The sequence below is a fragment of the Panthera leo genome, chromosome C2, assembly GCF_018350215.1.
Source record: "Panthera leo isolate Ple1 chromosome C2, P.leo_Ple1_pat1.1, whole genome shotgun sequence".
Classification (NCBI taxonomy): domain Eukaryota; kingdom Metazoa; phylum Chordata; class Mammalia; order Carnivora; family Felidae; genus Panthera; species Panthera leo.
Genome location: NC_056687.1, coordinates 129514084 through 129969904, shown reverse-complemented (window position 1 = coordinate 129969904; position 455821 = coordinate 129514084). Strand labels below are relative to the sequence as shown.

The window sequence follows — 455821 nt, the reverse complement described above, 5'->3', positions numbered from 1 at the left end:
CCTTTCCTAACTAAATCTGATTTGTGTACACTATGAACGTGTTAGGAAAGCTAATGCAAATTTAAATTTTGAGTAAAAAGACAAATCCAGAAAGAGAAGTCTGAGGGGCCTGCCTTGTATTTGTCGCCCTTTTTAAAAAGAGTGTGTGTGGGGGGGCGGGGGGGTACGGATTTAACGGAAGAAAAGGGAAATAAGGGACAAGTCCTCCTGTCCTTCCTGACTCCTGTGTTTAGCTCTAGTGTTTTAAGGAGGACACTGACAAACTTGTACAAATCACATTAAGAGCAACCAAGGCAATTGTGAAAAGGCTTGAAACCACATCCTGTAAGCAGTAGCGGAAACCATGAGGAATACGGTTTCTGAAGATGGGAAGCTGTGGCTGGGGTAGTCAGTGATAAACAGAAGAGAGAGAGTGACATAGGTGATTAGCTGTATAGGCAAATACTTAAAGGAATGCCACACACAGGCAAAACAAAAAACCAAAATGCTCATGACAGAGAGGTCAAGTTGGCTGAATACAAATAAGATAGTTCCTAAACATTAAGAAAAATATCTTGGAAGGCAGGCGATTTTCCACTATTGGGGATGGGGGCATTGCAGTATGCCTAAGTCTTCTCCCAACTCTGAGAACCGATATTTGTCCCAAATATTGAACAGAGAGGCTGTGTGGAGGTTTACTATGTCACTGGCTTTGATGTTACAAGTTCTGTGACTGTATCTCTGCTTAACCTTTAGGAGTTAGGTCACCTTGGGCAAGTCTCTTGGACTGTCTTTGCTTCCTCTAAAAAATGAAAATAACACACTCCATACTGACTTCTGTAATTATTGGCAGGCTTTGCAACCTATAAAATGCCACATAAACCCGTTTCTGTTTCCATGGGATAAGACAAGAAGGCTCCTTAACTAAGCCCTCAAGTTTCTTTTTTCTTCTACCCTTCTACTCTGTTTAGGGTTCTGTCCACACCCAGCTATTCCTGACCCCACCCCTTAGATGCACCTTATCTTACTGCTGCAGTACAGGAAAGACTACTCTGAGCTTAAATGCAGTCTTTTTCTGCCCCAAGGTAGGGCAAAGGGTCAACAGAGTCAAGAAGCAAAACCTGTAAAAGTCACTGTCTACATTTTTCATCCTGCAATCACCATCTCTAAAAACAAGTCAACCGCTGAAAAAGACTCTGATAAATCAATTTCAGCATTGCTCTGCAGAATATTAAATCCTTCACCAGACACCTTTAACCCACATGAAATAATGTATCCATGCAAGTCACCCCCATTCATCTTTTGAAGTTTGCAGCAGCATAATTTGTTTTTGAACTGCGGTCTTTAGAGTTCAGGTCTGGGAGGGGAGACTGAAGTTCCTTTAACTTTTGCTCACAGGTGAACACACAATGTCCCTTCTTTCCTCTAACCTGACGCCCCGCCTCCAGCTCCCTTGTGTGCTCAGGGGAGAGGCTATTGAGGGCACTGACCATGGAGTCAGACTGCTACGGTTCAAATACCAAGTCCGTTACTGTGGGAAGGAGCCTTAATTTATCTGCAAAACAAGGACAATTCCTACTTCAGAGTTGAGGATTAACTAACGCAAATAAAACCCTTGACACGTGATCAGCCGACAATAAGTGGAGCTATCAGTATTATCTTCTCGGCCCTACCATCGACGGAAAGCCGGAGGCAACACCTAAGTTTTAGTCTTGGCGACCCCCCCAGACCAGCAAAAATTTAAGCCCTCAAACTGTCGTTCTGGAAGTTTTAATAGTGGTGAACCTGCTGACTCGCAATCCAGCCAAACCGCGTAGTAGGCTGACTCTTCGGATTGCCTCGTGGATATTCCACGGCACTTGAAGTCCAGCGCGAAGCTGCGGAAAGGATTTAAAACAGGACATCTGGGACTTAACAGCGTAAATATACGGACCGCACAACACCCGGCAGGACTCAGAGCCACACGCCGAAGGGCGTGACCTTAGGAGAACACGCCGGAGGGGCGTGGCTCTACCCGCGAGGGCGCGCGCGCTCCGGGGTGGGTGCTTCTCGGCACGCACCAAGGGGCGGATCCCCCTCACGCGCTGCGTGGACTCCGGATCCTACAGCTGGCCTCGTCACTTTGCGCATGTGTAACTTTTGGGGGGCGGGCGGGTCGTAGAACGCGGAATTTCTGGGAAAAGGGGGCGAATGGGATGGGGAGAGCCGAGAAATGCCTGCGGGAGGGCGGGACAGAAGGCGGAAGAGTTGAAATCAGCTGACCGGGTCTCGTGACAGCCTGGGCGGTGGCGACGCAGGCGTATTGGAGCACGGTCGCTGAAAGCCTGAGTGAAGATGGCGGCCTCCAGAGTGAGCCTCTGAGAGGCAGAGGGAGGAGGCGGAGGGGGCGGGGAGGCCGCGCCGCCGCGGCACCAGGAACCCGCGGCAGCGGAGCTACAGGGCCCCGACCGGGGAAAGGGGAAGTGGTGAGGCGGAGGAGGCCGGGGTGCACCTCATCTCACTCCGGACGCGGAGCCGGCGGCGGGAGGAGCTCGGGCTGGAGCCTCTCCAGCCTTCCGCGAAGGTAAACCGCTCTGGGCACCGGCCTCTGGGGGCTCTTTCTTACCCCCTTCTCACGCCACGGATACTTGAGGGGCCGAGGACAGGAAAAAGAGGGGTGGTGTCTTGGCCTTCAGCTGCTAAGGAAAGCAGATTACCCTCCCCCAAGGCTGCTGGTCTGGTTCCTCCCGTCGGATCCCCCGTGTCTAAGTGACAGTCTCCCAGGGTGCTGCCTTGTTCAACCCCACCACTCTTTTTTGGCTTGGTTTTTCGTTTTCTACCCACCGTGGCCCCCCAGATCCCCTCTGTACAGCCTTACCCCCACACACCCCTGACTCCCTTCTGGACTCCGCCCTCGGGATTCCCTTCCAGCCCTCTAGTCTGAACACTTTCTGCTGGATGCCGGCAACTCTCGTTTCCTGGGGTCGGCGACCCCCTTTTCCCCCCACGTCCGGTATAGACTTCTGGACTTTCTTTGCTTAGCTTTGTTTCGTTTTGTTAGGAGATGGGGAGCACCCGCGTTTTTTTTTTCTCCAGTCTCTCCTTTTTCCAAAATCAAGTTTATCCTCTAAGGTTTTTCCTTTTCCTGCAGGGAAGCTTATTTTCAGTGGTCTTTTCCTTCACTGCCGTGATTTTTGTCTTTGAATGTGGCCTTTGGATTAGGTGAAGTAGGACTGAAATGCTCAGTGAACTGGCAGTTGAACGCAGATTTGAGTACACTGAAGAGTGTCTTCCCTTAAACTGCGTTGTTGCAGGGTGTTCAGTTAACCACTCTTGTGTTGAGATTGTTTTATCAGTTGATGTCTTGAGATTGTATCCTTTATCAGTTGTTGGGGGGGACAGTAAAAAAATCTCCCCCTAATGTGGCCATGGTTTCCCAAAGTGATAATTTCCCTTCTCTGCTTTCCCTTTTACCCTGCCGTGATTCCCCTAAAAAAGGAGGGTCTCTCTACCTGATGTTTTTACGTTCTCTATTAAGGACTTTACACTATGTAGGGTTATTTTGAGCCTCTTGGAGTGTAATGTCTTCGGGGGAAAAATTCAGAATATTTCTTCAGGATCTACCCTAGTGATTGTCTTACTGTATTATTATTATTATTTTTTTACTTTATAGGGCTGATGTATTTCTAGGTTTGAAAATACTGTCTGCAGAGTTTGAGGAAATTACAGTGGTTAGGTTTTGTAGTATATTATCAGTACTCTCTGAGTCTATAGGGGTATGAAATAGGACTTGCCCTAAAAAAATTTATTTATGTATTTAGAAAACTGCTTGTGAGAAACTCCGTATCTGAAAAGGACTTGATTCGTGTTTCTTTGGTTTCTGGAAAGTGCTTTAGTGTTTAAACTGAATGTAGTATATAACCTAAAACCTTGTTAACATTTTAAATGTAATATGAAACAGTATTTAAACAGCTGTATCTCAAACTTGGCTTTTGCTGTTAATATTACAATGGGATATATGTCCTGTTTAGAAAATGTTACACTGTATTCCTAGCTTGAAAACAGGAAATAGAACATATTACGGGAGGAAAAGAGGAGTCAGAGGGTTATTAAGAGATAGGAATGTCAAGAACCTTAAGCTTATAGTCCGGTTCATGGAAAATACCAGCATTTCTATTCCACTGGGAGGCAATGGATATTCCTCTTTTTCTAAAGTGGCAGTAGTAAATAGTCTATAAAATATATGAACACTTTCAGTGCAAAAGTTAAGGAATGATGGGAAGCAGGAGTTATTTGTAAGAATTTAACTTTACCCACAAATAAATTGAAGCTGGTTGCTAAGTTGGATGTAACAATGCTGGCTTTATTAAATTTGTAGAAAGGTTGATAGTTGAATCTGGTTCTCAATAGATACTAAATTACAGTTGAAAAGAAAAGGACCTGTTTTAACTTAATTTGGCTCAGTTCCTTAACCAATTCTGTTTACACAGGTGATTTTGAGATTTCCATTGCACTTTTCCCCTGCTTCTCTGATTGAGGTACTTAAAATGAGTAAATTAGATGCAAGACTGTGCAGATAAACTGTAACAAAAATTTGGTTGCTAATAGTTTTAGGCCTAAATGTTGACTGTAATGTCTAGCAGGGGTTAAAGGGGAGGTGTTTTGAAAGAAATCCTTTAAGACAGTGTTTCTCAATTTCATTAAACCTAATAAAGGCCCCCTTTTTTATTCCAAATAATTTTTAACACCTGCTTTATTGTCCCAAGATAGTTTTTAAATAATACAGCCACCTCTGGCTTTGGTCCTGGGATAAAAAGAAGCTTTGCTCTCACTGTTGCACCAGAAAAGAATGGGACTAACTTTAAATTCATGACTTTTTTTTTTTTTTTTGGAAATCTGTTAAAAAACTGAGGTCACAGAGCAGACTACTAGCCCAGAATTTAAGGAGACAGAGTAGACTTGCTTTCAAATTCACCTTCATTGGACACAGCTGGGTATTGGCAAGAAGCGTTGAGCTGAAAGAGCTGACAAATTGATGAAAGCTGAGTATACCTTTTTCCACGCTTTTTCTCCACAAACTCACTGGGCATTCCTAGAAAAGATTGGAAAGAACCTTGGGGAATGTCTGTTGTTGGTGCTGACTTAGAGGAGGAAAATAGCAGTTCTCAGGAGGGGCACAAAACTCTGATTCTTTCTCTTTGCTTTTATGGAGCAAAAACCTTAATCTGTGGAGGGAAGGATATCTCTGCTGGCCTTGTTGGTGAGCATTCATTGAGCTGGGGGAAGACCAGAAAAGGGGAAAGAATCTTCTCAGGGAGGGGCACTGAGCTTAAAATTGCTGCCAGCGTGAATAAGATCATACCCCTGAGATCCAGAGATCTAGTGTATGCCTAAGACTGAACCTTAATTGAACCACAAAGACTATCTCCAACCCCCTACCATCATAAGAAGTTTTGAGTAACAAGTAAATGCAGAGTATTACTAGGTGAGGAACTAGATTATGCAAAGAGTACAGCACAAAGGATCAAATAGACATTGCTTTAGTAAACTGTCCCTCACCATGGGCACCAGCTATTCTGCACATTTGAAGCCTGTTGTACACTGAGAATAACCACAGCAACAGCACATCAAACCCAGCCTAACTTCTAAACAGATCACAAACACTGCACTAAAGACCTAGCAAAGACAAGCCCATTTTCAGTTACCAAATTTATTTGCCTCAGTCTCTCTTGTTCTGTACATGTTCAGCTTCCAACCAAAAATTACGAGGCATGCTAAATGGACAAATTTTTTTCTCAAGAGAAAGCAATTACCAGAAGTACACTTAGATTAACGTAGATGCTATTATCTGATAGGCAGTGTAAAATAACTATAATGTTAAATGTTGAACAGAAAAGTGGACAGTGTGCAAGATGAGATGGGTGGTTTCACCAGATAGAAACTATAAGAAAGAATCAAAAGAAATACTAGAAGTATTAATACACAGTAAAGAAATGAAGAATGCTTTGGGGCTTATCAGAATTGACATAGCCAAGGAAGGAGTCTGTAAACTTACAGATGATAGAAGAAATTACCCAACTGAAACATGAAGTTAAAAAAAAAAACACCCAAGAGCTTGGGGATAGTATCGAACATTTTAATATATAATGACTGAAATCACAGAAGAAGAGAGAACAGAGCAGAAGAAATACTGAAATGTTTGAGGAAATAATAGAAAATTTTCCAAAATTAATGTCAGACATCAAACCACAGATCCGGAATCTTAGAGAACACCAAGAAAAATACCCATGCCCCCCAAAAACTCAAAATACACCTTGACATCATATTTAAATTGATGTAAACAAAGGAGAAAGAAAATCTTGAAGGTAGCCAAAGAGAGACCTGTACAGAGAAACAAAGAGTTAAAGTAGAGAGACCATGCAATCAAAAAGACAATTGAGTGACAACTTTAAAGTACTGGAAGAAAAAAAGCAAAAATATTTTTCAACAATGAAGACAAAATACATTCTGAAACAAAAGCCAAGAGGACTCAAAGTGTAATCTTTCCATTTACATGATAGTTGCATTCCTAGAAAATTATACTCATATTAAACTCTGCAAAATGTACTTTGTGATTTATATTTAATACAGAATTAAAATTGGCATTAGTTATAAGTAGGTTTTTATGGATGTGAATGCCCACTTGGATATTTGAAAGTCAACTAAGGGTAGTTCTTCAACCCATAGGACTGTCTTATACATTGAGGAGTATCTAGCTCCATTCACTGAATCATAGTACCATAGTTCCCCCATCCCCCTTTATTCACTTTTCACAGTTTGAATTACTCAAGGTCAATAGCAGTCCAGAATCAGATGATCCTCCTGATGTCAGAAGGTCAGTAATAGCTAATGCTATGTTACAGTGCCTGTGTCATTCCCCTCATGTAATCTCATCACATAGGTATTTTATCTCAAATCAGGAGGAGACTGACAGTACAGTAAGATATTTTGAGGGACCATAGTCCCATAACTTATTGCAGCACGTTGTTATAATTGTTCTGTCTTATTATTATTGTTGTTAATCTGTTACTGTGCCTAACTTCTAAATTAAACTTTATTATAGGTAAATATGTATAAAGACATAGTCAATATAGGATTGGATACTATGTAGTTTCAGGCATCTACTAGGGGTCTTGGAACACATTTCCTATGGGTAAGGGGCAGGGGGACTACTGTAGTGTTTCTAATCATAGTGTCTCATGGGGCAGCATCCTGCCCCAACCATTACTGTAAAATCGTAGTCAGTAGTTTTCAATACATTTTTCTGCTTCAGCAGTTTTCACATGCTCAGCACATGCCAGTCAGTAACATCTCTTGCAGTATGGAATGATTCCTAATTGTGGATACTCCTTTGAGAGTCAGTGATTTAGGGATATTTTTGTAGTAAGTAACTTAAGCCAGCATGGTTGTGATCATCTTTGCTAACTTAGACACAGTTACATTTGCAAAGTACAGTTAAGTATGGTTCACTAAGATGTTTATCAATAAAGATAAACATAATTTGCTAGTAGCTCTTTTCACATGCTCCTAACTTTATTCAACAGCCTGCATATTTGACTTTTACTTGTATTTTTATGGACTGCTTATAAAGAAGAGTGATCTCTAAAACAACAAAGTTAATTCATTGGGATTTTATAGTTGAAGCATTATAAGTTGCCCTTAGAAGTGACCACACTGCCTAAGCAGTGTTCACATATTTAGCACATGGCCGTTGGTAATATCTCTGTGCAGTTGATGAGTAAAAATGTGATACATATTTTTTAAATTTGAGAGAGAGAACGAACATGAGTACCTGTAGGCACCAGCAGGGGAGGGGATAGAGAGAGAAGGAGAGAATCCTAAGCAGGCTTTGCACTGTTAGCACGGAGCCTGATGTGGAGCTCACAATCATAGACCGTGAGATCATGACCTGAGCTGAAATCAAGAGTCGACTACTTAACGAACTGAGCCACCCATGTACCCCAAAATTTGATATTTTGATGAACAGATCAAAAATAAAATCCCAAAGCAATCTAAAATAATTACTTATATGTTTTGATTTTGTCAAGAATAGTTGCCAGAACACAATGGAAGGATTGATAAGGTTATGAATATAGGAGATTCCCCCTAATATTTCATAAATCCTATATTATAATATTTACATTTTTTTACATGTTTTTCAGACATGTATTCCTTAGTCATCTAGTGCTAGGAAGTTTTTCTCTCCCTCAAACTTCTACTTGAGATGCAGAATGTATTTTGGATGTTTATCAAATCTTAGAGTAGTTAAAGCCATTCCCTCGCCCCCAGCCTTAGATCTGCTGGGTTTAATTTTAAAAGTGGAATTTTCCTTTTTTTTTTTTTTTTTTTTCTTTTTTTTAGTTCACTGATAGATTTGGGAGTGTTCTGTAAAATGTGAAGAACTATGGGAGAGTTAGGAATACTAGGGAAATTTCAGAAAGAGCTAAAGGAAGACCTAAATGTTGTTGCTATTTTGTGTTAGGTGAAAGGGAAATTACAGCAGCCTAAATGTGTCTTTTTTTTTTTTTTAAGTTTGTATATTTATTTTGTGAGGGGGGAGAGCACAAGCAGGAATGGGGCAGAGGGAATCCCAAGCAGGCTCTGCACTGTCAGTGCAGAGCCCAATGCAAGGCTCAATTTCACCAACCGAGAGATCATGACCTGAGCCACCCAGGTGCCCCAACTCCTTGTCTTTTAATAGTGTATTTGCATATTAGGATGCTTACTATTAAACTTCCTCTAAGATGTATTTGTAATATGCTTAGGTAATTAAACCCCTATTATGCATTTACTGTAGTGATAGAAAAAACAGCAACAAGTTAAACATGGCAATTGAAAGTCTCTTTTACCCATTAGGGTCTACTTAGTGTAACAGCAAGATTATTAAGTACCTGTTTGTGAGCTGAAGAAGAGCTTATTGAACTAGTATGTTTTGTTCTTGCAAAAGCCAGGTTAGCTTCAAAGATAGAAATTATGTCTAAAAATTTTCAAGAATGTGTACAAACTAAAAATATGTAAATGATCAGTGACATTGATTTCACAGTATTTGTTTAAGTGGACATGTTTGCAGTTTTTAGGTGAATATTCAGGGCATTTTTTAAGTTTTGGAAAGGAGAGTCATAATCATGTGTCTTTCTTGGAAAAAAACTTTTTTTTGTTACAACAGATAGAGGTCTGTTTTGTGAAAAGTAAGAATTATTCCCTCAGATGAAATCAGCATACATGTGATTAAAATATAGAGAGCATTTTTTTTCAGTGTTTGATTTATATTGAATAGGAAAGGCCAACAAAATTAACTGCTGTGATATTTATGCTTGCCCTTCCCCTGATTAAGATAATATTAAAAGTGTTCTTTTAGATTTAGGGTTTGCTTTTGAGTTTCCCTTGCCCTTTTATTTCATGAATATATGTCTGGTTTCTAATTGGAAAGGAATGGGTTTTTTTTAAAAATGGGTAGGTGGGGGCGCCTGGGTGGCTCGGTCGGTTAAGCGTCCGACTTCGGCTCAGGTCATGATCTCACGGTCCGTGGGTTCGAGCCCTGCGTCGGGCTCTGTGCTGACAGCTCAGAGCCTGGAGCCTGTTTCAGATTCTGTGTCTCCCTCTCTCTCTGACCCTCCCCCGTTCATGCTCTGTCTCTCTCTGTCTCAAAAATAAACGTTAAAAAAAAAAATTTTTTTTTAAATGGGTAGGTGGATCTTAGATTATTTTAGAAGTATTTAAAAGCTCGTTTTGATACATCAGTGCAAAGGTTTCAGTATTGTAACTTTGGGGCAATTATTTGGAGATCTGTTGGTCAGCTGAAATTTGATAATACCACTGGCTTTCTTTGCTAACCACATTTATCTCTGGAGTTAGTGGGTTCTTCAAGTTTAGAAAGCTGAGGTAGGATGTATTCAAACCTTATTTTGTGATCTGTTTAATAAAGATCCCTATACAGTAGGTATTATATAAGTTACATTTACTGCTTTGTTGTTTATTTACAAGGAAATGCTTTTACTTATACTTGTGTTCTATATTAAAACATGAAGCTGAAAATTAAAGATTAAAGTTCATATCTGTTTTCCCCCATACACAGAACATTCTAAGACAATCTAGTTGTAGCTTTTTAATCTGGGTAAAAATTAACATTCTGTTAACTATATTTTGTGCTTGCTTTGGCAGCACATCTACTAAAATTGGAATGTTAAATATATTTTTACCTTTTTTTGAAACTGAACTAGCCACTCATATTTTGAAATCAGTTACAAATAAAACTAGGCCTTTAAGAAGCTAGTATTAAGGGGTTCTCTTTTTGGTTATTACTCAAGATTATTAGCTTTTGCCTTAGCAGTGGTTCTCCTTCTCCCTGCATTTTTAATAGGATATAGCTGTATGAGGAAATATTAAGTTGATAAATTAGTTCCTATCATATGACTATATACCATATTTTCTGGTGTAGTGTTACAATGTAGCAGAAAAATATTTCTCTTATAGGAGAATTTGGTCAGAAAATAAAGGTAAATGCAGTTTCCCTCCCCAAATAAATTTTTCATCTATAGCCAGGTTGAAAGAACTTTACATATTCATATACTCATCTCCCAAGATTTTCACATTAACATTACTGTACTTTATCATATTTCTATCCATCTTATTTTTTAATGCATTTCAAACAAACTCGTGTTTTTAATTCATTACTTGAAAGCAGAGTTAATTCTTCATTTTACAGACTGGAAGTGGAAAAATTAGTATCTTGCCAGTTCTCTCCCAAGTTGTAATTGCGTAAAAATTACTCTGTTGGTCATGCAAAATGTGTGCGCTTTAAAGGCAGATTAAAGCCATTTCCTTAATTTATTCACTAGTGTATCACATAAGAATCCCCAACTTAACAATAGTTTGACCTAAAATTTTTCAACTTTATGATGGTGTGAAAGTGGTATACATTCAGTTGAAATGATACTTTGAATTTTGGTACTTTCTTCAGGCTAGCACTATGTGGTAGCATACTCTCATGATGCTGGGCAGTGGCAGTGAGCCACAGCTCCCAGTCAGCCACACAGTCACAGGGTGAACAACTGATACGCTTACAACCATTTTGTTCTTCACTTTCAGTATGGTATTCAATAAATTACATTGAGATATTCAACACTTAATATAAAATAGGTTTTGTATTAGATGATTTTGCCCAACTGTAGGCTAATACAAGTGTTCTGAGTACATGTAAGGTAGGCTAGGCTAAGCTATGATGTTCGGTAAGTTAGCTGTATTAAATGCATTTTCAGCACATTATGGGCTTATCAGGATGTAACTCCATATGAAGTCAAGGCACAACTATTTTTCTGAGTATACTCATACATGTCTGGCTAAATGAAGTCTCTGTTTTTACTTAAGACTTGCACATAACGTTTAATTTTGCTATGTGTGCAAATTCTTTTGCTTCTAGCTTGGCTGTAATCTGTCTGCTTGGGTGCTGTGGTATCCAGGCGGTTTAACCTGCTCTTTGTTCTTAGTATCAATTTGATGTAGGCTCCTGCTCAGTGTAGACTGTCAGATCCTGTGGTTTTGTGTCACAGTTGTATCTTCTGAAAGATCTTATTTTATTCATAAATGATCTTAAATGGATTGCCAGTTTTTGCTGCCAGTAATAAATTAGAGAATGTTAAGAACATTAAATGTTGTTGGAAAGCATGAAGCAAGGGAACTCATGAATAGGGTGAATCTAGCCAAAATGCCCGTGTTGTCCTGAATTTGACTTTTTAACCCCTGGAAGAACACTTCTCTCAAAATAACAAAATGCAAAGTTGCAAAAAAGCTCTGTTGGTGGTGTAATATTAAGATTTGGAATGAAAACAGGTGAAGCCAACTTGCAAACATTGGAGCCGCTTCCAATGTGATTAAGTTACAAAGGAAATGGAAGCTTGTGTTTTCTCATCAAAAAAAGGGTAGGTCTTTAAGAATTTGAAGAGGGACACTATTGCAGGAATGAAGGAGATGAAATTTAAGCAATAATTGGTTTGAACAATATATTCTTGCTAACTTGAGTAGCATCTCAGCAACTGGCAGGGTAGCAAGTGCTGATGATGCAGCTGCTACCAAGATCTCATCTAACAATTTTTTACATGTTCTTAGTTGGATACCTCAATGCTATTTAGAGAATGTGCCTATAAGTGACTGTTACTGCTATTACCTGGTTGATGCTTGAGGGACTTGATATTAGAAATGTTGCAGATTTTGGGGGGCTTGGGTGATTCAGTCAGTTAAGCATCTGGCTTTGGCTCAGGTCATGATCTCACCTTTTGTGAGTTTGAGCCTGCATCTGGCTCTCTTCTCAGCACAGAGTCCACTTCTGATCTTCGGTCGCCCTCTCTCTGTCCCTCCCATGCACGCTCTGTCTCTCAAAAGTAAATAAACAAAAATTGTTGCAGATTTTCATGACTATTAATGGGAATTATGGTTGCTTATGAGTTTTTGCCTGTGAGCAATAATTTTAGAACCACTTTTAGAGCTTATTAAAGAATCTGTAAATATTAATGGAGAAATATGTAAATATTAAATGCAGCATAAATTATTTTTAGGGAGTGAAGTTCTTTTTTCCAAAAGTTTCTTAAATCATAGTTAACTTGTAAGTATCAAACATAAATTTATTTTTTTTAAGTTTTTATTCATTTTGAGTGATGGTGGGGGGAGGGAAGGGGAGGGGTAGAGGAGAGAGGGACAGAGAATCCCCAACAGGCTCTGTAGGGAATCTGATGCGGGACTCGAACCCATGAACCCATGAGATCATGACCTGAGCTGAAATCAAGAGTTGGTTAAGTGTCGGACTTCGGCTTGGGTCACGATTTCGTGGTTTGTGAGTTCGAGCCTCGCAGTAGGCTCTCTGCTGTCAGTGTAGAGCCTGCTTTGGATCCTCTTGTCTCCCTATCTCTCTGCCCTTCCCCTACATGTGTGCGCTCTCTCTTTCTCTTTCTCTCTCTCTCTAAAAATAAATATTTAAAAAATAGTTTAAAAATAAAAATATTATGTTGGTTTCATCTAAAATTTCTAACCGATGAAATTCCAAATGTCTAAGAAGGAGGGGGTATTTATAATGTAGTAAGTATCATTGACTTGCAAAATGGTAGTATTTTATAGGACTAAAGTTGCAATAAAGAAAAGCTAAATGTTAGGTTATAGTTGGCTTACGTAATTTTTAAAAATTTCATCTATCGTGGGGTGCCTGTCTCAGTTAAGTGTTGACTTCAGCTCATGTCATGATCTTTTGGTTGGTGGGTTCGAGCCCACCCACCTCCCATCTGTGTCTCCCTCTCTCTCTGCCCCTCCCCTGCTCATACCCTGTCTCTCAAAAATAAATTTTTAAAAAAAGTAAAAAAAAAAAAAAATTCATCTATCATGATTATCTGGACCTGTAATATATTTTTTTCTTTTTTAAAAACCCTTTTAAGTAAGATAAATTGGAAGAGTAAAATAACAATGGATAATAAAATGACACCCTCATATTCCATCCAGATTAAGAAATATATATTCCTTAAAAAAACTTTTTTTTTTTTTAAATTTGAGAACGAGAGCATGTGTGCACATGTGCAAATGGGGGAGGGACAGAAGGAGAGAGAATCTTATGCAGGCTCAGTGCTGAGGCCCACAAAGGGCTCCATCCCATCTCCCTGGGATCATGACTTGAGCCAAAGTCAAGAGTCAGATGCTCAACTGACTGAGCCACTCAGGTGTCCCTGTTGCTGTAGTTAATTTTGAATGGGCGGGTGAATACTAATTGATTAAGACAGTAAAACACTGTACTTTTGAAAATAACAATTCCAACTGATATTTGTTGGTAATACACATTAAATAGTACAAGGATTGAAATTAATAGAGAAAAGACTTAGGATCAAGTAATTTAATAACACCTTAAGAGATACAGGACCCTGGAAGCCTGAAAGAGAGAGAATTCTAGAAAGATAAATATTTCATATCTAGTACAGTACTATTTATTATTTAAAGTACAGTAATAACTATTATGATTGCAGTTAATATTTTTGAGTGCTTATACTGAGCCAGCCATCACATTCTCCCCTTTATTTGAGTTATCTAATTTAGTCTGCACTAAAGCTCTTTGTTAACGATGCTTTTCTCTCCCTTTCATAGATGAACCTTGATTCCGAGAAGTTAGGAAGCTTTTTTCAAAGTTCTGCAGCCTGTAAATGGCAGTTATTACTAATATGTCTTTAGCCATAAGCAGTATTTTAAAAATTCACCACCCTTACTTACCTTGGTGATAGATTAAGTATTAAAACTAGTGTGTATACAGGGGTGCCTGGGTGGCTCAGTCAGTTAAACCTTCAGCTTTTTGGCTCAGGTCATGATCTTGCAGCTAGTTGGCTCGAGTCCCCTGTCAGGCTCTGTGCTGGCAGCTCAGAGCCTGGAGCCTGCTTCTGATTCTGTGTCTCCCTTTCTTTCTGCCCCACCCCTGCTCGGTGCGCACAGTGCACACTCTATCTCTCTCAAAAATAAATATTAAAAAACATTAAAAAAAAAAACTAGTGTGTATATTAATGTAGCTTGTGCTAGCCATTAGTTATGTTGATTGTGGTCTGGTATCTGTGCTACAGGGAAGTATTTGAAGGTTGTGTTACCAGATTAAATCATCACTTGAACACTACTTGGAAGACCCCAAGACTTGCACTCACTCATTTTCTAGTGGTTCTCTTGAAGGTGTTCCAAGTCTCACTTTGAATGATACATAATACAGAATTTCTTATCCCGTTTCTTCTGCATTTTCCTGATATTTGTGTATTGCCATTGTCTACTAATGAGTTATCTGTGTGTCTAGAAGTATTCTCATGGTCTGAAAGAGTGCTGTTTCCAGACCAGTTGCCTTCATTAGATGAAATGACTGTGTCACAAATTGATTGAGGCTTTATGGAGAATATAAAATAGATTGACTTGAAAATTTGGAGATTAATATTATGCTGTTGGAAAGTAGGTCCTAGCCTCAGATCTCATTAATCTGGCTATATATTTTTTTAATGTTTATTTATTTGAGAGAGAGAGAGAGAGAGAGAGAGAGAGCGAGCCAGAGAGAAGGAGACACAGAATCCGAAGCAGGCTCCAGGCTCTGAGCTGTCAGCACAGAGCCCAACACGGGGCTCAAACCAAGAACCATGAGAATATGACCTGAGCTGAAGTCAGACGCCCAACCGGCTGAGCCACCCAGGTGCCCCTAATCTGGCTATTTTAAAAGTTCAGTGTTCGTTAAAAGAATATTTTTGAGCTCCTTAAAGACTATCGTGGAATCATATATTGGTAGCAGATTTCTGTTATCTTATGTTCGTCTTGAACCCTTTGTTTAAAAAGTTTTTTTAAAGCTTATCTATAGGCAGAAATTTTTGAAAGTTTATTTTTAGATGGTAGAGTATTTCAGCCTTGGAGCCTTCCTTTTTCTTTTATTTATTTTGTCCTGTGTTGAGTATGGTAGTTTGTTTTATTGTTTGAAATTGTGTGAAGATAATAATTGGAACTCGTTCTAAGTTAATCCTGGAATGTGCTGTCAAATGATAAATCTGTAGTTACATGGTCAGAATGAATTTATTTTGATTTCCTAAACTTGAGGGAAGGTATTATTATTGAGGTTAAATACATGGAGTGTAGAGTTAAGCAGATTGAGTCCAAAGTCTGGCCTAACTACTTATTTACTTACCAGCTGTGTGACCTTGGGGAAGTGATATAAATTCTCTAACTCAGTTTTCTTGTCAATAAAATGGGGATCATCCTACCTGTACCATGGTAGAGGACAAAATGAGGTAGATAAATGCATAGGGCCTGGCTCACTAAAGCATAAGGAATACGCAGTAAACCCAGGTTTTGCATAATTTCAGGACGTGTTCTAAATCTTTTTATTAGGGTCACCATGCCTCCCCAATTTCAGTATAATCTTTACTAAGGGCTCAAAAAAGCATTATCCTGATTTCCATTATGAGGCTATGCAGACACTAGTAATAAATAGCATTGAATTATTCCATTATTTCTGGGGTTGACTTGGCTACTTAGGTGAGTGTCTCCTCCCTCTCTTACCTCTCAGATATACCTCTGCCTATATATATATATTTAACATGGCTAAAGCAAGCTTTTTAGAGTAATTATCTTTTATAAAGGGCACTTCATTTTACTAGCCTTTTTTGGTGGTTGTTACTCAGGATTAAAGCAGTTATCACTTACTGCTTCCTAAAATATTAGAGATAATGGTCCGGTGTGCTGATTTTGGCCATAGGAACTTCTGACGTCCAGAGAGATGAGTACTTTTAAAATCTTACATTGTATTTTTCTGTCAGCATAGTTACCTACATCAGTATTTCTTCTGTCAGGTCAGGTGATCAATAGTTTAAAATTTTCTTAAATTTTATCGTGGTAAGAACACTTAACATGAGATCTGTCCTCATAACAGGTTTCTAAGTGTATGGTACTGTATTGTTAACTGTAGGCACCATGCTGTACAGCAGATCTCTAGAATTTAATCATCTCGCATAACTGAAACTTTATACCTGTTGATTAGCACCTCCCCATTTCTCCCACACTCCATTTCCTGGTTGTGTCTAAGAATTTGACTAGTTTAGATAACTCATGATACTGCGTGGAGTCATGCAGTATTTGTCCTGCTGTGACTGACTTCACTTAGCATAATGTCCCCCAGAATTCACTCATGTCATATATTGCAGGATTTCCTTCTTTTTCAAGGCTGAATAATATCCCATTGTTTGTGTATGCCACATTTTCTTAATCCATTCACCTGTTGATAGACTTGAGGTTGTTTCCACATCTTGGCTTTTACAAGTAATGCTACAATGAACATGGGAGTGTTGGCTCTTCAAGATGCTAATTTTAATTTCAGTTCTTTTGGATAAATACCTGGAAGTTTGAATCATGGATCCTTTGGTAGTTCTGTTTTTAATTTTTTAGAAACTTCCATACTATTTTTCATACTGCCTACACCATTTTACATTTCCACCAACAGTGTATAAAAGTTCAGTTTCTTTACATCCTTGCTGAAATTGTCTTTGGAGTTTGTTCTGATAATAGCCATTGTAACAGGTGTGAGTTTAAATCTCATGCTTTTGAGTTGCATTTCTCTGATAGTGACATTGAACATCTTTTCATATACCTGTTGGCCATTTGTATATCTTCCAGTAGTTTACTTTTAATATGTTAGGTCTTCTCTCCCTTTTTCCTTTTATCTATCCTAACCTAAGAACTCTCTGGATTGAGTTGGCTACTTAGGTATCTCATCACTTTCATCACTATCAAGTTCATATGTCTCCAGAAAGTTGTAGGTAAACCTTCTTGATGTAAACTTGTTTTAATTCCTCTCCTAAAAGATCTGTTTGAGTTACATATTCCCCCCAAGTCAGCAATACTTATGAAATCATTCTTAAGGTTTTTTTGTTGCTTGTTTTTTTTTTTTTTTTTTCTGGGTTATGCTCTGAGTTTTTTTGGCGGGGGGGCTGTCATTTTTTTTTTTATTAAATTAAAAATTTTTATGTTTTTATTTATTTTTGAGAGACAGAGCACGAGTGGGGGAGGCACAGAGAGAGAGACATACACAGAATTCAAAGCAGGCTCTAGGCTCTAGGCTCCAGGCTCCAGGCCCCAAGCTGTCAGCACAGAGCCCCACGTGAGGCTCAAACTCATGAGCCATGAGATCATGACTTGAGCCAAAGTTGGGTGCTCAACTTACTGAGCCACCTAGGCGCCCTTTCATTAAAATTTTTTTAGTGTTTATTTTTGAGAGAGAAAGAAAGAATGGGGGAGGGGCAGAGAGTGAGGGAGACACAGAATCCGAAGCAGGCTCCAGGCTTGAGGCTCCAAGCTGTCAGCACAGAGCCCGATGCAAGGTTCGAATTCACAAATCATGAGATCTTGACTTGAGCCAAAGTTGGATGCTTAACCAACTGAGCCACCCAGGCATTGGGGGTTATCATTTTAAAGTCTATTATTTTTCTCTCACTTCCATTTTAAATTTAAAGTCCCTTAATGATATCAGTCACCCTTCACTCAAATACATTTTCTTTTGCCACTTTTCCTAAGGTAGGCCCTTGGTACAGAGTCTGACATTCAGATATCTTAACTTATGACTCTAGGAATCCAAACTCCACTCTTTAATATCAGCCATCATCTTTTTTGTCTTCTTTATTTCCTTATTCCAGTCTTCAGTCGTAGTATATAAGGGAAAGAGAATATCTCTAGACCTGTATTTTTCACTATTTTGGCACTTTATCGGAGATCCTATCTGAGTTTCTTTTCATCAGTATCATTTACTGCAAATGATTTAGAAGGCTGAGGAAATGTTTGCTGGTTTACTAAGTCTTCGTTGGCTGTTTCATCCCAGATACACGATGCAGGAAAAAACCAACAAAACACACCAACTGTCAGGACTATATTTAGCTGTCTCCATACACACTAGTAGGAAGATGTCAGTTGACTGTAATTTCCTCTCTGGTAACAGTAAAGGTTTCCCTAACCTTGCTGTTACTTGTGATTCTCTGATTCCTCAGAGCATGAGTTGATGCTTTTGCAGGTTTGGCAAAACTTTATTTAGGAGTACTTGTTAGAACATCAACTTGAAATGGATATCAGAGTTTCCCACGGGGTTGCTGTATGTCATTCATTCACTCAAATACTTAATGAGAACCTGTTTTGTGTCAGGCACTCTTATAGGCTCTGAGGTTTTTATATATATATACATATATATATGTATATACACACACACACACATATATATACATATATACACACACACATATGTGTGTGTGTGTATATATGTGTGTGTGTGTGTGTGTGTGTGTATAATGAGCTTAACACACAAAAACGCTTCTGTCTGGATATGGTAGCAGGATTAAATAATAAATTTAATAAGTTGCATATTAGACTATTAAAGTTGCCATAGAGGAAAAATGAACAGGAATCAGAAGGATTTAAAGTGTGAAATGAGGAGAATGATTATAATTTATAACAGGATGGTTAGGGTAGGCTTTATTATAGAATTGACATCTGGGGCGCCTGGGTGGCTCAGTCAGTTGAGCATCCGACTCTTGATTTCAATTCTGGTCATGATCCTCATGGTCATGAGATAGAGCCCTGCGCTGGGTGTGGAGCTTGCTTGAGATTTTTCTCTCTCTCTCTCCCTTCCTCTCCTTCTGCCCCTGCCCTGCTTGCAGGCAGGTGTGCACACCCTCTCTCTCTCTTAAAAAAAAAAAACAAACAAACAAAACTGACATTAGCACACAGATTTGAAGGAGGTGTGAGCCATATAGGTATCTAGAGGCAGAGTGTCCTACATAGAATGTAGAGGACCTTGCCAGTTTGCTAATACAAAAGCAAGTAGTAGGAATGAAGAAAGCAGTTTCAAAATAGAGGTGTCTTTTAAAATGTTTTTGCCCTGCAGGTATATGTACTCAAGAGAAATAACTGTTCATACAAATGTTCATAGCAGCATGATTCATAATAGTCAAAAAGTAGAAACAACACAACTGTCCATCAACTGATGAATAAACAAAATGTGGTATATCTCTACAATAGAAGGAAACTAATCCATGCCAGAATGTGGATGAACTTTGAAAATGTCATGCTAGATGAAAGAAGGCAGTCACAGAGACTGCATTTTGTATGGTTACATTTATATGAGATGTTTAAAATAGGCAAAGTCATAGTGACAAAAGGTAGATTAGTGGTTGCCAGGTGCTGGGAGTGAGTGGAAATGAGGAGTGACTGCTAACTGCTAACAGGGTTTCTTTTTGGGGTGATAAAAATGTTCTAAAAACAGCCTTGGTTGTAGAACTCTGAATATACTAAAAACCCCTGACTTGTACACTTAAAAAGGGTGAGTTTTATGGTGTGTGAATTGTATCTCAAAAAGCTATTGCAAAAATGTTTTTGAATGAAAACGGTTTTGTTAAAATTATGAAAATAATACTTGCTGATTAAAAAAAACAAAACATTAGACCAGTGTATAAAGATATAAAGGGAGTTGAAGTGAACCATGATTCTAATGATTCAGTGTGCATTGACACTTTGGTATGTATCCAGTATTTTTAATTTTTTTTAAAAAATGCATTTCTAATTAAAGGTAAGGAGAGATAGTCAAGTCACAAAAGATGAAATAAATGACCATATTCATTTTTTTTTAAAGTTTATTTATTTATTTTGAGAAAGAGCAAGCAGAGGGGAGCAGAGAGAGAGGGAGGGCGAATCCTACAGGCTCCCCACTGTCAGCTCAGAGCCCGACATGGAGCTCAAACCCACAAACTGAGATCATGACCAGAGCCAAAATCAAGAGCCAGACGCTTAACTGACCTGACCAAGCCATCGAGGTGCCTGACCATGTTCATTTTTAACTTTTATGCAGTATGAAGCAAATTATGTAGCATTTTCAAAATTTATCAGCCTTTCATTAGTTAACAATTCTACCGACTTATCCTGTACAATTAGCTAAATTTAAATTTTCTCATGAAATAAGTAGAGTCTGGATTTTATATACTTCTGGGTTATAGTCAATAAACTAATTTTTAAATATTGCATGTAACATGGTCCCTGTGCATATGGCTGGTAGGAAGCTATTACCGTGTGGTTTATCACACAAGTTTGAGAGTCCTGAACTATTTGGTCTATGTAACTCTTCAGCCAGAGGAGTCCACACACCGAATTGCTATAAAAGTTTCTAAACCCTTAACTGTCAGTTTCTGTACTTGGCTTGATGTTTGCAGTTACACTTTGAGTAGCATTGTTATACTATATTCATACAATGGAATAGCATGTAGACTTTAAAAATTTTAATTCCATAGAAGAAGGTTAATATTGTGTGAAAACAGGCTTAAGCAGTACAATTGACAATCACAATTTTGTTTAAAAAACCCTATTCTAATTAGAAGAAGGGAGGCTAGGATGATTAGCTTTGGATGCTAGGATTTACTTTGTGAGCACTTTAGGTTTTTTTTTTTTTTTTTGTTTTTACTATGGACATGGATAACTTCTTTAATGAAAATGTTATTTTTAACTAAAATCGTATTTAGAGTGGGTCTCCTTTAAAGTGACAATGATAGCAGAATGGCTGGCACTTAGCTCAGCAAAAACTTTTTGGAATTGATTGGACACCTGGCAAACATTTTTAGGTGCTTGTATTGTGCCAAGGCATTGTTTGGTAATGTGAGATTTAAAGATTCATTTACTTTAACATTTTTTATTAGATTCTCTATTCTTGGATGTTGAGGGCAATTTTTGTCCTTAAGAAACCAAGTGTAGTGGAGGGGAGCAGACAGTCACAATATGGTGTGCTAAAGTGTGTGACAGAGAGGGGAACAGACCAGTACCTGTCCCTTTAAACCTTATGGACTTGTAGAATAAGTTGTGCCTTAAAATTAGTACTATATGGCAGGCTTTGACAGTATGGTATGTGAGATTCAGGAAAAACTCGAGGGATAACCGTACTAAATTCAGCCATATTTTTATCTTCTAGGTTTCAGCACAAAATGAACATGATTAGGGAAAATAAGGATTTGGCATGTTTCTACACAACAAAACATTCATGGAGAGGAAAGTAAGTATTTCTGTTGGTTTTATTTTTCGGTGCATCTATGAAGTATCATTTTAAACATAACTTTCAATATCTTGAGTAGTACCACACAGCTCAGTTATGCCATTTAGTCCTTCTCTTCTGAAAAATATATGTGCATATTTTAAATGCAAATGCTACACTTAGAATACATTATTGTTCTTTTTTTCTCTTGACATATCTGGTTTTCTGCTTCTGTGTTGGGAAGAAGTTGTTAAGAATTAAAAGTACCAGTTAAAAGGAAAACAGACCATCTATCTACCTCCTTAGATGCTGTCAGTTAATTATATGGTAGTGGCAGAGTATTAGCTTCACAACTTTATAGCCTGTGTGTGATCGCTCTGTTTTCATGTCCATTTGACTGTCAAGGGAGAATATGCTAGTAGTGCTTTTTGTAACCTTTCTTTAGGCCTATAATGAATTTTGAAAATTGGATTTGATCTTACCTTTTCCTTGAGAGGCAGTGACATTTTTTAGTAGCTTGCCTGGTCAAACCAAGATGTTGATGTTTCTGTTTCTTTTTTGTGAAAATGAGTGGTAATTCCTACCCCTCACATTGCTGTAAAGATTAAATGAAGTGACATGGAGGGTGTGAAGGTTTTAAAATTATGACTTAAATAAATTGAGTATTCAGTGAATGGCACCTGTTGACCATCACCAAAAAAGTTTCCTCTCTAGTCCTTTTAAGTAGTAATAAGTATAATGAGTGTCCCACACTGTGACGAATAAGTGACCACGTTATTTCAAATCAGGCCTCAGATAAAACGTGCCATGTTCACAAAGCCAATACCCTTAGTTCTTTTTCTGAACTTTTCATTTTTTAGGTAATGTAGTAACTTAGAGTGGTGCAACATGTGATTCTGTAGTGTTTCTGGTTTGCATTAGCAAACTGACTAATTTTGAAAGATTAGAATGTTTAATTTTGTTTCCTTTTAGTAATTCAATTGTAGGAACTCCTAAATTAGGGAGCATAACGGTTACACTTGTAGAATATCTGTCTTGAAATTTTCTCTTCATTTAATTTCATTGAGCAAAGGTAGAAAATTGAGATATCCAAGGTAGTGTGAGTCTCTTTAATGCTTTGAATTAGCCCTAAAAAAATTGTATATTGGGATGATTTTATTTTTTCCTCAAGTGGTAGATTGCTCTGGTCATCATAATATAACTTCTATTTTTAATACAATTATACCATACTGATGTATTCTAAAGAACAAGCTTACTGTAATACTTCTTGCTTTGCTTGTCAGTAAATGTGATCATCTGGAAAAAACTTTTTTTGATGTTCTAGGAAAGTTGTGACTAAGACTTAAGATATTTTTTTTTCTTTTGTAATAATTTGGAGAACTGTTTATGTGTTGTCAGTACATTTCCTTGCTTCCATCATTGACACCTTGAAACTTTGTTTTTATAACAGTTTTATTAAGATATAATTTACATAACATAAAATTCAGCTTTTTAAAGTGTACCCATTCAGGGGTACCTGGGTGGCTCAGTCGGTTAAGCGTCAGGTCATGATCTCATGGTTTGTGGGATCTCTCTCTCTCCCCTTCTCTCCCTCTCCCTCTCCCTCTCCCTCTCCCTCTCCCTCTCCCTCTCCCTCTCCCTCTCCCTCTCCCTCTCCCTCTCCCTCTGTCCCTCCCTCTGTGCTCTCTGTGTGCTCTCATTCTCTCTCTCTCTCTCTCTCTCAAAAATAAATACTTAATAAAAATAAAGTGTACCACTCCATGGTTTTTAGTATATTTAATAGAGTTGTGAACCATCACCACTAACCATTTTTAGAACACTTTCATCCCCTCCCCAAAAATCTTCTGTAATAATTAGCAGTTGCTCCTCTTTTCCCATCTTTCCAGCATCTGGCAGCCACTAATCTACTTTCTGTCATAGGATTTGCTTATTTGGCATATGTTACATGAATAGCATCATAAATTATGTGGTCTTTTGTGACTCTCTTCTTTCACTTAGCATAATATTTTCTTTTGTTTTTCACTTAGCATAATATTTTCAAGGTTCATCCATATTGTAACTTGTGTGAGTAGTTCATTCCTTTTTTTTTTGTGCCAATTGTATGGATTTATCACATTTTGTTTATCCATTCATCAGTTGATAGACATTTGTTTTGTTTCTACTTTTTTACTGTTATGGATAATGCTGCTATAAATGTTTATGTGTAACCTTATGGGTGAATGTGTATTTCCTGTTCTCTTGGGTACATACCTAGGAGTGGAATTGGTGTTGTATGGAGTTATATGGAGTTATATGGTAATTCTGTATTTAACTTTTTGAGGAACGGCCAAGCTTTTCCAAAGTGGCTGAAACATTTTACAATTTTATCAGTGTATAAGGAATCCAGTTTCTCCACTTCCTCACTGACATTCGTCATTGTCTTTTTTTTATTTTAGCAATCCTAATGGAGAACTGGTGTCTTGTTGTGGTTTTATTTTTTTAATTTACTTTTTAAGGTTTTTAATTTTTATTTTAGAGGAAAGCGTGTGTGCATGCATGCATGTGCACAAAGGAGGAGTAGAGGAGGGGGAAAGAGAAAATCTTAAGCAGGCTCCATGCTTAGCATGGAACCTGACACAGGGCTTGATCCCCTGACCCTGGGATCATGATCTGAGCCAAAATCAAGAGTCTCAGATGCTCAACCAACTGAGCCACCCAGGCGCCCCTCTTGTTAGGGTTTTAATTTGCATTTCCCTGATGACTAAAGTATTGAATACCTTTTTTGCATGTTTGTTGGCCATTTGTATATCTTTCATAAGATGTCTTTTCAAATCATTTACCCATTTTAATTGGGTTATAAATGCTCATTATATGTTCTGAATACAAGTTGCTATCAGATACATGACTTGCAGGTATTTTCTCTCATTTTGTGGGTTGTCTTTTCACTTTCTTGATAGTCATCCACTGAAGCACAGTGTTTTGATTTTGATGAGATCCAGTTCATCTTTTTCTTTTGCTGTTTGTGCTTTTGTTGTCCTAAGAAGCCATTATTTAACCCATGTCTCAAAGACATATCCTATATCCTAAGAATTTTATAGCATTGATTTTGGGTTAATTTTTGTATATAATGTGAAAAAGGGATCCAACTTCATTCTTTTGCATGTAGATATCCAGTTGTCCCAGCATCATTTGTTGAAGAGATTATTCTTTCCTCATTGAATTGTTTTGGCACTCTTGTCAAAAATAATTGGCCATAAATGTAAAGGTTTATTTATGAATTGCCAGTTTTGTTCTGTTAATCTATATGCTTGTCCTTATGCCAACACTATACTGTCTTGATTACCGTGGCTTTGTATTAAATTTTAAAACTAGGAAGTTTCAGGTCCCAATTTTTTTCACTTACAACATTTGGCTATTCTGGGTCTCTTGCATTTCCATATGAATTTTAGAGTCAGCTAGTCAGTTTTACAAAAAAGGCAGCTGTAAGCAGTAAAGATGAATAAATATTTTTCCTTTTTTATTTTTTATTATTTTTTTTTAATGTTTATTTATTTTTGAGACAGAGAGAGACAGAGCATGAATGGGGGAGGGTCAGAGAGAGGGAGACACAGAATCTGAAACAGGCTCCAGGCTCTGAGCTGTCAGCACAGAGCCTGACGCGGGACTCGAACTCACGGACTACGAGATCGTGACCTGAGCCGAAGTCGGCCGCTCAACCGACTGAGCCACCCAGGCGCCCCTTTTCTTTCTTAAGATATGCCTAAATTACCATCTTTACTTCTTAACATATTTCCCTTGTTCCCGTTTCATGTTACCTTTGTAATAGTTTTCATGTGTTTCATTTTGCAGCCACTACTCATGTTGTTACCACTTCAGGTCTGTTCACTCAGTATAGTCTTCCTGGCTAGCAAAGTAACCTTTTCTCCTACACTTGTCATTTTCCCACTTGGAAAGTACATAATTCTATGCTTGCTCTGGAAGGAGCAGGAAGAGGGAGTAGCTTTCAGGAGTAAAAAGCACTTTCATGAAAGAGCAAAGTTTCCTTTTTGGCCTAAGCACATCATTTCCGATAGGAAGGAAGATACATATGTTTCAGTTAAAGCAGAAGTGCGGTTTCACTTTGGGAAACTTGAGGGTGATATTCAGAATATGGTTCTTTGTTTTTTCTGGATGGAAATCACAAGTAAAACGTGGGCATTTACTTCTGGGTCACTTTGATATTTGCATATATTAATTGTAGCAAATGCTCTGAATTTAAGGGTGGCATTTTAGTATCTGAAAGGGATTTTAATACATTGGGATATATGGTAATCAGTCCATGAGATTAAATGGCAGATCCTTATGACATTCATATACAGTCAGTGCAGTGACTAGATACAGGAAATAGGAAAGGCGACTCGAAGTGAAGATCGCAAATTTCTGATACCTTATGTGTAGAAATTGGAATCCTAGAAAAGAAGAGGTACTCTTTAGCTGCCTGGTATTAACATATGTCACCAACTCTGATAATCCTAGAAATCCTGAGTGTTTTTTCCCTTGATTTATTGATCCTGGCTCTTGATGCTGCCAGTCTCTAAACCTCAGATGAGTTCATCCTGAACACTTTTTGTGTATTCTTCATATAATTCTTTGTGCTTAATATTAATCTGGGATTTGAACATTTTTCACCCAGAAGTGCAAATAGTAATGTATCTGCTTTATAAGATTTTCATATTTTACACACAGTGTTGCATTAAAAGCTAGCTTCAAGGAGCAGAAGATACTCTTTTTGACAAATGATGCTATTCACCTGGACATGGACATGCAAAAAGGAGGGGGAGGGGAAGGATCTAAGTACACACTTTATACGTCTCACAAAAATTAACCCAAAATGTATCACTGACCTAAATGTGAAACACAGAACTCTTAGAAGATAACATGGGAGAAAATCTAGATGACTCTTGTGTTTGGTGATGACTTTTTAGATACAACACTAAAGATGTGACAATACATTCAAAAAAATGAATTGATAAGCTGGGTTTCATTAAAATTAAAAGTTTCTGCTTTGTGAAAAACCCTGTCAAGAGAATGTGAAGACAAGCTGGGAGAAAATATTTGTAGAAGACATTTAAAAAAGGACTATTATCCAAAATACACAAAGAATCCTTAAAATTCAACAGTAAGAAAACAACCTAATTAAAAAAATGAACCAAAGACTTAATAGAGATCTCACCAAAGAGATGTCAGATAAACATACGAAAAAATGCTTCATATCATAAGTCAGGGAAATGCAAATGTAGAGATACCACTATAAAACTATGGATTGGCCAAAATCCAGAGCACTGAACACCAAATGCTGGTGAGGATATGAAGCAAAGGGAACTCTCATCCAGTGCTGGTGGGAATGCAAAATGGTGCAGCCACTTTGGAAGACCGTTTGATGGTTTCTTAAAAAACTCCAAATCCTCTTTGGGAGGTTCTCGGGCCACATGGGGAGAAGCGGTTCCACTGCTAGAAGGACATTTGGTAGAGGCTGTAAGGCCACCTGGGCCCAGCAGACCCCAGAGAACGGCCATATTCGCTGGTGCTGGAACAAGGTCGTTGGGGGTGAAACCAGATGTGTGTTGTGATTTTCATAATCCCTGAGACGCTGCTGCTACAGTCTCGTGAACCTTTTCTGGGGCGGGCTGGCACCCGGTGGTTGCTCAGTGAGACCCTTCACAGAGGGGTGGAGCGGGTCAAAGCTGCAGTCCCTCAGAAGTGGGGGGCTGGGGAAGGCAGCCGCATCTGAGACAAAACTCAGGAGGGAGGTGCTGCCTGGGACCTGGTCATGGACGGCGTGGAAACGGCGAGTGGACGGAAGCTGAAGATGAAGGATAGGTGATTGCTAATCAGGGAGAACAGAGTTCCGATACTAGAGACTGGGTATCTGGGTGACCCCATTTTCACCGCTCCTCAGCATGCATATACGCACCTACAAGTGCCACAACAATCCACCCCAGTAGGCTAGCAGCGCCATCTAGTGGAGAATGGAGCCTTTACACTAAGCCCTGCCTAACTGAGCCAACCTCCCTCTTCAAGAACACAAGTCTCACCACTTGCTTAGCTTATGGACTATAAAGCGCTTCATAGTTTGACTTTTAGGGGAAAACGAAGTAATTTCAGTTGTATTTCAGTCTATTACCTGGTCCAACTATTCAATTTTCTTTCTTTCTTTTTTTTTTTTCTCTTTTTTGTTTTCTTTTTCTTGAATACAGAAAAACTTCATTTTTATTTTAAATTTTTATTAAAAATATTTTTCTTTAATTTTTTTCTATATTTTTTACTGTTGTGTAAATTTTTTCAAATTGTTTTACTTCCATCATTTCATTTTCGTCTGCTTTAGTGTATTCATTTTTTCAAATTTTCAGATGATTTCCTTTTTTTTTTTTTTTTCTTTTTTCTCCCTTTTTTCTCTAATCTGTCAAGCCACTTTCAACACCCAGACCAAAACACACCTAGGATCTAACATCATTTATTCGATTATTTTGTGTGTGTGTGTGTGTTTAATTTTTAAATTTTAATATTTTTTTAATTTTAATTTTTTTTAATTTTAATATTTCCTACCTTATAAATTCCTTTTCTCCCTTCAAAATGACGAAACGAAGGAATTCACCCCAAAAGAACAGGAAGAAACAACAGCCAGGGACTTAACCAACACAGATACAAGCAAGATGTCTGAACCAGAATTTAGAATCACGATAATAAGAATACTAGCTGGAGTTGAAAATAGATTAGAATCTCTTTCTGCGGAGATAAAAGAAGTAAAAGCTAGTCAGGATGAGATAAAAAATGCTATAAGTGAGCTGCAATCTCAAATGGGTGCTGCGGCCTCAAGGATGGCTGAGGCAGAACAGAGAATCAGCGATATAGAGGACAAACTTATAGAGAATAATGAAGCAGAAAAAAAGTGGGAGATTAAGACAAAAGAGCACTATTTAAGAATTTGAGAAATCAGTGACTCGTTAAAAAGAACAACATCAGAATTATAGGGGTCCCAGAAGAGTAAGAGAGAGAAATAGGGGTAGAAGGGTTATGTGAACAAATCATAGCGGAAAACTTTCCTAATCTGGGGAAAGACACAGACATCAAAATCCAGGAAGCACAGAGGACTCCCATTAGATTCAACAAAAACCGACCATCAACAAGGCTTATCACAAAATACTCAGGCAAGGAGAGAATCATGAAAGCAGCAAGGGAAAAGAAGTCCTTAGCCTACAAGGGAATACAGATCAGGTTTGCAGCAGACCTATCCACAGAAATTTGGCAGACCAGAAAAGAGTGGCAGGATATATTCAATGTGTTGAATCAGAAAAATATGCAGCCAAGAATTCTTTATCCAGCAAGGCTGTCATTGAAAACAGAAGGAGAGATAAAAAGTTGCCCAGACAAACAAAAATTAAAGGAGTTTGTGACCACTAAACCAGCCCTGCAAGAAATTTTAAGGGGAACTCTCTGAGGGGAGAAAAGATGAATGAATACATGAATGAATATCAAAAGCAACAAAGAAAGGACCAGAGAACACCACCAGAAACTCCAACTCTACAAGCAACATGATGGCAATAAATTCATATCTTTCAGTACTCACTCTAAAGTCAGTGGACTAAATGCTCCAAAAAACTCCGCATTCTCTTACCATATGATCCAGCAATCACACTCTGTAGTATTTACTCAAAAGAGTTGAAAACATGTCCACACAAAAGCCTGCACACAGATGTTCCTAGCAGTTTTATTCATAATTATCAGAAATTGGAAATAACCAAGATGTCCTTCGGTAAGTGAAAGGATGGATAAACGGTAGTATATGCAGACAATGAATATTATTCAGTGCTAAAATGAAATCAGCCATCAAGCCAAGAAAGACATGAAGAAACTTAAGTGAAAGAAGCCAATCTGAAAAGGTTGTATACTGTTGAATTCTAACTGTATGACATTGCAGTAAAGGCAGAATTTTGGAGACAGTAAAAAGATGAGTGGCTGTTAAGGTTTAGGGGGTAAGGAGGGATAAAAGGTGGAGCACAGAGGGTTTTTAGGGCCGTGAAACTACTCTGTATGATGCTGTAATGGTGGATACGTGCCATATGCATTCATCAGACCCATAGAATGTACAAACCAAGAGGGAACCCTAATGTAAACTGGACTTGGGTTGATAATGATGTTTCAGTGTAGGTTCAGCAATTGTAACAAATATACCCACTCCTGTGGGTGGAGGATGTTGATAACAAGAGAGGCTGTGCATGGGTAGGGACAGGAAGTACTTGGGAAATCTCTGTACCTTCTGCTTAATCTTTCTGTGAACCTAAAACTGCTCTAAAAATTAAAGTATTTAAAAAAAAATAGCTCTATCTGAAATGGAAAAAATACCTTGTATCATGAAATGTAAATCTTTACATTTCATGGGATGCCCTTTATTTCCTCTGAAAGAAATGGGATAGTTTCTTAGTTATTGGGATAGGTTTTGCAGAGACATTCCCTCTCGCTCTTTTCTGAGGAGTACAGCTTCTGATATGAATGAGCCATCTCATGTGAACTTAATCTTACAGGTGGAGTTTGACCAGAATCGGAGTATACTGGTGATATAGGCATAGGAATGATCACTTTGCCTGTTATTTTTGTTCTATGTATTATGAATTTAGCAGTCATGGTTACTGGAAACATAATGATACTAATTATAACTAATTCAGTGACTCTACTGGAGTTTTGAGCCCCTCCTCCCTGTTATTTAACAGAATAATAACAATAAGAATAGCTAACATTGGGGCGCCTGGGTGGCTTCGTCGGTTAAATGTCCGAACTTGGCTCAGTTCATGATCTCTGTTTACGAGTTTGAGCCCTGCATTGGGCTCTGTGCTGACAGCTCAGAGCCTGGAGCCTGCTTCAGATTCTGGGTCTCCCCCTCTCTCTGCCCCTCCCCTGCTCATGCTGTATCTTTCTATCTCTCAAGAATAAATGTTAAAATAGCTAATATTTATCAATTATAAACAGCAAGTGACAAGTACTCCACACGGATTATTTCTTTTACTTCTCATATTATGAGATAGGTATATATACTGTCCACATCTTTCAGATAGAGAAACTGAAGCTTAGGTTAAGCAGATTATCAGAGGATGCATAGAAAGGGAATAATGCAGACAGTGTTCGAACTCAGGCAGTGTGGCTCCAGAATTGGTGGGCTTTAACTGTTAAGCTGTAGTGCCTCCTGTAGCAGTGCTTAACATTGATCTCCTAACTCTTTGAGAAACGTTGTATTTCAGTTATCCTTAGTTTCACTATTTGATGAACTAAAATTCTAATTCAATTAACTGGATTTTCAAGCTTTTAATAATAAAAGGAAAAACCCTATGTTCTGTGTCCTAATGGCTTCCTAGAAATTGGTAGCCAAAACTTATTTTAAAATGGTCAAAGGAACTAGGGTGTTCAGCTTAGGAAGAGGATTCAAAGTGAAAGTCTGGTTGGCACAAAAATTATTATACCTTTGTGAAGCTGAAAGACAGAACTTGGACCAGAGGGTGAAATTTGTGGGGAAGTCTATATTGGCTTAATTCTAAGGAACAGTGGGCAGTATCTGCAGTACAGGAAAATAAATAGAATTACTTTTCTTTTTTCTTTTTTTTTTTAAGTAGGCTCCATGCCCAGCGTGGAACACAATGCTGGGCTTGAACTCATGACCCTGAGATCAAGACCTGAGCTGAGATCAAGAGTCAGCCACTTAACAGACTGAGTCACACAGGCACCGCGAAATAGAATTACTTTTAAGGAAGGTTAGTTAGTTAGTTCCCTTGCACGAGTAATGAACAATTAAAACTAGCCAACTTTGCCCAGAGTACTGTAAATGTTCAAGCTGTATGTTATGGGGACTAGGCTCCAAAACATAAAGTCTGTCTTCCAACTCTGATTAGATCCGTTTGGCTTATTTGAGGCACATTGCATAGGCTATCTACTGAAAGGATTGAAGATCTTTATGTTTGTTTGTTTGTTTGTTTGTTTATTTCTGAGACAGAGACAGAGCATGAGTGGGGGAGGGGCAGAGAGCAAGGTTCGAACCCACAAACCATGAGATCATGACCTGAGCCGAAGTTGGTCGCTTAGCCGACTGAGCCACCCAGGTGCCCCGAAGATCTTAACTTTAAAAGTAATACACAAAGGTTTTATGAACTCGAGAAATTTGACAACCATTATTTTATAGTAAACATAAGCTTTTTCTCTACTAAAACAAAGTACCGTTGAATTTTCTCTATTTTGAGAGAGTTGAATGATAACAAATTTTTGTGCAGAAGAGTATTGTGATGGTGGCCAGTATTTTTGCAGTCTCTTTCTGTTGACACTATTGTATATGCCTAATTTTTACACAGTTTGCCTAAAATGCCTAAATTTTACACAAAAGTGATACATGCCAGCTAGGAGTATTCAAGTCTGGAATTAACTTTGAAACAATGACAAGTATCTTAGCTCTTAACTACTTTGCAGTTCATTTCAGATGTCTGAATTAGTTAATAATACATAAAATATTGGGAGGAAACTGGGTCTTTGAGGGGCTGACTCCCTCATTCACTGCCATGTCCTTGTACACAGCACTGATTTGTGCTCATTTAATATTTGGGCAATCCATGGTAATACTTAATACAGTATCTGATCTAACAGGTTTTTTTCCTAAGAAAAAACTTGCCCTAGGGAAAAAATCATGTTCTAAAAAGTTATTCAAAGAGGAAAGCAATATTTATAAGGACTAGGATGTTTAAGAATGGAATAACATTTTAATCTGCAGGAGTTAAGTAATACAGGAGTGTTTATTTTAATGTAAGTTAATATAAGTTTAGTCTGTTAAAAAAACCTGAACATCACCTGTCCAATCCAAAACCAGATTACATCCCTAACTTCTGCTTCGGTGGTCTTTCTTTGTTACAGATTATCTTTCTTATCTCCAGTCAGCATGGTCATTAGCACCTTTTTACTTGTTTTTATTTTTATCACCAACAGTTATGGGAGCAAAAAGAACCATAGATAAGGCACTTGCCTCAAACATGTTTTTATTTATTTGAATAGCATCAATTTCTTGATTCTAAATAACATTAGAGTTAATGGGTAATGTAAATTATATTTATTATTAAGCTGTCCTATTAGAATAAATGAGTTATGAAAACTTGAGGGGAAAAAATGCCTATTGCCTATAGACATTTAATGATGTGTATACCTTCACTTCCTGAATAAAATGGAAACAAGTGCAGTAAAGAAAATCAATAATGAATATTAATTTCTCAATTGGGGGAAAAGATGTTTGCTTTCACATTTCTTCATATACATATGGCATCTTTCATAAATTTCTCATACATTTTATTTTAGTCTTTATTCCTTTTTTTATTTGATTTTATATAACTTTTTATAGGAGCTTTATAATAATTTCAAGGAATTAGCCAACAAATTCATCTTAAACCCATAAGAATAGCAAATTAAGTTATAATTTATAAATGGTATTTTTTGCAGATAGCAAGTAAAATGGGAATATTTTCTTTCATAAAAATAAAGACCTTAGTCATTTCCTGATATTATAGTGGTTATGAAATGAGTAAAACCTGGTGTGAAAGTAGTTGCTATTCTGTTTTAAAGGCAAGAGTAAATTAGGTCATAGATTTGAATGCATGTTTATGTATTATTAGATGGATTGGCCTATTTAGCTATTTGGTAAACACTGAGCATGTGCTGTATGCAGTCCTGGGTCTTATGTGAGAAGTTAGTTTCCAAGACAATGAAGACCTGTACCTCCCTGAACTTAGGGGATCTTTGTCTATTCTTCATGACTTAGGGTACTAATGACTTAGTAAAAGATAGGAAAAAAATCTTAAGTTTGCAAGTACTGTGACTAACATACCATACATGTGAGATCATTCAGATTTTAATTTCTAAATCTGATATCCATGGAGGCTTTATAGGTAATCTTTGAAGGTTTAGGGCTGCTTATTAAGGTGTTTTTAATGACCTAGAAGTATTTGTTCTATACTTAAAGGAAGTGCAGCAGCCATTATAGAGGACTGAAGCAGGGGGAGCACTCATGGAATAAGAGAAGGGGGAAGAGAGAAGAATGAAAGAGAAATCTGTTTCCTTGTAACTTTTTTCTTATGGAGGCTGTAGAGATCAGTATTTATCTGAAAGATAGCTCTGAGTTTGCTAGTCATAACAGTGCTTTGGGCCTAATGACACTTAACTCCAGGATCCTTTTGCTGAAGTATCTAGAATGTGCTCTCTGCCATATGGCAGTCACTAACCACCTGTGGCTGTTTAAATTTAATCACATATAAATGTAAAATTCATTTGCATTAGCTACATTTCAGGTGCTTAATAGCTACATGTGGCTCATGGTTGCCTCATTAGACAGCGTAGATAAAGAACGTTTCCATTTTCTTGGAAAGTTCTTTCGCATGGCACTGATCTAGACAACAAAGTTAATGAGAAAGATGTCAAAAGGGGTTTGGTTGTGTGGAGGAAATTAGTACATGATTGAAAAGAATATCTTCCTAGCTGGTGTTGAATGTGACAACACGAGTTGATATTGGAAACATTTCAGGCATTTAATTCTTCTTTAGTTCTTTCTTTTGCTCCCAAAGTAAAATAAAGAAATTCTGTAGTTTCACTTCAAGACTATAAAAATTGGCATGTTTGGCTCTCAAGATGATTCTGAAAGTTAGAATTGTGAATTCACATTTCTATCATACATTTGATTTCATTGGGTAATCTTTTAAGGCAGATAGTGGTTTAATAAGATCTTATTTCTTTGTTCTTGTAAGTTGTTAAAGCCTCTGAAGTTTTGAGACTTTTTCGCTGTTTAGGTTAATCCTTATATACTTCGCCAATCTCTCAATCCTCACTCAGCTTTAGAAAGCAGCAAATGAATGTTTTTATATTAGGAGGTAGTCTCTCTTTGGACCATTTCCCACTCCCTTTTATTTTATTTTTTAAGTTTATTTATTTATTTTGAGAGAGAGGGAGAGAGAGCATGAGTGAGGGAGGGGCAGAGAGAGAGGGAGAGAGAGAATCCCAAGCAGGCTCCACACTATTAGCACGGAGCCAGATGTGGAGCTCAAACTCAAGAACTGTGAGGTCATGGCCTGAGGTGAAATCAAGAGCCGGACACTTAACTGACTGAGCCACCCAGGTGCCCATCCCACTCCATTTTAGACATGTGAAATTAGGGAAAAGATATTTGTAACGTGGCAGTACTTTGTAAATAAATATATGGTAAAGATCAATAAAATCTTTTTCTTTTTTTCCCAAATGGAAATAACTATCATTTTTGTTATATAATATACTAATTAGAAAAAAAGACAGGCAATAGAAAAATTGTGAAAGCCCTCTCGATCTCAGTGGAAATCCTTCTAGTGTTTTACTGTTGAGTCTGATAATGGCTGCTATTTAAGGTATGTATGTCTTTTTACTGTATTAGTAGCTTAAAGCAGAAAACTGTGATCTCCATAAATATCAAAAAAGCATTTGATTGTATTTAACATCCATTTTTAGTAATTTAAAAATCTCTTAACTAAAATACTAATAGATAAAATATGACCAATCATATTAATAGATTTTTCTTACATTGAAATCTGTTTTCCTAACATGAACCTTCTTTGGTCATAGTATACTGCTATTTTAATATGCTACTTGATTCTTCTTTCTAATACTTATTTATTTTTTTAATGTTTATTTTTGAGATCATGCACATGAGCTGGGGAGGGGCAGAGAGAGAGGGAGACAGAGGATCTGAAGCAGGCTCTATGCTGACAGCAGAGAGCCGGATGCGAGAGGCTTGCACTCACAACCTGTGAGATCAATCATGACCTAAGCCGAAGTCGAGTGCTTCAACCAACTAAGCTACCCAGGCACCCCTATTGCTAATATTTATTTTAAAAATAGATTGGTGTATCTTTTTTTTTTTTAAATGTGTGTGTTGTCTTACCAGATTTTAGTATCCCTAAAAGAATTTAGAAACTTCCCTTAGTCTGTTTCCTGGAACAGTTTAAGAAGCATGGTATTTATCTGTTCCTTTAAAGCATTCATCTCCTTGTTGGAGCCATGGTTATTTTGTAGGTTGTAATTGTTTACAGCTATCTTAAACTCTTCTATATAGGGGTTGGTTTATTCATAATTTTCAAAGTTATCTGCATAGAGTTATACACATCTTTATGTCTTCTGTATGATTATGAATTCTTACATTCTTAATTTTGTTTTTTTAGACTAGCTAATGTTTTATGTATTTATTTTATTTTTAACATTTTTATTTTTGGAGACAGAGTGCAAGCGGGGGAGGGCAGAGAGGGAGGGAGACACAGAATCTGAAGCAGGCTCCAGGCTCTGAATTGTCAGCACAGAGCCTGACGTGGGGCTTGAACCCACAAACCACGAGATAATGACCTGAGCTTAAGTTGGACGCCTAACTGACTGAGCCACCCGGGCGCCCCTGTATTTATTTTATTTTTAAAGAACTAATTCTTTATTTTTAAGTAAGTTTTTCTATTCAGGTTCTTTATCATTATGAGTTCCTCTCTATCCTAAAGGATTATTGATATCCAAGTGATTTTTTTTCCTTAGATATGATACTTTAAAGTGAAGGAAGTAAAGTGGGAAGTGAAACTTGGGGGCTTGCCTGTGTATAAGCTTCCTACTTCTATAGAGTTGCAACACTTAACTATAATAGGTAGTTGCTTAAATAGAAATTATTAAGATTCCAGAATATTGTTGTGACTGATCAGTTACAGGCCATAGCTTTTCCTTCCTTTGCATCATGGTTTTGTTGAAAGGGTATTTTGAAAGAATTAGTAGTGTGCAGTGTTGTTGTTGTTTAATAAAATTTCCCATTTAGAATCTTGGCATCCTCGGGTGGTATCTTTTTAACTTCATGTATAGTAAGTCAATACAAGCTTGCTTGCATAGGTCATATTTCTCTACTTAAGGATCTCCCTGGTTCACGTAAACTGAGTGGTAGGTGGGTTTTGTTTTTTTTTAATCTTTATTTTTGAGAGAGAGAGAGAGATGGAGTGCAAACAGGGGAGGGGCAGAGAGAGAGGGAGACACAGAATCTGAAGCAGGCTTCAGTCTCTGAGCTGTCAGCACAGCCCCATGTGGGGCTCGAACTCACAAACTGAGATCATGACCTGAGCCAAATTCACTCTACTGACTGAGCCACCCAGGTACCCTGGTCGGTGGGTTTTAATACCAATAATACTTTCTTTTTTTGGTCATTTTGTTTTATACTAGGTTATTTAGGAGTTCCATTTTCAGTCCTCAGTAGATTTTATGTTTTTCTCATATGCTTCTTCACTCATTACTTCATCCAGTTCTGAGGATTACTGAGTAATCTTGATCAGCCAACCATCTTCTTGATAAAATTTGTTCAAGTTCTGGATTTTCTTCAAGAGTTCATTAATTTCAGTTATTTCTCCTGGTAGAGGAGAATAGAGCTCTAGCAGCTTTTGCACATTTCATCTTGCTTGTTCAGTTTTGTCCCAGCTTCAGACAGACTACAGTAAACATCTCCCTAAGTTTCCCATACAAAATTGTTGATTCCACTGTCCCAGTACCCTTTTCAGTTGTTACCCATTCATGTCTGTTTACGAATTTATGCATGGAGAGCAAAGCAGAACCTGTGAACAGTATCCAGACGGCACCCACCCTCCCCGATAACACTTTAGAACATCAAAAAATGTGGGAATATAAAACTAAGCTCTATTTAGTTAGTATTAATTGTTAAATTTTTATGTTTATTGAAATATTCTTTTTGTGTTAGTATCATATTTTATTATAAAATGTTTCTTTTATTTAAGACTAAATTTAAGTACTTGTCTTTCTTTGTAGGTATAAGCGTGTCTTTTCAGTTGGAACCCATGCGATTACTACGTATAATCCCAATACCTTAGAAGTAACAAATCAGGTAATCATGTTAGAAGCTGTTAGGCATGTTTTGAACTCCATTTGAATTTTAAAAGCCAGGATATGACCCATGATTTCCCTTTCTTGAAATCTGTACTTTAGGTTAGAAAAGTCAACTTTGAAGGAGATTGATATGCTTATATAATGCTTGGTACTCATACCAAAAGTAAATAAATAAAAGCGGGTGGTGAAGAATGTGTTTATTTCTAGGCTCTAAGGAGTATAACTTTTTGATATGTTACTTTTGATTGCCATCTCTTTTATGTGAAATTGGTACATTAGTTCATTATAGTTCTAAAGGCGGTATTAGTATTGTAATAAAGGTATACAGAAGTTGCAGTGCAGTAAATGGAAAGTACTTGTCATGGAAGTAGGATTACTGTTTATAAAGGCAAGACTAGCTTGAATATGGATAAGTAAACATATTTATAATCTAGTTTATTTTTAATTCTAAATTAGGCATATTTTACAGATTCCTTTTTGTTGTTTTAGCAGATCTGCAGGTAATCATAAAATTTTATTCCTCACTTCTTTTCACTTGTATGTATTTTAATTGCTTTGGATTAATGTCAGTAATCATTAAAGTTGGAACACAGATGGGATTTTTTAATTGTTGTCCCTGATAACCGAAAACCTCAAAAAGAATTTGTGTTACAGAATTACTATAAGATGTGACACCTTCTAGACCTCTGTATTATTTTGTAATTTAATCGGTTATTGTGAAATTAAAGTAGGAAAAACAGTGTTGTATTTCACCATATTATAGCATCATTTGAGAGAATTTCTTTTTGTTAGTGGCCTTATGGAGACATTTGCAGCATCAGTCCCGTTGGGAAAGGACAAGGAACAGAATTCAACCTCACGTTTCGTAAAGGCAGTGGAAAGAAGTCAGAAACTTTAAAATTTTCTACAGAGCACAGAACAGAACTTCTTACAGAAGCATTGGTAAGAACAGTTCCGTGTTAATAAGCTAAATTTCTCCTCTTTTTTTTTTTTTTTAAATTAAACAGTGATGTTACAGTACAGATAGTAATGTTTTGAGTCTCTGTGACCACAGTGTTTGTTTTTTCTTATTGACTGTTAACTTGATTCGGTGAAACTTTCACTTTCTCTAATGGAAAGTCTGGAAAATCCAGATATGTTTGATAGTGTTTAGTCTTTTTAAGCACATATATAGAGCAAAGCAGTCGTGTGTTTAATCTATCTTGTTTTTCAGTGAAGTTCCACACATTTTGTATTGAACAGCCTTAAACTATATCTTCAGTAACATTTTTTTAATATCAAGGTTATCAAGTTGGGGTTTTACATGTTTTGGATAGAAAGAACTGAACTGCAAATCTTCCTTACCAGTCTGTTGTCATAAGTTGTGATTATGTTTTCTCTTTCAGAGATTTAGAACTGATTTTTCAGAAGGAAAAATCACAGGAAGGGCAAGTATTTAGCATTTATTAATATCTATTTTTATTCTAATGTTGCCCATTATTATATAGAAATGCTTCTGTGGTCTGTGTGTTCCTTTTATGGCAAAGCTGAAGGGAAAAAAGGAATCATCATTAAATGTTGTCTGGCACTATGTGATAGATGAATGTAGTTTAACAGGAAACTCAGATATGAGGAATTAGATTTATGACTTAATGCTTATGATAGGGAAAAAAGTCTTCAGGCAGAACTATGGAGCAATAAAAACAGTGCTGTTACCACTCAGGTACTTTTTATTCAATATTCTAAACAGCAATCGTAAGCAACACACTGTGGATGATACCTGTTGGAACCTGCAACAGTTGTTTTGTGTAGGATTTTTCTATTTCAGAAGCATTAAGTTTTTAAGAAGTTTGGGGTATATCAGAACTGTCTTATTATATGTGCCTGCACTGGATCTGGCTGCAAGTAAGGCTTTGCATGGTGCACTGACAGCTTTGGGGAAGTCACGGTTGCTTATTAGAATCTTCCTAACTTTCTCATGCATTCTGTAATCATGTTACAAAGGCATTTAAACTAAATTGGAGACTTCTGAGGGGGGAAAATGGGAGTCCATGCTTTTTTTTCACTCCCTTGAAATACTGAATTTCTTTCCATGAGAAGGTATTGGTTTTATAATGGGCAAGGGGGCAGAATAATGCCTCAACTGATAGCACTGTTCAGAACTCTGGCTCTTCTGGTAAAAGGCAGGAATTGAATTCTGAGAAGCTGGCAGCACCGTCTCCCTGCCTTTTAAGCCCTCATTCTTTCTGTGGATGTTCTGCTAGTTTTAGCATCCCAGAAGCTTCACTGATCTCAAGTCAAGCAAGTGACTGCTCAGGAGCCATTTAAAATAGATTAATGGCTGTTGGCAAGCTGCTTGTTTCTTGTTCCTCATGAGCCACAGTCACATTTCTATAAATTACAATTTCTTTCATGTTGGCAGTTGAGTTTTCCATATTCCTCATCTGTTTGGAAAACTGCTGCTTCCAAAAGCATACTTTAGATTTTGTTTTAAGTTTCCCTTTATATCAGTTAACTTCAGCAACTTAGTATGTTTCAGAACTTTGAGGTAGAAACAGTGTCTCTAAAGACAGTCCACTTAATTTTATATCAGGAATAAATGGTACCTTCTCCTCCCCCAGATTCTCTGCTGCTCAACACTCTTGCATAAATTGAATTTGACACTCAGGCCTTCAATTGAGATATACCTAAATTAGGTCTCTGAGTCTCTCTCAGCCTCTGCAATTCTGAGGGATAATGATGTGTTTCCATCAGCCCATCTCATTATGGCCATTGATTATCACCTGGGAGGAATAGAGACTGTCCTGCAGAGTGGGTTGGGGCACATGAACAAGCATAGTTTGGAAAAGCACCACCATTTTCGTGGCTTCCCTTCTTCTGGAGAGGAGTGGCACTGCTCCATCCTTTAGTTCAGAGTCAAGGTGCTAAGCATATTCTTGGGTTAATGCAGGCCCTTTGTTCTGCAGAATTCCTTTTATGGAACTATAATGTGCATTATGTCATCGATCAGTAGTAGTGCTAAGGGGACTTGATGTCATATGATCCTGAGCCAAACTGAGGCTCATTGCTAGGTTCAGTGTTGGGGTGTTGTAGAGGTGTTTATTAATGCCCTTCTCGCTTTTCTAAACACCTACAAGAGAATTTCTCTCATTTCAGTATTAGAAATAGTTGTACTATTTTCTTTTTAAATTTTTTTTAATGTTTATTTATTTTTGAGAGAGAGAGTGTGAGTGGGGGAGGGGCAGGTAGGGAGACAGAATCTGAAGCAGGTTCCAGGCTCCAAGCTGTCAGCACAGAGCCTGACACGGGGCTGGAACTCATGACCTGAGAGACCGTGACCTGAGCCGAAGTCAGATGCTTAGCTGACTGAGCCACCCAGGCACCCGAGAAATAGTTGTATTCTTGAGCATCCAATTTACTTTTACCTTCAGAGTCATGTAACTGACTGTGTGTTCCTCTTTGTATTGTCGGGTAGAGAAGTGGGTGGGTGAGGGGAGATTCATTTCACATCTGACACTTGATTATTTTTATTTTCTCTTGCCTCATTTTGTCTTTATTTTGAATTATTTTCTCTTGTATCATATCATTTTGGTTAGCAGCCTCACTGAAGCCCTTTTTCTTTTTAAGAATAAAACTGGGTAGTAAATGGATGTTAACCATTCTAATCACTTTTTAAATTTTTTAAAAAAATGTTTATTTAGAGAGAGAGTACATGTGCATGCTAGTGGGGGAGGGGCAGAGAGAGAGAGGGGGTTGGAGAGAATCCTAAGCAGGATCCCTGCTGTCAGTGCAGAGTGGAATTCAGGGCTTGATCTCTCAAACCTTGAGATGGCTTGAGCTGAAATCAGGAGTCGGACACTTAACTTCCGGACCCATCCAGGCACCCCTCTAATCATTCTGATAGTAGGTACTTTATAAAGAAATGTCATTATCTAAATGGAATTTCACTTACTAATGTGATCAGATTTATACCTTTGGTGTGAATAGAAAAGTGTAAGGTCAAACTGAGGCTTCAGCATTTTTTGTGTGTATAGGAAGAAAATCTGTATTAGTATACTGAACCAGCTCAGGTTGTTTACATTGAATACTGTAACTTCCCCAAAATGTGACTTAGCTTTTTTCCATATGTAAGTTGGATTAAAAGAATCCATCAACAAAAGTTGAAATCTTTTTTCCCCGGCAAAAATTTCAGAGTATTCTTTTAGGATTTCCTTTTTTTAAAAAATAGATTTGCATAAGACTGACTTAAAATTGTTTCACAAAATATTGTGAAAATATTGTGAGGGGGTTAAGTGCCCCCTCCCCCACTCCTGCTCACACACTGGCTCTCACTCTCAATAAACAAAACCGATTGGATAGTAGCTGTAAATAATTATAATATTTGGATTTCTGGTTGTTTTGGCAGTGACTGATAGATTAAATGTGATTTTATTTTATGGTAATTTTAAATATGAACCTAAAAGTAATAACTGTTTGTCTCTCTAGAGGTATAACTGCTATAAGCACCACTGGAGTGATACAAGAAAACCTGTTGTTTTAGAAGTCACTCCTGGAGGCTTTGACCAAATTAATCCTGCAACCAACAAAGTCCTCTGTTCCTATGACTATAGAAATATTGAAGGCTTTGTAGATCTCTCCGATTATCAAGGGGGATTTTGTATACTGTATGGAGGATTTAGTAGATTGGTAAGTAGTATTTTTAAAAAGTCATTTAAAAAGAGACATAACCATTTGAAGGAAAGCAGGGTTTTTTTACACTTCTATTTCACATTTCACATGTGTCTTGTGGAAGGAAGTATGGTATTAAAGAGTACGTGCTTTGTTATCAAAGAGACCTGAGCTTGAATCTCAACGTGGAGCTCTCTAAAGTGACAAGAGTAATATGTATGTCATAGGTTTTTGTTTTTAGGGTTCTGTGAGATAATTTATGTGAAATGCTTAGCATAATATTTGTCTTAGTATTCAGTAAATGGGGGTTACAGTTGTTATTTTCATTATATCAGTGTCTTAACTGAAAGAATCTAAGCTTTCTTTGAAAAAGTAATTTAAGATCTTTTATTTTTATAGTCTTTACTCCTTTCCCCAGCTGTTTGTAATCTGAAATCTGAGTATTCATTGAAACTTCAAATTTGGAGTTCATTGCATGTTTTTGTCTTGAAATTTTGAATTATATGTGAATTGTGAGGTATAGCAAAAGCCACTTAAGATGCTCAGACCGTTTGTTAATTGGTAATAGAAGCTGAACTCTAAATGATGACCATCTTTTTTTATAAGAAACATTTTGCCTTCCTTAATGAAATCTCACCTCTTCAAGATGAGCACTGGAGAGTTTCCACAAGGAAAGGCTCAGTTGAGCTTACTCTCAAGTTTCCTTTCTCTTGAGAATTTAAATTTCTGTAGATATCTTAGTGGCCTGGGAACAGCTACTTTATGATTTAGTGTTCTATGGATAAATTATCCTTCTCTTGGTAGTAGAGCCAGGGTAAGCCTGGAACTTTTCGATAACACAAGAGGATAGGGTAGCAGAAGGGAATGATGATGGGGGAGGGGTGCTGAACTATTTGATTTACAAAATATGTCAGCTCTTCAGAGTTAGAGGCCTTTTTCCATCTTGGATTTCACCTTTGCCTGGGTGATGGGTACAATTCTGGTGTCCTTCATCTAGGAACACATATCTAGACATTTTGTTACCTTTGAGTCTAGACCCAAAAGATCTAGGCCCAAAGAGAAAATTAGGTTCCTTCCCCACCCTAGAGCAGCCTAAAGCCTGTTGTTGAAGTGCCATCCAAAGGCTTATCTCTTCCATGGACAGTGGAAATTTGTAATGATTAACCCCTTGGTGGAAACCATACCTAATTACAGGAGTGTAGCCTTGCAGACCTTAACGGGACAACTATATCACAGTAATTCAACTAAGCCTTACAGTGCGTGAGGTAAACATTAAGGATGAGAATTATCTGATACTCCTCAGTTACCAACAGTTTTTATTGCTTTCATGGCATCAAGTAGTTTTAATTTTAATCATCCATTTTCTAAGCATACTGTGCTTTTTAAAAGACGCTAGCTAAAATGAGTTAATTCACTGCAAATATGATACCGTGACAGATTCATTTAGCAAACCTTTATCTGGTACCTTCTGCGTATATAGTAACTGTTATAAGCAGCTGGGAATAAAATCAGGGTTTAAGATTTTATTTGTTTGTTTATTTTAAATAATCTCTGCACCCAGTGTGGGACTTGAACTCACAACCCCGAGATCAAGAGTTGCCCACTCAACCGACTGAGCCAACCAGGCGCCCCTAAAATCAGGTTTTAAAACGTGATCTCAATCTGTTACTCAGCAGGGGAGTTATTGGCATATGGACAGGACAGTTCTTATTATTGCATGGCACTCTCCTGCCCTGTCCTTTGCAGCCCATTTAGCATTTTTGGCTTCCAGGACTCAAATGCAGATAGCAGTACCTTATCCTTACCTTTGTAAAGTACACTCTTGGAGGTTGATTTGTAATATCCGTCAGCCAATGACTTGTAAACATAAACATTCCTCAAGGTGATCTTGCGAGAAAGCCCACTATATAAAAACATTAAATCAGAGCTACTTTCGTTGAAACTGGGAATCCTACCCACGTAGTACCCACTACCCCTACTGGACTTGGCTGGGGTCCCTGGGACCACTTTGGGAAGCCCCAGCATTCTGTTTTCCACATGATGATGGGAACCAGACCCTGAGAAGTTATGAAATAATTTCCATTCAGTTAGTTATTTGCAAGGTTCTATATCCCAGACTTTGCTATTTTAATTTAGTGGTTCAAATATAACGCACTGCTTATTTACCTTTGATAAGATCCACTACCTTTTTTTTTCTTTAGAATTGCTACTTCAGTCTCTTTCTTGTGAATTGATTCAAAATGGTCACATTTTAGTTGTTTCAATCCTGACTTTTCAAATTTTAAAATCTGTGCAGCATTTATTTGCTTCAGAGCAAAGAGAAGAAATTATCAAAAGTGCAATAGATCATGCTGGCAACTACATAGGTATTTCATTGCGCATCAGAAAAGAACCTTTAGAATTTGAGCAGTATTTGAATCTTCGCTTTGGAAAATACAGCACTGATGAATCCATCACATCGTTAGCAGAGTTCATAGTCCAAAAAATATCACCTAGACATTCGGTAAGACTCTATATTAAAAATGATAATTTGTTCATCTGATTTTGACATTTTTTTAATAACTTTTTAATATGTTTAAATTTTGTTTAAAGGAGCCTGTAAAACGAGTTCTAGCGCTTACAGAAACATGTTTAGTAGAACGTGATCCAGCAACATACAATATTGCAACTTTGAAGCCTTTAGGAGAAGTAAGTTTGACATTATTAGCTTTAATGAGGTTTCTTCCTGTTGATAATATAGGATAATATTCTATTTTAGTAATTTTTCATGCCCAACAAATGGAAAATACGGAGAATCTATTTAATTCTTCACATTATTATATTTATTGTACTTAGAACAGTGATTGTTAGAAAATTTGTTTTCCAAGTATACAACGAATGAAACTTTTTATTCAGTAATGGTATGACAATTTGAGACTTTTAAGCAGCTCTTAAATTCTGATCCTGTAAACAATTTTTAAATACTGACTTTTGTAAGCTAAAAGGGTAGTCTGTAGTTCTAAGGAAATGTCATAAAACTAAATACCATTTGTTGAACTTGTTTTTTGTTTTCACTAGGTATTTGCATTGGTTTGTGATTCAGAAAATCCACAACTTTTTACCATTGAATTTATAAAAGGGCAAATACGGAAATATTCTTCAACAGAGAGGTATTTTTTTTTTTAATTCATCCAGCTTTTAATATCCTAGTATGTGCAAGGCAAAATATTCCATCAAAGAGGAAAAACAAAGTTATGATCTAGATCTTTAAAATCCTATAACTTAGGAAAGGCAGCATTATTTTGTTGCAGATTTAAAATGACCATTCACGATAAAGAAATTGTGGTTTATATACACAATGGAGTACTACATGGCAATGAGAAAGAATGAAATATGGCCCTTTGTAGCAACATGGATGGAACTGGAGAGTTGTGATGCTAAGTGAAATAAGCCATACAGAGAAAGACAGATACCATATGTTTTCACTCTTATGTGGAGCCTGAGAAACTTAACAGAAACCCATGGGGGAGGGGAAGGGGAAAAAAAAAAAAAAAAAAAAAGAGGTTAGAGTGGGAGAAAGCCAAAGCATAGGAGACTCTTAAAAACTGAGAACAAACTGAGGGTTGATGGGGGATGGGAGGGAGGGGAGGGTGGGTGATGGGTATTGAGGAGGGCACCTTTTGGGATGAGCACTGGGTGTTGTATGGAAACCAATTTGACAATAAACTTCATATGTTGAAAAAATAATAATAAAAATAAAAAATAAAATGACCATTCACTGGGGTGCCTGGGTGGCTCAGTCGGTTAAGTGTCCGACTTCGGCTCAGGTCATGATCTCATGGTTCGTGAGTTCAAGCCCCACGTCGGGCTCTGTGCTGACAGCTCAGAGCCTGGAGCCTGTTTCAGATTCTGTGCCTCCCTCTCTGCTCCTCCCCCACTCATTCTCTGTCTCTCTTCATCTCTCAAAAATGAATAAATGTTAAAAAAAATAAAGATCCCGTTTTCAAATTTCTAAAAAATAAAAATGGTGATTTGATTTTAAATGAAATGATGAAAATAAGGTGTATTTCTGTAACTTATGCTTTTAAATAAAGCATTTTAAAATAGCACCTTTCACTTTTCATTGTTAACTTGTTTGAATAACAGCAGCAAGTTACTTTAGATACACTTTTAAGTTAGGTTTTTGTAAGTTAGTATCATTAGTCTAGTTACTAATTTTCCAGTGGAATGAGCCTGATTATTTTTATATCACTGTGACTTGGCTGTTGATGTGAAAAGCTGTGAGATGCTATAGCTCATCAACTCCTGTGAGGTAAAGAATTTGAATGCTATCCTAGTGTGAATGACTAGAACTCTCTTCATATACTAAGCCATTGTCATGGTATTGGCAGCTTTTACATTCCAGGCAGTTCTTTTGTGCTGTTTAAAAAGGTTGAGACTGAATCTGTTTTTAAAGCATAGTTGAAATGGTTCTGGCACATTTTGCCACTGTTCAGAATGCAGCCTTATTGAAGTCCTGTCACTTCCTGTAGTATGACCAGTAACTCTTTCTTACCTTGGAAAGCTTTTGATCTAAGTTCAACAAAAATGACATTTTAAGCAAAAAGGTGGTATTTTTTCCTGTCCTGAATTCAAGGAAAAGAACTTCTGGGGGGGAAAAAAAACTGCACATGTTCTAATCAGGGAAGGGATCTCAACATTTACAGTTTGTCATGTGCTTTATGTACATACATTGTTTGATCCTGATCCCTAGGAAGAAGATGCCATTATTCCCAATAAAGTTTATATGCAAAAAGTAAAACAGTTTGTGACTTTGGATTAGGACAAGGTTTCTTTCTTTCTGTTCTTTCTAAATGTTTATTTTGAGAGTGAGAGGGCGTAAGTGCAAGTGCATGCAAATGGGGGAGGGGCACAGAGAGACGAGAGAGAAAATCCCAACCAGGCTCCATGCTGTCAGCACAGAGCCCAATACAGGTCTCAGTCTTATAAATCATGAGATCATGACCTGAGCTGAAACCAAGAGTCGGACGCTTAACCAACTGAACCATCCAGGTGCTCTAGGAAAAGGTTTTTAGATATAGTTCCAAATACATAATTCATGAAAGTCTGATTAATTAGACTTTGTTAAAATTTAAAACTTTGACCCCATTAAGAAAAGGACAAGCAAGCCACAGACAGCGAGAAAATATTTGGAAAACATATAGGTAGCAAAAGACTTGCTTTTAGAATATATAAAGAACTCTTAACTCAATAGTAAAAAAATTAAAAACCCAAAAAATAAGTAGGCAAAATATTCAGATAGACCTCTCACCAGGGAAAATATGTGAATGGTAAATAAACACATAAAAAGACCATGATTCATTAAGGAAAAGTAAAACCACTACGTATACAGTAAAATGGGTAATATCGAAAAAACTGGCAATGCTGATTGTCGGCAAGCATGTGGATTCTCCTACATTGCTGGTGGGAGAACATAAAGTCCTAAACTTTTGAAAAATAGTTTGGCAATTTCTTAAACATAAAGTTATCATATGACCCAATGATTCTATTCTTAGGTGTCTACCTCAAGAGAAATGAAAACATATGACTGCATAAAAACTTGTATCTGAATGTTTATGATAACATTACTCCTAATAGCCAAGACTAGAAGCAATTGATATATATATTACCTGGTGAATGAATAGGCAAACATGTTGAGTATCTACATGGTGGAAAACTATTCATCAATAGAAAGGACTGAACCTTAAAAATTTATGTAAAATGAGCAAGACACATAACACTACATATTATTCTGTTTATTTGCATTTTTAAGAGACTATTTTTTAGAGCACTTTGAGGTTTATAGCAAAATTGAGCAGAAGGTACAGAGATTTCTCATATACTTCCTGGCAGAGCCTCCCCCATTACCAGCATCCCCTACCAGAATGATACATACGTTAAAATTGACTAACCTACAATTGTATAATTGGAACAAATGTATAATGACATTTATGTACTATTATAGTATCATACAGACTTTTCACCACCCTAAAAATGTCCACAGATCCTCTCTAGCAGTAAAAATACTTTGGATGAGGAAATCCTAATGCTCCACTAATTTCATCTCTCCCTCCCTCCTAAATCTTGACAGCCACTCATCGTTTTACTGTCTCCAAAGTTTTGCTTTTTCTATAGTGTCATAGTTGGAATTGTACAGTATGTAGCCTTTTCAGATTGGCTTCTTTCATTTTCTCCATGTCTTTTCATTCCTGGATAGCTCATTTCTTTTTAACACTTAATAATCCATTGTCTGGACATACCATGGTTTATTTATCCATTTGCTTACTGAAGGACCTCTTGTTGCTTCCATTAAAGCTGTTGTAAAAATCCGAGTGCTGGTTTTGTGTGGACGTAAGTTTTCATCCTTTGTGTAAATACTAAGGAGTATGATCACTGCATCATAGGGTAAGAGGATGTTGAGTTTTGTAAGAAACTGCCAAACTGTCTTTCAAAAGTGGCTGTGAATTTTATATTCCAGTCAGCAGTGAATGAGAGTTCCTGTTGCTCCATATCCTCACCAGCATTTGGTATTGTCAGTGTTCAGTTTTGGCCATTCTAGTAAGTGCCTGGTGGTATCTCGCTGTTTCAGTTTGCATTTCCCTGATGACATATGTGTTGAGTATCTTTTCATATGATTATTTGCCATCTGTGTATTGTTTTTGGTGGGGTACATGTCTGTTAAGGACTTCGGATCATTTTTTAATTGAGTTCTTTGTCTTGTTGACTTTTAAGAGGTCTTTGTATATTTTGGATAATGGACCTTTATCAGATAGGGCTTTTATAAATATTTTTTCCCAGCCTGTAGCTTTCCTTTTCATTCTCTTGATGAAGTTATTTGAAAAGTCAAAACTACAGAGATAGAAAATAAGGAGTTGCCTGGATGCTGAGGAGTCTTTTGCAGATGGGTACATGAAAACTTTTTGGGGTGATGGAAGTATGCCACAGATGGATAGTTGCACAATTGAAAAAACTTGCTAAGATTTTATTTATTTATTTATTTATTTATTTATTTATTTATTTATTTAGAGAGAAAGGGCACAAGTGAGCAAGGGGCAGAGAGAGAGAGTCCCACAGGGGCTTGTGTTTTACTCAAAGCAGGACTCCTGTTTTACCCAAAGGGGGGCTTTACTCACTTAGAATGGGGCTTGAGCTCACCTGATGCGGGTCTTGAACTCATGAACTGTGAGATCATGACCTGAGCCAAAGTCAGGTACTTAACGACTGAGCCACCCAGGTGCCCTTTACTAAGAATTCTTAAACTGTACATTTTAATTGTGTGAATTTTTGATTTGTAAGTTGTATCTTAGTGAAACTGTTTTTAAAAATCTTAGAACAAAAATGTTACATTTACAGCGCTTTAGTAACTTGTACAAGGTATGTGACCGCAAAGTGCAGAGCTAGCACTGGCACTCCAGGCTCTTTCGTAAAGCCCCATTTCTTTCGTGCTTCTTCTTCTACTTGAGTGCCCTCCCTGAACAGGTTACCTGCTGAAGGGCCTGTGCTGCGTTCTGAGTCAAAATTCCCTTTAATTATCAGTCCTAAAATCTTTTTATTTTTTACCTTGCTTAGAGATTCCTTATTAGCAAGTTTGTTGGATGGAGTAAGAGCCTCTGGTAACAGAGATGTTTGTGTAAAAATGACACCAACTCATAAAGGTCAGCGATGGGGGTTACTCAGCATGCCTGTCGATGAGGAAGTAGAGAGCCTTCATCTCAGATTTTTGGCCACACCTCCGAGTAAGTATTGATTTAAGTGTAATTGCATTTCCGTCCATCTGCTTAATAATTGAAAAGTTAAGAATGCATACCTCTAAATCTTTTTGAACCTTTTCATCTTACAGATGGCAACTTTGCAGATGCTGTATTCAGGTTCAACGCTAATATTTCATATAGTGGAGTTCTGCATGCAGTAACACAGGATGTAAGATGAATTGTATTTTAATTTGTTCATAGTCACTAACTTTTGGTATGGAAACTTTTTTGAAACATTCTTCCTTTACCTAGGGTCTCTTCTCAGAAAACAAAGAAAAACTGATCAATAATGCCATAACAGCATTATTGTCTCAAGAGGGAGATGTTGTTGCTTCAAATGCAGAACTTGAGAGTCAGTTCCAGGCTGTGAGGAGGCTTGTAGCTTCCAAAGCTGGTTTTCTGGCCTTCACTCAGCTTCCAAAGTAAGTTGCTTTGAACTTCTTATAGAGTATACGAACAAGTCAAAATAGCAAATGATCAAGTTTGTGTCTTTATATCTGTCTAAACCTGAAACTTTTTCATATGATGATATGGTAGTTTTTAATCATGAGAAATTAAAAAGGAAAGGGCAGTGGTACTAAAGGGGGTGGATATTGTTCTCATACATACCTGTAATATTACTGACTCTTATTTTAGTGAATTTGAACAGGAAGTGAAATCCATTTTAGTTTTAATTAGTTAAAACAAAAAATCTTCCCCCCGCAAAGAACAAAACTTATGGGAGTGGATGTGTTCTGGAAGTGGAATTTAAAATAAGTACTTAGGGCACCGGGGTGGTTTAGCTGGTTAAGCATCCAACTCTTGATTTAGGCTCAGGTCTTGATCTGGTGGTTTGTGAGTTTAAGCCCTGCATCGGACTATGTGCTGACAGTGCAGAGCCTACTTGAGATTCTCTCTCTCCCTCTCTCTCTGCCCCTCCCCCGCTCACACTCTCTCTCAAAATAAATAAATAAACTTAAAAAAATAAATATATACTTGCTGGGGTGCCTGGGTGGCTCAGTTGGTTGAGCATCTGACTCTTGAGCTTGGCTCAGGTCATGATTTCATGGTTAGTGGGATCAATCCCTGCATCAGGCTCTGTGCTAACATCACGGAGCCTGCTTGGGATACTCTCCCTGCCCCTTCCCCACTGTCTCTCTTTCTCTCTCAAAATAAAATATGTACTTGCTGAATGCAATAGAAACTTACAAAGACTTATTATGTCACATTTTAATGATAAAGTAATGCTCTGATACTGCTGTTATATGCTTGGGGGTTTTTTGTTGTTGTTGTTGTTCCACAAGGTTTCGGGAACGTCTAGGAGTGAAGGTAGTAAAAGCACTCAAGAGGAGCAACAATGGAGTAATCCATGCAGCTGTTGATATGCTCTGTGCCCTCATGTGTGTAAGTAGTATTTTTTAAAATCCATCTACTTAATGTCATTTTACTGGTTTTTCTTAAGTTGATTGATGGTTTAAATTTCCACAAACCTAGATTTCCTGGATTGTTCTCATAGCCATTTATTTATTCAAATAAATGTGATTTTTTTTTTTGTGGGTTTTGTGTGTGTGTGTGTGTGTGTGTGTGTGTGTGTGTGTTTGTTTTTTTGTGTTTTTTTTTTTTAGCGTATCTTATAAACTGGCACTGTGCTATCTACTAGAAATAGAATTCCTTCCTTTCTTGAAATGGCTAACAGTCTAGTAAGGTAGGCTTGTATGTATAGTCTAAAGTAGTAGAGGTTACCTGATCCCTAAAAAGCAGCACTCAGTTTTGGTTTTGTGGTGAGGAAAAGATAAAAGATTCTAGGCCAATCTTTCTGGAAGGTGTTACACTTGAACTCAATCTTAAAGGATAGACAGGTATTTTCCCTCTGTGAGCGGCTTTCCTGAGAAACGGGATAGCATATACAAAGGCATGTTTAGGATGAAGCACATAATTGAAATGGCTGGGTCATAAAGCATGTATGGAGGTATGTGGGATTAGGAGTTAAGGTTAGAGATGTATTGCAGAGACAGTTATCAAAAGCCTTTTATATCAAAGAAGCTAGATTTATATTCTTTAGTAAGGAACAACCTGAAAGGTTTTTCAGCAGCGGAGTATAACATTAGGTTTGGACCTCTGAAAGCTGATTGATGGTATGTGGAGACTGCATTAGAGGTAAGGTTAGAGGCAGACTAAATATGTAAGAAATAAGATGGAGTAGGTTGGGGCTAAAGAAGGCACATTTGAAGGCTGAGGGCAAAGGTCTAACTTGGTGACAGTTTCTTTGGGAGGAGAAGCAATGAATTGTTCAGTGTAACTTGAAGTTCCTGATTAACTTCAATGTTGTATATAGTAGTGGGACTTTTATGTTTCATATAAAGTGCTGTAGGCAAGCTCAGTGGTATAGAATAAACCTAAGTAATCACTTACATAAAGTCTTACATTTATTCTTCAAAGTGAATTTTACTATCTTTACTACTCCGGGTAACTCCATTAAAAGAGTTAGTGGGATACCTAGAAAATAAACTGTGGTAGTGTGAAACACCTTGAGCTTTCATTACATATTAGGTTTTGGCTGTGTATCTTACATGAATTATCTCATTTAAGCTTCATAGTAGTCCTGTGAGCTGAGTGCCATTAATCCTACTTGATGACTGAGGAAAGGGAAACTTGGAGTTATAGCAATTAACCTTGCCTAAGGTCAGCTGTAGTCAGTAGCAAAGTTAGGATTGGATCTTTACTCCTAACCTTCATGTTAGAATCCGTTTTCCATTCTCCTTTATTCCACCAGTCAAAGGGACAAAGAAGTATTTGCTGCTCGTTTAGTACCTGCTTTTAAATGCTGTTTAAAAATATAGGTAAATAAATGCTAAGTTTTACCATTTCAAATTTAAATTATAAAATTGGGGGAGAAGAAATGGATGTCATATGCCTTTAAGGAGGAGACCTGGACTTTTGAGAGTGTGCCTTATATAGTACTCGCTACAGATACTCGGATTCATTATCTGCAAAGCCTCATCAGACCCTGGGGGAAATCATCACGTTTGCCTGTTTGTCTTATCACGAGTTTCCTTTCTGCCTTCAACCTTAAAGGCTATGGTTTTTAATTTTTTTTAGTATTTAATGAATACTCTCTATAAATGACTTCCGTGTGATGCCAGCATATGGGTTGCTCATGAATTATCACTGTTTTTAATCAATAGCCCATGCATGATGACTATGACTTAAGGCAAGAACAGCTGAACAAAGCTTCTCTTCTCTCTTCAAAGAAGTTTCTGGAAAACTTACTAGAGAAATTTAATTCCCATGTGGTAAGTTGTAATTAAATTTGTCTTAATGAGAAATACCATACATTATTGAAAGGTATTTCAGAAGTGCAGTTTGGACAGTTTTTTTTTTTTTTAATTTTTTTTATTTTGAGAGAGAGGGAGAGAGAGTGCATGCATGGGAGTGGCAGAGAGGGAGAGAGAGAGAGAGCCCCCAAGCAGGGGGCTTGAACCCATGAACCGTGAGATCATGACCTGAGCCAAATCAAGAGTCGTACGCTTAACTGATTCAGCCACCCAGGTGACCTGGACAGTTTTTATTTAATTGGAGCTCCCAGCTTTGGTCAGTTGGTCATACACAGTTTGGTCAGCTTGGTCACTCACTAATAGTAAAATACTCTGTTTTAGGACTGTATCCATTCATCTGAAAAGAGTAAGTTGCAAAGACTTTAGATTTTTGCAGTGATATTCCAGGGTTTTTTTGTTCTTTAATAATGTCATTATGAAATAAGCTGCTCTTAAAAATTAGTGACATCCTTACTCTTCAGTCACTGGTAACAGTTTTGGAGATGGGCAGTCTGTAACATTTCGAAGGAACAAATTTTCAGGGTTTTATAAGTTTTGTCAAAGATTACTTTTTATATGAATTCTATACATGTTAACCTTTATTATACGTGTTTGAGGAGTCTTGGTTATTCTCTTGAAATTGGACCAAATTTTAATTATTTTCCTTTTGAAATATGGTAAGCAGTGGATTTATTGCATTAGTAAAACAAATACTCCTTAGTCAAACTTTAAACCTCATGTTGAGGAATACTTTTAACATATAGACTAGCAGAAGCATGTTACTACTGTTTTGCTTGAAATTCTGCCCTAAGTCATGGTAATATGTTACTTGTTTCAGGATCATGGGACTGGTGCCCTAGTTATTAGTTCACTCTTGGACTTCCTTACTTTTGCCCTCTGTGCTCCATATAGTGAGACAACAGAAGGACAGCAGTTTGATATGCTCTTAGAGATGGTAGCATCCAATGGAAGAACCCTCTTCAAACTCTTTCAGGTGAGAGAGTTTGTTATCTTCTTTATCAGCTAACAGCTACTCTAAGAGAGACCCACTTAGAGTTTGGTTTTAAAATAATGGATGTGTGCTTCTGTAATAATGTTGATAAGCGAACACAGCCTAGTATGTTATCCTATTAAGGATATTTAAATTCTACAGATTTCTTGGTGTTTCATGTAGAGCTCTATCAATGGCTTTTGACCACTGTTTTGACCCTGTTGCCCATCTTTTCCATCTCAGGAGTGAGAAATGCATTTTTTTCTATGATAGGCCCAGAGTACCCTTTTCTTTATAAATTACCAAATAATAGGATGAGTTTTAGTAGAGCTGTTCATAAAGAGCTGAAAACATTGTTATTTCATATATTACAGTATTACGTATATGTGATGTGTTTCTATATACTTATATTTTTATTTCATATTAATTTGTATAATGTCAGTGTGTATCATTACATTTGATATTTATTCAAATAAGTATAATTATTCAAATAAGTACCAGCTGTTTCCTGCTGATGCTTTGATTTTCTTTAAAGCTATGTTGTAAGGATACCTAAAATTTTTAACCAAACTGTGATCTGACTTTCAGATGTATCCTTTACTAATTTTATGACTTATACCTTGAATAAAATTGTATATCCTCCTTAAAAGCAACAGCTAGCCATGTTGGAATGAAATTCTTTCATTCTGTGATTCTTTTTTCTCCCCGTGTTAAAGCATCCTTCCATGGCAATTATCAAAGGAGCTGGATTGGTTATGAAGGCAATAATAGAGGTGAGAACAGCTTGGAAATTTGAAACTTACTTGAATGTTGATTGGCTGTTTTCATTGAAGCTGACAAAATTACCTTTCAGCCTGTTATGGGAAACATGCACTTTTTCTGGGTAAGAAAAGTAATTTTAAATCTTTATTCAGAAGTTAGTTTTAAACTACAGAAACAATCCTCAATATTAAACTAAGAGTTTGAAAGTTCTGAGGTAAGTGGGTTTAGGGCAAATAAATCTTTCTTGTTCCTATATTATTTGTGTTGTGTTTGTTTAAGAGAATTAAAAGTTAGCATTCTCCCTCTCTTGCTCTTTTTTTGAGGGGCATGGGAGATGATGGTATTGATGCTACTGAAATCTTTAGGTACTGAGGTTACATGGAAATCTGTTAATGGAGTTAGTTCATAGCAAAGTGGTGTTAAATAAGAATGGTAACAAAAATAAGTTCCTCAGGCTAAAGTGCATTTGTAAGTGAGCTCTAGAGGTTAGTTTATGTTATTGGACAGACACAAGATATTGTTTCCCCAAGATAATTTCTTTAGCTTTCTGTGTTTTTTAGTAAACAAAATCATGGCTATGAATATCAACTTGCATACTGATGTTTACAATAACATCAGTTTAAGTGGCTTTGAATTCTTTTTTGTCGTCATAGTAGTGGTTTGGATAAAATGTAAGAGTGCCCCTTTTATCAAAAACTCTCAGTGATTGTAACTCATAAATATAACATGTTGCTAAATAAAATGCACATAACTAGTATACCTCTAAGTAGATGTTAAAAAATTCTATATAGGTGTTATACATCAAAGGTTGTTTTCATTTTTAGTGGGTATATAAAGGCTGATTTTCTTCCTCTAGTTAATGGGTTGTTTCCAAAGTAAGTATCTCTCACAGAGCTGACAATAGCCAAGGACGGTTAAGACCACGAGACCAAACAAAAGTGTGTTCCTGACCCCCATCCACCAATATGTTGCCATTCATTCAGAAATACTTATTGAGGGCCATGTATAACCAAAATGTGGACTTAGGGCTTCAATATAAGCTACACATGTCCGTTTCATAGCCAGTGACTGGAGCTGGAGGTATCTATGTAAGGAACACCTTCTTTATTTACACTGAAATCCTGGCAAGTATCTTAAATTATTTTTTCTGATTGTAAAGCAATATATGATTTTTGAAGAAACATTGGAGTTTATAGAAAAAATTCAAGGAACAAATAAATCGTTTGTATTTTTATCATCCTGAGGTAACTACTCTTAGCATTTTGGTAAGTTTTCTCTCAGACTGTAGTATTCAGAATTATATGTGTACATATACAAACCATGCACTGTATATATTTGTATTGATAGTGCTGTCAGAATGATACATGTACATATATATTCACACTATGTGAATATTTGTATACATACTGCATACTCAGTTGTACTATATACTTGTACTTTTTTTCACTAACATTGTGAGCATTCATGCTTTTCAACAGATTGTCTTAAATATCACACTGCTTACTTAATTCATAGTTCTGTGATTACCTTTGATCAATAGTCCTGTCCTGTCATACTCTGTTGCCAAAATGAGCCCATATAAGCAAAGTAAAATCTAAGAATAAAAAGAACTACCCCAATTATCAATCATTCTTTAAAAAAAAAATAACTGTGTTCACCATGAAAATGTATGTATTGTTAATAATAAAAGCAAGCCTGGTTTGTAGATGCCTTTGGTAGGAATTGCTGATTTCCCTGAGTTGCATTTCCCTTTCATGGGCTGATAAATACTCAGAGAATGAACCTAACTTTAATGTTAAATTAAGCAAAGCATAATTTATTGGATAAATGTACTTGTAAACATTTAAAACCTCACACCACAGTCAAATAATATTTTTTAAATTACTTGTATCACCTGTGTTGTTTTTGGGTAAAGTTGCATTTAAAATTTTTATTACGTTGTATACTGTATAATTTTACTTAGAGATGTAAAATTAGTTTTATAAAATTAGGATAGCTTGTTCTAGATTGCTGCTTTAGGGATCATCTTACCCTTTTTCCAAAGGAAGGTGACAAAGAAATTGCTACAAAAATGCAGGAGCTTGCCCTAAGTGAAGGTGCCTTACCTCGACACTTGCATACTGCGATGTTTACAATAAGCTCAGATCAGAGGATGCTTACAAATAGGTAGGTTAAATTTAATTTGCTGTAAATTAACTTGCTGCTTAGAAAATGGATTCAGATATTACATAAAACAGACTGAATAAGTATTTGGATTACACGAATGATTCATTATCTTTTGATTCACCTAGTTCTCCTTTTCCTTCCCTTATAGAAAGATTGTGCCCAGATGATCATTGTCCCTGCCCCTGGATAACTTGGGAGGGACCCATAGTCAAGGGCCCATAGTCAAGGGAGTAGAATATGAAAAATAGTGCCTAGAAGCTTATGGAACTAGAACCACATATCCAGGCCTTTTCTCTTTGTATTTCCTTCTGGCCATGATGTCAATTTGTAAATATCTTTGGTTAGGTACTCTACTTTAAGAATAAAGAAAACGGGCGCCTGGGTGGCGCAGTCGGTTAAGCGTCCGACTTCAGCCAGGTCACGATCTCACGGTCCGTGAGTTCGAGCCCCGCGTCAGGCTCTGGGCTGATGGCTCAGAGCCTGGAGCCTGTTTCCGATTCTGTGTCTCCCTCTCTCTCTGTCCCTCCCCCATTCATGCTCTGTCTCTCTCCCAAAAAATAAAATAAACGTTGAAAAAAAAAAAAGAATAAAGAAAACAGTGGGGCTCCTGGGTGGCTCCTTCAGTTAGGCATCTGACTTCAGCTCAGGTCATGATCTCACGGTTCTCCTTTGTATTCTGTGTCTCCCTCTCTCTCTGCCCCTCCCCTGGCTCACAGTCTGTCTGTTTCTCTCTCTCTCTCTCTGTCAAAAATAAACATTAAAAAATGTTTTTTAAAGAATAAAGAAAACATTATCTAATCAGCCTAATGTAGGCCTATCCTAAATCTATTGGAGTTAAACAGTTTCCACTTTGGCAAATTCTTTTTTTATAATAATCATTTAAATATAAGGAAGCATATAAACCTATTGATTTATTCCAGGCCATGTGAATTCCATCCCTTTTAATCTTTCTTTATGATTCCTGATGTGTGACTCTTCAGATAACCTTAGCATACTATATTATGACTCATGATTCATTAGTTTAAAAAAAGATGTTTTTGATTATGTTCTTTTTGACTTTTTAAATGATAGCATAAATTTTTACTTAGGTTTACTTTATGATACCATAAATTTGCCTTTTTTGTCACCTATATTCAGTTATTGGATGCTTTGGTATGCTCCCTTGCCAGTAGTTTTCTGCTGTTAGTATTATAAGAAGCTGTCTGCATCCCTCAACTTATAAATGTTAGCCCCAAAAGTAGTCTTTTAGGGCTGAGAGGACAAAAAGATCTAAAAGAAAGATTATTTCCTTGGCATATTGCCTTTTTAGCGATGCTAGATACCATCTTTCATTAAAATAGACACTATTTGATGTCTTATTCTATTAAACCCCTGTGTTAGATGTTTGCTTCTTGTGTTCCTCTTATTAATCAATTACATTCCCTACTGTGATCAGTTACATTAATGAAAAGCTATCAATTTATAATATAGATACCACTTGTTATTTGCATTGCTTTATTTTTTATTATATCTTTGCTATTATAAAATGTTATCCTGTTTATCCCTGATTAAAGCCTTGTTTAAGGAATCACTGATAATGATACCTACCTGATGCAAGTGAAGGAAAAAATAAGTGTAATTACTTCATTAGTAATTTCCAAATAGGCGCAGAAATGAACAGGTTTGTTTTTTTTTTTTTTTAAGTTTATTTCTTTTTGAGAGAGCATGAACAGGGAAGGGGCGAGAGAAAGGGGGAGAGAGAGAGAGAGAGAGAGAGAGAGAGAGAGAATCCCAAGCAGGCTCCACACTGTCAGCACAGAGCCTGACATGACTCGATCCCATGATCACAAGATCATGCGTAAGCTGAGCTGAAACAAAATGTCAGACACTTAACTGAGCCCACAGGTGCCCCAGAAATGAACATTTTAGTGGTGTTCATTTCTTTTGGTAACGTAACAAAGTGCAGTTTGGGTTTTTAAGCTTTTTTCTTCTGGGAATGTAACCTATTATAAATACATATGTCTGTAGGTTTGGTTATTTCACTCACAGGTTTCATGCCTATTCTTGAAGCACATGGCAATTTGAATCCCTGCGGAAGCACAGAGGGTCAACCATGAAATATATTTTCTGCTTATGAGGAGCTTTTTAGCCTCATTAGGAGACAGATGTTATCATGAGGGTTAAGATTAATAAATGATTAAGTCATAAGTCAACATGGATCTTAGATTTCCACTTTGAACCAAAATATGTTTTTACCTCGAAGGTGGCATGATTAAGGGTGCCTGGGTGGCTCAGTCAGTTAAGTGTCTGACTTTGGCTCAGGTCATTAGCTCACAGCTCCTGAGTTTGAGCCCCACGTCGGGCTCTGTGCTGACGACAGCTCAGAGCCTGGAGCCTGCTTGGATTCTGTGTCTGTCCCTCTCTGCCCCTCCCCCACTTGTGCTCTGTGTCTCTCTCAAAAATAAACGTAAAAAAATTAAAGTGGCAAGAGTAGAATAATTTGCTCTGCTTTGAGTCTTTGTCTAGGCTCCAAAACTGAAAATATTTTCTATCCCTGACCTTGCTAAAAAGGTTATATTAGAACATAGTTACTGACTTTTGCTCATGTTGAGATTTCCAAGGAATGCCAGAATGCTACATGATCACTGTTTTGGGACTTACTATGCAAACTAATTGTATCATCCAGTCTAATTGCTTTATTTATTGTCCCTGTCTTTAAATGAGGTAAGAACCTACTTCATGTTCAGGTCCATTGAAAATCAGGGAGTTGATCAGGGAAGCATTTTGATTGGAGAAAATTCTAAAACGTTAGCAACATTTTGAATTACTGTCTGATTCACCTCTCCACATTGAAGTACTAACTTTAAATATTAACATCAGAATGATTTTTTTTTCCTGTAGCCATATTGCTTATATGATATTTTGTTCTTAAAAATTCCTTTCTATTCTAGCTGAGATAAAGCAGCAAACCTTTCTCAACGTCTGCTTTTTTCAGACAGCTAAGTAGACATTTAGTGGGACTCTGGACAGCTGATAACGTAACTGCGACAAACCTGTTGAAACGCATTTTGGTAAGTCTGTTGAATGACCAAGAAGATTTATGCATTCTTGTCCAATAAAATTTAATTGAGTAAGTTTATTTATACTGTTAAAGAATTTTTTTAGTTTGTTTTTTATTTAAAAGATGTTTATTGTAGAAGTTGTCACATAATAAATGCTAACCTCAATAGCTTAAATCATAGTATTTATTTGAGTTTGGAAGCTAAATTTTCTTTTGTGTGGTTGTTTTGCAAATGGATTTTATGTTTTGTTTTTGTTTACTTTTAGCCGCCAGGCTTGCTGGCATACTTGGACAGCTCAGATCCAGTTCCTGAGAAGGATGCTGATCGCATGCATGTTAGAGATAATGTGAAAATAGCAATGGTAAATATGATTGTCCTAAGTGTCTTTTCAGGTTGAAAAGAACACTCTTCTCTGAAACACAATAAAATTTTTAGAGATAAACTAAGAATTCACGGAATTGAATAATAGTACTCTTTTTGTATCATTAACCATTTTATTAAGGTAAAATTTACATCCCATAATATTCTCTTGTTATAAGTATACAATTCAGTAATTTTTTTTTATATTTATAGAGTTGTAAAACTGTCACCGCAGTCTAATATTATGAATAGTAGTAATCTTGTATGTTTTGTTTCCCTTCACTCAGCTTATTGCCACATTCAGGAATGGATTTTTTTTTAAAGTTTCAAATGTATAATGTGATATTTTGCACGTAATATGTGATTGATAAATGTTGTTGGTGAAAGGGGCCAACAGTGAAAAAATTAACTTAGGTAGGACTTTTTTCTTACAAAAGCTATCTTTATTATTAAGGTTGGGCTATCTCTGAGAAAATTTACTTAAACATCTTGCAAGATACACTGTTGTAATAATGTCTTGTATGTGTTCTTTTCCTTTCCTCATCCCATTTTTCTATTTGCACCCATCTCCCATTCACATCCCACCACCCCTCACATAGGAATCATCTTGAAACTTAAGCAGAAAAGTTAAGATTTCTTGGACAAAAGTGTAATTTATTGTAGAAATTTTCACTTTGTTTCTTCACTGAGCCCCCAACATCCAGTATGTATTTTATCATGTAAAACAAATAGTGTGACTCAGCTTTACTTAGATTTTAAAAATAAATTTACAAACAGGACTGTAATGGATTTTAACATTGTTTTACAGGATCAGTATGGAAAATTTAATAAAGTTCCAGAATGGCAAAGACTAGCTGGGAAAGCTGCTAAGGAAGTTGAAAAATTTGCCAAAGAAAAAGTAGATCTTGTGTTGATGCACTGGAGGGATAGAATGGGCATTGCACAAAAAGAGGTAAAAATAAAATCTGCGTCCAAACTTCTAGCACTTCTGTATGTCCCAGGCTTACATTCGTTGTTCCTGTTCACAGAGATGGTAGTCCAGTATTTCTGATTGCACATACGAAGAAATGTCACCTAATTGATTCATATTTTTATATAAGTTTTTCTTAATTCATAGTTTTAAGAATCTGTGATTAGGTTTTTACCTAGGTATTTTATATTAAATTGAATGTAAAATTTCACTCTTAAGTTTTCTTCCATGTTTTCAGTTCCTATACTTCTTTATCCATATGTTATCTCTTTTTCTTCCTTCTCTGAATTTTACTTTTATTTTAACTTTATTTTTTGAGGGAAAGCACGTGCATGCAATTGTGTCAGGGACAGAGAGAGAGAGTCCCAGGAGGGGCAGAGAAAGAAGGAGAGAAGTAGGGCTCATTTGTACCCAAAGTGGGGCTTGAGCTCACAAACTGAGATCATGACCTGAGCCAAAGTCAGATGCTTAACAACTGAGTGACCCAGGCACCCCTCTGAATTTTATTTTATAGCTATAAAAGTAAAGGTGCTCTTCTTGTTTAGCATTTTTATTCAGAGCTAGCCAGACCAGTGTTTTGGTAATAAGTTTCACGAATATATATATATGATATATATATTATATATATATATTCACATATAAATATATATATTTACTTATTAAAAAACATTTTTTTAATGTTTATTTATTTTTGAGAGAGACTGATTTGAGAGAGACTGAGAGAGAGGGAGACACAGAATCCGAAGCAGGCTCCAGGCTGCAAACTGACAGCACAGAGCCTGATGCAGAGCTCAAACCCACAAGCTGTGAGATCATGACCTGAGCCAAAGTCAGTTGCTCAACCGACTGAGCCACACAGGCACCCCATAAGTTTCATATTTTTAAATTAAACTTACTGTATGTACTTAAATTTCAGTATTAGCTCCTCAAATCAGGTCAGGTCTGATTCCTCAGCATGTAGTATATATAATCAGTAGAACCTAATTTCAGTAATACACTCTTCTCTCTAGGATGTAATGTGCAGTGGTTAAGTCAACTATAAAAGTTGACTTGGTCTCACAGTTTTTGTTAACCACACTGAGATTCTTTGCTTTTAAGCATCTTTTCGCTTATGGTAGCTATTTCTTTATACAGAGAAAGTAATATAAATATCTTGTTAAACAGGTTTCTTATGAATTTCCAGAACTTCCAAACATAAGGCATCAGGTGTAGCAGAACATAACAGTCTTGTGTGTCTATGTGAAAATGAGACCAAAATTCAGTTCTTTAGAGCTTGAGCATAAATGCGTTCGTGCTGATTTGTGTGAGTGGCATATGCAATATAAAGAATCACTAGATAGGCTTTCTGAATGGCTACGATAGTGAAAATACTGAAGGTTGAACTGTTTAACCTACATCTGAGCCTAGTTTTATTTTGTTTTAAGTTTATTCATTTATTTTGGGCATGGGGGGAGAGACTGTGGAAAGGAGCGAGAGAGAGAGAGAGAGAGAGAGAGAGAGAGAATATGAATATCCTAAGCAGGCTCCACACTGTCAGTGCAGAGCCCCCTGTGGGGCTCAAACTCACAAACTGTGAGTGAAATCATGTGAAATCATGACCTGAGCTAAAATCAAGAATCAAATACTTAACTGACTGAGCCACCCAAGCACCCCTAGTTTTATCATTTATTAACCCCAAACATAAGTTACAGGTTTTCAGAACATTACTTTCCTCTTTCATAAAATCAGAATAAGAGTATCTCCCTTCTCTGTTCTGTAGTGTTGCTTTGCTTTTTTATTATAACAAAGTAACAATAGAAACACTGTACACATATCTGGTCATGATAATATTGCTGTTACATTTGGAAAGTCAAAAATATATAAATAGGGATATAAATGATTTTCAGTTAATAAAAAATCAGGAGCTGACTTCACGTAGTTAAGCCCATTTCTAAAATAATAGTTATTCAAGCTGTTGGATATAATTATCTAACTGAAAATAAGTTATTGGAATCAGCTTTCATACGTAACATTTATCCAGCATAAGTTTTAGCACAAAGTTACTTTATTTTAGTTCTAAATGTGGATAGCATTTGTTATTTAAAAAAAATTTTTTTAACATTTATTTATTATTGAGAGACAGAGCATGAGAATGAGCATGGGAGGGTCAGAGAGAGGAGGAGACACAGAATCTGAAGCAGGCTCCAGACTCAGAGCTGTATGCACAGAGCCCACGCAGGGCTCGAACTCACGAGATCATGACCTGAGCTGAGGTCAGATGCTTAACCGACTGAGCCACCCAGGTGCCCTGAAGCATTTGTTATTTAAAGAGAACAATTCAGAGGGAAAAGAATATATTTTTTAACATAAATAATGTTTTATTGGTCTATTGGTTTCATTTACGAGTGTTATCTGAAATGTTGAGCAAAAAATGATGCCCAGTATATATGCTGGTCAAGAAACTGTTTTGGGTAGCAAATGGATTATTTTTGCCATGGTACTATTTTTAAGATTAATTTCTTTAGAAAACAGTGAATAATCTTTGTGACTATTTTCTTTGTAGAAATATTAACACCCATATATGGAATGATCATGTGCTTTAGCTAGTCTGAAAACTAACCATTGTCAAGATTAACTGGCTAGCCTTGAAATGAACTGCATTTCTTATATAATCAGAACGTTTAGTAAGTCAATTTCATTTGTAGCTAATGTTCTGTGTCCAATTAATAATCTTTGGCTAATGTATAAAATTACTTTTATTTATTTATTTATTTATTTATTTATTTATTTATTTATTTATTTATTTATTTTTTAGTTGAGGAATTTGTTTAGCTAGTTAAGGGTTTTAGCCTAAGTTTCTGAGTCCATGAGCTCTGTTTATGGAGAGCTGGTTGTATTTTTTATGTATAGCATTTACGTTTTCACTACTCTGGACCCCCAGCTTTTTGTCCTGAGAGCAGGGGAAATTGAAGAAAGTGCTCCTTAATTACAAGTTTTAGAGAAAGGTTTATCAATAAACTAAATTTTTGAATTATTTATTGCTTTATTCAAGTCACTTTACATGAGTTTTCATGAGAGTGCACAGAATTACAACTTTGTAGGAGACATTTCCTTATGTAACCAATAGATTTTATTTTTCAAACAGCATTTACTTTTTAAAATTCATTACTCATTTAGCCTTTATTCTTTTTATGTCATCTGGTCTGTTTTCTTGCTTTATTTTAGGTAATTTGCCACTTCTTTAATGAAGTTACACTTTCATGTTTTAATTTATAATACTTTCTACTTTTTGGTTCTGTCACATTAAGGACTAGAATTTTAACATCTGCCGTATCTACAGGTTTTACTTGGAGCAGAGATACCTAACTGCCAGCCCATATATAGACTTCAAGAAATCCTTGAAATCTTACCCTCCAGTTATAAACCTTATGTATGTCTTTCTCTGGAATAGGAGGCCATTGCTTTCTTTGAATTCTCAAATGGGTTTATGACTGCCTAAAATCTGAGTCACAGACTTAGAGAAGCAGGTGTCTTAAGGTGAAGGTAATTTTTATTGGTGACAACCTCATGGAATTTGTGTGATAGATACAGCTTAACTCACGCTCACTCTGTTATTTTTATTTTCTTTAAAACTTTTATTTTTTCCTTTTTACAATTAAATTCAGGACAGAAACAATATGGTGAGTTTAAGTCCCTGCTACATGTGTGAAATGCATTAAACTGCCTGGCATGTGGAGTTGTCTTTGAGATTCTTTGTCTAATAAATTAAATTCAAGTCTCACCTCACGTGTCTGAATGTAGATTCTTATTTCTTGTCTGTTAGCTATTTCAATTTATACTTGTGCATTATGGCTTTGGTGGCAGTTTAATAACCTATAATCTTTTGCATTTATTATTTTCCCATGACTTGTGTATTAACTGCATGTAAATGTTTAAAACAAGTCACTGTTTTTGACTCATAAATTTTATCAGTCATCACTGTACACTGTAACAATTTGGTGTTGGAACAACTTTAGGCTACAATGGAAAATATTTCAACAACACTGTGGAAATACCTGCTAGCACAGTAGTATTTTGTGAAATAATCTAATATTTTATATTCATATTTTATAGATTTTGCTTCATTAACTTGTTTCTACCAAAATTTGATGTAGGAAATGTCTCTCATCACTTAAAAAGTGACGATTTTCTGACTGAGCCTATTTGGTAGTCCCAGATTGAGCACTATGAAGTTTTTTGTTTTTGTTTTTGTTTTTCCAGAATATAAATCAAAAGCCAGTTGTTCTTCGGAAGAGAAGACAAAGAATAAAAATAGAAGCAAATTGGGATCTCTTCTATTACAGGTAAACTTAAAGCCTCTCTTCCAACAGATAGAATTTGGCATTGCCATTAGAGGAATCATCATAGGTTTTTCTTGCATGAAACTAGTACTTATGCGATGAGTACTTTTACAGCATGAAGTTAAAAAACTGTAACTGTTAAGATCGGTATGATTAGTGATGCTTCCATAAAATTAATGTCTTTTATAGAGTGTTGGTTGTCTGAGGAGCTAAAGTCACTTTTAAAATTTTATTAAGGCTTTGAGATAATCAGTTTAAGCATTACAACCTTTAAGCCTTGTAAGAAATGGGGTCTTAAAAGAGGTAGATGGATGAAAACATAAGGAGACTTGAGGTAAATGGGTATCCAGCTTAGCTGGCCTTTTTATACTTGTCCAGCCTTTCTGATCTATTGACCCCTTCTCTCCATCTACTGCTCCTGCCTCCTGTTCCTCCACCCCAAACACACACAGATATATACACACTGAAAGACTTAGAAACATTTTGGGGATTTGCTAAACTTTTGGGGATAACTTACTGTACTTACTCTGGAAGCTGACACTGATTATACCTTGGCTAATAAAGGAAAATACTGCTTTGCTTTGGAAACTTCCCCAATATACTTTTATATATAATATACTTCCCAAAATATACTTTTAAAGCATATAGTATAGTATATAGTATGGCCTTAAGAGTATTGGTTTCTTCCTCAGGAATTCTTTTATGTTGTCTTCCCTAGAACTGTCTTGGAATTCTGACATTAGACTTTCTAGAAGGGTTGCAGAATGAAAGTGAAAAGGATATGATGCCCCTCTACTTCCAGTTCAGACCTGGGTCCAAGTTTATCACAAGTTAAATTATTCCAGGAACAAAAGGAAGATATTTTGTAAATACCAATCTGAGTTTGGCAGTTTAGACATATTCTTCCTTAGGTAGTTTGTAACGTTCTCATCTAGAATGTTGCTCATCCTACACACTTCACACTCCATAGTTCAGAAATTATTATCTCCAATGTGAAATTTGATTTTTGATTATAATTATTTTCTGACTGGAATTTATACCAGTAATAAATACTGAAATTGAAATAACAGTTCCTTGGTTTGAAATCTACACAGATTTGTTTTACAGTTTAGGTTCATTTTTTTCCGCTAGCATTTTATTATGAAAGCTTGAAAATACACAAAAAAGGTCAAAGAATTTTGCAGTGTGTATCTGATACCTGTCACCAAGACTCTATATTGTACTGTACTTTACAGAGATTTTATTTTCTTTATTATACTTCTTGGAGTTTATTAATTCCACTGTTTTTTTTTACTATAAAATGTAATAAGGGGTATTTATAGATTTTTAAAAAGTTTATCGTTTACTACTATTTTCTGATTATATACATAGGTTTGGTCAGGATCATGCCAAGTCAAACCTAATTTGGAATTTCAAAACACGAGAAGAACTGAGAGATAGTCTTGAATCTGAAATGAGAGCATTTAATATTGATAGAGAGCTTGGTAGTGCTAATGTGATCTCTTGGAACCACCATGAATTTGAGGTAAAGTTTAGCTTTGTAATATTAATTTTTTTTTAAAGCACATGTTATTTTTGGAGGTTTTTTTTTTTTTTTAAGATTTGTGGTTATATAACATTTTTACCTTTCCTTCTTAATTTTGTGGGGAAAATATGTTAAAGAAATGTTAAAATGTTAAAAGAAAATTTTAACATTTGCCTGAGACAAAAACTTAAAATTACTTATGTTAAGTAACTCAGCTTTGTGCCTGAAAACCATGTAGAGGGTTAATGAATTGGATCCTGTACTTTCCAGATCTGTTCTTTGCTTGTTTTTTTTCTCCTTAGATTTTTTTTTTCTCCATTAAAACATAGCCTGTTCTCCCTTTTTCCTTCTATTTGTACCTTGTTTAATTTTTTTGTGGTAGTTTTGTGAATGTGGCCATATTTTGCTTTTCTATTAAAATATTGATGTGAAGAACAACAAAACAAGATCAAGAAACATGTTGGTAAAAAAAAAAAAAATGGTGGTGGTAGATAATCTTATTTGTGTGTATAATGTAAACTCTCATAACAGCTGTAAATATGAACCTACTCATGACCCCACAGGCTTTGATCTTGAATTCAACTGCATTTCCAAAATAAAACAATTTGTGCTCATTCTCTCCTCCTTGAAAAACTTCCTTTACTTGGTTTTGGGACCCTGTGTTCTCCTGGATTTTCTCCTCCTTCACGGTGCATTCCTCCTTCTTTGTTCATTTGTCTTATTTCCCCAACTGCTAAATTGTCCCAGAGGACCAGTGCTTGGACCCCTTACTTATATTCATTGTCTCAGTGATCTTCACCATTCTCATGGCTTCCAGTATTTTTTATTTGCTGGTGGCTTCCATATTTTTAGCTCAGGTTTTCTTTTTCTTGACCTCATACTTTTATCTTTAGAAACAATTTTTTAATATTTATTCTTGAGAGAGAGAGAGAGGGAGAGAGAGACCACAAGCCAGGGAGGAGCAGAGAGAGCGAGGGACACAGAATCAGAAGCAGGCTCCAGGCTCTGAACTGTCACACAGAGCCAGACGCGGAGCTCGAACCCACAAGCCGTGAGATCATGACCTGAGTCTAAGTTGGATGCTTTACTGACTGAGCCACCCAGATGCCCCAACCTCATACTTTTATCTTCTAATTGGATATCTAGTAAGCTTCTAGAGTATAGCTCTTAAACTGTGCTCTTATTCTTTCCCTAAACCTACTTTTCTTGTAGTCTTTTTGATCTTAGATAATGGCTCCTCCTTATTTTCTAGTCAAAACCCTTGAAGTCATCTTTTCTCTTACACCCCAAACCTAATTTATCAGCAAATCCTATTCAGTGCACCCTCCAAATTGATCCAGAACCCAACCATTTTCTCTCTATGGGATTATATCAGTATATCTGCTTCCACTCTTGCCTCCCTGTAATGTTATCAACATAGCAGCATTATGATCTTGTTAAAATGTAAGTAGATCATGTCTCTCCTGTGCTCACCAGAGCCCTCTGGTGCTTCTGTCACTGTCACTTCCCATCTTACTTTGTCAAAGCCTGGGTCCTTGAAATGACTTACAGGATCTGTGCACCCCCTGACCCGCAGCATTGTTTCTTTGTTCTCATGTTCTACTACTGAGCCTTTCACTTTTGCTCCAGCAACACTGACTTCCCTGGAAACACCAAATTCACGTTCTTGATTCAAGGTCTTTCTGCTTGGTATTCCTGCTTAACTAAAATATTATTTTTCCTGGATAGCCTCACAACTTGTTTTCTCCTTCAGGTCTTTTCCTGCATATCATCATCTGAATAGACCCTTCCTGGCGAGTCTGCGAGTCTGTTTAAACATGCAGCCCTCTTTGTACATGGATATCCCTCCCCCCCGCATAAGCACACACACTGTCCTTTTTCCCTGCCTTATTTCACCATAGCACTGTCACCCAACTGTTAATTATACTTTACTTTTTAAAATATTTATTTATTTTGAGAGCATATATACATGTGCACGATGAGAGGGGCACAGAGAGAAGAGAGTGAATTCCAGGCAGGCTCTGGCAGTGTTAGCAAGCCTGACAGGGGGCTTGATCTCACAAACCATGAGATCATGACCTGAGCCGAAACCAAGAGTCAGACACTTAACCGACTGAGCTACCCAGGTGCCCCCATATTTTACTTTTTTATCTGCTGCTCCTATAAGGACAGTAATTTTTATGTTTGTTTATTGCTGTATCCCTGATGACTAGAACAGTGCATGGCACACACAGTATTATATGCTTAATAGATAGAAGTTGAATGAATTGAATGCTCAGAATTTATAGAAAGTGAAATGTGTGTGTGTGCATGCATGATTTTATATAATTTATATTGTTAGAAATCAGTTATTTTAGGCTTTGGAAAAAGAATTTAATAATAATCTGGTCAAGGAATTCCTTTTTGTAATAGTCTGAGTACAAGGGTTATGGTGCTGCCTTAGCCCCTGATCATGGGCTCCTCCTTCATGTATCACCTCTTTTGTAATCTGGGGTAATTTGACATACAGAGAATGAGTAAATAAAAATATACAATAGGGTCGTCTGGGTGGCTCAGTCACTTGATTGTCTGGCTCTTGATTTCAGCTCAGGTTATGATTCCAAGGTCCTAGGATCAAGCCCCACTTTGGGCTCTGCACTGAGCATGGACCCTGCTTGGGATTCTCTCTCTCCCTCTCCTCTGTTCATATTCTCTCTCTCTCTCTCTCTCTCTCTCTCTCTCTCTCTCTCTCTCTCTCAAAACAAAACAAAACAAAACAAAACAAAAATTACGCCATAAAATGTAGTTGATATGTTGGGAGATGAGGGAAACCTGAGGTTCCTTGTGTGAATTGCACAAGCCGTGTATGATGCCGGATCATTTACTCTGTAGTTGGTCATGGCAAACTGAGAAGGGAATGAAGCAGATAATCTGTTAACAGTGTTTTGAGTTTTCCTTCCCTTAAACCTCATTAATACCATATAGTCCTGTGGAAGTTTTTATCAGCAAGTTTCATATTCATAAAATTGGTATGTAATTTCTGCTCTTTAACACTTACCTAAAATAGTAGGTCATATTAATCATAATTACCAGATATTTTAAGAAATGATGACTTTTTTTTCTGTTAAAGGTGATCTTAACAAGAAAAGAAAAAAGCTCTGAACAGAATTTGAGAAGTGATTCTGTGGAAACTGTCAAAAACTTCCTGTAAACTAAAATAATCTAATTTGCATTTATTAATAAAGGTTAAATATGAGTGCCTCGCAGAGGAAATCAAAATAGGAGACTATTACCTGAGGTTACTATTGGAGGAAGATGAGAATGAAGAAAGTGGATCAATTAAGAGATCGTAAGCTACTCTTCATATCTTGTTGTACTTGTTTTCACTAGTAGTTTCATGGCTAATTCTATTGTGAACTTTTTTTTTTTAATCTAGGTATGAGTTTTTCAATGAGCTCTATCATCGTTTCCTTCTCACCCCAAAAGTAAACATGAAGTGTTTATGTTTACAAGCCCTTGCTATTGTTTATGGCAGATGTCATGAAGAAATAGGACCCTTTACAGATACGAGATATATCATTGGAATGTTAGAGAGGGTAAGGATATCATTTAAGGAAATTGCTATGTGGTAGTGCATTTGGGGTACTTGTTACATTTTTAAAACTAAATGTAAATTCTGTTTGATTACATTGTTACCATAACTTTCTGCATGAGTTTTTGTGTAATTTACTTAATACTCAATTAAATATAAGTTAGATGAATAGGAAAATGACTAATAAATGGGTTAGTGTTTGTCCATTCAGTGAAGTATGGATGAGCTGGACAGGTGTGTAAAAGAAATAGTGACTCTTAGATTTGTGTGTATATTTGGTTTTCCACTTTGGAAAAAGTCTTAAATGATGCTAGCATACTAAATTTCAAAGTGTGAAGATAGTAAAACTTTTTAGAACTACAGTGGTAACCAAAAAAAGGGAACCTTGAGTTAGCACATTTTAGAAAGTTTGTCATTTGACACTTGAGCTTGGCTGGGGGAAAGAACATACTGATCCATTCATCTAGTGCAGCCCAAATTTGAGTGTTACCTACTTATTGCAGTATAAACACTTTGTTCTTTCATTTGTGCTTCTCTTTCTCTTACATTTAACCATTTAAATTTCAGTGAACTGCCTTTGCACCATTTTACCAATTTTTATTTAAAAATTTTTAATGTTTATTCATTTTTTGAGAGAGAATGAGAGAGCATAAATTGGGGAGGGGCAGAGAGAGAGGGAGGTGCAGAATCTGAAATAGGCTCCAGGCTCTGAGCTGTCAGCAAAGAGCCTGACGCGGGGCTCGAACTCACGGACCGCGAGATCATGACCTGAGTGGAAGTCAGACATTTGGCCTCCCGCGTGCCCCTATTTCACCAATTTTTAAATGGTTTTTATAATCAGTGCTTGTTATAGTTACCTTATGTGTCAGTCATGCTTTGTACATTAAGAAACTGATTCTGGATAAGGTTACAAAATGTACCTAGGAAATAACATAACCAGATGAAAAATCTTTCTTTGCTGTTCTACCAGTTTGTACTATTGAATTCCAATTCACTGTTACTCCAGTGAACCTGAGTATTTGTGGCATAGCATTTGTAATTTTAGGTAGATATATTTTTCCTTCTTGTTTTGTGTTCATCATGATGTGATTTATGTGACACATCATTAATCATTCTTTAGAATATTTACTTGAGAAGTATCATTTGGGCCAATTCTTTTTTTTTTTTTTTTTTTTTTAATTTACATCCAAACTAGTTAGCATATAGTGAAACAATGATTTCAGGAGTAGATTCCTTAGTGCCCTTACCTATTTAGCCCATCCCCTCCCTCCCATAACCCCTCCAGTAACCCTCAGTTTGTTCTCCATATTTATGAGTGTCATATTTTGTACCCCTCCCTGTTTTTATATTATTTTTGTGTCCCCTCCCTTATGTTCATCTGTTTTGTCTCATCTTAAAGTCCTCACATGAGTGAAGTCATATGCTTGTCTTTCTCTAATTTCACTTAGTGTAATACCCTTCAGTTCCATCCATGTAGTTGCAAATGGCAAGATTTCATTCTTTTTGATTGCCAAGTAATACTCCATTGTATATATATACCACATCTTCTTTATCCATTTATTCATCGATGGACATTTGGGCTCTTTCCATACTTTGGCTATTGTTGATTGTGCTGCTATAAACATGGGGTGCATGTGTCCCTTCGAAACAGCACACCTGTATCCCGGGGATAAATGCCTAGTAGTGCAATTGCTGGGTCGTAGGGTAGTTCTGTTTTTAGTTTTTTGAGGAACCTCCATACTGTTTTCCAGAGTGGCTGCACCAGTTTGCATTCACATCATTTGGGCCAATTCTTTTATTTATTTCATTTTTATATACATTCTTAAAGCTATATATCTGTTTTTGACTTTTAAAATAAATGCCTTCCATGCTAGCTTCGGCAGCACATATACTAAAATTGGAACGATACAGAGAAGATTAGCATGCCCCTGCGCAAGGATGACACGCAAATTCGTGAAGTGTTCCATATTTTTTAAAAACTGAGAACAAACTGAGGGTTGATGGGGGGGGAGGGAGGGGAGGGTGGGTGATGGGTATTGAGGAGGGCACCTTTTGGGATGAGCACTGGGTGTCGTATGGAAACTAATTTGACAATAAACTTCATATATTGAAAAAATAAAATAAATGCCTTCCTAGGGAAATTGGATAAGTTATATAAAATTGCAGAGAATGCAAGACATTGATGAATTACAGTCTTCTCTCATTTTCTTGATGTTTAAAAGATCTTATTTTGGGGCACCTGTGTTGCTCAGTTAGCCAAAGCATCTTGATCTCAGCTTAGGTTTTGATCTCAGGATCGTGATTTGAAGCCCTGCGTTGGGCTCCATGCTACGTGTAGAACCTACTTTAAAAAAAAAAAAAAAAAAGATGACACTATTTCTTATTGACTGTTGTTGATTTTGTCCAGTGATGATGATATCTTAATTTGTGTTTCTCTCACTTCTGACTAAATTCTCATTTATTTCATTAGTGCACAGACAAACTTGAACGAGATCGGTTGATCCTCTTCCTTAACAAGTTGATCCTTAATAAGGTGCAGTATCTTTGCCTAAATAAGCAATTATTTTCAAATAAATCACATAAGTATATAACAAAAAATAAATTATTACAGTTTGGGTTAATTATCCAGATGTGATTCTTTTCTTAGTTTCTCCTTTTAGATGAAAGGAGTGTGCTCTACCGGAGTGAAAATTTTTTGTCAGATATTCTCTGCACATTCTGTCCTACTCTTACAGATACTAAATAAATTAAGACTAATCAAATTCTGAATGAAGAATAATGAGGGATGAAATCATTATCCGATTATTCTTTAGGGACTCTTTAAGATTGGACTTTTAGTAAAACAAATGTTTGACATAAAATGGAAAGTTTCTAATTTATTCAGTGTTTATTTTGATGATAATTAATTTGAAGACATAAACTGAAGACTCCCATTAGCTCTTCACATTTTCTTTTTAAGACATTTTAATAGGCTCATACTGTTTCCAGCAAGAATTTATAGTTGTAAATATAGCATCAGTTCGCAATTATATGGTGTTGCGATGAAATCTGAGCAGATCTTTATATTTTAACTTGCTTAGTTTCAGTCTCATCTTTAGAAAATGATGCACATGTTTTAAAATGAAGTGTAATTAAGAAGTCTTAAGGAAATTTAAATTGTACCTTTCTAACTTGTAAGAAATTACCAGTTTTGCCTTAAGTTTACAAAAACAAACTGGAACGTTAAAAGGTTTTTTAATATACCATATTTTATTTCTGATTATAATCTGTTTATTAACAAAAATAACCTAGGAAAATGCAGGATACTTGGAGAACCAGAGAGTTTATCATGGGTGTTATTCCTGCTAGGCTTTATTTTTATTTTAATTTTCTCAGAATATGTTTAAGTAAAAATTCTTATGCGATCTCTTGGCCCTTTTCACATTTATCTAAATTCATGTTCCTCGAATTCATGTTCCTTAAATACTAAGTAGTATCAGTTGTAGGTCAGTCTTTCCAACGAGATTCTAAATATTTTCTTCTTTGGGAGTCTTGTAGGTAATAGTACCTATTTGGAAGAAACATTTTCAATTATGTAAAAGTGTCTTTGTCTTCCAGAGAAATGTTAAGGATCTCATGGATTCAAATGGAATTAGGATCCTTGTGGACTTGCTTACCCTTGCACATCTCCACGTAAGCCGAGCTACAGTACCACTGCAAGTATGTATGCTTATCTAGATTTTACAAGTTTAATAGTCTTTGAGTACAATTTAGGATCAAAAGAATCATAAAAATTTGACATGAAAACATGTCAGTATACATGGCCATGAACATAGCCAATAATTAAGATATCCAATAATTACGATAGAACTAATGCCTAAGATATTAGGTCACACACAAAAAGTTAAAATAACCATAAGAGCAGTCTAAAATGGACAGTGTTGATCCAGTTTTATTTTTCTTGTGTCTCTTGTCTTTTAAAGTAACGGTATTTCTAATGTGGCTTATTTTGAGGCAATGTGATCTTTAAGATTTAAACTGACTATCAGTTATGGAACTAGAACTTTTAGTTCTAGCCACTGAGAATATACTTTGTCTTTAGCAATCTGGAGCCCTTATTGAAACCAGCCAGTAAGAGGGTAGAGCTGCAAGTCTTTACTAAAAGGCCTTTTCTGACACCTAACTTGTACAAGAGACCTATACCTAGCTTGGTGATATTTATGGTGGTTTGTTTTTGTTTAATCTGGTTTGAGATATTCTGTCTTAGTTTTTGGCTGAATTGTGTACAAAAGTGCTATTTGATGAATATTTAGAATATGGCATTTTCTATTATCAGGGATAAATGCTAGTAATTGTAATGCATGTATAGCATTACAGTATACCAGGTACTATTCTTGTATACATGATATACCCACTCTTTAAAAAAATATTTAATGTTTATTTTTGAGAGAGCACGAGCAGGGGACGGGCAGAGAGAGAGAGGGAGACACAGAATCCAAAGCAGGCTCCAGGCTCTGAGCTGTCAGCACAGAGCCCGATGTGGGGCTCGAACCCCCAGACCATGAGATCATGACCTGATCCGAAGTTGGATGCTCAACCGACTGAGCCACCCAGGCGCCCCAATGATGTATCAACTCTTTAAATTCCATGACAGACCTCCCATTTTACAGATGAAGAAATTGTGGGACAGAGAAGCCAAGTGTATTGTCCAAAGTCATGCATTAAGAAACAGCCAGAGTTAGAATCTGGAAGTCTTTGCTCTTGACCACTTTGCTGTGCCTCTCTATATGAATCAAACCAAAAGTTAATAGGGTAGTTAAAACCTTGTTTTAATAAAATACACTAACTACATAAAATTTTTCTCTTAGGTTCTCATAAATATTGACCTATAAAATTATAAGTATCTGTAGCGAGGGTAGTAAATTGAAAGTGTTTAATAGTATTAAAAATTTTTGGTATTTTAACTCTTTGATCTTGGATGCTTATTGAAACTTTTAGTTGGATGAGTTTTTTCCCTCAAAAGAATTTAAGGATTTTCAGCATTGTGGTTTAAGGTTAACGTGTTTATTTATATAGTTATTTGTAATATTCTTTGCTACTAAAATGTTATTGTACTAAGAATTTATTAATGACCATAGGGAATGTAGATGTCTTTGAATTTAACTTCGATTGCCAAGTGAATTTAGGAAACCATTTATTTCAAATGCATATTAATAAGGAAATAGCTTTTTTGAACTACTAGGTCAGACATCTGATCCTTAACTCTGAAAAAGTCATGTGAAAGGTGATTTTCTAAAGGAATGTAAACCCAGGAAATTAGTACTGTGTTACTTTTTATGATATCTGGCCACTTAGATTTCTGCCTTGGAAAATAACTAAATCTTTTTAAAACTTAGAGCAATGTAATTGAAGCTGCTCCAGATATGAAAAGAGAGAGTGAAAAGGAATGGTACTTTGGCAATGCAGACAAAGAGAGGAGTGGCCCATATGGATTTCATGAGGTTTGTGTCTTAGAAGAACTTTTTGTGATGGTCTTAGTCTTTCTTATGCCCTGCTGCTTAGCAAACTTAGGGGTGTTGAAGATTGTTAAACTATGGTTTGAATTACTATCATTAGCTCCAACGGCTCTGCCATTCATTTTCCATATGAAGGATTAGATGGCTTGCAGTTCTAAAGAACCACACATACACACAGACATGCAGACACAGTCGTGTCTTCAAACCTTACTGTTTATGGGCCCTTGTTATGGAGGTGGCATTCAGATTTTTAATGAATTTTAAAATAATAATAGTTGCTACCTTAATAGTTATAAGGTATTATAATCTTTTAAGTATTAATAAGCTTTTTAAACTGTAACACTCTATTATGGAATGAACAGGTAAACTTTAATATGAAGTCTGAAATTCATTGAAAGTTGCCTGTGCAATCCAGGTATAATTTCCATCTTAACGTTTGCTGATACTTGATCTTGCCCTCCCAGGCTCAGTTGGAATTTAGCCAAACATAGTTTTATAGAAGACCAAGCCTTTAGCTTGTTTATATCTTGATCATTTTATCATCTGCCTACTGTTTGCATTCTTTCCAATGTTCTTTATGCTCTGCAGGTTGGCCAACTGTATGGTAATTTTCTTACATCAGTAACCTAATTCAGGTTCCTGAAGGCTTGTCAACAAAAGTTTGTTACTGTTTTTTTTTGATTGTACACTTGCAAGTAAATTCCCATAGTTCATGTATTTATCACAGAATAGAAGACATTAGCAAACTTCATTTTGCTTCATTCATGTTTGTAATAATGGTGCTTTCCATTCATTTAGATGCAAGAATTGTGGACCAAAGGAATGTTAAATGCAAAAACCAGATGCTGGGCTCAAGGCATGGATGGATGGCGACCACTTCAGGCAATACCTCAGCTTAAGTGGTGTCTGTTAGCCAGTGGACAGGCTGTACTAAATGAAACTGACCTTGCTACCCTTATATTGAACATGTTGATCACAATGTGTGGATATTTTCCAAGCAGGTAAAATGTAATTGAACATTTCCATGGTTAAGAGGTACTCTGAAATGTCTTGTTCTCTCCCAATGGGTGCTTCCTCAGTAACAACATGGGATTGGTCTGGTGATTTAGAGCAAAGATATTCCTTTTGTGACCTTGAGACAATGCTGCTGAGTTTTGGAGCTTTTGAAACAGAAGAAATAACTTGCAAATTATATTGATAAAGTAGCTAGAAAGTAACTTTCTCTGGGAGACTTCTCTGAAGCTACCAAATTGAGGCTTACTAGCTACACTCTGGCAACAGTAACAATTGTCACATTCATAGGAAGCAGACATGAACATTTGAAATAAATACACTGTAGTCCTAGACAGCGGTGAGTGCCACCAGCAGCTCTTCATCTGTCACGTTAGCCACTCCTGGTATAGAACTTGAGCCTAAGCCCACATCTTGCCCCAGGTCTTGTTCCACTTTATCAGTAAAGGTGAGAGTTTGTTATACAGTGATAATTATAACTGTTGCAGGGAATTTTTCTATCTTTATAAAATATTTGTATATGCATCATTTTGTTTATTACTGTACTAAGGATATTTTGTGATGGAAACTACAGAGGGACTATCAATTTTATAACACTTGAAGCTTTCATGGTTCCAATTCTCTTTAAAACTCAGATCACACTTGAAAGCATACAATTAGCATTTAGAAAAAATGTAGCATTAAAATTAAAGCTATACGTGGAAAATACTGAGAGTAGTTAAACTAAGGTTTAAATTTATGTAACAACGTTTGATATGCCCTTTGGGGGGAAATATCCTCTGACAGTGTGTTGGACAACACCAAGTTTAATCAATTAAATAATAAATAAGAGTCTCTGGCTCTTCTAGGGTACTGTTTTTCAAGGAAATCTTATGGAAGGAAATGAAGTCATATTAAGCAGCCAAATAGATTTAAACCAAAATACCTAATCATGTTCCCAGCTGTATGAGAGCTTAGTCTTCATTAACAAAAAAGTAAGGTAACATGCTTCATGCCTAGTAGAATGTCCTATGCTCTGCACATACAAATTTTAATAGATATATTAAATGCCGACCTTAGAAAATATTTTCTAGGGATCAAGATAATGCCATCATTCGGCCTCTACCCAGAGTGAAAAGACTGCTATCAGACAGCGCTTGCCTACCCCATATCATTCAGGTGAGTTACTTTATGTTATCAAATTAGAAACAGTATTTTAAGAATCATTCTCCCTTGTTCAATTTTATTATGAACACTAGTCTTTTTTTTTTTTTATTGTAGTCTATTCCATTTCCAAAAAGCCTCAACTTTGATTTACATTTAGTTTACTTCTAATTGAGTTGATATTCTGAATAAACTGTGGAAGATTGTGTATCCAAGAGCCTAAACATGGGAAGCCCCCAGAGTCCAGAATTATTTTCAGAAGGTTTTCTTTATTCGTTCTTAAAATCACACCATTGAAGTTAGGACTCTTGGGAAGCACACTGGTGGGCTGGAAATGGACATGTGCTGGGCTGTGTCTCAAGAAATAATCACAGCTGTCTTGCCAGTTTGCCTCAGTGTTTTGACTCTTTTCAGATAAATGTTTCCATGGACAGCAGCTGATCCAGTACATTCAGTTGGAATTATGCAGGATATACTAAAGTATCTTTTCTTCTTTTTTCCCCCCTCATTATTCTGCTGTTCTGGAATTAAGGTATCTCCAGATTAGCATTAAATCCAAATAAGTCAGGTCCCAGAGATTTCAGGTCAGTGCTTCCCTCCTGTCTATGGAGTGTCCTATTGTTAAATCTCATTTTTTATATTAACCACACATGATGTGACTTTAAAGTATATGCCAGTAACTTTGCTGTTTGTACATATCACTTAAACATTGATGTAAAATGGGAAAGGAGAATTAGTTTGTTTATTTTTACATTCATGGATAGGTAAGTAAGTGCCTGTGCAAGTCACTGATAATGAAAAAGAGTTCTGAAATACAGTGCTAGTACCCTATTGACTACCCACCCCACCCCCCACTGACTTCTGTTACTTAAGCATATCAGCATTGCAAAATTTGTATGCTTTTCTGTTGTGGACCGTTCTGTTTCAGTGCTTACATGAAAGAACACTGCAGTTCTTTCTTGTAACCCACCATCCACCCCAGCCTAGAGAACTGTGTGGCTGCTTATGTGAGGTAGAATGAAAAGAGGGATTTGCCTTCTCTTCTGGACATGTAGATAAAGGCCTAGAAAATCTACCTCTCCCAAGCATTATTTTCAAGAATCAGGGAACTGAAAAGAAAGAAGTGAATGCGAACATTGTTGAATTTCAGGCCAGGAAAGAATGACTGGGAAAAAAAAAAAAGATGTGGTTGGCATAACATGAAGCTTTCGAGGGGAAGAGTCTGTTTAAATTAACTAAAAAATCTCTAGTAATAGCTGAACAATTAAAATGACTCAGGAGAAGAATTTAATTTTTAACTCTAACTGCTCTTAATAGTGTATATATTTTATATATACTGAGTTCAAAAAATACTTTTAGAACATATTTTATTTTTCTTTAATTTCCTGTATTCTGGGAGACCTTACTCTTGCTAAACACAGGCAGCTATAGTAGTTTTCAGGAACACATTATCTACATCGGTTGGTACAGATTTCTGTACTTCATTTGACTTTAAGAGCACACCGGTTTTACCTTTTGATACAGCTTTGGAATTTTTAGAGTGTGTCTAAGATACAGTGAGTGAATGTGCTAGGTTTTCTGGTATAGTCATAATTTCAAATATTCTGAGTTTTTGCCTGCTTATTCCCATATTTTAATTAAAATGATGTCAAGTCTTGAGCTACGACTGCTACTAACACTAGGGAAAATCCTGTTACTGTATCTGTTTTTCCTTTGTAAAATATCTCATAGTACTAAATACTACATCAAAATACCTTGAGGAACAGATAAGACACCAGAACACAGAGAAATCTAGTTTACTAAAAGGCAAGACATACACCAGTTTAGTCTCCTGAGTCTGGAACTTTGACCTCCTAGTGTGAGTTAGTATTTACTCTTGTTATTTTTTTGTACTAGTAGCATTTGACCCAACACTGGGGATTCTTTGGAAATGTTTATAGAAAAGTGAAGTGCCACTTGTGTTAAGATAAGACTTAGAAGATTTCTTGATCAAATGTTTATTCATGGCAACTCTATATGATTTTCAAAAGCCCAGACTCCTTATGGTGGCCCCAGATATTCCCTTCAGTGTTACTAGCTCAAATTTTTTTTAGAGATCACGTCTCTTGGTACTTTCGGCCAGCAGTAAACGTACCACTAGTATTTGGTCACCCACGTTCCTTCTACTTGTACTTGTAGATTCATTTTTTAGTACTGCTAGTGTGCACTGATAGTTTTTCTCTGTTCCTTGAGTTCTCAAGTAGTCTCCAGGGAATTCTTCACATCCTGAAACTAACCCAAAGCATACCTACCTTTTTCTTTTTTATTTTGTCATTAACAAAGAAGCCCACCTAAGAAGATTCCTGCATAAGAAACGGTTTTATCTGTAATCATGACAGCATAGTTTCAGGCATCTTTGGGTCTTTTCTGAATAAGTTTTGAACAATTCTCAATATTTTACTATCTCTGCATTAAATGTTGTTAAATGAATTAATTTTCAAATCTGATGAGTCTGGTAGACAGTAGCTAATTAAATCCCACAGATTTTTATTTTGTAACTTATTACATATAAGAAAGTGTAACCTCAGCACATGAAGTACATAAGCCTGAAGTAAATGATGTTATTGCAAGTTTTTTATAATCCAGTAACAAAAACATTTTATTTTTTTAGCTACTGCTGACCTTTGACCCTATACTTGTTGAGAAGGTTGCGATTTTGTTATACCATATCATGCAAGATAACCCACAGTTACCTCGTCTTTATCTTAGTGGAGTATTTTTCTTTATCATGATGTATACAGGTTCCAATGTGCTTCCTGTTGCTCGGTAAGAACTTTAATGGTAATCTATTTAAAATTATTTCAAATGTACATGGACAGCTGTTTAACTATATGTCTGAGAATTTGGAAATTAGAATGGGGAAAATAATTATACCACTTTACCACATCTAACGTGAGAATTTATCACCATCTTTTATACAGTTTTAATATGTATTTAACATCACTATGTTCATATTGCACGTACAGTTTGACATTTTGCTTTTTTCTTCAAATTAGGTAATTTTTCGTATTATATATTCTTAATATGACCATCATTTAAAAATCTTTCTAATTCATTTAAGTTCTTGCCTTCATTAGAAATTAAACAATTTGGGAGTATGTATTTTTACAAGTTGCCTTTCATGGCTTTTATTTAAGTATTAAAAAATCTGATCTTTAGAAAACTAAGATTACTTAATTTAAATCAGTTCCTATGTCTGACAGGTAATTTCTTTTTCTAGATTTTTGAAGTATACACATACCAAACAGGCTTTCAAGTCTGAGGAGGTAAGCCAGATTAATTCATGTAACTTGACGCTGCATAAGCTATTTGGCACTAAACTGTCCTGAGCTGTGTATGTTTATTAGATTATAAGCACTTGAGGGCAGGTACTGTTTTACTCCTCTTTCACATTCCTTGTGGTACCTTGTACAGAGAAAGTCTAAGCTAATATTTTTTAATGAAAATAAATGTAGCCCATTAGAAATTGCAGATATGAATTATAACATGACCCTGCTGTGAATATAACTTGTTCCCGTTGTGTAAAACCTGGATTAATAACTTCCATAAATACCTCAGTATATATCTGAATCTCACACTCAGCTAAAATTCAGGAAAGACTTCATCCTTCTTTTTGTTCAGATCCTCAGGTGGCAGAAGTGCCAATTTCTTTTTTGAAGCTATTTAATTCTTCAGGTGCTCTCAAGTATCCTTGCCATTTTACTGGGGAAGAAAAATAGGAATCCAAAAAAAGCTAAGGTTCATCCAGATAGCTTTGACAACCTGAAACTTTATACCTATATTTTACAGAGGTATTTATTGTCAAAATATAACTGAAAGATGATTCAAATTTTGTTAGAGTTTTCACGGAGCATTGATTTTCAGATTTTATTGTGAGCAGAATAATAAACCAACAGCAGTCCACTGCTGAGGACACTAACCAAGGAATGTTATACCTCTTTGACAATGTGGTATAATGTCATGTTTTCTAGAGCAGCCAGGGAAGGCCTGAAAATAATCTAATAATATTAAAGTGATGCCCATGGCAGTATAATTTCTGCAGCTTTATACAAATAGAAAATGAGAATATAAAAAGAGTTTTAAAAAAATTAATGCGACCACCACGGTATAGCATTAGGCATCTTTTGGCATTTCTTTTTTTCCCCTTTTTTTCTGTGCAGTTATGCATATGGAATCTTTTTTTCAAATTTTTATAACAAAAATGATATATCATTTCACCTAACAGTATTTTGAATAATTACAGCAAAACTGTGTTTGTAACAGAACTCTGGATGCAAAAACTAACCAAATAATGGCTTTTTTATTTTATTTTTAATGTTTATTTTTGAGACAGACTGAACACGAGCAGGGGAGGGGCAAAGATAGAGGGACACACAGAATCTGAAGTAGGCTCCAGGCTCTGAACTGTCAGCATAGAGCCCAACATGGGGCTCAAACCCATGAACCTAAGCCAAAGTTAGATGCTTAACCAACTGAGCCACTCGGAGCCCCCCAAATAATGGTATTCTAAAGAACGAAACCACCAATTCTTTGTCCCAAAATTTAACGGATAGTGAATTTAGCAAAAAAGCCTGAAAGTATTTATCATCTAATTTGTCTTGGCACTAGGTGGTAAAACCGTGTCTGGGTTTTTTCTTCTGTCTCTTTGTCAGATCCTAGAGGAATAAAACATTCTCACTTTGCCTAGAAGGAAAAAAGAAAAGTATTTATAGTCCTTAGGATTTTATTTCCATCAGGTAAAGAAATGAGTTTTAAAATTTAGTATGATAAAGTATGATCATTCTCCTGACTCCCATTTGCCAGCCAGAGAATATGAAGTTCTTAATACAGTTAATTATAATTACCTTGAATAGATACTTTCCATCTAAATAGCCACACTTCCTGAGGACAGGCTTTTTAAGATGTCGATTTTCTGGACTTGACTTGTTTTTGAAAACAGAAGCAGTTACAGGTGAAAACTGCAACCAACAATGTAACACAGGAAAATTGATACAAGTCTTGGTGGCATCTCTCCTTGTGCTGTCCTTTACTATTGCATGTGGTCCAAGCAGATCCTCCTAAATAATGTCGGCAGCCCCTGACATCTGACAAGCTTAAGACTCTGCTGGAGGCCCAGATAGTGTTAATTCTACCTTGAACCTCATGCCAAAGCCAGTTAATACCAGACATCTTCCCCTTCACAATTTGCCATGTTTCCATCTAAATTTCCAGAACATAAAAGCAATTTGTTCTGGTTGTTTTCTTAAAATATTCCCTAACCCTCATTCATTTATTAGAAAATTGAACGGTAACTTTAGTGTTTTTGTATTTTGTTTTAAAGACAAAAGGACAAGATATTTTTCAGAGAAGTATACTTGGACACATCCTACCAGAAGCAATGGTTTGTTACTTAGAAAATTATGAGCCTGAAAAGTTTTCTGAGATTTTTCTGGGAGAATTTGATACTCCAGAAGCAATCTGGAGCAGTGAAATGAGGTAAATAGCCAACTGATTGTTTGTATTGTATACTCAGAATCCTTGCCTCTTGCCACCTGGTTTGACTTCTGTTAAAAGAACTGTTTTCACTAGTTACATAATCCAAGCTACAGTGATCATTGGTGCCAAATCAAGGGATGAGTTTGACGAGGCCATGAGCTTTTTTCTAATCTAACATGATTTGACAGAGTTACCGTTACCTTAATAGAGCTTTACATAAGGTTGATCCTATTACCACTGGTGATGCTTAAGTCAGTCTAGGGAACTGGTAGAATTTTAGGCAGTGTATGTAAGGAATATATAGGGATAAAATCAAGACACGCCTCCTTGGTATTTGGAAACAGAGCTGTCCCCCACTAAAGACTGTGCCCACATAGAATGGATCATACCAGAGATACCCCAATTCATTTTAGAATGAGGCCCTTAGCACATTTTGACCTTAATGTGGAAATTAACTTTCCTAAAGAATGCCCTTGAGGAGGAAAAGCCTTGGAAAACAAGAAAAAGTAGAGGCACAGAAGCAGACGTCAGCATCCAGACAGGCTGTGTCTAGAAAAAGACTGCACACTTCATAGGTCCAGTATCAAGGCAACCACTATTGTGGAGAACCCCTCAGTCCTCTTAGTTGGATGGCGGTTGATCTGAGTCTGTTATTCACTCCCTTGGCTGACTTCACACTCACAGTGCCACTTGCTGGTTATCATTTGGGTTGTCAGGTAGGTTGACCCGTAGACTTGGCATGTGCTAGTCAACAATGTATTCTGTGTGACAATCATGCTTTTCATTGGGAACAAATGTATAGGAATATAAAGAAGTTTACAACACAACTTTTCTATGGAATATTTTTCTCCTGAGATTGGTTGATATAAGTCCCTGTCTAAAAGATATAGCTGTCTGTATACTAATCTGATCAAATTTCTGCTGAACTGAGAGCCAGACACCAGATTGTTAATTTTAATAAATACTGTGTAGTGAGCTTCTTTGAGGTGCTAGTAAACTTAGTCCCCTGGTTATGCCTTCATGTGTTGCATGAAGTATGCAAATTCAATACCATTTGACCTTCTAATGACTGATTTTTGGAAGGACTGGGGATATCAGCCTTTTGCTCTATGCTTGTCCTTATAGATAAGTATTATAAATAAGTTTATATCCATTGAGACTTTTTACATAACAAGTATGGAATATTCTCAGTAACATTCTTATAAACACACATTTTAGGCCAATAATTGAGTTACTCTAAAGAAGATCCACGTAAATATTGTGCATGATTACCTGTCTTAACCTTTTTTTTTTTTTTTTAATAAAATAATCCTTTCATAATGCTTGGAGAGTTTTCTAATTGTAGACGCCTCATGATAGAGAAGATTGCTGCCCATCTTGCTGATTTCACACCACGTCTTCAGAGTAACACAAGAGCACTTTATCAATATTGTCCCATCCCAGTAATCAACTATCCACAACTAGAAAATGAACTATTTTGTAATATTTATTACCTCAAACAACTTTGCGATACACTCCGGTTTCCAGATTGGCCCATTAAAGATCCGGTAAGTCAGTAGGTTAATTTGTGCCTTCTCAAACTGTAAACATAGCTTCTAATCACTCCTGGGTATTTATTTCTTCTCTGATAAGGATAATAGCTTCCTTAAATGTTCCCTCTTATTTAAGGACTGTGTACCTCTGAGTGTAATGTAATATATTTGGATAAATCCCAAATATAGAAGCTTGTCTTTATAGCATATTGAGTAAGCTCGCAGATGTTGGAATTAGGCAGTCTGGGATTGAGTCTCAGTTTGGCCATTAGTAGGTGTATTTAACATTGCTTGATTTCTCTAAGCCTCCGTTACAGTAACAGTACTACTACTACTAATAGCAACTATCTCATGTGGTTGGGAAGATTGAGAATTCATATGAAAAATAGCATGATTCCTGGCACACATAGGAGGCAGTAAGTGGGACCTACTATTTTATATAGTAGCCTGTCCACAGTGCCCTTGGGAACCCTCCAACTTGAGCCCTTGGATATCTGCTGGAAGCCTGGAATAAAGTGGGCCTGGGTGCCCCTGTTGGTTTTTTAGTATAGCAGTGGTTATACCATTATCCTTACCATCAAAAGATTTCAGAACAGTTGCCATCTTAGGCATTGCCTCTTTATTGTGACCAGATAAAGACAGCTGTCTCTGCTACCTGTTACGGATTCAGCATGAAATAGAAAAGTATGGGCTTTTTAGTCAGACTTAGGTTTGAATCCAGTTCTACCACTTACTAAGTGGGAAACATGGTGCTATCTCAAAGAATCTGAATGGTTTCATGTATTATTGAAATTTTGTACAAGAATTAAGTCTGCTACAGTCTGTAAAGCATCTAGCTCCTTGGCATAAATGCATGCAGTAAATATTGGCTTTCTTCTTCTGACCTGCTACCCAGACTCTCTTGGTTTTACTTACTGTCTCTTAGATTTGTTTGAATGTCAGCTTACCGGTAATTACATTAGATCACTTTGAGAAGCATGTAACCATATACTGCTTTCTTTCCTACTGCAATGTATCCACTAATTTCAAAGTTTTCGGTGCTTTCTGAACATTTCTTTTAACAATTAAAAGTAAAGACAGAAATTGTCAGAGAATAAAAATACCACATAAGAAAAAGAGAGGAATGTAGCCCTGTAGCAGATACCCTGCTACTTATTTAGCAGTGACTTTGGTTATGTGTATTTCAGAAAACCGTAATAGTTGGATAGCCCAGAAATGTCAGTTTAAATACAGCACAAGAATTCTGTAATTTATAATTACATTCTGAAATAGTTTTACTTTCACAAAAGATATAAATTTTAATCCTCTGTCTTTAAGGTTAAGCTTCTAAAAGATACTCTTGATGCCTGGAAGAAGGAAGTTGAAAAGAAGCCACCTACAATGTCAATAGATGATGCTTATGAAGTGCTTAATCTCCCTCAAGGACAGGGCCCGTGAGTTATTTTCAGTATTGTAATAGTAAAAGTTTGCCTTGCCTTAGAATATTAATATCAAAGACTGAGTTATTAAACAACGGTTTTTACATTTTTTTTTGCCTATTCTTTGATATGTATACACCTGTGGGAATAACCATATGGAAATGTATCCATGTGATCATCATTTATTACAAATTTGTTAGAATTAACATTTTTCTGTCTTGCTGGTACAGGTTTTGCTCTCTATTAACTGAAATAATGTAAAACACCTGGCACTGTACCTGCCACATGGTCATCACTCATACACTCATCTTCCCCCTTCCTCCTACTATTTGTGTTACACGTGAGGAATAGATTTGGTAGCAATATATCTAGGACGCTAAGATGTATAGGAAAGAGTGTGCATTTACTTCATTAATATATAAGTGAACTTTTTATAGTAGAATAGATAATATTAGAGAAAAGTGGCTTAAAAGACATTTTCTTAAGTCTGATTTTATACATTTTATACATTTTTGGCAAGGCTGATAGTCAATATTACTTAAAATTATAGAGTTTGAAGTGACAGTTCGAAAAATTGGAAAAAAATTTTCTTAGTTCTTCAAATACAGTTTTGTGATTTGAAGTGAATGATAACCTTCCATAGGGAACATTGAGGTTTTATCTTTTGTATGTAAAGAATACTCTTCGGGCGTCTTGGTGGCTCAGTTGAATGTCCAATTTCAGCTCAGGTCGTGATCTTGCGGTTCATGAGTTCAAGCCCCTCATTGGGCTCCCTGCTGTCACCACAGAGCCCACTTTGGATCTTCTGCCTCTTTGTTCTCCCCCTCCACTGTTTGCACACATGTGCTGTCCCTCTTCCTCTCTCCCCAAAATAAATAAACATTAAAAAAAAATTCTTACTTGAATCTTACTGGGTTTAATTTGATGCCTAATATGTGATCATATATAATAAAAGTAAGATTCTTACAGTATCATTTTAAATGATTATATAAATTTTTTTCTTGTACCTTACTCTGTTCATAAAATAATTTTGCTATTTAACAGGCATGATGAGAGCAAGATTAGAAAAGCTTACTTCAGACTTGCACAGAAGTACCACCCTGATAAGAATCCAGAAGGGAGGGTATGTACTACCTTTGGAATTAGGACTTTTGGGTTGACTTCCTTTTGCTCTATTAATGTTTTAGGTGGAGAAAAGGTATATTCACTCTCTGTGCTCGTGCCCGCCTCGTAATGCCCAGTGTATGTTACATTAACCTGTGGCCCATATGCCCCTGGTTTGTGCATGAATGGTCCTCCCTCAGTTTACCAGAAGGACTGCCCTTATACTAGTAACTAGTGGATATTTTCTCATGTCTAAGAATTAAGTCTAATGGGCAGTCACATGAGTAATTGAATGTTAAGAATGTGGATGAATGTAATTAATTTGTAGGTGAAGTTATGGCCATCTGAATTGCTTTGGGTGATTTTTTTTTTTCTAATGACATTCAACTTCATATTGTTCTAACTGAAAAAATAGAAAATTTGGATCAGGCTTAAAAGTTACCTGGTGGTGGTATTCCCTGATCCTGCCTCTTCAGCTTCCTACTAAAATGCCAAGAAAGATTACATAAAAGATGAAATCACACAGTATGATTTCTATAACTACGACTGATAGCTTATTGATAGAAACTTGGAGTAATTTCCACTGATTTCAAGGTTAATATTTTTTTAATTAAAGACAGACATTACTCCTGAATGGGAAGACTTTGTATTGAAAAGATACTGCTGGGATGCCCAGGTGGCTCAGTCGGTTGAGCATCTGACTTCAGCTCGGGTCATGATCTCACAGTTCATGGGTTCAAGCCTCCCATCAGGCTCTGTGCTGGCAGCTCAGAGCCTGGAGCCTGCTTCTAATTCTGTGTCTACCTCTCTGGTTCCCCCTCCCCTGTTCACACTCTGTGTCTGTCTGTCAGTCTCTCTCTCTCTCTTGCTCTCAAAAATAAATAAACATTTAAAAAAAATTTTTTTTTAAAAAAGAAAAGATACTGCTTTTATATGTTTAAGACATTTTAAATCAAAAGTCTGGGATTTTTTGAGAAATGTGTAGCAATTCAGATTCATCTGGGAGAGAAAACAGTCAAGATAGGAAGAAATATTTAAATCAGTATTAAATTGCTAGACTTAATACCAGATGTTGAAATACTCTATAAAGCTATGGTAGTAAAACAATATGACACACAAGAATCAGCATGTAGATCAAGGAACATAATATGGTGTTGTAATTTAAGACATGGATTTAGGAGTCAGACCTGGGTGTAAGTCTTAGCCCATCACCAGTTGACTTTGTGACCCTAGATGAGGATATAACTGTTCACACTTCATATGGATGTTTGGAGGATTAAATGAGATAATGTTTGTAATGCATATTTAGTACAATGCCTGCTGCAGTACTCCATAAACAGCTCTTACTATTTTTATAATAGCTCAGAAACTGTCTTTATGAGTTCAATATGATATATATGGTATAAACCAAGTGAAGAAGAATTTTTTAGTAATGGTATTAAGGTCAGTAAATAGCTATTTGGCGGCGGGGGAAGGGGGGGAGGTTTCACCTTGAGTGTACCAGCTAGATTACAATTGGAATGAATTCCTTAATGGAAAAAACAAAATAATAACTAAGAAGTTATTGGTAAAATACAGACCAGCTGTTTGGTTTGAGATCTTCCACACTAAAAGTTAATTATGTTTGGTCATATACAGGATATGTTTGAAAAAGTAAATAAAGCATATGAATTTTTATGTACCAAATCAGCAAAAATAGTGGATGGGCCAGATCCAGAGAACATAATTTTAATTTTGAAAACACAGAGCATCCTCTTCAACCGTCATAAAGAAGGTAAGGCTTGTGTTATTTTCAAATTCTAATTTACCTTCCAGCTGATACCTACCATGTTACTTGTTTCTACAGTATATTTTAATAGATTTAGAGTTATTATTGCATAAGATTCTTAGAATTGCATTTTAGAGTAAAAGAGTAGTTTTCTATTGGAAGGGCCAAAATGTTGTTTGTTTTTATACTTTCCACTTCTTACCTATGTTTTTTAGTATTTTGCATTTCCAGCAAGTTTTTGTTACTCCTTCTGGAAGGACGTTAGCTTTTTGTGCCTGTTCATAACTTTAAAAGCTTCTAAAGAATGGTCTGGTCTTTAAAACCAATAGAAACTTGTCATGTGATCATATACTTTTCTCATACTTCTCATTTCCTATGGTAGCTCTCAAAACCCTCTGATCCTATGGGATAGTTTGTAAACCATGATTGTAGAATAAATAGGTATGATTTCACAGTACAAGGTTATTGGGAATTCCCAGCATGTTTGCAGTGCCATTTGCTGTTAACAATAACCAGAAAGCCAGGAAAGTGAAAACTTTAAAGGCTTTGTTGGGGATGGGAAGTTAGTTTCAAGACTGCAGGTGTCCTTTGGCTTTGGAACTGAACTTGGCTTGAAGCCAAGAGTTAGAGACCCATTTGCTCTGTAGGATGATGTTGGGAGAGAAGGAAGAGAGGACAGTGGGGATTTGAGATAAGCAGGACTGTTGGGTAATTGAAGACAAGTGGGATTGCAGTTTTAGTATTACATGGGACAGCATGGGGATCTAGCAGTTTGAGAGCAGTGACTAATTCACTTTTGCATATGAATTGAACAGAACACATTTGTAAAGCATTTAGTTACATGGCATTTACCACTAATCAAAATGACTGTAAACAAGTCTTTCAAACCATTGGTTACATTTTAATGGCTAATAACTATATTAGAGTTGCACTTGTGGCTCACCATTGGTTTATTACCAAGGTCATAATGTTTTTTCAGGCTGCACCTCCCACTTTTCCCAAAGGGGATTTATAAATAAGTTCTGGTGTGGGGTCCTGATCTGTCTGTGCTGTCTGTGGTCACATGAAAAGTTACACAGATTCCGTGGACAATGCAGAAAGTAGATATTTTGCAAAGGATCAAAACCACTACATACTTAAGTTTAGTAAAGTTTAATCTACCAGAAAATAATCTTTTTGGGGGCAGAAAAATTTTAGAGAAATCAGCCAAACAAGTATGCTAGAAAAGGAAAGATCCAAGGGATTTATACTAGGTTTAATTTCTTTTTATGAACTAGAATTAGGAGACATTTAAGATGTTAAATATTTTGTCATTTTTTTTTAAGGGAACACAATTGAACATAGTGTCAGAATTAAAACTATGACAATCAATTTTTGTTTTGCTTACTGTTTTCCCAACACTAACTTTTGATTATTTCAGATTTACAGCCTTATAAATATGCAGGATATCCCATGCTAATTAGGACTATAACAATGGAGACTTCAGATGACCTCCTGTTCTCAAAAGAATCACCATTGTTGCCTGCTGCTACAGAGCTAGCTTTCCATACTGTCAACTGCTCGGCCCTCAATGCTGAAGAGCTCAGGAGGGAGAATGGAATTGAGGTAATATGGGATGACCTCTGTCCTTCTTTCTCTTCAAGCTAGTTGAGGCACATTGTATGACTTTTGGCAATAGAGAATTCACCAAGTACAAGTACAATTGATGGAATTTCTTACCTTAATTTATTCCACCAAATAACATGTTATGTTCTCCATATTCTAGCATTAAAATTAAAGGTAGAAATGGAGCTTTATTTCATAATGTGAATTGGAAAGTATTTGATTCAAAATTGATACCCTTAACTGCTCACAAAATAGCTTATTGGGAATGTTAAAAAAAAACAAAAAACTTCTAGGGATCTTTTACTTGTTTAACAAATGTTAATTGAGCAAACATTTATTTACCAAGTATCTAACATTAAAAGGTTGTTAATATTTTATTCCTACCAGAAAAGACTTTTCAGACTTCAAGTCAAAATGGGGAATTAATGGATAACTTCTTTCTCTTCAGGTGTTACAGGAGGCATTTAGTCGCTGTGTGGCTGTCTTGAATCGTTCTAGTAAACCAAGTGACATGTCAGTACAGGTGAGGCTAAAATGTGTGGTTCCAAGACAGTTACACTAGACCAGTAGTAATTGAAACTTGAACTTCTATGAGAATCACTTGGAGGGCTCATGAAAACGTGGGTGGCTGACCCCTACTTGGGCTGCTGCCCATAGTTTCTGATTCAGTGGTTCTGGGGTAGAGGACTGAATATGCTTTTAACAAATTCTCAGGTGATACTGAGGCTATTGGTTTTTTTATCACACTTAGGTACTACACTAAATCACGTGGACTCTAGTGGCTTGATTTTTTTTTTCCTTAGAGAATAGTATGATGAACTCTTATATCCCCACCATCCACTTACAAACATTTGTCATTTTGCCATTCTTTTTTCACTTATCATCTGCCCCTTCCGTAAGTTCCTTCTCTACCTCCCTCTCCCATCTCTAGTCATGTTTTTCCAGTTGTATTGAGAAGCAGTTGGCATACATCATTGTATTAATTTAAGGCACATTGCATGATGCTTTGATTTACATATACTGTGAAATGATTACCACAGGTTCACCTAACATTTGTCATCTTAGATATAACAATCCATCACTATAGTTTGGTTTTTTTCTGTTAAGGTTATGATTGAACTTGTTGAGAGAAAAATCCATCAGGAATTCATTAAGATCATTGTAGAATGCATCTTTTTGTGTGGTCCTTTTTATGCCAGCAAATTTTAGAATATAAAACAAACAAGTACAGGGTGCCTGGGTGGTGGCTCAGTTGATTAAGCATCTGACTTCGGCTCAGGTCATGATCTCGTGGTTGGTGGGTTTGAGCCCCATGTTGGGGTCTGTGCTAACAGCTCAGACCCCAGAGCCTGCTTCAGATTCTGTGTCCCCTTCTCTCTCAGCCCCTCCCCCATTCACATCTGATTCATATTCTCTCTCTCTCTCTCTCTCTCAAAAATAAATATAAACACTTAAATGAGTACAAGCTTTTTAGTTTCATACTTTATTTTGAAGTGTGGTAAATAAGTAGAATTGTTCTGCAATGTTAATAAGTTGGACAAAAATACCTTAACCGGAGGTTGGCAGACCTCTTTTTATAAAGGGCCAGAGAGTAAATAAATATTTTTGTCAGGCTATTTACAGTCTCTCTTGCATATTTGTGTGTGTGTGTGTGTGTGTGTGTGTGTGTTAACAACCTTTAAAAATGTAAAACTGGGGTGCCTGGGTGGCTCAGTCAGTTACGCATCCAGCTCTTGGTTTTGGTTCAGGTCATAATCTCATGGTTCATGAGTTCAAGCCCCATATCGGGCTCTGCGCCGATATGGCAGTGCAGAGCCTGATTGGGGGTTCTCTCTCTCCCCTCTTTATCTGCCCCTACCCCACTTAAACTCTTTTTGAGAAAAAGTAAAAACCATTCTTAGCTCCCTGGCCATACAAAAATGAACCAGGGCCAATTTGGCCCATGCACTGCAGTAGCCATGGTTTGCCCACCCTGCATATAGAGGAAATCTTAGCCAGAATTACTAGTGATTCAGTAGAAATGTTCTTTTTAAATTTGGAGCATCATACATAGCATTAAGCATTATTCATGAATCTCTGCTGACTTGATTTCTGGTGTCTTAAGTAAGGAATGTGCACGTGAACCTTTTTTTGGTTTTTGTTTTTGCTCTGTTGTGTTGCATGCAGGTGTGTGGACACATAAGCAAATGCTACAGTGTGGCCGCTCAGTTTGAAGAATGCCGAGAGAAGATCACGGAAATGCCTGGCATCATCAAGGATCTCTGTCGGGTGCTATATTTTGGCAAGGTAGAGTTCATTTTTAATGCTTTCTAGATGCAGTAGGCAATGGGTGTTCTTGTCACATAGCCAGTCCCCAATTTATACATAAGCTGTTTTCCCAAAATTGTTTTTATGTGCATTATTTGGATCTCTAAAATCATTTTTCACAGAACCCTTGGTGTAAATGGAGACTTTAGTTCCTATGGTGGCCCATAAGAAATAAGACTAAAGTGACATGTAAAGGGAAGTGGGTCTCATCTGAACATTGGAAGAGAGGCAGAGAAGAAATGAGAGACTAGAGTAAATGAATCTAATGCAAGTAAAGGACCATGTAACAATCAAGTCACTGGTGGGAAGGGCTTTGGGTTGCTGAGAAGTTAATATTTCCTCCAAATCCTGTACTGCTGAGGCAAACTAGGCAGTTTGCCTAGTTTGAGGCAAACTAGTTAGCCTCAAACTAGGGTAGGTGAAGTAGGTGACTGGGAAGGAGAGAGAGCTTTCTTAGATAACTGGATGGAGTGAGTTCTGTTGGAATTGAATAGGATTGGGGTGCCGATCCTGGACTAAGTTATCTAGAGTTAATAAATCTGATGAAAATCTCTTAAATATATTTACATGATGTCCTTCGAAGTGTTTAATAAGAATACAAACTCTGATATAAAGAAGTAAATCCATACACCTGCACTAAAGATATTTCTGATACAGTTAAGGCCCTAGCATGTGAGTTGTAATGCCTTATCACTATTTTTAAAAATTAGAATACAGGGGCGCCTGGGTGGCGCAGTCGGTTGGGCGTCCGACTTCAGCCAGGTCACGATCTCGCGGTCCGTGAGTTCGAGCCCTGCGTCGGGCTCTGGGCTGATGGCTCAGAGCCTGGAGCCTGTTTCCGATTCTGTGTCTCCCTCTGTCTCTGTCCCTCCCCCGTTCATGCTCTGTCTCTCTCTGTCCCAAAAATAAATAAATAAATGTTGAAAGAAAAAAAAAAAATTAAAAATTAGAATACAAAATACGGAGAAAACTAGATTTCCGAATCTTTGAGCACTGCCTCGAAAACAATTCAGGGTCACTTTTAATTTTAGACTTTAAAGGATATTGGATTCAGATTTAAATTGGAATTGAAAATACAAGAGAGGTGAACATTTTGCGCAGTAAGATGGCTAGCTTGACGTACATTCATAACCAATTTCTCTTGGGAGCTTTTTTTTTTTTTTTTTAATTTCATTATTCTTAATCTCTCAGAGTATTCCACGGGTGGCCGCTCTTGGAGTAGAGTGTGTCAGTTCCTTTGCTGTTGATTTCTGGCTACAGACACACCTATTTCAGGCTGGAATTTTGTGGCATCTGCTTGGTTATCTATTTAATTATGACTACACGCTAGAAGAGAGTGGCATTCAGAAAAGCGAAGAAACAAATCAGCAGGTAACCTTCACACTGCTTTAGTCTTGAATTTAAACCCAAACCATAGGTTAGTGCTGAATAATGCAAAGCAAAGGTCTAGCTATACAGAGCCCCAGACATGAACTGTTTTTCTGGATAACTAAATTTATAGCTCTTAAAGTCCCAGAACTTATTTTATCTTAACCATTTATGCTATGAGGATTCAAGGGGAGGGAATTTATAGTAGCATATACTGCACATAACTTAATCTTTTCTATTACCTAGAATCATTTTTATGATTGCAAAATTATGGTTGTATATCACAGAGAAATACAATGGTGCTGTTGGGGCTAGCTCCCCCAGGCACTTGAATACTTAACCTCATTTCCTTGAATATTTTTTCTGTCTCCTTTTTTAGTCACTCACCTTCATTACGTTGTTAGTGTGTTCCTCTAGCAGGCAAGTCTGCCTACCTCTACTGTACTCCCCACCCTACCCCCAAATGTACTTCTTCCAGTTATCTATAAGATGGTGTAATGGTTATAACTGAGTATGTACATTCTAATGTTCTTTTGTGTAAATGGAAGAGTACATTCTAATGCATGAACTCTCTGACATCAGTGTTGGAAACTTCCTTTCTGCGCCTTAAATACGGTCCATACAGTTTGATTTTATAAAGGCACCGTGCTACCTATGTAAGATGACATACCTACTTCAATGTATTAATATTTTTTGTAACAGGAAGTAGCCAACAGCCTTGCTAAATTGAGTGTCCGTGCTCTGAGTCGCCTTGGAGGATACCTGCCTGAAGAACAAGCTACCCCAGAAAATCCAACCATAAGAAAAAGTTTAGCTGGCATGCTGACACCCTATGTTGCTAGAAAACTTGCTGTAGTTAGTGCTACTGAGGTACGTGCTTCAGAGATAGCCTGGGTTTTGATGAATATTGCAAGATCCTTTAAATAGGAGGGGAACACAGCAATGTTTATTGCTGTAGGAAATCTAAAAATTGAAACTGTTCACCTTTGTTCTCTCAGCCAGGAAATTCAGTTTATTGTGGATTGATGTGTTGGTAACGGTTGTGCAAGTCCACCTTTTCTGCAAGGGTAGATTAACTTCAGGTTTCTCTGCTCTGGAGCCCACCATAATTCTTCGCAACCTTGAGTCATGAAGAGACAGGACAAGAGTGTGAACCTGGAATGGTATTTCACACTGGGCACAGAACTGGGAGTTAGGAGACCCAGAGTCTGGTTTTACAAGCTCGAACTTATTTACACTCAGAGTTGAAATCCTAAAAGCTAATAAATACATACACATACATGGATTCGTGACAAAAGTCAAGCATGACTTTGACAGCTCTCCCAACCTCTTTGGCCTCTTTGGCCTCTTTTGTGAGGATCATTGAGAAACAATCTAAGAATGTAGCATTAAAGTATAAAAACCCACTGAGTAAGATACTATGAAACCTTAAAGGTATATTTAAAGACATTAAAACATGTTTAGGGGCACCTGGGTGGCTCAGCCGGTTGAGCGTCTGACTTCGGCTCAGGTCATGATCTTATTGTTTGTGAGTTCGAGCCCCACGTCAGGCTCTGTGCTGACAGCTCGGAGCCTGGAGTCTGCTTCGGATTCTGTGTCTCCTTCTCTCTCTACCCCTCCCCAACTTGTGCTCTGACTCTCTCTGTGTCTCAAAAAATAAATAAATATAAAAAAAATAAAAAAAAAAAAAAAGATGTGTAAAGTATTTTAAGTGAAAAGGCTAAAAATCCCATTTTTGGTATTAAATGGGTGGATGTTAACTGTACTTCTCCCTGAATGGCTGAATTATAGGCTATTTTTATGTTTTCTCTGATGATCATCCAGTACTTTTGTAAGGGAAAAAGTCCTCAGTGTTCCAAATGTAAAGTATTCTTAGAATTTATTAAACATTTGTTTTTTAATTCAACCTGATTCTTTTTTTAGTGTAGACCATTGCTTTTCAGTGCCCTCTGAGCAAGAGGGAAGAGCTTTAGATACTGCTCCTGATGTTTGTACTTTCTCTATGCAAAGTATACATGATGCATTTTGCTGATTGAAAACATTCTTTTCAGAAATGCTGATAGGTTGTTGATAAACTGTCGGGTGGGGTGGTGGGGGGAGAAAAGTAGCATTTCAGAATCTTGGCCTAAACTCCATGTGGATTTTTCAAAATGCTTATTTTAAACTGCCATTTCTCAAAGTTTGATAATTTTCCTAAGAATGTATTTTTTCAATCATTTTATTTAACTAGTAGTTAATGTTTTAAAAACAGGTTAGATGGCTTTGTATAAGAGGAAGGTTATAACCTGCTACTCTCCTCCTAGTATAGAGCTCTGTAAATGTAGAATTAAGAAGTTTGTATTAGAGAGTCTCAAGTCTTTCTATAACACTGCTAATTGAGGAGAGCTAAATAAACAGTGGGAAAGCACACTGGATGGCTAAGCAGTCAGAAGCTGTGTCTTCAAAACTGCTTCATGCAGCCTTGAGTCTGGGTTTGGCCAAGGAAATCTAAAGTGACTCTCTGCTCCTCAGTTTTATTTCCCTTCATAGCAGTATACTTCAGAAAGACAGATTTTGTTTTCTGATTTGTTTATGTAAAGGCAGTATGGTATGATTCTTTTTAAGCTCATGTTTACTGTTTATTAAATGTTTCAACACAACTATCTCGTAATTTTCACCATAGCAGAGCAAATGTTACGATGTGAAGTCATACCGACTCCAATTTGTGTCCTAGTTTCCCCACTTAAGGCCTGTGTGACCTGGGACAAATCCCTGGATTACTCTCAGCTTTGATTTTTCTCAGTTGCAAAATGGATGATATCAGCAAACTTGTTAGAATTATTGAGGTCCATTGTCTCTAAGGCACTTGTTACAGTGCTTGGCATGTGATCAGCAGTTTCAGTAAATGATAAGTTGAATTATTTTTTTCCAAATGTTACAAAATAGTAATATTCTGTGCCCTAGATTCTGAAGATGCTTAACAGCAACACAGAGAGCCCCTATTTGATATGGAACAATTCTACAAGAGCAGAACTGCTTGAATTTCTTGAATCCCAACAAGAAAACATGATTAAAAAAGTATGTTATTGTTTCATAAATTTCTTGGGTAACATTTATAAATATTCTCTGGAAACATAACTTAGTACTGACAAAACAGAAACGTATTTATTGTGTCTCCATTTGGTGTTAATCAAGCCTATAGGTTTTTGCCACCTAATATGTGGTCCATGTAAGAACAGTGTTCTTGTATTTAATGATACATTTGTATTTGTGGTTGTTACTGTTTAGTTTACATGTAGCTGCTTCCCATTATAACAAATTTTTCTACCTAAAAGCACTCTTCTCTTCAGCCTCTTTTTTGAGTATATCAGAGTTGCTTTCTGGTATCAGAATTGAATGATTTCTCTTGTCTTGCAATCTTCTGGTGGAGAATCTTTTAAGCTATGAAAAAACAAGCAAAAAACCCCAAAAGACTGTACTGTGCCCAATAAGGATAAGGCTTATATAATCCACATACTAGATCGTTGAGACTTGATGAGTTAGCAGACAGTTATGTCTGTGTGTTTAGAAGTTATTATGCAATAAACACCACTGTTATGTCCTGAACTATTTAACTCATTTCATTAGTCACTCAGAACTCTACATAGATAGAAGTCTTTTGAAAATTGCAGAGCTGGGGAGAATAGATCTCACGTTTTTATACATCTCTCCTTTTACCAGAAGGGACATAATAGCATCTTCTCTTTGTTTAATACTTCACAATTTATTGTATACTTTTACATATGATTTCAGTCCAACTTAAATTCTGTGTAATTTCAACCTGAATCTTCATTGGGACTGTTTCTCTCCCATTCCTCTTTTCTTTTTCCTTTTCCTTAAATGGAAACTCTTCTGTTTGGCAATCTCTGTAACAGTACCCTGTCTTTTTTTTATTCAGAGACTCTGTTTTCCAGCACTTTCATTCAGCGTGTTACTTTTTAAAGGCCGGTCCAAATGTGTTCATTTCTGAGCTCCATCAGTCTATAGCTGACTAGGTCAAATGTCTGCTGAGTGGAATGAGAAGAACCAAGTGTTGTATACTTGCTTTATAAACACTAGCTCTAAGACACTTCATTGGCTGACTTCTGTGATTTTTTGAAATCTTAAAATGGGTTATAGTATTAATCTTTGAACTAAAAAATAACATAACTCCATGCCTATTTCAGAGTTCATATTATTATAAACATTAATATTGTATTGAGTGCTATGATTGGTTTCCTACCATGTTTTTCCTCTAGAAAAGGAATGGATCTTTTAAGCTATTTATCTGTTATTAAATTGAATATGGTTAGATTTGTAAGCCAGACAGTAATGATTTTGATTTACAACTAACAGCTTGTTTTCTTTTTTAAAAAGGGTGATTGTGACAAAACTTATGGATCAGAATTTGTCTATAGCGATCATGCCAAAGAACTTATTGTAGGGGAGATTTTTGTTAGGGTGTATAATGAAGTCCCTACTTTCCAACTAGAGGTAAGCTCTGTGCTTTTAGTTTCGTGTGATATCTTCAGTCATTTGTTATTGAAAGCTGCTAGTTTATTCACTTCCCGGTGTGGTATTCAGAAATAATAAATACCTGTCCCTTGCCTAATGCTTCATACTAACCTGGGTATGTGACGGGGTACCATTACAGGCCTCTTTATTTTGCATGTTGAAGAATTTGATTTTTGTGGATTCATGAATAAGAAGTTATTCCTCGCCCAGCTATTTTTTGTATTTTATGCATAATGCTTCCCAGCTGTGTCATGTGCATATGCCTTCAACTTACTAGTCTCTCCTGGAAGTGCAAGGTCATTTACACATTCACTCCATCATCCACCAGCTAGAAGTACTTCTCTGGCCAATTATTAGAGGACAATAAGGAAATACCCGTGGAAAGCAAAGAGATTTTTTAGAAAATGAGGTCAAACCATGTCATTTCTTGTGGTGATCCCTAATCACTTTGAGAAGCAAGTGAGTGTCACAATGACAGCACAAGTTACTTTTTTGGAAAGTGACAAGGAGGATTTTGTGGTTGGTTGCCATGTAAGGAGGGAAGAAGGGAGACTGTTTTAAAGTTTGTGCTTGGAAAAAAAAGGAATTTACTAAACCATAATATATATTTTTTATCACGATAATATATATAAACAGCTGTTAAGCAGAATTAGTTCATTTATTTGTGAAGTCTCTTTGAAAACTGTCCCTTGAATTGATATTCTAAGTATATATTTTTTAAAATATAAAAATATAACCAAACTATAGAAGTTACATATTGTACTATCAATTACTTTGATTTGTAAAGGGAAGAGATACTCTAATTCAGAATTGTTACACTAAGGTCCTAATGGGAGTATATTAGATCTCTAATGTATTAGGACAAAAGTTAAAGGACACTTTTTTTTTTTTTTAAGTTTGTTTATTTTGAGAAAAGAGTGTGCACACTGCAAGCGGGAGAGGAGCAGAGAGGGAGGGAGAGAGAATCCCAAGCAGGCTCCTTGCTATCATTGCGGAGCCTGATGCGGGGCTTGATCTCATGAATTGTAAGATCATGACCTGAGCCGAAATCAGGAGTCAGATGCTTAACTGCCTGAGCCACCCAGGCACCCTGAAACACTTTCTAATGCAACTGGGTGTTGTCCCCACAACCCCCAATTCATAGATGTTCATGTGTATGTATAATTTAATCATTCCATAGCTTGAAGGTTTTGCCGGAGGGTGGGTGGGGGAAGGTGTTGCTCTGGAGTTTTTTAATGATTATTTCTGGGGGCACACGTGTTTGTAAACATTTCTCCACTCAATTTAGGTTCCAAAAGCATTTGCCGCAAGTCTTTTGGATTATATAGGCTCCCAGGCCCAGTACCTCCACACATTCATGGCTATCACACATGCTGCAAAAGTGGAGTCAGAGCAACACGGAGACCGCTTGCCAAGAGTGGAAATGGCTTTGGAGGCTCTGAGAAATGTCATAAAATATAATCCAGGTGTGTGACTATACCCTTGATCAGTAAGATCCTTAAAGTAGAAGGGCCCTAAAAATTCCCAATTTTATCGGAGAAACTCAAAGAAAATAGTATACTTGGTTATAATGTTTACTTGGTATAACATAACAAGAATTGAGCTCATATTTTTACCTATAAACAGTAGGATGGAAAGAGAGGTCAAGGCATCATGTTTAGAAGTATTCATATCTCTAAGAGAAAATAAGTCTTAATGAGTTGAAAAGGTAGAATAACTTTGATGGTGTAAAATTTCACATTGATGACATAAGTTGACATATAAGTGCTTAAATTAGATTTATTAATTAGGTGATCTAATTTGCATTTTCTGCTACCTGACACATAGTTTTGAGAAACTGACTGAAGCTTTTGGTATATAAAAATTGAAATAAAAAAGTGAGAGTTTTCATTCTTAAATGACCTTAAGAGGACATTTCCAAAAATGTCTTGCCTGACTCCAGGGAGATGCATGTGTGAAAATCTGAAAGCGTTTTCTAACTTTGATAACAGATACGGAATATAAAACCTAAAACAATACAGATTCAACGTAAGTTACTTGAAGACCCCAAATCCTTTTTATTAATTTTTATTATTAACTTTCAGGTACTCTTTTGCTCTTTTCAGTATATATTATGATATAGTGATTTGAAAATGAATTTAAAAGCAACCTATTAATGGAATATTTTCAGACTCTTAATTCAAGGAGACTGAGTGAATTTTCTTCTGAAGTCTCAAAAAATTACAGATTACACCATATGTGTTCTTACTACCATATAGTAAAAGGAAAAATACACTGAACAAAATTTTAATGTTTAATGTTTTTGTTCTGTTAACAACAAGATGGTAGTAAGTATATGGGGTTGGGGTTTGAGGTGGGTGAGAAACGGAAGAAATACTATTCAGTTTTATGTATTTTCGCAAGTAGTCCTTTGTATATGCATACAGGTGTCTATGACACCTCAACCAGCAGAGTTCCAATTCAGTCTAAAAACTAAAAGGCAAATGATGTCACACACTCCCAAAATATAATTAGGCAGAGGGGGTAGCTATAAGATCTAGAGGTAAAGAGTAAAAATACCACCTTACACCCTTATTTTTAAAGTTGTATTTGGAGTGTGTATTTGATATATTGTTTTTAGCCTGAGGGCTAGGGGTGTGGATGGAAATGAAAACAAAACAAACCTAAGAAATTCTGTCTTATTCTTTGCCTCTTAAGATTTACTGCTGCTTAGAGGAACTTCACTCACTTAATGATAGAAATGTTGAGGAAAGATGATCAGAGACTTAGAATTGCCAGTAAACAACAGTGTATATTGGCTTTCTGAAGGTCTGTCATTTAGAACATTGCTTAGAAATAAAAGATAAACATTTTTATTCTTATTCCCTAGGTTCCGAAAGTGAATGCATTGGACACTTTAAGTTAATATTTTCTCTTCTCCGAGTCCATGGAGCTGGTCAAGTGCAGCAGTTGGCTTTAGAGGTAAAAGAATTTTATATTAAAGCATGTTGCCTTTCCTACCAGTACTGTATGTGGTTTAGGCCTTAATTAATCACCATCTGAATTTGGAAGTTTCCATGTGTGTTATGTTTTTATTTTTTCATTTTGCTTATTAAGCCAAGTAAATATGGTCTTAAAATTTGAATTAGCGTATTCATTTTGAAGAGCAAACTGCACAGTGTTACTCAAGGTGCTTCCCTGTGTGGTCATTGTCTGTCATGCATCAGAACTTGGGATGCATTGTATAGTGTCATGCAGTGTGGGTTAAGGAATGGGCTTTACTGGAGAAGCTTGGAAGACACAGATGACAAGAATAGGGGGTAGGGTTTCCTTGATCTCCCAGTGTCCCCAGAGACCAGGGCATATTGCTGGCTACACACTGTAGGTTTGTGTTCAGATGACAGATTCCCCCCCCCCCCCCCCCCCGCCCCTTCCCTTCAGTTGCTATCCCTTTTTGTGGATTAGTACAAAAGCAGCCTTTTCAGTGAGGGTTACAGACAAACAACTGGGGTGTTAACACTCTTTACAGGAGCTGGTTAGGAAAGCCAGTTGCCCAGAACCTATGAGCCTTGGAGGTCCAAGAGAACTTGGAAACCCCTCCTTTAGGAGAGTCAAAGAACTGGTCCCATGGGAAGCCTGGTGCAGCCTTTTCCTCTGGGAGAAGCAGGAAATCCCTAGCTGTAGGGGGCTTATGGTCTAGGCAACCCAGAGTAAGCTCCCAGGATCATTTTTTTTTTTTAATTAAATTTTTTTTTTTTTTTTAACGTTTATTTATTTTTGGGACAGAGAGAGACAGAGCATGAACAGGGGAGGGGCAGGCTCCAGGTTCTGAGCCATCAGCCCAGAGCCCGACGCGGGGCTCGAACTCACGGACCTCGAGATCGTGACCTGAGCTGAAGTCGGATGCTTAACCGACTGAGCCACCCAGGCGCCCCTCCCAGGATCATTTTGTAACACAACTTGTAAAGAATACTGCTGTAACAGGTTTATGAGCAGTTTCTAAATTATCTGTAAAACATGTTCTTAGATTGCATTTTGGTTTAAAGATTTTTAATAAAATAATACAAGTTGAATTGGTCAAAAAATCTTAAGCATGTTCCTCTACTTAATTCCTCCATGTACCTTGTAACTTTTTAAATGAACATTATTAAATCTAAGATCTGTTGGTTGGCCACATGGTTCAAGTGAAGCAAAATTGATCTTTACTATAAAAGTTAGACTTGAGAGTTCATCCTTTTTTTTTTTTTTAATTTTTTTTAATGTTTATTTAGTGAGGGTTGTTATCTTCCTAACCACTCCCCTCCCCAGTTTTGTGATTGGAAAACATTGCATGAACCAGTATAGCATCAAAGACTTCTTAATAACCTCAAGATTTTGAATTGGTGCTAAAATATTTCTTTTGTTCAGTATTTATTTCTAAATTAATAGGAAGCTAAAGTACATAATATATATACGAGCATTAACATTTTAAGTTATTTCTCAAAAGATCAAAGTAATAAAGACATTCTTTTAAAATCAAACTGTTAAAAAATATTTTGCGGGTTACCTGGGTGGCTCAGTCGGTTAAGGCTCCGACTCTTGATTTCAGCTCAGCTCAGGTCATTTTCTCAGTTTGTGAGTTCAAGCCCTGCATTGGGCTTTGCACTGACATTGCAGAGCCTGCTTGGGATTTTCTCTCTCTCTCTCTCTCTCTGCCCCTCCCCTGCTTGTGCTCTCTCTCTCTTCTTCAAACAAATAAATAACCAGGAAAAGAAAATAAACTATTTTGTCCTCTAAACATTTTTTTCACTTTTGTGAAGCCTCAAATTTATTTAGGTCTGACTTAATTTGATTTAGGTCCAAAATTATTTCCCAAACTCTTAATATCCTGTTGATTTAATTTTCAGGTTGTGAATATAGTGACATCTAACCAAGATTGTGTCAACAATATTGCTGAATCAATGGTTTTGTCCAATTTATTGGCTCTTCTACATTCATTGCCATCAAGTATGTATATATATTCATGAATGGAATTTTGAAAACCACAGCATGGCCAACCTGTAGAGGGAGCAGTTACATAGATAATATAAAACTTCTGACAAAACACAGCTATGTTTACTTTGGAATCTCTTAAGTGGTATTTTTTTATATTAAAGTTGTCTTCCTAACTATGTTATACATAAATAATAAAACTGTTTTGTATTTTCCATTTCGAAAGTTGGAGGTGAGAGAGGTCAAAAAGTAAAGAAAAATAACTGGGCTTTTCAGTTTTCTGAGGATGATATATATGTAAGTAATTGAGAATTGACGCACGGTTTATAAAGAAACATCATTGGTCTTGGATGACAGGAAAAAAGTGCTTAAGATGAAAATTACCTTGTTTTCAGCTTAGAGTTCAGTCCTGCATTCCTGTATGAGATTAGTTTTTAAAAATATACCTATCTTATTTCTTCAACACAGCCTGCACTAATATAGGCTCCTCTTAAATTGTGCCGTTGTCTAACATCGTGTGTATTTGTGCTTGAATCAACCTTGAGACTGCTTTTCAAAGACCATTGCACTATGACTCCAACATCACCACTAACAGAACATTACTCAGTTCTTTGCCAGCCTCTTGGAACCCATGTCACTCTTGGCTCATACCTGTCTTCCTCTGTGAGAGCAAGAACCTGTCTCATTCATTTAATGGATGCCTTGGTATCTTGCACACTTTAGGTGTTTCTTTTATATGCAGTGACTCGAATGGAGTCGAATTTCGATTCAATAATTTTGTTTTCTTTAATAAATGACATTTGAAATAGTTCTCTAAAATGACAGCTTTTGAAAGTCATTTGCAGGTTATTTGTAGTCGGTTTTTCTTTTTTTTTTTATTGCTTTTTGACTCTAGGGGCTATTAGATTTCACTCTCCTAGAGTCAAATAGCAAGGATAGACAGGTGCCCAAAGGGGTGTAAAGAGCTGGCAAGGAGGGTGGAGGCTGCAAAGGATGAGGCTGACACTGAAGCAACAATAAAAGCTGGTCACTGGGCTGGGCTGTGTTCACATACAGGAGAACAAACATTCAGAAGGGGGTTCCTAAGAGAAGCAACAATACATCATTGAAAATGCACCCCTGTTTAAACATAGTTTCAAAGGAAAACAAGTCTTTGGAGGGGACAGAGGGAGGCTAAGTAAACATTTCATGTATTTAAAGTCCCTTAGTAAACAGTGGAAGACAGATAATTAAGTCCAAAATAGAAATGACAGCAGAGTAGGCTGAGATTTCTAGGTGTCAGCTACTTTACCTGTAAGATTAAATGAGATAAAAATATAAAATTACACTTTCAAACTATGAGTTCTGTAACATTCTTCATTCAGTGTAATTTTACATTGTTTGAAGTCACTGATTATTGTGGAGATTTAAGTATGATACCTTCTGTAGAACACTTGGGTCAGTGCCTGGCACAGAATTGATGCCCAATAAATGTCAGCTAATGTGATGATAATGCATTCCTTGAAATGTCTCTTACCCTGCAGGTCGTCAGCTTGTTCTGGAAACTCTTTATGCTTTGACCTCAAGTACAAAAATAATCAAAGAAGCAATGGCAAAAGGTACTGTATGAGGGCTTTCTCATCTAGTCCTGCTCAGTGATGATGAAGCTTATTTTGTTTTTTGTTTTTTTTTTTTTTCGTTTTTTATTTATTTTTGGGACAGAGAGAGACAGAGCATGAACGGGGGAGGGGCAGAGAGAGAGGGAGACACAGAATCGGAAACAGGCTCCAGGCTCCGAGCCATCAGCCCAGAGCCTGACGCGGGGCTCGAACTCACGGACCGCGAGATCGTGACCTGGCTGAAGTCGGACGCTTAACCGACTGCGCCACCCAGGCGCCCCTGAAGCTTATTTTGAACTGTTATGTGTAGTCTGATAAACTAGAAGAATGCTTTGGAGAGCTTACAATTAAAAAAAAAAAAAAAAATCAAACTGCATTAAGTTGAAATGAAGTTGAAAATGAATTCAACTAATCAGACAAGTCCTATTCTTTATAGTATAAATGCTAATCTTTTTTTTTTCCTTCATAGGAGCTTTGATTTACTTATTAGATATGTTCTGCAATTCAACACATCCACAGGTTCGAGCCCAAACAGCAGAACTTTTTGCTAAAATGACCGCAGACAAACTAATAGGTCCAAAGGTGAGCACAAAATGGGTCTTTAGAAAGAAATTGATTGTTAAATCTGTTACGTTGATACCAATTTCATGAAGTTTACCAAAGTATGACGTTGAAGATGAGGATATGATTTGATATGAAAGTTGGAGGATTGGCATACTTGGAATTGTTGCTCTGTATTACTACTTTGAGAAGAGTTACAGTTGGAGAAGTCTGAATTGGAAATGAGAAGTCTTAAGAGTGTGTTGGATTATGGTGATAAACTGTTTAACTTCCTTGAAGAAAGAACAAAAGTATATGTAAGTTATGACAAGATAATTAAGTTAGACTTTGACACTGTCAGGATTGGTCTGTGTAGCAGTAGCTAGTGAAGGGGAGATGGTGATCTATGTTCTTACCCACTCCACCACATCTGTGTTAGTAAGGATACACAGCCCTCAGGAAGTAAGTCCATACAGGCATGTGAGTGTAACAGCCTCTCCACTCTGCAGCGAGATCTTTTCATCCACAGTCTGGAGGTGACCAGATGATTTTTGGAATCATGGTCCAGTTTGTAGAGCAGGAACCTGTTAAAACAGTACTTCTAAAGAGAATTTGTCCAGACATAGGTGTAGCCAGTCTTCTTCTATTATTAACTTAGTTTGAAAAGAAGTAGTGCTCACTGAAGCGTTGTCTGTGCCAGCCCATGAAGCAGCACCTCAGTGAAATGTGTCTTGAAATAAAGGCTCCTGAGCCCTCACTTCCGGAGTCTGATTTTGCATCAGTGAAGTAATCTGGATTTAGTGTGTGTGTTGTGTGTGTTTGGTCTCCTCTCTAGATGTTGAGAATGTGTCACAGGGCCTGAAACAGCTTTACTTTGGGAATAAAGTTAATAGTCTGTCATCACAAGGGTTGATGAACTGAGGGGGATTACATTTGGATGTCTATTGAAAGGGCCCACAAAAGTATGAGTATTGGTAGTTAATTTGTTTTGAGAGAGAAAGAGCATGCTCACGGCGGGGAGGAGTGGAGGGAGAGAGAGAATCTTTTTTTAGTGTTTATTTACTTTTGAGAGAGGGCGCACAAGCAGGGGCAAGGAGGGGCAGAGAAAGAGGGAGACAGAGAATCCCAAGCAGGCTTCGTGCCATCAGCACAGAGCCCAATGTGGGGCTCAAACTCACAAACCAAACTGTGAGGTCATGACCTGAGCTGAAATCAAGAGTCGGACACTTAACTGACTGAGCCACCAAAGCACCCTCTTTTTAAATTAATTAAGTAATTAATTTTAAGATTTTATTTTTAAGTAATCTCTGTACCCAAGATGGGGCTTACCCTGAGATCAGCAGATGCATGCTCTACCTACTGAGCCAGTCAGGCGCCCCTAATACTTGAGCTTTCTTAAAGCTAGAGTTGTGTAGTACAGTGTTTTAGATAACATTTTAGGTGTTTAAAATAAATACTGAAGTTGACTTTGAGCTGTTCAGTATCTTTTGACCTTTGAAATACATGAGGGACAGGGGCTCCTGGGTGGCTTGATCCGTTGAACACCCAATTTTGGCTCAGGTCATGATCTCATAGTTCATGGGTTTGAGCCCTCACACTCTGTCTCTCTCAAAAATGAATAAACATTAAAAAAAAAATTCAACCATATGAGGGACAAATTTTATCAAGTGAATATATTTATACTTAAACTTTTTGTATGGGAACAATACAAGTAACATCTCCTTAATTAAATGATTTGCAGGAAGATATTTTAGAACTGGGGTCAGTAAATTTTTTTCCCTTTTGGTTAGCAGCTTTATTGAGATAGAATTGATATACCATACAGTTCACCCATGTAAAGTGTACAATTCAATGGTTGTATTATATTTACAGATTGGGTAACCACAGTCAGTTTTCATTAGCCCAGGAAGAAAACCTGTTGCCTTTAGCAGTCACTCTTCCTAGCACCTGGCAACTGCTAACTTAAATTCTAGATTTGTCTATTCTGAGCATTTGCATTTCATGTAAATGAAATCTGACAATATGTGTTCTTTCGTGACTGGGTTCTATCACTTAGCATGTTTTCAAATTTATAACATTATTGCAAGTATCAGTACTTTATTGCCAAATAATATTCCATCGTATAGGTATACCACTTTGCTTTTCCATGTATCACTTGATAGACGTGAATTGTTCCTACCTTTTGGTTGTTCTGAATAATGTGACTGTGAACATTTGTGTAGGAATTTTCATGTGGGTATGTATTTTTATGTCTCTGAGAGTGGAATTTGTGGATCAAAGGGTAACATTTATTTAATTTTTCGAGGAATTGTCAAACTATTTTCCAAAATGGCTGCACCATTTTACATTCCCACCAGCAGTTATGAGGGTTCTCATTTCTCTACATCTTATCTAACGTTTGTTTTTATTTTTTTTTTTTTTAATTTTTTTTTTTAACGTTTATTTATTTTTGAGACAGAGACAGAGCATGAACGGGGGAGGGTCAGAGAGAGGGAGACACAGAATCTGAAACAGGCTCCAGGCTCTGAGCTGTCAGCACAGAGCCCGACGCGGGGCTTGAACTCACGGACCATGAGATCATGACCTGAGCCGAAGTCGGCCGCTTAACCGACTGAGCCACCCAGGCGCCCCTAACATTTGTTTTTAGATACCTTGTTTGATTACAGCCATCCTAGTGGGTGTGAAATGGTATGTCATGATTTTGATTTGCATTTCTCTGGTGACTAATGATGCTTAGTATCTTTTCATGTGCTTATTGGCTGTTTGTACATCTTTTTTAGAGAATGTCTGTTGGTTCACATCTTTTGCTTATCCCTTAATTGGGTCATTTGTCTTTTTACTATTGAGTTATAATTGTTCTTTATATATTGTGGATGCAGTCCTTACCAGATACATGATATGCAAATATTCTCTCATTCCATGAATGTCATTCTGTTTTTCTTCATGGTGCCTTTTGTTGAAGTACAAAAGTTTTCAATTTTGGTAAAGTCCAGTCTCTCTCTTTTTTTTTTTAAGTGTATTTATTTTGAGAGAGAAGAGGGTGTGTGAGCAAGTGGGAAAAGAGCAGAGAGAGAGGGAGAGAGAAGAGAATCTCAAGGAGTCCCCGTGCTGCCAGCACAGAGCCTGACACAGGGCTCAAACTCATAACCATGAATGAGATCATGACCTGAATGGAAGTCAGGACTCAGTTGCTTAACCAGCTGAGCCATCCATGTGCCCCCTGTAGCTTGTGCTTTTGATCTTATATCTAAGAAATCATTGCCTATTCCAAGGTTATAAATATTTATGGCTGTGTTTCCTCCTACTAGAGTTTTATAGTTTTAGTTCTTGGATTTATATCCTAGATCCATTTGAATTAATTTTTGTACATGGTGTGAGGTAGGGGTGGGACCAGTAAACTTTTCTATAAAGGACCACGTAAAAAATATTTTATCCTTTTTGGGTCATCCAATTTCTTTCACAAATACTCAGCTGTGCCCTTGTAACAGGAAAGCAGCCATAGATAGTAACTGTGTAAATGGTTGTGTCAGTGTTTCAGTAAACCTTTACATACAAAAACAGTGGCAGGCCAAATTTGGCTTTTGTGTGCCAACCCTAATTTGTGTGCCAAATAACTAAGTAACTTGGACATAACTTTGAAGGCTTATAGTCAAAGAATTTGCATTACGGAAATTGTTTTACTTACATGTTTAATATCAGTGAGTGGTTGCTTTCTAATTGAATTCTGTCATGATCAAGAAGAGTGAAATATGGCACAAAAACAGACACTCAGATCAATGGAACAGAATAGAGAACCCAGAAATGGACCCACAAACTTATGGCCAATTAATCTTTGACAAAGCAGGAAAGAATATCCAATGCAATAAAGACAGTCTCTTCAGTCAATGGTGTTAGAAAAACTGGACAGTGACATGCAGAAGAATGAACCTGGACCACTTTTTTACACCATATACAAAAATAAACTCAAAATGCATGAAAGACCTAAACGTAAGACAGGAAGCCATCAAAATCCTCGAGGAGAAAGCAGGCAAAAACCTTTCTGACCTTGGCTGCAGCAGCTTCTTACTCAACACATCTCTGGAGGCAAGGGAAACCAAAGCAAAAATGAACTATTGGGACCTCATCAAAATAAAAATCTTCTGCACAGTGAAAGAAATAATTAGCAAAACTAAAAGGCAACCGACGGAAGAAGATATTTGCAAACAACCTATCAGATAAAGGGTTAGTATCCAAAATCTATAAAGAACTTATCAAACTTAACACCCAAAAAACAGATAATCCAGTAAAGAAATGAGCAGAAGACATGAATAGACACTTTTCCAAAGAAGACATCCAGATGGCCAACAGACACATGAAACGATGCTCAATGTCACTCTTCATCAGGGAAATACAAATCAAAGCCACACTTACATACTACCTCACACTGGTCAGAGTGGCTAAAATGAACAAATCAGGAGACTACATATGCTGGCGAGGATGTAGAGAAACAGGTACCCTCTTGCACTGCTGGTGGGATTGCAAACTGGTACAGCCACTCTGGAAAACAGCATGGAAGTTCTCAAAAAATTAAAAATAAAACTACTCTATGACCCAGCAATTGCACTACTAGGTATTTATCCAAGGGATACAGGTGTGCTGTTTTGAAGGAACTCATGCACTCCAGTGTTTTATAGCAGCGCCATTGACAGTAGCCAAATTATTGAAAGAGCCCAGATGTCCAACGATGGATGAATAAAGAAGGTGTGGTATGTATGTATAACGTGTGCGTGTGTGCGCGTGTATATATATATACGCGCGCACACACAATGGAGTATGACTCAGGAATCAAAAAGAATGAAATCTTGCCATTTGCAACTATGTGGATGGAACTGGAGGGTATTATGCTAAGTGAAATTAGTCAGAGAAAGACAAATATCATATAACTTCACTCATATGAGGACTTTAAGGTACAAAACAGATGAACATAAGGGAAAGGAATAAAAAGTAATATAAAAACGGGACAAAACATAAGAGACTCTTAAATGTAGAGAACAAACAGGGTTGCTGTAGGGATTGTGGGAGGGGGGGATGGGCTAAATGGGTAAGGGGCGTTAAGGAATCTACTCTGGAATAATTCTTACACCATATGCTGACTAACTTGGTTGTAAATTATAAAAAAATAAATTATAGAAAGTAAAATAAATAAAAGACATTGAAGGACAATTAGTATCCTGCATTGCCAAGACATTTGGTTCTATAGATACTTCTTAAAATTTAGTAAGTTGAAAAATCTACTTTTTATTTTATTTTTAAAAATAGACTTATTCATTTAAAAAAAAAATGAAATAATTCCTGGTGGATGTTCTCTATTATGTAACTGATAGTTTCCTTTAGTTCTTGGGTGCCTAGCAAGTTCAGAACTAAATTTGTAGTATAAATTTACTACATTGAATGTGTAGTATATCACTGTCAATTATAGAAAATTATTTTATTTCCTTTGTGGCTGGCTTTATATTAGTCTTCATTCAAATAAGTTTTTGACTCTCATGCCAGGGCCTGAGAATACAAGCAATGAGTGAGACAGACCAGGTCAGGGAAACTTTCCAGAGGATGAGTTTGAGCACAGGTTTGAGTGATATAAAGGAGAGAAAACCAAGTGAAGACCTCAGCAGAAAACTTCCCAACCTTCCTTTTCCCTCTATTATAATGCCTCAGTGTAATTTTCAGTTTGTGTGTGTGTGTGTGTGTGTGTGTGTGTGTGTGTGTGTGTGTGTGTTTTGGATGTATTATTTTTACTGCTTTTTTTAACGTAATCACTACACCCAATGTGAGACTCGAACTTATGACCCTGAGATCAACAGGTACATGCTCTACCAACTGAGCCAGCCAGGCACCCCTGTATTATTTTTAAAGCTGCATTTTAAGTCCTTTTCAGAAAAAGCCACAGTATAATATAAAAACATAGTATAGCAAAATAAATACACTAAAAAAGACTTGAAAGACACAAAGGCCACTTTGTGAGAAAAATGAGAAAAATGTGTTTGCAAAGGCAGGGAGCATGGGGCAGGGTTGGGGGGACAGGCCTGGAATACCAGAATAAGGGTATTCTGGGAAGAAGGAACAGTATGTGCAAGGCATGACCCAGCAAGGTGTGCCCTAGACACTACATGGGTCAGCAGTATTGAATTTCTTCAGGTATCTTAAATGTGAGACCGAGATGAAGTGAAACTGCATAGGTAAGTAGGAAGTCTTGTTAAAGTTACCCTTGCATAAACTAGGGTGGATCCCTTCTCCCACTCCAGAACTTTGGATAATAGTTACGGCCCAGATCAGCCACACCACAAAATACAACAGGTATCATATCCTAGAGAAATACAGAACACACCCGACACCAGTAGATCTCTTTTCTCTCTCAACCCCCCTGCTGTAGGTCCGCATTACGCTAATGAAATTTCTACCAAGCGTTTTCATGGATGCCATGAGAGACAACCCTGAAGCTGCTGTACATATTTTTGAAGGAACTCATGAAAATCCTGAGTTAATTTGGAATGATAGCTCCAGAGATAAAGTGTCTACAACAGTTAGAGAAATGATGCTAGAGTAAGTAACGCCTTCAGGTAAATCGCCAAAAAGGACAAATGTTTCCCATTTGTCCATCACCTCTCTAATATTTATTCTAACAATTGATGAATGTGCATTTTGTGACTGAAGTTTGATATTCTACCCTCTCACTTTTTTTTTCCCCAAGGCACTTTAAAAATCAGCGAGATAACCCTGATGTAAATTGGAAGGTAAAATATACTTTTATTCAGAGGAAGGAATTCTACATTTTATTGTATTTTTAGTTTGCTGTTTGCTGTTGTTTTTTAATTCCTACTGCGTCAGTTTGATAACTGTTAGACACTTTGTCATTAAGACACTTAAGAATTCCCCTGGGAAGTCACGTTTTAAATTTAGGAATATTCACTTTTTAAGTAAGTAATCAAAGTACCTTTTTTGAAATTTATTAAGGGATTATACAAAAGTATATAATTTGATTATATTAATGACTATTTAATGGGATTTGCATTTTTTGTGTCATGTATGACTAAGGATTAAGTGACTTGATTATGATTCTTTCTTTCTTTAAAGTTGCCTGAAGATTTTGCTGTGGTGTTTGGAGAAGCAGAGGGTGAACTTGCTGTTGGAGGAGTTTTCTTGAGAATCTTTATTGCACAGCCAGCGTGGGTTCTAAGAAAGCCTAGAGAATTCCTTATTGCACTATTAGAAAAATTAACTGAGCTCCTGGAGAAGAACAATCCTCATGTAAGCTTCAGCCATCAGCAAAACATTTCCAGTAGTTTGCTAAATATACTGATGGGATTTCTGTTAAAACACCATCCTCATGGCCCATACATTAAGAATTGGTTACTTTTTTCAATGCAGCAGCCAGGTTCAAATTCAGATATGCCGATTCATCTTATTTTTGGGGCATGTTCAAAAGTGAACATGGTTATTTCTGAACCAAAGTTGGAGATGTCTATATTGACAAATTGCTATCTCTGGCAAGTATAGAGGCTCTAAAAGAAGGTATCTGCAACTTCATCTCCAATGGTTATATTAGTTTAAGGAAAAACACAAACATTCGGTGCTCCCCTAGAAGTGTGTCCTGCTAGTGTACTTCACTCAGCCTTCCATATGTGACCCTTGTGAAAGACATTGATAGGAGAGTGAACCTAGTATCTGTGTTCAAAGGCAGAGGCTACAAGGTAAGCAGGAGTGAGAAAGTAGCCTTATACTATATAAGGTTTTGTTATTTAAACCTTTAGAGTAAAAATAACTGAGGTATGTGACTGTTGGCTGTATTAAACAGGCTGACTATGGAACCAGGTAATAAAGAGCCCAAGCTGTGTTATTAGATGGTCCTGGATCCCAGTACCAGCTTCACCACTGACTGGCTCTGTAACCTTGAACAGTACTTCGTGGTCTGCCTCATTTATGGAAGGATCACGACACCTGTCCCTAAGGCTGAGGTTTTAGTGAGTTTTGACATATGGAGAGTACTTAGAGTAACGTCTGGCACATGTCAAGTACCTAGAAATTACTAGTTACTATCATTAGCTTAGCACAACTTAAAAAAAAGTATTATTATTTTGCCAAATGTTTACGTACATAACTTTTCAGTCTCATTTTCTGTTTACTAGGATTTTTGCTACGTAAATAGATTCCTAAAAAAAAAAAAAAAAAAATCTTCAAAAAGCAGAAACTTAGGGGAAAACACAGCATTTTCCTCCCCTATCACCTTGGCTTTGGGGCCCATCCCAATTTCCATGTTTATTTCAGATGCTGTGGGTGTACACGTCTGATAAAATGGGATAAGTTACAGGTTTTTTGCAATCCACAATAGAAAGTGCATTATGGCAGCCAAACCAGTTCAGTAGGATTTTTTTTCAATAGGATTTTTAATAGAACTAGGATACCCATTTCATGACTTCTGCATTCTCATGAACTATTGATGTTCCCTGATACTGACATTTTTATAACACTGACTAAAACTTTCTGGTAATAACTTTTGGGAGATTCTCTCTCAAACCTGCAACAGAAATGAGATGTGACCTGGCCCAGTGAAAGACTGCTTAGATTAATTAAGAGAACACATTCTTGGGTCGCCTGGGTGGCTCAGTCAGTTAAGCATCTGACTTCACCTCAGGTCATGATCTCATGGTTTGTGGGTTTGAGCCCTGTGTGGGGTTCTGTGCTGACAGCTCGGAGACTGGAGGTTGCTTTAGATTCTGTGTCTCCCTCTCTCTCTCTCTCTCTGCCCCTCTCCTGCACGCTCTCTCTCTCTCTCTCTCTCTCTCTCTCTCTCAAAAATAAATAAACATTAAAAAAAGATCACATTCTTAAAGTCCTTTGACTTTGAATTCATGCCTTTTTTCAAGATGGGAAGATAGTTGTTTTCTTAGGATTTGTGAATCGGTTTTAAAAAATCAGCACATAGAACTTGTAGATCTCTAGGGTAGAACACCAAATAGTTTCCAAGGATGTTTAGGACTTAACTTTGTCAGTATTTTATAGTTTGTTTCTTTGTTTTATACCCTCTAGGGAGAAACTTTGGAAACTTTGACAATGGCAACAGTATGTCTCTTCAATGCACAGCCTCAGCTGGCTGACCAGGTCCCACCATTGGGCCACCTCCCCAAAGTGATCCAGGCAATGAATCATAGGAACAATGCCATTCCTAAGAGTGCCATCCGCATTATCCATGCCCTGTCTGAAAATGAGGTAGTGATAAATCCAGTTAGTAGCTTACAAATTTGGAATTTATTTATGTTCCCTCTTTGTGATTAATGTACATTGCAGTACACATCCGCTTCCTACCATGTGCCTTTCTGCATGTGAACCAGTGGTATTGTAGCAACTCTTAAACTAGTTTAAATGATGTAATTAACAGGAGACTGAATTTGAGTTCATTATTAAACTTGAGCTGAATGTAGGTTTTTCATATATTTTATTATTGTATTTACTGTGTTTATTGTATTTACTTCTTTTTTCGGACACTTAGCTGTGTGTTCGAGCCATGGCATCTTTGGACACCATTGGCCCACTGATGAATGGGATGAAAAAACGACCAGATACTGTTGGTTTAGCCTGTGAAGCAATTAATCGAATGTTTCAGAAGGAGCAGAATGAATTAGTAGCACAAGTAAGTGACTTTCTAGATTCAGTACTATTTCAGGAAAACAAACATACCCAGGCAAATAGATTTTCACTTGTTTAGCACTGATTTGGTTTCTCTGACATAGGTTTGGTAAAGAGATCATTTGTGGGTTAATGCATGGATGATTTTATATTTTATATACAGACAGGCACATGCCTATATATATATATGCATGCATGCATACACACACACACACTGAGAAAGGTGGGCCAGCTGTCAGGAATCTTAACCAACTTCAGAGTACTTTTGTGATATTTAAGTTTTGAATTTTGGTTTTCTGCTAAGCATTTATTCTTAGCTTGCTTTGTCAAATTTGTTTCATTATCTTGGAAAGATTCACTTTGTTTAGTGATTCCTTGATTCTGAAGTCATGTTTAAGAACATGCCAAGATTTCTACTGTTTTTTTTTTTTGTTTTTTTTTTTCAAAGAGACTACCCACCTAATGAAAATAAGACTTGGTGGGTATGAATGTAGTGTAGACAGACACTGAAGGAACAAAAACTATCACAAAACTGATCTTCCTAAAATATAACTCTAACTGGGTTACTGTTCATTTTAAAAACCCTTCATTGGTTTCCCATTACCACCAGATAACAAAGTGACAGCTGACATCCTTAGCCTCAGTACAAGGCCCTGCATTTTTGTATCTGGTCCTCCTATTCTCCCAGCCCCTTTTCCTCCCCCGTCTCCTATTCCCATCCCTCATTTAGGCAGTTCAGAAGTACTGGGTACATCTCAAGGAGATATTTGAATGCCCTGAAGTTCAGACTTATAATTGGCTGGGGAGAGGAGTTGTATTAGAAACAGCTTGAGCTGGTGCTACCACTTGATGACTCTGTGACCTCAGGCATGACTCACAAACTTACATTCAGATTCTTCATCTGTGAAGTAAAATTCTAACTCCCTCACAGGGTTGTTAGGAGAACGGTATCTATAAAGGGAGGTATACTCACTAAATGTTAGTTACTTCCATCTCTTCCCTCTGAGTTTTAGCGTGGGTATTGAAAGTTGTGCAATACCAGAATGTTAACTAGCCTTTTTAAGACTGACAGGAAATGTATGGTAAATGCAAAAGTTGATGTTTTAAGAAAATGTGAAAAAAATATTAAGGTACTTTAAATTTTGTGCCCATTACTATAGTGTCATAGAAGAGGCAGCCCAGTATAGTGGCTAAAAGCTCATGTTCTGCACTTTGTAGTTCCAGATAGAGATTGCATTGCTGCCTGTTACCTGTCAACAGGTTTCACCCTCTGTGCATTGATTTTTCCATCAGTAATAATAGTAGTGCCTATGTCATTACATGTTGTGATGTGTAATGACAACACAATGTAATGATGTTTCTAGTCTGTAACATTTAGAACAGTTGATGGCATGAAATAAAATCTCCTTAAATAAGAGTGTCATTGGGGCGCCTGGGTGGCTCAGTTGGTTGAGCATCTGACTTCGGCTCATGTCATGATCTCGCAGTCTGTGAGTTCGAGCCCCACGTCAGGCTCTGTGCTGACAGCTCAGAGCCTGGAGCCTGCTTGGGATTCTGAGTCTCCCTCTGTCACTGCCCCTCACCTGCTCATGCTCTCTCTCTCTCGCTGTCAAAAATAAATAAACATTAAAAAAAAAAGTTAAAAAAAAAAGAGTGTCATTATTATTAGATCTGTAAAAGAAATCTTCATCTATGTTAAAATGAAAGACAGGAGGTTGTCTTCCAGGTATGGTTCTGGGAGTGAAATTGTTTCTTCAGTGTATGATTTACATTTTTTTCAGCATGTTTATGGTATGCTTTATATTTTCTTCTAGGCCCTGAAAGTAGATCTGGTCCCATACCTCTTAAAATTACTTGAAGGCATTGGTCTTGAAAATCTTGACAGCCCAGCAGCCACTAAAGCTCAGATTGTTAAAGCTCTCAAGGCCATGACTCGAAGCCTGCAGCATGGAGAACAGGTGAGTCTACACAGGGGTGACTTTGATTTGCTGGCTATGACATGGTATTCTCCAAACCAAGGGTCTTGGCCATGGGTGATCTCTGCACCTCTCCTCATAGACTCAAGTAGTGACTTGGGGGGATTCTTTTTTTGAATGCTGATGGTATGTCGTACATTTCAAGAAGAAAAATGCTGAAATTCAATGAGCATTTAAAGCTGGTTAAGGTTAATGTTCAGTTCTAGCATGTGTTGCTGGATAGTGATAACCACATTTATTAACAATCCCATTATGCCATTTTGGAACATTGTTTTAGTTTTATCACCTTTATTTATTAACACTTAACAATGTGTGTCAGCTACATACATATGCTGATTTCAAGACAGCCCAGTAATTCAGTTTTCCTCTTTGGTTTTATTCTTGTTGCTTCTGAGGAGTTCCTCATTCATTGTTACTGTCCAGCATTATCTAATGCTCTCTCGCTCTGTGTTTATTTAATGTGAAATTTACACAACATAAAGTTAACCATTTTAAAGTGAACGATTAATTTGTGTTTAGTATATTAACAGTGTTATGCAACCACCACCTTATCTGTTCCAAAACATTTTTATCACCCCAAAAGAAACATCTGTACCCATTAATCAATTACTTCCCATTTGTCCCTTTCCTCAGCCTCTGGCAGCCACCACTTTGTTGTCTGTGAATTCACTTATTCTGAATATTTCATATAAATGGAATCATACAATACATGATGTCTGGCTTCTGTCACTTAGCATGTTTTCGAGGTTCATCATGTTAGAGCATGTATCAGTGCTTCATTCCTTTTTATGGCTGAAGTATTCCTGTATGTATATGCCACAATTTATACATTCATTCAGTGATAGACACTTGGAGTGTTACTACCTACTCATGTTCTTTCATAGGTTTAAATTGACTTAAAGTTTTCTTTTAGTGATTCCATTGTCTTTGTGTAAAGTCTAACTAAAGAAACATTTTTATGCCATTGCCCATTCTATCAGTATCACCATTTGAACAATTTAATATTATTGAGATTTGAAGTATTGAGGATTATTGAGGATATTTGAAGTATTTGGGGGCTTTTTTGTGGGTGTTCTGAACTTGCCAAGCAGAGGTACTCTAGGCAGGCAGTTGTCTTATCCTCAACCTGCCTCAGGATTCCTCTTGATGAAATTAGGCAAGTAACCCTGACATCCATCTTCCAATTTCAAGGGGAGGAAACTGGTGTGATAGTTTCCAAACTAGCAGATCCCCCACCACCTTCACAAGTAATTACTTCCAGTAGTGATTCCAAGGTTACAACAAGGAGCCTCCTGGGCTTGTGTGGCCCCACATATATCTTTAATGCCTGCCACCAAATTATCTGGCAGTGTCTTCCCCTGCTAGACTAGACTGTGAGCGCTTCAGAGACAGAGACCATCTCACATCTTTGTGTCCCATTATGCCTCCACATGAGGTACCCAATCAATATTTGATCTGAATGTTGATATGTGAAAGCCTCTAAGTTGGAATTTCCTAAACTTTTTTTAATCTGTATCACACAAAAATGTCTTTGGTCTTAGTCCAGTATAATTTACACACACGTTATTTGTACTTACATGTATATACATCAAATATGAGTGTTCACCCATTTTACATGTGAATTCTGATGCTTTCTATATTAACCTATTTCCTCAAGCATGCTGATTAAACCCTCTTCATCGATTTCATAAACTTCTAATAGGTCACAACCCATAATTTTTTAAAGTTTATTTTATTTTTTTAAAGTTTATTTTGAGAGAGAGAGTGCACATGCACAAGTTGGGTAGGGGCAGAGAGAGAGGGAAGGAGAACTACAAGCGGCCTCCACAGTGTTAGCACAGAGCCCAACGCAGGGCTCGAACTCAGAAACTGCAATATCATGACCCGAGCCAAAATCAAGAGTCAGTCGCTCAACCGACTAAGCCACCTAGGCGCCCCAAGACTGCTTTAAGTTTTAGCTTGAGTTTATAGCATCTTCTCCCTAGACCCCTTCCTTGGGAATAACTTCATGAGGTCATGCCACACTGTCAGCCAGTTGTTACTATCACAAGAAAATCTTTCTGCCCAAATAACAAGCCAGTAAATTATAAGTTCAAATAATAGTGTCCAGTTTTAGAAGGAAGCCTGACTTAGGGCCTTCTTTGGATCTGGTTTCACGAGATGTCTCTGTCCCTGTGCCTGGCATAGAACATTTAAGGAATGCTAGGTCTTGCTCCATCTTTGGATCTTTCCTCGGCTAACTTTCCTTTTGTCTTGGAAGTTTGCTTTTTCTCTTTGGTTCTTCTTCCAACACCCAGTCCTCAGTAATGAGGCTAACTTAAATTCATTATGTTCAAAGAGTTTGTTTTACTTCTCTAGGTGAATGAAATCTTGTCTCGTTCTTCAGTCTGGAGTGCCTTCAAAGATCAGAAACACGATTTGTTTATTTCTGAGTCACAAACAGCAGGATACCTCACAGGTAATCCACACCTAATTGGTTACTCTGAAACATATGGCAGAAGCCACCTTCCTGTTGCCCTGATGAAACTGAAATAGCATTTATAGTGTCTTCCTAAGCTACTAGCCACCTGTCTTGGAGGTCCTGTGAGCATGTGGTGGACCTCTGGGGTTAGCCCTGGGCAAATGTCAACTGCTAATGTGTTGAATGTGTGCTGACTGAAACGTGAACTTTGCTCGGTTTTGACCCAATGAATTGATGGTGTCATAGGTTATATTTGGAGCATGACTGTTGAAATGTTTATCTTGAACGTGTAAAAAGATTAGAGAAATACCTATTCAGAAATATCAGTATTAGAAACATGATAGCGTATGATATTTTCCATTTCTGTCAAAATAACAGATTGGAACTCCAAATATGTACATTCATCTGTGAAATATTTTTCTTCTAAGTTTCCAGTAATTAATCTGTAGTTTTATAAAACATATACAATTTGTCCTTTTGTAGGAAGAAGTATGTACCGTAAAGGGAAAGGACATTTTAGTGTCTAGGGTTCAAAAGATAGTATGTTTTTGAAGCTCAGGACATTTGTCCATTTGACACACTAATTGCCTAATAATTTTCCAATATTTTCATATTGGCTTCTATTTAAAAAGAAAGTCTTACCATTCTTTTGGTATATCCGAAGATGAAATATAGTCTCTGGTATAAAAGTTTTCAGTTTGAAATTAACCTTAAGAATAACAGGTGGTTTTTGCCATCTGCCTGAGTGTGGTATATATGTAAACAAAAATCAGCTCTGAATCCTCCTCTTACCAGAGCTGATGTAGGTAAATTGAGAGAAAAAAACAGTACCCACTGGATTTTATGCCAGTGTAACTTTTTGAGTAATCCCGATTGCTGGTGTAGAAGTTTATAAATCATGAAGACTAAAGTTTGTACTTTAGTATAACTTTAAAACTAAAGTTTATAAATCTTGAGTACTTAAAAATGGGGACTTCAGAGAATATTTTGCCTGGTTTTAATTTTAGTCTGTTGTGGCACTACTGCTTGCTTCCTCACTGTGACCATTTAATATTAATCCACTAAAATTTATAAGCAGAGCCCTAACATTTGTTTTTGTTTTAACTCGTTTTATTTTTTTTAATTTACATCCAAATTAGCATACAGCAGAGCCTTAACATTTGTAAACACACGGTGCTTTGATTGCCCATCCCTGCATGTACATTAAGAGCAGTGTCCTACGGTTCCCTTCTAACTTTCCCATGTGCCTGTCCTGTGATTTCTATGGAAAGAAATACCTAGAAAATGGTCTTTGGCTATCTCGTGTCTCTCTTTGAAATTTGAGGTGAAGCAGTAGCTTCTAAATAAGAGTATGTTCTATAATAGGCACACTAAAAACTTCTTTAGACTCGTTTTCCAAAAGTTTATGTAATACCACCTTTTTGTGGCATTACGTTAATTACCTCGTATAAGGATGTTGTGACTGGGAAGTCTGCCTTATGTTTTTTCCAGCTAAGAATAGCTACTTAAAAGTTTGGCCTTGAAGAATAGAAAGATGTAGATTATAAGCTTTTCTACAGGGACACCTTTCTAATTTGTTGTGTTCTGCATTGTGCTTAGTGTTCATTGACTTGATGCAATAGAAGACTTTAGATGGTCCTTGACTTAGTAATGGGATGTGGGTCACAAAGTCTGTGGTTAGAATACAGAAGAGATAGGGATTTATCTTTAGAGACTAATTTCCTTCAGAAATCTTTAGGTCCTCGCCCCATCCATATTTGCTAATAACTATAGAAAAATGTACAGGGATTTGAAGGGTTCCTGTCTGTGCCTTTCCTTTTACTTGGATCCCTGGGGTAGCTTCTGAAGGAGTTGTGAGAAGGAGCTGTGATGAGCTGTAGGGGATGGAAGAGGGTTGGGGAAGAAGAAAAGCTGGGATTTACAAATTTCTTTACATCCTCCTTTGGGCCCACTCAGGGCAGCAGGTTCTGTACAAAGCTGGTCAAAGGGGAGATGGTATAAATCCCAACTTGGACACATCCTGGTGTTGCTCTGGCCGTTCTGCAGGCCCCCCTGAAGCCTGTAGGCACGACTACGTGGGACAGTCTGGACTAGCCCTGAGCTCTGTTGGCCCGGAAATTGTCTAGTTCTTAGCACATCATCAATCTGGGATGTTCTTTTGTTGAAATGTTAGTTGTTTGAGAAGATTTTCCCATCAGCTCTCCTTGTTTTGAAAGGACTGTTTAAAGAGCACTACCTTTTGAATTGTCTACTCATTGTTTAGGTTGTCAGATGTTTTCTTTTTTGTGTTTGAGCTGTTCCATTGATGCTTTGTATTGTGTGTCATGTGTTTGATAAAAGGTACAAGTTATTCTAATAATGGTAAAGTCGCATTAGCGGAACTCCTTGGAATGTATACAGTGTTGCATTGAGTTGGAACTTTAATTGATTAGGATTTACCCCACCCTGTGCTCAGCCTGGAGGAGATTCTAATTGTGCCCAATGTGCAAATGAAATAAGGTGCTGTGAAAACACACTTCACTAACCATTTTTCTAAAATACCGATGGTAAGTTTGGCAAGTAGATTTTGTTTAGGAGATGGTGAAAGATAGAGGAAAGTTAATTACTCTTTCAAAGTAGGATAAGAATGACCAAAAATACGATAATTATTTTCTTTACCCTGGCTGCTGAGCAGATATCATTCAGTCACATCTCAGGATTGGGAGTATGGATAAAATGTCCTAGGCGAGATTGCTCCTTGTAGATGAATTGAGAAGAGGCCACCTGGTTCCATAGGTTCTTTGGCCTGGCATACTTGTTTTGTTTTATGATAAAAGCTTACCTAAACTGTCTAATGCGGTTTTACCTACAATGCAGACAAGCTATGTTTTCATTGACCTGGGCGTTAGTTACTTAGCTATTTGTTAGGTTCTAGAAGGGCATGTTGGTGAGAAGTTCAAGGCCCTGTAAAAACAATTTTAGCAGGGAAAATCCTCCAATTACCTCACCTAGAAAATCAGTATAGAGAAAGAAGGAACAAGAGGGAAAGGAAGAGAAGCAGGGCAAGGGAAACATGGTTGTAGGAGTGGGAATTGATGACGAAGAGCTTTGTGTACCCCCCCCCCCCACACACACACACACACTTAATTGGAATATGGAGATGAACTTCATACACACACCCCCCTGTATATATTTATATTAGAGGCATGTCACATAGTTAATTTGGCTTCCTAAGGTCATTAAAGGGGGGTGGATGCAATTCTAAGGTCTCTCTTCATACAGGTCCATCAGTTCTCTACGAGTTAGGATTTTTTTTCCACCTTGTGTTGTTCTTTGTCCACCTGTCCCAAGACTATATGATGTGAGTGATGTTGGGAAAGATTCCCTGAGCTCATCAGTTTACTATAGGACACTGACGCTGAGGCAGAGCTTCCTGCTTGTGTTTTCCCTCCTGAGACTCTCACGTTCATTTTTAACAAAGCCCATGCTCTTTCCACTGCTCTATCGTTGCAGGCAATTCCATTTTGCGGGGTTCTTTGTTAATTTTCTGTCTTTTCTCATTCTCAAGTCTGGCAGCCTTGCACGTTATTGCCACGTGCCCCATTTCTGGCAGCTCCTGCTCTCTCCTCCCACCTTTCTCTGGAGAACACAACTGCTCTGTCCTCATCCTAACCAGACACCTTCTAAAAGAGAAGCCAGAGGTGTGAGAGAAAGAGCATTTCAGACTTATTTACAGAAATACCCAGGAATTTGTTTGTCTTTTCCTAAAGTGGCAAATGGTGGGGCTGGAATTTGGTCTATTGTGGATGATTCTTCTAAGCCTATCATGTCTCAATTTAATTTTAGCCCAGAAGTTCCCAAACTTTTCTCAGTTCACAATGCCTTTAATGTCTTAATGATTTTTTCATCTACTGCTAGGCCAAAAGAAATAACCTAATAGCTAAGTTGAAGTATTAGGTCCAAACAACTTGAAAGTGGCTATGTGGCATCCAGCAGATGTTGCTGTGTTTCTCTCCGACGTAAAATATCTAGCAGCACCCCTGTGAGTTTGTCCCAAGGTGCCTCCGCACGCAGTTGAAGAACAATAGCCTTAGTCTGTTTTCTATATGTAGCATTCATATTTGGTCTCGTCATCTCCTCATTTGATGTGGCCAGGATGAGTCCAACATTGGAAGTGCTTGGGAAATTGACCAGTCCAGGGTGTTTGGGGGGGTTATTCTTACAGCTTCTATCTTTGGTGAGACCCACTTAATCGATCTGTGGTAATCCTGCCGCTGCCTAGGGTTCAAAGGTTGATAGGTTGGTGGGAAGTGATGTGAACAGTGTGGTGCTGTAGCTCCCAACTGCCTTGTCAGAGGGGGTAGGTTGAGCCGGTGGTCTTCTGAGCTGTCTGTGGAAGGCCTGGCACCCTGCTTGGCAGAAGGCAGGAGTTGGTAGATGCAGGCCTTACAGTGCCTTAAAAAGGGAAGATCCTTTTTCCAACGTTTATAAGTTCAAGGTTCCGAGTGTGCGTGTTACAGCTCACACAGGTGGAACTGTGTCTGGCTGTATAATTACATATGAGATGCAGTGTTCACTCAGTGGTGTAAGCCATTTCACGTCCTGGATACAAGTGCTTGTAACGTGAAACAATCTGAATTGTGCCCCATTTGTCCTACATTAGTCCCTGTTACGCCTCAGCCTTCATCAAACTGCTCTGCTGTTTGCATTTCCTTATAACTTCCCTTGCTGCTTATATTTCTTTTTTCCCCTCAGGTGTCTCTCCTTCCCTTCTAACTGGCAGCAGCCCCCTTCACCTCAGGAGCGGGCTTTAGATCCGCTCTGCCAGGCAGCTTGCTAACTTCTGTGTAGCTCTCTGAAGCAGGTAGAGAATCATTTTGCTAAATGCATGCCGCTCCCACTGCCTTTCTAGTTCTAACCCTTGATGTTCCTTAGCTGTTTGCCTTATTTCCTACGGTTTCAGCTAAGAGTATTGCTCAGTTTGTGGTATTATGCTACAATGTCTCTTGCAAGTACTCTGTACAGTTTGTGCAGTGCTTCTGGGATGTAATGGTCTCTGCAATGTTTACGATAAACTGGAGGGCTAAAGCCATTATCTACAATGCTTGTAGGACACATCTTGATAAATGCTGGCATATGTAGCATTTCTATGCAGTAGAGACTCTTAGAATCAAGGAAGACCTATAAAACGAAAATATTGATATCTTTTTCCATAGCATTCTTGTTTTGACCTGTGACAAATGTCCAGAGCCTTCCTTTTGTAGAGCTGTCAGTGTAGCAGCCCTTGTTCATTTGGTGTTACTAGCTATAACAGCATTTCTTCGCACCAAATGAAAGTAGGTTAACTTGAATGTTGATGAAGGTTTTTCTTGGCATTTTATCAAGTATGACTTTTGGATGGGCTTAGTATGGAGTTTCCTTCCTCTACTTGTTCTTTTTTTTTTTATTTTCCATTTGACATAGCTATCCTTCAGTGCCCAGAATTTTTTGAAGCATTGAATTCCCAGAATTGAGAAGGGCCAATTTTCCATGTTTTCACACCAGTGTTGCTGTCCAGTATCAATTTTGAAATGATTTTTAACTTTGTCATATAGTAAAGACATACCTTGAAAATGGCACTGGGTAGTTGTCTGTTAAAGTGTGTGATCAGGTACTTGACTAGCTTCTGACCTTCTTATAAAGGTGTTTTTACACGACTCTGCTCTCTAGAAGGTGTGTGTTTTCCTTTCTCTCTTGCAGGACCTGGAGTTGCTGGCTACCTTACTGCAGGGACATCCTCGTCAGTCATGTCCAACCTGCCGCCTCCCGTAGACCACGAGGCAGGCGACCTTGGCTATCAGAGTTGACACCTTTGTGAGAGACAGTAAATGCTGACAGGCCAGTGCCCAGTCCACATTCCTCCAGCTGATACGTTGAAACAAACTCTTACTGCCTTTCTCCTGGTTTCATGACAGTGTTATTCCTTTTTCTATAAATATATTTTTATTTAGGAAAAAAAGTCAGTGATTCTAATTGTATCACGTTGTAAGAAAGCACTCTGTGGATCAGCCTAAGTGGGTACACAAGTTTTTTTTCTTGATGTATGTAAGCACATTCTGTTCCTTTGTATCTGTTTACAAGACTGTGAATCAAAAAGACAAAACTTTCTTCCTAGTTTTTATAATGTTTTTTTTTTGAATTAGCGTGACTGTGGGGTTGAACTGCAATCTACAGAAATTGGACTAGGTCACTTGTCCCCGGAAGACAGTGTTTCCCTCTCCTGCATCGAGTCCCTGTGGCTGTCCCCCTCCACCGTCCAACACTAGTAGGCTTCATCCTCGTGCCTGTTCCCCGGTATCCTCTCCCCAATCATTAACCTTCTGAGAGCTCACAGTACATGTCGGTATGTATAACTGACTTTACCAAATTGAATGAAAAAGGAGCTTGTGCAAAAAAATTTAAAAACGGATGTCAAGATGTTATGTAAGAGATTAGTGTAATTGTGAAATGTTCTATACAGTATCAAATATATAAAGCTTTCTATATTGAATGTACATTATACAGATCATTCATATGTGTACATAAAATTTTAAAAATAAAGGGAATTGACTGCTTTGTTAATGAGATATATTTGTTCTAATTTAATGTTTCCCTTTGAGGATCTCCTGCTTTTTTCTAAGACAGATCTAGTACTAGGAATAAACACAAACGCTCCCTCGCGTTCACAGCTCCTCATCCAGACAGCTACGTTGACGCATCTGATCATTCCCAATGCCCTTTGGTAATATTTCAGCCACATCTGAATTTCCAGAAACTAGCGTTTCATTTATTTTCTATTTAATAATTCAGGAATGGGTGAGGCTAGTATTACTCTAATGGGTGAGACACATTAATTTCAACGTTTTTTAAAGCGAGAGAAATTTAAAGTGAGAGCATATTTCAAATAATACAGATCTCAGCACATAGGTCTCCTAGTATGATCATAAACTACAAGAAAATGAAAACCTGTAAAGAATACAAACACTTCTTAAAGAATGAGGAAACACCCACACCTCCACATTGCCTTTGAAAGCAAGAGCCAAGTTTATTCCATAGTTGATGTGTAAGCAGAGTGTAATGGAGACTTACTCCCCCAATAAGTCTCTAATTCAGACTTTTGCATCATCTCTCAAAGGTTATAGAGTAATATACCCATGCACATATTTTAATATACAACTGTGGTTTTAGTTTCTAGGCAATACTTGTCATAAAAATATGTTCTCTAAAAGAAATTGTAACAGCTAATTTAGGAGTAGGTGGTATGGAAGAGCACAAATTAATATATTTCCTTTAAGTACTAGGAGAACATAAATATTGTATTTATGATATTTAAAGGGCTATTTAAATTAATTCACAATCACTGATAGTTAAGTAATAGCTCATTCTTACTGAACATAGGCTGCATGCCAAACATCCTGTAAACTCATACATACGTAGTCTCATTTAATCCTCAGAACAAACCTATGGGCTTGATACTGATAAAATTCTTATCTTCCAGGTGAAGAACATGGGCTCAGAGAGGCAAAGCAACTTAGCAAAAGTCACACAACTAGTAAGTAACAGAGTCAGAAATCAAAACTACTTAGACCTGACACCAAAGTCTGTCCTGAGCCATGATCCTAACACAGCAGCAATCTGAAGCAGTATGTAACTAGGAAAACTGAGAGGTGGTTTTTTTTTTCTGTTTTGTTTTTAAACATTTTTTACTGTAAACCAAAACACAACTACAGAAAATCTCGCTGAACAAATTCGTCGTTAAAAGGCAAATCACCCTTGAAACTACCATCTATGTCAAGAACTTTGCCAGCCTCTCCAGAAGCCCCTTCGTGTGCCCCCATCGAAATCACAGCCACTCCCTTCTTCTTGAAACTGACCACTTAAAAAAAAAAAAAAAAAAAAAAAAAAAAAAAGGACCACTTGTCTTACGCTTCCTTGTGTTCCTTTGTAGTTTATCACCCAAGTGTACATTCCTAGGGTTTGGTCTTGCATTTTTCCTTCTGTTAATATATTTTTGAGTCTTTTTAAATCTTGTGGCTCCCTTTCCATCTGCCTTTTCCCTATAACTTCGTTGAAGGCCCTGAAGCCGTTGGTTGGTTTTCCCAGTCTTGAGGTTACTGATCACACATTCCTAGTGCAATTCAACTTATTCCTCTGCTCTTTGCATCTAGAGGCTTGATCAAACTCTGGTTCCATTCCTTTGGCAAGACTAGAGGGGGGCTTGGGTTTTTTTTGTTTTCTTAGAAGCACATCATGCCTGTAAGACGTGATATTAACAATAAGGGAATCTCAGTGTGACTAGATCCATTCATATACTGGGAGTTATAAAATGCTGCTATTCCACTTAGTAACTGGAATGCTTTTATAAAGAAATGCTTTCTTACAAAAAAAAAAAAAAAAGCAAAAATGTTAAGTAGGACTACATCAAACCAAAGTTTCAACACAACAAAGAAAACATAAAAAGGCAACCTACTGAACGGTGGAAAATACCTGTAAGTCATATATTCAATAAGGAGTTAATGTCCAAAATAATGTGGAGAACTCAGCAAAAAATCTGATTAAAAAATGGGCAGAGGGTCTATATAGACATGTCCAGAGAAGACCTGTAGATGACCAACTGGTACATTGAAAAGATGTTCAACATCACCAATTATCAGGGAAATACAAATCAAAACCACCATGAGCTATCACCTCACACCTGTCAGAATGTCTAGTATCAAAAGGGCAAGAAATAACAAATGTTGGAGAGGATGTGAAGAAAAGGAAAATCCTTGTGCACTGTTGATGGAAATGTAAATTGGTGCAGGCACTGTGGAAAACAGCAGAGAGGTTCCTCAAAAAATTAAAAATAGAACTAACATATGATCCAATGAAAACACTAATTGAAAAAGATACATGCACTGTGTTCTTTGCAGTGGTATTTACAATAGCTACAGTATGGAAACAACCTAAGCGTCCATCAGAGGATAAAGGGATAGAGGGGATGAGGTGTTGATATACAGTGGAATATTACTTAGGCATAAAAAAAAATGAGAACTTGGAATTTATGACAACACAGATGGACCTTGAGGGTATTACCTTAAGTCATGGAAGTCAGACAAATACCCGAAGATTTCACTTATATGTGGAATCTAAAACAAATGAACAACACAAAACTCATAGACATGGAGCCCAGATTGGTGGTTATCAGAAGGGAAGGAGTATGGGTAGGCAAAATGGGTAAAGTGTTAATTGTATGATGATGGATGGTAACCAGACTTACTGTGGTAATCACTTTGTAGTTTCTACAAATACTGAATTAGTATGTTGTATAACTGAAACTAATCTAATGTAATATAACAATTTTACCTCAATAAAAGAACAAAAAAAAAAGAAATGATTTCCTTTATGTGTTTTGTCACCCAGTGGCACACGTCATATGGGAAAGGCAGGATGAAGGCTTAATTCATTTCCTTTACTCATCAGCTTTCAAGATAATGAATCTGTTCCCTGTCATCTTCTGAAGGTGACCAATTTTGTTTTTTTTTTACTAACACCATTATTGAAGTATTTTTTAGTATCATAGATTTAAACATTTGCTGTTTTTCAATCCTTTGCTGTTATAGACATACCTTGTTTCACTGTACTTTGCTTTATTATCCTTCACAGATACAGCATTTTTATTTATTTATTAATTTTTTCCCCAAATTGAGAGTTTTGGCAACGCTGTGTCAAGAAACTCTTGGCACTATTTTTCCAATGTCGTTTGCTCACTTTATGTCTCTGTCACATTATGGTAATTGCAATATTTCAAACTGTATTATTATTATATTTCTTTGTAACTGTGATCACTGATCTTTGCTGTTACTATTGTAATTATTTTGGGGGAAACATGAACTCTTACTATGTAAGACGGCAAACTTAATAAAATGTATGTGTTCTGCCTGCTCCACTGATTGGCTGTTCCCCAGTCTGTCCTGGGGCCTCCCAATTCCCTGAGACACAGCTTTATTGAAATTAGGCCAGTTAATAACCCACTGTGGCCTCTAAGTGTTCAAGTGAAAAGAATAGTCACATGTCTCTCACTTTCAGTTAGGAATTAGAAATGATTAAGCTTAGTGAGGAAGGCATGATGAAATCTGAGATGGGTGGAAAGTTAGACCTCTTGTGACTGCAAAGGAAAGTTCTTAAAGGAAATTAAAAGTGCTGCTCCAGTAAGTACATGAATGCTGAGAAAGAAACAACATTATTGCTGATATAGACAAAGTGTTAGTGGTCTTGATAGAAAATCAAACCAGCTGCAATATTCCCTTAAACCAAAGCCTAACCCAGAGCAAGACCCTAACTCTTCGACTCTGTGAGGGCTGAGAGGTGAGGAAAAGTTTGAAGCCAGCAAAGGTTGGTTCATGAGGTTTAAGGAAGCGGCCGTCTCCATAACAAGGTGAAGCAGCAGGTGCCCATGGAGCAGCTGCAGCCAGTGACCCAGAAGGTATGGCTGAGACCGTGAATGAAGGTGGCTGCACTAAGCAACAGATTTCGAATGTAGGCAAAACAGCTTTATGTTGGAAGACAAGGCAATCTAGGACTTTATAGACAGAAGTCAATGCCTGGCTTTAGAGCTCCAAAAGACAGGCTGACTCAGGGACCAGTGCAGCTGGTGACTTTTAAGTTGAAGCCAATGCTCATTTACCATTTGGAAAGCCCTTAAGAATTACGATAAATCTACTCTGTGGTCTGTAAATGAAATAAGATCTGGATGGCAGCACATCTGTTTGCAAAATGGTTTACTGAATATTTTAAGCCCACTGTCGAGACCTCCTCAGAAAAAAAGATCTCCTTCAAAATATTACTGCTCATTGACAATGCATCTGTTCATCCAAGAGCTCTGGTGGAGATAGACAATGAGATTAATGTTTTCATGCCTGCTAACACAACATTCATTTTGCAGCCTATGGGTCATGGAGTAATTTTGACTTTCAAGTCTGATTATTTAAGAAATACATTTATTTTGTGGGGAGCCTGGGTGGCTCAGTCAGTTAAGCTTTCGACTGTTGTTTTGGGCTCAGGTTATGATATGGTTCATGGGATTGAGCCCCGCATTAGGCTCTGAGCTGACAGCGCGTAGCCTGGTTGGGATTCTCTCTCTCCCTCTCTCTCTTTGCCCCTCCCCAGCCCACATTCACTCTCACTCTCTCTCTCTCTCTCTCTCTCTCTCTCTCTCTCTCAAAAAAAAAAATAAACTTTAAACAAAAGGAAATACATTTTTTAAGGCTCTAGCTGCCATAGATAGTGATTCCTCTGATGGATCTGGGAAAAGTAAATTAAAAACGTTCTGAAAAGGATTTACCATTCTAGATGCCATTAAGAACACTTACAATTCCTGGGAAAAGGTCAAAATCAACATCAACAAGAGTGGAAGAAGTTGATTCCAGCATTCATGGATGACTGAGGGGTTCATGACTTTGGTGGGGGAAGTAACTGCTGATGTGGTAGAAAGAGCCAGAGAGCTAGAATTTGAAGTGAAACCCGAAGATGTGACTGACTTGTTGCATCTCATGATGAACTTGAATGGATGAGGACTTGCTTCTTAAGGATGAGGAAAGAAAGTGCTTTTGTTGAGATTAATCTGGTGAAGATGCTGTGAACATTGTTCAAATGACAACAAAGGATTTAGAATATTTCATAAATTTAGTTGAAGCAGCAGCAGTGTTTGAGAGCATTGACTATAATTTTGAGAGAAGTTCTACTACAGGTAAACTACCGTCAAAGAACATCTCGTGCTGTAGAGAAATCGTTTGTGGAAGGAAGAGTCAACCAATGTGGCGAAGTTCATTGTTGTCTTTTTTTTTTTTTTAATTGTTTTTACATTTATTTTTGAAAGAGAGACAGTGTGAGCAGGGGAGGGGCAAAGAGGGGAGGGGCAGTGTGAGCAGGGGAGACACAGAATCTGAAGCAGGTTCCAGGCTCTGAGCTGTCAGCCCAGAGCCTAACATGGGGCTCAAACTTGTGAACCACAAGATCATGACCTGAGCTGAAATCGGCCGCTTAACCGACCAAGCTACCCAGGCACCCCCATTGTGTCTTATTTAAGAGTTAGCACAGTCACCCCAGCCTTCAGCTATACCACCCCGATCAGTCAGCAGCCATCAACATTGAGGCATAGCCCCCCACCAGCGAAAAGAGTACAACTTGCTGAAAGCTCAGATAATGGTTAGTACTTTTCACCAATGAGGTATTTCTTTTTTTTAATTTTTTTAAAGTTTTACATATATTTTTAGGAGATAGAGTGCAAGCAGGGGAGGGGCAAAGAGAGACACACACACACACACACACACACACACACAGAATCTGTAGCAGGCTCCAGGCTCCTTGTTGTCAGCACAGAGCCCGACGCGGGGCTCTGAACCCACGAAGGGCAGGATCATGACATGGGCCAAATTTGGACGCTTAACGGACTGAGCCACCCAGGTGCCCCAGCAATAAGATATTTCTTAATTAAGGTATGTAAATTTATTTTTACATAATGCTGTTATAAACTTGATATTACAGTTTATTATATATTACTATATATATGTTATATATACTATATATAGTATAATGTAAACATAATTTTTATATACACTAGGAAACCAAAAAATTCATTTGACTCATTTTGTTGTGATGTTCACTTTATTGCAGTGCTCTGGGACTGAACCCCATAATATCTCCAAGGTATGCCTATATCTTTGTTGAAGTTGTAAATGTCCTGTCTTTGCCAGTGGAAGCTTCTTCAGCCTGGTTCCTTGAGTCCCCTTTTCTTTCTTTTTTTTCTCCCCCTTAATGTGGTAGAGTACACATAACATAAAACTTATTATCTTAACCATTTTAAGTATACAGATAAGTATTATTAGATATATTGATAATGTGCAACTATCACCACCATCCATCTCCAGAACTCTTATCACCTTCTAAAACTGGAAGTTTATACTCATTAACTGATAATTCCTCCTCCCCCAGCCCCTGGCAACCAGCATTCTACTTTCTGTCTCTGTGAGTTTGACTATTCTTTAAAAAAAAATTTTTTTAATGTTTATTTTTGAGAGGTGGGGGAGGGGCAGAAAGAGAGGGAGACACAGAATCAGAAGCAGGCTCCAAGCTCTGAGCTGTCAGCACAGAGCCGAACAAGGAGCACAAACCCACAGACCTCAAGATCATGACCTGAGCTGAAGTCAGACGCTTAACCGACTGAGCCGCCCAGATGCCCCGAGTTTGACTATTCTAAGTATCTCAAGTGGCATCATATAGTGTTTAAATTTTTGTGAATGGCTTATTTCATTTAGCATAGTATCTTTAAGATTTGTTCATGTAGCATATGTCAGAATTTCATTCCTTTTTAAGAAGCTGAATAATAATCCATTGTATGCACATGCCACATTTTCTTCATCCATCTCTCTATCAATGGACGTTTAGGTTTCCATATTTTAGCTATTGCAAATAATGCCACCATGAACAACTTGATTTTAAAATGGGCAAAGGTCTTAAATAGGCATTTCTCCAAGCAAGGCATAGAAATGGCCAATACATACACAAAAATGTGCTGAGTCACTAATCAGGGAAATACACAGGGAATGAGCCCTTTTAGTAAACCTGAGGATTATCACCAGGTGGCTGGAGAATCCCTTTCAGTCCAGAAATTCTGTGATTCCCTTTTCTGATCTTAAATTCCATTATATGATGGAATGTCCCTAAATACCTAGGCTTTACTAATAAATATTTTTTATTTATTTATTTATTTATTTATTTATTTATTTATTTATTTATTTATTTTTAGAGAGCACACTTGCCCGTGTGGGGGCGGTGGAGTGGCAGAAGGAGAGACAATCCCATGCAGTCTCCATGCTTAGCGTGGAGCCCAACGCAGGGCTCAATCCCACGACCCAGGGATCATGATGTGAGCAGAAATCAAGAGGCGGAGGCTCAACAAACTGAGCCACCCTGGCGCACTGGAAAAAAAATACAGATAAACTTAGTCTATTTCTGGCAACCTATTGACTAGGAATTTAATGGCCTACTTGAGTTTTCAGGAACACATGGCCTCCTATATGGTTTAAACACTTCGGGGCACCTGGCTGGCTCAGTGTCTAGAACATGTGACTCTTGTCTCAGGGTCATGAGTTCGAGCCCCACATTGGGTGCAGAAATTACTAAAAAAGTATATAGCACTTACCTTTGACCAGAGGAAGTGTGAGCACAGAATGCAAAGACTTCTTTGAGCTTGTTTACTTATCTATAAAATAATGTTGATAATTCTTAACCCATCCTTCACAGGGCTGTCGTGAGGAGTGAAATAGGTCTGTGAAAGAACTCTGGGAACCATGAAGCATATTGATGGTGGTAATAATCGTAAGTACCCAAGTCAGCAATCATCGATAACAATTTTTCTCATTCTATTTAGGATCAGGAATGGGGTAAAACAAATTCCAACGACTTTAAGGTCTACATAAAATCATTTGTAATTTTTTATTAGTTTTTGGAAGTAGTTCTGTTGCTAGGTAAGCCCTAACTAAAAAGCGGCTACCGTGGCTCCCAAATCAGAGATGCTGTGCTACAGTCTTCAGTCGGTAAGATCATCGGTTTCCCACAGTAAAAATACATTTGTCCCTGAGCCGTGGCTCGTTTGCCAGCAGATGAGGTCCAAGAGGCCAGACCTAGAGAATGACTTAAAAATTTGCTTCCAAGCTGAGAAGAATGCCGGACAACAGAGTGGAATGAAGAGTTGTTTGTGAACTGAAATACTGACCATTTACACAGTCAAGCCAATCTCATTGTCATATCGATGAGAGAGCATAAGGCAAGCTGAGGGCAAACTACAGGCTAGCACACCCCCGTCCCCCCAAAAGGGGGGAATATGTGTGACATTCCTCAGGTACTCTTGGCTGCCCAAGAACAAAGGAAAGGGAAAAACAGATGGTTAGCTGATAGAGATCAGAGTCCTGCAGGACAGGAGTCTCCATCAGTTCACAAATATCTTAGTAAATTACAAGAAAAAGGCAATCTTATCAACAGCCTAATCTCCAGAAACTTACAGACTCAGCTTCCTGGAGCCCTAATATCACCCTCTCCTCCACAATGATGTAGGGAACAAAGGCAAGAAGGAAATGGCGGATAAAATTAAATTTCCTTATAACCTGCAGCCCATTGACAAATACTTGAGTCAAATACAGAGTCTGACATTTCTCCAGGAACTCCCTACTGGTCCTAATGTTAATGCCACACTAGAGGAAAAACAACCTTAGCTTGACAATAGCAAGGCCTCAGGTATCTTAAGAGTCCTCTTTAGCCTATCAAAGTCCTTCTAGAAGCCTGCCTTTTGTCTTTTACCCGCCCTCCTTCCCCCCACCCCCTCCAACTCCATTGGATATAACCAGGTACTCTTTACTACCCCGGTGCAGCTCTTTCTGCCCACGGGTCCTATCCCCGTGCTTTAATAAAATCACCATTTTGCACCAAAGACACCTCAAGAATTCTTTCTTGGCCATCAGCTCTAAACCTCCCTATCCCCCCTCACCAATCCAGAACCACATCAGGGCCATCTAGGCTGCAGTCCTGGCCCTCACTGTGTGATCTCTCATCCTTAACACTTCCCTTACAGTGCTGTTCTGTAGCTAAGAGATAATGGATGTAAACACCTGATATAGTGCCAGCCTCTTAGATGGGGTGGTGGTGTTGAGAGAAAACACCAGCTTGGCAGACCCAATCTGCCCTAGTTAGATTTCTGACCTTGGGCATCAGTTTCCTCTCTAAATTGCCTGGGTTGGTCCGTCAGGAGATATTTCACTCTTAGGAATCTAATGAAAGGTAATATAAGCCCTCTTTACAAAAATGTACAAAAGGACATATTTTTTAAATATTAGAGAACTCAGTCCCACTCTAACCCCGGATAAAAAGCCCAGAGCTGGATAGCTTCTAAGAATTATGTATGATATTGTTTCTTACAAGTAACTGGGCTTATCATGACACAGACTGTCTTTGTCCTCTACTATGGAATCTATCCTAGTCCTCAGCGCTTTCCTATTACTAGTTTTTTACTACTTGTGTTTAATATGTTACTCAGCATTTAAAGCAAAAAACTTCACATCTGAAGTTGACCATCCACTAACGTCCAGATTGAAGGAATAAAAGGCGAGGCCAGTTTACTGTGGGATCCAGGGCCCCATAAATACAGTAAGTAGGGGTGGCCAGTTTAAAAAGTTTGTTTCTCGGGGCGCCTGGGTGGCTCAGTTAGTTAAGGGTCCAACTTCAGGTCATGATCTCACGGTTCGTGTGTTTGAACCCCAAGTCGGGCTCCGTACTGACAGCTCACAGCCCAGAGCTTGCTTCTGATTCTGTGTCTCCCTCTCTTTCTGCCCCTCCCCAACTCACACTCTGTCTCTCTCTCAAAAATAAATGAACACTAAAAATTTTTTTTAAAAAACACTGTATTTTAAAAAATAAAAAGTTTGTTTTTCCACCAAGCTTACCAAAGATGTGTACATTTTCATCATTTTTACAAAGCCCCAATTTAGGGAAATAATTTAGTAAGAGAAGAGAAAGTACCAGAATTGTTAATGGAAGTCTCAGTTCCTTATACAAATAAGAATCAATGTTTAAGCTTACATTTTTTTTTAACATTGAAAAGGTGTATGGTTTGTCTAACAAGATTATGTGGTTACTGTGTGTGAAGAGTTTTCAGTTATTCTCCAGTCTGCGAGGAACGTTCACCTCACTCCCTGGCCCTTGCCAAGTGGTGATGTCTGTGAGCAGGAAAAGAAGAACCCCATGCCCTCACTTTCTTTATTTCAGGGAAAATTTTATGAAAATGGTACTTGAGTCAGTGAAGGAATGAGTCATTTGTCTTTAAAAAGAAAAGTCATAAGCAAGTAATTCTGCAAATACTTAGTTATGCATAAATTTGGTGAATTAGAGCTTAAGCTCAAACCCCACTCTCACCCTTAAATATTTTGCAGGACTGAGAACAGCCCTCCATGTACATTTATCCATTTTCCAAGACAGGAAATGGGAGCGTCTTTCCTGGCTTTAAATGTGGGAGTTGTCCAGACAGACATCGTTGTCAACCCTGAAATGATCAAGATGAGTTCAGAATATTTATGTACCTCCTGTGTTTAGAGCAGGAAACGTTATCAGGTACTACAGAGCTGTAGACACCACACCCTTCACTCTTAAGGGGCTCAGCTTGGTCAGACCTTAAAGTGCCAATAAGTACATCCCCCGAGGCAGGATTTTAAGCAGGAGTGAGGCCAAAACAGAAAAGAAAAAGGTAATTTGGAGAAAACAGTGGAGAAAGAAGAGAACATTGGAAAAGAAAGCTATCATATTTAATACCCTTAGAGATAAACATTACATGCACAAAACAAAAGGAAGCCACTGTAAAAAACATTTTTTTCCTAGAGAAAATCCTGTGTTACAAAAAAAAAAAAACAAAAAAAACCCAAAAACCCAAACAGCAGAAATGAGAAACAATGGAAGCCGCTGAGAGATAATGTTGCAGAAATTTCCTTAAGAAGCAGAATAAGCAGAAACAGATGGAAATAAAGGACACAAAGTTAAAGTAGGGGATGGCCAGTCCAGGAGGCCCATTATAAAAAAAAAAAAAAAAAAAAAAAAGGTTCCAGAAAGCAGTAGTAGTTTTGAAAAGGAGATTTGTGTCCCACCAAAATTCCTATGGTGAAATCCTAACCCCCAAAGTAATGGTATGAGAAGGTGGTGCCTTTGGAGAGGACAAGGTCTTGAAGGTGGTGACCTTATAAAGGGACCCCAGAGAACTCCCTGGAGCTCTTTCTGCCACGTGAGAACACAGCGAGAAAGCAGCATCTGGAAACCAGAAGCAGGGTCCTCCCTCACTGCTGAATCTGCTGGTCCCTTGATCTTAGACTTCCAGCTTCCAAAACTCAAAATTAAGCCACCCAGTTTATGGTATTTCGTTATAGCAGCTTGAGCTGAGTAAGGTGGGTGGAGGACAAAATAAAAAACTCAAAAGTGTCCCCATAAAGGAAGAGTGTGCCACTGAGTATCCAGTCTAACAGATGAAAATAAACCCTTACAAATGCACATCATTGTGAAATTTTACGATAGGAAACAAGAAGTTCTTATAAACATCCAGGGTATTGCAGGAGAAGGAAAGAACATTTCTTAGAAAGGAGCAAGAATCAGAATAGCACTGGATTTCTCAATAACACTAAAAAAAGACAAAGGGGTGATGCCTTCAAAAATCTAAGGGAAAAGTGATTTCCTAGCCTAGGATTCTAAAGCCAGCCAAACTGCCAGTTAAGTGAGGAGACATCATTTAGACATTATCAAACACACCAGCTCTCAGATTTACTTCCCAGGAAAGTTTTGTAAGAAGGTCCTAAAAGATGTTCTCCCCCAGAGTGGGATAACCAAGAAAGGAAAGGAGGGATTCTCTGAAAGGTCGTGAAAAGAGATGCTGAATCAAGACAAGAGCTGGCAGCTGACTTAGAGTACAACCAGCTGAGCCCAACCCAGCCCTGAGCAGGTCAGAGACTCTGGGAACAAATTCTTCAAGAAGATGAAGTCTCTGTGCTTGAACATACTGAGAGGAAGGAGATTGGAGGAGGTGAACAGAAAAATCTCTGTGGTGCGACATGGTGAGGTAAGGTTCTGACTGGTACTTCCATAATGATGATACCAATATGAGTGTATTAGAGAATGAGAGAAGGGATGTGTGTGAGAGTGTATGTATGTTTGGTGGGAAGAGAAGATGAAAGACAATTGAATCTTCTAAATTCAGAAGTCAATAGATGATGGCTAAAGCAAAAAAACAAGAAAATGAAGGAGTAGCAATATAACAGACTATATACGAATAGTAGTGTTTTATCAAGGTCATGTTTCCCGAGTGTAATCATTATATGGATAAGTGCCATGATGTCTGCAACTAACTCAAACAGCGGAGAGAGAAGAAAGCAGGCGTGAATCTAGGTGCGGTATATGGATGTGCACCATGCTCCATAAATTTTCTCAAGATGTGAGATGTTTTCAAAAAACCTGGGACATCAGTACTAGTACAATTGCATTACTTAGAAGAAGATAGCTATGCTTATCAATTAAAAGTTTTTAAGGGGCGCCTGGGTGGCTCAGTCGGTTGAGTGTCTGACTGCGGCTCAGATCATGATCTTGTGGTTGACGAGTTGGAGCCCCGCATTGGGCTCTGTGCTGATGGCTCGGAGGCTGGAGCCTGCCTCAGGTTCTGTGTCTCCCTCTCTCTCTCTCTGCCCCCCTCCTACTCATGCTCTGTCTCTCTCTGTCTCAAAAATAAATAAACATCAAAAAAATTTAAAAAAAAGTTTTTAAGTGGTTGTGGATGGGATTAGGAGATGAGCGTATTGAAGCATGGGGAGGAGAGAGCGCTGTGCTTCATGACTAGATTTGAATGGGGATTTGATTTTTTTTTTTTTTAACGTTTGTTTATTTTTCAGAGAGAGAGCACAAACGGGAGAGGCAGATAGAGAGAATCCGAAGCAGGCTCCTCACTGTCGGCACAGAGCCCGATGCAGGGCTCGAACTCACAAACTTCGAGATCATGACCTGAGCTGAAGTTGGGCGCCTAAACAGATGAGCCACCCAGGTGCCCCTGATTTGACTCTTTAACTCTGATATACACACCTTTTATTAAAACCTGAATTTTAGGGGCGCCTGGGTGGCTCAATTGGTTGAATGTCTGATTCATGATTTCGGCTTAGGTCATGATCCTAGGGTCATGGGATCAAGGCCTACGTCAGGTTCTGCACTGAGTGTGAAGCCTGCTTAAGATTCTCTCCCTCTCTCCCCTTCCTCGGCTCATGTGCTCAAACTCTCTCTCCCAAATCAAAACAACAACAACAACAAAAAAAGGCTGAATTAAAAAATATCAATGCATATTAAGGGAAATTTTAAAATCAGCAAAACCAAAACTTTATAAAAGCAGCTTTTGTACATACAAACAATGGTAGAAAAAATACTGTCTGCCACAACAAAAAGAAACACTAACTATTTAGGCACAGCCTTAACAGGAGATGTGCTAGATTTACCTGATGTCTGTCTGACCCTCTACTGAAGCGCATAAAGGAATTCTTGAACAGAAAGACACATCTTCTTCCTAGTAGGATGATTGATTAGAAGTGTCACTTGTCCCTAAAGTAAACTTAATGCAATCTCCAAGTCCCAACAAAATGATTTGATGGCCTATTTGTAAGAAAACTATAGAAATATGTGAAAGAAATGGCTAAGGACTTCCTCAACCAGATTTGAAAGCTACAGAAAATTAAAACTGTGAACAAAAGGCCAACTGAAACAGTCCTAGGAGGAAACCCCGTATCTGCCGCACGGCTATAGCCTGTGGACAGCGAGATCCAGGGACAGAGTCTCAGCCTGGCCACTGCTGCCCAGAGACTGCTGAGTCTGAGCCCCTGTCCATCTGTCACACCCACTCTGGACACGGCACATCCGGTCATGGATACAAATGACCTGCTGCAGAAGGCCATTCTGGCCGAGCAGGCCGAGCGATATGATGACCTGACAGCCGGCATGAAGTCTGTAGCCAAGGAGGAGAAGAATCTTCTCTCAGTTGAGAGAGGGCAGAGGGGGCTCGATCTCACAACCACGGGATCATGACCTGAGCCAAAACCAAGAGTTGGATACTCAACCGACTGGGGCACCCAGGTGCCCCAACTTTTTACTTTATTTAATGTGGCCCTAGAAAATTTTTAATCATGTGGCTTGAATTCTGTTTCTCTTCCCTCTTCCTTTTTGAGGATAGGCTGCGGGTGGAAGTGTAACCTGAGTTTGGCCAACCAGAGTCTCCCCTGTGCCCAAGCAAGCACAGCCAGGACAGAGGAAGGTCAGAGGAAGGGAAGCCACAGCTGGGGTGCTCCTCCAGATGTCTCAGTCTCCCAGGTCCGCACCCACCGAACAGGTTCCCTTTTTGCTCACATTAGCCAGTCTCTTCCTGGTGTTTACAGTCAAACACCCTAACGGATTTGATCAGGAAGCAGTCCCTGGTGTATCTTGTTACCACCGAAGTCACACAATTGCTGGGGCAGTTGAGTCTTTATCAAGCTCTGCAGGGGATTCTGATGCTTAGCTAGAGTTGAGAAGCTTAGCTTTAGGTCTTTTAAAAAGCATCTGTATGGCCAGGGAGCAACCATGAGCCTGTGTTATCACAGTTCTGATTTAGAGGTTAAAGGAACTGCCTGGGATCCCTGCCCTCCTGCAGCTGGAAGAATTCCATGCATTTAACAAGTATTCATTGAGGACCTGCTATGCATGCTCCAAGCATTGTCCTACACAATAAGGATAGAGCAGTGAGCAAAACAGACAAAAACCTCTCTCTGCTAAAGCATACTATTTAGTGGGGGAAGCAGGGACAATAAGCCAAATTAAAAAAAAAAAAGAAAGAAACATTATGTGGTGAAAGTTCTAAGAAGAAAACCCAACCAACCAGGGAAGGGGATAAGGAGTGTGTGTGTGTGTGTGTGTGTGTGTGTTGGAAGGGCTTAGAAATTTAGATGGGATGGGGTGCCAAGGTGGCTCAGTCCATTGCATCCGACTCTTGACTTCAGCTCAGGTCATGATCTCACAGTTCTTGAGTTTGAGCCCTGTATCAGGCTCTGTGCTGGCAGCATGGAGCCTGCTTGGGATTCTGTCTCCCTCTCTCTCTCTCTCTGCCCCTCCCCTGCTTGCTCTCTCCCTCTGTCAAAATAAATAAAAATAAACTTAAAAAAAAAAAAAGAAATTTAGATGGGATGATCACAGAAGGAAAACGAAGAAAGTCATGTTTTCAGGAAAAGAGCAAGCCTTGACAATGTGGGCTGGGGAAGCGCTTTCTAGGTAAATAGAGAAGCAAGTGCAAAGACCTTGAGGTAGAACCTTGGGCTTGAAGATGACCTCAAGTTCCTGAATTGGGCTGCTCCCAGCTTGTGAGGCTGAGGCTGCTCAAGATTTCTGGGTGCTGGAAGCTGCCACTGAGGAGAAGGGGTGGGCAGGACTAGGTGGTCCCAAAGGATGAAAGGAGGGGAATGGTGGGGTCAGAGTTCTGTGCATGGAGTTGGAGAGACTGTGGCCTTAATGACTTTTTCTACCTTGTGTAACTTGGTGTTTCATTTCAGAATTTGCATTCACTCTTGTCAAGGAATCTAGAGAGAATTTGGAGAAGTAAGCAAGCTTCTATAGCAGATACCGCCTGTGGCCAGAGGGCTGCCCTACTACATATACCCAGAGTCCTCCTTGCTGAAGAGGGAATCTCAGAGTCTCACTGGAGGCACTATGCAGGAGCTAGGGTGGCTTTGATCCCTAACCAGGAGCACCTTATTTCCAATGTACCATCTAACTCTGGGCAGCACATGGAGATGGGCAGTTGAGGTCCACACCTGTCTGTCTGTCCAAGTGGACTGGGCATATGTACCAAGGGACAGATAGCTTGCTAATAGTTGGGTTTTGATGTTTTTCTTAATGCATGCAAACAATCAAAAATAAAACTAGAGTAGCCTAATTTCCCAGGAGTAGATGGAGAACTTTCCCTTCTACACCAGGAGGAAAGTTTTGAATGGGAGAAAACCCAGGAAGCCTCTTTTTGCACACTCTTTTCTCATGAGAGGACCCTATAATAAGAAACAAATATCTCTAACTTAAAAAAATCCAGGATACTGGAGAAACAGCAGAAGGCCAATGAGGCTGGTGTGGGGTAAGGGAAAAAATGGTAGCAACTGAAGTCAGAGGTAAGGACGTGGGGGGAAGAGGCATCTGCAGTCTCCATCTTTTCCCATTTAAAAAGTGAAACATGACTTTTCACCCAGGTGGTATCAGCCATCAGCCCAGTGGGTGAAAGGGTGCTTGCTGCTAAGGTACTGTCCTGAGAGAGAGGCAGAACTCTGGGATAATCACCCTTTATTTGGATAATCACCCTTTGTTTATTCAGGTAGTTTTGGTGAAGATAAGGTAGAGAAAAGTCCTTATTTCGTGGAGCTTATCACAACCAGACACTTAGATTAGAATGTTTGTGGATTTTCTTCATGACAATGAGAAATACTGAAAAAAAGAGAAATAAAAATATTGTGGCAGGATCACAGACCCTAAATGCTCTTTGCCCTGAATTAAGTGAGGATACTTCCCAGAATCCTGTTTATCTGGAAACTTGGAAATTCTAGTGATCACCAACAGTGGTTTTATTTTTCTTAGGACTCCTGACTTCCCTTTGAACTGAGAGTTGGTCACAGCACTCTGGCTGATTAGATTGGATTAGAAAGCAGGAAAACTTAAAAAGTAAGTGTGTGCATTCCTTTGGATTGTCAAATACTCATCAAACATTATTTCATCGCCTGATTTGCCCAAACTGCTGTGCACCGCCCACTGCTGGGGCACCGATGTCCTCTCCAGCTACCCATAACCCATTCTGGGGCTGTGTTCGTGGGCCGGACGTTAAATTTCTGCTCTGATCTGTTTGCAGATCTATAAATAAATGTTTTGCCCTCTCATCAGTTGCAAATCAGGGATCATCCATGCTCATTCATTCATTCATACTTTGGAGTACTTAATGGAGGCCAGGCATGGTTCTAGGGACTGAGGGGAACCCCAGTGTATAAAATAGGTGAAATAAGTGACTATAGGAGGGGAAAACTGGGGTTACATGTGTGCGAGCATGTCATAAATAAGTAGACACGAAATATGTTAGGTGTTAGGTCCTGTGAGAAGAGAACGGCAGAGAGGTGGAGAATGACAAAGCAGGTGCTGCTAACTTGTTTGCTAGGGTGACTTTTGAATAGGCATCTGGAAATCTCAGGGTAGAACTTTTCAGGCAGAGAAAACAGTAAGAACCAAGCGTCAGAGGTCTGGCTGGGGTTGCCTGTTGGAATAGCAGATAGGAGGCCATGATGGAGGGAGGGAGCCTAGGGGATGAGTTCAAATGGTGTCAGGGGATGAGCTCAGATGAGACCTTGTAGGTCATGGCAAGGACTCTAGATTTTATTCTAAGTGAGATGCAAAACCACTGAAAAATTTTGAGAGGGTCATGCTGGCTGCTGTGACAACAAACTAGAAGCCCAATCAGGAGGCTACCACAGTAATTCAGGCAAAAGAAATGGTGGAAAAAGACATGCAACAAACACTGGCCCAGAGCGCTAATAGGAGCCTGCTGATTGGTCTGCACCCCCTGTATTCTGCTCCTTGCGGAGGGATCAAATGTCTGAGGAGAAGCCTGGTCAAGGATACCTGGCTTGATTGAAACAGGACATTTGTTCATAGCAGACATTTTCTTTAAATTTTTTTTTTAATATTTATTTTTGAGGAAGAGAGAGAGAGAGAGAGAGAGAGATAGTATGAGTGGGGGAGGGGCAGAGAGAGAGGGAGGCACAGAATCCAAAGCAGGATCCAGGCTCTGAGCTGTCAGCACAGAGCCAGATGTGGGGCTTGAACTCAAAAACTGTGAGATCATGATCTGAACCTAAGTTGGACGTTTAACTGACTGAGCCACCCAGGTGCCCCATAGCAGACATTTTTTCTTTTTTTTTTTTTTTTTTTCCAGACATTTTCTTAAATACATTTCACTTTATAATATCCTTTAAGACCTTTACTAATTTGAATACCTTCAGAAGCCTGGGTAAAAAATGCCTGCCTTCTGAACTTCTCAGAAACTGTTGTAGCTTAATTCACGAAAGGACGAAAAACGTGGTTGTTTTGGCTTTTTTGCAAGCCCTATCAACCTTTTAAAATACCTAGATGCCGCTGTGGACTTTGCTGTTTTCACCCACTTTAGTTCTCTTGGACAGAAAGTGAGTATGGAAAGAGCTGGGGTGATGCAGACTTCGGGGAAGCCTCCGTAAGTAATCGCAGTTTGATGAGTAAATCTACTTGTCCACAAACTTTCTGCTGTATGTTTTGAAGGTAAAATATCAACCACCAAAGAGATCCTTAACTGGCCACTCCCCTGGACAAGCACTGCTACACCTTCCGTGACCACTTTTGTATGGAGACTCCTGGAAACTTCCCTGGCAGGCTGTCCCCGAGGTCCCTCCTCCCCGCGGCTGACCACATGCAGATCTTGGAGAGGTCATGACATCCGGCACTGCCTGGTGAGCGCTCCTCCTTCTCTGCCATGTGGTTATTATGGAAGGCAACTTCTCATTTTGAACACCGAAAACCGTGGCATGGCAAAGCTGGCTGACTGCCCCTGGGCATACGGCCACAAGGCAACTCCCAGGGACAGCCTGAGGACGTCCTAGAAATGGCTCTGAGTTTCCATGCTGAGTCACCATGGCTGAGGCAAAGTATCCCTCGATCTTTTCATTCTTTGGAGACTGTAATTTTCCTTTTCAAAACAACCCTTACCATTCTTTATAATATTTTATCTAAATAAATGAATGGTAGGGGAGAGAAATGAATATGGATCACATGGAGTGACTTGGCTTAGGGATGGTTGTGTTCATGACACACATAAGTAAAAATAGATGAGCTAAGTCAACCACCAATTGAGGCCATTTTCTTCAAAGGCATAGGAAAAAATTATCACAAAATTGTAAGTACCAAACATAAACCTTTTTCTTTTAAGTGTATTTATTTTGAGAGAGTGAGAGCGCACGTGTGCACATGGGGCAGACAGAGAATCCCAAGCAGGCTCTGTCCGCACTGTCAGCACAGAGCCCACCACAGGGCTCGATCTCACAAACCCTGAGATCATGACCTGAGCCAAAATCAAAAGTCAGATGCTTAACTGACCGAGCCACCCAGGCACCCCAATCCTGATTTCTTCTAAGTGACAACATTTAAAACTAGAAATAAGATTCGATAGCTTGGGTTATAAGATTTTATCTCCTTCATATGAGGATATCTTATAAAATATTGTGGTTCAGAATATCCAAGTGCTTCTACATGGCTTTAGTGATGGTCACAATGAATGCTCAGAAGGCAAGGATTGAGGTTAATCCCCTGCACAGAAAGAAAAGCTGAGGTGTAGAGAGGTTAAGGCTCAAAGGCAAATGTTTAGGAGGCCCATGTGACACACAAGAATCAGAGCCAGGTCTTTGTTAAATGCCTGCTCCCCACTCCAAGAAGGCATTTAAATAATCTCTGGACATCAATAAATGTTTGTGATGTGTATGCTCATATAAAAGAGTTTTAAAGTTTTTAGAAATAAAAATACTTTCATTTGAAAATTTAAAATTTTACCAATATTCCAGTGGCATCAAAAGGTAACAAGAAACAGGTGAAATTGATTTTAATAACATTTTACTTCAATCACAGGCATACCTTAGAGATGCGGTGGGACTGGTTGCAGACCACAATAAAGTGAATGTGACAATAAAGCAAGTCAAAGGAATTTTCTGGTTTCCCAGGGCATGTACACTATACTGTACTCCATTAAGTATGCAATGGCATTGTCTAAAAATCAGTGGACACACCTTTATTAAAAATATTTTAGGGGGGCACCTGAGTGGCTCAGTCGGTGGAGCACATGACTCGATCTCAGGGATGTAAATTCGAGCCTGACAATGGATGTAGGGATTACTGAAAAGCAAAATCTTTAAAAAAAAATAATTGCTAAAAAATGCTAACCATCATCTGAGCTTTCACCGAGTCACAATATTTTTGCTGGAGGAGATTCTTGCCTCTATGTTGGTGGCTGTTAACTGCTTGGGATGGGGATTGCTGAAGGTTGGGGTGGCTGGGAAATTCCTTAAAGTAAGACAACACAGTGAAATTTGCTGCATTTTTTTCATGAACTATTTCTCTGTAGTCTGTGATGCTATTTGGTAGCATTTTACCTGCGGAACTTCCTTCAGAATTGGAGTCAAATCTTTGAAATCCTGCTGCTGCTTTATCAACTAAGTTTATGTGATATTTTAAGTCTTTTTTTTTTTTTTTACCATTTCAAAAATCTTCCCCAGGAGTAGATTCCATCTCGAGAAACCACTTTCTTTGCTCATCCATAAGAAGTGAGTCCTCATCCAAATTTTATCATGAGATTGCGGTAGTTCAATATAATAATGAAAACATTTATAATATTGTGAGAATTACCAAAATGTGGCAGAGACACAAAGTGAGCAAATGCTGTTGGAAAAATGGTGCCGACTGACTTGCTCGACCACAGGGCTGCCAAAAACCCGCAATTTTAAGAAGTGTAAAAAGTGAAGCACGATAAAACAAGGTATGCCTTATATCTACATTTTATCATTTCAATATGTAATCACAACTTAAAAAGTATTAATGAGGGATTTTACCTTTTTTTTTTTTATAGTAAGTCTTCAAAATTTGGTATTTTACAGTGACTCTGTTTCCTACTTTGGATTCTAAATTTTCAACTAAAATACTTCCTCCATGTTTAGATTTCATAAAATTTACATTTGAAAAAGTAAATTCACATACCCAAGTTATTATAGGCATACTTAAAAGTTTTCCAGTAACTAAGAATAGTTAATTAAACTTCAAAAAACCTAAAGTTCCTCAGTGGCACTCGGCATAATTCAAGTGCTCAAGAGTTCCATGTGGCCAGTGGCCACTATACTGGGCAACACTGATTTAAAGAGCTGCAAGAATGTTTGCTTAGGATTTGATATTAACAGAATGGCATTCAGAGCAGATGGTTTTTAATCTCTTCTCAAAACTAAGCAACATTCTTGTAGCTTCACCTATCCACTGTTCTCATCAACAGAATTAAAAATTTTCTTAATTACATTTTCTCATAATATGCCATGTTTTCTAGTAAGGTTTAAACTGCATTCAGATTTTATGTATGTTTTCTGTTGAATTATGAAGAGGCTTATCTGCATTAAATGACTCCTGCAGCTCTCTCCAGTGCAAACACTGTAATACTAAAAGTGTTAACCCAATCCCTAAACCCAGTGTTAAAAAGGACACCAATATGTTTTTTACACAACAGTGACTCCTTGGATATTTATCTAAATGGAACAATTTCTGAGAATCCAAAGGTGAAAATATTTTTATGCCTATGCAGTTTACTTCATTATCTCTACAAGCTGAATGTTTTAAAAATAAATGCTGAATGCTTAGGTGATAGACTGAATGATGGCAGCTATACAATTTCTTATTTAACTTAAACCTGTGTGACCCTTAAAATGATAAGACCCACTGATCAAAACAGATGCTCAAATCTTTACTGAAAACGAGCAATTAATCCTGTGCTCAAACTGGTGCAAAAACAGAATGAGGTGCAAATGCTGGAGCTCGAGAAGTCTGTCTGGAGGTGAGATGCCGCTGCCTCCTACACCTTGGACCTCATGTCTCTGGCCTGGTCCCGCAGCTCCAGTGCCGCGATCGCGGAGAGGTGGACTTCATCGGGCCCATCTGCTATGCGCAGAGCTCGTGTTAGGGCATACCTGGAAAAACAAAAAGCGCAGGGATGGCAGGAGTTGTCAAAGAGAAACCTGCTACTTTAATGTCAGTCACTCTGATTCTAAGCCAGGACAATTCATTTTTGAAATCTTGCCAAGACGGTGATGAGAAAAAGCACAAAGAAAATCAAGGAAAGTAAGCCCAAGGGCTTGGAAATGCCATTTAAAGTTCTCGCCCTGGGAAGAGGAATCTTAAATGGCCCAGTGCAATGGGCTTAATCTCAGTCTTGGTTTGCTTTAGGGTTCTAGAAGTTGCTAGACCTAAGAGATACCTCAGGTAAGCCACAGGCAGTGAAGTTAAATATGTACCACTTATATATGTAGTACTATATATTTAGTTCTTTCTTATGGTTAAAGATTTCTGGGAAAAACTGGTGGGGCACCAGATTCTCCAGTGTGCGAGAGAAGGTGGCAGGGGGCTGCGAGGTGACAGGCAATGGAGAGTGTTCCTCAGCTCCCAGCCACCAGAATCTGGACCTGAGATGGTCGCTGGCCTGAGGCATCCCTGCGGACGTGGCAAACAGACCTAAGGACATACTCACGCCCAGCTCTGGGCTCCCTTTGCCATCTGTGATCCTGTGTGATCCTACTGGTTTCAGGGTGAACCCCTATGCCATTTCCTCGCTAGTCCACGAGCCCCAATGTGCCCAGTGAAATAATTGTGATCCTAAGAGCAACCATTTATTGCACCTATATTACCTCATTTAGCTTTGAACTATACTTTTAGTGTCTGTATTTTCTTCTTAAACAGTTAGTGTCGAGGCAGCTATAGATTTCTAGTCCCATTCCAAGCCTGTCAGATGAAGACGATTACTAAGTGACATCTACTCACATGGTAGCCAGAGGGTAGTCCTGGGAAACACCCGCGCCTCCACACACTTGGATCGCCCGGTCAATAATTTTGCAGACGGCCCGAGGGGCAGCCACTTTAATCATTGCAATCTGCATAAGCAAGATATAAGAAGGTTTCTCTCTTCGACAATATACAATGTGGCAGAATTTTATATAATCTGTATTTTCTTTGTGAAATGAGACAAGGGAACTTTCCCACATTAATTCATCACTGAAACAGGATCTTTGTTGGCATCCATCAAAGAGATCTGTTGTAATGCCACTAATGGCCATATTGCAATCAATACATTCTGGAATGAGAGATCTTTTCCAAATCATATTTTATTATTTGTAAGTTGATTGTTTCCAAAAGGATTTAAGGCAGCTGATAAATCACATTCATCACCTTAGGGATCATAAAAAAGAATTCAAGGGGCACCTGTTTGGCTCAGAGCATGCAACTCTTAATCTCAGGGTTGTGAGTTCAAGCCCCATGTTGGGTGTGGAGCCTACTTAAAAAAAAAAAAAAAGTTAAAAAAAAAAAAAAAGAATTCAAGAGCCTTCACTAATGAGTTCTCTTTTACCAATTTTATTGGCTTTTAGAATTAAACGATCACGTTCTTACTCCATGTAAGCCAGAAACATAAAGCAGGGAATGAAAGGAGTCTCTTATGAAACATTCACTATGTGGTAGCAAAGTGCTACACATTCTGTGTCATCTTTGCCACTCTTCGCTAAACCCTAGGCCACAGGCAGAAAGATCAGATACTTTGCCCAAGGCCACATGGCTAGCAGAAAGTGACATACTGCGTACAATTCCAAGTCTGTGTAGTCTAGCATTTCCCTCTTCCCGTTGCATCTCAAGAATACTGAAGATATTCTGCACCCTGAAAATCATTCCCTAAAACAGGCAAGTGAAAGGAAAACTAGCAAGTGACCTGTATCTATAATCTTGAAACCAAAATCACATGGAAACTTCCAATATTCTGAGTGCCATCAGGGTACCACAAAACCTGAAATGCCCAGTGGGTGAAAGAAACTGAAGAAGCCTTGGCAGATGGTGATCCAAGGGGCCTCACCTCCTTCTTAGCACCAGTGCTGCCTAGAGTGTCAATGCTGTGGGCAGCTTTCAGGGTCAACAAACGTATCTTCTCAATGGCAATGCGGCTTTTAGCAATCCAGTGAGCCACAACCTCCTGCAGGGGGGAGCAAAGGGCAACAAAAAAGGAGGAGTGGATAAGTTGTGAGTCCACATCCAATAGAACTTTGTAGTTTGGTAAAATACTCCAGGCCATTGACTGTTCCCAAGCCTTACTCTATTTTTATTTTACTTTATTTTTAATTTTTTTTTTTAAATTTACATCCAAATTAGCATATAGTACAACGATTTCAGGAGTAGATTCCTTAATGCCCTTTACCCACTTAGCCCACCCCCTCCCACAACCTGTTTGTTCTTCATATTTAAGAGTCTCTTAGGTTTTGTCCCCTTCCCTGTTTTTATATTTTTGTTTCCCTTCTATTATTTTTTAATGGAAGACTTGACTTATCTGATATATACCAGGCAACCACATACTTGTGGAATGCTACAATTAACATTGTTAGATTTTAGAAAGAAATTTTATTTGCTCAGAAAAATAATTTATTTTGGATATCTTAATGTCTAAAGTCAAGATGGCTGAATTGAGCAACCGTCTTATTGCTAAAACACTCCTCACTGGCCCTCCTGAATGCTAATCTCATTATCTCATTGAAACTTGGATAATGTCTGATGGTGGACCAGATTATAATCGAGATAATTCCCAGGACAATTTCAGTGTGGGGAAGGTGCAATAATAGTCCTTGGTTGTGTTGTTATTTAGTAACAATGACCTTTACCTTTGGTGAACAGTTCTATCAGTTGTACCCCACCTATAGACTGGTGTAGCCACAATCAAGATCTAGAACAATTCCATCTCCCCTTAAAGCTGATGCCCTTCTTTAGTCACACCCTCCCCAACCCCTAAACTCTCACAACCACTGATCAATTCTCAGTTATTATAGTTTTGGCTTTTTCAGAATGTCATACAAATGGAATCATGTAGCATGTATTCTTTAGAGACTGGCTACTTTCATTCCGCATAATGCTTTTGAGTGTCATTGACCAAGTTCTGTGTACCAACTGTCCATTCCTTTTTATGAATGAGTAGTATTCCATTGCAGGGATGTACCAGTTTGTTTATCCATTCACCTGCTGACGGATATTTGGGTGGTTTCTAGTTTTTGGTGATTATTAGCAGAGCTTCTATAACCATGTGCATACAGGTTTTTGTAAGACTATACTTTGCATTTTTTAAAGCAGATGTAGAGAATGGAATTATTAGATCATCTGGTAAATGCTTATAGGAAGCTGTCAGTTTTCCAGACTGGCTGTACCATTTTGCATTCCCACCAGCAGTTAATAATAGTTCCAACTGCTCTCAAAACCATCAGCACTTGTTGTTGTTGTTGTTGTTGTTTTTTTTAACATTAGTCATTTTAACAGTGAGCAGAGCTCTTACATGGTAGTTTAAGTTTGCATTTCTCTATGACTAATAATGTGGATCACCTCTTGATGTGCTTATTTGCCATCTATATATCTGCTTTGATGGCATGTCTGTTCATGTCATTTGCCCACGTCTAAAATTGGATTGTTTTCTTACTGCTGTTTATTCTTTATTAAGTTCTTTATTAAGGATACAAGTCAGTTGTCAGATGGGCAGTTTGCAAATATCTTCTCCCAGTCTGTAGCATTTTCATTTTCTTAATAGTAACTTTTCAAAGGACAAATGTGATTAATTTAAATGATGTCCAATTTGTCAATTTTTTTCTTATGGTTGCTCTTTTGGTGCATGTCTAAAAACATTTTGCCTAATCCCAGGACACAAAGGTTTTTTTGTTTTTGTTTTTGTTTTTTTTTTTAAATAGAAGTGTTCTAGTTTTACCTTTTACATTTAGATCGATAATACATTTAGAGTTAAATTTTATGTGAGGTATAAGCTTTAGGACAAGGTTCATTTTTTTTTTTTTTTTTTTTTTTGCCTATAAATGTTCAACCTTTCCAATACCATTTACTATAAAGATTAACCTTTCCCCATGAACTACCTTTGCACCTATATAAAAAATCATTTGACCCATATTTTTATGAGATTATTTCTGAACTCAGTTCTGTTCCAAAGATCTATGTGTCTTTCCCCCTGCTAATACCACAGAGTCATGGTTGTTGTAGTTTACAGTAAGTTTTTAGATCAGGTAGTGACCGTATTCCTCCAACTTTCTTCTTTTTCAAATTGTTTTGGTTAGTTTAGTTTCTTTGCATTTTGTATAATTTTTAGGACCAGTTGCTGATATCTACAAAAAAAGTCCTGCTGGGATTCAGATTAGGATTACATTAAATCTATAAATCAATTTGAAGACAGCTGATGTCTTTACTATTAGTTTAACAGTGCATGGACACAGTATTTCTCCATATTTAGGTTTCCTTTGATTTCTTTTATCAATTTTATAATTTTTAGCATTTGGATACTATATATGTTTTGTTTGATCTGTGTTTTAAAAGTCTATTGTAAATAGTATTTTTTGAATTTCAGTTTCTAGTTCATTCCAGTTGTTCAAAAAATGGATTTTATGTGTTGATCTTATATCTCATGACTTTGCTCAACACAGTTCTAGGAAGGTTGTTTTGTTTGGTAGATCCCTCGGGATTTTCTAATAATCATGTTGTTTGTGAATATGGGCAGTTTTACCTCTTTGTTTCCCTTAACTATATGCTTTTTTTTTTTTTTTTTTTGACTCACTGCATTGGCTAGGACTTCCTCTATGATGATAAATATGAGTAGTGAGAGTAAACATCCTTGCTTTGTTCCCAATCTTGGGGGAAAAGCATTTAGTCTTCCATCATTAATTTTTCAGATGCTCTGCACTGGGCTGAATAAATTCCTTTCTATTCCTAGTTTGCTGAGAGTTTACATCATGAATACATGCTGAATTTTGTCAAGTGCTTTTCTGGATCAGTTGACATGATTACGTGCTTTTTATTTTTCAGGCTAACATGGCAGATTACAATAATTATTTTCTTAGTAATTGAGTATGAATCAGCCTTGCATTCCTGGGATAAACCTTACTTGGTTGTGGTATACTATTCTTTTTATATATTGCTGGACTTTATTTCCTAATAGGTTTTTGCATCTATATTAGTCTAGTTTGTTCTTATCTGATTTTGGATTAGGGCAATTCTGGCCTCAAAATGAGTTGGCGAGTGTCCTCTACTTCTTTCTGGAAAAGACTGCAGAGAATTGGTGTTATTTCTTCTTTACCTGTTTAGTAGCATTTACCAGTGATACCATCTGGGCCTGATGATTTCTTATTTCAGCAGAGTTTAAACTATGAATTCAACTGCTTTACTAGTTGCAGAATACTATGGTTATCTATCTCACCTTCAGTGAGTTTCAGTAGTTTATGGCTTTTAAGAACTCAGTCAAGTTGTTTATGTGCTCTGCACACATGCCTCAGTGTGTGGGTACACTCAGAAACACTACAGATAAATCAAAATGGAATTCTAAAAATGGTAACTTAATCTAAAGGAATCAGGAAAAAGAAAACAGAAATGAAAAACAGAACAAAAAAATTAAATGGCAGACTTAAGACAAAGACTGATAGAGTGGACTGAAAAACATGACCCACCTAAATGCCATCTAGAAGAAATTCACTTCATATATAATGATATAAGTAAGATGAAAGCAAAAATAAAAAATATATAGTATAGAAACAATCAAATGAAAGTAGAAACAGCTATATTAATATCATATAAAGCAGACTCTGAACAAAGAAAATCACCAAAGACGTAGAGGGTTATTATACAATGATAAAAGGGCAAATTCTAAATGTATATGCATCAAACAGTGGAGCTGCTGAATATGTATATATAAAACAAAAACCTGATAGAAACCAAAGGAGCAGTAAACCAATCCACAATCCTTGTTGGAGACTTTAACACCCCTCTCTCAACTACTGAGAACAACTGGACAGAAAATCCGCAAGAATATACAGCAATTTAACAACACTACCAAGCAATGTGAATATGGGCAGTTTTACCTCTTTGTTTCCCTTAACTATATGCTTTTTTTTTTTGTTCCACCCAACAACAGAGCACACATTCTTTTCAAGTGTCCTTAAACATATAATAAGATAAATCATATCCTGAGCCATAAAACAAATCTCAACAAATCTGAAAGAAATGGAATAATACAGACTTTGTTTATAACCGCAATGGGATCAAACTAGAAATTAAGAACAGAGGAACCGGAAAATCTCCAAACGCTGGAAACTAAGTAACATACCTTTAAATAATTCATGTGTTAAAGAAGAATCTCAAAGGAAATTGAAAAAGACACTGAGCTGAATTTGACATGAAAACACAATATATCACAATCTGTGGGACACAGGTAAAGCAGCACTGAGGGAAATTTATAGCACTAAAAACATACATTAGAAAAGAGGAAAAGTCTCAAATTAATAATCCATGCTATGGCCTCAAGAACCAAAATAAAAGAGCAAAATGAATCCAAAGAAAGCAAAAGAAAGTATATAATAAAGAGCAGAAATCAGTAAAATTAAAAAAAAGAGAGAAAATCAATAAAACAAAGATCCTGTTAATGTTAAACCCTAATATAACAATTATATTGGATAGTTTTATGTATTAATAATATATTTTATATTCTTTGAAAAGATCATTAAGAGCAACAGGCCTCTAACAAGACTGACAAAGGAAAAAGTAGGCACAAATTGCCAATGTCAGGAATGAAACGGGGGATATGTCACTAAAGACCCTGCAGACATCAATAGGGTAACAGGAGAATATTATGAACATCTCTAAACAACAAACTTGACAGCTTAGATAAAATGGACCGCTTCTTCAAAAAACACAACCACCCACAATTCATTCAATATAAAACAGATAAGTTGAATAGCCCTATAACTATTAAGGAAATCAATCTTCAAAAAAGCTACCTCCCGGACCCAAATCTCCAGGCCCAATGGGTTCATTAGAGAACTCTTACCAAATGTTTAAAGATGAATTAACACCAATCGAGACAATCTCTTCCAGAAAGTAAAAGAGATGGGAAAACTTCCCACATCACTTTGTAAACACAGTATTATCCTAATATCAAAATCAGATAAAGACAGTACAAAAACAAAACAAAACAAAAAACTACTGACCAATATCCCTCATGACTCCACGTTCAGAAATCCTTAACAGAACATTAGCAAGTAGAATTCAGCAATATATAAAAAAGAATTATACACCATTGCAAAGTTGGGATTATTTCAAGGATGGAAAGCTGGCTCAGTATTTGAAAATCAATTAATGCACTCTACCATCTTAAAAAGGCTAAAGCAGAAAAATCACATGATCATATAAATCAATGCAGAAAAATCATTTCACAAAAGTCCATTCATTCATGATAAAAGATAAAAATTCTCAGAAAACTAATTACAGAGGGGAACTCAATGAAGAATATCTAAAAAAAAAAAACCTATGGCTTGGAGCACCTGGGTGGCTCAGTCGGTTAAGCATCCCACTTTGGCTCAGGTCATGACGCGGTCCGTGGGTTAGAGCCCCGCGTCGGGCTCTGTGCTGCCAGCTCAGAGCCTGGACCCTGCTTCGGATTCTGTGTGTCCCTCTCTCTCTGACCCTCCCCTACTCGTGCTCTGTCTCTCTCTCTGTCAAAAATAAATAAACATTAAAAAAACCTATAGCTAACATTATTACTTAATGTTCCCCTAAGATTGAGAACAAGGCAAGGATATACACTCTCTCCTTTCTTATTCAATAAAATGTTAGAGGTTCTAGCCAGTGATATGAAGCCAGAAAAGGAAATAAAATATATACATATCTGAAAGGAAGAATTAAAACTTTCTCGTACTTGGAGATGACACCATGGTCTACAAAACAACAAACAAAAAACCCACCCAATCTACAAAACTAATAAGTGAGTTTGGAAAGGTCACTGAATTTTAAGATAAACAGACACAAATCAATTATATTTATAGATACCATTAATGAACACATGGACACCAAAATTAAAAGCACAATATCATTTATAATCACTCAAAAAACTAAAATACTTAGATGTAAATATAACAAAATGTATAGGATTTGTATGCTAAAAACTACACATAGATGATAGCAAGAATCAAAGAAAAGCTAAATAAAGTGGAGAGACATACTGTGTTCATAGATTAGAAGACACAACATAATAAAGATGTCATTTCTTCCTAAACTGATATATAGGTTTAACACAATTCCTATCAAAATCTCAGGAGGATTTTTTGAAGCCATAGACAAAATTATTCTAAGTTCATATGGAAAGGCAAAGGAACTAGAATTTTGAAGAGAATAAAGTGAGATGAATTAGCCATCCTGATTTTAAGATTAATTATGTAACTATGGTAATCAAGACTGCGTGGTATTGGCAGAGGGGCAGACATAGATAAAAGAATACACCAGAGAACCAGAAATAGACCCACACAAATATGCCTAATTTTTGAGAATGATGTAAAACAATTCCATTAAGGAAAGCTAGCCTTTTCAACAAATGGCGCTGAGCACGTGGACATCCATAGGCAAAGAAATAAACCTTGACCTAATTCTCATATACCTTATACAAAAATTAACTCAAAATAGATTGCAGATTCATAGAAAAAAATTATAGAAGAAAATCATCAGGATCTAGGGCGAGGCAAAGTGTTCCTAGACTCGAGACTAAAAACACGATCCATAAAAGGAAAACTGACAAATTAGAGCCCATCAGAATGAAACAATTTTGGTCTGTGAAAGACCCTGTTAAGGGGATGAAAAGATGAAAAGATAAGCTACAGAGACAGAGAAAATATTTGCAAGTCAATATTTAGCGATGGAATAGCTAGAAAATATGAAGAACTCTCCAAATTCAGCAATTAAAAAGCAAAACACACACACACACAAAATCCAGGAAGAGCATAAGACATGAATCAACGAGGATATAAGATGGAAAATAGTCACATGAAAGATGTTCAAACATGACTAGCCATTAGGAAAATATAAATGAAAACCACAATGAGTTATTACTATAATAAACTTATTGGATGGCTAAAAGAAAATTAAAAATAAAACAGTGACAACACCATATGCTGGTGGGGATGTGGAGAAACTGGATCATTACTACACAGCTGGTGAAAATGAAAAACAGTATAGTCACTCTGGAAAAGAGTTTGCTGGTTTCTTTAAAAACGAAACATGCTACTACCACATGACCCAGCATTCTTGGGCATTAATCCCAGAGAAAGAAAAGACTTATGTTCACACAAACACCTGTACATGAATGTTTATAGCTGCTCTGATTGTATCAGCCACAGATGGGAAACAACCCAGATGTGCCTCATCAGGTAAACAGTTAAACTGTGAGAATCCATACCAAAGAATACTACCCAGACATAAAAAGGAACCAACTATTGATACACATAACCTGGATGAATCTCCAAGAATTATGCAGAGTGAAAAAAAACCAACCCCAAAAGTTTATATACTATATGATTCCATTCTTGGAATGATAGAATTATAAAAATGAAGAAGAGATTAAAGGTTGTCAGGGGTTAATGAGGAGGTGAGGATAAGAAATGAGGAAGTGGGTATGGCCATGAAAGGACAAGATGAGGGATCCTTATGGCAATGTAAATTTTTTTTTAAGTTATTTACAGAGAGCGTGCACAGAGGGGCAGAGAGAGAATCCCAAGAAGGATCCACACTGTCAGTACAGAGCTTGATGTGGGGCTTGAACTCATGAACTGTGAGATCATGACCAGAGCCAAAATCAAGAGTTGGATTCTCAACCGACTAAGCCACGCAGGGGCCCCAATGATGGAAATGTTCTAGATCTGGACTATATCAATGACAATATCCTGGTTCTGACTTTGTAGTCTAGTTTGGCAAGATGTTACTTACCATTGGGGGAAACTTAGGAAAGGGAATAAGGGATCTCTCTGTATTATTTCTTACATCTGTATGTGCATCTATGATGACCTCAAAATAAAAATTTTAATTAAAAAAAGTTGGTACTTGTTTCTTAATTGTCTTAGTAAGTTTTCTCCATTGGTAAAAACTTCGAAGAGAAGTGGGAGGTAAGTGGAGAATAGGGGGATCAAAACTTACCATAAATCCCACAAGCAAGCAAACATTGAGAATTCAGCACTGAAACTCAGTAGACAATAACAAATGCTTCTGGTTAACCATATGGGTTTTTGTTGTTGTTCCCAATCCTAGTCATAGAACTGCTGTTTACAGTAGAGAACCATATTTGTCAAGTTTGACCAGCAGCCAATTACAGTACAATTATTTGAGCCACGTTAACCTTCCACAGTCATTTTTATGCTTGGTTATGTTTGTGCTAGTACATTTCTTAAAGAGTGGCTATTTGATCAGTTTCCCTAAAACAGAGATGTTCAATATGGTAGCTGCTACTAACCACATGTGGCTATGAGCATTTGAAATATGCCTAGTCTGAATTGAGATGCATTACAAGTGTGAAATCTACAACCAATTTAGAAAAATGGGTATTTTTTTAAAAAGAAAGTAAAATACCTTATTAATACTTTTATATTTCATGTTGAAATAACATTTTGGATATAGTGAGTCAAATAAGATATATTACAAATATCAGTTTCATCTGTTTCTTTTTACTTTTAAAAAATGTAGTTGATAGAAAATTTTAAATTACATTTGTGTGTCACCAGTATATTTCTATCGGATGACTCCCTAGAGGTTGAAACCAGGCTCTGCATTAACAATTTCAAACAAGGCCCAGTGGTAAGTGAGTATATTTTTGATGGCTGTAAAGCTGGGTGATTATAACTTCATGAACAGACCACAAATACATTTATTTCTTAGCTTTGGAATAAAGGAAAGTGTTCTCAGCCGGGTCTCTATAGACCCTAGATTTGCTTAAAAGCATTAAGTGGATAGAAACTGAGTGCTCTAAGGAGTTGTCACATTTATTTACTAAAACAGAATTTTGATACAGAACTTTTTGCTTTAGTGCCTGGAATAATTTAGAAGGCAGCTGGAAAGAATCTCCAAATTCATGGAAATGGAATGTTACTTTCACAAATTGAAAAAAAATCTGGCTCAGATTTTTGTTTATGATATGCCTCCACATCTCTTTTGCTTCTGCCAGATTATTTTCTTTGTGCCAAGTGCAAGAAGTTTCCAGTGAAGGGAGGCATATTTTTGAAAAGCTGGGGCTTGTTCTGCTTGATACATTAACCTACAAAAAGCAGGAGGGAAATCTCCCTCTGATACAGTGTTAAAAACATCTCTCATAAAACTTAAGCAGAGTGCTTTTATGTGTTTAAGAGGTCTGTGGGGCAACCTCGCTGTGCCCGCCCTCCATCCTGCTCCGGGGTTTGGGTGGCAATCTTGAAAAGAGAAAAGTGTATGTAGGAAGTGATATTGATGCCACGAGCAACTCTTTAGCTCATACACAGAGCAGCAAGGGGTTGTATCCACAACCCCAAAAGTTCATGCCTTACTTTCTCCTACAGTGTCCATCCAACAGCTGAACCCTTGCCCTCACCATATATTGAAAGGGTTCCCCACAGATTACTCCCAGGTGTGCACCATAAATTAGGCTGTATTTTCCCATAAAACTGTGTTACAACTAAATTACAGATATGCTGAATAATATCACAAAAAGCAAACATAGCCTACAGGAATTTAAAAAAAATATATACTACGAAATTTTAAAAGATGCTCACAAATGCACTTGACAAGGGGACCAAAGTACTAAAACACACGTGTCCAGCAAACACAAACACAATTCTACCACCCCACTAAACCGTTAGCATCCTAAGTACTGAATATGTAAAAAATAATTTTTCTTGCCTTAAAAGTTACAAGGGTTTTTGGGAGATGATTTGAATATCCCACTTCTCTTACAAAGTTTTCCAAGGAAGTTGGAATGACAGCTTCTTTTCCCTCTTGATAAATATTCTCTAATTCTGACTATACTGCTCACATGTAACTATATTGTTTACTCTGCTTTGTAAACAACAGACTTAGCGGTACACAATTTATAGTTGGGAATTCAAAAAATCATGAACATCCCACCAAATACTGATCCCATTTCTACTTGCAGTTTTCCAGTGACAGGGAACTCACTTCCTAGACTTCCTAGGAGTTCGGAATCTAGAAGCGGGGGCAAGGAAGCTAAGGATAAGGGATGTGGAGGAAAACAAAGAAAGGCAAAGAATGGCAGTCCATTCCATTTTTTGATCTCTCTCCTTTTACTGAGCTTTAGGTTATTTTCCTATATTTCCTCACGTACTCCCTCCAGAAAGCCAAAGAACAAGGCCAATCCTTCTTCTTTATGACAGCCTTCTCTACAGAGAAGTGTTAATGTACCAGGTTCTCTAGAGAGCAAGAATCTGAGAAAGTTGAAGGAAATGTCCATACTGTTTGCACTGAGGTGTTGAAGCACTTTAGGAATTATTTAATCTTTCACAAAGCTAAAGATCTCCATCAGACTATATTTAAGTACAGACATAAATATACTTTCTGGGGGAAAAAACCCATCTTATTTATGTAGAGGAGATCTCTCTATGAACAAGTAATGCTATTTTGTTTCAAGGTCAGTAGCACACGGGGCTACAATAAACTCAAGTAAGTAATCATCCTTACATGTGAAAACAGTTTCTTGTTAAAGGCCACCCTTTGTGTTGCCCGTTCACACATGATCTGCAAAGCACGTTCTGCCAGACCTACTATTCTCATACAGTGGTGGATTCTACCAGGTCCAAGGCGGCCTTGGGCGATTTCAAATCCTCTGCCTACACCTATAAGAAAGAAAGAAGAACATGAAAGTGACCACAGCCATTTACTGTGTTATTTAAATAAATGTTGAGAAAATGATGAACTGCCCTCAATGAAAATGGCATTCTGGTAGGAAAAAAGTTCTGTAATAATGTTCATTATTTGTAGAACTCTTTTTTGTGGGGAGAGGGGTACTAGAAAATCTTTTTTTTTTTTTTTTAATTTAAATCCAAGTTAGTTAACATATAGTGTAGTATTGGTTTCAGAAGAATTTAGTAGTTCGTCACTTACATATAACAGCCAGTGCTCATCCCAACAAGTGCCCTCCTTAACGCCCACCACCCTTCTGGCCCATACTCCCACCCTTCTCCCTGCCAACAACTGTCAGTTTGTTTTCTGTATTTAAGAGTCTCTTATGGCTTGCCTCCCTGTTTTGTTTTGTTTTTAAATTTTTCCTTCCTTTCCCCTATGTCCATTTGTTGTGTTTCTTAAATTCCACCTATGAGTGAAATCATATGATATTTGTCTTTCTTTGCCTTACTTCATTAGCATAATACACTCTAGTTCCATCCATGTTGTTGCAAATGTTGAGATTTCATTCTTTTTGATTGCTGAGTAATAATCCACTGTATATAGGTACAACATCTTCTTTATCCATTCATCAGTTGATGGACATTTAGGTTCTTTTCATAATTTGGCTATTGTTGATAGTGTTGCTATAAACATTGGGGTGCATGTGCCCCTCTGATCTCTATGTTTTTTAAACCACAATCATTAAACATTTTAATCCAATTTAAGAATGTCTCCTGAGTACCAACTATGCATATGCTGTTTTATAAATGCTGTAATGGTTACAAAGGTAAATAAGACACAGTCCCTTCACTAGGAGTTCGGAATCTAGAAGCGGGGTCAAGGATGCTAAGGATAAGGGATATGGAGGAGAACAAAGAAAGGCAAAGGAAAGAGAGCTTGTATCCTCAGGACTCGGCAGGCAGCAGGGGTTTATTGAGTGGATGGGGTGAAGAACACAAAAACCTTTCTGAAAGAGGTACCACTTGAGATGTTCTCTGAAGGTTGGGTAGGATTCCAATAAGCAAGAGGGTCAAGTCATTCCAGGTATTCAGTATGCAAAGTTATTTATGATTCTAATGTGTTTATATGTAAGACTTAAATTCAGAAAGTACTGTGAGGTTTTCTTAAAACAAGTAGAGGCCTGAAGACCATATTTTAGGAAACAGTGTGTCGCTCTGAATTGTGTATTTTTTGTAGTTAGCTAGGTTTTCAATTAATGTGATATATAAAACCATATCAAACACTTAAATAAAACATTATTCCATGTAAGAAAATCCACCAAATGGAAAAATGTTCTCTTACAAATAGGGTAAGAGGGAAAGGTATCTAAGAGGGAAAAATACCTAAATTAAGGTAGACTTCATATCTTTTCCAGATTTAGACCTGAAAATATTTTAGTACACAGTACTGGAGAATCATTTTTCCAAAGTTATCTCACCTAATATTATATTGGTGGCAGGAACTCGTACTTGATTAAAATGGATCTCAAAATGTCCTCCATGTAAATAATCTATAAAATAGAAAATATAATTTTGAAGATCAAAATGGGTTGACCAAAAAATACTCATATGTAATTAATAATTACTCAAAAGAAGTCCAAGTTAAAAGCCTCATATGTCACAGATATTCCTAGGTAGATCTTGAGCTCTGAACCCCTAGCACCCTAGAACCCAGAAAACTCAACTGTTCCGCTTCGAAGAGATTTTAGAAATCATTTGATCCAGAGGTTTTCAAACTCATTCTCTGAAGTTGTAGAGTTACTAGAAGGGAAGGCATTTTCATACATCCAATCAGATCATTATTGTTTGATTATTGCTTCTTTTCTGAGACTTTTTTTATGTATGGCCTTCCACAGAAAATTATGCTTGGAAAAAAAAAAAAAAAAGCTTCCAATAGTTCAAAAGTCGAAAGTGAGTAATGTGATTCAGGTTTCTTATTTTATCATTGTGTAAACCAATGCCCGGACATGCAAAGAGCCTGCTCAAAGGGACAGAACAGGCTCAGCACAGACTGGGCCTTGAGGTATGTATTCTCCCAGTCCAGGCTTGTTCACTATGTGTTTGCCTCTGGGAAATGCTGGCATTTGACAGAGAATGGGAACACATTCACACTCTTGTCTACGTCACACCGCCCACCCTTCCTTACTGCCTCCCCAACCCCTGGTTCTGGAGATAATCTCATGCTAACTCCACACCCTTTTCCTGTCAGAATACACATTAATAATCAACCTTCTCTACAATTGTTTCTTTTGGCCTTGGGCATGGGGAGTTGGAGAGGTGCTGGTGAATTTGTCTCACTGCAAATTCAAACACAGGCTCTGAAGTGGAGGTTATTTCCAGGCAACCTAAATTATAAATCCATTTTGGGGGGTCTTCAGGCTATTGCTCTGCAACCCAACAAATTCCCATTCACAATTTGCTCCAGTGAACTTGTTCATCACCTTCTTGCAAACGACACTTAATCTGTGGGTGCATCCTATGGAAGGTGATGCCAAATGTTCTCTAAAACTCTAAGTCTTTCATCTGCTACTTGAACATTTTTATTAGCCATATTCAACAATAAAGAGAAAGCCAGGGTCACCACAGAGCTTGAGGTTCAATAAACTTTTCCATAGCATTTATGACCTGCTAACTTGCTATAATTTACTTATTTACATGTTTGTAGTTATCACCTGTCTCTTTCCCCTAACATGTAAGCTCTATGAGATCAGAGATCCTAACCTATTGTGCTCACTAATGTATTCTAAGCACCTAGAACACTGGTCGGCCCTCAATAAATACTTGCTGAGTGAATTACCTGAGCAGCAAGGCAACAACGAACATGAGCTTGAGCTGGGTGGCCAGAAACAAAAGTATCCTTGCTTCTTAGAAATTCCACCCAAGCACAGAAGAATGGAAAAGTTTTGCATTCAAATCAATCAAAACTCAATGCTTATTTTTTAAAGTACATTTTAGGGGTGCCTAAATTTTAGGGTGGCTCAGTTGGTTAAGCATCCGACTTTGGCTCTGGTCATGATCTCGCGGTTTGTGAGTTCAAGCCCCGTGTCGGGCTCCGTGCTGACAGCTCAGAGCCTGGAGCCTGCTTCTGATTCTGTGTCTCCTCCTCTCTCTGCCCCTCCCATGCTCATGCTCTGTCTCTCTCTGTCTCTCAGAAATAAACGCCAAAAAAAATTTAAAAAAAAAAAAAAGTAGATTTTAAAAAAATGTTTATTTGTTTATTTTGTGAGGGTGAGGGGAGACAGGGAATCCCAAGCAGGCTCCACGCTGCCAGCGCAGAGCCCAATGCAGGACTTGAACCCACGAACTGTGAGATCATGACCTGAGATGAAAACAAGAGTCAGACGGTTAACTGACTGAGCCACCCAGGTGCTCCAGAACTCATTGCTTATTAATAGCCCTTGCAGTTTGATTAGTTAAGAAAGCTAAACTTGAAGATAAAAGTGAATTTCATTGTGGATTATGTAGATTTAATTTTTCTCAGTCTATTTCGTTAGTCCATTTTGCTGGATGACAAAGGGATGAATAGCAGCCAGAGTTACTGTTCCTTGAATACAATCTACCCTTTCTCAAAAGTAAACAAAGTGAGGTCCAGTGCTGTATTAGCTTTCTTTATTTGCTCTATTCTGAGTTCCACTGACATTTATGTATGTATGTATGTGTATATATATATATATGCGTGTGTGTGTGTGTATATATATGTATATATATATGTGTGTGTATATATATGTATATATATACATATATATGTATATATATATATGTGTGTATATATATATATACACACATACACACACACACACACACACACACATATATATTACCCCCCCCCCACTGGCATTTATATTAAGATAGTTGTCAGCACCAAAGGATTTCTAAGAACACATTTCCTATATTACAATGCTGTTACCTTCAGTGTTACTGCATATTCCTGTCTTCCTGCTAGCTAATGCATGCTTATCTTGGTTGAGTACTTACCCATATAGCCAAAAACTGACAAAGGCCTTATTATTTCTACTCCAGGTGTGTTGATAGGAACAAGAACCATGGTGTGTTGTTTGTATCTGGTTAAAGAAAAGCAGATGTTAGGAAAAGTTTGCCATGTGGAAAAATAAAACAGATGCTAGGTGGAGTTGCAACTGTCATTTTTTTGTTGTTGTTACCACGTAATCATGTAAGCAATGATGTCTGGAATGGGAATTGTGTAAAAGGCATACATCAGGCACAGTTGGATGCAGGCTGTATTTGGGAACAATAACAGTGATAAGTTGAAAATAAGTTAAAGTTATTTGATTGAGGCTTCTCATTGCTCAGAGTGGAAACTAGGAACTGATATACAGTATCAAATGTTGCAAGACTATCGCCTTTGATCTAAATATATAATCACTTAATTACTTACAGACAGTTCTGAAAATTTCTATATGTCTCATAATCTGACCCAAACAGATTTGAGGATTCAGCAACACTTTTTAATACAGGAAATTCCACATTAAAGAATGCATAGAAACACTCCCTAAAATGTTTCCTAGATATAATCTTACAGCAAAACAATTGTGAAACACAAATGTGACATTAATCTCATAATATGCTTTATATTATTATGATTTGTAATTCTAAATGGTGCATTTTAAGTAAATTATGTGGGTAGAAAGAGTAGTTCTTATTCCCAAATAAATTTTTCAATCACAATTATTTTATTACCTGGCTGCAGAGGTATTTTTAGTTCTTCCCAAAACAATTGCAATTGTGCACTTTGGATTCCCAGCTCCTAAAATCAGGGAGAAAATAAGCAGAACACATCATAAAAAGAAATTTTTAGTCTGACATTTCACCCTAGAAGTTCTAATCCTTCCAAGTTTATCTTGCAAAAAAATAGGAAGAAAATCCTTGATTCATTAAAAAATGCTTATGTATAAAACTGTACATCACCCAAGAAAAATGATCAGGCAAAGCCAAGAATGGACTTCATTAATGAGAGCTGCTGCACAAAAATAATCAGAAGTCAAAGCCCCGAAACGGCTGCAACCCTTAAGGACGGCTCCCCCATCCATACTATTGCGGCCTGTTAGAAAGGTTGTGAAATTCTTCTAGTGTATCTCGTCCTGTTTAGATCTCATATTTTCTGACATATGGACAAGAAAAAATTTTTTTCAGTTTATTTATTTGGAGAGAGAGTGACAAAAAGTGAGGATCAAAGAGAGGGAGGGAGAGCGAGAATCCCAAGCAGGCTCTGTCCTATTAGCCCCATGTAGGGCTCAGATTCATGAACTGTGAGATCATGACCTGAGCCAAAATCAAGAGTTGGAGTTACCCAGGCGACCCTGGACAAGAAAGTACTTAAACTCATATGATATTAACTACCCAACCAGTGGCTGAGAAAGATATCATTTCCCCAGGCATGAATTTGGGTGAAGGTTCATTGGTCTGAGGATCTCAGTACCTATCCAGACTACGCCATCTGGTCTAGATACACTAAGGAGAAGCTAAAGATGGTTTACCTGGAGTTGTCCACATATATAAGGCTCTCATTCGACCATCAGTAGGTCCATCCGTAGGTTCTCATGTTTTATTTATCAAAGGTTAGGAATTTGAAATATAAAGTTATTTTCATTTTATTATTATTTATTATTTTTTTGAGGGAGACAGAGAGAGTGAGAGTGAGTGCGCTAGTGTGGGTAAGGGGCAGAGGGAGAGAGCAATTTTTTTTGAGAGAGAGAGGAAGAGAGAGAGAGAGAGCACACAAACGGGGGAGTGGAGGAACGGTGCAAGAGGGAGAGAAAGAGAATCTTAAGCAGGCTCCATATTTAGCACAGAGCCCAATGCAAGGCTTGATCCCACAACCCTGGGATCATGACCTGAAATCAAGAGTCAGATGCTCAACTGACTGAGCCAGCCAGGTGCCCCAGAGAGACAGAGAGAATCTTGAGCAGGCTCCATGCTCAATCCCACGACCCCGGGATTATGACCTGAGCTGAAATCAAGAGTCAGATGCTTAACCAACTGAGCCACCCAGGTGCCCCTTTATTTTCTTGTAGTTTGTGATCATACTAGGAGATGTATGTGCTGAGATCTGTGTTATTTGAAATATGCATGAATATAGTTTAATTTATAAATTAGGCACAGTAAGAGATAAACAACTACAACAATAAAATAGAACAATTAAAACAACATACTATAACAAAAGTTTGTGAATGTTGTTGATTAGGCAAGAAATAGGGGCCAAGGCAAGCAGAGATAAAGAAACAGAAGGATTAAAGTCAAGAGTAAAGTTAGAGAAAAGGGGTTTACTTTAAACCCCAACACTCACATTTGAAATTTTAAAATTCCTTACAGTTGAGTATCTGGCTCTATAGAAGAAACAAATGAAATAGAATGTACAGTTATGGCTCTTGTGTTTTCATTCTATCTGAGAAGATACTAAATAAATAAAAAACCATACAGTGGAAACAATCTAAAATTTGCTAGAGTTCAGAATGGAAACTGAATTGGTAGCTTTTCTAAAACCAACTTGGAGAGATTCAAGATGGCATAAATTTATGTTTGTCCCCCATTGCTCCTGAGATTCCACTGAAATAAAAATATTTATTTATTTTTTCTATCCCTCACCGTAGAGACGGTGAGGGATAGAACTGGGGGTGTTGGTGGTGACCGATGGATGAGAGATTTCAATAAATATCTAGGAAAAAGATAAAGGCAAGTTGACCAATGAAATGGGCAGAGAAGTCAGTCCAGAAAATGATGTATGAAACTGTAAAGGGAGAGGGTTCTGGCCCCAGAGTCAGAAGGTATGACTGAGAAGCAAGGCTACAAAAGGGGAATAAGTTCAAGATTGGCAGATGTACCAGGTAGCACTTCTACAGGCACATATGTAACCTGAAAAACAGAAGTGTGTAGAATGTTACCAAAAAACTGGATCAAGTTATTCTGAGACTTGGAGGCTGTAGCTTGAAAGCTAGCTTCCAATCAGCTGACTCTAAACTGAGTCCCAGCACTGCACCACCAAAAGTTTCCTTATGTAATTCCCACCCAGGAGAGGAACATGGCTGGAAAAAATCTCTGTGTTAATAAAGGGGAAAAACTCTACCACCTACGCTTCCTTTTCTCTTAAGTATGAACAGAAAACCAAAGATCTGTAGTATGTGAAGAGAGCCTGCCTGCAGCATTAAAGACAATGAATGCCTAAGATAAATAAACTGTAAATTTCACTATAGAGTAACAAAATAAAACAAGAGAGAACCTAAACAAAACAAAATGAGCCAAAGCAAACAACAAAAACTCTAGTTGATGTAATCAGACAGATTTGAATGTACTGCAGCCATAAAACCAGAAGAGGATGTTATGAAACAGGAACAACCAGAGAACAAAACAAAAACTCTTAGAGATTAACATATGGTGGCTAAAAACCTATAAAGTTTAACAGAAGCACTAAAAATCAAATCAAGTAAATTTCTCGTGAGCAAAGGAAAAAGTCAGAGACTGAAAATAGGAGAGCAAAGATCAGAGACACTTAGAGCAAAAATATGGAGTCCTAACATCACAGTAAGAGGCCAAATAAAGAGAAAACAGTCCCTCCCCCCCAAAAAAAGGGAGAAAGATAAAGGGAAGAATTTATCAAAGAAACTTAAAGAAGAAAGTTTTCTAAAACTGAAAAAAAAAAAAAACAAACCTCAAATTAAAAGGACCACTGACTGGCAAGAAGAATCTATCTCTAGACACATGCTTGTGATGTGTCAAAACATCAACAATAAAGAGAAAATCCTAAAGGGTTTCAAAAAGAAAAAACAAGCAACCTCTAAAGGAATGAGGATTAGACTTACATCAGATTTCTCATCAGCAACAATAGAATGAAGAGTTCAATCTGTTGATTGATACTATTGATACCATAGTGTCAATCTCTGTTAAGGCAAAATAAATACCTATCCAGACACATAAGATCTCAGATAATTTGACTTATTATGCATTTTTTCCTCAAAAAGTGAAGAATGTACCTAAGCAAAGGAAGATATAGGATCCAAAAGATGGTAGATGCTAGAAAAGTAATCTATGGATATCCAGGATAATTGTACTGAAATATGCCTAAAAGATATTCAGTCCAGATTGGAACAGGATTGGATGACGACTCTAAGAGAAAGGTCTCCAGAAAGGGGAAAACTCACTAGAATCACAGGTACAATTTAAAGGTACAAGTGTGTATGTGTAAAGGGGTATAGGTGGGAATATAACATGATACAAATAAAAAATGCAGTGAAAGAAAAATGGCAATTAGGAACTCCAGGAAAATTGGGGAGCCTGGGCAGCTCAGTTGGTTAAACATCCAACTCTTGATCTCAGTTCAGGTCTTGATCTCAGGGTCATGAGTTCAAGCCCCACATTGGGCTTCACACTGGGCATGAAGCCTACTTGAAAGAAAGAAAGAAAGAAAGAAAGAAAGAAAGAAAGAAAGAAAGAAAGAAAGAAAGAAAAAACTTCTATTTACATAGTCCTATAAGGCAAGTGCTTTTGTTGGTTTTCAATGTTTATAGTCATCCTGTGGTCAATCATGATATTGCAAGAAGGAACATAAATTTAGTAATCTTGACAATGTAAAAATAGACGCTGTGGCTGACATAGGGTACAATATGGAAGGGAGGGATAAAAGGTAGAGACAGCAGTAAGAGTACTCATATTCTTATGTTATAAAACAGAGCTTGAAGAGATTCTGTCAGATGAGGATGTAGAGGAGAGATTTAGAAGTCATTTCAAGGCTTAAAAAGTAATCAGAAATGTAAAACAATAAAATAAATATCTAATTAGGAAAGGGCAGGGAGTTACAGTACAAAGAACCAAAAGTTTAAAATTCTAATCCCCTCTACTCTGTATTGTGAATCATACATGTAAAGTAAAATATATTTAAGGTTAAAATATAATTGTTTTATTACAGTTTTAAAAGAATTTTTAAAGTTTATTTATTTATTTTGAGAGAGAGAGAAAGCTCATGCATGAGCACAAGTGGGGGAGGGGCAGAGAGAGAGAATTCCAAGCAGGCTTTCAGGTGCTGTGTTACAGAGCCCAGTGTGGGCCTTGATCTCAGGAACTGTGAGATCATGACCTGAGCCAAAATCAGGAGTTAGTTGCTTAACCGACTAAGCCACCCAGGTGCCCCTAAAATATAATTGTTTTAAAACAATTTGGGTTCTTTCATATTTAATGGAATTTCCTTTTCAATCAATTCTCACAGGGCTCTCTTTAAAAGAAGGATGTTTCTTTCAACTGGCATCTGCCAAATTTTAATGAGAAAAGATCTCCCCATTCACATATTTCAAAATTAAGTTAAAAAAATCTCAGATGTTATACCTTTGATGGTGAGTCCACTTAACTCACTTATTTAATCATGTTTGAATTTCCAAACTGTGCATCACTGTTCTATAAGAGTGTGTCCTTCTGATTTTTATAGGTGCTAATAGATAAAAAATGAATTCCACTAATCTGAGAATCTGAAAAACATTAGGATGATACTACACACACACACACACACACACACACACACACACACACCCCCATAGTGTATTGTGGATCCTTTTTTTTTTTAAAAAAATTTTTTTTTTCAACGTTTTTTATTTATTTTTGGGACAGAGAGAGACAGAGCATGAACGGGGGAGGGGCAGAGAGAGAGGGAGACACAGAATCGGAAACAGGCTCCAGGCTCCGAGCCATCAGCCCAGAGCCTGACGCGGGGCTCGAACTCACGGACCGCGAGATCGTGACCTGGCTGAAGTCGGACGCTTAACCGACTGCGCCACCCAGGCGCCCCTGTATTGTGGATCTTAACTGAAATTTCTTCTCTGAAAATAGTGGACTGGGGAATTTTTTTACACTTGAGTGGTCTTGGCTGTGCAATAATATGCAATTGTGCTTTGATTCTTAGTTGGAAATTAGAGAAAATTTTTTTTCCAGAGAGGCTCACTTTTCATTTTTCAAGTATTTTTTCTACTTTGAGTTTTTGAAGTTTTAGTTGTAGGAAGCCTTGCAGCCCACAGCCTGAAAGGGTCAGGCCACTTGCTTCATTTAGCACATATGATTTCCATGTGGACGTACTTCAGAAAATCAGATTAGAACATAATGGCACAATCTGGGGTTCATTTTCATTAGAGATCTTTTCTTTCTCTACTGCCTATCCTAGTAATCAAGGACATCTTGGATAAATCTTTTATCCAACCTTAGATGACCACAAGCTGAATCCTTCAAAAGCAAAATCTTTTCTACAATTCCCTCAAGCCTAGATGAAAGCCAGGGTCTTTTTCTAATATTCAGAATATATCTTTCTCTAATATTTCCCAATAGCATTTCTTGCCTTGCTCTATCATGAAAAATTGTTGCCATAGCTTTATATACGTGCTTAATAGATTGCAGACATCAGGTAAATTTTGAAGAAACTCAAGAAACAAGGCAAATAATTCTTTGCTTCTGCTCATTCAATCTAATATGGAAAACAATTCAGATTATAAAAAATAAAACTCCTAAACTGGCTTTTCTTTTGGGGTCATTAAGTAGAGGAAATAAGGGTGAATGCATAGTTTGTAAATTTTGAGATATTTTAATTTAACCTTGATGTTTCAGAAACTGGGAAAAACCCCTCACAAATATATCATCTCAACTCAGCTACATGCAGAATTTGGCAGGTGCAACAGCTGAAACATAACCTTCTTCTAAAAAGAGCTTTTGCTCTTTTCTTATTTTAATGAACAGGATACCAAATGTCGTAAATGAAATATATTAGAGGAAATCTGAATAGGCCAGAAAACATTGAAAAATATCTGTTGTGTCACAGCCCTTCATGAATGAAAACAGATGGCACAGATAAAATAATGTTGTTTTTAATTCAGACTCTGTGGTATTTCAAGATTGTTCAAGTGCCAGGATTAAGTCAGGCTGAAAATGACATCTCTCTGAAATTTGCTGGTGAGTTTTAATTTTTTAGGCGTTTACAAACCATATGGTTTATCAAACAAAATCAGTCTCTAACACAAAAAAAGGTGGCAGGCGGAGAAAAAACATGGCCATTAGGTATGGATGTGGTAACAATAAAGAAAATGATGTAAATAATATATTGCATGAAGCACAGTGAGCAGTCCACAGAGTCTCAAAGCTATTTCTTCTACCAACATTGAATTTCTGAGGTGAAATACTTAAACTTCAGTTGGTCTTAGCTTTAATACTAACACTTAGCTTTAATTCAAATTGGAATAAAAACTGTTACGAGTTCAATGCCATTTTACAATGAAATTTCCATTTGTTAAAAAAAAATGTTGATCATACAACCACATTTAAGAAAAAAAACCCCAATTTAATGTGTTCTCGTGGAGTGTGTGTTATTTTTAATGGGGGAAACACCCTTTGAAATTCACTTATTCCACCACTAGAAAGGTTTATACGTAGTAATTATGCAATTATTGTCAAATGCTGCACTACTGCTGTCATCATTACAGAATATGGCTGGATCAAAATCAATTTCAAATATATCAGAGTCGAAAATTCTTAAATTTTTTTTAGTGTTTACTTATTTTTGAGAGAGAGAGAGAGAGAGACAGACAGACAGACAGACAGAGTGTGAGCAGGGGAGGGGCAGGGAGAGAGGAAGACACAGAATATGAAGCAGGCTCCAGGCTCTGAACTACCAGCACAGAGCCGGCTGTGGGGCTTGAACTCTGGAACCTTGAGATCATGACCTGAGCCAAAGTCAAATGCTTAACTGACTGAGCCCCCCAGGTGTCCTGAAAAATTTTAAACATTTAAATAATCAAGCCATAAAAAACTATAAGAAAAAATAATTTAATATTTATGAAATTGATGGATGGGAAAGAAATTTTAAAACTTAAAAATGACAAATGAAATAAAAAGATCAATTGATTTGTTTATATAAAACTATTGCACATTAAAAAACAAAGTTAAAAAGCAAAATAAAACAACTGGGAGAAAATATTTCACACATGGCTGGCAAGAAGATGGGAAGAGTACCGAATCTGTTACAAGTCATTAGAAAGCAAAATGGTAGTCAAACAACACATTTTACTGGCAAAGTTCTGTGGAAATAGACACATGCATTTTTGATGGGTGTACAAGGTAATATCCCTAGGCATTACAATTTGGCAATATCCATCAAAATTACAGATTCAATTACTCTTTGTTCCATCAATCCAACTTCTGGGATTTGTCCTACAGATATAACTGTTCCTGAATGAAAAGACAGATGCACGAGATTATTCACTGCAGTAGTACTGTTTGTATTTGCAAAGAATTGGGACATAAACCAATATCCATCAATAGGAGACTATTGAAATATGCTGTGCTGTGTCCATATAATGGAACCCTCCCAAAAAAGAATAAGGAACCTTTCTATGCACTTATCTGAAAGAACTCTCTGATTATCCTTTGGTTAGAATAGCAAGAATGCTATCTTTTGTGTAAGAAAGAGACAATTATACATGGTTAATCATTCTTCATTTCTCTGATTAAATTTAGTTTCCCACATTATCTACAAAGATGCTTTTTGTAACATCATTTGTAATAGCAAAACACTAGAAATCTTCTGTAAGTCATATAATAGCTGAATGGAAAGGCAAATTATGATCCACACAACAAAATATTATTTAGTTATGAAAACAACACAGTGAATTTGGAATAACATAAAAATGCTTCAGCAAAAAGGCTAAGTAAAAAACTCATACACAATATGAACTTAAAGAGAAGTCATGAGATTATCTAAATGTTCAATAGATATCTCAATATCCATGATATTTTCAGTGATAATACAATATTTAGTTTAGTCAGATTGCTTTCCAAACATCTATTACAAATATCTGTAGTAAACACCGCTACAAGAGGAAGGCTGATAAATGGGTGTGGTAAGAAAGATTCTTCAGGAACAAGGGACATTGCTATGTTAAGGCAGGAAGGGTGAGAGACAATTTATGGCGAGCAGCCAGTTGGAATCATGAAGACTCTGTTCTTAGGGAAATGAGAAGTAGGAGACAAGTACAAAAGTGGGGGGGGGGGGGGGCACTAAAAGAACATCAAGTAAGCACTTTGAAAATTTGCTTATGGTAAGTGATACTTTTCCCTAATCTCCAAGCTACATGATTGCCCTTCATATTTTGTCAAGTCTTCCCCATCAACACTATCTCTTCTAGTCTGTCTGGGGAGGAGGAAAATATAGGAAAAGGACAGGCAACAAACTAGTCCCACCATATTTCATATGGTATATACTACCAGAAGAGGCTTGATTCTGAGATCCTTTATGCCCCAGGGCATGGGTATGTGTGTGAGTTAGCAAAACATGTTGTCCAAATTAGAAAGATGTAAAGATTATAGTATTATAACTAATTTACAAGAAGGGAATCCTATTTATAAGAAAACATGTGATTATTGGGGGTGTAAAACAAAGGAAAAGGATAGATACTTTATTTATTTATTTATTTATTTATTTATTTATTTATTTATTTTTACATTTTTTTAACGTTTATTTACTTTTGAGACAGAGAGAGACAGAGCATGAACGGGGGAGGGTCAGAGAGAGAGAGGGAGACACAGAATCTGAAACAGGCACCAGGCTCTGAGCCGTCAGCACAGAGCCCAACGCGGGGCTCGAACTCACGAGCCGTGAGATCATGACCTGAGCCAAAGTCGGACGCTTAACCGACTGAGCCACTCAGGTGCCCCAGGATAGATACTTTTAAATATCTTTATAAAAGTACCAAGATTCTATAATAGATGACATAACGGAATAACAAAAATGTGTAAGAGAGAGTATGATAAAGTGAAAATAGTCTAAGATTAAAGATTTGGATCCAAAATTCCAGCTCCACTGGTAAACTTGTAAGTCTGTGGAGGATAAGTGAAACTGATTCATTCATTCATTCATTCATTCATTCATTCATGTATTTAATTATTACTCAGTAAACTGGTAACATAACTAAGGCACCCAACTAAATGTTGAGGATATAGCAGGATATGTGATTGTTATGGAAGATAAAAGATTTTACTAAGTACTAACAACAGAGTGAGAGAGTACTCTAGGAGTAAAGAGTACATACATCTAATCTGGGAGGGTTAAAGGAAGGCTTCCTGAATTAAGTAATGGTAAGGTCAGACCTGAATCTGATCCTAAATAGGAGTTAGGGAGCTAAAGTTAGGGAGTGGGAGGAGTAGTCTAGATAGGAGTAATAGCACAAGCAAAGGCCCACAAGTCAGTATTGTATAGTAGTGGATCTACAAACTTTTTTTTTTAATGTTTACTTATTTTTGACAGAGAGAGAAACAGAGCATGAGTGGGGGAGGGGCAGAGAGAGAGGGAGACACACAATCTGAAGCAGGCTCCAGGCTCTGAGCTGTCAGCACAGAGCCCGACGCGGGGCTCGAACCCACAGACTGCGAGATCATGACCTGAGCCGGAGTCGGATGTTCAACCGACTGAGCCACCCAGGTGCCCCTAGTAGTGTACCTACAGATGGACTGAAGAGATTATATAATTGTTAATTATGCAGGCTGCAGTTATAAATGAGTCATTAAAGAAGTATAGCATCAAGGTAAAGTAAAATGGGATAAGAATCAGAAGGGAAAGTAGAATTATTTATTAATTCAAAATATCCCTGAGTACCTACTATGTGCCAGGCACTATCCTAGGCACTTGGGATGTATCAATGAACAAAGCAAATAAAAGTCCCTGCTCTGAGGAAGCTTATATTCTAATACAGGATGAGAGATAATAGTAAACATAAAACAAAATGATATAGTTCATTAGCAGAAGATAAGTGCTATGTTTAAGGTAGATTGGAATATAGGCAGGTGAGGGGTATTTTAAATAGAGTAATTAGGGACTGCCTCAGTGAGGAGGTGGTGATTGGACAAAGCCTTGAGAGATGAGGGAGTGAGCCTTGCAAATATTAAGAGGAAGCACATTCCAGGCAGACAGAAGAGTCAGTACAAAAGCCCCAAGAAGGAATGTGCCTGGTACATTCCAAAACAGCAAGGAAGTTGGTGTGGCCGACCAAATAAGCAAAGGAGAAAGTAGTAGGAAATAGGACAGAAAAGCGATGAGGGATGGAGACAGACCTTGTGGGATTTTGTAGGCCAGTCTGAGAATTTAGGGGAGTGTTGCTTGTTCACTTCTTCCTGCTCCTATGTATTTAGATCAAGAACAAGAAGTAAGAGAGGAGGTTTGGAAAGATGGCAGAGTAGGAGGCCCCTCATCCCATGTCTAAAACTAGATATGAATCACATCCAAGTGCATAGACCAGACAGCTATTTGAAGACTGGCAGAACAAACTGACAACTAAATACAGAAAATAAGCCACATCAAAGAGGTTAGGAAGAATAGAAAAGGTGGTTGCGAGGTGCCTGAAGGAAGGAGGGAGCTGTGGGTGCAAAGAGGGGAAAGCATCAGGGAGCCCACAAGGGGAAAAACAAATCCTAAAACGTCTGGCCTTGAAAACCAGAGGGGCTGCATTCCATGAGTTTGTATAACCAGTGGGACCTGGAGCCTGGAGCCTGGAGCTTTAAAAATCAGCTAAGTCAGCACTGAGCAATCAGGGATGGGAGTGATAGCTGGGCCTCCACCCTTAAAGAGACAACAGCCCACAGAGAGGCAACATAGAAGTGACAGTTTACATAATGGGAGGAAGATCTGTTTATACTGATTCAGAGTGTACTGGGGGATTTCTCTGGGTACAAAAGAACTAGTAAGCGCCATTTTCCTCTCCCATCCCCCAGCATAAACACAGAGCCACAGACACCTACTACCTAACCTGCTAGCAGTGCACCCCACAGACAAGTTCTCCTAAAGACTTGCACACCCCAAGCCTGTTGTCTTCAGCCCTGGGCTCAGTGCAAGTTTTGTTAATGCCTCCACATTTCAGAGGATCCAGCCTAGGACTAGTGGCTTAGCACAAATTTTGCTAACACCAATGTCCTGCCCCAAGCCCTTCTGCAATATGCCCCCTCAGAACGAGCCTTCCTAGGTCTCACTAACATCACAGAGAGCAAGCACAGCCCACAACAGGCAGAGAGTCATGACTGAAAGGAAAAACAACTTGGACACAGTAGCAGAATGCAAGCTACATACACAGGAGACTCCCTGGAAGTGCCAGGTTCTTGTGAACAGGGGCCACTGCACTGCAGGGAACTATAGGACCTTTTCTTCATAAAGCCACTACTTTCACAGCCAAAGAAATAGCTGACTTTCCTCACACACAGAAGCAGATACAGAGAGGTTCACAAAATGAGGAGACAGACAAATATGTCCTAAATGAAAGAACAGGATAACAGCAGGAGATCTAAGTGAAACATAAATAAGTAATGATATAAACAATTTAAAATCATGATCACAGGGTGCCTGGGTGGCTCAGTCATTAAGCACCTGACTTTGGCTCAGGTCATGATCTCACAGTTCATGAGTTTGAGTCCCACATTGGGTGAGCTTGAGCCCCACTTCAGATGAGTATGAGCCCTGCTTTGGGTGAGCCCTGCTTTGGGTGAGCCCTGCTTCTCTCCCTCTCTGCTCCTCCTGGGACTCTCTCTCTCTGCCCCTTGCTCACTTGTACCCTCTCTCTCCAAAAAAAAATAAAAAAATAAAAAAAAATAAATAAAGTAATGATCATGAAGATATTCACTGGACTTCAGAAAAGGGCAGATGACATCAGTGACACCCTTGACCAAGAGATAAAAACTAACATATCAGAGATGAAAAACTCAAAAAATGAAATTAAAAATACAATAGGTGAAGTAAATAGTAGGCTACAGGAAGGAGAGGAATGTATCAGTGACCTGCAGGGTAGCGTCATGGAAAGCAATCAAGCTGAACAGGTGAGAAACAAGCAAATACTGCATAATGAGAATATACTTAGGGGAACTCAGTGACACCATCGAGCATAATAACATTCACAATATAGGGATCCCAGAAGTAGAAAGGAGAGAAAGGGGGGCAGAAAATGTATTAGCTAAAAACTTCCCAAATCTGGGAAGGGAAACACAGATCTAGATTCAAGAGGCACAGGAATCCCCAACAAATTCAACCCAAGGAGGTCCACACCAAGACACAGTAATTAAAATGGCAAAAAAGAAAAAAAGAAAAAAGAAAAAAAAATAGTGATAAAGAGAAAACAAGAGAGTTACATAAAAAGGAAACCTTAATAGGCTATCAGTTGATTTTTTAGCAGAAACTTTGCAGGCCAAAAGGAAGTGGCATGATGTAGTCAAAATGTTGAAAGGGAAAAATCTGCAGCCAAGAATACTCTATCCAGCAAGGCTACCATTCAGAATAGAAGGAGAGGTAGTTTCCCAGACAAACAAAAGTTAAAAGAATTCATGACCACTAAACCAGTCCTATAAGAAGTGTTAAGGGGAACTCTGAGTGGAAAACAAAAACCATAAGCAAGAGTTAAAAAATAGGAAGCACGAAAGAAAAAAATATATATATATGTCTAAAAATAACTCAAGAGAAACACAAAATAAAAGGATTTAAAATATGAGACCAAATATCTGAAACATGGAAGGGAGAGGAATAAAGAATGAATTCAAATTAAGTGACCATCAGCTTAATATAGACTTCTATATGCAGAAGATGTTATATATAAACCAAATGGTAACCACAATTCAAAAAACAGTAATAGATACACAAAAAAATATATAGTGTAAGCAATCCAAGTATATCACTAAAGAAAACCAACAAACCATGAGGGAAAGAGAAGATCAGAGAAAAAGTTCAACCACAAAACAAGTAACAAAATAGCAATAATATATATCAATAATTATTTGAATGTAAATGGACTAAACACTCCAATAAAAAGACATAGGGTAACAGAGTGGATAAAGAAACAAGACCCATTTATGTGCTGTCTAGAAGAGACTTGTTTCAGATGTAAAGATAACTGCACATTGAAAGTGAGGGGCTAGAGAAACATTTATCATGCAAATGGAGGTCAAAAGAAAGCTAGAGTAGCAATACTTATATGAGACAAAATAGAGTTTAAAACAAAGTCTGTAAAAAGAGGTAAAGAGGGACAGTATACTAAAGTATACAAAGTATACGAAGAAGGACAATACTAAAGTGGACAATCCAACAAGAATATACAACAATTGTAAATATATATGCTCCCAACATGAACACCCAAATAGATAAAAGTGTTAATAACACAAAGGAACTAATTGACAGTAATACAGTAACAGTAGGGGATTGTAACACCTGACTTACATCAATGGACAGATCATCCGAACAGAAAATAAACAAGGAAGCAGTGGCTCTGAATGACACACTGGACCAGATGGACATTCCATCCTTAAACAGCAGAATACACATTATTTTCAAGTGTACGTGAACATTCTCCAGAACAGATAACATTTAGGCCACAAAACAAACCTGAACAAATTAAAAAACATCATAGTCATACCATGCATCTTTCTGGACCACAACACTATGAAACTAAAAGTCAACCCCAAGAAAAATCTAGAAAGACCACAAATACAAGGAGGTTAAATAACATGCTACTAAACAATGAATGTGGCAGCCAATAAATCAAAGAAGAAATCAAAAAGGACACTGAAACAAAGAAAAATGAAAACACAAGAGTACAAAACCTTTGAGATGCAGCAAAAAGAGGTAAATTAATAGCAATATAGGCCTACCTGAAGAAGCAAGAAAAATCTCAAGTGAACAACCTAACCTTAACACCTAGAGGAGCTAGAAAAAGAACAAACAAAACCTAAAACCAGCAAAAGGAAGGAAATAATAAATATTAGAGCAGAAATATATGACATAGAAACTAAAAAATAGAACAGATGAATGAAACCAGGAGCTAATTCTTTCAAAAGATCAACAAAATTGATAAAGGTCTACTAGACTCATTAAAAAAAGAAAGAAAAGATGGGGCGCCTGGGTGGCTCAGTCGGTTAAACATCCGACTTTGGCTCAGGTCATGATTTCATGGTCCATGAGTTTGGGCCCTGCATTGGGCCCTATACTGACAGCTCAGAGCCTGGAGCCTGCTTTGGATTCTGTGTCTCCCTCTCTCTCTCTGTCCCTCCCCTGCTCGTGCTCTGTCTCTCTCTGTCTCAAAGATAAATAAACATTAAAAATATTAAAAAAAAGAAAAGAAAAAGTTCTCAAAATCACAAATGGAAGAGGAGAAATAACAAGAAACATCACAGAAATACAAACAACTATAAGAGAATATTATGAAAAATTATATGCAAACAAATTGGACAACCTAGAAGAAATGGACAAATTCTTAGAAACATATAACGAACCAAAACTGAGGCAGGAAGAAACAGAAAACTTGAACAGACTGATTACCAGCAAGGAGACTGAATCAGCCAAACAAAGCCCAATACCAGATGGCTTCAGAGGCAAATTCTTCCAAACGGTTAAAGAAGAGTTAATACCTATTCTACACAAACTATTCCAAAAAAAAGAAGAAGGAAAACTTCCAAATTCATTTTATGAGGCCAATATCACCCTGAAACCAAAGCCAAATAAAGATACCACAAAAAAAAAAAAAAAAAAAAAAAAAAAGAGAGAACTACAGGTCAGTATCTCTGATAAATATAGATGCAAAAATCCTCAAGAAAATACTAGCAAACCAAATTCAACAACAGGTTAAAAAAAATCATTCACCATAATCAAGTGGGATTTATTCCCAGGATGCAAGGGTGGTTAAATATTCACAAAAAATTGTGATACATCACATCAATAAGAGAAAGGATAAAAACCATATGATCATTTCAATAGATGCAGGAAAAGCATTTGACAAAAGTACAACATACATTCAAACAAAGTAGGTTTAGAGGGAACATATTTCAACATAATAAAGGTCATATATAAAAATTCCACAGCAAACATTATACTCAATGTGGAAAAACCTAGAGCTTTCCCCCTAAGGTCAGGAAAAAGACAAGGATGTCCATCCTTATCACTTTTATTCAGCATATTACTGGAAGTGCTAGCCATAGCAATCAGACAACAAAAAGAAATAAAAGGCATCCAAATCGGTAAGGAAGAAGTAAAACTTTCACTATTTGCAGATGACATGATACTACACACAGAAAACCCTTACAGCCTCCACCAAAACTGATAAATTAATTCAGTAAAGTTGCAGGATACAAAACTGATATGCAGAAGTCTGTTGCATTTCTATACACTAATGATGAAGTAGCAGAAAGAGAAATTAAGAAAACAATCCCATTTACAATTGCACCAAAAATAATAAGATACCTAGGAATAAACCTAACCAAAGAGGTAAAAGATCTGTACTCTGAAAACTATAGAATACTTATGAGAGAAATTGAAGAGGACACAAAGAAATGGAAAAATATTGCATGCGCATGGAATGAAGAACAAATATTGTTAAAATGTCTATACTACTCAAAGCAATCTACACATTCAATGCAATCCCTATCAAAATACCACCAGCATTTTTCACAGAACTCGAAAAAACAATCCTAAAATTTGTACAGAACTACAAAAGACCCTGAATAGCCAAAGCAATCTTGAAAAGAAAAAGCTAGAGGCATCACAATTCCAGATTTCAAGCTATATTACAAAGCTGTAGTCATCAAGACAGTACGGTACTGGCACAAAAACAGACACATAGATCAATGGAACAGACTAGAAAACCCCAAAATGGACCCACAACTATATGGTCAACTAATCTTCAACAAAGCAGGAAGAATATCCAATGGAAAAAAGACAGTCTCTTCAACAAATGGTGTTGGGAAAGCTTGACAGCTTTATGCAGAAGAATGAAACTGGACTACTTTCTTATACCATACACAAAAAGAAATTCAGAATGGATGAAAGACCTAAAATGTGAGACCTGAAACTATCAAAATCCTAGAAGAGAACACAGGGAGTAACTTCTTTGACTTTGGCCATACCAACTTCTTTCTAGATGTCTTCTGAGGCAAGGAAAACAAAAAGCAAATATGAACTATTGGACTACCTCAAACTAAAAGGCTTTTACACAGTGAAGGAAACAATCAACAAAACTAAAAGGCAACCTATAGAACGGGAGAAGATATTTGTAAATGACATATCTGATAAAGGGTTAATATCCAAAATCTATAAAAAATTAATAAAACTCAACACCCAGGCACCTGGGTGGCTCAGTTGGTTGAGGATCCAACTCTTGATCTCAGCTAAGGTCTTGGTCTTAGTGTCATGAGTTCAAGCTCCACATTGGGCTGTGTGCTGGGTACAGAGCCTACTTAAAAAACAAAACAAGAAACCTCACACCCAAAAAACAAATAATCCAGTTAAAAACGGGCAGAAAACTTGAACAGAAATTTCTTCAAAGTAGACATACTGATGGCCAACAGACACATGAAAAAATGTTTGTCATCACTTACCATCAGGGAAAAGCAAATGAAAACTACAATGAGATATCACCTCATACCTGTCAATGACTAAAAACACCACAAAAAACAACAGGTGCTGGTGAGGATGTGAAGAAAAAGGAACCCTCTTGCACTGTTGATGGGAATGCAAACTGATGGAGTTGCTATGGAAAATAGTACGGATGTTCTCAAAAAGTTAAAAATAGAACTATCATACAGTCCAGCAACTGCACTTCTGGTTATTTACCCAAAGAATACAAAATCACTAATTCAAAGGGATACATGTACCTATGTGTTTATAGCGGCATTATTTTTTTTTTAATTTTTTTTCTTAATGTTTTTATTTATTTTTGAGACAGAGAGAGATAGAGCATGAGCAGGGAAGGGGCAGAGAGAGAGACACACACACACACAGAATTGGAAGCAGGCTCCAGGCTCTGAGCCATCAGTACAGAGCCCAATGCGGGGCTCGAACTCACAGACTGTGAGATCATGACCTGAGCCGAAGTCGGACGCTCAACCGACTGAGCCACCCAGGCGCCCCAATATAGCGGCATTATTTATAATAGCCAAGATATGAAAGCAGCCCAAGTGTCCACTGATTGATGAATGGATAAAGAAGTCCTATATATGTATACAGTGGAATATTATTCAGCCATAAAAAAGAATGAAAGCTTGCCATTTGCAACAACATGGATGGAGCTAGAGAGTATAATAGTAAGTGAAATAAATCACTTGGAAAAAGACAAATACCATATGATTTCACTCAAATGTGGCATTTAAGAAATGAAACAAATGAGGGGCATCTGGGTGGCTCAGTTGGTTAAGCATCCAACTCTTGATCTTGGCTCAGGTCATGATCTCATAGTTTGTGAGTTTGAACCCCATGTGGGGTTCTGTACTGACAATGTGGAGCCTGCTTGGGATTCTGTCTCCATCTGTCTCTACCCCTCTCTGGCTCATACACTCACTCTCTCAAATAAATAAACTTTAAATAATAATAATATGGGGCACCTGGGTGGCTCAGTTGTTGAGTGTCTGACTTCGGCTCAGGTCATGATCTCGCGGTTCGTGAGTTCAAGCCCTGTGTCAGGCTCTGTGCTGACAGCTCAGAGCCTGGAGCCTGCTTCAGATTCTGTGTCCCCCTTTCTCTCTGCCCCACCCCTGCTTGTGCTCTGTCTCTCTCTTTCAAAAATGAATAAACATAAAACAATTTTTGAAAATAATATAATAATTTAAAAAATGAGCAAAGAGAAAAAAAAAGAGAGGGAGAGGCAAATCAAGAAACGGAATCTTATGTTTGTGGGAATGCAAACTGGTGCAGCCACTCTGGAAAACAGTATGGAGGTTTCTCAAAAAATTAAAAACAGAATTACCCTGGGGCACCTGGGTGGCTCAATAGGTTAAGTGACTGATTTTGGCTCGGGTCATGATCTCGTGGTTTGTGGGTTCGAGCCCTGCATTGGGCTCTGTGCTAACAGCTCAGAGCATGGAGCCTGCTTAGAATTCTGTGTCTCCCTCTTTCTCTGCCCTTCCCCACTCATGCTCTGTCTCTCCCTCTCTCTCAAAAATAAACATTAAAAAAATAAACAAATAAAAAATAAAAGTATAATTACCCTATAACCCAGCAATTGTACTACTAGGAATTTATCCAACAGGAATTAGATACATGAGTACTGATTTGAAGGGGCACATGAACCCCAATGTTTATAGCAGTGCTATCAACAACAGCCAAATTATGGAAAGTGCCCAAATGTCCATCAACTGATGAATTAAGAAGATGTGGTATATACTTACAAAGGAATACTACTCAGTGATTAAAAAGAATGAAATCTTGCCATTTGCAACAACATGGATGGAACTGGAGGGTATTACGCTGAGTGAAATACGTCAGAGAAAGATAGGTATCATATGATTTCACTCATGTGTGGAATTTGAAAAACTTAACAGATGATCGTAGGGGAAGAGAAGGAAAAATAAGATAAAAACAGAGAAGGAGGCAAATCATAAGAGATTCTTAAATACAGAGAACTGAGAGGTGATGGGAGTAAAGGGGTGAGAAAAATGGGTGATGGGCATTAAGGAGGGCACTTGTTGGGATGAGCACTGGGTGTTATACGTAAGTGATGAATCATTGGATTCTACTCCTAAAGCCAAGACTACACTGTATGTTAACTAAGTTGAGAATTAAAAAAAAAACAGAATCTTAATTATAGAGAACAAAGTGATGGTTACTAGAGCGGAGATGGGAGGGTTGGGTCAAATAGGTGATGGGGATTAAGGATTGCAATTGTTATAAGCATCAGGTGATGTGTGGAATTGATGAATCACTATACTGTACACCTGAAACTAATATAACACTATGTTAACTTTACTGGAAAAAATTTAAAAAATAAAAAACAAAATGCACGATACATTTTTGGAAGAAATCACACGAAACAGAATGGATATGAATGTTTATGTTCATGAGGGCAAAAACCTGCAGTAGTAACACAAACAGCAAGTTCACCTGCCTGTGAAGTATATTTCTATTCTCATGGAAAACAGATGACAAAATTACAAAATTGAAGAAGTGACCAAAGGGTATGCAACTAGGAGCATATGGGAAGATGCGGTTCAAGGGGCAAAAAGTTTCAGTTATGCAAGATAAGTCAATTCTGGACATCCAAGGTACAATCATGTAACTATAGTTAACAATATTATATTGTATACTTGAAATTTGCTAAGAGGGAGATCTTAAGTTTTTTACCCATCACCCCCAAAAAAGTAACTATGTGAGGTGATGGACAATGTTAATTTCCTTGATTGGGGTGAATATTTTACAATGTATACATGTATCAAATTATCAACTTGTACACCTTAAACAATTTTTAATTGTCAACTATATCTAAAGTTGGAGGAAAAGGATGTGTAGCTCAAAAATTCTGGAAAAATAGTACTATTGAGATGTGTCAGGCAGTTTATTAATACATTTTCTTTTTTTAATGCTTATTTTATTGTAGAGAGAGAGAGAGAGAGAGAACATGCAGGGGATGGGCAGAGAGAGAGAGAGGGAGACAGAGGATCTAAAGCAGTCTCTATGAGAACAGCAGAGAGCCCAACACAGGACTGGAACTCAGGAACTGTGAGATCATAATCTGAGCTGAAATCGGACACTTAACCAACTGAACCATCCAGGAGCCCTAAAATATTTTCTTGAGGATTTTTCTTTAAGTTTTGGTGTTTGTTGGCCTCTTAAGTTTTATAGCTTGTTGTGATATATTTCTCATCAAAAAATATTTAACGTTTATTTTTGAGAGAGAGCACAAGCAGGGGAGGGGCAGAGAGAAGGGGACAGAGGATCTGAAGCAGGCTCTGTGCAAACAGCAGAGAGCCGATTCTGAGCTCAAACTCATGAACTGCGAGATCCTGATCTGAGCCGAGGTTAGATGCTTACACAAATGAGCCACCCAGGTGCCCCACATCTCTCATTTTAAATACATACTTATATTTGTACAAAAACAAAACAAAAAAACAACAAGAGGTAAGAGGAGGAGAAAAACCAGATAGTCTAGACAGGCAGGATAACATTAAGTGCAGTGTCTGTCAGCAAGAGACTAATGATCAGTCGTGGTAAGAAGAGATGCCTCTTTCCGAATAAGTGTGCTAGAGCCTGCTCAGGAGAGCTTATAATTAATGCTCCCCTCTTAGCAACCTTGCCTTCAGTGACTTCACATTGATACCTTAAAGTTGGCCAGGGTGGGAGTATTTACACATTGGAAAATGACAAACACCACAAATCCAGGCACTGTGTGCGTGTGTGTGCGTGTGTGTGTGTGCGCGCGCGCATCCCCGAGCTGGTTTAGCTGCATGCAAATGACTTTCTACAAGAGTGGTGGATTACAAGGAGAAACTGGCAGTACTCTCAGACTTATACTGTGGGAAGATGAAGGAAGATGAAGGCCCAGTGACTTAGAGCCTCTTTTCTGTGAATTAACAGGAGACTTTGATCAACTGCTTGCAGAAAAATTGACATTCCTCTAAAAGGATTTCTGCAGGTGGAGACTGAGCCTACCTAGTCTTGCAGGAGAAAGGAAATAAAGGGAATTATTAATGCAAATGTAAGGAAAGTCAAGCTCAAATAGACCCCCAAGGGCTTAATCTGCATGCATTTCTTCTCTAATTTTCATTTGTTTGTTAGCGTGGGAAAAACAATGTCCCCAGACAAAAGGATTTTGAAGGTTTGTATGCTGGTCTTTGAAGAAGAAGGTTACAAGAAGGCAAGAGAATTTAAAGTCATGGGGAAAGACTTAACTCTGGCGTCAAGGACAAAGAAGAAATATAGCAAAGCTAAGAGTACTTTAATAGTTTAAGTAAAATATTAAATGACGTGGCATAAAAATATTAAGTTCTATAAATGCCTAGTTGTTACTCAGAATTTAGTCTGCAATAATTCAGTCTTCAAAAAGATAACTTTCTGAGGTAAAGTCATTTTTCTTTTCTAGACAAAATAACTTTTACAAGTTATTTCTCTAGATGCTACCTATGAGCGCTCATTAGCTGCCTTGACTCTCAGGGTGAATTCTTTCAGTTTGGCGATTGGTTCCTCAGCTGCAGACACATTCTTGTTCCCTTCATCTAAGTGGAAACTCTGAAAGTTATGTAGTTTTCGAAACAAGATGGAATTCTTTCAAGTTTGTATCTTAGGACACTTAAGAACCTGGATTTGACTTCCAGGATGGTTATACAAAAAGTAAAAGATCAAGTGCTCACAAGGTTAAATTTCAGGAAAGCCCTCTTGGATGCAAGACAAAGGCGGGGTGTAAAACGAAAACAAAAGTAGCTTGAGTTAAAGAGGTCATTTGATTTTAGTCTTCACTCAAGACTGCTCCTCTCTGCCCACTGAAACAGGTTGGTTTTTTCTTTTTCTCATTCTAACTTGGATAAGATTGTTTTTTAAAGCCCAAAGACTTTGTATATTTACCTATGTAGAGGGAGTCTTGATGCATAAAAGTCTAAACGTTTATATGTGCAAAAAAGAGCTATTTAAAAGCAGCTATACACTTTAATCTTAAAACTTAAATCTGAAAATAGCAGGATGAAAATATTTTATTTCTGGTATTATTTTAATACCATTACTTGCCTATACAGCTTTGTTAATGAGAAAATAAGTTTTGCTCTACCTTTTTTTTCTACTTTGTTTTATAAATGCTATCTTTTTTGTTGTTCTGGTAATAATTATAAAGACATCTAAAATGTATTCCTATATATCTGCTGAAGGATCATGTCTGCAAATAATTTCCAGTCCTTGTTTTACTTACTCATATTTTTAATAAGATTCTTATTTAAAAAATATTTCCTTAATGTCTTGTATTATTTGGGCATGTTATTCCTTATCACCAGGTTCAAGATTTGTGATGAATGAGAAAGAACAAAGTGCATACTGTGTTAATAATTAACACATAAGAAAATGATGATCAGAATGGTCTTCCAGATTGTAACTTTTCAAATAACCTTAAGGATAAAAATAGTCATTTTAGATTGTTAGCACCTGGTTTTTACATAACGAAAAAAGTTCTTCTATGTGGCATATTTCCTTGGGGGGCCTTCTTTGCTTTACTATCCAAAAAGGGTTAGTAAGAATAAGAACATTCTTTTGAAAATGTACAAGTTGGCACACTGTTTTAATTTTTTTTTTTTTAACGTTTATTTATTTTTGAGACAGAGAGAGACAGAGCATGAACGGGGGAGGGGCAGAGAGAGAGGGAGACACAGAACCGGAAGCAGGCTCCAGGCTCTGAGCCATCAGCCCAGAGCCCCACGCGGGGCTTGAACTCAGGGAACGTGAGATCGTGACCTGAGCTGAAGTCGGACGCCCAGCCGACTGAACCACCCAGGTGCCCCTACAAGTTGGCACACTGTTTTAAAAATAGTAGTTTCATTAATGATTCCCTAAGAATGTTAGAGATTCTTCCAACTGCAAAAGCAATCAAAGGGAAACAGAACGGGTAAGGAAGGAGCAAAACGAAACTCAGCACTAAAATAAAAACACCGAAAGTAATTTTTATATACTTTTAAAAACTTGTGAATTCTGTGCAAGCTTATCTTACTTCTATAGGGTGTTAATAACCAATATAGTAAAATAACTAGTGATGAGACAAGAAGATTCCTGGCACATCATCTATCCATTCTAGAGTAATAGCTTTATACCTCTGCTGGTAAAACCTTTAGTTTAACAAATATATACTGAGCACCTAGTGTGTGCCAGGCACTCTCCAAGGTATTAATTAGAAACATAAACCCAATAAGTCACACTCTTAGGGAACTTAAGTACAGAGGGAAAAGGTAGTCTAGGAAACCCATCTTTTCCATAGGATGGGGTCCATTCTCTAAGAGTGAATGTAGGTATGTATGTAGATATAGCTATTGGATCAGGAAAGTCTTCTGGCAAGGTGAGATCCAGGTTAACTGAGGAGGAAGTGGCCCTTTAAGGGAAGAGCAGGAAAGAGTCTATTAGATAAAGGAACAGAATGAGTAATGATGAAGATATGTGCTGCAGCATGGTGTATGCCAGCAAAGTGCTTCAAATGAGTACTATTACTGTCTACAGCGTAAGGCATATAGTAGAGAAATGTAGCAGGAACCATGGGTAGGACCACATTAGGGAGGGACTCTTGGGCATAATGCTAAGGAGCTTGGATTCTATCTTTCAGGTGAAGAAATGTGTCTTTTAGGGGAGAGCTAAGCAGAAGAGTGACAGATTGACATTTTAGAGATAGAGCTCTGGTGGCAGTAAGAAAAAAAATTTTTTTAATTTATTATTCAGAGAAAATGTGTGTGCACATAAGCAGGGGAGGGGTCGAGAAAAAGGGGGGTAGAGAGAGAGAATCCCAAGCAGACTCTGCCTGTCAGTGCACAGCCTGACACGGCTCGAACTCACGAACTGTAGTATCATAACCTGAGCTGAAATCAAGAGTTGGATGCTTAACTGACTGAGCCAGCCAGGCGCCCCAGAAAAATATTTTATTTTTTTGATGTTTAATTTTTTGAACAATGTTCTGTCTTTTTTAATGTTTATTTATTTTTGAGAGAGAGAGACACACACAGACACAAAGTGTGAGTGGGGGAGGGGCAGAGAGAGAGGGAGACACAGAATCCAAAGCAGACTCCGAAGCAGCTCTGTGCTGACAGCTCAGAGCCCAAGGTGGGGCTCAAACCCATGAATGGTGAGATCATGACCTGAGCCGAAGTCGGACACTCAACTGACTGAGCCACCTGGCGCCCTGAAAATAATTTTATTTTAGATGAACAATTTAATTTACTGACAATATACTGCATAAGAATCACAAAGTTGTATATGTAAAAAATAATAACATTGTTATACCTTTTGCTGAAATCTAATTTTTCATATGTTAAAAACTATTTTGTGGGTACCTGACTGGCTCAGTTGGTAGAGGATGTGACTCTTGATCTTGGGGTTGTGGGTTCAAGCCCCATATTGGGTGTAGAGATTACTTAAAAAAGGTAAAACCTTAAAAAAAAAAACCCAACTATTTTTACATAAAAGTCATTACTTTCATTTAGGGTTTAATGACTAAGAAAATTCCTCAGGGTATTAATTTTATCTTTCATGTTTAAATCCTAGCTCTTACACACAGACTTGTAAAACCAAAGGATGAAAAAATAACCTTGGGGATATATTCCTAAGTGGTTTCCATTAAAAGGTTTCAAATTTCAAAGAGTGGCAGATTCAGTCTCACCTATGTTATGGAAACAATCTATTCTCTAGTTTTTGTTGTTGTTTTTAATATTTATTTATTTTTGAGTGTATGCATATTTATTTTGAGTGTATTTATGTGTGTATGCATAAGTGGGGAGGGACAGAGAGAATCGCAAGCAGTTTCCACAATCAGCATGGAGCCTGACTCCTGTGCCTGTGAGATCATAACTTGAGCCGAAATCAAGAGTCGGATGCTAACTGATAGAGCCACCCAGGCGCCCCAATAATCTATTCTTGAGTAAAAGAACAAATACATGCTAGATCAAAAATTGTTTCCTTTTAAGCAATATTAAAATGAATATTCTGTATTCCTTTTGACATTTAGATTGGAGCCATGGCTTTGGAACACAACCAGTCAACAGATTACTATTATGAGGAAAATGAAGTGAATGGCACTCATGACTATAGTCAGTATGAAGTGATCTGTATAAAAGAAGAAGTCAGAAAATTTGCAAAAGTCTTCCTGCCTGCCTTCTTCACAATAGCTTTCATCATTGGAATTGCAGGCAATTCCATAGTAGTGGCGATTTATGCCTATTACAAGAAACAGAGAACCAAAACAGATGTGTACATCCTGAATTTGGCAGTGGCAGATTTACTCCTTCTATTTACTCTGCCTTTTTGGGCAGTTAATGCAGTTCATGGGTGGGTTTTAGGGAGAATCATGTGCAAAGTCACTTCAGCCTTGTACACTGTCAATTTCGTCTCTGGAATGCAGTTTCTGGCTTGTATCAGCATAGACAGATATTGGGCAGTAACGAAAGCCCCAAGTCAATCAGGAGTGGGGAAACCATGCTGGCTTATCTGTTTCTTTGTCTGGATGGTTGCCATCTTGCTGAGTATACCACAGCTGGTTTTTTATACAGTAAATCACAAGGCTAGGTGCATTCCCATCTTTCCATATCACCTAGGAACATCAGTGAAAGCATCAATTCAAATGTTGGAAATCTGCATTGGATTTGTAATACCCTTTCTTATTATGGGAGTATGCTACTTTGTCACAGCAAGGACACTCATCAGGATGCCCAACATTAAAAAATCTCGACCCCTCAAAGTTCTGCTCACGGTGGTTATAGTTTTCATTGTCACTCAGCTGCCTTATAACATTGTCAGGTTCTGCCAAGTCATAGACATCATCTACTCCCTGATCACTGACTGTGACATGAGCAAACGCATGGATGTTGCCATCCAAATCACAGAGAGCATCGCACTCTTTCACAGCTGCCTCAACCCAGTCCTGTATGTTTTTATGGGAGCATCGTTTAAAAACTACATCATGAAAGTTGCCAAGAAATATGGGTCCTGGAGAAGACAAAGACAAAACGTGGACGAGATTCCTTTTGACTCAGAAGATCCTACAGAGCCAACCAGTACTTTTAGCATTTAAATGTAAAACTGTCTCTTGCTTCGATTCACATGAATGATGCTTCTCCCCAGAGAAAACATCTGCTTTATTCTGAAACTTAAATGTTAAACACTGTGGTGCCAACTTATAACAATCAAAAGGTGGGGGAGGATGGGAGAATGTAGCAGCCAGGAAGAAGAGGAAATGAAATCACAAGTGCACAAAACATGAACTTAACATTAACAATATAGGAAAATAGTATTAACAGATATTAATAATAAAAACACTATGCTATAAATTAGGCCATCTGAAACAGATTAATACAGAGGCTTATATAAAGGAGCATTTATAATTATTTTAAATGATCTAAATTTTAATATAAGAATGACTTCACTGCATAATTTCAGTACTTGAATAACTATACAGCAAAATTTAATCCTTTTTTCCCATTTCATAGTTTGTGATTTCGTAAGACCCCAGACAGAATAACAATTTAACAATAAAAAAATACATAAAAAGCTTTAATGGCCCTTTTAATACATCCGTGGTAAAATTTTTTTTCTTTTTCTTTTTCGTTTTATCCCTGCTAGATTTCTGAACACATAATTTGCTTCCATGATGTCAACTTTCTTTAATAATAACTTGGTTATCTTATTAGATTTACATGTATACTCTAGAAGAAATCTTTAGATAATCATTTTTATCCAGGTTCCAATTTTATGACTTCCTAAAGGGCTCATCCATTTATGTGAGTCTATTACCGAGGGTTAAGAATACATTTTCTCATGTATAGATTCTTATTTTTTTGCTTAAGCACTTGTATTTTTAAGCAATGAAGAAACATGACACAATAAATGATTTCTAATAACATGTACATCTTATCTCTTTAAATACAATTATTTATAAGTTATATTTCATTTAATATATCCCTATTAAAATTTAATTTTGATAGAAATTACCATGATCACAAATAGTGTGCGCGGATATGAATTTTCTCTCATAAACCTTAAAAAATTGTGAATTGTAAAACTGAAAAAAAGACATGTTTTCTGCTCTTAAATATCACCTAATCAAGATATGTTATTTTAAAATTACTTTTCTTTTTAGCAAATATTTCTAAATTTCAATATGCTTTTAAAGGCAGAATTTAAGGAACTATGATCACAAAACTAATAACTATGTATCACATTATTCTAGCACAGCACCTGGCACAAAGGATGGATCTGAATACTCACCACTGCTCCACCATTTCTTGCCATTAATTACATAGCTATCTCCGTCTTGTTGGATGCTACATTCAATATTTGTGGCATCACTTGAAGCTACATCGGGCTCTATAAATAAGCAAAGGTTGAATTTATGGGCAGGCAGACATCATCTACTTACAAAAGAGACTTTGAATAAGGAAATGTGAACTCTTTGAGGATAGGGGCATGTTCCTTCCCTTCCCCCCATCCCACCCTGGTCCTCCCATAACCTACACATAGCAGGTATTCAAAAAGTGTACATTGGAAGAATGAATTTCGAACACTGGGATCAGCAATCTGAATTGTGTTCTTGGCTCCCTCACTGGTACATGATTTGAGATAACTCATGGAATCCATTCTCCAAACATCAAAACTAGATTAAAATGTTGTTCTTTATTTCCCACAGTGAAAATATACTAAATACTTACAAGTCAGATTTCCATATAATTTACTATTTTAGACAATTTCTAACTATGCCTTGAGAATTCCATCTCACCAATTTATTCTGCATGCTCAACACAATGTCTTCAGAAAGTTTTTCATGGGACACCCTTACACAACTGCTTTATTATATGGCATTTCAGAATGTAAAGGCTAGCCCTCAATCATAGTAATGTGCACTTGTTAATATCCTGCTTTTTTAAATGGGTCCTTCAGATATTTTGTGTATTCTATTTCTAAAACTAGAAACCCAGTTCCTTTAGCCGGAGCGGTGTACTTGCTCTGTAACCTCCAACTAGTGCTTTGTAGAAAACACATCATACTATAGGTGTTCAATAAATGCCTCTTACTGATTTTAAATGAAGATCAGTTTTGCTATTATAAACATATGCAATATTATAGAAGAGTTTAAAATCTGGCCAGAATTATGGCCAGATGACATATAGTTTAATTCTAAACTCAACTATAGAATGACTTTTTCCTTTGAAGAATTCGTTATTGCTGTTTCCTATGTACAAATGGTACCAAACCCATTTTCATTAACATGCCCCTAATTTTACTTCCCCACATGAACATAATTTGAACAATGTGACTAGCATTGGTGAATGTTCTATTTTTCTAGGTTTATGGCAGGGTTAAATATTTTGTATCAACATAAAATTATCACAAATATGAGTATTTCATCATAAGGGCAAAAAAGATATTAAATATCCATAGATAACAATTTTTGAAATGCTAGTCAAAAGATTATGAAGTTAGGTTTACCCTGCGCTAAATGGCTAAAGTAGACAGGCAGAAAACATCAGCTGTGGTAGCCTCCCAAATGGGAGGGCAATTTTATTCTGCACATTTAAAAACGCCAATATTTGAAACTGCACTCAAAACAATCATATTTACATTTCTAGCCATGGGTGAATTTGCCTGAAACACAGAGGCACCTCCCTCCTTTCTTTAGCTCATCCATAATAGCTAATAGTTATCCAGGATAACTCACTGCACAAGGGGAGAACCGTGATTTGCTTTTACCTGTCATACAGAAGCAGGACGTAATGTTTCCTTGAAGAAGAGGCTCAAGCCACTGCTGCTTCTGCTTTTCACTTCCATATAGGTGGAGCACCTCCATGTTCCCTGTGTCTATACATAAGAAAAAACATTTCTTTTACATTTAAAAATTTATCAATACGAAATCCAAACTTATGTTGACAATATACACATGTACCTTTTAAGTATTTGCTAACAAAAATATTTTGAAACATAAAATGTAAATATAATTTATAATGAAGATATGACATAGTTATTATAAGTATATGGCATTTGGTGCACATTTATTCAACTTGTGAATTACACACACTTGTTTGCTTCATCTCAATAAAGCATGGCTCTAATGAAGTCTGACTCAATTAGGACTAAGGGAAACAATTTACTGGCTTAATCTTTCCCGGCTCTCTTGCAAATATGCTCTGCTAGGGGTGATGGCTCCTGGAAAACAATTATCATTACATGTTCTATTGAGAATCCAGCCCTGAGACTCCTGTTCCTCAAGCATACACTGTGCTTTCTAACTTTCATACATTTGCTTGTGCCAAGCCTTCTCTCAAGTACAAATCTACCCATCATTCCTAAGTAAATTCCTGCTTCTGAGCCACTTGCATTGTGAAGAATCTCTGATTACCCAGTCAGAAATATCTCCTTCCTCTGAACTCACAGAGCAATTGTCTCTACCTCTACCAATGCTCTTACTTCTGTGTGCCCCCTACCATCTAGAAAATACCAGGTCGAATCTCGAGAATGCTAAACACAGAATCCCTGATAGAAAGTGACGGCAGATAACTTCAAAGACCCTTTCCAACACATCAGAGGGTGTTGTTCAGTGACTGACACACTAGTATCATTCTCATATAAAAAAAAGAATACTTCATGTCTGCTATGGAGCAAAATGCTCTAGAGGCTTTCCTCTGATATTCACTCCTATCAAACTTCAAAAAATGTTATCTGAAACCCTTCCTTTGAAAACTGATTACTCAAAATTTTGAGGAAGCATTTTTCAATATCACCTCTTAAAATGACATTATGGATAGTCACTGAAATGCCTATGAAAACTGAGTTAAATCCATGTTAAGTCTCTTAAAATATGTTTGCACTCTGGTTAGACACTACTAACAGAGCCAAAGTTATACTAAAATGCACAAAATTCGTATAGATGAACAAATTCTTAAAATTTGTTAAAGCTTAAAAGCTTTTTGAATGAGGGAAAAAAATGAGTCCTCAGTTATAATTAATGAAACTCATCATTTTCTTTGCTTATTTTAAATTGTTTCTTGTTATAGTTCCAATGAAGTAAATACTGAATTAGATCTTTCCAAAAATTATCAGTTTATTCTGAGAAGCTGGCAAAACAAAGTTATATTTTACAGGATGGGAAAAAGCCTAGGTAAATTATTTCTACAAAAAAATCACCAGCCCCCAAATCAGCCCCAAGGCCCCCAAATTTTCTAGTAAGAGCTTTAGAATTAAAAATTGCTATTTTCAGGGGCACCTGGGGTGCTCAGTCGGTTAATCGTCCAACTCTTGATTTCGGCTCGGGTCATGATCTCATAGTTTGTGAGTTCAAGCTCCATGTGGGGCTCTGCACTGATGGCACAGAACCTGCTTGGGATTCTCTCTCTTTCCCTCTCTCTGCACCTCCCCCGCTGGTGCTCTTTCTATCTCAAAATAAATCAATAAACATTTCTAAAAAATTCCTATTTTCAATATCCCAATATATAATACTGTATGACTTAATGAAGGGCAAAAAAACAAAAGACAAATTGGGAAGCTACATATGGTTCCCATAAGGTTTTAGAACTATTTGAGCTTGAGTAGAAATTCACCTTTTATGCTTAAGAAAACTCCCAAAGTATTTAATTGACATCAGTTACATTCCCTTCTTCATCTGCTCTGGAAATGCTCCAAAACCCAGTCCCCAAGGGCTTCATGAAGATAGCTCCACCACAAAGAGTAAACGCCTAGTGTTCTACTTACAGTTTTACACATCTTTGTTTGCTAAGGAGAGTAGCTGATCAAACTTTGGTCAAAGAAAATGTATTTTCCTGGCCAATTTAAAAATTTCAGCAGAACGGTGATGTCATTTAGATAATACAACTAATAGACTCATGAAACTTTAATACTAGAAATTTTAATGCTAGAAAAAAGGCCTTCCAGTGAAAAGTGAGTTCACGGGTCAAATGAAGAAATAGTGGCAGAGCAGTGTCTACAGAGGAAGACTTCTGTGGCATTATTTTTCATATTATGACCCATTAGTAGGTCATGAAATAAATTTAATGGAATATGGCTAACATTCTTTAAAAAATGAAATAGATCAGAATAGAATACATTAGATTAGACTCAGTGGAAAATATCTGAATATGTTGCATGCAATAAGGGAAACTATTATTTCACGAAACTCTTTTTCAGTCCCCCCGCCCCCTGCCCCCTGCCTTGTACAATCCATCCACAAATATACACATAAAACTACATAGGCTACATACTGGGTCACAATTTCTTACTATGAGTAGCAATAAAAAAAAAAGTTCTAAATAAAAGACTACCAGTAATCCTTCCATGAAATTATGCCCCCTTTGTAGCATAACATAATAGCTTCACACAAATGAGATGAAATCTTTAGAAATTCTAGGATAGATTTCTTGATTTTTACAATAGCCTCATTATTAGATTAAAATATAGTACAGCAGTAATTTGATAAACTGGTGTTTTGAAGAGGATTTCCTTCCACTTACCACGTCAGGGATAAGTTCAACCATCATCAGAAGTCCATGAACTATCTTAATAGTTGGAAATAAATGAGAGTTAAAGTCCAGGGTGCAAACACTGTGCTATGCAACCATATTGTGTTTTCTCTCAGACATCCAACATTCTTCTTTTTGGCAGTTCCATCCTTCATTAACCCTTTTTGAGAGAGCTTTAGCACTAGAGCCATACAATAAGCACAATAGGCAATATCAAGGTCTAACTTGTGCAGTGACAACATAGGATATCATACCATCATCCTTCTACAACAAATAAAATGTTATTCCTTGACTAGTAGCAACAGAATAACTAAAGTAACTTGGGGGGAAAAAACAAAAGACATTTACAGGGTCTACCCTAGACCTACTGAATCAAATCTTCAGGAATGGAGCCTGCGAATTTGTTTTTTAAGTTCCTTAGCCAGGTCTTTGGCAAATTCAGGTTTGAAAACATCTTCTACAGACTACATTCTAGGTTTATACCTTCCATATTACCTTTTTAAAGAAAAATTGGCCTTCTTTCCTTATCCTTCCAATTTTTAATGGCATCCTTTGGAGGCATCCTTGACTCCCTCATATCCAATCAGGAAATCCTCTTTGCTCTTCCTTCAAAATATATTTAGATGGGGCGCCTGGGTGGCGCAGTCGGTTAAGTGTCCGACTTCAGCCAGGTCACGATCTCACGGTCCGTGAGTTCGAGCCCCGCGTCAGGCTCTGGGCTGATGGCTCGGAGCCTGGAGCCTGTTTCCGATTCTGTGTCTCCCTCTCTCTCTGCCCCTCCCCCGTTCATGCTCTGTCTCTCTCTGTCCCAAAAATAAATTAAAAAAAACGTTGAAAAAAAAAATTAAAAAAAAAAAAATATATTTAGAATCTTTCCACTTCTATTCCACTGATACCAGAACAAACAAATCCCCATCATCTCTAACTAGGATTATTACAAGAGACTCCCTGCTTCCTTCCTTCCCTCGTTTTGTTAATTCTCAACATAGTAGTCAAAGTGATTCTTTTAAAGCTGAAGTTAATCTTGTCACTCTTCTGCTCAAATCTCCCATGGCTTCCCGTTTCACAGAAGGTAGAAGCCATTACCTACCCTATAATGCCCTTTCCTCTCTGCTATCTTCTCTTACTAGTCTCCCTACTACGCTGGCCTCCTTGGCTATACACCAATCACACTCTTGTCTTAGGGTCTTTGCATTTTCTGTTTCCTCTGCTATGAAAATTCTTCTCCCAGATATCAGCATGGCTAACTCTCTCATCTTCTTTAAGTCTTTATCGAATGTCATTTTCTCAGTAAGGCTGATCCTGACCATTCCATGTTAAATTGTAATTTGCATTTCTTGTTCCCTAGCATTCCAGCACTCCCCCCTACCCTAAGTTTTTTATTCCCAAAGCACTTTTCATCTTCAAACTTACTACATAATTTACTTATTATATTATTTATTTTTAATGTTTATTTATTTTTGACACACACACACACACACACACACACACACACACACACACAGAGTGCAAGTGGGGGAGGGGCAGAGAGAGAGAGAGACACAGAATCTGAAGCAGGCTCCAGGCTCAAGCTGTTAGCACAGAGCCCAATGTGGGGCTCAAACTCAGAAACTGTGAGATCATGACCTAGGCTGAAGTCAGATGCTTAACTGACTGAGACACCCAGGTGCCCCTATTATTATTATTTTTTTAATGTTTATTTATTTATTTTGAGAGAGACAGAGAGTGCAGGGGAGGGGCAAAAAGAAAGGAGAGAGAGAATCCCAAGCAGGCTCCACACTGTCAGCTCAGACCCTGACAGGGCTCGATCCCATAAACCGTGAGACCATGACCTGAACCAAAATCAAGAGTTGGATGCCTAACTGACTGAGCCACCAAGTGCCCCTATATTTATTATTTATTTGTTTCCCTCCATTAGGATATCAGCTCCATGAGGGCAGGAATTTTTGTGTATTTTTTTCCTTGATATATCCCAAGGATCTAGAACACTAAATAATTAGTGAATAGATGGAGAGACAGGCTAACCAAAAGAGTTAGAACTCTCTAGCCATTCCAACTAGCCATAGAAATATCCAATACCCAATCATGAAACTGCAATCCTTATACTGCAATCCCTTTGGTGGTGATCTCTATTCACTAATACTCTTAATGCAATGATGTTTAACCAAGGAATAATCCAATGAGGACACTGGATCCATTTTTTAATATTTAAATCAAAGTAAGTGAAAAGTAAAACTACAGACAAGTTTATAAATCCATGATTTTGTGTAGAAAAACTTCCTGTCATAAAATAGACAAATTTCAAACACTCCTCAAAATATCTGAGAAAGTTTCGTTTTTAAATAATGTAGTAACCTGGTGCTTGGCAGTTAAAGACGTCTGGAGCAAAAAAGCATTTTCCTGTTTCTTCAGCAATCAAGGCATAGTCCACCTGGCTGAGACCGCTTACAGCTGGCAAAAACAAGTTCCAGAGGCCTTCTGCTTTGGCCATTTCCTGTCAAGGTGATGAATACGCCAGTGTGATCATAATTTACCATGAACTAAAATAGTTTATTTTTAAAAGATATTGTTATTTATACTTTTTGCAATTTAAAAACACTTATGAAATTATTCATTTCATTTATCCTACAGTGTGTGAAACCAAATAGTTATTAATTCATTATAAAACAACAATCAAAAGGCATTAAAGAAATGCCTTTTCCTCCAAGTTTCCCTAGATTTGGCTGAAAAACTAAATTTGCTTTCTTGGGTACTCCTTACTGAATCACAGAATTATGATTACAGAGTCTTACAGAATTCTTACAGAATCTCCCACATTTGAGCATAATTATGCCACACATACTATTTTGCACAGTTCAGTTGCTTATGTGTGTGATGGTTAAGATTTAAAAACATCAAATTTAGATTGAGCCCAGGTGGGAAAATGTCTTGCTTGACTTCTGTCTCAATTGAGTGACAGATGGTAGTGAGTGGTGTTGACCATATTTTTTCTTTGAGCAGCTCTAAGAGGCTGTCTCTGTCTTCATCACATACCATACACAAAACACTATGTAGCCTAATTTGCATACTACATATTCTATATTTTCTTTTTAAAAAGTTATTGATGTATTTATTCACTACATACAGAACAACAGCATATAACAAACTGAGGTCTCAAAAAACAAACAAAAAACACCTGCATTAAAAAAAAAACCAAAAACCTGTATATAAATTTTCCATTATTAAAGGTTTTCTTATTTTCTTACCTTGAGTTTATCAATCACTAAAGGTTTTTTCCATCTGTCCACTGAATTTTCATTTTGAACATAGAACTCAATTACCTCCTTAAAGTAATAACAAGAAAAAAGTTCATTAGCTAAAGTTAATACAAAGTAAATAATGCCATAAGCTGCTAATATCCAAAGTAAACATATTTAGATGAAGAGGTTTTTAAAGCTGCTATTTGATCAGTAATATTTCTTTCTGAAGCCAGTATAGGAGTATAAAAAATTCTAGAGGTTTGCTGCTCACAAAATTATGCTGCCTCAATATTAGATGACAGCCTTACAAAATCTTGTACTAAGATTTGAATGTTCCAATTTTAGCAACACAGCACACTGGATGGTCATAAGAACCCCTCTTAAAGAAGAACAACTAAAAATGCCAGAGAAAATATTTAAAATAATTTTAAAAATACATGTAGTAATGAATAGCTGTGTCAGAAGAAAAATAAGGAAATTTCTCAAAGGTCAGAAATAAAGAAGCCCGAGTTTTCAAGTGTTGCTAAAGTACTTGTTTCAAGCCACCATTAGCAAAAATTAGCAAAACCAATAGTTTAACAGACTCACACTCCCCAAAGACTACAAACTAATGATCAGATACAGAATATAAAGTATTTGTGTCCAATAGATTTCAGGAATAAAGGAAGGAATTAAAAGTATGACAAGGGTTATCAGAATAAGCCAAATTTGAAAAAGAACCAAAAAAAAAAAAAAAAAAAAAAAAAAAAGAAAAGAAAAGAACCAAATGCAACTTGGGAAAAGAAAAACCATGGTAGTTAAAAATTCAATGGCAGTTGTTCTCAAACACCATTGGTATCAGAATCACTCGGGGCACTTGGTGAAAAGACAAGAATCCATGAGCCTTTTACTTCAATGAGCCTAGGGCTTCTGTATTCTTTACTAGCTTTGGCAATTCTGACACTCTCCAACTTTTGAGAGAACCACTGTTCTATGGATGGTTGAAAAGTAGATTAGATATAGCAGAAAAAAAATAATTTGGAAGAAAAAGCATGAAGAAATTACTCCTTTCTATGAATGAGGCACAGAAATTCAATAGAAGGAAAATATGAATGAGTAACAGATATGATGGAAATAGAGAAATGTTCTCACATCAGTCTAACTAGGGCCCAAGATCAAGAGTATAACAAGAGGGGATACTGGAAACATTTACTTCTGAGTTTTTAGAACTGATGAAAGATACCAATCTTCAAATTCAGAAAACAAAGTAAAGCCAAAGCACAAACTATACAACACCAAAGAAAAATAAAAGCTCTTAACAGGAGAAAGAGGAGGGGAGGACAGATCACTGATAAACAAGTAAGACTGAGAACTGACTTCCCAGAGCAACAAATGAAGCCAGAAATCAGTGGGACAAGGCCTTCATTTGCTGAGAGAAAGTAACTGTCAACCTAGAATTCTATATCCAATAAAACAATCTTTCAAGAATTAGGACAAAATAAAGGCATTAGAAATAAAGAAACAGAGAGAGAGACAAGGAATCTGAACCATTAGTTCCCTCTCCTGAGCAAAAAAAAAAAAAAAAAAAAAAGAAAAAGAACTATCAAATAAAAGGTTACTAGCAGATTCTCATTAAAGAAAGTTGATTGCTAAAGAAACATCTGAGTTGCAAGAAGAAACAGTAAATAAAGTGATAAATATATGGGTAAATCTAAATTAAAAGCTAGCTATGTATGGGGCACCTGCGTGGCTCAGTTGGTTAAGTGTCCTACTCTTGGTCTTGGCTCAGGTCATGGTCTCGCAGTTTCATGGGTTCGAGCCCACATCAGGCTCTGTGCTGATGGTGCTGCAGATCCTGCCTGGGATTCTCTCTCCCTCTCCCTCTGCCCCTCCCCGACTCATGCTGTCTCTGTCTCTCTCAAAATAAATAAGTAAACTTTAAAAAAGTTTTAAAAAACTAGCTACATAAAACAGTAACAATAATCTCTAATTTGTGCAACTAAAAGAATCAAGATGAACTAAAATACGGTCTATGATGGCATTCTCCAATATTTGCTATTATTCATCTCTGTACTTATTTTTTTTACACTTAGGCTAGTACAATTACTAGATTAAAGGCTATGAATATTGTCACAAGTCCACATTACAAAATCATTTTCTAAAATTGTTCTATCACTTTACAGTCATACAATATTCAGAAATGTTCTTTTTATTAAAGCATGGCAGTCCAGGGTACTGATGTATTTAGTGAAAACTTCAAGAAGACAAAGGACAGCTCTTTCAAAGCCAATAGGATAAACAGCATTTGTCATTTGTGTCAGGAAGTCAGTTAAATTGGAGATTTCCTGTTTAGGGTTGTTTATTATTTCCATCCCTCGTATTGCCGTGGAAATAGTCAATGTTACTGTGTTTGATAAGAAATATATTATGCAATACATTTACAAATTCCTCATCTCTGACTACAGTTTGTGAGAAGTTATGATACTACAGTTTATGATACTACAGTTCTGAGAAGTTAAAATATGCCAATGTTTATATAATTATTTAAAAACTTGTGTGATTTAAAAATTCCTAAAGTCTATCCATTCAAGAGATCTGCAAAATCTATTTGTGGTATGGCAGGAGTCAGAATTAAAATATCTCATCAGAATGAAGTTCTCTTTAGTTCTTAGAGTATGAAAAACAGAAGGAAGCAGAAAATAAGTTTGGTGCCTGATCAGTTCTCCCCGAATAACGCCTTTAACATCTAACTTCCTCATTCACTGATTGAGATGCGGCTTTGAAGTATGTTGGTTCAGAATCTTAAATCTGAGCCTACAAATAATTTTGCCATATAATATGTTTTTCACTTTAAACTTAAGTCTATTAGAAAGAAGCAACAATAGTTCTTTGCCAGTACATTATTACATTGAGTAGGAAAATATGGCTAATGTTATCATTACGTTAAAAGTGTGTTCTCAAGAACATGTTGCTAGTTCCTGTTTTACATGCTATTTTTTAGGTCTCCTTATCCATTTTAAATAGGAAGAACTGCCTTTTAACATTTTCATAAGTAATGGGTTCTTATGTTCTCACTTTAAGATATCCAAGGAATTTCCATGGTCATTTGAATAGTTTAAATGAAGCTTATTTTTTTCCCATTATAAAAATTTGGAAAAATATGTAAAAGTATTATGAAAAATTCATTAAGAGTCTTACTAAAGATGTGTATTGCTAAAAAACTGGTGCATTATGTGACATAATCTTGCTTTCTAGACATTTTTTTTCTAGACATGATTTTTAATTTTTACAAACTTAGTTATAATAATATTGGATAGAATTTTATAGACTTTTCCCCCTCCCATTTTGAGAAAGCTAATTACTTTTCTCCAGATATTTCAAATGTCGATGTTCACAGACAGGGATTAGTATTGTTCAGAATCATTCTACAGGATAAAACATTTTTACAGATGTCGGTTTAAGATTTTTTTTCAAAGATTTTATTTTCAAGTAATCTCTACACCCAACATGGGACTCAAACCCACAACTCTGAAATCAAGAGTCACATGCTCCACTGACTGTGCCAACCAGGCATCCCAGTTTAAGATTTTTAATGGAAGAAAAAGTTCACGTTATTATGTGTGGATGTATTCTAGATCTGAACAATCTGCAACGAAAAAATGATTGTTGCTTTCCTTGCCACATAAAATATTGACAATCTTCCCTTTAAAGCTATAGACTGCTTTTTACTTATAAGAAGGCATTTTCTTTTACATTGAAAATTCTTTGTAAATATTTTCATAGCTGTATGCTATTAAGTTCAGCAGATGTATCACAAGCCAATTTGTGATACTTCTTTTCTGTGCTGCATGCTTCCTTTGATTCCCATTCACATCTATAAATGAAAGAGCAAGGCTACTTGGTTTCTTCTGCCAATTGTGGCCTCTCTTTCGAATAATCAGCTGGTTCCAAGCACAAGCATGTCAACAAATATGCTTCATTTTAGGGTGAGTAGATAGGAATCAGGCAAACTGACAGGCAAGCTGGGGGTCTACACCATACCCCCACTAAAAAAAGAAAGAAAAAAAGCCAAAAATGGAGGACTCTAGAGGACTAACCCTCATGTTGAAGCCCTGGCTTCTTTGAAACGGATAATTTGTTGTTGCTGTTATTGTCTTTTTCATTTCCTTCCTTTCTTTCTTTCTTTTTAGTTTTTCTTTCTTCTTTTTCTCTTTCTTTCTTTCTTTCTTTCTTTCTTTCTTTCTTTCTTTCTTGTCTTTCTTTTCAGTTTGTCCTTTCTCTTTCTTCCTTCCTCCTTCCCTCCTTTTCCTTCCTCCCTCCATCCCTTTCTTTACCTTCCTTCATTCCTCCCTTCCCCCCTTTCTTTCTTTTTTCTTTCTTTCGAGTTCTAAATGTATTACTCATAGCTTAAATGTTCTCTGACTCATTTTCAAGCCAGAGTAATAATTGTACCCCCTCAGCAAGCATTACATGAGTCAGTGTACATGTACATGAGTTGTTGGTACAGTAACTGGCAGAGGAGTAAGTTCTTAATGCATATTAACTAGTGTTGTTACTGTTGATTCACTGTTTGTCTTCCTCTTGCATTTGACTGTGAAGATATCAACTCTGTTTAATATTGTCATCCTTAATAAGATTTAATATCACCATGTCCCCACCATCTGGCATAGTGACCAGCATACAGAGGTGCTCAGTGTTTGTCAAATGTTTGAAGTAAGTTTTTTGCTGAAGGTAGAATTTAGGCAAAGTCTGAATCAGAACCCATGCTCTAACTCTAAGAGCCAGGTTTTCCACACTGTCCCACATTGGCTTCCTTCTCTCTTTGATTTAGGCAACTTGCTGAATTTCTCTGGCCTCAATTTCCTCATTTTGTTTTTTGTTTTGTCTTTTTTTAAATTGGAGTATAGTTAGCACGCAGTATTACATTAGCTTTTGAGGTACAACATAGTGATTTGACATTTATACACATTATGAAATGATCACCATGATAAGTTTAAGCTGATCATTTACTTTTTTAAAGTACTCTTACAGCCTTTCATTTGAAGCAAATGCCACTACTATTCAGGAGTGTTAGAGACCTAACCCCACGGGCCACTTGCAGGTTAATTAGTCAAACAACCTGATTTCTCTTTTCCTTCTCACTCTTGCTCTCCATACCAGCCAATCACAGGAGACTCCATTAAAAATTAAAAAAAAAAAGAATGAAAAAAGTTACCACCTGTGCTACAGCCTTCTCTTATTTCAAAATGATTTTAAGATGTGGCTTTTTCTGTTAAAGGTTATTCTTTGGTATGATCCATTCTGCTTTCCAAATCCAATTTCCATTCTCTTTTCAAAACCTTTAGTCCTCTGATGTGTCCCATTTCTGTTTTTGTGCTTTTAGCAACTTATGCTATTTCTTTAAACAAATTTCTTTATTGTTAATGGGATTTTATTTGAGGGAAAGGAGATAAATGCTGAATTCAGACTGCCATTTTGAACCAAAAGTGTTGCATTTCCTTTTTAACACCCAAAAGTTCAGAATTTTAAAACTCAAGATTGTATATGTACTAATTAGTTCATAAAGTTTCCAAAGTGATATCTTAATCACTGAACACATGTAAGAGGTGACTATTTTAGAAAGAACTTCCTCATATTTAAGTAGTATTTTCCTTAAAAAACAAAAGACAAAAAATAAAAACTATACCCTGCTTGGTCAGCAAAATTAATCTCATGCCAGATCTTTACTAACAATGTAATTCAAGCAACAATATTTATGTAATTTAAGCAACAATAGTAACTGCCTTATAAACACATATCGACTCTATATTTTTATTGAAAGAATTTTGGGCTTTTTCAGTTTCCTATTTGATTTTGTCAGTCCAGCTCTAGACTTCTCAGAATCATGGAAAATTAAAATGAGAATTTATTGTATATCTACTCATATCTATTCACATCACAGATGAAAAGACTGAGGCACCGAGAATTAAAGTTATTTGCCCATGACCATCTAACTTGTAGAAGAAATGGACTAGAATCAAACCATTATAATTTCTACACCAGTGTTCAACTCAAACACATACCTGGCCCCACCCGCCTTATGTATTATTCATAATAGCTTTTATCTTTTCTTCACAGCATTTATCTTCCTTATTTAATGTCTTTCTTTTGTGCTAAAGTGTAAGCTCTGTGGAAGCATTAGCTCTGTCTTGTTCTTTCTTTTTCTTTCAATAGTTCTCCAGATGCCTAACCCATTATTAGGGTACCTGATACTTACATGTTAACTAAATGGCTGAATGTACCATGTTACTTCTCTATCCTCAGTGAACTTATGGTTATTTACTTAACACCTTAAAATAGTAACTTATGGGGAGAGAGGTAGTATATCTGTGAATAGGTTGAAATGATATGCAAAATTTTCTGGTTATGTCCACCTTATTTACTCTGCAGTTTTCTTAATTCTCAAAGGAGTCTATAAAGAAAAAAAAAAAAGCCTTAGGCAAAGGCCCTAAAGTAATGCTTTACTCTAATATATTTAGGATCTCAACTTTACAACAGTTAATTCCCTTTGACTGAATTTTAATTCCAATCATTTATCTGTAGCATTCCCTTGACATATTTTAGAAACTTATCAGCTTCTGCAGTAGCTCAGTGCTAAGGGGAAGAGTGGAATGAGGTAAGGATAGGATAGGATACCATGGTACTCCTAGAAACAGAGATAACAGACGTCATTCATCAACAGTCCTTGAGCACAAATACATTCTATTTGTTTGGATGGTACTTACTTTTTCAGCTGGAAGGATGTGTTGTTTCATGAAATGCTTCATCCTAATAAGAACTTCCTGGCCTGTCTTACTCTGTACAAAAAACTGCTGGGAAGTATCAATCTGTGGTGGCGTAGTACCAAAAGTCCTTTATTAAAAAAAAGTAATAAAGGTGTCCAAAATCATTATTCTGTACTTCTGAATATAATGTGAAGACTTCCCCAACTCCCCCAAAATATACCTCAGGAGTAGCCATATTTCTAATTTCTTAAGTTTTTCATATTACGGAATGAATGCAGAATCCCTTTACTTTGAACATTAAACGCTAATGCTGAAAGCACTACTTGGTAAAACATAAGCCTGGCCTGACCTTAATCAGTGGTAGTTTTGAATCTTTATTAAAGCCACTTATCACAATCTCTAAAAAAAGCAAGTGAAGAAATTGAATAGATTTAGTAATTATTCTTAGTATATTCCTCACAAGTACAACTGTTGGCTGTCATTATAAACAAGAACTTTAAAGATCTTTATGAAGAGCAACACAGTCAGCTATTATGTTGAGGAGAACACAAATATCCATCTATAAATGAATTGTAAGACATAACTGTCCTAATGTTATGCCACGGGAACTTACGGCTTGGACAGTATTTCCAGGGACACCATCATCCACGCACTCAGTAAGTGCTATAGATCACAGCACTTAGATGGGAGTGTGTGGTTGGCAAGTGAATTAGATGCCTTGAAAAGTGCTCCACTGATGGAGATATGGATTTCAGAGACACTTATGAAGTGATTGAATAAAGTTTCATGAAATATGATAGAAAAGAGCAATACTGCTAAAGTTAATAAATCATCTTTTATGTTACTTTATTTTATTTTTCAGAGACAGTGTGTGAGTGGGGGAGAGGGGCTGGGGAGAATCCTAAGCAGGCTTCACACACAGTGTAGAGCCCCACACGGAGCTCAATCCCACGACCCTGGGATCATGACCTGAACCAAAATCAAGAGTCGGATGCTCAAACAACTGAGCCACCCAGGCGTCCCTGTAATATGTAATTTTAAATAGGTATATGTAAGTAACTTATGTTACGTTCGTTGAATCGAAACATTTGAGAGTTTATCTATGTCTTTAAAAGTTTATAGACTCAAGTTGGCAAAAAAAATTACTTTTAATCATGAATATGGATTATAATTTTTTTTTATATTTGAAGTCTTTTGATTTTCAGGCATATAAGAGAGTTACCAAAAAACTACTGTGATTGGCAGCAGCAATCCCGGTGTAATCAATAAAAACAGTCCCTATCCCAAAGTTTACAACCTTCATATATCTAATAAAGGCTCTAATTTGAGGTATCCAAGGAATTCATTTTGCTTACCGTTTTGAGAGTTGTAATCCAGTTTCTGCCAGAGGTTGCACAATCTTGGCAAACAGAAAGCTATTCTCAGATGCATTATTTCCCTGAAGATATCTACGATATACTCCCTATAAATAAATTAACATAGAGCAATTAGGATTCATTGAAAACTGTTCTTCAGCTATCTAGTCTTTCCAGTTTCCCAGCTATGAGTCCCTAAACTCACAAGGTATCAAGATGTAAATCAGATCACCAATTCTACTTATTTACATGCAAGGATAATTACACCTTCTTAAAGAGTTATACACGCATAATTTGGTTGACACACTCTTATCCTAACAGAATTATAACTGGAAATCAAATCAAACTTGAAAATGAGTTCAGAAGCTAACAAAGATACCAAATTGGCAAATTATATCACCTCTAAAGATCACTATTTTCCCTTCATACTGGAAGAAAATCTACAGACACAAAAATAAAGTAAAAAACAAACAAACAAAACAACTATAAAACTAAAGAGAAGGCAATGACATGATCTCTACGAAAATTTTCCCTCATTTTTTTTTGACTCCTAAATTAGTTAACTGTCTCCTTGACCAGTGTTAGTTGAATTCTAATTAGTTTTTCTTTCTTCTCCATGTTCTTTTTTTTTAAAGTTCATTTATTTTTAGAGAGAGAGAGACAGAGCACACATGCAGGGGAGAGGCAGAGAGAGAGAGAGAGAGAGAGAGAGAGAGAGAGAGAGAGAGAGAGAGAGAGAATATGAATCCCAAGCAGGCTCTGCTGTCAATGCAGAGCTCAACATGGGGTTTGAACTCAGGAACCAGGAGATCATGACCTGAATCGAAACCAAGAGTGGGACGCTTAACCAACTGAGCCACCCAGGTGCCTCTCTTCTCCATGCTCTATGCTTTCAACATAGCACACTCTCCTCTCCCTTGCTTCTTCCACCCAAACACAATCAACTGAATCTCCTTAGTTTTATTTCTTCATGTAATTCTTTATGCAATAATATACCCTAACAGTTTTTCCATCATTTCCAATTTCATATTTATAGTTAGAATAGAATGTTTATGATCATCTCTAAGGTTACCACATATAATGTATGACATACATATTAATTTCAACATAACCCACGTCAAACTTTTGTTTGAAAAGAAAATCCATTTTAAATTCAAAGCCTATTCGTGGAAGCTGACAAATATAAAAAACATACCATAATCCCTATTTTGAGAAACCCATCCAATCAACGTGATTAACATGATTCTAAAACACAGGATGAAATGTAATACAACTATATCCTAGAAGACATTTCAGTTGTTCATGGATAGCATGGACTCTGGAGACAAGGGGAAAAAAACCTTAATTCTTTTCCCATTCTTTTTTGTTTCTGAAATCTCTTATTTACTTATTCCACCAAGCCCTAGCCCTTTGCCACTGATAAAGCATCTCAGTTTCTTAAATAAACTCCCGAGATTCAAAGCACATGGAAACTAAATCAGTATAAAGACAAATACGTTTCAGATGAAGCCATAATATAAAAAACTAAATGTATGCTCAATTTCCTCTCAAAATTAATCACATAAATATGACCTTGTTAGAAAATGGAAAATTTTACTCATCTATTCTCTCAAAAACATATATTAAGAGGCAACTATATTCTAGGTACTATGCGAGGCTTTGGGACATGCAAAATTATTTCTTTCTTTATCATGGCCCTTGTTAATAAATGGTTTTATATTTGAAGCAAACATCATTAAAAGATTTTAGCTCTTTCTTAAAATGGATATTCAGGTAATACTGAATCTTCACATGGCTTTCTCTTCTTCTCTTTATGTCTTTCTCCCCTCCCCTCCCCCAAAAGTGATAACACATTTTGCTACTCGGTTTTTTCCCTTGCCAAGTTCCTATTCTGTAAATTCTGGATTCATATTCAACCATATTTGGTATTTGTCATTATCGAAAGCAAAATGATCTAAGGACAAAGAATATAAAACTCCTGAAGACCAGAAAATATTGTGAACATTACATTAATAAATAAAAGTGAAACACAGGTTAAAAAGAGTGAATTACCTGTGCTATGCTAGCCATTTTAAAATATGCCAGGGCAATAAAGAAATTCCAGTTAGGAAGAATAGAATTAATTCCTCTGCAGCGGCAATATATTGAAATCATTTCTTCCATTGATGGTATCCCTATAAAAATAGCACATACTGTAAAATTTAATGAAAGATATCATGGTGATTATTTCAAACTGTAATAAAATTGCATATGTGTATAAAACTGAATATAATAACCATTAATCTGAATAACAAACATGTTCTGAATGTTGACTTCTAAAAAGAATGATGTATATAAAAAGGCTATATTTTATCATAAATTGCTAAAAGTGAAATGCTATGTTCAGAAAAATCAAGAACAAAATGATTTAGAAACATTTCAAGAAATTAATTAAAAGTTCTTAACTAAAATTGCTATATAATCTTACCTTTTAATTATGAAGAATAATAAATATAATTTTATATTAATAGCAATTTAGGCAACATGATGGTTTCATACCTATGTTTTCTTGAAAATAAGAACTTTGATTTAGCATTGGAACTGTCCTTGGCCAAAAGTAGAACATGGAGAGATGAGCTAAGTCTGACAAAGGATGACCAATGGTTGAAAGCTCCCAATCCAGTACAGCTATAACTCGAGACTGCAATTAAAAATGAAAAGGTTTTAACATATTTAATACAAAACTAAAACAAGGAAATAAATGAAATCCTGTTTTTCATCAAAAGCAAATCTGAGGCCATAGTTTGCAGTCTTTACCTACAATGGCACATTGCATTTATCAAATAACTCATTAGCCTTGATCATGTAGAGCCAAGTCCTCTGGCTCCATTATTGGCCCTCAGTTCTCCTACATTTTACTTTATATACCCTTACTATCTCTACTAATGAGTGGAGGCAAAAGCAGTTGAAATTGCTCAACTGAGAGTTAACTACAGTAAAGAAGAAACTGTAGTAATTACTGGGGTGTCTGAGTGGCTCAGTCAGTTAAGCGTCTGACTTGGGCTCAGGTCATCATCTCGCAGTTTGCGAGTTCGAGCCCCACGTCGGGCTCTGGACTGACAGCTCAGAGCCTTGAGCCTGATTCAGATTCTGTGTCTCTGCTCCTCACCCACTCACACTCTTTCAAAAATAAACAAACATCAAAAAATTTTTTCTTAAAGAAACTGTAATAATTACTTATAATTCAAGCATCTATGCCAAGTCATGTATAGTTAAAGAGTTTGCTCTGGTGAAAAATCTTTCTGCACAACAAACATTACACTCTTAGGGCAACAGTAATTTTTAAAATGAGTTATTTCATGTTGTAGATACAAAAATATAATTGTTTAAAAGATGTTATTTGTTTTATGTAGATAAAATTCACAATCATATGGCAGTATCATAAAATAGTCATGTAAGCTGGAACCAATAAAACAGAAAACTTTCCCCATTCTACTTTGTAACACAGGCTATTTGGGGTGCTTGGGTGGCTCAGTCAGTTAAGTGTCTGACTCTTGGTTTCAGTTCAGATCATGATCTCACGATTTCATGAGTTCAAACTCCATGTCGGGCTCTGTGCTGACAGTGTGGATCCTGCTTGTGATTCTGTCTCCTGCTCTCCGCCCCTACCCCACTTGTGTTGTCTCTGTCTCCCTCAAAATAAACAAACTTAAAAAAAAAACATAGGCTATTCAACTGTAAATATAAGAGAAAAAGCAACTTGCAGAATATGTAGAATGTGTACAGTTTATCCTATTTTTGTTTAAATAAAAAGGTTATAAACCAATACCCAAAGTTGAAAGGATATACAACAAACTAATGGCAATGGCTGTGGTTATTTCAAGGTATGGAGGCAGGAGAAAGGAATGGGGGTATAGAGGGGGGAACCTCCACTGGAGGTTTCTGTACAGAGGAGTGACATGATAGGGTTCATATTTTAGGAGGGTCACTCTGGCTGCTATAGACTATAGAGGGGCCAGTGAGGAGGCTACACCAATCATCTAGACAAGATTATCCAAGCCAGATAAAACAGCAGGCTCAGCTAGGCAATGCAGGTTACTGGGTTCCATGCCTTTATATGACTTTGTATGTGCTTATACTCCCCCTGCCCCTCTGGCACACTCATATTGTAACTTTGTGGGAGGGCACAAATTTTGGAATAAGACAGACCTATATTCAAATCATACCTCCACCATTGAATGACTGTGTGACTCTGAACCATCTAGTTAACCTCTCTGAGCCTCAAATTTTCTCAGCCATAATATACCTCTTGCATAGAGTTAGTGGGCAGATTAAATGAGGGCAAGTAGCATGTGGTGTTTGTTTACCAGTTCCTAGCAAAGTAACTGTCACATAATAGGTGGCCAATATTCAATAAGTACAGAGGCTGGCATATAGTGGGCATTCAAAAATTTTCTATTATAACTAAAGGAAAAATTGATTACCCCCTCTTCCATGATTTGACTTAATAAGACCTTTTATTGTTGTGGTTATAGTGTATTGTAAATTACTATATGAGCTAGATTTGTTAAGAAAACAATAAAAAGGATTGGGTGCATTTTTCTCTATATTAATTTATTTGTTTCTATGCTCTTACCATCCAGGGAAAGGAGATGAGATACTTGCTTATGCTATAAATGTTTACCTTTTTTTCAATGAAGCCTGGGAATCTTCTCTGTAGTTAAATTTATCTAAAACATTTTTAGGGAATCACACAAAGCTATAAAACAATGGCTAGTAAGAAACGTTGATGGTTCATCAAACTTTATAAATTAGTGTAAAGCAGCAATAGTTTATGAGAACACCATCTACACCTGTTTGTGTACAGAGCTGTAACAAACTCAGTCTAAGTCCTAGTGGTTAAAATGAACATTTACTAGTTCATCTTCCTGCTAACGAACTTATTAATAAAATGACTTCTGACAGTTTTTCTGAAACCTCAGCACAAATTCCTTTTCATTTTGCTGATTATCCTCTACATTGAGTTTTATTTTTCCAAGTGTGCTTTCTGTACTACTGGATTTTATTAAAATGTGTGTGTGTGTGTGTGTGTGTGTGTGTATTACCTTTTCAAAACAAAAGAAACACATGCGATCCAACATTACACACAGGAGATGAAGAAGGCAGGGAAGAAGATGTTAATAGAATTTTAAATAAAAAGATGAAACTAGAGGTAAGGTTATTTTGTTAGTGTGGACAGTTAAACATCGCTTCAAGTTTTCAATGGGCAAAATAAAGTGTGAAGCATGACCAGTCAAAATGTTTACAGCATATACAGATTAAAAATAAATCAGCTGCTTCAGAGTGACCACTTTTCTTGGCAATGAAGCTTAAGAAAAATCTGACCCATCAACCTGCATGAAACAGATATTTGTTGGGGCTCCTGGGTGGTTTGGTCTGTTAAGTGACTGATTCTTGATTTTGGCTCAGGTCATGATCTCATGGTTTTTGAGTTCGAGCCCCGCACTGGACTCTATGCTGGCAGTGCAGAGCCAACTTGGAATTCTCTCTCTCTCTCTCTCTCTCTCTCTCAATCTCTGCCCCTCCCCAACTCACATGTGCACTGTCTCTCAAAATATATAAATAAACTTAAAAAAAAAGAAAGACTGTATAGAGTATATAGAGTGCTAAAATGTCTTCAACAATGTAAAGAGGACTTCAAGGGGCCTGTGATCCCCAGAAAGCAGCTTGTGCCAGAAAGTGACTACAAGGACAAAAATGAACTAAGCAGAAGGCAAGACAATAAACTGAGAGTGGGAATCTAAATGAGAAAAGCAACTTCATAGTTTGCAAAGAACAGAAAAGATCTGAAAAAAAAAAAAACGTGTATATAAGTCATAGATTTTATGAAAAGATGAGATTACAGCCTAGATGAAATTAAGCAACATACATATGTCCCAGATTCTGTTAACGTGATTCATGACTTTATTCTCAAGCAAAAATAAAATGACCCAAGATTAGGGTTAGAGACTATTATAAAGTCAAGAGGTGAGAAGAATCTGGAAGATTAAAAAAATATAAGGTCAGGAAACTTTATAACTCTTATATTACTTGTATATATCCACAGTCAAAGAATTAATTTAATTGATAATAAAGAAAATACTTTTTGAAATAACTGATCCATGCCCACATGGGCCAGGCAGGATAAGAAGTCAAATAGAGTCATAAGGGGTTCATGGATTCTAAAGAGTGAGCAATCAAATTTGTAGCATCTTGGGGAGGTATAAAGAAATAAGAGGGGTGCCTGGGTGGCTCAGTCAGTTCAGTGTGTGACTCTGGATTTGGGCTCAGCTCACGATCCCAGGGTCATGTCAAGCATGAAGCCTGCTTAAGATTCTCTCTCTCCCTCTGTCCCTCTCCCCACTTGTGTGCTTTCTCTCTCTTTTAGAGAGAGAGAGAGAGAGAGAGAGAGAGAGAGAGAGAGAGAGGCAGAGGCACCTGGGTGGCTCAGTCGGTTAAGCATCCGACTTCAGCTCATGATCTCACAGTTTTGAGTTCGAGCCCCACGTTGGGCTCTGTGCTGACAGCTCAGAGCTTGGAGCCTGCAGATTCTGTGTTTCCCCCTCTCCTTTGCTTGTGCTCTGTCTCTCAAAAATAAATAAATGTTAAAAAAAAAATTAAAGATTAAAAAAGAGAGAGAAATAGAGGGTAAAGAGGGTGTGGTCAAAGACAAGGGGTTTCAATTTCTTTTTTACTTTTAATTTTTTTTTAATCTTTACTTTTGAGAGAGAGAAAGAGAGAGAGACAGACAGACAGACAGAGTGTGAGTGGGGGAGGGGCAGAGAGAGAGGGAGATACAGAATCCGAAGCAGCTCCAGGCTCTGAGCTGTCAGCACAGAGCCTGATGCGGGGCTCAAACTTACAGACCACAAGATCATGACCTGAGCTGAAGTCAGACGCCCAACAGACTGCGCCACCCAGGCAACCCAAGGGGTTTCAATGAAGTTGACCAATTCCAATAGGGGGGAAAAGCAGTATGATGTAGAAAAAAATATACAACACTGCAAGTCTATAGGCCTGAGTTCAAAACCTGGCTTTACTACCACTGAGCACTTACTAAAGAGTATTTTTAAAATATCTGTAATGTAAAGGGGTTGAAAAAAACCCAAATGCCACATCTTTTCTAGCAATAAAATTAAATTTTATAACTATGCCTCTCCTCAACTACACTAACATTTAAGAGATAATGGAGAAAATTAAAAAGAAAAAGCCATTTAAGGGGCGCCTGGGTGGCTCAGTCGGTTAAGCGTCCGACTTCAGATCAGGTCACGATCTCGCGGTCCGTGAGTTTGAGCCCCACGTCGGGCTCTGGGCTGATGGCTCAGAGCCTGGAGCCTGCTTCCGATTCTGTGTCTCCCTCTCTCTCTCTGCCCCTCCCCTGTTGATGCTCTGTCTCTCTCTGTCTCAAAAATAAGTAAAATGTTAAAAAAAAAAAGCCATTTAAATACGTTTTGTTTGCATATCAAATCTTTTTTCTTCATAAATTAATATATAGAAGGCTTTAAGATAGAGGACTTCAGAAGAAGTTACCTGTTAATGTTATCTGAAATATATCTGACTACTAATTAATGAATACAGATGAAAAGGTTTATCTGTTTTTAGTTAAATACACTTGTTTTTCAAGTTGAAATGCACACTAAACTCCTTAAACATTTCTCTGCCAAATAGGTAAGATCTTGTTTAAAAAATTAACAAGGGGGCACCTGGGTGGCTCAGGTGGTTGAACATCTGACTCTTGATTTCAGCTCAGGTCATGATCCCAGGGTAGTGGGATTAAGCCCTGTGTTGGGCTCTGCATTGAGCGTGGAGCCTGCTTAGGATACTCTCTACTCCCTCTGCATCTTTCCCCTGCTCGCACTCTTTCTCTCTCTCTCAAAAAAAAAAAAAAAAAAAAAAAAAAAAAAAAAAAAAAAAAAAAAAAAATTAACAATATTTTTCAGGAAAACTGGATTTCTTCTAAACATTGCAGTAAGCATGTTGTACTACTGAAATACTCGCTCAATCATGCTTCAAATACTTTACATATAAGTAAATGGAAAATAGGGATTGCAAAACTGAGTAATAAGCTTTGGTTTTGCCATACCCTTTTTAGTAATCCTTTACTGGCTTACCACACACATTCCTGGAAGGTTTATCATTTAGATTTGTTTTTGTCTTCTTTCTTATGTTTTCTGACGACAAAAATAAAACATGCTATTCTTCGGAAAAAACACAAAATGATAAAACCTCAAACCTTGTACATTACAGAAAAGTACAACTTATAAGTCTCCTATAATTTGATCCCCTACAACCACTGCTTAAGTTTTAGTACGTATTATGAAATACTTACTTTTACCTTACTAGTTTTATGAAGAATAGAGCTTGGTAGGCAATTTTAGAAAAGTAAAATAGAGAAAGAGAGGAAAAAAATGGAAAAGAAAAAGAGAATTGAAACAAGTTGAGCACAGCTATGCCAGGTACTAGCTACTTGCTCCAAACTGACTATTTCATTTTAGCTTCCCAGCAACCCTGAAATTTTGGTATTTCTTTATCCAACTTAAAAGGCACACAATGTCAATTCCCTGGCTTTGAAATATACTACAGTTGTGTGAGATCCATTTGGGAAATTTGGATGACAGGTATATAAGACCCCTCTGTACTCATTTTACAACTTCTTGTGAGTCCATAATTATTTTAAAATAAAAAATTAAAATAAGTGAGTGGTTCAAATAGTAGCATAGGAAAACCTTGAACTCAACTCTTCCACAAACATCATATCTTCAGCTCCATATAGAACTGTCTCTGAAAAAGACCTGAAAACTAGCTGAACAGCTCCACCACAATAAAGGATAAAAAGGCTACATCAAGGGCACCTGGCTGGCTCAGTCAGTGAAGCATGCAACTCTTGATCTTGAGGTTGTGAGTTTGAGCCCCATGTTGGGTGTGGAGATAACTTAAAAATAAAATACTAAAAAAGGGGGGGGTACATCAAGATGGGTAGGAGAGGTAGAGATGTAGTCTCACCAAAACCCCACACTCCAGTGTGGCAACCCACAAGCAGGAGGGATCCCACAAATATGGACTATATCCCTGAGGAGTGTGGGGTTCAAGCCCCATATGAGGTATTCCCATCCTTGGGAACTGCACCAGGGAGATGAGCCTCCAAAATGTCTGGCTTTGAAAACCAAAACACCAGAAGAACCAAAAGGCTCCAGGAAATGGAGACTCCACTCTTAAAGGGCTCATGCACAGACTTACCCATCTTGGATCCCAGCACAAAAGCAGCAGGTTGGAAAGAACTTAGATCATATATGAAAAGATTTACTGGCTAATCTTAAATCATCTGTGGGAGTGGAAGGGGTCTATTCGAACTCTCTCTGGGGATAAAGATGATGGCAGGTGCCATTTTTGCATTCTCTATCTTGCTAGTGCTGCTTGCCCTGGCCCTGTGCTACCAAATGGCTCTGCCTCACTGACCTCAGCAAATAGGCTACCCAGCTGGGTGCTCCCTTGAGGCCTCACCCCAGTAAATCCAATGGATGGTACTGTCCTGACCCATCCCTCCCTATGGCCCCACCAAAGCTGACAGGTGTATGCTGTCCACAGAAGGGATACCTCTTGAGTGCCTGGCTCTGGTGGCCAGGGGGTTTGCATTTCTGGGCCCCATGGTGGCTGAAATGATCAGAGAGACAGTCCTTGGCAGGCTACCACCCTCAGGGGACTGCACAGAGAGCAGACTGAAATACATTCTACCTTCCTGAGACCTCTCCTTTAAGACTGGGAGAGATAGCTGTTGTGCTTAATACATAGAAACAAAGACAGAGAATCAAGCAAAATGAGGTAAAGGGAATAGGTTCCAAACAAAACAACAAGATAAAACTCCAGAAAAAATCTTAATGAAATGGAGATAAATAATTTACCTGATAAAGAATTCAAAGTAATGGTCATAAAGATGCTTACCGATTTCAGAAGAGTAGATGAACACAGCAAGAGCTTCAACAAAGAGATTGAAAATATAAGGAAGTACCGAACAGAAATTAGAAAGCTGAAGAATGCAGCTACGGAACTGAAAGATACACAAGAGGGGTTCAACAACAGACTAGATGAAGCTGAAGAAAGGATCAGTGACCTAGAAAATGGGGGAGTGAAACTCACCAAAATCTAACAGCAAAAAGAAAAAAAATTTGAACAGTGACAATAGTTTAAGGGACCTATGAAACATCAAGTGGAATGACATTTGTGTTATAGGGGTCCAAGAGAAGAGAGAGAGAGAAAGGAACAGAAAACTTATTTGAAGAAATAATGACTGAAAATCTCCCTAACTTAGGGAAGGAAACAGAGTTGCAGATGCAGGAGTCCAGGACCAGACAGCTTTACTGGTGAATTCTATCCAACTTTTACTAAGATTTAATATCTATCCTTCTCAAACTCTTCCAAAAAACTGAAGAGAATGGAATGCTTCCAAACTCATTTTATAAGCCAGCATTACCTCGATACCAAAGATAGGCAAGACACCAGAAAAACAGAAAATTACAGGCCAATATCCCTGATGAACATAGATGCAAAGATCTTCAACAAAATATTAGCAAACAAATTCAACAATACATTGAAAAGATCATACAACATGATGAAGTGGAATTTATTCCAGGGATGCAAGGATGTTTCAACATGTGCAAATAAATCAATGTTACATACCACATTAAGAAAATGAAGGCTAACAATCATGTGATCATCTAAGTAGATGTGGAAAAAACATTTGACAAAATTCAATATCCATTTATGATAAAAACTCTCAAAAAAGCTATTATAGTGAATGTACCTCAACCTAAAAAGGCCCATATATGATAAGCCCACAGCAAACATACTCAATGGTAAAAAGCTGAAAACTTTTCCTCTAACAATCAGGAACAAGACATGAATGCCCACTCTTGATACTTTCATTCAACATAGTGTTGGAAGTCCAGAGCAATTACGTGAGAAACAGAAATTAAAATGCATCTAAATTGGAAAGGAAGAAGTGAAACTGTCACCATTTGTGGACAATATGATTCTACACATAGAAATTTCTACAAGACTCCACCAAAAAAAAGTATTACAATAAACAAATTCAGTAAAGTTGCTGGATACATAATCAACATACAACACTGTTGTGTTTTTATGCTGTAACCACAAACTATCAGAAAGAGAAATTAAGAAAACAGTTCCACTTACAACTGCACCAAAAAGAATAAAATACTTAGGACTAAGTTTAACCAAGCAGGTAAAAGATCTGTATAATGAAAACTATACAACACTGATGAAAGAAACTGAAGAACACACAAACAAACGGAAAGATATCCCATGCTCATAGACTGAAGAATATTATTAAAATATCCATATTATCCAAAGCAATCTATAGATTCAGTGCAATTCCTACCAAAATTCCAGTAGAATTTTCCACAGAAATAGAACGAAGAATCTTAAAATTTGTATGGAAGCACATGAGATCCCATATAGCCAAAGCCACCTTGAGAAAGAATAAAGCTCGAAGCATCATGCTTCCTGATTTCAATTACAATGCTATAATAATCAAAACAGTATTGGCACAAAATAGACATAAAGATAAATCAAACAGAATAAAGAGCCCAGGAAAAAACCCCACCCACATATGGTCAATTAATTTGTGACAAAGGAGGCAAGAATATACAATGGGGAAAAGACAGTCTCTTTAATAAATGGTATTGGGAAAATTGGACAGCCACATGCAAAAGAATGAAACTGAACCTCTATCTTTCACCATACATAAATGAAATCAAGCTGGATTAAAGACTTGAATATAAGACCAGAAACCACAAAATTCCTGGAAGAAAACATAGGCAGTAGGCTATTTGACGTTGCTCTTGGCAGTATATATATACATATATGTATACATATATGTAACTGATTCCAGGCAAAGGCAACAAGTGCAAAAATAAACAAATGGAACTACATCAGACTAAAAACCTCTACACAGCTCTACAAACCTCTACAAACCTCCTTTATTGAAAGGAAACTCAATAAACTAAATAAAATAAAATTGAAAGGAAACTCAATAAAAAAAAGGCAACCTCCTGAGATATCTGCAAGTCATATATTCATAAGGGGTTAATAGCCAAAATAGATAAAGAACTCATATAATTCAATAACAAAAAAACAATCTGATTAAATGATAGGCAGAAGATCTAAATAGACACTTTTCCAAAGAAGGCATACAGATGGCCAACAGTCACATGAAAAAAATGCTCAGCAACACTAATCATCAGGGAAATACAAATCAAAACCACAATGAGATATCATCTCTCACCTGTCATAATGGCTATTTTCAAAAAGATGGGAAATAGCAAGTGCTAGTGAGGATATGGAGAAAAGGGAACCTTTGTGCATCACTGGTGGGAATGTAGATCGATGCAGCCACTATGAAAAACAGTATGAAATTTCCTCAAAAGAAAAGAGCACTACCACATGATCCAGCAACTCTACTTCTGTATATTTATATGAAGAAAATGTAGACGTTAATTAGAAAAGATATATGCACCCCTACGTTCACTGCAGTATTATTCACAATAGCAAAGATAGTAAAACAACTAAAGCATCCATTGGTGGATGGATAAAGATGTGAGATACACACACACACACACACACACACATTGGAATGCTATTCAGCCATAAAAAAGAATGAAAGCTTGCCATTTGTGACAACATGAATGGACTTTGAGGGTATAATGCTAAGTGAAGTGAGTTAGACAAAGGAAGACAAATACCATATGATTTCACTTATATGTGGAATCTAAAAAAACAAAACCAACGAACAAGCAAAACAAATATAACCAAACTCATACATAACATGCAGAGAGCAGACTCATAGTTGCCAGAGGTAAGAAGGTATATGGTGTGGGTGAAATGGGAGAAGGGTTAAGAGGTACAAACTTCCCCATAAAATAAGTAAGTCATGAGGATACAATGCACTAGAGTCTAGAGTCAACAACATTATATTGTATATTATGTGACTACATATGGTGAAGGGAGAAACAATACTTATTTTGGTGACTGTTTCATAGTATATGCAAGTATCAAATCATTATATTGTACACCTAAACTAATATAATGTTAAATATCAATTAGGCATCAATAAAAACAAATTAAAATAAAAACTGAAGCACAAAGAGAGGTTAAATTATTTGCTTTAAGGTCACATTGTCAGAGAATAAAAATTAAGCAGAAACATAGGATATAGAAATAGTGATTAATTAAAATAAATTCTTTCAACTTAGATTGATTCAGAAACATAAACACCTGCTTCATAAATGCTACAGTCATTGCTTTAAAGGAGGTAATAGAGTAGCATGTCCCCATTTATTGAGCATCCATATGGACTCTAGAGACGAAGATAAAAAAAAATTAAGACATAATCCTTATCCTCAAAGAAAAAAACTAAAAAGCCTTCAATCATAGTGTTAGGAATATATACAGGTGAGCACATACATACACATATTCAGCTCGCTATAGTCCAAGGATTGATTTTCTGATTTGTGGAGTGCCTTCACAAAAAAAGCATATAATCTAATATTTTCCCATTTACTTATGAAATCTAAAAAAGCGAGGTGGAGGGGTGCCGGGCTGGCTCAGTGGCTAAAGCATGCAACTCTTGATCTTGGGATCATGAGTTCAAGCCCCACACTGGGGGTAGAGTTCACTTAAGAAAATAAATAAATAAGAAGGGCATTAAAAAATAAGTAAATAAAAATAAAAAATGAGGTGGAAAAGATAAACTATTAAGCTATTTCACAGCTTTCAATGCCAGCACAGTGTATCTTTCCCTCTGACTGCTCTTACAGTTCATTTTGTAGGACATACTTTAGCACTTGGATATATATTGTTCTCTGCTGTTATATATTTTTCTCTACAGTTGTGTTTCGACCTCATTAAGAGCTGTACTTCCTTTCCAACTCCATCTTTCAGAGCAAATAGTTGGTAATGAATAAATGCTAGTTGACTTGTACTCTGCCAACCATATGTTACTTCCATAAAAAAATTAGCTACAATATTTAAATAGGAGGCAGAAATTAATTAAATTTAACTAATAATTATGAGATTATTGGGTATAAAGTAGAAGAAATTTTACTAGATACCATATAACTCTAATAAAAGATAAAGATACATGTCACAAATTGGTATTGCAGAGAAATAGCTTCATGCTGTGGCTCTAGAAGTTGTTTCTTTTTTAAAAAATAGTTGGAAGAACTACTGAATATTCTGCTTATCTAAAGGAAGTTGACACCTGTTTGGCAACTTTAATCCTATAAGAAGTGGTTTTCAAGAATAAATATTGTCAAAATGTCAATACTACCCAAAGCTATCTACACATTCAATGCAATCCCAATCAAAATCACACCAGCATTCTTCTCGAAGCTAGAACAAGCAATCCTAAAATTCACATGGAACCACAAAAGGCCCTGAATAGCCAAAGTAATTTTGAAGAAGAAGACCAAAGCAGGAGGCATCACAATCCCAGACTTTAGCCTCTACTACAAAGCTGTAATCAAGACAGCATGGTATTGGCACAAAAACAGACACATAGACCAATGGAATAGAATAGAAACCCCAGAACTAGACCCACAAACGTATGGCCAACTCATCTTTGACAAAGCAGGAAAGAATATCCAATGGAAAAAAGACAGTCTCTTTAACAAATGGTGCTGGGAGACCTGGACAGCAACATGCAGAAGGTTGAAACTAGACCGCTTTCTTACACCATTCACAAAAATAAACTCAAAATGGATAAAGGACCTGAATGTGAGACAGGAAACCATCAAAACCCTAGAGGAGAAAACAGGAAAAGACCTCTCTGGCCTTAGCCGTAGCAATTTCTTACTTGACACATCCCCGAAGGCAAGGGAATTAAAAGCAAAAATGAACTATTGGGACCTCATGAAGATAAAAAGCTTCTGCACAGCAAAGGACACAATCAACAAAACTAAAAGGCAACCAACAGAATGGGAAAAGATATTTGCAAATGACATATCGGACAAAGGGCTAGTATCCAAAATCTATAAAGAGCTCACCAAACTCCACACCCGAAAAACAAATAATCCAGTGAAGAAATGGGCAGAAAACATGAATAGACACTTCTCTAAAGAAGACATCTGGATGGCCAACAGGCACATGAAAAGATGCTCAACGTCGCTCCTCATTAGGGAAATACAAATCAAAACCACACTCAGATATCACCTCACGCCAGTCAGAGTGGCCAAAATGAACAAATCAGGAGACTATAGATGATGGAGAGGATGTGGAGAAACGGGAACCCTCTTACACTGTTGGTGGGAATGCAAACTGGTGCAGCCACTCTGGAAAACAGCGTGGAGGTTCCTCAAAAAATTAAAAATAGACGTACCCTATGACCCAGCAGTAGCACTGCTAGGAATTTACCCAAGGGATACATCAGCATACGGGCACTTGGACCCCAATGTTTATAGCAGCACTCTCAACAATAGCCAAATTATGGAAAGAGCCTAAATGTCCATCAACTGATGAATGGATAAAGAAATTGTGGTTTATATACACAATGGAGTACTACGTGGCAATGAGAAAGAATGAAATATGGCCCTTTGTAGCAACGTGGATGGAACTGGAGAGTGTTATGCTAAGTGAAATAAGCCATACAGAGAAAGACAGATACCGTATGTTTTCACTCTTATGTGGATCCTGAGAAACTTAACAGGAACCCATGGGGGAGGGGAAGGAAAAAAAAAAGAGAGAGGTTAGAGTGGGAGAGAGCCAAAGCATAAGAGACTCTTAAAAACTGAGAACAAACTGAGGGCTGATGGGGGGTGGGAGGGAGGGTAGGGTGGGTGATGGGTATTGAGGAGGGCACCTGTTGGGATGAGCACTAGGTGTTGTATGGAAACCAATTTGACAATAAATTTCATATATTTAAAAAAAAAAAAAGAAGTGGTTTTCTAATAGGAGATTAAAAATTAAAAGGGAGTAACCATTTAGTACTTAGTGTTTTTGCCATTATTTTCAGCGTATTATGATTAATCCTAAATTTAAACATGTTGGTAGATGACACAAAATTCAAGAGATCTAGGTCTGAATTTTTCCTTCCTTGCTTAAGCAATGAGTAGAAAAGTACATGGTTACAGAACCCATAGAAAACCCTGAATTATTCAAAGATAGGCTCTTAAAATATTAGACACTTCTATGGTACAGATCAAATACAGGCCTGATCCTGCTAGGTTTAAAGGTATAAGCTTTAAAATTTTTTGTAGGTTATGGGGCACCTGGGTGGCTCAGTTGGTTAAGAAACCAACTTGGGCTCAGGTCATGATCTCACGGTTCGTGGGTTTGAGCCCCACGTCAGGCTCTGTGCTCACAGCTCAGAGCCTGGAACCTGCTTCGGAATCTGTGTCTCCCTCTCTCTCTGCCCCTCCCCCACTCACTCCCTGTCTCTCTTTCTCAAATATAAATAAACGTTAAAAAATTTTTTAAAAATTTTTTCCAAGTTATTAATTAGCATTGTTTAATTTTCCTAATCTATATTTAACAAAGTTATTTCAGAATTCATCAGTGCCATTAACAAAAGTCTACGCATACACATTTATAATTACATACACATAATTTTAATATCAAAATTTACTTTCCTATGTTTTCTGTCTTGCTGGTGAATGTACTCACGTCTTTATGCTATATTTGAATTCTTACTTGATACAGTACTACTTTGAATTATGACAGCAATGTAATTTACAATGCTATTTTTCTCCTGTCCTCTTCCTGTATGGAGAGAACATGAAATCCAGAAGCTTAGCACGCGAATTCAGAGCAGTTCTTACTGCCCTAAAACATCTCAGCATCTGAGAAAATTAATCAACCCAGAAAAAACTCTTTTTAACAAGTAGGATTCAGGAAACTATAAATCTTTCACATTAATGTCAGAATTAATATCTTGTTAAATGGCATACAGGTAATGAGGAGGACTGAGATGGTTTCCTCGCTCCCACCATATTCCTCCAATCCCAGACTTCACAGTCTGTGCTCAGTGGAGGGAGGTTATAGTTTTTAATTGTTTGAATCTTTTATAAAGATGACACTGTGTACATTTACACAGAGCAAGGTCACGTTAAGCTCATATAATTATTTCAAACCGTCAAAAGAGGTGTTTGGAATTCTGTCCTCTCTGAGCTTATAATAGTCACATTAAAAATTCTTCATGAGATAAGAAAAGGGAACTGAAGGTGAACCAAAAGAGCAAGAATATGGGTAAGCTAAATACTTGTTGTAGATGAAAAACTTTTCTGAAGAAAACAGTGACATGCATGTAAGTTCCCAAATCCCCTTTAAGCAGTAAGTCAGATACCCTGAGGATTGCACTTGGCCTTAAAAGTAGGCAGTTACCTATGCCATAAAATCTGTAGGACTCATTTCTGAAAGTTTTGAGTGGTGAAGACCGTACCAAAGAGGAAGAGTGAGGTTGGGTTGGGTTGGGTTGGGTTGGGTTGGGTTGGGCTGGGCTCCATTGGAACCCTGAGGGGAATATCTAGCTAGTACTTGTGTCCCAAGTCAAAAGTGCTAAGACCTAATTAATTTATTATAAATACAGCTTAAATACCTCTGTAGGGTGGAAAACTATGTTATCTAGTTTGTAGTCTCCATGAATCAAATTTTCTTCATTGTCATTATCTGGCAAGTTTTTCATTAGCCAGTGAAATAGCTGGTTCATGGCAAGGATGTCCTGATGAGCTGCAGCTTTATATTGCTCTATCCAGGTTGATACCTAAAGATATATAAATAAGAAAAATTGTAAAGTTGAACATAGAACTTAGGTTCTAAATTTAAACAAAATTCAATCATATCAAATTTGGTTTTATTCCTCAATGCTCCAGCAAATCCCTCTAAGTGACGTTCACATGAACCTAAAACATTTAAATCTCTCTTCCATCTAGTTCCCTTTTACTAACTTAGATTTTTATCAGGAAAAAAAATACTGGCACAGGGATCAAGAAATGTGGGTTCTAGCCTCTATTCTGCAACTATTTCGTGAAAGAATAAAAGAATGTACACAAACACATATATACACAAATAAAAAGGTATAGCAGATTTCTGGAAGGGTCACAAGAAACAAGTAATCTCTGAAAAAGGAAATATGGGGGCTGGGAGAAGAAGGGAGATTTTTACTTTTCATTTTAATACTTTTTCTTATTACCCACAGAATCTTCTAAATATATTTCAGGTATAAGGAGTGCAAAGACTTTTTATTGTTCTTAGAATCAAATACAAACAAATCAAATTATACTCAAAGTCCTCCATCAATTGAAACCATATTTTTCATCAGCTCATAGTTCTCTCCCCATTGCCCAAGGTATCTCTGGTCAACTTAGTGCAGTAAAGACCTTCATCTGTGGAATCATACAGACTCAAGTATAAATTATGCCTAAGCCACTTATTCACGTATTATTCGATATGCAGTAGCCCTTAGATTCCTCATGTGCAAAATGAGGGTAATAAATAATACCTATGTCTTAGGGTTATTACGAAGATTTTAAAAGAGTAGGTCAGCAACCTACCTACCATGGGGCCTGGCATAGTGTGAGTACTCTCTAAATCTTACTCCCTTCTCTCTTCCCTTAGCCCCCCTCAAAAAGACAGAAAGACAGACAGACAGACAGACATAGGCAAATAGTCCCATACATATCTGGTCTTGCTGTCTCTTTGGTTTGAAATGCTCACCATCTCTTCCCTATCACTCTAGATTTTCTCTTTACTTAAATACACAGTGCAAGACAGATCTCTCCCACAAAGCTTTCCCCACCCAAGTAAGGGCACACTGATATGCACCCTCTAAATAGAACAGCTCTCATGATGAGTACCAAACAATTTACTACTAGATTATATACTCCTTTATTCTATTTTCAAGTTTCACATAAATGAGATTCATGTATAGGTCTCTCAAAAAAATGTTCCTTTAGGGGAAGAACTTATTTCTATTTTCTTGATATTTAACAGTGTACTCAGGAAGTATTAAACACACACAATCGTGCTTAATAAATGTTAACTTCAAAAGGAAAACTGTATAGAAAACATATTGATAAATTAAGTGAAGAGGCATAAAAGCTTTAAATTTGCATCCATGTACATGTTGTTAGTTACAGAAGCTTAGGCTGAACAAACCTGATCTAAAAATATAAAATTATTTTCTGCTAACAAAAAGCCAATATAAAGGTTGATATTAAAAGTTATACCCAAATTTCAGGAAAGTATAATGGGTTTTTATTTTGACTAATCAAGGATATTATTTCCAAGAACTTGAGAAAAGGAGCTCTTCATGTGGACGCATTACCTGTCTTTTGCAGTACCCAGCACCTCTACCATATCCTTCCAGCTGCAACGACTGTACATTCAAGGAATGTAAACGAGCCAAGGTTTCTATCATGGCCATATATATGGCTGAGCGTTCTGCTGGGCTAACTCCAGGAATTGTAAAATCACGAAAGATTCGGCCCTATAGAAACAATTACAATAGATAATTTAAAACAAAATACATTTTTTCACTCCAATTACTTGTAATGTCATAATCCCCCATTGTCCACACAAAAAAAATCAGGATAACAGTTTTCCAGCAAAAACAATTCTTTGTAGAATATGCTAGAAAAACATTCACTTAGGAAAACATGTTTAATAGAATATGTATGCCAAAGGGAAAATACAACGATATTCCAAAATGAACTTAATGGACAAAACTACTCTCAAGTTACAGTTTACAAAATAATTTTTTTTTTTTTAAACACTTTGAATTTATTGTTCTTAAGGGATTGATATTCTCTTTGGAGTAGTATTTTTCTGTCCACCATCTGGAGGGTTTGGTTATTGCCACTACATATAGCTCTTTATTGCCATCTAGAGGAAAATTTGAGAATAAGTCAACACGTGCTAATTACTAAATTTGTTCCTAGTCTATTTCATCCCTCCTACACTGCCTGTGCTCAAATTCAAATGAAAGTTTAAGCCCTTGCAAAGCAAATTACCTAAAATGTTAACTAATAAACTATTATTTATTAACATCTAATTTTCACGATTAAAAATAAAAGCAACAATAAAGATTAAGTGTTAATTTACCTGCACATGTTCCATCATGTAAAATTCTGTTCCAATGATAGAAGCATCACTGCAGTACAATAAAGGCTTGGGAACGGGGAATCCAACTGAAAACAAAGCTTTCTGGACTTTAAATTCTCTATCAATCTAAATAGGATGATGGATTATTAAAAATTAGAAACACAGAAATTTAAGTTAAAAAAATTTTTTTTTGATGTTTATTTTTGAGAGAGAAAGACAGAGTATGAGCAGGGGTGGGGCTGAGAGAGATAGAGAGGGAGACACAGAATCCGAAGTAGGCTCCAGGCTCTGAGCTGTCAGCACAGAGCCTAACATGGGGCTCAAACCCATGAACTGCAAGATCATGACCTGAGCTGAAGTCAGAGGCTCAACTGACTGAGCCACCCAGGTGCCCCAATTTAAGTTTTAATTAATTTTTTTTAAGTAATCTTTACACCCAGTGTGGGGCTTGAACTCCTGACCCTAAGATAAAGAGTCATGTGCTCTTCCAACTGAGCCAGCCAGGTACCCTAGAAACACAGAAATTTAATAACTATTTGTGACCTTACATTAATGTTAGAAATCAATTTTATTTAAAAAATTTTTAAATATTAGGGTGCCTGGGTGGCTCAGTCAGTGGCTTCGTCAGTTTGGGTCATGATCTCACATTTCGTGGATTTAAGCCCTGCATTGGGCTCTGCTGACAGCTCAGAACCTAGAGCCTGCTTCAGATTCTGTGTCTCCCTTTCTCTCTGCCCCTCTCCTGCTTGCACTCTGTCTCTCTCTCTTTCTCTCTCTCAGAAACAAATATGTAAAAAAATTTTTTTTAATTTTTTAATGTTTATTATTTATTTTTGAGAGGGACAGAGAGAGAGAGAGACAGAGAAACAGACAGAGTACAAGTAGGGGAGAGGCAGAGAGAGAGGGAGACATAGAATCCGAAGCAGGCTCCAGGCTCTGAGCTATTAGCACAGAGCCTGACATGGGGCTTGAACTCACGGACCATGAAATCATGACCTGAGCCAAAGTCAGATACTTAACCAACTGAGCCACCCAGGCACCCCTACAAATCAATTTTAAAACAGTATCAACAAATGACCTGGGGGGTAATATTTTCCTTAAAAGTAGTCATGTAGTCATAGCAATTATTACAATTATAAATTAGGCCAGCACTTAAAAAAAAAAAAAAAAGAAATTTAATTAGTCTAAAGGATAGCACATGAATGGGGCTTCATCCTGGCTCTGCTCATATGAAGGCAACAGTTCCTGATCACAATATTTCACAAATTTCATAATATTTCACAAAGAGATGTTCTCAGCAATTCACGGCTCACTGGCTTGCTCTCATTTACTCTTTCTCTCTTTTTCTGTCTCTCAAGGGGGCTCAGGCAAGTCTCTATTCTAAGGCTCTGAGCACAGTCAGCTACATGGTGGTGGGGGAGGCCAGTGAGTGTTGGTAGAAGGGAAAAGCACTAGCTTTTCTGGAGATCTAAAGAGGTATTTGTTTCTAAAGCAGAGGATGGGAATCCTTCCTGGTATCCAAGGCTGCCATGGAGTTCAAGATAACCATGGGGAAAGGAGGCAAAGAGACGTAAGCTAACACTGAAACAGGAACCCAATATGATAAAAGGGTCTCCTCAACCAGGACAGATATATGAGCCTATCACTCAGGACCTCAGGACATGGCTCACAGCAGAGCTGTGATGCTGACTTATCTGGCCCCAGACTCAGCGGTGACTGATGACTTCTAAGGAGGAGAAACCACGCAGCTCACTTTGACAGCTGTAATAAAGCAGCAGTTGATAAAGATTAACTAGAGCAGGGACATGACTAAACAATGACCAAGGTGAGAGAAGCCAGCAGAGCCATAGGCTGTGACAGAAGTGTTTGTAAGCACCCTGGTGCTGGAATGATGACCTGAGCTGAAGTCCAATGCTTAGCCAACTGAACCACCCAGGTACCCCTCCTCAAGTCCTTTTTAAAAACAAAAAGGGATACAATTCAAGTGAAATTTTCATCTGATAAATAAAATACATTATCTATTATTTAATAACATGAGATGACTTTTAAAGCAATTTAGGGGCGCCTGGGTAACTCGTTGGGTTAAATGTCAGACTTCGCCTCAGGTCATGATCTCACAGTTCATGAGTTTGAGGCCCACACTGGGCTCTGTGCTGACAGCTTGGGCCTTGCTTCGGATTCTCTTTTTCCCTCTCTCTCTGCCCTTCCCCTGCTTGTGAGTGCTCTCTCTCAAAAATAAACACTTTAAAAAATAAAAAATAAAAGCAATTTAAAATGTTTTTTTGTGTGTGTGCATAAAAAGCATTTATTTGTCAACAAAGAATTATTGCATTTGTAGAGGTGCCTGTATGGCTCAGTTGGTTGAGTGTCCAACCCCTGATTTCGGCTCAGGTCATGATCCCAGGGTCACGGGATCGAACCCGGTGTTGGACTCCACACCAAGTGTGGAGCCTGCTTGGGATTCTCTCTCTTTCTCTCTCTGCCTCTCTCTCTCTCCCTCTCTCCCCCGACTCCTGCTCCTCTCCCCTGCTCGTGTACTCTAAAATTAAAAAAAAAAGGGGGGGGGTGTCTGGGTGGCAGTTGAATGTCTGATTCTCGATTTTGGCTCAGGTCATGATCTCACATTTCATGAGTTTGAGCCCTGTGTCGGGTTCCGTGCCATCAGCAAGGAACCTGCTTGGGATTCTCTCTCTCCCTCTCCATCTGCCTCTCCCCTGCTCTCTTTCTAAAATAAGTAAACTTAAAAAAGAATTATTGCATTTGTACACCATACCTTATGTGCTTTAGGAAGAAGTGATCCAGATGGTTTTTTTCTGAGTACATATGCTTGATAGCCCTTCTGGAGATAAAAGGTTGGATTGGACTGTCCTGATCTGGGTAAGAGTAGAGAAAAGGTCTATTACAAAGATATATTTTCCTTCCCCAAATGCTACCAAGATGTCAAAAGAAGCACAAAATGAAAATAAATAAATTTCAGTGCTGGGAAATCAACAGAGGTGCTACCAGCAGCTCAAAACACTAGTTTTGGGATGATATAAAGCAGATAACACAGTGGCAGCTGGAGAATCTGTAATCCACAGAGGTAGAAGAGAGGACCTCACTCCCTGCCTGTAAATCATGAATTTTATCAGTAGTACCCCTAGAACAATGCCTAGATCTAAGTAAATGAAGGCTGGGAAAAGAAATTGTATGTGATCAGTCAGAAAATTAATTAAAGGATGCTGGAATAGGTGGGTAAATGGCTCCTCATCTGCTGTTAGAGATATAACCCCCAGATGCTTCACCAAGGCTAGCACCTAAGTATAGCTCTCCACAATGGGAATTCTGGTAAGAGAGAAGTGTCTGGACCAGGGTGAACATCTGGGCCAGGGAAATACAACAGTGCCCCAAGGAACTCATAGATACCAGGGCATTGGCTTTCCCTGCAAGGAGAGCAAAAATTCTCACATGGACTAAAAATATCGTCCAGATATCAAAACTATTCAATTTACACCTTCATTCACAATATAGCAGTTTAGAATTACCCAGCTTTTGAAGATTCCAAAAGCATGAAAGAGAGGCCTTAAACAAATAATTAAAAGAATCAGTCTCTGAAGTAATAGGTAATAGGAAGTGAAAAAAAATCTTTGAAGTTTCTCCCTAGGTCTTTAGCTTCTATCTGCAAAGGACAAAACTAGTACAGATTGAATGCAGTAGCAGCTCCATTGTCTACATCTTTCTTCTACAAGCCAGACCCATCCTTCCCAGGAATCATATCTAAGAACACTGATTTTGGCACCATCTAAACCTGTGTGGGTGCCTTTTAACATGGAAAAATAGAGATCATTGCCAGTGGTCAAGAATGGGATCACCTCAAGCTATGTTGATTATTGGGACATGGGAAAATTTATTTGTGATGCTACAAAGAGCAATGAAACTTACAACATTTTTTTTAATGCCAAAAGTCTGATTGATGCATTTTTTGATGATGCAATCATATATGAAGTACCAGCCTTTCAAGATAGTAAATGACATAAGTGAAATATAAAGAAAAAGCAAAAACCTTTTTATTGAAGATAGAGTTACCATATGACCCAGCAATTCCACTCCTAGGTATAGATCTAAGGGAACCGAAAATACATTTGTATAAAACCTTGTCCGTGAATGTTCATAGCAGCATTATTCACAACAGCCCCAAAATGGAAATAACCCAAATATCCATTAATAGACGGATGTATAAACAAAATGTAACACAGCCATATAATGGACTGTTAGCCATAGAAGGAATAAAGTTCTGATACATACCGCAACAAGAATGGGCTTTGAAAACATGACGCTAAGTGAAAAAAAGCCAGTTACAAAAGACCATGTGTTATATGATTCCACTTCTTTGAAATGTCCAGAGTATGTAAATCCATAGGGACAGAAAGTGGATTAGTGGCTGCTAAGGGATGGGAGGAGGGCAGAATTGGTAGGTAAGGATTGCTTTCTAGGTTGATGGAAATGTTCTGGAAATAGAGGTGCTGGTGACACAACATTGTGAATATACTAAAACCCACTAAGTTGTATATTTAAAAATAGTTCAAATTTTAAATGTTATATAAGATAAATTTTGTCTCAAAAAAATCCCAGTGACACTATACTTCAACAGAAAAATAAATTAAAAAATACATATTTCTGTTAAAAAAATCTCACCAAATTAAAATCTTCTCCTCTGTGTACATATATACTATGGTTCCTAAAAAGAACCCCCCAAAATGCAGAAGCCCACCTTGGGAAGATCATCACCAACACTGTGCACATAGTAATGGCTAACTTTAATCACTCTAAACATCAGGTTGCCATATAATCCAGAAACCACTGATGGTACCAATATGATAAGAATCATCAATAAGCCAATAGCCATAGCTATTGTTTAGGAGTTGGACAAGATATTTGGTGCTGAAAGAAATGTGTTGCTATAACCAAAGAGGTGGTATTTTTGATTTGCCAAATCTTAGTTAACAAAGATGGAATCTTCGTATTTAAGTATGCAGTTAGGGAAATTCACTCGGCTGGAGGACTTTGATTAGACAATCAGTCTCACAAAACCTAATTGACTACCCTCTGCACTAGTTCACTTGGAAACATACAAAGTCAGGGGTGTCTGGGTGGCTGTCAGTTAAGTGGCTGACTGTTGATATTAGCTCAGGTCATGATCACATGGTTTGTGAGCTTGAGCCCTGCATAAGGGCTCAATGCTGACAGCACAGAGCTTGCTTGGGATTCTCTCTCCCTCTCTCTCTGTCCCTCTTTCCCCCTCAAAATAAATAAATAAACTTAAAAAAAAGAAGAAGAAGAGGAAGCATATGAAGTCAGGAAATACGGTTTTGCAGCAGGGCAACATCAGATGAACTTCTACAGCAGGGGCATCACAGTAATCCATGCAGCATTCTAGGATCTACTTGGTGACCCCTGTGTCCCTTTGGTGATGGCTCAGGTTCTAAGAAATGGGACCACATAGGTTCCACCCTGGCTTAGAAGCCTCATGTTCCACAGGAGCTATTGTCTCTAGTAACATTCTTCTGGACACAGCTCCCTGCTTCCTGGCAAGGGACATGAGCAGGTACAAGAACTTGCTACACTTAGGGAAGCCCAAAGTACCCCACCAGATACTTAGAGTTCATTTCCAGGACTTCTAGTTTATATTACAGTTTATCAATTACATATTATTTTTACCAGAAGTAATGTTGCCTAGAAACACAGCTGACATGCCACCTTTAAGGAGTTACTAGAGTAACAAAGCTAGAAAGTTAACTTAATTTGTCCATAGAGAAGGAGAAAAGGTTCTTTAAGCCTTTCTTCACATCTTGCTAGATAAGTCTCAGGCCCACAAGGTCATCCTACTGGGCGGTTTCAGCTGCATCTCCAAGCTTCAGAAACTTAGAAATACCTATAGGAATTTTCTTTCGAAAGCAAGAAATTAGAAAAAAGCATCAATCCTGACAAGGGTGTTACTTATGTTTGCAGCTATGTAGGCAGCCATCTTGTCTCTTGTCCAGGGATAAATCTGAAACTATTCAAAATTCACTGATCTTTGATATCATTCCATCTCCTTTGGTATTGAAACCACTGGTGGAGTAATGACTGTTCTGATTACGTGCAATACCACAGATCGTACCAAATGGACTTTGACCTTCACTATCTGCTCTGACAGTCAGTTTAGTGTGTCCATTCAGGTTCACGAAATTGAGCAATGATACAGGATAACAAGTAGTTTGGAAAATTTGAACTAATAAACATCCCTCCTGCACACTTTAGAGTTGTACAATTGAACTTTTTTTCATTAATTTTTTAAATGATTATTTTTGAGAAAGACACAGCATGAGCAGGGGAGGGGCAGAGAGAGAGGGCGACACAGACTCTGAAGCAGGCTCCAGGCTCTGAGCTGTCAGCACAGAGCCCAATGCGGGGCTCAAACCCACAAGCCATGAGATCATGACCTGAGCTGAAGTCAGATATTCAAATCGACTAAGCCACCCAGGTGCCCCTAAAGTAACTATTGATGTTGATGCTAACGGCATTTTAAATGTATTTGCTCTAGATAAGAGATCAAGAAAATTAAAGATTAAAAGACCACTGTCATGGTGTTCGAGCATGGAAAACATTGAGTATCCAGTACAAGAGGCTTAGAAGTACAAAGCTAGAGATTAGAAGCAGAGAGGCAAAATATCCCCTAAGGACATGCTCTGATCCTATATTTTCAACAGTAAGGCCATGGTGGAAGATGAGACACATCAATGCAGAATCAAAGATGAAGTCAAACAGAAGAACCCTGTTGTGGAACCATGACTGCAGAAATAGACGAAGCTGACCAAAACAACATAACACATTCCACAGAGTTATGAAGTCTGAAAGATCCTAATTTGTAGAAAGATCAGTGACAGTTTTTAAAAATCATATTTGAGCTATTACTAGACATTTTGAATACTTGAATACACACAGGGGAAGAGAATAATACAGGTTCATTCTATTCATATGATAAACAAATGGAAAGTGCTATTCATTTTAGAGAACAAAGTTTGGGTTTTTTTTTTTTTTTTGGTTTTTTTTTAAGAGAGAGAGAGGGTGGGAGAGGAAGAAAGAGAATCTTAAGCAGGCTCCATGCCCAGCATGGAAAAATGACATGGGGCTTGATCTCACAACAGTGAGATCATGACCTGAGCCGAAATCAAGAGTTGGACACTTAACTAGCTGAGCCATCCAGGCACCCCGAACAAAGTTATTTTTAAATTGGCATCATTTGTTGGGGGGGGGGGGGGGTTGGAGCCCAGAGCACTTAGTATAAGACTGCCCCTCTGTAGTCCCAAACACTTCACTTTTCTTATTTCCCATCACTTATATCACTACTGTCATGAACCCCCCAGGATTGGTCTCATCATGTTTTTTTTTTTTTTTTTTTTTTTTTAAGTAAGCTCTATGCCCAACGTGGGGCTTTAACCCACCATTATGAGATCAACAGTCTCATGCTCTACTGACTGAGCTAGGCAGATGCCCCTTATGTTCTTTATCCTTGTTTAGGTCATCAACAAAAGTCCCAGATTCCCATATCACCACTTACCTACTATACTCTAATTCCCATAAGGCTCTGCACAGGCCCTGTTTTGTCTTCTTCTCCCACCCTCCCCTCCCCCAACTCCTGATATCTTTTCTCTGTGCCCCTGGAACTCACTGTCTTTCAGCATAATCACAAACAGCTTCACTCTCATCTCTGAATGGACACTTCACCTTCTCGCTGTGACTAAAGTTTGAATGTTCCATGAGGCCCCTGTTTCCTTTGCAGGCTTATTACATGGTAGATTCCACCCCCCTCCCCCACATCACCTATCCTGTAGGCCTGGAGATGGAGTCTACGTCCCTCTTGATGCTCATCGCCACTTGCAAACTTTTTGCCCTCCCTCCTGCCTAAACCCTTCAATCCAGCTTTGAAACTCATGTTATGAGACTACTGCACTCTACCCTTTCTTGTTGCAACCAACTGCTCTTAAGTCACTCCCCCTCATTGCCTACTGATTCACTATTGCTCTTATTTACACTATTCCTATCTTCATTAATAATTTCAAAATCTAGTCAGATGTTCATCTAACACTCAGGACTGTGTCAGTTCCTTGAATTCTTCTACTCCGGTGATATTTTCCTTTATACTACTTCAGTCACCTACTCTAGGGGACACACCTTACACACCAATTCAAGCACTGCATAATCCATCCTCGTTAAGCATTTCTATCTCTGACCATTATCTTTTCACTCACTCCTGCTGGTTGGTACCTTGATTCCAACAATCCTTCAATCCTGGGAACTACCATTCATTGATCATACTATCTTTTAGCATCCTTCAGTTTCCTCTTCCCCCACATCCTTCCTTCACTCGTTTAAATTTGATGGTCAATTACATAACCACCCTCTTGAATGCATCTTTAATATACTTATTAAACCCCTCTCCAGATTATTTGCTTGGCTTCCCCCATTCTGGTTTTTTCCCCCTTAATGTTTATTTATTTTGAGAGGGAGCGTAAATGCACAGGGTGGGTGGGGAGAAGGAGGGGCAGAGAGAGAGAGAGGAGAGATAAAATCCCAAGCAAATTCCTGCTAAGCGTGAAACATGAAACCGATGGGGCTGGTTCTCAGGGAGATAAGATCGTTGACCTGAGCCAAAATCAAGAGTCAGTTGCATAACCAACTGAGCCACCCAGGCAACTGCCGCCCCCCATACTCCACCCATTCTAGTTTAAGTCCAACTCTTTGCCTGCACTCATATAGCTGAACCCAGCTGGAGAAAGAAACATGGTCGGTATCACATGCTGTGGGAGATGCAGGAGAGAAGCATCAAAGGAAAAGACTTCAAAAGGGAAGGGCTGGAGAAGGTATAAGGCCTTAGCATGTTTACACAGCTGAACACAGCTGGCTGTGCTGTGGCTTGTAAGGATCGCCTAGAGCCATTAACGTTGTCTAGGGTCAGATCCTCCTTCACACCTGACCCTTCCTAGTGTTATAGAAACCAATTAACTTCAAATTCAACCTTGAAAAGCTAAACCATTAGACTGATGAACACACTTGCTTAGCTGACTTTATGCACATAGTCTTCCGCAATTATCCTAATAAAAAGAAGCTTCATTCTGGAGTCGGGGCCTCATTCCGACTCGAGTATGAGGACCTTCACTTAACTGCACTTTGCGGACTCATCTTTTGCGACTCCGGCCATACTCCCTGCAACAATACTCAATATCATATGCCTCTGGCACTTATCACTGGCATTTGTATTCCATGACTACTGATTTATGTGAAAATAAAAACAGTGGTAAAGGAGATGGATCAGAGAGTTTTGTGGTATAGAATTAAAAGGTACCACATCCCAATAGATACTGGAGGCTGAAGTAGGCGTAATAAAAAACAGCTTAGGTTTCCAGCCTAGAAGCCTTGTGTTGTAAACACTGTTTAAGACCTTTCACCTACTATTATGCAATTTAATTATCAAAAGGAGCAAGTACTTATTGCAGATCAGGAAACTAATTCTCAGGGAGTTTATATAACATTAAAATTCCCAGTCATTAAGTGGCAGATAGAATTTCCTGGAAGCCAGCACTGTTTCTATAGTTCTGCCTTTATCACAACACTATTTTTAGAATAAATTTTTTTTAAATTTGTTTTTTTATTATAAAGCAGACCAGAGCCAGATTCATGGTGGAGAACAGTATTCTCAGGAGCGTCATCCAGTTCCATTCCCTCACTTCAAAAAGAACTGAAGCCCAAAGTAGTGCTGTGATTTGCTAAGTGGAAGATCTAGGATTAGAATTCAGGCCCACCAGCTGGTGCCATTAACTCAACCTTCGAGAACATTGCCAATTACAACGGAATTGCACCTGTTTCTCAGAAAAAAAAAAAAAAAAAAGGTCTAACGGTCACCTAACAGAAGTTGAGAGAAAACCTCTTTATATTATCCCACAAAGCTTCCAACCTTAATTGCCTCAGTGAATCTTCCAGGTACAGGATTGCATCCTTCAACAAAGATTCCTTCTCATAGCTGGACTCATGAATGTTGTGGTGTTTCCATTATTGTCCTCGAATTGGAAATACCCAGGATGAAATGCAGGGGACCACTGACGGCAGCCCCCACCTACAGAGCGAGTCAGTGCAGGAAAAGAAGCGGGGACGGGGGGAAATTGCGAACCCACCGTGGGCCAAAGAAAGAAAAGCACACTGTACAGATTTGTTTCCGCTGGAGGAGAAGGCCGGCGTCGATACCTGTATTGAGCAACGGTCAGGTGGGCCTCTGGCTCGGCCCCAAAGCCGGGCAAGTGCTGGTTTAGATAGGCCTCCAGGGACCCGGTGTCGAACTTGTGCTGGGGCAGCACTTCGGTGGTCTCGGGCTCGCGGGAGGCACCGCCCTCCATGACTGCCTCTGTCTGCCGCCTAGATGCAGAATGCACAGGCCTTCCGCGCTGAGACCTCTGGCCTGAGGAGTGCTACTCCACGGCTTGGGGGCGAGGTCCTGACGCGACGGGGCGGGAGTGGCCCCGACGCGACGGGGCGGAGGTGGCCCCGCCTCTCCTGCCAATCACACACATCCCTGGGCACCGTGGTTGAACAACATTGGTCCCTGAATCTGGTCATTCAGGCTCTAGTCGGGTTGTGGGAGATGACCTCCATGTGCTCGCATTTAACAATTTCAGTCAGCCTCACAGTTGGAGGCCGCTATTCTGAAGAAGGTAAAGCCACGTTAATCGCTCCTAATATGAAGAGGCCTCTTCTACCTCCAAATTTCACGAACCGACAGGCGGAAAAGACCTACTGGGTCCGGTTCAGAAATGGGCCCGTCGAGACCTTGGGCCCAGGAATAAAAAGATCCTGGGTGTTTCTCCTAACCGCCCGGCTGGAAAGGCACCATCAGAGGCCGCCGGCTCCGGTCGCTAAGAACTCTGGCCCTGGTGCGGCCGGGTCTGTTAAGACCGGCCGAAGAAGGAAGCAAAGAGGAGCGGGTTTTTTTCTGAGGGGGAGCGGTGACAGCAACGCACCGGAAGCGGTACAGCGGCCGGACCCCGGGAGCGGCGGCGACGTGTCGTTCGTGAGGCGGTGGGAACACTTCCCCAGGGTTCTGGGCTAGGAAGGCCGCGGCTAGGTGCCTTCTCGCTTACCCCTCACGGGGCCAGCAGGCCTAGCAGCGTGGGGCGGAGGCGACGGCGAAGGCCGGGGCTGGGAACGTTGGCGGCCGGCGTCCCAGCCATGGCCGAGTCTGTGGAGCGGCTGCAGCAGCGGGTGGAGGAGCTGGAGCGGGAACTGGCACTGGAGAGGAGTCGGCGGGCCTTGGGGGGCGGCGACGGAGGCGGCGGCCGGGTCCGCATCGAGAAGATGAGCCCGGAGGTGGTGGACTCCAATCCTTACAGGTGATCTGCGTTGCGGGTGGGAGGCCGGCGAGGGGGCGAGGTCAAGTTCTCCGGGTGGTCAGGAGTGAGGCGCTCCCATCCTGTGCAGCTCACGCCGCCGTCCACCTTCCTCTTCTTGAGTCCTGTTCCCAAACGCCCGGGGCCAGGTCTCAGTACTACTCGGTATTCTTCCTCTTAAGAAACAAAACCCGAGCGAACCAGCCATATGGTGCTGCTCGCGGGCCGGCTGAGGACACGCGGCCGGTTTCCTAACGCCCCTCCCTCTGTTTTTAGTCTGCCTCGTTGTGCATAAAACTGATAGTAATAACTTTCAGAAGATATTAAATATAAAACCCGCTAAGCATAGACTTCGAGTTTCATAAAGGCTTCTCAAAATTTCAAAATTGGGGGCGTGGTGGGAAAGCACAATTAGCTTTAGTGTTAAAGCTGTTTGACTTTACCAATACTGTCAGCCGGCTCGATACAGTGCAGGGGTTAAGAGGAAGGTCTCTAGAACCAGATTGATTCGATTCAAATCCCAACTCTTAGTAGCTGAGCAACCATGGGAAGTATTTGTGTTTAGTAGGGACCAGTGGTACGAGTGAAATGTTCAAATAATACCTAAAACTGAAAATCCAGAAGTAACAACGTTAGCATGCTATTTAGAGATGTGTTAGTAACAGTTGAAAATGAGGAAGGAGAGGAAAAGGGATGTGGGGGCCAGGAGCTTGCAGAATTTTAGCAAGCCTGGTAGAAGTATTTGACTCTTTAAAGTGTAAACGAATGGGAATTTCATGTATATGGGTTTAAATACACACACACACACACACACACACACACACACACACACACACACACACACACACACATATATATTGAACTCAAGATAACAGAGCAGACTAACTAGGTAAAGTACCTCTTAGAGTCCTTGGCATACAGTAGGTGCTTACTAAAAGTAGACGTCATCCGTTTTGGGCAGATACAACTGATGTTAAACATTAATCTGAGTGTTAAATGTTAAATACATATGCTAAGAAAGCATGGGAAAATGTTGAAATTTTACTTTGACCTGCCTCATCTAGACACTTAACATTTAAGTCAATTGTTTTTGACCTTGGCTGCCCATTAGAACATCTGAGGTGCATTTTTAAAAAATCTTGTTGCACAGGCTACACTTGGAAGCATCTTCAGGCATGGGTGTTTTTAAAGTTTCCCAGGTGATTTAGTCTCACCTGGTAAAGGCAGGCTGAAAGATTTCTTTTAAAGCATTAGTAGTGATTGAGTTTGTGTTTTTCTGGGATGATGTATGTTTATCTATATCACATATTAAAAGATTGTAATTTAAAACTTTTTTTGTTTTAAGCCGCCTGATGGCATTGAAACGAATGGGGATTGTAAATGACTATGAGGTATGATAAACCTTTCCAAGTTTTCGAAGATGATTTCAGTAAATGAAAATAATTTCTGACATTTTTGATGAAAAGTTAACCAACAAATGTATAATTTTGCATTTCACAGAAAATCCGTACCTTTGCTATAGCAATAGTAGGTGTTGGTGGAGTTGGTAGTGTGACTGCTGAAATGCTGACAAGATGTGGCATTGGTAAGGTAAAAACATTTCTCTCCTTGTCATGTAGGGAACTACTCACTTATGGAGTGAATCAGGTACAAATTAGGAATTTTTTCCTCATTACTAATGGTTTATTGATTTGTGGTGTATTTATTCGGATTGTTCTTTCTACCCAAAGGAGTTAAGATGTAACCATATCCAGGGGCACCTGGGTGGCTCAGTCGGTTAAGTGTCCGACTCTTGATTTCAGTTCAGGTCATGATCTCACAGTTTGTGGGTTTGAGCTCCACATCGGGATCCTCTCTGACGATGTGGAGCCTGCCTGGGATTCTCTCTTTCTCTTTCTCTGTCTCTCTGCCCCTCCCCTGCTCACTCTCTCTCCCCTTTCTCTCAAAAAAAAGAATAGATAAAAAAAAGACATAATACCACCCAAATGGGAGGTGATATTAATGCTAATAAAACAAGGAAAATCTAAATTGTCTTCAGGAATTTTTTGTTTGGGGTAATAGATTACAATTTGGACTTAAGTGTTTTAGATATAGAGCTTTGAGAAGAAGGCAGTTAATAACGTGTGAAACAAAAACATGTAACATAATTTTTTTTAAGGTTATTTATCTTGAGAGAGAGAGCGCGCGCGTGACCATCTGAACAGGGGAAAGGCAGGGAGAGAGAGGGGGACAGAGAGAATCCCAAGCAAGCCCCACACTGTCAGCACAGAGCTTCATGTGGGGCTCGATCCTAAAAACCATGAGATCATGACCTGAGCTGAAATTAAGAGTTGCACGCTCAACTGACTGAGCCACCCAGGTCCTCCTAACAAATTTTATTTATTTATTTTTGAGAGAGAGAGACAGTGTGTGAGTGGGTGATGGGCAGAGAGAGAAGGAGACACAGAATCCGAAGCAGGCTCCAGACTCTGAGCTGTCAGCACAGAACCCAGTAAGAGGCTTGAACTCACCAACCACGAGATCATGACCTGAAACGAAGTTGGATGCTCAACCAACTGAGCCACCCAGGCGCCCCTAACAAATATTTTTTAAACATGCTTTATACAAGATGAACTAGAAAGCATGTACCTTTCTTACTTTTTTTCCCCAAAGAATAGTGGCCTTTTATTAACTTATTCAGAAATACTTTTAAAACTTTTAGTTGACAGGGTTGTATTAGTTTCAGGTGTACAACATAGTAATCCAACAGTTTTATACATTACTGATTGCTTATCATAAGTATAGTCGCCAGCTGTCACCATACAATGTTATTCCAATGTTATTAACTATATTCTCTATGCTGTACTTTTCAACTCCAGGTCTTATTTTTACCCAAAGAAAAATAATTTGAAAAGATATATGTACCCCTGTGTTTACAGCAGCCTTATTTACAACAGTCAAGATATGGAAGCAGCCAGCCCAAGTGTCCCTAGATAGATGAATGGATAAAGAAGATCTATGTAGGGTCTGTGAGTGTAAAATGGAATATTAGCCTTATGAAATCTTGCCATTTATGACAACATTGATGGACCTAGAGGGTATTATGCTAAGTGAAATAATTCAGAGGAAGACAAATACTATATGATTTCACTTCTATGTGTAACCTAATAAACAAAGTCTGTTAAATACAGAGAACTGGTGGTTGCCAGAGGGCAAGTGGGTTGGGAGGATGGGTGAGATAGGTGAGGAGGATTAAGATAGAAAAACTTCCAGTTATAAAATAAATACCTCTCTTACTCTTGAAATTGAACTGGAAAATGCTCTAGGTTGTTTTTTGTATGTATATTTGTTTTGTTTTAATTTAAGATTTTATTTTTAAGTAATGTCTACACCCAACATGGGGCTAGAACTCACAACCCGGAAATTAGGAGTTCCACAGTTTACCGACTGAGCCAGCTAGGTATCCCTTTAGATTTTTTTAACCTGTACATTTTTATTTAACTTATACTTTCTTTTTTTTACTTTTTTTCCTAAAATTGATGTAGGTTGTGGGTAGGAAAAAGAGGTAATCTTATACTAGAAATTAGTATACCTACCAATTTCAGATTTATAAAGCCAAAGTCCATGATGTTAGATTCCTAGTGGTTGAATACCAAAACTTTCCACAATTAATTTTCACCCCTTTGTCATTTTGATAAAGCAAGTATTTTCCCCACAGAGTTTATCAGTGCTTTTTAATATGTTGGTCCATCCCATACCCCAAATTATTTTTTTAAAGTTTGTGTATGCATTTAGATTTATTTGAGAGAGAAAAAGAGAGGGAGTATTCGAGTGAGCAGGGGGAGGGGCAGAGAGAGAGGGGGAGAAAGAGAATCACAAGCAAGCTTTGAGTAGTCAGGTGCAGAGCAGAGCTGAGGTGGGGCTGGATCTCAAGAACCATAAGATTGTGAACTTGAGCCAAAATCAAGAGTCAGATGCTTAACTGATTGGGCCACCTAGGTGCCCCCCTCCCCCCGCCATGCCCCAAATTCTTAAAGTAGTTTCAAAGTTGGCATTCATTTATCAATATAGAAAAGGCAATACAAAAATACTGAAAATGTTTATTGACCTTTTAAAGTTTTTCAAGAGGTTTACAAAAGCCAGCCACCAATTGCTTAGAGCTGACATAAGAACCCTGGCTGATTGATCTAGGATAGTAGATATCCTAGAAATTGAGTTTCTCAGGTTTGAGTGTGCATCAGAATCACTTGGAAGGCTTCTTAAAACATAGATTGCCAGGCCCTACCCTGGTGGTTTTGATTCTTTAGGTTTCGATTGGAATTGGAATTTCAAACAAATTCCCAGGTGATTCTGATGTTCCTAGTGGGGGTAGGGGAAGGACAGACTTTAAGAACTGCTAGATCCTTGGCGCATCTGGGTGGCTCAGTAAGCATTTGACTCTTGATTTTGGCTCAAGTCATGATCTCACAGTTTGTGAGATTGAGCCCTGAGTTGGGCTCTGTGTGCTGACAGCACAGAGCCTGCTTGGGATTCTGTCTCTCACCCGCCCACCCCTCTGCCCCTCCCTGGCTCATGCTGTGCTCGCTCTCTCTCTCGCTCTCTCTCTCGCTCTCTCTCTCGCTCTCTCTCTCGCTCTCTCTCTCGCTCTCTCTCTCGCTCTCTCTCTCGCTCTCTCTCTCGCTCTCTCTCTCGCTCTCTCTCTCGCTCTCTCTTGAAATAAACAAACTTAAAAAAAAAAAAAAAAAGAACTGCTAGATCCTTGCTACTCAGTCTGATGTCTAAATTAGTAGCATCAGCATCACCTGGGAGTTTGTTAGAAACAAAGACTTCCAGACCCTTCCAGATGTGATGAATCAGAATCTGTTATTTTAACAAATCTCCAGATGATCCACATGCATGTTAAAGTTGGGACAGTGCTCCTGTATTTCTGACGAGCTCCAGGTGCTGCTGATGCTGCTTGCACAGGCCACGTTTTGAGTAGCCAGGATCTAGAACAGTAGTTATCAAATATTGCTGTAACTGGAATCCCCTGGGAAGTTCAAAATTTTGATGTCCAAACTGGAATAGAATCAGAATTTCTGGGGATGGGACCCAGACATCAGTATTTTTTAAATGATGCCAGTGTACACTCAAGTTTGTAAGTTAAGGATGTACGTAGGTAAGTTTCAGAACTCTTTTTTCAGTATGTAAAACAGATAAACAAGAAGCTAATTCGTGGGGTTAAGTAGGGAAGTGGAGAATTGGAGACTTAGAGCCCACTTCTCACCCCTGAAAGTTTCTGGAATACTTTGTGGTGCCTTGGACCATCAGATCTAGATTAGCTGCTTTATTGAAGATACAGGCCTAAAATGTGAGTGACTTATCCATGATAAGACCTTATTAGTGACAGAGCTACAACTCACACCTCCTAACCCCAAATTTGGGAATTCCTGCACCTTATAAACCAGCTACAAGGCTGAAGAGTAAAATTAATACTTGGCCTGACCGAATAAATATTGTTGAATGAGCTAAAATAAACTTTATTTTGGAGACTCTTAAGTCGGGTCAGAAAATTACCACAGGGGACAGAGGTGGTATATTTTCTAGCAAGATACTAAGGGTTACCTAGATGTTCTGCGGGATGAGTTAATTTTGTTGTTAATAAGATCCCCCCCTTCTTTTTTTTTTTTTTTTTTTTTTTTTTTTTTGTAATTTTAGCCATGCATAGGACAGTTGCACCACAAGCCACAGTCCCCCTTAACCACTGCTGTAGCCCTTGCATCTATGCTTGCCCTGCCCTTCTCCCCATTTTTGTTTTTGTTATTAAATTTAGGATGCTGAGAATTGTATTAAGAAGTCACAGGATTTTAGATTAAGAAAGGGACCTTAGAAATCTTTGGGTGCAACCTGTTCTTACTGATAGGAAATGGGATCTTTAAAAAGGTGTGTGTGTGTGTGTGTGTGTGTGTGTGTATGTGAAATGTTGTCATGCCTAAATATACTTTGGAGTAATAGCTGTGGGTATGTATGGTGTCATAGTCACAAAAGGAGTCATGTTATACTATAGTTTTAAGTTATGGCATTTGTTTTTATCTTATTTTATTTTATTTTATTTTATTTTTTTAATGTTTTATTTATTTTTGACAGAGCATGAGCAGGGGAGGGGCAGAGAAAGAGGGAGATACAGAATCCGAAGCAGGCTCCAGGCCCTAAGCTGTCAGTGCAGAGCCCGACGTTGGGCTCTAACTCACAGACTGCGAGATCATGACCTGAGCCAAAGTCATGACCTGAGATCATGACCTGAGACACTCAACCGACTGAGCCACCCAGGCACCCCTGTTTTTATCTTATTTTAAAATTTCATTCATCTAATGTGTTCTTGGCCTTTAGTAAACAATTGGAATGAAATGGAATAAACATTAATTTCTCAGTGGATCATTTGGAGAGGCAGTAAATGTTAGGGTGCAGATGCTGGATTGAGAATGCCTGAATTTGAATTGCATTTCTGCATATATTAGCTGAATGAGGTTTTTGAACATGTGCTGTAGTTGTTTCATTTATAAAGGAGAATTAAAGTCCCCATATACTTAAGTCATGGGAGCATTAAATGAGTTAATATATGGCACCTAGTATTTTAGAGTTAGCTGGTATTATTTCTGTTAAACCCATCAAATGTAAAGTCCACTAATTTATTCTTTGTTATTTGTAGTTTATTTCTTGGTATGTTTTTCATCAAAATACCACTATTTTCATTTTAGTTGCTACTCTTTGACTATGACAAGGTGGAACTGGCCAATATGAATAGACTTTTCTTCCAACCTCATCAAGCAGGATTAAGTAAAGTTCAAGCAGCAGAATATACTTTGAGGTAAATGGAATAGTGATTAAAGACATCTTTAGTGACATCTTAGTTTGCATATTTTGTATAAGTTAACCTAATGAATGAATTTTTCTTTACAGAAATGCAGGTTTCACATCAATTCTCTTACCTCTTGATACTGTGTTGGCAACCTTTTTCAGATAGGGCTAGATAGTAAATATTTTAGGCTTTGAGGGCCCACTATGAAACTGCCCTCAAGTCATGTAGTTGTAGTGTGATAGCTGCTATAGGCAATACAAAAATGAATGAACATGGCTGTGCTCCAATAAAACTTTGTTTATGGACTCTTAAGTTTAAATTCCATGTAATTTTAGCATGTTATGAAATATCGTTCTGTTCTTTTTCTCCTGCCACCATTTAAAAATGTAAAAACCGTTCTTAGCTTGCAGACCTCGGAAAAACAAAAACAGGTGGCAGGTCATACTTGGCCCCAGGGCCATACTTTGCCAATCCTTATTCTAGGAAGTTTCTTTGTGACCCCAAATGTCTTTCACTGAAATAAGGAACAAAGAAGTTCTTTTGTCAGGCTAGGCTATAGCTCACCTAGGTGTTAAAGGCTTAATTCCCAGCACATAGATGGTGGGAACATTTCTGTAATCCTGCAGTCAACATGTTTTGAATGTAGTCTTCTCCTTGGAGTGGGGCACAAGAGGTAGAAGAGGACTTTAGATTTTCTTTGAATAGCTTGAATTCCATTTTTCTTACCTCTGTTACATGATCTTTAGCTTTTTCAGTTCTTTTTCCTGTTTTCTCTTAACATTCCTACTAGTAGTTTTTATAATCATTCCCTTTTTCCCTCTTAGGAACATTAATCCAGATGTTCTTTTTGAAGTACACAACTACAATATAACCACAGTAGAAAACTTTCAACATTTCATGGATAGAATAAGGTAAAATTTTACTATGAATATTTTGCAGTGTCCAGCTCAGTTAAACAAGTATTATTAGAAAACCACTGATGTTGGGGCACCTGAGAGGCTCAGTTAGTTAAGCATCTGACTTTGGCTCAGGTCATGATCTCATGGTTCATAAGTTCGAGCCCCATGTGGGGCTCTGTGCTGACAGCTCAGAGCCTGGAGCCTCTTTCAGATTCTGTGTCTCGCTCTCTCTTTGCCCCTCCCCTGCTTGGGTTCTGTCTTTCAAAAATAAGTAAACATTAAAAAAAAGTTTTTTAATAAAAAAAATCTGATGTTTAATTCAGCGAGTTGGTAGATTTGATATATATTTTTGTTTTTAAAGTAGTTAATTTTTGTGTGTTAGTAACTCAGTAAAAAGTACTGTCCAAAAGACAATAGTAACAACAATCAAAAATCAAAAACTCTGTTGTTATGGTGTTATAACAAGGGATCCTCAACTATAAGTTCTGTGTTCTAGATTATATTTCTATGTGAAGGTGGTTTTCTCCAGATTGTAACAACACTGAGATACTGAATTGTATTCAATTTTTATTACATTTACATTTGGAATGAAAAAGGAATAAAAGTCTATGAAAGCTGATGGGGAAATGGTAACTTTTGTGAACAGACTTTATACTTCTTGTGTCTTCTTTGAGAAGCACTGTAGTATCATTGATGTTATATACATATTAGTTAGTCAATACATACTGGATCTTTAACATTAAATACTATGCCTTAACTGTACTCAAACATTTACTGAAAGCACAAATGTATGACTAAACAAATTAGAGTGTATTTTGTGTCCTGATTTCTTTTTCCTCCCCAAGTAAAATTTATTTTCTTTACCTAGTAATGGTGGATTAGAAGAGGGAAAACCTGTTGACCTAGTTCTTAGCTGTGTGGACAATTTTGAAGCTCGAATGGCAATAAATACAGTGAGTATTCCTATTGTATAAGATGTTATACTCATTCATCTGTTTTCTTGTATAGTTCCGTATTTAAACCCTTTTATAATGTGTTTCATTAATTTTTAATGTTCTCTTAGCCTACTTTTAAAATTTATTCTAGTGTGCCTAGGTGGCTCAGTTGGTTGAGTGTCCACTCTCGATTTCAGCTCAGGTCATGATCTCGCGGTGTATGAGTTTGAGCCCCGCGTCAGACTCCATGCTGACAGTGAAGTCTGCTTAGCATCCTCTGCCCCTCCTTTGCTCGTCCTCTCTCTCTCTCTCTCTCTGAAAATAAAATAGACATTTAAAAAAGTTTTATTCTAATAGTTGTGGGGCCTCTCTAGCTTTGCTGGTGTGGCTTATGTTTCAGTATCCTATTCTTTATTATGCCAGTAGAGGAAACTATAGTAGATACTTCTGATGTACAATTTTTAAAATAAATGACTATCTTAAAATGTGTTATTCTATGTTAGCATTGGTTTTAATATTTTACTTTATTTTTTAAGATATAAATGCGTATACATTGCTTACAAGCCTTGTTTCTCAGAAATAAAACAATTCTTTGGAATTACTGTGGTTTCAGCTTTTCAGAAGGTATTTTGCAGTTTTTTGTTGCTGAAATTATTTTAGAAAAAAGAATTTTTACAATCAGAAATACAATAAACTTAATCACTCAATTTAATTAAATATTTATTGGCTGCTTACTTGAATGCTGTCAGTTTACTTTTTAAAAAAATGTTTAAAAAATTTAGAGTGGAGGTGGGGTGGGCAAAGGTGGGGGGGAGAGAGAGAAAGAGAGAGAGAGAGAGAGAGAGAGAGAGAGAGAGAGAGAGAAAATATCTTAAGAAGGCTCCATTCAGTGCTCAGCATGAAGCCTGAGATGGAGCTCAATCCCACGACCCTGGAATCATGACCTGAACTGAAACCAAGAGTTGGATGCTCAACCCACTGAGGAATCGAGGTGTCCCCAGTTTACTTTTTAAATAGAGAATGGCAGTTGCCAAGGAATTCCATTATTGATAACTTTCCTCTTTTGAAAATTTAAAACACCCTTTGGTAATCATTTAGTTAAGCTCCAGTTTTTCATGAAATAACTTTTGATAAATTAATTCTTGCTTTTTTTGTTGTTTTCATCTGTTTCTACTAAGGCTTGTAATGAACTTGGACAAACATGGATGGAGTCTGGGGTCAGTGAAAATGCAGTTTCAGGGCATATACAGCTCATAATTCCTGGAGAATCTGCTTGTTTTGCGGTATGCATGATTCATTTTGGCTTATTAACTAAAGTATTGAAAATGTACTTTGTATTGAAAATGTATTATAATTCAACGAATAAAAACTTTGAACGTGATGGAATACTATTTTGAACCTGCTTACTTTTTCCCTTTCATTTTGAAATATATTTTCTTTCTTTTTCATGTAGTGTGCTCCCCCACTTGTGGTTGCTGCAAATATTGATGAAAAGACTCTGAAACGAGAAGGTGTTTGTGCAGCCAGTCTTCCTACCACTATGGGAGTGGTTGCTGGGATATTGGTACAAAATGTGTTGAAGTGAGTGAGGGCGAATTTTTCTGAATAGTTTTGTTTGCTTTTGATAGAAATATATTTCATAAAGCATTTCAAATATTGGAATTACCATCTAAGTATATAGTTTCTTAAAATCCAGCATATGGTTTTTATATATGTATAATATATATACTTTGAATTTACATATATTAGTATATCTAATTTAAATATAAACATACATATTAATATACATACATGTGTGTTACTCTGTGCATTTAGAATAGCTCTTGTTAAATGATACAGTAGTACTGGTGTGTTTGTTTATGAAATATTAACCAAATGATTTAAATCTCTGCAGGTTTGACCAAAGAACATAAACATATTTCTTTACTTAACTCTTACTAAAAATAATATGAATGTGATTAAACATTAAAAGGATAATACCTCTGCTCTCTGAAAAAAAAGATATTCACAACCACACCATCTAAACTATAGTGAAAAAGGACAAAGGTTTCTTTGCAGCTAAAATGAATGTAAAAGAGTTTTATTAATGTCAACTCACATTTTATTAAAAGGAGAAAGCCTTTAGGTGTTCCTTTCCTCAGACCATTTTTTTCTCACTTTACAACTTTATGTTTCCATGCCTTCCAGTATAAGAACAAATTGCAACATGATACAGGGAGGTATCCTGATATCAGAAGTGTCAGCTACCAGCAGAGAAATTGCAAAAAGCATACCTAAGAACTTTCAAGGCAACTGTCGAGGGCTATTTTATGTAAGAGCAATAGCTTGTACAAACTTCAGTAGGCCCTATCCAAACAAGATATTTTATAGTATGTTCCAAAAAAAAAAAAAAAAAAAAAAATCATAGCTACAAACTATTTTCTTAAGGACGTGTCCTATTTAGCCAGCCCCCTATGGATGGACATTTAAGCTACTTACAGATTTTTTTGCTGCTATTAACAATGCTGCAAACAGCACCTTACATATATCTCTAAGTTAGGTTTTTGTAGGTACGAATTTTTAGAAGTGGAATTTCTGAGTTTATGCAATATTTATTTTGACAGATACTACTAAATTTCTCCTTCAGAAGGATTGTGTATTTCTATCACCGGGTAGGAATACCTGCTTTGCCCATACCAGTTCATAACATTGGGTGTTATCAAACTTTTTAATCTTTGTCAGAATGATAGGTAAAAAACGGGTATTTCATTTTAATTTTCAGTTACTTATGAAAAGGGGTGAGCACTTACATTTTTCTGTGAATTGTCTGCTTCATATCATTGGCTCAATTTTTGTCTTGTACACTCAGTGCAAATGTGTTTCCTTTTGTTGTTTATATTTTGTATGTGATTTTTCCTCTCTTTATAAGCTTCTAAAAGGAATCAGAACTGTTAGGGAACACAAGGGAACTTTAAGGCATATTGGAAATGTTCTGTATTTTGATCTGGTAGTGATTACATGGGTAAAGACTTTTGGAAAATTTCATTGAGCTGTACATTTAAGATTGTTAACCTTATAGTAAGTTATATATAAAAGCTTTTAAAAAGTAGTTAGATGTAGTACCAATCTCAGGGATTCTTCTCTACATTTTAATCTGACAACAGTAGTTAAAATACTGTTGCTTATCACAAAAAAACCATTAAGTATTTAAAGATCAATTTTTAAAAATTCAGTTCTTTTATGGTTTGTTTCTTTATCTAAGTGTACTTTGATTTGCTTTTCTAGGTTTTTGTTAAATTTTGGTACTGTTAGTTTTTACCTTGGATATAATGCAATGCAGGACTTTTTCCCTACTATGTCCATGAAGCCAAATCCTCAGTGTGATGACAGAAATTGCAGGAAGCAGCAGGAAGAATACAAGGTATACATCACTTGGTCAGAATGTATGAGAGGTCATACTGTTTGGACAGTATTTTAGAACAATTACTTAGATTTGGAAAATAAGATAAATGGATTCTGGATTTTTATTTATTGTATCTCTAGGGGGTAAATGTTAGTAAGAAATTAAATTCACTATGCTACCAAAGAGAAAAAATTTGTTTGAAGTCCTTTTTTACTTTGGTAAAATAAAAAGCCTGTCTGAATTTTTGATTAATGCTTCAGAGGCCTGAGAATGAGTAAGAATACTTTGATACTGTTTGATTTCTTCAGAAAAAGGTAGCAGCACTGCCCAAACCAGAGGTTGTTCAAGAAGAGGAAGAGATAATACATGAAGACAATGAGTGGGGTAGGAATTCTTTCATAAATTGAAATGGCAGCATGAAACACAATCTCTTATGGGAGAAAATATAATTAAATTATACAAACTTTGAATAATTACTGCTTATTAAATTTCCTTGAAAACTATTATAATATCACATTTAACTCTATAGGTATTGAGTTGGTGTCTGAGGTTTCAGAAGAGGAACTGAAGAATTCTTCAGGTCCAGTTCCTGACTTACCTGAAGGGATTACAGTGGCATATACAATTCCTGAAAAGGTACACCTAAAAGCTGATTTACCATAAGTGTCAGATAAGAGAAAATGTCTACTTACCTTCTTTCTCTTCATCCTAGTTTATAATGCCAATACAGTATTTCCTAATTTGGATATTTTATGCTATAGCAGTTAAGATGTGTGAGAGAGGTATTCAGTGTTAATGTGGAAATATACAGTACATTTTCACCTGTTTGAAACATAGACCTAAAATAGTGATATTGACTCATTAATGGAGCAAGTAGGTTTTAATTAAATGAAGATATCATTTTTTATATTGAGAATTTTAGCCATAATACCATTTAAAAATACCACTTTAGTAGAGATCTTAAGAATACTGAAATTACTGCCTTGTAAATCAAAATATTGGTGGGGAAAGTAAAAGACTTTGTCTCTCCTAAAAATTAGAAGGTATATTTATTAAAGAAAGTTTACTTTATAAACTAGTTGAACATAGTAAACTTAGTGATTATATATTCCTAAGCATCAAGAATTTTAGACGGTTATTTTTTCACTATGTTTCCCTCATTTGATAGCAAGAAGATTCTGTAGCTGAAGTAACTGTGGAAGATTCTGGCGAAAGCTTGGAAGACCTCATGGCCAAGATGAAGAATATGTAGACAATGGGCTGACCTACATTTTATTTCCTGAGTTTAAGCAAATGTCCTTGCAATTAAAAAAAAAAATCACTTAAAAACTTACAAAGCTTAGGGCAACATTGATACATAATCTTCACAGAATTGTTACACTTTTTGAAAGTACTGTATCGTTTATCACTTTCTCCCTTCAACTAAATCAATAACTCTCCTAAAACTTCTGTTTCATTCTTATTAAGAAAACTTGAAAACTTAGCCACTGAAATGTTTTGGCCTTTGGAGAGGGATGGGAAGGATGGACCAATAATATGCTATGTTTCTTTTCTTTCCAGTAATTCTTTGTGGTGTGTTGTCTGAGGCCATGGACAATAAAGTAGTATGTGGTTCTCAAATGTAGACAGGGCAGGGGGTACCACCTATTGGTTAGAGCTAGCAGGCCTCCACTCATTGTGTTTAGAATCACTCTCTACAAGAAAACTACTACCATTAACTTGGCCAACAGTGAATTTAAAATAATTAGCCTATAAAATAAAAATATCCTCTCAAATGTTACCTGATGAAATACAAGCTGAAATGTAGTCATTGGAAAAGTTTGTAAACCTGTAAGTTATATATTAAAAACAAGACAAAGGCAAATAAAAGGAAACTTTCTTCACGGATAAACAGATAAAAGGTACTTTCAGGAAGTACAAGTTATTATATTTCTGCACTGACCAAGGCAAAGGAATCATAGCATCTGTGGAACATATATATCTGGAGTCACTGTACTTTATTTTGAGCAGCAAGGAATGAATTTAAGCTAAGATCCTCTAGATTATACCCATTGTATGGGCTATCTTTGGAATACTTCATTTAAATTTGATTCTCTAGATAATTAGTTATCCTGTATGTGGGCATAAGAGAGACGTAAAAAACCTCTGTAATGACTGATGTGTACTTATTCAGTGGGAGAGAATCAGTTACCCTGATTATGATCACTAAGTTATAAATTGATAAACTGGTTTTCTTTGGAGTTGCATACAAATAATGAAAGTTTAGAGAGCCTTGGATAAATAAATTCCCAATGGTTTGGAGACAAAAAAAAAAAAAAAAAAAAAATATATATATATATATATGCGCATGTGTAACCATTATCAGTAGGATGTTACTATGCTATGCTAACCTATTTTGATGATTTTTTGCTTTGAAGATAGTAATATCTAAATTGTATTTCTAGGGAAGAACATTAGTACAAAATGAAAAATGCAGTCTTCCCTTGTAAAATAAAGTTCTAAAAACTGATTTCAGAAACCTCCAAATATCAAATATGTTCAATATATTTGTTTTGAGATTCTAGAATCATATTAGAGTGAAGTTTGGAAAGTAGGGGGATAGTTCTTCTAGCTTTGAAACTTATTTATGTTGCTTTGGTAGGTCATTTGCAATTAAAAAAAAATCCGTGAATTCATGTGTAAAATAGTTTTTTTCTAGTTACTCAAGATGTTTTGAATTTCAAAAAAGAAAAGTCTTTCTAAAATAATCCCATTCCTTTGGAACCTCTGGTACACTGATTTAGGAAGGCTTTGCTTATAATTTAAAAATGGTATAGTTTGATAAAGTATAATAGCAAGAACACACTTTTATTCTGCTCTTAACATAGGATTTCACACTGCTGGTGTTTTATACTGCATCAAATCTTAGATCTAAGTTATATAATTCTTTGTCTAATATATTCCATTAAAAAATAGTTACTGGATTATTTTACCAGAAAAAAATCTGGTAACAGGTAACTTTTGCTATGTGGAGTGCTCTTTTGATAATCTGTTTGCCATGAAAACTTACAGGAGCTGATAATGAGAAATTAATCAACACTGAGTTTTACATTACTAAATAAAACCAGTGTTTGATCAGATTTCTAAAAATGACTGTTTCTAGAAACGTGAAAGAAGGAAACACACTTCCAAAATTGCCTTAGCACAAGGGCTTTAAATTATAGTAAAACAATTATGTTCAGCTCCCTTCCCCATTGTTAGTGGGGAGCTAATTTATGTACTACTTAAATGTTTTATTTAGTAAAAAAAAATATGTATTATGGGTTTCCTCACATAAAAATACTCCTTGAATACCTACAGACACAACACAAAAAGGTGGTAACCATTTAAGAATATTAAGATTTAACCCTCCCCAATCGCATTTTTTCCATATTTTTTTCTGTAAAGTATTAATGAAAACTATAACCACCATTATTTGGTTCCTACCAATTCAGATGTATAATTGAGTTGTTTCAAAGCTACCTTTTTCATTGTGAAGGTGTATATCAATGTAAACATAATAGTTCTATTTGAGAACCTCAAATAGATGTCTGTTTCAGCAAATATTTATCTTAAGTAGGCATTTTACATAGAAACATTTGAGTTGGCAGTACAAGAAGTAGTAAGATCAAAATACAGCTTTCAAAAGTATATTTAAACTTAAATCTCTTGAAATATATGGAGTCCTCAATCCCCGACTGTAATTAATGAATTTTTACCACAAGTCACTTTTAATAAATTATGTTTCCACTTAAGGTTTTCAAGAACAAATTATGTAGGAACAAAGAATAAATGCATATTATTCTTTTGCTGGTTTTTACTTTTTTCAGGGTTCTTCTAGAATATTAATCTCAGATTATTTCCAAAAGCAGTTTAAAAAATTTTTTTTAATGTTTATTCATTTTTGAGAGAGACCGCGAGTAGGGGAGGGGCAGAGAGCAGGGACACACAGAATCTGAAGCAGGCCCCAATATGGGGCTTGAACCCACAAACCGTGAGATCATGACATGAGCTGAAGTCAGACAGCCAACTGAGCCACTCAGGTATCCCACAAAGTAGTTTTTTTAAGGCATTAAACTTAATATTACTACTTATAATGTTTTAAATTACTAGCTATTAGATAATTACATTTTATTTTTTTATAGATTAAAAAAAATTTAATTTTGAGAGAGGGAAAGGCAGAGAGAGAATCCCAAGCAGGCTCCATACTCCCAGTACAGAGCCTGACACAGGGCTTGAGACCATGAACCATGAGACCATGACCTGAGTAGAAATCAGGAGTCTGACACTTAACCAACTGAGCCATCCAGGTGCCCCAAGATAATCAAATTTTAAACTCTAACAGCTTAATTCTGAAATGAGTGTATGGTAATTTGTGAATTTAATTAAGATGTGTTATGGTCGTGTTTTATCTTTTTTCCTTTTGAACTTCTCACAAAAGGGGGAGAAGGAGGCTCATTTTATAAGATCCTGCCCAATTTCTTCTAAATCACAGCTATAGTGCCTTAGAATCAGACCATTGCTTGTCAAACTTAGGTGCATATGAATCACCTGGGGATCTAGCCAAACGGCAGATTTTGATTCAGTACGTCTGAGGAGAACCTCTAGAGTCTTAATTTTTCATCAGCTCCCAGCTAGTACTGATGATTCTGGTTCATGGACCATCCTGTGCATAGCCAAGCCTTACAGAACATTAACCAAAACCTTATAAAGTCACCAAAACTCAATTTGGTATAAAATGGAGTGGTAAAAAGAAAACTTGAAATTGCACTTTTATTTTTAAATTTCCCTTAAAAAAAAAAAAAGTTTGAGAGAGAGAGAGCCCTCTGTGCACAGGAGGGGCAGGGAGAAAGAGAATCCCAAGCAGGCTCTGCAATGTCAGTGCATGGACCCAGTGTGGGGCTTGAACTCATGAACTGATGAGATCATGACCTAAGCTGAAATCAAGAGTCGGACACTCAACCAACTGAGCCACCCAGGTGCCCTGCACTTTTATTTTAAAACAGTGAAGTATAGCTATTACATCTTTCACCTTTATAACTAATATGTTGGAATCTTACAAGTATTAAAATTAAAGATTTTATTATATATAAATACATAAATGGTTTTAACCAAAATGTGGCAACATTTATAAAACCTGTAAAACATTTCATTTTTCAATACAGAACAGACTAATCTGAGTTTGAGATAAATGAGATCAATTTAGGCCATTTAAGAAAGAAGAGACTGTCATGTCTCTATCTTGGGGAAGGTCAAGGAATGCTAAGAGCTTGACTTGTTACTGCATTAATGGCTTCAGATTATGCAGGTACATATAACACAGCAGAACAATGTAGACTAGGCCTGGCCCAGTCTGCTCATGGAAAAGGCAGAATTTTTAAAAAGGTAGCAGAGACAACTGTTACTAGTTCATTTTACAGAAGACAATTCAAACCTTTCATAAACATTGTCCCTTTATTCTTTGAAACTTCTTCGAGGTAGAGAATTAGGCCAGGCTACTGCTGAAAAGCATGACCAGGAATGGTGAGGCCAGAGCAGCTCTGAGAGATGAAAGAATTATGGAATTGAACTCCTTGTCTTTACTGCTCTTCCAGCTCTTGTTGAACAGACCAATCCACTCTTCATGATCAATTCTTCATATCATTTTAGGATTCTAAGGTGTCCACATCCATTGGTCCCATACAATAGGAAAGTTAGTTATTTTAAACAGCATACACTGACACAATCCTGACTGAAACCTCAATGTAGTCCAATGCAATTTCATGCAAATATCAATTAAATTACACAAAGTAAAAATAAATTAACATTTTTTTAATGTTTTAAATTCTAATGTTCCAAATGTTTCTTAATTATTTTGTCCGAAAGTGCATTTGCAATGAATTGTAATTGCCATTACCTTGGTCCCTGATGAAGGAAAACATTAGGAGAATGGGTTGTTTTTAAGCTAAATGTGTCTCCACTTGATGAATGTCGGGAAGGAGCTTTTCCACCCAAAAGTGATGTTTCTGCTTCTTTTATTTCCATCGCCCTTTTGTATAGTTCAGCAGCTTTTTCAAAATCCCCTTCTTCATAGCTTCGTGAGAAAAAATTGTTGAAATGAGAATATAACCTCTTAACAACTTGAAATGACCTTACAGGATACAGAATAACAAGCTGTGAATAACTCCTTTCTCCCTTCTATTTCCAGTGCATGCGCTCAGGCTGTCTAGTAAAACAATACCCAAACTCTCCTTTCTATCTGAACTGCTAAAGTATATCTCAGTGCCTCATATAGACACCAGAGAGACCATGTTGTAATGGATGCAGTGAAACTGCTAAGGGAAGTCTCCGCATCTTGAGATACACAAACACAGAAAAAGCAAAATCAACATGCACTTAATGGTAAATTAGTTTTGAGGACAGCAAATTGCCCATATTACCCCCAGAGCCTGTTAGCTGCAAATGTAAACCATCTTTCACTACTTACCTGATACATTCGTCTACAACAGAGATTATGCAGCCTTCATTTCACTTCTGGATACTACTTTACTTTAGTATCTTGAAGTAAATCAACCCCAAACAGCCCCTTTACCCCTCGAGTCCAAGGAAAAACAATCAGCACCAAATATTCTGTTTTGTTCTATGATGACTCAAAGCTGTTCTAAAATGGAGTTTGGCTGTTATCAGGAAGCTGAAAAAATTCTTACCTAAGCACAGCTAAATTTTTTAATGTTTCTCCAACTCGAGGATGCATCCGACCCAGGCTGTCTTCATAAATCTTTAATGCTCTTTCATATAATGGCAAGGCTTCGATATGTTTTTTCTTATTAAAAAAAAGTAACAACACTCACTTGAACACATGGAATTGCTGAACTTACTATTAACATATTCTAGACTAAGCTGATATACTTGGGTAAGCACCTCTAAAAAGGTTAATAACCTCCCACAGGATGTGGATAGAAAAGATTTATTAAACATAATGGTAGAAGCAGTATACTAGAAAGTCAGAAACCTAAGTTTTAGACCTGTCTTGGTGACCATTGACCTGAATCCAAAAATATAAGCAAAAACCTATTTATTGCCCTGTGGGTACAACACCTGCTTTTCACCTATCATAGACAAATGCCACAGCTTAAAGACAATATTAGATATAGAGATGTACAGAATCTCCAGAATTTAAAAACCAAGCTTATGCAATGAACTAAGCACTCAGTAGGTGTTTTACGCTAAGAGGAAGGGACTGTTTTACAAATATAACTTCAATAATTTCCCAAGTACTATAGAAAGCATTAGTAATCTTTTTTTTTTTTTTTTTTTTTTTTTTTAGTTTATTTATTTTGGCAGAGAGTGCATGAGTGGGAGAGGGGACAGAGAGAGAGGGAGAGAATCCCTAGCAGGCTTCTCACTGTAAGCGCAGAGCCCAATGTGGGGCTTGAACTCACAAACTGTGAGATTATGACCTGAGTTGAAATCAAGAGTCAGATGTTTAATCAACTGAGCCACCTAGGCGTCCCTAAAGGAAACATTAGCAATCTTAAATTTCCTTTAATTACTGCTACTGTGTCACAGCTAATTCATATTTATCTATATTTCATACTTTAAAACCATTCATAAAGAGTTAATATGTAGGAACTTACCATTTGGCTATAGAGAACAGCTAAGTTCACCAGGGCAGTAGCTACACTAGGGTGCTTTGGGCCAAAAGATTTCTGTCGAATTTCAACAGCTAGCTCATACAAAGGTACAGCTTTGTCAAGTTTCCCCTAAAAAACAAAAGTGAAATCTAACAAAAATATTAAAATAATAAATACTATCTGATCAGAGCTTTTTCCATAAATAAAATTTTCTATTAAGTAATTTTGAGGAAAAAAAATTTCAGCAGCATTTTCTCCCACTTTAATGGTTAAGTTCATAGATAGATAACTGAAATCTAATGAAGTAAAGCCACACTGAATATAAAAACATTTTCTTTGATAATTCAAAAAGCCCTTTTATAAAGATCACCCATTACCACTAAGTTCCCGGTGATGTAAAAATACCGGGAAAATATGTTTGCTACTGTATATAATTTAGATTTGGCATCAAAATAAAATCTCATTTTCCACCAACTCCCTTCCAGGTTTTCCTAATTGTTTCTTTCTCACTTGAAAGTTGCGCAGAAATAGCAACAATGCATCATCGTTCTTACTAAATCATCAACTTCAGTGCCAGGTTGACCAGCAAGGGTCCCACAAGGTCTAAAGACCTTGTCTACACAGCTCTATAACTGCACTAAATAAAGTGAAAGTGGACCTCTTTGGCTTTTTTTTGGGGTGGGGGGCGGGGGGGAACAGCTACAAAAACTCCCAAGTATCTCAGGCTAGATTCCTATGGCAAAAAATGGTTACATTTCATTGCAGGCAAAGAAAAGAAACAGTGAAATTTAAATGGTCACTTAATCAACTACAAAGATTCCTCCTTCACCTCTGACAACTGGGTGATTTGTTATGTTTATGGCTGCTTAACACAGGAAACTTAATCATGGTTGAATTTTAGAACTTCTGAAATGTAAGTTCCATCCAATTAGAATGCTGATAAATGCATTTGTATTTGGAATGTATTTTAACAAAACCAGACCGGTATTTTAATTTAGTTAAGTCTGATATACTATTTTTTAATGTTTTACTCAGCTATTTGTTAAAAAAAATTAATCATGATTGAAAAGCTCAGAGAAAATAATCTATCCATCAGGAGACAAATTATTTTGCTGCCAGTAATTATGGCTTAATTGGTATGTTATAAAACACATGTAAGCATGTCAAGGATTACTTACCATTTTCTTATATAAGATTGCAAGGTGCTTCACTGTATAGGCCAAAGAAGGGTGATCAGGAGCTAATGCTCGCCTCCGAATGTCTAAAGCTCTTTCGTAAAGCTCTTCTGCTTTATCATACTGTTTCTTTTCATTGCACAGAGCTGCCAGATTATTTAAAGACTGGGCACAGTCTGGGTGATCTGGTCCTAGAACTCGCTCTCTCATTTCTAAGGACCGCTTCAGAAACTGGTCGGCTGTTCTATGAATAAAACCCCAAAATGGTTTAAATAACGTATTTGCTAGAAGTAAGAATCCTTAACCCTAAGTCAGGTGGAGAACTGAAGCATTTTAATTATTAAATCCAAGATAGTTAATAAAAAGCATTCGGTTAAAGTCCTCTCTCCCTCTTTCCTACCCCTCATCCCTTCCTGCCCTTTTCCAAAAATTAAAAATTATTTCCTGATAGTGTGAGGGCCTAAAGTATCTGGAATGATTGCCTCAGTTCTCCACTTGACTTCTAAAAAACAAACCCATAAATATTTTCCAGGACAAACTTCTGATACCTTTAAAACAATTAGACCTAACTCAAAAGATTTTGGTATTCACTCTTCCTTCCTTTGATATTAGTACTAAATAATTTTTAATTCAAGAACCCCTTGTGAAGGAGACTAAAGATTTGTTATACTTTCCCCATATCCAAAGTATCAAATTTATTACAGTTTTCTGAAATCCAAGTTAGTCCAAAAACACTTCTTTTTTCAGAGTGTAAATATTAATGCCTTTTTGAGTGCTTTAAGTACAAATAAACTGAAGACCAAAACTAGCAGCCATCTATAGTCTATTCTTTAATATCCCTTGGTGCCAGTTTCTTTTGTGAAGTCTCACATACAATACTGACACAAAACACTTTTCATAAACATAAAACATACTAGGGATGCTACAGATACTCTTTTTAGTAACTTTTTAGTTACTAAAGAAACAAAGTGACAGAAACAGTAGAGACTATGCCATGGTCTTTGTTAAGTGTGGCTATGTTCAGAACATACTGTACATGAAATCTGGCATGGTTTCTATCAATTTATTCTAGCTTGACTTGATAGAAACATAAACCAGCTTTTCATCTAAGAGACAAAACGGACACTTGTTTTCATAATTAACATCATGGTACTCACTCCAGGTTATTCTGAAGATAGTAGAGAACGCCAAGTTCATTGAGGGTCCGAGCATTGTCAGGGGTGTCCTTACCTAACGTGAGCTCTTCTAACTGTAGGGCTCGTCTACGTAAAAGGGCGAATCCATACTGAAATAAACACAAATTGATAATCATTACTAGGTAAGTGCAGTTTTTGATTCTGAAACACTATACTGGAGTCCTAAGAAATCCTGGCTCCTTTCGTTCCCTTTAAAGTAGATTACAATTATTTTAAGTTTCACACTGAATTAATCCAATGATTATTGAAAATGCACATACTTCCACATGGCATCACATTTTTAAATTCATTAAAAGTACCATTTTGTGAAAGTGATGATGACGTATTTTAGCAAAGTGAACTGAGCCCCAAGTGCTTCAAAAAGGTCAGGACACAAAGTTAACCTGCAGATATTTACCAATCCCACTGCTAAACACTTAAACATCAGGTACTTAAACCGTATACACCACTTGCAAGTAGTAAACAAATAAATCCTGGAAATCAAATGCACAGTATAGTGAATACAGACAATAATCCTGTATTATAATCATCAAATTTGCTAAGAGATTAGATCTTAATTATCCCACCACAAAAAAGAAATGATAATTACATGATAGGATAGAGGTGCTATCACTACAATAGCAATAATATTACAATATATAATGTATCAAATTAACATGTACAACCTTAAATTTACAGTGTTATATGTCAAAAATATTTAATTAAAAATGTACATAGCATTTGAAGTTAAAATAAACAGGCTATATTTAGATTTTATCAGCAGCTTAGAAAAATGAAAATATTTTTTTGTGTGTGTGCTCAAGGGTAAGAATTTATATGCATTTGCATTTAGCATAATATATTAAAAACATCTTTTTTTTCCTTTAAAGAAAAGAAGCAGCTTTTAAGTCCATCTTCCAAAGCCTAACTTTCAAATGAACTTTATAGTTACACTTTTATTTTATTTTATTTAAAAAAAAATTTTTTTTTTAATGTTTATTTATTTTTGAGACAGAGAGAGACAAAGCATGAACGGGGGAGGGGCAGAGAGAGAGGGAGACACAGAATCGGAAGCAGGCTCCAGGCTCAGAGCCGTCAGCCCAGAGCCCGACGCGGGGCTCGAACTCACGGACCGCGAGATCGTGACCTGAGCTGAAGTCGGATGCTCAACCGACTGAGCCACCCAGGCGCCCCTATAGTTACACTTTTAAAAAAAGTAAAAAAAAAAAAATTATTTTCAATGTTTATTGAGACATAATTGCCATAAAACATTGTGTGAGTTTAAGGTATACAACATGATGATATGAAATATGTATATACTGCAATATACTGTAATATATAGTTCCACTTTTTTTAAATGTTTTTTTTCTTTTTTTTTTTTTTTTTGAGAGAGAGAGCACAAGCAGGGGAGGGGCAGAGAGAGAGGGGGACAGAAGATCTGATGAGGGCTCTGCATTGACAGTAGTGAGCCCAATGTGGAGGCTTGAACTCATGAACTGTGAGATCGTGACCTGAACCGAAGTCAGACACGCAACAGACTGAGCCACCCAGGTGCCCCTAGTTCCACTTTTTAAAAGCCTGCTAAGTTGTACTTTCCAGTAATTCTAATACTTACGCAGGTATTATACATATAAGGAAAATGTTAATTAGTACTTGTATAGAAGTCAATTTAATATCTAAAGTTCTTAAATAGGTGAGGTGTATGCATCTATATTATGATATTCAGACATGCTCTTTTCTTCTGCTTCAAAGCACAACACAAAAGAAATCTCTCATTACCGAGTTGCCTTTTCTCCTTGTAGCTTTCTGACGAATTTTAAAGGATTTTTTCCTAAAATGTTCAGCTTGTTCATATCTTAAAAAAAAAAATAAAGTCAAACAAAAGAAACACATGTCCAATTTATCATATTTCAGGCAAATGAAAGCATTCCTTACCTAGTGTAAAGTTTTTGTTTTGTTTTTGGCTCTTAAATATAGCATAATTTCTAAAGATGACAGTCACACAGAATTAAAAATCTTTAACAAAAAACTTCATAAAACATAATCTAACAAAACAAACCTAGCTCTCCAAGTAGCTGACATTTAATACATTTTTAACTGACTTAACTCACTTCAAATCTCTAAAGGATGACCTAACTATATGAAAATCTAAAATTTTAGTTTGTTCTACCACCTTCTTCTGTATGTGCTAATTTCTGGTCAAATATAAATGTGAAATTCACAAAAAAATTGTGTGAAACAATACTTCTAGAAATTAAAAGAAAAAATTCCAGTATGTATCATTTACGATGGTACGAAGAAAATGATTTCTGATAGAGGAAAAGATGACATTCAGTGGGTGCCTAATAGATATGAGACTTTTTATTACACCAGGGACTGGTAAACTTTTTCTGTAAAGGGCTAGATAGTAAATATTTTAGGTTTTATGGGCCATGTGGTCTGTTACAAATATAAAAATCTGTTAGTGAATCATGGAAGCAGCTGTGTGGAAGTTTATGGAAGCAGTCACATAAAATGTGCCTATGTTCCAATACAACCTTATTTACAAAAAAAGGGGCCTTTTGGATTTGGCCTGTGGGCAATCGTTTGCTGCCCTGTGTTAGTAATACACTTAATATTACAAAGCCAGTCAATGAATGGGCCCAGATTTAAACCCGACTATACAACTCCAAAGTCCATGCTCTAGCCTGCACGCATCTTCAAATAGAGATGAATCTTGTGGTGCTAGTTTTCTGTTTACGCCACAAACACCCAAGACTGAGAATAATATTTGAACATGGTGGACTGAAAAGAATATAGGATAAGGAAAAGTACATAGCCACAAAACAAAGCTGAACACATAAGTACATCAAGAACTGTGACTCCCCATCATAAAACCAGAGTATTACTCATCTAAATCTTACTTATTTTGTTTCTGGTACAAAGTTGCAAGTGCCTCAAGTTCACGAGCAATATGTGGATGCTCCGCGCCGTAAGCATTTTCTGCGATTTCTAATGCTTGTTTATACAACTGTTCTGCATTGCCAAACTTCTTCCACTGCACGTACACACTCGCTAGTTGGTGGAGGGACTGAGCCACTCTTGGGTGATCTGGATCTAAAGCTGTTTCTCGAATTTCTAGAGACCTCTGCAAAGGCACCACAGCCTAGGGAAAAAAAAGGGTTCAAGGCCAGGTAAAGTGAGTGAAATACCGTTAAGAGCTGCGATGTGATCAGCACAACAAATGAAAGCTGCACTAACTCCTAGGGAGGAGAGAAGAGCACACAGGAAAAACCCACACAGTCTGTGATTCCTCGCTGAGCATACCTGACTAAGGAGGCCTAGATCCCTGAGAAATCGCCCCAGGGTTTCATAAAGATCCGCCAGGCAAATCATGTTCTCCTCGCCTTCCCAGTTTTTCTCGTGCTGCTTCAATGAATCAAAGTACTCTGCTGCCATTGCGCTTTTGTCTTTGCCAACAAACTGCCAATAACTCAGCAAGTCAGCAAAGTGTCCTCTGTTTCAACAAAAAACAGTAACTTAATGAAAATCAAACATTAAAACCCACTGTTGAGTGAAAGTGCCAGAATTCATATAAGCTACTGACGCTTTATTAGTAGGCAAGTGTAGTACAGAGAGAGGGAAAACTGTAGACTCCAACCTGCTAAGTCCACCGCTTCCTAGCTGTGTGGTCTTGAGCAGGTTGTCTGACCTCTTATACTCTGTCATCCTTATCTGCAGAAAGGGGTCACTGACACTACCTGCCTAAGGTGTTACTATAAGCAGATTATAGCACACAGCAAGTACTCCATAGTGCCGGCTGTTATCATTACTATCATTATGGTTACTCACCAGTGGAAATCTACCAGAATCCTTTCTAGACATTTCGTGATATGCAGTCAACTGCTAAATTCACCCAGATCATTATTTTAAATGATGGAAATTAGAACAGAAGAAACTAATGAAACACAGGCAACTGTCAGAATAGAAATACAAAAGTAAGCGTATTCATCTGGAGATGACATTAGTAGGATGGGAGAGCTGGCAAACTAAAGAGTAAATCTGATTTCAAAGGAATCATGATTTCAAAGGTTGGAATGGAGATCAGAAATAATTTAGGAGGTATAACAAAAAAATTTGAAAAGTTCACTTAGGAGCAAAACAAATTATGTAGCTATGTTAAGAGAAATGTCTGAGTTTCTAGGTAAGACAGTAACGTAAACTCCCATGAGGCTTAGAGGTCAGAAGCTTGATCGTGAAAAGGTGGTCTGGCCACTGGCAAATTCAAACATAACCAGAAGAGACAATACAATTTCTGAAAAGGGGTAATCCTTTCTTTAAATTTCACACCAGTCGGATTTTGTGGCAAGCTGGCCCAGAATCTGGTTTCAAGGCTATACTTTGAGATACCTGAGGGCCATGAAAGGCAGATGTCATGAACCACCTCCATGGGTGGTTTGGATTTAAACCTGCTTAAATGCAAGGGTAAGATAGAAAGGTATCTCAAGATCATTTCAGTTCTGATTTTTTAAAAACCGCAATATTCTTTTTTACTTTACCTCTTGGGAAAAGATCTCGTGGCAATTTGCAAATTGTCTTAAAATTTCTCCCAGTTTTTTTAAATTTCAGGTACCACTGAATCTGGACTTGTTTTTATAGGTTTTTTTTTTCATTATTATTTTTAATTGTGCTATGTTTTATCCCTAGCACTTGGGGATACAATAAGTACTTGTTAGGTTAATGTAATGTGCTTATTAGCAGAGCTCAGCCCATAGTACACACAGCCTTCTTTCTGCTCATCTAAATTCTACAGCAGAATCCAATTTCATCCATCTTTCCAGGCCCGCTCAGATGTTCCTCTTTGCCAGCTGCTTTCTTCTCTAAATCCCACTTTTATTACAGCATTATCTTTTTTTTGTAATTTATTTATTTTTCAAGGCATAGTTGATAAACAACTATTAATTTCAGGTGTACAGCTACTGATTTGAAATACGTATATACAGAGTTCCCCCATCCCCAGTTTCACTTTCGGCAGTTTCAGTTACCAGTGATCAACCACAGTCCAGAAGTAGATGATCCTCCTTCTGACATATCATCAGGAGGTCAATAGTAGCCTAAGGCTACATCACAAGCCTACTCTATTCACCTCACTTCATCTCATACCATGTGGGCACTGTAACATCTCACATCATCACAAGAAGGGTCAGTCAGTCCAGGAAGATATTTTGAGAGAGAGAGGGACCACATTCACATAACTTTTAGTATAGTATAACTGTTATAATTGTTCTATTTTATTATTAGTTATTGCTGTTAATATCTTACTATGCCTAACTTATAAATTAAACTTAATTAAAATTAAATTAAAATTAACCATAGGTATGTATGTGCAGGAAAAAACATAATATATATAGGGCTTGGTACTATCTGTGACTTCAGGCATCCACTGGGGGTCTTGGAACATATCCCCCATGGAAAGGGGGTATTGCAAAATGATCACCACAATAAGTCTAATTAACATCTGTCCCTATTGCATGGTTACAGAATTTCTTTTCTTGTCATGAGAACTTTTAAGACCTACTTCTTTAGCAACTTTTAAAGATGCAGTATAGTATTATTAACTATGTAGTCATCACGCTGTACATTACCTCCCCATGACTTAGTTATTTAATAACTGGAAGTCTGTGCCTTTTGACTCCTTTCACCCACTTTAACCCCTTCCCTACCCTCTGCCTCTGGCAACCACCAATTTCTTCTCTGTTTCAAGGGCATGTTTGGTTTTTGTTTTTTTTTTTTTTTTTTTGTAGATTCCAGATATAAGTGAGATCACACAGTATTTGTCTTTCTGACTTCTTTCATTTAGCAAAATGCCCTAAAGATCTGTCAGTGTTGTTGCAGATGGCAAGATTTCATTCTTTTTTATGGCTGAGTAACATTCCATTGTATGTATGTATATGAATGCGCACACACACACACACACACACACACACACATTTTCTTTATCCATTCATCTATCAATGGACACTTAGGTTGTTTCCATATCTTGGCTATTGTAAATAATGTTGCAATGGTGCACATATCTTTTCAGATTGTTGTTTTTGTTTTCTTCAGATATATACCCAGAAATGAAATTGCTGGATCATATCACAGTTCTCTTTTTAATTTTTTGAGGAACCTCATACTGTTTTCCACAGTGGCTGCATCATTTTACATTCCCACCAATAGTGCACCAGGGTTCCCTTTTCTCTATATCCTCGCCAGCATTTGTTATCTCGTCTTTTTTTTTTTTAATTTTTTTTTTTTTAACGTTTATTTATTTTTGAGACAGAGAGAGACAGAGCATGAACGGGGGAGGGTCAGAGAGAGGGAGACACAGAATCCGAAACAGGCTACAGGTTCTGAGCTGTTAGCACAGAGCCCGACGTGGGGCTCGAACTCACGGACCGCGAGATCATGACCTGAGCCGAAGTCGGACACTTAACCGACTGAGCCACCCAGGCGCCCCTCTTGTCTTCTTGATAACAGTCATTCTATAGGTGTGAGGTGATAGCTCAGTGTGGTTTTAATTTGAATTCACCCAATGATTACTGATGTTGAGCATCTTTTCATGTGCCCGTTGGCTACATGTATCTCTTTTTTTTTGAAAAATGTCTATTCAGATCCTCTGCCCATGTTTGAATCAGATTCTTGTTGTTATTGAGTTGTATGAGTTCTTAAATATTTTGAATGTTAATTCCTTTGAATATGTATGATTTGCAAATATTTTCTCTTATTCAGTAGGTTGCCTTTTCATTTTGTTTATGATTTCCTTTGCGGTGCAGAAGCTTTTTTAGTTTGATTTAGTTCCACTGGTTTATTTTGTTTTTGATGCTTTTGCTTTTTATGTCAGATTCAAGAAATCACCACCAAGACTGGCGTCAAGCAGTTACATACTATGTTTTCTAGGAGTTTTATGGCTTAAGGTCTTAAAGCTAAATTAAAAATGCCATTTTTCTTTGTTACACCGATCAATTGTTTAAATCTGTTTTTCTGGGGAAAGATGTTCTACAAATAAGTTTCTTACCTTTTATAAAGGTTTTGAGACACAAAGAGATTGAGAAGGCAATCATGTAACTTCTGTTTACTTCCCTGCTGCTGAAAAAGCCAAGGGAGTTCATCTGTACTTCTCCAAGTCACTCGGTCCCGACTGTTAGAAGGGAAGAGACAACACTCAATAATACCTTCCAACAATGATATTGCCTCAAAAGGCAAATGGTGAAGGAAGAAAAATGTATTCTCTGACTCTTTAAGTGTAATTAAAAAAAATTTTTTTTTTTTGTTTTTAGTTTGAGAGAGAGAGAGAGAGAGAGAGAATATGTGAGCAGGAGAGAGGCAGAGGGAGAGAGAGAGAGAATCTTAAGCAGGCTCCATGCTCAGCACAGGGCCTGACATGGGGCCAGATCCCATGACTCTGCGACTATGACCTGAGCCAAAATTGAGTTGGATACTCAACTGCCTGAGCCACCCAGGTGCCCCTAAATATAATCTAATACTGAGAAAATTATGTCAAAATCAGAAACTCTGTCAATGTAACTAAGAAAATAAATAAAGTGATATTAGGACCATCAATCAAACTCTCAAGGTATTTTCTTAAAATTGAACTATTTAAAAAACTCTCAATCAACCCAAATATACACACATGGATATACACAGACACACATTTTTAAACTACTAAACTGGAATAAAATGATAATAATAAAATAACCCTACACTGATTTCATGTAAATCAATTTAAATCTTCAGCATAATATTAAGAGACTGACTTACATAATAATCTTTATAGTTCTTTTGACATTACCAGACTAGGGAGAATATTTAATGTTTTTTGTAATAATTTAAAAACTTTTTTTTTATTTCAGAGAGAGAGAGAGAGTGAGTGAGCATGAATGGGGGGGAGAAGGGGCAGAGGGAAAGAGAGAGAATCACAAACAGGCTCCCTGCTCAGTGTGGAGTACAACGCAGGGCTTGATCCCATGAACTGTGAGATCATGACCTGAGCCAAAATCAAAAGCCAGACACTCAATCAACTGAGCCAACTTATTATTACCTTTTAATAATTAAATTTTTATACATTAAGTTATAAGCTAAGGAAGAGAAATAAAGACACAAAGATAAAATGTGTTACAGAAGAACTATATGGATATTTATAATACCTTAACTGCATGGTAAAATAGTTGATTAGCTTTTGCCTGTATGAAGAAATAATGGTGGGATCTTCCATGTATTCCAGTCTCACTGTTTCCCAAGCCTGGAAAAAAAATAAAAAATACTGTAGTCTATTTTCTGTTAGTCACTGAATATCTAAAAATTAATTTATAAATAGGAATTTATAATTATTTCAATTTTATAGTTGTATAATACAGATGACATAAAAATATTTTAAAATTCAGCATACATTTATGTGATAAACTGACATGAGAATAAAAATCTCCTGGAGGCACCTGAAACACAATTTAATTCAAATTTCTAGTTAGTGCAGAAATGTGGAGTGAAAAAGTACTAAAAAGGAATTTATTTAAGCAATACACAATAAAAGAGAAAGATGAGCCTATGAGATCACAAACATTTCACACCTACAAATACAATGCAGCATACTCGCATGAAAGACTTAACTTGCATTTGTATACACATAAATCAACCATGGCATTGCAGATGATAACAATTATACTAGTCAGTATTTCCTAAACACTCACTACTATGTGCTAGACATCATGTCTAGGACCTCATTAGGGTCAAGGACCATCTCAACAAATTCTCTTCACATACCCTGTAGTAAGCTGGAAAAATCTACCCACAGCTTACCGAATTTACCCAAGGTTACACAGCTGTTAAACTGTGAAGAGCTGGATTGTGAACTGAGGCATACTGACTTACTGAGTCCAAGCTCTTGAAGCGTAATTACACTAGCAATCAACAGAACATAAAATTGAAAAAAAAAAATTTTTTTTTTCTCTTTTGGAAAGAAACTACTTTGTAAAGTACTGTAGTTCCTCTTTATCCCCAGGTTCACTTTCTGCAATTTCAGTTACCCATGGCCAAATGGGGTTTAAAAGCAGACACCCTTCTGATATTATGGTCAGAAGGTCAGTAGTAGCCCAAAGTTAGGTCCCAGTGCCTATGCCACTCACCTCACTCCATCTCATCATGTAGACATTTTATAATCTCAAGAAGGGTGAGTGCAGTATAATAAGACATTTTGAGAGAGAAAGAGACAACATTCCCATAATTTTTAGTACAGTACATTGTTATAATTGTTTTGTTTTATTATTAGTTATTGTTGTTAATCTCATACTGTCCCTAAATTATAAATTAAACTTTATCATGGGTAGGCACGTGTAAGGGAAAAAACATAGTTTATATAAGGCTCAGTACTATCCTGGTTTCAGGCATTCTCTGGGGTTCTTGGAATGTGTCTCCTACAGATAAGGGGGGGCTGTTGTAATAGCCATTTCATAAAGGTACTATGTAAGAATAATATTAGCCAAATTTTACACTTAACCTAAAATCACTGCAAAAGCAATTTTGTAATGCCAAATTTAAAATTTCAACTTTGTCTTATAGTGGAAACACTTAAAATAGCATGGGATGTTGACATTTATAGTTAAAAAACCGTATTACAATAACATCTACCTGTAGATGCTGAAACTTGAGCAAGCCACAACCATAAGTCAACAAGCACATTTTGTGTAAACTGTGAATGAGGGAGGTCAAGACAGCCCAGGACAGCTCAGGGTAGAGTTCCATCAATTCTGATTCACTCACACCATTGTGACTAACATTTATGAGGCAGAGAATCTAGGTAGAGAAGTGAATTAACAATGATCACCTCTGTAAGTAACAAAAAGCCATTAAAAGGTTATTAACTTCTTATTCAAACTTATTGTTCAAATGATTTAATAAAGAAACAGATTTCTTAGAATAAAACATACTTTCCAAAAGCCATTAATCAAGAATAAGATAGTGTATATAGTAAATCTAGCATGCCAAAAATAACACACAGAAACAAGTTTCAGGACAATTAAAGCCTCAGGAAACAGATTAAAACTAATGACAAAGTTCCAATTTTGGGACAATGGTAGAAGAAAATAGTTCTTTTACTATAGATGCCTGTTAATAGAAGACAACATATAACAAAACATCTCTAAAAGTACAGTTGAACCTACGAAAAAGAAATCCCCCAGGTGCCAGAAGTGAATAGGAAAGTGAACATCAGAGGGCTAAGGGCTGGAGCTGCTGTCCCTGGGGGAGGTGGGGATCCAGGACAGGCAACCTTCCCAGTAACTCAAATGCTTGGGTTTTCACACCCACAGCGGGGATGGAAGGTGAGCCCTTAAACCCGGTAAGGGGAGGAGTTAGAACTAGAAAGCTTGCCAACACCAGGGATCCAAGAGCTGTACCCTCAGTGAAGAGGTGCATGAGAAAACACCATCCCACAGACCAACCATATATGAAAGCTTACTTTAAAGCTCTAATAGTTAAGACACCATGGCATTGGAAAGGAATGAGCAAAACTGGAACAGAAGAGCTCAGAAAACAAAGTCATGTTAATTTGTGAGTGTGATAATCAAATTAGCAGAAAAGATGTACTCCAGAAAAATGAGGGGCGCCTGGATGGCTCAGTCAGTTAAGCGTCCAAGTTCAGCTCAGGTCATGATTTCGCAGTCTGAGAGCTCGAGCCCCTCGTGGGGCTCTGTGCTGACAGCTCGGAGCCTGGAGCCTGCTTTGGATTCTGTGTCTCCCTCTCCCTCTGTCCCTCCCCCACCCATGCTCTGCCTCTCTCTTTCAAAAATAAACATTAAAAAAAAAAAATGAAAAGTTAGCTAACCATATGATAAAAGATTAAAAAGTAGATTCCTTCCTCACACAATAAACAAAAATAAATCCTCAAGATAAGGACTTACACAGGAAGAACAACACTGTAAAGTATTTTAAAGGGAAAAAAAAATACACAGGAGAACATTTTTATGATAACAAAAGATTTTTTTTTGACAATAAAAGATTTTCAAAATAAGATATAACAGGCATAGGTCATAAAATAAACTGTTGATAAATCTGACCTCATCAAAATAAAACTTTGTACAATGAATGATACCAAAAAGTTAAGACAAGAAACAAATAGGAAGAAGGAATTAATTTACAAACTGTGCAAAAAAGAGGATTTGTATTTAGCGACTCAATTAAAACTCAAGTAAAAAGGCTTGGATCAGCAAACCACATAAAAGGAGACAGGAATCACTAATAAACATGAACAGATGAAAAATCTCAATGATCATGAGGAAAATGCAAGTTTCTTGAGATACCACTTCTGGCCACAAGCACACTATGGTAGCCAGCATTCCTGTAGATGCTTGAAACATATTTAAGCACACATTTAAAAATAATTACTATTTACTTCAATTCACACATAAATGCAAACTTCTATGAGTTTATTACCCTTTACCTGTTTCATGAGTTCTTTATCCATATCATTTGCCAGGGACTCCTGGATAGATCGCAGAGCAAGTCTGTATAATGAAATAGTGTCTTGACACTGGAAACACTGATGAAGGATTTTATCTAAATTGCCTGCTCTCCCAGCACTGTTGGAATTGAGAATAGGTTTAATTTCTTACAGACAGCCAACATCTGTGAAAAATCTAGGGTAGATAAAAACAACGTGGTCTCTATTTTTTATACTTCAACTGATTAACAGGAATTCAATAAAACATGATATAGGAAAATGGTAGTTTTATGGGGCTGCCAGCATCATCAAGTTTATTTTAGTATACAGTTTAACTCGATGCAGTAAACACGTGCTGGGGACTTACTATATGTCAAGCAATTACTGCACATTATGGAACACAGAAATGAGTAAGACAGGCTACCTACATACAGGAAGCAGGAAAAGAATTATAAGTAAGTGTTATTAGTTAGCGATGCAAATTAAATTTGTTTAGAGCCAGGATTCAGAAAATATCAGGCTAAGAAAATCGGAAAATAGGGTGGTTTTAAAATATTACACAATATTTACCAATAGTTTCTTTTTTCAATATGAAGATATAGAGAGAGAAGAAGAAAAAAAAGGTCTAGAGTCTAATCAGACCTTCTAAAGGTCTAATTTGAGATTTCTTTCTAAGTCAGCATGAAGCCATTTGAGATTTCTTTCTAAGTCAGCATGACTGTACATAAACTTTGCTTAAACCAAAAGCCTGATTTATGGCTCACAAAATATTCATTGTACCTTGCCTTATAAACAAGTAGCCTAAAGGAAAGCCATCTTGTCCTTAAGATGTCAATCAATGCTCCTACACTCTGCATTCTGACATTAAAACTCATGATTCCTACCTATGTTAATCCATAATTTTTTGAGCTTTCACAAGATGCAAAAACAGTATATAACCCTGTAAAAACTGTTCATTCTTCAGAGCACTTTCTTTCCTGTGAAGATCATGTTTCCTAGGGAAGGTGTCCTACTGCGGGCTCGAATAAAACTCTCTTCAGGCACCTAGGTGGCTCAGTTGGTTAAGTGCCGGACTCTTGATTTCGGCTCAGGTTATGACTCATGGTTCGTGAGTGGTTCATGAGTTCGAGCCCCACATCAGGTTTTGTGCTCAGAGCGTGGAGCCTGCTTTGGATCCTCTGTCTCTCTCTCTCTGTCCCTCCCAACTTGTTCTCTCTCAAAAATAAATAAATGTTAAACTTTAAGAGATTCTAAAAGGTTTGTTCATCTTGTGTCAACACTCTTAAAATAGCTAAATTCAGTAAATGTTATGAAATGTGTGCAAAGGGACTCACACTCTTGAACCATACTTCTGCAAGCTGTTGATGTTCACAGTGGCCAGATGGACTGCCAAAACTGAAAACAGTGGGAATATCATGGGCAATTCAAAATTTTAGAAGATGTTTTCGTTTCCAATTTGGTGCTCAAGATGGGAATGTGGAATTAAGAGACATGAGTACCAGGGGCACCTGGGTGGCTCAGTTAAGCATCTGACTTTGGCTCAGGTCATGATCTCATGGTGTGTGAGTTCGAGCCCCACACTGGGCTCCTTGTGGAGCATGGAGCCTCCTTGAGAACCTCTCTCTCTCACCCTCTCTCGCTGCCCCTCTCCCACCCATGCTTTCTCTCTCTCAAATAAACATTAAAAAAAAGAGAGAGAGAAGAGTACTAGATTCAGTGTCTAGAATATGAGTTGTACTAGGATTACCATCTATTGTGATGATCATCAGAACCGTATTCATCTTTTTTACCTCTGGTTGTGAAGAGTTGAAGTAAGTTGAGACTGTACTGAAGAAGAAATGTAGTTACACTTTGTAAGGCTTACCTAAAGGGAAATGACTAATGGATATCATGGATATTTGTTTTTTAAAAATTTTTTTAATGTTTATTTAAGTTTGAGAGATAGAGACAGAGAGAGGGAGGGAGAGAGAGAGAGAGAGAGAGAGAGAGAGAGAGAGAGAGAAACAGAGCACGAGCCAGGGAGGGGCAGAGAGAGGGAGACACAGAATGTGAAGCAGGCACCAGGCGCTGAGCTGTCAGCACAAAGCCTGACACGGGGCTTGAACTCATGAGCTGTGAGATCATGACCTGAGCCAAAGTCGGACGCATAACTGACTGAGCCACCCAGGTGCTTCAACTAATGAATATCTGATATAGAAGAATCCATTTTAGGATGAAAGGTTTATCAGGATTTTAGAACACAGACAATGAAAAATTCCTACATACCTACCTACTAATATTTAAGGATACCTGAAATAACATTTGTTTTCCTCAGTTGCCTGTCATTTTCCCAAAGCTAGGGGCCTCAAGCAAGTGACAAGAAACACTCATGGACCCCAAATAAGAGCAAAGATGGCCTTCTGTGGCAACCCCCAGTAGGGATACGGTAAGCGTGATGAAAATTAGACAACTATATCCAACAAGTTATTATAATTCATGGGCTATCATCCATCTGCAGTCGCGAGTCACATTCTCACAGGGTGTTAGTGTCTCTGTTAGAATCAACAGAATCTGATATGAGTGGCACAAGAGATTGTCGCAGTGATCAGCTCTCGGTTTCCCAAGACAAGGAAGCAGTCTGCGGCAAACACAAGACATGCAGTTCATGTAAGCTCGCCACCACTTACCGCGCCATCACTTTGCCGAAAAGGGTGACATAAAGGGCATTGCAGGTTGTAGCAGAACGACAGTGTCGCTCTAGCTTCTTCTCCTGTACCAGTTTACCAAAACACAAAACAGACAAACAAAAACAAAACCACCCTGGAATTAAGCGGTCTTTACTATGGAGCCGTCAACAAATATCCCTGGCAGAAATGACATGGCTCCTGCCATCAGTGGCATCACTGCCATATGGTGGGGGACCGCAGATGTGGTTGGAATGCATATGTTCTTCTGCCTTTAAAAACACCTGGTTAATAAAGTAAAACTTAAGCCCCAAAAGGTTTTTATTGCTCCTTCTATATTTGTTAAAGAGCAAATGCATTTAACAATTATTAGACTCCAATTTCTCTTAACACAATAGAGAGTTCCTACATTGAATTTTAAGTCTCATATAAGGTGTCTTATAGGACAGTCGATAGAGAGTAAAAGAGCAGTAAAATTAAAAACACTTACCTGCTCTTTACTCAATTTAATGTCCATAGAGCGGCATTCTGCAATTATAATAGATTTTGCATCCTTTGGATTTAGAGGATCAAGATGAAGTGTAGGCCACAACCTTTTATTTAAAGGAAAAAAAATGAAATTCTCTTCTAATACAACTAAAGCTGTAATCTACCCAAACACAAGTCAAAATCCATTACAAGAATTAATTTTTTAAATTTATTTTTATTTTATTTTTTAAAAGATTGATTTTAACTTTTTTTTTTTTTAACGTTTATTTATTTTTTTTTTGAGACAGGGAGAGACAGCATGAACGGGGGAGGGTCAGAGAGAAAGGAAGACACAGAATCTGAAACAGGCTCCAGGCTCTGAGCTGTCAGCACAGAGCCCGACGTGGGGCTCAAACTCACGGACCGCGAGATCATTACCTGAGCCGAAGTCGGATGCTTAACCGACTGAGCCACCCAGGCGCCCCAAGAGTTAATTTTTTATATTGCCTTTGTAATACCAGCAAAACTAATCTCTGTTAATCTTATTAGGTAATATTTGATTCTTTTCTAACATGCGTATCATTAGTTTCAGCAATTAATCCCAACAAAGACTTCTATTTTTTAATTATTATTATTGTTTTCATGTTTATTTTTGAGAGAGAGAGAAGAGAGGCAGAGCGCAAGCAGGGGAGGGACAGAGAGAGAGGGAGACACAGAATCCAAAGCAGGCTCCAGGCTCTGAGCTGTGAGTACGAGCCCGATGTGGGGCTCGAGCTCATAAACCATGAGATAATGACCCGAGCTGAAGTCGGACGCTTAACCGACTGAACCACCCAGGCGACCCCAACAAGACTTTTAAATAGTGTATACATTAGGCAGCAAAGTGGTAGAACACTTCCAGCTCTATGTTCTATACTATTAATAAAACTAAACATAGGTATTGTATTCGTGCCTATGAAGATAGTACAAGATAGCGTTTGTCCACAAATTACTCGTAATCCGATTGGAATTTAATCATCCTGCAACATGCATTCTCAATGCAACATGCATTCTCAATTTTCTCATCTGTAAATTTAACTGCCTGCTAGCCATCACTACTTGGAGCTACACCTGGCAACTCAAATCAACCATGTCCAAAAACGAAACTTCTAACCTTTCCTCCACAAACCTTCCCATCCTTTTTGTTCCCCATTTCAGTTCACAGAGCCACAATTTACTTGATTTCCCAAGTCAGAAACTTGGGGGCCGTTCAGCTTTCCCCTCCTTGACATCCCAGATCTAGCCTCCCACCAAATCCTATAGATTGTATCTTTCTCTTGAATTCATCCACTTCTCCCTATCCTCACTGCCACTTATATGAAAAACATAAAAACACAAACACATATCTTTTAAAACCTTTCCTTGTTTGTACTTAAGACACTTCAGTAATCTGAAAGAGCTAAAGTTAGGTCATACCTCCATGCTGGAGGGCATGTTTCCACATTCACAGAAACAATTACTCTTACATTCACTGGCAGTGGATCTATCAGCCATTTCATGTGTTTTTCCACTTGCTTAAAATATAAAAACAAAATTCATTCTATTAATTCAAAATATTTCAAAACAACCCATAATAGCTCCCCAAGTAAAATGAAATTCTCATTACATCTCTCATTATTATCGAGGATAAAATCTTTTTTTTTTTTGGATGATTTATCTCAGAATATTAAAAGACAAGTGGCAAAATACTATTATTACTGACACAAGTTCTGGACACTTAAGGAAATGTCCAGGCCCTAAAAGTATGTCAAAACAAACAAATCTGTTAATTGGTGAATTCAATTGGTCTTTCCAATAAAATACTAGTGTCTACTGGCATAAAGAACATTTTTTATCCACATGCTTCCTCCCTAGAAATTAAGCAGAAATAACAGAACCAACATCAACATTTTCTTCTCATAAACATATTTAAATGCCTACTATAGCCATTACTGATATTTTTGTTTCTTTCTGAGAGTATCATTAGGTTACAAAGTGAAAACAGTACCTGAACTTGATCTATAGAATCAATAATGATGATGATACTGCCTTGATGACGGGCAGAGAGTTTTTCTAGCCAACGTGGAAATTCTTCTAGAAGCTTAGCAGGATCCAGTGTCAGAGCAGATACTGACCAAGAGTGCTGCATCAACTACAAGATGAAAACACATACAAATTAAAGTAGTTGCACGTTATCACAGTTGGTGGGAAATTTCTATCCCTACTTTTTAAACCAAACTTGAGTAACCAAGAGGACCCAACTGCATCGAGTATTATTTTTAACTTTCTACAAATACAAAACAAATGGGTAATATTGAAAATTGAAAATTATTGGGTACTTGGCCCCAACGATTTCTGATCCTAAATAAAAATTCTGATAGTTCTGTGGGGCGCCTGGGTGGCTCAGTCAGTTGAGTATCATCTCTTGATTTTGGCTCAGGTTATGGCCTTATGCTTCTGTTCACGAGATCAAGCTGCATGTCAGGCTCTGGGCTGATAGCATGGAGCCTGCTTGGGTTTCTCTTTCTCCCTCTCTCTCTCAAAATAAATAAATAAACATCAAAAAAATTCTGGTAATTCCAAATCATGCCATATTATACCTTTAGAGTTAGCCGTTTAATAATCAATGAAGGCTCTGAGCTGGTTGACATGGGCCTTCCCACAAAATGAGAAAGAATTAGCGTGTTAGGGGAATTCTTCTGTTGCAACTGAATCCTGAAAGAAAAAGACCTTTTATAAGACTGATAAAACTCATTTGTTATCAATACAAAAAAGAATTCACAATGCATTAAACATCAAATGCTACCTAGCTCTCAGCAATCACCTATCAGTCACTTTTGAATAAACATGGGAGATTTCCATCTTTATTCCACTTTTAGATTGTTTTAAATAAACCTTTAAAAATTATAGGTTCATTTTAATTAAAAATTGATATTAAATAATGGAAACCAACATAGTGTACACTTGAAGTTAAAGTATTAGTGAAATGAGCATTAACCTTTAACTAAAAATATATTAGAGGAAAAAAGGAAGCTTCTTTGCTAGGTAGAAAAATATTATTTTCTAAAAAAATATTATTTTCCACTAAATAAAAGGGCAGTAAAAAGGAAACAACACATGCTAATTCTTCAATGTAAATCATAATTATGAAAGAAAATATTCTAATTGTTTTTAAATAATAGGAACTAAAATGAAGGTAAAAGAGAGTTTATCAGCGTCTATAACCCTTAGTCCCTAATTTGAAGAATGACTTTACATTCATAATACAAGTCATCCTTTATTTTGTTTTTTTTTTTTAACGTTTATTTATTTTTGAGACAGAGAGAGACAGAGCATGAACGGGGGAGGGGCAGAGAGAGAGGGAGACACAGAATCGGAAGCAGGCTCCAGGCTCTGAGCCATCAGCCCAGAGCCCGATGCGGGGCTCGAACTCACGGACTGCAAGATCGTGACCTGAGCTGAAGTCGGACGCTTAACCGACTGAGCTGCCAAGGCACCCCAAGTCATCCTTTATTTTGATGTACTTTATGACTTATTTCACTCTAAACAGTCTTTGTCTTATTTGAAATATTAAAATCCCAATGAAACTTTTAAGATGAAGCTGATAACTGAAAACAAAGGCACATCCCCTGTAGAATTCACCTAATTCTATTCCACACTGACCACTCCCTCACACAGCACGTGCTTGGCTGTGACCCACATAATTAATATAAACAATCACAAATGCTCAAATTTCCAATTCCTTTCTCATTCTGTATTCTAACATCCAAATTGTACACACTTCGGGGCATGAATCTATTATTTTATACGTTTTTGCTTTTTTTAATGTTTAGTACAGACCATGCAGGAAGGCAGGCAGGCAATAATACATTTTGTTGAATGAGTTCAGTAATTCGAATGATGACAATGGTAACAATGTAATTGTACTGCATCATACCACTTTGATAAAAGAAGGGACTTTCCAGAACCTGGTCCTCCAGATACAAGAAGGGGTGGAATTGGTGCTGGTGCCGCCACTAGATCATTAAGCCGTTGGTAATACTAGAAACAAAAATGAATTTAAATTGCAAGGAAGCATACACCTCTTATAATACTAGAGTCAACTTCTGATCATGCTCTGAAATCATTAGAGAAAAGCTGCATGAGAAAATGAAATCTACTTTTAGTCAACAGGATCCTCATAATTGCTTATTTTTATGGCTGGTTAAATATGCCCAAAATAGTAAACTAAGAATGAGTCCCAATTTTTTCTACACATAGTGCTGCTATAAATTAACGGATGAGAGACAACACTTAAGATCCCCATTGGGTTTTACAACATTCAGATTTTGCAGAATGCTGCAGGAAGGCCAATGTTTTATCCTGTATTCCCTAAACCACAGAAAGTATCACAGAAGGCTTTGAGGGAGTCAGCAGGCATCCTCAGTCTGCTGGTCAGAAGAACACCATCCTACACACCCCCACAGTTTCCAGGGATTTCTGAAAATGGGTCTGAACAAGAGCAGTTTTGTGTGGGCCCTTTATCTGAGTCTCCCAACCTGCCACGGAGAATCAGGTTAGGACAGACTGCCTACCTGAGATCTTTCTGAAATTAAGTGAGCTCTCGGCAAAGTCCAAGAACCCATATATCTCAGGCTTTCCCCAGACACTAAAAAGTTGTTCAGAGATAAAAAGGCCACACTCAGAAAACCAAAATACCTCAGTATTTACTGGGGACTTGGCAAAGTTATCTTGGGGGTTGAGATGTTATTAAATGTACCAGTGGTCTAAATGACAGCAGATAAGGAATTAAAAGAATTTGTAATAAGTAGCTTGTGGTTAGCTTTAGGGAAGCAGACATTTCTAACAACTACAAGTTACTATTTGGTATAGTTTTTCAATCAATTTTTGTTTGCCATATTATGAACACAGAATATATTCCCCAGGAACTCAAATTATTCTGATAGCAATGGTGCGTCTCAAAAAGCAAAAGACTTCATTGATTTAGAACCCTGTAAATCCTAACAACTTAGTTCATGTTCCCACATAAAGCCCATTTATAAAACCATGGTTCCCAAGTTCAGACTACTTGCCATAGAAGAAAGAGCATAGGATTAGGAGCCAGAAGATCTAGGTTCAAATCCCAGATCTGCAGTCTACTCCATGTGTGTGCTCTCTTAGGCAAACTGTAACATGAACTTTAGGTTCTTCAATTATGAAATAATGATAGCAATACCTCTCTTATAAAATAGCATATTTTATATGCTATATAGTTACATTCATCATGTGCCAGGTACTGTGCCAAGTGGTCGACGTGCTTTACCTGGCTGAGTCCTCCCAACAACCCTGTCAGGTAGGTAAACTACTAAATCTCATTTTACAGACAAGGAAGTCAAAGGTCAGAGCTTAGTAATGATCACAATCCAGAGTTAGGAAATGGTGGAACCAGGACATAAACACAGACAGTCTCAATTATAAAATTTCTATGCAAATACTGCTGCTAGTGACAGCTAGGATAATATTCTTTAAAACATTCATTCTTACATTAATTTTTAAATATTATTAATTTTTTTGAATTTGGACATAGATTGTGTACTTCAAGTTCCATTAATTTGTTTAGATATCTGTGGATACTAATGAACTGATCAGCCTATTGCATTAACTACTGTGCTGTTTCCTGAATGTTTGACATTTTGATTCCTCCAAGCCTTGGAAGAATAGAGAGCCTTACGAGTTTTATCAAGTTTCTTAGCTATCCTAAGCTTGGTTTGGTGAACTTCAGATGGTAGCATAAAGCACATGTAGTTGATAAGTCCTCATCTGTAACTAAAAATGTTTGATGTTCATAAATATAGTTGAACCTCACTTTTCTTTCATATGATACAAAGTTAAGCAAATGCCTCAGTATGGATAATCAAGCCACGAGGACAATTATGAACTAACAATTATGAACCTTGACTATATTTAGGTAAAACCACAATCATAACAGAGTCTTAAGTGGTGACTGATCTTTGTTGGAACAATACTCCAAATGCTCACTTTGTCAAATCCCAATTCGTGGGCTGAATTTGAAGCCTGTTGGAAAGTTTCCATTTGCTCTTGTTCATCATGTATGTCCCACAGAACATCACCAAAATCATCTTCTTCTGGAATAGAATCTTCACTGCCCAAATCCTTAGTCTCCATGTCTGTGTTCTCAAAGCCCAGGATGTCCTGAACACCAAGAGCAAGCACACGAAAGTGAACAAAGAACTTAAACATCTTGTAGCAGTGTTAGCACACAGGCCTAAGGTGGTCTTCACTTACTGAGGGGGACAAGTCCAAACCTATGGCCTTCGTATACTACCAACAAGAATAAATATAAAACCATAAAAAAACATGAGTTTAAAAATAAAGAAATATTAAAATGATAAACACAAAGATCTTTCTCTTTTATTAAAAATAGAAGGGCATTTGGGGCCCCCAACTGGCTCAGTCAGTAGAGCATGTGACTCTTGATTCTGGGGTCATGGGTTCAAGCCCCACACTGGGTGCAGAGCCCCACACTGGGTGCATATCTGGGTGCAGATATGTTGTTCCTCAAACAGTAAAGATGGCAAATATGTCCACTTTCCTTTGCTGCCATTTATTCTGCTCAATTAATTTTATTTAACTGTGGTCCTAAAATTCACAAGATTGTTGAGAAGATAAAAATTGATGTCAATTTTTATACTAAAGAACACTGTACAAAATGTGTTGCCAGAAGTCATATCATTATATTCTCAAGCTCATTCTTTTTCTCTGATAACAAATCTCCATACTTTTAATACAAATTAATTAGAAAAAGTAATCTAATCCCTAACTTCCCAAATAGAATCCCAGGTCCCTGCAGGGGTGTCCGCAGGTATGGGCAACTGCAGGCTAAACGTGGTACATCTTTCTATTGCGCCCATTTTACTTTAAGGGTGTGGGTTCTTTAAGGGTTCTTTTTCTTTTTATTCTCATTACTAGCATCGCATTTATTTATTTATTTATTTATTTATTTATTTATTTATTTTTAATGTTTATTTTTTTTGAGAGAGAGAGATAGAGCATGAGCAGGGGAGGAGCAGAGAGAGACGGAGACATAGAACCTGAAGCAGTCTCTAGACTGAGCTGTCAGCACAGAGCCCGACGTGGGGTTCAAACTCATGAACTGAGAGATCATGACCTGAGCTGAAGTCGGACACTTAACCAACTGAGCCACACAGGTGCCCCTCATTACTAGCATTTTAGAGGATATATAATTTAAAATAATTTTTTATATTAAAAATAAACACAGGTATAACATTAAGCAGAATATAGAACTCACATAAATTTACAAGTTAATACTTGAGATATCACAGACACTTTCAGCCCGAGACACTTACTATGATCCATGACCTCAGACTCTTAGAGATATGATTTCACCCCTTTGTGTTGTAGGGATAATGTAGTGGATAAATTTGAAAAAGGTTTTTCTAATTTATAAAAGTTCAAGGTGCACACAAAACCTTGAATAAGATAAACATCTTCCCTCAAATACTTATACTTTTCACCTGGCACTTTTGCAATCTACTGTACACTTATCAGGTATTGAGGCATCAAATAGCTTTGTGAAACAAATGACAGATAAAGATACATGGTACTTGGGGCGCCTGGGTGGCTCAGTTGGTTAAGCATCTGACTCTTGGTTTTGGCTCAGGTCATGATTTCGCAGTTCGTGGGTTTTAGCTCTACATTGCGCTCTGTACTGGCAGTGCAGAGCCTGCTTGGGATTCTCTCTCTCTGCCCCTCCCCTGCTCATGTGCTCTCTCTATCAAAATAAATAAATAAACTTAAAACAATAATTTAAAAAAATACATAGTACTAGTAATACGATGACAATACCACAGGATAGACAACCACCAGAAACAGTGGCACTTTCCCAGGTATTATTTTCTCCCCCCCCTCCCCAGGTATTATTTTCAAAAACACAAATAAGTTGTTTTCATTGGAAGACCCAACTTTATGGAAAACAGTCTTAGAAAGAAAAATTTTTTTTAACTAGGCTCTACACCCAACATGGGACTCCAACCCACAATTCTGAGATCAAGAGTTGCATGCTCTTCTGAGCAAGCCAGCCAGGCGCCCCTTAGAATATTTTAGATAAAATCTTACAAGGAATGCATATTTTTACCTGTTTAATAATCTTTTCCACATAAATATAAATTTTATATACTCCTTCTGTAGGATCTCCAGAGTGATCAATGATCTGGAAAAAAGAAAAAAGTTCAACAACAACATGAAAAAAACAATAACAGGAGGAGGTGGTGATGGTAAATACTTCTATAGAAGTTATATGTCAGGGATTATCCTATGTAATACTTTACATATTAGTTCATCTGTCCTCACAACAATCCAATGAGAGAGACACTATTATATTTTTTTTTTCAAGAACAGAATTTAGTGATTCATCACTCACATAACACAGTGCTCATTGCAACCTCATTACCTCTCACCCCTTTAGCCCTTTCCCCCACCCAACACCCTGCCAGCAACTCTCAAATTGTTCTCTGTACTTCAGAATCTCTTATGGTTTGTTTCCCTGTTTTTATATTATTTTTGCTACCCTTCCCTTATGCTCATCTGTTTTGTATCTTAAATTCCACATATGAGTGAAATCATAGGGTATTTTGTCTTTATCTGACGGACTTATTTTGCTTAGCATAATACACTCTAGCTCCATCCACAATGTTGCAAACAGATGCAAGATTTAATTTTTTGATCACGGAGTAATATCCCATTATATATATATATACATATATACCACATCTTCTTTATCCATTCATCAGTTGATGGACATTTGGGCTATTGTCGGTAGTGCTGGTATAAATATTGCGGTGCACGTACCCCTTCAAATCAGCACTCCTGTATCCTCTAGATAAGGTATTTACCTAATAGTGTGCAATTGCTGGGTCATAGGGTAGTTTCTATTTTTAATTTTTTGAGGAACCTCCTTACTGTTTTCCAGAGTGGTTGCACCAGTTTGTGCAAAAGGGTTCCTTTTTCTCTACATCCTTGCTTTAGCTATTAGGGGGTCTTTTCTGGTTCCATACAAATTTTAGGATTGTTTGTTCTAGCTCTGCAAAGAACACTTGTTATTTTGATAGGAATTGCATCGAATATGTAGATTGCTTTGGGTAGTATTGACATTTTAACAATATTTGTTCTTCCAATCCACGAGCACGGAATGTTTTTCCATTTTGTGTGTGGGTGTGTCTTCTTTAATTTCTTTCACAACCTTTCTATAGTTTTCAATGTATAGATTTTTCACCCTTTGGTTAGGTTTATTCCTAGGTATTTTATGGTTTTGGTGCAATCGTAAATGGGATTGATTCCTTGGTTTCTCTTTCTGCTGCTTCATTATTGGTGTATAGAAATGCAACCATGGGGCACCTGGGTGGCTCAGTCGGTTGAGCGTCTGACTTCAGCTCAGGTCATGATCTCATGGTTCGTGGGTTCAAGGTTGGCATCAGGCCGCTGATGTTAGCACAAAGCCCGCTTCAGATCCTCTGTGGCCCTCTCCCTCTGCCCCTCCCCCACTTGTGCTGTCTCTCCCAAAATAAATAAACTTAAAAAAAAGAAATGCAACCAATTTCTGCACAGTGATTTTATATCCTGCATCTTTGCTAAATTCGTGTATCAATTCTACCAGGTTTTTTGTGGAGTCTTTTGGGTTTTCCACATAGAGTATCACTGTCTGCGAAGAGTGAAAGTTTGACTTCCTCCTTGCTGATTTGGATGCCTTTTATTTCTTTGCGTCGTCTGACTGCTGAGGCTAGGACTTCCAACACTATGTTGAATATCAGTGGTGAGAGTGGACATCCTCAGATCAATTTCCTAGGTGTTCAAAGGGTTTGGTGCTGATCTAGCTGCAATTCAGGGATAAGACAAACTCAGGGTCTCCATGGTGGTCCACTATCTTCAGACACAATTACTTTTAATTTTTTTTTTTTTTAAGAGAAAGGGCGTGCCCAAGAGGGGGAGGGGCAAAGGAGAGGGAGGGACAGAATCTCAAGCAGGCTCCATGCCCTACATGGAGCTCAATCATGTGAGATCATGACCTGAGCTGAAATCAAGACTTGGACACTTAACTGACTGAGCCACCAGGTGGTATTGTTAATACTTCAATTTCACAGAAGAGGAAACGGAGGCAAGTTATGCAAACTGTTGGAGGTCACACAAGGGGATTTATTGTGAACAATGGGAACAGTGTTGCAATAAAACAAAAAATACACTTTTTTCACTTACTTATCCAAATTCTTATATACATCCATACCACTCAAAATATATGACCTTCAAAATACATCAAAATCAATTTTTATAATAAGACTATAATTCTATAAAACAAAAAAGCAAAATGGTATTCTGCTATATAAAACAGTAGTCTTCTGAGTTTTCTGAAAGAAGAATGCCCTACCTATAAAGAACATGTGTGTTGCTAGTAAATGATTATTGGATAAAATTAGAGTAGGGCAATGGTTTTACGAAGCACATCAAGTGAACCAGAATGGAAGTTTATCCTATGTTTCCATTTATAATCATGGTAGACAGATCTTATTTTACTCCTATTTTATAAAATAAATTCATCCCTCTAGCGTATTAATTTTAAAAATCAATTTACAAATAGAATAGAGATCTGAAAGAAAAGTCAGTATCATTCCTCTTAGGATCTAGTGGACTAAGCTCATACTAATGTAATTAAAGCAAATAATGAAATGGTTCTGGAGATTATAACAAAATACACTATTTTGTGTTGGGCTCTTTAATGTTACATTGGGCTCAAGCTTTTTCAATACTAAATGATGTAAAAAAAAATGCTTGTGTTCACATTCGATCTTATTTCTTGAATGGGCACAGAGAAATAAAAACAATGTCAAAATCCAAGTTGTTTTCAACTATATTCTTTTTTTTTTTAAGACTTTATTTTTAAGTAATCTTTATACCCATTGTGGGGCTTGAATTCACAACCCTGAGATCAAGAGTTGCATGCTCTACTGACTGAGCCTGCCAGGTGCCCCTCAACTGTATTCTTAACACAACTGTAAGAATTTTTAAGTTATCTCAGTGTGCAGTAAGGCAAAGCCTGTAATCTCTATTCTAAATATTATCCCACCATGCATCTAAGAATGGTCAAATCTCTCATACTCTTATTCACTGTTTTGCTTTTCCCAATGCCCTTCGAAGAGGTTGCTATGAAAAGGCTCTTTCTTACACTGATCCTTGGTCAACAGTAGACAAAAGGACTCTGCACTTGGGGAGAAAAGCACAGGAAAAAATCTGATTTTTCCACTCATAGATCATACCCTTTGTAGCTGTGTATTGCTATTTATCCCTTTCTTTTTCTCATAGTCGACAACTAAGTCTATTGGCTCTACTGTCAAAATTTACCAATTCCTGTTTCTCATCACTTCCTCTACCTCCACCCTGGTCCAAGCCACCAGCATCTTTCACCTGGTAACTGCAAGAGCTCTCCAACTCTGCCTTCCTCCACTACACGGCAGCCCAAGAACATCCTTGTCAGAATTGTATTTCTTCTACTGCTGCTTAAAGTCTTCCAATGACTCAAGTAAAAACCCCCAGGTTAAAAAAAAAAAAAAATCTCACTCGCAGTAAAAATAACAAGGTTTCTATAGTGATCTCCAAGGTTCTTTACCCTTAGCTCCCAGTCACCTGTCCTATTAATCTCCCCTTACTCACTCCCACCTCATGGCCTTTGCTCTAACACTTCCCTTGGGCAACCAGGTTCTTAAAAAAATAATCTTCTGAATTTTACCTTGGCTTTGTTGGTCTTGTTCAGGTTAGAAACTTGATCAATCAATTGCTGGATGGAGTTGGAACTGACTTTCCCATCCTCTAAGCGATGATAGATTAATCGTGGTTTGCCTTCAGGGTTTTTCAGAAAAGCTTCTTCGCAGTCTTCCAATAAAAGGCTAGATTGGAAATCAGTATTTCTTGTCCTACACTGCACTATGGCAGCAAACAATCAACCTAAGTGTCAATAATGGCAGTTTAAAGCAATGACAAGGGGCCAGAAGCCCAGGGACAGAACAAGTGCATCTTTCCAAAAATGGATGTTTTATAGCTCTGTTCCAGCTTAGCCAGAAAATATAATGCATTCATTAGCAGACAGAACAAGTACAATAAATTCTGCATTAAATTGAATCTCAAAGCATACATAACTTTAATTTTTCAAATCTAACAACAACAACAAAAAAAACTCTCAAAAAATACTGTAAACATGGCTCAAAATAATGGACCAGACTCATGAGACTTTGCAAATAAATGGAAACCTAATTCCACTTAGAAATACATAATTTCAAAATTAAAATACAATTATTATCAAACCCAGTGCTTCAAGATTTTTCTCTTCTCTAGTCTGTTAGCCTTTCTCATCCAATGAACGACCTGAATCTTTATACCCAAGATACAGTATGAGAAAGATCCAGAGGCAGATGGGGGAGGTCAGATGGCTAGTAAAATCTTTGTTGAAGTACAGGGTTAAAAAAAAAATTCTAACTTTGCTACAGGGTACCTATTTAAATTCTAGAAAAATCTTAAAATAACCTACCAGTGTTTTCTACACGGCAAGGAAAATTACAACCAATTCCCCTTTCTAAAAAGCATTAATTGAAAGATTGTCTAGAGAGGCAAATTAGTGTGTGTATGCAAGGGAGAGCTATTACATGATTCACAATTTACATAATATATTAAAATACTAGCCCCAATACAAAACAGAGTAATGTTCTATCATACATCTCTGTGCCAATCCAATCAAACCAAACCAAAGAATTTTTCCTTGTTCAAATCATTCTGACCATGTTCTATATAATTTTTGGATTTTGGTTCTTTTGTTATTACTTTGGGAGAAAAGTCTGTGGTGCATGTGAATACTAAAGAATGGGCCACTGTTTAGGCACATGTTGCTATTTCAAAATCACTCCCTACAAAATTGACACGTGGGGCTCACATGAAATGATATGACATCTGGGATTTGGTTCAAATTCTTTGGTGGGAGGGAAGAATATGGGGCTACTGGGTACTGCTAAGGGGACATGATTCTAGAGTCATCTTTTGAGAAGAATGGGGGAGTCATCATGAGAAGTGAAGGAACAACCTGAGAAAAATATAAGCTCTATCAACCCTTGTTTACGGTGTGAAGCCTACAATTACTGCCATATTTCTTGACAGCCATGAAATAAACATTAAGGAAATAAAATAATCAGCAGATGGAATATGAAAAAATTAAAGCAAAATAAAGGCAAAGCATAGGTGAAGAAATGATTAAATTTTAGAAATTAAAATTCTTATTCTTTAAGAATAAAGTTTTTAAAATGTAAAATAAATAAAATTTTAGTTAAAGAAGATAAGCTGAAATCTGCCAAGCAAAGTAATAAAAGATGAAAGAAATGAAGGATAAAGGGTAAAAGATTAAGGGTAAAAGATTAAGAGGGATTTAATATGAGAAAGATAGAAATAAATGTTAAAAATGTAAAAATAATGTGCAATATTTTATTAACTAAACATGGATAAAAGGTAAAGAAAAAACAAGATGGTTTAAAGGATTAGAGAATAAGAGAAAAACAACAAATGACATATTACCACCTGAGATAAAATACTACCCAGATATTAAATAATAAAACAGAATATATCCTTAATAAATATAAAAAAATAACAGGAAAAGAAAAGGGGCGAGGGAGGAAAAGAACCCCAAGTAAAAGGGAATCAAGTGGAAAGAATCCTTAAAACTTGTTTGGGTGGAGGCTCATTGACCAACTGGTTCCTTGGCCACTGGGCAGTCTTAAGGAGCAATAATGGATCACACTACAGGGTCTCTGGTAAAGCCTAGGGCTCCACATCTGCACACAGTTGAGGTCAGAGTTGGTCCTCAATAAAAGGAAAAATGCTCTGGAAGGGTTAAATCCAATCAGACAGCAAATGTAGAAAGAAAACCTCTTATTAAATAAATTTTGTCTTCTATCTATGTATCTAGTTGGTTAAAAAAAATCTTTATTTGCAGACTAACTCATTGGTGTTAATTATATTCACATTATAAGAAAATTGCTCACTTTACTGGAATTAAGTAGTAAGCTCCTCAGAGAATTAAAAACTTGATTTAACATCTATATAAGTGTTCAAGTAGCTCTCAATTTGTATCTGAAGAAAGAAAATAATGAAAGTTAATGCAGATTATTGAAATCAGGAGTTGCCAACTTGCTTTATTAGGGCCAGTGAGTATACATTTTAGGCTTCATGAGCTACACAGTCTTTGTTGTAACCACAGTACTTAACTCTGCTCTTGTAGTATGAAAGCAGCTATAAAAATACATAAATAAATGAATATAACTATGTTCCAATAAAATTTTATTTATAAAAGCAGGTGGCTGACTGGATTTGGCCTGAAGGCCATAGTTAGCTACCCCTGATTAAAATGATCTTTGCATTAATGACGCCAACATTAGGACCTGTTAATGCAAACAGTGTAAAGTTCTTAATTCTTTGTTTCTGTATGAAAAGCCAAAACATTTATTGAATTTTGTGGATTGTTTTTGATTATAAGGATGCAATTAGAACTTATCTTTGAAGTTCATTTGGCAATCTCAATTCTTTTTTTTTGTATTTATTTATTTATTTATTTAAAATGTTATTTTTTAAAATTTACATCCAAATTAGTTAGCATATAGTGAAACAATGATTTCAGGAGTAGATTCCTTAATGCCCCTTACCCATTTAGCCCATCCCCCTCCCTCAACCCCTCCAGCAACCCTCAGTTTGTTCTCCATATTTATGAGTCTCTTCTGTTTTGTCCCCCTCCTTTTTTTTATATTATTTTTGTTTCCCTTCCCTTACGTTCATCTGTTTTGTCTCTTAAAGTCCTCATATGAGTGAAGTCATATGATTTCTGTCTTTCTCTGACTAATTTCACTTAGCATCATACCCTCCAGTTCCATCCACGTAGTTGCAAATGGTAAGATTTCATTCTTTTTGTGGCAGTCTCAATTCTATACAACTCCTACACTTGATCTTAGTCAAAAGGCCAAGAAGTGATCAATTCTATACAACTCCTGTAATAAATGACAGAATTTTCAGCTTACCTTGGTAAGGTTAAATGAATGAATAAAATAACTAATGAACTCTTCTCAATTTCCCATTTTCTAACAGCTAGGTATTGATTTTCAAGATCTATTGGAAAATATATAGCGTGGAAAAAATATCCCATTGTCTCACACATTCTTTTAAGTTTAGGTGAATAGTCCTAAAAAGAAATTAAAACAAAACACAAGAAATTAAAACATAATAAAAGTACAGCTTATATAACTAAAGATCTAGTCAGCTTCATACTACTTAAAATAAAAAAGCATGCTTTAGAACAAGTTATGTTGAATATTTTTTTAATTTAAAACTTAAAAATATAATCATATTTTAAAGAAAATCTTTAAGAGAAAAGGCAAGTTTCCCTTAAAACAAAAATATATAAGCTTAGTAACTTGGCTGTTTCCTAGCTCAGAAAATAATTTATTTCATAATAAAACCTAAAACAATGGAAGAAAAATACTGGGATAATTTCCTTTGGTATTTATTTTTGTTATTATTATTATCATTATTATTATTATAAATGATTTCTGCTTTATTGTTATAAAGAGTAGAAAACCCAAATCCATGAATCTATATTGTAAAAAGTGTCCACCATGATATATTAGAACATTAAAGCAAACAGATATAAATAAAAAAATTATGTTGGTCTATAACAAATTAAGTTACTAAGTAATGATGAGTATTATTATGCAATTAATGAGTAATTCCCTCAACATCAGTTTGGTAATAACCTATATTCAGTTAGTGAGTAGAAACTTTGGTTTTCAAAATATTTTATCTCTCAACCCAAGTTGAACAATATCAAAAAGCAAAGCTAAATAAATTCATTAATCAATAATCTTTTAATCAATAATGTTAATATAGCAGGTATAGCATGTGACATGCAGATTTATTTAAAATTCAGTTAGAACAGTAATAGGCAAACTTTTTCTGTAAACGGCAAGTATTCTTACAAATTAGTAATAGCTTAATGACTTGATATTTTAGCAGAGGTCCTTGGGGTCCATTTAGTCTCTTGTGATTTATTCCGCCATTGTAGTATGAAGCAGACATAGACAGTGTGTAAATGAATAAGCTGTGTTCAGCTTAACAGTATGTAAATGAACACTAGCTGTGTTCCAGTAAAACCTTATTTATAGACACTAAAATTTGAATTTAATATAATTTTCACATGTCATAAAACATTCATCTTTTCATTTTTTTTCCAACCATGTGAAAAGGTAAAAAGCAATTTTAGCTTTCAGTCCTATAAAGACAGGCTGCAGGCCAGATCTGGCCCACAGGCTGGAGTATGCCTGCCCTCTCCCTCAGGTTAACCCCAATGACTGCCTTGAAAAATTAAAAACCATGATAAAGATTAAATTTTGTTATAACCTGAAACAGATTCAAGGCTAGGGCTGGCAGATATTACCTAAAGCAGGCGCCATCAACAAGGGTCTTAAACGCTGTGCACAACGTACAATAAAGCATTCATAAGAATTAAGTTCCAAAGCCTTTATTTGAATACACTGATAAAACTGAGCAAGATTTTCTCTTAAAAAAAGCCCAAATTCTTCTTGCTCTTTAAGACATATAATCTGATAGGTAGTAAACTACTTGGTTTAGATGTAGTAGTGTCATAAATAGGACACAATATTAACTTGTATTTTAAATCAGTGAATAAAGAATTTATAAATATCCTCACCTTAAGGAAAAGATCCACTTCAGGCTGGGTTTCATCTGTATAAATGAGGTAACATCTGACAGTGTTACTCCACAGAGAATGTGAGAACAACGGAGTAACTTGTAATAAACTAGCTACAGCAACATCCCAGTCATCTAAAAATAAAATTTATCATGAGTTCATGAAAAAAAATCATCAAAAAACATTTGAGAAGATGTTTACAAGTCTTTTAAAAGTCTGAAAAAACACAACAGGCAACATAGAATGCAATCTGATCTTACTCGTTAATAATGACACACCTTCTGGAATAACATATTAGAAGGCAAACAGTTCTTTAACCTCAAATTCTATCCTTGGGCATAAAGTAATCAATGTCACCCAGGGTCCTTGCTGAGGTACCAGTGGTTCCAGTCAATATCATGAACCTATGTTACTTGAGCTGTTTAATTAGTTTGCAACTGTAGGAGGGCCTACATTTGCAGGCTGGTCTATACTTTTATCTACTTATTATTCTTGAGATATATTAAGTCAAAAAGAAACTTTAAGAATGGCATAAAATGAAATGCTATTTAGTGAAAAAGAACATTTTAAGACATATTTGGCTAATTCAAAAGGCATAATTGAACACTTTTCATTTTGCTGATAATCTTATAGTTTAAGAAAAAAAAATAGAGCTACTTATAACATCTCAGATCTGCACTGGCATTGAAATTCTGAACAGATCTCAGAGCTGGTTTGGACACCAAATTATATAAAAATAATGAAAATATTCTTCTGACTAAGGATACTACATTGCATAACTTTGTACTCTATTCTGCAGCCTTCTCTAACCTTCAAAAGCATCAAAAACACAGAGGGAAAGACTAAAAACTACTGTTTCTCAGTTAATCTATATTACACTCTCAATGATCAACTGAAACCCCTGAGAATTCAGAACAGAAGCGAAGTTTTTAGAACCTGATTTGTCAGTCTGGCCAGGGAACACCATCTGATCCTGATGTGAATTACAGAACTTACTTAGCCCGGCTCAGTGACAGCACCGGTAAGTACATGCTGGTTTGACGGTGGAAGACACCCAGAATAAAAATCTCATGCCTGGTTGATGGTTGTTTTCCCAGCACACAAGATTACAGCATAGGAACAGTCATTACCATTAGCCAAAGTAATTGGCAAATGGCTTGTGTTACCTCTGTTGACATTTGCAAAGGGTCCTTCCACATCTATAGAACTATGGGCAAACTCAGGACCCCTGAAGGACTGCTGAAGCTGGATCATACTCCCTATGGAAGGTTCACTTCCCAAAGCTCCTCCAGTCCAGTATTCACACTGGGTTCCAGCAGCTATAAATGCAAGAGATTTTATCTTGTGAAAACCAAATTACTGAATGTTCAAAAACTTATCACATGTACTACACAGGATTTCTAATTAAAAAAACAACAACTATAATATTATATACAACAAATATCCAAATATTCAATCTTTAATGATTTTGAAAGTACTTTGTCACCAACTTTTGGCAACTTCTAAGGTGCTGGTTAGCATAATTCTGGTTGTCATCTCAAACTCAAAGAGGGGACTAAAGAGAGAAAGATGAAAAGAAATAAATGATATAGTAACCAAAGGAACTGTAACAACTGTGAGAAGTTAAAAATATCCCCATACAAAAATTCTAAACAAGATTTCTAACCGTATAGTTTAGGCATCAGTGTAAAATTTGAAGGAAAGAATTTAAAAGGAAGACTACTACTAGCACACCTGTAATTAACATTGGTAATTCATTAGGATGTAAGCTAAGGATGTAAAGAGTGCCCCCTCTTTAAACTTCCAGAGAAATAAAATTAGTGTCTGAATCAGTTGGTGCTTATGAACACAGCATCTTTGACTAAATATGCATATACTAGTATTTGGACTTAATATCTGGCAAAAATGAGATTATTATTTGTAGGTCTTTGAATGTGAAATGAATGATGTTCCCTCAGTATCCTTTATGTTCAAATCAAAATATGAAGAAAGACCTAGGAGGAAATACTAACTTGTTCTTATTAACTTGCCAAGGCAATTACGATATAATAGCTTTGAAACACTGCACATTTTAAAACATGTCAACACTGAAATAACCACTAAGACTAATGTGGGGTCAACAAGAGGATCCTCTTAGTCACTCAAAGCCATTAAGAATCACTTCATTTTTTTCCCCTTCAAAAGTTAGTAATAAAAATCCCAGAATGCTGGTCAGATTCCAATGGTTCTAAAATGTAAACTAAGAGGGAATTGTCAAGTTGCCATATTTCACTCCCAAATCAGTTTGTAAGAATAAAATGCAGGTTCCTGTAAATGAGAGAGTGACTACATTTTTCTACTGCACTTATCAATAGAATATTTTTCATTTTTCAGTATCAGTCACAGTTTATTATTATTTTCTTAGAACATGGTAGACCCTTGCCTTCTATGGCTCCAAGCTTTATTTCTAGAAAAACATATTTTATATGTTTAATTATAGAATATAAACTTTTTGAATAGCTTACGGGACTGTCCTGGAAACCATTTAGTGGAATATCATGCAGATATTCTAATGGATGGTTGCAAAGAATTTATCATTATGTGGAAAAATAATGTAACAGAGACTACCAACTATCCTCCAATATCCATTCTCCCCTTCTTCCTTTAGTAACAGAATTTCCAACTTTACGTGGATACATGACTCTCCTACTAATGATTACACTCTCCAATCTTCCTGAGTGTAGTGCTGGCCAATGCGGTATCAGATTGTGCTTCTTTCTTCTCTCTTTCTTTTTCTTTCTTTCTTTCTTTCTTTCTCTCTTTCTTTCTTTTTCTTCCTTCCTTCCTTCCTTTTTTTTTTTTTTAAGTTTATTTCTTTACTTTGAGAGAGAATCCCAAGCAGGCTCCACACTACCAGCACTGCTGCTGGATGCAGGGCTCGAACCCACAAACCACGAGATCAAAGACTGAGCCCAAATCAGGAGTTGTGGACACTTAACCAAATGAGCCACCCAGGGGCCCTTTCAGATTGTGCTTTCAAGGAGAGGAATGAATTCCCTTCTGTCTTCCCCCAGCCAAAATGGAGATATCACGGTGAGACCTGAAGGAGCTGTCTGAGACCAGAGAGAGAAAATCTATGGGGTGAGGTTGGCAGTGCAAGTCAGAAGAAAACATGGCTCTTAACAATGTCACGGACTTCATGGAAAATTGCTGTCATAACACCTGAGAAAGAGGCAGAAAGTGCAATTCTATTTATAACAGCAACCACTCACAACTAAAAGGATTCAACGTTGGCTCTACAATATCATTACACCTATAGTGAAAACTCAAAATATTATAAATAGGAAGTAAATTTACCAGTAACATCTGTACAGTTGTCATCTGAATCAGACTCTCCAGGATCAAATACTTGGATTCCCTGAGCCTGGAGCCTCTGAAGTTTACTTTCCAACTCTCGCTTAGCCCTCAGTAAGTCCTGAATTTCATTCTCCTTGGTCTCCCTAAAAATCTTTAAAAGACAAATGTTAATTTTGAAACCTCTCCCATAATCAAAAGGTTGTGTCATCAACTCTTAACCAAAAAATCTTTCACTCATGAAACCAATATTCAGTTTGGTCCTGACCTGTAGGATGAATAACTAAAGTAACTCTATTGTTTTGTAACTGGAACCCACTGGAATTTGGGCAGGAGGCCTGTCTGTGCCGTGGGGCTGTTTTGTGCACTGCTGACGTTTAGCAAATTTGTCTCCCTGCCACTAGATGCCAGTAATGCCTCCCATACAAAACATCCCCAAATATTTCCAAATGCCTTACCCCCATATGGAAAGACTTCTTTTCCCCAAATCCCTATTGCAGTGCTCACTTTTTTATTTTTTCCTTGAAATGATCTCAAGTTTACTAGGTCCATCTCAAAAATGTAAAAAGTGCTCTACTGTAGTTCTTAGAACCTTCAGGACTACATCTATTTATTCATGCAGCATTATAGAAACTTTTAAAATATGTTGTTTTTATTCTGCATCACTCTGCGGGTAAAAACATAAGGCATTTACCTTGAATTGCCTTTTCACTTTATCTCTGTCATGTTCAAATGTTGCTGCTCTCTCCATTGCTTGGTATTTTGCTTCTAAAGCACTTTCCTTTTCCCGAAGTATCTTCTGATACGTTTTTTGAAGCGCCTGAAATAACTGACCTTGTTATTTCTAACAAAAATAGTATTCCTCTCAAATTTTTCAATATCTTACATATATATTACACACATACCTTAGAACTGTACCAATCTACTTACTATTTTACCAGTTATCAAGAACTACATAGTGCCATTTTATTCAAACACATAATGAATCATGAAAAAAAATGCAAACATTCTTAACTGTAATAAATGAAGACACTTCAGTGTTAAGCTTTTAATGGAAATTAGTACTGTGAATTGAAATTGAAATACTGTGTCAAACTCTTAATTTTCCCTATGGCACAGTTTTCCCATCTGTAAAAGAACAAAAAGTATATAGTTTGTAAGTCTTAACTTGAAGGATAATTAATTCTGTGTGACCAGGCACTTCCTGGCTCCATGTCTTTCTCATTTTGCTATCCCCAGAGCCCCCTTGGTGCCTGTAACATTGAAGGCCTCCAGTAAGTGTATGACTGAATGGGTTAAATAAATATGGAAGAGGGTTTTTTTTAATGCCTAGATATATGAGAAAGGAATCAAAAAGGCTGCATAAAAAAATGGGTGGGTTAGTTAAGGAATCAGTTTAGACCTCAAGATAATACTAAAATGCATAGTGGATTCTACTCAACTTTCAGAACTACTACATAAGGTAACAGGAGGAACCTGAGACTGGCTTTTGTCAGCCGTTACTGCACTCTGCCCTGGTTGGTCCAGCCTTCTTTTCTACCCCCCATCTCACAGCCATTTCCAATGTGCAGCGTCCATTAGACAAGAGCTTCGATGCATGAAATCAGGTATCTGAAATTCGTTAAGTCCATTTTATACAATGCAAGCGCATTAAGACTGCCCAGTAGGAGGGGCGCCTGGGTGGCGCAGTCGGTTAAGCGTCCGACTTCAGCCAGGTCACGATCTCGCGGTCCGTGAGTTCGAGCCCCGAGTCAGGCTCTGGGCTGATGGCTTGGAGCCTGGAGCCTGTTTCCGATTCCGTGTCTCTCTCTCTCTCTGCCTCTCCCCCGTTCATGCTCTGTCTCTCTCTGTCCCAAAAATAAATTAAAAACGTTGGAAAAAAAAAAAAAAAAAAAAAGACTGCCCAGTAGCAAAACTGGTAAGACAACAGATAGGCTGGTAAGTAATTCTTCCCAGATAACAGTCTAATTTTACAACAGCTACTAGGAAAGGTGCCTAGTCTAATTTTACAACAGCTACTAGGAAAGGTGCCTAGTCTAGAAGGAAGGAGGATTTTTTTTTTTTTTTTAATGTTTGTTTATGTTTGGGGGCCACGAGGAAGAGAGAGAGACAGAGGTAGACACAGAATCTGAAAACAGGCTCCAGGCTCTGAGCTGTCAGCATAGAGCTGGATGCCAGGCTGGAACTCATGAACCTTGAGAACATGACCTGAGCCAAAGTTGGCTGCTCACCCAACTGAGCCACCCAGGTGCCCCTGAAGAAGGCTCTTCTCAGAAAAATCAGTGTGAGGTATTTATTTAATTCCTACTGTGATGAGCCCAGAAACACTTGGGCTCTCTAGAAGTCTCTTCCACAGTTAAAAAAAAAAAAAAAGAAAAAAAAAAAAAAGAGTAAAACCACAACCCTCAGAGAGGCCTAAAACAGATGACACAAAGTCTGACAACTTTGCTCACAGAAAAGCAACCTCTTGCTTTACATACCATTTTAACGAGTCAAAACACATCTACTAGAGGGAGACCACGCAATAATTGTTTTTCTGAGTAAATTAGTCAAGTGCATTAAGAGCATTTGACTACACCTAGGGAATGTTTTCAACCAAAGCAGTTAGAAGATGGTGAAAATCAGGTTTCCAGAAAAATTCACTTCAAGATCATTAAAACTCAAGAGCTCCACACGAAGAAACTGAGAGATATATTTAAGGGGGCGGGGAGTGGAGTTAAAAACTCCTAGGGAATTTGATGAGTTGGCTTCAACAGATGTCACCAAAATCTTTTGTGTGTCTCTGAGCCCTGGGTTAACCTACTTCCCTGGAACCCCCTGCAGATTGGCATTTGCTGCTTCAGGACACTTTCAGGTTAATTGTTTCAAGGTGTCTGAATGAATGAACCAGAAATAGAAAAGGGGCGGATTAGTTAAGGAAATCAGTTTAGACCCCAAGAGAATGTGCCTCTCAAATTAAAATGCAGAGCGGTTCCTAGCCAACTTTCAAAACTACTCGGTTTAGAGAGGGGGCAGGATGGACGAACGACGGAGTTAGGCGTCCAAAGCCCAGCCTGGCAGGGCGCGGGCGGGGCGGGGCGGGCGTCCCAACTGCCCCCGCCGCGCTCGCGGGCCGGGCGTTACCTGCAGCTCCGCCCGCAGCCGCTTGTTCTCCGTGTCCAGCTTGGCCTCGCGGCGGCCCATAGACAACAACTCCTGATTCTTGCTGACCCGGAAGATCTCGTATTCCTTCTTCAGCCGCTCGTACTCGGCCGCCGCGTACTCCAGCTCCGGCACGGACGAGCCGGTAGACTTGAAGCTAGCTCCCAGCAGCCCGCCGCCGCCCGCTCCACGGGGCAGCGACCCGGGCCCGGCCCCTGCCGCTGCTGCTGCAGCGCCGCGGCGGAACGAGCTGCGCAGCAGGCGGGCCTTGGGCTTCACCTCCACCGGGATCTCGCAGGCCTCGCCGCCGCCCGCCCCATACGTGTCCTCTATCACTTCCCCGCCAGCGGGGCTCACAAGCGACGAGGCCGTCCCCATTACGCCTGAGGCCGCCCCTACCAGCCAGCGGGGTACCAGAAGGGGGCGGGACGCGGCGAAAGAGACAGGGCGGGGCAGCAAGAAGGGGCAGGGCAGGGCGAAGGGGCGGGGCGAACGGGGTGGGGCGTGGCAGCAGGACGGGGAGGGGCGGAGCGCAAGGCGTGCGGGGCGGGCGGTGTGATACGGATGGGGAGGGGCAGCAGGACGGGGCGGGGCAGAGCTCAAGGCGGGCGGGGCGGGATGGATGGGGCGTGGCAGGAGGGCGGGGCGGGGCAGAAAGAAAGATGGACGGCCGCGCATGCGGGACCTATACTGCACTAAGTCGGGGCTACGGACTAGCGCGTGCATGGCTCCTCTCAGCAGGGTCTTCTCGGTCCCAGGCCCCCTGACGAGGGCGTGCCTCACAGCTGGCAGGGTCCCGGGTTGCTCTACCTTAGCGGCTGCAGTTCCTGTTCTGCCGCCGTGGGAGACCCAGCGCTCCTCTCCAAAGGCAGTTGGGAAATCTGAGAAACGTACTGAGCGCCTGCTGTGTACCTGTCACTCTGTGTTTCACAGTATGCAAGTAGTTGGAATGGCCAGCAAGACATAGTACCACACAAGAAAAAGCTTTTAGACTTTACAGCCTGAGACCACCAGGGATAATCTTTAGACAAGGTGAGGTTTTTTGACTTTTTGTACGGATTTTAGAGACTGCACATCAAAGGAGCTGTGGGGCATATCACCAAATAAAGGGAAAGATAAGAGTGTTACGGTATTTGGGGCGAGGGTGGGCTCTAGGTGATATGAAAATTTTCAGAAGATGGGGGAACTGTTTTAAATAAAGTCAGGGAAGGGGTAGGGTTGACGTCTTTTACCCTATCTTGGGTTCTTGCCCCTGCGCCTGCTAACTCGGGCTTCTAACCTCTCCAGGTTGGGAGGCCTGGGAGAGAAGACAAGAAAGTATTTGACTGACACTCCTGTGAACTGTATGTTGGTACTCTTTGGACTTGGTAAACTGTTAAAAGTTGGCCTTTTTTCCTCACGGGTACTTTTGTTAGGTTTTTCAAAGACCCCTCTCCCCCTCATAATTAAAAGCCTTGACCCAGGCTGGTGTGGCTCTATTCAAGCTGTTGCTCACTCTTTCCCCAGCTGGAATCCAGTGATACATTAAACATCCTCTCTGCTGATGTTTGTTCAGATCCAAGATAATCCACTGGTTCACTTGACCCAGAGGCCCACATCTGATCCACAGGTGTTACAGGTCAGGTTTCCTGGGAAGCTGACTCTGAGATGGAGACAGCCATGCAAGATGTTTATTAGGGAGTGTCCTTGGGATCAACACCTGGAAAGTAAGGGAAAGAAGCACGTTTGCGCAGCAGCAGAAGTTGAGCTTTGCTGCATCTCAGTGGAGGCCTCAGTCAGTCCTCAGAGAGTTCTGATGCTGGAATGGCCCTGTAGAGTGGTCCTAAATTGGGGTGCAGGGCTGGGACTTTATACCCTCATACCAGCCAGTCATCAGCAAGCTCTCTCCAGCCAAAGCAATCCCCATGGAGACTCATAGTTGAGGGCTCTCTGCAGGTATCACTTCCAGTGGCTGGAGGAACAAGTCTTTCAGTCATCACATCTACCACAGTAGGAAACACAATCTTTTCCCTGAAGAACTCTGGGAGCGCAAGCCAATTCTCCACCAAAGTAGCTAGTCATCCTTTCACTTACCCTTTAGATTTTCATCAGGAGGGAATCAGACACCAGGCCATTACGGTTCTTCAAACTCCAGGAGACACATATTAAGTCTTCAGGTTGTCTTCTGAGATTAAGGGAATCATTACTACCATCCCAGTACCTCAGGAACTCTCTCCCTTTTAAAGTCCCTTCTGATCTCTAATTTCCAATCCTTGTACCCTCAATGTGGATCAGTGCTTTAAGGATCATTCACTAGGTTTCTGACCACCTCCTCTGAAAAATTCTGCATCTTAATCTTGCACCTTCTTTGGAATGTAGCTCAGTTGAAGACTTCCATTATTCTTGCATATAAAATAAAAAGCCATCATCCATCCCCTTTAAACCAGTAACAAACTGCAGTAAACTTCCCACAGCTTGTGGAGTGAATTCAGATTCTGCATCCTGGTACTGAGTGCCTGAAGCAATGAGTCTCTCCTTTCTTCACTTCTCATCTATCCAGTAACATCCCTCTACCCACGTTACTCTATCCTAGTCGGGCTAATTTTCTTCTCCTCAAGCCAATAGGGTTTCTATTTCCTTTCAGTACTATCTGCCAAGTTCCATCTCTTTAAACATCTACCTTCTTTCCCTCAGAAACTTGCCCTGGATAATTATACCTTTTGAGTTGATCATATCAGTAGTTTCAACTCCGTAATCCTTGCCCCCCATGTGCAAAGTACTATACTTAACTTTTCCTGACCTTGTTCTTCATTCATTGTGTCTATCAATCTTGGTCTTTCAGTAGTTGTTTTTGTTATTGTTGGTATGCCATTTGTTGCTTAGATTCATCCCAGCAACCCTTATTGAGCTCCTGCTGGAAACATAATGTAGCACAAATGACTGATGACCCAAAGAGATGTTAAATGTGGCTGAGTTCTCAAAAAGCATGCGAGTTGTCTCTGCCTTCCTTGATAACCTTTAAATAGTTTCGACAGATGCCCCAAAACACAAATCCAAGTTTGCTGAGATCATGGAGACTTTTCCTTTTCCCATATAGTAATTACTAGCTGCCTTTCTCATCAAGGACACTGTGTATACTGCATGCATACTGACCTTGGATAACTGTTGGTTAATGACTAAGCCACCTAACTGGGTGAGCCCAGAGGTGATCAGGTCTAGAGTACTAGCAGGTACTCAACATAATAGCGTGGTTGGTTTTCAACCTATTTCTTAATTGTAAAACATCACAGAATTTAGTCTAATGTTAAGTCTAATTTTCAACATCATAATTTGTTTTTCTTCTTTATGCTGAATTTAACCTACATACCTCAGTTTGAATTTTGAAAGGATAACTTTGGGGGTGCCTGGGTGGCTCAGTCGGTTAAGCATCCGACTTTGTCTGAGGTCATGATCTCACTGTTCATGAGTTCGAAGCCCATGTCAGGGAGCCTAGAGCCTACTTTGGACTCTGTGTCCCTTCTCTCTCCTCCCCTCACCCTGCTCGCTCTCTCTCCCTCTCCAAAATATATAAGCATTAAAAAATTTTTTTTAAATAATTTAAGAAAGTATAACTTTGAATACAGAAGTATGGTAAGGAATAACGTCTCTGGCAAACAGCTTATGACTAATGAAAGATGGCTACAAATTTTTTAATTACTCCTTTTATTGTAAAGTGAAGTTTATGAGGACAGGCTATATAATTTGTGGGACCCAGTGTAAAATGAAAACGTGTTGCCCTTTGTTCAAAAATTGTAAAGAATCTCAAGATGGCAACAGAGCATTAAACCACAACCACAGAGCCCTTTTGTGTTGAGCACTTGGGGTTCTTCATGGGTTGCACAACCATGACTCCCGCCTGTTTATGACTCCTCCCCTTGAATCTGGTTGGGCTCTGTGACTGCTTTAACCAGTAGACTACGGCAGATATGACACTGTGCGAGTTTCTGAGTCCGGGACTTGCGAGAATGGCAGCTTCCACTTCCTGTGTCGTGGAACAGTCTGTCTGGGAGACTTCAGCCACTATGTAAGGAAACCTACTACCTCACATGGGACTGCCAGACTGGAAAGGTTATGTGTGGACATTCCAGGCAACAATCATGGGAAGTGAAGCCATCTTGGACTCTCTGGACCAGACTATTTGCTAGTTGGATACTACTAAGTGACTTTAGTTAACACCACAGGGAGAACAGGAGAATCACTCAGATGATCTCTACCCAAATTCCTAATCCAACAAAATCATGAGATATAATAAAATTGTTGTTAGTTTAAGCCACTGAATTTGAGGTAATTTCTTCTCACATTTGGGAGAAAGATTTCCCCGCATTTGGTGAAAGTAGCTTGTAAAATTAATGCTACCACCTTTTTAAAAATGTGATTTGTAGAATAAATAGCATTTGTGGTGGTGACTGTGTATTTGGTTCTCAGACTATGAATCTCAGAATCATTTGGGACACCTGTTAAAAATTAAGATCCACTGAATTTTAAATTCTGAGACTGGAGCTTGCAAATTTGCAGGTTTCATTAGCTCCCAGGTGACACTTATGTAGCTTAAGATCTCAGAACCAGTGAAATTGCATAAAGATTGTGGCTAGGGATGACCTAATTCCTTGCTACTCAAAGTGTGATCTACGGACAGGAGCATCAGCATCACCTTAAAGCTTGTTAGGAGTCAGAGGCTCTGGTGCCATCACAGATGTACTGAATCACATGCAGAGTAAGAGGATCTCCAGGTGATTTGCATATACCTTAAAATTTGAGAAACTACTATAGAACAATGTTTTTAATGTTGGTTGCACATCACCATCACTTGGAGAACTTAAAAAAAAAAAATACTGCTGCCTGGGTCTCTCCCCAGAACAATTAGATCAAAATCTCCAGAGGTGGGGATCTGGCCATCATTTTTTTTTAAAAGCTCCTCAGAGGATTTTAATCAGCAGTCAAGGGGGAATACCAATGGCTTCATCCTCTGCTGTCTCATTATTTCCAACATGTGTGCAATCCACCTTGGAAACCGTCTTGGCATATGTTTGCATACATCTAGCTTCCTATTGAAGGTTTCTTTCCTTTAATCTCAGTTCATCATAGCGAGTGCACATGCGATTTTGACCATATTGTTAGTATTGTGCTTCACTTTTAGAAATAGACATGGCATCACAAGTGGTCACTATATCCCCCCAAAAATCTGATTGGAAATGCTGCATGGGGTAATAGTGCTTGGAGAGCAAGCAACTTTACAGAAGGAAGGGATTCTAATTCTCATTAAAACTGCCAATGTTCTCCCAGGCCATTTAGTCCTGCTCCATTATACCATTCATAATCAGAATCAGGAATTCTGATTCCTGAAGTCCCTTGCTACAAAGTCTATATGTATGACTCGGATTTCAAGAATTAGTAAACAATGGGCAACATCTAATCTGATTAAGCATCTGTGATTTAACATTTCTACCATTAGGGGGCAGTATAACTCAGGAAAAATTAATTTGGTTGGTAATTTGTATATATAAAAAAGAATCCTCATATGAAGCTAACATTTTATTTTTTATTTATTTTTTTGAAGATACCATTTGAAAGAATTTAGTCCAAGTGTTGTTTTCAGTAGTGATCATCTACATTGCCTTACTTAGTTCCCATCACAATTAATAACACTTGTCTGGAAATTAGTCCTGAAACAGACAAGAGCATAGTTTGGCAAAGTTTTTTCTGTAAAGGACCAGATAGTAAATATTTAACTCTCTGTGGGCCGTTTGATCCCTGTCTCAATTACTCAACTCTGCCATTATAGCATGAAAAAAGCCATACACAGACATCAATGAATGGGCATGTCTGCATTCCAATTCCACTTGGTTTACAAAAACAGATGGCAGGGCATATTTGGCTTGAGGGCTGTAGTTTGCTGACCCCTGAACTACAGGGGCAATTTTCAGACCTGGAAAATATTCAGAAGTACCTGGGGAGCTTGTTAAAAATGTAGAGTCTTGAACCCCACCTCAAATCTACTGAATCAAAATATCTGTGGACCAGGCCCTGGCATCTAAATTTTTTTAAGTCCCCATGTGACCCTGCAACAAATATGAATTTAGTAACCATTAGGCCAAAATAAAGTTAACTGCCCTTTTTGGGAATTGTAAGGTCCTCCTTGGCATTTTATAATATTTTTAGTATCTGAACACATTGTAAAGGATATATATGTGGAGTTTAGGGTTACATTATCCTATGGGTGCTATCAAAGTGCACCAGTGAAGGCCTCATTTCTGTGTAAATGTTTGTATTGTGTGCATGGTTTGGGGGTTGTTTTGTACCACAGCACATGTTAGCCCATCCTGACTGGTAGAGGGGCATACTGAATTAGTTTGAACAGGGAAGGGGAGGAGACTGAAGAAAATGGAAAAAGGAGAAAGAAGAGTTTAGTGAGATGGTGGAATGTTGTGTGGGATCTCTCCAAAATGTCCTAAATCTTCAATAAATTTACAAAATTTACAAAAAAGGTGGCTGTGATTGAATTTTTGATTTTTTTTTTTTTTTTTTTTTTTTAAGAAATTGGGGAAGGAGAGGAGTTTAATGCCTGGATGAGTACAAAGATGAAACAAAGGCAACACAGATGTAGTGGGCAGGGAAGTTGGGTAAGAATATTTTATGTATGGAGTATCCATTCTTCATGATGTGTGTTCTCTGAAGATAGGGTTGCCCTGGGCTTTTTACCTTGGATTAAATAAATATATGGGTATGTAGAAAGACATGCTCTAAAAAGAGTTGCAATGGGTTTTCTTAAGAATATGATAGCAAATATATTTACTAGTGGTCCTAAAACAGATCGCACATTTTGGACACTTATTTAACAAATAAAGCGATTCTGTTTTTCCAGAGCAGAAGCAGCCTCGGAGGTGCAGGAAGCCATTTATTTCTTGCTTGCTGAAAAATGTCCCTTTGTTTCTCAAGTTCAGCATTTTTCTTCCCCCCTCCTTCTACTCACATTCAGCTGTGAAGTTGAATATAACCTTTTTTGTTCTTTTGAAGCTGAATATAACCTTATTTTTTTTTTAAATTGAACCACCCATTTGAAATCTGGCAGCCAATGTCCACTTTAGGCTGTCATTAGCGACTGTCACTTCTTACCCACACCCATGACCCACATGGCAGGAAGCAGGCAAGGAGCCAGATTTAATCAGCTCCCACAAAGGAGAAATGAAGTGTTTTCTCTACTGTATAAATGTAAATGTGAAAAAGGATGTGCCTTTTCTGACTTAAGTCAGGCACTGAGGAGAGTCAGCTGAGATCGATAGTTGTAAGAAGAAATTTTTGTTTCTTCACAAGTAATATGTGAATAAAAACAGGTTTTAACTTTCAGAGTCTAAAATATAGAAGAGTTTATCTTTTAGATATGATTTATTCATGGTTATGAAATTTTACTAACTCTTATAAAACTGATGGGAGTTATTTGAGTTATTGCCTCAATCTGTAAGTGAGTTGTGTTCCAATGATTAATTTAATAATCTGATATTTAGTATTTGAAGCATATTTTCTCAAGAAACAATGTTAGATAAGATGGTTATTGTTTCATCTCAGCACACAGAATACTATTTATGGTAAGTGCAGAATAAAAATAATTCAGATGCCATTGTAACATGTCATCTATAGAGCCATGCTTTCAGCATATTAACTCAGATTATCTAGGAACACATCCATCTTTGGGTTGTAAAATCTTAGATATCACCTCTGCTCATATTTGTGGCCTGTTGGTCTCCATGAAGAAGATAACTACAGAAGGCAATAGTAAAGAGTAGAGTGGAAATAAATGAAATAGAATGGAAAAACAATAGAAAAGATCAACAAAATGAATGGCCGGCTGGTTTTTGAAAAGATAAACAGCATTGACAAAATTTTAGCTAGACTTGAGAAAAAAGGAAGACTCAAAGAAAACATAGAGAAAAAGCTCCTTGACATTTGTCTTGGCAGTGATTTTTTTGGATATGACACCAAAATCACAAGCAACAAAATAAAAAATGAACAAGTGGGATTGCATCAAATGAAAACGCTTCTGTACAGCAAGAACAAAACAAAACAAAACCAACAAAATGAAAAGGGAAATAGGCACCTGGGTGACTCAGTTAAGCATCTGACTCTTGATTTCGGCTCAGGTCATGATCTCACAGTTCGTGAGATTGAGCCCTGCGTTGGGCTCTATGATGATAGTGTGGAGCCTGCTTAGGATTCTCTGTCTCTGTCTGTCTGTCTGTCTCTCTCTCTATCTGATCCTCCCCTCACTTGCATGTGCTTTGTTTCTCTCAAAATAAATAAATTAACACCCTAGGGAATGAGAGAAAATATTTACAAATTGTATATCTGATAAGGGGTTAGTATCCAGAATATATAAGGAACTACATATACATGGAACTTAGACAACTCAATATTAAAAGCATCAAATAATCTAATTTTTAAATGGGCAAAGGACCTGAATAGGTAATTTTCCAAAGACGTACAAATGGTCAACAGGTACACAAAAAAGTATTCAATACCACTAATCATAAAGAAATGTAAATCAAGACCACAATGAGATACCACCTCACACTTGTTAAAATAGCTGTTATCATAAAGACAAGAGGTAATAGGTGTTGGCAAGGGTAGGGAGAAAAGGGAAACCTTTTGCCCCACTGTTGGTGGCATTATGGAAAATGGTATGGAGTTTCCTCAAAAAATTAATAGAAGTACCAGCAATCCCACTTGTGGAGATACATCTGCAGGAAATGAAGTCACCATCTCAAAGAGATAATCTGCACCTTGTGTTCATTGCAGTGTTATTCGTAATAGCCATAACATGGAAACAACCTAAATGGATAGATGCTGGTGGATGAATGAATAAAGAAACTGTGGTACACATACCCTGTGGAATATTATGCAGTCTTAAAAGGAAGTCCTGCCATTTGTGACAACAAAGATGAACCCTGAGGGCATTATACTAAGAGAAATAACCTAGACACGGAAAGACAAATACTGCATGATCTCACTTATATGCAGAATCTAAAAAAGTCAAATTGATAGAAGCAGAGAGTAGAATACTGGTTACCAGGGGTAGGGAGGTAGAGGAAATGGGGAGATGTTGGTCAAAGGGGACAAACTTTGTTATAACATGAGTAAGTTCTGGGGATCTGATGCACAGCATGTACAGCCCTGTGACTATGGTTAAGAATATTGTATACTTGAAATTTTCTAAGAGAATAGATCTTAAATGTTCTTACCACACACACAGAAATGGTAACTATATGAGGTGATGGGTGTGTATATACTAACCTTCTTGTGGTAGTCGTTTCACAATATATACATATATCATATCATCACATTGTACACCTTAAACTTACACAATGTTATTTGTCAGTTATATCTCAATAAATCTGGAAAAAAAGATTCCTCTATATACTCATCCACATAACTAGAGGAAAAAGAAAAAAAAAGATGATTTCTAAGTGTCAGAAGAATAAAAATTTGGAGAAACTGCAACTCTGTGCACTGAGAATATAAATTAACATAAACACTTTGGAAAATTGCTCATAGTATCTCTTAAAGCTGCATATCCTACCTATCCTAGTCCTAGGCATAATCCTTACACAAATGCACCAAAGCCACATACGAGAATGTGAAGAGTACTATTACTCATGACTACCCAAGTTCCCATCAACAGTAAAATGGACAAATATATGGTGGTATATGGTCACAGACAAATACTACACAATAATGAAATGAATAAATTATGTCAACAGGTAGTAACATGGTTACATTTCCCAAATATTGGAAAAAGAAGCAGACACAAAGGAGATAATGTTTCATGATGCCATTTATAGTATGTTCCAAAGCAGGCAAAAGTAACTGATGATGGGAGGGTACAGTAGCTTCCTTTGGCATGAGAGAGAGAGAGAGAGAGAGAGAGAGAGAGAGAGAGACTGGGGGCTTCTTGGGTACTGGTTGTGTTCTATCTTTGATCTCTTCTTTGATCTGGAAGGCAATAACATGAGTTATTCACTTTATAAAAATTAGCCAAGATTTACACTTAAGATTGGTGTACTTTTCTGTATGTCTTATTTATTTTAATAAAGAAAATTCACTCTTAAAAAGAAAAAAGAGGACACCTATAGCCACAGGTCAAAGTGGGCACATCCCACTGGTCTGAAACATGCTCCAGCAGGGAGGGGACCTGGAAGAGGGGAAAGGGAACAAGTTGTTATATAGTTTCCATTGTTTAGATTCTAGCAAGATCTTGTGCAAATTATTTGACTTCTCGCACTTCTGTTTCCTCATTTGAAAATGAAGATGATATGGGGTGCCTGGGTGGTCAGTCGGTTAAGCATCCGACTTAGGCTCTGGTCATGATCTCGCGGTCTGTGGGTTTGAGCACCGTGTCAGGCTCTGTGCTGACAGCGCAGAACCCGGAGCCTGCTTTGAATTCTGTGTCTCCCTCTCTCTCTGCCCCTCCCCTGCTTGTGCTGTGTCTTCCTTACTCTCAAAAGTAAATAAACATAATTTTTTTTTTTGAAAATGAAGATGATAGAAATTCACTTCATAGCAGCTGTGGACAGCCAAATGAGTAGTCTAGAAGTGTTGGAATTCATTATATTTTGTTCCTCAGGGAATCCAGAAACACACTACCTAATTTATCTTAATTCTCTTCTTTAAGTAACTTAGTAGGGTTGCGCAAAGGAAGTTTGACAAGCCTGACAGATATATTCATTCTCTGAAGGCTGCTTGGATTGACAGACCAAGACTCGGCCTCTCTGTGACAGAGAAAGCACTGGCGTATCTGCATCCTTATGCACACATCACCACTGTCCTAAAAACAGTATCTCTCGACTGTTTTTGTGGCTGTTCCATTTTGAGCCAATCAAATCATTCCAAGAAGATCGTCTGTTAGATTCTGAGGTCAAGAAGCAGGAAATGTCAGACTTCTTTTTAGCAGCATCTGAGATGTCTTCCATATATCAGTTTTTAAGATGGCAACAGATTCACAAATCAAATTGAACCAAATCAAACCCAAATCCACAAAACACACTCCCCTGAGGATGGCAGAAAGCATTGTTTTTCATGGAGGAAGAAACATAACCAGAAGAGAATACAATTTTTGTCTTGACACATCATTATTTGGTAGCACAAAATTACAGACTATAGCAAATAGGGAATAGCTTGCCTAATCACTTTTTATTACCTGTAATTAATGTTTTCTGCACTCCTATTGGACTCACGGAGTCTCCACAAAACTGTCTTTGGCTTTTCTTCCAGTGTATTTAGGTTTTGAGTGGCCCCATCCTCAGCTACAAGGTCAGCTGCATTCTGTGTACAAATGACATTTAAATCCACCCTTTCACTCTTGAACTCCTCTCTGTCCATTTTTGTATTATCTTTTGTCAAGTGTACTTCCGCTGGATGCTTATTTGCAATTCAAATGTACCTGGGGAAAGCCCATCTTCTAATCTTTTCCAGCAAAGGGTAGCAGCCACAGTCTTTTTTCTTACACCATTTAATCTTCAAATCAGGCAATTAAGTAACATTTGTGACCTACCAATAAGGTCTCACCACTTTCACAAAGCCAGTCATGCAAATTTACATGATTCTCAGTCACTAGGAAGTTTCCAGAGATTCAGGTTCACTGCCCTTGCCTTATCCTACGCGTTCTACGGGTTAATTTTTATCCTTGGTGGTTATCCATAATTTCCCTTTATTTTTTTTATACCTTTTTTTAAATAACTTAACTTTATTTTTTGTTTTTTAAAATTTACGTCCAAATTAGTTAGCATATAGTGCAGCAATGATTTCAGGAGTAGATTCCTTAATGCCCCTTACCCATTTAGCCCATCCCCCCTCCCACAACCCCTCCAGGAACCCTCAGTTTGTTCTCTATATTTATGAGTCTCTTTTATTTTGTCCCCTCCCTGTTTTTATATTATTTTTATTTCCCTTCCCTTATGTTCATCTGTTTTGTCTCTTAAAGTCCTCATATGAGAGAAGTCATATGATTTTTGTCTTTCTCTGACGAATTTTACTTAGCATCATACCCTCCAGTTCCATCCATGTAGTTGCAAATGGCAAGATTTCATTCTTTTTGATTGCCGAGTAATATTCCATTATATATATACATATATATATACCACATATATATACATATATATATATGTATATATATACCACATTTTCTTTATCCAGTCATCCATTGATGGACATTTGGGCTCTTTCCATACTTTGGCTATTGTTGATAGTGCTACTATAAACATGGGGGGTGCATGTGTCCCTTCAAAACAGCACACCTGTATCTCATGGATAAATGCCTAGTAGTGCAATTGCTGGGTCATAATTTCCCTTTAGAGTAGTTTAAAAATACCACATAAGAAGAAACTTCAGATTCACTTAAAATCCATTCTTGTCTTTCTCCATTATATACTATTCATTACTTAGGATTATTCACTTTTTCATTAGAGGATTTTAGATTTTTATGCTATCTTTTTCATCTTTGTGGTTTTCGAGCCACAATAATATTGCCCAGAATAATGTAGCTATGTTTTCACCATAGTACACGCTCCAGCATTAGGTCTTTTCCAGTTAATCCCTGAGACTTTCCAAAGCTTTGGCTTAGTGGAAGGAATAATAGGAGGTAATGAACCATGCCAGGGTTTGAATCCCAGCTCTGCCATTTTCTAGCAGTGTGACTTTTGACAAGTTACTTTACCTCTCTGAACCTTTTTTCTGTTAGTCTTTTTTTTTTCCTTAATAATAAAATGAAATTGCTTCATAGACTGGCTATAAGAATTAAATTTGGTTTCACAGTGGTGACCAAGCTTTATCTAGCACGTTCCCTTTCTCAGTCAGTGGTAGCTCCTTTCTCCTTCACCTCTGCACCCCCTTGCATCTGGGAACTAAATGAACCAATTTCCTAAAAGAATTAAAGGGCTGAAGTTCAGACAGAAGTAGGTTCTGACATTATATGCATTGTTAATAAAAAAACCCAAACATGTAATTGTCACTTCCGAAAAATTCATTTATAGAGAAACCTCAGCTATGGGGAATACCACCCAAACAACATAAATGCAAAAGGAGGAAAGTGGTGTCTGCAGAGTCCTTAAGCTTTGCATGGACAACATTCACTTGACTCACAGGAAAGCATCTAAGGTCTCTATGAAGATCCTATGTATTATTATGTTGGATATTGATTTCCAATTTTATTTTATTTTACATTTATTTATTTATTTATTTATTTATTTATTTATTTATTTATTATTTTTTTATTACATCCAAGTTAGTTAGCATATAGTGCAACGATGATTTCAGGAGTAGATTCTAGTGATTTATCCCCTATGTATAACTCCCAGTATTCATCCCAACAAGTGTCTTCCTTAATGCCCCTTACCCATTTAGCCCATCCCCCCTCCCAGAACCCCTCCGGTAACACTCTGTTTGTTTTCTGTATTTAAAGAGTCTCTTATGTTTTGTCCCCATCCCTGTTTTTATATTATTTTTGCTTCCCTTCCCTTATGTTCATCTGTTTTTATCTTAAATTCTACATATGATGCAGTCATATGATATTTGTCTTTCTCTGACTAATTTCACTTAACATGATATCCTCTAGTTCCATCCACGTTGTTGCAAATGGCAAAAGATTTCATTCTTTTTGATTGCCAATTAATACTCCACGGTATATATATATATACCGCATCTTCTTTAGCCATTCATCTGTCAATGGACATCTGGGCTCTTTACATACTTTGGCTATTATCGATAGCACTGCTATAAATATTGGGGTGCATGTGCCCCTTCGAAACACCACATCTGTATTCCTTGGATAAATACCTAGTAGTGCAATTGCTGGGTCATAGGGTAGTTCTATTTTTACCTTTTTGAGGAACCTCCATACTGTTTTCCAAAGTGGCTTCACCAGTTTGCATTCCCATCAGCAGTGCAAAAGAGATCCTCTTTCTCTGCATCTTCACACACATCTGTTGTTGCCCGAGTTGTCAATTTTAGCCATTCTGACAGGGGTGAGGTGGTATCTCATTGTGGTTTTGATTTGTATTTCCCTGATGATGAATGATGTTGAGCATTTTTTCCAGTGTCTGTTAGCCATCTGGATGTCTTCTTTGGAAAAGTGTCTATTCATGTCTTCTTACCATTTCTTCACTGGATTCTTTGTTTTTTTATCTTGATGAGGTCCCAATACTTTGCTTTTGCTATTGTTTCCCTTGCCTCTGGAGATGTGTTGAGTAAGTTGCTGCAGCCAAGGTCAAAGAGGTTTTTGCCTGCTTTCTCCTCGAGGATTTTGATGGTTACCTGTCCTACATTTAGGCCTTTCATCCATTTTGAGTTTATTTTTGTGTATGGTGTAAGAAAGTGGTCCAGGTTCATTCTTCTGCATGTCGCTGGCCAGTTTTCCCAACACCACTTGCTGAAGAGACTGTCTTTATTCCACTGGATATTCTTTCCTGCTTTGCCAAAGACTAGTTGGCCATATGTTTGTGGGTTCATTCCTGGGTTCTGTATTCTGTTCCATTGATCTATGTGTCTGTTTTTGTGCCAGTCCCATACTGTCTTGATGATTACAGCTTTGTAATACAGCTTGAAGTCTGGAATTGTGATGCCTCCTGCTTTGGTTTTCTTTTTCAGGATTGCTTTGGCTATTTGGATCTTTTCTGGTTCCATACATGTTTTAGAATTTTATGTTATAGCTCTGTGAAGAACACTGGTGTTTGTTGGTATGAGCACTGGGTGTTGTATGGAAACCAATTTGACAAAAATTTCATATTAAAAAAAAAAGAACACTGGTGTCATTTTGATAGGAATTGCATTGAATATGTAGATTGCTTTGGGTAGTATTGACATTTTAACAATATTTGTTCTTCCAATCCATGAGCATGGGATGTTTTTCCATTTTTTTGGTGTGTCTCCTTCAATTTCTTTCATAAGTTTTCTATAGTATTCAGTGTATAGGTTTTTCACCTCTTTGGTTAGGTTTATTCCTAGGTACTTTATGGTTTGGTGCAATTGTAAATGGGATTGATTCCTTGATTTCTCTTTCTGCTGCTTCATTATTGGTGTATAGAAATGCAACTGATTTCTGTACATTGGTTTTATCTCTGAGACTTTGCTGAATTTGTGGATCAGTTCTAGCAGGTTTTTGGTGGAGTCTTTGGGTTTTCCACATAGAATATCATGTCATCTGCGAAGAGTGAAAGTTTGACTTCCTCCTTACTGATTTGGATGCCTTTTATTTCTTTGTGTCGTCTGGATGCTGAGGTTAGAACTTCCCACACTATGTCGAATGACAGTGGTGAGAGTGGACATCCCTGTCATGTTCCTGACCTTAAGGGGAAAGCTCAGTTTTCCCCAAATGAGGATGATATTAGCGCTGGGTCGTTCATATATGGCTTTTATGATCTTGAGGTATGATCTTATATCCCTACTTTCTTAGGGTTTTTATCAAGAAAGAATGCTGTATTTTGTCAAATGCTCTCTCTGCATTTATTGAGAGGATCATGTGATTCTTGTCCTTTCTTTTATTGATGTGATGTGTCACATTGATTGTTTAGCAGATATTGAACCAGCCCTGCATCTCAGGTATAAATCCCACTTGGTTGTGGTGAATAGTTCTCTTAATGTATTATTGGATCCGGTTTGCTAGTATCTTGTTGAGAATTTTTGCATCCTTGTTAATCAGGAAAATTGGTCTGTCGTTCTTTTTACTGGGGTCTTTGTCTGGTTTTAGAATCAAGGTAATGCTGGCCTTGTAGAATGAGTTTGGAAGTTTTCCTTCCATTTCTATTTTTTGGAACAGCTTCAAAAGAATAGGTGTTAACTCTTCCTTAAATGTTTGGTAGAATTCCCCTGGAAAGCCATCCAGACCTGGACTCTTGTTTGTTGGGAGATTTTTGATTACTGATTCAATTTCTTTACTGGTTATGGGTCTGTTCAAATTTTCTATTTCTTCCTGTTTCAGTTTTGGTAGTTTATGTTTCTATGAATTTGTCCATTTCTTCCAGATTGCCCAATTTATTGGCATATAATTGCTTGTAATATTCTCTTACTATTGTTTGTATTTCTGCAGTATTGTTTGCGATCTCTCCTCGTTCATTCTTGATGTTATTTATTGGGTCCTTTCCTTTTTCTTTTTGATAAATCTGGCTAGAGGTTTATCAGTTTTGTTAATTCTTTCAAGAAACATCTGGTTTCATTGGTCTGTTCTACTGTTTTTTTTTTAATTTATTTATTTCAATAGCATTGATTTCTGCTCTAATCTTTATTATTTCCCATCTTCTGCTGGTTTGGGTTTTATTTGCTGTTCTTTTCCCAGATCTTTAAGGTGTAAGGTTAGGTTGTATATTTGAGACTTTCCTTACTTCTTTAAGAAGTCCTGGATTGCTATATACTTCCCTTTTATGACTCCCTTTGCTGCATCCCAGAAGTTTTGGGCTGTCGTGTTTTCATTTTCATTGGCTTCCATGTGCTTTCTAGTTTCCTCTTGAATTTCTTGGTTAACCCATTCATTCTTTAGTAGGATGTTCTTTAGACTCCAATTATTCATGGTCTTTCCCAAATTTTTCTTGTGGTTGATTTTAAGTTTCATAGTGTTGTTGTCTGAAAATATGCAAGGTATGATCTCATTCTTTTTGTACTTGTTGAGGGCTACTTTGTGTCCCAGTATGTGATCTATTCTGGAGAACATTCCATGTGCACTCAGGAAGAATGTGTATTCTGCTGCTTTAGGATGGAATGTTCTGAATATATCTGCTAAGTCCATTTGGTCCAGTGTGTCACTCAAAGCCATTGTTTCCTTGTCTATTTTATACTTAGATTATCTGTCTATTGCTGTGAGTAGAGTATTGAAGTCCCCTACTATTATGGTATTATTATCAATGAGTTTCTTTATGTCTGTGATTAATTGATGCTTCCACATTGAGGGTATAAATATTTATAATTGTTAGCTCTTTTGATGGATAGACCCCATGATTATGATATAATACCCTTCTTCATTTCTTATTACAGTCTTTATTTTAAAATGTAGTTATCTGATAGAAGTATGGCTACATCAGCTTTCTTTGGTGACCATTAGCATGATAGATGGTTCTCCATCCCCTTACTTTTAATCTGTAGGTGTAATTAGATAAAAAAATGGGTGTCTTGTAAGCAACATAGAGATGGGTCTTGTTTTCTTATCCATTCTGATACACTACGTCTTTTGATTGGAGTGTTTAGTCCATTGACATTTAGAGTGAGTACTGAATGATACGAAGTTCGTGCCATTGTGTTACCTGTGGAGTTGCAGTTTCTGGTGATGTTCTCTGGTCCTTTCTAGTCTTTGTTGCTTTTGGTCTTTTTGTTTTGTTTTGTTTCATCTTTTCTCCACTCAAAGAGCCCCCCTTAAAATTTCTTGGAGGGCTGGTTTAGTGGTCACAAACTCCTTTAATTTTTTTGTCTGGGAAACTATATCTCCTTCTATTTTGAATGACAGCCTTGCTGGATAAAGAATTCTTGGCTGCATATTTTTCCAATTCAGCACATTGAATATATCCTGCCACTCTTTTCTGGCCTGCCATGTTTCTGTGGATATGTCTGTTGTGAACCTGATATGTCTTCCCTTGTAGGTTAAGGACTTTTTTTTTCCCTTGCTGCTTTCATAATTCTTGCCTTGTCTATGTATTTGGTGAATTTGCCTATGATAGGCCTTGTTGATGGTCAGTTTTTGTTGAATCTAATGGAAGTTCTCTGTGATTGGATTTTGATGTCTGTGGCCTTCCCCAGATTACAAAAGTTTTCTGTTATAATTTGTTCATATAAACCTTCTTCTCCTTTTTCTTCCTTTTCATCTTCTGGGACTTCTATGATATGGATATTATTACTTTTTAATAAGTCACTGAATTCTCTAAGTCTTGTATCATGCTCTTTTGCCTTTGTTTCCCTCTTTTTTTCTGATTCATTCAAAAGGTAGTAAAAATTTAAAAATTAGAAAAAAATGTATATAATAAAATAGAATAAAATGAAATAAAGAAAGTGAAATAGAATAAAAAATTTACAAAACCACTAGTAAAAAATTTTTAAAAATTAAAAACAGGGGCGCCTGGGTGGCTCAGTCGGTTAAGTGGCTGACTTCAGCTCAGGTCACGATCTCGGCGGTCCGTGAGTTCGAGCCCCGCGTCGGGCTCTGGGCTGATGGCTCAGAGCCTGGAGCCTGCTTCCGAGTCTGTGTCTCCCTCTCTCTCTGCCCCTCCCCTGTTCATGCTCTGTCTCTCTCTGTCTCAAAAATAAATAAAACGTTAAAAAAAATTAAAAAAATAAATAAAAAAAAATTAAAAACAAAATAAAAATTGAAAGTAAAAGTTTTTCTTTCTGTATCTAAGAAAAAGAAAAGAAAGGATGAAAAAAAAAGAAAAAAACAATTTAAAGACTGAAGAAAAAAAAACTGAATATAGGAACCAGCAAACACAATGAAACCTGAATGAAGTTACATCCAGTTTCCCTTAGAACTCAAACTATGAAGCACTCTATAGCCTGTACACTGAGCAGGCAGAGAGACTTGTGCTGGTCTAGCGGATGTGCTTGGAGGGCACAGTTGGGTGGGGCTTGGTATAATGGCTCAGTTCTCCACTAGGTGGCGCTGCTTGGCTTACTGAGGTGGATCAGTGTGACAATAATGCATGTGTGTGTGTATGTATGTGCATGTGCAGGAGAGGTGGAAATGGCTTTACCCAGCTTCCTGGTCTCTGGCACTGGAACTTTGCACTCTCACTGACCCACAATCAAGCACCCCTCCTTTGTCTCAGGCTTCTGTCTACTCCCTGCCTCTACCCTGTCTGTGTCCATGCCATCAGCCTGCCAGGCGACACCTTGCTCCAGAGTTTTTTCTCAGATGGGTCTGCATTACAAAACTCCTCACTTCAGAGAACCCTGTGGCTTGGACCCACACCAACCCTCTAGTATAGGGTCTCACTGAGCAGTGGCCGGGTACCAGCTTGCCCCAGAAAATGTTCTTGCGATTGCACAGTGGCAGAGGTTCAGAGATTATGGCAAATCACAACACACAGATGGTGCCACGTTTCACGGCAATCTGGAGTCTTTGTCCCAATACCAGCAAATATGGCTCCTCTCTGGGGTCTGCTGGGACCTTTGCCTGTGGGGAGGCTGTATGGCCTCTACCAAATACTCTCCAAGCAGGGGAACCACTTCTTCCCTTGTGGCACATGGATACCACAGACCCCGCTGCCTGCCTCTGGTGGTTCACCCTACTTCCTCACCAGAGCACTGCCAGGCACTGAGCTCCAGAACTTCCAACTCTGTGCTCCACTGTTTATAGAATCCTAATGGTATTGAAACCCTCTCTTTTCTCCCTGTCAGTGGTTTTGGGGAACAGATTTCTTGTTTAGTCCCTTGTGAGTGTTTTCACTCCTTCTCTTTCTCTCCAGCTATTTTCGAGGGAGTGCTTTTCCTTTTATTCTCCCAGTGTGCCACACTGTGCCCCCACTTTCTCTGTCCTCTCTCTGCAAAAACAGCTCCCTACCCTCCACCTCCCAGTTCACCTCTCTGCACTGCATACCTGCCGAGTTCTGTGGCTCAAATTATGCAGATTGTTGTGTTAATCCTCTGATCAGTTTCTCAGGTGTGCAAAATGGTGCTGATCTAGCTGCATTTCAGGGATAAGACAAACTGAGAACTTCTATGCTTCTCTGCCAACTTGTGTAACCACCACCCCCCCTCCAACAACTGTCAAGTTTTTTTTTAAAGCGTTTATTTTAGCACTCCTGTAGTCCCTGAGAGCATTGCAGGATAGTATAATAGTCAATGTCCGTAATGGTTCCTTAATTGTCATTAAAAGCATATATTATGTTGTTTTTTGTTAGTTTAAATATATTGGTAAATGTGTAATAAATTTTTTAAAATTTCGATGCTAAGTAGTTAATGTTTTCTTGAAAAAGATGTTGGTGGCCCTTCATCAAGAAATTTCAATTATCTTGAAATTTTTTTTCATGTTATAATAATACCAACATTTTAGGGGCACCTGGGTGGCTCAGCTGGTTAAGACTCTGACTTCAGCTCAGGTCATGATCTCATGGTCCATGGGTTCGAGCCCTGCATCAGGCTCTGTGCTGACAGCTCAGAACCTGGAACCTGCTTCAGATTCTGTGTCTCCCTCTCTCTCTGCCCCTCCCCTGATCACACTCTGTATTTCTCTCTCTCAAAAATAAATAAAACATTAAAAAAATATGAGCCAAAGCATAAGAGACTCTTAAAAACTGAGAACAAAATGAGGGTTGATGGGGGGTGGGAGGGAGGGGAGGGTGGGTGATGGATATTGAAAAGGACATCTTTTGGGATGAGCACTGGGTGTTGTATGGAAACCAATTTGACAATAAATTTTATATATTAAAAAAACATTAAAAATAATATCAACATTTAATCTTATTGTTTTTTCTTCTTTTTAACTAACATTTTAAAATTTATTTTTAAAAATGTTTTTATGTATTTTTTTATAAATTCACTATTTAAAAAAAAATGTTTATTTATTTTGAGAGAGAGTGTGTGAGAGAAGGGGAGGGACAGAGAGAGAGGAAGAAAGACAATCCCAAGAGAGAGAATCCCAAGACAGAATCCTGATGTGGGCAGGATCTCCGAACCATGAGATCATGACCTGAGATGAGACCAAGAGCTGGATACTCAACTGACTGAGCCATCCAGGTGCCCCTTTTGTTTATTTATTTTGAGAGAGAGAGCAGGTGAAAGAGAATGAATGGGGGAGGAGCAGAGAGAAAGGGAGAGAGAGAATTCCAAGCAGGCTCTGCACTGTCAGAGCAGATCCCCATGTGGGGCTCGAACCTGTGAACCGTGAGATCATGACCTGAGTCCAAATCAAGAGTCAAATGCTTAAATGACTTAACTGTTCACCCAGCCTCCCCATTAACCAACATTTTATTTTAAATAACTGTATTCATGTAGTACAAGGAATACACAATCTGAGAGTTCTACTGAATCTGTTTCCTGCTCCAATCTCTCTGAAACTATTTTTTGATAAGATTTTCATTCTTTGGTCAGTGGAAAGATTTGAACATTATTTGTTTACGTAGGCGAAGATCATAGACCCTCATTTTATGATTTTTGGGGGTGTTTGTGAGGAATTTCTTAAGATGCCTCCCTATTTAGATTGGACTAGTGTCTGGGTAGCGTGGAGAAATATTCAGGAGATAAGCCTCTTACAAAAATGACAAATTTTCTGAGATTTTTTTTTCCCATCTCAAAGTATTCTCTTTGTGATTCTAGATCAGTGGTTTATTATAAAAGTATATAACTCAGGAATAGCCAGGTGATAGAGATGCAAAAGGCAAGGTATGTGGGAAACAATGCAGTTTCCATGCCTTTGCTAGGCACACCACTCTCCCGAAATCTCCATGCGTTCACCAACTCCGAAGCTCCCGATTATCTTGAAATTTTATACGTGGAATGTCTGTGATGTCAGTTACTTCTGTTCGTGTGTGTGTGCGCATGCGCGCATACAAACATATAATTCTCTGTGTAATATTTTGTTATAAGATAATATATTCATGTAAAGTCATCTCCTCTGAACTCTAGTTTAGGAGATGCGATTTCTAAGAGTATAAAAATTTTTAATTCTGTTATGGTTTCACAGAACATTGCTGCAGTAAGGTCTCAAGGGACAAAACCACATCTATCAAATACTATTTCCTTAGATTATGAACAAACATCCTTTGAGTAAATTAGATTCTTCTTCAATAAAATTTCAGGGTCCCATCATCTCCTAAAAAGTGATTTTTGTCACTCTTCCCTCTACATTAAATTATACTGAATATTTCAGCTTCTTAGAGTAAATTGGCTTCCCCAGAACTACCTGTGTTTTTGAAATTTCTTTTCGTAGAAGTAATTTCTATACATTATTGAACTCTATCACAAAGTTTCTAACCTGGGTAATTTTTCTTTAGCAACTTCACAGACTTAAACATAATAGATTCAATGCCACGTATAAATTGCCAATATTTTTTGTCAATACTCATGACTTAATTAAAAAATTTTTCCTCTTAGTTTTCTTTTTTCATCAAAATAAACCAAAGACCTATATCCAGCAGATGCTGGAGTTCTACTTCTATTTAAAAGGGGAAATATATACCTATCTTACCTTTATTTACATTAATCAGGTACTGTATTTTAAACTCATTCCATCTCTCCATATGAGCTTGTTAGATGTACATTTATGTATTAATCTTTTAGTGGTTGCTCTAAACATTTCAACATGTATTGTTGGTTTGTTAAAGTTTATCATGAATTAGAACTTTGAGCACTTCTCAGATAATGCAAGTATTTGAAAACATAAACTTCATTTACTCTCCTTCAACTTTTGTGTTTTTGATATGCGTTTTATTTATATATATATTTAAAATCCCCTGAATTATTTTTATATAGTGGATATTTATTCGTATATTTTTTTAATGTTTATTTATTTTTTGAGAGAGAGAGAGAGAGAGACAGAGTACAAGTGGGGAGGGGCAGAGATAGAGGGAGACACAGAATCTGAAGCACGCTCCAGGCTCTGAGCTGTCAACACAGAGCCTGATGCAGGGCTCAAACTTACATACAGTGAGGTCATGACCTGAGCTGAAGTCCGACGCTTAACCCACTGAGCCACCCAGGCGCCCTGATATTTATTCATATTTATGCCACATTTACCCTTTCTGTTGCTCTTCATCCCTTGCTACATTCTCTGCTTCCATCTGGGGTCATTTTTATTCTCTTGAAAAACTCCCTTTAGTGTTTTCTTTTAGGGAAGGTCTGCTGGTGACAGATTTCTCCATTTTTGTTTGTCTTAAGACATCTTTATTTCATTCTCTTTTTTGAAGGATATTTTTATTGCATTATATTTTTATATAGTTTATTGAGTATACTGTATTTATTGGATGATAGGCTGGAAGCTTTTTCTTTCAGCATCTTAAATTTTGTTTCTTTCCATTGATTTCTACTTTCATTGCATATGTTTGGTAGTCAAATATAAGACTCATTACTGAGCCTTTGAAGATAATGCCTACCCTGTGTCTGCCCCACATGGCTGATTTTTTATTTTCTCTTTATTTTTCACTTTCAGCAGTTTGGCTGTGGTTTTTTTTTGCACACTGCTTGGGATTTTAGAGTTTCTTGAGCCTAAATCTTGATGGTGATCAGTTTTATAAATTCCCAGCCAGTCATTCTTTGATTCAAATATTGTTTTAAACAAATCAAATGTTGTTTCTTTGTTTGTTTGTTTCCAAATCTCTCTCTCTCTCGTTATTCTGGTTCTTTGATTAAATATATATTTGACCTTTTGACCTTATCTTATATGTCTTTTATCTGTTTTCTGCATTTTCCATTAAATTTTTTTTTTTAACATTTATTTATTGTTGAGAGACAGAGAGAGACAGAGTGTGAGCAGGGAAGGGGCAGAGAGAGAGGGAGACACAGAATCTGAAGCAAGTTCCAGGCTCTGGGCTGTCAACACAGAGCCTGATGTGGGGCTCAAACTCATGAACTGTGAGATCATGACCTGAGCTGAAGTCAGACACTTAACCGACTGAGCTACCCAGGCACCCCATTTTTAAAAAAATTTTTTAATGTTTATTTATTTTTGAGAGACAGAGAGCACGAGCGGGGAAGGGGCAGAGGGAGAGGGAGACACAGAATCCGAAGCAGGCTCCAGGCTCTGAGCTGTCAGTACAGAGCCCGATGTGGGGCTTGAACCCACAAGAACCGTGGGATCATGACCTGAGCCGAAGTCAGATGCTTAACCGACTGAGCCACCCAGGCACCCCTGCATTTTCCATTTTTTTAAATGCTCCCTGTTCTTCATTCTGGATATTTTATACTGAACACTTTTACTGATCTTCACAAATACTGAATTTAATCTGCCTTTAGAATCATCTATTGGCATATTTATTCATTTAGTTGTTTTTGCTTATTTCTACTAGAATCTTAACTCCTTCAGGTAGAGTCCAGTCCTTTTATAAAAGTCTCCATATTGTCATCTATTTTCTTGAACCTATTAGTCTCCTAGAAAACCCACTAGACCAAAAGAGTTTGGTAGGAAATAAATCTGCTGAAGGATGACTGCTATCCTGGCCTATTAAATCTCATTTCTACAAGAGGGAACACTAAACACAAGATAGAAAGGTTAAAAAGCAATGAGAATTATATATAACAAAAGAGAGGATGAGCTGCATTTATGACACAAAATGGTTAAGAATTTAAATGCTGAATAAAACTTTAGTGATAATGTCAGCAAAACCCACCATAGTGTCTAATGTCGCACACCTAATGAACACTCAGTAAGTCTATCTAATGAATGTATTCTCTGGATGAGTAAATCAAGCCCAGATGACCTGCCCAGGAACCATTATGCAAGCATGGCTAAAATGGAGCTCAGTTCAGCAGAATGTCACAGAATCATCATCTCTATAAAGTATCTTCCATTGACACATATTCCTTTGTTTACTAGACTTTTTATTATAAAAATTTAAAACATATGTACAGTAAATGGAATATTTATATATGCAAAGTAATGAATCCCATGAAAATATCATCAAAGTTCAAAATTCTTCAACATTCTAATTATTATTTTGTGTAATTATTATTTCATTGGATTACCTACTCACCAACCCTCAATTTACAATTTTTTTCACAAAATTTTTGAGGTAGAACTTACAAACATTGAAAAGAAAAATCTAACTGTACAATGTTGGCAAGTAGATCCACTCATGTAACTGTACTGTTATGGACTGAATTGTGTTTCCTTAAGATTCAGTTTGAAGCCCTAACCCCCAATGTAACTGTATTTGGAGACAGGGCCCATGAGGAGATAGTAAAGGTAAAGTGAGAGCATCAGGCTGGGGCCTTAATCTGACAGGGTGTCCTTATACAGTAAGAGGAAGAGACACAGAGATGTCTCTTTGCACACAAAAAGGAAGGGCCATATGAGCACACAGCCAGATGGTAGCCACCTATAAGCCAAGAGAAGAGGCTTCAGAATGAGACCTAACTGGCAAGCACCTTGATCTTGGACTTCAGCTCCCAGAACTGTGAGAAATACATTTTTGTTGTTTAAGCCTCCCAATGTATGGTATTTTCTCATGACAGCCCTAGCAGACGAACACATACCCTAGAATGACAGAGAACATTCTTATCTACCCAGAAAATTTCCTCATCTTTCTTTCCAGACTATCCCTGATGCTCTTCTTCCTACTGTTGAGACAACAACTATTTTGATTTTTTTTAATTTTAATTTAATTTAATTTTTTTTTATTTTAGAGAGAGAAAATGCAAGCAGGGGAAAGCAGCAGAGGGAGAGATAATCTTAAGCAGGCTCCTTGGTATGGAGCCCGATGTAGGGCTCATTCCCATGACCCCAGGATCATGACTTGAGCCGAAATCAAGAGTTGGACACTCAACTGACTGAGCCAGCCAGGCGCCCCAGCGGTTTTATTTTTATTTTTTAAACTTATTTATTTTTGAGAGAGACAGAGACAGTGTGAGTGGGAGAGGGGCAGAGAGAAGTGACAAAGGATCCCAAGAGAATCCCATGAGATTATCACCTGAGCTGAAACCAAGAATTGGATGCTTAACCAAGTGAACCACCAAGTGCCCTTGATTTTTTTAACCTTATATTTATTTTGTCTGCTTAAGAAATTCATATAAATGAAATAATTCAGAATATTGTCTTTTGGTGTTTTTTTGCTCAATATTATGTCTGTGAGACTCATCGGTGTTGTGTGAATATGTAGTTCATTCCTTCTCATTGTTCAGTAGGATTTGATTGCATGAATATATCACAGTTTATCTGTTCTCATGATGATGGACATTTGAGTTGATTCCCATTTTTGGCTATTGTGAATAGAGCTGCTATGTGCATTCTTATACAAGCCTTTTTATGGCGTAAGTTTTGATTTCTCAGATAATGCTTAGGCATGGAATCGCTGAGTTAAAGAGTAAGTGTGTGTTTAACTTCATAAGAAACTGCCAAACCTTTTCCCAAAGTGGTTGTTACCATTTTATGTTCCTACTAGGGATGCTTAAGAGTCTGGTTGCCCTCCATCTTTGTCAGCATTTGGGTTTTCAGTGTTTTTAATTTTAGCCATTCTCGTGTGTATGTAGTGGTATCTCATTGGGATTTTGGTTTACACATCCCTAATGATTAATAATGTGGAACACTTGTCTTATGTACTCATTGGCCATTTGTAATTTTCCTTTGTGAAGTATCTTCTGTAGATTTACCTTTTTTAATCATTTACTATTATTATTTTGTTGTTGTCATAATTCATTATATGTTCTAGATATAAGTTCTTTGTCAATCATAGGATTTATAGTTATTTGCCTATTTGTTTTCTTAATATTGTCTTTTGATGAGCACAAGTTTTAAATTTTGATGAAGTCTAATTCATCAACATTTTCTTCAGTAGTTATCACTTTTTGCATTCTGCCTAAGAAATCTTTGTCCACTCTCAGGTTGTGAAAATATTCTCCTATGTTTCTTGGAAAGGTTTATGGTTTTATTTTTATGTTGTGGTGTATGATCTTTTTTTAGGTCTTATTTATTTATTTATTTATTTATTTATTTATTTATTTATATTTTAGTTAATATACAGTGCAATATTGGTTTCAGGAGTAGAATTCAGTGACTCATCACTTACAAACAGCACCCACGTCACAAGTGCCCTCCTTACTACCCATCACCCATCTAGCCCCTCTGCCATTCACCTCCCTCCATCAACTCTCAGTTTGTTCTCTATTGTTAAGAGTCTCTTGTGGTTTGTTTCCCTTTATTAACACACTTGAGGTCACACTGTATATTTACATTTTAACTTGTCCCCCTCCTTGTATTTCATCAGCTTTTCATAGATCATTCAAAATACTTTATGAATAATGTTAGGGGCTATATAATTTTCTGTATTGTGGGTGTTCCATAATTTATTTAACTACTTATGTTTGAACATTTACGTTGTTCTCTCTTTTTTTCTGTTATAAATAATATTTGTAATGGAAAAGGTAGGCTTTTTGCATATCTATGTGCATTTTGGATAATCTTTCTTTGCGTGCATTCCTAGAAGGGGAATTACTGGGCCCAGCAGTACAGAATATCTTTAAGACTCTTAATGCATATTATATTCCCAAAATGCTTTCTGGGAAAGAATGTGACAACTTAAATCCCCTCCGACAGCATATGAGGATAGCTATCTCACCATAGCCTCTCATAGAGTACTGTAAATCTTTTCCTTTGACATGTTAAGGAAGATAGTGTCAATTTGTATTTTTTATTAATGAGTTTGAATTTTTTTTTTAATTTTAAGTTTCCTTATTTTAATTCCAGTATAGTTAACGTGCAGTGTTATGTTAGTTTCAGGTGTACAATATAGTGATTTGTCAATTCTATACATTACTCAGTGCTCATCGTGATAAGTTTACTCTTAAAATGAGTGAACATTGAGTAGGGGGATGGGTTAAATGGGTGATGGGCATTAAGGAGGGCACTTGTTGGGATGAGCACTGGGTGTTACAAGTAAGTGATGAATCACTAAATTCTACTCCTGAAACCATTATTACACTACATGTTAACTAACTTGGATTTAAATTTTAAAAAACCCAGTAAAAAATAGATTTATTAAACTTGTTTTCCTTAATTTTGAATAGTCAATTCATATTCTATGCTCACTTATTTATGGTTTATCTATACGGCCTCTACCTTTATTTTCTATCAGTTTGTAACAGAAATGTATGTATTAAACCTGTTAATCTTTTGTTTTATTTTACTGTATGCTCATATTATTGTCAGTTTTTACTTGAGAATTTTGCTTATGATTTTTGATATTGTTAGTGATTCTAGCCAAAATTATTGCCAGTACTATAAAGATATTTAGGAATATACCAATTAAAAAATTTCAGGGGCACCTGGGTGGCTCAGTTGGTTGGGTGTCCGACTTAGTCTCAGGTCATGGTCTTGTGGTTCATTAGTTCAAGCCCCACATCAGGCTCTGTGCTGACAGCTCCTGCTTCAGATTCTGTGTGTGTGTGTGTGTGTGTGTGTGTGTGTGTGTGTGTGTCTCTGCCCCACCCCTGCATGTACTTTGTGTCTCTCTCTCTCCTTCTCTAAAATAAATAAACATTAAAAAAATTTTTTTTTAAATTTCAGAGGCGGGGGAAGGTAGTAGGAGTGAGCTAAGCATAGTGGCTTTCACTGGGATGGCAGAGTAAGGACTTTCATATTTGACACACTCAGAGATTACTAGGTATTCATGAATAGGTCCCATGTTTTATCTTCTGCTTGTTTCCCCATGTATAAAATACAGCTAACACTACATACCTTATGAATTAATACTAAAAATTTATGTGAGTTCTGGATGATTGCACAGGATAATTAAATGCAAAGTATTACACCTATAAGCTATTTTAGCTTGCACATTGTGTGCTAAGTAGAGACCCATTTTCTTTTTTTCATATATTTGTAGGAGATAAAAATGTCATAAAAATGCATGTATCATTTCACTTTTATGACAAAAGTAAATTTATTATATTTAAGATAAACAGCTCCCTAAAAGGAAAGATGTGTCGTTGGTAGAAGATTCAATTACCATTATATGTAATACCCTAGGAAAATTGAGGAAGAAAGAAAAGTCTTAATGAAGAGAATGCATTCTAAAGACATGGTTTGTATCAGGCACAGCTCTGCTTTCTGACGTCTTACCATGTGCAGCTACTCCCCTTGGTAGGTAATACCAGAATTCACTGATATTCATTATGGATTCAAACCATCTTATTTATATCCAATTGCCTCCTTTATATTATGTAATTATAGTCTCATGGAGTTACAGACCTGGAAGATTGGAAGACTATCTTGTCTAGTTTTGTTGTTGTAAGAACTGAGGACTAAGGAGTTTTAGTATTTTCTTAAGAACTAGTATTTCCTAAAAACTAAATCTAGAGCCTAGATGAGACCTAAAATCTTTTGCTTCTACTCTGGAGTTTTCCATAACTCTATATTGAGTAAAGGAAGTTAGTAAGTAAATTTTTAAGTTTTTTAAAAAATGTGTTTATTTTGAGAGACACAGAGACAGTGCAAGTGGGGGAGGAGCAGAGAAGAGAGGTTGAGAGAGAATCCCAAGCAGGCTCCACACTGCCAATGCAGAGCCCAACATGGGGCTTGAACCCACATAGCTGTGAGATCATGACCTGAGCCAAAACCCAGATCTGGTGCTCAACCAACTGAGCCATCCAGGCGTTCCAGTAAGTAAATTTTTAAAAGTACAGCTACCTCAAAATGAAAAAATAGGGCATTGAAAAATTTGTACTTTTTAGCTTAAGGTTCACTTGTCCAAGAGCCACTTGTTTTCTCGTTCTAAAGCAATGATTTTATTATGTTCTAATATAATAGGAAAGAAACTACCAAACTCAACATGTAGAAAATAATGTGTTTAAAAAGAGATGCAAAGGGGTGCCTGGCTGGCTCAGTTGGTAAGAACATGGGGCTCTTGATCTTGGGGTTGTGAGTTCAAGCCCCATGGTAGGGTGTAGAGCCTACTTAAAGAAAGAGGTGCAAATTACGACTTTCAGACAGTTTGCCCTTTGCTTATAGAATGGATTCTGCTTTATAAGGCTCACTCCCAGATGTCAGAAAGCAAATTTTTTGGAAGTATTTTCCATTTGCTGCTTAAGAAAAATGTCTACCTCTGAAAACCTCTTTTAAATTTACTTCAGAGGAAAAAATATCTGCTGCGAAGACTCTTCAGCTTATTTGTGAAAAATGAATTGTCATTTCATTTTAGAACAAGGTAAACAAAGCCATAAAAAGCATTGCTCAGAACTGTCAGAGATGCATACGGCTTTTAAATCAGAAGGAAAGCTCAATGCTGTGCTTTAAACCAGTGCTTTGTTGTGGCAAACTAAGTAGTTGAAATGATGAATTAAAAAAAAAAAACATTCTAGTGTTACAGTGATAAACATGCTATCTACACTCTTGTTAACTACTGCAGAGCATGACAAATGGAACTGATCCCCTGACCTTTGCAGAATGAACTCCTTTCTGTAGGCTATGCGGAAAGCTTGTTATTATCTAGATTTATTTTAAGTTAGATGGACTGTTGTTTGGACAAAATGTAGTTCCAGTAGTTGTCAGTAAAAAACGGACCCAACTAGATGCTATTAATTTAGTTACTTCCCTTGCAAACATATTTCATGTGCACATGAGTATCTATATGGACATCCTGGAAGACAAGGGAGTCTGAAGCTTTTTGAGAATATTTCTGAAAATTAATCAGAAAGTAAGATATTGAATACAGGATTTTTTTTTAATGTCTATTTATTTTTGAGCAAGACAGAGACAATGCGAGTAGGTTAGGGGCAGAGAGAGCGGGAGACACAGAATCCGAAGCAGGCTCCAGGCTCCGAGCTGTCAGCACAGAGCCTGTTTTGGGGCCCGAGCTCACAGAACTATGAGATCATGACCTGAGCCGAAGTCAGACGCTCAACCGACTGAGACACCCAGGAGCCGCAATACAGGATTTTTTAAAGTTTGTTTGTTTGTTTGTTTGTTTATTGCCCTAGCAGAGGACAGGCAGAGACAAAGGGAGAGAGAGAATCCAAAGCAGGTTCCCTGCTGTCAGCACAGAGCCTCAGGTGGGGCTCAAACCTATGAACTGAGGAGAGAACCTGACCTGAAATGAAATCAAGAGTTGGATGCTTAACTGACTGAGCTACCCAGGTGCCCCTTGAATACAGGATTTAAAAAATGTTTATATATTTATTTTGAGAGGGGGCAGGGAGGGGCAGAGTGAGAGAGAATCCCAAGCAGAGTCTGTGCCTTCAGTGCTGAACCAACACAGGGCTCGATCTTACAAATCATGAGATCATGACCTGAGCCAAAACCAAGAGTCAGACACTTAACCAACTGAGCCACCCAGGGGCCCAATTGTTTTTTTGAAGATGGGATTTTTGATGTACAGTCAATATATTTAACTTGGTGGGCCCAGCTCAGCAAAGTTGCCCGTTTTTTCCTGTCACACTCTTCTACAGAACATTAAAGTATTTTAATTAGATGTTCCCAGAATAAACTTTAGTTCCAATACTTGGAGTCACTTATTCTGTTTTACTGAATTAAGTGTCTATTGTGTGTGTTTTGAAAATTTGAACCAGTGACTGTACCAATGATTTGGTGTAGGCTTTTTAAGTGTAAGCCCATTTCAGAAGTGAATAAGCTTGGCTGTGGAGGAAGAGTATTGAGCTTCTTAGCAGATTGCAAGGGCTGATGGTAGAGTGCTGGACCTCTAGAATTCAGTTTCTGGTGTCAGGTTCAGAGCTCTCTGAACCTATGCTAAGAAAGAGTTCCATCTGTAGAAGCACTGGGAAAAGGTAAAGCTTGGTGTTTTCATTTTGTCACATTTTTCTTAATGAAAATGGAAATAGAGATGTTGTTAAATAACTACATTTACCAAACAGTTCTTTTTTTGGGGATTTAACTCAGCAGGGAATCTATTATAGTTTCCCCTTTCTAGGTCAAAAAGAAATATTCCAACAGCGCTCAGGAGATTTTGAAGTATGCATCACAACTCCCAAAAGGAATTATAAAATCAGAAGTGGGATTGCTTAACTAATGATTAGAGTGAAGAAATGCTGCTCCTATTCTAACAAGCTTTGGTATTAACTTGACATGTGTCTCACTTAGGTCGGTAGAGTCGGTGCTGCAGAATTAGTTTTTGGCAATATGCTCTATGATGCTTAAAGGAAAGATTGGTGTTGACTGTGTCGAGAGCAGCATCAAGGGTCTTGCTGGCATAGAGCCGTAGGGTGGAATGAGGACACATATGCTCTGTGGGGATAAAGATGGTCCCTGACAAATATTGAAATAATGTGACCGCTACATGGTAATTACTTTGCAATTTTTGCCTCTGAATGGAGCTTCTTGTTAAACAAGAAAAGACAAAATATCCAAACATGAAACTGCTTAAGAATTTAACTAAAACTCCAGTGAGAAATAGAAACACAAGCAGGATGACAATGATTATTCAGAGTAGTGACTGTCACCCAGTTTCCTGATGATTATGTCTATTCATGTTGAAGTTCATGTTGAAGGAGATTTCATGCTGAAGGAGATTTGTGCTCCTTGAAATACAGCAACCAGGAAAGACCACTCCATTGGATCCAGCTCTAATCATTTCTAGAACATTAATCACAGACCAAGTCAAACATTTATTCACAGCAAACTATTAATTGATATTTTCTACAGGATTACTTTTTTGAGCTTTTTAATTATATATATATATATATATATATATATATATATATATATATATATACATATACATGTATATGTATATGTATATATATATATATATATATACACACACACACACACACACACACACACATATACATATATGTATGAAATAAATAGAAATCTTTATTTGGGATAGAAAGGATGATATATTAGTCAACATCTCATTTGTTCTACAGTTATTTCCTTCTTTGAGTCCGTGTTTTAGGTCACCATGCATATGTGGGTAAATTCAATCAATAATCAACAGTTTAGTTTTTTCCTGTAGTAATTGTTCCATTTAAGACTAATGTTTTATTTAACCAAGGTTAGTATTATTACCCTTAATGGATATGTATGACATTGAGCAATTTGTTTAACCCTATTAAGCTTTAGAATTTTTTCAGTTATAAAAGGGATGAAAAAATACTAACAAATATAGTCGGCCTCACAAAGTTGTACTGGGTGGTAGGAGATAGTATCCATGAAGTGTTAAACACAGGACTGGCACATAATAAACATTCAATAAATGAATTATATTGGTATTATTAATGATGTAGTAAAACTGAGGATGTGTGTGTGTGTGTGTGTGCGCGCGTGCACACATTTGAGTGTATGTGTGTTTTGCCTACAAAAGCTTGTCTATTTTTCCTTAGGTTTGGTGCTTTAAAACAAAACCTTTTGGAATTTCTAAAAACACATAAGGAACAGACTTCACTGAACAAACATTGTCTTTAGAATTACAGTAGTATGGAAGCATATTATGAATATTTAGTGTGGATTGTTTGAAAATAACAATGTGAGAACTTCTATTAAAAATCTTGGTTTGGGGGCACCTGGGTGGCTCAGTCTGTTAAGCATCCAACTTTGGCTCACATCATTATCTCATGGCTCATGAGTTTGAGCCCCATGTTGGGCTTTGTGCTGACAGCTTGGAGACTGAAGCCTGCTTTGGATTCTGTCTCCCTCTCCCTCTGTTCCTCCCCTGTTTGTGCTCTCTCTCTCTCTCTCAGATATAAATAAAATTTTTTTTAAATAAAAAAAGCCCTGCTCCAAAACATGAATAGAGGTCAACTAAAGCAGCTAGAATATATGACTCCATACCTGTTCTATTTTTAATGAGTTCTTAATATGGAAACCTTTGAAGGAGAGTTTCTTCTCCAACAGAAAATATGTATAGATATTACATTGGATTTAAAAATTATTTTTCTGTAGTGCCTGGCTACCTTAGGTGGTGGAGCATGTGACTCTTGATCTTGGGGTTGTAAGTTCAAGCACCACTTTGGGTATAGAGATTACTTAAGAATAAAATCTTAAAAAAGAATAAAAATTCTCTTTTCTAAAATGATTCTTCTATGTTATCACATTAGTAAGGTCTTCAAAAATACCTTTTTAAAAAAATTTCTAGCCTCAAATGATAAACACCATTTAAAAAATATTCCTTTTAGGGGCGCCTGGGTGGCTCAGCCAGGTAAGCAGCCAAGTTCAGCTCAGGTCATGATCTCGTGGTCTGTGAGTTCGAGCCCTGTGTCAGGCTCTGTGCTGACAGCTCAGAGCCTGGAGCCTGCTTTGGATTCTGTGTCTTCCTCTCTCTCTCTGCCGCTCCCCACTCAAGCTCTGTCTCTGTCTTAAAAATAAATAAATGTTAAAAAAGTTTTTTAAAAATTTCCTTTTATTGCAGTATAATTGACCTATATAACATTATATTAGTTTCAGATGTAGTTTCAGATACAATGTAATGATTCAAAATTTGCATATTCTGTGACATGATCACCACAATAAGTCTAGTTAACATCCGTCATCATCCATAGTTACAGATTTTTTTCTTGTGTTGAAAAATTTAAAGATTTATTCTCTTAGGAACTTTCAAATATGTAATAAATACAGTTTTTATTTGTTGTTTGTTTCAATTTTTATTTAAATTTGAGTGAGTTAACATATAATGTGATATTAATTTCAGGACTAGAATTTAGTGATTCATCACTTACATATAATAGCCAGTGCTCATCCCACCAAGTGCCCTCCTTAATGCCCATCACCCAGGTAGCCCATCCCCCCACCCACCACCCTTCCAAGAACCCTCTGTTTGTTCGTTCTCTATAGTTAAGAGTCTCTTTTACGGTTTCTCTCTCTCTCTCTCTCTCTCTCTCTCTCTCTCTCTCTCTTTTCTTTCCCCTATGTTCATCTGTTTTGCTTCTTAAATTCCACATATGAATGAAATCATAAAGTATTTTTCTCTGGCTGACTTATTTTGTATTATGCTATATATATATAGAGCATAATACACTCTAGCTCAATCCACGTCATTACAAATGGTAACATTTCATTATTTTTTATGACTAATATTCCATTATATATAGATAGATATAGATATAGGTATAGATATAGATATAGATACACACACACACCCCACATCTTCTTTATACATTCATCAGTTGATGGACATTTGGGCTCCTTCCATAATTTGACAATTGTTGATAATGCTGCTATAAACATTGGGGTGCATGTGCTCATTTGAATCAGTGCTTTTGTATCCTTTGGGTAATGCCTAGTAGTGCAATTGCTGGGTAGTTCTATTTTTAACCTTTTTTAAAAATTAAAAAAAAATTTATATTAGAGAGAGAGAGAGAGAGAGAAAGAGTGTGTGTGTTTGTCTGTGTGTGAATGGGAGAGAGGGGCAGAGGGAGAGAGAGTGCAAATCTCAAGCAGGTTCCGTGCTCAGTGCGGAGGATTATGACCTAAGTTGAAATCAAGTCAGATGCTCCACCCAGGCACCCCTATTTTTATCTTTTTGAGGAACCACGATACTGTTCTCCAGAGTGGTTGCCCAGGTTGCATTCCCACCAACAGTGTAAGAGAGTTCCCCTTTCTATTCATCCTTGCTAACATCTGTTGTTTCTTGTGTTGTTAATTTTAGTCATTCTAACAGGTGTGAGATGATATCTCATTGTAGTTTTGATTTGCGTTTTCCTGATGATGAATGATGTTGAACATCTTTTCATGTGTCTGTTAGCTATCTGTATGTCTTCTTTGGAAAAATGTCTATTCATGTCTCCTGGGTCTTGACTCTATTTTTTTTGTTTTTTTGGGTGTTCAGTTTGCTAAGTTCTTTATAGATTTTGGATACTAACCCCTTATCAGATATGTCATTTGCAAATACCTTCTCCCATTCCAGACATTCCCTTTTAGTTTTGTTGTGCAGAAGCTTTTTGTCTTGATGAAGTCCCCATAGTTCATTTTTGCTTTTGTTTCCCTTGCCTCTAGAGCCATGTCTAGTAAGAAGTTGCTATGGCTGATGTCAAGGAGGTTGCTGCCTGTGTTCTTCTCTACGATTTTGATGGTTTCCTATCTCATGTTCAGGTCTTTCATCTATTTTGAGTTTATTTTTGTATGTATAGTGTAAGAAAGTGGTCCAGATTCATCCTTTCCATGTTGCTGTCTAGTTTACCAACACCATTTGTTGAAGAGACTGTTTTTTCCCCTTTGGATATTCTTTCCTGCTTGGTCAAAGACTAGTTGACCCTAGTTGTGGGTCTGTTTCTGGATTTTCTATTCTATTCCATTGATCTGAGTGTCTGTTTTGTGCCAGTGCCTACTATCTTGATGACTACAGCTTTGTAATGTAGCTTGAAGTCTGAAATCGTGATGCCTCCAGCTTTGCTCTTCTTTTTCAAGATTGCTTTGGCTGTTTGGGGTCTTTTGTGGTTCCATACATATTTTAGGATTGTTTGTTTTAGCTCTGTGAAAAATGCTGGTGTAATTTTGATGGGGATTGCATTGAATGTGTAGATTGCTTTTGGTAGTATAGACATTTTAACAATACTTGTTCTTCTGATCCATGAGCACAGATAGAATGGTTTTCCATTTCTTTGTGTCATTTCAATTCCTTTCATATGTCTTCTCTAGTGTTCAGAGTACAGATCTTTTACCTCTTTGATAAGGTTTATTCCTAGGTATTTTATGGTTTTGGTGCAATTGTGAATGGGATCAATTCCTTGATTTCTTTTTCTGCTGCTTCATTATTGGTGTAGTCACCATGCTGTACATTATATCTTCATGACTTATTCATTTTAAAACTGGAAGTTTATACCATTTGACAACCATCACCCATTTCCCACACCCTACCTGTGGCAACCACCAGTCTGTTCTCTGTATCTATGAACTTGGTTTTGTATTTGGGTTCAGCATAGAAGTAAGATCATACGGTGTGTGTCTTTCTTTGACTTACTTCACATAGCATAGTGCCTTCAAGTTGCATCCATGTTGTTGCAAATGGCAAGATTTCATTCTTGTCTTTACAACTGCATAATATTCCTGTGTGTGTATATCACGTTTTCTTTATCCATTCATCTATCTTTATTTATTTATTTATTTATTTATTTATTTATTTATATCTATCTATATAATTCTATATACATATTCTATATATATATATTCTATGTAGTCTGTATATATTCTATATATATAATATATATTTTAATTCTATATATATTATATATATTATTTTAATTCCATAGTTTTTAGTGTATAGATTTTTCATCTCTTTGGTTAGATTTATTCCTAGGTATTTTATGGGTTTGGGTGCAATTGAAAATGGGATCGATTCCTTGATTTTTCGTTCTGTTGCTTTATTGTTGGTGTATAGAAATGCAAACGATTTCTGTGCCTTGATTTTATAACTTGAGACTTTGCTGAATTCATGGGTCAGTTCTAGCAGCTTTTTGGTGGAAAGTTTTGGGTTTTCCATATACAGTATCATGTCATCTGCGAAGAGTGAAAGTTTGACCTCCTCCTGGCCGATTTGGATACCTTTTTATTTCTTTGTGTTGTCTGATTGCTGAGGCTAAGACTTCCAATACTATGTTGAATAACAGTGGCAAGAGTGGATATCTTTGTCTTATTCCTGACCTTAGGGGGAAAGCTCTCAGTTTTTCCCCATTGAGGATGATATTAGTGTTGGGTCTTTCATATATGGCTTTTATGATATAGAGGTATGATCCTTCTATCCCTACTTTCCTGAGAGTTTTTATTAGGAAAGGATGCTGTATTTCATCAAATGCTTTCTCTGCATCTATTGAGAGGATCATGTGGTTCTTGTCCTTACTTTTATTCATGTGATGAATCACATTGATTGTTGTGCAGATATTGAACCAGCCCTGCATCTCAGGTATAAATCCCACTTGGTTGTGGTGAGTAATTTTTTTAATGTATTGTTGGATCCGGTTGGCTAATACCTTGTTGAGGATTTTTACATCCATGTTCATCAGGAAAATTGGTCTATAGTTTTCCTTTTTAGTAGAGTCTTTGTCTGGTTTTGGAATCAAGGTAATGCTGGCTTCATAGAAAGAGTTAATAGGTGTTAATTCTTCCTTAAATGTTTGGTAGAATTCCCCTGGAAAGCCATCTGGCCCTGGACTCTTGTGTTTGGGGGAGACTTTTGATTACTAATTCGATTTCTTTATGGGTTATGAGTCTGTTCAAATTTTCTATTTCTTTCTGTTTTAGTTTTGGTAGTTTATATGTTTCTAGGAATTTGTCCTTTTCTTCCAGATAGCCCAATTTATTGGCATATAATTGCTCATAATATTCTCTTATTACTATTTGTATTTCTTATGTGTTGGTTGTGATCTCTCCTCTTTCACTCTTGATTTTATTTATTTGGGTCCTTCCTTTTTCTTTTTGATCAAACTGGCTAGTGGTTTATCAATTTTGTTAATTCTTTCAAAGAACCAGCTTCTGGTTTCATTGATCTGTTCTCCTGTTTTGTTTTGTTTTTTGTTTATTTCAATAGTATTGATTTCTGCTCTAATTGTTATTATTTCCTGTCTTCTGCTGGTACTGGGTTTTATTTGCTGTTCTTTTTCCAGCTCTTTAAGGTGTAAGGTTAGCTTGTGTATCTGAGACCTTTCTTCCTTCTTTAGGAAGGCCTGGATTGCTGTATACTTTCCTCTTATGACTGCTTTTGCTGCGTCCCAGAGGTTTGGGGCTGTGGTATTATCATTTTCATTGGCTTCCATGAATTTTTAAATTTCCTTTTTAACTTCTGGGTTAGGCCATTCATTCTTTAGTAGGTGTTCTTTAGTCTCCAAGTATTTACCTCTCCAAATTTTTTCTTGTGGCTAATTTCAAGTTTCATAGCGTTGTGGTCTGAAAATATGCACTGTAAGATCTCCATCTTTTTGTACTTGTTGAGGTCTGATTTGTGTCCCAGTATGTGATATTCTGGAGAACGTTCCATGTGCACTGGAGAAGAATGCATATTCTGCTGCTTTAGGATGAAATGTTCTGAATATACCTGTTAAGTCCATCTGCTCCATTGTGTCATTCAAAGCCATTGCTCCATTGTGTCATTCAAAGCCACTGTTACCTTGTTGATTTTCTGTTTAGATGATTGTCCACTGTTGTAAATGGGGTGTGGAAGTCCCCTACTATTATGGTGTTATTATCAATGAGTTTCTTTGTGATTAATTGATTTATATATTTGAGTGCTTCCACATTTGGAGTGTAAATGTTTACAATTGTTAGGTCTTCTTGGTGGATAGACCCCTTAATTATGATATAATGCCCTTCTTCATCTCTTGTCTTTATTTTAATGTCTAGACTATCTGATATAAGTATGGCTACTCCAGCTTTCTTTTCTCAATGATTAGCATGATAGATGATTCTCCATCCCCTTATTTTCAATCTGAAGGTGTCTTTAGGTCTAAAGTGGGTCTCTTATAACAGCATATAGATGGATCTTGTTTTCTTATCCATTCTGTTACCCTATGTCTTTTGATTCGACCATTTAGTCCATTGATGTTTAGAGTGAGTACCAAAAGATAAGAATTTATTGTAGAATTGGAGTTTCTGGTAGCATCATTGCTAGTCTTTGTTGCTTTTGGTCTTTTTTTTCCATCTTTTCTCCCCTCAGAGAGTCCCCCTTAAAATTTCATGCAAGGCTAGTTTAGTGGTCACAAACTCCTTTAATTTTTTTTTTTTTTTTGGTCTGGGAAACTTTTTTTTTTAAATACATGAAATTTATTGTCAGTTTGGTTTCCATACAATACCCAGTGCTCATCCCAAAAGGTGCCCTCCTCAATACCCATCACCCACCCTCCCCTCCCTCCCACCCCCCATCAGCCCTCAGTTTGTTCTCAGTTTTTAAGAGTCTCTTATGCTTTGGCTCTCTCCCACTCTAACCTCTTTTTTTTTTTTCTCCTTCCCCTCCTCCATGGGTTCCTGTTAAGTTCTCAGGATCCACATAAGAGTGAACACATATGGTATCTGTCTTTCTCTGTATGGCTTATTTCACTTAGCATAACAATCTCCAGTTCCATCCACGTTGCTGTAAAGGGCCATATTTCATTCTTTCTCATTGCCACGTAGTACTCCATTGTGTATGTAAACCACAATTTCTTTATCCATTCATCAGTTGATGGACATTTCGGCTCTTTCCATAATTTGGCTATTGTTGAGAGTGCTGCTATAAACATTGGGGTACAAGTGCCCCTATGCATCAGTACTCCTGTATCCCTTGGGTAAATTCCTAGCAGTGCTACTGCTGGGTCATCGGGTAGGTCTATTTTTAATTTTCTGAGGAACCTCCACACTGTTTTCCAAAATGGCTGCACCAGTTTGCATTCCCACCAACAGTGCAAGAGGGTTCCCGTTTCTCCACATCCTTGCCAGCATCTACAGTCTCCTGATTTGTTCATTTTGGCCACTCTGACTGGCGTGAGGTGATATCTGAGTGTGGTTTTGATTTGTATTTCCCTGATGAGGAGCGACGTTGAGCATCTTTTCACGTGCCTGTTGGCCATCCGAATGTCTTCTTTAGAGAAGTGTCTATTCATGTTTTCTGCCCATTTCTTCACTGGATTATTTGATTTTTGGGTGTGGAGTTTGGTGAGCTCTTTATAGATTTTGGATACTAGCCCTTTGTCCGATATGTCATTTGCAAATATCTTTTTGTCTGGGAAACTTTTAATCTCTCCTTCTATTTTGAATGATAGCCTTGGTGGATAAAGAATTCTTGGCTGCATATTTTTCCAATTCAGCACATTGAATATATCCTGCCACTCCTTTCCAGCCTGCCATGTTTCTGTGGATAGGTCTGATGCAAACCTGATCTGTCTTCCCTTGTAGCTTAAGGACTTTTGTTCTTTTGCTGCTTTCATGATTCTCTCATTGCCTGAGTTTTTTGTGATATGCCTTGTTGATGGTTGATTTTGTTGAATCTAATGGGAGTCCTCTGTGCTTCCTAGATTTTGATGTCTGTGTCTTTTCCCAGGTTAGGAAAGTTTTCCACTATGATTTGTTCACATAGCCCTTCTACCCCTATTTCTCTCTCTTCGTCTTCTGGGACCCCTTATGATTCTGATGTTGTTCTTTTTAATGAGTCACTGATTTTTCTAATTCTTAAATTGTGCTCTTTTGCCTTAATCTCCCTCTTTTTTTCTTTTTGCTTCATTATTCTCCATAAATTAATCCTGTATACTGTTGATTTGCTGCTCTGCCTCATCCCTCCTTGCCGCCGTGTCATCCATTTGAGATTGGAGTTCAGTTATAGCATTTTTTATTTCATCCTGACTAGCTGTTACTTCTTTTATCTCCTCAGAAAGAGATTCTAATCTATTTTTGACCCTAGCTAATATTCTTATGATCGTGATTCTAAATTCTATCTACTATTGTAGATAATGCTGCTATATATATCGTGCTGCATGAATCCCTTTAAATTAGTGTTTTTGTATTCTTTGGGTAAATACCTAGCAGTACAATTGCTGGATCGTTGAGCAGTTCTATTTTTAACTTTTTGAGGAACATCCATGCTGTTTTCCACAGTGGCTGCACCAATTTACATTTCTTTTTTTAAAATTTTTACATGTTTATTCATTTTTGAGAGACAGAGAGATTGAGAGAGAGAGAGAGACAGAGCATGAGTGGGAGAGGGGCAGAGAGACAGGGAGACACAGATACCAAAGCAGGCTTAGGGTCTGAGCTATCAGCACAGAGCCCAATACGGGGCTTGAACTTACAAATTGTGAGATTATGACCTGAACTGAAGTCAGACACTTAACTGACTGAGCCACCCAGGTGCCCCACCAATTTACATTTCTAAAGACAGTGCACAAGAGTTCCCTTTTCTCCACATATTCTCTGACACTGTCATTTCTTGTCTTTTTGATACTAGCCATTCTAACAGGTTTAAGGTGGTATCTTGTTGTGGTTTTGATTTGCATTTCCCAGATTATTAGTGATGTTGAGCATGTCTTCATGTACCTCTTAGCCATATGTATGTCTTCTCTGGAAAAGTGTCTATTCAGATCCTCTGCCTGTTTTTTAATCAAATTGTTTTTTTGCTATTGAGTTGTATGAGTTTTTTTTTAAGTGTTTTTATTTCTTTTTGAAGGAGAGAGAGAGAGACAGAGCATGAGTGGGGGAGGAGCAGAGAGAAAGGGAGACACAGAATTCGAAGCAGGCTCCAGGCTCTAAGCTGTCAGCACAGAGCCCGACACGGGGCTCGAACTCACGAACTGTGAGATCATGACCTGAGCCGAAGCCGGACGTTCAACCAACTAAGCCACCCAGGCGCCCCTTAAAAAATATTTTTATATATTTTATTAACCCCTATTCAGATATGTGATTCACAAATATAATCTCTCATTCAGTAGATTGCCTTTTCAGTTTGTTGATGATTTCCTTTGCTGTGCAGAAACTTTTCAGTTTCATGAAGTCCCACTTGTTTATTTTTGTTTTTGTTGCCTATGCTTCTGGTGTGAAATAAAAAAAAAAAACATCACCAATAACAATGTCAAGGAGCTTACCACGTATTTTTTTCTGGGAGCTTTTTGTTAAAAAAAATTTTTTTAATGTTTATTTATTTTTGAGAGAGAGAGAGAGACAGAGTGTGAGCAGAGGAAGGGCAGAGAGAGAGGGAGACACAGAATCGAAGGAGGGTCCAGGCTCCTGAGCTGTCAGCACAGAGCCCGACGTGGGGCTCGAACCCAAGAACTGTGAGATCATGACCTGAGTTGAAGTCGGACACTTAACCTACTGAGCCACCCAGGCACCCCTCTGGGAGCTTTTTGATTTTGAGTCTTATATTCAAGTCATTAATCTACTTTGAATTAATTTTTGTGAATGGTGTAAGACAGTGATCTAGTTTCATTCTTTTGCATGTAGCCATCCAGTTTTCCCCATGCTATTTTTAAAAAATGTTTATTTATTTTGAGAGAGAGAGAACATGTGCATGAGTGAGCAAGGGGCAGAGAGAGAGAGGGAGAGAGAATCCTAAGTAGGCTCCATGCTCAGTATGAAGCCTAACGTGGGGCTTGATCTCACTGTCATGAGATCATGACCTGAGCTGAAATTGAGAGTCAGATGCTTAACTGACTATGCCACAATGTGCTCCTCCTCACATTATTTATCAAAAAGACTGTCCTTTCTCCATTGCATATTCTTGGCCCTTTGTCATAAATTAGTTGACCATGTATGCATGAGTTTATATCTGGGTTCTTTATTCTGTTTCATTGATCTATGTGAATGTTTTAATGTCAATACCATACTGTTTTGATTACTATAGATTTGCAATATAGTTTGAAATCAAGAAGTGTGATGCCTTTGTTCTTCTGGATTTGCTCTTTTTTCCTCAAGTTTACTTTGGATATTTAGGATATTTTGTTGGTTCCATACATATTTTAGAATTTGTGAAATTGCCATTGTGAAAATGTGAAAAATGCCATTGGAATTTTGATAAGAATTGCATTCATTCTGTAGCTTGCTTTGGGTCATATGGACATATTGGCAATATTAATTATTCCAGTCTATGGGCGTGAGATATCTTTCCATTTATGTCTTTATTTTAGTTTCATTTATCCATGTCTTATAGTTTTCAGTTTACTGGTCTTTCACCTCCTTGGTTAAATTTATTCTTAGGTTTTTTATTCTTTCTGATACCATTTTAAATGGGATTGCTTTCTTAATTTCTGTTTCTGATAGTTTGTTATTAATGTATAGAAATGCAACAGATTTCTGTATATTTATTTGTATCTTGCAGCTTTACTGAATTCATTTATTAGTTCTACTAGTTTTTTGGTGTATTCTTTAGGGTTTTATATATATAGTATCATGTCATATGCAGATAGTAACACTTTTACTTCTTTTCCAATTTGGATGCCTTTTATTTCCTTTTCTTGCCTAATTGCTCTGGCTAGGACTTCCAGTACTATGTTGAATAAAACTGACAAGAATGGACATACTTATCTTGTTTCTGATCTTAGAGGTAAAAGTTCCAGCTTTTGAGTAGATGTTAGCTGTGAGTCTTTCATATATGGTCTTTATTATGTTGAGGTATGTTCCCTTTATACTCACTTTATGGATATATTTTATAAAGAATGGATGTTGAATTTTGTCAGATGCTTTTTCTGCTTATATGGAGATGATTATATAATTTTTTTATCTTTCATGTTGTTTATTATGTGTATCACATTGATTGATTTGTGGATGTTGAACCATCCTTGCATCTCTGGAATAAATCCCACTTGATTATGACATATGATCCTTTTAAAGTTTTCTTGAATTCAGTTGGCTAATATTTTTTTGAAGATTTTTGCATCTGTGCTCACCAGAGATATTGGCCTGTAATTTTCCTTTCTTGTGGTGTCTTTGTCTAATTTTGATGTCAAGGTAATGCCTCATAAAATGAGTTTGGAAGTTTTCTCTCCTCTTTTTTGAAAGAATTTGAAAAGGATTGGTGTTCATTATTCTTTGAATGTTTGATAGAATTTACCAGTGAAGCTGTCTGGTTCTGGACTTTGGTTTGTAGGGAATTTTTAAATTACTGATACTATCTCCTTACTAGTTTGATCTATTCTGCTTTTCTGTTTATCGTGGTTCAGTCTTGGAAGGTTGTATGTCTCTAGGAATTTACCCATTTCTTCTAGATTGTCCAATTTGTTGGCATATAAATGTTTGTAGTAGTCTCTTATGATCCTTTGTATTGCTGTGGTATCAGTTGGAAATTCCCCTTTAATTTGTGATTTTGTTTATTTCAGCTCTCTCTATTTCTTGGTGAGTCTAGCTAAAGGTTTGTAAATTTATCTTTTCAAAAAACCAGGTCTTGATTTTATTGATCTTTTCTATTGTCCTTTTAGTATATATTTAATTTATTTTTGCCCTGGTCTTTGTTATTTCCTGCCTTCTACTAACTTTGGGCATTGTTCTTTTTCTAGTTATTTTAGGTGTAAAGTTAGGTTGTTTGAGATTTTTCTTGTTTCTTGAGGTACATCAGATCACTATGAACTTTCCTCCTAGAACTGCTTTTTTGTGTCCCATAAGTCTAGCATGTTGTATTTCCCTTCTTGTTTGTCTCAAGGTATTCTTTGCTTTCACTTTTGATTTCTTCATTGACCCACTGGTTGTTTGATAATAGCATGTTGTTTAGTCCACACATATTTGTGAATTTTCCTGTTTTCTTCTGGAAATTGTTTTCTAGTTTCATACCCATGTTGTCAGAAAAGATGCTTGAAGTGAGTCTTTTGAAATTTGTTAAGATTTATTTTGTAGCCTAACATAGGATCTGTTCTGGATAATGTTCCATGTGGACTTGAGAAGAATGTGCATTCTGCTGTTTTTGGATGGAATGTTCTGTATATATTTGTTAAGTCCATCTGGTCTAATGTGTCATTTAAAGCTGATGTTTTCATGGCACCGGAACAGCTCAGTTGGTTAAGCATTGGACTTCAGCTCAGGTCATGGATCTCACAGTTCATGAATTTGAGCCCAGAATTGGCTCTCTTCTGTCAGCACAGAGCCCGCTTTGGATCCTCTGTCTCCTTCTCTCTGTCTCTCCCCTGCTTGTACTCTCTCAAAAATAAAGAAAAAAACATTAAAAAAAAAAAGCTGATGATTTCTGATTGACTTTTGTCAGTATGATCTATCCATTCATGTGCATGGGGTATTAAAGCCCCTTACTACTGTATTGCTATTTCTCCCTTTAGTTCTATTAATATTTCCTTTGTGCATTTAGGTGTTTCTAATGCGTGGTGCACAAATATTTACAAATGTTGGATTGACCCCTTTACCATTATGTGATACCATTCTTTGTCTCCTTATTATACTCTTTGTTTCAAAATCTATTTGTCTGCTGTAATTATAGCTACCCCAGCTTTTGTTTTGGTTTCCTTTTGCATGTAATATCTTTCCCCATCACTTCACTTTCAGTCTGTGTGTCCTTACATCTGAAGTGAGTCTCTTATAGGCAGCATACAGATGGCTCTTTTTTTAAAATCATTTCAGCCACTTTATGTCTTTAATTTTTTTTTTTAACGTTTATTTATTTTTGACACAGAGAGAGACAGAGCATGAACCGGGGAGGGTCAGAGAGAGGGAGACACAGAATTGAAACAGGCTCCAGGCTCTGAGCTGTCAGCACAGAGCCTGACGCGGGGCTCGAACTCACGGACCGTGAGATCATGACCTGAGCCGAAGTCGGCCGCTTAACCAACTGAGCCACCCAGGCGCCCCAACTTTATGTCTTTAGATTGGAGAATGGAGTCCATTTACATTAAAGTAATTATTGATAGGTGTATGCTTACTGCCATTTTGTTAATTGTTTTCTAGCTATTTTTGTAGTTTCTCTCTGTGCCTTTCTTTTTTTCTTACTCCTTTTTATAGTTTGATGATTTTCTTTAGTGTTATGCTTTTATTTCTTTTCTTTAACTTTTGTGTATTTACTGTAGGTTTTTGCTTTGTGGTTACCAAGTGGCTCATATATAGCAACTTATTTATAGACAGTCTATCTTCAGTTGATAACAACTTAAGTTTGATCCATTCTAAAGCTCAACATTTTTACTCCCTCCACCATGCTTTGTTTTTGATGTCACATTTTATACATTTTTATCTTGTGTATCTCTTAACTAATTATTGCACTCATAGTTATTTTTAGTACTTTTGTCTTTTAACCTTCCTACTAGCTTTATAAGTGACCTGAGACCTCAGAGATCTCAGGAAAAGTTTAGAGTCAGCCCTTAGATGTGTGTTTAATTAAAAGCTGCCCTTCATGCTGCAGCTATGATGATGAGCCAATTGGCTTCTTTCACAGAAAAATTGAGCTCCTTAGTCTCTTGTCTCTTACTCAGCCCTGGGTGGGTAGCTGTTTATGAGTGCTTTCCTCATTGGTTACAATTCTGTGTGGCCCATGAGTATAAGCCCCATGGGGCCCAGAAGTGCAAGCCCCCTGTCCTCCAGAGCCAGGCAATCAAGGGATAGCCCTTGTGTGGCAGCTGCAAAAACTGGGTCACCAGATGTAAACCCCAGGGACCCAGTTGTGTATATCTGGGAGATACTGGCACTCTGAAGTGTGGCAGAAGGAGAGTGCAAAGATGGCATCTACCTAAAAAATTGGGAGTGGGGAGGAAAGGAAAAAAAAGAAGAAGGGGAAAAGGAAATTAAAAAAAAAGCTGATGACCCTTGGCTTTACCAAGGCAGAGGAAGAGGACGTATGGTATCAGTCCACCAGATGGAGCATAAAGGTGGCCCCTGAAGGAAAGGGAAAAAAAAAGATGGTACCTGTTAGCTTTAGCAAGGCAGAAGGAGAACATGAAGATAGTGCCCACTGGCCTCTGATCTTGGAGAGTATCCTATCAGGCCCCTGCCCAGTGCTTTAAAGTTAGGAAATGAATCTTTCACATAAAGTCTGGGCACTTTTCAAAGGGCTGCTTCTGTGTGGGGCCTTGGGGTGGGTGAGTCTGCATGTGGGCTCTGTAAGAGACGTTCCTCAGTTCACCACAGTCCTGTGGGTCTTAAGGACACAAGCCTTGTTGGTCTTCAAAGCCAGATGTTTGGAGGCTCATATTTCAGATGTCAGTCTTAAAAGTTGGGGTCCCTGGGGGCACCTGGGTGGCTCAGTTGGTTAAGCGTCTGACTTTGGCCCAGGTCATGATCTCATAGTTCTCGTGGGTTCGAGCCCTGCATTGGGCTCTGTGCTGACAGCTTGGAGCCTGGAGCCTGCTTCCGATTCTGTGTCTCCCTCTCTCTCGGTCTCTCAAAAATAAATAAATGTAAAAATAAAAAAAAATTTTTAAAGTTGGGGAACCTGATGTGGGGTACAAACCCTTTCCTCTTCAGGTTTTGAGTTCCCTTTGGGTTGTGGGGACAGGGTTTATGGCGATTGTATCTCGGCTTCTACCTGCTTCAATGTGGTTTTCATCTCATTTGCTCAATATGAAAGGGTTATTCACAGTTTCTAGAGGGTTTTTTTGGAGGAATTTTTTTCTGTAGATAGCTGTAAATTTGGGGTGTCAATGGGAAGAGGTGAGTTTAGGATCTGGCTAAGTCACCATCTTGAATCAGAACCTTGATGAATAGGGGCACCTGTTTGCCTCAGTTGGTTAAGCATCCAGTTTGGCTCAGGTCATGATTTCATGGTTTGTGAGTGTGCTGAGCCCACTTTGGATCCTCTGTCTCCCTCTCTCTGCCCCTCCCCAACTAGTGCTCTCTTTCTCAAAAATAAATAAACTTAAAAAAAAAAGAACCTTGATTAAACATTATGATGAAAATATTTTTCCATTGTCCTAGGTTTAACAATTTTTATACTCTACACATTTCAAAAATGACCTTCATTAAAGTTGCACTTACATTACAGGTAAAAAAAAAATTTTTTTTTAATTTACATCCAAGTTAGTTATCACATAGTGCAATAATGATTTCAGGAGTAGAATCCAGTGATTCATCCCTTATGTATAACACACAGTGCTCATCACAACAAGTGTCCTCCTTAATGCCCTTTGCCCATTTAGCCCATCTGCCAGCCACAACCCCTCCAGCAACCCTCAGTTTGTTCTCTGTATTTAAGAGTCTCTCATGTTTTGTACCCCTCCCTGTTTTTACGTTATTTTTGCTTCCCTTCCCTTATGTTCATCTGTTTTGTATCTTAAATTCCATGAGTGAAGTCATATATTTATCTTTCTCTAACTAATTTTGCTTAGCATAATACATTCTAGTTCCATCCACATTGTTGCAAATGGCAAGATTGCATTCATTTTTTTATGAAAAACATTTTATTAACGTTTATTCATTTTTGAGTCACACACCGTGAGTGGGGGATGGGCAGAGAGAGAGGGGAAGACACAGAATCTGAAGCAGACTCTAGGCTCTAAGCTGTCATCACAGAGCCTGATGTGGGACTCGAACCCACAAACCCTGAGGTCATGACCTGAGCCAAAGTCGGACACTCAACTGACTGAGCCGCCCAGGCACCCTGGTAAGATTTCATTCTTTTTGATTGCTGAGTGATACTCCACTGTGTGCGTGTGTGTGTGTGTGTGTGTGTGTGTGTGTGTGTGTATACATCACATCTTCTTTATCCATTCAACTTTTGATAGACATTTGGGCTCTTTCCATACTTTGGCTATTGTCAATAGTACTGCTATAAACATTGGGGTGCAAAATTCTTTATTTTATCAACAAGATTTAAAGATACTAGCTTGGTAGTGACCAAAGCCTTGTCTCTTGATGGAATTCTAACAAGGACCTCACCTTCCTACAGTCAAATCTTCATTCATCAAGGGGTTTTGGGCTAGGGGAGCAAGTTGTAACAAAATACGCTTTGTTTTAGAATTATTCTTGGTCACACATAAAGGAGACCAGAAACAGGAAGATAGATACTCAGATGGTCTCTGGGTCTTTTTGGCTTCCATTTATGTGCCATTTATTCATTTAGGTTTTAAGCAATACGTGGCCTATTTGCTATTTGCTGGGAGCTTGAGGTCCAGTGGTGACAAAAACAGTCTCTCACTGGATGCTCTGGGAATTTGGAGTCTAGGGAGAATACTAGTAGTAATAAAACAAACTGTGTGAGTCAATGTAAAATTGTAGGCATGAGAAGAGTTACATGAGAAGGGCTCCTGATATAATGAGAACCTAGACAAGGGAGCCTTAACCTGGCCAGGGAAGTCAGGAAAGCTTTCTTGGGGAGAAGCCATTTGAGCTGAAGCCTGAAAGGATGAGATGGAATTCCAAGATGGAAAGGCCTTTTGGTAAGATGGAATTTAGTGAGTGTGAAAGGCTTGAGAGAAGGAAGCAGTGGCTCAATTGTTGAGGAACAATGTGTAACTAGAAAAGGCTGGAGAAGTGGGCAGAAGCCAGAGCATTGCAGGCTTTATAGACTGTGTTGAAGAGTTTCCCTCTTTTTTTAAACAGATTAAAAAAAAATTGTTTAATGTTTGTTTATTTTTGAGAGAAAGAGACAGAGTGTGAGCGGAGGAGGGGCGGCAGAGAGCGAGAGCGAGACACAGAATCCGAAGCAGGCTTCAGGCTGTGAGCTCTCAGCACAGAGCCTGACATGGGGCTCCAACCCACTAGCTGTGAGATCATGACCTGAGCTGAAGTTGGACATTGAACTGACTGAGACACCCAGATGCCCTGAATAGATTTTTTAAAGTTTATTTTGAGAAAGAGAGCGTGCAAACAGGGGAGGGGCAGAGAGAGAGGGAGAAAGAGAATCCCAAGCAGGCTTCATGCTGTCAGTGCAGAGCCCAATGTGGGGCTTGATCCCATGAACTGTGAGATCATGACCTGAGCTGAAATCAAGAGTCAGACACTTAACTGACTGAGCCACCAAGGAGCCCTGAAGAGTTTCCCTCTTTATCCCCAAAGTAATGAGAAGCCTTTAGAGGGTTTTGACTAAGTGGTATGACATGATCAGATTTGCATTTTGAAAAGATGCCCATTCTGGCTGTGCATAGAGAATGGATTATAGGGGACAAAAGTGGTTCAGGGGATATTCTTTAGAAGGCTACTTATAAATGCACACACATAAAAATGATAGTGGCTTGAACTACATCATGGAGGACATGGAGAGGAGTGGCCATATTTAAGAAGACTTGGATGTGGAGGGTGGGAGAGAGGGAGGCCTAACTTTCTGAATTAGAAGACTGTAGAGATGGGCATGCCACTTGCTGAGTTAGGGAGCAATAAAAGGTGAAAGACCTGTTTTTCAGGAAATGATCATGAGGTTTTTGTGTTTGTTATGCTGAGTTTGAACTTTATTTGAGGGTGCTGAGAAGGGCTCTCAAGTAAGCTTTTGGGTATTGGTGTCTACCCAGGGCTTCCCCCCATAGGCTACCACTATGCCGGGGGCACATTTTAATTCCCTTAACAAACTTTAGTAGGAACCTGCCTTGGGTTTAGACCCTAGACCTGCATTCTCTGGCCCTGGCCTCCTCGAAGAAGTTGCACTGGTCTGTGAAGCCTGTTACAATAGGCCTTCCTCCCCACACAGAACTATCTTGAGCCTCAGCCAGGTAGCATAGTATCTTCTTTCCTCTGCCTTGAGCTACAGGTGGAAGTGACTCCTGGAAGTAGTTTCTTCATCTCAAGTCCATTTCTTTCCATTGTGTCGGAACTATACTCACCAGCAGGTTATTAGGTGTGGTTCTATTTATCTACTCACCTGTGAATATGAACCTCTTTGAGGGGACTTTAGTGGTGAGCCCTGTTCCAAGGGGTCTATCAGTTCTGCTTGCTTCTCAGCTGCCTCTAGCACAAACTTTTTGTCTCGTTCTGTTTTAGCTGGAACAACTTATTAAAACCCATGGTAAATTCCTGTTTCTTGTCAGGAATTTCTATAGTTTTCAGTTTATGGGTAGAACAAAGAATATTGATAGGTCTTGAGCTTGCTTACTTTACATAGTTCTGTTTGATAACTTGGCAGCCAGGTAACTACCTCAAAGTGAATTCTAGAATCCTGTAACTTCAACTTTAGAGCAGAAAAATACTTGACAAATATAATAATAATTACAGATCATTCCTTCCCAAAAGAGCAGGGTCATTTTCAGTATATAAATGTCTATTTTTAATGATTGATTGATTTACTGATTCACTTATTTAACAAAGATTTCCTGGGCCTGTTCTCAGAGTTTGAATTAGATGGAAGAATTCCTTGTACATCTTTTATTTAGGAATTGACTAAGGAAATCTCTGGTGTCCAATTAACACAGGGAAAATAAATTGTTCAGATGCTCTCGGTGGCAATAGAGTTAATTAATTTTGACCTGATTTTTCAAAAACTTAATTCTCAAAAATCCCCCACGAAAGACAAAAAACACTTATTCATTTGCCAAAAGCGCCTTACTGATTTATTTCTCAACATCCCACTCCTGGTCATTAAAAATGCTGACTGAAATGTTTAAAAACCTGTAAGCTTCATTCACAATTCTGTGTGAATCTACCTTGTCATAAGATTTTTATTTTTATCTACCTTAAGTTTAGGCTGCAGAGATAAGTTGGCTTACTGTGTCAACTTTTAATTATCATAGATATAATTTTCCTTGACATATAATATAATTTATCTGCATTTTATCTCAAATATACCTGCAATAAGAAAATGAGAGACTTCTTGGTGTTTTCCAAATATCACTGGGAATTATATAAGAGATGAAGAGCATGGTTTTTCTGTTTGCTGTATGAGGAAACTGAGTCACAGAGCAGTTAAATACTATTAAAGATCATCCAATATCTATGGCTGAAGAAAATAATAAATTATCTGGTAGGAAATAAAATGTTTCAAATGGATACAGCTACCTCTAGTCAACCTCCATGAACTCTTTCATGATGACTCATTCCATTAATACTTTTTCCTCATTTTGAGTCCCCTTCACATATTAAAAATCATGGTCATTCTTACATTGTTAATTTTTGTTCAAATGTTGTTTATAATTATTTAAAATTGCTTTTCATCTATGTGTGGTTTTGATCATAGATTGTGGCTGCTAGAGGAGGGGGCAAACTTTTATTTATTTAATTTTAAATCTCCTTAGAATATAGGGTACAGAGATCAGTGTATAATCAGAGGTCAGTAGATTTTAGTTGATTGTAGCTCTGTTTTTTCTATCTTGTATTGTTTTGACTGAAAAGTTTCTGGAGTTTCTGACAAAACTCTGCTGATTGGTGGTCACGAAAGTAACCCATAACCAGAGAGGTTCCCTGTTTGAGTCTTACACTCTGTCATATCTATGGGCAGATGCTATGAAGAGAAGAAAACTATTTAGGCTGAGCATTTGAAAAGCCTATTATGTAAAGGTTTTGCCAGTGTGTCAGAACTTTGTCCATCTGTTTATTTACTCCTTAAAAAGCACAGACTGGGAATTTTGAGTACTGGGTCAAATTTCCTCCAGCTATGAGAATATGTATAGAAACATTTTCTAATGTTTCCTAAACATTTTCTAATGAGCGATACAAATACTTCTCACCCAACTAATAGGCTTTCATGTTAGTCCATAAACTTACAAAGATAACTGAATGTTGAGAAATTCCAGTAGTATAACTGAAAAAAAAATCCAAAGCCTTGATTTAAAAAAATTCTTGCCATCATGGGAATTTTCTATTTTTATTTCTGCAAGTAAGTATTTCAGTTTATGTTCCAGTTTATGAGCAGTCAGATGTTGAAATATTAGTCCCAAGTCAAGGTCAAACATCTCAGACAAAGAATAACATTTCTCTAAAGTACAATACTTCTGTGTAGTTGGAGTGCATATTTCATGAGCAGAACTCATTGATCTGATTCTATCATAATCACGAAACTCAGGCTTCTTTTGAAGTGATAGTGATAATGTGTTCTAACAAGTATAGAGTCATCTGTGATCCACAGTTTTAGACATTACCTCATTTGGCCTTCATAATGGCTCTGTTAGTTGGGTAGAGGAGTCATTATGATTATTAATATGCACATTTGAAAATGAGGATCTCAAAGCCATGGTCAAACCAGTTATCGTCCAAGGTACAAGCTGGTACATAGTGGTGGGGAGAGGCATTTAATTAAGTGCTTATCATGTATTAGAATGACCAACAGACCAACAGACATTAAATTTTTATATAGAGTATATAGGTTAAGAACATGGTAGAGAGTATATAGGTTAAGAACATGGGTTCTGGGTTCAAATCTTGGTTTTATCACTTACTAATCCTATGACATTGGGTAAATATAAACTTTCTCAGAAAATAATCTTAAAAGTGGAGAAAACGCTATCACCTGTTTCCTAGAAAATTAAATCAGTTAAGGGATCTAAGCTCTTATCTTATTATCTGGCATACACAAAAAACTCAATAAATAAAACTCGTAGCATTAATCCAACTAAAACACACACACACACACATACGCCACACACACACACACACACACACACACACACACACACACGACACACCCATTACCAACAACAACCCTATGAATGGAACAACATTTATATATTCTTTCTTCATAATCACTCTTTGGATGATCTCATCCAGTTTTATGACTCTGAATACTATTAATTCATTGATGACTTCCAAATGTATCTGCGCTTCTTCTCTGAACTTGTACATACAACTGCCAACTTGAGATCTTCTGGATGTCTAAGAGCATCTAAAATGTAATGTACCCCAAAGTGAGCTCATCCAGTATCTCCTGCAATTTTCTCCATCTTGGGTAATGGTTAACTCCATTCTTCCAATTGCTCAGGCCACAAATCTTAGTGTCCTTCTTAACTTCTCCTAACATTCCTTATGTCTCTTTTATACTACACACTGGGTCCAGAAATAAATTATGTTGCTTCTACCTTCAAAATACACCCAGAATATTATCACTTTTCACTACTCCCTACTTATCACTATATAACATATGAAGCATTATACTATTTCATCTTGTTTAGTGTCTGCTTTCCCTGTTAGAAGGAAAGCTTCATGTGGGTAAAGAATTTTTTCACTTTATGTATAAACTCACTGTGCTTAAAACAGTCCCTGGCACATAACAGGTACTCAACAAATTATTTGATGAATGAATGAATGAATGAATGAATGAATGAATACTTATTTAATACATGAAGAAACTGAGCTTCACAGAAGCTGATTAACTTACCCAAGGACAGGAGTGGGTAAGTAATGGCACCTAGGTTTATGTGGCTCTAAAACCCACATTTACAAGTACTACACATTTTGTCAGGGTTAACTTCTAGATATTGGTGATAACCTAGATGTGTCTTCAGGTACATGTTAATTAATGATGTCTTAGCTTGTTCTTGGGAAATAAAGATTTCTTATAATAAAATCAGCCAATGTTTTAAAATTTTTATTTATTTATTTATTTTTTTTTTGAGAGAGAGAGAGAGAGAGAGAGACAGAATCCCAAGCAGGCTCTGTAGTCAGTGCAGAGCCTAATACAGGGCTTGAACTCACAAAACATGAGATCATGACATGAGCCGAAATTGAGTCGGATGCTTAATGGATTGAGCTACCCAGGTGCCCTGCAGGCAGTGCTTTAAAAAAATGCTTTTCAAGGGTAAGTGCTTGCAGGCCTGAGCACAGAGAGGGAAGGGAGGCTTGGGAGGACAGGAGGAGGGACTTTTGGTCTGCCTACTTGGCTTTTCCCTTCCTGGCCTGAGTCCTCAGATTCCTGAAAGCACTCCTTGCTCAGGCTGGGGAGGTGTCCCTTGTTTTCCTCACCCTCTTTCTCTTTCCCTCCTGTTTCTTTCCATCATGTCTTTTCACTCATCTCCTTCTCCCTTCATACCTTTCCTTCTCTTTTGAACTCTGTCTCTATCCTTATTCCTTATTTTGTGAGACTCCCCCTCACTCTCTCATGAATGTCAGTACTGTCTACTAGGGCACAAAATTTAAAATTCATTACGCAAAATGTAAACCCTGGCCCCTGAAACCCTGAAATTTCACTTAAGTAAATTATCTTAAATTAGTATTAAATAACCTTGGGTTAGGCAAAGATTTTGTAAAGATACAAATAGCAATTATCATAAAAGCTATGGTTGATAAATTAGACTTCATTAAAATAAGAAAAATTATATTCATCAAAAACACTGAAAAGTGAGAATGCAAGCCACAGACAAGAAGGAGATATTTCAAAAGATTTATATTCAGCACATGTAAAAAATCCTACAAATCAATAATAAAAAGACAATGTAATTAAAAATGGAAAAACCTTGAACAGATACTTCACCAAAGAGTATATTCAAATGACCATTAAGTGTATGAAAAGTTCCCAACATAATTTTTCATCAGGGAAATATAAATTAAAACCAAAATGAGATCACACAGCACATCTCCCAGAATGACTAAAATTAAAAAGACCTTCAATACTAAGTATTGATGAGGATATGAAGTAATTGGAATTGTCATACATTGGTGGTAGGTATGTAAATAGATAAAACCACTGTGAAAAGCTAAACATGGCCTTTATGTGGGCCCATAATTCCAATATTGGGTCAAGAAAAATGAGATTATATGTTCACCAAAGTCATGGGCAAGAATGTCCATAGTAGCTGTAAGAAAAGAAACCTGGGAACAACTCTTATGTCCATCAACAAGGGAATGGATAAGTAAATGTGGTGTATTTATACAATGCAATGTACACAATTTATACAATGCAATGGCACTACAATAAAAAGAATGGACTCCAATCCCGCAGAACACCATGAGTGAATCTCATAGAAAGTTGTTGAGCAAGAGAAGCCAGACGCAAAAGGGTGCATATACACTTTATAATTCCCTTTATATGATGTCCCAAAACAAGCAAAACTAATCAATGGAGGCAGAAGTCAGAACAGTGATGATCGGCACTTGTGTGCTGGATTGCCAAGATGTCGTTCCCCAAGTACCAGCCATCGCGCCTGGCCACCCTATCCTCCACCCTCGACCCAGCCGAATACAACATCTCTGGAAGGCGCAAGCCAAGCGTTTGACCACAAGAACCCGACTTAAACGGGAGTACCTGCTTCAATACAATGACCCCAGCCGCTGAGGGCTCATCGAAGATCCTGCCTTGACTCGTGGGACCTATGCAAGATCAGCAAATATCTATCCGAATTACAGACCTACTCCCAAGACCTTATTCTTAGGAGCTCTGTTTGGAATTGGGCCCCTCTTCTTCTGGTATTATGTTTTCAAAACTGACAGAGATAGGAAAGAAAAACTGATCCAGGAAAGAAAATTGGATCGAACATTTAACATTTCATATTAAGTCTGGCAATGATGACTCTATGTATTATTGTTTAAATAAATCTTCTATTAATCATTAAAAAAAAAAGAATAGTGACGATCTCTGCAGGAGTCTGCTGACTAGGAAGGGGCACCTTCTAAGTATTAAAAATGTTCTAAATCTTAATCTGTATGGTGTTGCACAGGTGCATATGAATATAAGCAATGATCAATATGTATATTTATGATTTGTGCATTTTTTGTATGTTACACCTAAATTTAAAAGTAACATCTTCCCTCCTAGGTATTTACCACAGAGAGATTTATACATAAATATTCATAGTGGCTTTAGTCATGATAACCCCAAACTGGAAATTACCCAAATGTTAATCAACATTTGAATGAATGAACAAACTATAGTACATTCATACAACCGGCTTTTTTCAGCAATAAAAAGAATTGAATGATAAATGCAACAACATGGATAAATCTCAAAATCATTACATTGAGTGAAAGAAGCCAGAGAAAAAAGACTACATATTATATGATTACATTGATATAAACTCCTAGAAAATGAAAATGAATTTATAGCAACAGAAGCAAATTGGTTGGTTGATTGTCTGGGTAGAGGGAGGGACTGACTGAAAAGGGAGATGGGGAAAACTTGGGTAGGGGAAGGAAATGTTCTGTATCTTGAAGTGTCAATGGTTTCCAGACGCATACATGTCTCAAAATGCAAATTGTACCTCTTGAAGGGATGCAGTTCATCGTCCATAAATTATACTTCAGTAAAGGGGTAAAAAATAATATATATCAAATTAAGCATACTCATTGGCTTGGACTTGACTGAAAAGGTGTAGAGGGCACTAGTTACATAAACTTCAGTTTCCTTCCTAGGACCCTTACATCCCCACTAAAGTTAAAGCTAACATAAGCAGGATATGTGTAAGCGAGAGGGACACTCCTACCCACTTTGCCATATGGAGACAAATGGCAGACATGAATGGGCAGTGGAGAGCAAGAATGTATGGTAGATGATAGACATCATACTAGGTATTTGAGCTGAGGGAATTTAAAGCATTGTTAGCTGCATAATTGAAAAGAGCAAAAAGAGAATACAGAGATATCAGAGAGGTAGCAATTGCAGGATGCAGCTACCACCCTTAGGTTTGAGGGAAGAGATAGAAGAGGTTAGAATTATTAAAACTTGGAAACTCAGAAAATGGTCCTGGGGTCTGGGACTCAGAGCTTTGAGGAGGAGCTGGCTGTTGCAGGGGTTTCTGAGGCTGGTTTTACAAGCATCTGAGAAACTGAAAACTGGATTTAGCTGCTACTCTAGGAGGACCCTGCTAATGTTGAGGTGAAGAGGCATTTCTGGTGTGACGCTTTTAGGAACAGGAAGTAAACAGGAGAAAGCATATCCCTTCTCTCTCCAACAGCCTTGCAGTCTTCCTCTAGTGTCCCTGGTGGCAATGCCTAGCAATGAGCAGCTGGAAAAACCAAAATGTGGTTTGCAGATTGCAAGCTCTAGCATCATAAGCACGGTGAAGAAGGGGATGGGGAGCACTTTGAGGTTGAAATTTGGTCTCAAACTATTTTGTGTTTAAATCTTGATTTTGTCCCCCACTTGTTGTGTGACCTTGGGCAAGTTAGTTAACCTCTCTGAGCCTCAGCTCTACATCAGTAAAATCAAGGTTATACTCCCTTCTTTTTTTAATTTAAAAACATTTTTTACATGTTTTTATTTATTTTTGAGACAGAGAGAGGCAGAGCATGAGCAGGGGAGGGGCAGGGAGAGAGGGAGACACAGAATCTGAAACAGGCTCCAGGCTCTGTCAGCACAGAGCCCGACTCGGGGCTTGAACTCACAGGGTGTGAGATCATGACCTGAGCTGAAGTCCGACGCTTAACCGACTGAGCCACCCAGGTGCCCCAAGGTGATACTCCCTTCTAACCTTATAGTAGTGAGCCTTCAATAAATGGACCCCAATATTTAATTTCTTTGTTTAGGTGGCACTTTTTCCCTCTTCACACTATTCCCTAAATCACTGCCACCATCATGACCCAATTACCTGGTCCTTGAGATGGCTCTGCTCAGAGGTGCCTCAGTAGCTCCATGCCCTCCAGTTTGCTCATAAGAAGCCTCCTAATAGTTAGAGAATCAGAGAACTAAGGTGTGGAGGGTTAGATTGTGGTCCATGAGGTAGCACTTGGATTTCAGTCCTGAGGAGGAGAAAATTAATCAGCTGGCCTACAATTAATTTCTCTCCTGCTACCAGGAGGACATTTTTGGGAGACAAAGAAAGCAAGTGATCTGATGTAATCTCCTGATAAACATGCTGATAATTGGCCTCCTGGTAAATAAATTGAGATTGACTAGGAGGAGAGTATCCACATATGGAATGCTTTAAGCAGGAACGACTGTGGATTAGGATTGCTTATGGTAAACTAATTTAGAGTCTATGGATTGGCACGGCTCCTTGGTGGATTTCATGTCAGTCACATAATGATCTGGGTATCAAATGGAGATGATTCATAACCTAAAATCTCCTTGCTGTGTGAGGTAATCCACAAATCTCTTTGGAGGCCCTATTATTGCTCTGGGCTAGAGAGTACATGTCTGATGCAGGACAAAAGGATCTGGGCAGCTACCATCCATGTCCTGGACCTCTCCTGGCTTTGCCCATGCTCTTAATTACATGTATCCTTAAAATTACTACTGAAGCTTGATGCTGAGTAACAGAGAAGCTCAAACTAACCCAGAGTGTTGTTGGTATGGTCCAGCCATGCTTTTCCAGTGAGCAAAGTACTATTGAGACCTAAATACAGGAGGGCTCTAGAGGCTCTAAAGGGTGTGTATCAGATACTTTGGATTTTTAATTCACTAAATAAAATTCATGTCCTGGAATCTAATCTTATGTGTTTCTCTGGCTATTGTAATTTTCCTTTCTCTAAAGGAATAGAGGTAAAATAAGCACTAAACTTCCTTTAGAAAATAAGGGTTCTAGGGCACCTGGGTGGCTCAGTCAGTGAAGCGTCTGGCTCGATTTCATCTCAGGGCATGATCTCACAGCTTCGTGAGTTCGAGCCCTGTGTGGGGCTCTGCAATGGTAGTGAGGAGCCTGCTTGGGATTCTCTCTCCCCCTCTCTCTCTGCCCCTCCCACACTTGTGCTGTCTCTGTCTCTCTCCAAAAATAAATTAATAAACTTAAAAAAAAAGAAGAAAATAAGGGTTCTGGTCTTAGCTCTGCCACAAATGGAGTCTGTGGCCTCAGTGGAACCCTCAGTTTCCTCATCTGCACAATAAGAGGGTAGCAATCATACTTCCCTCTCACAGAGTTTCCATGAGACTCAAACAAAAGATGTAGGAAAAATGCTAAATAAGCCGTATAAAAGTACAGAGTCATATATCTTCTAGAGGTGTCATCCTTTCTATCTACAGCTTCACATTCATATGTAATGTCTATACAATTTAAAGAAGCAACTCCATCTCTTCCAGTAATTATATTAATACTTGCTTGAATATATAGGTAAAAATCTAAATTCTCTTGCTAAACTGATACGTATAGATTTACAATTTATCTGTTTGCTACAAAATGTTTTATTGACATATTTTATAAAAAGCAAAACACATAGGTATTAAGTACACAGTTCAACGAATTTTGACAAGTGGATACACCTGTGTAATCCATACTTCTATCAAGACGTAGAAAATTTCTAGCATGCCAGAAAAGTCCCATGAGGCTTCTTCTAGTCTATCACACCCTTCAGAGGCAGCTATTGTTCTGATTTCTACTGAAGTATGTTCATTTCGCCTGTTGTAGAACTTCATACTTTCTTGTGCTTGGCTTCTTCCATTCAGCATAATGTTTTTGAAATTTAGCTATATATTATGGCAGATGTAAGTAGCACATTATTTTATTGTTTTCTGCATAGAATTCCATTGTATAAATATGCCACAATTTATTTATATTCCTATTAATGGCCATTTGAATTGTTTCTAGATTTTGGCTGTTAAGAATAAGGCTAAGGAAAGTCTTATACAAGACCTTGAGCAGACACATGTTTTCACTTCTTTTGGGCAAATACGTCAGAGTGACATTGCTGGTCACAGTACAGATGCATGTGTAACTTTTTAAGAAACTGCCAAATAATTTCCCAAAGTGTATGAGAATTATAGTTTTTCCATATCCTTGCTGCCATTTGGTGTTGTCAGACTTTTTTTCAGGACAGCCATGGGTGTGTCATGGTATCTTTAGTTTGTTTTTTTTCTTCTTCCAAGTTTTCTTGGAATCTTAAACTGCTATCTGTGGAACTGCCCTGGGGTATGCTCATGAAGCTGTATGCAAAAATGTATGCCCACTTACATTTTCATGAGAATAAGATCTATACGTTTCAGCTTCTTAAAGTAGCCCTTCATTCCCTCAAAATGCTAACAATCATAGAAAAAGCAGTTTCTAAAGATGTGATTTTTAAAATCAGTCTGATAGCCTAAGCCATAATTAACTACCAGCAATCAACTATTTATATTCCTACATCTTAAAGATTTTGTTTTACTGTAACATGCAGTTAAACATAACACAAATTCTTACTAGCTCTTAATGTCTTAAAATACCATTTGGCCCAGATTTCTAAAATATCCTCTTGTATACACAGTCCTTTCTATAATGAAAATCATGTTCTCTGATCCTGTGCTATTAGAAAAGGACATTTGCAGTCCTGATTTGATTAAGGAAAAATTAGTCATGGAGACTTATACAAGGAATGTCTTTTGGTCTACCTTGAACTTGAGGAAATAGAACAGGTAGGAAATAATCGCCTATTCAGCATGCTCTGTAAGGCCCAATTTATGTTTGTAACTAGCCTCATCATTGCAGGTTTTTGGGAGCTTGTTTCCTAGATTGTTATGTTCATGTGTATAATTTAGCAAAAGTTTTCAAAGCACCATTTGTATGTGTCTGTGACTTAAAAAGCTAGTGAGCTTCAGAAGAGATAAAGTTTCTTTTATACAGACCCCTCACATTCACTTTGAGAATTCACATTGAATGAATGAATGAATGAATGAATTCAAGGACTAAAGAAAGAATTGAGAAATGTTTGCTCATTCTCTGGATATCCTGTTTGTGCCCAATTCAAAGCATGTCATTAGTTTGTGGTGGTCATTTCCAATATGATAATAATAATAATAATAATAATAATAATAATAATAATAAAAAGAGCAGCTTCTAGCATTCATCTTGGTAAATGCTTTTTGTTAGGCATTTGGGTTTGAACAAAAGTAACAAAGAATTGTGGAGGCTTCTGGGTGACTCATTCAGTTAAGCATCCAACTTCAGCTCAGGTGATGATCTCACAGCTTGTGAGTTCCAGCCTCGTGTTGGGCTCTGTGCTGAGAGCTCAGAGCCTGGAGCCTGCTTCAGATTCTGTGTCTCCCTCTCTCTCTCTGCCTCTCCCCCGCTTGCACTCTGTCTCTCTCTCTCAAAAATAAATAAACATTAAAAAATTTTTTTAAGGTAACATAGAATCGTGTGTTGGCCAATCTACACTGCATCCAAACTTCTTGAATATTAAAATAATGAATGAGATACAGTAGGGTGGCACTCCATTCCAGACTACCATAGTCATAAATGCATTAGTTTAGTATCTCATTGATTGTCATCTGTTATGACTGGGGGAGAAATGGAGAAGGAGAGGAGGTTCTGATATGCTTTTACTTTTTTTAACAAGTTTATTGAGATATAATTCATATATCATACAATCCACTCATTTAAAGTGCACAACTCATTGTTTTCAGTTTATTCATGGAGCTGTGCAAACATCACCACAATCAATTTCAGAACATTTGCATCATCCACAAAGAAGCTGTTTCCCCTTTAACAGTCCCTACTGCCCCCCCCACCCCACCCCCATGCTCCCACTTCCCTTCAGTCTTTCCAGCTCTAGGTATCTATGAATCCATTTTCTCTTTCCATGGATTTTTATGGATATGCCTATCCTGAACATTTCAAATGAAAGAAATCATACACTATGTAGTCTTTTGTGACTATCTTCTTTCAATTAGTTTAATGTTTTGAGGTTCATCCATATTATAACATGTATTCATACTTAATTGCTTTTTATTGTTGAAGAATATTCCAGTATGTGGATATACAATGCTTTATCCATTCATCATTGGTAAATGTTTGGGTTGTTTCTACTTTTTTTGGCTATTATGCATAATGCTGTGATGATTTGTGAACATCTGTACATAGCTTTTTGCATAGACCTATGTTTTCAGTTCTCTTGGTATATATCTAAGAGTAGAATTGCTGGGTCACACGGGAAGTCGATGTTTAACATTTTGAAGCTGTTTTTCAAACAGCTGCGCTATTTTGCATTCCCACCAGCAGTGTATCAGGGTTCTGATTTCTCTACCTTTTCACCAACACTTGTTATTATCAGTCATTTTTATTATAGCCATTCTAATGGTGTGAAGTAGTATCATTGTGGTTTTGAGTTGCATTTGACTGATGGCATCTTTTTGTGTGCTTATTTGCCATGTGTATATCTTCTTTAGAGGAATATCTATTCAGATCCTTTGCTTACTTTTTAATTGGGTTATATTCTAATTATTGAGTTATAATACAGTCTTGATATGCTTTTGAGTAATAGAATGAATGCAAAAAGTGGTAATATGGGTATTTCCAAAATGATAACAATATACATATTGACTGAGATGCTTTGAATCACAGAACTTAAAGAGGTAGAAGTCATTGTAAAGATCCACAAGGGAAGGACCTCCTTTTATAGATGAGGAAACAAATCATTTTGAATATTCAGTGATTTCCTAAGAAGCTACAGGCAAGAGGTAAAAGAACAGAAACTCAAACCCAAGTGTTTTTATGCAGAATTTGCTACTCTGGCTGATGCACTGTATTGCTTGGAAATGCAAAAAGATGCTCTGTGCTGCCAAGAATTCTTAGATCTTTGCCTCTTGTTCTTTAAAGACAAATGCAACATTTATATTTATTGCTATGGATCATACAAGTTTCTTTTTAGGGTAAGACTAATGGATAATGAGTTAGAGCAGTGCTCTCAGATTTGAGCATGCAGAATCTCCTGGGGGAGCTTGTAAAACACAGTTGTGTCCAGCATACATAATACATAATGTCATGTAAATATATATATATATATATATATATATATATATATATATATATATATATATATATCAATCACTGTACACGATGCACAAGTGCCATTAACAAAGGCTGAAAAATGTATAGCACTTATTACATGACCCCAAATAAACATCTATTGAGTGGAAATTAAAAACACAGTTTAATGTATAATCTTACAACCATGGCTCTGAAACAAGCATGTATCAGAATCACCTGGAGGGTTTATTAATACACAGGTTGTTGGACTACTTCCAAAGTTTCTCATTTAGTAGATCTGAGGAGGGATCCAATAATTTGCATTTCTAACAAGTTCCCAAGTGATACTGATGTCTGCTGGTTCCGGAACCACATTAGAGGCAAGAGAACATTTCAGTGCCTGGGAAAAGGATAATATGGTGGAGGAAAGGCCTAAATTATAAAATAATGCCATATACAAATGAAAATTTTTTCCAGATAGACTTAATCCTTATCCTTAACTTTTTTTAGTGTACAACTTGGAATACCTAACTTGCTCTTTCTCTTGTGGCTTGAAATGGAGAAAATAACAAAAATGTCCATTTTTTAAATTTCCTTAAACGTACATTCCAGAACTTCATACTGTCCAGATATTTTGTATTCTGTGTGTGTGTGTGTGTGTGTGTGTGTGTGTGTGTAACTGTAGTTATTCACAGTTATAGGAAACTTCTTTTAAGGTTATAGTTATAGGAAACTTATTTTAAGGTCAAAGAAGTTAAATAACTTATAAAAGATTACTATTGCACATTAGGTTTATATATGTGCTTATATATGTGTGTGCTTATATGTAAGTACACATATATATAAAGGAAAATATTTGACAAGGATATTTGGTTTCATTTGTTACATAGAGTGGCTGTTTCTTCTAAAACAAGGCAGCAAGAAGATGATCACTCTGATCACTCAGCTAGAAAGCCGATCAGATTTCTCTGGAAGAGCTAAGTCATGGCCAGGGTGCTTAGAGTATATAATGCTGATCCTTGCATACCATAAGTCCTCTGGAAATATTTGTTGAATGGATGAATGCTATATATTTTTTGTTAATTTTTCAAAATGTTTATTTATGAGAGAGAGAGAGAGACAGAGTGCAAGCAGGGAAGAGGCGGAGAGAGAGGGAGACACAGAATCCGAAGCAGGCTCCAGGCTCTGAGCTGTCAGCAGAGCCTGATGCGGGGCTCAAACCCATGAACTGTGAGATCATGACCTGAGCTGAAGTCGGAGGCTCAACTGACTGAGCCACCCAGGTGCACCAGGATGAATGCTATATCTGCCATGGGTTTTACTTAGCCTCAGTCATGTAACTGTCAAATTGAAAAACATGGCTGATAAATTGTAGCTATACTTTTCAGACTTTCATATCAAAGTGAGAGGCTTATGAATTTCATTAAGGCTTTCTGAGTTTTTTGTATATCTTTTTCCCCTGGGAGTTCTGAATCAATATCCATCCTTAACCTTAGGTGATCAAATATATTTAAAAATGAATGCCACACATCTGACACAAATTATGCTCAATTCGTGTCACTCAATTATTCCTGAATTCTATGAGAATTCTATGATGAAGCATTTGGAAGTTACCTAACGAATTCACCTAGATAGAATATGTTTTAAGTTTTTACCATACTTAGTGTTTTGGTTGAATCTACTTAAGATGTAAGGAAATTTTTGTGGATAACCTTAGAAGAAGTGTTAATCATAAAAAATAATAATAGAACTAAGGTTGAATTATCTACATAAAATATGGAAAATTCTCATAATCTCAAGACACCAAGGCTATATATCCAGAACCAGCTATAAATTATTTTCCTTTATAAATTTTGTAAAATGGTAAAACATATAGATACCCAACCAGCTGACTGCCTATTGGGGCAAGTGCAGTGGAAGAGTGGATGGGCTTTGGTTTCAGAGCTATATTCACATTCTGGCTTTTGTTACTTCCAGGTTGGTTGACTGTAGCAGATGCTGTCATGTGTTGCTCGGATCTCTATTCGGGACTGAAGAATTTATTTTCCTCAGCTGCTGCTAGTGCTGTAGATTGTGTCCAACTGGTTTTCATGGACGTGTAAAATCCTGGCCCACACATCCCAACTTAGGACAACTGTTAAGGGCCATTACAGCTCTAGAACTCCCTATGGGATTAGCTGAGGCCTCCCTGAGACTCTATTGAAGCCCAACTCCTCTTTCTGCCCAACGCTGCTTTCTTCCCTTCTCCTCCAGGTATTGATCTTCAGAATACAAATTCTCTGAACACAAATCTTCATCTCAGAGTCTGCTTTCTGGGGACCAAGGTGCAACAGTGATCTTTTATAAGTTATTCAACTTCTTTGACCCTAAAAGAAGTTTCCTATAACAATGCCTATCTCATTTAGGGTTATCAGAACTAAATTAGATAATGTGTTTAAATGACTTTAGCACAGTGTCAGACACAGGATAGATACCCAATCTGTTACATTCCTTTCTCTTCTTCAGCTAGTTTTCTTTCCTGTTGGCTGTTAAGTCAGTTTTTTCCTTGACTATTCACCTTATGCAACCATAGATAAGTTGGAGAATATGAGATGTGAGAGAGTGTGAAAACTTTCACTTGGTTTGCCCAACCTCAGGCAAAACAGTCTCATTCTGGGACTAATTACAAAGAAATATGGTGTACAAAATATATACCACATAGTGTTCCCAATGGCTACTTCTGCACTAGTTTTCTCTGACTGCCAAGAAAATGGATGATATACATTTTTTAAGTCAATGGTATCACGTTTGATATTTATGTATTTATTTGATATACCACATTTTAAATTAAAAAAAATTTTAATTCTAGTGTAGTTAGCATACAGTGTAGCATTAATTTCAGGTGTACAATATGGAGATTTATCAATTCCTTACATCACCCAGTGCTCATCACAACAAATGCATTCCTTTATGTTTGTTATTAACTGTTTCATGTACTTCGGTGCTCTCATATCGGGTACATATATATTTACAATTGTTATATCCCCTGTTATGTTGTCCCCTTCATTATTATATAGTGTCATTCTTTGTCTTTTTTTACAGACTTTGTTTTAAAGTCCATTTTGTCCAATATAAATATTGCCACTCTGGCTTTCTTTTGACATCCATAAGCGTGATAAACATTTCTCCATCCCCTCACTTTCAATCTGCAGATGTCTTTAGGTCTGAAATGACTTCCTTGTAGGCAGAATATAGATGGCATTTTTTTGTTTTGTTTTGTTTTGTTTTATCCACTCTGTCACACTATGTCTTTTGACTGGAGCATTTAGTCCATTTGCATTCAAAGTAATTATTGATATAAATGTATTTATTGCCATTTTGTTACTTATTTTGTAGTTGTTTTTATAGTTTTTCTCTGATCCTTCCTTCTCTTTCTTTTATTGTTTGCTGGTTTTCTTTAGTGATATACTCAGATTCCTTACTCTATTTTTTGCATATCTATTACTGTTTTTTTTAATTTGTGGTTATCATTCAGTTTATATATACTATATTCTGCTTATAGCAGTCATTAGTAAGCTGATGGTTGCCTAATTTTGAACTCATTCTTTCCTCCTCTCCCCTCCACATTTTGGTATCATATTTTAAATCTTTTTATTTTGTGCTTCTCTTGACTGATTTTTATAGATACATCTTTTTTGTGTGTGTGCTTCTTGGTTTTGTTTTTTTTACTCTTATTTGTGGTTTTTGTTTCTACTCACAGAGTCCCCCTTAACACTGCTTGTAGGGCTGGGTTAGTGGTCATGAATTCTTTTAACTTTTGTTTATCTGGGAAACTCTTTACCTCCCCTTCTATTCTGAATGATAGCCTTGCTGGACAGAGTATTCTTGGCTGCAGATTTTTCCCTTTCTGCACTTTGAATACATCATGCCAACCCCTTCTGGCCTACAAGGTTTCTGCTGAAAAATTAGCTCATAGCCTTATGGGGTTTCCTTTGTATGAAATGGTCTTCTTTTCTCTTGCAACTTTTTAAAATTTTTTTTTAACGTTTATTTATTTTTGAGAAGAGAGAGACAGAGCATGAGTGGGGGAGGAGAGAGAAAGAGGGAGACACAGAATCTGAAACAGGCTCCAGGCTCTGAGCTGTCAGCACAGAGCCCAACGTGGGGCTCGAACTCATGGACTGCGAGATCATGACCTGAGCCGAAGTTGGATGCTTAACCGACTGAGCCACCCAGGCACCCCTCTCTTGCAAACTTTAAAATTCTTTCTTTATCACTATTTATTTATTTATTTATTTATTTATTTGCCATTTTAATTACTTTGTGTCTTGGTGTGGATCTCCTTGGGTTGAATTTGTTTGGAGATTTCTGTGCCTCCTGAATCTGGATCTGTGTTTCCCCTCCCAGATTCAGGAAGTTTTTAGCTATTATTTCTTTAAATACATTTTATGGCCTCCTTTCTCTCTTTTCTACTTCTGGGGTCCCTATAATGTGACTGTTATTATGCTTGATAGTGTTACTGAATCTCTAAGTCTATTCTCATTATGTAGTATTTGTTTATTTCTCAGCTGTTCAGTTTGATTGCTTTCCATTGCTCTGTCCTCCAGGTCACTGATACATTCCTCTGCTTCCCGTAGCCTACTATTTATTTCATATATTGTATTCTTAGTTTCACTTATTGAGTTTTTCATCTCTGATGTGTTAGTTTTTATCTCTTGATCTAGGTTCTCACTGATGTCCTCCACACTTTTCTGAAGTCTAGTGAGTGTCTTTATGATCCTTACTTTAAATTCTCTATCAGGCCCATTACTTGTTTCTGTTTCACTTAGATCTCCTACTGTGATTTTTCTCCTGTTCTTTCATTTGGAACATATTCCTCTATCTCCCCATTTTGTGTATCACTCTGTGTCTATTTCTCTGTATTAGGAAAGTCAGCTACATCTTCTGCTCTTGGCTTTATGAAGAAGAGGTCTTATAGTGACCTACAGTGCAGTGTCCACTGTTTACCAGAACCTGGCACTTCAGGGGAGTCTCCTATGTGTGTTGTTTGTATCTTGCTGTTGTGTCTGAATCACTTTTTCTTTCAGTCCAGATGTCTGCCTTGACTCTACCTGTTGTGGGCTGTGCTTGGTCTCTGTGGTGTTAATGAGACCCTCACAGGCCAGCTCTAAAGGGGCATGACTGCAGGAGGATTCAGAGATGGGGCAATGGTGTTAGCAAAATTTGTACTAAGCCACTAGTCCTAGATTGGATCCCCCAAGCGTGGTAACCCCCCAGGGGTGAGTCATGCAGTGACTGTGTGGTGCAGTGTCTGTGCCTATGGTGGCATAGGTGCCTATGGCAGGGCCATGTGCTGAGTTAAGAAAATTTGGTCTGTGCCCAGAACTGAGGCCAGCAGACTTAGAGTGGTCTAGTCCTCATGAGAACTCCTGAGTGGGGTGCACTGCTAGTGAGTTAGGTAGTAAGTGTCTGTGCAGCACCACCCCCACAGGTGGATCTATGCTGGGGGGGCAGAGGAGGAAAATGATGCTTGCCAGTTTTTTGTTCCCAGAGAAATCCCCCAACATGCTCAGAAATTTGTGTAAATAGATCTCACTCCTATTTGCCCCAGGCATTTTGTAAACTGTCACTTCTATGTTGCCTCTCAGTGGGCTGTTGTTACTTTAAGGGTAGTGACCCAGCTATCACTTACTCTCCAGCTTGCCTGTGCTGAGTCAGCTAACTTTTAAAGTTCCAGGCTCCAAGTCCCCACTGCTTATACAGACTCACAAAATTCAGCCTCTCTGGTTTTCAAGGCCAGACATTTTGGGGATCCATCTTCCCAGTTTGAGCTTCCTGATACTTTCCCCTCTCTACACCTGCAGCTCCCTCCCTCCTGCAAGGAGCTCCTAACCACCATTTCTGCCCTTCCTATGCTCTTAGATGTGTCTTCTTGTCTACATTTAGTTGTGGAGTTTGTTCTAACAATCTTTGGGTCCCTTTCTAGTTTATTTACATGGATGTGAGTGATATCTAGTTGTAAACATAGGATGGGGGAAGCTTAGGATCCTCCTACTCTGCCATCTTCACAAGTTCCTCATGTGTTTGATTTAAATAGTCAACTTGAGAGAACCTGAGCATGCTTTGAGAGTCTTTTTAAAAGAGTTTTACTCCTTTCTCCTCAAAAATATCAAACAGTAAGAATATACTGAAGTGCTTCACCATGTAACCAATTGGGTCATATGGTATGTAAAGCCAACAGTGTCATATATATGATATAGTACTACTCATTAAAAATGGAAAGTCTGCAATCCACATGTTGCTAAAGGGGTTTAACCCAGATAAGGGCTTTTGGAGTGATTATTTATTTTGATAAACATTTATTAAGAATATTTCTATGTTAGGCTTGGAAGCTGTGGAGGTGAATAAGACATAATTCTCTGCCTTAAAAAAAAAACCCTCATCTTTTAGTCCTTGGAGGTGCTGGCTGTGTGGAATTCTTTATTAGTGGTAAGGGGGACCAGAAATAAAATGCCAGGGGGTGGCTAGGTGGCTCAGTAGGTTAAATGTCTGACTCTTGATTTTGGCTTAAGTCATGATCTCATGGTTCATGAGTTCGAGTCCCATGTTGGGCTATGCACTGTCAGTGCAGAGCCTGGTATTCTTTCTCTCCCTCTCTGTCCCTCCCCCATTCGCGCATGCTCTCTCTCTCTCAAAATAAATAAATAAAACTTTTTAAAAATAAAAAAAAGAAATAAGATGTTAGGTGATTTTTTTTACCATAATAGCAATCTATGTAATTTTTGTGATTATATATGTAATCTATGTGAGAGTGTAGCTAATATAAAGTGTTCATTCTATCCTTCTTCCTTTTAATAATAAACAACTTCTCCCACAATTTTAACTGGGTGTATGTCCATCTAAATAGAAATGACATTTCCCAGCCTCCTTTGCTGTTGGATGTGGCCACATGACTGCATTCTGGCTGATGGTATATAAACAATAGCGATGTGTATGGTTTTTGGGTCACAGATTAAAAGGAAGCTTTCTTAAAAGAAAGCACTCTGCCACCATTATCTTTCCTCCACACCACTGGCTGGGAGATGACCCATTCAAAAATGGAATCCATATTTTGAGCATGCAGGGGTACCTATGAGCCACTGCTTCTGGAATATTATATAAGAAAACTATTTTTATCTTATTTAAGCCCCTATATTTCAGGGTTTCTTTGTTATAGCAATTTGGTCTATACCCTGACTATGACATGTATTATGTTATTTAATCCTTATAATACTTATTATGTGAGGTATTTGTTAGTATCCACATCTATAGAATAAACAGATTCAGAGATTAATTCACCCAAGCAAGTAGAAAAACTGGAATTCAAGTCTAATTCTTCTCTCCACATGGATTCTGTTAGAGGAGAAAACCAAAACATTTTTAGTATAGAAAATGAAGGGCCATGGAGACATGACCTAAAGTTCATAAAATCAAGTAAGAATAGTCTGAACTGGTAATACTTATCAAACCTTGCCTTTAAGAACTGGGAGCTTCTTTGAAGATTGAAACCAGAAGAATTAAAGTTAACATAAAGAGGAATTGTTCTATTTTGCAAAGAAAGTCAACTAAGGTTGACTGCCCCAAGAAGAAGTAAAACTGAAAATATAAACTAGCGGAAGGTAGTTTAGGTTGTTCATTCATGGTAGACTCAGGTTAGGGTTTTGTATGTATTTGGGTACATCCTTAACTTGTGATTTTAAGTTTTAAAGAACAACTCTGTCTTCCTACCAAGTTCCCCTTAGGGCCTCGCTCTGCCAGAAATCTCAGATGGACTGGCTGGCACAGCGTGCCATTCCTTAAATTGTCATGCTGGTGCTAGCACAGCACACCAAGCTGTGAGCAGCTTTGCTGCCAACAACTTCAACGAGGAAGAAGCAGACCATATGCTAAGATGTGACCTCTGTAAATGTCCTTAAATTCATAGTGATGAACAAGCAGGTGCTTAATAACCATATTTTAAAATTATGTCACAATTTTGGGTTTTGGAAGAGCATCAATCCATCCCATATTCACAATGAGAAGACTGTAGATTATCTTTTAGTTGGTTGCTCTTGGACGTTTCCTTTTGTGAGGACCTTCAGAATAAATGTGTGACATAAGTTAGTTTTTTGTCTTTGAGAGAGGCCACCTTCCCTTAAGTGTGGCCTCAAGTGATCTGTCTCATTTCCCTTTCTTCCAACAAGTGTTTTTTGATGCAAATTACACATCCACTCCACCCCTGTCCTTCTCTTCTTTACTCTGCTTCTTTCTATTTATGCTAAAGGAAAGAATGTCCCTCCTTTCAAACATCAAAACTGAGGCCCATTTCCTTCCTTCTTTTGTTGGGATATTTTTCTGTCAACTGTCCCTCTTAATTGACCCTTCAACTTTTCCATCTGGTGATCCTTGTCTTTTCTTGCACACACACACACACACACACACACACACACACACACACACACACACCTTGTGGTGGTTTTGTAATATTTTGACTTGGCTAGGATGAGTAACATTCCCCAGAATTCCCTTTCTTGTATATATCTAGTTAGGGTGGGCCATAGGGAGATTCTTGTGGGAGATTTGGAGGGTAGAAGTGAAGCAGCAGTCATGTTGTAGCTCACACACGTTGTCATTTATCTACTGACTCACCCAGTGGCTGTGAGGCAGCAGCCTGGTCTGCAATTGTTCTACCTTCCCCTGTACCTTCCTTCTGCACTCTGATTCCTGGGCCAGGTGTATGTACGGAGCTCATGAGGAAGGCTCCAGCTTCTGCAGGACACCCACACCACTAGGACCAGAGGCAATGAGAACCGACACAGGTTTCTGTCCAGACTTGCAGGGCTCTAGCTCATGTTTGTTGATGCCAGACTGCTCTTGATCTATTCCTGTTTATATCCACCTTCCCTCTGTTTACCCTATGGATTGTGTGTGTGTGTGTGTGTGTGTGTGTGTGTGTGTGTACATGTGCATCTCCTAGTAGTTGAATCTCACTGATACTCATCTCTTGACATTTTTAATCTAACACCTTTCAAATTATATGCTACCCACATTATTCCTTTCTTTCATCTTGATATTCTCCAGAATGTAGTTTAAAGTTTTTTAAGTTTATTTGTTTATCTTGAGAGAGAGAGCACAAGCAGGATAGGAGCAACGAGAGAAGAGAGGAGAGAGAGGAGAGAGAGGAGAGAGAGGAGAGAGAGAATCCCAAGCGGGCTCTGTGCTCTCAGCATAGAGCCCGATGTGGGCTTGAACCCATGAGCCATGAGAGATCATAACCTGAGCCAAAGGCAGATGCTTAACTGACTGAGTCACCCAGGAGCCCCCAAAATGTAGTTTATATTCAGTATCTAACTACAACATTTAAGTATTTCTCAAAGTGACTAACTGCATGAGAATGCTTTTTAAAATGCAAATCCTGGGGCGTCTGGGTGGCTCAGTTGGTTAAGCATCCAACTCTTGATTTTTGCTCAGGTCATGATCTTATGGTTAGTGAGTTCAAGCTCCACATCAGGCTCTGCACTGAGCATGGACCCTGCTTGGGGTTCTCTCTTTCTTTCTCTCTCTCTCTCTCTCTCTCTCTCCCTCTCTCTGCATTTCCCCCACTCTCTCAAATGCATACATACATACATAAATACAAAAATTAAAAATATAAATAAAATGCAGATCCCTAGACCTGCACCTCCAGCTGGGTTGAATCAGAATTTCTGGGAGTAGAGCCTTGGAATATACATTTTGAACAAGCTCTCATCAGATTGTGATATATATTAAGTATGAGAAACACTGGTTGACCCCTTGTAAGTGAGAAACATTGGTTGACCATTTTCCCCTCACCTTTTTCCCTCTTATGCATCTTCTACATTCCACTTGAAACTTCTCTCTTGAAAGGCCTTTCTTGTTTGTCTAATCCAAATACTTTTTTTCTGGCTTTGGTCCTCAGGAGCAATTGACATTACTGAAAACCCTTTTCTTCTGTTGTTTATGTCCTTATAGGCGTATGTACTGATGGCTCTACCCTAAAAAATTTCTGGCCTGTTCTAGTTACTGGGCACCTGCAACTCTAACCTAATTTTCCTCCTTAACTCCCATTCCTTTTTTGTTTCCTTAGCTAGCATTCCCCAATGTCATGTAATAGCTCAATTCAACTGGGGAATGTATTGAACAATTACTGTGTGCCCTGTACTGTACTGGGCTCTGAGAGTATAGATGCGAGTAAAATTCAATCCTTACACTTACAGAGCTCACAGTCTAGTGGTCCGAGAAACTATAGATTACTAATTAAAACTCAGGATAATAAATGCTTCCAGGGGTGAAAAATGGGTGGTAAGCCAGAAGGAAGAGGCCAGGGCAGTATGTTTAGAGGAAGACTTAAATAGTTGTCACTCCAGGCAAGTACAGAATTGAGTGAGGATGTTCCAGCAAAAAGAAGAGTCTGGTGAAAAGGTAGAAGGTGTGAAGGATCAAGGTGCACTCTGGGATATGTAAATAATTTGTTTTGTCATATGAGGAAATGGCAAACATGAGACTGAACAAGTAAGCTTTATACACCTTGTTAAGGAGTTTGTCTTTATTCTAAAATGGCACTAGGGAGTTTTAAGCAGCAGAGGAAAATGGGTGACAGATTTGTGTTTTGGAAATACTACTGTGGTAGTGGTGATAAAGGTGGTGGTCCTAAAGATATGGGAACCAGTTAAGAGGCTCTTGCAAAATCTAGGTGAGGAATGGTGAGTCCCTGTACCATGTCTGGTTGAAAATGAAGAGTTATCCTTGAGTTGGGGTTGACAGAGGTCATTGTCTGCTTAGAGGATTGGGGAAATTAAAGATAGAGAAGCCTAGGATGTTATGTAAATTTCTGTATGAAGTGAATAGGTTATGTGCATTTATCTGAGATAAGGATGTAAGGAGGAAAGCCAGGTTGGAGTGGGGTGGCAGGACAGGGGACAAGAATGAAGAGTTCAGTTCTGGGTCTATTCAAATGGAGATGTTTAGAAGACAGATGAACATAGGGATAAGCAGGCTTGCTCAGGGGGTCCTGGGACTTGCTAACCTCATTGATGCCCTTTTAGGACACCCCAACCATGGGCACGTGACTGGGCTTTTATATAGAGGAATGATAGCCCAACAAATTAAAACAACCTAACAATTGGACCCATTTATTAGCCCTACCCTCCTAAAAACTCTTTTACTCAACATCTCTTTCCTTCCTCTTCCCTATTCTCCCCAGCAACACTGAAGGGGAATTTATGGGAGGCTAAATAATGACCCTTCAAAGATATCCATGTCCTGATCCCATAAACCTGTGAATACGCTACCTTATGTGGCAAAAGGGAATTTGCTAATGTGATTAAATTAAAGATTTAGTGGTAGAGAGATTATCCTGCATTATCTGAGTGGGCCAATATAATCAGCAAGGGTCCTTACAAGAGAGAGGGATGAGGGGCAGAATCAGAAGAGATGTGATGAGGAAAGCAGTGGTTGAGATGATTGCAGGGCCATAAGTCAAGCAATGCAAATGGCATCCTGCAGCTGGAAGAGGCAAGGGAATGGATTCTCCACTAGAGCCTCCAAAAGGAACTCTACCTGCTACACCTTTAAAAAACTTTTTTAATGTTTATTTATTTTTGAAGGAGAGAGAGAGTGAGTGGGGGAGGGGCAAAGAGAGAGGGAGACACAGAATCTGAAGCAGGCTCCAGGCTCTGAGCTGTCAGCACAGAGCCTTACGCAGGGCTTGAACTCACAAACCATGAGCTCATGACCTGAGCCAAAGTCGGACACTTAACAGACTGAGCCACCCAGGCGCCCTGACACCTTGACTTCAGGCCAGTGGGAGACTGAATTTGGACTTTGGATCTCTAGAACAAAAAGATAATACACGTGGGTTGTTTTAAGCCACCAAATTTTTAGCAGTCTGTTATAGTAGCAATAGTAAACTAACACAGAGTATAGCAAGAATTGAAGCTGGAGGGCAACACAATGGCCTTAGATGTTAGCACAACTGCAACCTCAAACCTGCCTCATAGTGCTAGGTTACAACCTCCTAAAAGGCCCCAGTGCCCAAGTTTATTATTTCTTGGTTAGATACCAGTAACTAATGCAATGATTCCCCAAGAAATTATACTTTATTGTTATCTCTTTTGCTAATCCAGTGGTTTCCAGACAGTGTGCACTTGGAGGTGATTGGTAGGCCCCACCCTCAGAGTCTGTGATTCAGTAGGTCTCATGTAGGGCCTTTCTGGTAAGCTCTCAGATGATTCTGTTGGTCTGGGAACCACAACTTTGAGAACTACTATAATGTGTGTGTTTGTGTGTGCGTGTGCATGTGTGTGTGTGTGTGTATACATCATATACATATGTATATATATACACATATATATACACACACATCAATGTCCTTTTTCTCACTCTAGGAGTTGCTGTATGGAGTCCTCTCTCCTTTTTTTTTTATTAGATTATCAATTCTCTTAGGTTTTATTCTTCTTTATATCCTTAGAGTTTAGCAATGTGCTTGACTAAGTAGACATTTCATGAATGCTTGTTGATTCCCTGTGTAGTCCTGTCCTACTTCTGTTCTCTTAAAGTTAAGGACCCAACTCCTTTCAGCAAAAGATTCTATTGCACAAAGCGTTCTTTGAGATGCAGAATTTTTTACAACCCCAGCAAATTTCATTGAGATATAAGCAGTTGCACACTATTTCCAATAAATAGTGCATGGTCCACGGTCTTTTTTTTTTTTTTTTTTTATAATCCTGGAAGACTAAGTTAATTATATTTTGGTTGTTGGCAGCTTCTCAATAAGAGATCTGTCAAATGTAATACTATCACAAGCCATTTGGTGACATAAAGAAGAGCAAAATTATGTAAGAAGAATAAACATTTTTCCCCCACCGGGGACAGGAAAGGGGGTGAGAAGACAGCCACATTAGTGGTTTAAAATGCTCTTTCTTATGAGAGCTTTCAGGAAAAACAGTGTTGGTTTATACCAGTTAACACTGGGTTTCCAGAGATTATGCAGTTTTGTTTCAGTGCAGCCTTTCCCTAACAGCTCAAAGCTTGACTCTGCCCCAGAACCATTTTTTAGCCTGATGTGACTCCCCAGTTGAGTTCTGCAGAGAAGAGGCTCTCAAAGCAGGTTTTTAATCTTTCATACGTGTTTAGAATTTTTGTGTTAAAGTGTCTAGAGACCCTCATGTACCAGAGTCTTCGAATATTCTTTCTAGTTAGTTGGCTTGAAAAATATAACTGGCTATTAGAATATGAATGTGATATCCTATAAAATCATAAAATATAATTACAGTTTTCCTTTGTTATGTAATCGTAGTGATTTATTTTTTAGAATAAGGCTGCATGGTTATAAGGAATATGCTTATACATGATTGACCAGAGAGTACCCACCTGACTTTGCCTCCACTGAACCCAAATACATCTTCAGAATCCTCCTCAACACATTTTCTTATATGGGTAGGGGTGTGGACTCTGGAGTTAGAGCTGGGTTTGAATATACACTACTGTAGTTACAAGAGATAAGGCCTTGCTTGGTCAAGGCACTAATCTCTAAGCCTTAGTGTTAGTAAACAGAAGTAATAATAGTACTTCCCTCACAGAGCCCTAATGAGCTTAAATGAGAAAATGCATACACATTCCTTAGCACAGGGCCTGGAACAAAAAGCTTCATAATATTATCTATTCTTCTCTCTATTATCAAAAGCTATTGAGAATGGGCAAAGGATGGAATTATTTGAGTGCCACCCCTCCCCCATGGTGTTCAGATCATATCTGGGCAGAGTCTTTATTTGTTAGGTTTCGAAGTTGCTTAACTAACCAGGCTCTATCACTTTTGGCATGACAACACATTTTAGTGGACACCCTGTTACCTACCCAATTGGGGTACAGCTGTTTGACTCTAAGCCCAGTTTTCCCCGCAGCCTCTCATCTCCTTCAAGCCATCCTGCTCAAATGGTGGTTCAGACTTAGGGGAAGCTGCTGCTACTGTTGTTCGTCATATCCTCTCAATCCTTAGAGAGCTCAGACTAGAACTGAGTCTCCTACAACTTACCCCCTGCTCCTGTCTCTCACTAGAGTTTAAAGATATTGAATGCAAGAATTGCTCTTCCATTCAACTTCCCAAGCATATCTTAAACCCATCCATTTCTCTCCATATGCATGCTGCTACTTTTCTAATTCAACACATCATTATCTCTTGCCTGAATTTCTGAAATAGCCTCCTACATGGGCTTTCTCCTTCCATTTTTGCCTCCTTCCCATCCCATCTCCATCTTGGCCAGTTTGATATTTTAAAACTGCAATGCTGACCATGATCCCTGCTTAAAATTCTTCTTCCTAGGTTCTTATAATAAAATATAAAATCAAGAGCCAGGCCTACATGGCCCTTTATAAATTTGGCTCAGCTTATTTCCCCACCCCCATTTCCTACACTTCTCTTCCTCTCTGTCTACATCACAGCTAGACTGACATCTTTCAGATCCTCAATGAGCCAACCTCTTTCCTTTCCCAGGGCCTTTGCACATTCCATTCCTTTTGCCTGAATGATATTCCCCCAACTTCTAATCTGCTCGACTCTGGTTTTCCTGATAGGTTTCAGTTCAGGGGTTCCTTCTTCAGAGAGTCTTTATTCATTCCCACTCCTTAATATGAGTTCTATTCCCACCTGATATTTTTGCCAGACTATTTGTATTTTTTCTCCATAGAGCTTAGCACAATTTGTAATTCTACACATAACATTTGTTTAGTATTTCTCTCCCCTTCTATATTGTGTGATGTTTGTGTGTTTAGTCTCCCAGCCCAAGAAAAAATCTTATTTATTTATTTATTTATTTATTTATTTATTTTTTATTTATTTATGAGAGAGAGGGGGGGGTGGGGAGAATCTTAAACAGGCTCATGCTCAGCATGGAGCCTGAGGTGGGGCTTGATCCCACAACCCTAGGGTCATGACCTGAGCCAAAATCAGGAGTCAGACACTCAATCGACTGAGCCACTCAGGGGCCCCTAGCTCAGTAAATCTTTTTTTTTTTTTTTTTTTTTTCCTAGCTCAGTAGATCTTAAGCAGGTTCTGGTTAGCCTCACAAATGTAAAAGTAGGACCTTTCCCTCCCTTACTGGCATACTGCCATGGTAGATTGTAAGGGCCTCACCCTCCTTTGGGGGTGGGTGCTTACTGTGTCCTGGTATTTTGCAATGGGGTGCCTGTCCTCATGGAGTGAGCTGGACAAGGAGTGAACTAAGTCCAGGGAAAAGAATGTATTGCTTGAGCTGGAAAGCTGCTTGAAATATTAGAAGAGTAGACAAAGCTTTCTGTAACCAACTGCAACATTTTTGTGACTCAGTGCAGTAAAAATTAACTTCTCACACAAGAACCTAGTGCAGATGTTTCTGATCAGAGTGGCTACCTTAGGTGGCTCTCTTCCAAGAAGGGACCCAAGGACCCAGGCTCCATTCATCTTTTGACTCTGCTATTTCCTAAGGCCTTGGAGTCCATCATTTATATCTGACAGAACAGAAGAGAGGGATTATGGAGGGTTGCATTGGAAATATTTATGAACAGGATAGGAAGTGGTATATATTACTTCCCCCCACAATCTTTTGGCCGGAACTCACTGGTTTGTGATATGGTTTCATCTAACTGCAAGGGAGGCTGGGAAATAGAGCCTAACTATATGCCCAAAAGAAAAGGCAAGCATGGAGTTTGGATGGCTGGAGAAAGGATGGCTGATATGGGCCCAGGTGTGGGTGATAGGTGGTGTTGGCAAATGCATCCTTGACTATCATCTGGTTCCTGGGTGTCCACAAATTCTCCTCACTGTGGCCCTTGACTGACATAGTTCTCATCCATGACCCTTCAGATCTGATTGTCCTTCCTATCCCCACTGGCCTCTATGGAAATTCCCTTGCTTTCCATGTTTCTTTCTCCTTTCAGCTCAGAGAAATCTTTTGTCACTTAGTGGGGCATCTGTGGGGGGTGAAGCTCATGCTAACATATACTCTATGCCTAGTATCACTTTTATTCCTGTAAGTACAGGAAGTCTCTCCTTTTTTCTCTGTCTTCTACTTATTACATCTCTTCTCTGAGACAATGATCAGAGCCTAGCTACTTAAGTGGGAACAGGGAGAGAAAAAAGTAACTATTGAGAGAAAATAACATTGGTTAGTATTTCAAAAACATTGTCCTACAACATATATAAGTTCAATGAAGGTAGACACTGTGTCTGTATGTATACCACAATATCTCCAGAATCTAGCAAAGGGACTCAATAAATATTTACTGAATAAACAAATGCATGAATAAGTACCTGAATGTTGTAAGAAGCAGCGTTCCTCACAGATAAACTCTTACATCTTGATTCTTCCATACCTTTCCAGGCTTCTCAAAAGGGAGTGAGTGGTGCTTTTTGGCCCCCACAGGGAGACCAGAGAGAAAGCTGTAGTGACAGTGCTGTGCACTCTGCAAGTTTGACATATTGTCTTATACTTTTATACACACACACACACACACACACACACACACACACACACACATTCCCATATATACTTAGAATGAAAAATAATAATAAATAAAAGTAATACAAGAAAACAGGACAGGAAACAATAATAAAGGGAAGAGGAATAAAAACACCCAGTGCCTGACACATAGGAACCCTATAAATGTTTATTGAATGAGAGAAAAGAAGAAATGCCCAGCTTTCCCCATTCAGGGACTGAAATGGGCAGTTTATGGACATGCATTGAATTCCAATATTCTTTCCTTACAAATTTACTGAAGAGAGCTATGCTTGTAGTCTGGTCATAATGTCACTCTTGTTCCTTAGTAACAGACCAGGTTTGTTTTTATAGCTGATCTGACTCAAGGACTGTGTGAATAGTATCAAATGCTAGAGGAGAGCTAACTCTCATGGCAGGGGACAGCAGGACCAGGAGGAAATGAGATGGTTCCCATCCAACACTGATAAGGAAAGTGATGTGGTTTGAGATGGATTATTTATCACGGGTTCCTCTGCTGATGTTTTTGAAGAGGGAAGAATTCAATGAAAACCTTTTTTCCTTTTTTTTTTTTTTTTGAAACTTCTCATTAACATTTGTGGCAAACACTATAGGTTGGCACTACCAACTCTCATATCAAACCCCTTCTTTCTGGCCTATTATATGAACTGGAAAAAAAAAACCACCATTCCCAAACTCCATTGCAGCCAAAGAGGCTATCTGATATAATTCTGGATCATGGGACATAAGTGACCCCCCTTCTCTCCCTTCTTTTCTACTTTGAATGGACAAGATGGAAGAAGCCGTAGTTACCATTTGTGACTATGAGGGAGAGGTCAAGAGATGTTGGCCTTCACATTACTGAGCCACTGAACCAATGTCAGCAGACACCTGTCTTTAGACTTTCTCTGTTGTGGGGAAAAATGAATTCCTCTTTGTCCAAAGTCCTGAAATGAAGGACTCTGTCACTTGCAGCCCAAAGTATGTTACTGACAGCTCCTCTTTCTTTTCTTTTATTTTTTTTCCAGATAGAAGTAAATAAACCAGCTGTATTTAATAAATATGAAAAAAATTCCACAAAATATTAAAATAAGATTTTAAAATACGGAATTGCAGAATAGGTGAAACAATTCGGAAAAGAACAAAGTTGGAGGACTCACACTGCCTGATATTAAGAGTTACTCTGAAAGGTAAGAATTTGTAAAGTCTTTATAAATCAAGACAGTGTGTTATCGGCAAAAGGATAGACACATAGATCAATGGAACACAATACAGCATCCAAAAAAGATGGACTTGCAAAATATTCATCACTGCAGAGCATTTCCTAACAGACAATATTCAACAATTCCTATTACCTCTTCTACTTAGAGTTTCAAGTCAGCTCAATTCCTGGTTACTTAGCCTAAGACAAATTGTAATCATAATAAGTATGTTTAAGACTAAATTCTACATTAGCCTTTCCTTGACTAGGATACACTTCTCCAATCAGGTCTTCTTGCTATTCCCCTCTGATCTCCCTGAAGTCTTAGGAAAATTCCTTTGCCCTTCATGTAAGCCAGTCCAGGTACTGTCCATATACCACCTCTAGTCTGGAACAGGTGCAAGGATTGTTCTTTCTGGTGTTCATGCTTTCCTTTTCCTGCCTTTACTAATTTTCTTTTCCAGACACATCATCCATCTATCTCCCTCCTTCAGTTGTCCTTTGGTTCCACAATTTCCTTCCTTCTTATTTATTTCCCTAAACTGTGAATCAGCTGAAGCCTCCAGTAAGTTATCCTTTTCATGAGGTCTGTTCCTTCAACACAAACAGAGGCCTTATCCGTTATCTATCTGGAGCACTCTTTCCCCACATGTTGGCATGCCCAACCATGTCTGGACATTAAGGTGAATATCTTCTCAAGAAAGCCTTCCTGACTGTCTACTTCTCCACCCTGCATTATTTCACCCAGTTTTTCAATTCTCTTCAAAGCTTTATCAGCCTCTAGCTATCTTGTTCATTACTTTATTTGCTTTATTACTTTCCATTGTAGCATTTCTATACATTAGTAATAAAGTAGCAGAAAGACAAATTAAGAAAATAATCCCATTTACAATTGCACCAAATAGAGTAAAATACCTAGGAATATACTTAACCAAAGAGGTGAAATATCTATTCTCTGAAAACTATAAAACACTGATGAAAGAAATTGAAGATGACACAATCAAATGGAAAGATATTTCATACTCATGGACTGGAAGAATTAATATTGTTAAAATATCCTTATTATCCAAAGCAATCTAAAGATTCAGTGCAATCTCTATCAAAACAGCAACAGGATTTTTAACAACACTAGAAAAAATACTAAAATTTGTATGGAATCACAAAAGACCCCTGATAGCCAAAACAATCTTGAGAAAGAAAAAAAAAAAAGCTGGAGGTATCACAATTCCAGATTTCAAGATATACTACAAAGCTGTAGTAATCAAAACAGTATGGTACTGGCAAAAAATAGACACATAGATCAATACAACAGAATAGAGAGCCCAGAAATAAACTCAGGCTTATATGGCCAATTAATCTATGATGAATGAGGCAAGAATATGCAATGATGCAATGAGGAAAATAAATGGTGCTGGGAAAACTGGAGAGCTACATGCAAAAGAATAAAACTGAACCACTTTCTTACACCATACATAAAAATAAACTCAAAAGGATTAAAGACCTAAATGTGAGACCCCAAACCATAAAAATCCCAGAAGAGAACACAGGTAGTAATGTCTCTAGCATCAGCCATAGAAACATTTTTCTAGATATGTCTCCTAGTGCAATATTGGTTTCGGGAGTAGAATTCAGTGACTCATCATTTACATACAACACCCAGTGCTCATCACAAGTGCCCTCCTTAGTAGCCATCACCCATCTAGCCCATCCCCCACATACCTCCCTCCATCAACCCTCAGTTTGTTTTCTATTGTTAAGAGTCTCTTGTGGTTTGTTTCCCTCTCTTCTTCCTCCCCCACCCTCCGCCCCATAAGTTCATCTGTTTTGTTTCTTAGATTCCACATATGAGTGAAATCATTTGATATTTGTCTTTCTCTTATTAACTTATTTCACTTAGCTTAATACATTCTAGCTTCATCCATGTCATTGCAAATGGCAAGATTTCATTCTTTTTGATGGCTGAATAACATTTCATTGTATATATACCACATCTTCTTTATCCATTCATCAATCGATGGACATTTGGGCTCTCCTCATAAGTTTGACTATTGTTGATAACGCTGCTATAAACATCAGGGTGCATTTACCCCTTTGAACTGATCAGTGCTGTTTATAACCATACCTCTCTGATACAGTGAATACCTCAGCCTCAATACAGACTTGATTTAAAGCAGGGAATAGAGGTGGGGTAAACAAACTATAAACGACAACTATGTCAGCTAATATAAAATTATTTCTTTACTACAAAGATATATTTGACCACTTTTAGTAAATTCAGAACATTCAGCATATGGAAGGCTGATAATTTACTTAACTGATCCCTTATTAATGAGCATTTCAATTTTTTTCCAATTTTTTCTTTATTAACGGCGTTGTGACATTGCACATTCTTATGTATTTAGCTTTGTATACATGTGCAAAATTTCATCAGGATAAATTTCTATATGTAAAATTGCTGGTTCAAACAGTCTGCAAATTTACAATGCTGATAGTTATTGTCTAGGGCCATTTTAAATAGGAAATTAATATAACAATCACTTCCCTAAAGTAAACTTGTATTTCAGTTGCAATTTCAGAGTAACACACTTGTATTTTACACACATACAAATATTCTCTCTCTAATGAAAAATTTTTAGATATCCAAACTATATAATTATGTTTTGCTTTCCCAGCTTTCAATTTAATGATTTCTAATGAATGCAATGGAGTGAATTCATGTATTATTAGCAGCGATATGCCTTCTTTGTTAATTTTAGGCTATTTAATGGTCACAGATGGATCTCTAATTTACACATCTCTCCTTTTTGTAGATAAGAGTCCCAGTGTCTACAAACTTAAGGATATAGTTAGTTGTACACAAAACTCTGAATTAAAGTCAGTCTTTGGATTTTGTTTTGAATCACAGCATACTGGAGCCATGAGGGATCTTATAGATCTGTAATTGGCATGGCCTAATTTATAGTTTGGGATGTAGATAAGGCACCACTCAGGTGGGCTCCCAAAGTTGAACATGTGAACCCTCATATGGCCAGTGAACAGGAAATAACCATGTCCTTCCCATATGCCAGAGCCATCATGATCACTTCCATTTCTGCTTCTGGAGTCTCAGTAGAGATGTCCCCTCAAGGCCAGGGGTCTCTACTACCCTCACGAAAGACTGGTGGCTCCCAAGGAACCGCTAGTGCAGACTTTTGCTTGGATCACTGCTCTTCCTTCAGAGGCCAGAGAGAAGATTCCCAGACCTCAGGAGTAAGTTCCACCAGGGGCGGACTCCAGGCAAACCTGGCCTGGATGCCCATTCCTATAGTTCCTCATGTTCCCTCACACAGCCACTTGTCCAGTACTCAAGACTGCTACCTGATTCCTGGGATGGGTCCAGTCCTTGTGGGTACTGATTTACAGACTCCTTTTTGAATTCCTAAGTCTGTGCAGAGGCTGGGCTGGCAGTCCTACTTTTTTCTCCTTGATGGTGAGTTTATCTGATGGGTCTTGTGGTCATTCTCTGACTTTGAGCCTTGCTCAGGGCAACCTCCAGTCCACTCCAACTAGTTTTAATTTCTGAAACAAAGTGTTGGGGTCCTGATGCCTTCCCACCCTCATCCTCAAGAGTACCTTGGGCTCCAACTGTAATCTTCAGGCTGCAGATCTCAATACTTTCTCTTTCCCTCACACACAGATATTAAATTCTATTTTATCCATCCATCCCACTGGAGATCATGTAAGTGCAGCCCTCTCATGTTAAAAATGAGGAAACTGAGGCACAGGGGAGTAACTTACCCAGGGTCACACACCTGGTCACTATAGACCAGAGATAAGGACCTTGCTTTCTAAATCATAACTCAGGGCTCTGTTATTTCCTTTGAGATGTTTCTCTTTTGTGGTTTTTCTCTGGTGAGTTTTGAAATCCTAAGCCATTTACTCTCTAGCATTCTTGGCCACATTCCACACCACCCAGCTGAAATATACTTAGACATGCTGCATACCTTTTTATTTACCTAGTAGTGATTTCCAGAGTCAAAACCAAAACGGTCATTAAAATCAGCTGCTCTTTCAGAAAACCCGCATTATTATTCCCCTTCATTAGGGTAGAATAATCAAGGGCTAGTGCAGAGCACATTCATTGCCCCAGAATGTGCTTTGCTGCTTCTCTGTGATCCAGTGACTCTAGAAAATACTTACACTGCAGCCCAGCCTTTGGCACATGTTTCCTTTCATCATCTCCTCTGGACTCTTCATTAGGTCAACCTTTTGGGGTGTTTTCAGTTCTGTCTCATCCTAAACAAACATTTGTCACTTGATGGACAGCTTAGGGAAGCAACTGGAAAGCAATTAGAAAGGTAAGAAATCATTCTGACAAGCAATCTCAATCCACCAAGTCATGGTTCGTATCTCCTGGTGTTGGAATCCTCATCTACGGCCTGGAATTCCAGACACAGTCTCATTCCTCAGGCTGATGGCTAGCTTTGGGTGGGGTGTAGAGTTTGAGAGTGTCCAGGTCATGGAGCGGGGGGGAAGGGAAGGGTAGTAGGAGTGTTTATATTTAGAAGTCCTTCTCCTGAGGAATTTTATTTCAGTCTTAATGGAATTTAAACCCTCTCCTTTCCCCTTTCTCTCTTTTTAGTTTAGTCCCTGCAGCTATTTCCGATTTTCCACTTTCTCTCCAGCTGCTTTTGGGGAGGGGTGCTTTTCCCCGTATGCTCCCCCCCTCCCCAGTCTCCATCCTCTCTCTGCCAGCAAAAGGGGTTCCCTACCTTTCGGGGCTTCTTGCTCCCCAAGTTCAGCTCTTCGTGTTGCGTACCTGCTGAATTCTGTGGTTCAGGTTGTGCAGATTGTTGTGTTAATCCTCCAATCAGTTTTCTAGGTATGTAGGATGGCTTAGTGTTGGTCTGGCTGTATTTCATGGACGTGAGACACACAAAAAGCTTCCATGCTGTTCTGCCATCTTGGCTCCTCCAGGAATTTTATTTCAAAAAGTCTGGGGATTGTCGGAATATGAGTAGTTAACCTGCCTAACGTTGGATCAGACTGCCTGCAAGCATTGTGTCAGAATGCCATTCTACAAAGACAGCTTCCAGAACTTCCTGAAAAGTACCTTTTAAGAAATCATGTTTCTATCTTGATTTATCTTTATTAGTTGACATGCAGAGAAGACTTAATTCTCTAGGTTTGTACCCATAATTTTACTTAACGTGGAAATCCCACTTTCTGTTTTCCATATTGGCTCATCTCTCTCTAAGAGAGAGGTCCTCAGCCCTGGCAGCACATTGAATCAGCTGGGGAACTTTTAGAAATTGCCAGTTCCCTGGAAACACCCCAGAGCAATGAAATCATCCCCACTGGGGGGGGGTGGGACCTAGGCATCAGTACATTTTAGAAGTCTCAGATGATTCTGTTGTGGAGTTTAGGTGCCTAGAAATTACTACCTACAGGCAACAATTTGCCTGAATGCTGAACTCTAAGCTTTGTGGGGGTAAAAACTGGTTTGTTTACCCTCTCTCATCCCTGACACCTGTAATACCTCCTGACCCATGAGTAGTAAGTATTTACTGATGGAAGGAATTCATGCTTATTTTGAACTTCATGAAGATGTAGATAAACCAATGCTCTCCCTTTGGGGTGCCTGGGTGGCTTGGTCAGTTAAGTGTCCGGTTATGATCTCGCAGTTCATGTGCTCAAACCCCACATTGGGCTCTGTGCTGACAGTTTAGAGCCTGGATCCTGCTTCAGATTCTGTGTCTCCCTTTCGCTCTGCCCCTCCCCTGCTGCTCTCTCTCTCTCTCTCTCTTTCTCACAAAAATAAATAAACATTAAAAAAAAGAAGAAGAAATGCTCCCCCTTTTACCTAGGGATAATGTTGCACATCTATAGTCATGGCACTAGATTCATATTAGAAGCTTCTATGTACTCTGATTCTTAAATTACAGGATCATGAAAGGTTTATGGTCCGGGGGGAGAGCTCTGGTTTGCCAGGGCTATGGGGACAACTAGGGGCATCAGGACCATGGCTGTTTACCAACTGGAATGAAAATAGTTTAATATTTTAACATAGGTCCTCTTGTACTCATGTATAAACAGGCCACAGTGGTTTGGTTTTGGTCCTTATGTTGCCAGGGATTTCCTAGTCCCAAAAGCTGTATGTGATCTGGTGCTGTCCATTCTCTGACTTGTCATTGTCCTCTTCCTTTTCCTTGCACTCCAACCACCCTGGCTTTCTCTGTTTTCCTTGAACACTGTCAAATGCCTTCTTGCCTGAGGGTCTTTGCACTTGCTGCTCAGTCTGCTGGAACATTTTCCCAATGGGAGGAGCTGCCAAGTCACGTTGCAAAGGGCATAGAAACAAACATGGGAATGACAGCAGCCAGTTTGGCAAACAGTCTACCACATGGCGCCTTTAGGGAAAATATTCAGTCTCTTAGATAAAATGCTCAGCACCTCAGATTTCTCTTCTCTCTCTCTCTGTCTCTTTTTCTCTGTGAGTGCTCGAAAACATTCTATTTTGGCTGCCAGAATCTGAATATTAACTATTTTTCTTTATGTTTCTGCAATAAATCTAATTGTCTTTCCTCTCATTTCTACTCCATACTCCCTGCCCACCTCCTTCTCCAGATAAATGCTTTAGAGTGGCTAAGGAGATGCTTCATATGAAAATAGAAAGGAGAAATACACATTTAATGGCTTAAGATATTATTCCAGTTACAGTAGTTCCTCACAATGGTCTCAGGCAATGGGCTGAGTACTTCCTACACATTGTCTCATTTGATCTTCACAAGAGCTCATCTTACACATAAGGAAACTGAGACCTTGAGTGGTTGGAGAAACATTGACTAGGTAAATGGTGAAGCAGGATTTGACCTGAGGACTGCCTGACTCCATTGCCCATGGTCTTCGTCCTTACACTCTCTTGTGTTTCTCTCTGTCAGATCATCATCTGTAATGTCCCCTTTATAAAGCTCTAAAATTCCTATGTGTTTAAAGCTTGTTTACTGCTCTAAGAAGTATGTACTAAGAGCATACTGCCTGGCTAAAATTTAAAAGACAGCAAAAAGAAGCGTGACACAGAGAGTGATTGCCATTACAATGGCAAACAAATCACAGAAGAATAATAGGAAAGCCTCCATACAGAAGGCTTTTATTAATCCACGGAAGTGGCAGTGATATTTCACCATGAAGCACAAGTTAGCAAGAATGGGCCACCAGGCTGAATTATATTTGAATATCTTATCTTCATGTTGGACACATGAGCAAGGGTACATATTATATGCATGATTATTTTTCTTTGGGTTAAGGCATGTTGTTGATGCAATAAATTTCTCTTGGGGCTTAGTATCCCATTTAGGCTTCTCACAAAACCATGGCTTCCTAGTCCTAAATTCAACATTGTTGAAAAAGATGTTTCTTCACAGATTCTATCATTTATACTTAATCCTAAATTATTAATACTTTAAATTTATTCCTAAGGAGTTGCTATTTTACTTTCTAACTATTCAAGGGGGAGATTTGAGTGGAAAAAATGTTAGCATTTATTTATTTTTTTCTTGTACCATGATGTTAAAAAATAACGACAAAATGTGGTCCCTGGACCAGCAACATACAGATTACCTAGGAAACCTGTTTGAAATACAAATTCTTGGGACTCACCCTAGACCATATGTGGTCTCCTAGAAGCCATGTAGTTTCAATTTTTGTATTTAGGTTTATAGTTCGTCTCATATTATATTTTTCCATATACTTATCCAGTTGTACGAGCATCACTTATTTAAAAGACTTTTGTCCAAAATCAATTGACTCTAAATGTGTGGTCTATTTCTGGTCTCTTTAATTTGTTCCATTAATCTATTTATCCTTTACCAATACCGCACTGTCTTGATTACTGTACTTTTATAATAAGTCTTGAAATCATGTGGGTTGAGTGTCTGACATAGTTCTTTTTTCTCCATTTCCTTAGGTCATCTTTAATTTCTCTCAGCAATGTTTTGTGGGTTTTGGTGCATAGGACTTGCATGTCTTTTGTTAAATTTATTCCTATTTTACATACATATATAAACCATCACTACTATCCATCTCCAGAACTCTTTTCATCTTCCCAAGCTGAGATTCTGTACCCATTGAACACTAAATCCCCTATTCTTCCCTCCCCCTTCCCCCCAGCAACCATCATTCTACTGTCTGTTTCTATGAACTTGACTAATCCAGGTGCTCCATATAAGTGGAATCATATAGTATCTGTCCTTCTGTGACTGGCTTATTTCACTTTACATAATGTTTTCAAGGTTCATCCATGTTGTAGCAGGTGTCAGAATTTTCTTTCTTTTTTAAGACTGAATAATATTCTAGTGTATGTATTTTCCGTATTTTGTTTATTCATCCATCTATGGATTCTTGGGCTGATTCTACTTTTTGGCTATTATGACTAATGCTGCCATGAATATGAGTGTACAAATATCTGTTTGAATTCCTGCTTTCAATGCTTTTTAGTATATACTTAAAATGGTATCTTTAAGACTCTTTTTTCCAAATGTTTAATGACAAAATATAGAAATACACTAATATAACACTGTATGTTAACTATAGTGGAATTAAAAATAAAAAATAAAATGAATTAAAAATTTAAAAATTTAAAAAACAAAATATAGAAATAATTGATTTCTTATAAAGAGCCCACCAAACTCCACACCCGAAAAACAAATAACCCAGTGAAGAAATGGGCAGAAAACATGAATAGACACTTCTCTAAAGAAGACATCCAGATGGCCAACAGGCACATGAAAAGATGTTCAACGTCGCTCCTCATCAGGGAAATACAAACCAAAACCACACTCAGATATCACCTCACGCCAGTCAGAGTGGCCAAAATGAACAGATCAGGATACTGTAGATGCTGGAGAGGATGTGGAGAAACGGGAACCCTCTAACACTGTTGGTGGGAATGCAAATTGGTGCAGCCACTCTGGAAAACAGTGTGGAGGTTCCTCAGAAAATTAAAAATAGACCTACCCTATGACCTAGCAATAGCACTGCTAGGAATTTACCCAAGGGATACAGGAGTACTGATGCATAGGGGCACTTGTACCCCAATGTTTATAGCAGCACTCTCAACAATAGCCAAATGATGGAAAGAGCCTAAATGTCCATCAACTGATGAATGGATAAAGAAATTGTGGTTTATATACACAATGGAGTACTACGTGGCAATGAGAAAGAATGAAATATGGCCCTTTGTAGCAACATGGATGGAACTGGAGAGTGTGATGCTAAGTGAAATAAGCCATACAGAGAAAGACAGATACCATATGGTTTCACTCTTATGTGGATCCTGAGAAACTTAACAGAAACCCATAGGGGAGGGGAAGGAAAAAAAAAGGAGGTTAGAGTGGGAGAGAGCCAAAGCAGAAGAGACCCTTAAAAACTGAGAACAAACTGAAGGTTGATGGGGGGTGGGAGGGAGGGGAGGGTGGGTGATGGGTATTGAGGAGGGCACCTTTTGGGATGAGCACTGGGTGTTGTATGGAAACCAATTTGACAATAAACTTCATATATTGAAAAAAATAAATAAATAAAATTCTACCCTTAGAAAGGAGGCATTATGGAATCAATGACACAAGTTGGTGAATAGAAGAGGTATCTTTTAGTCGAGCTGAGGTTGCTAACTGAGTCAGAAATATTAGCAGGGCTATGTGTTGTATTCAAAATATAAGCAAATCACTCACAGGTATCTTCAGTGTTCTCAGTGCTGGCAACTTTTAAAAAAACTCAAATAAAAAATATATTAAAATAAACAAACAAACAAACAAAAGAAATAATTGATTTCTGTATATTGATATTGTATCCTGTGCCTTTGAGAAATTCAATGATTAATTCTACCAGTTGTTTAGTAGATCCTTTAAATTTTATGCATATAGTCTTGTTGAGTGTGAATAAAGATAATTTTACTTCTTCCTTCCAAACTTTATGCCTTTTACCTGTTTTTCTTGTTTTAGTGCATGGCTAAGACCTTATGGACAATGTTTAGGAAAAGTAATGACAGCAGATATCCTTGCCTTGCTCCCAATCTTAGGGTGAAAGTGTTTAGTATTTCACCATTAGGGAAAACATTAGTTGCATGTTTTTTCTTAGTACCTTTAATCAGATGGAGGGATCTCTTCTATTCCTGCTTTGATGAGAGTTTAAAAAAAAACACTTTATAAAGGTATAGTCGATATACAAAAAACTGCATATGTTTAATGTATAAGGATACCTTGTTTTTTTGCACTTTGCTTTATTGTGCTTCACAGATATTGAATTTTTTATAAATCGAAGGTTTGTGGTAACCATGTGTCAAGCAAGTCTATCAGTGTCATTTATCCAAAAGAATTTGCTCATTTTGTGTTTTTTTGTGTGTCCCATTTTGGTAATTCTCAGAATATTTCAAACTTTTTCCCTATTATTATATTAGTATGGTAATCTGTAATTAGTGGTTACAACTCACTGAAAGTTCAGATGATGGTTAGCATTTTTTAGCAATATTCTTTAATTGAGGTACATACATTGTTTTTTTAGACATAATGTTCCTGCACATTTAACAGACTATAGTATAGTGTAAATAGAAATTTTATATGCACTGGGATACCAAAAAAATCCACTTGACTCACTTTATTGTGATATTTGCTTTATTGCAGTGGTCTGGAACTCAACCTATAGTATCTCTATGGAATACCCGTATACAATTTGATGAGCCTGACATACACCTTTGAAACAACAATCAAGGTAATAAACATAACCATAATCTCCAAAAGTTATCATATGTGTACACTGAATTTTGCCAAATGCCTTTTCTGTGTTTATTGAAAAATTCCCCAGCAAAGAGCAATGAATTTTATGATTCGATTCCTAAGTAAGGTGAAAGTCCCAAATGCTTTGTGCATTTTACTGCCTGAACAAAATTAAGATTTATAGACTAATAAAGAAGAGAGAGAATGGGTGTCGTAGTGGCAATCAACAGTAATGTTCATAATACACCTTATGACTCAATTTTAGAATTTTGTGTAAGTTATACTGCAACTAAATTAATAGAATAACTTGCTATATTTGACATATTGTTTCACCCATCTACCCTGCTCATGCATTAAAACTTGTCTTTCTAAAATACAGATCTGACTATTTTACAACTTTGCTCAAAAAACTTGCTGGCTCCCTAACTACAGAACAAGTTCCATAGCATGGCATCCAATGTCTTTCTGGATTGGGTTCCATGTTGTCTTTTTAGTAGTATCTTTCAGTGCCTTGTCACCCAACATTTGCTCTTCCTCTGATATGCTGTGCATTCCTGTGTCTATCATTGCTGGTAATGCCTTTTCCCTCCTTATGTACTCCACAATCCACTCATCTCTCAAGACCCAAGCTCAAATGCTGCCTCTTCCATGAGTATACTGTGGAATATTCTTCCACAGTATTTCCAGTTGCTATGGATCTCTATTATCTCTGTGCTCCTATTGTACTGGTAATGCTCTCTTGTTGGATATAGTGGAAAATTTGTTTGGATTATGTTTTCCTCAGCTGTGTGGCCCCACATTGCTTCATATAGGGATGGCAGATATTACAGAAGCCACAAGTCCCCATTTGTGAGCCCATGAAAGGTATTACTAAATGATTACAGCATGATTTTCCACCAAGCCTAAATGGACTTAAAGGCACCTCAGAACATTATTAATTTATTATTAATGAATGATCTAGGCAGTTATTGGATTAAATTCATTGGATTAAATGAGAACTGCATTAAATGAAAACTATCTTTAGTTAAATTTATGGCCTCGTTCATAACAAAAGCCCAATTCTTTGGTTAGTTGAAGTGAATTTCACTGCATAGACCCCAGGGGTGGTTTCCACCAGGGACTAAATTTATTTGGGCGAGAGTAGGAAAATAGAAGATTATAGCATATTATAGAACTATAGCATTATAGCATGTGGAGGAACTGGCCACATGGAAGGAATCTGTTAGTAAGAGTGACAAGCTCCTGCTGAAGGGAGGCCAGGCTGTCAGACCGATTTCATTTTCTTCTCAAGAAACTCACCAGGAGATCCTGTTATTTTCTTGGTTTAGAATCTGAGAATCAGATAAAGCTCTGTATCAACTGTGTGTAAGGTCATACCCTGGGAATCTCATGGGCCAAGGGGAGGAGTGAGAGTGTTTCCAAATGCCACAATCCATTTCATTACTGTGGGGCAAACTTCTATCAGACATGGCCTTAAGTTCCCCCCTGGGACTAGCAGGTGTCTACAGCAAATAGAATCCTTTAAACCATGCAGACATCAGTCTGACTAATGTTCAAAAGTCAGTTTGGGAAATGGCAATCATTTGGGGTTTCTTTGAAGAGAAGAGTTTTGACTCTTTGTCAAGTTCTTGGAAACCATATGAAGGCTATACTGTCCAAGCTTATGACCATTAGCCACATTAAAAAAACATTTTTTTAATGTTTATTTATTTTTGAGAGACAGAGAGAGACAGAGCATGAGCAGGGGAGGGGCAGAGAGAGAAGGAGACACAGAATCCGAAGCAGGCTCCAGGCTCTGAGCTGTCAGCATAGAGACCAACAAGGGGCTCGAACTCATGAACCGTGAAATCATGACCTGTGTTGAAGTTGATGCTCAACCAACAGAGCCACCCAGGCGCCTCTTCCACATTTTTGTTTTAATTAAAAAAATTTTTTTAGTTCATTTAGAGACAGAGAGAGAGAGAGAGAGAGAGCGAGCATGGGTGCATGTGTGCATGAGCAGGGGAGGGGCAGAGAGAGGGGGAGAGAATCCCAAGCAGGCTCCATGCTGTCAATGTGGAGACTAACGCAGGGCTCTATCCCACTAATGGTGAAATCATGACCTGAGCTGAAATCAAGAATCAGACACTTAACCAACTGGGCCATGCAGGCACTCCACATTTTGTTTTTAAATTTAAGTTTGTTAAATTTATTTTATTTTTATTTTTATTTTTTTTTACAGTGAAAAATCAAGTTTTATTTATTTATTTTTCCAATATATGAAATTTATTGTCAAATTGGTTTCCATACAACACCCAGTGCTCATCCCAAAAGGTGCCTTCCTCAATACCCATCACCCACCCTCCCCTCCCTCCCACCCCCATCAACCCTCAGTTTGTTCTCAGTTTTTAACAGTCTCTTATGCTTTGGCTCTCTCCCACTCTAACCTAATTTTTTTTTCCTTCCCCTCCCCCATGGGTTTCTGTTAAGTTTCTCAGGATCCACATAAGAGTGAAACCATATGGTATCTGTCTTTCTCTGTATGGCTTATTTCACTTAGCATCAGACTCTCCAATTCCATCCACGTTGCTACAAAAGGCCATATTTCATTCTTTCTCATTGCCACGTAGTACTCCGTTGTGTATATAAACCACAATTTCTTTATCCATTCATCAGTTGATGGACATTTAGGCTCTTTCCATCATTTGGCTATTGTTGAGAGTGCTGCTATAAACATTGGGGTACAAGTGCCCCTATGCATCAGTACTCCTGTATCCCTTGGGTAAATTCCTAGCAGTGCTATTGCTGGGTCATAGGGTAGGTCTATTTTTAATTTTCTGAGGAACCTCCACACTGTTTTCCAGAGAGGCTGCACCAATTTGCATTCCCACCAACAGTGTAAGAGGGTTCCCGTTTCTCCACATCCTCTCCAGCATCTATAGTCTCCTGATTTGTTCATTTTGGCCACTCTGACTGGCGTGAGGTGATATCTGAGTGTGGTTTTGATTTGTATTTCCCTGATAAGAAGCGATGTTGAACATCTTTTCATGTGCCTGTTGGCCATCTGGATGTCTTCTTTAGAGAAGTGTCTATTCATGTTTTCTGCCCATTTCTTCACTGGGTTATTTGTTTTTCGGGTGTGGAGTTTGGTGAGCTCTTCATAGATTTTGGATACTAGCCCTTTGTCCGATATGTCATTTGCAAATATCTTTTCCCATTCCGTTGGTTGCCTTTTAGTTTTGTTGGTTGTTTCCTTTGCTGTGCAGGAGCTTTTTATCTTCATAAGGTCCCAGTAATTCATTTTTGCTTTTAATTCCCTTGCCTTTGGGGATGTGTCGAGTAAGAGATTGCTATGGCTGAGGTCAGAGAGGTCTTTTCCTGCTTTCTCCTCTAAGGTTTTGATGGTTTCCTGTCTCACATTCAGGTCCTTTATCCATTTTGAGTTTATTTTTGTGAATGGTGTGAGAAAGTGGTCTAGTTTCAACCTTCTGCATGTTGCTGTCCAGTTCTCCCAGCACCATTTGTTAAAGAGACTGTCTTTTTTCCATTGGATGTTCTTTCCTGCTTTGTCAAAGATTAGTTGGCCATACGTTTGTGGGTCTAGTTCTGGGGTTTCTATTCTATTCCATTGGTCTATGTGTCTGTTTTTGTGCCAATACCGTGCTGTCTTGATGATTACAGCTTTGTAGTAGAGGCTAAAGTCTGGGATTGTGATGCCTCCTGCTTTGGTCTTCTTCAAAATTACTTTGGCTATTCAGGGCCTTTTGTGGTTCCATATGAATTTTAGGATTGCTTGTTCTAGTTTCGAGAAGAATGCTGGTGCGATTTTGATTGGGATTGCATTGAATGTGTAGATAGCTTTGGGTAGTATTGACATTTTGACAATATTTATTCTTCCAATCCATGAGCAGGGAATGTCTTTCCATTTCTTTATATCTTCTTCAATTACCTTCATAAGCTTTCTATAGTTTTCAGCATACAGATCTTTTACATCTTTGGTTAGATTTATTCCTAGGTATTTTATGCTTCTTGGTGCAATTGTGAATGGGATCAGTTTCTTTATTTGTCTTTCTGTTGCTTCATTGTTAGTGTATAAGAATGCAACTGATTTCTGTACATTGATTTTGTATCCTGCAACTTTGCTGAATTCATGTATCAGTTCTAGCAGACTTTTGGTGGAGTCTATCGGATTTTCCATGTATAATATCATGTCATCTACAAAAAGCGAAAGCTTGACTTCATCTTTGCCAATTTTGATGCCTTTGATTTCCTTTTGTTGTCTGACTGCTGATGCTAGAACTTCCAACACTATATTAAACAACAGCGGTGAGAGTGGGCATCCCTGTCGTGTTCCTGATCTCAGGGAAAAAGCTCTCAGTTTTCCCCATTGAGGATGATGTTAGCTGTGGGCTTTTCATAAATGGCTTTTATGATCTTTAAGTATGTTCCTTCTATCCTGACTTTCTCAAGGGTTTTTATTAAGAAAGGGTGCTGGATTTTGTCAAAGGCCTTTTCTGCATCGATTGACAGGATCATATGGTTCTTCTCTTTTTTTTTATTAATGTGATGTATCACGTTGATTGATTTGCGAATGTTGAACCAGCCCTGCATCCCAGGAATGAATCCCACTTGATCATGGTGAATAATTCTTTTTATATGCTGTTGAATTCGATTTGCTAGTATCTTATTGAGAATTTTTGCATCCATATTCATCAGGGATATTGGCCTGTAGTTCTCTTTTTTTACTGGGTCTCTGTCTGGTTTAGGAACCAAAGTAATATTGGCTTCATAGAATGGGTCTGGAAGTTTTCCTTCCCTTTCTATTTCTTGGAATAGCTTGAGAAGGATAGGTATTATCTCTGCTTTAAACGTCTGGTAGAACTCCTCTGGGAAGCCATCTGGTCCTGGACTCTTATTTGTTGGGAGATTTTTGATAACCAATTCAATTTCTTCGCTGGTTATGGGTCTGTTCAAGCTTTCTATTTCCTCCTGATTGAGTTTTGGAAGAGTGTGGGTGTTTAGGAATTTGTCCATTTCTTCCAGATTGTCCAATTTTTTGGCATATAATTTTTCATAGTATTCCCTGATAATTGTTTGTATCTCTGAGGGATTGGTTGTAATAATTCCATTTTCATTCATGATTTTATCTATTTGGGTCATCTCCCTTTTCTTTTTGAGAAGCCTGGCTAGAGGTTTGTCAATTTTGTTTATTTTTTCAAAAAACCAACTCTTGGTTTTGTTGATCTGCTCTACAGTTTTTTAGATTCTATATTGTTTATTTCTGCTCTGATCTTTATTATTTCTCTTCTTCTGCTGGGTTTAGGCTGCCTTTGCTGTTCTGCTTCTATTTCCTTTAGGTGTGCTGTTAGATTTTGTATTTGGGATTTTTCTTGTTTCTTGAGATAGGCCTGGATTGCAATGTATTTTCCTCTCAGGACTGCCTTCACTGCGTCCCAAAGCTTTTGGATTGTTGTATTTTCATTTTCGTTTGTTTCCATATATTTTTAAATTTCTTCTCTAATTGCCTGGTTGACCCACTCATTCTTTAGTAGGGTGTTCTTTAACCTCCACGCTTTTGGAGGTTTTCCAGACTTTTTCCTGTGGTTGATTTCAAGCTTCATAGCATTGTGGTCTGAAAGTACGCATGGTATAATTTTAATTCTTGTAAACTTATGAAGGGCTGTTTTGTGACCCAGTATATGATCTATCTTGGAGAATGTTCCATGTGCACTTGAGAAGAAAGTATATTCTGTTGCTTTGGGATGCAGAGTTCTAAATATATCTGTCAAGTCCATCTGATCCAATGTATCATTCAGGGCCCTTGTTTCTTTATTGACCATGTGTCTAGATGATCTATCCATTTCTGTAAGTGGAGTGTTAAAGTCCCCTGCAATTACCACATTCTTATCAATAAGGTTGTTTATGTTTATGAGTAATTGTTTTATATATTTGGGGGCTCCGGTATTTGGCGCATAGACATTTATAATTGTTAGCTCTTCCTGATGGATAGACCCTGTAATTATTATATAATGCCCTTGTTCATCTCTTGTTACAGCCTTTAATTTAAAGTCTAGTTTGTCTGATATAAGTATGGCTACTCCAGCTTTCTTTTGGCTTCCAGTAGCATGATAAATAGTTCTCCATCCCCTCACTCTCAATCTAAAGTGTCCTCAGGTCTAAAATGAGTCTCTTGTAGACAGCAAATAGATGGGTCTTGTTTTTTTATCCATTCTGATACCCTATTTCTTTTGGTTGGCGCATTTAATCCATTTACATTCAGTGTTATTATAGAAAGATATGGGTTTAGAGTCATTGTGATGTCTGTATGTTTTATGCTTGTAGTGATGTCTCTGGTACTTTGTCTCACAGGATCCCCCTTAGGATGTCTTGTAGGGCTGGTTTAGTGGTGACAAATTCCTTCAGTTTTTGTTTGTTTGAGAAGACCTTTATCTCTCCTTCTATTCTAAATGACAGACTTGCTGGATAAAGGATTCTCGGCTGCATATTTTTTCTGTTTAGCACACTGAAGATATCATGCCAGTCCTTTCTGGCCTGCCAAGTTTCAAAAGAGAGATCAGTCATGAGTCTTATAGGTCTCCCTTTATATGTGAGGGCACGTTTATCCCTTGCTGCTTTCAGAATTTTCTCTTTATCCTTGTATTTTGCCAGTTTCACTATGATATGTCGTGCAGAAGATCGATTCAAGTTACGTCTGAAGGGAGTTCTCTGTGCCTCTTGGATTTCAATGCCTTCTTCCTTCCCCAGTTCAGGGAAGTTCTCAGCTATTATTTCTTCAAGTACCCCTTCAGCACCTTTCCCTCTCTCTTCCTCCTCTGGGATACCAATTATGCGTATATTATTTCTTTTTAGTGTATCACTTAGTTCTCTAATTTTCCCCTCATACTTCTGGATTTTTTTATCTCTCTTTTTCTCAGCTTCCTCTTTCTCCATAACTTTATCTTCTAGTTCACCTATTCTCTCCTCTGCCTCTTCAAGCTGAGCCGTCATGGTTTCCATTTTGTTTTGCATTTCGTTTAAAGCGTTTTTCAGCTCCTCGTGACTGTTCCTTAGTCCCTTGATCTCTGTAGCAAGAGATTCTCTCCTGTCCTCTATACTGTTTTCAAGCCCAGCGATTAATTTTATGACTATTATTCTAAATTCACTTTCTGTTATATTATTTAAATCGTTTTTGATCAGTTCATTAGCTGTTGTTATTTCCTGGAGATTCTTCTGAGGGGAATTCTTCTGTTTGGTCATTTTGGATAGTCCCTGGAGTGGTGAGGACCTGCAGGGCACTTCCCCTGTGCTGTGGTGTATAACTGGAGTTGGTGGGCGGGGCCGCAGTCTGACCTGATGTCTGCCCCCAGCCCACTGCTGGGGCCACAGTCAGACTGGTGTGTGCCTTCTCTTCCCCTCTCCTAGGGGCGGGATTCACTGTGGGGTGGCGTGGCCCGTCTGGGCTACTTGCACACTGCCAGGCTTGTGGTGCTGGGGATCTGGCGTATTAGCTGGGGTGGGTAGGCAAGGTGCATGGGGGCAGGAGGGGCAGACTTAGCTCGCTTCTCCTTAGGTGATCCACTTCAGGAGGGGCCCTGTGGCAGCGGGAGGGAGTCAGATCCGCTGCCGGAGGTTTGGCTCCGCAGAAGCACAGAGTTGGGTGTTTGCGCGGAGCGAGCAAGTTCCCTGGCAGGAACTGGTTCCCTTTGGGACTTTGGCTGGGGGATGGGCGAGGGAGATGGTGCTGGCGAGCGCCTTTGTTCCCCACCAAACCGAGCTCTGTCGTCCGGGGGCTCAGCAGCTCTCCCTCCCTTTGTCCTCCAGCCTTCCCGCTTTCTGAGCAGAGCTGTTAACTTATGACCTCCCAACGCTAAGTCGCGCTTGCTGTCCGACACAGTCCGTCAGGCCCCTCCGCTTTTGCCAGCCAGATTTGGGGGCTCTGCTTGGCCGGCAGGCTGCCCCTCCGCCCGGCTCCCTCCCGCCAGTCCGTGGAGCACGAACCGCCTCGCCGCCCTTCCTACCCTCTTCCGTGGGCCTCTCGTCTGTGCTTGGCTCCAGAGACTCCGTTCTGCTAATCCTCTGGCGGTTTTCTGGGTTATTTAGGCAGATGTAGGTGGAATCTAAGTGATCAGCAGGTGATCCCAGCGTCCTCCTACGCCGCCATCTTCCTATCCTTCCTAAGTTTGTTAAATTTAAATAAAATTAAAACTTTAGTTCCTCAGTCACACTAGCCACATTTTAAGTGCTCAACTAGCCACATGTGGCTTGTGGCTACCACATCAGACAGATTTCCATCATTTCAGAGTGTTCTAGTGGACAGCACTCATATAAGGCCTCCTGTAAAAAAAACTTGAACTCCTTTGCACTGTAGTTTCTGCAGAAAGTTTTGCTTTGCAAGGACCAATTATATTTTTTGGTATTTCTATTATTTATATCATGTAACTATTTTATTTATGTTTATTTCACCTAAATAAGTGCTTTTCTCTTTCAAGGCCTTTCTGTTTAATGTTTCATTTGAGAAAAATATCAAGGAAGTATTTATTCCCCATAGTTGGAGGCCTGTTTGGTAAGCAAGATTCTATTATTTATCTTCCGTTATTTCTTTATGGTGGTTAATATCTTCCCTGATCCCTATGAGTTCCTTTTTGTAAACCTCTGCTTGCTAAGTCGGCTATGTCTCGCATGGTTGTTTGAATTTAAATTACCTGCCATTTTGCCTTACTAAGGGAGATGTAGTGAATTCAGTCATTAAAGTAAGGGTCTATTGGGAAATAATGTGCCATAAGACTCCTATCTATTCTGACATTTTTATTCTTGCCTCCTCTCCCACATTAAATAAAAGCTATTGTATATAGGGAGATGCATTAAAAATAGGCCACACAATACAATGTGGATAAAGCTTTCACATTGGTTTTAAATGGGGTTCATTTGAAATGACTTTAATCTTGGTTATGGTGGCTATTCAGTATAGCATTCTGTTACAACTCAAAGCTTTGTGTTTATTTTATTTATTCCTATGAAGATAAGAATAAATGTTTTTAATACTTTTAAGTAAGGTGAAATATAAATAAACAGAAATAAAATGCATTGTGGCATAGGAGATAAAATCTAATCTCTATTTCTACTTCTATGGTTCTATAGATTATCATCTTTCCTTGCAATTTCCTACTAAGGCACTTCTTTGAATAAGGTCTGGATTGGCTACTTAGTATTCACATATTTTCTTTATCCACATGATGCAGAGGCTAAAAAACCTGGTTTATATTTGGACAAAATAAACCCAAGCTTTCCCTTTCTGGTTCCATCGTTGTCACCACCACCCCTCTTCAGAGGCCCCTGTAGAGGGATGGTGTATTATACAGATGGCTTTGAATCCCAGCTCCACCCTTCCTGGCTATGTAGTGGACCACAAAAGTTACTTAATATTGTGTACTTTGTCTTCTTCGTCTTGAAGATGAGTTAGATTTCCAAACCTACATTATTGGATCTTCCAGAGATTTAATTAAAACCCTTAAAAGAGTGCCATTATTTTTCACTTGGGTTTCAAGTCTAAGAATCATTTTTCTGTGATTTTAAACTTTTAAAATTGAAATGTAATTACTATGGTCTGAATGGTTGTGCCCCCCCAAAATTCACATGTTGAAATCCTAGCACCCAATGTAGTGGTGTTAGGCAGTAAGGCCTTTGGGAGGTGACTAAGTCATGAAGGGTTTACCTGCATGAGTGAGAATAATGCCCATATAAAAGAGACCCCAGAGAGAGTTCCCTTGTTCCTTCCACCACATGAGACACAGCAGTTTGCAGCCCACAAGAACCCGACCATGCTGGCAGCCTGAGCATGGAGAACTATGGGAAGTAAATTTCTGTTGTTTATAAATTATCTGATCAGTGGTATTTTGCAGCTAACACAACATTTTACATACAGTGAAATGCACTGATCTTAAGTATACAGTTTGATGAGTTTTGATAAATGCATATAGCATATAACCCACTATCAAGATATAAGAGATTTCTATCTCCCTATTAAGTCCCCCTAGTGCTTTCCCAATCAGTCCCTGCTCCTCCCCAACACATACTCACACACACACACACACACACACAGCAATCACTATTTTGATTTTATTGCCAGAGCTTATTTTTGTCAGTTCTAGAATTTCATCTGAATGTAATCATAGAGTATGTATTCTTTTATATCAGGCTTTTCTCATTTTCCGTAGTAAATTTTTTATATGATATTTATCTCTAGCATTATATTTTTATAATATTTAATTAATAATTATGTATAAGGTCACAGATCACATATGGGAAAGATTGGAATTTCTTTAAAATTGAAATATAAACAAAAAGCAAATGACCTAAAACATAGCTTATTTTTTGATATGCTATTGTGTTTGTGTGTTTTTATTTTTATGATAATGTCTTTAGTTTGCCTTAGTTTATTTCTCATGCAAATTTTTTTAAAGAATTAATTCACATAAAGTATACTTATCATGCTATGCAAACATTACTATTATGTAATTCCAGAATATTTTAATCACTCTCAAAAGAAATCCCATACCCACTAGCAATTGTTCTCCACTCCCTCCCACTCAGCTCCTAGGAGTCACTAATTTACTTTTTGTTTCTATAGATTTGCCTCTTCTGGACATTTCATATAAATGGAATGCTAAAGTATGTGGGCTTTTGTGTCTGGCAATTTTCACTTAGCATGATATTTTCGAGGTTACCCATTGTGTAGTACATATTGGTAGAGCTGACCCTTGAACAACACTGGGATTGGGGGCACCAACCCCCTGTGCAGTTGAAAATCTGTGTATAACTTTTGACTCCTCACAAACTTAACTGCTAGTAGCCTACTGTTGACTAGATGCCTATTGGTAACAAAAAATAGTTGATTAACACATATTTTGTATATTATAGCATTATATACTGTATTCTTTTTTAAAATATTTTTTAATTTTTATTCATATTTTGAAAGACAGAGATAGAGCATGAGTGGGGGAGGACAGGGAATGAGGGAGATGCAGAATCTGAAGCAGGTTCCAGGCTCTGAGCTGTTAGCACAGAGAGCCCAACACAGGGCTTGAACTCATGAACTGTGAGATCATGACCTGAGCTGAAGTCAGCCACTCAACTGACTAAGCCACCCAGGCACCCCTATACTGTATTCTTACAATAAAGTAAGCTTGTGGAAAGAGTTATTAAGAAAAACATAAGGAAGAAAACTTACAGTACTGTGCTGTATTTATTGGGAAAAAATCCACTATAAGAGAACCTGCACAGTTCAAACCTGTGTTGTTGAAAGGTCAACTGTACTTTATTCCTTTTTATACACGAATAATATTGCACTGTATGGATATTGCCACATTTTGCTTATTCAGTCATCAGTTGGTAGAAATTTTGACTTTTGCTACTTTTTGGCTATTTTGAATGTTGCTTGTGCTTATCAAGATGATGAAGATACATAGATCAATAGAACGGAATAGAGAGCCCAGAAATAAACCCACACTCATAAGGTCAATTAATCTATGACCAAGGAGAAAAGAATATGCAATGGGGGAAAAACAGTCTCTTCAACAGATGGTGTTGGGAAAACTGGACAGCTACATGCAAAAGAATGAACCTGGACCACTTTCTTATGCCACACACAAACATAAACTCAAAAGGGATTAAAGACCTGTATGTGAGACTTGAAACCATAAAACTCTTAAAAGAAAACCCAGGCAGAAATTCTTGGTCATTGGCCATAAGGATATTTTTTCTAGACCTGTCTCCCCAAGCAAGGGAAACCAAAAGCAAAAATAAAACATTGGGACTACATCAAACTAAAAAGCTTTTGTACAGCAAAGGAAACCATCAACAAAATGAAAAGGCAACCTACTGAGTGGGAGAAGATATTTGCAAATGACATATCCAATAAGGGGTTAATATCCAAAATACATAAAGAACTGATACAATTCAACATCAGAAAAACACAAATCATCTGATTAAAAAGGTGGCAGAGAACCTGAATAGACATTTTTCCAAAGAAGACATCCAGATGGCCAGCAGACACATGAAATGATGCTCAACATCACTAATCATCACAGAAATGCAAATCAAAACCACAACGAGATATCACTTCACACCAGTTAAAATGGCTAGTATCAAAAAGACAAGAAATTACAAGCATTGACAAGGGTGTGGAGAAAAAGGAACCTTCATGCACTGTTTGTGGGAATGTAAATTGGTATAGCCACTGTGGAAAAGAGTGTGGGAGTCCTCAAAAAATTAAAAATAGAACTACCATGTGACCCAGCTATTCCACTTCTGGGTATTTACCCAAAGAAAACAAAGATAGTAACTCAAAAAGATGTATGCACCTTCATGTACACTGCAGCCTTATATGCAATAGCCAAGAGATGGAAACAACTTAAGTGTCCACTGACAGATGAGTGGATAAAGAAGCTGTGGTATATATATATATATATATATATATATATATATATATATATATATATAAGCTGTGGTGTGTGTGTATATATATATATATATATATATATATATATATATATATATATAATGAAATATTTTTCAGCTATAAATAACAATGAAATCTTGTCATTCAGGACAATATTGGTGGACCTAGAGAGTATTGTGCTAAGTGAAATAAGTCAGACAGAGGAAGACAGATACCATATGATTTCACTTATATATGGAAACTAAAAAACCTAATGATAAAAAAAACAAACGAACCAGAAACAGACTCATAAATACAGAGGAAAAATTGGTGGTTGCCAGAGGGGAGAGGAATGAAGGGATAGGTGAAATAGGTAAAGGGGTTTAAGAGATACAAACTTCCAGTAATAAAATAAGTAAGCTTATGAGGATGAAAAATACAGCATAGGGAATATAAACAATAAATATTGGAATAACTTTATATGGTGACAGATGGTACACTTATTGTGGTGAGCCTTTTGTAATGCATATAATTGTTGAATCACTATATGGCATACCTGAAAGTAATATAATATTGTACATCAACTAGACTTCAATTAAAAAAAAACATAAATAAATGGAAAAAAAATCCACAGGGTGTATAAGAAGAGTAAAAAAATAAAAGATGTCATTTGAAGAGGAAAAAGAATAGTCTTTTCAACAAATAGTGTCAGGAAAACTGGGTTTTCACATGCAAAATAATGGAGTTGGATTCTTTCCTCAAACAATATGTAAAAATTAACTTGAAATGGATCATAGGCCTAAATCTATTTGCTAAAATTGTAAAACTGCAAGAACACAGGAGTGTATCTTCTTGATCCTGGGCTAAACTGCAATTTCAACTTTTTAGTATTTATTTACCCCTTTATAATTTATAGAACATTGTTTCTATGTTATTTTATATAATCTTCATTGCATCCCTTATAAAAAATAGGTGATATTATTTTTATTTTATAGATAAAGAAGCCAAAACTCAAAATGGTTAAGTAACTCACCCAGAACCATCCAAATAGTTAGTGGACTTTAAAACAGGGCCTCTAAAAAAAAAAAAAAAACAAAAAAAAACAAAAAAAAAAAACAGGGCCTCTGGCACAAAAGTTTGCACTCTTCATGGAGCAATGCCATTCACCCTGGGGTAGAGAAAAGAGTGACCCAAGACCCTGAAGTCTTGCTGCTCTTATGGCACCCAAGCTGGCCAGGCAGACGTGTGCATCCTCCAAAGCTCTCCTCGTGATTTCTGCCTTCAGCACAGGTGGTTCTTGGCTGTGAATTGGCTGTGATCCAATGGTTCCCCTCTTTGTTCTTTCATTCATCAATAGGTGTATGTTATTCTGGCCATTTGTGTGACTGCTATATACCAGAACCTATTCTGGGCACTGGAAATTTAACAATATGCAAAATAGACAAACAATTTCCTGCTGTAATGTAACTTACATTCTAAATGGTAAGATGGACAATAAGTGAATGAACAAACCTGCTTGTTTACTTATTTAATGTTGGGAGCAATATGTTCTTTAAAGAAAAAGGGAAGAGGGAAGAGGAAAGAGGAACCTTGGGGTACGGGGGTGGGGGGTTGTTGTTCTAAACAGAGTGGGGAGGAAAGGGCTTGTTGGCGAGGTGAAGGAGGTGGGGAGTGGGCCACCCAGATATGTCACTGGGGATGTTCCTGGCAAAGGGAAAAACAAGTCTACAAGCTCTAAGGCAGGAGGGTGTTTGGCATTTTCTGGGAACAGCCAGTAAGCCGTGAGCCTGAGCAGAGTGATCCAGGAGGAGGAGAGCAGGAGAAATAAAGGTGCCAACCTTGGCAGGACTTATTTGCCATTTAGAAATTTTCGGCTTTTACTGTGAGTGAAATGCAAAGCCATTAGAGGATTCTGGGCAGAGGAAGCCCATGGTTTGTCTTATATCCCTAAGGGATGTTGTTTTGCAAACTCCTCAGGAGCTTCCTGGGTATAATCAGAAAGTGCCCCCACCTTGCCACATACAAAGAGGACAGGGAGAGACCCAAGAAAGAGCAGGCCACTCCAGATTGGTAGGTGGCAGGCTTAATAAGCAAGGTAACTTACATACAGGGCAGCTGCAAGACATTAGTAGGTCTCAGTAGATCTCTGTACCCATCTGCCACATCGTAAAAGTTTATACAGAGGGTTTATTTAACCGGATTCAGTCATGTATGACATCCAGATGGTCTCAACACCACATCACTAACTCAAGGCTGTGTCCTTAAGGGCAGCTCTTGACAGCAGAGAAGGTGAGTGGAATGCACATTCCAAGAACAGGGGAGAGGATAAGGAGCCTCCAAATGCTCCGGCCCAACTCATGGGTCAACTGGTAGTCATATCCTCTCTATGACCTCTTCCAACAAAAGTCATTCTGACTTCTGGGGTGAGAAGACCCGTAGGAAGACCAGGAAGACAAGTATGGAAGCAGGGAGACCAGTGAAGAGGCTGTTGCAACAATCCAGGTGAGAGATGATGTGGTGATTGAGGTTATGAGAAGTGGTTAGATTCTGGATATGATTTGAAGCTGGAGCCAATAGGATTAACTGATGAATGGGCTGTGGTTTGCGATAGTGAGGTCAAGGTGATGTCAGGGCCTTTGTCCTGAGCCAGTGAAAGAGAGAATTTCTATCACGTAGGGCGGAGAAGTCAGGAAGGTGAACAGGTTTGGGCAGGAACATCAGGAGTCTGTTTTTTGGAGCAGCTGTGTTTGAAATGCCTGTTAGTCTTCAGGTAGAGATGGTAGGTAGCAGATCTAGACCCAGATATGAGTCTAGAGTGTAGGGACAAGTTTGGGTTGAAGATACAGATTTAGAAATTATGAGAAAAGAGGCTCAAAGCTAGAGGCTAGATGAGTACATCGAGAATGTGGGAGTGTAGATAGAAAAGAGAAGTTCCGTAAGAGTCTTTTTGGAACTGATGAAAATGTGAGTTAAAATAAAAGCTATCTCTCAATTACAGAAAGGTTATTGGAGAGGTCTTTGTCCTCTATTACTATTTAATAGTTCCATGACACTTCTCACTTATTCCTCACCCATTCTTTTCCTTACTAAAGAGATTCTCATTGATTTTATCTTTAGGATGAAAACCAGCCCTGCAGGCAACTTTTTCTGGGTCCCCTCAGATTAATGGGCACTGGAGTTACTATTGAGACTGCTCTCCACTCTTTTCAACTCTTTGTAAATTAAGAGGAAGCCAAGTAGGCATAAAAACAAATATATTGTCTGTGAGTTTGAGGTCCTTATCAATGTGAGGAACAGAGTTTTAGTTCAAAAAGGTCTTGTTTTTCTATAAGAAGTAAAGATAAGAAATATTCCAACCATTTTTTTGCCGTAATCTGTGACCTTGAGAACTGAATCCATCTTACAGAGAAACAAAATCCTATTTTGCTGAAATGTGGATAGGCAGAAATAATAATTCCTCTACTTTAGATATTACTATCTAGTCTTTAGGTTGTTTGAAAAAGGCACTCTGAGAGTAACCTAAAGATGAAATGAGAGATAAAATACCTGGAAAGATTTTGTTCCAGTTACTATGGCTGCATTAAGATTTGCAGTTATGGCATAACAAATTACCATAAAATTTAGTGGAATAAAACAAATTTATTATACTTTTGAGTTCTGTGGGTAATGAATTTGGATGGGGTAGAGCAGGGATTACCTGTCCTGCTCCATGATGCCTGGGACATCAAATGGAAGAAGGGAAGTTTGGAGCAGGAATCATCTGAAGGGTTACACACTCAACTAGCAGTTGCTAGTAGGTGCTTTTGGGGTCACAGTTCCTTTTCACATGGGCTTCTCTAGGCAGTCTGTCTACATGTGCTAGTTGGAGCTTATTTGTAGCATGGTGGCCGGGTTCCCAGGGTGAGTATCCTGAAAGAGAGCCAGGTGGACACTGTCCCCTTTGTCTTACTTAACCTCAGAAGTCACACAGCATCACTTCTGCCACACTTTATTGGTAGGGGCAGTCTCAAGCTCACCCAGGTTCAGTGGAAGGGATATAGGTCCTGCCTCTCAGTGAGGAGTGTCAATCACATTGTAAGAGGTGCATATGGGATCAGATATAAATTGATGCACCCATCTTTGGGAAAATACAATCTGCCAAAGATTTAGTGACTACTAGGAGCATAAGCCATTAAATTCAACGAGTTTTTTTTCTTGTAGAGAAGTAGAGAGGAGCTAAGCACTCTGAGAAGAGGCAGGAGATTATGGTAAGAACTTTCACTGCCAATTTTAGAAATGTTTTATTTCTTTTTTTTTTTTTTCTTCCTTCCTTGTAGACCATGAAACTGTTGCTTTGGGAAAAGGTCTGCCTATATCTGTATCTCAGGTTCAGAGTCTCATTAGGACAGTATTTGTGCCATTTGCTGGATGACAAGCTTCTCAAAAGGACACAGGGAAGCGACATATAGTGGAGTTGTAAGCAATTACTGAAGGCCCTTGGGAGTTTGCAGGCATCACCCATGGGAGATTAGAGAGAACTTTGCTGTGAGGCTGTTCCCCTCACTTAATAAGAGACCAGTAAATTCTCTAACCTGCCCTGTGCTTAACTTCCCTCCAGACATGTGCAAAGAGAATCAGGGTAAATCATACCCTTTACCTCTGTAGATTTAGATCTGGGAGGAAAACTCTTCTCTCCCCACATACAATGTCAGCACCATGTACTCATTTTTAGAAGACATTGATGGTGAGGTGCAGGTTAGAGAATACACCAAGAAGATTTACATCTGTCTTATTCACAAAGATAGACTGAGGGGGGAAAATATTGAAATCCTTGGTGTTATGAAATCTCAGATAAAGTAAATGCAAATATGTGGACCAAATTTGGGGAGTTATTTGGGATGTTTCCAAATTCCCAAGCAGTACATATGCTAAAGGTGCAAACATCAGAACGATATTTTCTGGCTTTGCCCATATACAGTCCAATCAGAAGAAGTTCTAGGCTTCCTATCTGCTCTCCTGAGTAAGGTGACACAGAACAGAAAGATAGCTTTTTAAAAAATAGAAAACACTTAGGTCACAAAATTTTAGAATTGATCTCAAATCTTAATGCAGTTTAAATGAACCAGATTTTTTTGCAATTTTCAAAATATCTACAGCCAAGGCTGAACTTTATTGATTGGTTCTATTTTAATTGGCCTTTGACTATTGGAATCTTAGAAAATTGGACCATGAAGTTCCTACAGATGTGGTTTGTCTGGCTGGCTTCTGCAGAAGCATAGACATCCAAGGGAATGATGGGTGCTGTAAGAGCATTGTGGGGTCAAGGTTGGCTTGGTGAAGACTGAGAAATGTTTGGCAGTCAGGGGAAAGTGAGGGAACCAAGAATATCGAAGTTAGTTCCCCTAAAAATGGGTAATTTCATGGAAGCACTGACGAAAGTATTTGGAAGGAAGGTAGTAGTGGGAGGTTGAGGTGGGGATGAAGAATCCCAGACCAGTTCTAAGATAAGTTTGGGAAAGAAAAAATGACCTAAGTGGGTGGGAAACTTACATTTTGAGTAACTCAGACTTTGAGGAAGAATAATACTTTATGTAGTAGAGTAACTCTCTGCCTTATGTGGTAGACACACATCTCCACTACATAAAGTATTATTCTTCCTTCTACACTCTCCGCTCCCCTCAATCTTTTCTTTCCCTTTCACGGAGGGTATGACTTTTCTGTCTGGTGGGAATGACCTTTAAGTCACTTCCTCTCTTGTTCATCTGTAGATATCTTTGTTTTAAGTGGCCGTGCCTCCTTCCTCAAGCATTAAGCTTAGCCTTAATGGTGAACATGATTCATGGGAGAATAAAACAAAGAATCAGGCTCACATTTTCCAGATAATCACATTAGCATTTATAAAGTACTTTCTCTCTGGAAATTCTGCCTATTGCCTGATATTATTGGCATTTGCTGATTTACTTGGTGGCAAGTGTGTGGTGAGCACTTTGAGGGATGTGGATGGTCCTGGTGTCAACCCTGTGGTTCAAGTTGGTGGGTTGACCCAGGAAGCTCCTTCCACTCTGTGTAACACTGCGTGTAAAATATTTGTCTGCAACAAAATAAACTCAGAGTATAACTTCCAATTCCCATAGAAACCCAATTGGAAATATAATTTTTTCTTTTAAGTCTTCCAGCTGCCCTATTATCCTAAACCCCATAGCCTAATTTCCTTTAGGGTCTTATTGACAGAGTAATGGCTTATTTCAAGACTGCCAAGGATCAAATGAATAAATGCAAAGACTTTAATTTTTTTTAACTTGTTTTTTGGTCACGTGGTTGGTCTTGAGGCCTTGCATGAGTTCTGTCTTAAAAGAAATTATCATTTTTGTACAGAGTATCTGGTTTAATTTTGTATCTCTCTTATGGGATGGCCACACAAATATGACGTCCATGGATCATTTTAAGCCAAACCCCAGGGAGGCTTGATGCTTTTAAGCCTTGAGAATTGTTTGACCTGAGACTTTTAGTTGTTCTTTATGAAAAATAATGATTACTCAAGAGCTTTTAATTCTTTTTTTAGTTTGCTGCTGAATATTTTTAGCCATGCGTGATCTTATATTTGTTGAGCTCATGATACTCTGTCTTTCATCCCCCTACCGAACAGTCAGATCATACTTCAGGATATTTCTCTCTGGTGGCAGAGACATTACAGAGGAAACTGACTTCCCACCTTTAGTTAACACAGCGATGATGGGAGGTTGTTCATAAGCAGATGTGTGGCATTTTTGACAAAAGATGCATTCTTGAATGCTGCCTTGAAAGTGAATCTCTTTGTTTAAAATCCCATGACCTTATTTATATGATTGGATAGCTTTTGTGCATTACTTAAAAAATATGTCGGATACACCTCTTACTTGAGCTACTTCTGTGGCAGCTAGTTCCTGCAGACTTTAATCTGATTTATGCAGGGGCAATTAGACTGAGACTTCCTATGGGCTCATGCCATGACCATGTACCTCTAGTTTCTTCCCCTATTGCTTCCCTGATATCACATCACAGGATAATGCCCTATACTTATAGATATGCAACCCAGAAATTCAGGGGGAGTAAACCCTCACTTGAATTGCCCTTGACCAATGGGGGAGAGGAGCAGGTGGATAAATGCTTCCTCTTTTGTCCCCAGGGTAGATACTCTGAGAAACAATTCATAAGCCTCCTTGGAACGTTCTGGTAGATCAAATGCTATCTGCTCATAGGAATGACCAACTCAATAACACATTTTTGTGTTGGCTTTGCCTTCTTCCTGTTTTGCTTTTCCTGTCCTGTAGTCTTACTCCTTATAAATCATATTCCAAAATAACCTACCTGCAAGGAAATTTTGCCTCAGATTTTGTTTTGGGGGGAGCCAAGCCTAAGATAGTATTCTTCTTTCTATTTTATTTTATTAAAAAATTTTTTTATTATGCTTCTTTATTTTTGAGAGGCAGAGAGAGACAGAGCGTGAGTGGGAGAGGGGCAGAGAGAGAGGGAGACACAGAATCTGAAGTAGGCTCCAGGCTCCGAGCTGTCAGCACAGAGCCCAATCCCAGGCGCCCCTCTTCTTTTTAAAACAATGTTTTCTCTTGTTTCTTATCTTTTCTCATTAAAGCCTACCAAAAGAGAGGTGAATGTACAGAGAAGAGTTTGTGAGTTTGGTGAATATATGGATATATACCTGTATATGTTGGAGTGTCCAACTGTATTCCATAACCATCTGTAGTAATTATTTGGAAATCCACATAAAAAGACAGACAGATGGATTATTAAAATATCATTTATATTTGATATTAAGATGCATCCATTCCTTCATTTACTGATAGTCAAAATGCATCTTACCTTTTCTATTCCTGGCTTCAAGTTCCTTCCTACTTGATACTTTATAACATAGGCTTCTGTAGTATAATGGTGGGGAAGAGATCTTGGAGAATCTACAAAGCAGATAAACTGACTTAACTGTAAAAGTTAAATTGGAATTATCTGCTGCTTTGGATAATTCACTTTTTATTTCCAATTGTTAGTATGAATAATTAAGGATTGATTGAATTGATAATGATGATATAATATGATTTGCTTTTTTTTTTAATATGAAATTTATTGTCAAGTTGGTTTCTATACAACACCCAGTGCTCACCCCAACAGGTGCCCTCCTATGATTTCCTTTTTTAAAAAAAAATATTTATTTTTGAGAGACAGAGAGAGAGAGAGAGAGCAAGAGGGAGTGAGCACACTAGCAGGGGAGGGGAACAGAGAGAGGGAGAGAATCCAAAGCAGGCTCTGCACTATCAGTGCAAAGCCTGATGTGGGACTCAGACTCACGAACAGCGAGATCATGACCTGAACTGAAGTCAGATGCTCACCTAACTAAGCCACCCATACCTAATATGATTTCCTTTTACTTGAGACTGGAAACCTGTCTAATTAGTGGTTCCTAGAGGATATATTGTCAATATGGCCTTCAGGAGAATGGTTCATATAATTTAGAGGATTAAAAGAGAAAGGGGTTAGAGAAAGACCTTGTTAGGTGAAGCTGGGATCCCTCTGAATTCTAGAGCCTCATGATCATGGAGGGGGAATCCTAATGACCATTTCCATAATCAATGTCTTGAAAAGGAATTTATCCCCCTGCTGTGATATTGTGATTTACAATAAATACATATTTGGCTTTTATTCTTGGCACAGAGCTCTTAAGACCCTTGGAATTTCCTAAGTGAAGAGAAGTTGTCTTATGTTAATAACATGACATTTGGAAAGCGTCTATGTAACCTAAGGATGGGAGCTGGTTGCCAGGGGAACCAACCTTGTGATTAGAGAGTTTGAACTCTTAGTCCCACTAACCTTCTACCTCCACCCCTATTTCCAAGGAGGGGTGAGGGACTGGAGATTGAGTTTGGTCACCAGTGGCCATGATTTAATCAACCATGCCTATGTAACAAAACCTCCATTAATCCCCAAAAGGATGGGGTTTGGAGAGCTTCCAAGCTGGTGAGCACATGGAGGTGTTAGGTGAGTGGTGTATCCAGAGAGCACAGAAGCACTCTGCTGTCCCCTCCCATGTACCTTGCCCTATATATTCTTATTCAGGCTCTTCATTTGTATCCTTATACAAATTACCTGTAATAAACTGGTAAACATAAGTAAATGTGTCTCTTAATTCTGTGAACTGAGCTATCAAATTACTTGAACCTAAGGGGTTGGTGGGTCAGAAGCACAGGTGAAAACCTGGACTTGCAATTGGCGTCTGAAATTGTGGGAGGAGATGTAATTCTGTGGGACCTAAGCCCTTGACCTGTGGGAACTGACGCTGCCTGGTGTTAAACTGATTTAACTAAATTTAACTAATTTAACTAAATTGAGTTAAACTGTAGGACACCCAGTCAATGTCTGTTGAGTATTAGAGAATTGCTTGGTGGTGCTGGGAAAACAACAACAACAACAACAACAACAACAACAACAACAACATACATTGGTCCTGCCTAGGAAGATAGAATCCCATCACAATCTCAAAGAAATAGACATGCTGTAAGAGGACTTTAAAAATTTTTTTTTTCAACATTTTTTTATTTATTTTTGGGACAGAGAGAGACAGAGCATGAACGGGGGAGGGGCAGAGAGAGAGGGAGACACAGAATCGGAAACAGGCTCCAGGCTCCGAGCCATCAGCCCAGAGCCTGACGCGGGGCTCGAACTCACGGACCGCGAGATCGTGACCTGGCTGAAGTCGGACGCTTAACCGACTGCGCCACCCAGGCGCCCCTGTAAGAGGACTTTAGAGGAACAGATCTCTAAAATCTTGTGACCTACCAGACATGCTGAAATTGGGGTTCTGTCACTTGATAGCATGTTCCAAATGATTTTTATCTTATTTTTGCTCCTTTCTGAGCAACCAGTAGATACCATGTAATTCTGGTTTCTTTATCTTTTTTCCAGGAGAGGCAAAATTTAGACAAAATCTTTTCTTGTCATTGTATTATGTGGGTAATTAGTCATCTCTTCAATCTTCTGTTTGACTTTGATCATTTTGTTTCTTTTTGTGAATCATAAGCAACCATCATTGCTCACGTGTTCTTTTTGAGATCTTTCAATAATATGCCAGTTGGATAAGGAATTATAGAAGTTGATTGTATTAATTAGGGCTATTTTGGTAGCAAATGACAGAAAGTCAAGTTACAGTAGTTGAAACAATGATGCTGTGGTATCCATAGATCTCAAGGGCAGAAGTGGAGCTGGGATGCCAATCTTGGGCAGACCTCTCTCTTCACCATTTGCCTATTTATGTCTTTATTTGTCTACCTCATTTTTCTCTTCCTTATTTTTTCAACTGGCTTGCTTTGCCTTGGATTAGAAGAATACATGGTTATTGACAGGACCTACCTGAGCTTTCTATTTATAGTTTCAGTCACCTAGAAAGAGATGGGCTCTCCTCATTTTCAGTTACCAAATCCCTAGCCAAAAATTCTGAGTGGCCCAGCTTGGATCAAATGCTCAGTCTGGAACCAATCTGCTGGACAGATTCTTGGAGGTGATTGGCCCAGATATCTTACCCTGGACCAACTAACTGTGGCCAGGGCACATTTTGTACAAGATGATTGGTCCAGAGGTTATCATGTTGATAGAGCAGGGAAAAAGAGAAGAAAGAGGCTATTTCCAGAAGATAGTAAAGGAGGGGTAGAGGTGGCTGTATGTAGTTAGAGCAATAATTATTCATGATGTTGACATGAAGGAATTTGACCCTGTATAGTCAATATGGTAAATTTAACCTAAAGTATTACATCTCTTTTGGTGCTGGGAATATAAAATACAAGAGTGTTTTAAAAATATGTAGTTCCCAATTATGACATAGATAAAGATGATGTAACAATTCAGCATAAATATAAAGTCTTATAAAACATGTAAATACTGGAATGTTGATGGAATATTGGAATGTAATAAAAACGGCATATCAGATCGCTATAATTTGGCTTAATTCTCCAAGCTACGGAAATGCTCTTTCAATTAAATGTATATTTAGTTTTATTGGTTGTTATTAATTGTGCAAATAAGAAGTGATTAAGCAATCTAGCTCTGGAGGTATTTTGCTTGGTTCCATATTTTTCTTTGCCACGTACTAGTTCCGTGGCCTTGGAAAACTTATTCAATCTCCCTATGCCTCAGGTTATTTATCAGTAAAGTAGGGGTAATAATCATGGCCTTTTCATAGGTCATTATGAGTATAAAATTAGTTAATACACGCATGGTGCTTAGAACAATGCCTGGTGTGTAGTCAGCATTCAAGAAATGTTAGCTATTACTATTAGAATACTCTTTGAGCATTGCTTTTTCTTCAATATTATAAATGAATGGTACAAATGGACTTTCTTGGATACTTTTTTGATTTTCATTGAAATGATCACTTAAAATGGGCTCCTTGCAAAACTTTCATGAGCTCCATCTCACAGAAAAATACAAAGAAGAGATTACTGGTCATGCTTCAAGGACCTGAGGCATATTCTGCCATAGGTATTCATTAAGACCTTTTGAAAATGTTCCATTTCATAGATGTTCCAGCACCCTCTCCTTCCAGGCACATGGTAGAATTTTATTTTCCATCTTTGGGAATTTAAGTGTGGCCATGTAATTTGCTCTGGCAATGATTTGTAATCTTTCTGGGTAAAAACTTTAACCAACTGAGCCACCCAGGTGTCCTAAATGTTTATCTATTTTTGAGAGAGAGAGAAAGGGGGGGGCAGAGGAGCTGAGGGAGAGGGAAACAGAGGACCCAAAGCAGTGAACTCACGAACCATGAGATCATGACCTGAGCCAGTCAAATGCTTAACCGACTGCTGGGTAGACACTTTAAGAATCGGGATATGTTTTGCTGCATTCTATTTTCTTTCTACCATGACAACTGGCAACGTCTAAGACAAGGGCTTCTCCGTTAGCCTGAATCCCTGATTGACAACTCACAATGGATATATGGTATGGATGACAAAAGAAATTTTTGTTGTTTTAAACAACTGAGATTTCACTGTTTTTGATTCCAGTAGTACTGAAGTCCTTTAAATAAGGCCTCTGATAAGGAGGGTATCTTCAGTCATCAGGTCTGGCTGGGCTGGTTCTTCTTTGGCTATGTTTCATTCAGGAATGAACATCTGCCTAATTAGGACATCAATTTCAAAAAAAAAAAAAAAACACATCACCTTACTAAGAACAAACATTTTAATGCAGGAACAAAACACCGTATTTTTTTGCAATGATGCAGTTATTATTTAAAACTCTGGCATCAGTTGAAAATTTATATTAAAGTAATAAATTTCTAACCCAGCCTCTCAGAAGCAGAACTCATTTTTAAGACTGTCATTCTGCTTGCCTGGTAAGGCCCATCCACCCATCATTCCAACACTTCCAACTACTAGTATTGATAAACTATCTTTCATTGCTCTAATTTTAATGATACATTTCATCTATCTTTTTCTTTTTCTAATTTATGACACTTGATTTTCTCTGCCCAGAAATTCTTTCAAATTAAGTCAAATTAAATTTATTATTTTTTATCCATCTCATCCATCCAACATAAGCATACACATAAGTTTAGGGGCTCCTGGGTAGCTCAGTTGGTTGAGTGTCTAACTCTCGATTTCTGCTCAGGTCATGATTTCACAGTTCATGGGATCGAGCCCCATGTCGGGCTCTGTCCTGACAGCATGATGTCTGCTTGGGATTCTCTCTCTTCCTCTCCATCTGCCCCTTCCCTGTTCACACTCTCTTGCTCTCTCTAAATATATAAAATTAAAGAAAACAACATAGGTTTATTTAGCCCTTAAAAAATGTTTCCTGCCATTCCTAGACCAGGAATATGTATATAGCTGGGTTAAGGACCAGTTTCAAACCTGTGGAGATATAGTTTTACTGAGGTCAGAATTTTGCCATATCAATTCTTCCATATCCCACTGGCCAACAAAATCTCTTTAATGCTTTTTCCTCAGGAATTGTCTCTTGAACCCGCTCACTCTTTTGCACCTGTTGAGTAGTACAACAGTTCAGATTTCCTCATCCCTTGCTCATAATTTAAACTCCCAGCTGGTCTTCCTGATAGTGTTCTCTCATCTATCATCAGAATTACCATTTAGGAACCAAATTCTAGAAGCTCATTATCTGCCCAGGGGTAAAGTGAGTACTTTAGCATTTAGGGTCCCTCTTCCACTGTGTTCCTTACCCCACCTGGAGTACCCATAGTTCTCCAAATACACATTTTCACCATTCACTGAAAATGTCATAGTGTTTCATGTCCTGGGGCTCTGCCCATATGCCCATCTATGGGGGCATCAAATGTCCCTGGTATGACAATTTTTCTTTCAATTTTACTCTGAGTTTAAGGATGGTGAACTGTCAGAAAATATCTTCTTTTGCTATGTATTCCTTTATTTTTTATAATAATTTAGTGCAGTTTACAGAACAACAGCACATATACATTTAGTCCCCAGGTGTCATTTGGCCTCCAATGCCATGTCTGGGGAACTGGGTGTTGGTACTAATTCCACTAACTGTGGGATCCAGAGCAGGACATTTAATTTCCTGGGAAGCAACTTCCTAGTTTTTAAAGTAAGTGATTGGACAGAAAGCTTTTCAATGGAGGAGCAATTGACACTGAGGCAGGACAATTCTTCCATGCATGAGACTGTTTTCACATTGCAGGACACTTAAAATCTCTGGCCTCTGACCAGTAGCAACTGCTAGTCTTTATGAAAACCCAGAATATCTCCAAATATTTCCAAGTATTCTGGCTTTGGAACACTGTGCTTTCAATTCGAGAATTCTGGGACCCTTGTAATTTTTTTGACAGTTAAATATATGGCAAACGCCTCTTTATCTGAGAAAACCCAGATAACCAGTTTTCGTTTTGTATGTGTTGAGGGAGTGGAAATTATATATTCTGACTGTATTTTTGTATTTTTAGAAGAATACAAATGATAGGCAAATAACTTGTGTCAATTCTGAAATGTTGCATGCAAGGCACATCATTGGGTTCAGATTAAACCCAATGTCTGACCCCTCTGCAGTTTCAGAATGGTAGCCATTAGCCACATGTGGCTATTTAAATTTAAATTCAAAATAAGTAAAATTTACAGTTCAGTATCTCAGTTGTAGTAACCACATTTTGCTACACATGTGGCTGTACCTGTGGCTATTGGTGATTGTATTGGATAAGGGCAGAGGTACAGGGCACTTCCTTCAACACAGAGAGTTCTGACAGAAAATTGTTAACAGTCCTAGTATAAGTAGCAATAGCTGATTCAGTGTTTGTCATGCAAAATTTTATTTTATTCAGTTCATTTTTAATACTGAGAATGTCATTATATGTTAGTTATTTTGTAATCCAGACATGAAGATCTTTCCTCCACCCATTAAGGAAGGCTGAAAGTTCACTGTAATCAGTAAACTATGCATTCAGGAATTAAGATATTTAAATTTTGTGTAGAGGATCAGAATCTGAAAGAACTGGCCATCTAGGGGTACCTGGGTGGCTCAGTCGGTTGAGCGAATGACTTCAGCTCAGGTCACGATCTTGCCGTCCATGAGTTCGAGCCCCGCGTCGGGCTCTGTGCTGACCGCTCAGAGCCTGGAGCCTGTTTCAGATTCTGTGTCTCCCTCTCTGACCCTCCCCCGTTCATGCTCTGTCTCTCTCTGTCTCAAAAATAAATAAACGTTAAAAAAAAATTAAAAAAAAACTGGCCATCTAGATTTTTTTTTCATTTTCAATTTTTTAAAAGTGTTTATTTAAATTCCAGTTAGTTAACATACAGTGTTATATTAGTTTCAGGCGTACAATAAAATGATCCAACACTTCCATATGTCACCCAGTGCTCATCACGACAAGTGCACTCCTTAATCCCCAACACCTGTATCACCCATCCCCCACCCTCCTTCTGGTAACCAGCAGTTTGTTCTCTATGGTTAAGGCTCTGTTTCTTGGTTTGCCTGTCTCTCTCTCCTTTTCCCCTATGCTCATTTGTTTTGTTTCTTAAATTCCACTTATATGGGAGCCTCGTAAGACCTACTTCTCTGTTTCCAAGGGCCCTGCAAACATAGACATTTCCACAGACACCTCCTCCTCCTTATACATGTTTAGAGTCATTAAAGACAAAAAACATCACTTGGATTTGGTTTGAGTCTTTTGATTGTGAGAGTCCACTTGGTGAAGAAGGCTTGCTTACTGCCTAATGTCAGGATTAAAGAGTTTATGTCTGGAGGGGCCTCTCTTTCTTGTTTTTTCCCTCCTGGAGCCTCACATGTCTGCATCCTGTCCCAGGAGGCAGGACTAGGGCTTGAAATCGCAAGGTGGATGAGGCAAGTGTAAGATCACAGGTAGGTTGAGGTGTCCCTCATGACCACACGGTTATGTTTTAATTAGTGGAGCTTTTTCATCTCCATGACTCTATTTCAATTGCCCATGCGAGAGCCTTGCTTCTTAGATGAAGTCTCACAGAGTCCCTTGGAGACCCAAGAAAGATTTATGGCTGCTTATCCAAAGGCTCCAGATGGTTTCCTGTTACCACAACTTTAACTCAACTCACAGTTATCAGTAAGAGATCTTTAGTAAGAGGCCAATATGATCGTCAGGTCCTTTTACCAACTTCTAACTGTGAGAATTCATTTCTCTTTAGAAAGCCCTTTTTAAATGGGTAAGTAATCTCTTGTCTTTGGCAGTATTCATAGCCCACATTGATGGAATGCTTACATTGTACCAGACGGTGGGCTAAGATTTTTACATATATATTTCACTTATTCCTCCCAACTGGATGAGGAGTGTTTTATTATTAGCCCTGGTCTCAGAGATATTAAGTAACCTACTGAAGGTCACACAGACGTAGGGCTGAGATTTGAACATAGGCAATCTGACACTAGAGTATGTGTGCATATGCACACACACACACACACACACACACACACACACAATTCTATTAAATGCTTGATATGCTTTTCTACTCCACCTTCTTCATGATCTGATGAGGTATAAAAGGGCAAAAACAAAGGGAAAAAATAGACTCCAATGCCAGAGAAGTTAAGTTTCCAAGCTCCTAAAGAAACTGACATTGTTGTCCTTAGACAAGACTATGCCTGTAACACGTCCTGACAGCTCTGCAGAGGGAATGGACACAAACGGGAGAGAGGACCGAGCTAGAAGCAAAGCAGAAATCTGCTACTGGTTAGACTGCTCTTTTGGTCAAGGGTAGCAGAGATTCAGGTAACCTCAGAAAGGGGACAGTTATTCTAAAGCTACATTTGGGGCAAAGGTGCATAAGCAAAAGTGTCTATTCATGTACTCTGCAATAACGTGGATGGAACTAGAGTGTATTATGCTGAGTGAAATAAGTCAGTCGGAGAAAGACAAATATATGATTTCACACATATGTGGAATTTAAGAAACAAAACAGATGAACACAGGGGAAGGGAAGGAAAAATAACATAAGATAAAACAGAGAGGGAGACCAACAATAAGGGAATTTTAAATACAGAGAACAAACTGAGGGTTGCTGGAGGGGAGGGGGGTGGGGGGGATGGGCTAAATGTGTGATGGGCATTAAGGACACTTGTTGGGATGAGCACTGGGTGTTATATGTAAGTGGTGAATCACTAAGTTCTAATCCTGAAACCAATACATGTTAACTAACATGAATTTAAACTAAAAAAAAAAAAAAAGGTCGATGGGGACTGTCATGGAAATCTACCTCCTGGGTTTGGTCTTCTGGAGCCAGGAGGTGGAGAGGGACTGGGATCTGAGGCAGTTTGAGGTGTTTCAGGATCCACCTTTGGACTCCTCCACTATCAGGATCAGCTTCTCTAGTGCATCCAGCACTCTCCGTGGTGCCCACATCTGCCTGGCAGCAGCAACTGCCTTGTTCTTCCCCTATTTCTAGTTCCAGTAATGAGAGAGGAAATCTGATTGGCTCAGCAAATATTCATCATGTCTGTTTGGGCAGAACCCCCAACCCCCAGGAGGACTTGCCTTAGTAGATAATTTGGTGTCTTCTGTCAGCTGCCCACCCAGGCCCAATCAGCCAGGCTGGAGGTGTGGCACAGGGTGAGAATGGTTGGGGCAAAATAAATGGAAAATCTTGGTCATCTGGACCAGACCTTCTGCAGAGCTGTTTTTCTCAGAAGCAGCTGGGGATTCAGAGGCACTGGCATTAGTGTATCTTTTACAGAGAAAAAAATACTGCTTTTTTTTTTTTTTTTTTTTTTTGCATAGCTAGATTAAAGTTCACTCCTGTCTAGTTGGTGTTTACATTTGGGAAGGTGATTTTTCAGTTTTCTCCAAGTTGTATAATTCCACACCTAATCAACGCAAAGTACTCATTCCCTCCCCACCCCCTTGCAAATTAGATGTAGGTAAAATTCCTATGCTGCAATTTTTTCCTTTTAACCTGGAAACTTCCAAGACTCGAAGTCACCCTGAAACATGATATGCCTGTTTCTGAAGGTCCCGTGTGGGATTTGGGTTGAGGTTTTCAGGCCTTAACTTTTATTCTTTATTATCTTCCCTGCCACCTAATCATTCTCATATAAATTCTGGGAGTTACTAGTGTTTTCTGCTTGCATATATCCTACTTAGTGTTTCTCAGCTATGGCTACATAGTACACTCACTCAGGGAACTTTAAAAACTACCGCAGCCTGTGTCATACCCACAGAAATTGTGATTTGTTTTGTGAAGGCCTGGGAATTTTTGAAAAGCTCCCCAGGTGATGTTAATGTAGAACCAGGGCCCATGACCACAGTTCTCAAAGTAGGGTCCCTGACCAGCAGCAATTAGAAGCATCTGGAAACTTATCAGAAATGCAAACTTTGGGGTCTTATCTCAGATCTGCTGATTTAGAAACTTTGGGGGTAGGACTCAGCAGTCTGTTTTATCAAGCCCCACAGGTGATTTTGATTCAGGCTCAAGTTTCAGAACCACTGGTCTACATGGAGCTGTTTAATTTATTTTACCTCTTCATAGACCCATATCTCAAGCCTTTGAACTAAGCCTTTTGGAGGTGGCCTCTTGAATCAGATTTGTCACACAGCTTTACTGACTTCCTAAGAGCTGTGTTGAGCTGACTTATGGTTTGGCAGAAGGTTAATTGTTTGATATTTTGGTAATCCTGAGCTCATTTGTCTTTGATTATTAATTACCAAAATAAAATACCTCCATCTAGTCCTCTCAGTGGGCTCTTTTTGTTATTTTTTTAATGTGATTGTTACCCTAATTGTTTCAGACAATCATTTTTCTCCTCACGCCTGTTCCATGACATGATAAATTGACCAGATATTAAGTGGCTGCTTAGTGTATCTTCAACTGCCATTATATGATTTTTCATTTTTTTTTCTTTTTGAGAGACAAGACCTAAGAATTGTTTACCAAGATTTTTGATGCTAAATGTTTTTATAAACACATGAAGTATAATATACTTGCCATAAAAGCAAACACATATTGTATAGGATATCACGTAGGATCTAAAATTTCAGGATGCAATGCAATGTTATTGTATTGTCATTGTCTTTATATGTCCCCCACTGAATACAGGGCTTCTAGGGGGTGCATATCTTATTCTTAACTGTCTGGCAGAGTGGCTGATGTGTAATAAACACTGAGCACATGTTTGGTGAATGACTAAAAGAAATGAATGAATGATGGCATCATCCAACACTAGCTGGTCATATCCAGGTATCATGTTTATTTTGTCTGGAGCCACACTGTAGAAGGCTCATTGTTGTCATAAACTGAAGGTGGAAAGTCATACTGAGAACATGAGAATCATTTGGGTTATGGAAGCGTGTCTAGGAGAGGAAAGGGGAATATTGCATGGGTTTGGAGTAGTTCCCTTGTGGGAATGGAACTGATTTTCCCTTCCCCTGTGAAGCTGGGGAAGGCTCAGTACTGTCCTGTCAGCAAATGGAGTGGAAAGCATAGCTTGGCATGAGAGAGTACCATTATTATAATAAATGAGAAGGAATCAAAATATGATGAATGTGAATGCCCTTCTTTTTTAAGTGTTTATTTATTTATTTTGTGTGTGTGTGAGAGAGAGAGAGAGAGAGAGAGAGAGAGCGAGCAAGCCTGAGAGACTGAGAGCCTGAGTCAGGAAGGGGCAGAAAGAGAGGGAGAGAGAGAATCCCAAGCAGGCTCCTTGCTGACAGTGTGGAGTCTGACATGGGGTTCAAACTCTCCAGCCTTGAGGTCATGACCTGAGCTGAAATCAAGAGTCAGATGCTTAACTGACTGAGCCACCCAGATGCCCCAAGGGAAGGCCCTTATCCCTGGGGGCTGAGATATGTATGGTGGGTGGGGTGGGGGAGAGCTGTGGGAGTGGTTACCCATTAGGAGCATATTCCTTAAAAGTAGCATCCTGACAATAGGTTTTTTAAAGTTCAATGTTTAAGACAATGATGAAAAGGCATGGAACAGATGAATTATAAAGAAAGTTCTTGGGATGCCTGGGTGTCTCAATTAGTTGAGCATCTGACTTCAGCTCAGGTCATGATCTCACAGTTTGTGAGTTTGAGCCCTGCGTCGGGCTCTGTGCTGACAGCTCAGAGCCTGGAGCCTGCTTCAGATTCTGTGTCTCCCTCTGTCTGCCCCTCCACTGCTTGCACTTTGTCTCTCACATTGTCTCAAAAATAAATAAACATTTTTTAAAAATTTAAAGAAAGTTCTCAAAAAATAGTACCATGTTAGCCCCCCAAGTCAGACCCTGGCTTTACTTGTAGAAAGAGAAGGGGTGACTGTGGAGCTAAGAAGCTGTCTCAAAACAGAAGGGTCACCTCTTGAGGCAGCCCATTTTCTCCATCAGGCTAAACCAGCCTGACCCTATACTGGTGGAGAGGGATGGAACACCTGATTGTGGGATGAACAGGATGGTCCTGCTGGAGATTCAGTCCTCACAGAACGTTGAGAGTCCACAAAGCAGTGGCAATTAATAAGAAATGTTAAGGCTATGAAGGTCTTAGAATAGAACAGAGCTTACTTTCTCTGGGACCTAGAACTGGGCACATTTGTCAGGGTGGTATGGCGAAGGGCGTACCTTGACCTGAGAGAAACAAAGAGAACCATTTCTGCCCATTTTTTACCTGGGAACACAATAATGTTTTTCATTGATGAAAGATTTGGATTTGATGTTTCCTGATCACTCTAGTTTATTTTTCCATTACCTTCCTCCTCCTTGGTATTTCTTCTACCAGCCCCTAAACCATTTATTTCTGTTCCATTTCCCTCACGATCCAAGTTCAGCTCTGTCCAGTGCAATGGATGCCTTCCATTTCTGACTCACTTGCACCGGGATATGGCAGGGAACAACAATCTATTACTATATGAAAATATGGTTTGATTTTTTACCCATACTTGGGCTCCCAGCACACACAAATATTTTATTAACAGTCCAAAATGAAGACTTTCTGGTTATTATGAACATAAACAGGACCAATGGCCTTTACAAGCCTCCTTTCAGTTCCTTCGCTGGGCATGGTAGCTCCTGCCTCAGGGACCTTTCTGTTCCCCTATCTTGAATATTCTTATGCTCCCTTTTTACCAAGCTAATGCTCACTCATCCTTCAGATTTCAGTTCAAATATACTATTTGTAATATTAGAAAAAATGACAATACTAATATTTCAGTATTTGTTTCAAGTTTCAACATCATCATCATTATTATTTTTTTTTTTTTTTTTTCAAAAAGTGTCAGCATAGCATAGTGGTTAAGGGCATGGACTCTGGAGATAGGTTGCCTGGTTTTGAATCAGCTCTTCCATTTACAACTGTGTCATCTTGGTCAAGTGTTTTAATATCTCTGAGCTTCCGTCTCCCCACCTGTAAGTGGGGATAATACTAGTATACCCACGCCATAGGGTTGCTGTAAATATCAAATGGTAATATTTATTAAAAATGGATTAATTAAAACCAGAAAATTAATATTTAATACATTTACATGTAAACACATTCAAGCCTATTATAAAAAGGAAATGACAATATTACTTTATGAAAATACTAGGCATATTTTTCTGTTATAAAAATATAATTGCTAGAAATAAAATATAAAAATAATTGATGCTACATAAAAATGACTAAAACTTGAGTAATAAGGAAACATTTATTATGAAATAATTTTTGATATTTTGAAAAACTATAGTGTTAAAAAATGACAATCATGTCATTATTGAAACTCCAGAGCATTGGTTTTGCAGAATTGTCTGGCTGTTGGAAGCTCTGGTCCATGAATTCAAGGAGAGATTTTAAACTGTAACATTTTCTTTCCTTACTTCCCTACCTTCAGATAATACCATCTCTTAATTGATAAGTGGAGAAGTTATTTTTGAACACTTTCCCCCATAGGAACTACAGAATTCCACAAAACCTTTTATTTTTACTTTTTATCTTTCATTTTTTTAAGTTTTTAAGTTATTATATATAAAGTTTCATTTTTTAAAGTTATTTTGAGAGAGAGAGAAAGAGAAAGTAAGTGCACATGAGCTGGGGAGAGACAGAGAGAGAGAGGGAGAGACAGAATTCCAAACAGGCATTGTGCTGTCAGCTCAGAGCCCAACATGGGGCTTGATCTCACAGAACAGTGAGATCATGACCTGAGCTGAAATCAAGAATTGGACGCTTACCTGACTGAGCCACCCAGGTGTCCCTCTCTCTCTCTCTCTCTCTTTTTTTTTTTTTTTTTTTTGAGTGATACTCAGAAAGTTTTTCTTTCAAAGGGAGCATTTGTGGTTCATTTTTGTCAGGCTTAGATTTCTTATTGTATAGGTGAAGGTTCTAACTCAGTGTTATCTGTAGCTGTGGAAACTGTTACCTTCCTGTTCCACTTTTTCAAGAAAGTCTCTTTCCACCGTTACTTTCCTTTTTTTCTTATCCTGGAGGAATAAAAGAACACTTTCCAAATGATTGCAACTTTGATTCAAAATTTTAATGCAGAATAGAACTCTGGGTATTTCTCAAGACATGATTCTGGCTTTAGTTTTTTTCAAGATGCCAGTGTAACATTATACCAACAAAATATGAGTATTTTTTACTTAAAGATTTTGAGATATGCTGGATTCCAGAATGACAAAAACAGATTTTGCAATCAACACTCAAATGTCATTTATGTAAAGAATCCCCTTTTCTTACTCCTCAAACTGGATTAAAGCTCTATGCTGTAACAGAGGTCTGCAAACTATGGCCTCGGGTAGCTAAATCCAGGCAGCCTCCTGTTTTTGTAAATAAAGCTTTACTGAGCACAGCTATGCCTATTCATTTATATATACGGTATATAACATTATATATATAATGGTATATGACAGCTTTTGCAATACGATGGCAGGGTTGTAGCTGCAAAAGACACTGTAGAACCCACAAGTTTAAAATATTTACTCTTTGATCATTTACAGAAAAAGTTTGCCAATTATTATGTCCCTATACCTGTCCTTCAAAACCCAAATACAGGGGTGCCTGAGTGGCTCAGTCGGTTAAGCGCCTGACTCTAGATTTCCGCTCAGGGCATGATCTCATGGCTCATGAGTTTGAGCCTTGCATCAGGCTCTGTGCTGACAGTATGGAGCCTGCTTGGGATTCTCTCTCCTTCTCTCTCTCTCTCTCTCTCTCTCTCTCTCTGCCCCTCCCCTGCTTGCACACACACACACACTCTCTCTCTCTCTCTCTCTCTCTCAAAATAAATAAATAAACTAAAAAAATACAATTTGTAATGATATATCTTGTGATTATTTTATTAATGTTAATCTCTCACCTATTCTTTAAGCTCCATGAGGGCTAAACCCATGTTTATTATCCTCACTATTACATCCCCAGAACATAGGCTAGTGTGGCACATAGTAGTTGCTCAATAAATGCTTGGTAATTAAATAATTAGATTATATAAGATCACAGTTTGGGAGCAAATACTGCCTCTGGGGTAAATGTACATTTCTGTTGAAGCTTGTAGAAATATAGTGGTGAAGAGTTAATGGGATAATACACAAAGTATGCAGTATAACGTGTAGAACGTAGAATGTGCTGAATAGATGACAGCTCTTATTATATAAAATCCTCCAGATTGCCTTTTTAAGATCCTGAAGATACTTTGTCAAATAAATGCACAAAAACTTTAGAAAGTGGATTCATTCCAGGGCACATGTTTATTATGTATTTACTCCATGCCTGGTGAAGCCACTTTCCTTATTTCATGGCTTCTGAGGTTTACCACCCTGCCCATTTTTGTTTTTTGTTTTTTGTTTTTTGTTTTTTTTTTTTTATAGGCCCTGGCTAATGAAATGTGTTCTAGAAAAGAGGATCAGTGGAGAAGTTATCAGCCTTACCAAAGAACATGTCAGTTCTTCATTTGTTTGCTTGTTGACCAGGGCTGTGCATTGCAATCACCTGGGGAACTGTTAAAAATAATGATGTTTGGGCTCCATTCCCAGAGGGTCTGGTTTCATTGGTCTAGGGTAGTGAGTGCTTTTAAAGCTTCCCAGGTTATTCTAATATGCAGCCAGTGGTAAGACTGTCAGTTTTATCAGTTAAAAGGTGTTCAATGAATATTTGTTCAGAGAGATTGAATACACAAGCAGACAATGGCCAGACCATAAATGACAAAAGAATTCTGACTCACAACCTCTGCAGTAACTGACCTACAAGGATTGGGACTTAGTAACTACCAGCTTCCCCATTTTTGTACCTCCCCCATCTTCCAACTCAAGACCAACTAGAGAAAATCAAACACATTTCCCAAACAAATCAGATAGGATGCATCGCTTCTAGCTAGCCTGCTGCTAGCATTCCCATACTAACAGTCTCCAATCAGGACATACCTGAAGTCTTCCTTTTTATTTTCTCACCATCAAGCTTTCCTATTCTCCTGCTTATGTTTGTGTCTCTGCCCAATGCGAGTGATGGTGGCTAACTCCCTTGCTATACCAGACTCTGAATAATTAGCTTCTATTCTCATTTGGGTGGTCTTCACTTATTTCCACAGTGCTGTTATTATTGTTACTGTTACTAGTGTTGCACAGATAAGTAACATACTTTGGCTTCTCTCACAACCAGGAAAATCATCTAACAGAATCCCCCTGGGATTGGCGTAAAAACTGGAATGAATATGAGGATTCAAGGGTGTCTCAGGCAATTGAAAGACAGGGTTCAGTTGGGTCTCAGGAACCCAGGAAGGGAAGGCTATTGGGAATCAGGAAACTTCCCCATTCTGTCTCTCATCCCCATTTTTCTCTGGGCATCTGCTTAATTCTTTCTTCTTGGTTTAGACCACCTGTCTATTTTCCAGCCCACGTAGAATAACCACTACTGGCAACCCTTAGGTTTATATCTCCTCAATTAGAGACAGAAGAGCTAGGCCACCTGGAATCTCTTATTCTACATCCACATCCCAAGGAAGAATCTCAATGGCCCATCTTGGGGAGGTTCATTTTTCTGCTGCTGTCTATTGTGACCATGTGAAATGCTAGAGAAGATCAGTTCCTACAATAAACATGGAGGGTGCCTGAGGGGGACACTTTAGCAATACAACTTTAATAATAAAAAAAGACAGCTTAATTTAAATTCTAGGCTTGTACCAAACCCTTTGTTCTGCTGTTTTGTTTTTATTTTTTGTTTAGTTCCCTAGTGATTTCCAGCCTCATCTGGTGATGCTTCCCTTGTATAACTTGCACTCTCAGGCGTCCTGGGGTTATTTAACATTGTAAGGAAGATTGTCCTTGAGACTATGGTGCCTCAGAAAACCTTATGTGTGTCTCTCTACCTTATAAGCTTACCTGCCCATAGAAGTGTGCCAGCTATGTCCATGCCCCCACCATCTCCCAGTGTCCTTTATTTTATTTTATTAAAAAAAATTTTGTTAATGTTTATTTATTTTTGAGACAGAGAGAGACAGAGTATGAATGGGGGAGGGTCAGAGAGAGAGGGAGACACAGAATCTGAAACAGGCTGCAGGCTCTGAGCTGTCAGCACAGAGCCCGACGAGGGGCTCAAACTCACGGACCGTGAGATCATGACCTGAGCCGAAGTCGGACGCTTAACCGACTGAGCCACCTAGGTGCCCCTCCCAGTGTCCTTTAGAAGTATACTTCACCTGTTACTTGAAGAGGGGAGTTGATGCCCTAGCAACTGCTAGGATCCATGCTAACATTTTAGGGGGCTTTATGTCCTTGGATCTTCTTACCCAGCAGACCTAGGGTTGGAACAGCTGTTTGGAGTCGCCCCCCCACCCCCCCCACCAAACCTCTCACTGCACCTGTTCCGCTTTCCAAAGTGATTCTGTTCTCCCTCACTTGCTCATCACTCCACCAACCCACAGGGATGCAGAGTCAGCAGGAAGGTACTAGGGATCGAGTAAGAGAATTTCTGGAAGTGGAATGAGCTCAGAGTCATCCACTCCTAATCAACTCAGGCACTAAAAAAATTCTGGGCAACACAAGTAGGCAATTAAGCATAAGTGTATGCCATTTGCTTTGTAGGTGAATATAAATTGCAGAGACTAGAGTTTTGAGACACTGTGCTCAAGCCAAAACTAGGGCATACTGTACTTCTTCCATCAAATCATATACCATAAGTACAGAGGAGCCCATAGGATTAAGCCCAGAATTGATACGTTCAAAGGAAGCTTGGAGAAAAGTGCTGTTTCAAACATTCCTGCCACTATAACCACAGAGCATTGCACTGAGGTTTGATATCAAAGATTTGCTGAGGACCTGACACATTTACCATTATGCAAATAACATATTCTTACTTTTCCCAGCCGTGAAGTTCAATTAATGTTTTATGTGAAGTCAAATAGCCTGCGACTCCTTAAAGTTCTAGTTTTAAACAAGCAGTGGTATTGTCAGCCGGCTTTGATGTCTGCTTATCTCTAAGCAAGGAGAGCAGGAACAAAGATATCTGGGCATTTTACACTGGTTATGTAATTGCAGAGTTCACAGTCTCTTTGCCCTTTTCAAGGTCTTGGGACTGTCTGATCTGACTTTCCCCAAGCCAGATAGCTGAGGACAGCCTCTGAGAGATCATCTCTCTCTTTTATTCCCCTCTCCCCAGAATATTTTACGTGAGTTTGCACTTCATCTGATCCTTCACCAGAAAGGATTTAATAGGCCCTTAGAGCTGGAGGACACTGTAACCCAGATGAAAGGGACTGAGTTTCCATTCCCCTGCTTACTCACAGAGGTGGGAGCAAGACACCTAGGTGCTTTTGAGGCTTGATTTTTTCACCAGTCAAATGGGAATAATGTGCAAAGCGATGTCTTATCAAATGGTGATCAAAACAGATCCTGGGGCGCCTGGGTGGCTCAGTCGGTTGGGCTTCTGACTTCGGCTCAGTGTGAGTTCCAGCCCCGCGTCAGCCTCCTGGCTCGGAGCCAGGAGCCTGCTTCAGATTCTGTATCTCCCTCTCTCTCTGCCCCTCCCCTGCTCATGCTCTGTCCCTGTCTCAAAAAAAAAAAAAAAAAAAAAAAAACCATAAAAAAAAAAGAACATTAAAAAAAAAAAAACAGATCCTGATGTGGAAGTCCAAAAATCACTTGCTGAGCACTTACTGTATGCCATGTAATCTACCAGGGCCTGGAGATGCAGTGATGGAGCAAAGATAGACGTAGTCACTTTTCATATGGGTTTACTTGAATCTTTTGGAAAGTTAGGTATTCATGGGTTCTTGGCCTTTTGGCTAAGATCGGGTGTGGAAAGTTAGATATTCAGTTTTAGAAGGCACATGAACAAAAGTAAACTTTAAGTGTGACAGATGCCCCAGGGTTGGAGGTATACAGTGCTGTGAGAGGCTGTGTTAGGGGCATCTGTTCTAGATCGAAGGTCAGAGAAGCCTTCCCCTGGAGTGGCAATGGAGCTACAGTCTGAAGGGACAATAGGAAGTCACTAGGGGAAGAGGTAGAGGAGAGCATTCCAGGCAGGGAGAATGGCATGTACAAAGGTCCCATAAAGAAGAGACTGTATGTCTCTTGTATGCAAGGGACTGAAAGATCATGCAGAAGGACCCCTGGCACCTTGCCCTACCACTATTATAATTGAGGGTACACATTGCATACGGAGGGGAGAATAAAAACAACTTTGCATCCTTAAGTGACCTTAAAAAAAAATCAGAAAAACCACATGTAATCCTACTTTTCAAAATGAACAAAACTTTGAGCCATGTTTCAAAAGTTAAAAACAACTTTATCTCTGACTTTTGTAACTTTGATGTCTTCATTTATAATAATAGTTGAAGATATGATTATCGAGTGAGGAACTTCTGGCTTTTGAGCAATGAAAATAATAAACGGATTTGTAACTTTATAACATTTTTGTTTACATACCTACGTTTTCCTTTATTCAGGGTGCCCCACTCCTCTGAAGGTTGGACTCTTGCAAACAGTGTAAGGCTCATTTCCTAGGGCTTGAATCTCCCTCTAGGTTCTCTCTTGATGGTGGTAGTGTGACTGGAATGACTCCAAATGACTCTAGAGGGAGGTAGTTGGGGCCAGCTCACAGAGTCCTGCAGGTTACACTTAGAAGTCTTGTCTTTACCTTGAGATCAAGGAGGAAGCCCCTGGGGTCACGGGGACATGATCTCTTACACTTTGAGATCATCTCTCTGCTTGCAGAGTGAAGAGTGCATCAGAGATTTAAGACAGAGTAAGTGCAAGTGTGTGAGAAAATAGGTTCTACTTATATAAACGGGTTAGAAAAAAGCTTAGGGTGGGGGCGCCTGGGTGGCTCAGTCGGTTGAGCTTCCGACTTCCACTCGGGTCACGATCTCACGGTTCGTGGGTTCGAGCCCCCAGTCGGGCTCTGTGCTGACAGCTCAGAGCCTGGAGCTTGTTTCAGATTCTGTGTCTCCCTCTCTCTCTGACCCTCCCCCACTCATGCTCTGTCTCTGTCTGTCTCAAAAATAAATTAAAAAAAAAACATTAAAAAAAATTAAAAAAAAAAAAAAAAAAGCTTAGGGTGGAAAGCCCCCTCCACAAGGCAAAAACGCCTGAGGTTAGCTTGCGAGATGCTATAATGGGATCACGAGTAACTTGTTATATCACCTGCAGGAAATTAGCTTCCATCTCTCACCAATATATTATCGTGCTTTGATCACAAACTCCACTTGCTCCCCAGACCCTTTGCTTCTTACACCTACAAGTTAATGATTACTATCTGATTGTTTTCTCCACGTTCACCTGTGTAAGATCTTGTTGTCTTCATGTTCACCACGTGGGTAAAAATCTGTTTTCCTCACGTTCACCACGTGGGTAAGATCTTGCGAGCTCAATAAATAAGTGACACACGGCCTGTTGGAGGCTTTCGTTTCCTCCTGGATGCTATCTTTCATATTTGCTTCTGTGTCCGCTCTCTTGCTGGCCAAGATGGAACTCCAGACTCAAAGTCTGTGACACAAGTAGGCAAGTTAGGAGACACTGTAGTAACAGAGTTGAGAGAAATGGAAGTTTGTTCTGGGGTGGTGACAGTGGTGGTGGAATGGAGAGGAGAAGGGAATTGAAAGATATTTAGGTGGTAAAATGAATAGCACTTGATTCTGGCCTGAGAACCAGTTGGGTGGTGAAGCCATGCCCCGAACAGGGAAGCTACTGGAGGATGGGCAGGCCTGGGGTCTTAGAGGGTACGTACACAGGTCAAGTTTAATCCTGGTTTTCCAGGAATTGAAGAATTCCTCAGATGATGGTACAGTTACACTCCATTCAAACGTGGTGCTTTAAACCCAGCATTCCCAAAGCTCATTGTGTAATCCTTTAACCTTCCCCCCCCCCCTTCGCCAAAATGCACAGAATTCATTCCTTTGTCAAAACCACTATTGTACCTCCTTGGAGAACTTATTTAAACGTATCTATACTCGGGAACCCAGACAGAGGAAGCATTAAGCCAGAATCTTCTTCTTTTAATAACCTCTGTGTTTACACGGTATCTTTTAAATTCACAAGATGCTTTACCACAGTGCTACTCAAAGTGTGGTCTCCAGAAGGCAGCATCACTTGGGAGCTTGTTAGAAATGCAGATACCCAGACCTTCTGAATCAAACTTGTATTGCGGGTGTTAGTAGGGGGAGGTCTGCAATCTGTGTTTTGGCAAGCTCTGGGGGTGCATCTGCCGCATACTTAAGTTTGAGAAGCCCTGCTTATCATATAATTTCTCTTCCATGCTTAACAGTAATTATGGAAGGTAGATATTATCATCCTTTTTTCGCTGAAGAAGAACCAAGACTCTACAGGTTAAATGACCTGCTGAAACATACAGATGGTGGTGGCAAAGGTCGAAATCCAGTCCATGGATCTCCTAAATCTACATTTAGTGCCTTCGTAGTCTTCTTACTTGAAATGAGTGCAAGGACCTTAAGGGAACAGATGAGTAAGCTTTAATGGGGACAGAGGGTGGGTTTGGAAGAGATGGAAGGATATCCTACTTCATACCAAATAATAAAACATCAGATTATATTCTTCTGCCTAGGGAGGGCCTCCTAAATTCGAGCAGGGGTGTGCTGGAGCTTGCTGGTACCAGTCATGAGAGGACATAATGCACATCTCTTCCAAGTTCCGTGTTCATTAGCGACATGCTGGTAGGTTAAAATAGACCACAATGGGAATATTTACACCACAGAAAATGGCAAAGGCTGCAAATCAGGGCTTTTCACTAATACTCCCAAGGGCAGATTGTTACATACTTTACCAGCACACCCCTGGGGGAGAGTTAAAAGATCTCAAATACAATGTATCATAAAATAGGGAAGGAGTTACTAGAGAAATGGGGCAGGGTCACTGTGATCAAGACAAGATGTTGCCAATTATAATGAGCCAGGTGTTTCTTCTATGGATTAAGATAAGTGGGAACAAATAAATGTATCTTAAATCTTCTGCTTTTAGCTGAGCTAACCTAGTCAAGATGGGACAGACTTACTAAATACAGTTAGTTTTGAGACAAAATAACAAACATTTTAAAACCGTGGTCTCTAGTATCTTTTAAACATGGAAAGCAACATGGACAGGATTTTCATAACACTTCTTCAGCCTTTCCCCATCATCAGCTTGAAGTCGCTTATAAGAACTATTGAACAAAATGATAAGAGGTGCCATTAACAAGACCTACAGAATCTGGAAAGAAATGAGTTTTTCCCAAGATCAGGCTTCTGTTATATTTCAGTTAGAGTTTAAATTGAATAAAATTGTATGCATTTTTCTAAAAACCCAAGAAAAAGAAACTCTAATTATATTGACCTATAGATTCACTCTGGGAGGATTATTTAAAATGGAACTTATCGTAGCTAAAATCTGAATATATCTTGGTTTAGGAACCAAGAATGAAAAACTATGATGTTGGGTTTTTAACTCAGAATGTCATAAAACTTGGCTATTGAAACCAGTGATAGGAATCACCTACATCCCCCTAGTCCATGTAAGTCTCAATCTGGGTTTCACATTAGAATCACTGGGTGGGGGAGGGCGCCCGTGTAGCTCAGGTGCTTAAGTGTCTGACTTTTGATTTTGGCTCAAGTCATGATCTCACGGTCATGAGATCGAGACCCTAGTTGGGCTCCATGCTGAGTGTGAATCTTGGGACACTCTCCCCCTCTGACCCTATCCCCCACTCACACACACTCCCTTAAAAAAAAAAATCATTGGGGCAGCTTTAAAAAGAGTTGATTCCCAGGCTTCACCCCAGACCAGTTAAATCAGAGTCTGGGAGTGAGACCCAGGCCTCATTTTAAAGCACCTCAGATGGTTCCAATGTACATCTAAGGGCAGGAACCCCAGTCCTGGAACAATGATAGAAACCACCCTCCTATTTTACAGATGAGAGGCTAAAAGCCCAAATTGCTTCACTGACTGTTCCAGAGCCACTCACCTAGGTGCTCGCTGGTTCATCATCAGTTGGGTTAACAACTGTGGAACAGTTAGTATTGGCTCAGTCCTGGGGTGGATGCCATGGAGTTTGGGAAGACCAGTGCAATAGGCTGTGGAGCTCCGTGCTTCTAACTCCCTCCCACTGGCATTTTCATCCTAGTGAAGTCATTTTAAATCAGTAGTGCCTTCGGGTCTTCATTTCACCGCAAAAATCCTTTCCCACCCCAGGTTTTTCCAATGCTCTATTTAATATCACTGTACTAGCACTCTGTAATTTGTTTTCCTGGCATACATTACAGTTTGTAATGATATATTCATTTATGAGATTATTACTGTAGGCTCCCCCACCAGTCTGTCAGCTCCATGAGGGCAGGGATTGAGTCTGGGTTTTGTTCACTATTCATTTATTTAGTCAACCAGTATTTTCTGAGTGCCTACTCTGGGTTGGGCTCTGTTCCAAGAACTAGAATATTGCCTGAAACATAGTAGTCACCTCATGGATGTTTCTGTCAGTTACAAAAAGGCCAAAGGAAACAATGTATGGGAGCATAAAGAGGCCACCCTTGACCTTAAAGTGTGGTTCTCAAAGTGGTTCCCAGACAAGCTATTTCAGCATCACCTGGGAACTTGTTAGAGGTGAAAATTCTTGGGTCCCGCTCCTGATCTATGGAATCAGAAACTCTGGGTTGGGGGATGGGTGGGCAGCAGCCTGGACTAACAAGCACCCCAGGTGACTCTGCTGGATGTAAAGGTTTGAGACCCTCCTCACTGAAGAAGCTGGAGGAATTGGGAGCTGATGATATGCTTCAGGTTTTGCTTTGGCATCAGTTCACAAATGCCATCTTTGGCCCTCCCACTGGCTACTTCTGCCTGTCCCTCTTTAAGGCCCCCCACCTGCCCCAGAAAATCTAAAAGTTCAAAGTGACCATCAGATTTTGATCCTCAAGGACAGCTCTTCCATCAAGCTATGGCCCACACCTTCAGGAAGGTGAGAATGCACGGTAGACACAGTTGAAAGAGATGATTTCATGAAGCACTTTTTTTTCTTGGATAGAGCATGAGCAGGAGAGGGGCAGAGAGGGAGGGAGAGAGTCCCAAGCAGATTCTGCACTGTCAGCCACCCAGGCATCCCCCATGAGGCACTCTTAACAAGACTTTGAGAATTTCCTCTTTTAAATGAGTTGGCTGTGTTAGGAGTTAAACATACACAGCCTTACAAATCAGAGACAGGACTGTTGATTGGTTACAAAGTTTGATATCACCCAAAACAGAAGAGACTCTTAAATATGGAGAACAAACAGAGGGTTGCTGGAGGGGTTGTGGGAGGGGGGATGGGCTCAATGGGTAAGGGGCACTAAGGAATCGACTCCTGAAATCATTGTTGCACTAGATGCTAACGGATTTGGATGTAAATTTAAAAAAATTAAAAATAAAACAAGTTAAAATTTAAAAAGTATATATAAACAAATAAGTTTGATACCACCTTGTCCTGTGGTACCTGTTGCCAACTGCGGCCGCCAGCAACCCCTATTTCTGTTTGTTTCTCCCTTGCTCAGATGGCGCAAGAATTTCTGAAGAAAGTCGCCAAGCCTTGCTGTTTGGTCCACTCTCAAGTCACACCAGCTTTAACAAGGCCTTCCCCGGTGCTGCTGCTCGTCCTTTCTGTCCTCTCATTCCCACTCCTCGACATCCGCTTTCCACTTCCTCCCGCCAGCCCCCCTCTGACCTCCTTCACCCTCAGCTCCTACCCTGCCACTCCTCTTAGAAGGTTAAGGAGTCCATGGGGTGCCTGGGTGGCTCAGTCGGCTAAGCTCCAACTCTTGATTTCGGCTTAGGTCATGATCTCATGGTTTGTGGGTTCATGCTGACAAGGTGGAGCCTGCCTGGGATTCTCTCTCCCTCACTCTGCCCTTCTCCCATGCTCTATTTCTCTCAAAATAAATACACTTTAAAAAAAAATGTCAGAAAGTCCAGCACAATCCTTCTCAGCTTCCTTGTCTCATTCTTGTCTTTCTGCATCTTGTTTCTTCTTTCCTCATTTATCATTTCACCTATAAAGGATTTACTGGGAACCTTCTATGTGCTAGGCACAGTACAGCCTGTAATCCTGTTCTCACTGTGCATTCAGGGAAAGCTGATTAAAAAAATATGCAAGCAAGCAAATATATACAGTATACCAATATATGAGACAGGATAGTTATAAATTGCAACAGGAGCCATGAGGGAAATTAACCAGGTCCAAAGAGAGAGAAACAGAAAGAGGAAGAGGTGATCTGTTTCTTTCCAGGGCTTTCTTCCCTCTGCACATTGTGATTCCTGCCTGGTTTGCTTCCCTGATCTAATTACTATCCTTTCTCTCTCTTACTTCCAATCCTTTCCTTCTGCCTACAAATAGAATTGACTCACTGTAAAACATATCTTCATGATTCTAAGATTGTTTTACAATTGGGTGTTTGTTTCCGCCTCTCTACTGAAACTGGACCTTCCATTAGACTGATATAGACTTAAAGTCTAAATCCCGTGGCCATTGCTTAGTATTCTTGACTTGCTTATGAGACTGGGTCTCTTTTGATCTAAACCCATTCCTTCTCTGATTTCTGTGAAGTGGAACCAACCTTGTTCTCGAAACTTTCCAAATGTGCATCTCTTCTTGTCTTTCTCTTCTACATCTTCACACTCCCCTCCTTTGTGACATTTTTTATTTTCCCCAGGCAGAAGTGACCAGGCCCTTCTCTGCTGTCTCACAGTTCTGTCCTTAACAAGTGGCCTCACTCACTGCCCTTCTGGAGCATTTTCCTTTTCCTTTCTGAGCCTACAATATGCCCAAGGGCAAGAACTGTGAATTCAGCCTTCTGATCCCACCCCAGGGCTTTGCCATGGAGGCATTCAATAAATATTTAGAAGGGATTGCTGTTAGCAATGGTATTTGGTAGATATCCTTAAGTAACCTCTCAAGATATTTCTTAATTAACTTGATGTATTTGTGCATTTCATGGATATTAGGACCTGGAAGCTGGGAATTTGATATTTCAACTGGGGGAGAACTGGATTCTAAAACTAAAAGCCAGGGCCATCTGTAGTCCTGGTGCCTATGAACAGGACCTCAGTAAAGGCTGCCATAGCAACACACAGTGTTGCTTTGTTTTAGTCAGCATAAATTAACCTTTTAAAACATATGACTGGAAAGGGTTATGTTATTTTTGTAAAGTGTATAATTACATTTTTGCTTTGAGATATCCTTCCCCCCCACCCCACATCCCCACTATTATGACTCTGGTGGCTCATTATGACTGTGCTCCTCTGATACTTTCGCCTCCCAATGAACAGAAGCAACTTGTTGGATCACATCTGGCATGTTAATAGATGTACCTTTGCACAGTAAAATGCTAAATGATGTGCTGTGGATGCATGGGTGTTGTCAGGCTTTGCAGGGGGAGAGAGCTTGATGTTCAGAAAGTGTTTATGGCAGTGAGACTAATGAGTGGCCTCTTAGGGCTTGTTTGATTCAGCCAGACTGAGAGTGAGATGATAGGGCCCTCCAGGTGACACAGAGTATGGACTGGGGCAGTTAACAGGAATACGGATCTTACGTACAGATGAACCAAACTGCCAGCCCCAGGTTTGTTCATAATCTTTGAACTCTACTGAGTTTTACTTGAGTATATGAAGACCCAACCACAAATCAGTAAGAACTAGACAGAGAAAAGCATTTCTACTGATTTTTTTTTAAACACGCTTCAAAATGCTGCTTTTTTCCCCCAAGTCCTATTCACAAATCCTGTTCCTCTCTCTAATCAATATGATGACAAATGGGTGGAATAGTGGGGCATAAATGAATAACACCTTATGAGTAAAAACCAACCTTCAAACATTGTCCAAAAAGGTTTTTTTTTAAAACATATCTTTTGATATTTCAAAATAGGCCACAATTAGACCTTAACAATCCTAAACTCTCATGTTATGTACCAGATGTAGGAAAAGAAATATTCATCCCTTTTCCCATGATTATCCATGTGTAGAGGTGTCTATTATTTGGAGGCCTGTTTGTTTAACATAGTCATCCAAATTCTGTGAGCTGAGAGGGGCAGAATTACAGGAAAGCCTTCAAATATTTGGTTATGCATGATCATTCTGCCTGGGAGCAAATGGACAAAGTATGGCACATTTGAATTTTTCTGAGGTCATTTTCTAATTTTATGCTAATATTAGATGCCAATGTGATTAATAATATAACCTATCAGTTTTAGCCACTTGATAATTATTCTCACTAGGCTCATGTATAACACCATTTTCCCCCATGAGAAACCCAAATTATTTTATAAATTTTCACTTGCTAAATAAACAACAATTCTCACACTCTGAGAGCAAGACAAGTGCAATTGCATTTCGATGAGTCTAGAAAAGGAGATGCTCTTTCTTATTTAATATTTTTAGTTCCACCTGTTCTTCTCAGATATATTTTTACTTTACTCTTTGATAGTTTCCTTTGCTGAATCCCCTTTCCCACCCAATTCTTTTGAATCTGTAATTGAAAGTGCTTTCTGTAGCTCTCCAAGCAACTTTAAACTGAAGACTCTTGTGTTTTACCATCCAAAGCAGTAGAATCTACCACTTCCTGCCTCTACCACCAAGCTCCTGTTTCGTGAACTTCAATAGACTGCAAATACCTCAAAGGCAGGGATAGAGGCTGATCCACATTTGTATCCCTGGGGTTGAGCTCAATGCTTGGCAGTTGGAGATCCTCATTAAGTGCTGTTTGAACAACAACAACAACAACAAGAAATGTGTGGGTGACCATTCCATTCTAGACCACTTCATTAGAAATTTATGAGGTGCATGTAGGAGATGTAAGAATGGGAAACTATTTAACACAACCCCTCACCCCCCTCCCCTTTGATAACCATCAGTTTGTTCTCTATAATTAAGAGACTGTTTCTTGATTTCTCTCTTTTTTTCCTTTTGCTCATTTGTTTTGTTTCTTAAATTCCACATATGCGTGAAATCATATGGTATTTGTTTTTTTCTGAGTGACTTATTTTGCTTAGCATTATACCTTCTAGTTCCATCCATGTGGTTGCAAATGGAAAGATTTCATTCTTTTTTATGGCTAAATAATATTCATATATATATATATATAGATGTGATATATATATATATCACATCTTCTTATTCATTCATCAATCAATGGATGCTCATGCTGCTTCCATATCTTGACTATTGTAAATAATGCTGCTATAAACATAGGAGTTAATTAAAGTTCTTGTATTCTTTGGGTAAATAACCAGTAGTGTGATTGCTGAATCGTAAGATAGTTCTATTTTTAACTTTTGAGGAACCTCCATACTGTCTTCCACAGTGGCTGCACCAGCTTGCATTTCCACCAACAGTGCACATGGGTTCCTTTTTGTCTGCATCCTCACCAACAGCTGTTGTTTCTTGTGTTGATTTTAGCCATTTGGACAGGTGTGACGTGATAGCTCATGTAGTTTCGATTTGCATTTCCCTGTCAGTAACTGATGATGAACACCCCTTCCTGTTTCTGTTGGCTAGGTTGTTCCAAATTCTGAAGGTTCTTAGTCTTTGGGAGAAAGAAGAGAGCTCAGATACACCAATGGGTTGCCAAAACAAAGCAGTTAACACAATTGAGCATTCTTTTCTGTGTAGGGATATTTATATACTCATTTTCACTTAATCTTTATAGCCCAGTAAGTTTAACATCATACTTATTTTGAAGTGAGAAATAGAAGCTCAAATGTATTAAATATTCAGGGAAGCTTTGATGAGAACTGTAGTATTTCTTGTGAACTCACCACCAAAGTGCTAAAGTCTGATGTAACATCTTTGGTCAGTTTTTCTTTCCCTTAAAACCATTAAGTACTGTAATGAGCATCTGTGTGAGTGTGAGTGTGAGTGTGTACATGTATACATGTGTGTATGTGCTAAGTGTGAAACTGTATAACTTTAATTTAAAAAAAAATTGTCATGCAATAAAATTGTCTTTTCTTTTAGTGTACAATCCTTTTTTTTTTTTTAATATTTATTTATTTTGGGCAGAGCACAAATTGGGGAGGGGCAGAGAGAAGGAGACAGAGGATCCAAAGCAGGCTCTGAGCTGGCAGGCTGACAGCAGCGAGCCTGATGTGGGGCTTGAACTCATGAACGGTGAGATCATGATCTGAGCCAAAGTCAGAAGCTCTGCCAGCTGAGCCACCCTGGTGCCCCTCTTTTGGTGTACAATTCTATGAATTGTGTGTGTGTGTGTGTGCTATTGTATTATTTTTAAATGAAGTGTATTTGATATACAATGTTACTTAGTTTCAAGTATACAACATATTGATTGGACAATTCTATACATTACTCAGTACTCACCACAATAAATGTAGTTACCATGTGTCCTCACACAATGTTATTACAAGATCATTGACTATATTCCCTATGCTGTACTTTTCATCTCCATGACTTATTTATTTTATAATTGGAAGTTTTTATTTCTTAGTTTCCTTTACCTATTTTGCCCATCCCCCCCCCCCCATTCCCCTTTCCTCTGCTAACCACATTTGTCCTCTGTATTTATTATTGTTTTAAGTTTATTTATTTATTTCAAGAGGGGATAGAGGCAGAGAGAGAGAGAGAATCCCAAGCAGGATCTGTGCTGTGAGTGCAGAGTCTGATGTGGGGCTTGATCCCATGAACTTGTAAGATCATGACCTGGGATGAAATCGAGGGTCAGCATTTAACCAACTGAGCCACCCGAGGGCCTCTGTTCTCTGTATCAATGAGTCTGTTTCTGTTTTTGCTTGTTTGTTCATTTGTGTTTTAGAGTCCATGTGTAAGTGAAATCATATGGTATTTGTCTTTCTCAGTTTTTTGAATTTTTACATATGTATGGTTTTGTGTTCTCTCCACCATAATCAGGCACAGAACAGCTTGATCACCCTAAAGAGCTCCCTTGTGCTGTCACCTTGTAGTCATACTCTCCCCCCAGTCTCTATCTCCTGGTGACCCCTGGTCTGTTCTCCATGACTGTAATTTTACCTTCTCAGTAATGTCCTATAAATGGATTTCTTTGGTACCTAAACTTTTGAAATTGGCTTTGTTTACTCATTATGATGCCTTTAAGATTCATCCAAGTTGTATATACCAAAGTTCATTCCTATTTATTGATGAATGGGATTCCATTGTATGGATGTACCACAGTTTGTTTAATTCATTTGTCAATTTGTAGTGGATAACCTTCCCAAAGATGTCCACATCCTAATCCCCAGAACCTGTGTTGTGGCATGTTATAATACATTATCTTCCAAGGCAAGAAGGAAATTAAGATCATTAATCATCTGAACTGGCTGCTGATGACTTCAAAAATGGAAGGGACCATGAGCCAAAGAATGCAGGCAGCCTCCAGAAGCTGAAAAAGGCAAAAAAAAAAAAAAAAAAAAAGGATTCTTCTCTAGAACCTCCAGCTAAGAATGCAGCCTATCAGAAACCTTGATTTTAGCTCAGTGAGACCTGTTTCAGATTTCTCATTTCCAGAAAGCCAGAACATGCCCCCAATGCAGGACTTGATCTCCAGAACTGTGAGATCACAATCTGAGCTAAAATCAAGAGTTGGACACTTAATTGCCTGAACCACCCAGGCGCCCCATGGGTTGTAGTTTTAATTTGCATTTCCCTAATAGCTAATAATGTTGAACGTCTTTTTATGTGTCTGTCTGTTAACTTGACATCCTTTTTAGTGAGGTGTCTAAGTCTTTAGTCCATTTTCAAGATTGGGTTATTTATTTTATTGTTGAGTTTTGAGAGTTCCATTTTCTTTTCTTTCTTTCTTTCTTTTATTTATTTATTTATTTATTTATTTATTTATTTATTTATTTATTTAAATTCAAGTTAGTTAACATACAATATAGTATTGGTTTCAGGAGTAGAACTCAGTCATTCATCATTTACATATAATACCCAGTGCTCATCCCAACAAGTGCCCTCCTTAATACCCATCACCCAATTAATCCATCTTCTTACCCCCCTCCCCAGCAACCTTCAGTTTGTTCTCTATTTAAGAATTTGTTATGGTTTGCCTCCCTCTCTGTTTTTATCTTATTTTTCCTTCCCTTCCCCTATGCTCATCTGTTTTGTTTCTTAAATTCTACATATGAGCAAGAGTTCTATTTTCTGTGTACAAGTCCTTTGTTGCACATGGGTCTGTTTGTGGGAGTCTACTTCTGACCTCTCTATTCTGTTCCATTGATCTCTCTGTCTGTTCCTTTGTCAATATTACACTGTGTTGGTTAATGGAGCTTTCTAGTAAGTCTTTAAAGTGGATAATGTGATTCATCCAGTTTACTCTTCTTTATCAATATATTTTCTAGTTATGCCTTTTGCCTTTCCATATAAAATTTAAAACCTGTTTGTATATATCAACAAAAAATCCTGCTAGGATTTTGATTGGGATTAGTTAAATCTATAGATAATTTTGGGGAAGTTGATTATCTTTACTGTCTCCATTTATTTGATCTTCTTTAAGTTTTTTTTATCAGCTTTTTAGTTTTCAGCATATAGACCCTGTACATGTCTCATTATACTTCTATTTCTTGAGTTATTATAAATAGTGTTGTTTTTTAAATTTCAGTTTCTAATTATACCTTGTTAGTATATAGAAATGCAATTGATTTTTTTGCATGTGTCGACTTTGCATACTGCAACCTTGCTAAATCTACAATTAGTTTTAGAGGCTTTTTATGGATTTCTTGAGATTTTCTATATAGACAATCATGTCTGAAAATAGAGTTCTATTTCTTCCTTTCTAATTTCTGTGCCCTTTCTTTCTTTCTTCTTCTTCTTCTTCTTCTTCTTCTTTTTTTTCTTATTGCACTGGCAAGGATTTCCTACACAATGTTTAACAGAAATGGTGAGAGTGAATATCCTTGCCTTGATTCCAATATTGGGAGAAAACATTCTGTGAACCACCATTAAGTATAATGTTAATTGTAGGGTTTTTAGATGCCCTCCAACCAGGTTCAGGAAGTGGCCCTTCTATTCTTAGTTTATGGCATTGTTTACATGAATGGATATTTTATCAAGTGGTTTTTTTTGTACCTGTTTGAAATAATCATGTAGTTTTTCTTTTTTATATTCCTAATAGGGTAGATTACATCAATGGGTTGATTTTCAAATATTGAAGCAGTCCTGCATTTCCAAAATAAACTGTGTTTGGTCTTGAAATAGTGTTCTTTTTATATATTAACTGGTTTCTATTTGCTAATGTTTTACTGGAGATTTTTGTCTTTATGTTCAAAGGGGATGCTGATTTACAGTTGTCTGTCTATCTCTCTCTCTCATTCTCCCTCGTAGTATCTTTATCTGGTTTTGGTATCAGTAATGCAGAAATGCACAAAATGTATTGGAAAGGATTTCTCTCTTCTATTTTCTGGATGATATTATGTAGAATTGCCATTATGCTTTTGTAAAATGTTTGATAGAATTTACCAGTGAAACCATCTGGGTCTACAGATTTATTTTTCCAAAGGCTTAAAAACTTTTTTTTAAATTTATCATATGCTAGAGGTGCCTGGGTGGCTCAGTCAGTTAAGCATCTGGCTCTTGATTTCAGCTCAGGTCATGATTTCATGATTTGTGAGTTCAAACCCTACATCAGGCTCTGTGCTGGCAGTGGGGATTGTCTCTCTCCCCCTCACTCTGCCCCTCCGCTGCCCACTCTTGCTCTCTCTCTAAAAATAAACTTAAAAAAATAAAAATAAATAAAAATTTATCATGTAGTAGAATTGATTTATTTTCTTTTGATATACAGTTCTGTGATCTTTAAAAAAAACTATGGATTTGCTCTTTCAAAGAGTATTTATAATGCAAATTCAATTTATTTATTTCACAGTTATTTAGTAGTTATAGGGCTTTTCTGGCTGTTTATTTAAGCTTGGTTAATTTCATGTAAGTTGTTGAACTTTTGTTGTTAGTGTTCCCTTATGATCCTTCTAATGTCTATGGGGTCTATAATGATATTCCTTCTTTCATTGTGGAATTTTCTTAGTTTCCTTAATTCAAGAATATTCTTTTATTTCTGAAGTATGTTTTCACTGGATATAGAGTGCTGTGTTGACACGTCTTGTCTTTGGGTACTTGACAACTATTGTGCCTCTTTCTCCCAAATTCCAAGACTTCTGCTGAAAAATCTGTCTTTTGAGTCATTGCTCCCCTACACATAATGTGTCAATACATTTAGGTATTTCCTTTGTCTTTAGCTTTTAACATTCTTATTTTTATGTGCCTACATATGGATTTCCTCTTTCTTTCTTTCTTTCTTTCTTTCTTTCTTTCTTTCTTTCTTTCTTTCTTTCTTTCTTTCTCTTTCTTTCCCTATTTGGGGTTTTCTTAGCTCCTGGAAAGTTTTATAACTTTTCACAATCTCCGGAAATATTCACCATTTCTTTAAGTATTTTTTTCAGCACTATGCTCTTTTTCTTCTTCTTGTGGGACTCCAATGACACCATTAGTAGATATTTCCTTTTTTCTTTATTTTTGTCTCACAAATCCCCAAGGCTCAGTTCAAGCTTCTCAGTGTATTTTCTCTTTGTTGTACAGATAGAATGATTCTTACTGATCTATCTTCAAGACCACTGACTCTCTCCTCTGCCATTCTGCTCTGGTATTGAGTCCATCCCATGAAATTTTTGTTACCGTATGTTTTTGGTTCTATATTGCCCACTTGTTCTATTTCTGTTTTGTTGCTGTTGTTGATACTTTCTATTTTGTTTTGAGAGTGTTCACAATTTCTTGTTGAAACTTTTAAATAATATATTAAGGACTGTCCAATAATTCCAACATCTGTGTCATCTTGGCATTGGTGATCCCATGTATGTTGATGGTTTTGATGTTCTTTGCATGCTAAGTAATTTGGAATTATATTCTAGAAACTTTCAAAATTATAAGACTCTGGGTCTTGATTACATCCTATAGACTGTATTGAGATTTTTGTCTCAGTAGACACTTGACCTCCTTAGGTTCAGTCTACAAGTTCCAATCCACTTTCTGTGGCCTGCCGTTGCAGCAACACCTTGGTTTTCAAAACATTTATAGTTTCCTTTGGGTCTACCTTGTGCGGGTGTGTCACTCAATGGTCACTTTAAATCTAGGTGAGAACCCCTCTATTAACTTCGTTCTCAAAATCTTTGCCAATATGCCAATAAAGACCAGGTCCAGAATACACAGGTCAGGGTGAGCTCAGAAGTTCCCACACAGATGTATGGGGTTGCTTTCTGAGCTTCTTCCCGTCCACTATCTCCCAGATACTTCCTGGTTCCAGAGAGCTCCACTTTTCAGTCCTCTGTTCAGAAAGTGTCCTTCTCTGATTATGCTGCTCTGTTGAAAGGATGGAGAAAGGGGGAAGTAGAGATCATTGGGATTTAGTCTGCACTCTTGAAGCTGCAGTTCCACTGAATTGAAAAGAAGTTTCCTCTCCTTCTTTCTCCTGTAGTTTTCCTTTATTTCCATGCACCTGGCACTGCATTGCCTCGGGTTGTCTGGGACCTGGGGTAAAAGAGAACAAAAGGAGAGAAAATGACTGAGGAATTTACCCTACTATCTCTGAGCTTTAGGAGATCTCTTTTCTGTTCCTTGCCCTCACATTAGAGGGATTCTCTTGGATCTTTCTCTATTTGCATCACAGTGCTCACTTTGTGTTTCAGGTAGCATTGAGTTCAAGATAGAGGATACCTGAGAGGGAAAATGGTAAACTCACCACCAGTTTGGTATTATTTTGACTCTAGTATTCTTCCTCCATCTGCCTACTGCTACTTACTTTTCAGAGACTTTGAATACCTATACAAAGCAATCTAAGTTTTATCATTGCATTCCATGGGAGAGAAAGATTGGCATGTGTTTACTCCATCTTCCCTGGAATCAGAACTCAGTGCATGTATTTTTTTTGTCACCCAAAATATTTTTCCCCGTGGTAGCAGCCCTTTGGTTTCCTTTTAGGCAACAATCTCCTTCCCACTTTTAGCCCAGATGCTTCCAGAGGAGTTGGTCCCATTAATAACTCAGGGTACAACAAGTGATTCAGGCCTACAACAATTCACTCAATGCATTCTTGTGGCCAAATTGATTGATTTAGTATTGGACATAGATCCACTCAGAGCCAAGGAGATGGGGCAAGATTTCTGCTGGAGTTTAGACAAACAGCACTAGTTCTTTCCCTTCTAGACTTAAATTTGGAAACTTTTAGTACCAGGAGCTTCTGGTAGCTATATTGCAACCATAGAGGAGAGGGTTCCCAGAAATGTCACCAACACCAAGGGTGCAGAGCAGAGGGAGAGAGAAAAACCACACCCTGGTATTGCCATTTGAGCCTTGGGTCAAATTTTATCTGAAACCAGTTACATTTCTCCTTGAACCATCCTGTAATTGGAGTCAACATATTCCCTCCTATTGCTCACTGCACAATGAGTTGAGTTTTCTGACATTTGCAGTGGACATCATTCTGCATTTCCTCACATATTAAAAACCACTGATTAGTTATAACATATTTCTTTTTAAAGCATTTGCCTTTACCTTTTTCTTATGGACCTAGGCAATCTTGTTATCCATATGTCCATTTAATGTGATGAAATGGCAACAAACCCAGATTCCTCTGGAAACCTTCCTGTGACTGTGAACAGGTGTTAGGTATTGTCAAATGCCAAGAGCTCGCAAAAAGAGATTTCAGTGTGTGTGTGTGTGTGTGTGTGTGTGTGTGTGTGTGTGTGTGAGAGAGAGAGAGAGAGAGAGAGAGAGAGAGATGAGATGAGATGGAAGATGGAAGGTGGGAAGAGGCTGAAATGGAGATAAGTGTATAAAGTTGCAGTAAGACACTACAAGCTTTGGTTAAATGGTATCCATTTGAGGTAGCCCAGAGAACTTTATAATTTTTCTCTCATGAAGGTAAGCCTCGTGGTATCAGCAAAATCTCCCAAGATGCTGCCAAACTTGACTGATCTCTCTCATCTCTATGCTAGAGTTCAAGAGATGTTGGACCCTCTTGCAGAGGGGGTGGCCTGGTATTGGTAGCAAAGTGCTTAGATGACTCAACCAATTACTTAAAAAACTGGAATTTGAGGGAAAAAAACCCCACATGACAGCACTTGCCTCTGAATCCAGATCTGCCTGACTCCAAAGCAATTTATTTATCCTTGAGGCTATATGATCACTTAAAACACCACCACTTAGAAGCACACATCTGAGCAAAACTTCCTGCTCACCAGCCAGGAAACAACAACAAAGGAGTATTCATCTCCTTTTATGCTACAAATTATTGCATCGACATCCTGGAGATCATAGTCTCTTCCATAGTGTCCATAGAGACCATAGTAGATTAAATATTCCTGATATTCCTTGCTATTCCTTCCATTAAAAGGTGGAGTGTAATTCTCACCTCCTTTTAGTATTGGCTGACCTTAGGGACTTGCTTGACCAATAGAATGCAACAGAAATGATCTTCTGGGACTTTGGGGACTAGGTCATAACAAGCCTTCCAGCATCTGCCTGAGTCTCTCTCTCTTTTTTTAAATTTATATTTATGTATGTATGTATGTATGTATGTATGTATGTATGTATGTGTGTATGTATGTATGTATTTAATGAGAGAGAGAGCGCGCACATGAGCTGGGGAGAGGGGCAGAGGCAGAGAGAATCCCAAGCAGGCTACATGCTCAGCATGGAGCCTGACCTGGGGCTCGATCCCACAACCCTGGGATCATGGCCTGAGCTGAAATCAAGATTCAGACACTCAACTGACTGAGCTACCCATGTGCCCCCCAAGTCTCTTGAAACACACTCTCTTAGAGCCCTGAGCTGCCATGTAAGAAGCCCAATTACACTGAGACTGTCATGCTGAAGAAGCCAATGTAGATGCTCCTGCTAATAATCCCCACTGGACTCAGGCAAAAAGACACCAGAAATGTGAGTGAAGCCATCTTGGCCATTTCTTTGTTATTCTGTGAGATATCCAAACATAGGAATTTTCTCACAGATTGAAGGATCTGTCATGTCCAAGTGCCCTGGGTGACCTCAGCCATTCTCTGTCCAAGGTATTAGGCTTGTTTGCCATTTGCAGAAACCCCCTACACTGCTCCTTTCTACTCCCAGGGAAGCTCTTTCTAGTGGTTGTGCCATCCTTGCTCCCATTTCACCTAACTCACAGCACCAGCAACCAACATTCCCCTCTGGGATAGCCCCAGCTTCATTCTCTTCAATAAAAACTGTTTGCTTCCCATCAGTGTTGGGGTGCAGGTGGTGTCTTGTGGTAAGAAGAGTTTGGACTTCATGGAAACTACAATGGTTTGGTGGAGTGGGGACAGGGGAAAAGAGTTGTTTTGTTCTCCCCTGATGAGTCCATTAGAAGAAGGCAAAGCAAAACCAAACAAACATAAGATGCCAGTTAGATTTTTCTCTAATTTGTAATCACTTCTTGGGATAAGCACCTCTTCATGGTCTCCAGGTCCTGGCAGTGTTGAGAACTGAATGATATGCCAAAGAAAATGGGACATAAGCTCTCTGAAAATGGCCCGTCTTGTTGGAGAAATGGGCTTCATATACGAAGTAGCATCTTTCGCCATGAAAGTTTTTCTTCCAGGTGAAGGCACTGTTAGACCCTTATAAAAATGTATAATTTTTGGGGGCAATGAGACATGCACCCAAGACAATCAAAAAGCAGTACACTTCAGTGGGTGTATGATTAAATGCTAAAAAGGTGTGGGAGAGACAGTTATGTATGCCCTGGACTGTAGGAAAGCTATTTGAAAACCATCTCAGAAAGGGAATACAGTTTCTACAGCTGTTCTCAAGTTGCCACTTTGCCCAGATGACCTCTTCATGACCTGGAGACAATCTGCCTGTGAGAATTTGAGTGTATGTTTTTCACTGAGTAATGGGACAGGCACTCCCACATTCTGAGAGGACAGACCAACAGCTCACAAAGTGGAAAGCATCTATGCATGATTCTTGGCTTGTCTTGGTTTCATCTATTAAATATATGGTTTTCTTTCATCCCAGCAAATCCTCTGAAGTGCCTATAAGCCACAGGGTGAAAAAGTGCCAGGGGTCCTGCAAGGAGGAGAATATCTTGTCCCTTTTGAGAGGTAGTATAATGAATGGTTGCATATGTCGGCTCTGGATTTGGACACCTTGAGTTTGCATCTCTGTTCCTCCACTTATTAGCTATGTGATCTTGGGGCAAGTGAATTAATATCTCTTCTTCTGGAAAAAAAAGTGCATAAAAATTCCTCCTTCACAAGATTTCCTGAGGATTATATTAGTTAATATAAAAATACACTTAGAATGGTGCCTAGCACATTGTAATTGCTCAGTAAGTGCCAACTATTAGTATTCTGGCATTTCCTCTTTGAGGGTACCTCTAAAGAACAAGGAGTCTATGATAGGTTTGCAGGCTAGGCTCTAATAAACAAAACACTAACGAATAGATGTGGTAGCCTTTGGAAGATTAAAGGAGGCAGTATTAAGACATGTTGAAAATAATGTTGCCTTACCTGGCAAGTATGAAGCATATGGAATTCACTATCCCAGGGAGTTATATAAGCCAAAAATGTAAATAGAATGAAGGAGAGGTGAAATAAAACTCTGAGGGGTAGGACATTAAAGTTAGGATGTGCTGAACTTCTGAGGCACAGAAAGCACCTGCTGTTTCCATAGCATTCCCCGTGGTGCCACGATTACAGAGGGCTAGCTGGATTAAACAAGGGCCAGGCCTCACAGGAGATCTGTTTAGGTAGAGCTTGAGGAGGGTTAGTGCTTTGATGGCTGAACCTTTCCAGAGCTCACAGCTGGAAGCTCCACACCTGCCTGCCCAGAGAGGGTACTCACAAAGTTTTGTCAAGTAGCAGAGATCTCCAAACTCTGGGACCCATCCTGGCCCCCAAGACAGAGAAAGGAGCCTTGTCTCAGGAGTTTGGGTCATCGTGGCACTGTTTTTGATTGTCTATACTGCAGCTATCCTCTCTTCTTTCTTGCTGACATGACCTTCAGTGTGTTCAGATATCAGGGCACAGTATATCAAGTTCCAGGGCTTGCTTCATGATTGGTCTAGACAATTGTTGTCATCCCACTCCCCTTTGCAGTGATTGGTTTACTTGTGGTCACATGATCTGGTTCTGGCCAAGTGATAGAGGGATTTAATTGAGAAGCTTTTGGAAAAGATTTTTCTCCAAGATTAAAAAAAAGTCTGCAAGTTTCATTCCGTCCTACTTTCAACACCATTATGTGAAGGTGTGATTTGTGGGGCTACAACATTCTTCTTGCAGTCATGAGGGAAACTGAAAAGATGTTCAGCCAGAACCCTGACATTGGTGAGTGACTCAGACAACCTTTGGACAGTGTACTTCCAGACTCTGTGTGAAATTACTAATTACCCCTATTGTATAAGCCACTTTTATTTGGATATTCCATTACTTGCAGATAAAAGCATCCTAACTGGTATAACTACTGTGTATGTTTTGTTCACCATCAACTAGTGCAGTGCTTGGCATATGGCTAGGAGCTCAATAAGTTTATTAAACTAATGCAGGACAGCACTGTTCAATCTTGCTGCTAAGTCTACTCTGTCCTGATTCTGGTGCTGAGGGCCTAGGAGGTTACCTGAGCCCTTGCCTAAGTAACCTGCCTGCAGTGGCAGCCGCTTGTCCACTGAGCCTTTTCTTGCTCCTGTCAGTTGTTTTGGGCTTGGAGTTATGCCCATGGTCAGTAGTGGCTCCTATCTCTCCCTGAGACCAACTTTCTCTCCAGATTGTGAAAAGATGGCCTGCTTTCATATCTTCTGTTACTGAGTTCCTATTAGAGAAGATCTATGTGTTACCTTCTGCCGAACTGCCCAGCCACAGACTGCTGCCTAGCTTGTTAGATTTTGTCTTTTTTTTTTTTTTTTTGGTCTGTTCCTATATCTTGGAGACTATTTTACCTGCCTCCTTGGAACACACCCCTATCCCTAGCCTACCCCCACTATCACCACTGTCTCTTGTTTCTTGTCCAGAAGTGGCAGGTGTGGCCTGTTTTCATCACCCAGACCCCAACCCCAGCCCTTTGATCTCATGTGGTCTGTTCTATCACAGACTTCCCAAATTCTGGAGAGTGTTCCTCTTGGTATACTCAGAAGCCATTTCTGTCATCATTGTACAGAGTTTGGTCAGATGCTATTGAACAATGACAACAATTTCTTCCTCTGCAGGCTAGGAAGCTTCACCTGTGATTGTGTAATATCAAGTAGAAGCTGAGCTAGAAGAAGAATAAAATTATCCTCTGCTCATTGTTCACTTCTAGAATTAAAGAAAGTGTCCCAGGCTTTTTGAAAGCCCTATACAAGGACATTTCAACCTCACTCTTTATAATATCAAAGAAAGTAAGCTTATTTTCAATCTTACTAAAATTCATGAGAATTAGGAATATGGGATTGTTTTGTAAATTTTAAAATTACATGACCTGACAAAAGTGAAACCTACCCAAATGCCCATCACCAATAGAATGGTAGTTCACCTGTCGTATATGTTCAGAACAATAGTTCAATGAGAAAGAATGATCTACAACCATGTGGATGAATTTCAAAATGTTATTTTGAGTTAATGAGGCCAGACACATATATACTATATTTGTTTAAAGTTCCAAAACAGGCAAACCAAATTTGTGTTATTAAAAGTCAGGACAGTGGTTACCCTTATGAGACTGGGAGGCTGTGACCAGAAGGAAGCACAGGGGGGCTTTTGAGATTCTGGTCATGTTCTACTTTTTGTTCTGGGATTTGGGTGCATGGATGTGTTTAGTTTGCAAAAATTCAACAAGCTATACACTTAGGATATGAGCACTTCTCATTGAAAAGTTCAAACATATTTATATGGCATGGAAACAAGGCGTGGATCAGAAAGCAAGCAAAGATTCACAGAATTCTAGTGGCAAAAATAAAGCCCCCCATTTCACGGAGGGGAAGACTGAGTACTCTGGAAGTCCAGTGAATCATCAAAGATCCTATTAATGAGCCAATGGTCAAATCAGACATTGCGCCCACATCTGATTCCAGCCCAGGGCTCTCTCATTGAGTGGGCATAAAGGCACTTAGATTGTGACCAGAAATCTAGTGATATTTCCTTCTGTGCATCTTCATTTTTGTTAGATTTGCTTGTGAATCAGGGTTGGGGGGATATGGTCCCAACCCTGGCATATTTATTGCTAGCAGACACCTTTGTTGCTTAGCTGAGGTCTGCAGAGAGTAGCACAGATGAACAGGGCTGGCAGTCACACAGGAACCCAATCTCAGAAGGGCTCCAGCCTTGATTTAATGCTCTGTTGTTTCCATCTTGAAATCCTTACTAATTTTCAAACAAGGCACCTGGCGTTTTCGTGTTGTACTGGTTCCCACAAATTATGTAGCTAGTCCTGCAGATAAATGTTGCTTTGTGTAACACAGAGGATATGAAAGTCAAGTATTTGTAATCAAGACCTATTTTAAGTGATCTAGGGAAATTTGTTATTTAAAGATAAATCCTATACAGCAACAAATCAGTTTTGTACAAAGAATAATACCCCAATATATGTATTTTATTGCTAAATTTCTATGCCACCAGTCAACTTAAAACACATGGAAAGTGAAATAATAAATAAGAATCTTGGAATCATCTAATTTAAGAGCTGGAAAGAGATCTTTAAAATAATCCATCCGTCTTATTTAGCAGATGGAGAAAATGAGGCTTCAAGAAGGGAGTGATTTGCGAAGGAATTGAGTCAACTATGTAGGTGGAAGTCAATCAAAATTGATCTGCATAGTGCAGTATTTGAAGACTCAGTGATATTTGGAAATTTCTGGCAAAGTTTCTGGAGCATTTCTTTTTCCATCTCAGAAAAAGCCTCTTAGCCAGGCCAAAACATTAAACTTTGCTTTGTGCAGAATCATTTGCTGGATGGAAAGCATACAGGGAAATTGATTACATGTGGTATAAAATAATTACCTTAATGTAGCATCTGCCATATACAATGTTCACTTGGAAACAGAAATGTCTGTCCGAATGGCTCTGCCTCAAACAGTTTGTTAGCATCAGCTTGACCCAACTCCGTGTCTGCCACATGCAGATACCAGCATCCAATAAAGATCTTGGCATCTGCCAAAACACTAGGCTTACATCTTAACCCACCTCTATTTGGCTTCACTGAACAGATTTGGGTCATGGCTTTGTTCTGCTTTAGATCAATGACATTTCTGAATCCAGAGGAAAGATGAATGAATTAAACCTTTTAAGTAGCTGCTATGGGCCAGAAGTTTGCTAGGTGACAGGATAGAACATGCCTGTGTTCTGGGGGAGTCCACAGCCTGGTTAGGGAAGCAGGCACAATTGCATCTCAAGGTAGTGAGTGCTACAGTGCAGATACACAAAGGGTAATGGGGTAGTGGGGTTACCTGGGGGAGCCTGGCAGCAAAGTGGGGAGCAAAGCAGTGCTGAGTCTTAAAGGATGAGTAGAAGTTAGCCTGCTGAGAGCCCAGGAGGGGGATGACATATCATATGGGGCAAAGAGCTCCAGGAAAGAGTATGAACAAAGCCAGTGAATGGTTTTAAACAGAGAAGTAGTTAATGCTTCAGAAAGATTATTGTGGCAGCAGCAGGGACAATGGATATTGGGTGCTGAAGGGCAAGAAGTCAGGCAGTGGTCCAGATAAGCAAAGATGAGAGTCTGAGATATAAGTGCCCCTCACTCCATCTCAGAAAAGGTGTCTGGAAACAGTAGACGGTGAAGTTATCAGGATCTGGTCATCTATGAGTGTAGAAGATAGGAGATAAGAAAAAGAGCCCTTTTGTATCACCAAGATGGTGCAGGCATAGTGGTGCCATCACCTATCCTAGGCCTTCAAAGGAGGAATTAAAGCGAAAGATGGTCCATTTTTGGAGACGCAGAGTTTGAAGTAACTGTGGAACATCTAGATGGCTAACTTTCACCACTTACAGTAGGAACACTTGAAACTTTTCTTGAAGTTGTCTAAATATGTATTTTTGATCATTAGACAAATGAGCTCAAATCTCTTATGTGCATATAATATGCAATATTATGCATCTTTATTTCAAGAGGACACATCATTAGGCATTCATTTTTATGCCATGCCTAGAGAGAAGAGAGTAGGGAGGTT

At 37.9% G+C, this 455821-nt stretch overlaps 5 protein-coding genes, 1 long non-coding RNA gene, 1 other non-coding gene and 1 pseudogene across 22 annotated transcripts; 6 read left to right on the top strand and 2 right to left on the bottom strand.

Annotated features, from left to right (window-relative positions):
- Nucleotides 1-2223: 2223 nt before the first annotated feature.
- On the top strand, nucleotides 2224-127401 carry DNAJC13 (DnaJ heat shock protein family (Hsp40) member C13). 2 transcript variants are annotated; one of them, XM_042902981.1, is made up of 57 exons: nucleotides 2224-2542; nucleotides 21470-21550; nucleotides 37364-37439; nucleotides 38234-38383; nucleotides 38827-38868; nucleotides 41906-42106; nucleotides 44385-44591; nucleotides 44681-44776; nucleotides 45146-45237; nucleotides 49676-49842; nucleotides 49947-50026; nucleotides 50110-50279; nucleotides 51141-51240; nucleotides 53022-53129; nucleotides 53989-54144; nucleotides 54858-54914; nucleotides 56948-57069; nucleotides 60044-60119; nucleotides 60376-60471; nucleotides 61279-61422; nucleotides 65085-65099; nucleotides 65680-65762; nucleotides 67131-67284; nucleotides 70509-70612; nucleotides 70700-70859; nucleotides 73326-73388; nucleotides 74453-74554; nucleotides 76231-76335; nucleotides 77149-77351; nucleotides 78435-78519; nucleotides 81155-81309; nucleotides 81764-81809; nucleotides 83864-84018; nucleotides 85364-85565; nucleotides 86868-86983; nucleotides 88013-88091; nucleotides 89711-89846; nucleotides 91261-91445; nucleotides 91894-91968; nucleotides 93612-93731; nucleotides 94944-95123; nucleotides 95823-95990; nucleotides 98064-98177; nucleotides 99495-99611; nucleotides 100921-101098; nucleotides 102502-102593; nucleotides 104498-104597; nucleotides 106106-106180; nucleotides 106650-106762; nucleotides 113130-113299; nucleotides 113448-113490; nucleotides 113831-114004; nucleotides 115784-115963; nucleotides 116244-116384; nucleotides 118195-118338; nucleotides 120715-120814; nucleotides 126536-127401. In XM_042902981.1, the coding sequence occupies exons 2-57, from the start codon at nucleotides 21483-21485 to the stop codon at nucleotides 126640-126642; spliced, it is 6747 nt and encodes a 2248-aa protein (XP_042758915.1). In that variant the 5' UTR covers nucleotides 2224-2542; nucleotides 21470-21482; the 3' UTR covers nucleotides 126643-127401. The 2 variants fall into 2 exon arrangements, with proteins under 2 accessions (XP_042758915.1, XP_042758916.1); XM_042902982.1 differs by lacking the exon at nucleotides 65085-65099 and having other exon boundaries at nucleotides 2225-2542.
- On the top strand, nucleotides 72723-72828 carry LOC122198953. Its single transcript, XR_006193241.1, has one exon. It is a non-coding gene; the product is annotated as a U6 spliceosomal RNA (small nuclear RNA).
- A 2238-nt stretch (nucleotides 127402-129639) lies between the features above and the next one.
- Nucleotides 129640-147730, top strand: LOC122198433. 3 transcript variants are annotated; one of them, XR_006192980.1, is made up of 6 exons: nucleotides 129640-130316; nucleotides 133469-133501; nucleotides 135098-135172; nucleotides 137776-139439; nucleotides 143999-144082; nucleotides 145700-146380. It is a non-coding gene; the product is annotated as an uncharacterized LOC122198433 (long non-coding RNA). The 3 variants fall into 3 exon arrangements; XR_006192981.1 differs by lacking the exon at nucleotides 129640-130316 and adding an exon at nucleotides 147700-147730 and having other exon boundaries at nucleotides 133406-133501; nucleotides 145700-145887; XR_006192979.1 differs by lacking the exon at nucleotides 129640-130316 and having other exon boundaries at nucleotides 133406-133501.
- Nucleotides 147731-148904: 1174 nt separating this feature from the next.
- Nucleotides 148905-240420, bottom strand: ACAD11 (acyl-CoA dehydrogenase family member 11). Of its 4 annotated transcripts, none has more exons than XM_042903041.1 (20): nucleotides 240354-240420; nucleotides 232097-232196; nucleotides 229324-229409; nucleotides 228548-228709; nucleotides 226820-226984; nucleotides 211735-211876; nucleotides 211249-211370; nucleotides 209197-209303; nucleotides 207842-207968; nucleotides 201105-201182; nucleotides 200215-200353; nucleotides 195101-195208; nucleotides 193622-193720; nucleotides 166624-166690; nucleotides 165901-165986; nucleotides 163365-163436; nucleotides 161723-161877; nucleotides 151074-151190; nucleotides 149996-150105; nucleotides 148905-149148 (listed from the first exon to the last, which is right to left on the bottom strand). In XM_042903041.1, the coding sequence occupies exons 3-20, from the start codon at nucleotides 229339-229341 to the stop codon at nucleotides 149034-149036; spliced, it is 1989 nt and encodes a 662-aa protein (XP_042758975.1). In that variant the 5' UTR covers nucleotides 229342-229409; nucleotides 232097-232196; nucleotides 240354-240420; the 3' UTR covers nucleotides 148905-149033. The 4 variants fall into 4 exon arrangements, with proteins under 4 accessions (XP_042758975.1, XP_042758972.1, XP_042758973.1 ...); XM_042903038.1 differs by lacking the exon at nucleotides 240354-240420 and adding an exon at nucleotides 239584-239906 and having other exon boundaries at nucleotides 229324-229449; XM_042903039.1 differs by lacking the exon at nucleotides 240354-240420 and adding an exon at nucleotides 239297-239666.
- Nucleotides 187900-193141, top strand: ACKR4 (atypical chemokine receptor 4). Its single transcript, XM_042903048.1, has 2 exons — nucleotides 187900-188172; nucleotides 191367-193141. The coding sequence occupies exon 2, from the start codon at nucleotides 191376-191378 to the stop codon at nucleotides 192426-192428; it is 1053 nt and encodes a 350-aa protein (XP_042758982.1). The 5' UTR covers nucleotides 187900-188172; nucleotides 191367-191375; the 3' UTR covers nucleotides 192429-193141.
- A 79-nt stretch (nucleotides 240421-240499) lies between the features above and the next one.
- On the top strand, nucleotides 240500-256579 carry UBA5 (ubiquitin like modifier activating enzyme 5). 6 transcript variants are annotated; one of them, XM_042903043.1, is made up of 12 exons: nucleotides 240560-240722; nucleotides 242065-242110; nucleotides 242220-242309; nucleotides 247436-247545; nucleotides 248361-248447; nucleotides 249304-249388; nucleotides 250549-250653; nucleotides 250824-250951; nucleotides 252635-252770; nucleotides 253061-253136; nucleotides 253282-253388; nucleotides 253921-256579. In XM_042903043.1, the coding sequence occupies exons 1-12, from the start codon at nucleotides 240562-240564 to the stop codon at nucleotides 254002-254004; spliced, it is 1215 nt and encodes a 404-aa protein (XP_042758977.1). In that variant the 5' UTR covers nucleotides 240560-240561; the 3' UTR covers nucleotides 254005-256579. The 6 variants fall into 6 exon arrangements, with proteins under 6 accessions (XP_042758981.1, XP_042758977.1, XP_042758976.1 ...); XM_042903042.1 differs by having other exon boundaries at nucleotides 242220-242366; XM_042903045.1 differs by lacking the exon at nucleotides 240560-240722 and adding an exon at nucleotides 240949-241608.
- Nucleotides 256580-258205: 1626 nt separating this feature from the next.
- Nucleotides 258206-301050, bottom strand: NPHP3 (nephrocystin 3). Of its 5 annotated transcripts, none has more exons than XM_042903033.1 (28): nucleotides 300592-301050; nucleotides 298163-298288; nucleotides 297472-297622; nucleotides 295302-295454; nucleotides 294136-294269; nucleotides 292451-292611; nucleotides 289132-289288; nucleotides 285493-285567; nucleotides 283356-283529; nucleotides 281275-281378; nucleotides 279938-280052; nucleotides 279346-279489; nucleotides 278775-278872; nucleotides 277342-277444; nucleotides 276855-276937; nucleotides 274189-274327; nucleotides 272379-272543; nucleotides 270902-270996; nucleotides 269773-269895; nucleotides 266040-266229; nucleotides 265637-265878; nucleotides 264513-264588; nucleotides 262716-262843; nucleotides 261562-261802; nucleotides 260387-260512; nucleotides 259457-259572; nucleotides 258667-258843; nucleotides 258206-258423 (listed from the first exon to the last, which is right to left on the bottom strand). In XM_042903033.1, exons 1-28 carry the CDS (start codon nucleotides 300985-300987, stop codon nucleotides 258411-258413), a joined length of 4005 nt encoding a protein of 1334 aa, XP_042758967.1. In that variant the 5' UTR covers nucleotides 300988-301050; the 3' UTR covers nucleotides 258206-258410. The 5 variants fall into 5 exon arrangements, with proteins under 5 accessions (XP_042758967.1, XP_042758971.1, XP_042758968.1 ...); XM_042903037.1 differs by lacking the exon at nucleotides 300592-301050 and adding an exon at nucleotides 298945-299193; XM_042903034.1 differs by having other exon boundaries at nucleotides 258206-258843.
- A 55361-nt stretch (nucleotides 301051-356411) lies between these two features.
- On the top strand, nucleotides 356412-356894 carry LOC122198758 (annotated as a pseudogene).
- Nucleotides 356895-455821: the final 98927 nt, after the last annotated feature.

Coding starts and splice junctions, on each gene's coding strand:
- ACKR4 (XM_042903048.1), top strand. CDS start 191,376: ATGGCTTTGGAACACAACCAGTCAACAGATTACTATTATGAGGAAAAT.
- NPHP3 (XM_042903033.1), bottom strand. CDS start 300,987: ATGGGGACGGCCTCGTCGCTTGTGAGCCCCGCTGGCGGGGAAGTGATA. Junction 295,455..297,471: donor CAACTGTACAGATGTTACTG/GTAAATTTACTT, acceptor TTGCATTTATAG/CTGCTGGAACCCAGTGTGAA. Junction 289,289..292,450: donor ATTCATTTAACCTTACCAAG/GTAAGCTGAAAA, acceptor TTTCCAATCTAG/CCTTTTATTGGAAGACTGCG.
- ACAD11 (XM_042903038.1), bottom strand. CDS start 239,732: ATGGAGGGCGGTGCCTCCCGCGAGCCCGAGACCACCGAAGTGCTGCCC. Junction 165,987..166,623: donor AAAAATACCTCTGCAGCCAG/GTAATAAAATAA, acceptor TTCTTTAACCAG/ATACAAACAACACACCATGG. Junction 149,149..149,995: donor GACTACCCTCTGGCTACCAT/GTGAGTAGATGT, acceptor TTGTTTTTCCAG/GTATGCCCTAACACGAGCTC.
- UBA5 (XM_042903042.1), top strand. CDS start 240,562: ATGGCCGAGTCTGTGGAGCGGCTGCAGCAGCGGGTGGAGGAGCTGGAG. Junction 242,367..247,435: donor TCACTTATGGAGTGAATCAG/GTACAAATTAGG, acceptor TTTTCATTTTAG/TTGCTACTCTTTGACTATGA. Junction 247,546..248,360: donor GCAGCAGAATATACTTTGAG/GTAAATGGAATA, acceptor TTTCCCTCTTAG/GAACATTAATCCAGATGTTC.
- DNAJC13 (XM_042902981.1), top strand. CDS start 21,483: ATGAACATGATTAGGGAAAATAAGGATTTGGCATGTTTCTACACAACA. Junction 21,551..37,363: donor AAACATTCATGGAGAGGAAA/GTAAGTATTTCT, acceptor CTTTCTTTGTAG/GTATAAGCGTGTCTTTTCAG. Junction 120,815..126,535: donor AACAGCAGGATACCTCACAG/GTAATCCACACC, acceptor TCTCTCTTGCAG/GACCTGGAGTTGCTGGCTAC.